The 519,199-nt window shown below is 45.2% G+C and overlaps 9 protein-coding genes, 1 long non-coding RNA gene and 2 other non-coding genes across 38 annotated transcripts in view; 5 read left to right on the top strand and 7 right to left on the bottom strand.

The window, feature by feature from the left end:
* The window catches only part of CAPN15 (calpain 15), a 92,064-nt gene extending 33,240 nt beyond the window's left edge, over window positions 1-58,824 (bottom strand). Inside the window, exons 1-2 of one of the 4 annotated variants that reach the window (XM_035130611.2) lie at window positions 58,608-58,824; window positions 25,697-26,011 (exon numbers count right to left, since the gene is read on the bottom strand). In XM_035130611.2, coding sequence (XP_034986502.2) covers window positions 25,697-25,872 — 176 coding nt within the window. In that variant the 5' untranslated portion in view covers window positions 25,873-26,011; window positions 58,608-58,824. Of the gene's footprint in view, window positions 1-25,696; window positions 35,744-56,257; window positions 58,395-58,607 lie in introns of those variants that run through there. The other 3 variants (XM_035130612.2, XM_035130613.2, XM_060283016.1) reach the window with 3 other exon arrangements.
* Window positions 58,825-84,203: 25,379 nt separating this feature from the next.
* Window positions 84,204-185,220, bottom strand: RAB11FIP3 (RAB11 family interacting protein 3). 12 transcript variants are annotated; one of them, XM_035131071.2, is made up of 16 exons: window positions 185,083-185,216; window positions 183,335-184,311; window positions 152,125-152,218; window positions 132,704-132,798; window positions 116,592-116,779; window positions 108,429-108,605; window positions 102,535-102,669; window positions 98,440-98,475; window positions 95,227-95,320; window positions 94,421-94,524; window positions 93,478-93,618; window positions 92,936-93,017; window positions 90,427-90,564; window positions 89,979-90,134; window positions 88,607-88,747; window positions 84,204-87,288 (listed from the first exon to the last, which is right to left on the bottom strand). In XM_035131071.2, exons 2-16 carry the CDS (start codon window positions 184,100-184,102, stop codon window positions 87,175-87,177), a joined length of 2,463 nt encoding a protein of 820 aa, XP_034986962.2. In that variant the 5' UTR covers window positions 184,103-184,311; window positions 185,083-185,216; the 3' UTR covers window positions 84,204-87,174. The 12 variants fall into 12 exon arrangements, with proteins under 12 accessions (XP_034986962.2, XP_034986961.2, XP_034986963.1 ...); XM_035131070.2 differs by having other exon boundaries at window positions 185,006-185,093; XM_035131072.2 differs by lacking the exon at window positions 183,335-184,311 and having other exon boundaries at window positions 185,083-185,220.
* A 13,780-nt stretch (window positions 185,221-199,000) lies between these two features.
* On the bottom strand, window positions 199,001-217,143 carry DECR2 (2,4-dienoyl-CoA reductase 2). Of its 7 annotated transcripts, XM_060283002.1 has the most exons (11): window positions 216,959-216,989; window positions 215,563-215,637; window positions 213,250-213,363; window positions 211,828-211,896; window positions 211,085-211,136; window positions 209,721-209,856; window positions 208,764-208,888; window positions 208,410-208,503; window positions 206,799-206,903; window positions 205,417-205,605; window positions 199,001-204,757 (listed from the first exon to the last, which is right to left on the bottom strand). In XM_060283002.1, exons 3-11 carry the CDS (start codon window positions 213,345-213,347, stop codon window positions 204,723-204,725), a joined length of 903 nt encoding a protein of 300 aa, XP_060138985.1. In that variant the 5' UTR covers window positions 213,348-213,363; window positions 215,563-215,637; window positions 216,959-216,989; the 3' UTR covers window positions 199,001-204,722. The 7 variants fall into 7 exon arrangements, with proteins under 7 accessions (XP_060138985.1, XP_060138984.1, XP_060138983.1 ...); XM_060283001.1 differs by lacking the exons at window positions 215,563-215,637; window positions 216,959-216,989 and adding an exon at window positions 217,097-217,143 and having other exon boundaries at window positions 205,339-205,605; XM_060283000.1 differs by lacking the exons at window positions 215,563-215,637; window positions 216,959-216,989 and adding an exon at window positions 217,097-217,143 and having other exon boundaries at window positions 205,388-205,605.
* Window positions 217,144-228,061: 10,918 nt separating this feature from the next.
* Window positions 228,062-262,354, top strand: NLRC3 (NLR family CARD domain containing 3). 2 transcript variants are annotated; one of them, XM_035131354.2, is made up of 20 exons: window positions 228,062-228,758; window positions 229,696-229,818; window positions 230,433-230,496; window positions 232,666-232,802; window positions 233,558-235,298; window positions 236,558-236,644; window positions 239,583-239,666; window positions 241,157-241,240; window positions 242,016-242,099; window positions 243,527-243,610; window positions 251,404-251,487; window positions 252,494-252,577; window positions 253,762-253,845; window positions 255,059-255,142; window positions 255,516-255,599; window positions 256,810-256,893; window positions 258,170-258,253; window positions 259,307-259,390; window positions 260,650-260,733; window positions 261,957-262,354. In XM_035131354.2, exons 4-20 carry the CDS (start codon window positions 232,796-232,798, stop codon window positions 262,045-262,047), a joined length of 3,018 nt encoding a protein of 1,005 aa, XP_034987245.1. In that variant the 5' UTR covers window positions 228,062-228,758; window positions 229,696-229,818; window positions 230,433-230,496; window positions 232,666-232,795; the 3' UTR covers window positions 262,048-262,354. The 2 variants fall into 2 exon arrangements, with proteins under 2 accessions (XP_034987245.1, XP_034987247.1); XM_035131356.2 differs by lacking the exons at window positions 229,696-229,818; window positions 230,433-230,496.
* Window positions 262,355-262,382: 28 nt separating this feature from the next.
* Window positions 262,383-338,895, bottom strand: CLUAP1 (clusterin associated protein 1). 2 transcript variants are annotated; one of them, XM_035131360.2, is made up of 13 exons: window positions 338,671-338,895; window positions 334,978-335,089; window positions 333,777-333,861; window positions 324,495-324,674; window positions 318,832-318,927; window positions 297,902-297,985; window positions 293,770-293,903; window positions 291,723-291,864; window positions 277,412-277,484; window positions 271,806-271,913; window positions 270,091-270,146; window positions 264,409-264,465; window positions 262,383-263,509 (listed from the first exon to the last, which is right to left on the bottom strand). In XM_035131360.2, exons 1-13 carry the CDS (start codon window positions 338,690-338,692, stop codon window positions 263,357-263,359), a joined length of 1,302 nt encoding a protein of 433 aa, XP_034987251.1. In that variant the 5' UTR covers window positions 338,693-338,895; the 3' UTR covers window positions 262,383-263,356. The 2 variants fall into 2 exon arrangements, with proteins under 2 accessions (XP_034987251.1, XP_034987253.1); XM_035131362.2 differs by lacking the exon at window positions 264,409-264,465 and having other exon boundaries at window positions 338,671-338,893.
* Window positions 338,896-376,403: 37,508 nt separating this feature from the next.
* Window positions 376,404-391,756, top strand: LOC118093041 (glucagon receptor-like). Its single transcript, XM_035131763.2, has 13 exons — window positions 376,404-376,478; window positions 379,172-379,268; window positions 383,224-383,331; window positions 384,482-384,603; window positions 384,889-384,995; window positions 385,844-386,000; window positions 388,147-388,306; window positions 388,934-388,994; window positions 389,253-389,322; window positions 390,068-390,156; window positions 390,278-390,416; window positions 390,663-390,704; window positions 391,224-391,756. The coding sequence occupies exons 1-13, from the start codon at window positions 376,404-376,406 to the stop codon at window positions 391,293-391,295; spliced, it is 1,299 nt and encodes a 432-aa protein (XP_034987654.2). The 3' UTR covers window positions 391,296-391,756.
* TRNAA-UGC (transfer RNA alanine (anticodon UGC)) lies at window positions 389,859-389,927 on the bottom strand. Its single transcript has one exon. It is a non-coding gene; the product is annotated as a tRNA-Ala (tRNA).
* Window positions 391,757-394,279: 2,523 nt separating the features above from the next.
* Window positions 394,280-415,569, bottom strand: ANKS3 (ankyrin repeat and sterile alpha motif domain containing 3). 5 transcript variants are annotated; one of them, XM_060282382.1, is made up of 17 exons: window positions 415,490-415,569; window positions 413,620-413,803; window positions 411,127-411,325; window positions 410,308-410,429; window positions 407,332-407,413; window positions 405,523-405,658; window positions 405,031-405,189; window positions 404,341-404,469; window positions 403,788-403,898; window positions 402,798-402,967; window positions 402,397-402,521; window positions 400,665-400,806; window positions 399,576-399,748; window positions 398,312-398,397; window positions 397,654-397,737; window positions 397,395-397,489; window positions 394,280-396,607 (listed from the first exon to the last, which is right to left on the bottom strand). In XM_060282382.1, the coding sequence occupies exons 2-16, from the start codon at window positions 413,787-413,789 to the stop codon at window positions 397,413-397,415; spliced, it is 1,965 nt and encodes a 654-aa protein (XP_060138365.1). In that variant the 5' UTR covers window positions 413,790-413,803; window positions 415,490-415,569; the 3' UTR covers window positions 394,280-396,607; window positions 397,395-397,412. The 5 variants fall into 5 exon arrangements, 3 of the variants coding, with proteins under 3 accessions (XP_060138365.1, XP_060138366.1, XP_060138367.1); XM_060282383.1 differs by having other exon boundaries at window positions 415,485-415,559; XM_060282384.1 differs by lacking the exons at window positions 413,620-413,803; window positions 415,490-415,569 and having other exon boundaries at window positions 410,308-410,425; window positions 411,127-411,248.
* Window positions 415,570-415,978: 409 nt separating this feature from the next.
* On the top strand, window positions 415,979-468,144 carry DNAAF8 (dynein axonemal assembly factor 8). The gene is made up of 17 exons (XM_060282780.1): window positions 415,979-416,028; window positions 417,433-417,609; window positions 418,128-418,244; window positions 419,086-419,589; window positions 424,406-424,508; window positions 426,568-426,709; window positions 427,152-427,298; window positions 431,047-431,163; window positions 433,422-433,757; window positions 435,233-435,377; window positions 445,852-446,049; window positions 454,998-455,144; window positions 460,603-460,797; window positions 462,871-462,987; window positions 464,938-465,082; window positions 465,777-466,086; window positions 467,946-468,144. Exons 2-17 carry the CDS (start codon window positions 417,481-417,483, stop codon window positions 468,142-468,144), a joined length of 3,051 nt encoding a protein of 1,016 aa, XP_060138763.1. The 5' UTR covers window positions 415,979-416,028; window positions 417,433-417,480.
* Window positions 468,145-468,652: 508 nt separating this feature from the next.
* Window positions 468,653-492,364, top strand: LOC132593193 (dynein axonemal assembly factor 8-like). The gene is made up of 11 exons (XM_060282779.1): window positions 468,653-468,970; window positions 472,588-472,738; window positions 473,941-474,072; window positions 475,015-475,212; window positions 476,129-476,461; window positions 476,984-477,046; window positions 477,236-477,421; window positions 480,594-480,766; window positions 486,524-486,719; window positions 489,596-489,690; window positions 492,209-492,364. Exons 1-11 carry the CDS (start codon window positions 468,947-468,949, stop codon window positions 492,362-492,364), a joined length of 1,707 nt encoding a protein of 568 aa, XP_060138762.1. The 5' UTR covers window positions 468,653-468,946.
* Window positions 492,365-493,806: 1,442 nt separating this feature from the next.
* Window positions 493,807-503,743, top strand: LOC132593158 (uncharacterized). The gene is made up of 3 exons (XR_009558522.1): window positions 493,807-494,023; window positions 496,373-496,458; window positions 503,678-503,743. It is a non-coding gene; the product is annotated as an uncharacterized LOC132593158 (long non-coding RNA).
* A 7,414-nt stretch (window positions 503,744-511,157) lies between these two features.
* On the bottom strand, window positions 511,158-511,229 carry TRNAC-GCA (transfer RNA cysteine (anticodon GCA)). Its single transcript has one exon. It is a non-coding gene; the product is annotated as a tRNA-Cys (tRNA).
* Window positions 511,230-519,199: the final 7,970 nt, after the last annotated feature.

Raw genomic sequence — 519,199 nt, 5'->3', positions numbered from 1 at the left:
TGGCAGGGTCCAAAGTGGTCTTCGGCACATGCGCATTACACGGCTGTGATCTTTGCTGGGAGACTGCCCAGCATCATGCTGTCAGCAGCTTGCTGGGCCATCCTAACCAGAACATCTGCTGTTGTTTATACCATCAAAATTAGTGGACTGCCTACTGGTACCTGTTCATCTTTAGATCAAGTTTAGGAGGGAACAAATCCCAGTCCAAAAGTGCAGGAAGTAAACAGTTTACAAACAGGGACCTGAAATGCAAGGATTTGTCTCCCACCGCATTCACGTAACATGACAAGGTTTCTGGATCACAGCACCCCAGGGCTTTAGTGATGACAGAAAATCGGTGTGCTATGTTGAACAGAGTGGGCAAGTGGTAGCCTATGCCATTAACAAACGCTGTCATTTTAGAGATCACAGCATGAAAGGTGAGTTCTGAAGAGGAGCTCGATTACTGTTGCCCCAGTGCAAAATAAAAACTGGCAAAAGACCAAACAATTGAGCAGATTTACAAAATAGTTCACAAAATGCCTACTTTTAAGCAAAGACAAAGCGATTCAGAGCCAAGAATGACAGCTTTGCAGAGTTGCCATTGAAGTCCTTGCAGCATTTCAGCAAGTGCCCACCTTGGCTGATTTGCTGCCAAATTGCTGCACAAAGTGAGTCACCCTGGCTGCAGCCCGGGGTGGGGGTGGGCAGAGAATGAGATGGGGAGAAGCACTGCTGGAAATGCGATTCCAAGTCACAGGTGCATCCTGCATCAGTGGGGAAAGCTATTGCTCAGAAGTAAAGCTCCTGCTTTGCATTCAGAAGGTCCCTGGTTCAATCCCCGACATATCCAATGAAAAGGATCTTGTGTATCTGAGCTGGGAAAGGCCTAAGACCTGGCGGAGAGCTGCCACCCAGAAGAGTCTCATAAGTTTCATAGTAACAAGGTTCCAAGTTCAACTCAGCTCTCATTTTAGGAGGAAATTTTGCTTCTGTTCTCAGTTCCCTCACTACAGCTATATGGAGAGCTTCTGCCTCTGCTGGCCCTAAAGTTGACAAATCTACACATTCCTGGCAGCTTCTGACACCAGCAGAAGCAGAATACAGTCATACCTTGGTTTACAACCGCCTCGGTTTACAACCACCTTGGTTTACAAACACCGCGGACCCATCTGGAACGGATTAATTCACTTTCCTTTACTTTCAATGGGAAAGTTCGCTTCAGGTTAAGTACGCTTCAGTTTAAGTACACACTTACAGAACCAATTACACTCATACTTCGGGTTAAGTACACTTCAGGTTGAGTACTCCACGGACCGCCTGGAACGGATTAATCCACTTTCCATTACTTTCAATGGAAAAGTTCACTTCAGGTTAAGTATGCTTCAGGTTAAGTACAGACTTCCGGAACCAATTGTGGTTGTAAACCGAGGTACCATTGTAAAATAGCATTAATGCCGAATTATGCCAAATAAGAAATTGTGCTTATTTGGTAAATTAGCGTAACATATCAAAGTAAAAGAATTTAAATTTTCTGGGTGCATAAGGTGAGCAAGGCATAGAAAAAGATAGGATGGGGAAGAATTCACACATAATACACACATAGAACATGAAGAAAGCAAACCTAGGGGATTCCCTAGCATTAGCCTCATTCCTTGCTTCAATGAAAATCAAAATACTGTCCATAACTTAAGAGCATTTTTATTAATCTGCTCAATTCTGGAGACAGAAATTCACAGCCCCTGTCTGCCTTTGAGGCACATTAAAAAAGAAAGGCACATACAGTAACTGAGGGAATAGAACAGCATCAGATGATCTTCAATAACAGAATCCTGCTGGGTGCAGCTACCCTACAGGCCATCACAAAGCTTTATCACACCCAAGGCAGAGGAAATGCTAATTAACTTCTCACTTTTTACAAGATTCCGTATGGGCTTAACTTTAAAAGGAGGGCCACCCACCTGCTTCCATTTGCCGATTTTCTATCTCTGTCTGGCACGCCAACTCTAGACAAGCATAAGCTCTCACAAGCTCACGGGTTCAGAACAAGCAAGGTTTTTAAACAGTGGTTTAAGAACCTGGTTTTTTCCAGCCCTGGTAACCAGTTTTTGTTAATGCCATGGGAAACTGTGGTCAATTAATCCAGGAAGTGTTGAATTGCATTGCTCTGAAAAGGAGGGGGAAGGGGCGGTGTGAGGACACAGCATGTGGACACAAGGCTCATGCCTATTTTGTCTAAGCTGAGAAATGTATTTCCAAACAAGTTTGGAGAAGTCCTCCACTTCTGGGCAGAGGAGAAGAATAGGCTATAGCAGCATCGGAAACACCCATGCTGCTACAATATTTAATCTCTGCAACAAAAACAAAAAACTCTACACTTGCACTATATAAAACCCTACTCAACAAGAAGAAATACGATGTAGAATATGATAGACAAAAATGGAGTAAAGAGTTAGGGGTACAGATAACAAATGATATATGGGAGTCAAGTATAAAATCAACAGAAATAGCCTCTATGGATCTAAGGCTAAGACTTATTCAACAGAAAATAATATTCAGAGACCACGGGACTCCAGCAAAACTATAGTGGATAGTAAGCAAAAACAAGTTAAAACCTCAAGCATTGCCTAACCTAGCTAATGCAATACCACCATCATTCAGTTTAAAGATTATTAAAAACTACCTTTTCAGATAGCCCACAATATATTTTACTTTCTCCCCCATGCTTTTTGTTTCAAGCATAACATCCAGCCTGATTAATTCTGTGGAACTTGAAAGTTTTCTCACTTTTGCTCAGTGCAGATATTAATCTAGAGTCACTTTTGGATATATTTTTTTTTTTAATGGGACAGTAGGACTACTTGCAAAATCTTATTTTATAGTTCAGTTTTCATTATGGCTACCTGCAAGGGTTATTTTATCGGTAGTAGAGTCCAAAAAAATACAAATAATTGCAAACCTTTAAAAATGCCATCAACTGAATGTACAGTATCTCAAAACTTTTTATCTGATGAAGTGTGTATCTGATGAAGTATGCATGTATCTGATGAAGTGTGCATGCACACGAAAGCTCATACCAAAATAAAAACTTAGTTGGTCTTTAAGGTGCTACTGAAGGAATTTTTTTATTTTGTTTCGACTCAGACCAACACGGCTACCTACCTGTAATCAAAACTTTTTGAGTGCATTATTCGCACTGCCTAGGGAGGCTCTGGCATTGCATTTCTCAAACAGCTGTCCTTTGATGCAGCACAGCAAATCTCTTCTTGAAACAGAAGAGAGATTCAAGAGTGATTTTTGTGATATGGCGCCCAAGTCTGCTGTTCAAAGAAAGTGAAAGTTCATATTCCACCAGAGCCGCTTAGATCCTGGCCTTAGATAGCATCCTGGCTTCTTCTCTTTGCTATAGTAAACAAAAATGCCCAATCTAATGCCACTGTACACAATAAGATTTGGTCCCTTGTTATATCCTACACCATTTGTCAGAGGACACCACCAAAACCAGAGCACCATCAGTCTTCCAAGGACAAGCATGAATTGTGTGTCAGGGGAGAGAATAACTGAAACAGCTGTCTGGTTTTCTAGACTCTGGAAAAGCTCAGAGGGGAGTTGACTATTTGGAGTGTTCTCCATTAACCTCACAGTCTCCCCTTCCCCACCTCCTCCCTTTCCTCCTCCTGCTCCTGAAAGTATCTTAGGGCAAATGCAAGCACATGCAAAATTAGCTGCCTCAACAACAGGAGTGCAGAGTGCAGCCTGTTGCCATGCTTAAAACCATCTGACAGCCTCTGCCTTGCCTGTGGGAGGGAGGTGGGGTGAAGGGACATGCAGCTGTTACAGACACTGCAGAAATGAAAGATCATTCCTCCACCCACCAGGCAGTGGGAAAGTTATTCTCTACGGCAAATGGCTAAATCTGACGACAATTGCATCCCTCTCTAGGGGGGAAAATGGCTAAGGCTAGTTTAGCGCTAGCTGTAACAGGCAACTTGCAAAGGAGTGGGCCACTATTTCTCACCTGGGAGGGCATGTTTCAAGGAAGGAAACCAAACCTATTTTAATGATTCTCTCCTTTCAGTTACAGTACTTCATAGAGCTATTTAGTAAATGTCTGAGCTCCAAAGGGACAATTTGGAAGAACAAGCCACAGTTGGCACTGGGATCTGTCACGAATGGGGCTGTTCCTAGGAAGCATTTACTGCCCAAGGATCAACACGTAGGAAACCAGATTTTGCCATTCAAAGGTTTCAGGCCCACAGTGTATAACTGTGTATATGGATATTTTAAAACTGAATACCCCATTTTTCTAGCACACTAGGTCCTCTGATGTTAACCACCTAACTTCATAAGGCAGACAGGCAGATTTGAGCGGACGGCAAGTCCTTATGGGAGATCCACATAGCATGTGTAGCCTTCAAAGAGGTGAAAGGGAACAACGTGCAATGCCCTGCAAAATGCAGTACAGTATCCTCTTCTCCAGTTACTGCATTGTATACTTACACTGACCATGAGATAGGATGTGAATAATTCTGAATATAAAGGCAGGGAAGAGGGCTCATGTATTCCTTACCTAACTGAACTTGGATACTTTTTTAATTAAAAAAACAGTACACTGCATGTTTGTCAATCCAGTCCTGAAAAGGTTAAATTATATGATCACTTTGGTCCTAAGATTGTCAAAAGCTCATATTTAAGATTTCAGACTAACATGCATTAAAGACATTAGGCCAAGATAAGAAATATGTGGCCCTTCAAATAACAACTCCCAATATCTGTGACCACTGGCCATGCTGGCTGGGGCTGGTGGCAGCTGTAGTCTGCAATATCTGGGAGACTACAGGCTCCCCATTCCTGCCCTGGATTCATATTTCAGATGCCGTCAGATTCATATTACAGACCTCAGACTCAGGTTATATTCCTGAGCCTTAGAACTAAAAAGCTGTGAATGCTAAACAAGAACAAAGTATGGCTTGATATGGCTTGACCTTGCACACTGAGAAGCTTCAGTGCAACAGCAAAGGTTGTTTGGGTTAAGGACTCTGGCACCTGCTGATAAGACAACTGAAGTACAGGACTTGGATACTAATGAGAAGGATGGCCTTGACAAAGAGTCCCATGAATGGCACCTGCATTAATAATAGGGGAGGGAAGGTCCTAATTTGACAGTGCCACATCTGAAGAACCAACAACAATGCTACGAGCCTGATGCAACTCACTTCATGTTCTAAGAATGACAAGAAGGTGGCACAGGTGACCAGAAGTCCAAAAAGATGAACCCATAAAGAACCTACCAACTAAATAATGGATCCAGATGCTAGACATGTCAGAGCAGCCTCAAAGGAACAATGTTAAACATCCCCAAAACAGAACATGAAAGTAAACCAGGCATATGGAAATCTCACCACTGTTTAGTGAATGGTTGGTCTCACCCACCAGAGTATTATGTTTAGAGAACTCCAATTCAATTAACCCTTTAAGTGTTGTAAGGGTTTAAGTGTTAAGTTCAGGCTTTTAGTTTGTGATGCCAAGGACTTTTTCTTAAAGGACATATTACTACGCTTGTTTACCTCATATACATATTTAATAATTTAACTGCCAGATTTAACTTCCAAGAGAAGCTTCACGATGCTCTAACCCAGGTTTAAAAAACAACAACAACAAGCAATGTGCAGAGAAGAGTCAAGTGGATTTAGCATGTTGAGTCTTCGGCATTTAGAATCAAGAGGCATACAGAAAGGTGCTGAGGGGAAGCCGGGTCATTTAACCACCAGCTATGTCAGAAGCACTTTGCTCACTGCTTCTGTAGTGCAAGCTTTCTTAACTGCTTGTCTTTTGTTTTAGCTCAAGCTTCTTTTACATTTCATCTCACTGCTACCAAATCATCCAAAGAAGTAATGCAAAGCAATTAATACCATACTAGTTGCAGATCTGTACCATTTGTCATTAAAAGTATGAGTTCCTGTAGCCACCATGCAAACTATTGCCTTTTCTATGCCTTTTAAAATGTGATTTGTTAGACTGAGTCTGGTGTGCTGTTTTTGTCCCTCTTTGGACCTGGCTTTGCTATCCTCTGGGGAATTTCAGACCCAAATGAAGTCCAGATTCTGTAAATTATAATTGGGGTTATCACAATTTCCACACCTTGAATCAAGACAAGACAATTTATATGCTGCTGGCTAATATGAATGTGAACCAGGCTTCTAATACTGCCCACTGTAAATACACACACATACTTGCCTCTAAATATTTTTGGAAAATTCTGAAAAAAGGCTGAAGGCCAATCATAAGACCATTTTAATTTCTCGTGCTAATTTTAGATGCTCATCCCAACAGAAAGTATTCAACCGAACAGTTTCTATTTCTCCAAAGTGTTTTCTTTTTTTATTAAGCTATGCAATACATATTGGTAAAGAACACCTCTTCCCTATCCCCTTGCCAAGCTTCTGTGGTTCTTTTCTCTCTGCCTTTTTACGGTATGAGACAATGCTCAGGGGCAGCAGCAATGGGAAAGGGTAATATCTCATGGGTCCAGCAGCATCTCATTGACTCTCCTTGATGAGATAAGAGGACAATGTTGCCCAAAACAGATTTCAGTGCTGATGCCAAAATTTCATTGGCTGTCCAATGAAATTTGCACATTTTCAGTGAATGACTGAGCTTCTCCAGGGCCAACTCTTCTAATACGGGGGGGGGGGGAGTCTCTTGGGAAAGAGTCATAGCTCAGTGGTACAGCATCTGCCATATTTGCAGAAGGTCGCAAATTCAATCTCCCGCATCTCCAGGCAGGGCTGAGAGAAACCCCTGGGTCAGAAACTCTGGAGAGCTGCTGCCATTTTGTGTAGACAACACAGAGCTAGATGGACCAGTGCTCTGACTCATATGGTAGCTTCCTAGGTTCATATCCTGTGCACCTAGCATGAACACAGAGGCACCAGAGACCTTCACACACTTCAGAGCAGCTCCAGGTGGAAGAGCAGAAGTCTGAAATCCTTAATTCACAAGGAATGCTTTAAATTTGTTCCCCCACTTCCCCCCAAACTCCTCTGATAGCTCATTTTTCCACAGGCAGTGAAGTTTCCTAGCCTCCTAAGCAGCCTCTCTAACCCTTATTTATTTATTTTTTTAAGCAACCCTGACATATGGTTTATTAGTGCAATTAAGGAAGAGAGTTCTCAAAGAGCAGAACATTGAACTGCTTCAGTGCCTCCATGTGTTCAATGGGCTAGAATCAACCTCCAAGCATATTTTAGCACTGCAGACAGTGGCTTTGAGCCAAGGGGCTTTGATTCGCAAATGTCCCACTGGAAACTTTGGATATATTCCAACCCTCTCTACGAAAACTCAAGCCACAATAAGCTATCCCGCTTCTTGCAGCACCCAAAGTTTGAAAGCAATAGTAGCACAATATTTTTATTCCAACCAAATAAAGCAGAGAGCAAGCTGTAACTTCTCCCAAGCCCTTCCCCTGCACAGAATCAGATCATTGATCCATTTAGCTCAGTACTGTCCACACTGACTGACAAGCTGTTTGGGACCAGGGTCTTTCCTACACATAGAAACAGTTAAGAGTGGCAGCTTGAAAGCTATTGGAGCTTCTATACAGGCACAAAGTGGAGCCATTCCAAATCTCAGCATCTGCGTAGTGAAAATCCAACCTGTTTTGCAGCAAAAGCTAGTGTGGAAAACCAGTTCAATTTAAGACAGGAAGTACAAATAAGGACTTGAGCAATGTGTCACTCTAGGTTTTCCAGTTTCAGACCAAATGCAATTACACTTCAGGAACTCCTATTAATATGGCAAAAAGTAGCTAATTATCTTTGCTCTGCCCCACTTCAACACCTAGGAGCAATTAGTCACCAAGGAAGAGATAGGATAGCCTGAGATAAACAGCAGATGGAGAAAAGCAATCAATGCCTCTATGCTCCCCTTTGCTTGCATCTGGGATAACACAGAATCCTCAGCTTTCAGAGCCTGGCTTACACGTGGCTACTTTCCACATGTGGCTACTTTCCAACATATATACCAGGCTCAAATGTGCATATGAAGAAGGCATCTGGGAAGAGTCTAGAATTCGGGGTGAAATTGAGCTAGTTCAGGCAAGATCTTCCCCAAGTTGAAGCACCCACAAAACAGGCAGACAGTACAGATGTCTGGTTCCCTGAAGAATCTAGTTATCTATTTGCCAAACCTAGAGGGGTAAACCCTGGCTTGTAAAGGATGAAGGGGGTTTTTTTGCCAGCGACTGGCTGCCTAGATTGTTATTCAGCTGGGGTCTACACTGCAATCTGTAGCACTAGTAAATAAAGTCAAGAGGAAGAGCAGAGGGGGAAATGGGTCAGCAGAGCCATACATCTCAAGAGTACAGCCAACCACTGCACTTCAGCCTCCAAAGCTCAGCACGCCCTTGTCTCTCACTTTGGAAGCTGCCTTGCCTCTGCCATGGCAAAGAGGCTGGGCATATACATGTTTGGGTAGTATCATGACCAGGGCACACAGAGGAGGAGGAATCAGCAGGCCAGCAGCAGAAGCCACGGTGGTGTGAAACCCAGTGTCTGTCAGCCAGGAGCTACTTGAACCAGAGGCCCCTGAACTAAGATCACTCTCCCCCACCTCCCAGCCCATTCCAAGCCAGCACTAGGATCATCAATTTATGACCTACAGGCATCAATATCATGACAGAGTGAAAGCTATGTGTGGCAGATAGGCCCACCCACACAAGATTACACAATTTTGCCAGTGGCTTTTAAAATGCAGAGTAACTACAACCATCACAACCCTCTGATTTTCCCACCTATAATGAGAAATGTCCATTCAAATCCACATTACAAATGGTTGTGTAATGAAGGGGGACGAGTTAAAGGAATATATCATTTTATTATTTATTACATTTATATCCTGCCTTTCTTCTAAAGAGCTTAAGGTAGTCTCCCATTCCCCCACCCGACCCCCGGTTGCCCCCTAAGTTCCATAACTGACTGGGGATTTGAACCAAGGTCTCCCCACTCTAGTCTGAAACTCTAACCACTACATTGCATTGGCTGTCATTTACCTCTTGTTGACCATCCTGACTGAGGAAGAGGTGTGCATATTGGATTGAGGGAGTAATCTGTTTAAAATATTCTCAAATACACAACACGTGAAGAGAAAGTTGTAACACCATTTCTACCCACCATGCTACTTCTGTTCAGAAATGTGAACACCCATCATGAACTGTTGTGCTAACACTTTGATTGACTCTGGAGCAAATCAACAGCCAGGATGTGCTAGGAAAGTCTTGCAAGAGGGGCCTTTTTAGACAAGTGGGCACATTTTGAATTTTGAGAGTGCGCTGGGGGCACCAGTCACAAGATGGCTGCCATGGAAGGGGCATAGCATAAGACAAAATGATTGTCCTGGGAAGTGTAGGAGAACACAAAAATAATCTTACCATGGGAAGTCACCTAGGTCCTGTTGGTACTGGTGGTGGGGATAAGACACCATATCCCTCTCCTATGCACACACAAACACAGAGAGGCTGTGGCCGTCTAATAACAGAGCATTCCTCAGTACTAGGAAAACCCCACTGATTTCAAAGAAATTGCTTAGGAGGCATCTGCACATTTTGTCCCATAGCATTCTTTTGAAGAGGGCTAAATAATTACTTTTAAAAATAAAGAAAAGAAAAGAAAAGAAAAGAAAAGAAAAGAAAAGAAAGAAAATGCTCAGTCTAGGGCACCTGGATGGCGACCCGTGCTCTATGAGGTTAGGTCAATTTTATCCAAAGTGGCACTCTTTATTGCTCTCTTCATGGGGTTTTCTTCTCTCCAGTTTGAACACTATGTAAGACAAAATTATTTTGTTTACCTTCCTCCTGCCTACCTTCATTTCTTAGAGAGGCTTATGTACATCTCTGAGTAGCAGCTTATGCCCTCCCCAGTGCCAGCAAAATGTCCCTTCACAGCAGCTCCAGGAATAGCACCGTTATCAGATACTTTAAGAGCCAGCACAAGAATGTAAAAAAACACTGCCTAGGTTAAGGGATGCTCAAACTGCGAGCTAAGCAAGAAGAAATGGAAATTCAGCTCAGAGTTGCAAATGTTGCTCTGACCAAGCTGTGTGGGCAGCTTGAGGTGCCCAAATGATGGGCAGGTGAGTCAATTCTCCCCACTGCTCACAAATCTCCAAAAGGTTCTCCCCGAAAAATAATACAGCGTTATAGACACCAACCACCCACCTGCTGCCCATTATCCAGACAGCTGGCATTCTACACTGAGAAGTATGATGATTCTGGCAATAGGTGAACCCCTTGATAACAGCCAAGTAGACTCCCTTTCTTATCAACTCCCTTCACAGTTTATATGCCCTTCCTCAGACAGCTGCATTTCCAGCCATCAGCTGGGAGAACTGTTCTGCAGCTGTTTATGAATTCTCCAACAAATGTACTTTGGAGAATGCCTAGACCACTACAACTTTCTCTAATTCTTTCCCCACACCAGCCATTAAGCACATAATTAACCTTTCCCCATGTGCAGAACACAGACAAGGTCAGCAATACAGTAGTGGCAAGGATTAAATGCAGGCCACAACTCTGGTTGCAGGCACAGCCTCTTGCAAACAAATCTTTTGTAATCTTGGCACAAGCCAGTACATGTGCTTGGAACCGGGGGGGGGGGGGGGAACCAAGTGATGAGATGCTGTAGGCCTACAGGTCACAGATGGAGAGCCAACAAAAGACTTAAAGCTTTGCTAGACAGATGGGTGCTGTCATCCACTGTGACCTTGCTATCCTACCACGGAAAGTGTCTGCAAACGATGGGCACTGGTGCCAGCCTATGGGTGAACACAGAATATAAGGAAGCAGGAAGGACAAGCATAACAATATATAGGAACTTAAAAGCCCCCCCCCCCAAGATACCTTCGTCTATGCTGCTACTTTAAAATAGGCTATCTTATATCTAAGCCATTCTTGACTTATTTGCCCAGCCACACTTTCAAAACTTCAGCATACACAAAATCCATAAATCCTTAAGAACAGCCTTCTCCTACATGAACCTGTCTATCAATTAAAACCTTAATTTGAAGGTCTTCTCCACGTACCTCCCTTAAGAGGTGGAACGAGTTGCAGGAGCAGCAGAGAGAGCCTTTTCTGCTATGTCACCCAAGTTGTGGAATTCCCTCCCTAGGAAATTTTCTCCTAGCACTGACATTGCCATCATTCAGACACCAAGACAGGTCCATCCAGTTTGCCCACGTTTTTAATAGCATTTGCAATTCCTGGTTGCTGGTGCTTCTCATTTGCATTTTTATTGCCTGTTTTAATTAATTCTATTTTATTTGTTTTTATTGCTCTTATAAGCCACCTTGAGGGCTTGTTAAAGCTGAAGAGTGGGAAAGAAATCCCTTCAATAACAGAATGAATAAACAGGCGGTTCTTTTTATATTTGGAAAGGCTTCCCTAACGTTTAACTTAAAATCTACATGTCTACAGTTTAAATCCAGTGTTGCTATTCTAGTAGATATGGGTAAATAATGGCTCTCTCATGTCTTACCTTTCAAAAACAAAATGTGAAAATCAACATGTTTCCCTTCTGTATTTGTGTGTGTGCTAAAAGTAGTGTACTTTGCTTGGTATGTGCGATTTCTAGACTGTGCTACTATCTTTGTACCTCTCCTTTGCTTCAAAGCTTCCAATATCCTCTTCAATGCTGGTGTCCGCAAATGTGAAGGTGGTGGGAGCTTTACTCCAAATGAGATCTTACCAGCACCTGAGGAACAGTACTATTGCCACTGCAGTCCCAGAAACATTATTAATGCAATTTTTTAAAATACAGGTGTTACCTCTGGGCAAAGAAAGTACTGTATGTCATTGATTTACAGTCTTTCAAACCTGCTCTTCTCTCCACTACAGCCCTAAAGTCCATCTGAACAGAACTAAGAATGTCAGCAATACAAAATTTTACATTTGCACTCATATTTATTTAGTTACTATCCAATAAATCAATAGCAGCGGAGCAGGTTTCTGCAGCTTTTGATAATCTGTTTAAGTACTGTAATGTGTACTACACTACATCTAGCTGCCAGAGCTAAACAGAGGGGGTCCTTAGTATATGTGTCTTGAGAAAGAAAATGCTTTGCTTGTGCAGGGACTCCCAAATGCATTCCCAGAAACTCAAGTTTCAGGGTCAAGGGAATCATTTTGTTTCCCCCATGCAAAGGAGTCCTTGCCTCTTGACAGTCCCAAGGCAAACAGATTTCAAGGCAAGGCAGACATTTGGCTACACAAGAAATTCACCCACTCCCATGAGAAATAAACCATGACTTCAGTATCAAAATTATGGCTACACAATGAAAATTAAGGCTAAACTATGCAAATTCTGTGCTAGTTCTTTTGCCCACATTTTTATAAAGCCGAAGAGAGTATATAAATTATGGAGAGCTTATTATTAAAGTAAAATTGGGCCCTTGGGTATGAAGAGCAGTAAAATGAAGATTATAAAAGACAGATTTGATTCACTGTTCCAAGAAGCTCTATATACAGGCCTGTATGTTTCACATGTACTTCACCAGCATACAGATGTGTTTATTCTAAACTCATGATTGGTGTTGATTTTTTTTTATCGTTACAAGGTATGGTGAAGTGGCAGGAACAGCAGCATAGGAAGCTGCCTCATAAGCAAGTCAGATCACTGGTCCCCCTAGCTTACTACAGTCTCTATACCAACTGACAGTGGCTCTTTAGTGTCTCAGACAAGAGTCTTTCCCAGCTCTACATGAAGATGCCAGGGACTGAACCTGGGATCTTCTGCATTTGCTCTACCAATGATTTATAGCCCTTCCTCCGGGAGAGGAAAATAGCAAAAGGAGCCATGTGGGAGGGTGGAACAACTTCCATCCACACAAAACTTCCTCTCTTCCCACACCCAGCCCCCCAATATGTTCCAGAAGTTTGCATAACCCTCAGAGGTTATGGGTTTTTTGGGGGGCACAAATAAAGGAGGGGGGAGTTATGTTGAGCAAGTGGAAGTGGTTCAGCTCAGGAAATGAATTGTGGGTTGCAACCGAAAAGTTCCTCACTATGAACATGGGGCCTTTGACAAGTAAATCCTGTATGTTTCACACATATCACCATAACCACTAAGCATGTGTTCATATATTTGCTTTTAATATTGGTTATTTTTATTAGAAAAGGCTGAGTGTGTCTGGGTTCTTTGTCAGCAGTCAGATTATGCCTAGTTTTGCATACAGGGAGACCAGTAATGGCTAAACCACCATCCCTTTCACTCAATTTGGAACCAGCTCAGAATTATTTATGAGCTTTTTCAGATGACTCTTTTGAAAAAGGCCACTTTTCTCTGAGAGTTCTCTCGCAGCTCATAACGTTTGCTGCACATTATTGTATTGTCTTATCATTTTCAACCACCCGTCAAAATGTCATCAATTCTTTTTGTCAACGTCTTGGGCACTAATCGCAGCTCAGACAGACCTGTGCAAACAACCCACTTTCAATTTCTGCACAATTTGCTTAGCTGTTGAATGAAAGATTCTCTCACACTGAGCACATTTTTGCACATGCACCTCCTACACAGCAGCCTGGTCAGACCAAAAGCTGACTGGGCATTTGAAACATCACATTTTGACATTCAGAGCTAGAGTAAAGCTTCTTGGGGGAAAGACTTTGATCTGTAGTGCCTCTAAACATTACAAGTTTACATGACCATTCTGGACCAGATATTCATGGACTTTGCCAACATTATTGCCAAGTGAAACATGAAAAACTATCTTCTTCGACCATAGTTCCACTGAGTGCCAAGGCAGCTCCCTTAAGCCTTATAACAATCAAGTGTTATATGTCCCAGGGCTGCCTTATACCCCTTCATATCAAAAACATTATTTGCTTCAAATCAATGTACTTACAGTCTTGACTATCTCTACAGACGAATGCAAAAACCAGTGATTAGTGCAGTTTTGCATCTTGCAGAGAGCTATTAACTGGGGGTGGGGGGAGCCCCACAAGTCCAACAGAAATTCCCAATCAATGCACAGTGACAAGTTGCACTGCCTATTTTGTTAGCCACAGGTTATGACTGTTTAGCCAGCAGATGGTATGTTTGTTTGTATGGGATTATTGCACCTTGCACAACCTGGTGGCAACTAATAAGGAGGTTTAGCTAGTGGGGAGCTACAGAGGTATCAGCATGGCCAGACAGCCACAGTGCTGCAGCTGAGAAGCTGTAACATACATCAATATAGAAGAGCAGCTGCGTCTCTGCTTGAGATCAGGCAGGTGTTTGGGATCCAGGTAAACTGTCAGCTTGTTCTCTGCTCTACAAAGAGCAAAGACTTCAATAGGGCCCTAAGCGTGGATGCAGAGGCTATCTGGATGTGTGCTACGTTCACTTGGAACACTAAAGGCCTGTGATGCAAATGAAAGAGGCTTATATTTCCAGAGTAGTTAATAAGGACTTCTCTTTAGTTGCTTGATCCAGTGCCAGCTGAATGAGAAACATTTATTTTGCTGGCAGAGGGACTGCAGCATACAAGTCAGGCACTGAAGCTGGCCTAGTTCTACCAGCTACATAAATTGCATATGGTTGTGTACAGAAAACACAGATGGGATATTGCCAATATTTTAAAAAGGGAGGTTAACTCCTCTGGGGCACTTCTCCATAAGGCGATTTTATACCTGAAAGCCAGGGAGCTGGAATTGTAGGGTCTACGCAATTGTAGGGTCTACGCAAGACCTTGCCAACAAAGGTCCGTATAGTTAAAGCTATGGTTTTCCCAGTATGGAAGTGAGAGCTGGACCATAAAGATGGCTGATCGCCAAAGAATTGATGCTTTTGAATTATGGTGCTGGAGGAGACTCTTGAGAGTCCCATGGACTGCAAGAAGATCAAACCTATCCATTCTGAAGGAAATCAGCCCTGAGCGCTCACTGGAAGGACAGATCGTGAAGCTGAGGCTCCAATACTTTGGCCACCTCATGAGAAGAGAAGACTCCCTGGAAAAGACCCTGATGTTGGGAAAGATGGAGGGCACAAGGAGAAGGGGACAACAGAGGACGAGATGGTTGGACAGTGTTCTCGAAGCTACGAACATGAGTTTGACCAAACTGCGGGAGGCAGTGGAAGACAGGAGTGCCTGGCGTGCTATGGTCCATGGGGTCACGAAGAGTCGGACACAACTAAACGACTAAACAACAACAACAACGCAAAGATGGGGAAATCCCAGACACCCATGGCCAAGAAACTTGATGCTCCCCCCCCCACTCACCCAGCCAAATGGGCTGTTGGAGCCTACGAATGCAAAATACATTTTCTAGCCCACAGGAAACTGATGGAAATTGAATATAAAAATCTAAAGAGGCTAACAGTAAGCAGCATTATAGTGTCATCATTGCCTGCATTTTTCACTTCCTTCTCTTATTCCCTTCAGAGAGCATGAGGATTCAGAAAGCTTTTGCGAATGAGGAGCTCTCTAATTTGTCTCCACTAACCCCCAGGCCACATTGTATGGAAAGCATGCCCTCAGGCAAGACTGAAGAAGATCTCCATGGAGCCCATCAACCTCTCACTAAAAGAAGGCAGGAAGAGCATCGCTGCCTGTGGGTTTGGCTTGACAACAACTTGCTTTCTCTGTTCATCAGGAGTATATGAATTAGCACCAGGGAAGGGGGCATGAGGCTATTTGCCCATTAAAATCTAACTGAAGTTAATCAGAATTCAGATGGTGCCAAGCATCCAATATAAGAAGGGACGGCTACTATACCTTATTCCAAAGAAGAGTTTGCTTACACAAGGAGAGACGTGTCCTCAAAGCAGATAGCAGACACACACTAAGAAAGTACTTGGGGATGGACACCAGGGGTTCAAAACATTTCTGTAATCTGGCCAGTCAAATAATCACGAAACATTTCTAAAGCGTCACATGGAAGATCCCCTTCCCTCATCATTTTGCAGCAACAATCCCCCATCAGCCACTTTCTTCCTTACCTTCTCACTCTATAGTCTCAGCAGAGATGCTAAGCACCTGAGCCTGTCACTACCTCCCTGCTTCCCAGAGCCTTTGATTGCTAGGCCATGCCCAGCGTACTAGCCACTGCTGCCTACCACCCCGCTCTGATTAGTCCAAGCAGGAAGGGATGGGAGGATGCTGACAGAGTGCAGCTCAGATGCTGAGAGCACTTCTTGGCGCATATGGGTAGGGTGGGAACGGATCCTACAAGTGTCCATGTGTGCATGCACATGTAGTGATCAATCATGCTTACTAGAAGGGAAGGAACTTTTGCCATAACAACTGGTATTCAGAAGCATACTGTGTCAAACAGTGGAGGCAGAACAAAGCTATTAGATTTAGTAGCCATTGTTACCCTTATCCTACATGAATTTATGTAATCCTCTTTTAAAGCCCTCCCAAGTTGGGGGCCATCGCTGCCTCTTTTGGTAGCAAAGGGTATGCATTCTGTGAAAAACTACTTCCATTTGACTATGCACACAAGTCCAGCTCCCCCATTCCTCCATGTGTGTTAAGTCTATGAACCAGCCCCCAGATGCTACATACAGGACCAGTTATTCTGGAGTAACTGCTTCCTGAAGTTGGAGTTGGGGAGAAACAGACATCTTTAGCAAGAATAAAAACCTGGAGCCCTCCTCATCCTACCTGGACAAGGCAGGTGCAAGGAACCTTTGGCTGAAACACAACTCTCATCATCCCTGGCCATGCTTGCTGGGGCCGACGGGAGTTGCAGTTTAGCAACATCTGGGGTGGGTGGGAGTTCCCTACTCTTGGGATAAGGGGTCATGAAAACAGCAGCAGGATCATCTCTACTGGATGGGATTCAAAACTCCACAGAGAAATTACAGCTACCTGCAGACAATTTGAGATAAGTCAGCAAGCATAGCAAGCACAGCAAGCTGAAGCATTCTGGAACCTGTGAAAACACTCTCTGAATCTCATTTGTATATATGAGCCTGCAACCTAACCAACAGGGTTGTTGCAAGAATAAAATTATACAAGTGAAGCTTTTGGATTAGGGTACAGAAATAATTATGTAAACCAACTGGGACATTGCTTCTGCTTTAGCACAAGAGGTGCAAAAGAGATAAAAGATGGAATCTTTCACTGGGCCAAATTAGGGTGCTTGCAATCCAATTAACTACCTTGGTCAGAGACCTCCTTGAGTCTCAGAGCAATCAGGCCACCCAAGCCTGTATGACTTAAGAATAGAAAATTAATTTTACTGTACTTTAATCCTGTGGTAAATGGTCATGCCCAAAGAACTTTGTGTGGTCTGAATGCTTGCAGAAACAGTTTGAACAGGCAGAACCGGTTCTGTAACAGATGCCCCTTTTACTTAGGCTTTCATTACTGACTAAGTCAGTTATGTATCTTGCATACCATGCAGAATTTAGTAGATGCAATGCACTATATAGCTGAGGCTGCTGGTGCTGTTTAAAAAAAAAACGACAAAAAGAGCCTGTAGAAAAAGCTATAATGAGAATTTGGCACAGAATCCTTGACCTTCATGTATATCTTAGTCCCTTTTGGCCTTCAGCATTAAAGATGCACAAGCTCTTAGGCCTGTAAAAAGACACACAGAGCAACAATGAAACACATATCACTACTCGCAAAGAGAAAGAAAAGGCAAAGAAAGCTAAGGTGCTTCTTCAAATACAGGACAACCTGCACTGTCTCCAAGGATGCTCAAAACAACTGCTGCCTCCTTCTAACACTACCTAAATCATATTCTAATAAAAGTACTGCTGCTGAGATTGTGAAGTCTACTGCGGCTAAAGCACTTAAATTGGAAGCCATATAGTATGCAGATATGGCAGCTTCTCATAATCCTGGCACAGTGCTGTGGAATACATAACAAGGAACATAGAAAATGTCCTAGAAAGAGGTCTTTTTTGTTGTATACTTACCAAGAAAGTAGGCTATGGCTGCATTATGGGCTATATGGGGTAGTATAGTCCCAGAATAAAGGTAAAGGGACCCCTGACCATTAGGTCCAGTCGTGACCAACTCTGGGGTTGCAGCGCTCATCTCGCGTTTTTGGCCGAGGGAGCCGGCGTACAGCTTCCAGGTCATGTGGCGAACCAGAGCAGCACACAGAAACGCCGTTTACCTTCCTGCTTGCAGCGGTACCTATTTATCTACTTGCACTTTGACGTGCTTTCGAACTGCTAGGTTGGCAGGAGCTGGGGCTGTCGCAGGAATTTGAACCGCCAACCATCTGATCAGCAAGCCCTAGGCTTAACCCACAGCACCACCCGCGTCCCTGAGTAGTTCACCCCATTTCATCTGAAGAGCTGTCGGTGTCCTTAAAGCAGAGATGGGGAATCTGAGCCCTCCAGACATTGCTAGACTACAACTTGCATCATCCTTGGCCATGCTAACTGGGTTTGATGGGAGCTGGAGCCCAAAATATCAGGGGCCACAGGTTCCCCATCCCTGCCTTTAAGTGCTGTTGCCTTGCTCTGCACCTGTTGGGGATGAAGAGAACTACCCCAGAGTGAATCTTCTGTATTTGAGGAGCCAGAAATAGCCATGACTTCTGATATGGGAGAACCAGGTAGGGAAATGGAGTCTCCTGGTCCAGGTCATCCTCTGTGCTTCAAAGGGGATGGACCAAGAAAAAGAAGAAGCTTGGGGAGATCAATTTCAGGGTTCAAAGCTTATAATGAATCTGAAGACTGATAGAAGTCAGGTAGGGAGTCAGCCTACAAGCCACCCACCTACTCAGCAGTGACAAAATGAAGGAACTATAGGGAAGCCAGTCGGATTAGTCACTTATCAAAGTTCAAGGTCAGTCTGGATCACTGGCCTGAGCAAAAAGGGTGTCTTGCTCTGTCTCAGTTCAGACTAGTCTTATTTCCCTCAAGACAACTTGATCTGAGATAGCTCTGACAACTAAAAGCTCACCCCAACCCCTAGGCAAGCACTATGATTTTGCTTCAACCCAGGAACATTGCATGCAGATGCTCTAGCTCTTCCCTCTAATAACCAGAGTGCAAAGTACTATCCTTTTCTCTTACTCAGCAGTTTGTAAACATATGTACATCAGAGAAGCAATCAAGGAAACACACAGAAAGGCCTGAATTATATTAGATATGCAAAGCAGGTGGAAAATTCAAATGCACTGGAGCAGTACCTCTAAATAAAAGCTGTGTAAACATGCTCAGTGCCAATTCAGAAGGTAACAATTCCTACAATATTCTCCTATCAGTGGACAGAACTGCAACTTTCTGCTTTCCAAGACTATCAAGCCAACATCAGTCACTAGCACATGTTACCTCTAACTATCCCTGTGAGCAATATCATTAGCACTTTCTCTTCAGGAAACTTCCCCAGCTTTGTGTGAAAAATAGCCACATTCTCCAGAACTGGGAAACTTTTAAAGCCAATGATTAAAATTAAGCAGAAGCACATCACTCATTGGCTTCAGACACCCACATCTTGCATACTGGATGGCCAAACTGCTATCTCTCAAATGCTGGGTTTCCACATGTGCCTGGTTCACTTTCCAGCTCTCTGAGCAACAGAGTACCCATGGCAACAAGAAAAATGTTGTCAAATGTCCATTTAAGCTGAAAATTAGCCGCAGTTACCAAAGTTGACAGCAAGGAACAATGTGATATGCTCAAATGTCAAACATAGTTATGCAATACACTTACAAGAGATTCCAGTCCTACCAGACCTTTCTGGAGGGTCCTGCTTAGTTCTGGTATCTCTCTCTGGCCCTGACTCCCAGCTTGTTTTATGGTGCTACTTCCTGGATTGCTCTTTCTGGTCCTGATTCCTCATGGACTTGTACTGAGCTGCCTCATGGCCCCAGGTTCCTAGGCCACCTCAGACTGCTGCCCCAACGAAGCCTCAGGAAAGATGAAGATAATTGTATTTTTGACCTTCTCCTAAGGAGCTCAAGACAGCGTAAATAGTTCTCATCATCCCATCTCCTCTACATTATCAACATAGTAACCCTGTGAGGTAGCCGAGACTAGATTTCTCCAACCCGGTACCCTCCAGATGCTGATAGAATACAACACCCTGCCCATTTGCTATTCTGGGTGAGGTTGATGGGAGCTGTAGTCTAAAATCACCAGGAGAGCACCAAGGTGTAGAAGACTGGCTTGAGACCAAGAGGTATTTACTGACCTTCATAGCTCAGCCAGGATTTGTAGCTGGAACTTTCTTGGTCATAGTGTGTGGCATTCCAGACTTTACACTACACCACACTGGTTCCCACTCTTAATCTCATTTTCCACACTTTTAGATACCTATTTCTGAATATTACTGAGAGATAAGAACAGTTTACTGTGTAGGAACTCTGTGCAGCTTCAAAGTCTCAGGTTTATTCAAGTATTGAGGGCCACCCCAAAGAAACTTGGCAGCTTTAAAGAGTAAAGGTTTGCTGATCAAGAGGCCAACCAACCATGTAATTGACACTGCTTTGATTCATAGATGAAAGCAATGGTTTGTTTATTATTATTATTATTATTATTATTACAGTCATACTTTGGTTTTCGAACAGCTTAGTTCTCGAACGTTTTGGCTCCTGAACGCCGCAAAGCTGGAAGCGAGTGTTCTGGCTTGCGAACTATTTTTGGAAGCTGAACGTCACATGGGGCTTCTGCGGCTTCCTGCGGCCAATCAGAAGCTGTTTGTTGAATGGACTTCTGGAATGGATTCCGTTCGGCTTCCAAGGTACGACTGTATTATTCTACATTGCAGTGCATGCTGGAATTTCTTAGAAGCTTTCCAAGACTCCTTATTGAGGAGGACAATAACAGCAGAAACACTTTCCTAACAAATAGTTTGCCTATCTTCTCCTACAATATACAGATAAATGTTACACTGTTAGGGCGTGACAGGTTACACTACATGCTCATGGTGGGCTAAAGTGAGACCTTCTAGACCTGTCCTGTGCTCCGTGTGATCTTAGTGCTAGATCATAAGACTTGTTTTGTTTTTTTTCATTTGGAGCATCAAAAATTGCAGGATTACTCAGCACAGCCTGGGAACATACTATGCCAAACTTGATTCAAATCACTATCTGTCCCCCGGGTTCATCCAGTTCTTTGCAGGGAGATGCAGAAGCCATTTGCCAATTACAGCATATCCCAAGGGATTTGCAAAATCCCCTGCGCATGCTTATATCTTGGCTGGCATTGCCCATATGCAGACAGATTCACTTGAGTACTCCAAAGTTTTTAGGGGAAGGGAGGGAAACACATATTCCTGATGGGTTCCACAAGGGCCCTACCTGACTTGGAGCACGTACCTGGCTTCATGCTATTTAAAATAAACAGATTAAAAGTCAGACGAAGGTGCAAAACAATTTGCTCAGAGAGAATAAAGAATAAAGCACCTTTATAGAAGCCGGATATTTAGCCATGCATGAAGAGTACCAGAGCCAAGGTGGCTGAAATGAAAAACATGGAAATAGTGCCTCTCACCAACAGGAGAGCTTTTTAAAATAGAGCAGAGCAGAATGAGAACGACAATTTTTTAAAAACAGTTTATGGCTCTTATGGTTCCAGAGGTTTTAAGACTAAGGCTACTAAAGGTTAAAAACTGGGAGAACACAATAGGTGACCAAGTTCATTGCACTGTTTGACTCTGGTGATGATTTATTTTACATCTATTTAATGAGATTTTTCAGTAGGCAATTCAAGTATTTCATGTGTATTTCATGTGTGAACATATCAGTTTCAGAATGGGAGTACAAGAAAGGGACTACTTCTGACTCAACATTCTACTTAATTTTATACCTGGAGCACAGGTGCTTGGTTCTTTCTGAATTAAAACTGGAGGATGTTCACATGCCCATGAGCTGCAGCACAGGCTGCATCAGGGAAACCAGTGCTGCACAGAGGCTCCTCACCTTGAGGGGCCCAGTGGTGGCTGCATCCAACATGATGTCTTATTTTGTTCCATGTACTCTTTAGTCTTCCCATGGCATACCAATGAACTTTGGCATACCAATGTAGGAATCACTGCCCCAAACCAAGAGATGTCAGAACGCTAAAGAGACTCCACTTCTCCAATGTTTACATTTAACATTCATAATGGTATCAAAGCAAACAGCCAAGAAAATATTTGAAGAGTCTTGCACTTCTCTTTGACATGAAGACTCCACTAGCCAACAGAGACAGCCAAAAGCAACCTGGTGTCATAGAAGGAGTATTACAGCTCACAGGAACCAGTGGAAAATCATCACTTAAGACCACCACAACCCCTCAGTATGGGCATCCCCTCATTTTCATAGAATCATAGAATTGTAGAGTTGGAAAGGATTCCCCGAGGGTCATCTAGTCCAATGCCCTGCAATGCAGGAATCTCAACTAAAGCATCCATGACAGATGGCCGGCCAACCTCTGCTTTAAAACCTCCAATGAAGGAGAGTCCACAGCCTACTGAGAGTGTCTGTTCTTGAGATAGGGGATTAAATATATACCCACATATTCCAAAACATTATTTTCTGAAAGAGACCTCTTTTTGCCTGCATGCAGAATTTCAAACAAAACCATTTAAAGGTGGAGCTTGGGCATTTCCACCAAAGTCTAAAAGGGGAGAGATATAACACCACATATGCTGCTCAGAGTGCCTCAGACTAGTGACAGGAAAACACCGCAATGAATAAGAGGCATCTTCTACTGTAGACTAAGTTAAATAGACAGTGTTCTGTCTACAGGAAAACATCTTTTAGCAAGCACTTCTAGTCTCAGTCCATGTTTTGGATGAGCCGTATCAGCTGAGCAACACAGTGCCCCAACAGAGGGGCCAAGGATAATGCCACATCCATGCAAATGATGTAGCAATAAGTATGCAAATTAGCTATTGCCCCCTGGCTCATGATTGGCTTCCAGTGCAGTCTCTGTGCTCAAGCAAGATGCCTCCCAACTGTTTAAAGGCCGTCTGCATTATCCTAGTCTAACACAAAATGGAGAATATCTTCTCCCTTATCAAGCTCTGCCTGGAAATCACTGCACAACACTGTTCTAATGAATCCTTGGAAAAACAATGATTAGAAATGTACTTTCTAGACTTGCAGAATAACTCCTGGGGGTGGCCTGAATCATAAGAGATTCACAGGAATAGCCAAGTATATCTCTGGCCTCAGACTGACTGCACAAAATTCAAAAGCCAGGTTAAAAAAAGTTGAAAGGAAAACTGCTTCTGCTTGGTTTTTTAATGCTTGAGTGATTGCTTATAGATCTCGATCAAGTCATAAAGAAGTACTCCATACCACCATCTCAGCTGCCTTGCAATGCAAACTGAACTCACCCAATTATTTGTGATTTTAATTTAAAACATAAATATATACACCATCAATTGAAAAATGATATTCTACCACCTGAATATGGAACTTAACTTTGGAAAATGAGTACTTAACTTCCAACTACAAGCTAATATTGCCCAAACTGACTTCTAATGACTCCGCACCTATTGCCCCCTAAAACTGATCTCCAGCCTCACAAGGAATTTGTGTATTCCAACTAGTACTGAAGAGAAGGAACAAATAGATGCCATATTTTCAAACAATGAGGAGAGAAACCATTTCCCCCCTGACTTATTTATTTTCTCAGCTACACTATGAAGACATGGACTGTTCCAAATTCACCCAGTGAGCTTTATGGCAGAGTTGGGAACTAAACCTGGGTCTCCATGCTCCTAGCTTGACACTCAAGCCACACCATCACACTGGCTCTCTATGAAAACAATACGGCACACTGTGTCCACCATGATCCTGAACTCCAAAGAAGGGCAAGATCAAATCATAATAAATGAACAAGCAAGCCATCATGAAGGCTAAGAATCAATTAAACCTCCCTGTGATAGTTGGCCGTAACTTGTGCATGTAGGATGCATGCAAAATTCATGTTACATCAATAGTTCTGCTTTGATACACTAGTTAGACAAAGCAGCTTTTTCTCTCCCCAGCAGTTGTGCAAAACACCTCACCCACAAGTAAACTAGTCTTGCATTTATAGGCAGCAATCACACTGTTGCCACTGTCAAAGCCAAGCAGGTAGCAGTATTAAATAAAAATTGCAGTGTCCCACAATGCCCTACGTCAGCATACAAGTTTTTAAGCACACAAAACTCGATATTTGAAATTGCTAGCAGAAGCTACCCATAGAATCCGAAGTGGTTGTACAAACAGAGGACAAAACTCCTGGATTCTTGCTAAAACTTATTGCTATTTGCTATCCTGTTGGCTATACTCTATGCTTTTCCCATCTCAGTTCTCAGTATTCAAAAGTGTATTTCTGTAGGACTTGTCACTTCATCTGTGTCCTTCTTCTTCCTCTTCATCACAGGAAGTTTTAAAAGCTCAGTCAAAAAGGAAAGCAATACAAAAGGCACGTATTAGGGAACTATCAGCAGTTATACAAAACTTCCTCTTAATATTACCAACATGCTGGTTACATGATACAAAACATGCCAGAGTTGCAACCACTGAAACACTGGCAGGAAATTCAAGACCAAGCTGTAAAGTGCAAAACTGTGGGATTAATTTGCCACATACACTCCTCCAAGCCTGTTCTAGAGAAGATGCAAGCAGCAAAATCCTTGGAGTTGGTATCAACAGGCAAGAGGCCACAAGCAACAGGCATGAGGCATACACACACAGCATAAAACAAATGTTTTTCAACCCAAGCAACTCAGGGACAGAAGCAAGCTGCTGTTTTTAAACAGATGGCAGTCTCCATACAAGCTAAGGAAGGCACACAGTCATTCAACAAGCAGGAAGAAAAGCTATAAAAAGCAAGCATTAATCAGAGGCTCCAATATTCTTAGCATACACAACACGGCAGCTTTTAACAGCCAAGGCTCCCCGGGCAGCACACTGTTAGATGCTTTCGACATACCTTTCAACCTAAAAAAAGTCCCTAACCATGAAGGCAAACCTTCATTGGAGGGAGTGATGAGGTGAACAAGCATTTTTTAATTATTATTCGTCAGCGGTTTGATTAGTAGGTTTCACAAAGGGTTAAATCTTAAGAGTTACCAGTAACTCTCCACAATTCTGCCTTGTCAGGGACATTTGTCATGAAAACAACACCTCTAGATATTAGTAGTTTATGGGGACCTTTTAAGTATATCCTTTCCAATTTGAAGATAAAATCTGTTAGCCTTGGCTATGACAGGTGGCATTATCCAAATCTAGACCTGGAGAAGGTGTTCTCTAACACAGGGTCCTTCAGGTCAGTGGCTGGAGTCTGGGTTGTATGCTAGAGAAAATGGGGATCTGAAACCTAAGAGGCAAGAATTAGTTCCCTGCCCATGAACTGAAAAATTGACTTAATTGATGTGGATAAATTCCCCTTCAGGGTAGGCTTTACTAAGATTTCAGCTAATGACTACTTCAGTACAGGAGGGTAGGTGTCAAAACGCTCCACACAACTTGCAGTTTTTGTGTCTGTGAAAGCAGCAAGTTGAGGATGTGACGTTATTAATTCAGTTGCCCCACCGTCTCAATGTTAAAAGGAATTATTTATTTTTTGCTTTGGGGGGAAATGACGTCATGGATATGGGTCAATGAACAAAAGATAGGTTTTGCTTCTTGGTGATACAATTATTCAAAGCTAGCTAAGATGAAGTTAGTGGAAATTTTGGTGTGGCTTCAACTGGACCATGGCTAGAGCTTACAAGACTCCAAGGTATACAATCCTAGGTTTCAAACCGAGCTGAGAGGTATGAGATCAAGCTCTTTCCCTTGCTTTCTTACCTTCGTGCCCGGTGATTCACGTGCTGATGCTGCCGTGTTATAAGGGCACTTTCCCATACAGGGCCACTGTGGCTACTCCTATACCAACTTGCAGCCAGATGCCCTGGGTAGGTTGAGCCAGTGAAACCATGGTCCGACTCCGTCTCGGCGGCCAGCGATGAAGCTGAGCTGCCCATAGCTCCCCTCAACCCTGGCTGGGCCAAGATTTATAGGTTAGGTCCAAGCCAGAGGCATGAGCAGTCGGCCCGCAAGGGTGAGGAGTTGCAGCATGGACTGGCGTAAAAGTTCCCAACACTGGAGAAAGGAAAGCTGGTGCTGATTGAAAAAAGAAAAAGAACACAAAACAAGAGGAAAGGGAGAGGAGAGAGAGAGAAAGAAAGAAATAAGGTATGATTTAAACCAATGAAGTGACATTTCTAAAAGCCTGTTAATAACAGACGTGGTGCCCTAGCTAGCCTACTAACATGGCACACTTCATTCAAAGGAAGCCAGTCTATACAAACTTAAATGTGTGATGGGTCGGAGGAAGAGAATGGACGGTGCTACTTTGGCTACATAATATAAAGGGCCTATTCCCAAGTTCTGTTGGCCAGTTTAACCATTCTTCCTTCCGTATGCATGTGGGAACAGGGTAGCCCAGTGGTTTTCAAACTGTGTTCTGGGGAAACCTGAGATTTCTTAGATGTATACAGGGGAAACTCAGTGGGAAGGTCAGTAATAGCAGACAAACCTCCCTGAAAAAGAGCACAGTAGCAAGCAAATGGTGGGCAAACTCACATGGCGCTTAGCAAGCCTACTCAGTGTGAATGGAAGAGACAAACACACCCCCAAAAGAAACCCCACCCCCACTCCCAGAATCCTCTGAAACACTCAGGGGTAGATGTACTGTGGTTCCTCAGCAGACCAAGACAATTTGGAAAATGTTTCCTGAAAGAATAAAGTTTGAAAACCACTGGGGTAGCCAATACAAATATAAGGAGGTCTGGTACTCTAGTATAAATATAAGGAGGTCTGGCAAACCCATCTGGAACGGATTAATCCACTTTCCATTACTTTCAATGGGAAAGTTCGCTTCAGGTTAAGTACACTTCAGTTTAAGTACAGACAAACCGAGGTACCACTGTAAAATGCACATGCATATAGCAAGACTCAATCTCAATAATTCATGCCTGCTACACCACTCATCCTATGCAGCACATATTCCCCATAGGCAGGATGAGCTTGTTGCTCATGAGCCGACCCAAATGGAAGATGAAGCTTGACCATGCTGAAAAAAATAATGGTTTGACCTGTCCTTTCACCACCATGGATGGATGGAAGGAAGCACAACAGCATCATGGAAGAGAGTGCACTCCATCTGCTGCTTCCTTCCTTCCCTTCCGAGAGTTGTATGGACCAGCTTGGCTGGCTCATGGCTAACAGGCAGAACATCTGGATTCACTTTAACAATCTCAGATTTGCACATGTATTTAAGAGTCAGGCAGGAAGCTGAAAGGAGTTGGAAAAGTGCAGAAAACCTTCAGCAGATTCAGTGGCTTCTCAAACCTCTAGCAGCCACCACTGAAGTTCAGTGTTACTACTTCTCCATGGCCGCTTGGAAATTTGGTGGCATCAACATACACACGACTTGCTTTGCAGCAGCAGCCCAAATTCCTGTATCCAGGTTTGCCACCAACCAGTGTTAGAAACTCAAGATATATAAGCTAATCGCCAAATGGCACCTTAAACTGAGGTTATGGTTGCTGCAACAGAATGTGCGGGCACTTTTCTCCAGTGAAATTTGTTGTTGTTGTTGTTGTTAATTTCTATACTGCTTTATATTTTAAAGGGAAAATATCAAAGCGGTTTACAACACATTAAATTACCAAATAAAATAATCCAGTAGAAAACAAATTCAAGCTTCAAGGAAAATACTTCTGACCCTTCTCTAAGTGACATTTTGCTTTTCTCATATTTATTTACCTACTTAATTTATAGAGCTGCCCCATAGCAGAAGTACTCTATGAAGCCAGCGTGGTGTAGTGGTTAGTGTGTCAGACTAGGGCCTGGGAGATCAGGGTTCAAACACCTACTGAGTGATGAAGGAATGGGGTGAACCATGTACTCCTTGGAGGAAAAAGGTCGGAGATTAATGCAATAAATAAGCCCTCCTGATTATCTGCTTAAGAAAGCTGGAGAGGCCTGCCAGATGGTGATGTCAGTCGCCAACCAGGCATCCAGAGATCTCCACATGTTCACAATTGGACCTGCACCAGTAGCAAAACATGCCTGGTGCCTGGCTAATGTCTAACACTGCCACCAACCATCTAGCTTAGCCACATAAGTAAGCATTTCAAGCAGGCCCACATTGCTTCCATTTTCCTGACTCACACCTTAGTGAGTCAAACTTTCTGAAAATAAGGACAGCATCAGGGATTAAATAGGTATGTGAGAATAGGCAGGTGCCTTTTCTTATGTGGGGGCGGGGGAGAAAACCTTTAGTGTCAAGATTTGTGTTGGAAGGGAAAAGAGCAAGCCAACAATTAGTACAGTATAAATAAAGAAATGAGGAAGAGAAGAAAAAATGCCACTGTTGAGCTTATTCAGTTTCCCACCAGGATTTAGAGAGAGAGGCACAAATGAGCTGTGGTAAGAAATGAGCTATAAATAAGAGAAATGTTCAAGCAATAGCGTCTCTTTGCAATGAAAGGGGTTGATAAAAATTATTTTTTGTGTGAATGAGCACCTAGAATCTACAGCAGTCCCTTAGACTCCTGTTACCACATGGAGGAAAAGAGTTCTCCCACAAAGGCGCTACTGATAATGAATTGATGTTTCAAAATTATTTCTTTTTGTCCCATTGCACTAAAAGATGAAGACAGTGCCAACCCAAGACATTTGCTTCCTGAAGGGATGTCCAAATGGCACCTCTCTAGACAAGGACTGCTGAATGCAGAGGAGAGGTGGGAGGCATCATCTGATGATGATGAGTGGTCAGAGGGAGAAGTGGTTTAGTGAGCAGGAAGAGGCTGTGGCAGAGAGCAGTTCAGACTCTGAGGCTGAAGAGGAAGCTGGAGAGAAGGGGGGGGGGGAAGAGGCAGTTGAGATGGGCTGCTGAAGAGTCCAGGTAGTCTCTCCTTCCTGCTGCAACCAACTCCCCCCCCCCCCGGTCTCCTAGAACAAGCAAGAAAATTGAAAAGAGCAGGGACTGGTTGTGTGCAGATGCAGTTTGCAACTGCTTGAGGAGCTTAGAGTGTCAACACTTTAAGAAGTCCTGATGCACCAGTTAGCCTTCACATATTCTACCCCACCGCCACCATGGAACCCCATTAAGAAATTTTATGTACCCTACTGGATAGCAGGGCAACCATGGACAAAGATATACCAGGGACCAAAATGAGTTTTTCCTCCTGACGCTCAAAATAATAAAAAGGATATAGTGTGTGGAAACCCAACTTGCACCAACAACAAGCAAGAGGTAGTGGCTCAAACAATGGTTAAAGCCTTTCTAGAATAGTGCTATACCATTCAAAAATAGTTCAAAACCAACACTTTCACAAATCTCTCAGCACTCTTGCCTGAGCTAGAAAGACCAAGAAATGCACCCATCTTGCTGTACATAAAAGATAAGCTCTGCAGATTTGGCTAACTGAGACATACACTGCCTGACAGACCAGCAAGTATGCAAGCAACAAAATGCATTGCTGCTTATTTCTCTCCCTTAAAAAGAAAGTAAGAATCCATTGCTGAGCATGCGAGTGTACTGCAGGACAGAAGGGGAACAACCTGCTTTAACATTGCTGAGAAAAGCTCTGCAAAGAGATGAGAGCTGGGTGCAGGAAGAGCAATCTATAAATAGTAGGTACAGTACAGGATAACCCAGCTAAGCTGCAAGTCTCAAATACCGTTCAGTAATACAGGACTACTTTTCAGGCCATGTGCTCCAGGAAATCTGCTTCATCTAGTCAAAAGCATAATGCACTCCAGGTTTGAGAGTTACACTGTCTAGAGGTTTCCCAAACTTTGTTATAACAGGCCACAAAGTCTGAAAAAGTGTTGGAGATGATTAAATAAAAAATACAGTCTCACTGGAGGAATCTCAACTCTTGCCTCCAAGGGCAAGAAACAGAGGTCAAAAGAACTGAGTTGCGAGAAATTGTAAGGTCTACATTGACTCACAACATGGTTTTACAGGCCCCAGAGAGAGACTAGAAAAGAAAAAGTGGTGGTGGTGGGAGAAACCACTTGCCTGCAGCACTGATACTGAAACACTATGCTTTTCTGGATCATTGATTTCTTCCCACATTTATATCCTGACCTTTCCCCAAGGAGCTCAGGGCAGCAAAACCACGGATTGGCCCCATTGATCCTTACAACCACACTGCAAGGTTGGCTAGGATGAGAGACAGGGCTAAGATTACACAGCAAGTTTAAAACTGAACAAGTTCAAAACCAGTTCAAAACCAACAATTAACCCACTGTTTGATCAATCAAAACATATACCCAAGGTCATTTCACACATTACGCTGGAGAAAACCAAGATTTGCCATGGAACGTGAAGTCACAGCTAACCTCATTTCCCTAAGAAGTGTAGTATAGGACATGTTTGCCATATTCACACTTTACACTTTTAGGGATGTGTGTAGACACACAAAGACTCATATAATTTACCAGGGAAGTAAACTTCCCATCGTTTCTGAAGTATAAAGAATCTGTACCTGCTTGAGAACAAAAGCCTAGGGCTGTGTGTGCATCCTGGTGATGTTTTAATCGCAATCTATCCTCTGCCAAAATAAAACCAACAGGTAAAGTAATATAGGTTCTAAGTAATTATATGCCTGTCTCACTGCAGTTTGTGTGTTGATTTATTGTTTGCACAGGGCTGTGAAGATGAAAAACACCTAGAACAGTGCTGAGCATTATTCAAAGTATTGGGTTCAGTGGCCTGCAAAATTCATGGGGACCAGAGGGGAGGCCACACAAAGACATGAAGTGGCAAAAATAAGATTTGCTAAATATTTAACAAGCAATAATGGGAACTGCAGAAAACACACATCTAAAGAATATCTCTGCATTAGGGTGTGGGGAACCAATATAACTAAATAAATCACTGCTTGAGTTAATCTAATTTGGGAGACCCAATGCTGCAGCAACAATGGAAAAAGACAAATAGGGGATTTAACTAATAGAAACAAATAGTTAAGCACCTATTTTGCTTCCTTTTGTGGTTTTAATGCATAATTACTACGTTTCAAGTGTTAAAGTTAATTATGCCTGCAAGAGCGTTTCTAGAACAAATAAACTGATCTATTATGAAGCAATTTACTCCTTCCTATTCTCTGAACCATTTCCTCCCTCCCTTCCTTCCCCCACACAAGCACTTACAACAGATTAGGAGAAAGGAGACAGACAGGGAAGCTCTCCAGTCCCATCCATGCAAGGGGCTCTTCTTATTTCCTAGACCCAAAAGAGCATCCACAAGAGGAACACACTTGATTGCTGCCACTGAAGTCCCCTCTTCAGACCAAGGCGGAAGCAGCAGCCAGCCCTTTGGTCTCCGTTACCACACACTCATCACTGATTACAAATCAAAGCGGTAACAAGCAGGCAGTACGGCAGGTCTTATTCTGCTCTTCTCTACACCGGTACTGATTAAGAGCACCTGTGAGGTAAATACGTAGATCACAGAGTTTGCTTATCCTGTAGCCTCCAAGACGAGATGTTCCCAAGTAAAGAGAGACGAGTGTGCCTTTCACAATGCGTGCCAAGGGGGTGGGGCATCCCACTGGTCTAAAGCAGCTGCGTACAACCCTGGGGCAGTTGTTAGCCAAAGCTGGGAGTCTGTATTTGCAGAGGCAAAACCAGTAGGATGAGCCAAGTAAATACTTTGCCCAATCCCTAACTGTCCAAGGGTACCCATCTTTTCTACCTTAGGGACCAGGCACCACAAGGACTTGCCCTGAGTGCACACGTTCGGTACCAAAGCCAATCAAGAACATAAGAGAATAAGAAAAACTTTACTGGATCAGACCAGTGGCCACCACAAAGCCTATGGGAAGCCTGCCAGTTGGATCTGAGTAAAACAGCACTCTCCCCTCCTGCAATTTCCAGCATCTGGTACCCGGAAGTTCCTCAACATTGGAGAGTTACTGGCCATGAATGCATCTTGTGGGAGCAAATTTAACCATTTAATTAAGAAGTACTTTCTTTTGTCCATCCTGAATCTTCCAACATTATTTTTCATTGGATGTCCACAAATACTACAGTCATGAGAGAGGGAGGAAAAATTCCCTCTATCCAAGTCCTCCATGTCATACACAATTCTATACAGCTTTATAATGTCATATTTTACCCACCTTATCTCTAAAATAAAAAGCCCCAAATGCTGTAACCTTTCCTCACAGGGGGAGATGCTCAACCCTCGTGATCATTTTGGCTCCCCTTTTCTGAATTTTTCCAACTCTACAATATCCTTTACAACAGTGCTCCCCAACCTTTTTATCGCCGCGGACCAGTCAACGTTTGATCATTTTACTGCGGCCCGCTGAGGGGGGGACGTTGATTGTTTGGTGGCCCGCTGAGGGGGGGAACGTTGATTGTTTATATTTTATTTAGATTGTTTTGATTTAATAATTTTAATTTAATTGTATTTAATGTTCCTTGGGTGGCCCGGTACCAATTGATCCACGGACCAGTACCGGTCTGTGGCCCGGGGATTGAGGACCACTGCTTTACAATATATACTCCACAGTGTTCCAAGGAACGAACGTTAACTTTCTGTTTGCATGTACAGAATGCCTTTCCTTCACTACTGATTGTGCAACAGCAGTCTGTCTCCACATATTTCAGAGAATACAGAGAAGGACCAAATCTCAGTGGTAGAGCACCTGCTTTACACGCAGAAGGTCCCAAGTTCAATCTCCCAGGCATCCCTAGTTGGAAAAATCAGGTAGCAGATGCTTTCAGTGGAGAGTCATGTCCAGTCAAATGCAGAATTAAACTGACAGTTCCCAATATTCCCAAGGAACATGATTCCCAGAGCAAATGGCCTAGTTCCTTGGGTTTAATTTCCAGAACACACCAACAAACATTTTCACTAAGGCAGCCCAGAAAAAGGCCCACTGCAATACTCAGCTTTCAAGAAGAGGTGATGGTTGCTCTGTTCAAGCACGCAAGAAAAGTTTGCAACATTTACCAAGGGACAGAAGTACCCTGAACTCAAATGGGCACAAGTCATTCATGCTCTGATAACATCCAGATTAGGTTACTGCAATGTCCTTTATGAGGACATAATTCATAAATGCTGGTTCCAGTTTAAAAATCCCAAAACTGAAGGCCTACCTGCTCCTGGATAAGTCTGTTGTTGAAACCTTTGTGGAATGCCCCACCTTCTGAGATTAGGTGGGTGCTTACCAGGGATAGGGCCTTTTTGGTGGTGTCACCTCATCAAAGGAACTCCCGCCTGACATCCATTCAACTACTGCTGACTTAGTATCTTTTATGAGCTAGGTGAAAACATTTGTGTTTGCCCAGACACCTAATGGCTTCTAACCTGTTTTACTGACTATTTTAGCAGCACTGCTGCTTTTAAGTCTGTTTGTATTTACTGTTAATAATGTTCAGTTTTTACATGATAGTTTTATTTGTAATATATTGCCAATTCCAACATTATTAAAGCAATATAATAATGTTGTAATCCACACAGTGATCCGTGGTGAATGGTAGGGAGCATATTTTTTAGAAGATAAATTTAACCACAATTGCAATAAGAATTTTTAGGTGATAACCTGAAAGACCAGAGGAAGCTGAACTGGAGAACTTCAAAGCACACACACCCTTAGATGCCCTGCCAATTGCTAGTAGCATTTAAGGATTCTTTGAGGAACTAGATACTATATTCTCAAGGGGGGGCGGGATTGTCAATACAGTACTGCGTTAACAACACTTACATTTCACAAACATTCTGGAGGAGTGGCAATCATCTTCAACACAGACAGAATCACAAAAGTGAAGTGTTTTGTATTCAAAAGCTGATCAGCACCAAGGTCAGTTGAGTTAGAACTTTTGTTTCAAACATAAAAAACAGCAAGCTCTCAAGCACAGAGGAGGTAAATAAAAGGCTCCTGAAACTTCTGCAAGCACCAACTCACCACCCACAAGTTAACTAGAACTGTTAAAAGTGACTAGAAAGAGACACTGCAAAAATAATTCCAGGGCAGTGTCCAAATCAGATTGGATCATGGGCGTACAGCACGTATGAAAATAAAAAACACTCTTAGTTTTCTTGCTTGGAATGAGAACCACATGAATGACTTGATCCTGCCTTCTCTTTAGAAAGTAGAGCAGGAGGTCTTAGCTATCGCCTTGTCATTCAACCTAGAGGTCTGTTGAAGCCTTATGAATACTGTATCCTGTACTTTGAGCTAATGCTGAGACCTTGTTCTGATTTCTTGAATAAAGCTTTCAGATTTCCTCAAGCTAAGAGCCTGAGGATTGCATCTGATACTAAGCAGGACTGTTCCTGCTTATGTTGGGTTTCTGAGGAAGGACCATAGCTCAATAGCAGAAAATTTGCCTTGAGTGCAGGAAATCCCAGATTCAGTCTGTGATGACTAAGGAGAGGGTTGGGAGAAACTCCCGCCAAAAAACCCTGCTGCCAGTCAGAGTAGGTAATACTGAGCTTGGCGAACCAATGGTCTGTCTCGGTATACAGCGGCTTCTTATATTTCTATTCCTATCTAAACCAACATGCAATAAAACAAAAAAGGAAATTCTTATTAACACCTATAGAAAAACACTTTTGCTACCAATTTAGAAGCTGGAAGTTCATTCTGAGAGCTAAGCAAGCTGCCAGTGATTAAACAGAACCCAATACATAATTTTAACAACAACAAAATAAATAAATACTGTAGAAGCCTGTGCTCTACTAAGCCAATTAACATTATTCCAATGAGGGGCATCAGGGCACCTCATATTTTCTAGTTTATTAGCCAACTGTGCAGGGATTTTCTTATTTTAGTGTGCTGTTAACAAAAAGTGTGTGTGGGCTGGCATGGTTTGGCTCATTAGCTACCCAGCAACAATTTAAGCAGCTCCCACACATGCACACACAAAGAAGAGGAAATAAAACCATCCATGGCCATGCTATTTAGCAGGGGTTCCCCACCTGCAGCTCAAGGGTTACATTCAGCCCTTGGCCTAATTTCATGCAGGTGGAGGAAGCCTAGAGGAGAGGAGCAAGGGAGGAAAATAGAGGGAAGAGTCAAAACAGTTGGGCTGATGGTGGGGAAGAAGCTCTCAGCAAGTGTTCAGTTCAGAACTTTGACAAGAGTGAACTGTGCCTTAAAAGGAGAGAGAGAGAAAAGAAGGTGTTGGAAAGAAAAAGTGACAGCTTGCACACTTTTAGCTCTGGTGTGACTACCTGCCAGAATGCAGCCTGCATTAGAAAATTGGTTCCCCACTCTACACAGCCTCTACAAGCATTTCATAATCTAAAAATCTCAACTTCTAGAGTTTTTTGCTCCTGTCCCTTATGACACACCTTCACTGTTTCACCTGATCTGCAGAAGAAATAGCCATAAAATCAGCTCCATAGCCATAAATGTTTCTTAAGTTGTTGAAACCAGATGCATTATATGATTGAAAGCTTTAATCTATGCAGTAGGGGTATGCTATTAAATGCTACCAAGGCTTGACAGGAGAAGTCTTGTTAGGAGAAATCTTCGCACAAAAGAAAGCAACTTGGCCCTGCGTACTATGCTATTACAAACTTTAAGATCCATCTCAGGCTGCAAGCCTATACATACCTGCAAAGAAGTTGGTCCCACTGAAATGAGCAGACATATACAAAATGGCACCATGTGAGTCCTACTTTGACCATATAACTCATATAGGTTCATGAGTTCATCAAAACCATGAATTAAATTACATGACACCTAATGCCCAGGTGGCTTCCACTTCCACTGAACCACGATCGAACCTTGCATTCAAATGCAGCAATGATCTGTGAATAAGGCAGCAACTCTGAACCACAAACCATATTTGAAATAGGCTAGCAAGCCCCTTCATGGATCAATGCCTTGTCGTGGCGAAGGGGCTTGAATAACTCAGAGAAGCTATGAGCTATGCCATGCAGGGCCACCCAAGATGGACAGGTCATAGTGGAGAGTTTTGACTAAACGTGATCCACCTGGAGAAGGAACTGGCAAGCCACTCCAGTATCCCTGCCAAGAAAACTCCATGGACAAAGACAACAGGCATATAAAAGTTATGACGCTGGAAGATGAGCCCCTCAGGTCGGAAGGCGTCCAACATGCTACTGAGGAAGAGCGGAGGACAAGTACAAGTAGATTCAGAGCTGATGAAGCGGCTGGGCCAAAGCCGAAAGGACGCTCAGTTGCGGATATGCCTGGAAGCGAAAGGAAAGTCCGATGCTGTAAAGAAAAATATTGCATAGGAACCTGGAATGTAAGAACCATGAGTGGAGGTAAGCTGGATGTGGTCAAAAATGAGATGACAAGAATAAATATCGACATCCTGGGCATCAGTGAACTAAAATGGAAGGGAATGGGCGAATTCAGTTCGGATGACTATCATATCTACTACTGTGGGCAAGAATCCTGTAGCAGAAATGGAGTGGCCCTCATAGTCAACAAAAGAGTGGCAAAAGCTGTAATGGGATGCAATCTCAAAAATGACAGAATGATCTCGATACGAATCCAAGGCAGACCTTTTAACATCACAGTAATCCAAGTTTATGCACCAACTACCGGTGCTGAAGAAAGTGAAATTGACCAATTCTATGAAGACCTACAACACCTTCTAGAAATGACACCAAAGAAGGATGTTCTTCTCATTACAGGGGATTGGAATGCTAAAGTAGGGAATCAAGAGATAAAAGGAACAACTGGCAAGTTTGGCCTTGGAGTTCAAAATGAAGCAGGGCAAAGGCTAATAGAGTTCTGTCAAGAGAACAAGCTGGTCATCACAAACACTCTCTTCCAACAACACAAGAGACGACTCTACACATGGATATCACCAAATGGGCAGCATCGAAATCAGATTGATTATATTCTCTGCAGCCAAAGATGGAGAAGCTCTATACAATCAGCAAAAACAAGACCTGGAGCTGACTGTAACTCAGATCATCAGCTTCTTATAGCAAAATTCCAGCTTAAACTGAAGAAAGTAGGAAAAACCACTGGGCCAGTAAGATACAATCTGAATCAAATCCCTTATGAATACACAGTGGAAGTGAGGAACAGGTTTAAGGATTTAGATTTGGTGGACAGAGTGCCTGAAGAACTATGGATGGAGGCTCGTAACATTATACAGGAGGCAGCAACGAAAACCATCCCAAGGAAAAGGAAATGCAAGAAAGCAAAATGGCTGTCCAACGAGGCCTTACAAATAGCGGAGGAGAGGAGGCAAGCAAAATGCAAGGGAGATAGGGAAAGATACAGGAAACTGAATGCAGATTTCCAAAAAACAGCAAGGAGAGACAAGAGGGTCTTCTTAAATGAGCAATGCAAAGAAATAGAGGAAAACAATAGAATGGGGAAAACCAGAGATCTGTTCAAGAAAATTGGAGATATGAAAGGAACATTTCGTACAAAGATTACCATAATCAAGGACAAAAGTGGTAAGGACCTAACAGAAGCAGAAGACATCAAGAAGAGGTGGCAAGAATACACAGAGGAATTATACCAGAAAGATATGGATGTCTCGTACACCCCAGGTAGTGTGGTTGCTGACCTTGAGCCAGACATCTTGGAGAGTGAAGTCAAATGGGCCTTAGAAAGCACTGCTAATAACAAGGCCAGTGGAAGTGATGATATTCCAGCTGAACTATTTAAAATTTTAAAAGATGATGCTGTTAAGGTGCTACACCCAATATGCCAGCAAGTATGGAAAACTCAGCAATGGCCAGAGGATTGGAGAAGATCAGTCTACATCCCAATTCCAAAGAAGGGCAGTGCCAAAGAATGCTCCAACTACCGCACAATTGCGCTCATTTCACACGCTAGCAAGGTTATGCTTAAAATTCTACAAGGCAGGCTTAGGCAGTATGTGGACCGAGAACTCCCAGAAGTGCAAGCTGGATTTCGAAAGGGCAGAGGAACCAGAGACCAAATAGCAAACATGCGCTGGATTATGGAGAAAGCTAGAGAGTTCCAGAAAAACATCTACTTCTGCTTCATTGACTATGCAAAAGCCTTTGACTGTGTCGACCACAGCAAACTATGGCAAGTTCTTAAAGAAATGGGAGTGCCTGATCACCTCATCTGTCTCCTGAGAAATCTCTATGTGGGACAAGAAGCTACAGTTAGAACTGGATATGGAACAACTGATTGGTTCAAAATTGGGAAAGGAGTACGACAAGGCTGTATATTGTCTCCCTGCTTATTTAACTTATATGCAGAATTCATCATGCGAAAGGCTGGACTAGATGAATCCCAAGCCGGAATTAAGATTGCCGGAAGAAATATCAACAACCTCAGATATGCAGATGACACAACCTTGATGGCAGAAAGCGAGGAGGAATTAAAGAACCTTTTAATGAGGGTGAAAGAGGAGAGCGCAAAATATGGTCTGAAGCTCAACATCAAAAAAACCAAGATCATGGCCACTGGTCCCATCACCTCCTGGCAAATAGAAGGGGAAGAAATGGAGGCAGTGAGAGATTTTACCTTCTTGGGCTCCTTGATCACTGCAGATGGTGACAGCAGTCACGAAATTAAAAGACGCCTGCTTCTTGGGAGAAAAGCAATGACAAACCTAGACAGCATCTTAAAAAGCAGAGACATCACCTTGCCGACAAAGGTCCGTATAGTTAAAGCTATGGTTTTCCCAGTAGTGATGTATGGAAGTGAGAGCTGGACCATAAAGAAGGCTGATCGCCGAAGAATTGATGCTTTTGAATTATGGTGCTGGAGGAGACTCTTGAGAGTCCCATGGACTGCAAGAAGATCAAACCTATCCATTCTTAAGGAAATCAGCCCTGAGTGCTCCCTGGAAGGACAGATCGTGAAGCTGAGGCTCCAATACTTTGGCCACCTCATGAGAAGAGAAGAATCCTTGGAAAAGACCCTGATGTTGGGAAAGATGGAGGGCACTAGGAGAAGGGGACGTCAGAGGACAAGATGGTTGGACAGTGTTCTCGAAGCTACGAACATGAGTTTGACCAAACTGCGGGAGGCAGTGCAAGACAGGAGTGCCTGGCGTGCTATGGTCCATGGGGTCACGAAGAGTCGGACACGACTAAACGACTAAACAACAACAACAACAGCAAGCCAGTATTTAGATGAGGTATGGTTGAATGTATAGTTTTATATAATATCTGGACTGAGAAAACAAAGTTATGGCAGCTACTCCACTTTGTTCATTTCTTCATATTGTTGTCAAACAATGACAACATTGTTGTCAATAACCCTGAAGACAGGCAAGCTTAGTCGGTTCCTTGATGCAGTTCAGTCTTGGTGCACTTCTCCTGCAATAACAGCACAGCTCTCATCTGCTACAACTGGGTGCTGATTGGGTAAGCTACAGACCTCCCCATCTGAGGCTGTGCCAGTCTGTTCAGAGCAGCATTGTTGCTATTGCACATTTGCAGCCAAGAGATAAACATGACTAAGAGCCAGGCACAGTCTCCCTACAATATCTGCTGCACTGGGTTGCCCATGATCCAGCATTCAGGAACTCTGTACAGTACACTGCCAAGAGCAGCCAGGGCAAAAACACAACTAACAAGCCAACAAACAATGAAGCCAAGTATCAGTGAATCTGACTCCAGATTTGGCCTTGCAATGTTAAGGGATATCTATGACTACTACACCCTTTCTTTCTTTCTTTCTTTCTTTCTTTTACACAAGATACTGCAGTAGGAAACCAGTTTTCCTCATATATTTTATATTCTTCCTCATATATTTTATATTCTTCCTCATATATTTCCTCATATATTTTATATTTAAAAGAAGTATATATTTTACTTCTTTTGTGTATTTTATTACTTTTTTAGCACATTATTTTATTCTGGACTGTAGTATATTTTTAAAAAAATAAAATAAAATAAAAAGGCAGTACGAATGAAAGGCAAACCTTCACTTGCAGCAAATACAGCTTCTCTCTAAAGGAGGCAAGTTAGAGTTTCCACTTTTCACTGAGGTAGTAACACTGTCTCTGGGCTACACCGTTTCAGACTGCACATCCTCTGTACATAGAAAACTAATATGCTATGGAGAAAGATTTGGCAGAATCCTTCCCCGTGGCATGTTGGCTTTCTATTTGCAGGAGTATTTATGAATGCTGGAGCAATCAGTCATGCAACAACACACACCCCGTCCAGTCTAAAGTGATCCAGCCCAGACACAAGGTTACTATCTCAGTAAGAACTATGCCTCAAATACAGACTAGAATAGAGAGACAGACCAGGGTCTAAATTCCAACTAGACCATGAAACTAAGTAGCCTTGGGCTGGCATCTGTTCCTCAAGATAGCCTATCTCAAGCAGGTAGGTAGCCGTGTTGGTCTGGATCGAAGTAAAATAAAAAAATTCCTTCAGTAGCACCTTAAAGACCAACTAAGTTTTTATTTTGGTATGAGCTTTCGTGTGCATGCACACTTCTTCAGATACAGTGAAATGGAAGTTTCCAGGCACTTATGTAGAGAAGGGGTGGGGAGGGGTGGGGATGGGGATGGGGGATCACCCTTCTGAGTGATCCCCCATCCCCATCCCCACCCCTCCCCACCCCTTCTCTACATAAGTGCCTGGAAACTTCCATTTCACTGTATCTGAAGAAGTGTGCATGCACACGAAAGCTCATACCAAAATAAAAACTTAGTTGGTCTTTAAGGTGCTACTGAAGGAATTTTTTTATTTTACTATCTCAAGCAGTTGTTTGTGATGTTAAAATGAAACTTCTGCTGCTTGAAGAAAGAGTGGACCAAAATGTGATCAATCATAAAAGTGACACTTTGGACTATGACCCCAAGCCAGGGACAGAAAGGTGTTATTTCCTAGGACAAAGTCTTGTACAAAACTGAGGGAAATATTTCATAGCTGAGAAGCTACAGATGAAAACAGACTTGCAGAAATTCAAATATGTTGTTTTTCCCCTTTCTCACTTAAATTCACCAACAAGAGTAAAGGTAAATTAAATCTAACTTGCTAAAATCATTAACGCTATACCTTTTCCAAATCTCCAGAATCCAGTATGATCTATAATCAGAAATGCAAATAGAATAAAATAAAATTCTAAGTCAATATATGTGTGTTCCTGGTTCATCTCAGGTGCACTCGTCATCAGCATTCATAGTGCTAAAGTTTAGAGGGCAACATGATGAACATACATCAATAAGGAAGATAAGGAAAGCCAACACAGCAGTAAAAGGTGTGTCTTGTTCTAAAGCAGCACAGTGTTGCCAATAAGTCTGTTTATGAAGTTATGTATGAGAAAATAGCTTGGGGCACCAGCTATACAAACAGGCAGCCTGAGAAGAAATAAACAGGCTTCTCATTCGCAACGCAAGCCAGTTTTTGGAAGAGTAATACACCAAATTCTCTTGTGGGGGGATGATGACGACGACAAGGAACAGATACTAGTCTAGATGAAAAGCAGCAGTGGCTGCATCAACACATGCAGCAGAATGAGGTGAGACTGAGGCAGCAGAATGGGCAGCACCAATTCTGACTGAAAGTTTCTTTAATGCTGGCCTGTGTTCGTTTTGTTAAAAATCTTTGCAAGTAAGAAGCTAACGCATCAGGGAGAAAGATTCTAACCACCCCTTTGCACACTTTACTTGTTTTCTAGGCACAGGGTATTTGCAATGTAGGAAAACATTCGGACATGTCATTCCCGTAATTGCAGTCTTAAGTGGCACAGCCCATCCTTCCACTTTATCCTGCTGCATGTCTACATGGGAATTTGTCATCATCTCTTTACATTTTCAACAATCTCTCTCTCTCTTTCTTTCTTTCTTTCTTTCTCTCTCTCTCTCTCTCTCTCTCTCTCTCTCTCTCTCACACACACACACACACACACACACCGACTGCCATTTAAATATCACATGTGGATATTTATTACACATATGTGCTGCTCTCCTTTGAGGACAGACGTGGCACATAAAAAGGTATTTCGTATCCCACAATCATGGAACACTCTTTAGAAATTCATTGAGCCCAATTAGCTTTCAAAACCTGCTCAAGATATATTTTGGGGGAAATGTAAATAAATGAAATACATGGGAGGCAAATATAGTTTTTTCCCCAAAGGAATCCTTCACATTCCTAGTGTTAGGCTACACATACACACATAAGATCACCCAGCCTCGCAGAGCCAAAATCCCCAGTCTCCATTAACACCCTCACACAGCAGGTGATCTCATAAGATCAGGCATTATTCTTCCTCAGAATTTGTTATCAAATGGTCTTTGGAAAACTCAAAACTACAAATATGACAGTAGTTTGTCTTGTCTATTTGCAAGGAAGATGCCAAGATTCATATAAGTCATGCTGCCCATCGTAATTATTGTAAAACTGCTCTACATCCTTAAAAAGGCACAAATGCTTTACTTTTGCCTCAACATATGTATGAAGTAGGTAATGAATATCCCAAATTTACATAAATAGTAGTGAGACTGAGAATAACTGATCAGGAATTGAACCTACTTCTTTCTGGACTACTTACTGGACCACACTGGTTCACAGTTCTGTTTATGTCCATATATTGTGTACAAAGCTATACTCTGTACGAGACAGACGGATGCCGCCAACAACAACTTGTTTTAAAATATACTTTATGAGGTAGTTAATATAAAGAAACCTCGTTTCTGATCCCAGTGTTTCAATATTGCTGTCATCTCCCAACTCAAATCGTTCACTATGTTATAATTTCCTACTTGCTGTCCTAGATTTCAGACAGTTGATATCTCTGAGAGGGCCGGTCTCAAGCTGGCACAGAGGTAAGGTTAACTTTAGACAGAGGAAGGTGACAATTTAATTAAGAACTACCATATGCATACAAAATGGAACAGAAGGCTCCACCTACCACAAGGACACCATCTCTCACAAAAGCAAGAGAAGGATTTTCATATTGGTAATTTCTCTCACACAGAGAGAGAGAAATCCTAAGTACTATGGGCTGAATACAACATAGAGGAGTGTTACTTCATTAAGACTCAAACAGTGTATTACAAAAATAAAGAAAATAGGGCAAAAAATCCCAAATACATCTCCAAAAACAACCAAGTGCAATTGGCTGAAATTCCGCTGGTATTCCTTTTATTACATGTTTATGCCATTCTTGCATGGAGCTCAGAGCAGCATGCATGTCCCCCCCCCCCCAACTTTATTCTCACAACAACACAGTGACATAGATTAGGTCGAGAGAGCAAAAGTGACTTTCTTATGGTGAGCGTCATCATTGACTGGGAATTAGAACCCAGCTCTCTCCAATCCTTGTGATAACAACAACAACAATCAGTGATAACAACAACAGAAACTGGTTAGTGAGCAAACTGTTACCACCACCAGGGTGGATAAAAATCAATGATTTTTTTAAAAAAATCAAAAAAATCGGATTTTTTTTATTTAAATCGGATTTTTTTGATTTAAATCGATTTTTTTTATTTAAATTGGATTTTTTTAAATAAAATGCTTTTTGAGGAAAATATATTACCACCCAAAGGTTATTCCATCATGAAATAAAGATTAAGTTTTTTTAATTATTAGAATAAGGTTGTATATGTTTAATTTTTGGGGTAAATAAATTCCATTAATCCATCCACAATGTCATGCTCTTTCAGAGGTTTTTGTAAGATTATTGGGCAGTTTCTCTGCCTACAAGATATTATCACAGGTGCTTGGTTTACTTTTGCAGTTCTCAAAACTGAATTTGACTCAACAGAGATCACATGCCTCTTCTTCCCAGCAAAAATGTTATAACATGAACAGAGTTGAGAAAAAGACCTTAATCCTATTGTTCTACAAACCTATGAATACAGAAACAACCCCTTCAGTGCTAAGTTTCAAGAAGTTCAGTGAATAGAATAGAAACAATATGTTTCTGATTGTTTGGAGTGGACAGTATTTAAGTTTTTCATGTGTAGGCTGGGCTGACAGTCTAAGTTTCTTAAAATATATATATATTGTTTTTGTTTAGCCAAATTAGTTAACAAACATGGATGTTTGTTTAAGCAAATAACATATGCTGTAATGTTATTGTTTCAGTTGAATAAATCTATTTAAATTGTTATTATTAAGGTAATGATTATTTTTCTCCTTCCTAAGTACAACAGTAAAGTTGTCCAAATATGAATGATTAACCTATTAAACTGGGGATAAAAAACTAATATGAAAAGTTGTTATTCTAAAAATCTTCATCTACTTGCATATTAAAGTTATACCAGCAAGAATTAGTCTTTATGTAGAAAACTATGATTTAAATCAAGCCTTACTGACTAGTGATTTAAATCGTGATTTAAATCGTGATTTAAATCAGTTTGATTTAAATCAAATCCACCCTGACCACCACCAACGAGTAGCAGTGCTAGGTGTGAGCAGAACAATGACCACAAATCCTCCTGTGAGAGGGAAGATCACCACCAGGAGGGGAACCAGTCAGTTCCATGAGAATTCATTTAGCAGTAACCAGAGCTGGCTCTAGGGGTAGGCTGGGTGGCGCGGGGCCGGCAGGGGGTCGCCGTGTGGAAGCCGTGCTGCGCCCACCCACCGGGGCAGGGGCGCCAGAACGATCTCCACACCACGGCGCCAGGGCGCCCGACATGCTTGAGACGGCCCTGGCAGTAACATAAAATGTAAGCAGGCTTTGCAACCATGGGCCCAGCAACCAACTTCTCCCTTTCTATACTATATTTTCACACATCTCCATCCAAGACTGGATGCCAAGTTCCTACAGAAAACCACTTCCCCACAGGGATCAAACAAATAAAACCAGTTAGTGCCCATCATACTTGATTAGTTCCTGGTTCACTTGTGAATCGGATTCAGAAAGCTCTGGAAGACTCTGCTTGCTTCTGTGACAGCCAAGATGAGCAGATTAGAGTTGGGTGGTTGCAGGATGAAGGACAAAGAGCCCTAGCTTCCAACTAATGACTGGTGGCATGAAAACTCACTGCAGGCATCCCCAAACTCGGCCCTCCAGATGCTTTGGGACTACAATTTGGGACTACATCATCCCCGACCACTGGTCCTGTTAGCTAGGGATGATGGGAGTTGTAGTACCAAAACATCTGGAGGGCCGAGTATGGGGATGCCTGACTCACTGCAATGGAAGAAAAAGTTCATCCTAGCAAAACAACACTTGCTACTCTGGGAGAAGCAAAGGAAGCAGAAAATCCAAATATCCAGAACAGTACAAGATCAAAGTGAATGAGGTCAACTTCATCTCTATAACTCAAGCCACTGGGTTTTGTTGGGGGGTGGGGTAGGGCAAAGGGGTCAACCCATTATGCTGTGGAAGAACCAAATTTGACTCTGAGTGGCATAAACCACATCAGTCTATATCCAATTAGTCCCTTTGCTACTCTTCTTTGTATCAGACCACCCCTAAGTATTCCTCCCACAAGCTGGCAGGTAAAGCAAGCAAATGGAACCTCAGATTCCTCCCTTTTATGGCCAGCCACTTAAAACTTATCCAACTCAATGATGCTTTCCTGAACTGGTTGACCCAAGGCTCTTATATGCTCCCATAGCAACACTCTGGTTCAGACAGCAGCACAGACAGCACAGCTAAGGTCACCTAACAGCAAATTGTGGTGAAAGGCAAGCAGAACACAGCACAGGAGGTAGATATTGGATATTGGAGAAAGTGAGAAATAATTCCACAAAACCACCCATTCTTTGGACTGTTCTATGAACGTCTAAGTTAATATGCATGGGCTTTGAATTCTGGCTGACTTTGATCTTCTTTGGGGCAAATTTTAGCCTTAACTCCACTGTATGAATGTATGCTGTGGGCTATGAAGTCTGGTCTTAACAAGAAAGTAGTAAAGGACATCCCAGTTATATTTTATAATAATAATAATATATTATTTATACCCCGCCCATCTGGCTGGATTTCCCCAGCCACTCTGAAAAGTTTTGGCTAATGCTGCTTACATCAGGCTTGTCTTTAGTCATCAGCCTTATCCAAACTTCTGTATCTACTATGCGGTTCCTCCCACTACATCATCTACATATTTTCAATTAACCCAAGCTTGTTTTATTATGCCATCATTTTAAAATGGTTCAATAAAAAGCATCCTCTTATCTTTTTTGGGACCCGGGTGGCGCTGTGGTCTAAACCACAGAGCATAAGGCTTGCCGATCAGAAGGTCGGCGGTTCGAATCCACGCGACCGACAGGGATGAGTTTGTGAAAGCATGTCAAAGTGCAAATAGATAAATAGTACCACTCCAGCGGGAAGGTAAACAGTGTTTCTGTGCACTGCTCTGGTTTGCCAGAAAGTGGCTTAGTCATGCTGGCCACATGACCCAGAAGCTGTACAGTGGCTCCCTTGGCCAGTAAAGCAAGATGAGCGCCACAACTCCAGAATCGTTCACGACTGGACCTAATGGTCAGGGGTCCCTTTACCTTTACCTTATCTTTTTTTGCATGTCTCACTCTAGGTACACTAACAACCACAACCAAATTAGATATCTGCTGCTTGAAATACTCTAAATATGAACTTTTTGTCTTCTTGGATCTCTTTTTCAAAAGTCATCATCTATATAAAATATGGGTGCAGAGTTGTGTAACCAATGCAATTAATGGCAAACATCAGATTATATGCCAGAGACTCAGGAAGGTTCATGCAAAACACACAGTTATGTCTAAACCTTGATCTAGATATTATTCATGGAGTCCAAAGAGAAAACAAGTAGTAGAAATTCAAGGTGATATAAAACAGGCCTTCCTCTCATCCCAAATTCAGATTCATTTTTTAAAAAATTGTAACCAACCCTTACCTAGAAGTTCTTAGTAGGTACAGCCATTTTACAAGGATCATGGTCTCAAAGTAGCCCCAAAATAACACAACACAAAACAACACAATCATCCACATAGCCAAACATATGTTTCCCTACAAGCAACTGCTGATGTTTAGTAACAATGAACGGATGTCAACTGCAAAATGGAAAGTTTGACCATTTCAAAATGTTGAGTTTTGTTTACTAAATAAAACATTTGCAAGCAATTTGGCCTAACATATACATGTTTATATAATATTTTCATGAATGTGTGCACTCTTACATACCCTCTCACCTAACGTATGCAGTATCTAGTTGAGATACCTGTATTGCAGGGGGTTGAACTAGATGACCCTCAGGGTTCCCTTCCAACTCTACAATTCTATGACTCTGTGCTAAAACTAGACCACTCTGCAGGGTGTCACAAAAATGTTCAATGTAATTTTTTTAAATGCAAATCACCCAAATTTGCGTAGGATTTCCCCCCCCAGAAAACCCACATCCCTGGCAGCTTCCTACAGAATGACAACGATGTGTGGGTGCATTTGTGAGAGAAAGTGCCAAGGCCAGCAGGAAGAACAGCTGGCTCCTTTATCAATGAACCACAGGGCTGCTAGTTCCTAGAAAAGCCACTATTGCAGAATGCCTCATTTCATCTGGGGCATGCCTTCTGTCCCTTCCCAAGAGTTCATGAGGACAATATATAGCAGGTGTAGGTTTTCCTTGTCACCTCCACATTGTTCATTTTTCAGAAATGTCTTCTCAAAGATTGCAAAAGAACAGAACTACTGTACAGTCCTAGAATCCAGCAACTCTCAGTAGTTGAAGGCTTGATATCGTGAGTGAGTGGTGAATTTGTGGCTTTTTGAAGAATAACAGAACTGTAGAGTCAGAAGGGTTATTTAGTCAAATTCCTTGCAATGCAGAAATCTTCTGCCCAACATGGGGCTCGAACCCATGACCCTGAAATTAAGCAATCGTGTCACATTTATTCCTCAGTTTCTGATGCACTGAGTTATAAATCAATAAATAAGAAGGGGAGCGACAATTTAGACTAGATACAAGAGTTTAATTTTAATTTCCCAAACATTCTGTCTACAAGGTACCCAATGCTACCTTGTTCTTCTGGTGCGTACTGCTGTTAGGATACAGAACTTCATTTTGTACTTCTAATCTGTTTTAAAGTACTTCCCAGAGGAAAGAAGTAAGCATTTTAAAGTCCAGTCACATGCAGCTGTAACGAAGCTACACCCCTCCAAAATAGTAGAATTAGCTTGCCTCTGCTTGCCAGAAACAAGTGTTTCCTAAACAAGCATTTCCTTTATGGAAAGACTGCTACCCCATCTCCACTGCAAACAGCAAACTTCCCTCTCTTGACTCAGCAAGCTGCATCTAGCTACAGGTCTGTACTTGCTATCTGCTAGTAGTAAAGTTTTTTTTCCAACCTGTATTTACAAGTTACAAAACACACAAATGCACAAGAACTCAAAAGCCAGATTCCTATCAATGTTTGTTTTCAACTATTGTTTTAAAGATGCAAGTGCAGAGAAATAGAAGAGTGCAAGGGAACATGTTACTCTCCCTTCCCCATGCCCTCTCTTGTCTTCTTTCTTAGCACACTTACGTAGGTACTGATATCTTAAAAGTGCTGTACTTACAGATCAGCTAGTTAATGTGTCACTTGGCAGAGTATTTATAAAGATTTACCTTCCTTGTAAACCTTATTTAATGGGGGCGGACAGATTTTTCAGCAGCAAGAGAATAGGGTGGAGAAGCCTGTTATCTTTTGGAGAGATAAGGCCTAGGCTACCCTGGTAATTAGATGGGAGACTACAATAAGTCTGAGGCTTTAGCTGGAATGCTGCTCTCTGGACAAGGTGAGCCTTCAGGAAATGTGTTGTCTGAAAACTAGTATGGTGTACTGTATAAGTGTTTGAATTATTGGATTATAAATTCACATTTCAAATATCAGATCAGCCCCAGGCAGTAGTCCCAGGTAAGTAAGCCACAATCTTTTAAGCTTCAGTTCTCCTTCTGCAATACTCTACAAAGATAATGTCACAGGGTTGTTGTAAAACTTATTAGACTAAGAATAATTTGAAATATCCTGCAAACACACAAATGAAAATGCAGAAAGAAGAACACAAATCCCTGAAAATGCCTGGCTGCCCATTGGAAGGAACCCATGAAACAGTCTGAAGGCAAATGATACAGCTACTTGGTGAAACTAAGCAAGCCTGAGTCTGGTTTGTGACTGGAAAGTTCATGTTTTTTAACTTAAATGTTTTATGTTTTTCTTGCTGTAAATTGTGTGTGTGTGTGTGTGTGTGTGTGAGAGAGAGAGAGAGAGAGAGAGAGAGAGAGAGATCAACATACAGATATTCAAACAAACAAACAAACAAACAAATATTCAATAAAATGGATATTCAAACAAAATATATAAATGAACTGAATAAAACATTAATAAGGTTAGGTATCCTGGGTAATTTATTACATTTGCACCCCTTTCCCAAATAATATCAGACTAACAAACACATTTATTTATTTATTTATTTATATTAGATTTATATACTGTCCTTCATCAAAAGATCTCAGGGCAGTTCACAACAAAAAAGACACAAGAGAAAAGCACTAATAAATAGTCAAAACAGAAGCAACAAAACAGCAAAAAAAAAAAAACCAACACATTTAAAAGGCTGTAGAATATTAATCCACCAAGGGCATAGCTGAAGAGCAATGTTTTTGCCTGGTACCTAAAAATATATAATGAAAGTACCAGATGAACCTCCCTGGGGAGAGCATTCCATAAACGGGGAGTGACTGCAGAAAAGGCCCATTCTGGTGTTGTCACCCTGCGGACCTCACATGGAGGCGGCACATGAAGAAGGGCCTCAAATGATGTTCACAATGTCCAGGTTGGTTCCAATCAGGAGAGGTGGTCCTTGAGGTATTGTGGTCCTGAGCCATTTAAGGCTTTATAGGTCAAAACCAGCATTTTGAATTGGGCCCTGAAACTAATTGGCAGTCAGTGCAGTCCGGCCAGGATTGATGTAATATGCTCAAACTGACTTGTCCCAGGGAGCAACCTGGCCACCGAATTCTGCACCAGCTGAAGATTCCAAACAATCTTCAGAAGTAGTCCTATGTACATGTATACGTAATGTGGTACAGCAATGTAACCAAGAGGTTACCAGGACATAGATAACGAAAGTTAGGCTAACCCTGTCCAGAAAGGGGCACAGCTGTGCCACCAGCTGAAGTTGATGAATGGGACACCATGGTGCTGAGGCTACCTGAGCCTCAAGGAGTATGCCCAAGCTACGTATCTGCTCCTTCAGAGGTAGTGTAACCCAATCAAGAGCAGGCAACGTCCCATCTAGGGAACCACCCACTAACAGTGTCTCAGTCTTATCTGGATTGAGCTTCAGTTTTTTGGCTCTCATCCAGTCCATTACCTAGATAATACAACCACCTGGCACATTCATTCAGGTCCTGGCAGATGTTGTTTCAAAGATGGGTAACATCAGGTGTCTTCAGAATATTCCTGGGACCACAATAGTGCTTTGTTTAAATACAAATTTACTTTGAACCAAATATGAATGAAAGAAACATGGCTTTTATTGTCAGCAGTTATTTCTGAATAACACTAAGCTATGGCCTAAGATGCAGAATTGAATGCAGAAGGCTACAGGCTCAATTTCTCACATCTCCAGTTAAAGAAAAGAGCTTTGCTGCTTTGTAAGTAGAGCTGGACCAGATGGATCACTGGTCCATTTTTGTACAAAGCAGTCCATGTAGGCAAACATCTAGAACTGGGCTAAACAGCTGCAAAAAGAATAAACAAAACTATTTCCTTGAAATGGCTTCATAGCCTCTTGGATACAAAAAAGGGCAATCTGAGGGTAGAATTTTTCAGGTTTCTGTTTTCAAAAAACCATCAACTATGAACATCTTCCACACACATATGGTACCCTTCAGCAGCTTCCCAGATATGGAAAAGCCTCCTAGGCTTAAAGCCAAATACTAGCACTAAGAACCAGTTAACTGGGAAAGCCACAATCTCCCTTCTGCCAAATCAGAACAGCTTCCCAATCTCCAAAGTTATGTTAGCTAGATTTAAAGCAGAAAGCATACACTGCCCCTGAGCCAGACATCAACTTGCCTGCCCTTCTAATTACATCAATATAAATGCATTATCTTTGCTGTCAAAGTTTGGCTTTCACTAAAATAGCAGCAGACTTGTGCAATGTAAAACTCAAAGGCGGGAACTGAAATCTAGAAATCCTTTCTTTAGGCCAATTGCAATCTGGATCCTACTCTGTTCCCCACAAGCCTCTTCAGTCTCACACTGATTTAAGGAAGAAAAGCCTCTGTGTGTCTAACAGAACAATAGCAATAAGAGCAGCAATAATAATGCACAGCTACTCCTTTCCATTCTTTTCCTGTGTCAGGAAAGAGCACTTCAGCATTTGGTATTTCCCTTCATTGAACCTTCAATGAATGGGAAACTGGAGAAAGCAAGTCTACATCTCCTTTTGTCTCCTAAACGGTAGCCTAACCATCAAGCAAATGATATTGAATGCAGGTAAAAACAAATATTCCTCTTAGAAGGGATTAGCTACCCAGGAACCAGCCCCACTGTGAAGCTAGCATACCAAGATATATTAGATATCCTTTTAAGCTAACCTGAAAACAGCAAGTCAGAGGTCAGGGCAACACAGGAAAAGCTTATTGGGATCTCAATTAAAAGGACTGTTTTAGGGCAACCAGGAACCCCAGCCTTGCTAACTAACTACAAGCAGGTCAGGCCAATTCACAGAGAGGTTTTACTATTCATTTGTATTCCACACTTCAATGAGGCGAGGTGATCTCTCCCTTTGACGAAGGCAACCCTTAGCACTGGCATTGCACGCGCCTTTCTCCGTAACTCCTGAACCATAATGTAACAAATTTGGCCACAACGTTCCATGCCCATCAGGGAGGGATCCGGCATAATTTTCCCCCCAAAAAACCCACACCTTTTCATACCCAAAATAATGATTAAACACAAAAAGTGGTGCCCAAATTAGACGTCACCACCAGAAGCTCTGAAGACTCCATCAGCATCCAATAGAAAGGCAGATCGCCCGCTGCTGCTGCCTCCAAAGCCGCGCCACCAGATGACATCACAAAATTCCACAGCAACCAACTGAAAACAGGCCTTTTTCAGCAACAAGGCCCAATCAACTGAAAACTGGCCTTTTGCAGCAACAAGGCCCAACATTGCCAAGTGGAGGTAGGGGCCTGCCTGGGGGTGATGGGGGGCAAATAGGGGACAGGGATAGGTAATGGGTCAGAACAGGGTGGGGGGAGACACAGGGATGAAACCTGCCCTCTCCACAGTATCTCGCCTCAGCTTTGCAGACTAGGCTGAGTGGATTTGCCTGGGAGGGGGATGGGGGGTGAATAGCCCGCAATATAGAATCAACTGAATATGGGTCTTTTACAGGGCCGTGCCTTTGGGTAATACATGTGGGGAGGGGAGAGAGGGCAAATATTTTACAGAACACACACATTGGGGGAATTATTGTGTGCAAAATGTACGGGTCACAGGGATAACCCGGGGGGGGGGTTTGGACAGAGGAGAGGAGGGAAATACAGGGATAAGCCGGGGTGGGGGGAAGAGGGGGCATAATAGGTCATGGATCAGGACACAGTTGGGGGATTCACAGGGATAAGGGGGGAATCACAGGGATAAGCCGGGGGGAGGGGAGGAGTGGGGGAATCACAGGGATATGTCATGGATCGGCACAGGTTAGGGGAAATCACACAAATAACCCACAGCAACACGTGGCAGGGCCAGCTAGTAGCTTATAACTTTTAACTGCTGCCTCCTGCACTGTTTTTGCTGCATTAGCATCACCTATCCACGACTAAACGACTAAACAACAACAACAACATCCAGGGTGCAAGCCTGGGCAGTGTGTATGGAGGTCTTGGGCTGCACACAGGACAAGACCCCCCCCCTCCTTGGCCTCACTGATGTGGTCCAAAAGAAATAAAAGCTATACATTTGGCACCAGCTTGGCCAGAAGGAAGCATATCCCAGCCAATAACGTCATGGTGCATCTGCAGCAGCACACCCTTCATCTGCCCCAGAGCTGCAACAAATTCTTCTTTTCAGTGCCTCAACAAGAGTTCAAGCACATTATGGCATTTCCATACATAGAATTGTAGAATTGGAAGGGACCACAAGGGTCATCTAGTACAACCCCCTGCAATGGAGGAATCTTTTTGCCCAACATGTGAGTCTTTCTTGCATTATGTAAGAATCTGATAAATTGGGAGAGAACTCAAAAAGAAACAAAATGTTCAGTGCATCCAAAGTACAAATCACATTTATATAAGGACCTAATTTAACCTTACATGTGAAAATGCCCTTTGAAGTCCATTGCCCAAGTTCTGAATCTACCCAAATGGCACAGTTGCTTGTTGTTCAATGTAAGCAATCTAAAAAGGAAGCTGAATGAAGAAGCTGGAGCTCTTTCCATCTCTAAAAGGTCCCTGGCCACTACAAGCCCAGCTTGCTTCCCTTTTTGTAACAAGTCAGTATTTTAATTTACTTCCAAATAAGCAAGCTTAGGATCAAAGCTCCACCGTGTTAATGGGGCTTATTCTGAAATTAGGCTGCATAGTTAACTAAGCTTAGTACAAATGACACTTAAAGCTTAAACCCAGCTTAAGCGCTAGATACCGTATATTTCATGGGTCTATAAAATGTTTTTTTGCCAGTTCAGGATAAGGTTCAGGGTTACACCTTCTGTACTCCATATTTAAAAGAAAACACCAGGGAGAGGGAGAATAATAATAAAGAATGAATGAATCGCATTGAGAACATTCTTCCTATATAATTCAACAAGAAATCAGGCTATGCTGGTGATTAAACCACTAGCCCAGAATTGGAGAGAAACAGGGTGGACTTTGTCCAAAGAAGAAGAGGAGTTTGGATTTAATATCCCGCTTTATCACTACCCGAAGGAGTCTCAAAGCGGCTAACAATCTCCTTTCCCCTCCTCCCCACAACAGACACCCTGTGAGGTGGGTGGGGCTGAGAGACTTCAGAGAAGTGTGACTAGCCCAAGGTCACCCAGCAGCTGCATGTGGAGGAGCGGAGACACGAACCCGGCTCCCCAGATTACGAGTCTACCACTCTTAACCACTACACCACACTTTGACTCTTTTTGTCAAAGAGTTGAAGACCCTCATGCTCCCTTCCAACTCTACAATTCTATAGAAAAATAACCAGATGTAGAAGTCTGAGAAAAGGAACTAAGACAGAATCAACAGATTTCAAGTCATTTTTTAAAAAAACAAAACAAAATTCTCACAAAGCAAAACCCATTATACAGTACTGTATATGCTACAACCAGAGGCACAATCAATAAACACTAAAGGGCGAGGTTTTAAATTTCCAAAGCAAGAGAAATGGAGGACAAAGAGGAAGCACAGTATACCACTATGTTTCTCAACCAGTGTGCCTCCAGATGTTTTGGGACTACAACTCCCATCATCCCTAGCTAGCAAGACCAGTGGTCAGGAATGATGGGAGTTGTAGTCCCAAAACATCTGGAGGCACACTGGTTGAGAAACACTGCTATTATGCCCAAGATGCAGCATTCACTGCACCCATAACTATGCTGACACTATGTGTGCACCACCACAAATCAGGATGGCGCCACAACACATGGGCACCGCCTCAATGCTGCAGGGCTCTTGTAATGTTTGTTTTTATTTAGAAGAGAACAGACACATCAGACTAAATGCTAGGTTTCATGGTATAGGTACATCCATTCATCACATTTGTATCCTGCACTTCCTTGTAAGAGCTCAGGGCAATTCACATATTTTTATCCCTTTTTGCCCTAACAACAATTCTGTGAAGAAAGCAAAGCTCAGAAACAGTGATTATGCTTAGGAGACACAGTTGAGCATCGTCAAAGAGCAGTGATATGAACTCAAGAGTTCCCGGTCAGCAGTTGAATGCTGTCCACTATGTAACTTTGGCTCAAGTTCACCAGAACTCATCTTGAACTATGTAATCACTGGTGCTTTTGGATTTCCACCCCACTACCCACCATGCGCCATTTATGGCTACCTGCATACTGTATTTTCTTCATGACACAGACATTCACTGTTCCTTTTCATTACTGGAAAGCCAAAAAAAATGCATTTTGAGAAAACACGCGACTGCACAAACACAGTGCCTTAGTTTACACAGCACACTAAAGCAGCTTTGTATGTAGGGGTGCATAAATATTCAGTGAAATATATTGAAGGTTTACACTGATCACAACCTTGATCCTCCCTGCTAAAAGCCTACCCAACAAACTTCTCATAATGCACCATTACCACATATCTGAACAATATTCTGCAATACCAGCTGTAGGAACAACCAAGGTAAACCAGAATTTGTTTAAATACAGATTGTTGTCAGTGTTAGAAAACAGCCAGGCGTGTTTGCGACTGGCGCGGGTCCGACTGCAACAATGTGGAGATCTCTGGATACCAGGTTGGCTACTAGGGAAAGCAAAATGTCACTTAAAAAACGATCTGAAAGATTATCCTTGATGCTTGATTTTGTTTTATTCTGGATTGCTTTGTTAGATATTTTAACCACTTTGAGATTCGTTGCTTAAACGACAAAGTGGTATAGAAATGAAAATAACAAACAAACAAACAAGAAAAACCCACTAGGGAACAAATGGCGCCTAGGCACGCCAATGTGGCAACCGTAACCTAGGTTCAAGGTGCAATTTGGTGATTAGATTATATATCTAAGACTGATTGTTGTACTGAGGTAGCATGTGAGAATACTAAAACTGACATTAGACATCAGCATATCACCCACCCACTAAAATTCAGGCATAAAAGACAACCAGGGCAGGGATAACCAGAAATACCAAGGCATTTCCACTGACTGCAGATTCCAAACAGGAAACCTAAACTTCATTCATTCAACCAGAAACATTGTCCCCTGTCCAGCACAAGGATAGGGGACCAATAATCTTATATTGCACTTCTGGCTCTGCCACTGAGTCACTATTCGACCTTAGACCAAAACACTACTTCAATCCAATGCATCTGTTTCCCTGTCTAATTGGCGCCAGCAACACTTCCTTGCCTCAAAGCAGGAGTTCTTCTGTTTGAGAAATACACAGTTCTTCAGAAGAAACTATGATTAACACTGTTGTGGTACAATTAATAAAATTCATTAAAGAGTAGAGCAAGGATTCAGTGCAACCCTCAAAAGTGCCTGCCTTCTAATTTATAAGATGTTTTGAAAACAAATATATACAGTCATCAACTCCAAGAGTCTTTAAAAGGACAGGCATAAAAAAACCAGATCACTGAGAAGACTTTACACAAAGACATTCACAGACATCCTAGACAACCAAGTGCATATTTAGATATGTTTGCATCTTACTGCTTCCAAGTCCTTTTTATTCCAAGGCTTATTTGGGTGATTAAAGCATGTTGATTTCCCAATGTTCCAGGGCAACTTCTTTTTTAAAAAATTAAAGATTGACATTCATTCATTTTTTTTTCCTAGAAAACCACACTCTGCTCGGCATTACTCACATATATAATGCATAAGAAATTCTACAGGAACCACTTCCCCCTCTGACTTTTTGTCCACCGATCTCATGTTTTGTGAACCTATAACAGTATAGGAACTCCAACATGGATAAGCTCGATGGGGGGGTAGGGGAAAGAATAAAACTCATTTTCATTATTGTGACGCCACACAGCATTTTTTAAAAAACCCACCTACTATGTTTCAAACTGTTATCCAGGGGTTAGTGTTTGAGTCAAAGAGGGCAGCAAAGGGGGGAGGATCTCTCCAAGTTATGACTAGTTCAAATAGGCTTTTTTATTTATCTAAAAAAATACACTGCTTAATATAAAAGTCTCTAAATGGTTTACTTGAAGATTAATAACAATGAAAGAACATTCAATAACATTTCCTAAAACTAGATACAAAGTGCAACTGTATATCACTAATAACAATGAGTAGCTGAGGTCAGTCATGTGCATGTTAGGGGTCCCCTCACCATGCACCTCATCAGCCTCACTTCCCATTGCTGTCTAGAAAGGTGGGCAGGAGGGCGAGAATGTCTCCCACCATCTCAAAACTTCCCAGGCACTCCACAAGCAACATACTGTACAGAAGACCTGGGAAAGCACAACCCTCACTTGATGAGGAATACCCAGAAAGGTTGGAAACAGTGGGAGATATGATGCACACTGCATTGTAGCAGAGAAGAACTGGGAACTAGGTGAACATCAGAATGGGACTAGAAAGGGGAACAGACCCTTGGGAAGTTATGCTTGCCCTCCAAGACTCTGGGAGAGTCTCTCAGATCAAACCCAAAAATGCTTCCTCAGGCACCCTCAACCAGTTAAGGGAGTCTGTTGAGAGGCCCTTGACTCCTGGACACAAGCGTCATCTCCAAAGTGGTCCCTAAGTATGGAACAACCTCCCAAGAGAAATTCTTCTGACCCAACCCTCTTACTAAGTTTTAATTTGATCAGGCGGTTTTTAAGACGTAACTCTCAATGTTGTTTTTCATCTGTAGATTCTGAAATAGTTTTTACAATAATATTTGTCTGCACTTGTTCTTGTGGTTTTCATGATGACATTTTAATTGCTATTTGTTCGCTTTTTATTGTTAGCATTGCATTTTAAAAGAAAAAGAAAAAAACCTTGTGATACCTAATCTCCACCAAATTTGATTATTATTATTATTATTATTATTATTAGGAGGCAGGATATAAATATTAAAACAAGCCAAGCAAACAGAGAAGCAGCAGCAGCCTCTGGGCCAAAAGGGGTGTGTGCTCACATTCAGTCTCAACCTCAGTGGTGGTGGTGTGCCCTCTGCTGTGAGCTATTTATTTATTTTCTTCCATTTATATCCTGTCTTTCTTCTCTCATGAAACCCAAGGCGGCATACATGTGGCTTCCCAGGCAGTCTCCAATCCAGGAACTAAACAGACCCAGAACATTACAGTAGTTGCATTATTTTTGTTTTGTATTTGAAATTCATATGGTGTTCTGCAACATTAGGGCTCGTTTAAGCACCTTCGGCTTCTAAACTGGTGTTTTAACTTTGGGGGTGTGACAGGCTTTATCTTTGCTGTTACCCATGTTGCTTTTCATTTCACGGTGCATGCTTGACATTCGTTTTTTTTTATAATTGCTGCATGCAAATTATGACAAAACATGTTACAAGATGGGATGGTCCACAAATACTGTTCAGCCAGTGCGGCGAAGCAGTTAATAGCATTATATAGACTATGACATGGGAGAACAGGGTTCAAATGCCGCCACCGCCCCCCCCCCCAACTATGTCATGAAGCTCGCTGCATGACCTTGAGCCAGTCACCACCTCTCTGCCTTAGCCTACCTCACAGGGTTGTTGTGAAGATAAAATTGAGGAGGTGGGTGGGTTAGAACCATGCAGGCCACCTTCAGCTCCTTGAAAAAAAGGTGGGGATATCAATGGAATAATAAAAATGAACAAAACCAACAGATACAGCTTACAACAAAAGAAATAAATGAACCAAGAACTGAAGTGGGGCTGAGGGGGGAAAGCGGATATCCCTCTTAGGGAGATTATTATGGAGAAGGAATGAGGAAGCTTTTATTTTTATTTGTGTGTGTGTGTACCTCTCGCCTCATTATAATAATAAATTAATAATAATAATAATAATAATAATAATAATAATAATAATAATAAGGAAGGGGCGCCTCACCTAGCCCACCACCACACGCCCCCCCTCCAGTGCGCGCACGCGCAACTCCCCCTCACCGGGGGGCGCGCCTTCCCTTCCCCCACATTCTCTGCCCCCCCCACTCACTCTCTCTCTCGCGCGCTCTTTGGCGTTCTCTCCCCTCCCCCCGCGAGGGTCGCGCGCTAAGACTGACCGTTGCTGAGGGACGCCCTGGCGGCGGCGGCTTCAACGACTGTTGGCTGGCTGGGCGGCAGACTGACCGGTTTCCTTTCTCTCCCGTTCTCCTCAGCCCCGTCTCCGCACTACTCACCGCCACTACTACCACCCACCCCGCCTTGGGCGGCCGAGTAACTTTGACCCCCACCCTCCCGCCTCCCACCCCGCCCGGCTCACTCCCGCCTCCTCAGGAAACCGTTTCCTTTTTCTCTTTCCTTTTTTTAAACCCCCCTCATCCCCAAAGCGGAGGCAGCCAGCTATAACAACCCCCCCACGCTCCTCCTCCCAGAGTCCAGAAGCCGGCCCCTTACGCCGCTTCCGTAGCGTAGCGACTCACCGAGAAGCGAAGAGTCCGCCCTGCGGAAACAGCGCCGAAAGCCGTCGTGAATACGAAGGTGAGGGACTACAAGCCCCAGAGGGGCTGGCGGGAGGCGGGAAAACGGATATGGTAGCCCTCGGTGGTGAGGGAGGCTCGCTTCGGGAGTTGTGGTCTTGCAAAGGAGAGAGGTTTTTATTTTTACCACAGTCAGGAAGGGGTTGAGAAAGAGCGCGTAGATGCTGATTAAAGGCGAAAGGTAGGCGAGCTGTTTTTGCGGTCGCGATGTTATAACTGGAGTGTTACCCAGGCCTGGAAAGGAAACAGGGTTTTGACTACAACTCCCTGGATCCTTTGCGCCTCCCACCCAGCCTGGCAGCTGTGCGGCAGCGGCGGCTCACCTGGGGCTCAGCTGGTGGGTGGGGCTAAGCGTGATGCAAAGCTATGCGCTGCCCCAGGCAGCTCTCCCGTACCTCTTACGTGCGCCTTATGCGGTCTTCGGTAGCTGCAGCCGCCCACCGCCATCGGGAAATAAAAAACACCCAAAAAGCTCATTGGGAAAAGCAATCCCGGAACGACGACGCGTCAGTTGAAGGCGCTACTCGCACAGGCACGGGCAACTTGTAAAAGCAAAACAATGGCAATAGGAATTGAGAACTAGGAACTGATTTTTCCCCACCCCAGCAATACCTTTTTACATCCAAAGCTACGCACATCTAAGCAATAAAGAATCAAGAGCCCACCCACGGTCAGAGGTGCAGTTTTTTTAATGTATTTATTTAAAAGTACTTCTAAAGCACTTAACATTATTTTTTTATATAAAAAAGGCTTCAACAGAGTCACCCTTGTTTCAATGATACTTTAACATACTGAAGCCAAGAACTTGAGGATTCAGCCCTGAGCACAAGTACTCCAGACTACAAGATTTTGATGCAGGACCCAGATTGAAAAGTACAGTTTGAAAATACATTGACCTTGAAATCAAAGGAGTGCTCTCAGCTTCAATCACCTGCAGTTTTCAATATCAAATGGAAAACACATAGTAGCTTCCTTTTCAGAAGTTAGCTAGCTGCAAACTTTAAATGCAAAAAATCCCAAATATATATTCTCAATTTGTGTGTTAGTGGTAGGGTTGCCAGACTCAATAGAGGACAGGACTTCTGTGCCTTTAATTGCCCTGCTCTCTTTTGAGTCTGGAAACCTTAAAGAGAAACCAGCAGACCCTTTGCTTCTGCTGGTTTCTCTTTAAGGTTTCCAGACTCAAAAGAGAGCAGGGCAATTAAAGGCACAGAAGTCCTGTCCTCTATTGAGTCTGGCAACCCTAGTTAGTGGACAGTATGCTGTAAGGAAGCTAGCTGTTATCTACTGGCCATTTTAAGTTTACCCATTAGCAATTTGGTTCTTGAAAGCTTTTCTCTGCCTTTGGCAGTTCCAAGCAAGAACATGGTCCTGCACAGCTGAGGAAGTCAGCATAGATGTGTGAGGTATCTTCATTAGAGATGGGCTTACCCTCATTACCTATGGATGTGTAAGGACTCTAGATATGTGCAAATGGCTTACCCTTTTGTACACAATCACAACAAAAGAGTATAAAGAGAATAAAGCACTGGGCCCAGAAAGCAATAGTCAACGTTAAGATCTCAAATTCAGGATCTGCACATGAAACTTATGACACTGCAGTTCTAGAGTCTCTGTTCACCTCTGCTTACAGAACCATTCTCTATATTTCCATTTAGTCCCAAATGCCTTTTGGCAGGAAATAAAGAGTATACTGGTTGCTCTTCTATGCCTTCATCGCCTACAAAACAGATCATTTAGGAGTTCTCCCTTCCTCCAGAACCTTAACATGCACTCCTTGAGTTTTCCTCCTTTCCCTTTCTCTCCTGCCCTTTATCTTTGTCTCCTCTCCATGTTCTTTATTTTCTCTGGTTTAAGGGAACATAAGCCTTATGTTCCCCCTTCAAGACACTTACCTTTTTCACAATTTAGGAGGGTTGAAACAGACTGCTTGTTTGGGGAACCATAGTGTGTGTGGCTCAAGGGAATCTAAAAAGACTTACCTACCCTACCCAGCCTTTGATTGGGAACAAAAATGACCCACAACTTGTTTTCATACAGGCAGGTCAGGCTACCCAACCATAATTAACGCATAAGGGCCCTGAGAACCTTGGTAACCAATGTGATCTCTGAGCTCCCAGATCACCATGAGCACTCGAGAAAGACTTTCTATATTTTTCTCACACTGTTTTCCCCTGTGGTATCCTGTCCTTTTAAGGATACCTGGTTTCTCTTGTCTTTCATCGTGCCTACCGGTAGACAGAGAGGTCACATCTCCCCTCCCTTAGATTGTAATAGACAAGCTGCTGAAAACTTGTGGTTTCACAAAGAAACTGAACTGCTATGACAGTAATAAAGACTTTGATAGCCACCATCTCCTTGCCATGGACACTTTCATTGCTTAATCCTTCATATGCCCAATAGCTGGGCTATATGCAACTCCTGGGATTGGCTGCTTGGAGCCCCTTGTCAGTCGGAGGCCACCTGGGTAAAGAGCACTTAAAAATGGAACACCAACATCCCTTTGTCCCTCCTCAACCATCCAAGAAGATGCTAAGTTGCTCATGAGCAGACTATAAGCCTGCATGAGTAAAGCAACTGGGTAGGTGCATTTTAAATGTTTCTTTTTTCAGCATGTTATTCTGCCTTTGTACTTTTACTCTCGTAAGCCTAATTTTAAATAAACTCTCTTAAAATTGGCTGCTGGGGGCTTGGTGTATGTTTGAGCTCACCTCACTGTTCCCAAATCTCTTTGGTATTTGTGTCTAGGGAGAATATGAGGAAAGCAAGCTGTTCTGATGCTGATGCTACAATTCCTCCATATGCATAAGTTCTCGCACCCAACACTTAAGCAAATAATAGATTACGCATGTTTACCGGTATGTGTCAGAACAATGCATTGGAGACATTACCCCCCCCCCCCGATTTCTGTAAATTCTAGGGATTATACTAGCATAAAACATATGTGTGAGGGACAGGGGATATCGCGAAGTCCCTCCCCTCCTGAGTTCAAGCCCGTCCCCGAGCAAAGGGGAAAGCAGGGAGAGTTCCGATTCCAGTGGGGAAGCAGGAAGTCGTGTCCGAGGCTCAGGCAAGGTAGAGGAGCCAGGGTCCCAGGTGGGACAGGAAGGGGCAAGCAAGGGGGGAAGACCCATCCCTCCAACTCCAGAATTACGCAGGAAGAGGAGGGGCAAGAGGATGGGTCTGCCAAAGCTTTTGTGTTGGAGAAAGACGCGCCAAAAGCCATTAGGAGGTTCTGAAACCGACTGACAACATCGCTCCGTGTAAATAGCAATGACTTGAGCACTGTAAATACGCAGCACCAATAAAAGAATAAAATGCAGAGCTGCGTAGCGTCGTTACTCTGAAGTAGTCCACTCCGGCCACTGTGACAGCAACCTCCTAATCATTTTTGGGCTACTTCGGAGTTGCCGGGATGAGCGTGTCCGAGGCGGAGAAGTGGCGGCAGATCGCTGAGCAAGCCCAGCTAGAACTGCAACAGCTGTCGCTGCAGGCGCAGGGAGAATTGAAGGCAGCTAAAGAGGAGACTAAGAAGGTCCAGGACGACCGGCTACAACTTGCGGAACAGGTGAGAGAGCTCCAGGAAAAAGAGCAGCATTTAAGGGCGGTGGCGGTAGACCTCCAAAACAAGCTGGATGCAGAGAAAAACAAGGCGGGAGGGGCTCCCCAAGTCCAAGTGCTGCCAGGAAGGAGAGCAGGGACCCTTGTAAGCAAGTTCAATGGAGACCCGAAGGAGTTTCAGGGCTTTGAGACTGAGATCGTGTATGCTCTTGAGCTGCACCAGAATGAGTTCCCCGATGATGAGCACAGAGTAGCGTTTATTGTGGAACATCTCACCGGAGCAGCCAGGGAGTGGCTAAGACCATTAATCGCAACCAAGAATCCTTGCATGAAAAATGTCCAACAATTTCTAGAAGGTTTGAGGACGATGTATTCGTCCGATAGTCATTTGGACCAGACTAAGGAGGAACTGCATAATTTACGCCAAGGAAATATGACAGTTCGCGCATATTGGGCGAAATTCACCATGCTGGTGCACAGACTGGGGTGGGTTTTGGATTCGCCTCCCATGCAAGCTGCGTTTTACTTGGGTTTGAGCGAGGAGGTGAAGGATGAACTCTCGAGAGGTCCAAAGCCCAGTACTATGGATCAGCTGAGCAAAGCAGCTCTGGCGGTGGGGGTGAGGCAGGAATCCCGGTGGAACGACAAGCAAGCGACGCGCGCAAAGCGGGCTTGGTTCCCACGGTCGCAGGAGAAGCCACTCCCTCAACAACCCTTTCAGGCCACGCCTGGAGCCAGCCAGGACCAGGAGCCCATGCAGATTGATAGCGCGCGCGCGCGGGCTTTTCAAACCCCAGCGGCGCCAAGACGCAAGGAGGGCCCACAGGCTGAGGATTGGGCAGAGGAACTGGAGACGGTGCACCAGCAGCTCAGAGAACACTTGGAGAGGGCCAAGGAAGCGTACAAAAAGGGGGCAGATCGCCACAGGCGACAAGGGGAGGTCATCAGGGTGGGGGACAAGGTGTGGTTGTCCTCGGAGGGCCTTCCCACCAGAGGGAGGTGCAAAAAGCTGGCACCCAAAAGGCTGGGCCCCTTCACGGTCACGCAACAGGTAAACCCGGTGGCATACAGGCTGGCACTGCCAGAGGACATGAGGGTGCATCCAGTGTTTCATAGATCGCTGCTGTCGCCGTACAGGGAAAGCAGCAGGCTCCGAGACAGCGAACAAACCCCCGAGGGAGGGGGGGAGAGGGAAGGCAGGGAGCAACTCAATGAGGCCACGGCCATCCTGGATTCAAGGTGGGGGGTGGGGGGACTGGAGTACCTCATGGCATGGGAGGATGCTCCACCGTCCCAGAATGAATGGGTCCCAGCCACTCAGATACAGGAGGAATTCTTGGTGGAAGAATTTCACGCCCTCTTTCCCCACAGACCCAAGCCCTGGCACATGGAAAGGGAGGGGGAGGAGGAGGAGGCACGGGAGAGCAGCTCACCATGGCGCTGGGAAGCGGAGTTTGAGGAACCAGAGGATGAGGTATGGGTGTCACCGAGATCCACCCAGTCAGAGGAAGGAGCAGATTGGCAGAACGTTTTTACCCCCACCAGCTCTGACGCCACGGACTTTTTGGGATTCCCGTCCGCCCAGGCGGAAGGGGGGGGCTCGCAGGACTGGGGGGAGGTATTCACACCAACGGGCTCGGAGAGCACTGAGTTCTTAGGCTTCCAGTCGTCACCGACACATGGGGGGGGCCTGGGGAGGGGTGAAGGAGAGCTTGGGAGGGGGGTGGATGTGAGGGACAGGGGATATCGCGAAGTCCCTCCCCTCCTGAGTTCAAGCCCGTCCCCGAGCAAAGGGGAAAGCAGGGAGAGTTCCGATTCCAGTGGGGAAGCAGGAAGTCGTGTCCGAGGCTCAGGCAAGGTAGAGGAGCCAGGGTCCCAGGTGGGACAGGAAGGGGCAAGCAAGGGGGGAAGACCCATCCCTCCAACTCCAGAATTACGCAGGAAGAGGAGGGGCAAGAGGATGGGTCTGCCAAAGCTTTTGTGTTGGAGAAAGACGCGCCAAAAGCCATTAGGAGGTTCTGAAACCGACTGACAACATCGCTCCGTGTAAATAGCAATGACTTGAGCACTGTAAATACGCAGCACCAATAAAAGAATAAAATGCAGAGCTGCGTAGCGTCGTTACTCTGAAGTAGTCCACTCCGGCCACTGTGACAATATGAATTCAAAGTCTCAAGAAATACAGTCCTTTTAAAACCCTACTTTTTTAAGGTATATTGCATGAAAGCATAGTATACAATTATATAATCACATAACCTGATGGTTTCCTAAAGAGACAGTCAGAGCAAAATACACAGAGAATAAAAAAGAGCTTAGAAGAACTATCAGGATATGCTTGGATGCTTACCAATTATGTTCTCTATCAGCCAGGGAGTTCTGTGAAAAAACCTGCTTGCTACTTAAATTTCTCCTATATTTATATCAGTTTGTGGTACGTTTGTATGTAATATCTTGCACAAAGCTTCTAGCTGCTCAGAGTTGTATCAGAAAGCCTCAATCTTGATCTGGAAAGTAAGATTGTCAAGGTGGGCAAAAGTTCAATCTTGTTTACAGTGACAGACCAACAATCAAGTAAAAGACCGTAAAAGGTTAAAAGAGGACAAAGGCATCTACTGGAATGATGTCCTTGAAGCTGCATTCCAGAAAAGAACAGGCCCAGGTTGAGTCCTCCAACAGCACCCTAATCATTCATAGCCTTGAGCATCTGCTCCTGTCTCAAGGTCAGAGGAGGAGCTGGTGGCACTGGTACCTAATAGTTGGAGACATAAGCTAGTCCAGTTTCCAGTTAGGGAGGTAGTGGAAAAGGCAATATCTGTAATCTTCCTCTCTCCCTCCCTCTCACTCTGCATTCTGCCTGACTTTCTGCCCTACCCCTTGTGACCCAAACTTGGTCACTGGCATTTTAGGTTTGTTCCACTGTGTCTAGGCCTGCCAGATCCCTAGCACCCTCCCCTCTTCTTATTTAGCAACAGCAGTTTCTCCTGCCTCTGGTGTTTCTTCTGCCTCTTTACAACTAATCAGTGCACATGGCACCTTGTCTGTATACGTATCAGCTGCTTATTTGTACTACTGCAAATATAAACTTACTCTTTTCTTTTCACTCCAACTGTGGTCTACAGTTGATTTCCTGTGTCTAAAGCAACATTCCCTGTAATGCACAGTAACTTCGATTGCAAGATCTTTGGAATCACACTTCCAGTGGTGGCACATGTATACATCTGAATGTGTGATTAGGGCTACACGTTAACATGCAGCATTGATGCAACCTGTGAAGTGGTGGGAGTCTTCAAGCATTCTAAATTGGCAAAAAGCAGGATTTGCCTCATCAATATCATTGCTGACCCCCTTCCTAGAATATTCAGCTAATGTTTACAAGAAAAATGTTTTAATTGTTTTACTTCAGGAGGTGTGTGCTGGGGGTGGGGGAGAGATTGCTGGCAGCAGTGCTCTTGTTTCCATTTTCCAAATCAATAAATGGAAAGGGCATGTGGATGATTGGCAGGCACTTGGCATATTTTTAAATGATGTTAAAATGTTATTGAATGTCATTACAATGAATTCAACATCTATTTTTTAACATATTAGATGCCTTGTATTAATATTTTTTACTGGCTTGCTTTAATTTACAAGTCTTCCCACCCTGCTGATGAATCCTTAGCCCTCCAATTCCCAACATTATTATCTCTGCTGGTTAGCAACCTCAAACAATGAACTGGAAAGACACTCAGCTAAGGCTTTAGATTGTTAATCACATTGATCAACCAGCTAAGCTAGCTCCAGCAGTTACCAAAGAGGCTGAGTTCACAGGTCTGTCGGAACAGGAAGAAGAAAAAGAAAAGCTGTTAGCTTCTTTCCTCTTCATCTATTACAGAAAAGAAATATTGCAGGTACTGTCAGCTTTTGACTTGTAGCCCCACCCTTCCTCCTGGCCACACTCATTTGGCACTATTTCCTGGTTGTGCCTCTCATTTAAATAAACAAGATACATTGTCATCATAAATAGCAAGGCAGGCCTGTGGCCCTCCAGAGGTTGTTCATTTCCCGTCAGCTCTAACCACCATAGCCAATGATCTGGGATGGTGGATGTTGTAGCCGTTCAACACCTGGAGGGCCAGAGGTCCCCCATACCTATGATAAAGTACATACCTCAGAGGATGTACACTAGCCTTCACCAACCTGGGAGCATCTCTGTCCAAGAGCAGCCACAGCTGGGGTACCAGCTGTAACTAGCAAAACACACTCCTAATAAGTAAATCCATCTGAGCCTCAAGTGGAAAAGATAGATGGAATTGGGTTAGGAAAGGATGCAGTGTAAAGTTAGAAGTGGGGTCTAAGTTCAGAAAGTCAGACATTTGAGAAATGTTTCCATCTAGGGCAGATAGCACGTCTCTCCTGCAAACCTAATTCTCTCTCTCTCTCTCTCTCTCTCTCTCTCTCTCTCTCTCTCTCTCTCTGTGTGTGTGTGTGTGTGTTTTAAATTAAGCAGTAATTCAGACTCTCCTCACAACATGCTGAGAAAAGCAGCCAAGGCCTTTTTGAAATATTCATTTCATAGCTTATGATGCTGGTACTTTCCCTACCTGACTGTTGCACAACTTTGTGCTTGCACTCTGTACCTTGCCGCCTTCACTCACCGTCACTAGTCTTCCCACCCAGTGGTGGTTTCACAATGCAGCAATGGTTTCTTCACCTAGCCCAGGGCAATCTTTCAGTGCTCTTTGACCCAGAGGTAATTAGATAAATACGACAATTAAACTTTTGCTCTGTGAATATGGTTCAGGTGACAAGTGCCGTTAGAGGATGGAAAAAATTAGTGACCTTTAACCCAAGGTGTGCAGCACTTCTTCCCAATCCTTTTTTCCAAGCTGGAGGGTGCTAGCATCAAGCCTCAGCATCAAAAGCCCACCTAAGGAAATGGCCACCTCAGCTTCAGAGTAACTGGAGTCCTGAGCCAATTTTAATCAGTAAGTGTTTTTTTTAATGCTAACCTTTCTATTTAATAAGAGAGTTTTCCCTGTGAATTTCATATACAGTAATATGATTTAGGGGCTGCAGCCATTGCTAGTCTTACCCAGAGTAGATCCATTAAAAATAATGGTGATGGCTAACTTAGGTTATTAATTTCAACAGGTGCACTCTGAGTTGAACCTCCTTGGATACAATACTCATTATTTATATAGTGCAATCCATGTGCATAGTGCAAGAAAATAGGTCTCTGCCTGGAGGAGTGTGCAATCTAAAATTTCTCACTCAAACATATTTTGCTGCTCATTGGGGGAAAAACAGCAGTAGTTATGGTCAGAAAGCCACAGACACTTTTGAAGCAGCCAGTGTGAAAAATTTGGTCACACAAATTTCCAAATCCTGCAATGCCCAAAATATCTGCTTCAGGAGGAGGCACATTGGTTAGGCAGCTTTACAACAAATACTGTTGCATAAATATTATTTTATTTTGACCACAGCACTGGAATTTCTTGACACACACAGTACAAGTCAGCCTGATCCCTTTCCTCGAACTCTGTCATCAAGTCACAGAAACTCATTCATCATTGCCCTTCCTTAGTCATCTAAATCCTCCTTCATTTGTACCTTCCTGCTCTCAACCTAGAGAAGAACAGGAATGTGCAGCGATAAGGCATGACAGTGCCAGCATCCTCTCTCCCCACAATTCCTGGCTCAGTCATGCATTGATTCTATTTATTGTTTCATGCTTCCCACCTGGCCATTTCCCCAAAGAAACAAAACGTCAGGGGCAGTTCTTACTGGGTCAGCTTCCTTCTTCAGAGGAAGTACCAAAACCTTGTAATATTTTTAAAGAACATCCTACTGTTTCTGTTCATTTAACTAAGTTGAGCACTATGAAAAATAGCCAAGCAAAGCTAGTCTTTAAAGTGGGGAGCAGGGAAGAAGAGGTGATGTAAGGATAGTGGAGAAGGCATTATTGGTGAAGCTAACAGGTTTTGATTAGGAGGGATACAGGAGGATGAGGAGATGGCTTTGCGATCAAATTGTGATTTCAAGGCCATCAGACTTTTTTGTCTCATGCTGGGTTTGCAGAGCTGCTTTTGGCATGAATGGTACCAGTGTTCAAGCTGGGAATGTATCCGAACATCCATGACTCAGCAGCTTACCTCGGGATGGGAGAGAAATTCAATTCACTTTACATTTAAAGCAGAATCTGTCAAATTCACACTTTCCAAAGCACAGCCATCCCTTGAAATTCATACATCTCTGAATCTTGTGATGCAATTCTTCAACCAAATGAGGTTTACAAAAATCCATACCTCAGGGGAAAGTGTGCAGGCTCTGCTTATGTTCATATTATCTTTCTGATAATATGGAAGAAAATGTACAACTTGCAATTATTAAAGAGAAGCTACCACTGATTGTTAGAAATGACATTCATCTTTTATGTTTTCTTTTTCAATTATCTGTTACAGTTAAACATAACAGAATCAAAATAGTCTATACAAGATGAAGAGGTGTGCCCTCAATTCTGAGCATTTTATTACCAATAAAAACAAATTAAAATGTGGAGTTCAACCCCTTCCCCCATCCCATTTAGAAAAGAGTACTGCCTCTGGTAGGATGCATTCAGGAAAAACAGGATACGGTGTTCAAACTCTTTGGAATAGCATTAGTTGGATTTCTACCGTCTTTGAATCCAAAATGATCCCCAAGGGCCCCTTACATAGAATAAGAACAGCTCTTCTGGATCAGGCAAAAGGCCTATCAAGTCCAACACCTTGTTTCTCATAGGAGCAAACCAAATGCTATTCAGTTATTGGAAACTCACAAGCAGGACATCCTCCACAAATTCTTCTAATCTTTTAAAGCTGTACAAGTTCATGGCTACCACTGTTTCATAGCTGCATCTACCACTCCTCCATTTCATTGGGGGGGGGGACGGGACTTTTCTCTATCTACTTTCTCCACACCATGCATAATTTAATATCATGTCTCTCCTTACTTTTCCCTCCCCAAGCTTAAAAAAGCCTCAACAAACATACAGGTGAAACTCAGAAAATTAGAATATCATAGAAAACCTGATGGACTGACATCAAAATATTATAAAGTATTAAAGGACTAGTTGATTCAACCATTGAAAGATGTCTGCAATAAAAATTTGGAGGGAAGGAAAGCACCAGACTTGGAAAGAAGCCTTCATTACCTTGATTCCTAAATCAGATACAGATAAAACACAGGTGAAAAATTACCGACCAATTTCATTATTAAATGTGGATTACAAAATTTTTGCAAATATCCTGGCAAGTTTAAAGAAGGTATTGAATGAGGTAATACATAAAGATCGGGCAGGTTTCATGCCCGGTAGACATATGAAAGAAAATGTTAGGAATGTGGTGGATTAGAAATGTTAGAGGTGAAAAATAACTGTAAAGCTATTTTAATGTTCATAGATGCAGAGAAAGCCTTCAATAATGTTTCTTGGAGTTTTATGAAAAGAAATTTGCAGAATATGGAGGTCGGCCAAAATGTTATGAATGTTATAAATGCAATTTATTTGGAACAAAAGGCTAAAATTATTGTTAACAATGTGATCTCTGAAGAACTTAGAATTTAAAAAGGTGCAAGACAAGGGTGCCCCCTATCCCCCCTATTATTTATATCTGTCCTGGAGGTCTTGCTGAATTTGATAAGGAAAAATAATGAAGTAACAGGTATTACAGTAGGCAAAGTAAAAGCCTTTGCCGATGATTTAGTTTTGACATTACAAGAACCAGATACCAGTGCAGGTAAAGCACTGGATCTTATCCAAGAGTTTGGACATTTTGCCGGTTTTCAATTAAGCAAGAGTAAAACCAAATTATTAGGTAAAAATTTCACAAATGAAGAGATAATTAGATTGGAAGAAGTTACTGGTCTGGGGTTTGTGAAAAAAGTAAAATATCTGGGTGTGAATTTAACAGCAAAAACTTGAATTTGTATAAAGATACAGTAATTATGAAAAATTGTGGAAGGAAGTTAAAAGAGAGTTGTCTCTGATGGGCCGAATTTCTGTGGTTAAGATGAATGTATTGCCAAGAATGTTGTTTCTATTCCAGATGATCCCGGTGATAGATAATGTAAAATGTTTCAATGAATGGAGGAAAGCTTTATCAAAAATTATATGGCAGGGGAAGAAACCAAGAATTAAGTATAAATTGCTGACTGATATAAAGGAAAGAGGTGGATTCTCCCTGCCAGATTAAAAAAATTATTATGATGCTGTGACATTTTGTTGGCTTAAAGAATGGCTCATGTTGGAAAATACTTATCTATTGGATTTAGAAGGTTTTGATAATGTATTTGGATGGCATGCATACTTATGGTACGACACGATAAAGGCCCACAGAGGTTTTAAAAATCATAAAATTAGAAAATCTCTGTTCAATGTGTGGAATAAATATAAAGACTTATTAGAAACAAAAACACCCTGGTGGCTATTACCAATGGAGGCCAAGGCTCAGAAAAAGTTAAATATGGAATCAAAATGGTTAAAATATAGTGATCTATTTATTGAAGAAGGTAATAAATATAAGTTAAAATCATATGAACAACTTAAAGACTGTTTAAAGGATTGGTTACAGTACCATCAGATAAATGAAGTGTTTAAGGTAGATAGTAAAAATGCTGGTTTTACAATGGAGAAATCGAGATTGGAAACAGAATTGTTGAATACAAAGACAAAAAACCTATCAAAGATGTATAATTTACTGTTGGAATGGCATACTAAAGATGAACAAGTGAAATCGGTGATGATTGATTGGGCAAGAGATGTGGGACATAATATTATGCTTGATGACTGGGAAAGATTGTGGGGAAAGGGTATGAAATTTACTGTATGTAATGTATTGAAAGAAAATATGATGAAAATGATGTATAGGTGGTATTTAACACCTGTAAAATTTGCAAAAATGCATTACATGTCAGATAATAAATGCTGGAAATGTAAGGAGAAAGAAGGTACTTTCATCACATGTGGTGGACTTGTCCCAAGCTAAAGGACTTCTGGGAAAAGATTTATAATGAATTGAAAAAGGTGTTGAAATACACATTCCATAAAAAAAACAGAGGACTTTTTGCTTGGAATTGTCAGAGAAGAAATTAATGTTAAAGATAGAACATTCTTTTTATATGCCAAAACGGCATCTAGGTTATTGATAGCTAAATTATGGAAGACACAAGAGATACCTACGATCAACGGCTGGGAGATGAAGACGATGGAATACATGGAACTCGCTGAGATGACTGGGAGAATCCGCAACCAAGATGAGGAGAAGATGGGAGACGATTGGCAGAAATGTAAAATTTATTTGAAAAAATTGAATATTATATAAATTACCTTAGGGAAGTAGGTATAAGATTTCTTTTCTTTTTTCAAATAATATTTATTTATTTTATAAGAATGAAAAAATACAAATACAAAAAATGAAAAAGAAAAATGAAAAAGAAAAAACTAAAAAGAAAAAAGAATAACAATAACAACAATACAGTAGTACCTCGGGTTACGAACACGATCTGTTCCGGATCGCAGTTCGTAACCCGAAAAGGTTGCAAACCGAGCACCATTTCTGCGCATGCACAAAGCGTGCATGACAAAAACACTTCCGGGGTTGCGGAGTTCGTAACCCAAACTGTTCGCAACCCGAGGGGTTCGTAAACCGAGGTACGACTGTACTTCTTAACATTGTTATATGGACTTCCTCAATTCCCCCCTCGCTGGGTCCATTTTTAATCCCTCTTTTCCAAAAAATACCCATAAATTCAAACAATACTTCTATCCTAATAACATTTAAGCACTTACATCTAATTCTACCCCCCCCCCCCCTGGACTCAGAATCTCCCAGACAGTTCAGCAACTTCCATAGAGCAATCCAGTTTCGGTCCATCTTTACCAATCAGAAAATAATATCAATTTTTCCTTCTCACCCCACTCCCACTCTATCACAACTTAACAGCCACACTTCCTTCTCCCCCCCCCCGCTTCTCCCCTAAATCTCTCAATGCTGCACCATGCCAATTACAATTTTTCAAACCTTTAACCATTTTTATTCTCCTTAGATTCTGCCCCAAGTATGGATCCTGTTCTCCCTCTCTCACTGGGAGAGCAATGATCCATACTGGTTTTCAATACTGTTTTACATCAACTTGATCTTTTCCCAATTCTTTTTTAAAAACCTTTTGACCCAAGCATGGGTCTTGTTCCCCCCACACACACACACACCACTCACTGAGAGAACAATGTTCCATGCTGAATCTTGATGATTTTTTTTCAACAGCTTGTTCTTTCCCTTCCATTTCTTCTTTAAGATCATTTGCATTGTCCAACACAGCTAAATGTTCAACTTTCTTTTCTTTCTCTGGACTCTCTGATATTTCCATTCTTTTTTCAATTTCCACACACTTCTGGTTCATCCTTTCAATCTGTATTGTATTCTGTTGTACCTTACTTCTAATTTCCCATAACAATTTTAAGAGTTCCTCTTGGAAATCAGGAAGGTCAGATGTTATTTTTGTCTACTGGCATTTTGCACATCTCAAATTTCACTGGCACAGTCAGGGTTGCAAAACAGGAAATGGCGCAGTTTAAATCTCCAAACTCCAAAAACAAAGGTTATATCCAGACTGGTTGCAAATTAACATTCTTTATTCTTCTTCATACCTTAGTACTGTTATAGCCATTTGTGGAGAAAGCATTTAGCAGTATTATTGTTCACTGTCATATAATTTGTGTTCTCTTCACTACTGACAATTCACAGTCTCAAAAGAGTAAACAAATTCCTTTCCTTTGTGATGTCATAATGGTGGCTTGCTGATACTGACTCCAGCGTACAGGGGGACTTTTCCCCAGTCCAAAATAAATCTTTGCAGGGATTTTACTTAAATTCAGCCCTTCTGCCCTTTACCCTGCCTCAGGGGAAGAATTTAAGTCCAATCTTTGGAAATTTAAAACGCCCTAAAATTCTTTCCAGCTTCGGGAAAGATAACTGCTTCTTTCTTCTCTCAGTGCGGGAGATCGACTTCCCATATTTAAATCTCCACCCGTAGCCAAATACTTCAATTTTTAAGCCAATATAAATTACTCATGGTGTAGTCCTTGAATTTAAAGATTGCTTTGGAAGAATTGACCGCTAATTCCGCTCAGTCTTGCAGCTTCGCGCTGTCAGGGGAAGCGTCTTTGTCCGATGCACTGGGGCTCCAACTCCCTCGCTCTCAGGGGCTCAAAACAGAACCTTACGAGAGAGGGAGGAGCCCACTTTTTGCGCCCACTGGATGATCATGCCCCCCAAAAGCTCAATTTGGGGTTCTTGAGGGGGTCCGTTGTGCTGGAGTGGTTCCCCCGTCCCTGACGTGCCAAGGTCCGTTCTGCCGAACAGACCTTCGACTGATGGCAGCTCCGCGATCAACTGGAAGTTTTCAGTATGTATTAGAACAGGGGTCCCCAGACTACGGCCCGGGGCCCGGATGCGGCCCAATTAGCCTGCCAATCCGGCCCGCGACGACCCACGCCGCACGCCGCACGCTCTTACGGTGCGCAGCGCGGCAGCGCTCTTCCGGGTTGGGGAAAAAGCGCCGAAAATCCTTTCTGCGCATGCGTATGGGCCTCTCCCGACCCGGAAGAAGTCATTTCTGGTGCACTTCCGGGTCGGGGGAGGCCCACGCGCATGCGCACAACGGATTTTCGGTGCTTTTTCCACCCGGGAAGCGCGCTGCCGCGCCAGTAAGCGCCCATGCGCATGCGCACGGGCGCGCACTCCCCCGCCCGCCAGCCCGCACAGGCGTGCGCTCCCCCGCCCGCCGGCCCGCCGCGCGATCGGCACGGTGGGAACCGGCCCAAATGCCGGTAAGTCTGGGGACCCCTGTATTAGAATAAGTATTTTAAGATAGAGAGTAAATTTAAGATTAGGATAGAGATCAGCATTTATGAGTAGAACTAAAGAGGTGAAAGGAAAGGAAGCTCAAAGGTGGGACCGAGGGAACTCCCTTCACGATGGAAAATTAAAAGATTAGTAAGAGTGAATTTTTTTGTATTTTTTGTTTCTAATTGTTTGTGTATATTTGTTTTTTGATTTTATTGTATTTTTGTATTTGTTGTGTATATCTTTTTGGAAAATGGAATAAAAAGTATTATGGAAAAAAGAAACCAATTGTAAATATTGGTTCATAACTAAAAAAATAAAAAAAGAATATCGTCGAAAAGTGCATTTATTTCAGTAATGCAACTTATTATTTTTAATTTTTCTTTTAATTTTTACAAATGCTTTCTTTTGGAAATTCCACAGTAATAAAACAAATAGTTACAATAATACAAAAATAAACATCGCTATTACATTTCATTGATTACATTCCATTTATAATTGACCCACCTAACAACAAATAATTACAGTTACAACAAATAAAGGCTTGACATAGCTTGCTTTGCATGTCATGTACCGGTATGTATCTCATATATTGGTCTCACCTTTTAAGTTGCATTACTGAAATAAAATGCACTTTTCGATATTCTAATTTTCCGAGTTTCACCTGTACAGTAGTAGCTTTTTCTTGTGGGGGAGTGGCTCCAGCTCACTAATTATTTGGGTGGTTCTTTTTTGCATCTTTTCCAGCACTGCAATATCCTTTTTTGAGGCGAGGCAGCCAAGTATTCCACAGTGTGGTCAAATCCCAGATATGTATGAAGGTATTATGCTATTAGCAGCTTTATCTGAGATTCCTTTTCTATCTATCCTCTACAAGGAACACGCTGTTTTCACAAGAGCTGCATATTTGGTCAAAATTTCCATAAATCTTCCTTATTTTGAGTGTTTTGTTTAGTTGCCACAACAAAAACCTAAAAAAAAAAGAAAATCCCCATAAATCTATAGCAGTCTCAATATCTCATTCCTGTTTAGTCACTGCCAGCTCAGACCCTGTGTGTGTGTGTTTGTATTCAGTGTGTCCCCAGTATGCATCACCTTAGTGAGATAAAATGAAATTTGGGGCTTCTTCCATCTACCGTACTCAGGCACATAGGCACTGCTTTGTGATCAGTTTTCTCCTTTCCCCCCAAACCAGTCAATTCTCTTTAGGTTCTTGTGGCCATCCTTACCCCATTCATCCCATTTCACTCTGGCAACTGAGTTATCTGTCTCTGTTTGCATGCGCCTTAACTCCCACCCAGGCCTGTACCCCTAAGTACAGTATACATCCTGTTATACATAACTATTATACATACATGACTGCTTATTAAATGCATGCATTTACAATATACATTCAATCATTTCATGCTGTTTACAGGCTCAGAAGAACTCCCATTGAGGTAGAGGTTAGCCTGAGCTTCTGTTCTGTGCCAAAATAAATATTTAACATGGGTGTGTGCCACTGCCCCAGCATTGCTGCTGCTGTCAGTTAAGCTTCTCTGCACTTAATAACACATTCTATAACAGAACACTCTTTAGTTTGCTTAAGCAAAAAATAGCAGGTGGTGTTGAAAATAGATCTCCTTTCACACCACATTGCTGGACCTTATAATTGTCCAGAATGTTTATCCATTTAATTTGAAACTTGCTACAGTATCGTAACAACATCAACAGGTTGTGGAAGTACCCTTATGAAGAAGCTGCAGTAAAGAGTGAAAAATCAGATTAGAAATTCAGCTTTATATAGTCTCGAATGCTGCTCACATTCTTTAGACATCTCCAAATCCAAACATCAATAAACCTATACATTCAAACTTGTGAATTTTGTAAGTTTAGATTTGTACGTAAAACACAAGACTTGCTATATTTTTGAGTCATAAATGACTCCAGAAGGATATACAATATGTAAAGCTTTCCCCCGAACTGCTATCACTTCATATATTCTGCAATAAACTATGTCAATTGTTTTTTAGCGTTTCAACACATTTCAACTTTTCAAAAAAAAAAGGGTTTCAAGAGTACAAAATGGAGTAGCTTTACCTGCAGTATAGGAATCTGTAGTCCAAATATCACAGAATACGACTTTATGGTAAAAGGCACATTTCCTGTAAATGTACAGAGTATTTTATTTCTAACCATTGGGACAAACCATTTATTTGCTGGACAGGTGCTGCTTATGGTTTTGTGTTCTTCGGATACAAATACCCAGAAAACAATTTCATGGAGCACTGGGGGCACGAGCACTTAAATGAGCTTAAGCCTTTCCAATCCCTCTTATTTTATATGAATAATTTACTGAGGGGAGAAGAGGGAGACATGATTACTTCCAAAGACCAGAATTAAAAAGGCAGCCTCGCAGCTCACCACCCTCCTGTCAACCCTCATTCTCAAGGCAGCTTCTTACATCTCATTTTCTCATAAACACCAGGTTTGCAAGTCACAGGGGAAATGCAAGCCCTAATGAAGAGATGTGGACAGCACCAGAGCAACCTGGAAAACAGACAGGACTTGGAAGCCAAAAAATCCAGGCCAGGAAAGAAAAGTAAGCCAGGCGATCCTTGCAGAATCAGCCGTCTGACTAATATCATGGAAGTTTGCCAAAGGCCGCAGGGGAGACGGGAGGCCCTACCACTGCCTCCAGTGAGCAAGCAGCAAAGACTCCTGGTGTTCCACAAAGGAGGGTTGCCAGATGGGTTAGTGTTTTCATGCTGCTGACATAAGAGCTAAAGCTTCTAAACTGATCCCCAAACTTTTGAAAATCAAGAAAAGAATGGCATTCTGGCATCCATCTGTCTCAGGAGGCAATAGAAGAGTGTGCCTTCAGGGATAAAGCCAAACCACTGGAGAGTTACAATGCCTGCTGTGGCCACAGTGACCGCTATGGGAGAGACCTGTTTTGTGGCAGCTGGGGCAGATGAAGGCCTCTTCTTGTTCTGATGCACATGTGCCATGGCATTTCTTCTTTCTGCGCTCCTCCCAGCTGTCGTCCCTCCCCTGGTCATGGTCTTGCTATGTATGTTAGACACAGGTGAACAGACAGTGCCGAGCATGGTAAACAAGTATGGTTAACACAAAAGTTGAGGCAGAGTAAGACCCCACTCCAAAAGGGACGTGGGTGGCGCTGTGGGGCTTGCTGATCAGAAGGTCGGCGGTTCAAATCCCCGTGGCGGGGTGAGCTCCCGTTGTTCGGTCCCTGCCCCTGCCAACCTAGTAGTTCGAAAGCACGTCAAAGGGCAAGTAGGTAAATTGGTACTGCTCCGGCGGTAAGGTAAACAGCGTTTTTGTGCGCTGTTCTGGTTCGCCGCAACCCCAGAGTCGTCCGCAACTGGACCTAATGGTCAGGGGTCCCTTTACCTTTAAGACCCCACTCCGGTGTCCTGTTCCATGGGAGCTTGAAGCTCACTGGACAAATGATCAGGGTAGACAAGAGCAGCCCCTTCATGGATCAATGCCTTGTCGTGGCGAAGGGGCTTGAATAACTCAGAGAAGCTATGAGCTATGCCATGCAGGGCCACCCAAGATGGACAGGTCATAGTGGAGAGTTTTGACTAAACGTGATCCACCTGGAGAAGGAACTGGCAAGCCACTCCAGTATCCCTGCCAAGAAAACTCCATGGACAAAGACAACAGGCATATAAAAGTTATGACGCTGGAAGATGAGCCCCTCAGGTCGGAAGGCGTCCAACATGCTACTGAGGAAGAGCGGAGGACAAGTACAAGTAGATTCAGAGCTGATGAAGCGGCTGGGCCAAAGCCGAAAGGACGCTCAGTTGCGGATATGCCTGGAAGCGAAAGGAAAGTCCGATGCTGTAAAGAAAAATATTGCATAGGAACCTGGAATGTAAGAACCATGAGTGGAGGTAAGCTGGATGTGGTCAAAAATGAGATGACAAGAATAAATATCGACATCCTGGGCATCAGTGAACTAAAATGGAAGGGAATGGGCGAATTCCGTTCGGGTGACTATCATATCTACTACTGTGGGCAAAAATCCTGTAGTAGAAATGGAGTGGCCCTCATAGTCAACAAAAGAGTGGCAAAAGCTGTAATGGGATGCAATCTCAAAAATGACAGAATGATCTCGATACGAATCCAAGGCAGACCTTTTAACATCACAGTAATCCAAGTTTATGCACCAACTACTGGAGCTGAAGAAAGTGAAATTGACCAATTCTATGAAGACCTACAACACCTTCTAGAAATGACACCAAAGAAGGATGTTCTTCTCATTACAGGGGATTGGAATGCTAAAGTAGGGAATCAAGAGATAAAAGGAACAACTGGCAAGTTTGGCCTTGGAGTTCAAAATGAAGCAGGGCAAAGGCTAATAGAGTTCTGTCAAGAGAACAAGCTGGTCATCACAAACACTCTCTTCCAACAACACAAGAGACGACTCTACACATGGATATCACCAAATGGGCAGCATCGAAATCAGATTGATTATATTCTCTGCAGCCAAAGATGGAGAAGCTCTATACAATCAGCAAAAACAAGACCTGGAGCTGACTGTAACTCAGATCATCAGCTTCTTATAGCAAAATTCCAGCTTAAACTGAAGAAAGTAGGAAAAACCACTGGGCCAGTAAGATACAATCTGAATCAAATCCCTTATGAATACACAGTGGAAGTGAGGAACAGGTTTAAGGATTTAGATTTGGTGGACAGAGTGCCTGAAGAACTATGGATGGAGGCTCGTAACATTATACAGGAGGCAGCAACGAAAACCATCCCAAGGAAAAGGAAATGCAAGAAAGCAAAATGGCTGTCCAACGAGGCCTTACAAATAGCGGAGGAGAGGAGGCAAGCAAAATGCAAGGGAGATAGGGAAAGATACAGGAAACTGAATGCAGATTTCCAAAAAACAGCAAGGAGAGACAAGAGGGTCTTCTTAAATGAGCAATGCAAAGAAATAGAGGAAAACAATAGAATGGGGAAAACCAGAGATCTGTTCAAGAAAATTGGAGATATGAAAGGAACATTTCGTACAAAGATTACCATAATCAAGGACAAAACTGGTAAGGACCTAACAGAAGCAGAAGACATCAAGAAGAGGTGGCAAGAATACACAGAGGAATTATACCAGAAAGACATGGAGGTTTCGTACACCCCAGGTAGTGTGGTTGCTGACCTTGAGCCAGACATCTTGGAGCGTGAAGTCAAATGGGCCTTAGAAAGCACTGCTAATAACAAGGCCAGTGGAAGTGATGATATTCCAGCTGAACTATTTAAAATTTTAAAAGATGATGCTGTTAAGGTGCTACACCCAATATGCCAGCAAGTTTGGAAAACTCAGCAATGGCCAGAGGATTGGAGAAGATCAGTCTACATCCCAATTCCAAAGAAGGGCAGTGCCAAAGAATGCTCCAACTACCGCACTATTGCGCTCATTTCACACGCTAGCAAGGTTATGCTTAAAATTCTACAAGGCAGGCTTAGGCAGTATGTGGACCGAGAACTCCCAGAAGTGCAAGCTGGATTTCGAAAGGGCAGAGGAACCAGAGACCAAATAGCAAACATGCGCTGGATTATGGAGAAAGCTAGAGAGTTCCAGAAAAACATCTACTTCTGCTTCATTGACTATGCAAAAGCCTTTGACTGTGTCGACCACAGCAAACTATGGCAAGTTCTTAAAGAAATGGGAGTGCCTGATCACCTCATCTGTCTCCTGAGAAATCTCTATGTGGGACAAGAAGCTACAGTTAGAACTGGATATGGAACAACTGATTGGTTCAAAATTGGGAAAGGAGTACGACAAGGTTGTATATTGTCTCCCTGCTTATTTAACTTATATGCAGAATTCATCATGCGAAAGGCTGGACTAGATGAATCCCAAGCCGGAATTAAGATTGCCGGAAGAAATATCAACAACCTCAGATATGCAGATGACACAACCTTGATGGCAGAAAGCGAGGAGGAATTAAAGAACCTTTTAATGAGGGTGAAAGAGGAGAGCGCAAAATATGGTCTGAAGCTCAACATCAAAAAAACCAAGATCATGGCCACTGGTCCCATCACCTCCTGGCAAATAGAAGGGGAAGAAATGGAGGCAGTGAGAGATTTTACTTTCTTGGGCTCCTTGATTACTGCAGATGGTGACAGCAGTCACGAAATTAAAAGACGCCTGCTTCTTGGGAGAAAAGCAATGACAAACCTAGACAGCATCTTAAAAAGCAGAGACATCACCTTGCCGACAAAGGTCCGTATAGTTAAAGCTATGGTTTTCCCAGTAGTGATGTATGGAAGTGAGAGCTGGACCATAAAGAAGGCTGATCGCCGAAGAATTGATGCTTTTGAATTATGGTGCTGGAGGAGACTCTTGAGAGTCCCATGGACTGCAAGAAGATCAAACCTATCCATTCTTAAGGAAATCAGCCCTGAGTGCTCCCTGGAAGGACAGATCGTGAAGCTGAGGCTCCAATACTTTGGCCACCTCATGAGAAGAGAAGAATCCTTGGAAAAGACCCTGATGTTGGGAAAGATGGAGGGCACTAGGAGAAGGGGACGTCAGAGGACAAGATGGTTGGACAGTGTTCTCGAAGCTACGAACATGAGTTTGACCAAACTGCGGGAGGCAGTGCAAGACAGGAGTGCCTGGCGTGCTATGGTCCATGGGGTCACGAAGAGTCGGACACGACTAAACGACTAAACAACAACAACAACAACAAGACAAGAGCAGGACCTTGGACAGCTCCAAGGGGTCCTGCTAAGGCAGCTCTAGGCAATGTTGCCTCATTTGTTTATTTTTTAAAAAAACAAACACATTTGTTTATTTTCACCACATGGGTCTCAAATCAGTTCACAACAATATACAATATGCAGAATTTAAAACAAACCTGCAAAATTTAAAAAGTCTCTCTCTTTTTTAAAGTAAAACATCTGAGGAGGACTCAAGAGGGCAAAGGACTCCTGAAATGTAAGTTTTGACCAGACATCTGAAACTCAGTAGGGCCGGTGCCTGTCTTGTAGGAGGGAATTCCATAGGCCCACAACACTGAATGTGTGACTTTACTTGGGTATGAGTCATGCTTCTGGCCCATAGGCAACCACTAATGGTGCTCAGGGATCGACCTGGGGTGTACAGAGTAAGACAGTCCTTAAATGACCCTAGGCCTAAGTTGTGCAGGGCTTTGCACACTAGTACCTTGAAACTGGCCCACTTGCAGACAGGAAGTCAGTTCAGTTATTTTAACATCAGCCTTATGCAGGCTGTCCAGACCTGAAGTGTGGTGGGCTCCCTGGAGAAGCTTGTCTGTGTGTCTGAGTCAGAGGAAGGTAATAGGCTTGGTCTCAGCTAGAAGGGGCCCAAATAAGGTACCCCCAAGGAAATAGCCTGAACCTCATCTTATTCCTCTGCTCTACACATTGCAAGGAGCCAGGGTCATTGGTCATCTATCTCTTGTCCCATTCTGAAAGCGATGTTTAAGTGAATTCTTTCCCCTTCACTGTGAGAGCTTAAGAACATAAGCAGAGCCCTGCTGGATCAGGCCAGTGGTCCATCTAGTCCAGCATCCTGGCTAAGCAGATGCCCATGGCAGGCCCACAACCAGGACCTAAGTACCACACCACTCTCCGCTCCTGTGGTTTCTGGTATTAAGATTAAAATGTATTTATCTGCATCGGCCTTTGCAAGCTAGCATGAGGGAACTGCTGTTTCGTTGCTGCTTCGAACTAAGCATTTTGTTTATATCTTTGTGAGATTTTACTGTAGATCATTTCGGGTGATAGTAAGTTGCCTCGAGGGTCTGTCTTGGCAGACAGGCAGAGTAGAAAGGCTTTAAAAAATAAGTACTAAAACAGGGATAGGACAATGTTTCAAGGGCAACCATGACAAGAGAGGTTTCTTTATTTAAAAGTGAAGTAGTTTGCTCCACAGGGTCCAAAGACACAGAAGTATAAGCCATTTGGGGAATTTGTAAAACCAACATGGTGTAGTGCTTCGTGTGTCGGACTAGGACCTGGCAGACGTTAACAGTTGTCCACAGGTTTACCACACCTATCAGCCAATCACCCATTCCCACCACCCTTCTGAGTAATACCCCTCCCCACCCTCTCACTATATATAAGGGCCTGGTGACTTCTGTTTCAGTGTATCTGAAGAAGTGTGCATGCACATGAAAGCTCACACCAAGAACAAACTTAGTTGGTCTCTAAGGTGCTACTGGACAATTGTTTTATTTATATATCTATTTCTACTGTGTCAGGCCAACATGGCTACCTACCTAAATCTAGGACCTGGGAAATCAGAGTTCAAATCTCCACACAGACATAAAGCTCACTGTGTTACCTTGAGCCAGTCACTGCCTCTCAGCCTAACCCTACCTTACAGGATTGCTGTGGGGATTAAATGAGAAGGGGGAGAACCACGTTGACCAATTTGAGTTCCTTGGATAAAGTGGGATATAAACAAACAAACAAATAATATGAGATTCACAGTCAATCTATATAAAATGCCCAGTTCTTATAACTGTCACAACCAAATAAGGCCCAGGGAGAGGCTATGCAAATAGGAGTAGCCTCAGTGTGAGCATGTGTTCTACTTTACAGAGGCTGTCCAGTTAAAGATGAAGAACCAAAAAGGGGGAGAACCAGGGAGGAGGAGGATTGAAGTTGCCCATCAGCCATGAGCACCTGGACAGCAGGTAAGAAGGCACACAGGTCACTTGCTGTTCGTCTTCTCCAGTATGGTAAGTAGTAGTCTCTTCTGGATAATTAAATATAGTGATTATTTCTAAATGTGCATCTGTAACATAAAATAGGACATGTCATGTTTGGCAATGCACAAGTGGCCACTCTCCATCAAGGGAAGGGGGCAGATGAAGCCCAGTAGTGCCACTAAATGCACCACTTTGCTTTCTCCCATACAAGAGAATGGATGTCACACACATAGGGAAACTGAAAGGCTGTACTTGGAGACACTGGTAAGGTGCATGCAAAATTTACCTCCACCACCAACTCTAGCTGGCCCAGTACTCACTGTCAGCTACTCAACTGAGGAGTTCCCCCCATACCTTCTCCCAGACATTCTGCAGTGAGCTAGCACCCAAATTCCAGCAGCTCTTTGATGCCATCTAGTGCCAGAACAAGAGAAGTGTCATCAGCCTTGCATGATCAGGAGAGCATTGACTATGAGGTTAAGTATCTTTTTTAACAAAATAAAAAAAAATCCTTCAGTAGCACCTTAAAGACCAACTAAGTTTTTATTTTGGTATGAGCTTTTGTGTGCATGCACACTTCGTCAGATACCTACCTAACTATCTTTTTAACATGAGTTTTCAAATCACTTCTCGGAACTTATGTTAGGCCTCTGTTAATACCTTAGGGAAGTGTGTCTGTTGTGTGAATATGCTCAGTACCGGAGAAACCATCAAATATCCCCACCAAATGTACAAAATTCTCTACATGAAGAACTTGCTCATGTGTGTGTATATATATCTCAACATCCTGGCTTGAATGCAGATGAATGTATCAGAATGAATCACCCTGTGTGGTGATGTGTGTTTTATTATAATCACATACAAATGCACATGTGGCACTTCCAGGGGCATGTTTGACTAACAACCTCTGGTTAATATCCTGCAGCCAAATCCTGCAACGCCCACATGAAGACACACCCACATAGCCTGATGCTCCCAACAGGAGTCCCACCCCCCACCTCTTATTATTTCCATATTTCCCTGGTGCATTGCAACACAAAAGAGAACAAAAACTGAGACAGAGAGAGACTGGTCTCCAGCAAAGAGACGGTAACAGCTTTTAATCAGACAAGAGTCAGTACACCCGTTAAGACAAATACTGTTCGCCTCTTTCTGGAAGTTCCTTCACATACCAGCAGGGAAGAACAGGTTTCCGCAGGAAATTAAAGCAGTGTGCAAGCCAGTGCTTCACTTTTGTTGGTTTATTATTATAATTTTCCCCCTCCTGTGACTATTTACATTACAGTACCTCTTTGTGATCAACCGGGAGGGCTGGGAGAGGAGTGTGTGTGTGTTATCGTGGGCGTAGATGCCCAAGTCAAGAAAGGCAGATCTGCTTATTTATAGATTTGTACATTATACATATATATATGTGTGCGTGCGTGAGTGTGTGTGTGTGTGTGTGTATGTATACACAGATACGTTGCTCTCTTTTTTTTAAGTATTAAAAAATTGATCAGCCATCAATCTATAAAAATACCTAACTCTACAAGGTAGAAAAAGAAAAAGAAAAGCCTTCCTTTTCCAAGTATACACTGATTTACACCCAAGAGTCCATTGGAAATGTACAATACGTGGATTCTTTCTCCAGATTTCAGGGGTGGTTGAGTGGGCACAACAAGGGGATAAATGTGAAGGTGGGTGTTTGAGCTCAAAGAATCACTGTCCAGGTGGAAAAGCAAACACTTCCACATTTTTTGTCCCTGTGTTCCTCACCCCCACACTTGATCTAGCTAGAAATTATAGAGCATGAACCCACTGATTATAATAATACAAAAAAATAGTTCCACATAATCTGGCCATGGTGCTGCAATTCATCCTGGGAACCTGGTAAATGCAATTGAGCTCAATAGGAGCAAAACCCAGTGACCTTGGATTGGGACGCTCACTTTGGTGCATTTTTTAATTAAAAAAAAAACAGAATAGGATTGTTGCTTTCCCTGTACATCAGGGGTTGAGAACTCAAGCACTTTATGTTTTCCAGGAGGAAGGAGATATGTCAACTGTCACTGCCCACTTCTGCTCTCCATGAGAGCCAGATGCTTAGATGGCTCAGGCAAGTATGTGGGGTACCGCTACATACCTTGTGCCTAAATGTGTGTGCTTTAAGAGAGGGCGGAGAGATCTAAGAGGGAGAGGGAGAGGGAGAGGGAGAGGGAGAGGGAGAGGGAGAGAGAGACACCCAGAAAAAACTCAGAACTCTCAGCTCCATCCCAGAACCAAACCTTCGCTGGGTGTCCTAGGCAATGGCCAATCAGTGCCCCTTCTTAGGAGGTCCTGAATGTTTTCTATGTGCAAAGCAGCAGGATCCATCAACAATAGATTTACACTCCACCTTCCCTGTTCCCTAGTTGTGCCATTAAAAAGAGAAACCCCCAAGCAAAACATGATTTAAAACCAACCCACAGGGCCAGATTTTAAAATATATATATATATAGAACAACTTAACCTTCTAGTTCTGTGGAGACAGCATACCTTTTAGGTATGGGAAAAACCAACCTTTTCCTATAAAATTTGGGATGGGGAGGTAGGGAACATATGCTTTTTCTTCCAATTGGGCTTAGAGAGGAGGAGAAGAGAAGAAGGAAGGGAGGATTAAGTTGCAACACATCCATCTCTCTCATCCTGTCCCAAAAGTTATGCAAAATGAAGCAAACAAATCCTGCCAGCTTTAACCATTTTAGAATTGACTCTTGGTATGGATATGATGGCATAAGTTTCATTCTTGGTTAATGGAATATTCTGTGCAGCAAAGACATGGCTATGTCAGCAGCTGAACAGCTTGCTTCTCTGTCTGAAGTACCTGAAATCTCCTCTCCCCCTGCCCGCAAAAAAAGTTTCCATTCCTGTCTTAAAGTAACCAAACTGCTGTGAAAATAAAGGTGTGCAGTGAAAGTGAATGGATGTGGCTGCTGCTGCACCTGAGGGGAAGAACAGCTCTGCCTCCACTACTGAAGTATCATCAGCTGAGCATCCCCACCCCTGGTGCCTCCAGCAGACCAACCACATCACCTGGTGGGCAGCTGGCCTGCAGAATAGCCATCAGCTGTGACTAGGTCTTCAAGCAGAGGGTGTCAAGTAGGCAATTATTTTTAAAAACTATAATGCCAGAAAGCCCCTCTCCTGTTTTTCCACCTGCCAGAACCTGTTCACCTCCCTGCAACCTCTGATGGGAAACAAGCCAGCCATGTTTTTTTAAGGCAGCTTGCCAAAGGAAAGGGGTTGAAAGGATCACACAAACTACACGCAAACCCCCTCCCTCAAATATTTTGCTGGGTGCAACAGGGGGATGCTTCAGCAAACTAGAGAGACTAAAACTTTCAGACCAGGTAAGGGCCCTTTTCTCCCCTTCCACTGGTTCAGTGATAAAAGTCATCCACGTGTCTTGTGGCCTTGACCCCTCTTGGAGGGCGCCCACAGCTTCAAGAAGGGAGATGCTGCAGAGTGCAACTGATGTGTCTCCCAGTGAGTTTTCAGGAAGGATGGGGTGGGCAAGGCAAGGCAAGGGAGGGAGGGAGGGAGGGCAGTGGAGAACTTCTCCTCTTCTTCATCTCCCCTGTGATGGCTGCTGCGGGGCAAGAGAGATTTGGACCTTTTTTCTCTCCCCTTTGCGTGTGCAAGGCAGGGTTTTAAGCTTACAGGAAGAGGGTTTCAAGTTGCAGCCCAGCACGGCAGGCTACTGGTGTGCGTTCCCATTCCCCCACCCCCTTTTCTCGCTGTGTTCAGCGCCTTTCCCCCCCTCCAGCTTTCCTTTTGCCCACCCCCATCCAACCCTCGCGAATCACAAGGGCTCAAAAACCCACTGGAGTCAGCGCGGCCAGGCTCAATAGCCACCTCTCTCTCCCACAAGTCCACCAGGTTCCACCACCTAACCAATTTCATGACGTGAGGCTTCCCGCGCCTTCTTTGCAGAAGAGCCAAGACTTGCCAGCATCTCCTCAAGAGCAGCAAATGCACTGCACCCAAGTGTCACTCAGGACCGCAGTTCTCAGCTTCCTACTTGACCTCCAGGATGGATGGGTTGGTTTCCATGATGGCCACAATGATCCGGTCAATGTAGTCCTGGAGCCGGAAATTGATCTCTTCTTGCTTCTGAATCGCCTCCATTAGCTGCAGGGGGGAAGAAGAAAAGGGAAACTTGTTACATGAAGGCTGTTATTCTGAGTTGGCCAACTCTGGGCTGGAACAGCTTGTCCAAAGGCAAAGTACAGTGATGAACTGCTGCACAGAGGGCCATAGCGCAGTGGTAGGGCATCTGCTTTGCATGCAGAAGGTCCCAATCCCCAGCATCTCCAGACAGGGCTGGGAGAGAATCCCACTTGAAACCCTGGAGAGCTGCTGCCAGTCAACGTAGACACTACTTGGCTAGATGGACCGAGTATAAAGGAGCTTCCTATGTTTCTGTGCAGAAAAAAGCTCCCAAATACAAGAGCAGCAAACCATTACCAATAGTCCTTCCTAATGGAATCTCAGTGGAATCAATCCAGAGCTTGTTCTTGCACCTTCGATGGAACATACCAAGCACAAAGTAGCAGCTGCTCGTTCCATCTCCCTTCATGCTTCTCACTGTTTCCTTCAGTGGATTTTAAAGCTGGGTGACATCTTCAGTTGTGTGTTGTCTTAAACTGACATCCCTTACAACTAAATATACAGAGTGAGGCCCACCTGCACCCCAATTTTACATGGTTATTAGGGAAAGATTTTGAAATGAATTCCAGGGTAACTGCTTTATGTACCACTCTAATATTGCCTCTTCCAGAGAGAACTTACATGACTATTTACTGAACTGTTTTTTACTGATCAGCTTTCACTCACAAAATACAGCTTTTATATTTTCTGATTTAAGACCCCTCGGGGCACCTTACAACTCTTAAAATGCATCAATAAAACCATATTCAGAGTGAGAAATAATAATAAAAGCACAAAAATGGCACAATCCCCACCCCCATATACCTATTTTGTCATTACAGTGGGTTGTAAGTGACAAGGAGAGTACTGCAGAAGGGTGGTCCACAAATTAAAATTTAAAGATTCTGGTCTAACTTCCATTTTCTCACTGGAATAAATACTTTTCAACTTCCTAAAGGCCAGAAACTTTTGTTTGTTTTTGAGGGGGGAAGAAATACAGTTTCTGTCTCATCAGGATTCATACCTGCCAAGTTCCATGTAGGCACAGCACTTCAGTGCAGCATCAACAGCGAAAACTCAGCATTATGAAGAACACTGTTGCATTTGATTATTTGTTCCGAAAAGATTTAAGTCCTTAGTCTTCCTTAAAAAACCCAAAGTTTTGAAAGGTTTGAGTTCTGACTGCAAAATTTTACCACCATACTTTTGATTTCCATTTCATATGAATTTAATTTCACCTTTACAGTACTGCTGACAGGAAAGTGGTACCCAGAGTCTCCCGCAGACCCTCCTACAGTACCTCATCTCTGGAGACGGAGCTGATTTCTGCAGCCAGAGATTCAGAGAAGGAAGCAGAGAAGAGGTTCTTGGCGCCTTGAATACTGAGGTTTATGATCTGCCCATTCAGCTCATCATTCTGTTCCTTCAAGTTTCGGTTATCCTGTTGGCAAAAAGAAACCCAAAATGTTGCAACTGTTATCACTACCAGCTCCTTCCACTATGAACAAATGTGTGAAGCTGTCTTACTGCAGATGCCCACCACCCAGTTCAGAATTCTGACTGGCGGTCTTTGTGATACACTTTCATGTAGCCTTTGCAAACCTCACATCCATTCATGCCACAAACTGACAGCACACATAAATATCATTCAAAACTAAAACATATGTGCCATGAGTTCTATCTAATGCTCCCCGTGCATTGATTTGCCTGTGCGATGGGGCTCTTTCTCTCCTCCCCTCGTGCGTCCCCCAACCCCCCAGAGCAGATTTTGATGACACATGGGGTGCTGTAGAAGAGAGGACAGGAAGAGAAAACTGCACTGAGCGCATGCAAGTCTGCTGCACGAGTGCATTGGATATGACTTCATAAACCTCAGCTGAATTAAAAATGATTATAAAATTAATTCAGATGCATGGTCATAATTTCCTGGCAGCTGTCACAATGCCCACCATATAAGTAATATAAAATTGGTTCTCCAATAACAACTGTGCCCACAACATCCTGACATGCTTCATCCAGGTAATATAAAATAAAGCTTGACAAAAAATATTCCCCCGAGTCTGCAGAATAAATAGCAAGCTATATCTTTAATGTAGTAAATGCATTTTTGATCCTGCAGTGGGATGCCTTATAAAGAAGCTGACCATCTAGATATGCTCTGCAAATATGTGGATGGCATTACTTGGCACCTACAATCTGTAAAAGATCTGTAAATGGCAGAAGATCTAAGTTTAAGTATAATGTGCCCTGGAATGATTATTTTAGCATACCACTAGGAGAAGTGTATATGATTAATGAGTGCACAATCGTTCTGCTTAGCCAACATACCAAATCCTAAGGGCACAATAATGGTTTAAGAACCAAAGATACAACAGTTTAGTTATAAACTTGCCCATTTAGTTTGACTTCTCTCCGCCCAACACCTGACCTTTAGTTGTTCCAGCCAGCACATTTTTTAAAGCATCCTCTTGCATTTAGTTTGAACCAGTCTCTCAAATGCAGGGCCAGTAGAGCTACACTGAGACCCACAATGCTCTCTCCTCCCAGTGCCCAATCCAGCTATGGCCAAAAGCAGGCCATGGCTTTGCTACCAGTTGGAAGACCCCACCACCACCACCACTGGGCCAGTGAACACACAATCACAAGGAAGTTTGTAAGGGAAGCTCAAGTACCTGCTTGAGCCGCCTGATCTCTTGCTCCAGTTCTGTCTCCCGCGTCCGGCTGTTGTATTCCTGGAGGCCTATGCTGCTGCTCCTGCCCCTTCGCTGTTCTGCTTCCAGCTTGAAGAGCTGCAGGTGCTCCAGCTGTTTCCTGAGGTCCTCGATCAACTGCAAGGCAAGGGAGGCCTCCAAGCTTTACTTGGAGGACTATCGCCCAAGAGCACTAGCCCATACAGAGCGACTCTTTAGTGCAAGGGGGTAAATGGTCTGGTGCACTAGGTGTGCAAGGCAAAAGGCACAAATGCCTCGGTACTGATAACAATGTACTGTATACAAATTTAATAAATACAAATAATCTAGTCAGAAGAAGAGTGAGATATCTGGGGGTGGGGATGAGGCTGGATGGAAGGGAGTGCCCCATGGTGCAGTCCCCCTCTGGAAGCCAGCAGACTCTGCTCACCTCCTGGGTAGATTCCTTGTCCTTTTGGAACTGGTGCCTCTCGTGGGTCAGCTTGTCTCCCAACTTCTTCTTGTTCTCCTGCTCCTCATTGAGCTGCATTGTGAGGTCTTCTATCTCGTCTAGCAACTTCTGCTTCTCCTGAAAGAAAGCCAGGGAAATGAAACTGTGACCCTCCCAACACTCTCGCCTCTTCCAAGCACATCTGAAGTCTAGCAAGACCCAATGCCTTCATTCACTTGGAAAAGGGACACTGCAGGACTGATTGCTACCAAGCTCAGTTAATATCCCTGTATCCCAAAATACACAACATTGGTATCCAATTCAGGGCTGTTTGAGCTGACACACTGTCCACAAGCAGTTCATGATGCTGAGAGCAGACTTGAGGAGGAGCCCACAGCCAGCCATGTCAGAATTTGTGTTGGCAACTAAAAACATTGGCCTGCCACTAGAGGGCAGGATGGCAACAAGCAAGGAACATAAGAAACCTGCTTTAAGCGAGGCAAAGGGGTTAGAAATGCACAAGGTAACACATGTGATGGGTTGGGTTTTATTATTATGGATGCTGCTTGAAACTCTCCTCATAGGGTCAGCAAAAGTGGGAGACCCCTTGGCCAAACATGGATGTAATAGAGGGCCTTAGGCATCTCTTCCTCTCAGCTTTGTCACCCCACCCACATCTGTAATATGAAGGTAACACTGGACTGCTTTACGAGATTGTTGTATGCTCTTGGTCTTCATAACCCTCATTAAAGATTTATAGAAACTGATGTCTTATTAAGTACCGTGTTTCTCATATTATAAGACACGTCTTATATTTATTTTTTCCTTAAAAAAACACACTATGGCTTATTTTCAAGGGATGTCTTATTTTTTTCCTCCTCCTCCTGCCGCGGCCGGCATTGCTGCTGCGCCTATCACTATGCCTTATTTTCGGGGTATGGCTTATATTCCTTGAATGCTTAAAAATCCTGCTATGGCTTATTTTATGGGTATGTCTTAAAATATGAGAAACAGGGTAGAATAAAGTGACAACTTCTTCTTCTATTAAGTTTCTAGCTAGCGGCAAAGAACTTGCTGAGATGAGTTCTTACCACAACTATCAGCTTGTCTTTTTCAGCATTCTCTAAAATGTTGACCAGATATGCTTGATGGAATAGCTACCAGTTTTCAATATCTAACCAAAACAATTATTTGCTCCCAGTAACAATTAGCAACTAGAAGCCTAACTGCAACTCAATACCCTAAGAGTATTCAACAATGCAGCAAAATTAAGCTTCCAAAAAGCAGGACAAAAATAGCCTCTTTGATTGAAAATCACAGAACAAATAAAAGTGTAGATTTCTAAACATGGAACCTTTCTTTTAAAAAAATATATCATCCAGAAACCATTGTTCTCAAGTTAAAAGGACAAAAACTGAAGGTATATACTATTAGCTAACATTTGAAACAAGGTGTCAGAACGTCTGGTTTTGATACCAAGGGAAATCCATCTGTGCAAAATCTCACATATTGCCCATTTTGTATAAAATTATAGAATTCATATACAATGTTAATTGCCCAGTTACAGTATATACAGGGTGAGTCCTTTAAAGAGGCTCCATGGATACAGAGTACACATGTTCCACTGGGCCTCTTTTAAAAGACTCACCCTGTACTTGGATACAAACTCTACTTGAAAATCACCAATTACCAGCTACAAAATTCCCTTCTCTCCTTTCCTCTCCTTCCCTTCCCTTCCCTTCCATCTGAAGGAGCTGAACACTTGTAGCCTGCATCCCAAAATAAAAGTCTCACTCACTTGGACTATGTTTTGTATCTTGGATTACAGGTGACCCACCCCTTGCCCCTGCAAAAATTAAGCCAAAATCTAATCACAATCCCTCCAATTTACCCTTCCTCCTGATCATATGAGAGAAAGAGAAATCTTAGGACAGGCATTCCCAAACTTCGGCCCTCCAGATGTTTTGGACTACAATCCCCATCTTCCCCGACCACTGGTCCTGTTAGCTAGGGATCATGGGAGTTGTAGGCCAAAACATCTGGAGGGCCGCAGTTTGGGGATGCCTGTCTTAGGATAACCGCTATAGCAAACCACATGAGATACATCATACATTTCTATGCATATTTACTCCAAAGAAATCCCTGCTATATTCAGTGGGGTTTACTACAAGGTAAGTAAACATAAGGATTGGAGTCTGAAAGTGACAGGTTTGAAGTTACAAGGCAGCCTAGGCTCGCATTCATAGAAAGGCTAGTATTTGACATCAGGGGAGGCAAATAATCAGAGATTTGCATAAGTGCATGACCTAAAGCTGGTGCAAAGCACCTCTGGCAAGAGCAAACTGAGCACAGCTTGCTGTGAAGGCAAGGATGCTGAGTCACGGTGGGATAATTAATGCTGTGTCACTGAAACATAGAGCCATATGCATTTTTCTTTACCGCTGAGAAGTTCTGGTCCAGGTACACAGAGGCATATTACAGAAATCTCTGCCCGGCAGAGGCACCTCACCTCCTCTAGCCTCTCAATATTGGCTCTCAGGCAAGGGACGCAGGACCGAAGTTCGCCATTCTCATCATCCAGCTGTTGTATCCTGCAGTTCACAGAAACAAGCATAAGCTTGGAAATGTATTGCCATCCCTGCAAGCAGGAGGCCTCTCTGCCTGGCCCTTGTGACTCTCCCCAGGCCACACCCCTCACTGGCCTTGGCTGGCCTCATGTGCCCTTGAACCCTGATCTTGCTTCTCGCTTGCCTGGATGGAGAATAGAGACGTGTGTGAGAGTGTAAATAACTGTACAAAGCCTAAAATTTACATCTGTTGCTCTGCCCACCTTTAGCTCTTGTCCCAACCACCCCTGGGCATGTGAACCCCTGGAAGGCTTTCCAAAGAGGAATGCAGCCCCCCACCACCAACAACAACACATGTTAACTATATGTTGTACGACTAAGGGCTTCCTTTTTTATGTGCTGAATTTTCCGCCAGTGAATGTAACTGGATGACCCCGAGTAAGGATGTGCCTAAGCAGAGTCTCCATGCATTTCCCAACCATACCGGGCTTGGAGGTTCTCGATCTCAATGCTCTTCTCCCGCTCCATCTTGCTCAGCAGCTCCCGCTGTTTCCGAATTTCATCCATGAGGACCTCATCCGATTTCAGCTCCTGCTCTTTCAGCTGCTCCTCCAGGGCATTCGCTCTGTGGAGACACAGAAAGGTTGTGGAGTTCAGTGGCTGACACTCCACAGGGCAACTCCCCCTGGAGCACAACTGTTTAGGCGAAAACGCATTATACACACAAATGAAGGAAAAAAACATTTGGTATAGGGGTCATTTCAGACAAAATACTACATTAAGTTTGTTTTTACTATCAATATTATTTGCTTACTATTTCAGGTAGTTCTTTGTAAATGCTTAGAAACACAGAAATTGTGCTTAAATAAATAGGAAGTATTCTATTTGAAATGGCACACATGCACACCACACCCAAATTACTGGGGCATGGAGGGGAAGCATGAGGCCCATAATGAAATCCACAAACTGCACACCCTATCCTCACAATATTGGCTGAATCATATCCCCCACCCAAAGATCTGAGCATTGGCCTAATTTCTTTGTTTAAACCAGGGGTCCCCTGCTTTATAAGTTGATCAACTTCTATAGCTGTCATGGACCCTAACAGGCCTTACCAAAATAGTGAACCACAATAACTAAATAAAAGAGAAAAATTATACTGAGTATAGAGGAAAATAGAACAGTGAGTTGACCTTGATGCTTTTATACACCCCAAACCAGAACCAGTTCTCCTCTTTTTCATTGTCTCCGCCAGCTAAATAACAGAGCATGATAAAGTAAATTCTACTAACAATTGATAGGACGGTGTCTCAAGCCCTGTCATTCCACACAACTGTGTCACATGCCATTTCTGAACACAGAGACAGGCTCGTCTCAAAGCTGACACCTGTCATGCAAGCCCAACCTCCCTCCCACCCGCTTTTTACCTGTGCACCAGCTGTAGGTTTTCCTGCTTTAAGCGGCTGTGCTGCTCCCCATTTGCCACCGTGTCCTTTTCCAGCTCTGTCACTCTTTTCTCTAGGAAGATCACCTGCAGAAGGAGCAGTGAGAGTAAAGCATTAAAAGGCCTGTCCTTCCTGCTTCACCCATAGGGCATGAAAGCCAGTCTGAAGCCAGAGGTTTTGGTCCAATTCAAGAGCAAGCAGCTCTAACCAGTTGTACACTTTGTTTCATCCGCACTTCATGGTCCTTTGCTTAACATCATATTATCATCCTCGGGCTCCTTAGTCTGTAATACCCAAAGCCTCACCTTTTGGGAGAGATTTAAAAATAGAATGCTCCTTCTTTGAGTCAATGCTCAGGGCTGCTGTTTCAAAACCCTTAAGGTGCTGGACACTTGCATATCCTAAGCCAGTGGTCTACAGCAGCAGCAGCAGCAGCTGGGAAAGTGGGGGGTGGCCTTCTTGTAATCATGGATAGGGAACCTGTGGCCTTTAATAGAGGATGGGTTAGAAAATTTTCTAAACACATAAAAAGTAAAGCATCCCAGTGGCCATGCAGGCTGGGGCTGGTGGGAGTTGGGAGCCCGAAATTGTCTGGAGCAGTACTGCAGCAGCATTACACCCTTATGGGAGGAGGGTGTCTGCTGCCTCTCTGTATGAGTCACTGGTCTGTGTTAGTCTCCTCCTGATCAGGAGACACATAGCCAGATCTTTAACAGAGAGACAGACAGAGAGAGAAGAAAGCATTTGCTTCCACACAGTAATGCTTTCCAGCTGTAAAACACACCCACCTTATCAGTGATGTCCTCTTCCAGGCATTCGGTGTTGTTCCGGAAGGGTTCCTCCATGACATCCAGAGGGAGGGTTCCTGTCTGGTGAAGGTGCCTGTAACGAAGACAGACCAGGCCAATCCAAAGCAAGAAGACAATTAGAAGGACCATCATCACAGAGGAGAACACCAAACTAGCACAGTTGTGCATGGGTTAACATTTCCACCTTGCTCCTTGCCCTTCCTGCAGGGGATTCCATCATCAAGTGCAGTTCAGAAGCCCTGTCTGACTACCAGAGTTGAACTTCTCAATTAAAAAAAAACCAAACACTTCTGTTTCACAGGCTACTGCCTGCCCACCCACAGGATCCCTCGATAGTCCTCTAAGCTGAGCAAGGGTGTCTGGCACCTTTGTGGGGTGGCAAAGAGAACAATAGCGTATTACCAGGTACCCACACTTACACACCTTTTCTCCTTTGCTCTTTGGAATATGAGATGATTAAGATCTGACTTTCTCCCACTTAATTTCTTTCAGATCTTCATGGCAGCGAGATAAAACACATGCTCAAGAGCAATAAAGAACATGAAAGAGGAAGGACCGTGGCTCAACACTGCAGCATATATACTTAGCAGGCTGGGTGTCCCAGGATAAATTGCTGGAGTGGCCTGTGTGCATCTGGGAATCCTACATTCAAATCCTCACCCACTCTAAAGCCTATTAGACAGCCTTGGGCAAGAGGCTGTATTTCAGTCTAATCTACTTCATGCGAAGGGCTGTAGCTCAGGGGCCAGCACCTGCCTTGCATGCAGAAGTTTCCAGGCTGAATCCCCACATCTTCAGGTACGGGGCAGGAAACCTCTCTGCCTAAAACCCTGGGGAGCCCCTGCCAGTCGGTGTAGAACCATACTGAACCAAGTGGACCAATGGGTTCGACTCAGCATAAGGCAGCTTTCTATGTTCCCCAAGAGGCAGGCTGGGAGGCAGAGAGCAAATTGGTAAAACAGGCCCTCCCATCATGTTGATACTGCTGCATTGCAGGGGATTGGACTAGATGACCCTCATGGTCTCTTCCAACTCTACAATGCTACGATTCTATGCCCCCACACCCATGGAGGCTGCTTACATTTCAACACTTCTCCCCGTGGTCCAAAGGCCATCATTTTATGACACGACACCCAGGCCAGACATTTATCAGCTGTTAACTAGTAATACACTTTATCACTGAAAGGGTGTTCAATATTCCACCCAAAGGACAAGGAGGAGGCAGGCTTCAGGTGACCTCTTCCTTCCCCACTCGCCATGCAAAGCCTTAATACAGAAATTCATGCACTGAGAGACTGTGAATGCATTGTGGTGTTTGAAGGGTGGTTAATAACAGGTGGTTAATGATAGATTACAGGTGGTTAATAAAAGTTACACTGCTGATGAACCAAAGGAAAGCATGAAAAATATACAGCCAGCTTGGAAGCTATGGACCTCATTCCATATCTCCCTCCACAGCCAAAACCTGTCTCTTGCAAACAAGGCATAGCCAGGAATACCGCCAAGTTTGGTAAAGAAATGCCATCCGAAAAGCCCTGCAAGATGGCAAGCACAGCCTCCTTCCTGTTGGCCCATTAAATCTGAGCCAGGCCATATGGCAGGGATAGCCAACCTAACCCAGAGGTTGCTGGACTATAGCTCCCATCATCCCTAACCACTAGTCCAGGTTAGGTGGAGCTGGTGGAAGTTGGGGCCCAGCAGCATTTATTTGGAGGATGCCATGTTAGCTACCTCTGGCTGTGGTGGCAGGAGGAGGACACAGCGGTGACTGGGCAATCAATATTGTCCCAACCAGTGTGCATGACGGAAAGAAACTGGTCCCACTGGCCAGCTAGCGCAAGAGGGTTGGTGAGCTGCATCCTGCCCTCCAATAAATGAGGAAAGTGAAGTAAAAGCTCCAATCTCATTGGCACCTCTCATGGGTGTCACTTGGGGTAGGGGTGTGTGAGTAGTCCCTCCCATGTAGTTTTTAAATGGTCCCCCTCTCTCTCTTCACTTAAGAGGCTCAGGTTGGGTATAAATGTAATAAATAGAATTTAAAAACAGATGGAGGGGTGTGTGTGTGTGTGTGTGTGTGTGTCACCTACTTTGGGGGAGGGAGTTGCTGGTGTTTCAGCTGCTTAGATGTATCCCCCTAAGTTTTAGTCAGATTAGACCTATTGAAAATAAAGGAACCAAGTTCATCATGTCCATTAATTTCAGTGGGTTACTCTGATTAAAGCTAACCCCTTTTCCCAGACCCAAAATGGCAACAAAAGCAACACCTAATCCAGTGAAGAACACCCACCCCCCTTGTGCAACTTTCATAGTTTAATCATGAGTCCCGAAGGGCGGACCAGCAGATGGGTATCCACATGCTCTGGTTGAATTTTGGCAAATCAGCAGCAGGATGCTAGTCCATAATGGCGGGCTGGGGGAAGAGAGCGAGCGAAAGCAGGACGAAGCCCTAAAAATGCCCTTTTTCACACTTTGTTCTTTTTGCAACCGATGTGTAGAGGATAGTCATTAAGACAAAGTGCGTCCTGGTGGATGACTGAGATGCTTTAACAGGAGATCCCCACGTGGAGAAAGCAGTCTCCCAAGGTACACTGGGCAGAAGCCTTACAGCTTTTACCCCTGAGAGAAGGTAGCCTTCCAAATTTAAGTGCTAGTCTGGTAACAAGGAGCAGCGTGTCAGTTGGTGAGTAGGGTGGATGGAGGGCAGGCCAAGCAATCCGGCCCTCCTGTGCACCCAGCATAGAAACCAAACAGGCTGCAGGGAGGAGAGAAGCCCCCTCCTCTGTACCCAGTGTGCAAATGCAGGTTCACTGTGTCCCCCTTCTCCCCCAGCCCCCAGCAGACTAATAAAAAAAATGACAACCTCCAAACTGCAAGACTCCTCAAATCCAAGCAAAATATAACTAGAGCCTCCAGGAGTACTTCATCCATGCCCTCTGGGACAAGGAGAAAACATACAAAGACCACAAACATGCACTTCTAGCATGCAACACCGAAAGATGTAACTACTCAGGAGATGTTCTTTTTGAAAAAAACAAGAAACTGCCCTCATGCAGTCACTGAAAAGAGAAGGTGGAAGGAGAAAGAGTGATCCCCACCACACGTGGGGGGGGGGGGAACGGACTCATGCAAGGAAGCCGCCGAGTGGGCTTTGAGAGCAAGCGCAGGGAGAGTAAAAGGAACATCAGAGCGTACCTGGCTACCTTCTTGCTTGAGAGCCTCTTATTTGGACTGTGGAATGAACAACAGGAAAACTAAGTCAGGAAAACTGACACCCAAGAGCAACAAGCGAAACAGGAAGCAAGCGAAGACAGAGCGGCAGGGGCATATCCTTTACAATTCACGGCACAAATGCACAACACAGCACACCCAGGCCATGCACGGCATGTCCCACCCCATCCCGCCCCAAATGTAAACCCAGCCAGAGGCAACATCTTTTCTGCACACGTTTTTAGCAGCACTGCAACATCGGAACGGAACAAAACGGGCTCTCTGTGGTGCCTGCGGGAGCGTCCACCGCTCTTCCCCCCCCCCCGTGTCCGTTCGCTGGCCAGTCCTGAAAACAGATCCTGAGGCTAAGAATAGAACTTGAGCGTGGTGGGACTTTTGGCTTCTGCTGGATTTAAACCCACCTGTCAGCCAAGCGGGCATCTGAACCCCTGATAGCAAGATGCAGGGAGTGCCAAGCAACGTACCTCAAGCAGGCACACCCCAGAAAAGGTCTGTGGCACACACCTGAAAAAGCCCCACTACGAACCAAGCCTGGACGTGCCTTGGCCATCTTTCTAAGCAGAAGCTTATGTCAGAGAAAGAGGTGAAGGGGCCGGAAGGATGACTGGAAACAGGACAAGAAGGGGGGGAGAAGAACCCAAACCCAATAAGTAGGGGGGCTGAGAGAACTCTTAAAGGTCACCCCTAGGAAAAAGGTTTCTAGCCCAAATCGTGGCATCACCTTTTCTGACCGCTAGAGGCGTGTATATCTGTTTCAGGGGTTACGTTTTAACTGTTAAGATATATAACACTTAGGAGCAACAGCTTGCCCAAAATATTTTTACTCACTGAGGCAAAGGACAAGAGGGCACCTGTCCCCCATCTCCCACAATTCCAAGATCAGGATCTGACCGGAGTCACATCTGCACCATACATTTAAAGCACTATGGTGCCACATTAACAGCCAGGGCTTCTCTCAGAGTTCACTGGGAAAGGTGAATTGATTGTTAAAGCACTTGGGGACCTGCAGCTCTGTGAGAGGAAGAGGGTGTCTCCTAACAACTCTCAGAACCCATAACAAATGACAATTCCCAGAATGCTTTGGGATAAGCCATGACTGTTAACGTGGCAGCATAGTGCTTTCAATATTTGGCGCAGATGTGGCCTGGACTGGGACCTTAATCTTGCTTCAACACTGGGGAAGGGATTGTGTCCTCCACCACACATGAAGGAGTAGGGCTGGTCTTTAGGAGCAGAACATAATATATGCAAACACACAGAGAGCAATGGATTGACCTTTGTGATCAGTTTTTAAGCAGAAGCTGGGTAGCCGCCTATCAGAGAAGCTGTAGGAGTGGGCTTCTTGTATCAACAGAGAATTACTAAAAGGTTCTTTTCAATGCTGAGATTCTATATATAGCACCCTTAATGTGTGCAGTGCTGTACAGAGAAACATGCAAACAAAGGTCAGCCTCTTCTTGGCATTTACAATCTAAGTTCCAGTGGAGAGAAAGGAGAGGCAACTGCATGTAAAAATGGCAACATGGATTTGAACACACCACTTTAGCAGTAGGCATGTCATACAGGTACATGCAGCCAGCAGTGGCCGCAGGTCCCTGTTGACAGAGGCACATGGCACCAAGACGTCCTCGCCATGTTCAGAGGTGGGTGGTACCCACTTGAACTGGTAAGGCAGAAGACAGGGGGAGGGGCCAACAGTAGGTGGAGCCAGAGCCAATGACAGGCACAGCCAGAACTAGAGTCAAAGCAACTTTTGTCGCCCTCCTCCCTGCTGAGTGCTACAAGGGGCAACCCAGGGCCTAAGGAGAAGGTAGCTGGTTGGCTGTGCCATTCCTTGGACTGGCAATGTGTCAGAGAGTAGGCAGGTGGGGGCTGGCTGAGGGTAGGCTGAGGTTAGAGGGGCAGTGCTCCACTTGCCCTGATATACCAGCCTCCACTGTCACACCGTCTCTTCCCCACCTCCATGCCTTCCGATTGTGTGAATTCCCCTTGTGAACATCTACCAGAAGGAGTTAGGGGTGGTGGACATTCAGCATAATCTAATTGCTGGAAATCTATGGAGAAGCAAGAAAGGGGGGCTCTCAGAATACATGATATCTCCATGCACAATGTTTGCAATGCTGTCACAAGCCTTTGATCTCACCACACCAATCTAATGCAATCATTTCCTTCAGGCTGGAAGGGGCTGTATCTGAGTGGCAGGACACCTGCTTTGCATGCAGAAGGTCACAGGTTCAACCCCCAGCACCTCCAAATAAGGACTGGGGAAGAGCCCTGCCTGAAAAACTACTGCCAGTCATTGTGTGGACAATACTGAGCTAAATAGCACGTTAACTCAAATGTAATGTGCAGCTTTTTTGGCTAAATTATGTCATGAAAATTAGGGTGTGCATTAGATTCAATAGCACATTAGATTCGTGTAAATGCAGTAGATCAATTGACAAGACTACAAACCTGCACACATACTCAATTAAGCTTACTTATTGAGTAGACCTGCATAGGATTGCACTGCTGCAAGGCCTCTCCTGTTCTTCTCTATTTGCCTCATCTCCTCCTCCCATCTGCCATACCCAACTCCATGCCTTCTGCCATGGCTTATCCCAACATTTGCCAACATCTGTGCTGACTGAGGCTGATGGGAGTTGCTATCCAAAGCAGGTGGAGGGGGCTAGATTGGTGACAGCTGCTTCATGACTTGCAGTGATCACTATGGTCTCCATTTACCAAGCCAGCCCAACATATTCATCTACAATTCTCAGCCTGCTTTCTAAAACCACCATCGCCTCGTCTTGCTTGAAGCCCCCTACCTCTTTCGCTAGCTGCTGCCATTCCCCACACCCCGTTCTCCTTAGGCCAGCGTAGATCACAAAGGCACCAAAGGAGGAATCCAGAAATGCCACATTTGCTTCAGACACACAGATTAGTTCATGCAAATGAGATTAATTGCAGAGCAGAGAAAATGCCAAAAGGAGGATTCCCAACGGCAGTGCTCTTCCTGGTTTTGAAGGGCTAGAGATAGGGTGTTTTCACAGCGCTAACAAACACCTCCATCTCCCAACATTTTTTTAAGGGCAGTCAACTGAGGGAAAGTTGCACAGACACTGATGTGCATTATCAGCAGCCAGTGATCAAGACTGCTATTGAGGAACAGCCTTCCTCCCTGAACATATACACACAGGCAGTGAAGAGGGTGATGGGGAAGGGCTGTGGCTCAGTGACAGAGAACCTGCTTTGCATGCAGAAGGTCCCGGGTTCAATCTCTGGCATCTCCTGATAGGGCTGGGAGGGGCCCCTGCCTGAAATCCTGGACAGACCCAGACCATAACGGAGATAAAGGGGTCAAGAGCCTGACTCAGTATAAGGCAACTTCCTATGGCTTGTCTCCAATGCCAAGTTATTCGATCCACTGAAATCAATGGACAAAACTAACTTGGATCTATTGCAATGGGTCCACTCTTGAGTATGACTTAGGGGGTCACAACCCTATGTTCCTATCTTATGCAAGAAAATGGTCGACTTGATATTACTAAGAGGATGGGGGTGAGGGTGGGGAAAACCACAACTGAATAATACACTTTGGCAGGCAAGCTGCGCCATCATCACACTTAGCCGTTTTAAATTTGTTATATTTGTAAATAAGCTCTGGGGTTTTATTTTATTACAATCGAGTAATGTATAAATAAACCTTGTGAAATCAACCAGCCAACCAATTTGGCAAACCTCTAATGAAATAAGCCCACCCTGCAGCGTAAGCGCCCCAAATATCAAATGGTTTCAATAACGGGGTGAATATCACTTAAAGCTGCCTGGTAGGCAGACGGGCAGAGGCTAGATTCGAACTGGGGACTTCCTGATTCACGGTTCAGCCTTCACCAATAGACAACAGCAGTTCAGGGCCCTTCCTCTGTACGTACTGCAGACATGATTTGTTAAAAAAGAAAGAAGGGGGAAAGCAAGCACCCATGCTTAGCAAACCATGCGAGTCCTACTTTCCCAAGAACATATAAATCATGCAACTTTAAAGAGAAAGAAGAGTGTCTCGTGCCCCAAACGAGTTACCTATTCATTTCAAGATCATTTAGGCGAGCAGACAGGTCCTCGAGGCGGTTGATTTGTTTGTGGCACTGGGTACAGTAAAACTCAAACGCCTCGTCAGTGATAATGCTGTGCAGTTTCGCCGCAAGTGGGTTGGTGCTAGAAAAATCACAAGTGTGTCATTCTTGTAAAAAAAGGAGAACATTCAGGAAGAGCCCCTCAATTCCACCTGTGGCTTCCAGAAATTGAAAGGAAAGATGACGCATGCTCTCAAGCAGCCAATTTTGGAGACAGGTGGTGTTTTGTAAAAGAAAGGCATGGGCTAGTTAATGCCATTTCAAGAAGATCGTGATTTGCTGCCTCTTTCCAACAAACTGCCACTTCACCCCACGAATCACTTGAAGATTTGCTGAGAGTCTTAGAAGACTACTTCATGATTTTTCTGCCTGTTGCAGAAACTGTAATGCGCCATGCATGATTTTTAATTGTATTATTACTGCTTCTTTTATTTCTTCTAATTTGAAATTCATTGTATTATAATTTGAATTCCATGAACTGGTGGCCACTCACCCAGCACACAAACAAAGACCCTACAGGACAAAATGCAGCATTCCCTAATATACGGTTGGATCCACATTTTCCTTCATATGGATTTTAACAACTTTCAGTCTCTCCCCACTTCAGTGCTTGTGCATGAACTTTACATCTGAACTGTGCCTTTGGGTTTAGGGAAAGGGTGTGCGTGTGCTCGGTTGGTATTTTTTTCCAATTAAAAAAAAGCATCAAGAAAAATACCATTATAAATCAATATGAATATTTCATGTGGTGTATGTGCCTTCTCTCATCTTCAACCACAAATCCATAGACAACATGCTGTGAGCCACCTAAATGCAGTTTGCAGGCCACTGGTGGTCTGTGAACCACAGTTTGGGAATACTTGCAATAGAGTGTCCCAACTGGTGCTCCTCTGCCTTGCTAGAAGCCTTTGCAAAGGTCATTATCAGGAGAGCCAGATCCCATCCGCACTATAGGATACTGGATGGGAACGTCAAACCCAGGAGCCAAATACAGCCCTCCAGGCTTTTCTGTGTGACCCTTGGAACTCTCCCCAAGCCAACATAGTTGCACGTGATCTGTGCCAACATTTACACATGTAGTGATCTGTAGCAGCCATTTTTGGTACTGTGACAGCTATTTAAAAAAAATTGCAGTAAGGATTTAAAATATGTTTGAGAGAGGCTGGTGGTTATACCTCCCCTGCACTGAAATAAACTTCTGGAAGCCACAAGGTTTAAATAGGAGAGAAGGTTAATAGTGAAAACCACAAAGGAGAGGTTTAATTTAAACACACACACACAAGCAAACACAAACATAGACATAGACACACAGAGGTGTGAGTTGGTAGAAACAAGGTTAAATTTACAAACACCTGGAAAGACAGTAAATGACTTGGCTCAGTTCCTACTGTTTTGCTGAGCAACTTACATCTCAAGAGGAGGCTGCAAGCATCTGTTTGGGTGCAAAGAAACAACAAGCCAAGCAGCATCAGTCCCAGGGTTTGGAGGGCCCTGGGGAAAGACCCTCTCTTTGTGCCCCCTCAGTGAATGTGCATCCAGGGGGCTCTTGTCAGAGGTACCCCTGCAGGAATATGTGGGTCTGTGGCAGATGCCCAAACATGCTGACCTAGAACTGAAGCCATTGCAAACTACAGGAGCTTCACACTTTTTGGTGTGTAGTCAAAAAGCTTTGGCACTGTATGCATAACAGCATTTTTATACCAAGCTACTGATTTCAGATGAAGTTGTTCTAAAATGTGCAACCAACTCCCACAAGTCATCCTCTTCTTACCCCCAAAGAAGTCATTCACTTTAAAAAATAATAATTGAACACTGCGGCCTAGCAGGAGCTGAAGCTTGCAAGGAGGAGGAAAAAAGCACAATGAAGAATCAAACCTAGAGAAGAACAAGCTCTGGTGCTGACTAATACAACACTTTTCATTTCGCTCCACACAATTTGGAGCGCAATGCTCCTTCCTTGGGAGAAGGAAACACTTGCAACTTGTTAAATGCAGAAACACCCTGCTCTGAAAATCTGGACTTGAGAACCACCTCTGCACAAGTTGCAAAGCAAAATGTTCCTCTCTCTGTAAATGCAACAGCTGTTGCTTTTGCTTAAGTAAGGGCATCACTGTGGGGAAGACTGGGAGAAGAAAGCAAAACCAAACTGCAGATAGAAGAAGTTCATCATAGAGAGCATAGAGAGATGTTCAAGTCATTCTCAAGCTACACCACCAATCTCAGGAGGGCACCGGGAGGGCAGAGAGTAGAGGACATATTTGTATGCTTGCTGGGACAAGATGGCAGCTTCTGAGCTAGGAGAGGAGTAAGATGCATCTTCCTGTTCATATCTCCATAGGAAATCCCTGCTCCTGCTGGACCACTGACAACAGGAAGCCCTTCAACCCGTTTGTGCAACTCTTCCTATTTTCTCCTGCTCACTCAGGACTAGCCAGCGCCAAGCATCCTGTCAACAACCACATAAGTCGGTAGCAGCCGGTAGCCAGAGCCCAGCTCAGCATCTTTCAGGGGCATCCCCTTTGGCAAACAGCCTTAGGACCAGACAGCCCCAGGTTCAATCCCAGGCATCTGCAAGCTAGAGACTAGGAGAGACGCTTGCTTGAAATCCAGGAGAGCTGCTGCCAACCGGTGGTCTGATAAGGCAGCTTTCTCTGTTCCTATGGCAAACTGGCTCCTCCGGCTTGCCTCATTTCCCAGCCGGTTCATTTGGCACCAATGTATGGTCCATCTGCACATGGCCTTACTTAGATCCCATCAAAGTCCTCGTTTCCTTGCATGGAGTAAAGATGTGTTTGCACTAAGCTATTGGGGTGATTTGCTAGCACACCTGGCAACCTGGACCCATTGCATGCCAAGGGCACAGGCGATGATGACCTGTGTGCCGCAGGCACATGTAATCCAGGTAGAGAAACATCTGCACAGATATGGGAGAAATGCCCTAAAATGAAGGCCTCTCTATGGACTGCATGGGAAAGGCAGGAGAAAGGTGCTTTATTCTGCTCAGAAGGCACCAGAGAAGGTATGTGACACCCATCATCTTCCATAGCTATTTCGTACAGCCAAAGAAAGTATCGCTCTCTCACACAAATCATTTTCTCCCTGCTACTTAGAACACATTTATATGGATCTGTAGAGGTGAGAGAAGCAGGATTTGTGGTGCACAGGGCTTTTTGTCATAGCTCAGTGGTAGAGCATCTGCTTTCCATGCATAAGGTCAGGCTGGGAAGGACCCTTCTCTGAACTCTGGAAATCCAGAGAGAGTCAGTGTAGACAATACCAAGCAAGATGGATCAATGGTCTGACTCAGTGCAAGGCACCTTTCTATGTTTCCAAAGGCAGAGCACCTCTGCTTTTCATGTGGATGCCGTCAGGTTAAATCTCCAGGTAGAACGGGGAAAGAGCTCTCTCCGAAATCCTGCAGAGCCAGTAAGTATAGGCAAGATTGAGCCAGATGGACCAATGGTCTAACTTGGGATGGTGCAGCTTGCTATGTAGCACAGACATTTTCTTCATGCTGCCTGTGTGTTGTTGGCTCACAGCTATTCCCCTGCACATTCAGCACACAGAGGGGAGAAAACTGTGGCAAGGTGTGCCCTGGCAGCTTCAGAGTATCAGGCTGGTAAACAAGCCAACTCGATACCAGCAAAAACCTGTTTGGTGGAAGTACCCAATACCCAAGCTAACCCCAACTGGGTGCGGAGTGTTGAGAATATGGAGACAGTGCGACCAGGCAGTGCTGGGAACGTGCTGGAACAACCAGGCCTTCCCATCCACCACTTGACCCATGTTTGATATGCTAGTGTGCCGCTGCTGAAAGTACGCCCAAGTGCTTGTAGAGCTGTGGTCAGGATGTGTGTGCTGGAGCAATTTTTTTTATTAGTCTTCAATTACAGTCCAATAATAGCCCCATTATAACAATACCAATTTATAATACAATTATTAATACCAATTGTTCAAATACCAAATTATATAATTTAGATGAAGTAGCCCCCTGCATGCTAGATTTGATGGATGTATTATTTGCATTCTTTCTGCGTTCCAAAATCTTATTAATTTGGAACCCTGAACTCAAAGGGCCAGGGAACCTGGGAATTAGAAGGCAGAAGAGGTTGCAACACAGTGCCCTCTAGCGGTGGCTACACTGGTACTGCAGCTACTAGGCCGAATGGAGGCTCGCCTTTACAGACTAGGCCGAATGGAGGCTCGCCTTTACACACTAGGCCGAATGGAGGTGGGGACTTGCCTGGGTGTGGGTTGGGGGCAGGAGGGGACGGGATAGGTAATGGATCAGGACAGGGTGGGGGGAATCACAGGGATGAGCCACAGCAACGTGTGGCCGGCCAGCTAGTCCCTTATACAACAACTGCAGTATTAATAACTTCTATTCGTGTTGACACATTAAATGATTTATAAAACTACAAGTGAGGAACTCAAGCTATATCCTTGTTCTTCCTGTGTGTGGAAATTATTCTGTCCATGGTGTTTCTTCCTGTCCTCGTAGGATGTTATGTCTTTCTTTCCCCCGGTTGTTGTTGTTATCCATCATGCCTTGGACAGAGCTGATATCCCATTGTTGTTCCAGTGTTTTGCAACTTTAACAACAGCCGCAAAACTCACTCTGTCCCAATAAATAACCTGTTGTCACCATTTTTCCTCTCAGCCTGGGAAGAAGAGTGATCTGGCAAGCTGTAGATGACTCAATAAAAACCTTATCACTTCCTTGGCAGTTCAGACTCCTTTCATCCTTCCTTCCAACCGAAGATATATGAGCAATTATACTTCCAATTAAATTAAATTCCAAGTCCTCTTAGCATTATTCAGTTCACTTCGTAAACAATAAAGAATGGGGAAGAATCAGCTCTAAATTTCCATCATAAACCTTTTGCAAAATAGAACTTCCCTCCCTTTTTGCTTTTTTTACACACACAGTTTCGTTTGATATTATATTCCATATTTATAATCCAATTTCTTCCATCCTTGCTTGTACAAATATAATTTGAACTAACGTTCAAAGGAGGGTTGATGAATCATAAATGTAGAGAAGAAAACTTTATATAAAGAAAACGTAGGCTCCCTTCCTCCCTGTCTTTTGCACCGAAGTCTTATCTCAAGTTCAAACCTTAAAGTCCTTGCAGTTGGGTTTGCTCCGGAATTTGTGATCTCATCTCTTCTAACACACGCCTGTACTTTAGTCCAATTAAACTCTAACAGCAGAACCTCTGCTTCTTAATGGCGGCATTGGACGGTTTTCAACAGGTCAAGTGCTTTCCATGCCGGAGCGAGAGCCAGGTACCGAGACGAACTGTGAGTGAAGCCCATTCCCCCCGTCCCTGGGGGGAATTTGGAAGGATAATCACCCTAAATCATCCTTGTTTTTCCTTCACCAACAATCTCCTACTGTCGTGGGGCCTGCCTCCATTAAAGCAGAACAGAACTGGAAGCCGTGTGCTGGAGCAATCTCAAGACTGTTCACCAATACTGCTAACCGCATGGCTCTAATAGATTTCCTTCCGGCCAATGTTTACTGCAGCCTTTGCCAACCCTTGCCCTCCAGATGTTGCTGGATTACAACTCCCATCAGCTTCAACTAGCATAGCATGTTGGCTAGGGCTGATGGGAGTTGTAGTTCAACTTTATTGAGGACACCATATTGGGAAAGGTTGGTTTAGTGGCAGGCTCAAATACATATAGCTAGAGTTATATGCAACAGTTTCTTTTGACACAGCAACCAGTGGTGGTGGTGCTGAAGACAGGCTACGGAAGAAGCTTAGAGACAGGCACCAGCCAGTTGAGAAACGTTCAAAATGCAGCAACATGAGACACAGGGTCTGGCCAATTTACCTGGGAGAGAGGAAGGATGAACTGCTGAAGCCACTTTCTCCGTTGCACAAGCTGTCTGAGAAGAGATCCACCTCATTCCCTTCCCCGTAGTCCTCAAAGTGCTCCTCCCCGCTGAGTACGGTGACGATGGAGTGATTGTTAATGTCCGAGGTCAAAGGCAGGTCATGAGGGTGAGATCTGTGGGTGAAAAGCGAAGTCAGTATCTCAAGAGAAAGAGCCAAGGCGTCCACCACACCCACAGCTTCCAACAAATGCTGGCCACACCCCTGCAGAGAGCGGCAGTGATGGAGTCATGCTCAAGACTGCTGCCTGCATTTTCTGCTGCCACAGGTCCACAATATCATTATTTATTACATTTATCAGTCTTTATGCAATTATTTATGTATTATTACATTTACCATGTGGCTTCACCACAATGGCATTCAGGAGCCAAATTTACAGTTATCTACTATATATTTTAGGGATGCCGGTGGCGCTGTGGTCTAAACCACTGAGCCTAGGGCTTGCCGATCAGAAGGTCGGTGGTTCGAATCCCTGCAATGGGGTGAGCTCCCGCTGCTCGGTTCCAGCTCCTGCCAACCTAGCAATTCAAAAGCACGTCAAAGTGCAAGTAAATAGGTGCCTCTCCAGCGGGAAGGTAAACACCGTTTCCGTGCACTGCTCTGGTTTTGCCAGAAGCGACTTAGTCATGCTGGCCACATGACCCAGAAAAACTGTCTGCGGACAAACGTTGGCTCCCTTGGCCAGTAAAGCGAGATGAGTGCCGCAACCCCAGAGTCATTCGCGACTGGACTTAACAGTCAGGGGTCTTTTACCTTTACCTTTACGATATATTTTGGAAAGTTGTTACTTTGTTTGTTCACTACCCATTTCGGCACCTCTTAAGATATTGTAATCAAATTTTGCATGATGATCCCCGAGATCAAAGAACAGGTGATACGGTTGCACATCACTTTGAATCAAGATGGCAGACTGAACTGATCAAAGCAACTGCATTGATTTTATGCTTTCTTAGCAATGCCTGAGCAATGCCATGTATGGGGCTGCTAGTAGATAAATATTTTGGGCTGACTTGCTTAACAGGAGCAGCGGTGATTGCGGGAAGGGAGCTTTTATCAACTAGGTGCCTTCCAGCTGCATTGGACTCATAGTCCCATCAGCCTCAGCCAGCAGGGTGTGAAATGGGAGAGCCAGGGGCCTGCATGGCACTCTTCTGCAGATGGCAGAATGTCACCTGGCTGGCTATTGAGGGAACAGGATGATGGATTCAATGGGCCTTTGGCCTGATGCAGCAGGGCTCTGACATTGGATGCAATCCTCCCCTCTTCCTTGTTTCAGTCTGGTGACCAAACCAATCACTGCTCTGTCCTGGAGAACACCACTCAAGCTGTGCATTCACACAAGGCCAAGGCATGTGAAACATGGCAGAGCTTGCATGCACACACCCAAGGCTGCAAATCTGCGCAGACCCAGCGTCGCAGAAGGTGCTGTGAATGCCCAAGCACAACACAAATATAGTTGGGCCAAGCAAAACTTATGACCTTTGCAGAAAGTGCATACAATAAGGCAGTGGCTGTATGGCAGGAAACCAATCTAAGAGGCGGTTGAATCAACAGTAAAATATTTTCAGCTGCACAGCCAACCCACATATTAAAGTATTGCGGCATTTAGGACTGCATAATCCTATTAAGGGCCCAGGAACGCACTTTTAAGCAGTGTAACTTGTCAAAGGCACAGATGCCAGGCTTATTTCACAGATACCAGCATTCCGTAACAAAAAGCACGCCATTTGTACATGGGTGCACAGCCTAGCGTACAGAGTCACAGATGCGAGTCCTCGTTTGCCATTTTAACCTAGCTGAGTTGTCACTGGACAGGTCTTGGGACGTGGTCCTGCAGCCTCACTTCCCTGACTGGAAAATGGGCCTAAGGGCCACCCACTTTGCAAGGTAAATGAGGTTGAATCTTTAGGTGAGCTACAGGTCTTTCAGTACTGAGGAACTTTAAAAGCTTGGAAAGGCTCTTCAAATATAATTTATAAGTCAGAGTAAGAAGTGGCTTAAAACAAAAGCACCAACCCCCTGCACCTCTATGTGGATGAGAATTCGTGACACTGATCCTTCCTTAATTCAAAAACAGGAAACCCAGAGTTATCAGGAATTCTAGGGATGCAAAAGTGTGTGTGCGTTTTGTGTTAACAGACGGAACAGTCGTGCTATCATCCAGGAAACAGGAGGAGGAGTGAGGCTGTGTTCCTCATTGCTGATGAAAAACTTCCAACAAGCAAAGGCAACACAGAGATTCAGGTTGTAGTACTCCAAAACACAGTACAGATGATGAAAAAGCTACAAGCATTGCCCAAGTATAATATACAATTATGTTACTTTTGGGATTTGCTCCATTGTGTTTTAAGGTTTGTGTGTATCTGTGGGGTCTGTGTGTGTAAGTGCATGCTAGTGTTATGAAAAGATTACAGAATTCTGGGAAGCAATCTTCAAAAGAAATAAGAAAAATCAGTGAAATCGGTCGTCTAAACTGGGCTCACAACTTGGGTTTAATTTTGATATTTGAGGAAGAGAGTAAAAATAAATACACTACTCAAGGAACTAGTGACCTCTCCTCTGGCAGCAGTAGTACCACTCAGTTGCTGGTGTCACTTCCAGTTGTTGCTCAGCTGGTGTTCACCTGTGACAGGGCCCTTTCAGTGGTGGTTCGCCATCTGTGGAGTGCCCTCCCTCATTACTGACTTTCAGAAGAAATTTTTAAAACATTCCTGTTTAGCCAGGCATTTTTGATGGCTCAAAAATACCGGCCATGGGAAGTAAGCTTCTGGAAAGGGAGAGGAATGTGTCCCCATTTTGGTAAAGATCGCTGACGCACTAAAAACAAGGGAAGTGCATGAGCAGAAGGCAGCAAGATGGGAGTCAAATCTCTGGACATCAACAAGGAGAAGATCTTCTGACCACCAGCAAAACAGAAATAAGGAAGAGATCAAATTCCCAGTGCAGGAAGGAAATATTGGAGGAAAGTAGATATGAAAATCTAGTAAAACCCAGGGAGGGAGGGAGGGAGGGAGGGAGGGAGGGAGGGAGGGAGGGAGGGAGGGAGGGAGGGAGGGGAAGAGCGAGCAAGAAGTGGTCAAGCCAATCTTATGGGAGGCAAATCCCTGTCAAGGTCAAGGCAAGGCCAGTTATGCAAAAGGCCCAATTTCTGCTTCTGTTCATATGTCCTATCAGTCAAACAGCTCAAATATTCAGGGAACACATTCTAGGAGAGTTCAAATTTGGACCCATATATATTTACTATATCCAATGCCATATTTCAGATCCTTGTCAACAAAATAAGGAAATGCCCATCTGGATGAGCAATCGTTTGTAACATAGAAAGGGGAGCATTTTTATCAACAGGTATAGCCATACGCTAGGAATGACCACTAGCATATTAGAAATAGATGGCACAGAGTGTCCATCAAGTTTTGGGTTGTTGTTGTTTTTTGGGGGGAAATAATTTAGTTTGTCCACACTAAAAGGGGGGTGGGGGTGGGACGACATTCCAAGGCAGCTCTAAATAATTATACACACCATTATAAAAATTGTCTATTATTATTGTATGCTGCACTGACAACTGCCCTGGGCTCTTGTGAGAAGCCATCATGATAATCATTCCTGCCATTCTCATTGAGAGCAACATTCCCATAGATTAGTTAGGATCATGTGGATAGCAGCAAAAATAAGTGTGGGCTGGAAAATGGAAATGTCAACCAATTTCAGCTGAATGGTTATTAAAATGTCCAGAGCTGGCAGAAATGGATAAACTGTGCCGCTCCATCCAAGGGAGAGAAGGCAAACTGTGGAATAGCCATCTAATCGGGAGATGGACTTGCTTTGTTAAGCACTGGAATGCAAAATTATGGAACTGAGAAAGGCTTGAAAGGAATCTTTTTCTGTAATGAATGATGATGGCAACAATAATAATAATAATAAATGAAAAATCACCACCCATTCTTTTTCCTTCTAGTCCTCATACCACTGGCTTCTTGCAGTAAATGGAGGGGGTCCAGGCTCATTCTCTGTGTGTATGTGTGTCAGGGATAAAAAAAAAAACCAAACCCTCCTCCTAGGACATACCATTCCTGGCTGGGCAATACAATGCCTACCAACGAGCATATCTCTCTCTCTCTCTCTCTCTCTCTCTCTCTCTCTCTCTCTCTCTCTCTCTCTCTCTCTCCCCACTCAAGTTTTAACTTCAACTTCTTTTCCACCCTAGCACATCTATTAATCCCACACATAACCCTTTATAAGACTTGCAGGAATGAAATTTTCCACCTTGCTTTCCAAAATGCAATGGTGATATTAATTTGCTGGCTGCCTGACCTTGCGTCTCCAGTGCTTGTAAAGAAGCCACTTGAAAGCTACACACACTGAACTGCCACTATCCTGGTCAAACACACCACTTTTAAAAGGACAAATATCCCACCCACCCGCCTCCAAAGAAAGGCATTTGTACCTACAGGCAGGAGAGTCCAATGCACTGAGCCATACTCCCAGGAGGCCGGGCAGGGCGAACGCAAGCTGGCATGCTTGCTAATTCTCTCCAGGAAAAAAAAGGGCCTTGGTGGCCTCGCAGCTCAGAAGCTGATTATGGACTGAGGGTTAGCAACCACTGAGCCCAGCTCATTTCAGCAAAGAAAGCGGCAGGAGGCTAATCCCAGTCCCCCCTCTTAATCTGCAGGGCCTCCAGCAGCAAAAACACTCTTTCAGCCCCGGATCACAATCAGAACCTTCTCCAGCTCCTTGTGGGCATATGAGAAGTCCTCTTTCAGATTCTCCAAGTAGAAAGTGAACAGGGTTTTTGGGGGGGGTGGGAGAAGCTTTGCCTAACCCTAAACTAGTGCGAAGGCACAGCTTAAGTCCCAAGTCAACTTAAAAAGCAACAACACCCTGATACCCAAAATGGAAAACCTGAGGAGTCCTCCCTTCTCATGGATACATATGGTGGCTTATGCCCAACAGGGAACTAGTCGGACAGGGCTATAGTTAAGCCAGCCTCAGTCAGCTCCTGCCAGAGAACCTGGAGAATTTGTTGTTGTTTAGTTGTTTAGTCGTGTCCGACTCTTCGTGACCCCATGGACCATAGCATTACTGCCAGCCAAAGCCCCACCCAGGACTTGTAGCTTGGTGGTAGAGCGGAGACTTTGTAGGAAATCATCGGTACAATTCCTGACAGTGTAGACATTCCTGGCCCAAGTAGGCCAGTGGTCTGACTTCACCAAGAAGGTCCCCCCCTCCAAGCCTTATCAGGACGAATGATTGCTATGATCAGGTTGGCTCACACTCTGGACACTTTTTAGAGAAGGTGGCAGGTGGATGTATGAATACACTTTTTTCTTTCATTGAACAGGTCAAGTTAAAAAAGGGGGGGTACCAGCATGACTGTATGATTGCCTTTTCAAAAACACACAAAATACCTCCAACCTCGGGGGTGGAAATTAGCATGCACTTCCCCAAAACTTTGACTTTGTTCTGCACAAGACAAACCTTGCAGGTCAACACAGCAGGGGTGCCAAGTGGAATAAAATACTGGGGGGAGGTAAGCCCCGCCCCTCATAATCAATCAATGTCCAGAAGAGGGCAACCAAAATGGTCAAAGGCCTGGAAACGATGCCTTATGAGGAACGGCTTAGGGAGCTGGGTATGTTTAGCCTGGAGAAGAGAAGGTTAAGGGGTGATATGATAGCCACGTTCAAATATATAAAAGGATATCATATAGAGGAGGGAGAAAGGTTGTTTTCTGCTGCTCCAGAGAAGCGGACACGGAGCAATGGATTCAAACTTCAAGAAAGAAGATTCCACCTAAACATTAGGAAGAACTTCCTGCAGTAAGAGCTGTTCGGCAGTGGAATTTGCTACCAAGGAGTGTGGTGGAGTCTCCTTCTTTGGAGGTCTTTAAGCAGAGGCTTGACAGGCATATGTCAAGAATGCTTTGGTGGTGTTTCCTGCTTGGCAGGGGGTTGGACTGGATGGCCCTTGTGGTCTCTTCCAACTCTATGATTCTATGAATCACAGGACATGGTGCACACACACCATCAACTTTGGGGGGCCCTGCTTCCTTAAATATTTTATTGGGGAGGGGCCGAAGACCCCTCAGCCCCCTGCAGCTGGCTCCTATGCAATACAGCTAGTTGCCATTTTGATCCTCCATTCACCTTTCTAGTACTTTAGTCCTAATACCACTGTCTTCATTCCCCAGAAAAGAAGGGCAATTCCTTCCAGAAACCCACAGGCTGTCATTTCCAGGCCTCGTTTTTGCCTGGGCTTTAAGACCAGGGCCTGAGGCCATGCACAGTTGGCCTGCCCTTAAAATTTACTTACTTGCTTACTTATTGCATTTATATACCACCTTTATCTGCCAAGTATCTTGGGACAGTGTACATATTTCTCCTCCTCCCCTTTTCATCGTCACAGCAACTCTGTGGTCAGTTAGTCTCAAAGATGGTGACTGGCCCAAGGTCACCAAATGAGCTCCATGGCTGAGTGGAGATTTGAACCCTGCTCTCCTAGGTCCTAGTTAGATTGGTGGGGACATGAGGCAAGGCCTGTTCAAGGACAGCCTCTATCAGACAGAACTCCCTCAGTTGCCATATTTAAGAGTGTTTTAATTGTTCATGCTATTTCTCTGTTGTGACTCTCAAAACTGTTTTTATACTGCCTGAACTGTATCTCAACATAGTGCCTTTTTATTTTTACTTTAAAGTGGGCAAATGAAGATGCTGGACTTTATGGAACTCGCTGAAATGACTGGGAGGAGGAAGAGATGGTGGAAGAAGATTGGAAAAAATGTAAAACATATTTGAAAAAATATTGTAATATTTAGAAAATTATTTCCCTTAGCGAAGATAAAAAAATAGGCTATAAGCATTAAATTTAAGATTTGGAGGTAGAATTAAATAAATGTAGAATTTAAGTAATTGGTTATAGTTAATGGAATAATTAAATTAATAATTGATTATGAGAAAATGGTGAATAGATTGCTAAAGATGTATTACAATGAAATTCAGAAGGAAGGGACTGAGGGAAGTCACCTGAAGATGTTAATGAAAATTAGGTATATATAAGAAATGTATGTGTATGTTTTATATGTTTGTTTGTTTTGTTTTGTTTGTATTGTTGTATTCTTCTTTTTGTTTCTTATAAAATGAATAAATATTATTTTTAAAAAGTGCTTTTATTAGATTACTGTATTTTTATGGTTCATTTTCCATTTGCCACCTTGGGCAGAGTTGACCTAGGAAAGACACCTGATACAAATGTTTAAATGAAATAAATGCAAATTCCATAAACCAGGGACGAGAAGCCTATCAGCCTGCAGCCACCTGTGGGTCCCTGACCAATGGCAAAAACAGGCAGAATAACAGAAGTACTTCTTCACGCAGCATATATAAACACATGGGAACTGGTTGCCACGAAGGTGTGATGATGGCAAGTGGCTTAGATAGCTTTAGAAAGGGGATTAGATGCATCTGGGGAGGATAAGGCTATTAATGGCTACCAACAGGTTACAATGGCTGTGCTGCCTCCAGAATCGGTGTGCCCTGAATATCAGATGCTAATAAGCAACGCGGGAGACAATGGCCGGCTTCTGGTTAGCCACTGCTGGAAACAGATTGCTAAGCTTGATAGGCTGCTGATCAGATCCAGCAAAGGCTCCCCTTGGCCCAGTTCACATGCCATGGTAAAACATTGTCCTGGCTCTCCATGCCAGATGTGGAACTCATCACCGTGGCTGGAAGTTTTAAAAGGTTTTCACGATCATTTAGCCAAGAACAAACATAGGTTTGGCACTGCGGCTGGTTTGGAGGAAACCCAACCACAATCAGGGCAACGGACGCAACCGCGAAGCCAGGGATAGCGGATTGTTTCTTCGTAGCATTGGTAGAGAGAGAAGAGAAACAGGTGTGATTGGCTCTCACACAGTAAACCGTGGTTTTATGGCTTACTGTGATGCACGAATGCAGCCCTTACATTTTGGGGAGGGAAGAAATGGCCACTTACCCCTTCGTTTTGTGCTTCCTAAGGCTGGTCTGCCAAGAAACTAAGCTTCCAAATCTCTGCTTTAAGTTCAAGTCCCTGCTGTCCTACCCCATCGCCAACATAAAGCACCTACCCGTTCTCAGGCTCCTCGATGGGGTCCGTGAACTCCGAGTGCACAGCGGAATCGATCGCGCTATCCGTTTCTACTTCATCGTGCATCTCGTGATGCACCAGCGTGCTGGTGTCTTCGTCCGTGAAAGTCTCACACTCGCTATAGGTGCTCTCTGAGCCCATGTACGCACTGTCTGTCACTTCATTTGCCTGTTGCAGAGAAGAGGAGAAAAAGCAATGTAAGAACACACACACACACACACACAGAGAGAGAGAGAGAGAGAGAGAGAGAGAGAGAGAGAGAGAGAGAGAGAGAGATCGTGACAACTTCAAATCACAACTATGTTGTCTTTCAGCAGAAAGCCTTTTCAGGAAGAAGGGCTCTCTCTCAGTGGTAGAACAACTGCTTTGTATGCAGAAGGCTCCAGGTTCAATCCCTAACATCTCCATGTGGTGTCTGGGAGAGGCTCCTGCTGAAGCTCTGGAGAACCGCTGCCAGTCAGTGTTGTCAATATTGAGCTAGACAGACCAATGATCTGGCTCAGTATTGGGCAGCTTCCTATGTTCCTGGAGCTAGAATGAAAAGAGAGGGATGGAGTACTGAATGGAGTAGGCCATTTTGAGAAGGAGGGTCTTAACATACCTCCTTCACTGAAGGTACACATGCACACTTACTGATGTATACTTCTTCATAAACTCTATTACAACGGCCTCATCTGCACAGGGAGAAAAATTTGGCCACTGTGCTCTTCCCCAACTACCGGGAGCGAAGTCATGGTTTGGCGTAACATAATTGATGGATGGCACTTGTTGGGACTGGTAGGGTGGAAGGCAGGGAGCCCAACAGTAGGGGGAGCCAGACTAGTTCTAGTTTTGTTCTCATCCTCTTCCTCCTCGCTGAGTTCTACAAGGGCAACCCTAGGACTGAGGAGGAAGGTGACAAGCAGGGCCACCCCTTGGGCTGGCTGTATATAAGATTAAGGCAGGTGGGGGCCAGCTGAGAATCAGCCCTTCCTTTCCCTCCAACTCCTCAACTGTCTTTCTCCCAACTGACAGTTAAATCCCAACTGTCAAGAACCTCCAGCCAATCAGAGCATGCCACCATCCAGACCAATCAGAATGCACTGACCTGATCCAGGTCCCACCTAACATTCTCAAAGCAATCATCTCTCTCTCTCTCTCCTCTCAGAACTTGGTCACTAAACACCACTGCCAACCAGGCTTGTAACATCATTAACAGTATAAGGCCTTGGGTTTTCAGAGTCACAGAATACCCCCCCCCCATTTAAAACACAAACATAAACAGACATATCTATAGCCAGCCCAGCCAGCCAGCCCTACCATTTGTCTACATTCTACTATGAACAAACCATGAGGTGTGACCAAGGTTTGTTCTTGGCTTACCACACATGGTTTGTTTGGATCAAAACAAACCACGAGGCTGGATTCAGACGTTAGAGCGTTAAATCAGATAAATGAAGCAGGTAACTGAAATATTTGCAATCTGTGTCCTGCTATTAGGAATGGTCCCAGGGTAGGGTCCAGAGAACATGTGATGCAGCTAATCTACTCAGGCTAAGTAGATCTGATCTGGTCAGTGCCTGGGAGACACAGCCTGGGAACCCCCAATGTCACAGTGCCTTGAGTTCCACAGTAGAAGGACAGGTGGATAGACATGTACTAAATCTACTATATATTTTGGAAAGTTGTTTGTTCACTGCGTAGCTGGATACTTCCAAATTTTTGCACAATGGGTCCTGAGATCAAGGAGCAGGTTTTCATCTATGTTTGGATACAACTAGATAGATGCCCATTTTAATCAAGATCACCAATGGAACATTTCAAAACTGCACTGCTTTTATTGTTTCTTAGAATTCCTGAGCAACGTTGGGTACAACGCTCTAGTAAATAAAAACAAAAGCCTTCAGAGTGTATTGCTTTTCGAGCCATTAAGGACAGACCTTTTCAACAAGCAACCAACAAATCCAGGTTACACATATCCATTTGTGTTTTAACACCTTCCCCCCACTTTTTTAAAGGCACTTATTTCTGCTGAACACACGTCAGAATAATCTCTGGGAGAATACCGCTTATTCCCTTCTACTCCAAAGAGAATGCAAAAGCAGGCAAATTACTCCAAGGTCATCTTGACTCTTGACTATTAAATTTGCACACCAGGGGAAAACAAATAAATGCACGCCCATATCAAGTTCAGAGGAGCTTTTTCAAAAACACTGCAAAGTTCTGTATCAAGAAAGGTTATTAAAGGAGACACCATGTGCTTAGCAGCAAGATTTTGCAAGCTTTCATGCCACTCGCTTAAATGTCAAAGGCATACAGGAGACAGGTAAACAGAGGATCACTCCAAAACTGTATTTCTCTCTAGATTTTCAGCATGATCCTGAAGCCTTGAGCTGAAGTGTGAAAACTGATCAAAGTCCCCTTAACAGAGTAACATTTAACTATTTTTTTAAGAACTGAAACCCTCTGCCAGCTTGCTTAACCATATCCCCTGTCCCCCCAAAAAACCAGTTCAAAACTGATAGCTCTTGTCAATGTTCCTTTTTTAAAAGATTTATTACTCTTATATCATACCTTTATTTCACAGAACGTATGGTAAAGGTTCTCCCCGTTTTTCCCTCATGACCACCCTGAGGGATAGGACAGGTTAGGCCAGGCTTCCTCAACCTCAGCCCTCCAGATGTTTTTGGCCTACAACTCCCATGATCCCTAGCTAGCAAGACCAGTGGTCAGGGATGATGGGAATTGTAGTCTCGAAACATCTGGAGGGCCAAGGTTGAGGAAGCCTGGGTTAGGCCCAAAGTCAGAAGGCTGAGGTAAGTTTCTCCAGTTCCAGTTCAATACTCTAATCCAGGCACCCCCAACCTGCGGCCCTCCAGATGTTTTTGGCCTACAACTCCCACGATCCCTAGCTAGCAGGACCAGTGGTCGGGGATGATGGAAATTGAAGTCCAAAACATCTGGAGGGACGGAGGTTGGGGGTGCCTGCTCTAATCAATACATTCATCCGTTTGCAACCCCACATTCAAGGGCAGCCCCACGAGGGAGGAACGCAGTAGCTCAGCTTTCATTTGACGAAGGCATGGGTGACTGTTTCTTGGTCCCCTCCACTGGGCAGAAAAGGGGGGGGGTCTAAGTGGGAGTTGTAGTCCAAATATCTGGAGGGCACCAGGTTGGCAAAAGCTGGTTTTAAAGTCGCAGCTCTACACCAGTGTTTGTGTGCATTGGCACACAGGAGAAGCGGCTTCTGCTCCTCAATAGGCAAAGTAGAGAGAGCACATCTCCGAAGGAGTTCTAAGTTTCAGCCGCTTGACAAACAGCACTGCTTTGGAGCAACAGCAGGTAAAGCCTTGCCTGGTCATTTCTCTTTTGTTCCCTCCAATTAAATATTAAACCCTCAGCCAAGATGCCTGGGAGACAGGCTCACATTCCTAACTTAGATATCCATTTACCAAAAAGCAAAGCCTCCAAAAAAAACTGCTGCTGCAGCAAGAGCAAAAAAAAAAAGTTAAACTGTCACCTGGGGGGGGGGGGAATCCATCTCCCCGCCTGCACCTCGCCCCCATTTTACAGCCTCAGGAAGGGCAGCTGGTTTCCAGGGCAGCTGTTGAAAGACCTTTGCAGATTCCTCCGCTAAGGAAGTTTGTTTTTCGTGTTACCAGCAGGCCTGACCTCAGCACATTCTACAGATAAATCTTTTCTATGAATTGCCCAGGCAACGTTGAACAAATACTCAATTTAAAAGGGGGGGAGGGGGGAGAAAGAAGTGGCAAACGGAGTCTTGAAAACAACAACACATATAAACAGTAAAAAATAAAATAAAGGCTCAGTGTCCAAGTCTTTTACATTTTGCGTTCAAGGTAATATCAAATACAGTAGTAACACTTGCATTCTCTGCAAAAAACAACCTGCTAACATTATAGCAGAGGTTGAGGGTTTTTTTGCCCCTTCTGTCAGCCAGTCTTTAATGTTTTCACCATAGGTTGAAATAAATAAATAAGAAAATTGTCCAGTAGCACCTTAGAGACCAACTAAGTTTGTTCTGGATATAAGCTTTCGTGTGCATGCAAACTTCTTCAGATACTTGCAAGTTTCTTTGTGAGGTTGATAAGAAAAGGTATCTGAAGAAGTGTGCATGCACACGGAAGCTTATACCCAGAACAAACTTCGTTGGTCTCTAAGGTGCTACTGGACAATTTTCTTATTTTTTTATTTATTTCAACTGCGTCAGAGCAATACGGCTACCTACCTGAATCTTCACCATAGGTTGCGAGGGAACAAGCAACAACACACTGCAGTTACAAAAAGTTATATTCACAATCACTTAACTTAATTGCATTATGGACAAGCTTAAGAACAGCTGTCAAGGATGCCTGCCCCAGTTATACCACAGGTTCCATTCAATGCAATAGCTCAGGTCCAGTACCCTGGCCTGTTATGTTTACTCACACATCCTTAAAAAAAGAAGTAGTTCTGTAGAGCCCTATCTTAGTCTAAGACCACCTGCTCTTCATGCAGAAGGTCCCAGGTTCAATCTCTGGCATCTCTAAGTGGGGCTTAGAGAGATCCATGCCTGAAACTTTGAATAGCTGCAGGTCTGTGTGTAGACCAGGGATGGCTATCCTGCAAGCCACATATGGATGCTTAAACATGTGTTTGTAGCTCAGTGCTAGAGCAGAAGCCCCCAGGTTCGATCCCCACCATCTCCAGGTAGGGCTGGGAATGTCCCCCGCCTGAAACCTCATGGAGCCACTGCCAGCCAGTGTTGACAATACTGAGCTAGATGAACCAGGGGTTTGGCTCAGTACAGGTGAAACTCGGAAAATTACAATATCGTCAAAAAGTGCATTTATTTCAGTAACGCAACTTAAAAGGTGAAACCAATATATGAGATAGATGCATGACATGCAAGGCATGATATGTCAAGCCTTTATTTGTTACAATTGTAATTCTTTGTCATTAGACAGGTCAATTATAAATGGAATGTAATTAATGAAATGTAATAGTGATGTTTATTTTTGTAACTATTTGTTTTATTACTGTGGAATTTCCAAAAGAAAGCATTTGTAAAAATTTAAAGAAAAAGAAAAAATAATAAGTTGCATTACTGAAATAAATGCACTTTTCGAAGATATTCTAATTTTCCGAGTTTCACCTGTATAAGGCAGCTTCCTATTTTCTCTATAAGCCTATTCTTTCCATACACACCCCAACCTTAACAGCACGTGGAATTGCCTTCAGGGAACATCATTACCACTAGCTCTGATAAGATCTCCATCCTCCCCTAATGGAAAAGGACTCCAGAGTCTCTGGGAAGAACAGCCGAAGGATTGGTGGTGGCAAGGGAAAGAGTGGGGGACGCATATATAAAAAAGCAACTTTCTTATGGATACTGGAAATGTCTGCACTTAATGCTTGCAGAGTAATCAAACGAAGGAGGAGATTTCATATGCACACCTTCACCATGAGTTCCTGGGGTGGGGTACACCAATTAAAAAATTACAGTATTAAAAGCAGTGGAAACAAAACTACAGACAAGAGAATACGGTGGGTAAAGAGAGAGATCAGATGTTGTAGGTAAGAGGTACACAACGAAAACAACATATAGAAGGTGCCAGATGCGAGGAGGGGATCCCTCAGCTTAGGGGAGGCCACAGAAAATGCCCACTCCCTGGCCGCTGCCACCTCAAACTTCTGAGGACTGTAGCGCTGTAAGGTGCAAACTACTGCTGAACAAAACTTCAATAAAGAATGGGGAAAATTTATGATTTACTTCAGAGACCACTGTAAGCAGATGAAAACATTAGCAGGATTGCAATAACACTTGTAATGTAGAAGATTCTATGGATAAACTGGAGAGACATAAAATTTGGATGATGAAATAATACACAGTTGAAAATGTTTATAATAGGACTCATGGAGGGGAGATTCTAGAGCAATCTCTAAATATGGATATGTATTTTGCATTGTTACAACTCTACATCTGTAAAATCAAATAACAATTACTTCCAAAAAAACCTGTTGATTGCTGAACAGAATATTTTATGCAAGCACCTTCCTCTATTTCCCAAACTCCGCAGGATCCACAGTGTGTTAATTCTGCAACCATTCGAAGAAATGATTTACATCAATTGCTTGTGCTGACCTCGCTGCTCCCCAGCCTCCCCACAAAACCGGTTTCTCTGTTGCTCAACAGATCCAAACCCTTTTCCTTCCTGGATGAGCTCAACGATACTGGGAGAGCACAAACCCCCGCAGAAGTACACCCTTCTTTTAAAACATGCACCCACACATACAAACTCACAGGTGGAGAACACCACGTCTTAGCAGGCTCAGGGAAAACGCTGACTAGGTATGGCCGAAGTGTTATGGGCGGACAGATGGACAGGCGAGTACCCCTCCCAACACAGGCCGAACTGCCTCGAAACCCACCTGAGGGGCTGCGCTAGAGCATTCCAGAGAGGACCGGAATTCGGACCATGTTAGCACCTCGGATTGGCACCGTTTTCCTTTTAAAGCCGGGGGATAATCTTTTACCTGGAGGCAGGCAAAGTTCCTACTCTGAAAAGCGAAAGTCCAACTCTGGATACGCTTACTTAGAAACACACGCACCTCCTGGCTTTCTGCTGGGGGTGGGGAGGAGGCAAGAAGCGATCAGGAAGTACAAACTGGGCTGGTTTGAACAAACTGGCCTCAGCTCTCTCAACAGAGTTCCTTTTGTTCTTGAACTCCCCAGATAACAGCCTACAGGCTAATCTCCCCCCACCCAGCCCACCCCCATTTCCCTGCCGGTGTTTCACTGGCAGGCTGGGAAGGCTCAATTCTTGCAACGCAGACCTCAGCCACCTTTGAACAAAAACAGCTAAGCTAATGTTTTAAACTTGTGTCAAAGGAACACCCCCCCCCCTTTCTAGCTCATGAACATTTCTCTCTCCCTATACAAAAAGGGAGGGGGGGCTGTCATGCAGAGAAACTGATTGCCAAGGGATTAGGGATAGGAAAATGGAAGGATTTCGATGCCATCGGGTCTAACTGTGGGATTCACTGCTGCAGGAAGTGATGGTGATGGCCATGTACAGACTTTGGTGGCTTTAAATAATGGGAAGCCAATTTGTAGATGATACAGGTCAAGAACAGGGAACCTCAGGCTTGGGGGCTTCTCCATATGCCCCCCCCCCCAGGTCTCTCTCCATTCTTGCTTCACACCCTCCTTGAGTATTTTTGCCTTGCTAGACTTTATCATTGAACTCTGATAATGCTTCTTGCTTGCCTGGATCATCTATATATATATAAAAATGTAAAAATCTTGAAAGTGTCGGCCGCACTTTTCTCCATAACCGCTTGACCGATCGTCCTGAAATTTTGACACAACGATCCAGGCCACTTCCCGATGGTTGTTGGGGACAAGAACCCCTCAAATTTCGCATCTGGGCAGGCAGAAACCTGGTTTTCCACCAAGTCAAACAGCGCCCTCAAGTGGCGTTATACCCTCCTCCACCCCCTCCCTTCCTGTGAAATCTAAGCCACACCCACAAACCAAATGACATCATCAACCAAGCAACTGAAACCACCAAGGCGGCCATTATCAGACCCCTAGGCCTTTGTTTTATGTAGGCCCCCACTAGGCCCGTGGGGGGGTAACCCACAGCAAAGCACTTGGGGGCACGGCAAGGGGTTTTTACTTTACAATTTAGCACCACTACCCCCAAAAAATCCCCCATCAAATAACCACAAGACAAAAATAAATACCATCCTTCAAAACGTCATGAGATACGCCGGTCACGGAGGGGGGGGGGGAACAAACAGAATAGATCATGGATCGGGACACATGGGGCAGTCACAGGGATTAGCCACAACAATGCGCCACACCCACAAACCCTGCCTCCGCTATGAGATCCTGTAAAACAGGGGGACTCTGAGGCTCAGGGGGATATGAAGGGGGCCTATTACCAGACAACCCACAGAGTCAGGCCAGGGCCAAGGAATGGAGATGCAGGGCGGAGGCCTTGGGTCACATTTAAATACTAGCCCAAGCCAAGGCCTTGCCTCTACTTTACAGCCTAAAGACTAGGCCCCGGCTCCATTTTACAGACTAGGCCTCAGCTCTAGAGCCCTTTAAATACTATCCCGAATGGAGCCCTGGGTGGGAGGTGGGGGGAGGAGGAGCCCAAATAGGTTATGGGCTGACGTAGGGTGGGGGGAGCAACTGTCCAACCACCACCAAAACAGCCATTCCACCCCCCAAAGCCTCTCCCGGCGGCTGCATTAATAAATGCCTGGCAGCTTTATTTCTCCTAACACACACTTGGGGGCACAGCGAGGGGTTTTCGCTTTATAATTTAGTGGGTGTTGTGTCACATGCGAGGCTCCAGCGGCCATTTTAAGTAAGGGCAGTCGTGCCCCTTTTAACCTAGGCTTTACCGTGTTTCTCCGAAAATAAGACACCGTCTTATATTTATTTTTCCTAAAAACAACCCACAGTGGCTTATTTTCAGGGGATGTCTTTTTTTTATTACGTGTCCAGCCTTGCCTCTTCCTTGGGGCCCTCCAGAACTGCGCCTATCACTATGTCTTATTTTCGGGGTATGGCTTATATTGCACAAATGCTTAGAAATCCTGCTATGGCTTATTTTATGGGTATGTCTTATTTTAGGAGAAACAACAAATACTACAACTGATTGCAAGCCTCTGTCTTTTTTAAAAACAAAAACAAAAAAACAACCATGCACTTTCTCTCCCCAGTTTAAGTCCTCAGATATTTGTAATGGCCACCCCCTACCCCATTTACAATCCCCTACATTCCCCTTGCCACTTCCTAGGTTTTTTATGGAACTGAACAACTCGGGTGCTTCAGAACACGCCTTCTGTTGCCAGGCCCTTGCAGGGCCAGACAGAGGCTCGGGCCAGGTACATAATGTGTCCCTGTTTTTAACCCTTTTGTTACTGTTTTCATTTTACTGATTGTGAATATGCTGACCGAGGCCCCCTTTAGATTCGGAGGCCCACGTCAAGTGGCCCATATGACCCCCCCCTCCTTCTGTCTGGGCCTGTCTGTTGCTACGGGGCTGTGGGGCTTCGCTATTTGACACACACACCCGTCAGTATTTTTTAAGTAGTTCTCTGTGTCCCAGGGCGCATCGTCACCCCAATCCTTAATCTAAATATATAGAAATGTTCACGATGCGTGCGCAGGGGCCAATGTATGGAGATACAGGGGGGAGGGGACAACAGAGGGCTCAGGCAAAAGTAAATACTGGGAAATGGAACCCAGAAACTGACATTTCCTTCTCCAAGGGTGGGGGCCAATGTAGGAAGGTACCGGGGGTTGGGGCCAACACTCCCCAGGGACAACAGAGGGAAGGGTATCCTACCGAAACACAGGGATGAGCCGGGGTGGAGGGAGGAGGGGCAGGATACAGGATAAGTCATGGATCGGGACAGGGTGGGGTGGGGAATCACAGGAAAGAACCACAGCAACGCGTGGCCGGGTCAGCTAGTAGAATCATAGAATTGTAGAGTTGGTCGAGACCCCAGGAGTCATCTAGTCCAACCTCCTGCAATGCAGGAATCTCAACTCAAGCACACATGACAGATGGTCATCCAACCTCTGCTTAAAAACCTCCAAGGAAGGAGAGTCCCCCACCTCTTGTGGGAGTCAGTTCCACTGTCCAATAGCTCTTACTGTCAGAAAGTTCTTCCTGATGTTTAGTCGGAATCTCCTTTCTTGTATCTTGAAGCCACTGGTTTGATTCCTACCCTCCAGAGCAGGAGAAAACAAGATTGCTCCTTCCATGTAACAGTCCTTAAGATATCTGAATATGGCAATCCTATCTCTTCTCAATCTCCTCTTCTCCAGCCTAAACATACCCAGCTTCCTCAACCATTCCTCATAAGGCTTGGTTTCTAGACCCTCTTGATCATCTTGCTTGCCCTCGTCTGCACACCTTCCAGCTTGTCAATATCCTCCTTAAATTGTGGTGCCCAGAATGGAGGATAGAGGGATCCGTGTGGGTGTGTGCAGAAACATGCCTACTGTTGTTGTTTAGTCGTTTAGTCATATCTGACTCTTCATGACCCCATGGACCATAGCACGCCAGGCACTCCTGTCTTCCACTGCCTCCGGCAGTATGGTCAAACTCATGTTCGTGGCTTCAAGAACACTGTCCAACCATCTCGTCCTCTGTCGTCCCCTTCTCCTTGTGCCCTCAACCTTTCCCAATATCAGGGTCTTTTCCAGGGAATCTTCTCTTCTCATGAGGTGGCCAAAGTATTGGAGCCTCAGCTTCAGGATCTGTCCTTCCAGTGAGCACTCAGGGCTGATTTCCTTAAGGATTGATAGGTTTGATCTTCTTGCAGTCCATGGGACTCTCGAGAGTCTCCTCAAGCACCATAATTCAATTCTTCGGCGATCAGCCTACTGTACAAAGGTAAAATTAGCATCCATGCCCCCACCCACTTTTGCCTCTGGCCCCACCCACCATGTCCCCCCCCCGAATATTACTTTGAGGGAAATGCAGCCCTCTGGCTGAAAAAAGCTTTGCCACTCCTCTTATAGGTCTATCTCCCAAAGCTAGACATGGTTGCTAAGCTGAGCCACCATATCTAGAGGCACTCTACCTCAGAGTAACAGATGCTGGGGACACAGAAGAGCTCCCAGAAGTATCTGGTTGGCCATTACTGCCATATGTGATGGGGTTAATTGAGGACAGCCCCACCCAGATATCTAGGGCGTGGCCTTGCTTACCTAGAAGTAATTGGTGATGCTACAGTAGGTCCAAGATTTATGGGGCTGTGTGCAACTGCAGATTTCACACGTGATTCAAAAAAAAGCACCTGACTAATGTAATTGCATGGTTGAGCTAGCGCTCTCTCTCCCTCCCCCCCCCACAAAAAACACTGTTTTCACAGAAAGTACGCTGTGCCCCAGAGGAAGCAATGTCCAAGCTTAAGGAGATAAAGGGATTCAGTCAACTTCAGCCACCTGACATTCCTCACATCACTGAGCACACAGGAACATAGTCCTTAAGTAATCATTTGCAAAAAGCAACAAAAGACAAGTTGCGATTAGAAGGCGGCTCTCCTCCAGCCCCAGAATGAGCAGAGCTTCTCTAAATCAAGACGACAGGCAGACGAGCCAAGACTCCATATATCCAGTGCAATGGCTGGACTAGTTCATGAGACACAAAAGCACTATGGTTGATGGAAAGTGTCGACAATGGTAGTGTCTACTATGGTGGCGGAAAGGGTCTGGTTCTGCCCAGGCATTTGAAGAAACTAAAAATAATAATGTGATTTTTAAACTGATAATGTGATTTATGAGTTTTGGGGCTAGACACACAGACACAGACACACAATGATGCAGGACTCAGAGCATCTGATGGGAACCATACATTGGCAAAAGTCTCTTCCTGCACTTCAGGAAACCTTGTTTGTAACTGCCATGAAAAACTGGGTGAAACCGAGCCAAAGTCCTGCCAAATGGGGAGACAGTATCTTCACATCAGCAGAGTTAGGACCTACCGTGTCGAAAATCAGGCAAAGTCACGTTTCGGCCTGCCATCTTGATTCAATATGGTGCCCAGCATCCCAACATCGGCAAAGACTGCCACCTCGGGAACCCGTGTAGGTGCTAATATCTCAAGAGGTGTTCAAACCCACAGTGGACAGACAGACAGACAGACAGACAGACAGACAGACAGACCACTTTCCAAAAGTATAGCAGATTCCTGAAGTATATCCACTACAGCTGGCCATGGTTCCGCTTTTATGGCGAAGAGCTCTGCATCAGATGCTCCACTGCTTTACACACCGTTCGATTCGTAGGCTGTCTGAATGTGTGGGAAATTCCTCTCTGAAAGCCTGCGTTTGCACTAGTGGATAGCTGGACTTTGCTGTTTTCTTCTAGAAACTTTAATCCTGTTCCACATACTTTTAACTGCTTCTTTTTTAATGGCTGACTTTCTAAGCATTTCCCTGCCCTGTAGTAGCTGGGGGTTGAACCTGGAACCCTGTGCTATGGATCTTCATTTTAATTCAGAAGCAAGATTGTCTTACTAGACCACAGGTCTAGTAACCAGCACCATCACTATCATTAGTATTAATTTATATACTGCTTAACAGCCAGCGAGGCTTCTAAGTACTTTACAAGTATAAAGGATACTTGTGCACAAGCATAAACGACAGGTTGCATGAAGGGTGTTCATAGTTAAAAGTTAAAAGAACATAGTTAAAAGAACAAAAGCAAGCTTTACAGGACTCTGGTGCTTTCCACTCATTATACACACATCCTTCACTTTCAATTGATCTAATACAAGCTCTCAAAAATACAATACAACCTCTTTCAGTCTCTTCCCAAGTCAGTCCAGCCCGATTACAGCACTTCTCCTAATTCCACCAACACTCATTTTGTCCAATCTTGGTTCAAGTTGTGTTTTTGACCACACCTCGAATGCCTGTCTTACAACTGTGTTCTACAAATAAAGGGATTTTGTTGTTGCTGCTGCTATTCCGTTTTTGAATGCATTTTAAGATCACCCAAGTGTATTATATTGATCAGTCAGCAGAGGGCAGCGTTGCCAACAGAGAGAGAGAGAGAGAGAGAGAGAGAGAGAGAGAGAGAGAGAGAGAGAGAGAGAGAGACTAGGAAGAGGTTTGTTTGTTTATTTTCATTTATTCTTTAATATGAGAAATGCATGCTCTCCTTTGGTTTTGGCAACTTGCTTTGGTGGTGGTGGTGGAAATAACAAACGATCTATGCCTGCCTAAAGGAACAAAATACAAAGACTCTTTTGTGGCACATTGGCACTGTTTTATTGGAGATTAAATACAAAAGCATCTCCTGTAAGCATTCTGGCTGCTATGAATATTGTGGACCTGAATTTGGATACTTTCGGAAAGACTGCACCATCAGATTGATGGTTTTGATTTTTTAAAAATTATTATTTCACTTTACACTCTCCTTGTCCCGTCATCAAAACGAAAAGGGGATTGTTCTGTACTATTAAACAGTTATTAATAAAAATGTATTTTTAAAAAATTAAAGGGCGGGGAAGAGAATAAAAAGAAAGGGCCTCATCTCCTGTGGCAACCGCTGACTCCCAAGGAGCAATAGCCACACTTAAGTTGCATCACTGCGGCTAGGCCCCACTTCTGCGTTGTCTTTGGGCAAAAGCAGCTTCCAACCAAGCTCTCATCTTGTAACTGGAGAGTCTGAGGGACAGGAGAGAACCTCTGTTTGAACCTTCTCAAGTGTCATTAGGAGAAAACAAAGCCAGATGGATTTAGCTGCCACTCACTCTGCCTGACCTGGGATGTATTTGCAGAGGCGGCAAGATCTGAGTGGGGATGAAAGGGGGGGGAGGAGTGGAGCCATATGACCTGCATGCAGTTTTTAAATGCCCAAGGGCACGACCTCAGGGAAATAAATTGGGCTTGAAAAAATGTAGTTGTCACGCTGTGCCCCCCCCCAAATTTGCTGGTTACACTGTTCTTTTGAATGGAGTGGAAAGCTCACAAGCAACTATACCTTTGCAGCAACCCAGTGGCCACAGGCTTCAACATTCAAAAAATCATAGAATCATAGAGTTGGAAGAAACCACAAGGGCCATCTAGTCTAACCCCCTGCCAAGCAGGAAACACCATCAAAGCATTCCTGACAGATGGCTGTCAAGCCTCCGCTTAAAGACCTCCAAAGGAGGAGACTCCACCACACTCCTTGGCAGCAAATTCCACCGTCAAATAGCTCTTACTGTCAGGAAGTTCTTCCTAATGTTTAGGTGGAATCTTCAATCCATTGCCCCATGTCCGCTTCTCTGGAGCAGCAGAAAACAACCTTTCACCCTCTTCTATATGACATCCTTTTATATATTTGAACATGGCTATCATATCACTCCTAAACCTTCTCTTCTCCAGGCTAAACATACCCAGTTCCCTAAGCCGTTCCTCGTAAGGCATCGTTTTGGTTGCCCTCCTCTGGACACATTCCAGCTTGTCTGTATCCTTCTTGAACTGTGGTGCCCAGAACTGGACACAGTACTCCAGGTGAGGTCTGACCAGAGCGGAATAAAATGGTACTATTACTTCCCTTGATCTAGATGCTATACTCCTATTGATGCAGCCCAGAATCGTATTAGCTTTTTTAGCTGCTGCATCCTGCTCTGCCCCAGGCAAATGACTAGCATGAAACGGAGCACTCATGTCATCAAGACAGGCCGACAGCCATATATTTCAATCGTCCTGCAAAGCTTCCTTAATGCATAACCAAAGAAAGAGGTGGGGGAAATCCACATTGGAGACAAGGCCTGACACTGGATAAGGTGAGGCAAGCCTGCATAAAGATTTGTACTTCCCCCGTCTTTCATGCTTGCAATACTCACCCCTGAACCTGCAGACTAGAGGACGGAGAATTAAACAACTGCTACACCAAGAAATCAAAGCCACCAAGTCCTTCCTGCCCATTTATCAAGGAAAGCAAAAGGGGCCATGCTAACTAATTTCAAGCAGTGGGTATATAATTCTGGTCTCCATCCAGTCCTGCACACAGATGGATGCTTCTTTGCAAAAGCAAGCGTTCTTAAGAAAATAAATGTGGCAGGAGTGGGGGGGGCGGTGGGTGTGAGAGATCCCGTAAACGGTGGCGCATGGCACTGCCACCTTGCGAGGCTGCCAAGAAAGCCCTCGCAGATTAAGAATACCACATTTCCTCATCAGTTGGTGAATTCTTTTTTAAAGTCCTCAAAACAATCCATCAGCATTTTAGGGCAATTGTCTCCTAACAGAGATTTTTTCCAAAGAAATTTTCTGTAATATAATGCATTTAAAAATAAATAAATGAATGTTATTTTCCAGAAACATATGCACACTTTAGTATATGCACTGTTGCACAGATAACTTGGCTGCAGACTTCCATTGCAAAATCTGGAAAAAGAGCCAATTTTGAAGGATAGAAGTATGAATTAGGCAAGTTTGCCTTTAAACTGAATGGCATTCAGAATTTGGGATTAAGAAAGGGGATGGGGATTGTTAGAATTTGAAACTAGGAAAAGATTTTCTTTTTAGGGGGAAATAAAAGGCTAAGGGAAATTAAAAGAAATAGTTAAAATTAAGACATTTTGAGAATTATATAATTACAGTGGAACCTCGGTTTATGAATACCTCGGTTTATGAATTTTCAGTTTATGAACGGCGCGGAACCATCTGGAACGGATTAATTCATTTTCCATTACTTTCAATGGGAAAGTTCGCTTCAGTTTATGAACGCTTCAGTTTATGAACAGACTTCTGGAACCAATTACACCCATGCTTCAGTTTATGAACGCTTCAGTTTAAGTACTCCGCGGACCCGTCTGGAACGGATTAATCCACTTTCCATTACTTTCAATGGAAAAGTTTGCTTCAGTTTATGAACACTTCAGTTTAAGTACTCCGTGAACAGATTAATCCACTTTCCATTACTTTCAATGGGAAAGTTCGCTTCAGTTTATGAACGCTTCAGTTTATGAACAGACTTCCGGAACCAATTGTGTTCATAAACCGAGGTACCACTGTATTAGGTTTAATATAGCGAAAGCTGTGAAACAAGATTTGTAATTGACCCGGGAAGGGAAGGACGGGGAAGTCGGGGATAAGATTGTAATAAGATATTGTTTAGTTTTGTTACCGTTTATATATATATATATATATATATATATATATATATATATATATATATATATATATACATACACACACACACACACATTTTTTGTTATTTTTTGCTATTGTTTTTCTTTTTCCGCTTGCTCTCTTTTTCTTTATTTTTTGCAAAAATCTCAATAAATATATTATAAAAAAATAAAATAAACTGAATGGCATTTCTCCCCCGGCCCCATCCCTAGCTGAGACCCATGAGTGACCAAGCGGTGTGGGCCTGGTTTAAGGTGGGTCGCCACAGCAGCACTCCCACCAGGTAACAAACCGACGAATTAAGCAACGGGGGGTCCCCAAATACGTGTTTGGTTTTAGGGCCAGTCTTCTGGGCCTGAAAAGGCTGGAGGCGGCTGCTGTAAAGACTCCAACCCTGTACAGGCCTTAGTCACAAGGGGCAAGCAAAAGGCTTTGCGTCCAGACACTCACCTCAAATGTGACAAAGTCATCAAACTCATCGGGACAGGCGGATGGCGGTTCGTCATGGGCATATCCCATAGTGCAGAGCTGGCTGTCAGGAACTGCTGAAAGGGGGTGAGAACACACACACACACCAAAATATTATTACAAGAGGGAAAGGCAGTTTTTTATTTTAAAAAAACAACATCCAGGGGTTGGAACACTCCTCCAGTGAAGACTCAAGCAGCAGGAGAAGCGCCAGGGGATGAATGCAAAGGACATTCTGTAAGCCCAAGGCTTCCACCCAAAGAGGAGGGTGCCCGCCAGGGGTGCCAGCTTGAATTAAATATTGGGGGGTCCAGGTAAGCCCTACCTTACATAATTGATCAAATGACGTGGCACACACAAACCATTTGAATGGGAATTCCCTTCAACTGAGGTGTGAGGGAGCTGGTCGAACTTTCCACAAGTAACGACTCCCGACTCCACGTCTGTGTATTTACAACGTTTTATTATACAGATATGTACAAGACAGAGCTAAAGTTCACAGGTCCATTCAGCCACTTTCAGATCCCGGAAGTGGCATTCTGCGGGAACGCCTCCAACACAGTAGTCTGGAAACCGCTAGTCTCCTCCTTTCTTCCCTACGTTTAAGTCCCCTGCGTTGTTGAGGCGACGGGGCCACTACCTCCCCCTCTGTTCCCGAGCTGCTCAGATGTTGCCCAGGCTCTCCCTCCATCACAGGGCTCTGTACCTGCCTGTCACTCCTGCATGACGTTCCCGGACTCCCCTGGCGTTGCTCGGAAGTCCCAGCATCAGAGACCTCGCTGGGCTCTCTGCTGACCCCTGGTGATCCCCTGACATCAGGGGGGTGGCCCCCTCAATTATTTTAGGAGGAAACGAAGGGACCTTGGCCCCATGGCTCCTCTGGTGCCCACTGTGCCTCTCTCCTTGCCTTTATCAGCTGCACTGGCTCCCGGTGGAGTACAGGATCAGATTTAAGGTGCTGGTTTTGACCTTTAAAACCCTATGCGGCTTAGGACCCTCGTACCTATGGGACCGCCTCTCCTGGTATGCCCCACGGAGGACCTTAAGGTCCACAAATAACATTCTGGAGATCCCAAGCCATAAGGTGGTTAGATTGGCCTCAACTAAGGCCAGGGCCTTTTCAGTACTGGCCCCAACTTGGTGGAACGCTCTCTCACAGGAGACCAGGGCCCTGCGGGATTTGACATCTTTCCGCAGAGCCTGCAAGACGGAGCTGTTCCGCCTGGCCTTTGGCCTGGACTCAGTCTGACCCCGGTGTTACCCTCCCTTATGGTTTTTGACTTGGGCCTTTTTAAAAATGAGGCTGCATTTAAAATTTTAAATGTAAATTTTATTTTAACCCGTAATTTAACTAATTGTTTTTCTTTCTTTATGTCTTGTTGTAATTTTATTGGTGTCAGCCGCTCTGAGCCCGGTTTCTACTGTGGAGGGCGGGGCATAAATAAAAAATTATTATTATTATTTTTCTCATCATCATCACCATCATCATCATCACCATCATCATCTCCGCTTCTGCATCTCTATGTGAGGTGAGGTGCAATGTTCAATCCTTGCTGATACAGAGATGGAGCAGAATGGCCTCCCTCCGAGAGGCAGCATGCCCGCTATTATGAGATAATTGCTTGAAAATATCGTTTGGAGTAAAATAAATTTTATTTAATTGAAAATACGTAATGGGTTGTATTAAACACTGGGCATACTCAGGAGTAGAAATTTGTTGGAGCTAATGCAAAAATAATATTCCAGCAAGAGATATAAACTGACTCAAATATTAAAAGAAAAAGACACATATAGAATCTTGGCACAAGATTTAGATGAATCTAAAAGGGGGCTTTGATTCTTGAACAAATGTTGCTTTAACACAGCATTCCTCACACAAATACAGAATTTACAATGCATGTTCCAAGCAGAGGTCAAAAAGGCCATTTAAGATTTTGGTCAGATTCCAAAAGCTGAGCTCAGGAAAATCTCTATAATTTCTTTTTTTAAAAAAATTATTTGCAGATAAGTTCAAAGAAACAAACTTTAAGTCTTAAAATCTTGTGGCTATATGTTAAAAGCAACAAGTCACCGGTCAAATCTAAGATGCCCATACCCAGAAATCTAACACAGTTGGAAGTGTGGTGTGGTGATGTCTCGGGGATGCAAATTCAAATTGCAACTATAGAAAACCATATAATTTTATGTCAAAAATAAGAAAATTGCACAGTGTGGTCAAAGGAAACTGAAAATGCATTTGTTAAATATAATTAACTTTGAAAAGGTAAGAAAATAGTTATAACGGTGGATAGAAAATATTAATAATCTACCATTAGAGTGGGCATAGAGAATGTATCAGTTTGCTGCTACCACACTTTCACTGGCAGATAAAAACATAGGTAAATGGCGTTTCCATGCGCTCTGCCACTCATCACAGTGTTCTGTTGCTCCAGAAGCGGTTTAGTCATGCTGGCTACATGACCCTGTTATAAGAATTTTGAGGTCATATCTATATATATATAATAATTGTTCATAAAACATGTACATGAATGTACAGGCACATGTCTGAAGCAGCACAGGAAGACAGGCCTTTCTGACACCATTTTGACTCTCTCTCTGACCAGGTGTTCCTCTGCAAGGAAGAAGTGGGGTGGGGGGAACCTTCTCATTGTCTCAGGAATTAAAGTGATAATCCCTGGCATCCTGATACCTGACTGCCAGACAAAAGGGTGTGATTAACTTGGCTGGGAAACAGGGAAATGTAAATATCTCTCAATTTTGTTGATTAGGTTTTGGGGGGCAGGGGGCAGGGTCCAGACTGCTCAGATTACTGCCACCAGACCTCCCCTTTCATGATGTACCTATGATGAATCTAGGGAGGGGGGTCTTGGGCTACACCCCTTCTGTGACATATGGATGATGCTTCTGGGGGGTGGGCTGAAACCAATTTCAAATTTCTTTTTAAGGGCAAGACATCTTTGTTTGGGGTTCCTTCCTTGTTCTCCTGTGTGAGAGGAAGGACCCTGTTGCAACAGCAAAAATAAAAGTGCCTTGCTTCGTACGTCCTGGTTTGGTCTCTGTTATTTGGTGGGCAGGAGACGCTTAAATTCGTCTGCTTGCCTGGATCCTTGAGCTCTCCCTGGGTCAAGATCCATTTCTCTGGGTTCATAGGAACCAGCTTAAATTTTACAACAATTTGGCGACCACTTCGGGGACCCAGTTTTGCCTTGAGCTCCGGGTTCACTGAGGAAGGGGAGCCCAGCGCGCCCTTGCCTCTTTTGCAGGGGGGTAAACCAACCTCAGGACCCGAGGCACTTGGTAGTAATTGAGAGTCCAAGCGGGACCCCCAGGACGAAGCAACGTTTAAAGGGACAAGGCTGTTTTTTTTTCAGGAACCAGTTGGAAGCTGGAGACAACGGGATTCGACTGAAAGGATCGGTCGTGAGTATTAAAAGGGGACACCTTGGGTGAGCTAAGAACCACAGCAACTAAAAATCTATTTCTCCACTTGGACTATCCTTTTCTACTCTCCTCTTTGGACCTTAGTTGCAGCAAGGCTGCCAGGCACAGTTACAAGGTAGAACTGAGGTCCAGGGCAACAGTCTTTACGTTAAACGCAGAGCTCAGAAAGACTGTCCCAGCTCCCTTCTGCCAAACTGAGCAGAAGTCTGAGCAAACTGTCGCTTTTCTACCAATCTGGGAATCTGGCTATCCCAGCTCTGTTTCCTATTCCTCTGCTCTTAATCTTCGGGTGAAGACGCCCCCCTGCCATGGCGACCTTTGTTAGGTATGACCCATGACCAGAGATTGCAAGTGCGCCCGTTCCTTTCCTACTACTCTGTATCTCTGTATTCCTCAGTTCCGACCTGACATTGCGTAGGCAAGCGTTCAGTAGGATATGAGTCTAGTGTGTAAGAGGCAGGGAAGTTGCTGTGGAACCCTCAGGCAATTGATGACCAGTGGGAGGGTTCCAATAGGGTTTTAGCTGCACCAGGCCGCCTAGTAGTTAGTGCACGCGAACGGCAGGCAGGAACACCACTAGGACGTGGGGGTGAGTCATAGACTCGGGAAGTTAAGAGTGTCCAGGAACAGGGTCGGGGACCCGAACTGCAGTATAAAAAGGCTTAAGTAAAATGGGTGCAACCCACTCTAAGGAATTCCTTTCCCAGACTCCCAACCGAGGCAAAGCACAACTGAGGCTTGGCTCCGGTAAGGACTTTGAGGATGAAAGTCCACTCCAATTCGTTCTCTTAAATTGGCACGAAATCCCCGGGGCGGACAAGCTTGAAGGGAACCAATTGCAAAAACTTTGTAAGAAAAAAACACTGGGTCCGCTTTACTATGGACCACCCAGATGAGGGGAAATGGCTACCAGGAGGTTCCTTTAACATACAGTGAATCTCCGCTTTAAAATTAACCCTGGTGAACTCTGAATGAGAAAAGTTTTGTGAGGAATCCTACAAAGTATGTTATGGTATAAAATTATATATGTTTGCATGTTACATGTTGTCTGTGTTGTCTGTGAAGTGTATGTGCGTCTGATCCTTGTGTCTGCTATAGTTCATTGTTCCCCTTAAAGTAAATGAGAGATATAATCCAGGTTTAGGAAATTAGGGGTTTGTGTAAAATTTGGCCATGACACCCACAGACTGCCTTTTTTAAAGCATGCATAGTTTAAAATAATATAATAATAAGGCAAGCTTGCTTAAATAATCTTATGTAAGGGCTTGATCAACCCAAAAACAATGGCAAATATTTAAAAGAGTGGAGGTAGTGTGTAAAGGTTTGTTTTAAAGAGGCTGTAGAAGGCCATTTTTTCCTCTCCAAAAGTAAAAATAGGGGGCAGGGTCCAGACAACCCGGAAAGCTGTCAGCAGTATTTTGCTTGAGAATCTCTCCCCACCCCCAACCCCAACCCCATGAAAACATTTTTCTACCTATACTTGGCACTTCCCTACCCTGGGATTACAAATTTGTTCATGCAATAGTTTTCCTCCGCAAAAGCAACACAAGTGAAAAGGTTCCTAGAGGAAAAACCATTTTTACATTACAAGGTTACTCTTCGGCATGTTAGAAACATAGGAAGCTGTCTTGCACCTTGTCAGACCCAATCTCAGTTTTGCCTACACCAGGCTTCCTCAACCTCGGCCCTCCAGATGTTTTGAGACTACAATTTCCATCATTCCTGACCACTGTCCTGCTAGCTAGGGATCATGGGAGTTGTAGGCCAAAAACATCTGGAGGGCCGTGGTTGAGGAAGCCTGGCCTACACTGATTGGCAGCTGTTCTCCAGGGTTTCAGGCAGGGGGACGTTCCCTACCCTGAAGATGTCAAGGAGTGAAACTGAGTTCCCCCATCCCTGAGCTAGTGTCCTTCCGCTCTTCCTCTACTGCAACACTGTCCCCTATAATATGAAAGCGGAAAAGGCTATTCTATCAGGATCAATCTACAGCTGAGGTCCAGCACATGGCAGCCTGATATATTAGATCTCTTAAACCAGGGTCTGTGGCTGCCAAGGGCAATACCGTAATTCATGCTGAGAAACGAGCTTGGGTCCCCTCTTCAGCCAGTAGCGCAGCCTGAGCAGCAAGGAGTATAGCTGGCTCATCGTTTCAACACACAAGCCGTGCTTCTCAAACGGCGGTTTTACGGCTGCTGATTCTGCACATTGCAGCCGGTCTGGATTGCAACAATTCCCCTTTCGAGGCTTTGTAAATTTCTGCTCTTCCGAAACCACATCCAGGAGGACGCCATTACATCCAGGAAAACCGATCTTAAATACTTTTTATTAAAGATTTTCATCAACTACAAAAGAACATTCAATGTCTCTCCCTTTTTTTGTTCAGATTATAAAGTCTTTTGGTTATATTCAACGTATACGTCAATATGGCATCCAGAGGTAAGGGGAGAGAGTAAAGGGGAGAGGGCAAGAGATAAATTTGCACATTATTTTTTTCATTTTCCAAAATTGGTATATGGGTGAGGTTTTTATGTCATTTGGGTAGGTTCTCTTTCTATACATTTGTTGGTTTATGTGGGCAGTGAGAGAAGGATGAGCGAGCCCCGGGGCGTGATCGTTTCCGAGCACAATTCAAAATGTTGGTGCTGACCTTTAAAGCCCTAAACGGCTTCAGTCCAGTATACCTGAAGGAGCTTCTCCACCCCATCGTTCTGCCCGGACACTGAGGTCCAGTGCCGAGGGACTTCTGGCGGTTCCCTCGCTGCGAGAAGCCAAGTTACAGGGAACCAGGCAGAGGGCCTTCTCGGTAGTGGCACCCACCCTGGGGAACACCCTCCCACCAGATGTCTAAGAGAAAAACATCTACCAGACCTTTAGAAGACATCTGAAGGCAGCCCTGTTTAGGGAAGCTTTTAATGTTTAACAGACCATTGTATTTTAATATTTTGTTGGAAGCCACCCAGAGTGGCTGGGGAAACCCAGCAAGATGGACGGGTTAAAATATTATATTATTGTTTGCCTTTGATTGACCACCATAAGATTCATTTGCATGTGTGGAAGGGAAGAATGGATTCTTGGGTCAAGTTAGCCGTATTGATCTGTATGCTGCTTGTAGATCCTTGCTATCTTTATTGTCATTTTGAGCTGTGTGTGTAATAAAGGGGAGACATACCAGGGTGAAGGCATCCCCGTTCTCAGGTTCTCAGCTTCCCTGCTTTTTTCCTCCCCGTGTCAGTTTCAATCTATCGGTTAGCTTTTCTAGTAAAGCTGTTTCCCTATACAATTTGGTACCCAAGGTCCATGCTTACTCCTGAAATGTCTCTCCAGTGTCCAGCTATGATGTTTCTGGCTGCTGAGAGTAGGTAGGTTATAAGCTCTTTCTACTGTGAGTGAGCATTACTGTCTGGGAAAATATTCAATAGGTGCAGTTCTGGGGTGGGTTCCAGTATCTGCTTAGTTATTTTACATATTTCTTGTAGGACCGCAGTCCAAAAGGGTCGGATTCAGGGACAATCCCACCACATGTGGAGGTACGTGCCTGTAGAGGTGCAGCCTCTCCAGAATTTTGGTAAGGTTCCTGGATGTGTTAGCAACAATTTCCTCAGTGTAAGATACCATCTATAGATAAGTTTCAAAGTGAGTGCCCTTCTTTTGGCTGAGATGGATTTAAAGGAAGGTTTGGACCACATTCTATAATCTGGTCCATTGGACTGGTTCATCTCATAACCTATGTCATGCTCCCATTGTTTTTTAATTGTGTGAAGGAGGTCTGCAGAGTTGTGGAGCAGCATTTTGTATATTGCAGATGGAAAAGTGATTTTAAATAGAGCGAGTTGCAGTTCCTCAACCCCCTTTTGAAATGGGTTGGACATTTTTAAAATCAAATAATAATTTTGTTCTTCTGGTCTGGTTTGTTAGGAACAGCATATTCCCAGAGTGTGCTACAGTTTGGAATATTACTCTAGTGTGAGACCCTAATTAGTAACTCTCCTCTGGCATAGCTAAGAGATACACATCAGGATGTCTGCTCATTTAAAGGCAGAAAAAGACTTTGAGATCAGAAGGTTCTTTGACACAATCAGGTCTCTTGTTACCACAACTCTTTCTCTCACTTGACCACATAATAAAGTTTACAACTATACATGCTCAGGAACTGAATGAACCAAATCTACCAACCACAACATAGCTTGCAAACTATTATTTTTGTCCTGGGGTAAATTAACTGCCAAGTTCTCATTTATTGCAGCAAATCCAATAAAATAATGATGCCATGCAGTGTTGAGTTTGCTGCAGTAAAAAAACTCCCTAGACTTACTGCAGCAGATTTATATTGCATCAGATGGTACACCGAGTTAAGAGAGGCAGTGTGGCGTAGTGGTTGGAGTTTGTGCAAAGCACCTGATCTCCCCTCATTCCAAAAAGGTAGGTACAGAATTGGAGAACAACAATAACTTCTTAAAGGATGTTGTGAACACTCTCACAAAAGGTTTTAAAACAAACAAAAAACACATGTTATGATCATCTCAAATTGATGTTGCACCTATTACAAAAAGGCACCTAGTTCAGTTCAGTGCTTTGCATGGAGAAGAAGTCAGGTATCTCCTGTTCAAAGATTCAGGTAGCACAGGTGTGGGCTACCTATGGCTCTGGGAGCTTGCAGTTTGTTAAAGGTCCTGAAAGTTTGTAGGTGACCCCCATGTTCCCCTCACAGAGCCATAGTTCCCAGACATCCTCGGGAAGAGGGACTGATTGTTAAACCACTCTGAGAATTAATCCTTTGCCACACCAAAGGGCAAACATTTCCACCCTGAGGGCCGTATTCCCTTCTGGGTGACCTCCTGAGGGCCACATGCCAATGACAGGCGGGGCCAGAGGCAAAAGTGGGTGGAGCAATTCATGCAAATTACACCTTTGTCCAATGGGCTGCCGTCTTCACACAGTCCTCCATCCAGGAGAGCAAGAGACACCGTCAGTATTTATGGACACATTCCACCCAGGCAAAAACACCCAGAAATAAAAAGAAGGGCCAGTGCAGGGTGTGGCCTGGAGAGAGGGGAGTGTGGCCTGGGGGGAGTCCCAAGAAACAGACAGAGAGGCCGCTGGAGCCTGAAGTTCCTCAACCCTACATTTATACTATAGATCAGAGGTTTTCAACCTTTTTGACTCCAAGGCTTCCTTGCCTTCAGAGTTGGCCACCTCTCACCCTTTTTCAAACACCCTCCCTAGTGGAGTGTTCCCTCAGCTTCCTCTCCTCTCCTTGGGAGTCCTCTGAGCAGAAACAGGTGCCACCCCTGGTATCTGAGCTGCCCCACCCCAAAGAGAACTGCCCCCTCACACTGCCCCACAGGTGCAGAGGAAGCACTCCCTGGCCAACCCCAGAGGCACCATTCGCCTGGGGAGCACATAGCCAGGGCTACTGGTGCAGCAAACAGCCGTGCAAGCCTTTGGGAGGCAGAGACGGGAGAGGGCATCAGATGAAGGAGGGAAGGAAAGAAGAAGAAGAAGCCAGTATTGCCCGTGGCACCCCTGGCCATCATTGAAGGCACCCCAGGGTGCCACGGCACACTGGTTGAAAACCACTGCTATATAGATCTAAACTGTTTTCAACGTATTATCTTCTCCCTATTTAACTTAGGGTGATGTTGGGGATTTGGGAGTGGGGGGGGGGGGAGAGAAGCAGATTGTAGCTAGGGGTGTGCTCTCAGCAAACACCACAATTCCACTTAGATTTCTAGGCATTGAGTTACAGGAGGATCTGTCCTGGAGTGTTAATACAAGGGGGCTTGTGAAGAAGGCGCAGCAGAGACTGTATTTTTTGAGAATTTTAAGGAAAAACCATCTTCCACAAAAGCTGCTGCTTGCCTTCTATCACTGTGTCATACAGAGCGTGCTCACATACGGTTTATGTGTGTGGTACGGAAGCTGTACTTCCCAGGACAGAGCAGGGCTGTGCAGAATTATTAATACAGCAGAGAGCATTATTGGCTGCTCACTCACCACCTTAGAACAAATTTACACCACCAGGTGCCATAGAAAAGCACTAGACATATCAAGAGATCCAACGCACCCTGGTCACCATTTCTTTCAGCTCCTGCCATTGGGACGGAGATATAGAACTATGCAGGCAAGAACGAGCCGTCTCAGGAACAGTTTCTTCTCTAGAGCGATTTTGGCCTTAAATGAAAAGCCTGGACTTTGAAGTCATCTTATTTTACTTGTTATTTTGTATTATATTTACTGTTTTTAATTAGGTTTTTGTAATTTTGGATTATGCGGAATGCTTTATCTGAGTGGATGTAGCAACTGAGTAATTTCGTTGTTCCCGCAAGGGGACAATGACAATAAAGATATCTTATCTTCCCAAAATCCTCTGGGGCAAGCCTGGGCAGTACAAATGCTTTACTTTAAATGCACGCTACCCAGCTTTCCCCACATTAGCGTCTTTTTGAAATCCAACATCCCTCCTTTGTATATTCATTAGCACCTCTAGGGTTAGGGTCTCAGAAAGGGTGCCAGGCCACCCCTCAAGCCCGCCCACCCACCCACCCACCCAATCAAAGTGTTGTTCTGCAGTTGCAACAGAGAGACAGCAGGGAGCCTGGCTGCCCGCCAACCTCTTCACAGGTCCAGGATCAACGGCACAGAAAGGACAAGCTCGACATGGCTTGGAGTCGTCTACTCAACTCATTATTGCATCTCTCTTGGTGCAGGTCTTCCTCCTTCTCCCCCCCCCCCCCAGCATATGGCACATTGTATACAGTTGGTGTTGCTATGGTGACCTCACCCAACGGTCCCCGCCAACACAATAGGCTACATGAAAGCTCTTGAATCTTTGTTCAAATGAGCGTTAAAAAACCCACAAACCCTCGCTGCTCATTAGCAACACAAACCCACAAAGGACTCCCCCCATCTGCACATTACAAGCGCGTGTGCTGTCGAGCATGGTCAATGGGGACTTTGTAGCGCTGGTGCGCCCAGAAATACAATAGCTAAAGAGAGAGAGAGCATTGGTACAGCAACGGAACACTTGGGATTTGCCATCCTGACTGCCGTGTCCCAAGAAGGTCCCCCAAAAGCTTGCCTTCTTGCTGACAACCAGTCCTGAGTCTCAGCTGAGCGCAGCCCTAATGGCCAGTTTCCTCCTCTTTGGCCTCGGTTTTGCCCTTTCAGAACTGAGCAGGAGTGTGGGGACAAAACTAGAACTAGTTGGCTCTGCTTGTTGTGGCCTCCGGCTCCCCCTACTGTTGGGCTCCCTGCCTTCCACCCTACCAGTCCCAATGGGCGCCACAGCCACCACTGACACACAGTCATCAGATCGCTCAGCTTTTAACCAGACACAAGTCTCTCATCCGGCTTTGCTCATTGCAATACAATGGAGTCAATAAGAGCTGCTGGAGTGAGACAGGTGCTTGCGCATGGGATATGACGACGTTTGTGAAATGAGCAAGGGCAGCAAAAAAGCAATGTGCCGATCAGGACCGGAGCCATGTTTGCTTTTCCCCTGCTTCGCATAGGCCCAACCTACAACAATAGAAGCTTTCAGGAGCATTAAGTCAGCTGGGAGAGCATTATGGCCTCGTGGCGCCTGGGAGACACGCCGCCGAGACCAGGGTGGCTGGAGCAGAATAGTTTCGAGAGCCGAGGCAGGAAGATAGACTATTGTGCCAACAGATTGTGGTGACAGGACCAGACTGGGGGAAGCAAAGCCCTGGGGATGTCACAGCATTGCACCAACTCTGCATCAATTGCTGCCATTCCATAAGATCCAGCAACCAGAGTTGGGAAAGGGGGAGAGATTCCATATGACAGGCCAGCTCCATCAGGCTTCCTCCTCTCCCCTCAACGGTCACCCGGGGCCAGCCATTCCACCAGACTGCCTCTGTGGGAGAGACAGGAAGCAGGGCTCATTTCATCAGCTTTGCTGGCACCTCCACCCCCTCAGCTGTGCCAGCTGGGCATTATAACAACTGTTTTGATTTTCCTCTTCCCCTCCTTGTCCCTTGTGTACTTGTCTCGTTTTGATTGTATGTAAACCGCTCTAGGAGTTTCTTTCACCGAGGAGTGGGGTACAAGTACTCTAAATAAATAAATATAAATAAAATGTTACCCGGCTGCTTCTAGTTTTTTGGAGGAAAATTAAATAAAAAGCACCCAAAGCAACATGCTCCATACTGCCATTATTTACTGCCCCCACCTCTCTATCTGGCCCTCAGAACTCTCCCCAGGGGACACAGCCCCCACTGGCCCTGCTTGGTCACCTGAGTTTTTGTGCCCGACTAACCTAGCAGTTCGAAAGTAATTCCTGCCAACCTAGCAGTTCGAAAGCATGTCAAAGTGTAAGTAGATAAATAGGTACTGCTCCAGCGGGAAGGTAAACGCCATTTCCGTGCGCTGCTCTGGTTCACCAGAAGCAGCTTGGTCATGCTGGCCACATGACCTAGAAGCTGTATGCCAGCTCCCTCGGCCAATAACGCGAGATGAGCACCACAACCCCAGAGTCGGTCACGACTGGACCTAATGGTCAGGGGCCCTTTTACCTTTTAAAGTGTGTCCTTGAACTGATAATGCCTTTTGCTAGTGTGGACGAAGGATAGAATGGGCTGAGGGTGTGGAAGCAGAATCTAGCCTATGGTACGAGGGGGGAGGGGATACATCAGCTATTGTGCTGACCAGTATGTGGCCAGTGTTAGACATTAGCCAGGTGCCAGGGACGTTTTGCTACTGGTGTGGCCTAGATTTAAGATGCCATTAGGTAATTACATTATATATTTGAGTTTCTAACACTGCATGTTAGATATTCTGATCAATCGTTATCAAGTTATGTCACAGTGGATAACTGAGTCTAGTATTCTTCCTGTGCTGATGGCTTGTTGCTAGAACTGCCCAGTGAACACAGCAGAAGAGCAGAGTGAAAAAGAAGACAGACAGAGGCTTCGAGAAGGCCAGAGATTTCCCTGCAAATCCTTCATTCGGTTGGAGCCTTAAGGCTGTGATGTCAACGCAACGACCTCAATGCTGCACATGTGGGTAGCTTTCTGCCATCCCCATTTTGGGTTTGCGGCAGCAAAGGCAAACCGACGTCACTGTTACAAACTTCCTTGCCGCTTCTCCTCTCGGAAAAAGTAGGTCAATGCATTGGATCATCTGCTCAAATGCTGCTAAGCTAGTAGAGAAAGTGGAGGCTATGAAGACCGCCAGATCCTGGTGAAAATGAGGGAGGAGTCCATCTGGGTATATGCACAGGAGAGTCTACTTTCATAGCCAATTTAAGGAGAATTCACACATACGCACACACGTTTGTCGCTTGAAAATTGCAATGTCCAAATAGGGCAGTCACCCCAGTCTCAGCCTGCCCGCTTTCTTACTTACAATCAGCCCAAGGGGTGGCACAGCCTGCAAGCTTCCTCCTCCTTAGTCTTAGGGTTGTCCTTATGGACTTCACCAGAGACTCCTGAGTAAGTTTAGCGGTCAAGAAATAACAAGAGAGGTCCTCTTGTGGATCAGGAATTGGTTGGGTTGCAGGACTCAAAGAGTGGAAATAAATGGACAGTTCTCAGAATGGAGAGAAGCAGAAAATGGGAGTCATCCCCCCCCCCAAAGAAAGAAATGGTATTGGAATCTGCGCTTTTAGAAGTAGGAATGAGCAGTGAGGTAGTCAAGTTTGCTGGTTAAACTAAATCAGTGGTTTTCAACCAGTGTGCCATGGCACCCTGGGGTGCCTTGAATGGTGGTCAGGGGTGCCAGGGGCAACATGGCCTCTGTCTCTCTTTCTTTCCCTTCGCCTCCAATGGTCTCTTGAGTCTTTGCCTCCCAAAGGCTTGCACGACTGTTTGTTGCAGCAGCCCTGGCTACAAGCTCCCCGGGGTGAATGGTGCCTCTGGGGCTGGCCAGGGGTGCTTCCAAGGCCTCTGTGGGGCACTGTGAGGAGGCACCTCTCCTTGGGGTGGGGTGGGGGGTTCAGCTCAGAGACCAGGGGCAGCAGCAGTGGCTGCCCGGAGAGGCTGTCCTAAGGAGAGGGAAGAGGATAGGAGGCTGAGGGAACACTCCACAAGCGAGGGTGTTTGAAAAGGGGTGAGGGGCTGCCAGCTCTGCAGGCAAAGGGTGCCACAACTGGGCTCCTGAGCCCTACAGGGGTGCTGCAGAAAAAATGTAGTTGATCAAGGTAACTGTGGACCCAAAAAGGTTGAACACCTGTAATAAGTTGTTCAGGGTCATTAAAACAAAAACAAAAAAAATTACAAAGTGCTCCAAAAGCACCTCTCCAAGCTAAGTGAATGGGCAGTGAAATGGCAAATTCCATTCAATGTAAACTACTGTAGTGTAAAGTGATGCATGCCAGGGCGAAAAGTGTTAATTTCACATGTACACTCCTGGGGTTCCAACTGAAGGTGATGGACCAGGAGCGAGACCTTGGGGTTAAAGCAGATAGCTCAATGAAGATCTTGACCCAGTGTGTGGCAGCTGCGAGAAAGGCACAGTGCATGCTAGGATTCATTAGGGAAATTAAATAGCCAGCATGATAACAGGGCTTGGAATACTGTGTACAACTTCAGTTATCACATCTCAACGTGATACTGTAGAGCTGGGAAAGATGCAGAAACGGACAGTGGGAACAATCTAGTGAAACTGGTTGGAAGATGCAGGACAGATAAAAGGAAGCACTTAATCCCACGGTGCAGTGTTAAACTACGGAAATCACTATCAGAAGATGCAAATATGGCTGCCAATTTAGAAGACAAATTCATGATCTACAATGGCTCATCAATGGCTCCAAGTCATAACAACTTAATTTTTTTCTAGCATGCAGCAAGTTTCTGAATAACAGGGCCAACCTGTATTACAGTCATCCTGTAACATAGCCAAGCACTTTCCCCAAACTCTAATGAAGGACCTTTCCTGAGAAATTGTTCTCACACTTTCTTCCCTCCTATAAAGACCTCCCTGCATGTAACACATCAGAGGAGAGAGCTGTAACCATCTCTTGCCGGAGGACACAGGTGGCACTGTGGTCTAAAACCACTGAGCCCCTTGGGCTTGCTGATCTGAAGGTCGGTGGTTCGAATCCCCGCAACGGAGTGAGCTCCCGTTGTTCTGTCCCAGCTTCTGCCAACCTAGCAGTTTGAAAGCACACCAGTGTGAGTCGATAAATAGGTGCTGCTGTGGCAGGAAGGTAAATGGTGTTTCCGTGCCCTCTGGTTTCTGTCACGGTGATCCATTGCACCAGAAGCGGTTTAGTCCTGTTGGCCACATGACCCAGAAAGCTGTCTGTGGACAAACGCCGGCTCCCTTGGCCTGAAAGCGAGATGAGCGCCGCACCCCATAGTCGCCTTTGACTGGACTTAACATCCAGGGGTCCTTTATCTTTTGCTCATAATTTAGAGCCTTAAACAATCTGGATCTGATACTATTGTAAAAAAAAGCAAACTAATTCCAGGTAGGAAGTTTCCCACCCCCACCCTACCCATCCATGTGACTGAACAACTTCCAATTTCCCTTCAGCTGAGAAAAAGTGAACTGCAATGCAGATATATCACAAGGGGGGGAAGAAAGTTAGCATTTGTGTCAGCAGACAAGGCAAGAAAGGCTAGGTATAAAAAAAGATATTTTGTTTGTTGCCAACTGCATCGTGTACTTTCGGGTGTGACATTAGTCAGCAAAACCTGCTTGCTTCATCAGTGGAAGCTTTAAGAATTGCTGTCGGGAGGAAGCCAACAACAGCTTTGTGTGGGGTAGGCATAGGAAACACATCATGCCTCAAGGGTGCCCAATTGCCTGGAACTGTGCTTCTCTCCCCAGTTTCAGTTTCATGGCTATGCTCAGCTGCCGCAGTGGAAGGCAAATGCTTCTGAATACCCATTGCTGAAAACCACAGAAGGGGGTGGTGCTCTTGCGCTTGAATCCTCAGTCCTAGAGCATGTATCTGTCTTGCATGCAGAAGGACCCACGTTCAATCACTGGCATCTGCAGGTAGGGCTGGGAGAAGACCCTGTCTGGTACCCTGGAGAGCCACTGCCACACAGTGTGGACAATTTTGAGCTAGATTGACCAGTACTCTGAGAATCAGTATAAGGCATATTCCTATGTCCAGTGCATTACTCCAGATGAGATGCCATCTTCACCTGCTGTCCCAGTACCAACACCTTGGGAGAAACTACCACTATTCTCAAACCAAGAGGCTCTGGAATCTCTTAATGTCTCTAGATGTCGACAGGAAGGAAGGAAGGAAGGAAGAACAGGGTTTGATGGATACTTCAAATTCAGTCACTATAAGAAAGCCCAAAATTATTCAACTCCATAGACTTATAGTTAAGAGAGCCCTGAATTAAAGGCTTTGTTAGTTGTTAAAGGTAAAGGGACCCCTGACCATTAGGTCCAGTTGCGGACGACTCTGGGGTTGCAGCGCTCATCTCGCTTTACTGGCCGAGGGAGCCGGCATACAGCTTCCAGGTCATGTGGCCAGCATGACTAAGCTGCTTCTGGTGAACCAGAGCAGCGCACGGAAATACCGTTTACCTTCCTGCCGGAGCGGTCCCTATTTATCTACTTGCACTTTGACGTGCTTCCGAACTGCTAGGTTGGCAGGAGCAGGGACCAAGCAACGGGAGCTCACCACGTCGCAGGATTTGAACCGCCGACCTGATCGGCAAGCCCAAGAACCTCAGTGGTTTAGACCACAGCTTCTATCTAATTAGCACAACACCATGATACTGCAAGCAATGAATTATGGAAAGAAACCTGAAGCCATGTCTCTAAGAAAGCTGTTCTAGAGAGCATAGCACAAACACTCTTAAGACTTCCATCGCCCCCTCCCAAGCTGTATCTTTTAAACATACATTTGTAGTGACAGCTTTAACCTGGGACAATTGCCCCTAAAGTGTTTGCAACTGAGCAGATGTTGTTCCGATGACAATTTTGGAAGATTCCAAAGTTAGTGTTTCGTCTGACGTGCCCAGCTGCCCATGGTTCTGTAGCACAGAACAGAAATTTCAGTCCTCCTGGCCACAGATACAAAAAGGACAGAGTGACACTTTCCAAAGCGGCAACCTTCGGATGCTCTATGCAGTGCAAGGGAGTATTTATCTTTTATTACTTTATAGAAACAAAATAATAAATTCCTTCCAGTAGCACCTTAGAGACAGTTGGTTTGTCACTGGTATGAGCTTTCATGTGCATGCACACTTCTTCAGATGATACTTTATAAAATACTTTATAGGTAAAGGTAAAGGGGCCCCTGACCATTAGGTCCAGCCGTGACCAACTGTGGGGTTGCGGCGCTCAATCTCACGTTATTGGCTGAGGGAGCCGGCGTACAGCTTTCAGGTCATGTGGCCAGCATGACAAAGCCGCTTCTGGCAAACCAGAGCAGCACACGGAAACACCGTTTACCTTCCCGTCGGAGCGGTACCTATTTATCTACTTGCACTTTGACGTGCTTTCGAACTGCTAGGTTGGCAGGAGCTGGGACCGAGCAATGGGAGCTCACCCCGTCGTGGAGATTCGAACCGCCAACCTTCTGATCGGCAAGCCCTAGGCTCAGTGGTTTAACCCACAGCGCCACTGCCAACTCAAATATCAAGGCCATGTAAGACACGTAAGTTTGACAGAACATAAAATGCCGCTGAGAACAATACAAAATAGTCATTAAAGTGGATTAATCAAAGAAGTTTAAGCATCTGCACAGGCCTCACAGCATGAAAAGGTCTTCAAGCAGGACCCTGGATCTTTGCAAACCCTACTGAAAATCAACAGGAGAACACTTAGCCATAACTGGGATGAACTATGCAGAACTGGCAAAAATGACAGACAGACCTCGAGAAAAAGACAACAGCGACTTTGAAAAAGAGTCGGAACCATTTATAATATACTTGCAGAAGCAAAGGAAGACTATTGACTTGATGGCAGGATTTAAATAAACACACACATCTTTCTTAACAAAGAACATTTAAAACGACAAATAAATGATATAGGGGATTTTTAAGAAACAGCGGTATGTAATAAAAGGGAAACAAAGCAGAAGTGGAAGTTGGGGGAAGCCCAGGAGGGGAGGGATGAGGTGATGTAATATAAATGTTATTGATATGAGATGTGTGTAATAATAGAAAAAGAAAACTGAATAAAAATTTAATTAAAAAGAAAGGAAGAAAAGGTCTTCAAGTAATGTCTGAAAGTCAACAGCAAAGATGCTTGCTGAGAAGAGTATTCACCTCAAAAAGGATATTGTAGAGTTGGAAAAGGTCCAGAACAGGCCTACCAAAATGATCAAGGGGTTGGAGAGATTCTCTTGTGAGGGAAGGTTGCAACATTTGGGACTTTCTAGCTTGGAGGAGAAAAAGTAAGTATGGTAAGAGGCGACATGCTAGCAGCTTATGAAATTATACATGGCATGAATGAAGGGAGTGGATAGAGAAAAGATTTTATCCCTCTCTCATAACAGTAGAACTCGTGGAAATTCAGCGAAGCTGAACGTTGGATAATTCAGGACAGATAAAAGTACTTCTTCATATAAGTTCATAGTTAAAACTTGGGCACTTGTTCCCACGGGAGGCAGTGAGAGCCACCAACTCGGATGGCTTTAAAAGAGGATTGGACAGATTCGTGCAGGATAAGGCTATGAATGGCTACTAGTCATAATGGAGGCTGTGCCCTGCGCCTTCCCAGTCAGAGGCAGTATACCTCTGAATCCCAGTTGCTGGAAACCGCTGGAAGGGAGAGCGCCCTTGTTCTCAGGCACTGCTTGCGGGTTTCCTGCACAGGCATCCGGTTGGCCACTGCTGGTCTAGATCAGTGTTTCCCAACCTCTGGTCTCCAGCTGTTTTTGGACTACAATTCCCATCATCCCTGACCACTGGTCTTGCTAGCTAGGGATGATGGGAGCTGTAGTCCAAAACCAGCAGGAGACCAAAGGTTGGGAAACACTGGTCTAGATGGCTCACTGGCCTGATCCAGCAGGCTCCTTTTACACGAAATGTCCAACTTCTCGTTGAGGCCAGTCAGGCTTCTGAGAACCAGGGGAGCTGCTAACAGTGCTTGAGGGCTTTGTATATTAATGCAAGAGCCATGAACCTGGAATTACCTCGCGACAAAAAGGAGTCAAGTCAACACTCAGAAACAGGCGTGGTAAATTGATTGAATATATAGAACTCGCTATGTTGACTGGTAGAATAAGGCAACAAAAAGATCAAAAGACTCACAAGGATTGGAGTAAATTTCTGGATTATCTCAAAAGGCACTGTAAAATGGCAAAAACACTTACAGGAATGTTGTAACACCTACTACTGTAAAAATAATGTATGCATAGAGGAAACGATTATATATGGAGAGATTGTATGGAAGGGAAAAAGCGCATTAATCAGATTTTAACAAACAAAACCAAAACGAATGTAAAGGGGAAGTCTAGTTCGGCAGAACATCAACTTATTGGATTGCTTATTTTGTATTTGTAACTTGGGGATTTGTGAATATGGTTTATGTTTCATTTGTTTATGTTGATGTAAAAGAAAATAATAATAAAAAATATTTGGGGGGGGGAGTCAACACTCAGAAACAGACTGGAAGTTGGTGCATGTGACACAGCACTGGCCAGAGTCAGTTCATCTAGTCCTTTACTGTCTGCTCTGACTGGCAGCAGCCCTTCAGTGACAGATATAGTCCTTTCTCAGTACTGCTGTTCAAACCCTTCTTTTAACCAGAGATGATTAGCCATCCAAATGGGTACCCACCACCGCTTCTTGTGGGAGCGGATTCCATAATTTAGTGATGCACAGTGCCTTCCCTCCCTACTCCCTGTGTTACTCCCTAGTAAGCAATCAGAATGAAAACTACCTACACGATCCCCCCCCTTATCTCTCATTTCTTTCAATGGAGGACACTGACACAATGCCAGGAAATGCCTCAGTGCAGGGAAGGTTCAGGAAGCGCTTGGGGTGCCTTCCTCCCAATCCCGGGGCGTGAGAATAAAAACCAACCTCCGTTCCTAATAGCTGAGATTCCTCGATAGAAGTCTTCAAAGCTGATCACTCCAAGCCCGGCGGGGTCCAAGAACTGGGTCAGGTCTTTCACCTGCAGGCGGAAGCGGGGGAAAGCCAAAAGCAAATCAATGATCCAGGTTTACACAGCTAGACTAGACCCTAAGCTTGGGCTTTAGACAGGGGCGTCGCAATAGGGGGGCGGGGCGCCCTGGGCTCCACTCTGCCGGGGGGGGCAGCGCACCGCCCCCTCGCCACCTCCACCGACGGCCACCGCATGCGCCCGATCCTCACCTCGCTGGAGCAGACAGGGTGGCTTGCTCAGCTCACGCTTTGATTCTTTCTGCTCGGGTGAGGCGAGGGGCGGGCCAGAGAGGGCGTCAGCAGCCCGCCCCTCGCCTCGCCAAAGCAGAAAGAATCAAAGCACAAGCCGAGCAAGCTGCGGCGCGGAGCAAGTTTTACAGGGTGGCCTGTAGTGACGCATCACGTCAGTACGGAGGGGCGCTGTGCGCCAAGGGGTGGGGTGCCGCCCCCGGTACCAGGGGGGCTTGCGACGCCGCTGGCTTTAGACACGGCATAGGCAAACTCCGGCCCTCCAGATGTTTGGGACTACAATTCCCATCATCCCTAGCTAACAGCACCAGTGGTCAGGGATGATGGGAAATGTAGTCCCAAACATCTGGAGGGCCGGAGTTTGCCTGTGCCTGCTTTAGACAATACTTTCCTGGAGGGCTGTCAAGAGAGAGCAGAACAGAATCTAACAGGGTTAAGGTGCATTTCGGTCGAACACTGAGGCCGCATCTGCACTATGCATTTAAAGCAGCATCGTACCACTTTAAGCTGTAAGCATCCCCGAAATAATTCATGCGAGGTGTTTTGAACATTCACCTGCTAGAAATTTTGAAACGAGGGGACTTATTTTTAGTAAGCTGTTACAATAATCATGTCCCTTTAAAAGGCCTTTTATATTTGGTACCAGCTGTGTTTTTGGGGGGACAATGCACAGCCTGACATGGTGTCCCAATTAAGAGGATTCTACATTTAGAAGCTCGACAAAACAATGCCTGTAATAGAAAAATTTTATAACCACGTAGCAATTAGTGGGAAGTGGCGGAAATCAGGTTAGCAGACGCCGGGGTTCTGGCAACTTAACTAGGAGGCAGAAAGGGGGTATTCAGAATCAAGCAATATCAGAGGGAGAGATGAGGCAGCTGGGATTCTCCACTGAGAGACCAGCAACTTTGAGCTACTCCTGCCTTTCAATAGTTTGCATTCTGGGAATTCTGCAACCAGGAACAAGCACCAGCATTTGCCTTTGCTCCCCCCCACCCTTTCCCCCTCCCAATCACTTTTCCTTGTGCATTGTGGTCCTTGGGTTGTGTCCAACATTAGCCATACCTAGGGTAGACTCAATGAAATTAATGGGTGTGACTAACCTAGGTCTTTTCGTTTCAATGGGTTTACTCCAAGTAGAACTTATCTGGATGCAACCCTTTGACTGTATATCTAAGGTCAAGAGCTATCTTTATTTCTGATACATCTGCAAGCTGCTCTGAGGATCTTTTCCCCCCCAGCCAGTATAAAAAAATACTTTGAATAAATGAGTTTAGAAATAATCTAATCTAGTGCAGAAGTCAGGTTAAGCATCCTACTCACAGAGCGACTGAAATTAAGAGGCTTATATTAGTCAGGTTCATTAACTTCAGTTGGTCTGCTCTGACTAGGGCTTGTGTTGGATTATGTGTCTTTTACTAAAAAAAATCTTGGAGGTGGCCTTTGTCAAGGATGGGGACTCTATTCCAAACAGAGGGCCACATAATATTTTCTGGGCATCACCCCAGGGGTACATGCCAGTGCTGGAGCAGAAGCTAACTTGGGCAGAGCATCTTCCATCCAAGCAACTAGGGTTTGTCCATTTGCCCCATTTCCAGCCAGGTAAAAACACTCAAGGAGGATGTGAAGCAGGACCAGTAAGGGCTGTGGCCTGGGAAGAGTCCTGAGAAGCAGACAGAGATCTGGAGGGCCACATTTGAAGTTCCCCACCTCTAGTCTAGATTAATAGCATCAGCTCCCACCCCCCTGCTGCTGCCGCCTCCGCCCCCAAATGTTATTTAGTTGTTTAGGGGTGAAAGTCTCCCACCAGTGACTCATTTCAACCCTCACAAAAGCCATCAGTCACCACTTCCTTTTTGTACCGTTCAGGGCATGTGGAAATTACAGCATCTACAGGTAACGTCAACCCTTGAGCCCATCAGCAGCATGGAAAAGTAAAAAGATGCATGCAGACTTCTGCTGTTGTTGCATTCCTCCGCGGAAAGTTTTGCTTTCAGCGCACAACAAACAGGAAGCCGATCAGACGTTTTGAGAAAAGGGCACTACAGAACAACACAATGCCACGTTAATTTGCAATTGATAATGTTCTTTTAGGAAAGGGAGAAGTTGCTTACAGTGCTGTTTACCTCTGACACCATCTCAGCATTTCTCTTGGTGAACTTTCATCTCATGAAGTTCTGAAGTTGCCTTATGAACTGGGCCCTCAAACTTAGTCAGGTGTCCGGTTTACTCTCCCCAAATATCAGAAGCCAAGGACAAGAGACAGGAAACACACAATCCTTTGTCTGCTCCATCAAATGCATGTTCTACCTAATGAAAACCACATGCAGAGAAGCAAGGAAAATTTCCGATTCAAGCCATTCTGTGCCAGATTTTAAACGAGATTTTATTGGTATAATGCACTTAGGCGCTCAAAGAGCAGGCCAACTAAAAAGCTTAATATCTTGCAGGTACACTAAATGGCACCCATATGGCACAGCGCAACCCATAATCGGATATCGTGAAGCTTATACGGGCTTCATACTAAACAGCCGTTTTCCCTTAGGAGGATAATTCTCTTCCCTGGCATCAATGGCCTAAGACAGCAAGCGCCACAGGGAGGCAAAAAGGCACACTATAAGCAACAGGCAGGCAAGAGCACCTCCATAAGCCTCTTATTAGGCAGGTGGGGCACAGCTCTACCATTAGGTAGATATGATGCTGAAGCCCCCTCTTCCTTAATTTCCCAAGCTGCCAGCTGTCCCAAGTCAGGAAGCAAGGCAGCCAGGCTCCCCAAGCCAGTACTGTATCGCCTCTCTCATAAACCTATAAAGAGCTCTGCCGGATCAGGCCAAAGGAGGCCCATCTAGTCCTGCAACTCATTCTCACCATGGACAACCAGGTGGCCTTGGGAAGCCTGAATGCCGGACTTGAGTGCAACAGCAACAGGCGTACTCCAATATTGGTATTCAGAGGCGTACATCCAAAGAGGACCACACTGGCTCTCTCTGAACTGGAGCAACGGCATGGGGGGGGGGGGCAAAGCAACACGATTTTGTTCCTCCCGTGATGCAGAGGGATCCCCCCCCCCCGTGACTTTCGGGGTGTGGGAAGGTACATGCCACAGAAGTATTGCACGCAGGGAACCCCGAGCCCTGTCCAGACTGCTGTTTTATTGCAGGTGTATACAGCAACATGCTGCCGAGACTCGACACATCAGCCCATTTTATCGGTTGCTCTGCAGTAGCCCCATTCAACATTTTCCATGACATCAAGGTGGATTCTCACTATTTTGCACGCAGAGCAGATGGTCTAAGCACTAAGCTATGGCCCTTCCCCAAAACTAATCTCTACAATGCTAATAATTGCTGTCACGGTGGCCGGAGTGGACTACTTCAGAGTAACGACGCCACGCAGCTCTGCATTTTATTCTTTTATTGGTGCTGCGTATTTACAGTGCTCAAGTCATTGCTATTTACACGGAGTGATGTGGTCAGTCGGTTTCAGAACCTCCTAATGGCTTTTGGCGCGTCTTTCTCCAACACAAAAGCTTTGGCAGACCCATCCTCTTGCCCCTCCTCTTCCTGCGTAATTCTGGAGTTGGGGGGATGGGTCTTCCCCCCTTGCTTGCCCCTTCCTGTCCCACCTGGGACCCTGGCTCCACTACCTTGCCTGAGCCTCGGACACGACTTCCTGCTTCCCCACTGGAATCGGAACTCTCCCTGCTTTCCCCTTTGCTCGGGGACGGGCTTGAACTCAGGAGGGGAGGGACTTCGCGATATCCCCTGTCCCTCACATCCACCCCCCTCCCAAGCTCTCCTTCACCCCTCCCCAGGCCCCCCCCATGTGTCGGTGACGACTGGAAGCCTAAGAACTCAGTGCTCTCCGAGCCCGTTGGTGTGAATACCTCCCCCCAGTCCTGCGAGCCCCCCCCTTCCGCCTGGGAGGACGGGAATCCCAACAAGTCCGTGGCGTCAGAGCTGGTGGGGGTAAAAACGTTCTGCCAATCTGCTCCTTCCTCTGACTGGGTGGATCTCGGTGACACCCATACCTCATCCTCTGGTTCCTCAAACTCCGCTTCCCAGCGCCATGGTGAGCTGCTCTCCCGTGCCTCCTCCTCCTCCCCCTCCCTTTCCATGTGCCAGGGCTTGGGTCTGTGGGGAAAGAGGGCGTGAAATTCTTCCACCAAGAATTCCTCCTGTATCTGCGTGGCTGGGACCCATTCATTCTGGGACGGTGGAGCATCCTCCCATGCCATGAGGTACTCCAGTCCCCCCACCCCCCACCTTGAATCCAGGATGGCCGTGGCCTCATTGAGTTGCTCCCTGCCTTCCCTCTCCCCCCCTCCCTCGGGGGTTTGTTCGCTGTCTCGGAGCCTGCTGCTTTCCCTGTACGGCGACAGCAGCGATCTATGAAACACTGGATGCACCCTCATGTCCTCTGGCAGTGCCAGCCTGTATGCCACCGGGTTGACCTGTTGCGTGACCGTGAAGGGGCCCAGCCTTTTGGGTGCCAGCTTTTTGCACCTCCCTCTGGTGGGAAGGCCCTCCGAGGACAACCACACCTTGTCCCCCACCCTGATGACCTCCCCTAGTCGCCTGTGGCGATCTGCCCCCTTTTTGTACGCTTCCTTGGCCCTCTCCAAGTGTTCTCTGAGCTGCTGGTGCACCGTCTCCAGTTCCTCTGCCCAATCCTCAGCCTGTGGGCCCTCCTCCTCCTCCTCCCCCTCCCTCTCTGGGAAAGATCTGAGGTCGCGCCCGTAATTGGCCTTAAAGGGCGACACCCCTGTGGAGACGTGCACTGCATTGTTGTAGGCAAATTCTGCTAGTGGCAGGCGATCCACCCAGTCCGTTTGCCTCTGGCTGACGTAGCATCTCAGGTACTGCTGCAGAATGGCGTTGACCCTCTCCGCTTGTCCGTTGGTCTGCGGGTGTCTAGCCGTCGACAAGCTGACCTCCACCTGCAGGAGGTTCATGAGCCGCCGCCAGAACCTGGAAACAAATTGGCGGCCACGATCCGAAATAACCCTTAAAGGTAATCCATGCAGTCTGAAAACGTGATCAACAAACAGTTTGGCTGTCTCTTCTGCAGAGACTGCCCTGGCACACGGTATAAAGTGGCACATTTTGGACATGAGGTCCACCACCACCAACACTGCGGTCTTACCCCGGGAAGAAGGCAGATCTGTGATGAAGTCCATGGACACCACTTCCCACGGCCTGTGTGGCGTGGCTAAGGGCTCCAGCAACCCTGGTGGCGCTGCTCTGACCACCTTTGCCCGCTGGCAGGTGTCACAGCCCCGTACATAGTCTCGAACATCTTCCCTCACCCCTGGCCACCAGAAGTGTCTCATGACTAGGTGAGTGGTCTTGTCCCTTCCACAATGCCCCGCCGTTGGGTTGTCGTGCATCTGTTTGAGGACCGTACGTCTGAGCTGGGTGGTGGGCAGGTACAGTGCACCCTTGTAGAAAAGCAGCCCTCTGCGTTCTGCAAAGTCTTTTGCCTGCTCCCTCCCCCCTCTCAGTTCTCTGAAGATGCGGTTGGCAAATTCATCCGCTGCCGTCAGTGCTGTGAGTTCTGCCTCGCTCACCACTGCTGCTCCGCAGGACCATGCCGACGGGGGGGAAATGTGCCTTGGGGCTGGTGGCTCCTCCTCCTCCATGTACTCTGGCTTGCGGGAGAGGGCATCCGCCCTGACGTTCTGCTCTCCCGGGATGTAGTGTATGGAGAAGTTGAAGTTCGAGAAGAACTCTGCCCACCGTATCTGCCGCTGGTTGAGCACCCTGGCAGTTCTCCAGAACTCCAGGTTCTTGTGGTCTGTGCACACCTGGATGGGGTGCTTGGCGCCCACCAGGAAGTGTCTCCAGTGCTGGAACGCCGCGTGGATCGCCAGAAGTTCCCGATCAAAAACTGTGTAGTTCCGCTCTGGCTGGGTCAGCTTCCTGGAGAAGAAGGCACAGGGTCTCCACTCTCTGTTGGCGTCCAGTTGCAACAAAATGGCGCCCACAGCTTTATCAGAGGCATCTGTCTCAATGCGTAGGGGCGCGTCCTGAACCACGTGGAACAGGTTCTGGTCTGAGGCGAACACCCTCTTGAGGCTTTCGAACGCTGCTTGCGCCTCTGGTGTCCACCGGAACTTCTGCTTGCCTCTCAGGCAGTCAGTGATGGGAGCCGTAACTCGAGAGAAGTTCTTGATGAACTTCCTGTAGAAGTTGGCGAAGCCTAGTAGGCGTTGGGCATCTTTGCGCGTCCTGGGGCTGTGCCAGTCCAGGATGGCCTGCACCTTGTCCTTGTCCATCGCTAGCCCCTTGTCTGACAGCTTGTAGCCCAGGAAGTCCACCTCCTTGGTGTGAAACTTGCACTTCTCCAGCTTCACATACAGGTGGTTCTCCTTCAGGCGCTGTAACACCTCCCTGACGTCCTTCACGTGCTGCACTGGGTCGTTGGAATAAATAAGGATGTCATCCAGAAAGACCAAGCATTTCCTGAAGAGGAGGGACCCCAGGACGTGGTGCATGAAGGCCTGGAAGCATGCTGAGCCCCCTTGCAAACCGAAGGGCATCACCAGATATTCAAAAGAGCCCAGAGGCGTGAACATCGTGGTTTTCCATTCATCGCCTTCCCGGATCCTGATTAAGTTGTACGCCCCCCTCAGGTCTAGCTTGGTGAAAATCTTACCCCTGCGTGCCGCTGTCAGGAGATCATCCACTCTGGGCATGGGGAAAGCCACTGGCTCTGTCACCGAATTCAGCCGTCTAAAATCCACCACAAGACGGCGCTGTTGCGTGTCTTTCTTGTCCACCCAGAAGACTGGGCTGCCCCCTGCTGCCTTGCTTTCTCTGATGAACCCCCGCTTGAGGTTCTTGTCGATGAAAGCGCGCAGATCCTCCAGTTCCTGGTCTGACATGGCGTACAGCTTGGCTGGGGGTATAGTTGCCCCTGGCACCAGGTTGATCTGGCAGTCAAAAGGCCTGTGCGGGGGTAGGTGGTCGGACTCCGCTTCGCTGAAGACCTCCTGCAGGTCCCAGTACGGCTTGGGTATCGCCTCACCCCCTTTGACGTGCATGGTGGCCACCGTGGCTATCGGAGGCCCCTCCCCTGGTTGGTGCTGCATGCAATGTTCCAGGCAAAAGTCCGATCCAAAAGTGATGCATCTCTGGTGCCAACTGATGGAGGGGTCGTGGCGCGCCAGCCAGCTCATGCCCAAGACGATGGGGGGGTCTGAGATGGTGGTGACGTTGAATGCCAGTGTCTCTGAGTGCCTCCCCACCGTCATTCTCATGGGGGGGGTTTGATGAGTGATGGCCCCTCCCAGCAGCTCTCTGCCGTCAATGGTTGCCACGTGCAGAGGAAAATCCAGCTGCAGAAGCTGGATCTGGTGCTCTTCTGCAAAGTTTCTCGAGAAGAAGTTCGCTGACGCCCCACTGTCAATTAGGGCGAGGACTGTCAGGGGATAGCCATTTGGAAGCGTGAGCGTCACTTCTAGAACCACTCCTGCTCTGGGAGGGGTGGGCTGGCTCTGCTCCTCTCTGTGCGGGTGGGTGGGCTGGGGCTGTTGTCTGCTGACTGTGCCTGGCTGCCGCCCCTTGTCTCCTGCAGCCAGGCTTTCCCGTTTCCCTGCTGTGGTGCTGCTTCAGTGGGGGAGGGCACAACCGTTCCCGCCTTTCCTTGCCACTCCCTGCGATGTGGGCAGTCTCTGACGAGATGCTGGGGGGAGTTGCAGAGAAAGCAATTCCCACCCCTTCCCTCCTTGCGTCTTGGCGCCGCTGGGGTTTGAAAAGCCCGCGCGCGCGCGCGCTATCAATCTGCATGGGTTCCTGGTCCTGACTGGCCCCAGGCGTGGCTTGAAAGGGCTGTTGGGGGAGTGGCTTCTCCTGCGACCGTGGGAACCAAGCCCGCTTTGCGCGCGTTGCTTGCTTGTCGCTCCACCGGGATTCCTGTCTCACCCCCACCGCCAGAGCCGCTTTGCTCAGCTGATCCATATTACTGGGCTTTGGACCTCTCGAGAGCTCATCCTTCACCTCCTCATGCAACCCCAAGTAGAACGCCGCTTGCATTGGGGGGGACCCCAGTTCCCACCCCAATCTGTGCACCAGCATGGTGAATTTCGCCCAATACGCGCGAACTGTCATATTTCCTTGGCGTAAATTATGAAGTTCCTCCTTAGTCTGGTCCATATGACTATCGGACGAATACATCGTTTTCAAACCTTCTAGAAATAGTTTGACATTCTTCATGCAAGGATTCCTTGTTGCAATTAACGGTCTTAGCCACTCCCTGGCTGCCCCGGTAAGGTGCTCCACAATAAACGCTACTCTGTGCTCATCATCAGGGAACTCATCGTGGTGCAGCTCAAGAGCATACACAATCTCAGTCTCAAAGCCCTGAAATTCCTTCGGGTCTCCATTGAACTTGCTAACTAGGGTCCCAGCTCTCCTTCCTGGCAGCACTTGGACTTGGGGTGCCCCTCCCGCCTTGTTTTTCTCTGCATCCAGCTTGTTTTGGAGGTCTACCGCCACCGCCCTTAATTGCTGCTCTTTTTCCTGAAGCTCTCTCACCTGTTCCGCAAGTTGTAGCCGGTCGTCCTGGACCTTCTTAGTCTCCTCTTTAGCTGCCTTCAATTCTCCCTGCGCCTGCAGCGACAGCTGCTGCAGTTCTAGCTGGGCTTGCTCAGCGATCTGCCGCCACTTCTCCGCCTCTGACACGCTCATCCCGGCAACTCCAAAGTAGCCCAAAAATGATTAGGAGGTTGCTGTCACGGTGGCCGGAGTGGACTACTTCAGAGTAACGACGCCACGCAGCTCTGCATTTTATTCTTTTATTGGTGCTGCGTATTTACAGTGCTCAAGTCATTGCTATTTACACGGAGTGATGTGGTCAGTCGGTTTCAGAACCTCCTAATGGCTTTTGGCGCGTCTTTCTCCAACACAAAAGCTTTGGCAGACCCATCCTCTTGCCCCTCCTCTTCCTGCGTAATTCTGGAGTTGGGGGGATGGGTCTTCCCCCCTTGCTTGCCCCTTCCTGTCCCACCTGGGACCCTGGCTCCACTACCTTGCCTGAGCCTCGGACACGACTTCCTGCTTCCCCACTGGAATCGGAACTCTCCCTGCTTTCCCCTTTGCTCGGGGACGGGCTTGAACTCAGGAGGGGAGGGACTTCGCGATATCCCCTGTCCCTCACAATTGCGAAACACTACAGTTCCCGGAGGTGTTCCCTGGAAGGAGCCACAGCCCACTGGTAAGGTGCCAAATCACCAACAGCTCAAGTTGTCAGGTTTGCTAACCCAGCTCAGAAGCCCGATTTGCTTTATCGCTGTTAACCAGGCTAACTGGGGGATTAAACGTCTGTCAATATGCAACCCTGCATTTCGCCAGGAGCACGTTTCCGTTCTATTGCAATTATAGCCAATCAATCAATCATTTAAAAATCCCCTCCAGAGACCCTACCCAATCACAGCAATGGCGAATTATAAAGGGAGCAAAGGCAGGTTCTCTATCCAAGTTAAAACAAAACTTAGCCAATTATCTGTTGGGTCAGACTGAGTATACTGATAATGATTCTTTTTTAAAATAAAAAAAGATCTTTTAGATAGCAATCAATCTGTTTGTTACATTGAAGCTTTGTCTTGATGTTTCATCCAGTGTGGTGTAGTGGTTTGAGTGCTAGACTAGGGCCTGGGAAGCCAGGATTCAATCCCCCACTCAGTCAGGAAGCTAACTGGGTGACGTTAGGTTAGTCCAGGCTGTCTCTCAGGCCAACCTCCTTCCCAAGGCTATTTAAGAGGATAAAATGTGGAAGGGGAGAAGCATGGATTCCACTCTGCAAGTCCTTGGAGGAAAGGTGGGATAACACCAAAAAAGGAAGTTTCTTCCAGGGAAGTGGCTGTGCAGGTAAAGTTTATAGCAGGCACCCCCAAACTCGGCCCTTCAGATATTTTGGGACTACAATTCCCATCATCCCTGACCACTGGTCCTGTTAGATAGGGATCGTGGGAGTTGTAGTCCGAAAACATCTGGAGGGCCGATTTTGGGGATGCCTGGTTTATAGTGTCATTCAAAAGGGTTATTTTAACTTCTATCAAACTTGGGAGTGAGCTATAACATTAACGCTACAATCCCATGTATGCTTATGATGGAGTTAAGTCTCCTAAACCCAGCCACACATACCTCCGAGCCATCCCACTTTGGAGGGGGCAACAAGGTATCCCTTCTGGAATAAAATCATCAGCTGACATCGCCTTAAGCTCTTCATAGTGTAAGCATGGCTTCCTAAGGGCTAGGATGGGAACCAGTTTGCAAAGCCATGGGTCAGCTCCGGGAGATGCAAGCCACACAAGAGTGCGCCTAAGCACACAGAGCTATAAGCTTAGCATGGAGTTGGAGAACCTGTGGCCCTCCAGATGTGGTTGGACTATGACCTCCATCATCCCTGACCATTGGTCATGACTGCTGAAAATGGAGTCCAGCAGTATCTGGAGCGAGTTCATGAGCTTAGCATTTATAGACTGTGCAATACAGAGACGGGACGCGGGTGGCGCTGTGGGTTAAACCACAGAGCCTAGGGCTTGCCGATCAGAAGGTCGGCGGTTCGAATCCCTGCGACGGGGTGAGCTCCTGTTGCTCGATCCCAGCTCCTGCCAACCTAGCAGTTCGAAAGCACGTCAAAGTGCAAGTAGATAAATAGGTACCGCTCTGGCGGGAAGGTAAACGGCGTTTCCATGCGCTGCTCTGGTTTTGCCAGAAGTGGCTTAGTCATGCTGGCCACATGACCCAGAAGCTGTACGCCGGCTCCCTTGGCCAATAATGTGAGATGAGCGCCGCAACCCCAGAGTCGTTCATGACTGGACCTAATGGTCAGGGGTCGCTTTACCTTTAATACAGAGACACTCTCTCTTTGTTAGGCAGCCTGGGACACACATACACAAGCATTCCTTAGGCAGAAGGTTATGCATACGGTGCCAGGAAGCACATTCCTTGCCTCTAGGTGAAATGTTTCCATTATTGATATTGTTCTGTACTGAAGCAACGAAGAAGGGATTCCAGATCCCCGCACAGGCGCCAGTTAAAATGAACTGAGAAAAGTGTGCATCGCAGAGAGGAAGTTGGCAGAAGAAACCCAAACCAGAAAGAAAAACAAGAGGAGCAATTGAGAACAGGAGCCCTGTATGTAATAGCACGTATTGCCACTCCTAAATCAAGGGTTTCACCATATGGATTTGGCTGGGCACAAGGTGGGGGGGGGGGGAGAGCAAGGATACTGTTTCTGTCAAGAGCCCAAGCTTTTCAAACAGGAAGGAATGGGTGGAATCTGAGCCAAAACACACACACAAGGCTGTATAGAACGGTGCCGACACCGTCCAGCAAGACAGTAGACCTACTGTATACAAGCCTTCGCCAACCTGACGCCCTCCATATCCCATCAGCCCAAGCCTGCACATTGGGCCAAGGCTGGTGTCTCCCGTCTTTTAGCCATCATGCTGGACCACAGCCCCTCCATCCTCAAAGAGCTTCAAGCAAGGTGGGGTGAAAGGCCAGGCCAGCAAAAAGCATACAGAGCTATCTCCCCATTCTTGTCAGGGTCCTCAACAATGAAAGGTGAAAGACTTAGCGAGACCCCCAAAGCAGCATGGATTTGGTTCCTTTTCCTGTATTCCAGATACCGTAGGTCTTTTGAGATCACTTGCTGGGATGAACACACCTCCTGTCACAGTTGAGAAAAGTTCTCTAAAGCTTGTGCTTGCAATCATAAGGAGTAGAAGCTTGGCTTTCAATTACAATATTCTGAAAGATCATCAGGATCCTGTTGGCAACACCAAACCCATTGGCTTTTTCTATGTTTCTTTTTTTCAGAACCAGAGAAGACACAAAGTGCTATATGTGCCAAGCGGGCCACTGTTTTGATTCAGTACTGGTTGAAGCTACAGCACATAAGGAGAGACAAGACAAAGCCATTTGAAGCAAATTTCTACTTCTTTATCTAACATATGTGATGCCTTTATAATTAAATGTGAACTAATTTACGATGCTCTTAATGCTACTACTCTTGTATCTGCAAAATGCTACATTCAAAAGTGAAAAACCTATACCTTTAAATTATTTTTGTTACCATCCTGTCTTAACCATGGTATGTTCAGCGCTCACGTAATGCTTACCCATGTTTAAACAGACTTGTTCACAAAGTGTGATTTCACATGCTGGTTGGCCATCCTAACCATGGTTTAAGCATTCAAAAAATGGGAGACTTGCTCTTGCTCAATGGGAGACGGGATGGACAACCATGGTTAAAATGTTTCATCTTCAAAGGTGCATCATACCAAAATAAGCAACCTTTGATGTACAAGTTATTGTTCAAATGTTTACTCTATTTATAATTGCTTGCAGAAGAACTCAGGACAAGGGAGATCTCCTCTGAATAATTTGTAACAGGACCGCGGAAGAGGAAACCAGTTCTTTCTTCTTGACAAGGATTGGCTTTCAGGCACACCAAGTGTTTGCCCTCCACGGGAATATTTACTCCTGGCAAAACCAACGGAGCTGAAGTCTGATACAATCTACAGAGAACAATTCCTGCACTGTGGCTCCTGTTACAGGGGCAGTCCAGAAAGGATCTTATTCTCACTGAGAATTCCTTTATCAAGCTTCCTTTACAGAAACCACCAAAATATTTCACCCTGGCCAGGCAGATGGAGAGGAAGGGCGGGGGAAGCCCATCAAAAGATTTATTGAAGTTCGGGTCTTAAAAATTACACCAAGAGAGGAAATAGTAAGCCTACGAAGTAAAAAAAGAAAAGAAAATATTCCCGACTCCTTAACCGCAAAGCTGCAACGCCAAAACAAGGAGCTCCGAATGAATGGGTGTGTCCAAACAGTAAATGCATTAATCTTCCTGTGTTCAGAAAGTTGAACATGGTTCAACCTTGAATCACAGCACTCTCTTTCTTTTTATGTATATACTATGTATATACTAAGTTTATATAAAGGAGATAAATTAGACAAACAAACAAACCACCTACAATGGGACGTTCTCAACAGCACTTTCAGGCAGGAAGATATGTACCCCTTAGCTCTTTAGGCACTTGAATACTCACTAGAGATGGGTGTCTGTCAATTCAGTTTCTTCAAGTTGCAGATTTTTTCTGAACTTAATATCAGTTTGCCACATTTCCATATCAGTCTACAGGTGAAACTCGGAAAATTAGAATATTGTCGAAAAGTGCATTTATTTCAATAATGCAACTTATTTTTTATTTTTCTTTTAATTTTTACAAATGCTTTCTTTTGGAAATTCCACAATAATAAAACAAATAGTTACAATAATACAAAAATAAACATCTCTATTACATTTCATTAATTACATTCCATTTATAATTGACCCGCCTGAGGTAAAGGTAAAGGGGCCCCTGACCATCAGGTCCAGTAGCGTCCGACTCTGGGGTTGCGGCGCTCATCTCGCTCTATAGGCCGAGGGAGCCGGCGTTTGTCCGCAGACAGCTTCCGGGTCATGTGGCCAGCATGACAAAGTTGCTTCTGGCGAACCAGAGCAGAGCACGGAAATGCCGTTTACCTTCCCGCAGGAGCGGCCCCTATTTATCTACTTGCACTTTGACATGCTTTCGAAATGCTAGGTGGGCAGGAGCTGGGACCAAGCAACGGCAGCTCACCCCGTTGCAGGGATTCGAACCGCCGATCTTCTGATCAGCAGGCCCTAGTCTGTAGTTTAACCCATAGTGCCACCTGGGTCTCCTAATTGACCCGCCTAACAACAAATAATTACAATTACAACAAATAAAGGCTTGACATATCTTGTTTTGCAGGTCATGCATCTATCTCATATATTGGTTTCACCTTTTAAGTTGCATTACTGAAATAAATGCACTTTTCAATGATATTCTAATTTTCCGAGTTTCACCTGTACGATTCTCTCCCCCCCCCCACCGCAAGCCTCACGAAAATAAATAAGAATTTTAGTGCTAATTTCTCCAACATACACTTTTTTGGTCTGCAATTTCCCCCAGTATAATTGTTGTGCATTTTAATGCACACTTTTCTGCAGTTTGTGAAGTTTTGTACAGAATACATGGCTGGAGAGCCACATTGCAAAATTCAGGGAAATGCGAATCTCAAAGGACGGCTGAGGTTCCGTTCACATATTGTTTTGGAAAGTGAGGATAAGGTAGATCCACCTTTCAGTGCGAACTGAATCCAATTTGTCTTCCACCCGCTATTACTCATGCATGAATATATGAACTGGCGCCTTTAAAAGGAACTGTGTTTGAGGAGATGGAAGACAAGCTCTGCCTGTGCTTTATCTGAGGGCTCGCCTGCCCAAGAAATCGCCATGTGATGCCACAGGAGTGTTTGCCAGATGTTGCAGACTTCAACTCGTAACAGCCCCAAGCTAGAGTGGTCCATAGTCAGGGAGAATGGGAGCTGAAGTCCAGCAACATCTGGAAAGTGCCATGTTGGCTACCCCTATGTGTGGTCTGTGGAGCAATGGGAGAGATCTCTTGCCTACCTCACAGGGTTGTTGAGAGGATAAAATGGCAAGGGGGATAGAACCATGTACGGCACCGCAAGCCCCTTGAAATGAAAAAGTGAGATATATAGTATCATCTATGGTTCCTGACCTGCCAATTGAAGATCAACAGGGGAGTGAGTTGCCCTTGATGGGCAGCCCTTCATGAATCTTTTGTTACAGTCTGACTCATTGGGAGAAAGTGCGTGAAGAGGCAGAAGTCACAAGTTCACCATACATTTCACTGTCATGGATGCACCCAAAGAATCATGGGAAGTGTTGTTTGAAGGGTACTGAGATTTCTTCTCAGACCCCTCCTCCTCTCCCAGACCTACAGTTTGAGTGTTTTAACCAGGCATCCCCAAACTTCGGCCCTCCAGACTACAATTCCCATCATCCCTGACCACTGGTCCTGTTAGCTAGGGATCATGGGAGTTGTAGGCCAAAACATCTGGAGGGCCGCAGTTTGGGGATGCCTGGTTTTAACTATCAATCCCTCTTCCCAGAGAACTCTGGGAACAGTAGCTCTCTGAGGGGAATCAGGGGTCTCCTAATAGCCCTCAGCGTCCCTTAGCAAACTACAGTTCCCATGATTCTTTGGGGGAAGTCATGGCTGTTTGAAGTGCTATGTTACTGCTTTAAATGTCTGGTGTGGGCAGCAAATAGGAAGGGACAGGTGGTCTATTCTCTTCAGCCATTTGCTCCTTTTGTGGTAAAAAGTAAACCTTACCAGCACTCACTCTCTCTCTCTCTCTCTCTCTCTCTCTCTCTCTCTCTCTCTCTCTCTCTCACACACACACACACACACACACAGACTTCAGTGTTTCTTACATTCTGTCCCACCTTGTCCTCCAAGGGTAGAGCCTGACAGCCACCCTATGAGGTAGTTTAAGCCAGGGGATACCAACATGGTGCCCTCCAAATGCCATAGACTATAACTCCCATCAGTCCCACCCAACCAGCATAGCCCAATGGTCAGGCATGGTGGGAGCTGAAATTCACAACACCTGAAGGACAACACATCGGCTACTTCCTGGTTTAGGACAGGCAGCGGTCTAGCAAACATGTCTGCTCCATCATATGGAGTCTGGCCCCAACAGAAAATCCAAGTTGCTCATACCATCAACACAGACAGATTCACATAGGGTAAAATTTCCCACTGCTGCTCCCTCAACACAGTTCCAGTTAACATCCATGGGGCTTGTGCAGACAAATCTCCTGTGGGTCATAAGATCTCCCCATGGCACAGCCTTTCCCTTAATGCTGTCGGACTACAACTCCCTTAATCCTCAGCCAGGATGGTCAATGGCCACCGATGATGGGATCCAGCCTCATTCAAAGACTCAAGAGACTCCAAAGCCATTCCCCAAGGAAGACATTTCACGGGGGACCCAGCTATTCAGAAAACAAACTGGAAAGGCTTGAGGCTTTCTTTCAAGCAAACTGTTTCAAGGCCACCAACACCATTAAGAAAATTTATTTATTTTGTTCTGCGTAGCACTGATCTGCAAATAAAGAACAGCAGGCACACACACACACTTTGGCATAGTTGACGGTAGTATATATTTATATTTTAAAATACGCCATTCTCCAGGACTGTATTTTGAAGCTGTGCAAACAAGTCTTTCTAGTGTAACATATACAGTACACTAGCAAGCTACCAAATTGTTCCAGGCCCACAAAGGGCTGCCGGGGGGGGGGGGAGAGGATGGTATGCACCCCTTTTACATCCTGTATTATGACTATGCGGTATTACAACACACTTGGCAAGAGATCTCCAATTAGTCAGAAGCTGGTCACAGCACATTTGCCCTCCTCTCATGATCAATCTTTGCCTTGTTACTACAGCATTACAGAAGTTGACCAAACTTAAATTATCATCAAGAAAAGGGCATTTAAAAAAAAAAAAAGCTCCAAAGCAATGGAAACCAGGTCAACAAGTTCTCTTCTTCACCCCAGGCAATATCCCCCCCCCCTGCCCTCCCCAAACCGCAGCTACCCAAACTGCTGCACCTGTCACAAAAACTGTGAAGAGAAAGGAATTACAGGGGCAGAAAATACACAAGAGAACTGGCCAAACCAGCTCCTATTTCAGATCCTGGCAGCAATGCCTGCTTGTGCCCCAAAGATTCCCAACTGAGATCTTTGTCCAAACTCACCCTCACAGTGGGAAATGCTCAGCATGCATGGCCCTAATGGGAGTCAGGGTGGGAATGTTCCATTCACCAACAAGGCTGGACATGCCCTCACCTGCTGTCTGAAACTTTTGCCAGATTATTCTTTTTATTATTTTATGAGTCACCAACTTGAGCATGTAAGCTGTCGCCAGGTTAAGAAGCAACTCATACCAGGAGCAGCAAGGCAGCACCTTCTCTATGTAGTCAGCATATTCACACCATGCATTTAATTAAAGCACCATGATACCATTTTTAGAGGTCATGGTAAAAGGTAAAGGTAAAGGGACCCCTGACCATTAGGTCCAGTCGTGACCGACTCTGGGGTTGCGCGCTCATCTCGCATTATTGGCCGAGGGAGCCGGCGTATAGCTTCCAGGTCATGTGGCCAGCATGACAAAGCCGCTTCTGGCAAACCAGAGCAGCACATGGAAACGCCGTTTACCTTCCCGCTATAGCGGTTCCTATTTATCTACTTGCATTTTGACGTGCTTTCGTACTGCTAGGTTGGCAGGAGCTGGGACCGAGCAACGGGAGCTCACCCCGTCACAGGGATTCGATCCGCCAACCTTCTGATCAGCAAGCCCTAGGCTCAGTGGTTTAGCCCACAGCGCCACCTGGGTCCCCAGAGGTCATTGTACTCCCCCCAAAAGAATTCTGGGAGCTGTAGTTTGTTAAGGGTGCCAAGAATTCCCCTTTAAGAGCTACCTTTTATGGGGTTCCCTGTGGACTGATAACATTGCTCTGGGAATGGTAGCTCTGGGAGGGATCAGGGCTGTCCTAATGCTTCTCAGCACCCTCAAACTACAGCTCTGTTATGAGAAATGTACCCCAAAATGCGTTGCCTTTTAAGAAGGACAGACGCAGGTCGGAAGCTCCAAAATTTGCGCTAAGTTCAGCTCCGCCGGGAAAATGACAGAGACCACACGATGCTGTCAGGAAAAACAAACTGATCCCTTTATTGCAGAATGCAAAGCTACAGCTGTAGGGTCCCTGCCTCTGGAAAGAAGGAAGGAACCCCGGGAAATGGTGAAGTCCCCCTATATACCCTCCTGTTCATGCATGGAAATCTCTGGACTAGGAGGGAGGGGGAGACAAGGGCGACGGGTGGGAGATCGGATTAGCTGGGTGCGGAGATGACTTTTCCTTTCAGATGGAGAGATGTCAATCTCTCTTCTCCTGTCGTTGATGGTGCTCCCTGTTGTTTGGCAGGAAGGGCAATCAGTCGAGATGGGTGCAGAGGTGGGGCAGTTCCTGGCGATTTCCATGGGGTGGAAGTCCGCCCGGCAGTGTTTTCCTCCAGGCCATGGAAGGGTGGGCTACGTTGAGGATGGCAATTTATTTGAATAAAGTTGTTCCAGCTAATCCCTCTATTGTCCGTGTGTCCTTGAATGGGTATAGGGTGGTAGTAGGGCAAGGTTCAGGTGGGTTGGGATCATACAGGGTTCATACAGAAAATATACCTGGAAAACATACCTAATGCAGGGATTTCTAATTAAAAGGTAGCAGTCCTGACATATACAGTTCTAAGATATAAAACAGCAATTCTAATACAGAGGCAGCGGATAGAGATTTCATGGTAAGAGAACATATAATAGGCTGTATTATTAACTTGAGTAGAAAAGTTTAACTTTGGATTTGGGCGGTTTCCCCCCCCCCCTTCTTCTGGAAACATTGTTTTGTTCTGGGCGGAGGGGAGGTGGAGAGGGGAAATGTGTGAGTTTATGCTAACTGTTGTGCATATGCAGATCCTTAAGCCTTCCTTCAGGCAGGGTCGAGTCCTAGCTGGAGGGGTGGGGAGACAGGGAAGATGGCATTGAACAGGATTCTGGGTATTGCAGCTGTCAAATTCTGTCACCCCTCTCTGTTCATTAATAATGGTGTCCTGCAAACCCCCCCCCCCAATATGATTTTATAACAGCTCCCAGAATTCTTCAGGGGAAAGTGGACTGTTTAAAGGCGACTGAGTGCTTTAAATCTATGGTGTATCCCAATTGGCCCCAGTCAAGACTTGGTCTCTCCTGTGGTGGAAGGACCTCATTAGTTATCTGCATTTCACATGCACTGCCAAAACAAATGGAATTTGCAGCACCCTCTTGCAGCACCTGATCTTTGAGGCATCCCTTTGGGAGAGGACGTTGAAGGCAAGACTGCCAAACACTTCCCCTTCCCCTTCTGCCAACACACTTGACTGATCCTGACCCAGGAAATTCCGCTTACAAGACTTTTAAACAATGTTTGAAGATGGTGCTACAAGACGACTGCCCCTGGAACAGATTCTCTATTTTAATTTGTCAGATTTCTTACCCACCCTTCATCGCAAGGTCCCGGGGTATGTGTGGGTGTTCACAGCAACAAGATATAAGATCGTATAATAAACAAAACAGTTGCAAACATAGAAGTGTAATAACAACAACAACAAAAGCAGACCCTTCCTCCATAATAAAAGGGGGGGGGACATTCCATTTATAAAAACAATACAAATGTTTTAACACATTTTTTTTAAAAAAAAAATCATTCCAATACAGATGAGACCGAGATAAAGATCTCCACTTAAAAGACTTGTTGGAAGAGGAACATTTGCAGCAGACGCCCAAAAGACAACAGAGACAGTGCCTGCCTAATATTTAACAGAAGGAAATTCCAGAGGGTAGGTGCCACAAGCTAAAGACCCAAACATACTAGTCTACCTTTGTGCTTCCTTTCTTAGGCTCTGGAAAAGGAGAGGCATTTCTGCCATTGGGGGACAGAAAGAGAAATTCTTCAAAGATAATAATTGAGCACACTGAGCTCAAAAGCAGCCCAATTTTTATATAAAGAAAAGAAGGAACAAAATTCTCCCTCCCACAACCCCAGATACATTTACCCAGCCCCTCCGCTTCCTGCCTTTTGCACATCAATTGCTCTTTTTTCAGGGGGGGGGGGTAGGGAAGAAACATCTCCAAACATAATTGGGCTGAGCTTTAGTAAACACTGGTTGCAGAATTTAAATTTTCAAGGAAGAGGCCAAAAACAGAATGCCGGGGGGGGGGATGTGGGGCTCCACCACCAAATGTGCTAGGAGCACAGCAAAGTCTGCAAGAATCACTGTGCAAAGGCAGCCAATAGGTCTGGTTATGTAAGTCTCAGGGCCTCGCCAGAAAAACCAACCACCTTTGATTGCTGAGCTTCTTATGGGCCAGAGAGCACCTTTTCCCTCCCCTCCGAAACTGCTGAACACACAGACACACAAACACACACAGACACACACCAGCAAAGCCAAACAAGCAGACCTGAACATAAAAATCAGAGATAAGAGCGGAGTCAACATATGCGGAATGTGGTTTGACATTAACAAAACAAAGCAGCCTGGATTTCAGAGGGGCAAACCTGCAATTTTTCAGCACTGCAACCGTTTCAAAAGTCATCCTCGTCACCTCAATACACAGCATTTCTCAACGCTGTTTAAACATAAATAAGCCGTGCACCCCTTGTGAACCTATATATTGTCAGCTGCTGCACTATGCTTACGGCAGGGATGAGGTATTGGTGGCTCTGGAGATGCTCCTGGACTCCAACTCCCATCAGTCCCAACCAGCACAGCTAACAGCCAATGGTCAGGGGTGATGGGAAACCTCTGAGTCCAGCAAGAGCTGGAGGACCATGAGTTCCCCACCCTTGGCTTCTGGGGAAAGCCTGGTCTGTGCCACTGGCAAACCTCAGCGATGGCACAGGCAGGCAATGACCACATTCACAGCATACATTCAAAGCACCAAGATATTATCACTTTGAACAGTCATGGCTTCCCCCAAAGAATTCTGGGAGCTATAGTTTTTAGGAGACTTCCCATTCCCCTCTCAGATCTACAATTTCCAGAGTGGTGTCATTCCTCTTTGAAGGGAACTCTGGGAATTGTAGCTCTGGAAGGGAAATAGAGGTCAGCGCCCTTAACAAACTACAGCTCCCAGAATTCTTTGTTGGAAGTGGTAGCCTAGTGCAGCGTTTCTCAACCACTGTTCCGCGGCACACTAGTGTGCCGCGAGACGCTGGCTGGTGTGCCGCGACGTGCGGTGACGAGAAGGGCGATTTGCATTGTCACGTGCCTGGCGGCCGCCAATGAACAACACTAACCCGCCAGAAAGGAAGCCGGCCGGGTCACGACGCGGGGCGAGCGCAGCTCTCAACAGCCACCACCACGGGAGGGTGGTTTTAGACAAACTTAAAGAAGCTGGCTGGATGAGCTCAACCTGAAACTTGCTGAGCAAAGGATTGTGCTGGCAGAGAAATCAGCGGCTTGTGAAGCCTTATTACAGGAGATTGCAACCAACACAGCAATTGGCAAGTGTTTCTTACAGTCATAATTATATAGTCAATATAGGGCGGCACAGAGTTAATTTTTTTAACTTTTTTAATGGTGGTGTGCCTCGTGATTTTTTTCATGGAACAAGTGTGCCTTGGCCCAAAAAAGGTTGAGAAACACTGGCCTAGTGCTTCAAATGTATGGTGCAAACATGACCACAGAGTACCGTAGCAGCATAACATTGTGCACTGATGAGAGAGGGTCACCATGAGCTAGTATATTTTTCTTCTTAAAGAATGGGTTGTAGAGTTTAACTTCCCCTCAACCCAACATCCTTTGCAAAGTTGCCCCACCATGTGTGTTCTGCAAGGCACCTCATTGGTGATTGGTGTTCCTCCAAAAACAACAACAAACACCGTGGCTGCCCTGTTGAAGCTGGCCATGGAGACAGGTCATCTTTGTTAAAGAATAGAGCACAAAACTGAACTGGCAAGTTTTTAGTTATTTGCTGCCCTTTCAAGCAAAGGCTTTCATTGCCTGGAACCAATTGCTGGGATAATACAATGCTGCTGTTGACTTTACCAGAGGGGGACGGGCAGGACACAATGGGGGAAGAGCAGGAAATCATTTCGTGCTTCTATACACATGCTGTGGACCAAAAGTCTGGACAGACTACTGTTCTGGCTGAAACGACAACCACAAATATGAACAGCCTCAAATCAATTTTCCCTCTTCCTTGAACTATGCAGCGAGCTCTGTTTTCAACGAGATCTTTCCTCCACCACCTACTTTGTTCCAAAATGAGACACTCCTCCGAGTTCTCACTTGTACCTTGAGATAGGCGTGTATCACAAGTGAAACGTCTTTCCTCGGATGGTTAAGGGTCAGGAAGAGATTGATGGGCATTGCAAAGGTCTGATTCCTTTTCCGTTTGCTGCCAAATAAGCAGGAAGCTGTGAGCTCTACTCCTTTTCCCCTCTCCCCCCAAAATAACCTAATAGTCAAAAGCTAAGAAAACTCAGGTTTCTGCAAAATGGGTATACATTTTCAGAGGGCTGCTTTGATTTATCCTGCTACCCCTTGGCAAAGGATGAAAGGATGGGGTGCTGTCTATGTGGACTAGGTGATTAGGACCAGGGAGACCTAGGCGCGAAACCTCATTCAGTTCACTGTGTGCCTTGGGCTTCTCACTAAATTACAGGGTTGTTGTGTGGGTAAAAGCAGAAGGTGCAGAACTCTATATAGCCACCAGGAGCTCCTTGGAAGCAGAAGGGATAGGGAAAGAGGTGTTGCAGGATGAGGCAGGGCAATCTTTCTGACTGCCCATGACCACATGTGCCAATTGGTGGTGACCAGCGGCCACATGCCAATGAGCATTGGAGCCAGCAGTGGGAATTGCCTGGGCTCATTCATTCACCCTCATGGGGAAGAGTGACCCATCTCAAGGCACCAATCTCCCCATCACAGCAAGGCTTTTCATTGTCATTTAAAACGATCAAACCCCAAGGATGAAAGTCATGTGTTCGTTCCAGAGCGCAAGCCATGGCGTGTGCCTTTAACTGCATGGCAGCAGCATGCTGAAAATCTGCCGGAAAAATGACTTCCCGCACTCCAGAGAAGAAAGGCATAAAGGTAACTAACCCACAGCTCCTGCGACAGTAGGAGTGAGATAATTGGCACTCCAAGTGGCTGGACCACACCATGCCAGCCTCAGATCAGAGAGTACAGACTTCTTTAATGGCAGCTTCCGTGGCCAGGTCTGTTGCTGGCTCTCAGCCCCATAAATCCTTTCAGCCAAACTAGAGTCTGGGAGGATCCTGCTCTTCTCTCTTGCACCACAGAAGAAAAACCGCAATATTCAGAAGAAAAGGGAGGGGTGTGTGTGGAATCTACATCCTTGTTATGCCTGCCAACTTCTTTTCCCCTACATTATTATCACTACGGCAGAGTTCTTGGCAGAAGCTACCTGGAGCAGAGAGAGCTCAGAGTTGCTCGGAAGCCAAAAGGGCTTTGGTCAAACAGCTCACTTAGCACAAGACAAGGAACTCCTGGGCCTTCCTTTTTCGCCAGCCGCTGAAGGAGGAGCCCATGTTATGAGCAGAAGGAGCTGCCTTCTACTAAGTCAGATCTACAGTAGCTCAAGATTGGCTTCACTGACCAGAAACGGCTCTCCAGGGAGTCAGGACAATAATTTCTCCAACTCCTACCTGCAGATGACGGGGATTGAACCTGAGTGCAAAGTAGATGCTGTACCACTGAGCTATGGCCCTTGTACAAGAGCAGAAAGCCTTTTTTTCAGATCAAGGGCCACATTCCCTCTGGGAACCTTTTAGAGGCTACATGGCAAAGGTGGCGGGGCCTGCAGAAAAAGTGGGCAGAGCAACATATATTAATACAATAGACTACTTTCTACGCATGCTCCTTCTGTCCTCCAGCCAGGCAAGCAAGAGGCATTATGGGAGTTTAAGGACACACGGCAGTCAGGCAGGAACATTCAAGGAGGGTTCAAAATAGCACCGGTGAGGGGCGTGGCTTGGGGAAGATTTCCAAGGGTCAGATAAGGAGATTGGAGGGGCCTACAGACTCTAGACCAGGGGTGTCCAACAGGTCGATTGCGATCTACCAGTAGATCAAAAACTTTGGCTGATCCCCCCCCCTGAAAGCTCAACAACTCTGGTCAATCCAATGGGTAGATCACTGCCAGTTTATTTATAGTGGGAGTAGATTGCAGTCTCTTGGAAGTTGGACACTCTAGAGCCAGTGTGGTGTAGTGGTTAAGAGTGGTAGACTCGTAATCTGGTGAACCGGGTTCGCGTCTCCGCTCCTCCACATGCAGCTGCTGGGTGACCTTGGGCTAGTCCAGGCATCCCCAAACTTTGGCCCTCCAGATGTTTTGGACTACAATTCCCATATTGCCACAGTGATCCATGCGATGGTCACCTCTAGGCTCGATTATTGTAACTCGCTCTATGCGGGGCTGCCCTTGAAACTGACCCAGAAACTCCAGCGGGTGCAGAATGCAGCGGCGAGACTCCTTACGGGGTCCTCGCCGCGAGATCACATTCATCCAGTGCTTTACCAGCTGCACTGGCTCCCGGTGGAGTACAGGGTCAGGTTTAAGGTGCTGGTTTTGAACTTTAAAGCCTTATGTGGCTTAGGACCCTCGTACCTATGGGACCGCCTCTCCCAGTATGCCCAACAGAGGACGTTAAGGTCCAGAAATAATAACATACTGGAGATCCAGAGTCACAAGGTGGTTAGACTGGCCTTGACCAGGACCAGGGCCTTCTCAGTACTAGCCCCGACCTGGTGGAACGCTCTGTCTCAGGGAGACGAGGGCCCAGCGGGAGTTGTCATCTTTTCGTAGAGCCTGCAAGACGGAGCTGGTCCGCTTGGCCTTTGGATTGACTTTGGTCTGACCCTGGTGCTACCCTCCCCTAAGGCTTTATTCTACAGATATTTAAATGAGGTTTCACTTGCAGATTCCTAATTTTTAAATTGAATTTTAACATTGTATTTAATCTGCATTTTAATTGAATTGCTTCTTTTACGCTTGTTTTGATATTCTTGTTGTTAGCCGCCCTGAGCCCGGTCTTGACTGGGAAGGGCGGGGTATAAATAAAAATTATTATTATTAATTATTATTATTCCCTGACCACTGGTCCTGTTAGCCAGGGATCATGGGAGTTGTAGGCCAAAACATCTGGAGGGCTGCAGTTTGGGGATGCCTGGGCTAGTCACACTTCTCTGAAGTCTCTCAGCCTCACTCACCTCACAGAGTGTTTGTTGTGGGAGAGGAAGGGAAAGGAGAATGTTAGCCACTTTGAGACTCCTTTGGGTAGTGATAAAGTGGGGTATCAAATCCAAACTCTTCTTCTTCTTCTTCTTCTTCTTCTTCTTCTTCTTCTTCTTCTTCTTCTTCTTCTTCTTCTCTACACTAACTGGCAGAAACTCTCCAGGTTTTTAGCCCTACCAGGAGATGCCAAGGATTGAACTTGCAGCCTTCTGCATGCGTAGTATATGCTCTGCCACTAAGCTATGTCCCATCCCAAACCAGACCAACAGCAGAAGCAACCTTCTAAAGATGATGGAGGAGACCTTTCCATTGACTGGAGTTTTACAATACTACTGGTCAACCCAGTAGTTCATGCCCAATATCATTTTGAAGACTCAACTAGGGGGTCTAACATTTCCAAAGCAAAACAAAAAAAGTAACCGCTTCAGGTGTTAACACTACCTAGACAATGCCTTTCTTGTCAGGATTCCTCCAAGTCTGCCGATGGCTCCCTCCAGTGTGTAGGTGCGGCTGTTTTGGCTACAGAAAGCAATGGCAGTCACAGCCCAAGCATCAGAATTACACAATTGTTGCAATGACATCCAAGATCATGCTGGCACACCTCTTTGAAGAGCCTCAAATGCACACCATGGGAGCCCCAAGGGTGATTAATTGCAATTAAGGTAACTCTGAAGAACAGGTTTTTTTAAAAAAAAATGCAAACCTGTGAGTTATGCACAACAACCTGTAATGAGAATTAAATCCACGTGAAGGAATGCCATCTCAGCCAACTGTTTAGGCTGAATAGCTCCCATATGGTGTGTGTAATAGAGCTATATATACACCCACACAAGCCTTGATGTAGAACGCCTTTGACATCTTGCCTTCAAGACACTCCTGGATTAGTCTCATTTTTAGTATGCCACATTACTCCACTCAGACATCCTCTCTTAGAACTCCCATTTCCAACATCTTCTAAACAAACGGATAGGTAAGATGTCTAATTTGGATTTTATTTTTTTATTTTTTTAAAAAAGAGACCAATTACTGTGCAGCATCTTCACCAAGAATAAAGTAGGCTACACTCAGAGCTACACCCAGGCACACACCCTACAGCAGCGTTTCTCAACCGCTGTTCCGCGGCACACTAGTGTGCCGCGAGACGCTGGCTGGTGTGCCACGACGTGCGGTGACGAGGAGGGCGATTTGCATTGTCACGTGCCTGGCGGCCGCCAATATACAACACTAACCCGCCGGAAAGCAATATTTCTCCTCCTCTTTCCCAAAGCTCAGTGCAAACGAGCCTGGCGGCCACCAATACACAACGCTGACCCGCCGGAAAGCAATATTTGGCAAGTGTTTCTTACAGTCATAATTATAATATAGGGCGGCACAGAGTTAACTTTTTTAATGGTGGTGTGCCTCGTGATTTTTTTCACGGAACAAGTGTGCCGTGGCCCAAAAAAGGTTGAGAAACACTGCCCTACAGGACAATGATTTGTAGCACAGTTTTAGGCCAGCATTATGCAAACATGTGCAAGAACTCCTCCTGCTCTTTTGGAATCACTGTTTACCCTTCACTAGTCAACCCCCCCCCCCAAAACCCAAATTTTGATTGCATCACATAGAAAATAGCAGCAGGTTTCACCTGCAGCGAAGTGATATTCTGAAAGCTAAAGTCAAGACAGTATCAATGCAAAAAGATAGCAAATTTCCCAAACCTAGTAACATTTGTTTTAATGGGCATCTAGTGGGGAGATGGGGAGCCGGGGGGTGGGGTGGGAGAGACCAGGCATGCAATTCATGCGCCCCAGCTGTCCTCCAGGTGTGCACAATTTGGCGTCGCAAAGTTGATGCTCTGCTTAACATTTTTGCTCCCATCTGCAGTGGAGGCTGGTTCACTAGGGCGATTGGGGTATTGCCCCCCTACCAATTTCAGGCAGCCCCACCTGCCTGCCTTCTTACTTACAGCCAGTCAGGGGGTTGTTCCTGCCTGTCATTGGCTCTGGCGCCACCTGCTGTTGGTCTCCCTGCCTCCTGCCCTACCAGCCCCAGGGGGCAGCAGTTGCCATTGCCCAATTTATGCAGGCACGGTTTGTCCCTGAGGAACGAACCAAAAAGTCAGGCATACAGTTAGAAATGTTATCACGGCATGACTTTTTACTCCCACCTTTCCTACAAAGAGGTCAAGGTGGCATAGGCAGTTCCGGACTCACCCTACAAAAATGTATTTTATCTTCAAAATAACCCTGTGAGGTAGGACAGGCAAAGAGGCTAGCCTGAGGACACTCAAGCGAGATTCTTTGGTAAGGAGGCATCTGAAACTAGATCTCTCCTCAGCTTGACCCTCACCACTGCACAACACTGCCCCACTATGGCTATGAGGTGGAATCCTTGGTCAGTGGAGCAGCAGAAACTGAACTAGAAGCAGCCACAAATTCATGTAGACGCAAGCAGCTTATTTCTTTTCTCATTCCTCCCCCCCTCATTTTTTAAAAACCACAGATTTGAGAAATTGCTTGCACATTTATTCCTTACATTTCCTCAAGGGTGAGAAACCTCCAGAAGACAGCTGAAAATTCAAAGGAAAGGCTTTGGGACACACAAACCAGTCCTATTTCCGATGCAGGCATTTTAAAATGAAAGGTAGAGAGAGGCCCTAGACCAGGAGTGGGGGGAAATTTCCAGATATTGCTGGACTACAACTCCTATCATCAGCTCCAGCCAGCATGGCCAAAGATTCAGCAGCGATGGGAATTGTAGTCCAACAACATCTGGACTACATCCCCCAATGTTGCTTTTCCAGCAGCTGGGCTCCCTTCCAGTTTGTTAGAGAAGGCCAGGATGGTATCTTCCATGTTTTGGACTTCAACTCCCTGACAAGGGTCAGGGATGATGGCAGTTGTAGTCCATCAGTTGGAGGGTACCATGTAGGCTAGCCCTGTGTTATGAGTATGGGAGGAAAACTGAGGGAGGGGGTTGCAAGGGACAGCTGGGTAGGTTGGGAAAACAGGAAGCACACCTTCCAACCTGTGAAGTCTCCTTACAAGTGTCTCCCTCTTAATGGCGGGATTCGTTCTACCTCCACTGTTAGAGGCATTTTGCCTCTGGATACCAGTTGCCAGGAATCTCAGGAGGGCAGAGTGATCTCGCACTCACGTCCAGCTTGCAGGCTTCATGAAGGCATCCTGTTGGCCGCTATGAGAACAAGATGCTGGATTAGATGGGCCATTGGCCTGATCCCCTTATGTCCATACTGTTGAGGTAAAAAATTAGGTGAGATGCCCAGTGTTGCTTTTATCACATCAGGCTTGGGTTAGAAACCAGGTGCACTGCAGGTGTGCACAGGCCTGGTTCTCATGACATACTAAGCCAACCTTTGGTGACAGCTCAGCTTGTTGCAACAGGCAGAATGGACTGGGAGCAAGCCCAAAGCCTGCAAGCCATGATTTAGGGCAGGCTTCCTCAAACTCGGCCCTCCGGATGTTTTGAGACTACAATTCCCATCATCCTTGACCACTGGTCCTGCTAGCTAGGGATCATGGGAGTTGTAGGCCAAAAACATCTGGAGGGCTGGAGTTTGAGGAAGCCTGATTTAGGGTGTCATGCAAGCCAGGCCACAGGAGAACAGATTGCAGAGCAAATATATAGACTAGGTGCTCATGTGAAAGAGCCGGGCCACACTTCAATGGCATGTAGCAGGGTACAGTAATCAAGCATGTTCAGTAGCCAACAGAACTTGGAAAGAAACTCGAGGCACTCCCAGACAATCACTATTTTCCAAGCAGCAACAAGGCACTTCCAGACCATCACAGTTTTTGGGGGGCACTCAATAGCATACTGACAAATTCAGGTAGCCAATTTACAGTTGATCTTTGTGGAAGCAGGTTTTGCACAACAAACCTGCTTCCACAAAGGACTGGACTTTTTCGCAATAAGCAAAGCAACAACAACAACAACAAAATGCACTGGGAAGTGTCAGATAACACTCGCTTTCATGCAACGCTACCTAACCTCCTGGAAAACAGTCCGGAATGAATGCTCATTGAATAGCCCAGTGTTTCCCAACCTTGTGCCTCCAGATGTTTTGTGACTACAATTCCCATCATTCCTGACCACTGGTCTTGCTAGCTAGGGATGATGGGAGTTGTAGTCACAAAACATCTGGAGGCACAAGGTTGGGAAACACTGGAATAGCCAATGTTGGCTAATCTCCCTGCAAACCAATAAGGAGGAATGCTCAAAAACCTGGTCTTCTGCAGGTGTCCTCAGAAGCATTCGAAAATGATGGGCAGTTGGGAGCAACAAAAAGACATTTGGTACAACACCATCCTATCTCCTACGAACAATCATCCCAAAACCGCAATGGAAGTGCAAATCAATTTCACTGCAAGATCGTAAGAAGGTAATCCCTCCCCTTAACACATACAGGATGGGGGAAGAGTGGAGAAGTCTTTAACACAGCAACAAAACATGTCCAAGCATTGCCAGCAAAGTTGCTTATTGCAGCCAGCGAGTCGTCCAGATTTATCATCTCTACCAGGCAGCACCAGGCTCAAACATGCACAAAAGCCACGGAGAATTCACATTTGCCACAACTGCACTTTGAAAGGGCAAAATTAAAGTCCCAGTTTGAAAAGACGTGTGTGCGCTTTCAAGAAGTCTTCAATAAGCATCATCTAGTAGCATGTCCCTTAAGAATAGGTGGCACTCAGACAACCAACATTTCACCCCAGGTTAAGCCTAGTAGGTAAAAACAGCAGACCCTCCCAGCCAATTAAAGAAAGTTAAGTTGGCACACCTGTGGCAGATCTGAACTAGGTGAGAAACAGGCTAGCTAGATGCCACATAATTTGCCCCTCACATCACCTCTAGTCTTTTTACTGTTTCATCAGATCTCTACAGCCAATTGGAAGACTGACAGCACAAACCAAACCACAGCTACTCTGAAGTAACTCCTACTGAATTCAATGGGGCTTACTCCCACATAAACAGGGTTAGGATTGCAGACTTATGTAAAGAAGGCTACAAAGGCAAAAATTTCCCAATCCCCTCCTTTCGTGGTTCTCTCTATTGTTCAAGATGAGAGCGCCTCTGGAAGCAGACACACACCAAGCACAAAAGTAGGTATCAAATTCGATCAGATTCCATCATACTACTTAAAAGTAGGTGGGATCACACACACAGGTGATGGTCACAGCAGATTAAAAAAAATTAAAAGTTTCCAGAGCCTTTGGCCCCATTTCTATATACAAAAAATAAAAATCAAGCCACAGTTGGGGTTTTTTATGGCCTATGTCATTTCTTCCTACAGGTCAAAACAGCCATGTGTGAATGCTTTCCCCATCCAAACACACAGTGGAAAATGCATTGTATATATGGTAGAGCAGGCATAGGCAAACTTGGCCCTCCAGATGTTTGGGGACTACAACTCCCATTATCCCTGGCTAACAGGACCAGTGGTCAGGGATGATGGGAATTGTAGTCCCAAAACATCTGGAGGGCTGAGTTTGCCTATGCCTGCGGTAGAGAGCTGGCTAGGCCTCACCTTCTCAGTGGCCTAAAACAGACAAGCTCAGAATAAAGCCTTGTTACTGGTATAAACTGGGCCTAAGGCTGCACTCTTAGTACGGGCATCATAAGACAGCCTCCCCAGGCAACCAATTTAGTACATCATGAAAAGCTAAGCCATTAGTTATTTGTTTTCGTTATAAGTCAATTATCACTGTATATTTACTCCCAGGGAGAGGCACTTGTGAGACTTTCTGTCTCAGGTGTCAATGTAACTTGGCTACACTTGAGTACTAAGTTCCACTTGACGTAAGGTGGCTGTGCAGTAGAATATCTTACCAGACTTGACTTGAATGTAAGCCTCACTGGCCTCTCTGGGGCTTACTTCTGAGTAAACATGAATAGGCCTGGGCTGTGAAATGAGAGTGCCATTAAGAGCATAAGCATTGGCTGGAACTGCTGAATGGAACTGCTTTTCCTCAGTTCAACACTGGCCGCATCCACGAATACCTCCCTCACAGAACCAAAGTTATGTGTTGGCTTGGCTACAGAATAGAATAAGATTTATATCAGATACACATATTAAAAAGCACAGGGTAATTCAACCCTCAGCAAAATTAGCCTTAAAAAACGAAACCCTATTACCTGCTCTGCTCCATAAACCGTAGCAAACTGGACAAACTCCTCTATCCGGACAAATCCATCACCATCACGGTCCAGGGCATCGAAGACAGCTCGGAGCCGGGGAGCATCATCTGGAGAACTTGGAGACTCATCCTCTATGTGTTCGGTGTGCCCAAATTCAAGGTGCGGGCTGAGATCATTGGGAGAATGGAAAGCAGGAAAGAGGTCCACTCCCGTGCCAATTTGGGGAGCAAGAGCCAAATCCAAAGGCCGCAGTAAAGGGCTCTGCGGACACTTTTGAGAGTCACAGCTATCCATATCTTTAGTCCAAGGGGAGCTTGGAAGACCTCTGTCTAAGGGACCTTCCTCCTCCTCTTCCTCTTGAGAAGGCTCACCAGCCAAGATCAAGAGTTCCTCACCTTCCACAGGCTCCTGGGGTTGTGGAAAGGGTTCTCCTTCACTCCACTCCTCTACAACCGGTTGTAAATCCTGAGGAACTGGAGACTCAGCCTGGCTGAAGGAGCAGGAAACCAACTGCTCCTCTTCCCTCAACGCTGTGCTTTCCTCCAAGGCCAACCCATCCCGGACAGGGGCAAGCCTCAAATCCAAACCCTCCCCAGGGCTATCCGGATTACTGTTATCGCCCACACCTGAACCGGTTTCCCCGTCGCTGATTGGCCCCTGGGCCTCCCGGTCCACCTCCTCCGGCTCCTTCTCCACGCGGTACAAAAATTCAAGGGGGCCGTCGGGGAACAAGGCTTGGCGGCGCTCCATCTCACCGAGCTTCATCCCGTTCAGGACCCGCTCCAGGGCCAAAGGCTTTTTTATGTCCCCTGTTCCGGGCAAGATCAAGGCGGTGTTTCCCGCGGTTGTTTCCCGGGAAAGCAGCACGAGTTCGGGGCTGGGCAAAGCCGGTCCTCTCTTTTGCTCCAGGAGGAGGTATTTCCCATTCTGGAGGGGCCCCAGCGTCAGCAGCGGCTCTCGATCCGGTTTGGTCCCTGGATCGGAAAGAGTCATTAGCAAATCCGGATCCATTTTCATCAGAGAGAAACTGAAGGGGGGGAGGGGAGAGGAGAGCGGGTTGTTTTTTCTCGTTTCCTTTTAAATAAGAAAAAGGGAATGCGAGGAGGAGGGGTGGGGAGAGAAATGCAATAAAGGCCGCTCCGCTTCTCCTTAGCAACCGCCGCCCCCCTACTGGAAAAAAAAACCCGATCTCCGGTTATGGTGTCGTTTTGGACGCCTCGGAGGAATCGCTACTGCCGCCGCCGCCGCCTCCTCTCCTGCAAACCGGAGCCGCGCTCCTATGCCACCGCCTCGCGTCCATCACCTCCACACCCTTCGCATCTCTCCCCTTCCAGAAGGAAAAAAGCGGCCCGCAAGCACACGCACACACCACCTCTGCTCCGGAGGAAAAAAGAAGAGTTGATCTATTAGATCACGTGAAAAAAAATCGATTTCAAGGAAGAGTAAGATGAGGTGGTTGCAATCCAGGCAACGGCAGCGCGCGCACTCGCAGAACCCCCCCCCCCAAAAAAAAGATTCAATGGAAGGAGCAAGCAAAGGGAGAGGGAGGAAAACCAGCAGCGCCCCCACAAGAAGGAGGGGAGAGAAAAACAAGCCAGGCAGCGTTTTGCAAAAGGAGGCCCCGGTTCAAGCCGGCATCCAGAAGGACGCAGAGAAAGCGCGACTCACTCCGGGGGTACAGGAGGAGAAATCAGGTGTCCCCCTCTTTACCCCCTTTCTCTGTCGCCTCCTCCTCAGTCGCCTACCCGACGGGTCTGTATCCTGGCAGCGCAGCTCTCCCCTTGCGGCAAGAGGTGCATGGCAGGCGGCGACCGTCTCGCTCCTCCTCTCTGCAAGCAAAGCCGGCTGGTGGCGAAGGAGGGCGGGAGGGCGGCTTGTCTTTTCGTCTGCCCCGGCGCCTCTGAATCAGGCTCCTCCCGGCCGGGGGGGGGGGGGAGGCCGGCTTTGTGTGCGTCTCTCTCCGGATCAGGCTCCACCCGTTGCTTGCCTGGCCGGAGGGGAGATGGGAAGAGGGAACGGAGACTTGTGTGTGGAGAGCAAGGAGACAAGGTGTTTTTTGTTTGTTTGTTTTTTAATGGCCCGATCTGGGGGTTACTCAAGAGAGTGGGGGGCACTAGCCTTCCAGTTGTGCGTGCGGGAGATCCCACTGAATGAAACTATTGTGTTTATTGACTGCATTTACAATACCCTCCCTAACAGCCTTCGGCGTTCGCATTCGCCACTTAAAACAGCTTTTAACCTTCTGCTTGAATTGTTTGTTTAATTCTGTTTTGTAAGCCTCCTTAGAACAAGTGTAGGAAACCTCTAAAGCGAAACGGGCTAAAGATGGCACGGTATACACAGGAGCCCACCTTCCTAACTTTCTGCCAACTTCTTAAGACCCCTCCCCCTTTTTCCCCCAGGCAGAAGGTTGTCAGGACTCATAATAATAATAATTTATTTATACCCCGCCCATCTGGCTGGGTTTCCCCAGCCACTCTGGGCGGCTTACAACAGAAAAACGAAATAAAACAATTAAACATTAAAAGCCTCCCTAAACAGGGCTGCCTTCAGATGTCTTCTAAAAATCTGGTAGCTGTTTTTCTCTTTGACATCTGATGGGAGGGCATTCCACAGGACAGGCGCCACCACCGAGAAGGCCCTCTGCCTCTGCCTAGGGGAATCTTAGGGGAATCTTAGCCACGTCTGCTCATAAGTAAGCCTCATTGAAGTCAGTTAGGTTTACTCCCAGCAGGTAAGTGTCAAAAGGAGGGCTGGTCTGCTAGTCCCAGGGGATGGTGCACCTCACTACCAACAAGTGGGCCAGAGTGTGTTGGCATGTGATTACCGGGGAGGAGACAAAACTGGCACCATCACTTGGTAGTCTGGGGCAACTGCCTTGGCCCCAGTCAAGGGCATAGCCAAGAGGGGTTGGGGAGGAGCAGCTGCCCCCAATCAATAAAAATCCATAGCAAGCTGAAGTTCTGCCACCACCACCCCCCAGCAAAAATCCTGGGCTATGCCCATGGCCCCAGTGCCCTATTGATCAATCTATCTAAAATGGCTCCATCTGGGGGTTACTCAAGTGTGTGGACAGCACTGCCCTCCAGCCATGTGGGGTTGGGGTGTTAACCCACCACATTTCTAAAAACAAACAAACCCCCATTTTAATTTCCCACACTGCTCTCACCGTAGAGGTGCTCCAGGGCACTGTGGGAAATTTAAAATGGTGGCAACAAGCCTTGCTTGAAGCACACATTTTGACTGCTACTCCCACCTTGCAGTTAGGTTAGCTCATGGCAGAAGTCCAAAAAAAAGTTATTTCCCAGGGACCGCCTCCCCAAAAAAGTCATACCCAGATAAGTCCTTTGTCTTCACCATCCAAGTGTTGCCTGATTCAGACTGTCACCTGTCACCTTGGCCAGCTGCAGAGGTCAGAGGTGACACCAATATGGACCACAGAAATTGAATGAATAGTTACAGGTAGGTAGCCGTGTTGGTCTGAGTCGAAGCAAAATAAAAAAATTCCTTCAGTAGCACCTTAAAGACCAACTAAGTTTATATTTTGGTATGAGCTTTCGTGTGCATGCACACTTCTTCATGAATGAATGAATGAATGTTTATTATGGCCAAACAGCGAGCATACATGGATTACAGAAATAGCATAACCAGAATGTTTGGGGCACTGGTTTCCAAACTCTTCTCACCACTGGGGGAAATGGCTGAGGGTCTTGGCAGATCACTTAATGATTTTTCTACCTGTTGTAGCCATTGTACTGCACTGTGTCAGATGCTGTATGGTTTTTCATTGTAAGGTTGCATTTTATTGTATTACGATTTGAGTTCCATAAAATACAATAGAAATCACAATAGAAAATAAAAAAGAAATAAAAAGTAGTAATAAAATCCAGTTACAAATATATTTGATGTGCTGTGCCTGCCATTAACAACCACTGCTCCTGCTGTTCTTCAGACACATCACAGACACCATAACAGGTGGAAGCTGAATTCAACACATATAGACCAAAAAATATTTTTGTGGAGCACCAATTTTTATTATATTTTTTGCACTTGTATCCCACCCTTTTCTCTAAGGAGCTCTAAGTGGTGTACATGGTTTCCCCCCTCCCCATTTTATCCTCATTACAACCCTAAGCTTCCTAGCTGAGTGAGCACTTAAACCCTGTTATCACACATCCTAGTCCATCACTCTAACCCAGGCATAAGCAACCTTGGCTCTCCAGATGTTTTGGAACTACAACTCCCATGATCCCTAGCTAACAGAGCCAGTGGTCAGGGATCATGGGAGTTGTAGTTCCAAAACATCTGGAGAGCCAAGGTTGCCTTTTCCATGCCTTAACCCCTAAGCCACACTGGCTCTAATCACTTTTTTTCTGATGTATCATAGCTGGATAGTTATACAAACTTGAATAGCCCCCAAGAGCCCCCAAATGAAAACCCAAACCCCCTGCGAGATATTTTATTTGTGACCTGCACCTTCTGTACTTATTTTTAATTGTTTTAGTATGTAATTTTATTTTCATTCATACATTCAGCCTTGGGGGAAGATAAGCATTTTAGATCTGAATCTGTGTATGTGAATCTGCAGTTGTTGTTGTTTGTTACTTAATAGATGCTTGTTTGAATCTGTTTTGTTGTATCTGCCAGTTTTAATTAGTGTGTTTTGTTACTCAGAAGAAATGCTTTGTGTTTCCCATTATCTGCAACCTGTCATTTATTTGCTTTGATTATGCAATATTATTTAATGTAGTTATCTTTTATTGCACAAAGTAAGCCACAAATGGCCCATGTGTGGGGTCTCCTCCAGGTGCAAAGCATTGTGTCCATTCGTAGGTCCTGGTGGGTTTACCTAATGGTGGAAGCAACAGCACTCAAGGCAGCAGCAGACAGCTGAATCTAGCCATCCTTTTAATTTCCCACAATGCCTGTGACATAGTGATGCTCTAGGGCATTATGGGAAATTTTACTTAGGCAGCTTTCAGACAACCTGTTCATTGAATGTTCATTTGGACTTGTTTGTGGGGAAGTTAGATGATGTTGCTGCAAGCAAGTGTTTATCCCACATTTTCCAGTGCCTTTCCTCACCACTTAACTTTATCAGAAAAAGTCCCAAAAAGGTTTGGGAAACCTTTGTTGCAGAAAACCTCTCAATCAGCTAAATGTGCAACCTGAATTTGCTGGCATGTGATTGAATCCCACTCAAAAATAGTGTTGTGAATAGGGTTGTAATGAGGATAAAATGGGGAGGGGAAAACCAATGTACACCGCCTAGAGCTCCTTGGAGAAAAGGGTGGACCAGAATTTTTAAGGGTGGTTCAAAGGCAGGTGTCAGCAATGGACTTCAGCAGCCAGTTGGGGATCTGGCAACTGCCCAAGGATGCCAGGCACTGATGCTTCTCTCCTCTTCTCTGCATTGACACTCTTTAATATGCAACACTGTTCAGGAGGTGGCCTCTAATGCAGCAGCCAGAGTGGCTTAACACATGTTGAAGGAAGTGGTGTCAATACACATTGTTCTTCCCTGTCCAGAGCTGGGATAGGGAACCTTCGACTCACAGGCCAGATTTGGCCCATGAGTCCTCCCCATTTGGCCTGCAAGACCTTTTTACCAAAAACAACAACAACAACAACAACAACAACAACAACAACAACCCACACCTATTTGCCCCACATCTGATGTCATAAGTGTAATCAGGCATTGGGCAGGTAAAATTGTGCAGCTGATTCCTACAGAAAGCAGGTTTGATCCTCCTTGGTCACTCTCCCCAACCCCATGGGCCAACTTTTGACAGCGGGCAGTTGTCAATCACCTGGTGTAATTATTGTCAAAGTTGGCCCACAGGGTAGGGTGATATAAAGACATGGCCCACTGGGTCCCCCACAAATGTAGAGTCTAAAATGACTCCTAATTGCACCACAGTCTGAAGCACACTCCTCAAGCGATCCTTAAATGAGAGTCCTTCCCATTTCTCCAAAGAGCTCAGAAAAGCCTGTATGGGGAATGTTCCCATTTTATGTTCACAACAGCCCTGGGAGGTAGGTTAGAACAGGGATAGCCAGTTTGGTGCCCTTGAGATGCATTGAGCTCCGACTCCTGTTATCCCTGAGCACTGGCTATGCTAGCTTGGACCGAGGGGAATTGTAGTACAAGGTACCATTGAGGGTTACCAATGAGTTGGATTGAGGGTGGTGGCTGGCCCACATGCTTTACAAAAATAGCAGCCTTTTCCTGAAATATATCAGATGGTTAGTGTAGCTAAGGCTGCTTCCAGACAGGTGTTTATCATCGAATGGGGCCTGTTCACACCCATGCAGGCTTTTTTGCAGAGTCCGCAAAACACCAGCATCAATACCAGCCCCTATTTCTGCCCCATTTACCAGGAAAATCTGATTTAAAAACAACAGCTCTTGTTGCCAATAGCCCATTTGCAATATTAAGCCCCAACTGCCACTGCTACCTATGTAACTCTTTGTGGTTAGCCAGTGTTGAGGGGCAGCACTCTGTACATGCTTAGATATGCTCTTCTGTCTTTATTTCACAACCTGGGGAAGCTGGTTCCATCAGGTCCTGAAGTAGACCTGAGAGAATATTTTGTACCATTTGTTTAGGCTAAGATTTTAAATTGTAGATGTTGGCTGACCTCTGCTGTCAACGGCAAGCTCAGATTAGGCACCGGGTTTCTCTATATTCACATCACATGCCATTCCATTCATTCGGCAGACAGGCACAAATGAAAAACTCCTAAAGCGAGGTGTCTAAAACAAGTGCCCGCCGCGCCGCTATTTGTCTGGAAATGCTATCTATGAACCACAACATTTATTGCCTTTCTGGCTCCGGCCGCCGCTGCTGCAGCACTTTCGACGATGATGTCACACCCGCAAGCGGGGAGGCGGCTTAAGTCACTTTCCCAACCCACGCCAATGCCGCTTCTCGCGCATGCGCACGGAGAAGGTTGATTTAAAGGGCCAGCAGCTCATTTTAAACCCATGAAGTTTGCATCCCGGTGTCACCATCGTGGAAAACTGGTTTTGCACGCAGCTCAGGGTAAAAGTTAACTCCTGCAATCCTAGACAGCAATTGCTCAGCCTTTTCGACCCGAGTTTGAAGACGATGCGAAGGGCGACCTTTTTTTTCTGTGGAAATTGCAGGTGCTGAACTGGCTGCAAGATGAACCCGCATCTTCACCCTAAGATTACTTCAAATGCTTTATGGCAGGCGTGGAGAACCTCAGGCCTTGGGGGCAAAGGCGTCTGCATAGGAGATTTGCCCAGTGAACTGTGCTGCCTCGTGCATTAATAGCGGAGGCTGCGCTCCATTGGAAGTTCTGCTCCGCAGCCTGTAAATGTCACTGCTTTGTTTATTTTCCCACCGTCACAACTATTCATTGCACAGCTCAACACGTCCGTCCGTCCCCCCCCCCCCACTTCACCAGCTTCAAAGGAAAGAAATCAAAGAACACACAGCAAAGAAAGCAAGAATCTTACCATTTTGCCCATTCTCTTTTCAGCCTGCACTGCAAGGGCGTACCCACCATGGGGCAAGTTAGGGCAGCTGCCCTACTCTAGAAGCCAGCTGGCAGCTGCCCCTCTCTAGAAGCAAAAGGACGCAGCGAGGGAGAGGAGGGGAGAGAGCGCAACACTCTCCTGCTGGAGCTCGCCCGGGCTGCCTCCCCACAGCCTTCGCTCGTTCAGCTCATTCTGCTGCTGCTCTTACTAGAGCAAACAAGGAGGGGGGAATGGAGAACCAGAATTGGAAGAGCTGGGGTGTGGATTAAAACACTGTACGTAAAACACCACACTCACTCTGATGTTCCTCCCAGGGATCGCGGTGGGAGGGAGGGGGGAAGAGAGAGAGAGAGAGAGAGAGAGAGAGAGAGAGAGAACTTGAAGCTGGCTGCTGAAGGATTGAAGTCTCTCTCTCGCGCGCGCAAAGAGAGGAGGCTGGACAGGGCGAGCCTTCCAAAGCTCCTGTGCCAGTATTTAAGATACAATTTGTTTCCTTGTTTCAGGTAGCAAATGGTCGGCACCACAGCTTTTACTCTTGTCCTTGGGGAGGGGGGATCTTTATCAGTTTAATGAAACCTCCAGCGATAATGAGGTGTGAAAGGAGTTCCGTTTTAACTGGGTGGTTTTGCATAAGGAGGCTTGGAAGGCATGGGAATGCAATGGTGTTATATCTTTCCCAATTGTCCTCCCTCCTTTGTGTCTTTTATCATCCAAGCTGTTTGGGCAGCCACTGTGTGATGTGATCTTAAAAGATGTGTGTTAGAAAGGGTGGGCATGGATGTCTCAGTTTTCTCTTTCAGCCTTAAAGGGCCAGCACCCCTTTATTGCTATAAAGCAGGCATGTCCAACAGGTAGATCATGATCTACTAATAGATCACTGGACGTCTGTGGTAGATCACTGGCTCCCCCCAAAGAAGCTCAGCAACTTTGGCTCCCCTAAAAAAAGCTCTACATCTTTGCCCTGAAGACCCCAAAACAGGGCTTTCCTTCCTAAATAAAGCTAAACTTTGACCTGAACCCGCTAAAACATGGATGGCTTTCCTTCCTAAAAAAAAGCTCAACAACCTCAACCTGAACCCCCAAAAGGGGGTAGATCAATCACTGCCAGTTTTTAACTCTTGGAAGTTGGCCACCCCTGCTATAAAGAGTCTGCATGTAGCTTCATTGGAAGCGATGGTATGTTGGCATTGACAACAGATATTTTTTATGTTGTTATGTATTACGGTTTTTAGTTTCTTTGCTGTCTCACCAATAGAAAAACCTGGGTGGTCACTGTTAGGGAATTTTATGGGGGGGGCACCCAAACGAGGCTTCATTTGGGAATCAAGATTGGCACAAATGCCCTCAAGGGGACCCCATTTGATCCTACAACACCACTCTAGTATCGCACCAACACGAACCCCCTCAAGATCAAGCCCTGTGTAATAAAGGCTCCCTTTCCTACCCTTTCTCTGTTGCCTGAGACTCTATGTAACCATATTTCTTTATGAATGAATACAGTGTATCTTTATTTCTAAATGAAACCCCCTTTTGCTACTCTGGCCAAGGGCTCTCAGGGATGCAGGGAACAGCCATAATCCTTTAAGCAAGAGGTCAGGTAGCCAGGGTGGTGCTCCTCTGCATATCCATAATCCATTCAGGTACCATCTCCTGCCATTCCCAACCCTCCAAAGCCAGAGGCAATACTCACACCTGGACCCATTGTCCCCCCCCCCCCCCCCGGCCAGGTACTCAAGGATCCCCTCCCAGATACTTACTGGTACTTGCTTAACAATGTTCTGGGACATCGTGCATTGTTACCTTATGTTAATCCTGTTTACCTCCTGTTTACCTGTATGCTAATGCCCCTTGCCCCTTCCCCTTTTCTGACGTTTTACCCTGTCACAAGTGATGTATGTATGATGCTTTCGATGTACATTATGGGATGGTGGTGGGAACTTTTAAAAGTTCTTGCAGCCCTGTTCATGGTGTTCAGTCTGGCATTGAACCTGCTGCGCAGTAATAAACCTTGCTGTTTGCTCCGGATCGTGGCTGGACTCCTTCCTTTTATACTCTGCAACGACCACAGGCCCTTGCCTGATGAGCTGGGTGGCTGAGCATTCTCGCACCCAGAATTTTGCCCTAACAGTCGCTTTTTATCTTTGGGCGATGCTCAGAACAAAACAGGAAGAAAGCAGGTGGTGGACTTTTGGGGGAATTGGAGTCCTTTTACTTCTTCTTCTCTCCTTTAGGAGGGATATAACTTTATATAATCCGGACGTATGAAAGGGGTCGGTCTTGCTGTGGGCAGGATTCCTGCATTACCGGGGGGGGGGGTTGGACTAGATGACCCTGGGGGTCCCTTTCAGGCCAGCTCTACAGGATTTCTGTGAGGGGTTCAAGTGAAAGGAGCGGCTGTAGATAGTTTCTGTGCTTCAGGCTGCTATCCTATACAGGCTTACCTAGGCATAGATTGATTTCTTAAGATGGTTGTGTGAAAATTATTATGGACAAAGTATAATTATGTAGCGCCTGTATTGTAGGCTCAGCTTATAAATATGTGTAAATAAGCAATACATCATAAAGACACCACTATCTCCACTGTGGAAATATGAACCCTGGGTAAGTGCCTGGGCCCCTGGAATCTCACTGTTGTGGATATTGGGGTGGCATGGAACAATATTAAAACTTGCCCCCCCTCCTCCATTCCCTCAATACTTTTCATATAATCATAGAATCACAGTACTCCAGGTGAGGTCTGACCAGGGCAGAATACAGTGGTACTATTACTTCCCTTGATCTAGATGCTATACTCCTATTGATGCAGCCCAGAATGGGATAAGGCAAAAGATGGGATAAGGCAAAAGCAGGCAAACTTTAATTTATTTATTTGCTAAGCTGATTCCCCTCCGTGTGCTTTGGACTACAACTCCCATCTGCCTCTGGCAGCGCAGTTGTGGTCCAAAGCACGTGGAAGGTGCCAGGCTGTCAAAGGATGCTGTTCATTCATAATACGGTATGAGTGCCCATGTGTGTAGTATGGGATATGCCTTGTCCTTGCTCTTGCGTAACCACAGCTGGTCCTCAGCAGGCTCATTGAGAATGTCCCTTTTTATAGCTGCTTGTCCTGACCTTTCTCTGATCCTCCTTATTATTTCCCTGGATTTCCCCCCTTTTGGTGTTATTAGACTGGAGTCAGTTTCACCTGGGCTCTGTAGCCCCACCCACGTCCCCACTTTGTGGCACCTCCCCTCCTGTGCCTTGGCCCCGCCCCTTGCCCCTCCCCTCCCATGCCTTGGGCCCACCCCTTGCCCCCCCCAGTTTTGATCCTGGGTACGCCCCTGCTGCACTGCCTTCCTCCGCTTTGTGCAGCCATGCCAGCTCCCTAGTCCTTAATGTTGAGTGCAGGGTCTCACTCTTATTCAGAACAGAGCCTAAGAGTCCTGTGGGCTCAGCCCAAAACTTCAGAACAAACAGAGCTCAGTGGCTGACATGACGGGCATGCAGAAGGTTCCAGGTTCAATCCCTGGCATTTCTAGGTAGGGCTGAGGGAAGACCCTGTCTAGACGCATGGAGAGTGTGGGCCATGCTGAACTAGAATCATAGTATCATAGAATTGTAAAGTTGGAATCGACCGCAAGGATCATCTAGTCCAACCCCCTGTAACGCAGGAATATGCCCATATGGGTCTCAAACCCGCAACCCTGGTGGTGTCAGCACCATGCTCTAACCAACTGAGCTGAGTCATTAAATACCTTCTTTTTGGTCAGAACCATCTCTTCTTCGTGTTCAGGCAGGTAACGCTTCATCGCAGCCTTGTAAATACTCTTAAAGTACTCCTGTTTTTGCAACTGTTTGTTACTGAACCGAGGCAGATTCCTTTAAATAAACCCACTGTATCATGGATGAGAACGGTTGGCTCCTATGCAGAAACCATGACTGATGCAGGGTGTTTGCAAGCAGCAGAGGACACTTGGCATGTATTCAACTTTTCTTCTTTTTTAGTGTGGGGTATCTGACAGATAGTTAGTACTGCTGGAAAATGTGCATTAATAAAACCCTGGGCTCTTAAATTACCTATCTGCACCACTATTTCAGAGAAAAATGCTTTTGTGTTTTCCAAAAGAAGACAGGCTCCCCAATTGCTGAGGGCATACTACTGTTTTCTCCTGAGAAGTCAGCTATTCCCCCCCCCCCGTTTATTTTAGAAATTCAGCATTGTTAAAATGAGCTCGCCATGCCAAATGAAGAAAGCTGTTCCTGTCACTGAATCACACAGCATTTCTGGGCTGTAATACACCACCACAGAAGGTGTCATTATTACACAATGGGGCTATTTATCATACCTTTATTTAGCCTGCAGCAGAAACTCAGATCCAAATATGGGAAGCGAAATCTGTCACTTGAAGTAAATAGAAAGGGATGAATTTAATTACATAACACTGAGGATCGGGAGGAGAGCATATGCAAGCTTGTGTCAGTTGCTGATGAGATCTTACAGCTAGCGAGAAGAGGGTCAAACTATGCATTATAGGCAGGCATGGTTTTCTCCAAAGGTTCTTTAAAAAAACAAAACAAAACAAACACAGCAGTTTCTGATGCTTTGATCTGATTTTGGGTGGAGGAATGCTGGTGGAAAGGGCTCCTCTACACTTTTGTTACCATATTCCCTTTAAAATAATCCCCAGACGCTTTGCCAACCCATGGAGAGGAAATGATCCAGGTCTCTGGATTTGCCCCCATGAGGCAAAAAGCAGCTGGGTAGGCTGTTTTGAATAGAAACAGAGCTGGAAGAGAAAGGGTTGAGCCACCTCTCCCCAGCTGCTGCTGCTTTGTGAAATTTGCCATCTCAGAGCAGGCCTGGTGTCAGCTCTCCAGTAGAGCACAATGCAGTTTCAAATCTCCCATAACACCCCTGAGTGCCCAACATAGGACAGGTGAGCCTGAGGTCTGGGAGCCAAACACAGGCCTCCAGAGCTCACTGGCTGCTGGTTGGAATTCTTCCCAGGTTCCGCTCACCCTCCAGGGCTGCACCCCTTACAAGCTCCAATTCCCACCCCCACCCCACCCCGAGTGTTTTTGCCTGGTCTGAATACCCCCTTGAACTTTGATAATGTCTTGCTGGCCTGGATGGAGGGCAGAGAGGGGTGCATGAGAGTGTGCAGAAACAATGTTGGGAGGGCTGGGTGCCATAGCTGTCAACCTTCCCATTTTTTTGCTGGAAATTCCCTTATTCCAGCACCGTTTCCCGCTGCTATCCTGGATTGTTAGATATACCGTAGACTGTCCCAGGGATAGGTGAGGCTGCTGATCCCTTATTTTCTAATCCGAAAGTTGACAGCAATGCTGGGTGCACACCTAGCAAATGCTGCTGATTCTTCCCTTGAAGTTTGACACTGGACCTTGTATGATGTATGGTGATTGACAGGTGGACAGCCCTGTCCACCTGTCAAAAGTGACCCGTGAAGTGTGGGCCAGATCCAGTTCCCCATCTCTGGTCTATATCCTGTCTTTCTGCCCGCCAACAGACCTGGGAACAAAACGTTGCATTGTGGAGTATTCTGGTTCAGGGTTGCAAATGGTCAGACACACCCTGCTTCAGAATATACAATTCCGTTCCCATCTCCCCTCCTCTCCCATTTTTAAGGACTGGGAGTTTGTGACAGGAGGGAGTTAATGGACCCAATATTATTTCTGGTGACTTCCTCAATGACCCTGGAAAATGATCAAGTGCCTATTTTGTTAGGGAAACTATAGGCATTGCGTTTCCATGGGCACTAATTGTTACAACAATTATGCTATGTTTTCTACATTAGTTGGAAGCCACCCTGTGACTACTAATGCAATGGACAATTTATCAAGTTGGTTAGTAAATAAGTTGGTTGGTTGCTGAAACGAAGTATCTGCATAGCTAGGGAGTACCTGAAAGAGGGTGTGCCCCTCTCTCTTTCTCTCTCCACTCCCATGACTGAGGATGTTATAACCTAGGTAACTGAGATTGCAAAGAACCATAGACTACACAGCAAGCTCAATTTTGGGAAGCTAACGGCACTGGAGATGCAGGGATGCCCTCTCTGAAAATCTGATGTACAGCAGTGGATTTGGCTATCTGTTGTTGGGTTTTAGCTGTGCTCCCAACCTGTGTTTAAGCAGCACACCTGAAAAGAAAAGAAAACATTGAAAAATAATACAAACTCCCGGTGACACCACCAAGGGAAGTGAAACCCAGATAAGTTTTTCACCTCTTGAGCTCCTCACTGAACAGAGAAATGGGATGAGCATAGCAATATAGCTGTTCTTCAGGAATGCATCCTGCTTAAAGTTCAACTAGGGTCCCTCTTTAACCAGCAAAGTGGCACAGCAAACAGCGATGAACAAGTTCATTGTCATTTATAAGAAGAACTTCTAAGTCAAATACATGGGTCATTCCTCTCTCCTCCCCTGAAGAAGCACTCAAACTGCAGAGGAATGGCAGCACACTTGGCTTTGCCTTGAAAGCCCACCTTCCCCTTGGGGATGGGATACAGTATGTGGGGGTGGGGGTGGAGCGGATGAGTTGTTCTGTTGAGGGACAGCTGCTGCGCTGAGTCAGCTCCATCAGATGACACCTCAAGAGAGTTCTCCAGGCAAAGTTTGCCTTCGATTTGCACAAGTGGGACCCGTAGCAAGTTGTTGCAGTATTATTATTATTATTATTATTATTATTATTATTATTATTATTAGAATATACTGTCCTATAACCAGAGGTCTCAGGGCGGTTCACATGGAATGTGCCTCTTTAAGGTCCCAGGCAGTCTGCCAGCCAGCCTCTTTTCCTGAACTCTCCATTCCACTCCCCCCCCCAACAGACACTCAGTATTCTGTGAGTAGGGATGAAGGACAAATTTGGTTCAGTTCGCATTTAAAGGAGAACCTGCTAGCTGAAACAATATGCAAACAGAAACAAAGCTCCCCTTCAAAGTTCACACACCTTTGGATTTTGCAATGCTGTTCTCCAAGTATGCAAAATTAAAAAATGCATTTTCACTATATAAAAATGCACATATTAGTGAAAATGACATAAAATGTGCTATGGGAGGAAATTGTCTGGCCGAAATGTGTTTATTAGGAGAAAGTCACACTAAAATGCTGGTGCATCTCCATGAGGATTGCAAATTGCTGCAGAACTGAATTTGTGACTGGAAAAATGATAAAATGAGATAATCAAAATTGACAGATCTATCTGTCATGCTAAGTCCTCATTAGCTTGTTTTTAAACACTCTCTCCTGGGAGCATCTTTCCAGCAGAGATTTCCTGCCATGCTATCACTGGAGATGCTGAAGGCCAAATCTGTGTGCAAAACATTTGCCCTACTACATGTGTCGTGGCTGTTTAAATTATTACTTTTAATGAAACCCATTGACAAGCAAAGGTTTCCAGGATGGTGCAGAAACCACCTGAACTCATATTGCATGTTCTGAGGATTGATTGTGGCCATGCGGGCTCCTGCACCTGCCTTGCCAGAGACTTTAGGTGCCACCCAAAGACATGCTTTGAAAATCTGCCACCCAAGCCTAGTCAGCCTGAAAGCACTGATGGGGATGATGCTATCATATCACCTGCTGGTTGCTATAGCTACAATGGCCTCTGTACAGTAGTAGGAAGTGCTGCAGGGTGCCAGCTTGAGCAATCCCATTGGCCACAGAGGGGAGGATGGATTAGTTGCCTAGCAACGGTTCACTTGACAACCTTTCATGTGAAGGAAGGAAGAATGACAGGCAGAAACCTGCCCACTCACTACGCAGTCCTAAGCAGCAACTACATTGCTTGCCTACAACAAGCATGGCTTAAGTCAGGGGTGGGGAGGGAGGAAGCATTTTTCAGTCTGAGGGCCTTATTCCCTGCTGGGGGGCCGCAGGCCAGTGGTGGGCGGGCCTAGAGGCAAAAGTGGGCAGAGCAACCAATGTGAATTTTACCTTTGTACAGTAGGCCGTTTTCTGCACCCACTTGCCCACTCATCCATCTGGGCAAGTGAGAGGGATTATCTCAGTTCAAGGGCACTTTCTGGCCAGGTAAAAACACTCAAAGGGGGGGCAAAGCAGAGCAGGTGAGGGGAAGGGGGCTGCAGAAGGGGTGTTCCAAGGTCCACCTGTCAGGAGCTGGAGTCAGGCATAGGTCAGCAAAAAAAGCACCTGGTGTCAGTGAAATTAACTCTTTATTCAAAGAAAACAAAACAGCTCAGGCTTCGTGATCCCAGCAACTCTTTCCAGCATGTCTTGCCCCAATGAGGCAGTTGTGAGGACTGAGGTCTCTCCACTTTCCCACTGCTCCCTAAGGCTCTACCCCTGGTTCCTTCCCCGATAGTCTAAGCTATGTCACCTTGTCGTTCGTTGCTCCGCCCTCTTCATTTCTTTGCATATTCTGGAGACCAGGGGGACGGGAGCTGGTTGAAGCAGGAGGGGGTGGGGACTCCCTGGGTTCTTCAGCAGCTTAGCTTATCTCTGCCTCCTGGCCCCACTCCTCTCCTGCCTCTGGACTGCCCTCTGCCCCAGCCTCTTCCTGCTCACTAAACCCTGTTGCCTTCTGACACCTACTGCCCCCAGTTCTGCTCCTCTTCTCCCTCTGGCCACTTGTCAGTGTCCCACCTCCCTGGTCCCCTGGCTCTGAGCCTTCTTCCCTTGGAGGTTCCCCAGCTGGTTCCTCCCACCATTCCTCTGCATCCAGCCAGTCCATGACACCAGAGAGAGAGAGAGACCTGGAGGGACACATTTGGCATAACTGATGGGCTCATATCTCCCCATCCTTCCAGCAGTGTCAGGGGAGAAGAAAGCTCCCTGAGCAAAACCCAGAAAGCCATGCCAGCAGCATGAGACACGCAAGAGCAGCTCTCTTGCACCGCAGTGTTATCATTTGTTCATCGCTTTCTAAAAAATGTCTCAAGGTGATGAACAAAATATTAAAAGACAAGGGTTTACCATTTAAAATCCACAACACAGAATAAAACGCCTCCATCGTCATCAAGTTTCCATCCATCAGCAAGAACAAAAAGGGAAATTTCCTAAAAAAGATGAGCCCCAAGTCAGGCCAGAATCATTCTGCATTATGGTTAAATGAAGACCCAAAAAATGCCTGGATGAACAGGAATGATTAAAGGCCAATGACATTGGCACCAGGCAAGTCCTGTTTGTTGACGTCATTTAGTCCTAGGAATAAATGTGAACATTAAAAGTAAATAGACGGCAGCACAGAGAACAAGGAAGAGAGCAGGTCCCTTTACCGAGGGCAAGATTAAACATTCGCTGATGGATGTGTGAAAGCCGCAAGAAAAGAGGAGGCAGGAATTCAACAAAGATATAACATACAGGAGGTTACAGGACAAAAACTATTTTTAAGCCTCATTCTCCTTCTCTCAGGAGTTACATGAGGATGACGAAGAGAGCTTGGGGCGGAGGGGCAGGCTCAAGTATGGCTCTTCATGTAAATGAGCTCTCGCCTCATTAACACAACTATCTGCATGGCCTAATTCTTCAGGAGCAGCGCTGGAGAGAGAATTCAGATTAAAAAATAATAATTCAACTATAATTTAAGAAGGAAGGAACACATTAAGTTCCTGGTCCTCAAGGAGGTAAAAGTATGTGTGAAAGGGTGTGGGCAACAAGTGCTGAAGGTTAACCAACATTCCCACTGGTTGTGGGCAGGACTGCAGGACCACACATAGCTTCTGGTCATTATGCCAACAAGCAAAACATTCGTTAGTGTCAGATTTGTTTCTGTTTGTGTACATACCAGAGGGGATGGGGGTGTCTTTACCCTATGTACCTTGGCTAGGTATGGATTAGGGATGGCTTAAGGACTCCAGTTGCTGTGGAACAGATTTAGAATAATAGAATCAGAGAATTGTAGGGTTGGAAGGGACCCTGAGGGCCATCTAGTCCAACCCCCTGCAATGTGGGAATCTTTTGCCCAATGTGGGGTTCGAAACATGACCCTGAGATTAAGAGTCTCATGCTCTACTGACTGAGCTATCCAGGTGTGAGAAACAATGCAGTGAACACCAGTATTTTAAAAATGAAGTAGAGGATAAATGTGCATTTGGGATAAATGTAATGTAAACAGAGATTAAAAACCCAGCCCTGGAAATGAAGCGAGTGCCTAGCAAACAGGTGTATTAACAAAGCTATAAAAGGGCTGCTTATCTGTGGGGTTTAACTTGTTTTTTTCCCTGTTAGAGATGCATTTACTTTGCTTAGATTCCAAACTATGTCCATACAATACCTGAGGAGTAAATTATTTAATAGGCCTTTGTGTACACAGACCAGGCCAGATCAAATACATTGTGCACTATATCTTGTTTGGCCTTTTACACAACTTACCCAGGGATAGAATTTCTTGACTCATTTCATAATTTTCCCGGTCAATCTGATGATTTCAAAATTAGATGGTTGCTGAACCATCGTAGACAAGTTTATGACCTATACCAGTGGTTTTCAACCGGAGCGCTATGGCACCCTGGGGTCCCTTGAATGATGGTCAGGGGCGCCATGGGCAACACTGGCCTCTACTGTATCCTTCTTTCATTCTCTCTCTCTTCTGATGCCCTCTTGTGTCTCTGCCTTCCAATGGCTTGCACAGCTGTTTGTTGCAGCAGCCCTGGCTACAGGCCCCTCTCTTTGGGGAGGGGGGGAGGCAGCTCAGACCAGGAGACAACGGGCAACAGCAGTGGCTGCCCAGAGGACTCCAAGGAGGGGAGAGGAGGCTGAGCGAACACTCCACAAGGGAGGATGCTCAAAAAAGGGTGAGAGTCTGCCGGCAAGGGGTGACATAACTGGGCTCCTGAGCCCTACAGGGGTGCCGTAGAAAGAGTGTAGTTGGCCAAGGGAGCCGTGGGCTCAAGAAGGTTGAAAACCTCTGACCTATACAACAGGTTTGAACACAGTAGCAGTGGCAAAAGCTATTGCTGCCGTTTTGATTCAAATCAAGTCAAGCGTCAAGGAAATCTCTTTTTAAGCTAAACGATTCGGGTTCATTTTGTATTGTTTTTAATCCTTTTATTAGTTGCTCTTTTGGTACTGTTTTTAGAACTATTTTCATGGTATGCCTGTGACTCATAGCATTGTAGAGCAGGAACGCTTTGCCCAACATGGGGCTTGAACCCATGACCCTGAGATTAATGGTCTGCCAGCTGAGCCATCGCAGTTCCATTGCCCCATGGCAATAATTAAGCTACAATATTTTGCAGTTCCAAAAATTGATATGTTTTAACTTACTTTTCAATTGGGTTTTTATTCTTATTAATATTAATAGAATCCTAGAGCTGTAGAATTTGAAAGGGACACCCAAGGGTCATGCAGCCCACCTCCAGCAATGCAGGAATCACAGCTGAAGAACCCTTTACAGATAGCCATCCAACCTCTGCATAAAAACCTCCAGTGAAGGAGTTCACTACTTTCCCACGTAGTCCGTTCCACTGTCAAAACATCTCTTACCATCAGAAAGTTCTTTCAAATGTCTAGTTGGCATCTTTCTTGTAATTTGAACCCATTGGTTTGGGTCCTACCTTCTGGAGCAGCAGAAAACCAACTTAGGAACAAAGGAAGAGCCTGCTGGATCAGGCCAGTGGCTCATCTAGTCCAGCATCCTGTTCTCAAACCAGCAAGCCAGAGCCTTCCCCCTTCCTGGGGTTTCTAGCACCTGCATTCAGAAGCGCTGCTGCCTCCGACCGTGGAGGCAGGGCATAGCCATCATGGTTAGTAGCCATCAATTGCCCTCTCCATGGATTTGCCCAATCCTCTTTTGAAGCCATCCAAGTCGGTGGCCGTTACTGCTTTCTGTGTTTTCCCTAGTTCAACTATGTGCTTGCTCCATCTTCCACATGACAGCCCATATTGTAATGACTATTGGGCTACAAGCAATAACAATATGACTGCCTGACAAGGTAGCTGGTGCCTTTTAAGCTATTAAGTAGTGCTTTCTTGGTGTGTGTGGTGTAGTGTTAGTAGGAATCAGTTTTTAACTAGCAGGTCCCCCGGTCCCCGCCGGGGCTCATTGAAGAAACTGCTAAGCTCCTTGTCCCTCTCTCTACCACTTTGCTCAGCAATCTCCGAAATCAATAGCAATTGCATAATTTCCTCACTTGCCTGCGGGTGGTGGCCAGGAGCAGAAATGCTGGTGAGAATCAGCATCACAGCAAAGAAACAAACAGTGCAAGCATCCTGTCCCTCTCCATTGTAGGAGGGCATGCAGGAGAAAAAGGATCGGGGGTTTTTGAGTTCATTCAGTGGCAAGCAAGGGAGACCCCCCGTGTGATAAGCAACTTTCTGCTCCCAGCCACCATTCACATGTGACAGCTCCTTGGAAGGCTGCGCATGAGATAATGTGGCCCCTGAGCTCAGATAACTTTTACTCCAGGGATGGGGGATTTCGGGCTGACTCCAAAGGAAGCAAAGCTGCCGTCATGGAATTTTTAGAGGCAATATATGGGCTATACCAGGAACAGAGCCTGCTCTGCTTATTTTTTTTTATGATCTGCAGTTCCTTTGTGTGTGTGTGTGTGTGTGTGTGTGTGTGTGTGTGTGTGTATTGTTTTTATAAGAAATGTGCTAAGTTTAAAACACAAATACCTGTAGTATTACTTTCTAAGTATGTAAAATGGACTTAATTCGCTGTTCATATGTCTTGAGACATGTGTGGAAGGTGATTAATAAATGCTAATAAGTTCCTGTAGCACATTTATCCAACACAGGCCACATTCCAAAGCTCCATTTATCCAACACAGGCCACATTCCAAAGCTCAAATCTCAGCTTGATACGATGAGATACAAATGAACTTCATGCCACCCATATACAGCCCCTTTGATCCCATTTTATTCCTTTTTATGAGTGAACAAGACAATAAGCTGAAGGTAACCACAACTTCCTGTTATTACACCCAAACTAGGAGACTGTGCTTGATGGCTTCCCAAAAAGCCAGGATCTAGAAGGCAACTATATACCATGGTTTTGTATTCCAGCTGGTTTGAGAGTCACTAACCTGGTTTGGATGTAACAGGAAACCATGGTTAGCTGAAGCCTTCTCCCCTCTCATGAGAAGGGCACAGTGGAGTGGGAGCATGTGGGTTCATGAAGCTTGTGCATGTCTCAGCTTATTAAGCCAAGATGTGATCACCTAAATGCAGCTCATGTTTGAGTGCTGACTGCAACTCATATGAGTGCCATTTTAGGGAGCGCAGCATAATGCAGTGCAGTATCATCAAGGGGAATAATGAATTCTTCCTTCAAGGAGCAGAGACTCTCATAGGAAAAGCATGCTGCTTTAGGAACTGGACCAATAGTGAAACTACAAGCTTAGCAAGAAGCAAAGATTCCATATGGAATTTATTAGATAAAAAAGAAGAGTGTTGGGTTTTTTTTTGGCGGGGAGTGACGTATTTCCCCTAACAGACAAATAAAGAGCATTGGCAAAAAAGTGCAGAATCACCCTGTTTGGTCCAGAATCATGAAGATTAGAGGGGGAGAGGATTCAGGCTGGAGGGGCAGATACACAACACAGACAGACGGGCACACTCACCCCTTTCCTTGACAAAAAGGCTCAGACGGCAAACAGCACAGGCAAAGCAAAGGATGTCAAGGTTTAAATGTGAATCAAGCCAAATCTCTGTTCTTCCAGGCTGCCACTCCAGACAACGGTTTAGTGCCACACAAGGCAATCATGGGCATTCAAGAGAAAGCTTTTAGGTGAGAATATAATAGGCTGCAACCTCCTAGCCTCTGCGCCCAGCATCCATCTCAAACAGCACCATTACCACTGTTGTCTAAAAGTTATCTTGCTGCTAGAGGAGGTGAGTGGCTGACTCCTTTGGCTCTGCGGAGAGTAGCGTCAAAGTTGCAGTGTCCCATCCGTCAGGTTCCCAGGGTCATGTTTCATTTCTCTTTCTTTAATTCTGTAGCCCAGACGCCTGTAAGAGAGGAGGTTGGGGGAAAACTGAGATGGAATCCAAAGCAAGCAGCTGAAATTGTTGCAAATGTTAAATAACATGAGAATCAGAATACCTTGCGGATCAACTGTCATTCCTCCAATTTATCTTCTGCTTCCCCCTGCACTGGAGGGGCACGACAAAAAGTCTCACCCGAGGACTGTGGCTTTCTTGACACAAGGACCTTTACAGCAGGTGTGGGGGACCTCTGGCTCTCCAGATGTTGCTGAACTACAACTCCCATCGGCCAAAGGTTCCCCAAATCTACTTTATAACTATCTAATCAGGGACGTTGCTAGGGGGTAGCCAGGCCCCAGGTTTTCTGTGCTGGGCTCTCTGGATAACCCTGCTCCTCCCTCCCCTTTTATTAATGGACTATTTCTTTTCTTTTCTCTCCAATTCTTAATGGGCTGTTGAGCACGCTGCAAAGTGTGTTTGCCTCCATGCATACACATGAGCATATACTAATTCAGTGCAAATGTGTGTACTGCAGCACATGCACACCCCCACCCCACCCCGGCCCTGCAGCCTTTTTATTATTATTATTTGTTTTATTTGAGTACCTAGCAACGCCCCTGCTTCCAGTCCCGCAGAGGGGGAAAGAAACGTCACCTATAGCTTAGCAGAGTGTGAGGCAATACCCAACAGTGAGGGGAAGTTGTTCTCGGAGGTCATCCAGGCCCCGCCGTCCACCACCAGGGTTGTGCCGCTCACATACGAGGCAAGGGGGCTGGCCAGATACAGGACGCTGTGAGCAATCTCCGTCTTGTTCCCCACCCGCTGGAGGGGGATATTCCGAAAAAGGTTTTGTGCTTCTGGATGAGGCTGAACTAAAAACAAGAAGGAGGAAAGCAATGTCTTTGCTTCAAAATGGCACGCGCGCACACACACACACAATTTTTATGTATTGCATTTGTAGTGCACCTCTCCTCCAAGGAGCTCAAAGTGGCCTATGAAGTTCTCCTCCCCCCTCCCCGTTTTATCCTGTGAGGCAGGTTAGGCTGAGAGTGAGCAAATGGCCCAAGATCACCCAGGGAGCTTCATGGCAGAGTGGGGATTTGATCCCCGGACTGCCAAGTCCTAGTTGAACACTCCAACCACTGCGCCACACTGGCTCTAAGTGGTGTACATCATAAACAGTATCGCTAAAACAGAAAAATGCAACACGAAAACCAGCAGAGAAGAATACAAATTGAAACCTGGTCCCAAGTTGTTGAGAGCTTTAAACGTTAACCACAAGGCCTTGTTGTTGCAGGTCCCTCAGCACAGATGTGCCATCAAAACCAGGATTCTGTTTTCACAGTGGCAAAGCAGATTACTCTGGGAAGCCCACAAAAAAAAGAACAAAGCCCAACATCTCCTGAAGAACTCCTTCACGTTTCCTAAGCGCTAAGACCTTATTCCAATGGTGGTGCCTCAGAGGGAGGAGAGGCACCCCCCCTTTAAAAAAATTGCCTTTCTTTTCTCTCCCTCCCTTTTGTACCCCATTGCTTAGCTGCAAAGGGGGAGAACCCCCATTCTCCTCAGCTGATTGGCTTACAAGCATAGAGGGGGCAGTCCGAATGTATGCATGTGGTCTGCACCCCTGTTAGCCGCCCCTGTTGTAAAAGCAACTCCGAATGCTTCGTGATGTTTGAGTATAAATAACATATTGTCTGATTCCCTGCTTGGCACAGAAGATTGTTGGAAGTGTTTCACTGCAAGTTCATTGAGTCTCAATCTAACAAGTCTTGATTCAAGTCATCTACTGAATTTTATTAATTCTTATGAACCATCCACCCTGGAAAGTCTAATGGATAGTATAGGCATGCCTATTTACTTTAATTTATGTATGCTGTGCTCTCCCCCCCAAAGAGGTAAAGAAGGCATGCATTCTTCCCCACTTTACTCCTACAACAACCTTGTGAGAGAGGTGACTGGTCCAAGGTTGCCCAGTGACCTTCATGGCCGGGTGGTCTCCCCAGTTGTTTCTTTTCCAGGTAAATCACACAGACAGCACTTCAAATTATATTTAATGGTTTACCTAAGCGGCGGTGACCCTCTGTACCCGAAATAGGACCTGGCGCCAGGCTATTCACTCTGATTCCATTAGGACCCCATTCCACAGCCAGATGTTTTGTCATTGAATCTGTAAGGGAGAAGACAAACAGAGAGGTTCAAGAACAAATCTTGAAAAGCAAAGAATTACAGCAAATCTAAATCTGGTTCTTGCCCATTCACAAGGCACCCGCATCAACTCTGCCCCTGCAAAAGCACTGTCTCTTGGTGATTGAAAGGGGCCCTATCCATAACAAGCTGGAATGGAATTCTCCTTTTGCACATGGAAGAATTACATTGCATGTATGTGTGTTAAATGTATATATATATCATTAGGACAATAAACAGAAGCAAAACAAACAGAATTTCTCAAGCCATTCAGCACTTCACAAAAAGAAAAGAAATAGTGAAACCCACCACACAGAAAGCAATAGGATGAATGAAAGCCAGCTGAATTTGCAAAACTCTTGACAAGACATTGGGCTGATTCAGATGTTAATGGTTTAGTGCTAGGACAGGTGATCCTAACCAGGGGCTGAATTCCCAGCACCACTACAAAAGGCAGCTGTAGCAACAACAACAGGAAACATGTCTCCTCTCTCTGAGAGAAGTCTGAAGAAAACAAAAATAAACGGAAACAGAATACAGCAAACATCCGTTCCGTGATTCCAACAATCTTTGCCGGAATGCATAACACAGGCATGTGACCTGGACAGTGAGAGGAATAGAAACCTAACAGGTCCAACTGGTCTTCCTCCCCGCAAAAAGCTCAACAACTTTGGTCAATCCAATGGGTAGATCACTGCCAGTTTTTTTTTTTTAGTGGGAGTAGATCGCAGTCTCTTGGGAGTTGGATATGCCTGTGCTAGGAGAATGAGCCAAGCACTCATACACTTCCCCCTTCCTCCTCCAGCACAGCTACAAGTTTTACTTTGGAAGCATTTGCGTCTGTTTTTGATTAACCATTTTGCTTGAACCTGGACAAACTGTTGAAATGAGCTAATGTCAAACCATAATTGATGAACTGGCTTGTTTTCACTAACTGACGTTAAGTGAACCACTGTTTGGAGTTCAGACAACATGCTGAAGTACAATTAATCTAGAGCAGAAGCTTCCCATAACTTCATTGTTGCCATGCCAGGGAGGGGAATCACTGCTGTAGGCTCACCGTAACAACAACAACACTTTCATTCAACAACAACAACACTTTCATTATTTATACCCCGCCCATCTGACTGGATTGCCCCAGCCACTCCCAAGTGGCTTCCAACATAGTAAAAACACAGCAAACCATGGCTTAGCATTACATCCAAACACAGTCAATATAATACCATACTATATGCATTTGCAGATAGCAACTCTTCTTTTAAAAATTCAGACAGGGAGGGCACCCAGGTCCTAGAAGTGGTCTTCCCAGGACAGTATCATTGTGGGCCAGAAGGCTTCTCTGTTGCTCAATATGGAAGCTGCAACATCTCTTCTAGACTGTAGGTGGCACCAGAGCACCATAACTTGCACTTGGGTGGGAGGGACGGGGAGAGGAATAAAACTTGATTAAGGGTGTAGATGAGAAGGGGAGCCAAATTGCTTACGGTACCTATGGCTGCCTTAGCTGTCCCTGCATGCATCTGGAGAGCCTGACCTTTGTAGCTTAGGGTTGCCGAGATATTGACAATGACTCCGCCATGGTCCTAGATCAACAAAATAAAGTCAGCTCTGGGAACAATGGCAGAAAGGATTAACAGCAAGGGCAGGAGACACAACCCAAAATGAACATTGCTGGCATAAATAGAAACCTCCCCCCCTTTCTTTTCTTGAAGGGAACATGTCCCTCAGGTGTTTAAAAAAAGCTTCCCTACCCCTGCCCAGGGCAATTGACCCCAGAGTGCAGGAGCTGAGGAACATCTCTGTCCGCAGGGAGAGAAGCCTCTTATGGAGGAGAGAAACTTACACGGAGACACTTCTCATACAGAACTTTGGAGACGTTGAATGTTCCTAAGGTGTCGATCTCAATCACGGTTTTGTAGGCATTAAAGGACAGAGCGCTGGCTGGGCACAGGAAGTTTCCAGCAGCATCTGGGGACAAGGGAGTGAGAGAGAGAAGTTGGAGACTGAATCAGCATGGCAAGGCAGGCTGGCAAGGCAGGCGGGGCTGGTACAAGGGCATGCTGTGGCATCAGAAACCACTCCATTTCACTGCTTACTACAGGGGTGGGGAACATCCAGCCTAGGCTCCCTCCAGGCCTCTTTATCTGGCTCCAAGCCACACCCCTCCATGGCCCTGCTTTTGCCTGGCTGGGATGTTTCCTTGAACTTTGAGGATGCCTCTTGCTTGCCTGGACAAGCAAGAGAGGGGTATGTGCATCGGTGTAGCCAGTTTTTTGGGGGGGGCAGTGAAGGGGAAGGACAATGACCTGTCCTGTCTGTGACGCGATTGGCCAGTTTGCGGAAGCCACGCCTATTGCTCACTCTGGTTTCCAGTTGCATTCCTAGAATGCACCACAAGTGACCTCAGCGAGCCTTTCAATTTCTAACGTTCTGGTTTTCTTCTACTTTTAGTTAAGTATTTTTTATTTATTTACTTGATTTACAGGGGGTGGGGGCAGCTGGGGAGAGAGTATGTTTGCAGAGCAACTAGTTTACATTCATTGCTCTGCCCACTTTTGTCCCTGCCCCCCTGCCAAACACCCCTGGAATATGGCCCTCAGAAGGTTTCTCAGAAGAGCATGTGGCCCTTGGCCTCAAAAATGTTCCCTATCCCTGGCCTATTACTAAAACAGCCCTGCCAGCACCCTCAAAGATCACCCTCCCAGAGCATGCAACAGTGAGCATTTCCCCCCAGCTTGCAGACAGGTGGCCGGCCAGCAGTACGCCCCATGAATGTCCTCTGCCAAAGCAAATAACTTACTGTTGACAAGGATATCAATCCTCTCAAATTCCTTGAGGGCCTCATCCACGGCTGCCATGATCATCTGTGGCTGCCTGACATCCAGCGTGAGGGGCAGGCATCGCTGGCCAGTGGCCACTGATAGTTTCTTGGCAGCCTATTTAAAAAAAGGAAAAGAATATTCGGTAATAAATGACCCCCTTCTTCTGTCTTCCTGTTGCAGCATGGGAAAAGGGGATTTGTGTCAAGAGACTGGGAAAAGGGATTTGTGTCAAGAATCAGGGCAACATTTCCATGTTAAGCACCTGCTGTGCTGTTGGATGGGGAAACCCTTCCTGGTTTCAGCAACATATTGCATAGTTTAGTAAGGTTTTCAAAAGGCTTCTGTGAAACATTTCAGATACCTCTTACTTGGAAACAGAGGCTCACCTCTGAGAATCTATGATGTGGTATGTTAAGGGCTGTGCACCAGGAGAATTGAAGATGAAAACCAATATTCATGGGAGGGACCACATCTCAGTTGTAGGTAGACAAGAAGGGATCTTTCAGTTTTGGTTCCCTACATTTCTCATTTCCCCCAATCTCAGTTCTCTGCTTTTCTGCAACCATTTGGGTGGAAGATGGGGAGACCAACAGTAGGTGGAGTCACAGTCAGTGACAGAGCCAACTAGTTTTAGTTTTGTCCTTCTTCCCCTTGCTCAGTTCTACCAGGCAAACCCTGAGACTAAGGAGAAGGAAGCTGATTGGCTGTTCCATCCCTAGACTGAATGTAAGAAGGCAGGTAAGTAGGGGCTGGCTGGTGGCTGGCTGAGGTTAGTGGGGCAGTTTGTCCTAAGAGAGAAACACAGCTTAGAATGCTCTTCCCTTCATCCCCAGCTTCCAAGTTTTCTTCAGGCCTCACTCACGAGTTGTCCTATCCACCACCTTTTTCTTAACTTAAAGAAGAAGGAAGCCATTGTGTTGTGAAACTTTTCTTCCTTTGAACAGATCTTGCACAAGAGTGCCCACAGATCAGATCCATCTGTCTTCTGCGAATGCCAGTGGTTGTCAAGGGTGAGGCCACACTGGAGTGGCAGGAGAGGGTGGCAAGTGTGGCAGGAAGATTCAAGGGCAATCAAAGAAACATTTAAACATTTCATGAGGTGTGTTTAAACATGCCAGTGTTGTTTTCCAATGTATTTCTCATCAATAAGAAATTTGGCGTGGAGCGAGCAAATTTTTATTCTGAAAGTGTGGCCCAGAGGAAAAAAGTATTAGAACCACTGGTCTATACCACCCTTAACACCTCCCCAATCTGTTGCTTGAGACAGGTGACTCCAGCAGAGCTGCCTCTGCCGAGGCCTTGCTTTGCATCTGAAAGGCATGACAATCTCCCGTCCACTCACCTCTGTTAGCCTCTGGAGGTTCCTGCTGGCAATGATAGTATGACAGCCATGCCTGCAAGCAAAACCTTAGATGGTGAGGGTGACACAGAACACCTTGTGCTCATCACTCGCTTGTCTACTCAGACACACCTCTGCTACCAGCCATGGGGGTTCAGTATGCCTGTGTGCTGACTAAGCTAATCGAGTGATCTCCATGTATGTCCGCAATCTGCCATCAGATTGGAGAACCCAGAAACCATAAAGCTCAGGTATTAACACTGGCCAATACTGTGCAGTTTGGATAGGTTTTAGATATAGTCATTTGTATATTTAATTTGGTTGTGCTTAGGGGGGGCTTGTGTTCTTCTCCCAGGTTGTGGAGCTGTGGCATTCAGATTTTTTACAAGTGTGTGTGCTATTTTTGGGGGGAGGGGGCAACTCTCCTTGATAACATCCTGCCACCTTTCCTTCCAACCAGGCTGCTACATGGCAGTGATCATGTAAAGTGCAGAAAGACATCCCGATATATGGAGAATCCCAAATGGCTGCAGTTCCATAGCACATCTCACCCCATGTTGTAGGACACACATCTGCAAAAAAGCTGCAGAAAACACAAATGGCATGAAGCACGATACAGCTGCAAAGGGAAGGAAGGATTTGCTTCCTAGGAACAGGCTGGCTGCAGCTGCAGGAGAATACAGCAGAGACCAAAAGCATCGCAAGCTAAGTAAGGCCAAGCTGCTCCTGCACCAGAGTGTCCATACCTCATCAGAATCTCAGCTGTGCGGAATCCAATGCCGGAGCCGCCACCAGTGATGAATGCAACTTTTCCCCTAGAAAGAAAAAGGACGTCTGAAACCATGGCAAGTGGGATTCACATACTTTTCACAATGCACTTTCAGAAAGAGCAGCATCAGTAAAGACACATACAAAAAGGAGGGATGAGGGAAATTCAGTCAGGTCAGATCACATCAATCCCAGGCAGACCAGAGGTTTCCTGAATACTCCACTTAGCAGATGCCACTTGTACTATGAAATGCATGTCTGATAGGAAGACAGTTTACTAATATGCTAGAAGTCAATCTTTATTTGTCACCCTTGCACTGAAAGTAATTTAGGCCTTCACAGGAGTCTCGTGAAGCAGATTAGGCAAAAAGATAACCACTTTCCCAATTCAACTGCACGAGCCCTCAAAAGGCAAAACCACATCTACCTCTTTTCCCCTTTTCTTCCCAATGTCTCAACAAATGAAACTGATTTGTAAAAATGTTACGAGAGACATTGCACATATTTCTCTAAATCAAGAAAATCTTTAATAAAAAAAGGGCAAAGCCATCCAACATTATCAGCTGCTACAGAATACCGGTAACTGTTTTGATACAAGTAGTGGCATAAACACATACCTAATAAGAAATTCTGTTTGAGTGGAAAAATACGAACTCTCAGAAGTAAATAAAAAGGACACTGGATCTGTTGCTGGTAAAGAGGCTGTGACTAGAAATTGCACCTTTAGAAATCTTTAAGAGATGAGAGCAATGTACTTCCAAGCAGGCCTAAAACATGGACATATTTCTACAAAGCAAACAGTCATTCCAAGCTTGAAGGAGGCTTATACTAGCAGGGAATTAAGAGGATAGTATAAAAAGATAAATTGAAACTGCACGAAATCCATCTTATGATGCATCAGTTTTGCCTTTGGGAGAGAGATTCGAGCCCTTCATCTCTTATGCCACATGTACCTAATTCTCTTATAGTTTAAATGTGTCTCTCACAGTATTTTTAAAATGTTACATTTCCCTATCTTCGACAACATGTAAACTGTTGGTACAAAATCTGAAAGGAGGGATCAGTAAAGATGATTCCCTGAGCTCTGAAGATGCATATCACATCTTCCTATTTCCTTTATTCTAATATTTCCCCCCCACAAAAAACACTGTTTTGTGGCTACTCCCAACACATTTTTTTAAAAGAACACAAGTTAAAATAAGCAACACATCATTATTAATATACCCTCACCAAGTATAAATTGACTAACACCAAAGTATAAATTGACTAACACCAAAGATCAAGAGGAGCAGGTGAGGAGGTACGGTAGACATAGCAGAGGAGAGGACTGAAAACCACACAGGGAAAATTAATCTAGAAAAAGGTTTCAAATCAGTGTTTTAGTACTTGGTAGTACTCACTTGAGAATGTCTGGACTGAAGAGGTAGGAGTATTCCTGAAGACAGTCATCAGTGTCAACATCAGGAGGAGGCTGGCAAGCAAAGCCTAGCTGGGACATGACTTCCAAGACAGTTCTGCAGAAAACAAGACACAGCCATCACAAGTCCTGAGAGGGAGAAAGAACCAGCAATATTTCCATACAGCCCCCAATTACGCAATGATCACTATGCCCAGCACATGCTGCCAGCTGACCTGATCCACGAAGAAACAGCTGGGAGGCAAAGAGGCTTACTTCATATCCAAGATTAGCCATGGCCAAGCAGCTTCATTCTTGACTGATAGAATTGAAGGCAACTTCAAATTATCATTTCTAGTCTAACACGTACACATACCCTCCAAATAATTAGGGGAAAATGTGAGTTCATTAATAAAAAGATTGGAACTTAATGTTATGCACTTAGTTTCTTATAGGAAAAGTGCTGTGAATAAACTGTAATAAAAACCATGTGCATGGATAAAACACTCAATACTATATACCAGTGTTTCTCAATCTTTTTCCAACTGTGCCCCCCTTCCGACCTTGTTTCCGTCCTGGCACACACACCCCATCCTACTGGTAGAAAGAGCATGTTTTATTTATGATTTTTTTATAATTTATACAAATATAATCACATAAAAATTTATAATTTAAGATTTTCTATATCAATGTGACCCTTGTGCTTGATGACCAAAAAAGAGAGCTTTTTTATATCCAGTTCTATTGTCGGGTAAAGGTAAAGGTAAAGGGACCCCTGACCATTAGGTCCAGTCGTGACCGACTCTGGGGTTGCGCACTCATCTCGCATTATTGGCCGAGGGAGCCAGCGTATAGCTTCCAGGTCATGTGGCCAGCATGACAAAGCTGCTTCTGGAGAACCAGAGCAGCATATGGAAACGCCGTTTACCTTCCCGCTGTAGCAGTTCCTATTTATCTACTTGCATTTTGACATGCTTTCAAACTGCTAGGTTGGCAGGAGCTGGGACCAAGCAACGGGAGCTCACCCCGTCACAGGGATTCGAACCGCCAACCTTCTGATCAGCAAGCCCTAGGCTCAGTGGTTTAACCACAGCGCCACCTGGGTCCCTATTGTCGGGAGGGATAACCAAATATCACCTTGGTCCGTTATGTTAAGGCAATTCTGCATTAGGCTGAGTAAATAATTCACACAACTGAACCCTTATTCTACCAAATACAAAGTAGGAAATGCCATGAAAAACAATTTTGCTTTATCCCAAAGCAGTGGAAACTTTTTAGTTATTGTACTCTTTATCCAATAATGATGTTTTTCTTGACTGAAAGTTACTTTGGCTGCTATGTCGCTCTATGAGCACTTCTTGCAAAGAAATATCAATGTCTTTTTTCTTTTCTGCTTTCTTTTCTCGGTTACTTCTCTGTTCTCTTAACTTTTCATTTCCCTCTGTGGCCCCCTAGTCTCATGCCATGGTTTACACAATTTACACAATTTACACTTGTGGCAACTGCTGCTATACACATTCTCTCCCCACCCCACCCCCAATTAACTCTTGCACCAACCCCACACATACGTTTTTAAAATTTAGGAGTGCTTTTTGTGTCATGCCTTCTAGACTGCAGGTCTGAAAGGGAGTGACTGTCTTGGTTTCCTTCACCAAGCATAAGCTGCTCTGGGAACTATTTTGGCTGAAGAGTTTAAATTAATAAACAGAGGATGAATTTGCTTTATCAGATATGTGACAGCCATTCAAATATTTGAAGGCAGCTAATGTATCCACTCTTAATTATCTCTTCCCCTGGCTAAACAATTTCAGCTCCCTCAACTTTAACAAGCTTTCCCAATCCCTGCCAAGCTTATCAGAGAAAATGGTTGAAAATTTGCAAAAAAATAAACAATTGCATAGGCCCCTTGGTGTAAAAAAAATTCTTCCAAGATTTTTGGAAGTAAAAACTACACCTACCAGCCCATGAAAAAATCCTGCTCTACAAATTACATAAGACTAACTTCCAGTGCATTTCTGGAATTCTCCACCAAGCAATAATCACATCTAGAAGTTGAAGGCATAACAGAGGTGGAAACTTCTCCAATACAGCGATTTTTAATCTGGGACTAAAGCAGAGCATTGGAACTCATTTATCCTAATTATTATCTGAGCATGTGAGCCTGAACCCTGTACTACTCGCCAAACAACGGAACATTAGAAAGGAAAATGCTATAACCAGGAGGAAGCTGGGGGGAGAATATGAGACTGTACTGTTTTACCTCAATAATGTGAAAATATCTAATAAACTATAGATTAAAAAAGAAAAGTGAGGATACCCGCCAAATATTTACTGGAAGAATGTACTACAGCATGGGACCAGCAGCCGAACTTCTAGCAGAGGCCAGTTAGCTCTGTAACACAAGGGTAAACCCATAGTTTTACTCCAGGTAATCCAAGCCACTGGTCTTCTACTGGGTCATGGCCTGATCCAAGGTGGGTCACAGCAGGAGCACTACCATCATGCAAATATATGGTAAGATATTAAGAAAGGAGTTCCCAAATGCATGTTTGGGTTAAAAGTGGATCTTGGGTCTGAAAGGGTTGATTTAAGCAATCCAGCTGGGTTAGAAGGACTCAGACAATCCTCATGGGTCCAACCCTTAAGGATGGTGTTGCTTAACTAATAGTTGCTAGTTAATGAATTATCTTGCTTAACCTTTATATCACATCTGAAGCACTTCGCAGGCTTCACCTAGTTGTGCAATCCTTACACAACAATCCAGTAAGGGCAAGTCAGTATTCTTCCCCCACATACTGCAAATGGGCTGCCTTGTAGCCAATTCATAGCACAGAAAAAATTCAAACTCATAGATTCATTGCTCAGCCTCTCAGCTTCTATGCTACTCCAGCAGATTTAACCAGGTTTTAAGAATGGGTCACTCCCCTATCAGTCTTTTCCCTTCTATGTCAGTCTATATGCTCTTTGAGGTCAGGGCTCTAAGTATTCCCGCCCGCTTTATAAATTTCGTAAGGCACCCATGTGCAGCAACGCTGCCTACGCAAACACATCACACCCTTTCTTCTTTTAAGAGTGCTTTAAAAACATTTCCTTTCAGTAAGGCTATTTATGATTACTTTAATTTTCAAATTGTTAAAAATATGCACGCTTGCTGGCTTCTGTAATAAACCCTTTTATACCGTGCACATTTTATTGTTATTTTATCTAGATCCCTGGGTAAATAATTTGTGAATCACTTTCTGAGAAGGCTTTCTAAAAGGCTGGGGTATCTAGGTCCATAAAATAAAAATATTAATAGACTTTGGCTTTTATAAGAAATCTTTTTTTGTTTTCTTTACTGTGCTGCTTTTAGTATGCTGCTGTTGTTCTGTACATATTAAACAATGCTAATTTTGAGAAGCCTTTCTAAGGGGGGGGAAGAAGTCTATAAAACAAACAGTGACAATGCCTTGTAAGTGTTACTGCTTTAGGATTAATGCTCCAGGATTACAGAGCATTGAAGCTGGAGCCCCACATGTTGTGGGGGGAGGGAGCTGAATGGCTTTCTCAAATTTGGGAATGCGCCCCCCGCAATCTTCGAAACGAAACGCTTCAGGGGCGGCCTCTTCGCCCTCCTTTACTTATCTTCTTCTTTCTCTCTCTATTTTCGGGGGCTCAGGCTTTCCTAACGCCGCCGCTGCCGAATCCCCTCAGGCGGCTCGGCTCTCACTTACCTGTCTAGCCGCGGACTTCGCACGAACAACAGTATACCTGCGCGCACGGCTCACCCGCAAAGCATGCTGGGAATTGTAGTTCCCGGCCAGGAAGCGCTCGGCCACCCAGGGGCATTGTGGGATGCGTAGTTCCCTTACCCTGCAGCAGCAAAGCCGCTCGTCGTCCCCATTCTGGTAAAACTTTCCTGCCTTGGCGTGGTCCTTCCACGGGGCTGTGGCAGGACTTCTAGGCCTTGGACGTTTTCCCCCTTTGTTTTTTTTTAAAAAACCCAACCCATAAAGCCCGCTGTAAATGGATAATCACATTCCCCGCCTTCCCCTAAAAGAATTCTGGCCAATGTAGTTTATCCTTCTCAGAGGTACAGTTCTGAGCAACTCTTAAGAAACTGCAGTGCTCAGGATTCTTTGAGGGGGCAAATGGTGCTTTAAAGGTATACTGTAGTGTGACCCATAGCAGGGGCGTACCCAGGATCAAAACTGGGGGGGGCAAGGGGTGGGCCCAAGGCATGGGAGGGGAGGGGCAAGGGGCGGGGCCAAGGCACAGGAGGGGAGGTGCCACAAAGTGGGGACGTGGGTGGGGCTACAGAGCCCAGGTGAAACTGACTCCAGTCTAATAACACCAAAAGGGGGGAAATCCAGGGAAATAATAAGGAGGATCAGAGAAAGGTCAGGACAAGCAGCTATAAAAAGGGACATTCTCAATGAGCCTGCTGAGGACCAGCTGTGGTTACGCAAGAGCAAGGACAAGGCATATCCCATACTACACACATGGGCACTCATATTATGAATGAACAGCATCCTTTGACAGCCTGGCACCTTCCACGTGCTTTGGACCACAACTGCGCTGCCAGAGGCAGATGGGAGTTGTAGTCCAAAGCACACGGAGGGGAATCAGCTTAGCAAATAAATAAATTAAAGTTTGCCTGCTTTTGCCTTATCCCATCTTTTGCCTTATCCCATTCTGGGCTGCATCAATAGGAGTATAGCATCTAGATCAAGGGAAGTAATAGTACCACTGTATTCTGCCCTGGTCAGACCTCACCTGGAGTACTGTGATTCTATGATTATATGAAAAGTATTGAGGGAATGGAGGAGGGGGGGCAAGTTTTAATATTGTTCCATGCCACCCCAATATCCACAACAGTGAGATTCCAGGGGCCCAGGCACTTACCCAGGGTTCATATTTCCACAGTGGAGATAGTGGTGTCTTTATGATGTATTGCTTATTTACACATATTTATAAGCTGAGCCTACAATACAGGCGCTACATAATTATACTTTGTCCATAATAATTTTCACACAACCATCTTAAGAAATCAATCTATGCCTAGGTAAGCCTGTATAGGATAGCAGCCTGAAGCACAGAAACTATCTACAGCCGCTCCTTTCACTTGAACCCCTCACAGAAATCCTGTAGAGCTGGCCTGAAAGGGACCCCCAGGGTCATCTAGTCCAACCCCCCCCCCGGTAATGCAGGAATCCTGCCCACAGCAAGACCGACCCCTTTCATACGTCCGGATTATATAAAGTTATATCCCTCCTAAAGGAGAGAAGAAGAAGTAAAAGGACTCCAATTCCCCCAAAAGTCCACCACCTGCTTTCTTCCTGTTTTGTTCTGAGCATCGCCCAAAGATAAAAAGCGACTGTTAGGGCAAAATTCTGGGTGCGAGAATGCTCAGCCACCCAGCTCATCAGGCAAGGGCCTGTGGTCGTTGCAGAGTATAAAAGGAAGGAGTCCAGCCACGATCCGGAGCAAACAGCAAGGTTTATTACTGCGCAGCAGGTTCAATGCCAGACTGAACACCATGAACAGGGCTGCAAGAACTTTTAAAAGTTCCCACCACCATCCCATAATGTACATCGAAAGCATCATACATACATCACTTGTGACAGGGTAAAACGTCAGAAAAGGGGAAGGGGCAAGGGGCATTAGCATACAGGTAAACAGGAGGTAAACAGGATTAACATAAGGTAACAATGCACGATGTCCCAGAACATTGTTAAGCAAGTACCAGTAAGTATCTGGGAGGGGATCCTTGAGTACCTGGCCGGGGGGGGGGGGGGACAATGGGTCCAGGTGTGAGTATTGCCTCTGGCTTTGGAGGGTTGGGAATGGCAGGAGATGGTACCTGAATGGATTATGGATATGCAGAGGAGCACCACCCTGGCTACCTGACCTCTTGCTTAAAGGATTATGGCTGTTCCCTGCATCCCTGAGAGCCCTTGGCCAGAGTAGCAAAAGGGGGTTTCATTTAGAAATAAAGATACACTGTATTCATTCATAAAGAAATATGGTTACATAGAGTCTCAGGCAACAGAGAAAGGGTAGGAAAGGGAGCCTTTATTACACAGGGCTTGATCTTGAGGGGGTTCGTGTTGGTGCGATACTAGAGTGGTGTTGTAGGATCAAATGGGGTCCCCTTGAGGGCATTTGTGCCAATCTTGATTCCCAAATGAAGCCTCGTTTGGGTGCCCCCCCCATAAAATTCCCTAACAGTGACCACCCAGGTTTTTCTATTGGTGAGACAGCAAAGAAACTAAAAACCGTAATACATAACAACATAAAAAATATCTGTTGTCAATGCCAACATACCATCGCTTCCAATGAAGCTACATGCAGACTCTTTATAGCAGGGGTGGCCAACTTCCAAGAGTTAAAAACTGGCAGTGATTGATCTACCCCCTTTTGGGGGTTCAGGTTGAGGTTGTTGAGCTTTTTTTTAGGAAGGAAAGCCATCCATGTTTTAGCGGGTTCAGGTCAAAGTTTAGCTTTATTTAGGAAGGAAAGCCCTGTTTTGGGGTCTTCAGGGCAAAGATGTAGAGCTTTTTTTAGGGGAGCCAAAGTTGCTGAGCTTCTTTGGGGGGAGCCAGTGATCTACCACAGACGTCCAGTGATCTATTAGTAGATCATGATCTACCTGTTGGACATGCCTGCTTTATAGCAATAAAGGGGTGCTGGCCCTTTAAGGCTGAAAGAGAAAACTGAGACATCCATGCCCACCCTTTCTAACACACATCTTTTAAGATCACATCACACAGTGGCTGCCCAAACAGCTTGGATGATAAAAGACACAAAGGAGGGAGGACAATTGGGAAAGATATAACACCATTGCATTCCCATGCCTTCCAAGCCTCCTTATGCAAAACCACCCAGTTAAAACGGAACTCCTTTCACACCTCATTATCGCTGGAGGTTTCATTAAACTGATAAAGATCCCCCCTCCCCAAGGACAAGAGTAAAAGCTGTGGTGCCGACCATTTGCTACCTGAAACAAGGAAACAAATTGTATCTTAAATACTGGCACAGGAGCTTTGGAAGGCTCGCCCTGTCCAGCCTCCTCTCTTTGCGCGCGCGAGAGAGAGACTTCAATCCTTCAGCAGCCAGCTTCAAGTTCTCTCTCTCTCTCTCTCTCTCTCTCTCTCTCTCTCTCTCTCTCTCTCTCTCTCTCTCTCTCTCTCTCTCTCTCTCTCTCTCTCTCTCTCTCTCTCTTCCCCCCTCCCTCCCACCGCGATCCCTGGGAGGAACATCAGAGTGAGTGTGGTGTTTTACGTACAGTGTTTTAATCCACACCCCAGCTCTTCCAATTCTGGTTCTCCATTCCCCCCTCCTTGTTTGCTCTAGTAAGAGCAGCAGCAGAATGAGCTGAACGAGCGAAGGCTGTGGGGAGGCAGCCCGGGCGAGCTCCAGCAGGAGAGTGTTGCGCTCTCTCCCCTCCTCTCCCTCGCTGTGTCCTTTTGCTTCTAGAGAGGGGCAGCTGCCAGCTGGCTTCTAGAGTAGGGCAGCTGCCCTAACTTGCCCCATGGTGGGTACGCCCTTGACCCATAGGCCCAACTAGTTTAATGTTGTCTACATTGGCAACGGCTCAGCCATGTGCAGAAACGTATTGGGTGCTCTGGAATTAAGGAGTCCTTTTAGAAGGAAACAGTGGGGTGCTTGTGGCTGATAGAGGGTGGCCCCTTTACTTTTATAAATTCTAGCAATTCTAGAAGTATGTTTTCCGCCTTGGTCAGACCCCGACTGGAGTCCTGCATCCAGTTCTGGGCACTACAATTTAAGCAGGATGTTGACAAACTGGAACGTGTGCAGAGGAGGGCGGCCAAGATAATAAAGGAATTGATAAAGGGTGTTATTATGTACTGAGCAGAATCCTAGAATATTAGGATCCGGAATGCAGCAGTCTGATTAATAATAATAATAATAATAATAATAATAATAATAATAATAATAATAATAATAATAATTTATTATTTATACCCCGCCCATCTGGCTGGGCTTCCCCTGCCACTCTGTGCGGCTTCCAACAAACATTAAAATACATCAAATATCACAGATTAAAAACTTCCCTAAACAGGGCTGCCTTTAGGTATTTTCTAAATGTCAGGTAGTTTATCTCTCTGACCTCTGATGGGAGGGTGTTCCACAGGGTGGGTGCCACTACTGAGAAGGCCCTCTGCCTGGTTTCCTGTAGCTTTGCTTCTCGCAGTGAGGGAACCGCCAGAAGGCCCTCAGTGCTGGACCTCAGTGTCCTGGCAGAACGATGGGGGTAGAGACGCTCCTTCAGGTATACTGGACCGAGGCCGTTTAGGGCTTTAAAGGTCAGCACCAACACTTTGAATTGTGCTCGGAAACATGCTGGGAGCCAATGTAGGTCTTTCAAGACCGGTGTTATGTGGTCTCGGCGGCTGCTCCCAGTTACCAGTCTAGCTGCTGCATTCTGGATTAGTTGTAGTTTCCGAGTCACCTTCAAGGGTAGCCCCACGTAGAGAGCATTGCAGTAGTCCAAGCGGGAGATAACTAGAGAATGCACCACTCTTGCTAGACAGTCTGCAGGCAGGTAGGGTCTCAGCCTGCGAACCAGATGGAACTGATAGACAGCTGCCCTGGACACAGAATTGACCTGCACCTCCATGGACAGCTGTGAGTCCAAAATTACTTCCAGGCTGCGCACCTGGTCTTTCATGGGCACAATTACCCCGTTTAGATTGGTCCGCAGGAGGCACCCAATCCAGCTCCAGGTGGAAGTGAATCAGCAACCTGATTGGCCTGCAGGAGCAGCCAATCAGGCTCCTGGATGAAGTGAGTCAGCAACCTGATTGGCCTGCAGGAGCAGCCAATCAGGCTTCTGGCAGAAGTGAATCTGCAACCTACAGGAGCAGCCCTGAAGTAGCCAATCACACTAGGCCCATTGTGTAAATAATGTATATATAGCAGACATTTTGGGGAAAGAGCTATTCTTCTCTTGCTACCACAAGCTGAATAAAGAGCATGAAATTCATTTTCAACTCCAAGTGTATTTCAAAGGGATTCCTTATGAGGAATGATTGAAGGAGCTGAGTATGTTTAGCCAGGATAAGAAGAGATGGAGAGGAGATATGATAGCCATCTTCAAATATATGAAGGGAGGGAGCAAGCTTGTTTTCTCCTGCTCTGGAGGGTAGGACCCGAACCAATGGCTTCAAGTTACAAGAAAGGAGATTCTGACTCAACATCAGTGAGAACTTTCGGACAGTAAGAGCTGTTGGACAGTGGAACGGTCTCTCTCGGGACTCAGGTTGTGGACTTTCTTTCCTTGGAGGTTCTTAAGCAGATGTTGAATGACAATCTATCATGGATGTTTGAGGTGAGATTCCTGCATTGCAGGGGGTTGGACAAGATGACTCTTGGGATCCCTTCGAACTCTACAATTCTATGATTCTATGAATTCTAGGCTAGAGTATATGAGTATATGAAGAGTGCCTCTGAGTATATGAAGAGTGCCTCTCTCATGCATACTTTTTAAAAGATAATCAAAATGACAAGTCTGCCTAAGGATGCACAGATGTATACAGTACACAAAACATATTTGAAATTCAAAATCACTCATGCCTGGCTACATACAGAGTAGGTTGGCTGTAAATAAGGCTGCAAACACACAATGCATTTAAAGAATCATGTGAACTGTAGTTTGTTAAAGGTGCTAGGAATTGTAGCTTTGTGAAGGGTAAACTAGAGTTCCTAGGATTCTTTGTGGGGTGAGCTTTATACAGTATATATTCTGCGTACACAGCCTGAGAAATTAGAGGTTTTGTTCTGTGAAAGGCATCACTGTTTAAAGTGGTATCATACTACTGTAAATGCAGAATGCAGATGGGGTCTGTGACTCAACAAAAAACGCAATGGTGGTAGGCAACATTTGGTAATTGTGAGGAACAAATACGAAAGGAAAAACACCAGCTTGACAGTGTAGAAAGAGTTTTGATGCTTATATGTGTTGCAATTTTTTAAAGTAGAGAGTAACATAAGCATGGGATGCGGGTGGCGCTGTGTTCTAAACCACTGAGTCTAGGGCTTGCCATTCGGAAGGTTGGCGGTTCTAATCCCTGCGACGGGGTGACCTCCCGTTGCTCGGTCCCAGCTCCTGTCCACCTAGCAGTTCAAAAGCACGTCAAAGTGCAAGTAGATAAATAGGTACCGCTCGAGCAGGAAGATAAACGATGTTTCCGTGTGCTGCTCTGGTTCGCTAGAAGCGGCTTAGTCATGCTCGCCACATGACCCAGAAGCTGTACGCCGGCTCCCTCGGCCAGTAAAGCAAGATTAACGCTGCAACCCCAGTGTCGTCCGCAAGTGGACCTAATGGTCAGGGGTCCCTTTACCTTTACCTAACGTAAGCATACAGACATGAAAACACAGTGACGCACGCAGAAAGACCACTGGCCAATGAATTTAAAACCTAAATGTTGACAGTGAATTGGAGAAAGGAGGATGAGGACAACAAGAAAGAAAGTAATCTGTCTGTAATCACCTAGTATCAAAATGTATTAAATTGGACTTCTCCAAGCTGCTACAGAAGCCTCAATTTTTGCCCATTAAGTAACTTTCAAGTGGTACTTGATATTTTGTCATCTGTACATCAATCCTCAATTCTACCTGTGACTTTATTATGGCTGAAAATGGTTCCCAATTATTTCACTTAAGTAAAAGACATTCAAGTTAGGTGCAAAGCCTCTTCAGGTAAGAGGCTTTTAAGCAGTACAGTCATACTAGGACATAATGAATCTCCTTCCCTTTTAATTATGGTCTGCAATGATGAGCTTATATGTGTGTCAAGGTCTGTAAACCAGAGAAGCAAAAATAGCTGCATTTATGTAAGCTGATTTTGTTCCATTAACAAGCGCAGAATCTTCTTAATTTCAAGGAGTTACTGACTCGGCAATTTGCAGATCAAGAATGACAGATTATTGTTTTCTCAAATCCTCACTCAGCCATGGTGCTCACTGGATAGCCTTGGGTCAGTCACTACTTCTCCACCTAGCCTACCTCACAGGGCTGCTGTGGGGATTAAATAAAGATGGGGCGGACCATGTACACCCTTGAGCTCCTTTGAGAAAGAGGTGGGGTGTCAATAAATACATTGTTTTCCCAGTTATTTATAATTATACTACAATCTTAAACAGGCATATTCTATTTAACGGCATTTCATTTCTGATACATGTTAGATTGGAAACAGTCAAGAAATGGCCACACTGCTTTCATTTCAAACATTAAGGCAAATTATTTCACATTCAAAGTGCGAAGTCAGTTTTTAAATTTAGCATTCAAAATTTGCAGGTACAAGCTCGGCAGAGTGAATGGGATTAAGAAGGATGAATACTTGTTTGAATGTAATTTGTTTTGTTTATTTGGAAAAATTAATAAAAAATTATTGTAAAAAAACAAAATTTGCAGGTACAAGTTTGGAATGCTGCCAGGTTTTGAAATATTTGCAAACGTTTCAGCTCTATCGGGGTCAGTTGGGGCTCCCCTCCCCGGTACTTCATATTGATTGATGCTCGATCTATAACCCATTCACCTTCAGAGGAGGAAACAGCTGCTTCTGGAGCGTCTCATGAAAAACACATGTTAATTTGTTTTCTGTCAATTGATCCTTTTATAGCAAGTGGTAAACAGAGAGTCCTCCCACCCAACCTCCCGGCAAATATGTGGTTCTTGACATCCTGCCTGGAGGTTGGTTTGGTGTAACATTCTGTCATGCCATAGCCTGTGCAGTGCGACAATGCCTTAGAAAAAGTAATGACCTGGAATTCTTGATCCAGACAATGTGATGGAGAGGCCAGGCTGTGTGCGCTCCACAATTTTATGTTTGTATGAATTTTGCAAATGCAAAATCCGGCATTGTTTGCAAAATTCAATTCCACTCAGCTTAAAACAGTAGGTTGTTTTTAAAGTTCAGTCATTAGTAGAAATGGGCAGGTCTTTCTCTTTTTTTCCAGTCTTATGTTTAGTAGTCCACATCTCAAAAATCTGTTTGTGATAGTATATTTTTTAAAGTCATTTTGCAACTTCACCTACATTTTAGTGTGCATTTGTCCTATTACACACATTTTTGTGTACAATCTTGCCTAATATACACATTTTTGCAAAACATTCCCTCCTAATAGAATGTATTTCCCCAATATAATGAAACCGATGATTAAAGGCAGCCCTTTAAAGGGCTGAAGGCAGCCCTGTTTAGGGAAGCTTTTAATGTTTAATAGATTATTGCATTTTAATGTTCTGTTCTGTTGGAAGCCACCCAGAGTGGCTGGGGAGACTCAGCCAGATCATAGAATCATAGAATCATAGAGTTGGAAGAGACCACAAGGGCCAGCCAGTCCAACCCCCTGCCAAGCAGGAAACACCATCAAAGCATTCCTGACAGATGGCTGTCAAGCCTCTGCTTAAAGACCTCCAAAGAAGGAGACTCCACCACACTCCTTGGCAGCAAATTCCACTGCCGAACAGCTCTTACTGTCAGGAAGTTCTTCCTAATGTTTAGGTGGAATTTTCTTTCTTGTAGTTTGAATCCGTTGCTCCGTGTCCGCTTCTCTGGAGCAGCAGAAAACAATCTTTCTCCCTCCTCTATATGACATCCTTTTATATATTTGAACATGGCTATCATATCACCCCTTAACCTTCTCTTCTCCAGGCTAAACATACCCAGCTCCCTAAGCCGTTCCTCATAAGGCATCGTTTCCAGGCCTTTGACCATTTTGGTTGCCCTCTTCTGGACACGTTCCAGCTTGTCAATATCCTTCTTGAACTGTGGTGCCCAGAACTGGACACAGTACTCCAGGTGAGGTCTGACCAGAGCAGAATACAGTGGTACTATTACTTCCCTTGATCTAGATGCTATACTCCTATTGATGCAGCCCAGAATTGCATTGGCTTTTTTAGCTGCTGCATCACACTGCTGACTCATGTCAAGTTTGTGGTCAACCAAGACTCCTAGATCCTTTTCACATGTACTGCTCTCAAGCCAGGTGTCTCCCATCCTATATTTGTGCCTTTCATTTTTTTCTGCCCAAGTGTAGTACTTTACATTTCTCCTTGTTAAAATTCATCTTGTTTGCTTTGGCCCAGTTGTCTAATCTGTTAAGGTCATTCTGAAGTGTGATCCTGTCCTCTGGGGTGTTAGCCACCCCTCCCAATTTGGTGTCATCTGCAAACTTGCTCAGGATTCCCTCAAGCCCATCATCCAAGTCATTGATAAAGATGTTGAACAAGACTGGGCCCAAGACAGAACCCTGTGGCACCCCACTAGTCACTACTCTCCAGGATGAGGAGGAGCCATTGATGAGCACCCTTTGGGTTCGGTCAGTAAGCCAGTTACAAATCCACTGAATGGTAGCATTGTCTAGCCCACATTTTACCAGCTTCTTTACAAGAATATCATGGGGCACCTTGTCAAAGGCCTTGCTGAAATCAAGATAGGCTACATCCACAGCGTTCCCTTCATCTACCAGGCTTGTAATTCTGTCAAAAAATGAGATCAGATTAGTCTGACATGACTTATTTTTCAGGAACCCATGCTGACTTTTAGTGATCACAGAGTTTCTTTCTAGGTGCTCACAGACTGTTTGCTTAATGATCTGCTCTAGAATCTTTCCTGGTATTGATGTCAGGCTGACTGGGCGGTAATTGTTTGGGTCCTCTCTTTTCCCCTTTTTGAAAATAGGGACAACATTTGCCCTCCTCCAGTCTGCTGGAACTTCGCCTGTTCTCCAGGAATGGGTGGGGTATAAATAATAAATTATTATTATTATTATTATTATTAAAGATGTGGATGAGGATTGTGCAGGAGATCTCCCTAATGTACTGTGTCTCCAGTCCCTACCATTAGGCAGAGTGGGGCAGCAGATCTTAGGTGCCAGGAAAAGACAGCAAATTGTTAGTTGCAGTATGTAGCATCTGCTTTGCATGTCGGAGGTCCCAGGTTCCACCCCCAGAATCCCCAGGTAAAGCTGGGAAAGACTCACTGTCTGAAACCTGGAGAGCTGCTGCCAGTCAATGTTGATGCCCTTCAAACGATGTTGGACAACAATGTTGATGCCCTTCAAACGATGTTAGACATCAGCCTCTGCTAGCCAGGCCTCTGGTTGAAGGTGACGGGAATTGTAGTCCCAACAACATCGAGAGGGCACCATGTTGGCTACCCCTGATGCATATAATTCTACACCCCTGTATTTTTGTAACAGGTACAGAGAGAGTTGTTTGTGATATTTATGTATTTATTTTGGTCTGTTGATATAGAGTCATACCTCGGTTTAAGTATTTTCAGTTTAAGTACTCCATGGACCTGTCTGGAACGGATTAATCCACTTTCCATTACTTTCAACGGGAAAGTTTGCTTCAGGTTAAGTACGCTTCAGGTTAAGTACAGACTTCCGGAACCAATTACACTCATACCTTGGGTTAAGTACACTTCAGGTTGAGTACTCCGCGGACCCGTTTGGAACAGATTAATCCACTTTCCATTACTTTCAATGGGAAAGTTCGCTTCAGGTTAAGTACAGACTTCCGGAACCAATTGTGTTTGTAAACCGAGGTACCACTGTATTGCATCTTGAGTTAGAGATAGGGTGGACCCCAGGCAGCAAAATGTCTTGGACCAGCCCTGCGCCATGTGAATTAATCATAGGGTGGGGGCGGACTGGATTTTCCCCTTTGGGTACCAAAATGCCCTTTTGAGCAAGCATGGGAGATTGTATTCTCTGTACCTGGTAGCACAACGCCAGACACTCTTAACTTTGCTAGTTCCTGGCAAGTGTGGGCTATGTTTTTTGTTTTTTTCCCCCTGTAGTGGTCACCCTTCTGCACTGGGTTGTCTTGCAGCTTTTGAAATGAACAGGAAGGAAGATCAAATGAGACCCACAGCACAGGAAGAGGTGAGTAGCATTTTTTAATTTATTTAAAAAAGAATGAGACGGAAAGAAAGCAGCTCAACTGAAACAGCAGCAGCGACAGCAATACAGAGACAAGGAAATCCGTAGTTATCTGTGTGGCTCAGTCTTCTTTATAATTCTACTTTCCTTGAACCGAGGGGCGTTCAAAAGAGGCTAAAATTCGTCTTTGCCTTATGCAAACTGCAAAATGTTCGGAAGGAATCCTAATAGATAGAAGGTCTTATTGGAAACGGCACGTACTCTTTCGATTCAGGCCATCAAGACAAGTGCATTCAAGTTACCCAGGAAGTATCCTGGTTCTGACAAGGTAACTTTGAAGCAGGTTGCAGCGGCCTTTGTTGGCAGGCTCAAAATGTGGCATCTGCCTTAACAGAAAACCCCAGGGAGTCTGCAAGAAATGGAGGCATTAAAAAAACATATTTATGAATTTATAAGAGTACAAAATACAGAACTGAAGAATAAAAAAGAAAAAATTGAAAGAAAAGGAAGGGGGAAAAGGAAAAAAATTACATCAATCCATAATTCTATTCCACCGACTTCCCTTCCATCCTTCCATGGCTTCCTAAAGTTTCCCATTCCTGCTGCATTTGTGGAGAAGGTAAGGGTGTGATTAATTTTCATAGGATTGGGATGGGTTCTTGCCAATTTATTAAGGGGAAAAGAAGGAAAAATCCTTCTCGGGTCCTTGGTTGAGGTTCATTCTTACGTTTCCCTGAAAGTTGCACTTAAGAGATGCAACCTCCAGCTTCTCATGCAGGGATTATAAATGTTGAAACTTGTTCTATAAGCAGCAGACCTAAGAATGTACTTGTGTATTGTTGCATTTTTTCATTTAAACGTTGCTTGCTTTGGGTTTGTTTTTACACTGACCTTTTCTTCCATCCCTCCTACACCTCTTCCCCCATAGCTGTCTATTTATACCCAGGTTTTCCCAAAGTGGTTGATGCAACGCCAAATTTAGGGCAGTGCTGTCACTTCCCTCGCACAGAGCGCTGAGCTGGGGGGGTGCAAAATTGAGGAGATCCATAATTGAGAAGATCCATTTGGGGTCACCAAATTTTGGCCTTGCACAGGGTGCCATATTATGAAAGATTACCAAAGGCTGCCCCTGGGTTAATGGATCTGTGCAGGGGGTGAATAAAGACAATGGGGTCAAAAGGGCAATTGGAAAGAGCCTGGGGTGGAAAATAAATTTATAAGGTATGGTGGGATTTTTTTTATGCGTTTCAGATTGTTTTAAATGTTATTTAAATGTTGTAGCCCTCCTTGGGGCCTTATGGTGAAGGGCAGGTAATAAACAAACAGAAAGACAGAAAGACAGAAAGACAGAAAGACAGAAAGACAGAAAGACAGAAAGACAGACAGACAGACAGACAGACAGACAGACAGACAGACAGACAGACAATATTTATGCACTTCCCTTGCCAGTGAGGAACCTCTGAATTCCATCTCATTAGAAAAGATAAAATGCATGGTATCATTATTGAGGGAATATTTGTTTTACTTCCTTCTTTTTTACATTTTATGATTCACAGTAATCACAGTGATGGATGAGTTTGAGTTTGGATTTGATATCCTGCTTTATCATTACCCGAAAGAGTCTCAAAGCGGCTAACATTCTCCTTTCCCTTCCTCCCCCACAACAAACACTCTGTGAGGTGAGTGGGGCTGAGAGACTTCAAAGAAGTGTGAGTAGCCCAAGGTCACCTAGCAGCTGCATGTGGAGGAGCGGAGATGCGAACCCGGTTCCCCAGATTACGAGTCTACCGCTCTTAACCACTACACCACACTGGATGATTAACAAATGTTGATTATATATTGATATTTTTTTCACTTTATTTCATTTACACGCCTAAGAATTTGGGTTGGGGGACTACTCAAGATTTATTAGCTTAATAAGCTGATCAAGGAGTCGGTAAATTCCAGGGGTCATTACTCCAACCCTGTGTAATGCAGGAATCTGTGTTGTTTTAATTTGTGTAAGCCACATTGACTCCCAGTCTGCGGAGTATATAAATAAATATAATAATAACAGCAGCCACTACTTACCACTGGCAAACCACCACTGAAAAGGCCCTGTCACAGTTGGTATTGGGGAAGGCACTCTTATTTTTATTTTATTTATGATTTTCAGATTTATACATTTCAATAATTTTACAGCCATTTTAGCATTTCAAAACTTGACTTCCTTCCCCCTCTTTTTGCGGTTCCTTGAATTTATTTTTAATATCTTCTGCATATCCAAATTAACTTAATTTGTTCACTCTTCTAGGTACTTAGATTGCAAGCCATTCACGAAGAGTCGGACATGGCTAAACGACTAAACAACAACAAATGTTAGTACTAACACCTTGAATTTGTCCTAGTAGTTCACTGGCATCCACAATTCTAGTTCTCACCCTTTGTGAGAAGCGATTCCCCACACAGCTCCTGCTCTGTTGAACCCCTCTGCATAAACTGTGTAAAGAAATCAGGGGACATGTCAGGGTAGTTGCCAAAGGAGCCACTTTCCAAATGCAGCCTGCCACATTGGAGACGCCTGTTCTTAGCCACCTTTTGCAGAGCCATCCACACAGCCAGTTGCAATTATGAATTGAGTCTGAGATATGTAAAAACAAAGTTAAACTGTAGTTTCCCTGAATGAGTAATAGGAACAAATTATATATAGAACCTATAGAAAGACACACACATTTCTGTGTTTTAAGAATAAGTCTGGATGAGTAAGTCAAAATTTTGCTCTCTTGCTGCTGCTGCTGCTGCTGCTATTTGTTTAGTCACTTGATATGCCTTTCCAGGGTTCTAAAACTAGGGTCTTCTCCTACTCTTCCCGAAGATGCCACGGATTGAACCAGGAGCCTTCTTCATTCAAAGCAGATGCTGTTCTGTAGGGGGCAGGGGCTCCCTTGAACTAGATAGTCGGGAGCACATAATGAGGCATAATGGGGTTCAAAGCCTGGACAGCTCAGTCGGTTAGAGTGTGGTGCTGATAACGCCAAGGTTGCAAGTTCGATCCCCGTATGGGGCAGCTGCAGATTCCTTCATTGCAGGGGATTGGACTAGATGATCCTCAAGGTCCCTTCCAGCTCTACAATTTTTTTTATTCCCAACCCCCTCTGATTTTTTTATTTTTATTTTTTTGAGGGGGCTGGCATTTAAAGGGAAAAATCTGTTGGTGAGAGAGATTGCCCAACAACCACTTTCCCCCTCAACCCATTTTCTCATCACTGGGCTGGATGCAGGGTGGGGCTGATAATGTGAACTGCTGGACTTAGATGGGACCTTCTCCAAAGGGGGCAGCCTTAATCCAAATAGGGCACAGGGGATGTAATCAGGCAGGTTAATCACATGCCAACAAATCCAGCAACATCAAACTACTTTGCAGGAAAGTTCAGTTGCATTTCCAAGCCAGTGGCATTTATAAGAAAGTGTTGAGGGTGTCTGATTATTTAGTTAGGTGATGCCTTGAACGGCATAATCTATTCTCATTTCACAGGCCAATCACACGAACATTTGAAGGAATTATTTATAAGTGGATAAATTATAAGGAATTATATGGGCAGCGTCCGTAGCAGGTAATTCAGCCGAGTCAAGTGTGATAGGTTCCTGAGTCATAAACTAGGAAGGATGCCAGCCTTGTGCATCCATAGCAGACTCCCTGCAGGTTAGGAAAGCGTATATATTATTCAAGCTATGTGTCTCTGAATGACTCAGCTATGCAACTTGTAAAATGCCATTATGAGCCGAAGCTGGATTACTCTGTATTTACTGTATTTTCTTTTTAACCCTGCCTTTCCCTCCATCTGAAACTGAAGACAGTTTAAAAAAAGGAAAAAAAAGATAATATCAGATTTAAAATAAATTAAAATAAAAAACAAACAAACTAGGAACACTAAGCAAACAAAAACCAACAGCAGTTATCATTGTATCTTCCCTGTTCCTTGAAAAGTCTTTGGTTTGTACCCAATGCTAATACTACTCAGAGCAGACTCCATCCACCTAACTACTATTGCCAAATCCCCCCATTTAATACAGATTTAGTTAAATAAATGTAGAATTTAAATAATTGGTTATAGGTGATGGAATAATTAAATTAATAACTGGATATTAGAATATGCTGAATAAATTGCTAAAGATGTATTATAATGAAATTCAGAAGGAAGGGACCGAAGGAAGTCACATGATGTTAAGGAAAATTAGGTTTATATAAGAAATGTTTGTATATGTTTTTGTGTGTGTTGTATTCTTTTTGTTTCTGTTTCTTATAAAATGAATAAATATTATTATTATTAAAAACAAATTCCCCCCATTTAATACAGATTTAGCCTTTCTGAGGGAAATCTGATAAGTGGGGGAAACCCAGTTGCAATGATCCGCTTGTGATACTTCCGTGATCCAATTGCAATATCAAACCATTGTCTGAAGGTACCCAGTCCACTTCTGCTTTCTTTCTTTCTGTCTCTCTATCAATCACTTGCAAACTATGGCCTCCCTCTCTTCTCCATCAGAACCATGGAGAAAGGCTAGCCCAGGGAATCTCCCCAAGCAGCATGGACAGAGCAGGGTGAAGTAGAATCTCTCACCTGCATCCCCCACGCGGCGCAGGTGCTCGTTCAGGTGCTCCAGAGCAAACCCCCGATGGATGGTAAGTGGGCAGTCAGTCCTGCTAGGCTAAGTACGGTAAGCAGAAACCCCTTTCCCCCAAATTTGGAGGAATTTATTTCCCCTCCTCCTGCTCATTATTTTTGAGGAGGGTTTTGCTCACCAACCCGATGATAGAAAAAGACTTGATTTCTGTACCTCCAACATCCTGGGGGGTCCATGCCTGTGTGAACGATGACATGGATTCAGGTTGGTCCCCCTAAACTGCAACAAAAATCTGCGTATTCCAACAAGAGCCAGTACTGACACCACTGATTTGCGCTTTGGGGATTCTGAAGAGTTTCTGCACAATTGTAGTGCTAGTGGTGGGTACTAGCCTGCCCAGCAGGGCCGTCTTAAGCATATCGGGCGCCGTGGTGCCAAGATCACTCCGGCGCCCCCCACCCCACTCAGTTTCCCAACGTGGCTGTCTGGCGGGTGCAGCGCACAGCGTGGCTACAGCGGGCGCAGCCGCACGGTGCCCACCTGGCGGCCCAGCGCCACCCAGCCTTGCCTTAGAGCCAGCCCTGCTGCCCAGTGTGGTACTGTATAGTGGTTAGCGAGTTGGACCTGGGAGACCAGGGCTCAGATCCCCACTCAGCCTCACCTACTCACAGGGTTGTTGCGGGGATTAAATGAGGAGGAGGACCATGAGCTACTTGGGCAGGGAAAAGGTAGGATGTAAACACAATAAATATATAAATAATTTAAGGTGTTTGCTTCCTGTTCTAATTCCTCTTCCAACTTCTTACTCTGCAGAGCTGATGGTGCAAAAACATATGGAGACTCTGCAGAGCTGGTGTGGCACAAGCACAGGAGGGGCCTCCTTGGAGAGGCTGACTGATCTCCTCCTGGTGGAAGGGCTGACCGATCTCCAGCAGAAGCAACATGATTTTGTACAGATTGAAACAATCAAAGGCATGAGGAACGTCTCCAAGAAGATTCCCTTGGAGAAACTCTTCCTGCCTTTGTCCAAATTTACCATCCCCCCGCGAATTTTGGTGACCATTGGAGTTGCCGGCATTGGCAAGAGCACTTTGGTCAAGCTGTTTGTCCACACCTGGGCAAAGGGAGAGATTGGCAAGGATTTTACGTTTGTCTTGCCTCTCACCTTCCGGGAACTGAATGCTTACGACAAGCTCTCTGCAGAGAAGCTGATCCGGCTGGCAACCCCCCAGTTAGCTGAGCCGAGCTTTCTCTCCATCGACACGGCCAAGACTCTCCTCATCCTGGATGGTCTGGATCAGTTTAAAACTCTGCTGGATTTCTCCAATGCCGTCGTTTGCACAGACCTCCGAAAGGAGGTCCAGGTGGATAACTTGATCACCAACATCATCCGAGGCAATCTGTTGCAAGAGGTTTCTGTCTGGATCACCTCGCGGCCAACGGCAACCACGCAGATCCCGGGCGGTCTTGTGGACCGGATGACTGAAGTGCAGGGTTTTGGAGATGCAGAGATCAAAGACCATTTAGATCACATGTTTGCTGAGAACCAGGGCTTATCCGATGGTGTGTTGCGGCATCTCAAGGCAAGCAGGTCTTTGTACATCCTGTGCACAGTGCCAGCTTTCTGCCAGACGTGTGGGTCCTCCATGGGGTACTTTCTAAGGAGCGCCGATCAATCTCCAGAAGCATTGACTGCTCCTAAAACTTTGTCGGAAATCTATTCCTGTTACTTTAAAATGGCGCTGTGTAGCGACTGGCCAGGGAAACAGAAGGAAGCCCTCAAAATAGACCAGCTGCTGAACAATGGCAAGAAAATGATGAACTGCCTAGGCCGCTTGGCATTTTACAGCCTAATCAAGAGGAAATACATGTTCCATGAGCAGGACATGAAAGCCTATGGCGTAGACCTCTCTTCTCTCCAAGTTAGCTTGTGCAATAGGCTCTTGCTTAAGGAAGAGACTCCATTTTCCACCATTTACTACTTCCCCCACTTAACATTTCAAGAATTCCTGGCAGCCACCTATTATTACACTGCTGCAAAGCGGGCTCTTTTTGACCTCTTTGTGGAGAGTGGCATGTCCTGGCCAAAGTTTGGCTTCCTCAACCACTTTAAAAACGCCCTCCAAAGATCTCTGCAGTCTGAGGACGGGCACCTGGACGTCTTTGTGCGCTTCCTCTCAGGCCTCCTCGCCCCACAGGTGAACAAAGTCCTGTCCGATTGGTTCTTGGCGAGGGACGAGCACCACGGTTACCGGAGTCACGTGGTTGGCCTCCTGCAGAACCTCCTGGGAGCAGACCAAGCCGTCTCCTGTGGGTCCATCAACCTCATGCGGTGTTTACATGAGATTCAGCATGTGGACGTTGTCGCGAGCCTCGAAGAGGCAATGAAGAGCGAGGCCCTGGCTGGGATGTTGACGCCGGTCAACTGCTCTGCCTTGGCTTATCTCCTGCAGACCTCGGAGGTTTGTGTGGAAGAGGCAAACCTCTCCAACTGCCTCACCTACCATGCTTTCCAGAGCCTTCTCTCTCAGCTCCTCTACTGCAATAATCTCAGGTAGGTCGAAGTGCTTGATGGGAGACAGGACTCGCCAGGACAGGGAGGAGAGGGTGGAGGTGGGGAGTACCTCTAGTCCTCTACGTAGGTGTTGCTGGACTGCAGCTGAAAGCCATGCTGGTTGAAGGATGAAGTTCAGCCTCTCTGAATACGGAGGGGGAGGCCCATAGAAAACAAATAAGGATGGCGGCTCAAAAAACAGGTTGACTAGGAATGTGATTGAATTCAGATGGAAATGGAAAGATAACAGAAATCACTGGGTTAAAGGTGGCAAAAAGTCCAGAGGTAGCGCTATTACGATGAGGTGGAAGGTTCATCAGCTATGAAGGACTTGCTCACAAATTTATTGACAGCTGCACAAAGTATCATAGCTAGGAAGTGGAAGGGGCAAGCAGAATATAAAATGGAAGAATGGTATAAAGAAGTGTGGGATATAGCTATTAATGATAAATTAACACGTGCCATTATGGTAAGACGGGGAATATGCAAGAGAAATTATTCTGAGGAGATATGGAAGGTGTTTGTAGAATTTGTACTATTAAAATGGAAAGGGGTCAAACCATTGCAAGAGGTGTTGAAATTTTGGGAAGTTGGATAGTTATAATGGAATGGTCTCGGTGGTGGGGTGCACATTTTTATTCTTATTTATTTATTTTTATTACTTTGTCAAAAAATGTATACAATTTAAATAAATGTATAAAATATAAATAAAAGAATGAATTTAAAAGGGCAAAAAAACAAAACGGAAATGGAAGCAGGAGTAGAAGTTGCAGGTGTTTGCTTATTTGTCCAGAATGGGAAGTGGATCCAGGGAATGTGATTGGTGTTCACAGTTGCTGCTGCTTTCAGGCTGCAAAGATTACTTGATGGATTATGGGGTTCCTCCCTTTCTCATTCACATTCTGTTTTCTTTGCGATGAAACGAACTGGGTGGAATAGCGTAATGACAACGTAATTTACACAGTTAATTAGTTAGCTAATTGCGTAAATTCGCCATAGCAGACAGTGCGGTGACAAATAACATTGGCTTTGGGAGGAAGACAAATTGCAGTGGAACGGAAACAGTGCTGCATGTGAGGAATACAGGGCGGAATGGAAAACTGTTTCCTCTTACATCTCTAGAAATGGCCTGTTTCTCAGCCACACTCACATGACTCATCCACCTTTTGTCTCTCCTCTGGTTGTATGTACTAAGAATATGCTTTGTTCTCTCTCCTCCTGCCCCTCCCCACCCCATCCACGGCCATAATTTGGCCCAGGCTAGACTACAACCAGTTTAAAGACAGTGCTATGGACCTGCTGGGCAGTGTGCTGAGCGGAAAGGACTGCCAGATTCAGAAAATAAGGTGATGCAGAATAGCTAAGTGTGCAATACTTATTTTCTGCACAATGTGTACAGACTTATGGCTTGTTGTGGGACAACTGTGGTTGCCTCTGCCTAGGTTGGCAGTTACATTCGTGCTTAATTTGCTTGGGAACAACCACAAAAAAGGCTGAAGGGCACACAACTGTAGCAAGCATATGGGCATAGCCAAGAGGTTATAATCAATAAAAATCAATACGAATCTGAGGTTCTGCCCCCTCCAACAAAAATCCTGGCTACGCCCATGAGCAAGCATATATTAATAAGAAGTTACAATAGAAAGACAAAATATTATTACAATTGCAAAGTGTGCATTTCAGCAAAGCTTACGAAAACAGTAGCAAAAGTAATTGTTATTGTATGGGAGAAAGCTCTAAGGTAAAGTTACCAGATCTTTTTCAATGAATCCGGGGACACTGTTCAACTTCAATGGATTTTGTATGGGGACTGATTTGTAAATCCGGGGACTGTCCCCGGGAAGCGGGGACGTCTGGTAACCTTACTCTAAGGAGCTGACAGCAGGCTTTTGGCTAAAGCCCTGCTTCAGAAAATCTTCTTCAGTTGATCATTGCAAAAACATTCCCCATAAGGGTTTACCAAACATTCATAAGCTACCATTATAATTACCAATCCACTCATCACCTCAAAATACATGGTGGTGGACTCTCCTTCATGGAAGGTTAATAATTATAATTTATTTATACCCCGCCCATCTGGCTGGGCTTCCCCAGACACTCTGGGCGGCTTCCAACAAAATACTAAAATACAGTAATCCATCAAACATTAAAAGCTTCCCTAAACAGGGCTGCCTTCAGGTGTCTTCTAAAAGTCTGGTAGCTGTTGTTCACTTTGACATCTGGCGGGAGGGCGTTCCACAGAGCGGGTGCCACTACCGAGAAGGCCTTCTCCCTGGTTCCCTGTAACTTGGCTTTTCGCTGCGAGGGAACCGCCAGAAGGCCCTCCGCGCTGGACCTCAGTGTGCAGGTAGAACGATGGGGGTGGAGACGTTCCTTCAGATATACTGGACTGAGGCCATTTAGGGCTTTAAAGGTCAGCACCAACACTTTGAATTGTGCTTGGAAGCGTACTGGGAGACAATGTAGGTTTTTCAAGACCACTGTTATGTGGTCTCGGCGGCCGCTCCCAGTCACCAGTCTAGCTGCCATATTCTGGATTAGTTGTAGTTTCTGGGTGACCTTCAAAGGTAGCCCCACATAGAGCGCATTGCAGTAGTCCAAGCGGCAGCACATCTCACAGGACCTCAGGCCTGAGGAACAAATGAGGCCCTCCAAGTCTCTCTGCATGGTTCTTAAACAGAAGTTGAATGGTTATCTGTCACTGATTTTTTTAAAGTTGTGATTCCTGCATTGCAGAGGATATATGGTCTTTACAGTCATGTGCCCTTCTGCACTTTTGTGGTTGCTATATACCAGGGTCCCCAAACGCCCAATCGCCTTCTCAATCCGGCCCACGGACGGTCCGGGAATCAGCATGTTTTTACATGAGTAGAAAGTGTCCTTTTATTTAAAATGCATCTCTGGGTTGTTTGTGGGGCCTGCCTGGTGTTTTTACATGAGTAGAATGTGTACTTTTATTTAAAATGCATCTCTGGGTTATTTGTGGGGCATAGGAATTTGTTCATATATTTTTTTTCAAAATATAGTCCGGCCCCCCACAAGATCTGAGAGACAGTGGACTGGCCCCCTGCTGAAAAAGTTTGGTGACCTCTGTTATATACAGTGGTACCTCTGGTTGCGAATGGGATCCATTCCGGAGGCCCGTTTGCAACCCGAGAAGGCCGCATCCTGAAGCGCTGCATCTGCACAGGCACGTGACGTAATTTGGTGCTTCTGCGCAGGCTTCGAACCTGGAAGTAACCCGTTCTGGGACTTCCGGGTTGGGCGCGTCTGTATCCCTGAAGCAGACGTAACATGAGGTATGACTGTACTAGTATTGTGCCCTTCTATGTGATTTTCACTTGCTTGGGAACCAGATCTAGCAGGGTACCTCCAAGCCATCAGTTTCTTGTGGGCGGGATCCAAGCGCTTACTGGGAAACCGAGGTTTGCAAAAGTAAAGTGTATTAAATCGCTCTGCTCCACAAATCGACTTAAAAAAACCCCAAACAAGACAAAACTGACTTTCTGTGCTTGAGAAAGAGAAGGGGAAACATACTTAAAAGTGTGTGATGGATGAATGATTAATTAATGGGCAGGTGTGAAAACACCTGCAAACAAATCAGGATGAATACTCAATAAAGACTTGACAAAGTCTGACCTCTGTGTGAGCTTTGTGCTAGCAAATCAGGGTAAATAAACAGCTCATCTGGAGGAGCTCGCAGTCTGATTAGGAATGAAAGGAGCCACGGTTGCAAAGGAAATGCTGTGCACCCTCCCCTTTGCAAGGCAGTGAGAGGTCCCCAAGGGTAGGGCTTGCAAGGGTTTTGCTTCCTGTGGTAGGAGAGATCACCAGAATCTTGTGGCATTTTGCTGCATTTGAATTAATTGCAAATATAAAAGTAGAGCACAGTGGAGGAAAGCAGCTTAAGCATTTCTACAGGGAGAAAACCTTCTGCTCTCATCAGGTCCCCAGACAGAGAGATGTATAGGTGCCCTTGAAAGTGAGGAAGGCCATAGATCAGGGGCAGAATATTTGCTTTGCATGCAGAGGGACTCAGGTGCATTATAACCAAAAGGTTTTGCCCATTTGATCATGCATTCTTTAACCTTTTCTTCTTCAGATTCAAATTTCAGCAAATTTCAGTTTTTGCAATAACTATCAGGCCACACCAGACGTAGAGGAGAGCACTATTAAATTACTGCTAATGCAACTTCCAGAAGAGTTATAGGCCCAGTAAGTAAGGAGTGGGTTATAATACTTAGAAAATGCATTTAACCATTTTATATATATATCCCTGGACAGCTTGGTGGAAAACAAGATTGGTGACAAAGGTGCTAAAGCTCTTGCCCGGTCCTTGATGGTCAACAGGAGCCTGATGGCGCTGGAGTAAGTATCTCAGAAGTTCTACTTTAAAGGGTCAGGCGTTTGCCATTCACTGTGATAGGGATCAGCAATCAGCAGCCAGTGGGATGAACCTGCCCCTGATGGAACTGTGGAACTCACTGCCACTGGAAAGGCTGGTGGCCCTGGATGGCTTGAAAAGGGGATTAGACAAATTCATGGAGGGGAAGACTCTCAACAGCTACTAGCCACAGTGGCTATGCTCCTGTTTCCACAGTCAGAGTCAGCAATGCTTCTGAATACCAGTTGCTGGAAGCCACAGAAGGGGAGAGTGCTCTTGTTCCGGGTGTCCTGTTTGCAGGCTTCCCACAGATGCAGGCAGCCACTGTGAGAACAGGATGCTGGACTAGGTGGGCCATTGGCCTGATCTCACAAGGCTTTTCATGTTCTTATCCAGGCACCCCCAAACTGCGGCCCTCCAGATGTTTTGGCCTACAACTCCCATGATCCCTAGCTAACAGGACCAGTGGTCGGGGAAGATGGGAATTGTAGTCCAAAACATCTGGAGGGCCGAAGTTTGGGGATGCCTGTTCTTATCCCATGCACAGCAGATGACAGCCCAGGGACAAGAGATGTGCACAGAGAGAGAGACCTGCTGCCTGTGCCCAAGGGGGGGGGGATCATGTATGACTGCCCTGATACTGTCATCGTGAATAACATGATGAAAGGGACACTGTATTAAGGAGGTCTTGATGAGCAATCTATAGGTAACCCCAGCAGCATAGCTAGCTGCTCAGGTGCCTGGTGCGGGGGCGTGTCCTGCAGCTGGGGGCATGGGCGTACCCAGGATCATAACTAGGGGGGGGCAAGGGGAGGGGCTAAGGCACGGAAGGGGAGGGGCCACAAAGTGGGCGGGAACGGCGAACTCGCGCTCCGCCGGGCTGTGCCCCTCCCTAGAAGCAGGGCTGGTGGGCGGAGGCGGAGCCCAGCCCAGCAGAGCGCGAGTTCAGCGTTCCCGCCCGCCGCGCCGCGCTCTCTGGTTCCCCGCCGCGCTTGCCCTTGCCAGAGGGCGCGACGGGGAGCTGGAGGGAGGGTGCGGCGCGGCGCGGCGCGGCGCAGCGGGAATGGCGAACTCGCGCTCCGCCGGGCTGTGCTCCGCCTCTGCCCACCAGCCCTGCTTCTAGAGTAGGGCAGCTGCCCTAACTTGCCCCGTGGTGGGTACGCCCTTGGCTGGGGGCGGGGCAATTTGTGCCTAGGGTAGCGGGGCGAGCCTCTGCGATGCTTGGAGCCTCTCCACCGGCTCCCCCTCAAGCAGTAGGCATGCGCAAGTCCCACACTGCCCTTTCAGGCAGCGCGGAACCTGCAGGTGCCTAAGCCACCACATCACTCCTAAAAACTTTTGTGAGCCCTTTTTTAAAAAAACAACAAAAACAACAACTCATTTGGAGGGCAGATCACCCCCCCCCCCCGCACCCTGCCCTCCACCACTAGGTAACCCTGGTCTTCCCTCCTTTCTTTACTTTTTTCGGATCCAGTCTTCGTAGTAATTCCATAGGACCCAAAGGAGCGAAGGCCCTTGCTGACTCGCTGAAAATCAACCAGTACTTGCTTTCTCTCAAGTAAGTGCTTGCTTTTCTTGGTCTCTAACCAATAGGGGAAGGCAAATGTGCATGGCATTAGATATAGCATCATGCCACTGCCTGGTAGTTTGCTGCTTCTTAGCCTATACAAAGGCTCCCTCTAATACCAAACCTGAGTGGGCTGTGCCAATCATGAAGCATGCCAGATGGGCCTCATCCACACGCACAAAAAGAAAGGTCCCTGAATGATTAGGGAAACCCCCAGATTTTCAGCACTCGACAACATGGCACACTGCCAGCTCAAAGCAGAAGTGAAAGCTTTCAGACTCCTTACAAAGATGATGCTTAGCTCCTGCAGACTAAGCTTGGTCCCCTCCAGATGTTTTCGAGACCCATCAGCCCCCACCAGCATGGCCAATGAACAAAGAGGAGGAGCAGGATGGGAGTTGTAGTCCTGCAGCATCTGGAGAGTCACACTAAACCAGGCACCCCTAAACTGTGGCCCTCCAGATGTTTTGGCCTACAACTCCCATGATCCCTAGCTAACAGGACCAGTGGTCGGGGGAGATGGGAATTGTAGTCCAAAACATCTGGAGGGCCGAAGTTTGGGGATGCCTGCCTGCACTAAACTATAGCAAAATTTTAAAAAAAATCCTTCCAGTTAGCACCAACTAACTGTTGGCAAGAGACATGAAAATTGTGGAATGGCGTAAATTTACCAAAACCCCTGTCAGTGGCAAGGTTGGAACATTTGTCACTTCCTGCCCCTCAACCGCTGCCTGGAAAAGTAATGGAGTTGATTTTCCTCTTTCAGCCTCCAGAACAACGCCATCAAGGAAGAAGGTGCCAAATGCCTGGCCGAGGCTCTCACCAGCAACCACAGCCTGAGGACTCTGCAGTGCGTCTCTCTGGTCTTTGCTAAGCAGCATCATGGTTTACACACCTGTTCCTTTCCTGGGCACCTGTTCTTCCAGTCTGTGCAGTTGGCTGCTAATGCTGTGTTTGGGTTGACATCTCCGCTAGAGCTAGATAAGGGCCTGTGTATGCAATTAGCAGTTAATCAAGCAAGAAAAACTCTTCTCTGGTTGTTACACTGCAGGCTGAAGGTATTGGGGTGGGTGGTTTGGCATGGTTGAAGGCTTCCCTGCTGTTGGGAAGCAACAAACCCTGCATGTAGAAAAGGGAAGTGTAAAAGACATGGCTGGGTTAAAAGCATTCTCTCTGATGTGCTAGGTTTCTGTCTGTAGAGGTTTCCCCTCCCCTAACATTCACCCCATCAGACCTGCAGTACAATCCAAGAATAACTATGCCATTTGATTTTTCTCTGATGTACAGTACATACTGCCTTCGAAAGCCTGTTTGATTGTGTTTCTGGGAAGAACAGGTATAACACCAAATGTGCAATTAGCAATGGTGTGATTGGCTTATTTAGTTATTTATAAAAGTATTTATATACTGCTATTTAAATAGATATAAATATAGGTACCAGTATACTGTAGATCTAGATATCTCAAAGAAGTTTAGAACAAACATAATATATGGAATAAAAGCCATGCAAAAGTTAGAACCAGAGATCAACTAACAGATAGATATCTTCTATATTGCCTGCACAAACCTGGCGGGATAGAAATGTTTTCAGCAGGCATTCAAAGGTTAAAACAGAAGGCACCTGCTTAATCTCTGTTGGCAGAGCATTCCTTAGGACTGGGCTCATGACACTAAAGACTTTGTTTCTTGTTGCTGTCAGATGAGCTTTGCCAACTCTGGTGATGCTTAACTGTGTTCCTGAATATTATATCAGTGATCGAGCTGGGATATAATAATCAAAGACCAGATTTCAAAGAAAGAGCTTTGTACAAATATGTAAAATAATACCAATCAAAACAAAACAAAACAGAGCCATAACAATAAAAGTAATAGTAACTGTATCATAGAGAACATAGAGAACAAAATTATAATTTTGCTAAAATTAGTCCTTGGCAAGTTTTACATGCAGAAGCTTTTCTTCTTCCTCCTCCTTGGAAGAGATACCGGTAGGTCCATTCGGGTCTGAAAGGAATAAAAAACAACATAAAATGCATCTTTTTTTCCTGGGAATCTCCATGAAAGCAGTCAATTAAAATCCTACATCTATAATGATAAAGGAGCAGTTCATAAGAACACGAGTTATCGATTCCACATCTCCAGATTCACAGGGATATTTGCGGTGGCAATAAGGGATTATATTTGTTTGCTTAAAGCGGCAGCGCTTCCGCTGCTGATCAAAGGGCTGGGGGCTGACCTCCCTCTGCTCACTGCTCATTAAGGATGTCATCTCCTTTGCAGCCTCCAGAAGAACTCTGTTGGACCCCAAGGTTCAAAGAAAATAGCAGAAGCACTGAAGACTAACTGGGGCCTCAAGGAGCTGATGTAAGAGCCGGGAGAATTGACTCACAGATTTGCATGGATCGTGGGGAGGTGGCCTTGTCCTCGCAGTGGGGTCTGTAGCTCTTTAGAGAGTGCCCAGTAGCATGGAGGCAAAGGTTGCTGATCAGACGTCTGCCCATGTTAAAGCAGAGGGTTGACCCCCTGTCCTGCCACTGCAGTAGGAAGTGGGGGAGACTTCAGATTCAGTTTGCATTTAAAGGCAAACCTACCTCATCCACACTTTCTGGCACAGTACAGTTCCATCAAAATCCACACGTCTCCCAAACTTGCAGTGCAGTTCTCCAGCCGAGTAATGAGTCAAAAAAATGAATATGCTAGGGTAAAGCATGCCTTAAAAACCACATGCAAAAATGCATTCTATTGGGGGGAATTGCTTGGTCAAAATGTGACCATTAGCCAACACACCACTCACACCTAGTATTGAAGTTTTTAAAGCCCTGGGCATGGTTGTGTTGTAAAATTTAAGCTGGTTCCTATGAACCCAGAGAAATGGATCTTGACCCAGGGAGAGCTCAAGGATCCAGGCAAGCAGACGAATTTAAGCGTCTCCTGCCCACCAAATAACAGAGACCAAACCAGGACGTACGAAGCAAGGCACTTTTATTTTTGCTGTTGCAACAGGGTCCTTCCTCTCACACAGGAGAACAAGGAAGGAACCCCAAACAAAGATGTCTTGCCCTTAAAAAGAAATTTGAAATTGGTTTCAGCCCACCCCCCAGAAGCATCATCCATATGTCACAGAAGGGGTGTAGCCCAAGACCCCCCTCCCTAGATTCATCATAGGTACATCATGAAAGGGGAGGTCTGGTGGCAGTAATCTGAGCAGTCTGGACCCTGCCCCCTGCCCCCCAAAACCTAATCAACAAAATTGAGAGATATTTACATTTCCCTGTTTCCCAGCCAAGTTAATCACACCCTTTTGTCTGGCAGTCAGGTATCAGGATGCCAGGGATTATCACTTTAATTCCTGAGACAATGAGAAGGTTCCCCCCACCCCACTTCTTCCTTGCAGAGGAACACCTGGTCAGAGAGAGAGTCAAAATGGTGTCAGAAAGGCCTGTCTTCCTGTGCTGCTTCAGACATGTGCCTGTACATTCATGTACATGTTTTATGAACAATTATTATATATATATAGATATGACCTCAAAATTCTTATAACAATTCCCCATTTGGGGCTATAATTTTTCTTAAAAATTGTTGCCCCACAAAAGAATAACCAGATGTGTTGTTTTAGTACTTTGGGAGAAGCATTTCTCAAAAATGGTCTATGTATTACACTTAACAGGATGGTCCACCAATATTGACTGGAAAGTGCAGTTTGCTTGTTTACCCTTTTGTGTGTTCTCAGGTGTCAAAAGCTAGCTCTCCTCTGGTTGCACACCTCCAACGTGGCACAACAGCAACAATCCCTGGTGAATCCCCTTAGGGCTTTCATATTGACCATGTCGCCTGGCACTCACCATAGCTGCCACAGGTTTGGACATGTCATGAGAGAGATGCCTTTGCCTTGGGCTTTCTATGGGCCTTTATTATAGGCTCTGGCCTTGCACTGTAGGGAGTTGCCCAGTTGCTCTTAAAGGAAGAAAGCTACTTGCACCTTGGATACACTTGCCCAATTAGAACTGAAGCCAAATTAAAATTTATACAGCCCCATAAAACATGTCCAAATTAGTCAAATTTAACTCTAAAAGGGATCATTCCTGTTAAATCAAGACATAAATACCTTCATTTATCTGGTGTTTCATGGATCTTGGAGCTTATTCTTGGTAAAATGAGTAAAAACAAATTTAAAAAATGTGTAGAGAAGGTTGGCACACTGCAGAGTGCCAGGTGGGACAAGAAAATGTGGTCATAAGTTGATCTAATCTAAATACTGAACTATGCAATATCCTGATCCTTTAAAAGGCATACAATGCATGGCAATAATACAAAAAAAAAACATTGGGACACTATACATTTTTTTTTTAAAAAAAAAACCCAACAATTAAACACAAAATTGGTTCACCTCCCCCTCCTTGTGGAAATAACATACTGTCAGACATAGTTCAATGTTTCTGTCGAATATCACGCAACATAAGACCTAATAATTATATATCAGTTGTATGTCTTGAGGCCATCATGATCTTGAGACAATTCCGGCTGCTTTTAAATCCTAGGGCACAGAGTCTTGAGGTCAAGGAGAGAGAATGTCCTTGCAATTCACTTTCCCCCTTTGTCCCAAAGTCATTTGACACATTTCAGTGTTCCTATATAACACATAATGCACAAAACCTTCAAATTATTAATTATACGCCACTTGTATATCTTGAGGCAATCAGGTGAACTTGAGATAATTCTTGCTGCTTTTGCATGTATCTCCAACAAGGGGGTTTTCTTGTCTGCCTTCGAGTCACTGGGAGGAAGTTAACAGTACTTCTATAACAGCACTTCTAAACCTTGCTGAAACGTTATAGCTTTCTAGGTCCTCCTTCTTAGGTTGTGATCAAAGAGAAAAAATGTCAATTTGGTTTCCTGTAAAACATCCTTTTGAAAATAGGCCTGCAGGGGGTTGGGGTCTGAAGATATAATTAGTTAAAAAATAATAATAATAAATAGTATAATAATGATAAAGTCAAGAAAGGGGAGAATATTCTAGAAATTTCTTCTTGGGAAGCTGCAAAGAATATAAGATCATAGTTAAGCATTTTATTCATCTAAATATTATTATTATCATTCATATTTAATTACTGCTGTTATTGTCTGCTCAGTCAGTTTAATTTACTTCACCTAGTTTGGCTGTGGAGGAAACAAAGGACAAAAATTTTGTTAATTAGGACACAATCGATAAGTTATTAACATTTTCCTTATGTGGTTCTGAATTCTCTTTGAGGTTCACGTATCTTGTTTGAAAGGGATTATTATTATTATTATTTACAGGAAAGAATGACTTAGATGCTACATTTGTATGTACAGAAAGAAAAAGTAGAAATACCAAAAAAGATACAAAAATAAAACAAAATAAAATTTAGATTACCACTCACACAACAATTTTTACCTGGTTATTGTTAGAATAATTTCATAGACATAATGGAAAAACTGATATAATAAATGGAAGCAGATTATTTATAAGCTAAAGAGAAGCGCCAAAGAGAAATGAAATTACTGTTTGTATCTCCTCACTCCTCACTTTTTTTTTTTTTTTGCTGTGGAAGAAAAGAATTGGCAAAACACTCAATCATTGCTACATTAGAAAAGGGAGGGTTATATTAACATAGGGTAATGCTTCGGGGTGAAATGCAAATGGGAGATAAGTATCCATCCTGAGTACCTGCTAGGAAAGAAATGGAGCCTTTTGTTTGCATAGTCTGTCAACTGGTAGACAGCAATTTTCTATGAATTTCCAAGTGTGGAGGGGCTTGTTTAGGTGGCGTCCCCCCCCCCCATTGGGAGATAATTTTGCATTAAGGTTCTGAAAGAATTTCTCCACACCCTGAATCTCAGTATTCTGCTGGAAAGGGAAAATTATTTCATGTGAAAATCAGTCAGGAAATGTTCCTAAAATGTACAGAGTTTTGCATGTTGAACTGGAATTGGCAGCTTCTAAACAGTTGATGGTTCTCAATGGTTCTTTATCTATTTATTTTTACATAAGGAAATTTAAATTTAAGTTTCATGTGCAAAGCATAACCTTGAACCTCTTAATTAATTTATAAACTACTCAAGAGACAGACTTATAGTAGTACTCTGCTATTTATACCTGTGGAAAGAATCTGGCATGTTAAGATTTTTGGAACTTGGCAACCACTTAACCTTGATGGACCAGTAACACACATGAGGTTGTTTTCCCTCAGTGGTTCAAAGCTTTACATTAAGAAATTTGAATAATATTTCATGAGCAGATTATAACCTTTTCGCCCCTTAGTTAAAACCTCATTTTTCTCCTCTATTTTCCTCTTCAAGCTGACATAGCCTCTGTGCATGTACAGAGTTCATGATTCGGCAGTCTATTGTACCATTTTTTTAAGTGCTGCACCTCTTGACAAAATTACCATCTGAATAAAGGAAGGGAAGGGGAAAGAGTAGATTTTAAAATAGGGTTAGATTTTACACAGAAACTCACTTTTCAGTGCTTACAAACACATTTTCTCTCCCTCCTTTTTGCAAGTTTGGAAAGGGTTGGAAGGGATCTTGAGTAATCTAGTCCACCCCTTCTGAAATATGGGGATCTCAACACTATCACTGCCCTTAGGATACACATACATTTGAGTACAGACGCCTGACTGGGAAGGAAACACAGGCTATGCCCTATCACGGAAGCACATGTGTGTACTAAGGGAAAAATAAGGAAGGGGAAGATTAAAAGTACCAACGTTATATAGAAGCCTTTAGCAAACCTTAAGATTGGATAAACAGTTTAAGAGGGAATTTACTTCCTTACTAAAACCATTCTGTCCATTTGAATCAAGGTTAAAGTGACTCAGATAGACATTTGCTGGCTATGGATCCTCTACTTTTAATAACATTTCCCTAGAAGGAACACCATATTCCATAGTCACATGGTGAAACATTACATACAGAGCACATGGCTCCCTTGTGACACAGACCTTAAATATTGTGAGTTCACAAACAAACATTTTCAAGGTTACAATCTCCCTTTTCCCTTCCCGCTCCCCCTTTCTGTACAGAAAGGGGTAGGTATGCACATACACCCCACTTTTACTCTCTAGAGAAAGATTGGGAAATGTTCAAGACTTTCATATGTGCTTAAACTTTAACCCTTAATAGAGAAAGTGATAAAAACTTATATAATCACTCCACAAAAACAACAATTACACTCTTGTTCCAACTCTGAAAACCAATAATCTTTCCTTGCCAGAAAGCAGAGCTGGGCTGAATTTCAACCCATCACCACATCAGACACATTGCCTTTCACATAGCTCTAAAATGGGGGTTAGAAGGGACCCTGAGGTCATTTAGTCTAACCCTCTAAGATACAGGATTCACAAGATTTGAATGAAAATACCAACTTTATATAGAACCCTTTAGCAGATGAGTTTTTTTCCTTAAGAGGTGATATCAGGAGCCCAACACAATTGAAGTTAAAACTAGACTCAGATAGACAATTCCTGGCTAAGGAAGCTCTACTTTTGACAAACAATTCACCTTTATAGGAATAGCTGTTCAATTTTCCTTTAGTCAATATTCCTCTAGTCACTTGGAGGAAGACTCCCTTTTAGAGCCTCTCTCAATAACAAACATTTGCACACCTCATGAAGTGAACATTTTCAAGTTTCAAAATATTTTCAAAGCATTGAGCAAGCATTTTCAAACTTACTACTCTTATTTTCCTTCATCCTGCCCCCTCTTTTTACTTTTGGAGAGGAAAAAATGGCCTTCTACAGCCTCTTTAAAACAAACCTTTACACACTACCTCCACTCTTTTAAATATTTGCCATTGTTTTTGGGTTGATCAAGCCCTTACATAAGATTATTTAAGCAAGCTTGCCTTATTATTATATTATTTTAAACTATGCATGCTTTAAAAAAGGCAGTCTGTGGGTGTCATGGCCAAATTTTACACAAACCCCTAATTTCCTAAACCTGGATTATATCTCTCATTTACTTTAAGGGGAACAATGAACTATAGCAGACACAAGGATCAGACGCACATACACTTCACAGACAACACAGACAACATGTAACATGCAAACATATATAATTTTATACCATAACATACTTTGTAGGATTCCTCACAAAACTTTTCTCATTCAGAGTTCACCAGGGTTAATTTTAAAGCGGAGATTCACTGTATGTTAAAGGAACCTCCTGGTAGCCATTTCCCCTCATCTGGGTGGTCCATAGTAAAGCGGACCCAGTGTTTTTTTCTTACAAAGTTTTTGCAATTGGTTCCCTTCAAGCTTGTCCGCCCCGGGGATTTCGTGCCAATTTAAGAGAACGAATTGGAGTGGACTTTCATCCTCAAAGTCCTTACCGGAGCCAAGCCTCAGTTGTGCTTTGCCTCGGTTGGGAGTCTGGGAAAGGAATTCCTTAGAGTGGGTTGCACCCATTTTACTTAAGCCTTTTTATACTGCAGTTCGGGTCCCCGACCCTGTTCCTGGACACTCTTAACTTCCCGAGTCTATGACTCACCCCCACGTCCTAGTGGTGTTCCTGCCTGCCGTTCGCGTGCACTAACTACTAGGCGGCCTGGTGCAGCTAAAACCCTATTGGAACCCTCCCACTGGTCATCAATTGCCTGAGGGTTCCACAGCAACTTCCTGCCTCTTACAATCTAATAGAAAGACTACCTGCCCTGGACGCTTGCCCACGCAATGCCGGGTGGTTAGCCTTGGAAGGAAGGTTTTTTGAAAAGAACGGGTGACCTTGCGATCTAGAACAACCCCGTCACTTCCCGGTGGGGATCGGGGGTGTCTAGGGGCGGCTTCACCCGAAGATTAAGAGCAGAGGAATAGGAAACAGAGCTGGGATAGCCAGATTCCCAGATTGGTAGAAAAGCGACAGTTTGCTCAGACTTCTGCTCAGTTTGGCAGAAGGGAGCTGGGACAGTCTTTCTGAGCTCTGCGTTTAACGTAAAGACTGTTGCCCTGGACCTCAGTTCTACCTTGTAACTGTGCCTGGCAGCCTTGCTGCAACTAAGGTCCAAAGAGGAGAGTAGAAAAGGATAGTCCAAGTGGAGAAATAGATTTTTAGTTGCTGTGGTTCTTAGCTCACCCAAGGTGTCCCCTTTTAATACTCACGACCGATCCTTTCAGTCGAATCCCGTTGTCTCCAGCTTCCAACTGGTTCCTGAAAAAAAACAGCCTTGTCCCTTTAAACGTTGCTTCGTCCTGGGGGTCCCGCTTGGACTCTCAATTACTACCAAGTGCCTCGGGTCCTGAGGTTGGTTTACCCCCCTGCAAAAGAGGCAAGGGCGCGCTGGGCTCCCCTTCCTCATTGAACCCGGAGCTCAAGGCAAAACTGGGTCCCTTCGTGGTCGCCAAATTGTTGTAAAATTTAAGCTGGTTCCTATGAACCCAGAGAAATGGATCTTGACCCAGGGAGAGCTCAAGGATCCAGGCAAGCAGACGAATTTAAGCGTCTCCTGCCCACCAAATAACAGAGACCAAACCAGGACGTACGAAGCAAGGCACTTTTATTTTTGCTGTTGCAACAGGGTCCTTCCTCTCACACAGGAGAACAAGGAAGGAACCCCAAACAAAGATGTCTTGCCCTTAAAAAGAAATTTGAAATTGGTTTCAGCCCACCCCCCAGAAGCATCATCCATATGTCACAGAAGGGGTGTAGCCCAAGACCCCCCTCCCTAGATTCATCATAGGTACATCATGAAAGGGGAGGTCTGGTGGCAGTAATCTGAGCAGTCTGGACCCTGCCCCCTGCCCCCCAAAACCTAATCAACAAAATTGAGAGATATTTACATTTCCCTGTTTCCCAGCCAAGTTAATCACACCCTTTTGTCTGGCAGTCAGGTATCAGGATGCCAGGGATTATCACTTTAATTCCTGAGACAATGAGAAGGTTCCCCCCACCCCACTTCTTCCTTGCAGAGGAACACCTGGTCAGAGAGAGAGTCAAAATGGTGTCAGAAAGGCCTGTCTTCCTGTGCTGCTTCAGACATGTGCCTGTACATTCATGTACATGTTTTATGAACAATTATTATATATATATAGATATGACCTCAAAATTCTTATAACAGTTGCTAATCCTGCCGTTAAAGTAATGTCTAGTGAGTGGGCAGCTGCTGGTATGCATTACGTTTCCCTTTGTTCCTATCCTAGATTGTCCAGTAACTGTGCTGGAGACACTGGTGCTGCAGCCCTGGCAGAAGGACTGAAGGTGAACCACACCCTTTTAACCCTGGAGTAAGTGACTTCTGCCTCCATTTCCCACATGTGTTTATTTTGTTTGAAAATTACTATTGAGAGAGTTCTCTAAAGCAAAGTGATTCTGGAGAGCAGAGTTCCCCCCTTCCCTTCCTCAATCTCTGTTGCCCTGATAGCCTGTGCTGGCGCACAAAGTCTGGGGGACCCTGGGAGGATGCCGCAGCCCTCGAGGGAACTGCAACTTCCCCTAGTCCCACAGCCTTTGTCCTCCTGGGGCTTACAAAGCTCTCCTTCGAGGCGGGTTTTTTTTTAAATGAGCCCCTGAAGCTGGTTTCGAAGACTGTGCTTGGAGGACTGTGCCAGCATCCTTTCTTTCAACAGGTACAGCCCACACAGTTTTAGGTTTTCCTCTCCCTCAACACAAGGTAGGGATGTAAGATCGTTGTCCGTTCTGCCCTGTATTTGCTGCATGCGGCGCTGTTTCTGTGCTGCTGCAGTTCATCTTCTGCCCAAGCCGACATCATTTGTTTCACTGTTTGCTGGGAGAAAAATACATAAGTTATGCAAGTTACGTACATCATCGTTAACTTTATGCTGCCCCATTCCTTTTGATAATAATGAAGCACAGTCAAAGACTGTAAGATAACCGATGACAATTCTATAACTGATGTACTAAGGTATGTAAAATGCGCAAGTAAAGTTAAAATAAAAAAAATAGGAAGGAGAGGAAAGAAGGAAGACAATGCAAATGGTAAGTCACATGTTGTTTGCTGAAACAACAGCAATATCAATACCAATCATATTCGCAAGATTGATTTCTGTTCCAGACAATGGAACAAATCAATGAATGTCAGCAAATTCTGCTCCCACTTAAGTTTTATTTGGAGTTCTCTGGCATCCCTCCTCGAAGGGGAAGATACCGGAGGGTGTTTGTTTGGGTTAACTGAAAGCCAGGCCCAGATTGCATGTAAAAGTAGAATTAAGAAGAAATCAAGCGTGCATCCCTCTCTCACCCATTTTCACTTTTCTGTGTTTGCCTCTTCAGTCTCCAGAGCAATTCAATCAGCGACACAGGGGTGACTGCGCTCACTCGAGCCCTTTGCTCTAACCAAGGCCTCACCAGCCTCAAGTAAGTCCTAGTCTATGCTTTGCCACCTCCAAATCCCATCGCCTGCCAGAGTTCTTTGAGTAGACTCAGGGAAAGAGAGCAAGGTGGCGGCACTGCTATAAAGAGCACAAGAAGAACCCCAGGGCACTCCTACACTGAATATTTTGGAGTGGGGTGGATTGAATCACATACCAGCAAACAGAGGCGGAGCTAGCTGCTCCAGCACCCAGAGCTGTGCACTTGGGGGCAGGGCGAGCTGCCCACAGGGGCGGGGTGAGCGTCCTAGGGGGGCAGGGAAGTGATGTCACACACACCCCCGGGATGACACCAGGGGCAGACTGCAGCCACCACACCCCCTTCCTCCATCAGTGCCAGCAAATTCAGACTGTGCAATTAAACCTGATTCAGAGATCTTGTGAAACTTCCCCAAAAGATCTGACTGATTGATTGATTTTTGCGGTGAGGCAGGTGCACTAGTTTGTGTGGGCTAACACTTTCTTGACACAAGGTTGCCGCTGTCAGGGGATGGTTGCGGCTACTCCCGAGTAAAGACACTCCAGTCGACTCTGTCTTTAAGAGCTTTATTGTGTATACTATTTACAGTGCAGAGGCAACAGAAAACATGACTGCCTAGTCTGATTCAGAACCTGGCAATGGCACTTGTCTGTTTTTGCGCCAGCATAATAGTATGGGGACCCCAAAATGCCGTCCCCTTGCCCTATGTCTGGGTGCATGACCCAACGTGGGCGCCGGAAGGGGCTGCGTTCCTTCTCCCGTCCTTTGGCTGGAGCGTTGCAGAGGCTCCGACACCTCGCTGCGCTGTCCTTCCTCCTCTGGCCAGCTGGGTCTTGGAGCCCCCTCTCCATTCCACTCCATTCCTCAGTCCCTCCTCCTGACCCGCTGCTTGCGCTGTCACTGGGCGAAGTGCTGGTCAGGATGACTGGGGGTGGGTCCCTGTAGGGAGTCCCCCTGATATCTGAGACTCTGGGTTTTCATTAAAACAGGTTTTGCTTGTTTTGGGTGCCTGCTGGTATTTCCCTCTTTCACATATGTGATTAGACTAAAGTCCTCTGGCAAGGAAACAGGCCTATGAAAGTCTGCCCCCCTCCCCACTATTTTCCTACCACTTGGGGAAGAGCAGTGTGTGAAAAACAATGAAGGCATTGATAAGAATCCAATAATGACTTTTCTCCATATGCCTGTAGCCTGCGGGAGAACTCTATAAGCAAAGACGGAGCTCAAGAGATTGCCAGTGCCCTTCGAGCTAACAGCACCCTGAGGAACTTGGAGTGAGTCATTTGGCCTTTGGAAAACAGGGTCTCTGAGAAATATTTTGCACACCCTAAAAAGCTTTATGGCCTGGCAGCATGTCCTTAATTTGGTGCTTTGGGGCTCAGGGTAGTATAGAATCTAGGAATTCTGGAGTGGAGAACTTTAGCAAATACTCCTCCTCCTCCTCCTCCTCCTCCTCCTCCTCCTCCTCCTCCTCCTCCTCCTCCTCCTCCTCCTCCTCCTCCTTCTTCGTCTTGTTTCTTCTTCAATTCATCTTATGACTACTGTCAGCAGAAGCCCTATGCAAAGACCTCCACCTGCACAACAGGGCTTTCCCTCCTCTCCTCTCTCTACATGCCTCCCATGTCTCCTGGAATTGACTTGTGGGGAAAAGAAAAGTGTGCAAGGGGAGGAGGGGACACGTTGTCCCACCTAGCCAGCTTCAAATGTTTATGCTGATGGAACATTCGGCAGAGCAATATCAAATTCCTCCCAGAAGGTTGGCTATTGTTTTCCAGGCTCACACCCTGTAACATTCTCAGGGAGGTGTGTGAGTGCAGGAGGAATGAGGGAAGAAAAGGAGAAAACTCCTGAAGGGTCTAGGCAGGAGCAGAGAACATTTCCCAGACTTAGAGCTGCGTTCCTAGCCTTCCTGGGGCCACATTCCAGATTATTTATTAGGTTTATATACTGCCCTCCATCAAAAGATCTCAGGGCACTCATAAACATGAGACGAAAGCAACTAGCACACACAAAGAGTTAAAACACAAATAACAAAACAATAATTCCTCCTCCCACAAACACATTTAAAAAGCTGTAGAATATTAATCAGTAAATGTGACTTTTTGTACTGTAAGCCAACTTCCCCCAATCTCTCTCCAACCTTCAGGCAACCTAGAAACATGGTGAGAGTCTAAGGACACATTCCAGCCTGGCAAAAACACCAAAGGAGGGGGCATGGCAGGACCAGTTGTGGGCGTGGCCTGGTCAGAGTCCCAAGGGCCAGATAGAGAGGTCTGGGGGCCACCTCAAAGCTTAGGTTCCCTACCCCTGCCCTAGAAGCAAGACAGGGTATATGTTGTGGTCAGGCAGAAGGTCTTTGGGGACTGATGGGGTCGAGGCCACAGCGAAAAGGCCCGGATTCCATGTATTAATGGGAACCAACCAACCAGCTCTTGCACTGAGTGCTGCATTGCTTTAACTCTCATTTCCCCTGGGCTTTTTTTCTAGCTTGGCTGCCAACCTGCTGCATGACGAAGGCGTCCAGGCCATTGCGCTGGCATTGAAGGAGAACCAAGCGCTCACTTCCCTGCAGTGAGTTTCAGCGGATTAGTCTGCATTGCTTGAGCATAAATGCATTCAAACAGTTGGAACAGGATTGTTCAAGCTTTTGCAAAGTGGTGTCTCAAAGATTTGGAACTGGCTGTTGTAATCGGAGACTGCTGCCTAGATGTTGGCATTATTTTTCAGAATGAGTATTATGTGGCTGGCACCTGTAACAGCACCAGTTCCACCAATCAGATCAGTCAGATGGGTGTATATTAGGCAAGGTGATCTTGTAGGTAAACTGGTTCCAAGTTGGCCCCTCCCTGTTTATATGCTGAAGTGGTACAGTCTAGGAAGGGCTGTACCATGTGGGAATGTGTGGTTGGGTCCTCATTCCTTTTCTCCTTCTCTCTCCTTCTAGCTTGCAGTGGAATTTCATCCAGTTCAAAGCAGCCAAGGCCTTGAGCCAAGCCTTGCAGGTCAATGAGAGTCTCTCTATCTTGGAGTAAGTCCCTGACTTTTGCCTTCCACTCAGCCTCAATAGCGTGAGCAGTTTTTGCATTGAAGGAAACAAATCACTTTTGGCTCATTTAAGCAGCAGGATGAGAGGTGGTGGGACAGTCAGTACCGCTTTAGACCATGTAGGGTGACCAGAATTGCATGTTCACCCATATAAACATTTATTTTATTTAGTCTGAGGATCACAGGTAATTTTATCATGCAATGGAAAAGGGAGGCTCCTGCTGTTTCTGAGTGTGGGGGTGGGGTGGGGTGTACCTTTTTGCACATAAGTGTAACATTCCTCTGGCTCAGGCATATGCAACCTTTGGCTCCCAGATGTTTTGGAACTACAACTCCCATGATCCCTGACCACTGGCCCTGTTAGCTAGGGATCATGGGAGTCGTAGTTCCAAAACATCTGGGAGCCAAAGGTTGCCTATGCCTGCTCTGGCTTGTAAAAAGAAATATATTCTTCTTCTTTTTTTAAGTGTTTATTTCAAGCTACTGGAGACAAAACTACTGAAGAGAGTAACATTGTTAGGGATAATCTAATGTTCTGATCAATCGTAAGAAGTGTCACATTTGTTACATTCATTCTGCAAATCTCAACTCGTTTCAGACCTGTTTAGCTGCTATAGCTTTTAACCTGGATCTCTGGGAATTACAGATCTGAAACAGTTCCCTGGGACAAAATAAATAAATTCCTTCAGTAGCACCTTAAAGACCAACTAAGTTTTAAGTCTTTAAGGTGCTACTGAAGGAATTTATTTATTTTGTTTCGACTCAGACCAACACGGTTACCTACCTGTAACTAGTTCCCTGGGAATTTGCCATAAATAATAGTCAGTTCCTGTCATAACTATAGTTCCCAAGATTTGGGGCGGGGAAGTTATAGAAAGGGTTCATTGGAGTTGAGCTCTGTAAGCATTTTCAGGGGGGTGTCCACAAAAAATTAGCTCTCTCGGGGCTTCTTAGAGCTGCACCTTATATGAAATGAGGACCACGCCACTTCAGAATGCAGGTAGGGTGTGTTTGTCATATTTTTAAATCTCCCGCCTACACACCCCTGAGCAAATAATCATAAACTCCCAACATGGAGCTCTTGCTAAACTCTTACTTCTTCTCTAAGTGTAGGGGAGGTTTTTTAATGTTAAAAATATGGAAGAGTATTTAAAAAAACAACAACCAAAAGGCTAGCTTCTGCTATGTTTCAGTTTACAGGAAAATGCAATTGGGGACGAAGGAACAGCTGCCCTGGCTTCTGCTCTGAGGGTGAACTCAACACTCACTGCGCTCTAGTAAGTTTCCATGTTATGCACAAGGATGCAATACCTGTTAGGGGATTCATCAAGATGCAAGACTCGTGCGGGGGGTCAGCAACTGCTGGCCTCTTAAGCTATATCTGGCCCAGTGTTGTGTGCATGTCTGTTTGGGCCACATGCCTTCAGTGAATGTTGGGATTGACTAGGAGGGCTGCACAAGGGACTTCCTGAACAGCACATTCAGTGGCTGATGCCACCATGGAATCCAGAATGACCGTGCAGAGAGGAAGGAATGTGGCGGAAAGGCTCAATAACCAAGCTATTGGTTAAAAAACCCAGAAAGTAAACAGTGAATGTAAGAGATGGGGAAGCTGTAGCCCTCTGTATATTGTTGGACTACAACTTTCATAATCTGTGACCATTGGCCATGCTGGCTGGGGCTGATGGGAGCTGCAGTTCAGCAACATCCTGAGGGTCTCATCCCTGCCGTCCTCCTTGCCTTTTGCTTGGGTGGTTGAATGGTGCAGGACACCTTCAAAAATGTGAATATACCAGTTACAGGGGAGGAAAGTCCTCCTGGCTCAGTTCCTGCTTTTGGACTTCCCATAGGCATCTAGTTGGCACTGTGAGAACAGGATGCTGGACTAAATGGGCCATTGGCCTGATCCAGAAGGCTCTTCTGATGATCTTAAGATGGGAGCTGAGTCCAAGGCCTGTTCCCCGCCAGAACTTCCTAAAATTAAAAACCAACCCAAGCCCACCTTCATTTCTCCTGCCTCTCAGAAGCACTTACCAGCCATTTCAGGCGAAAGGAACACAAGGCAAGGTGCTGGTGGGGAGCCTTTCAGCACCCATGGCTGCCCCAAGCTATTTTGCTGCCTGAGGCAGAGAAGCAAAAAGCAGCAGCAACAGCAGCACTTGGTCAAGGTACATCAGGGAGAGCCAACATGATGTCCTCCAGTTATTGTTGGAATACAACTCCAGTCATTCTTGGCTGGGACTGATGGGAGCCAACAAAAGCTGGAAAACACAACACTGGCTATGCCCCTGAAGAACACAACACCCACAGCCAGAGTTACTTTGACATCTAAGGCAGACAATCCCATTAGCATCTGCTCCCTTTCTTGGCTGTAAAAATGCAACAATAATAAATTGAATAACTATTTGCTGTCCATTCAGAACAGATGCCTGAAGTGGTTGCTTCCCTTTGCCTAATGGTAGGGCTGGCCCTTCCAGCACTGCTTGAGTGTCCTTGGCACAACATGGTGGTGCTACCTTGAGTTTGTTCAAAATATGCCCTGTTTTGTTGCAGCCTCCAGGTGGCGCTGATAGGCGAGAGTGGAGCCAAAGCTCTAGGAGATGCCCTGGTTCTTAACAAGAGCCTTGCGACACTAGAGTAAGTACTCCTCAATCCCTATGTTCATCCAGGAGGGGGTGGGGGAATTTAATAATAATAATAATAATAATAATAATAATAATAATAATAATAATAATAATATTTATTTATACGCCGCCCATCTGGCTGGGTTTCCCCAGCCACTCTGGGCGGCTTACAACAGAAAAATGAAATAAAATAATTAACCATTAAAAGCCTCCCTAAACAGGGCTGCCTTCAGATGTCTTCTAAAAATCTGGTGCCTGTTTTTCTCTTTGACATCTGATGGGAGGGCGTTCCACAGGGCAGGCGCCACCACCGAGAAGGCCCTCTGCCTGGTTCCCTGCAACTTGGCTTCTCGCAATGAGGGAACCGCCAGAAGGCCCTTGGTGGTGGACCTCAGTGTCCGGGCAGAACGATGGGGGTGGAGACGCTCTTTCAGGTATACTGGACCGAGGCCATTTAGGGCTTTAAAGGTCAGCACCAACACTTTGAACTGTGCTCTGAAACGTACTGGGAGCCAATGTAGATCTTTCAAGACCGGTGCTATATGGTCTCGGTGGCCACTCCCAGTCACCAGTCTAGCTGCCAGATTCTGGATTAGTTGTAGTTTCTGGGTCACCTTCAAAGGTAGCCCCACGTAGAGCTCATTGCAGTAGTCCAAGCGGGAGACAGTCTGCAGGCAGGTAGGGTCTCAGCGTGCATACCAGATGGAGCTGATAGACAGCTGCCCTGGACACAGAATTGACCTGTGCCTCCATGGACAGCTGTGAGTCCAGAATGACTCCCAGGCTGCGCACCTGGTCCTTCAAGGGCACAGTTACCCCATTCAGGACCAGGGAGTCCTCCAACACCTGCCCGCCTCCTGTCCCCCACAAACAGTACTTCTGTCTTGTCAGGATTCAACCTCAATCTTATAAGTTTAATGGTGACATCACAGAACTTGGCCAGTTGGTGCAGCCAATGGCCCACCTAGAATTCAGCAAGACTCTTCTGGCTTCGTGGAATTGTGGCTTCATTTCAGCATCAAAGTGAATACCTGGCCTTAATTTATCTTCCTTGTTTTTTTGACAGCTTGAGAGGAAATGCCATCGGTTTGGCAGGGGCAAAGGCAATGGCCAATGCCTTGAAAGTTAACGGCACCCTCCGCAGGCTGAAGTAAGTAAAACGATGGACAGGATACAGATGGGGTCATTCAAGAGTGTCAAGAGATGGCCTTTGGGTTCGCATAATGGCTGAAAGTGCTTGTTTAATGGCCTTGTGTGGTTGGTGGCTAATTCTGTACCAATGAAATATATGCCACATGTATCCTGCTTGGGTTAGGGCTAAAAGAAATAAGAATTTTGCAGTGGAATTCCAGGCAGAGCAAATCACCCCCCTCCCCCAAAGCCTGGGTTTTGGACTCAGATGGCAAAAATCACCTTGGAAAGCTGCAAAGTTCTGTTGTTGCTATTGGAGTGACTGATGCAAGGCTAGAACCACCTGACTAGGTGCCAGGCTGCTCGTGTAGTACATTTATAAATAGATACAGCATTGTGAAACCATCACAGATCTCCAGGCATTTCTCCCCATAAGAGAGCTGACCCTGTGAAAAGCTCTCCTGAACCTTTCTAATGCTTGGGGAAGCTAGCAATACAAAATAGTATTTTGGGGGACAACTAGTCTTTTAAGCGCTGCTTTTGAGTGGGGAACCTTTTTCGACTTGAGGGCTACAATCTCTTGTGGCTGACCTTCTGGGGGGTCAGTGTAAAACTGGGTGGGCACGGCACCCCCACCCCCAATCTACCCATATGCATTCATGCACACTTAACACATTCATTCATTCTTTCCCACGCAGAAGCACTTAGGCTTGGCTGGGGCAAGGAGCAGTGGCACTTTTGTCCAGTTTAATTGTGAGGGCTGAGGAATGTGTTGGTGGAGGTGGGAGGGCGAGCCCTTCCATCAGCAGCCGTGATCTCCTTAAATAGCCCAAACGATTAGGCTAGAAAATGGTCTCCGTTTGAATCCAATAGGAGATATTTTTCCAAGGCTGACTGCTACATTTTGACAGGGGGAATCAGAGCTCACGATGTTTGACCCAGCTATAAACCCCACCAAAAATACCATGTGGCAATTAGCGTTTTATTTTTTAAAAAACTAATTGGCACCAATGGAAGTTATTGTCTATTTTTTTAAAGAAAAAAATAAGCCTAAAGGCTGCATGTTGAGAGGGGGTGGGATGCAGAGGAAATGGCTTTGTGGGCTTCATTTGGGCTGTGGGCTGGAACTTACCCTACCTGCATTGTAGCTATTCAATGGCCAGGCAGGTGTTACTTTACACTTTTCTGGGGGAAGTGAAACAAGGCTGGAGCAGACACTGTGTACTGTATGTGCCTGTGCATAATGGATTCCATATGCCCATGTTCTCTTGCCCACAGCCTCCAAGAGAACTCCCTAGGCATGGATGGAGCGATCTGCATTGCCACAGCTCTGACTGGAAGCCACAGCCTCACCTACATCAAGTAACTTACTTTTCAATGCTCTTGGTCTAGAAAGTGTGTGTCCAAGCCATTTCAGATCCAGACCCCACAGGATTTGGTAGGGATGGGTGGAGCAGAACTTGCTACTTAACCACAAACATTGCACTACATACATTAATGGATCTACCATGGAAGCAGAACTCTTCTTCCTGAGATCCTAAACTTTTTTTATAAAAAGCTTCCAGCCCATTTGATTATGGCAGAGGAGCTTGAAAACATATGGATCAGTGTCTGGTTTAATCTCAGAAGCCAGAGTGGAGATGTGTAGGAAGCACAGTGAGGAGAGGGTGCCCTGCCCTAGTTCCTTTTCTTTTATAGCTACAACTCCTTGGCCCTTCTCCCACGGGAGCCAACCTGCCCCTGCCCTCTTTTCCTACTGAAAGAAAAACCTAAAGGACTTACCTGACATTTAGAAAACACCTGGACATCCCTGTTTAGGGAAGTTTTTAATGTGTGACATTTTAATGTATTTTAATCTTTGTTGGAAGCCGCCCAGAGTGGCTGGGGAAACCCAGCCAGATGAGCGGGGTACAATTATTATTATTATTATTATTATTATTATTATTATTATTATTATTATTATTATGGATGTTGGAGCCAGGGCAGATTCCAGAAGGAGGGACAGGCATCCTAGGCTGACAGCTGTATGATGGACTCAAGCAGTTAATTTTACTTCTTTGTTGTAACAGTTCCTGAATGTTCAGCAAAGGACTTAAGAGTTAGCTGCTGTTTCGTGGGCCTGGAGGACAATCCCAACCTAGAGACTTGGGGTTGAGGCTGGCTAAATATTGACCATGGCTTAGCAACCAAAATGCGTTAGCTGTCTTCCCTAGCCCCACTGCTTCCCTGTATCCAGCTTTTAGATATTAATTGGTTGGAAAGCACTCCAGTCCATATCTGTCACAAATCAGGAGTGCCCACCCTCCACAGCTTCCACTGTCCAGACCTTTAGGGCACAAGCACAGCAGCCACCACTCGATTAAGTTGCCCATTGAGGAAAAGCTCCAACTGGTTCAAGGAACCTAACAGAGTCACGTGCAACAGGGAAAGCCATTCAACCTCTCTCTCTCTCCCCCCCCCCACCTGCTCTGAGCTTTTGTGTGTGATTCTGACATGGCAGGAAATTGCAATTACCAGTCAGATTGTGAGCAGTGCCCAGACAGTGATGCCGCATTAAGAGTCAACCCTTTGCCTTCCCTCCACAGCTTACAGGGAAACAAAATAGGTGAATCGGGAGCCAAGGTGATTGCTGATGCCATCCGTACAAATGCCCCCAGCTGCATTGTGGAGATGTGAAAGAGAAACTTCCCTGGAGGAGGTGCTCTGGGATCCCAGACATCCTGCGCCCTGGAGACATGCCCCTTCCTCACAAATGGCTCACTGACAAGGATGCTGCGCAAAGGGAGATCACCAGGGAGTGAAAGGATGCTGCAATGGATGGTACTAAGTGGGGATGTGGCCTGAGCCGAAGGCAGTTGTGGAAGAGGACGACAAACCTTGTGATTTCCATTCTGGACATTTGTTCCTGCTGGTGAAGGTGGTTCGGTGCTTCAGACATTTTGTGGGTGGATCTGCAGCAGTGGTTTGTGCCTTCCTGATAAACTGAAAGCAGTTGACACCACAAAAAGAAACAAGATTGTAAAGTCGTTTATTTTGTGAAACGAGGGAATGTATGTAAAAGTCAAAGAGGTTCAGAGCGAGTCTGGAAAATACATACAACTTGCAAGGCATAAGGAACTGAGGAATCCTCAACATAGAACTAGTTCAACAGATGATACCTGCCACTGTTAGGGAATTGGATCTATAAAATATTTTTCATATAGCCTCTGAAAATAAAATTATACACAGAGGCATTCAGAGACTGGTAGCACTGTGTGGCTTGTGACAAGAGGAAAGTATTCAGTCAAGCCTGTTCAGTGCCTAGAGACTTATTGGCCCAGAATAAGGGGAGAAAAACAAAATAAAACTTGTATTTCTACTAAATGAGGTTTTTTTAAATGAAAAGTTGCTTAGGAAAACCAAACCGATACCTGGTTTTACATTAGCATGGACATGTGTGGCAAGGACTTGGTATTAAATAATGGGGTTGGAGATATTATCATTCCTAGAACTTCTTTTATCACAATATGATATGTGCTCATATAGCAAAGAGGTAAATTAGAGTCAAAGCAGAGCCCCAGACTAATTGTGGGCTCCTTGCCTGCCTTGTCAGTTTCTGAAGCTGTTAATTTATCCTGAATTGTCTTTTGAAACAATTCCAGATTCATGTTTGTATCAAAAAGATACCAGGAATTCTGTAGGAGTCTAAACTGCTTTGTGTTGCTGGATTGTCTGTGTGTGTGTTGTTGGGTCTGTTAAAACTTTGGCACCATGGAGCGTGACATGACTGCTCTCTGAATGTTAGTGTTCTTTCCTTGCTCATGAACTGACGACAGCAAAAGAGCTAAGCTACTTTGAGTTCCACGATATATTACTACTTTGGTACTCTTTTCACTGGTATCAAGGTTGCCTTACTCTATAGAGTACATCCTGTCAGAGTCATGTGGGTCAACGTTTTAGATTCTCTGTGCTCCTCAAGGTTTGTCTCTGGAGATGACCTGGCTGCTCAAAAGTCATTATCACTCTCCTCCAGGGGCTCGGGCTTCCTCACCCTCCGACTCGCCTTGTTGGGAGAGAGATCCATGCTGTCGTCTTCCAGGTCGTCGTCGTCATCATCGTCATCGTCATCCAGATCAATTTCACTATCTTCAGTATCTTCCTGTAAAAATATTTCATTTATTATTTGGGAATATATATATATAATATGCCCTGTCTTGAAGGCTCAATGTAAAGAACTATTAGACTCAAACCACTAAGAGAGCTTATCATTACAAGGCTGTCACTCAATTTAAAACATTTGTTAATTAATCAGCTAAAATTGATATGGTTAAGATCACAAGAAGGGCCCTGCTGGGTCAGGCCAAAGGCTCATCTAGTCCATCCTCCTGCAGGACAACAGCAACCAGTATTCAGAGACATGCTGCCTGCAACACGGCAGGTGGAACATCCAGCTACCAGGGCTAATAGCCAAGGATGGCCTTCACAACATCTTATTGGAGCAAATGCCATGAGGTGCTGTGTGAGGAAGGACTAATCAGTTATTGCGTTCCACCGCACAAGCCTCTTCCATGTTCCATGGAGGGAGCTGTGGTGGGAAAAGGGGGTTGGAGAAAATCACGTGGCAGCAGCTTGCATGAGCTGCCTTTCCATTTTAACCATGACCCTCTCCTTTAAAGTAACAGGTAGGAATATTGTACAATAAAGTATACATCTGAGCACATGCAGAGTGTTTTGCTTTCCCCCAAACACTTAAATAGCTCTGCTTAATTCTGGCATGGGTTCCAACCAAGATCTGTCTTTTTAAATACTGCCCTTGCCTCTTGCTTGATAACAATCTGAGAACAAAGGCCAAAACATTTTTGAGGCTTCTCCTGACGGTTGGTGTAAACTACATATGCCACTATGCATCTCACCATTATTCATTCTTTTCACTGAGTGCTACCGTTGGCTGAAATTTGCTAAAGAAGCTGCAGGGAAGGAGGGCTGTGCTCCACCAGAGCTGTGGGGGGGGGCCTGGCATGTGGAGGGGAAAGCATAGCAGACTGGAGTCACACCCACCTTAGCCTTGGCTCTGGAGACTCTGCGCTTACTGGCTCGGGCTTGGGCTGCCCCGACCTTGGAAGAGGGAGCAGCAGTGCGCAGAGGCAACGCGAGATGGAAGCAGAAAGGGGAAAAATTAGGAGAGAGAGAGAAATGAAACCAGCGAATACTGCAAAAATGAATGGGAGTGAAAGAGGCACTGTGGAGATGGGGCAGAGTCTCCAAAGGAGGGAGGAGGAGGAGACAGGTGAGCGGCTCAAGTGGGGTGCAGGGGGGCAGCTGCCTGCCTGTGGAGAATTCAAGCAGGGCAGGTTGACAGGGCACAGCCCCCTCTCAGTGGCACCAAAGAGACCATACTCACACCATACATTTAAAGCACTTATACCACTTTGACAGTCATGGCATTCTTCAAAGAATCCCGGGAATGTAGTCTATGCTGAGAAACCAAAACAGCTCAGGTCTAGTGATCACAGCATCTCTTTCCAGTAGGTCTTGCCCCAATGAGGCAGTTGCAAGGACTGAAAGTCCCCCCACTCTCTAAGTCTCTCCCCCTTGGCTCCCCCCTTGCCACCGAGGCTCCATCTCTCCGTCTCTCTTTGCTCTGCCGTCTTCATTCATCTTCGTGATCTGGGAAACCAGGCCTCCACTCTGCCTCTTGACCTCCCACACCCCTGCTCTCCAGCTTCCGCTTCTGCCTCTGATTCTGGACTGCTCTCTGCCCCAGCTTCTTCCTGCTCACTATACCCTGTTGCCTCTAGCATGGGTGTAGGCAGGGGGGCAGGAGGGGGCAGCTGCCCCCCCTAGAAGCAAAAAATTATTGTATTTTACAGACCATAACCAATACTTTGCCCCTCCAAAAACTGAAGTGGAAAGGGCTTTGCTTTAGCAAGAGCAGCTCTCCACTTGCTGGGGGCGGGAACACAGCTGTAACAAAAACACATCAAATAAATAAAGCAAAGTGGCTACCAGTACTTAAGCAGTTAAGACAATGGAGCAGAATATCCCTTCAGGCAAGGTCCACCCTATTCACCCTATTGTTATTCAGTGGGAGTTGTTAATGGGCATTCAGGGATCGCATTAACAGTTCTATTGGTGATTTAATGAGGGTGCAGAGGATTCAATTTGACTAAGGTGGCCCTGCAAGGCTAAAAGGAAGTGAATAAGAAGGGGGGGGGCTGTAGCTTTGATAGACACAGTGATGTTTATAAAAAGCATTGGTGTTCCAGTCTGCCCCTCCTCCTGCATCTGTATACTGTAAATCAGGGGTGGCCACCTCCCAAGAGACTCTGATCTACTCACAGAGTTAAAAACTGGGAGTGATCTACCCCCTTTTGGGGGGTTCAGGTCAAAGCTGTTGAGTTTTTTAAGGAAGGGAAGCCCTGTTTTGGGGGGGTTTAGGTCAAACTTGTTGAGCTTCTTTTAGGAGGGAGGGAGGCCCATTTTTGTTTAGGGCTTCAGGTCATAGTTCAGCTTTTTTTAGGGAGGAGGAAAAATTTGGGTGAGCTTTTTTTAGGGGTGCCAGTGATCTAGCAGTGATCTACCACAGACATCCAGTGATCTACTGGTAGATCACAATCTACCTGTTGGACGTGCCTGCTGTAAATCAAGCAGAGAGAAAGCTGCTTACAAGGCTCCTGTACAGGTGTACCGGTATCTTCCTCTTGCTGCAGAGTTCTAGCATCACAGCGTCACCCAGAGGCACCCACAAATGTGAGTTATCCCTCTCTCTATTTCTTCCTTCCTTTCCTCCCTCTTCCATCCTCAATAAAATACTGGGGGGGGGCAGATAAGCCCCACATAGAAAGCCCATCAACATGGGGGGGGAGGAATCTTTAAAATACAGTATTTACCAGTAATTTCTTTTTTGGGGGGGGAGGCACCTAGGCCTCTAGGAGTTGGCTGCTATGCCTAGGACAATTCAAGAAAGCAGAATCATGCATATGCTATGGTAATATATCAATAGAATCATGGAATTGTAGTCGGAAGGGACCACAAGGGTCATCTAGTCCAACCCCCTGCAATGCAGGAATTTTTCCCCAATGTGGGGCTTGAACCCACAACATGGTTGAAATATGCTGATATGCAGCAACGCCTCGGAGCCATCGAGACTGCGGCCCTGTCTTGCCTCGCCCTCGCCTGCCCTGCCACCCCCTCTCCCCTGCCCGACCCTCCCATCCTCTTGCTGCAGAGTTCCAGCTTCACAGCATCACCCAGAGGCACCCACAAATATGAGGTATCCCTCTCTCTATTATTCCTTCCTTCCCTCCCTCTTCCATCCTTAATAAAATACTGGGGGGGGGGGGCAGATAAGCCCATCAAAATGGGGGGGTGACTCTTTCAAATACGGTATTTACCAGTAATTGGGGGGGGGGGGAGAGGCACCTAGGCCTCTAGGATTTGGCTGCTATGCCTAGGAGTAGGACAATTCAAGAAAGCAGAATGATGCATATGCTATGGTAATATATCAATGGAATCATAGAATTGTAATCGGAAGGGACCACAAGGGTCATCTAGTCCAACCCCCTGCAATGCAGGATTTTTCCCCCAAGGTGGGGCTTGAACCCACAACATGGCTGAAATATTATGCTGATATGCAGCAACGCCTCGGAGCTGTCGTGACTGCGGCCGTGCCTTCCCTCGCCCTCACCCGCCCTGCCACCCCCTCTCGCCTGCCCGACCCTCCCGTCCTCTTGCTGCAGAGTTCCAGCATCACAGCGTCACCCAGAGGCACCCACAAATATGAGTTATCCCTCTCTCTATTTCTTCCTTCCTTCCCTCCCTCTTCCATTCTTAATAAAATATGGGGGGGCAGATAAGCCCCACATAGAAAGCCCATCAACATGGGGGGGATGACTCTTTCACATACGGTATTTACTAGTATTTGGGGGGGGAGGCACCTAGGCCTCTAGGAGTTGGCTGCTATGCCTAGGAGTAGGACAATTCAAGAAAGCAGAATGATGCATATGCTATGGCAATATATCAATAGAATCATAGAATTGTAGTCGGAAGGGACCACAAGCGTCATCTAGTCCAACCCCCTGCAATGCAGGAATTTTTTCCTAAGGTGGGGCTTGAACCCACAACATGGTTGAAATATTATGCTGATATGCAGCAACGCCTCGGAGCCGTCGTGACTGCGGCCGTGCCTTGCCTTGCCCTCGCCCACCCTGTCACCCCCTCTTGCCTGCCCGACCCTCCCGTCCTCTCCAGCCAAGCAGGGTAGCCGCCGCCGTTGCCAGCCCCAGAAGCACAAGGTGGCCGCTGCCGCCACCACAATATCGTCAGGCCAGCTGGCCCTGTAGCCCCGCCCACGTTCCCACTTTGTGGCCCCGCCCCTGAATGATCCTGGCTTGCCCCCCCCTAGTTTTGATCCTGGCTACGCCCTTGGCCTCTAGTTTCCGACACCACCTCCCAGTCTGTGCCCTCTTCTCCCTCTGACTGACACTCCACCAACACTCCCCTGGCTCTGAGCATTCGTCCCCTGGGGTACCCTTAGGGGATAGCCAGCTGGTGCCTCCCACCACTCCTCTTCATCCAGCCAGTCCATCACATTAGGAAAATCTTCACAGTTCCAAATATTTTTTGGGAGAAAATTGTGTTTAAGTGGCATGAGAGTGCTTTAAATGTGTGGTGTGGATGTGACCCAAGTTTCCTTAGAAGTGCCAGGAATCTGCTTGACCACAATACAGGCTGGGAGAAGAGGCTGATTGCTAGTTTAGAATCATTGTAGGATTGGAAGGGACTCCAAGGGTCGTCTAGTCGAGCCACCAGCAATGCAGGAATCACAGCTAAAAATATCTCTGGCAGATGACCATCCCATCTCTGCTTAAAAACCTCCAAGGAAGGAGAGTTCACCACTTTTTGAGGAAATCTGCTCCAAATTATACCCCAAGCTCTGTGTGGCTGTTATCCTGCCATAAACTGTTTAAGGGCAGGTGCTAACTCTGAGGCTAGGGCAGAAATGTTCAAACAGGGTTGGGGGCGCATTAGTGTGCCACAAGAGAACAGCTGGAGGTCTGAGAAAAATCACTCCCCTATGTAGGGTATGCCACTGTCCACTGCTGGCCTTGGTGCACGCAAGACCAATTTCATATCTGCCTTCTCTGCCACCGTGATGCAGTCATAATTAAAAAAAACCAACACCAACAAAAGAACAAACCAAGTTGCAACAACATTTTAAACCTATCACCACAATTTAAAACAGCTATCCAAACAAATACAGCCTCTTTGTCTACTTCAAGTGAGCAGCCGCAACCCTGAGCCATTCAAAGGAGGCCTTCGTGTGGCAGCTCCAATTCAGTAAACCTGGTTTTCACACAGGAAGTACAAATGCTTTAGTATTTCCTGCATCCGTGCAATGACTTCAGGCTGACCTGAACAATGCATATTTAAAACGCAAGCAGCATTTTCTAGCCAGGGAGGTAGTCCATCCCAAGGGAAAGAGCCAAGGAGCTTGGCTCCTACATGAAGAAAAATGACAGACTTAAAGAGAAACCCAAGCTTTAGTGGCAAACTGCTTTAGAGCCAAAAGGTTTTCTTAGTCAGAAAGTACTTAAAAATATTATGCTGGGAAGAAACACCCTGATTTTAAATACACGGTGAAATCTTGCAGAGCTTAGTGTGGCCAAATCCCACTGAAAGCATAGATATTTATTTATATCAATGGGACTCAGGCCTAAGCTACAAATTATTTAATTTTTAGCCCCCACCCCAAGCCAAAGACTCTCATAAGGCAGTTCATAACTAAAATAAAAACTATTTTCTGGCCCAAAACAATTAATTTTAGTTTATAAAAGGAGCAGCAGTTTACATGATATTCGGTAGACAAACAACCAAATTCTTTTAAAAGCAGTTCAAAGCACACTTGAAAATAGAGGGAGATTCTGTGCAAAGAGGGCGAGCAATTCAGCAGGGATAGGGCTACCACTGAAAAGGCCCTGTTTCTTGTGCCTGCCATCCTGATGGGGCTTAATGGTGGGCCCTGATATCACCACAATAATGCTTAGGTATGAATGACCTGGAACCTATCAGCAAGACAGCTAGGACTTCCTTGTCCTCTGCAAGTTGCACCAAGTTGCACCCCCTGGCATGTGAGGGGGGTGCGGAGAAGCAGAAAAGCATTGAGCATAGTGCGGCATTGAGCTGCCGGCGGCCACATGCTCCTTGTCACTTTCATCTGTCCCACTGGGGTAGTAGCAGCACAGTTTCCGCAAAGACCAATTAGCATCCCCGTCAATCGAGATCTGTCTTTATCTATTGTAAAGTGCCTTAATACTTTTAGCAACAGTAAAATTACCAGGCACTGTATGATAAATTTTGAAGGCAAAAGAAATGATAGGGATGACAGGATCACAAAAGGAGTCTCTGTTCTGGGGGGAAGGGGGAGGGAGAGACAGAGACAGACAGACCTCTGAGAAGCATCGCTTGCCAGTCTTTTGCTCTGTTTCCCTAACGTAATCGCAAGAGCAGCAGGATAAGGCAAAGAAGTGGCTGCACTAGGAAGGAGAGAAAGAGACCTACAGTGAAGAGATGAGATGAGATGGGGAAGATGCAGGAGCTTTTGAGGAAAGTGGGGGAGACAGAAACAGAAAGGGAAATAAGGCAGGGAAAACTGGAGAGACAGGCTACCTGTTGCGGAATGAGAAGGTATGCCATGGAAAAAGCACCTTTTTGCCATTAGCGTCTTTAGCGACTACTTACATCGTCCTCTGTGTCTCCACCTTGCATCGTTCCTACAATCCGTTTGCTTGGTCTCCCTGGAGCAGAGAAGGAGACAGAATCAATGAGAATGTGGCTGAACACACAACAATGCTGGGTATCTTTCTTTCTAGGGAGCCAAAGGTGGTATAAGAGGCACTTGATGCTCAGACTCATCGTGCCAGTATCCCTGTTCTCAGATTTGGGGTGGGTGGTTGTTTGTTTGTTTGTTTGTTGTAGTCTCTTTGACCAGAAATGACGAGAGGGAGAAGAGAAAGTGAACATGGACCCAGCAAGCAACAATGCCTCAGGTTACACCTTTCCAATTGTGTTGGATGGTGCTTTGAAAGGCAATGTTGGATTTTAGAGAAATAATAATAATAAATCAAATGAAGTGCAAGAGAGTCCTAAATATGTGATCTGTTTTCTGCCTGAGAGGCCAAGAGAGGCAAACATTCGCTGCCTGTCAGAATGGGCCCCTTCTTGATGGAGTTCCTGTCCTTCCAAAAGCTGTAGGACAATCCACATGCCATCTAAGGGGAACACCGTTTCACTTACCCCTGCCTTTGATTGGATGACACAAACTTAAATCAAAGCACATTAGCTTAAGCTAATATGTCAATTTTGCTCTAACGACTGCTTTCTGTGTTCCAGTAAAAGGTCACAGTTCTTTTGCAAGGAGGAGCCGAGAGCGCTTGACCAAAGCAGGTGACAGCTGACATTCGGAGACAGATGCAAAGAGCTCCCGAAGTCATTTTGTGCATTAACGCTTCCAGCTTAAAATGTTGGTGAGGCTCCAGAGAGGCTCCACAAAGCGCCGCCATCCTTGTGGTATTATAATATGAGAAGCTGGGGAAGAAGTGGGAGAGCAACTGCATCTCTTGCTTTTGGCTGAACTAGAGAAGCCGTTCTGGGGATGGAGCTGTGCAGTCCCACATGTACAGGGTTCAGTTATAGCAGAGGTGGGGAATCCTTGGCCCTCCAGACATTCCAGAATCATCTATGGCTATTGGCCATGCTTGCTGGAACTGATGGGAGTTGTAGTTCAGCAGCTGGCTACGTAGTTCAGAAGGGACAAAGGTTCCCCACCTGTGAGCAAAACCATTTTTTATATGAGCCCAGAGCTCCACTTACTGTAAGGGCCATGCTAGAAGTGACAGGACAATTCTGTGTATTTAAACATAAAAAGGCCCCAATTATGTAGAAAATGTGGCGGGGGGAGGACGATTCGATTCGAAAAACAAACAGGATGTATGGATCTCTCCTGCCCACCTGCAGCTTACCTCCCTGCAATGGGGAGATGCTTTTCCAATTCTGAAAGTGAACCAACATGGAGAGAGGTTCTTCAGGAGAGGAACTGCGAGATAGTAAGTATGCAGCTCACCTGCTGGCCATTAAAAATGACCTCATACCTCCTAACATCTAAATGCCTGAGGCAGTATCATATTCAGTAAACACATAATTGTTCCTATAACTGAGCAGCTCGGCCAGAAATGCAACTCTAGAAAGAGCCTTGAGAAAGAATATATTTCAGACTCTCAACCTCATTTTGTTGGTCAGCCCTTCCCAGAGCTGAGCAAGTATTTCAAAATTGTAGGCGGTACCATCAAGTTTCTAGCCACTTGCTGTTTCCTTTCGCCCTGCAGGACAAACCAGTCAGCCCCTTGGGACCCTTTCATCTGCAATGGAGTGTCCACCAGGTGTATAAGTACAGATACCTTGCATCAGCATCTCCATGGCCGTATGCTGCTTCATTAGCTGCCTGTCTTCCATGTCACTGTCAGATCCCTCATCCTCATGGATCTCGATGTCTGAGTCATCATTGTCTAAACAAAAACAAGAATGCCCACCAATAACGGTTATTAGGACATCAGCTCCATCTCTTTCTGTTCTTTGTTTCAGCTTGAAGGAATGATTGTGGGCTGACAGGCAGACCACAGCTCAGCAACAGAGTAATTGCTCTGTGTCCAAAAGAGATCTCCGGTTAAAAGGACCTCAAGTAAAAGTCTCGGGAAAGAACTTTGCTTCAGGCATGGCACAGGGGAATCCACAGTCAAGAGTACACAACTTTAAATAATAATAATAAAAAAACAGTCGAGGGGAGGAATGGCATTTTTATTGAGATGGCAGAGAAGAGGTGCTTCATGCTTCCCCTCAGTGCTGCTTCTTCTGTCAAAATTATTCCCTTCTGGGACTACTATTAGCATCGTTTGATGGGAGTGGAGAGGATAGGGGGGGATAGGCTCTTGGTTGCCATCTCCCCCACACTGTAGGTGTTTAAATCCTACTGCAATTTAAGCAGTCTGAACTATGTGCAGGATTGCAGTGCAAGAAGACAGCAGGCTCCATGACACAATTCACATTGTTCAGAAAAGTCACATATTGATATGAATGGAACAGAAGAAGACTGCCCACTGAAAGAGACCCTTCCTTTATTGATTTCAGATCTTTTACTCTCAGAGATCTAATTCTACAGTGTGTGAAGGTCAGGAGTAGCTACGTGGTCACAGCCACTAGATTTTTCGCGTGGTCTCTGCAATGATCACACTTAAGAGAATCAGCTAGGAAATTTGATAACACTGCTCACTCCTTCTTATCATGCTGGCCAGTTATTCCCAACAGAACACAAGATGAGCTGTGATAAATACAGGGTGCATTTGCCGCTCACAGATAACTATTTACCCCTGTTCATAACACTGGAACCTGCAACTCAGTTCAATTTAGCTAGCTGGACTTTGAAATATGCCAGAAACAGCTCCCCAAGCTGCCTTCCATCTCCTCTCCCACATATAAATGACGCAACTGATTTCCATGCCCTTCTCAAACACAGTTAAAGGATCCAGAGAAATCAGACGCCTATCAGAACACACAGACACACAAATACCCATAGGCCTGCATGGGGAAGATCAGAGTGTTTCAGAACTTACAAATGTAGGAGTGGAGAACACTATGAAATTTGATTGTAGTGGATACTGCCTACACATTCATCACAAACAAGGTTTTGGAAGTTTCTCTCTCTTTTCTTTTTACTGTGATCTTTTCTAAAGAGAACCAGCGTCATCCAAAACCACCAGGGAGCAGGGAGGTGCCTCACTTAGGGGAAAGAAAGATCAGTATGTTCTCAGTTCAAGAAGATTTGTAGAAAATTAAGGATCTCTCACCCAAGTGAAATTAACAAACTGACGTAGTAATAATTATTGTAACAACAACAACAACAACAACAACAACAACAACAACGGGGACAAAATGGGCTGTGGTTTAATTACAAAATGTTCTTCTCTACATTCCAAACTTCTATTAGTTTTTGCTCCTGGTTCAACGGTTATGGCTTCTCCCAGAGAATTTTGGGGATGGTAGTTCAGGAACTTCTAACAGAAGATTCTCATCACCCTCACCCTAGTCCCCTGCAGAGAGGACAGACTATTTCATCAGTTTAGAACTGAAGGTTAATGAGGTGGAGGAAATTGTGCTGCACCATCAGCCACAGCATCTCATCTGTCCTTGCTACAATAATGCAAAGTGGGAACAGAAAGGATGCAGTTCTAAGGGGGAAGGCTTCCTCTCAGAGGCGCTGGAGTGATGGTTGTCTGCCTGATATACTGCTGCTGCCGCCACCTTCTTTCCTCTAGGCAGGGAGCGGGGGACATCCAACCCACAGCCCAATCCTGGCCCACCAGGGGATCCAATTGGCCACTGGGCCATTACCCCCCAAACCACACCCACCCTCTCATCAGCTGAGGTCACAGGTGATGTCAGCTGATGGCTGGGAGGGTAGAACTTAATCCTGCATGGGCGTAACCAATGGAGGGGGGCAGGAAGGGGCAGCTGCCTCCTCAAATCAATAAAAATCAATAAAAATCAATAGCTAACTGAGGTTCTGCCCCCCCCCAAATCCTGGCTATGCCCATGATTGGCTGCACCATCCCATTCCCAGCAGGAAACAGGATCATGCAGCCTAGGCAGCAGGATTTAATCTCAACTCACCAGGTGCTTTCTCCTATAAGGGGGCAGGGATGGCAGCTGGGAGATGGAGGACTCCCTCACGCCACTGCTGCCACCCATCCACTTTAAAAAGAAGCAAAGTACCATTTGAAATTGCCTCTCCCCACCACTTTAAAGGGACCCATGCTGTGGTTCCACAAAGCAGCTATTAACTAAAAATACAAATGACTTCCCTAAAAGATCCTAATATGTAGATGAATCAGATGAGAAGGTAGTACAAGTGTGTCTTTGTATGCCACTAATTTCAGATAAAACCAAAATTGAAGAAGGAAAGAAAGACCACACTAAACCCCAAATGTGTTTAATAAATCTCTCACGGATCATACTTTGTTTCCACCTTAGCTGCAGGCAGAACCCACCAATAGATATGTCACTTTCTCAATAAAGCTTTGTTCAAGCCAAGAACAATATGTGCTTCCTGTTCACTTTGGGAACTCAGATTTCCCCACGGATCCAAGCTGCTCTTGTTTGCCCCAGTTGCTTCAAATCTTTGTAAACAAAAGCAAATATGTGATATACTCCATTTGAGGGGCTGAGCCCCAGGAGCTCATCCACTGCTTCCCCAAACAGAATTTTGCCGATAACAACAAACAACTGAGTTTGTAAAACAGAGGCAGTTTTATGATTGAGAAGAAATCATGCTCCAGAAGAAAGCTCTATAACTGAAAGTCCAGTCCTGTGTACTTCAGCAGACAAGACTCTGGGATGAGGATCCTGGTTCAAATCTCATCTTACCTATACACTCACTGAGATGGCCTTAGGCAAATCTCAAAGCCTCAAAACAAAATAAAGAAATCCTTCCAGTAGCACCTTAGAGACCAACTAAGTTTGTCATAGGTATGAGTTTTCGTGTGCATGCGCAGAAGTGTGCATGCACACGAAAGCTTATAACTATGACAAACTTAGTTGGTCTCTAAGGTGCTACTGGAAGGATTTCTTTATTTTGTTTTGACTGCATCAGACCAACACAGCTACCTACCTGTAACTCAAAGCCTCGGTCCTCCATCTGCATCTGCATATGGTGATCACTGAAAGAATGTCCATGAACTGCTCTGAATGTTCTAAGAATTACGTATCTGAGCAAGTGTATTTATTCTCCTTCAGACTCCTCTAAATTGATTTTTTAAAGTCATTCGGCTTCATGTTCAAGTCTGATTATGCTCAACTTTGCTCATAGCCATCCTTTCAGAGAACCATCTAATTGTAGAGTTGGAAGGGGCCTTGGAGATAATCTGGTTCAACCTCCTGCTCAATGCAGAATCAAGTTCCAGGGTAAAAATCAGCTGGGGGAAGGCCCTTTCAAGTCTCCTTCTAGAAGACAGCTGCAAGATGGAAAAAAATTTCAGGATCTACAACAGGCATGGGGAAACTTTGGGTCACCAGATGCTAACTACAACTCCCACCAGCCCCAACAAGCATGGCCAATGAGCAGGGATGATGGGAGTTGCAGTTCAGCAACTTCTGGAGCACCAAAGTTTCCTCATGCCTGATCTACAAAGACCCAGCAAGCCAGAACACTAGTCCTCAGCAGAACCAACAGTGCTCTGCTACTTAAAGCCTGCTGCCACATACAAAAGGACAAAGACAAGGAAGGTTGAGATAAAACTATTAACAAGCTGGAACTATCAAATGCGACTTGAAAAGCCTCAGCCAGTCTCAGCCAAAAGCAAAAATTCATTTAACTGATCCACAAGAGAAAACCTTCTGGGTTTCTCCCTCACATGCCCCCTGCCTCCCAATAAATGTTCAAGGCATACAAAGCAATATTAAAATCACTGGGATGATTCACCTAAGAGTCTCTGCTGACGTCTTAGTTAAGAATAAGCCAAAACTGAAATAATATCAGGATAAAATTGCTCCTTCCAACCTGTCACTGATCCAATTTTTCTGTCAAAAGTTAGCATGCGGGCAACCTTACTAATTATAGTTCCCTTGGTATTAAAAGCAAGCCTAAATACTCCCTCCCACTGGAGAGATTTGACCTAGAGCAAAAAGAGCAAAAAGAAACATTAGATTGGAATTGCTTATCAGATGAAGAGCAGCATTTTTGGCTAATTAAATAGAGTTACTTATTTTCATATGGCTTAAACAGGACCCAAAACTGTAACACCTGGTTTTAGTTCAATGTAATCCGCAAATTGGTTAATTAATCCAGTTTTGCATATTCATCTGCAAAAGTTACAAGCTCATGGCAAGTTTTCTGCTTGCCTCTTGCATGTCTGTGACTTATATTAGCCATTTATACCCTAAAGGAGGAATATGTTGTTGCTCCTTGCCTGGTTGTAGGTTTTCTTAGCCAGCACAAGTGCCCAGCTGAGTTGCAATTTACAGCTTTGAATAGTCGGGTGGATAATAATAATAAAAAACCCTGTTTTTTGTTGGATAGGCCATCCACCAATTTCTTTCACCCCATTGGTGTCTATTCATTCCCCATAGTTGCATGAGCTGGAGAGGTGAGGCGGTGAGGCCCCTTCTACCAGACCAGTTACCATTTGGCTCTTCCACTCCACTAACAGGCAATGCACCGGCCACATCAAAGAAAATAATGTGAGAGTGTAAGGCCCCCTTCTATGGAACAAACTACTGTTTGGTTCCTCCAAGATGATTTGCGCCAAGCACATTCCACCCAAATCATTATGCAACCTTATTACAGATGAACTGGTATCTGAATTTTCTCTTTTCCCTCTTCTCTTATCACCCTTTCCTTTTTGTAGCCAACGGATTGGTGGTCATTATTTTACACAGTAAAGTGTCTTGAGCAAAAGGGCAGGGGGGAAAGCGGCATATAAATGTGATCAATAAATAATACAACAAATCCCCTGTTATTAGCACACAGCAAGGCAAAACTGCTTTATAGAGTTGTAGAGTTGTAAGGGACTGTGAGGGTCCTCTAATCCAATCCCCCTGCAGCTAATGGGTTTGATACTACATTGTTAAAGTGAAAGTGGTTCACCTCTAATTCCTAACAATAATAGGGCTTACCCACCATGTACCCATAACGCAGCTGATTTGGGGCTCTGAGATAGATATTTAAACAGTAAGCAGCCATGACCCACCCAATGCTCCCATCATTGAAGTGGGGTGGGTGGGGGGCAGCAGACAACATACAGCCTTGACTTCCCACTCTGCCTTGAATATAGTAAATCGAGTGACAGGACAATCAAGCAGAAAGAGAAAACTGCTGCAGCCCCATATGCCTCTGTGCCTGCCTGGTGTTTAGTTTCCACCTCAAATGACCACGGTAACATGCAAATGGAAAGGGCCAAACTGCATGGGACCCTGGGTCTGCAGACACCCGAAAAAGTTAACAAACAGAGCTCACTTCCACTCTTCAGCAAGCGCTTCTCTTCCTCCTTCAGCTTGTTCTGCATCAAACGCAAAGTGTTCTCTGCTTCCTGCAGGGAAGGGAAAACATCAAAATCAGAAAGGCAGCTGCACCATGCTTCCGCTCAGGAGGGTAACAAGACATAAGCTGCTGCTAAGGTTAATATCAAAGGCTTTGCAGCCAGCTTGGTTCCCTAGAATGGGACTAAAAAAATATGAATATAAGTTCTCTCTAAATTAGATCAACTCTAGCTTTTCAAAAGTGCTGCAAACCTTTGAAACTGGGCACACTCCTGTTTGATTTGGGCCAGAAGACTATTCCATGAGGTTCAGTAGACTAAAACGCTTTTTATGTAACTTGTTGGTTCAATAAAAGAACATCTACAAATGTTAATCAACTGTCTATGCGAATCCATACAATTTTTGTGTGTGCCAGCCATGAGGGAAGTAAAGCCACTTTCCCTGCAACCAGTATGAAAGATAACTGGGCTGAATTAGAGCACTTTGGTTCTCAGAAGAAGCACCTCCTGAGCTCATTCCAGTCGCGTCTGCCAACTTCATTTGCAGATGGAGCCAGCACAGAGGTGCTGCCTTGTGATGCAGCAAAGCACAATGGTAAATGTTAAAGGGAAGGGTAAGGACCCCTTTTTAGTGCTGTCACCCACTAAAGGGAGTGGGGGAGAAGAGCAGAATGACATGGGCAGAGGAGAAAGTGCTTCTAGCCTTCATTTCTTTTTACTACTCTGCTTTTTTTAAGCCAGCAGATATGCACTGCCAGTTGCGTTGGTTTGACACTTCTTTGTTCAGTTGCTGCGTCAGAACAAACCAAAGAGCTATATCCTAAAGCCATGGACAACACTTGAAAATGTATTCCAAGTGCTTCTGTGACTACTGGTACACTCAAAGCACCTGCAAATGGGTTTGTGCAATTAATCTAGGGAGGGAAAGATCCTTCAAAGGTCAAAAGTTTAAAGCGATTTCAACACTATTATGCTGACAACAATATGGCAAAGCAGCCAGTTCTATGAACTGTCCTGCTTTCTCTGCCTAAGGTAGAATACATGCTCCAGGGTGATGCACATAGGCTCATGTTTCTTACCATAACACATTTTCTTACATTGCTTACTCCTTGATTCCAACTATGGTCAAGAGAAGCAAACTTATGTGAGCTCTAGCCCACAAACACTGTTCAAGACCTTGAGTGTAGTTCATCGACATACAGGGGGAGTGTAGTGGTGGGGGAGATGTGTAATTAACGAATGAGAACAGGAGTGAAAGATCTGCCACCCTCCTGTTTCCTCTGTGCCCACCACCTCTCTCTCACTGGGTGACAAACAGGACAGAGGCTGAAACCCAACAGGATGAGACCCTTCTCCTGCCAGCTTGTGAAGGATCCTACCAGAGCTTAATTTACTTGTTAGTTGATTTACAGACCTTATAAACCGCCACTCATTGAAACAGATTGGATGAATTTCATAATTTATTGTGTTTGTTTTCATAAAGTTTTTTTAGAAACTTTTTTCTAAAAGTTTCCTTTTTTTAAAAAAAAATAACCTTTATTGAATTATACGAATAAAAACAGTAACAAATAGCAAACGTATTACCATAACGCGAGACAATAAAAATTGCAGAAAGGAAAAAAAAAGGGAAGGAAAGAAGAGGGGGAAAAGGAAAAAAGAAAAGAAGAAAAGAAGGAGAGAAAAGAAAAGGAAAAGAAAACAGATGTCCAATAAGGTAAGTTACAACTTCCACCGCTTCTTCATACAGTTACGCCCGTGGTGTATAGCCTGTCTTTTCTTTATATATATAACATAATTATTTCACATTAACACTTCGCAAACCATCTAGATCCAATTCTCATATCCGGCAAGATCATTCAAGGCACAACCAAATTTTGGTCCCCTTGCCAAGTTTCCCCAGGTACTCGTTTAAGCATGCCCATTGCTTTCTAACTTTATTTTTAGGTTTTTGATGAATTATATCCGTTAATTTAGCCAGCTCTAAGTACTCACACACTTTGTCGACCCATTGTCCTTTAGATGGCATATTGGTACTCTTCCAATTGCTGGCTATTAACAATCTTGCAGCCGTTGAAGCATACAAAAAAATACTTTTTTTTTCACTCGGTATAATGTTATCCAAAATACCTAATAAATACATTTCCGCTTTTTTTGTAAATGAAATTTTTAGTAATTTTATAATCTCCTCATGGATTACTTCCCAAAAATTTTTTACCATCGGGCATGTCCACCAGATGTGGAAAAGGCTACCCGGAGCTGCATTGCATCTCCAACATTTGTTACTTAAAGATTTATTTATCCTGGCCAGTTTTTCCGGAACCATGTACCACCTATAGTGCATCTTTATGTAGTTCTCTCGTAACGTGTAACAAGCAGTAAAGTTTATATCTTTTGACCAAAATTTTTTCCAATTTTCGTATGGGATTTCGTAACCTAGATCTTGTTCCCATTTTACTAACCATTTCCCTTTTTCTTCTTCTTCCTGTTCTTTTTCACCTAGCAGCTTGTATACTTTGGCTATGATCTTATCGTTGTTTAGCAATATTTCCTTTTCAAATTTGGTTATTTGGGTATTAATTCCTCGTGTTCTAATATCTTTGTCATATGTAGCTTTCAGTTGGAAGAATTCTAGCCAGCTTATCCCTAAGGATTTTAACACCTCATATTTTTTTAGGTTATTGGTCCCTTCTATGTTTTCAATCAATTCTCTGTAAGTCGGCCACAGTTTTTTCTTGTTACACCTCAGCGTGGCATTTGCCTCTACTGGGGATACCCATCCTGGTAGTTTGTTCATAATTTTATCTTTAGTTCTATCCCATACCTCGAGCAGGGCTTTCCTCAAGATATGGTTTTTAAATCCTTTGTGTATCTGTGCCTTCCCATACCATAGGTAGCCATGCCACCCAAAAACCTTATCCCATCCCCCAATGTTCAAGGTTTCTGTGTTTTGTAGAAGCATCCATTCTTTAAGCCAGCTCCAGCAAGCTGCTTCATAGTATCTTTTTAAGTCTGGAAGCGCAAATCCTCCATTATCCTTTGATTTTATTAAATTTTCCATTTTTATTCTGGCCTTCTTCCCCTGCCAGATGAAATCAGCAAGGTCCTTCTGCCAGTCTTTAAAATGTCTAACTCCCAAGATTATTGGGATATTTTGAAAGAGGAACATTATTTTTGGTAGGACCACCATTTTTATCATTGACACTCGTCCCCAGATTGACAATCTTAGTTTACTCCATTTAGCCATACTATCCTTAACTTCTTTCCATTTTTTAAGATAATTGTCTTTGAGTAAGTTGGTGTTTTTGTTCGAGATCCAAATTCCCAGGTAGTTAACTTTTTTCTCAATTTTAATTCCCGTATTCTTTGCTAATTCTTCATTGTCTTTCTCCCTCATATTTTTAGTTAACATTTTAGATTTTTCTTTATTTAATTTGAACCCCGAAACCCTACTGAATTCTTTCATCTTGGTAAGCGCTTTCGTGATGCTTTCTTGGGGCGTTTCTGTGACTATTATTAAATCGTCTGCGAAAGCTTTCGTCTTGTAGCAAGTTGAGCCCAAGCAGATGCCTTTTATCTCTTTATCTTTTCTTAACGCTGTTAAGAGTGTCTCAATTACCATAATAAACAATAGGGGAGACAGGGGACACCCTTGTCTCGTCCCTCTTTCTATGTTAAAACCTTCCGTAATTTCGTTGTTAATAATTATTTTTGCCTTTTGTTCTTTGTATATTGCTCTTATACCATTTAATATTTTGTTTCCCATTTTCAGGTTTTCGCAGACATTAATCATGAAGGGCCAGGATACACTGTCGAATGCCTTTTCCGCATCGACAAGTAGCATCGCTGTTTCAAGGCCTGGTTTCATATCGACATATTCCAAGATATCTATAATTATTCCTTTTAGAATTGCACAATACAATTAAAGCAACAAACAAAAAATAAAAAGGAAAGTCAACAAAGGGAAGGAGGACACAAAGGCTTCCTATGGGCATCCAGTTGGTCACTGTGGGAACAGAATGCTATACAGTGGTGCCTCAATGTACGAATTTAATCCGTTCCGAAGGCACCTTCATAGGTCGAAAAATTCATAAGTCGAAAAGTGCCATTGGGAACGCGATTTCCCATAGGAATGCATTGGAAACGGAAAAATCCGTAAGTCGAAGCAACCCCATCTAAAAATTCATAAGTCGGCCATTTGCCCCATTCGTAAGTCGAAAAATTCGGTTGTTGAGTCATTCGTAAGTTGAGGTACCACTGTATACCAAATGGGTCTTTGTCCTGATCCTGCAGGCCTCTTCTTATGCCAACCTTTCCTGTCCATTGGGCCAGCTTGGACAGAAAGGGCTATCAAAAGGTACCTTTTGGGACCAGGACCTTGCCTGAGCCACACAATCTTCCTGGCTCCAGGAAATTACTCGTTATCCCTTGGCTCATCTCAGCTTGGACAGCTACCAATGGCTGAACCCTGCCACAGAGGGAGAGAGGAAAGGGAAGAGGAATGTTCTGCATTATCAGGGGGTGGGACTAGATGACCCTCGAAGTCCCTTCCAACTCTGCAATTCTATAATCTGCATCTAATGGGTATTGCCTGCAAGCAATCCTGGAATAACAACATAAGAAGGGCTTGCTGGATCAAGCCAGCAGCACATCGATTCCAGCCTCCTGTTCTCACAGTGGCCAACCACAGGAACAGAGTTCAACAACACTCTCCCCACTTGTGAGTCCCAGCAACTGGTATCCAGATGCATAATGCCTCTGACAGTGGAGGCAGAGCACAGCCATCATGGTTAGTAGCCTCTGTGAATTTGTCTAATCCTCATTTAAAGCTACCAAAAGAAATCCATCTAGCTACACTAGCCTACTAGCTACAGTTGCTCTCCCTTGCCGAGAAAAGGGGGGGGGCTCCCTATACCCAATTGAACTGACTGCAAATCTTAAAATGATTTCCTTGTACAGTGGTACCTCTACTTACAAATAACTCTACTTACAAATTTTTCTACTTACAAATGGAGCTCCGTCCGCCATCTTGGATGCAGTTTAGATAGGATTTTTTCTACTTACAAATTTTTAGATAGGGTTGCTTCGACTTACGAATTTTTTCTCCCAATGCATTCCTATGGGCTTCGACTTACAATTTTTTTCGACTTACAAATGTGTGTTCGGAACGCATTAAATTCGTAAGTAGAGGTACCACTGTATCTCACTCCTGCTCCAATAGGCACAACAGATTGCCCAGTATCATGACAGAGAGAGTCTTCAGAGAGAAAGTGTCAGACATAGCATTTGGGAGCCCTGTCTACCACAACAGTAAATGTATCCATTTATTTCCCTTTGTCACAGATACTAATTAACAGTTTTCCAAATGTCACCCCTGGGGGCAGGATGGGGGGACCCAGAGGCAATCAATCATTTTGCAAAAAGCTATAAAAGGGGAGTATTGATCTTAGAAGCAGAACGGAACTGAGCTTCGGCAAAGCTATTTCCAGAGAGTCTAATAGCAGCTGCTATGGAAGGTTACTGTGAAAAACATGCCATCAGTTAGCAGGAGGCTGATGATCTATTGCTAAACAAGCTCTAAAAGGCACAGCATTGTTTAACCCATGGTATTCCCAGTGAAGCCTCTGCAGCCTTGGACATCCACAACCTGCTCAGGTCCACATTGAAAACATTTTGCTTACCACAATGTAATCTGACTTCTATAGCCGGAATGAAAATACAATTAAAATGTAAACTATTTACTGCCTTTATTCCAAATTCTATCTTGTTGGCAGGACTTTGGATGCCAATTTTCTACCCTTCTCTGAGTCTTCTCTATCCTTGGATGTAAAAACTGCTGTAGAATCTATATGGCAAGTTTCTTTTGACTGATTCAGCAAAACAAAAAACAAAAATAACTATTTTGGGTATAATGGACTCCGCAGCTCCATATGAAGGGGTTGTCTAAGTCAGATGCATTTTGGAGGTGTAATGCTAGAAATGTCTCACTGAGGCATATGACGTGAGCCTCCCCATGAAATGCCCTTTTTGGTCTGAAGTTGCTGTCTGTTTAAATTTTATACTGGCAAAATATCTGCAGATGTTTGTGTACTTTAAGTTATATTCCTGCAAAATAAGGACTAACAACTGGGCAACAAAAATGGGATTTATGAGCCCTTGCAGTTGCTAAGAGACATATACCTTGAGCGTGGAAGGATAAATATTCACCATCTACGATGCAACAGTTTGAAGTCCTTAATGCCCTTGCTATAGCTGAATGCACTTTCTTGAAACACCAACTTCCTTTGGATATCTGCGTGGACATTTGGAGGGCATTTATGAATTTGTATGTGTATTGATGTGTATGTGTATTGATGTTTATTTTATTGTGAATGTCAGATGACAATTGCCCTTTTGCTTTCTTTAATAAATCTGCAGTAAAAAAGAAATGTAAATCTTATCTTTTCCCAGTAGGCTATTTTCTACACATCCTTTCCTAGCCTCCATCCAGGCTTGTGTTTGTGGAAAGGTTTTTTGTTTTGTTTTTACTATGCATTTGGTATGCTTTATTTTGTATTTTTCTGTTGTGAACCACTCTGGAATCTTTGAATAAAGGACAGTATACAAATGTAATACATAAATAATAAATAAATAGTGATACTTAAAACTCAATATTCACAAGTCAGAAAAAGCTACCCTTTCAGAAGGCATCAAAGAAGCTATGTGGACCCCCCCCCCCCGGCAAAATACCTGGCTATATGTACTGACAATTTGCTTTAGTAAAAGGTAGCTTCTGAGAAGCTGGGTTTTCTCAAATCATACATGACACATGACTTTAAGTTGCCAAGAAAACCTCCCTGGACCTATTTTGCTGGCTATAATAATAAAATGATAATAACTTTATTATTTATCACCTACCCATCTGACTGGGTTTCCCCAGCCACTCTGGGCGACTTACAACACATAAAAATTGCAAAATGTTAGACATTAAAATTTCCCCGATACAGGGAAATGTATGACTGATGGGGAGTTGCAGTCCAAAATATCTGGAGGGCACCAGGTTGGGCAACGCTGTTTTAGCTGGAGAAGCCAGAAACTGACCCTGGGTCTTCCTCCTCTGTGCAAAGCAGTTGTTCCGTCACCAATCTACAATCCCCACCCAGCAAAGGGGCTCTTAGAAAGACAACTGGCTCAACACTTGCACAGCATCATGTCCTCTGACTGATCACGACTTACGACCTAGCCTGTAATTGAACTTTCTCCCCCCCCCCCCCGTGTTCTTGGAGGAATTAATGAGCTTCATGGCTGATTGCTTCATCTGGTAGTCGACAACCCTGCCATCTTTTTAAAATATATAACTAAATGCATTCTGACAAGCAGCTGGCAGAAAAAAAGTGAAGCTTCTGTCACATATTGGAGAAATTCCCAACACAGGTGCGCAACCATTTTCAAGTTCTCTTGACCATTAGCCATGGTAAGGCAACCCACCTCAGGCAGCAGATTTGAGAGCACATTAAAAAAAACAACAGCGAATTCTCATTTAATTCTTATATTCTCCAACGTCTGGGACCTATTTGCATCATCTGCCTCAGGCATCAGGCCATACCCACCAGAGAGAAAAACCTTGCGGCAATTATTCGTGCTCTGGTTGTTGGTTATTGCAATATGTCATTACAGGCATCCCATCAGGCCATAGCAGAGGGAAAGAGATGGGATTGCAGGGCATTTTCTTGCCCTCTGCTGAAACGCCAGCAACATTTGCCTCCTCATCTCCTTGAAATCTTTTCATTTCAGTGATCATTACAATATTAAGAGTTTGTGTCTATGTTTCTTTTTCTCCTTTTCCCTTCCTAATGTATCCTCCTATTGCATCATATTTTTCTTAGATTGTATGTCTGAAGGACTCAATTAGTTCTCTGGGAGCCTTTCTCAGCTGAGGAGCAAAATAAAAATATTTTAAATAAATATGAAGACTGTTACCTTAAAAATTGGTTCTGAACCTGACAGCGACATTTTAAAAGCCTTTCTCCACCCCCAGCCTCCAGTATTTTATTTTTAAGCAAAGAAGAACTTGAGGCAAATCTGATACATCCATCCAGGCTTAGTGGCCAGTTCCTTAGCATTTGCTTTTTCAAATTTAGCAATGTGAGCCACTGACTTCGGTCCCAGAACATTGCCACCCCAGTGACGACAAATCTCACCGTATAAAATAATAATAATAATAATAATTTATTATTTATACCCCACCCATCTGGCTGGGTTTCCCCAGCCACTCTGGGCAGCTTCCAACAGAAAAATAAAATAAAATCTACTAAACATTAAAAGCCTACCCTAAACAGGGCTGCCTTCAGATGTCTTCTAAAAACCTGGTAGCTGTTTTTCTCTTTGACATCTGATGGGAGGGCGTTCCACAGGGCGGGCGCCACTACCAAGAAGGCCCTCTGCCTGGTTCCCTGCAACTTGGCTTCTTGCAACGAGGGAACCGGCAGAAGGCCCTCGGCGCTGGACCTCAGTGTCCAGGCAGAGGTGGAGACGCTCTTTCAGGTATACTGGATCGAGGCCATGGTAGTTTCTGTGAGGTGGTAGATAAGAGGAAAAGATGGGAAGCAAATCCCACTTCTCCAGCTTTGCACTGAATTTTCAGTTTCATTATGAAAATGCTGACCCAGTGAGCATGTGATACCAATTGCCCTGTTTTCAAGCTTCCCATAGGCATCTGGCTGGCCACTTTCTGAATAGGATGCTGACCTAGGTAGTCCTTTTGGTCTGATCCAGCATGGGTTATTCTTATGCTCTTAAATAAAGCATTACGTTTTTCGTCTAAACTGTGTCTATATTCCTCATTCTTAATAATCTTTGTCAATGGTGTGCACTGGATCCCCCACCCTTTCACGTTATGTAAGCCACAATGTCTGCCCAATCTAAGGACACTCCACTTAAAATATTGTGATGAAAACTGTTATCAATGCTGAGATCCTGAACTAGGCAGAGCACAGTGACCAAAAAGAAGGGATGGGCAAAGGCTTCTTGAATCTTCACAAGGCTTCACAAGGCTCTTACCTACGGGACCGCCTCTCCTGGTATGCCCCACGGAGGACCTTAAGGTCCACAAATAACAATATTTTGGAGATCCCAAGCCATAAAGTGGCTAGATTGGTCTCAACTAGGGCCAGAGCCTTTTCAGTATTGGCCCCAACTTGGTGGAACGTTCTCCCACAGGAGACCAGGGCCCTGCGGGATGTGACACCTTTCCGCAGGGCCTGCAAGACAAAGCTGTTCCGCCTGGCCTTTGGGCTGAACTTTGTCTGACCACTATGTTTTTTCCTCCCTTATGGTTTTGATTTGGGCCATTTTAAAACGAGGCTGCATTAAAAAAATTTTTTAAATCTAAATTGTATTTTAATCCACATTTTAATCAATTCTTTTTCCTTCTTTTACGTTTTATTGTAATTTTATTGATGTTAGCCGCCCTGAGCCCAGTTCTCACTGGGGAGGGCGGGGTATAAATAAAAATTTATTGTTATTTATTATTATTATTTATATTCAGAAAGACAAGTGAGCCAGAAGCTCTGTGGCCCTCCAAGTATTGTTGGACTCCAATGCCTGCGAACCCCAGCCAGCATGTTATCCCAGCAGGGATGCTGGGAGTTTTATTACAGCAACTTCTGGAGGACCACAGGTTCCCCATCTCAGCTCTAAACCCATGTGTTTCTTGCAGCCTTTCATTCCCTAAGGTCCTGGGCACAATGGCGGAGAAGAGCCCTTGACCATGCTGCATGCTATCAAATAGAACGTCAAGTTTCAACAGTCTCTTCTCTACGTCAGCAGTTCCAGAGCAGGAGACATTAATCCTGCCTGGTATCTTGTCTTAACAGCTTCCAGATAAGCACAGTGTCCAGGGGAAAATGCCAATTTCCTACTAACAGGAGCTCAAAATCTTCACACTTGAGCACAATGCACATTCAATAGCAAAGAGACTGAAATTCAAAATTATGGCTGGGAGGGAGATAAAGGAAGGAAGAAACAAAGTGACAACATTGGGCAAAAGAAAAGAAAGGTCCGTCAAGAGACCATAGCGTATTAACAGAGTACTCTTCAAACAATGAGTACCCCCCCCTTTTCAATGGCCAAAAAACAAAGCCGCCAATCTGAGACATCTGCAATTAACTCAACCGTGCCTACGTTGTAATAGAAATTGCCTCAACTGCTCTCATATTTATTTGCTTACTTCTCTCTCTGGACCTTGGGAAAGTACAAATTGTAATAATTCAATAAAAGCTCATTTGCTACTCTCCTGGCATATTACAGTTCTATTGTATTAGTTTATTTGGTGTGTTGGTTTCCATGCATGGTCTTTATGTAAATATGTGGATGAGTCCGTGGTGTAAATGCAACAATCAGTGTACATATTTTATCAAATTATGTCAGATGAAGAAATTACTACAGCAGCTGGGGCCTTCCGAACATTTTACCATATTTTACTCTTGTATATTCCACTATTGTCTAAGGCGCACCTGTACAATCATAGAGAGTTGGAAGAGACCACAAGGGCCATCCAGTCCAACCCCCTGCCAAGCAGGAAACACCATCAAAGCATTCTTGACATATGCCTGTCAAGCCTCTGCTTAAAGACCTCCAAAGAAGGAGACTCCACCACACTCCTTGGTAGCAAATTCCACTGCCAAACAGCTCTTACTGTCAGGAAGTTCTCGAAAGCCTTGTCCTGGTTTCTGAACTTTTTGAAAGTCAAACGGATTTTGTTTGACTTCCGAGGTACGTTTGTAGTTTATTCTGAAAGCAGAGGTTTGGAGGGGATCCCAGATTTCAGGGTTCATAGTTAATGATGCTCTTCACATGGTGTTAAGGGGGCAGCTAGTGGCTGCTCACACCTACTGCATCAGTTAGCCTTAACAAGGACTGAAAGAGGCCACCTTTATAAAAGCACTCAAAAATCAAGCACAATAAAAATGATTGCGAGTGTAGCATGGCTTAACAAGTTTTTGTTTCCCCTCCTCTGTCTTGGCTAACTTGGCCCTAGGCCAGCTGGTGCTTCATTATCAGAATGCTTCACTAGCAGACCATAATGACGAGCTGGGATTTAAACTCTTCTCAGCAGTTAAGATACGTCACGATTGCATAATGAATGGTAACTCAGATACCAATAGGCAGCACACGCAAGCTGTTGCAGGAACAGTTTGTACACAAGAATTTAATTGTAATGAATTCTTCTCAATAGAAGCATCACAAAGGAGAGTTAATCATTTCAGGATTGATTGCACTACATGGAAATTTAAATTACAGCGCCTGCTGCCTCCTTGAAGGAGAATGGCAGCGCTCGGCGTGCATTGCAGATGGTCAGGCGCCTTCAGGGAAATGTGGGAGATGATTGGCATTTCTGGGCCTCTGTTGTCCCCAGGAGCATAAGAAGAGTCCAGCTGGACCAGAGCACAAGGTCTTCTGGCCCAGCAGCCTGTTTCCAAAAGTGGCCAGCCAGATGCTTATGGGAAACCCACAGAAAGGCACAGAGACTCCCCCTTGCAAACCCTGTGTCCTGCCCCCACCTCACGACCAGATATGGAGATTTAGAGAACCAAGTAGGATCGGGGTGGGGGGGATGTCGCAGTGTATTCCCCCTCCTAGCAAGAGTGCTCCTAATCAGGTTTCCAGCCACTTCCTCCCTCCAAAGCAGGGCATTCCTTATTATTCCAATTTTCTTTTACAGTTGGATGTTCAACATCCTGAAGCTACTGGGCATCCTCAGTCTCAGTGTGCTAAAGAGCTCCCTTTTTTGAGGTTTCATGAGATATTTTCTTTTTGTACCTCTACCTACTTCTTGCTGCACCCAAGCATGCAGATACTACCCTCTTGTTTTCATTGCCTCTGTTTTGGCTCCATGGCCCAAGTTAGCTATTAGAGAGCGGCCTATCACTACTGAGCAAGCTAGGTTGCCACTTCCTCTCAAGGGATACGGTAGCACAGCACTACCCTGTGTTCTTCAGCTGATGCCCTTCTCTGTGTGTCCTCTCCAAGAGAGGTGAGGAGGGTAGCGAAGAGAGAATGGGACAGAGTAGTGGCTCCCCAGTTGTGAAATGTTCTTCCCAGGGAGGCACGCCGGGCTCCTTCACTATCTGCTTTTATTCAGCCAGACCTTTAGAGTTTAATTCTCTGCATATTTTCAGTGGAGTGGCACTGAGTTGGATTTGCACTTTTATGCATATTGTTGCATTTTAAAGGTAAAAAGGTAAAGGACCCCTGACAGTTAAGTCCTGTCGCAGATGACTCTGGGGTTGCGGTGGTCATCTTGCTTTACAGGCCGAGGGAGCCAGTGTTTGTCCGCAGACAGTTTTCCAAGTCATGTGGACAGCATGACTAAACCGCTTCTGGCGCAATGGAACACCGAAACCAGAGCAGCGCACAGAAACACCATTTATCTTCCTGCCGGAGCAGTACCTATTTATCTACTTGCACTTTTTGGCGTGCTTTCGAACTGCTAGGTTGGCAGGAGCTGGGACTGAGCAACGGGAGCTCACCCTGTACCGGGGATTCGAACCGCCAATTTTCTGATCAGCAAGCCCAAGAGGCTCAGTGGTTTAGACCACAGCGCCACCCGCATCCTTTGTTGTATTTTAGGTCGTTTTTATTCTTGTTTTTCTTAACAACAACAACAACGTGGTTAGACATGCATATTTCCCTCCAAGGACTATGCTAGTGCTTGTATAAGAGCAGGAGTCTTGAGGACAAAGATCTGCTATATTACATAGACTTGTAGGCCTTCCGTCTTTTGGGGATGTGGGGAAGAAGGGGGGAGTTTTAAGAGACTGCTGCATGGAATCCACAGGGCTGCATTAATTAAAATGTGAAAACCTTTCTTCAGTCTTTAAATCACTTTTCCAATTATGAAACGCAAGCTACCCGATGTCATTAGTTGTGAAACAACAGCAGTGAAACAACAAGCCACTGCATCTGCCAAGTGTTCCAGAGATTACAGGCCCATTACTCAATGATGCTCTTCAGGCTGGAACACAGTTTCACTTGATAAATATTCATTTGTCCACCAGCTCATTCCTCGATACCCAAAGAACACAGGGAAGCAGATTAACCTAACCCCACAGCCATTGCCATTGTCTTAGCATGCTGTTGAATGAAATTCTAAAAAAGGGGGCACAAAGCATACAATTTCCTCTGCACAATAATTGCAAAAGACTTATTAATTGGAACAAAGGAAAGTCAGTATACAAAAATCAACCAAAGAGTCATCTGATTGTTTAGGTGACTGGGTGTTGCAAAGATTGGAATTCAATTATTTATAATTTCAAGTCATGTTTTTCTTTGACTCCCAGCAAGCAGCACATATTCCAAAGGGGCAGGACTAATCTGACACCAAATTGTCCTTTTGAATATGCAGTAAACCAACCAGTTTTAGTTTGCCGGCAAACGTGATGAAAGGACAGTCAGGAAGAAGAGGATAGGAAGAGAGAAACACCCCTTTTAGAACTGTGCCTTGATCTCCCATTGGATACAGCACTAAATCATAAATCTGCAGTGGTTCAGAAAGCAGGGTGAGACAGGGCGAGGATTTGTGAAGTCCATTGTTCTTCTTCTGTTAGGACACAACTTCTTAAAAACTACAACACCTGTCAATGGGCAGGTTTTCAATGTTGCAGACCTTAAATGTGGAAGATCTACCTGTGAAACAGTGCATACAAAGCCATTAACCCATTATAACCACACACACACTTGTGTACCCAGAGCATTTCTGAAATTTTAAAACCAATGTTTGAAGTTATTATTAAAATAAAATAAATAAATGACAGACAAGTCAATCCAAATACATGTGGCAGACCATACTGGGCAGACTCAAGCAAGGAAGCAAGATGACTCAACTAGTATTCAAGGCACTGCCATGTATACCTTTCATGCAAACTACAAAGGCAGGAGGAAACTCTGCTCAGCGCATGACTGAACAATCCACTTCACTTTTTAAAATTACATCCATCTTCACCCAGTTTTAAATTTGTTTATTTATAATCATGTTTTATTTTTCTTGGTCTTTATATACCTCCTTTCAAAAAGAGCAACCCTGGGCAGATGGGTAACGGCAGTTGGATTCTACCGTAAGTGAATGGGTCAAGCCCCCAAAATAGTGGCAGAAAACAAGAAAGCAAGCCTCAAAGTTTAGAAAAATTCTGTATTGGAACCTGGGTTGGTGCACACTTGAGGATAAATACAGACAAAACTGCAGAAATGCATACAAAAGCATGTGGGGTAGAAATAAAGACTAAACGAGTTCATGTAATATTTGAGAACCCTCACCTCAAATCTCTCCTGCTCCATTCGATGCTGGTCATCCAGTTGCTGTTCCAGATATGTAAGGTTACGGAATTTTTCCAGGTAACAGCTATATTGTTTCTGCAGTTCCTCCTCAATCTTCTCATATTCATCCATAAAAGCTGGGCTGATGGGGACACAAGAAAAAAGGAACATGGGGGAATCTGTGAGTTTTGGTTTTTTAGCTGTGTGATAAACTGAGGGATTTCAAGCACTTCCTTACCTCCCACCCAGCTCCCAAATATTTTCTGGGAACATTTAAAACATTATATCAGGTTAAATCAATTCTAGACTATACTCAACTACTATTTTTCTAATATCTTCTAAGTTAGAAATACAGTTAACCTATTGTTATAGATTCATGGTTCATTAGAGAGCCAACAAAATTTGAGGTCGTAATTACATCTGAAAACTATGTCAAGGGAGTCCTAAGTAAGATATAAAAAATCTTAATTGATTTTGAACCACCTGGCCATAAATATCTAGTTAACTGGCAACAAAGCATGTTAATAATAATTCTAGAAGATAAATGAGTATGAATTTGGGGGGGGGGAATTCTTGCTTCACTTTAAAGAATTTTTAATATATATTATAAATTCATTGATATATGACTCCAGTGAGATTGAACAAAATATACCCAGAGACTACAGATGATTGTTGGATATGTAAAATGCTTGAGGAAAATATATTCCACATTATGCGATGATATAAAAAAGGAATTTTTTTTAATCTAGTATTATCAGAAATAAAAAATTCTAGGTTATGATGTCCCAAGAGATCCAAAGGTAATATTATTTCCTTATCTAAAGGGCAGCATACCAGAAGAAGATTTAGAAATGATAGCTTATTAGTTAACTGCAGCCAGAATGATAATCTGGCAGAATTGGAACAGTATCACCTTTCCTTCTATAGATTCTTGGCTAACATCTGGGATGTGGCATGTATGGTAAAGCTAATAAATCTGGTCAAAGCAGGAGAGGGCAGACAGTGAGAGAATCTGAGTACAACCACTAAATAGGCCTGCTGTCTTGTCTCACCCAACTGTGACTCCATTGTAAGTGGGCCAAGGAGAAGGTTCTCTCCTTCTCTTTTTTGGAAGGAGGCAGGATGGTATGAGAGGAGGCAATCGTCAAGGTATTCTAACATGCATAAAACTTTTAAAGGAGAAACTGGCTCACTTGTTCTATAATGATCCATAGTTCAAAGAAGTCTGATAGGAAGGGTTTATTGGCCTGCATAAAGTTCCACAGATCCTTGATTATGACACATTACCGTAGAAACCAGCTTTCATTTTGTGATTTAAATATCTAGCCATTGTGCCTGCAGCTGCATTTGATGAGGTCACAGTCAAAAAAACAAAAACACCCACATACTCAAAGTCCCAGAAAAAAGGCAGCAAGCAAACCCCCCCCCCAATTCTTTATTATTTTTCACTCTTATATGGGATATACTGGGATTATCTGGGATATGCCATGCAGGATCACAATTTTTTAAAAACTAAAATCTGCTATATGGTCACTACAGACTGACCTCTCCAACATAAACCCACTTCTTTTAAAAACAAGGAGTCAAATGTCACAGATTCAATCTCTTTTTAACAACTTTGTTTTTTGTGCATTTTTAAAACAAATCATTTTTAAAACTCAATTATCAAGTAATGCTCAGAGTAGGAAAATGTTAAGCCATTTTCAAAAGGTCAAATGACTGGGAAAATGGATAATTACATAATTGCAATTACAGAGTGTGCATTAGCAGGTAGCAAGTATTCTACTGTCGAGAGTGCTGTAGGGAATGACCTTGGATTGGCAGGCTCTAATGCAGGAGCAAGAGGAGGAAACAGAGGAGAGGACTGAATGGGGAAAAACTGGGCCAGAGTGTGTTTGGGGCCTCAATACTTACAGCACTTTTTGGACAAGAGAGTTTATTAGGCTCATTGCAGGCTCTCCACTCCCCACTGCACTAGGCATTAAGCATGCACATTAACACTCTGCATATTCATTTCTCATGGGACAAACAGTACGCCAGTAGTTACCGAACGCTCTGAAGGGTCTGTAGCCGCTTGCGGTTTCTTTCCAGCTCCAATTTCCTCTTTTCAATCTTGGCCTCCAAACTGGTTTCATCTGATGCCACGTTGCTCAGCATGTCGTTGGTTTTCTGGACCTGCTCCTAAAAGAGATACTGCAAAGATGAGTGACAGTTGCTGGCAGAATCACCAGATGACATTTTTAGTTCCTAGCTCTTTTCTGGCCACATTTTATGATGGTTACATTTATGGCTGTGTGTGCTAAAAAGCCACTGGACTAGGACCAGGGAGATCCGTGTTCAAATCTCCACTCAGCAACTAAGCTCACTGGGTAAGTCAAAACTAGTCTCCCTCTCTTCACCTACATCATAGAATTGTAGTGAACATGAAATACAGCAGTGAGGTAGGGGTGGGGGTGGAAAAACATGCATATCACCTAGGAAGCTACCTTCTACTGAGTCAGACCACTGGTCATTCTGGCCCAATAATGTCTACACTGATTGGCAGTGGCCCTCCGGGTTTTCAGGCAGGGGACATTCCCAGTCCTACTTGGAATCTTCTGCATGCAAAGCAGATGCTTGAAGAATAAAGGTAAAGGTAAAGGGGCCCCTGACAATCAGGTCCAGTCGTGTCCGACTCTGGGGATGCGGCGCTCATCTCGCTCTATAGGCCGAGGGAGCCAGCGTTTGTCCGCAGACAGCTTCCGGGTCATGGGCCAGCATGACAAAGCTGCTTCTGGCGAACCAGAGCAGCACACGGAAACGCCATTTACCTTCCCACCGGAGCGGTCCCTATTTATCTACTTGCACTTTGATGTGCTTTCGAACTGCTAGGTGGGCAGGAGCTGGGACCAAGCAACGGGAGCTCACCCCATTGCAGGGATTTCAACCGCCGACCTTCCGATCAGCAAGCCCTAGGCTCTGTGGTTTAACCCACAGTGCCACCTGGGTCCCTGCTTGAAGGATAGGTGGGATTAAAATGTAAAACAATTATAAATAAAAATTATACACCAAAGCATCACACGTTCTGCACCAATATAAGGGCATATAAACAATGAGAACAGGAAGAGTTTGCATAGTTTATTCTGCATTTGTTCTCATTTTTCTTGTCATGAGGAGGGGGAGCTTTGCAGGATGCAGATGCTCTATTCCAAGCTACTGGAAATGTTATGCATCTGCTCTTCTGACTTTTTCCAAGTAATGTGGGAGGGTTTTTGTTTTTGGGTTGTGTGTGTGTGTGTGTGTGTGTGTGTGTGTGAGAGAGAGAGAGAGAGAGAGAGAGAGAGAGAGAGAGAGAGAGAGAGAGAGATTCCTACAACCCAGAAACAGGACAAGAACTTACTAGGATAAGGATGAGTAATTCTGAGAAAAGGTTGGGCTAGCGCACAAATGCCTTAAGAATCTAGAAGTGAAGGCCAGGATGATTCAAAGGACCATGCCAGACTTGGATGTGGGATATTGCAGAGCAGGACCAGTCCCATTTAGGAGGAAGGCAGAGTCCACTTCTGCTTGCTTTGAACTGCACACAAATAAACATTCCACAGCTCTTTGGTTCTAAGCATGATAGCAAAACAGAACCTTCATATGTTCAGAGGCAGTATACCTCTGAATACCAAATGCTGGAGGCAATTAATAGGGAGGGCTGTAACCTTCATCCATTCCTTGTGAGCTTCCCAGAATCACCTGGCTATCCAATCTTGCACCTGTTTCGTACCGGGTCCTTGTCTGCTTGCGACTCTCTTGATGCCTGTTTCCATGTGCAGGCTGACACCTGGTTTGGAGTCTTTGCACCAGGGATGGGGGAGTTGTGGCCCTCCTGATGTTTTTGGACAACAACCCCATCATTCCTGCACACTTGCTATGCTGGTTGGGATTAGTGGGAGTTGGAGGCCAGCAGCATCTGGGAGGTTCCGAACCCCTGCTCCATCCCTAGAAGCTGGCCAACTAGTAACACCAAGATTCAGAAACCTGCTGTGCAGCCAGGACTTCTATAATCAAAGAGAATACCCAGACCCAAGTTCTTTCTGTTATCTGTACTAATTCATGCTTTATGTACTGTAAACAAGCTTGACGGTTCTGTCTCAAACTTCTGATTCTCTGCGTGCATTTTTAATCTGAGGTGGAGGCTGCTGGGATCAATTAGACCCCCATTAAAGTGAGCAAGGCAAATTGTTGATGATACACATCCAAGGAACTTGGGTCCTAAATGATCCCAACATGGGAAAACCTCCCCTTTTAACAATGCACTTTCTACTTTATACGAATGCAGCAGCAAAAATACAGCGGTACTAACCATTCAGCTTTATTTTTGTTTAACCAAGGACCTGTAGGGAACCTGATCACACCTCTACATAGTTATACCCCAGTACTATCAACAAAAATGCTTAAGACAATTTTATAATTACTTTTACATTAAATTGGCATCATTGTCCAAGTGATCTCTTTGTGTGAGAGTTTGTGCAACCATGTTATCAGATTAATAAACTGCTCTCTACCAAACATACAAAGAGCTCCCTGGTGGATACCTGAGAAGGAAAATATGAAAGATCAACTCTGGGGAGTGCTGTGTGCAAATGCAAAAGCAGAGGAACAATTGCTTGCAGGTTTTAAGCCTCTGCCAACGTTTACAGCTGCTTAGGATAAATCTTCCTTCAAAAGTGCTGCTTGAAAGAGAACATGCAGATCACTTGGCCTTTTTTAAAAAGCCATTTCTCTCTCACACAAACCTAAATGTAATCAAAAGGATGAAAGGAAATCAAGAAAACGGGGAGTGAAAGGGAGAAAGGATATACAAAAATGTGCTGCACAGAATCAAAGTACCAATGACCTTGAAAACCTTGCTCTTTCAGAATTATTAATTGCCAAAGAAGGAATATTTTGACATTTAAACACCAATTGGGATTGCTCTAGCACAGGCACGTCCAACAGGTAGATTGCGATTTACCGGTAGATCACTGGACATCTGTGGTAGATCACTGGTAGATCACTGGCTCCCGCCAAAGAAGCTAAATAACTTTGGCTCCACTAAAAAAAAAGCCCTGCACCCCCCAAAAACAGGGCTTTCCTTCCTAAGAAAAGCTCAACAACTTTGACCTGAACCCCCAAAAAGGGGGTAGATCACTGCCAGTTTTTAACTCTGTGAGTAGATCTCAGTCTCTTGGGAGTTTTGGCCAGTCTAGCAGATGGCTACAATTGATTGGACTCACTAGTTCAGGTAGCTATGAAAGTAGGGCCCCATCTGCACTACACATCTGAAGCAGTATCATACCACTTTAAGCAGTTACGGCTTCCTCTAAAGAATCCTGAGGACTGTAGTTGTTAAGAGCGCTGAGAGTTGTTTGGAGACCCCATTATCCACACAGAGCTAATTAAACCAGAGTGGTTTAACAGCCAATTCCTCTTCCCAGGAAACTCTGAAAAATGGGGCCAGAGTGGTTTCTTGAAACTGTGCTTTATGGCAGGGTGGGTGTGGGGCGGGAGAGCAGAGAAACAGAGAACAGAGAAAGAGAGAGAGAGAGAGAGAGAACAGTGCTGTTCTGCTCAGGGCCACTTTGCAGGTTTCCCACAGGCACCTAGTGGACCTCTGTGAGAAAGGGATGCTGGACTAGATGAGTCACTGGCCTGATCCAGCAGGGCTCTTCTGATGTACATATCAAATTTTAATTACAATATATTTCAAGTTATAGTAATGAAACAGGGCCTTTCTTCCTAGTTATACATGCATACGGTATTGTCATTCAGCCAAAGGTCAACACCTGTAAAATATAGGCATAAGAATATGCTAGCCTATTTCACAGGGATGTTGCAAAGATTTCTGGGGGCTAACCACATGTCACATACAAACTCATGTAAGAGACTCTAGCAGATTTAAAAACATTTTAAAGGGGAATCTGTGGGAAGGGAGGATGAACTGGAAGAAGCAGGTATGGAAAAGCTGAAGCACTCCTTCCCTGCTCCAAAACACCCTCCAAGCCACACATTTGCCATAGGTTCTGATCTGTGGCACACAGAATCTAAAGAAATTTCAGGAATAATAAAAAAAAGAACTTGAAAACAGAGTAAGATAGTATTGAATAAGATAATTGATTCATAATAAAGCCACAGAATAAAACATTTTTTTAAAAAAAGACCACTATCCTTACCAAAATGTCTTTGATGGCAACTCTCATCACCTTTTCAGTCTCATTTATCTCCAGAGGTCTGGCAATTGCTTCTGTTCTTATTTCCTGGAAGACAAAAACCAACAAGAAATAGTCCCAAGTTTGAGCCTCTCATTAATATTCATTGAATGGCAGGCAGCTGAGCCGCTTTGGCAAAGTGATTTGCATAACAAATGGAGTGTAGTCTAATATTTATGCACCAACAGCTTAAAGGCCTTCACAGATTTGGAGCCCATTAAGAAGGTTAACAAAGGTCCAGTGTTAAAATGTTTTCTGACTTGGCAGCCATTAAAGCTGCCAACTAAGCAGCAAGTTTCATTAAAATTAAGGGGATTTATGACAAAATGTTGGCTGGATGCTGAGAGCTCCTCTTAGCTCCCTTCCCGCCCCAGACAACAGCCCTTAGGTCAGTGCTCTTCTTATCATTAAAAGGTAAAGGTAAAGGGACCCCTGACCATTAGGTCCAGTCGTGACCGACTCTGGGGTTGCGCGCTCATCTCGCATTAATGGCCAAGGGAGCCGGCGTATAGCTTCCAGGTCATGTGGCCAGCATGACTAAGCCGCTTCTGGCAAACCAGAGCAGCACATGGAAACGCCGTTTACCTTCCCACTGTAGCGGTTCCTATTTATCTACTTGCATTTTGACGTGCTTTCGAACTGCTAGGTTGGCAGGAGCTGGGACCAAGCAACGGAAGCTCACCCCGTCACAGGGATTCGAACCGCCGACCTTCTGATCAGCAAGCCCTAGGCTTAGTGGTTTAGCCCACTTATCATCAGCTCCTTTTTAATACGTAGTTAATAATAGTATTAGCAATGTCTTATCTAAACAATCAATTTGTATGGCTGTTTATAAAAAGACAGGATCTTGTTCTCAGGGAAGTTACAACCTAAATTCTGGCAAAAGGGTAGTGGTGGAGGAATGTAAGAAGCAAGGCAAAGATGGAGATGGAGGATTCTTAGGCTAGGTCCAAACTGGGAAATGATAGTTATCAGCTTTGGAACAAGCCACAATCTTAAATCGCAGTCTGAAGTTGGGTTTCAGGTCCTGGCCTGTTCTGTAGCTGGCAATCATTTCACAGCTTGGATGAAATAAGAAACTATGGTTAGTGCCATAACTACTACTACTATTATTATTATTAAATTTGTATACTGCCCTACACCTGTAGATCTCAGGGCAGTTCACAACATAAAATCACAATATAAAAAACACAAAATACGTAATAAAAACAAAAATAACTCAATAACTCCCCCCCTTACACTTTTAAAAGGGCATTAGATGTCAATCAGTCAAAGGCCTGGTTAGAGAGACATATTTTCATCTGGCGCCTAAAGGTGCATAATGAAGGCGCCAGCTGAACCTCCCTGGGGACAGCATTCCACAAATGAGGAGCCACCGCAGAAAAGGCCTGTTCTCCTGTTGCCACCCTCTCTCGTGGAGGAGGCACACAAAGAAGGGCCTCAGAGGATGATCTCAGGAGTTCAGCAGTGACCAGGACACCCAGCTGAATACTGTGCCTCTGGCTAAGGAGCCAGACTGAGTTCCAGGCTCTGAGCCTGATGTCGGCAATCAGACTACTGATCAGCTAGAAGTCCACTGAATGAGACCCCACAACTCCAGGATCCATATAGAACTGGAGCCAGGCAGGGGCGTAGCCAGGATCAAAACTAGGGGGGGGGGGCAAGCCATGGTCGTTCAGGGGCGGGGCCAAGGCACAGAAGGGGAGGGGCCACAAAGTGGGCGGGGCTAAAGGGCCAACGGGCCTGATGACATCGTGGCGGTGGCAGCAGCGGCCACCTTGTGCTTCTAGGGCTGGTAGCGTTGGCGGCTACCCTGCTTGGCTGGAGAGGACGGGAGGGTCGGGCAGGCGAGAGGGGGTGGCAGGGCGGGCGAGGGCGAGGCAAGACACGGCCGCAGCCACGACGGCTCCGAGGCGTTGCTGCATATCAGCATAATATTTCAACCATGGTTCAAGCCCCACCTTAGGAAAAAAATCCTGCATTGCAGGGGGTTGGACTAGATGACCCTTGTGGTCCCTTCCGACTACAATTCTATGATTCTATTGATATATTACCATAGCATATGCATCATTCTGCTTTCTTGAATTGTCCTACTCCTAGGCATAGCATCCAACTCCTAGAGGCCTAGGTGCCCCCCCCCAATTACTGGTAAATACCGTATTTGAAAGAGTCATCCCCCCATGTTGATGGGCTTTCTATGTGGGGCTTATCTGCCCCCCCGTATTTTATTAAGGATGGAAGAGGGAGGGAAGGAAGAAATAGAGAGATAACTCATATTTGTGGGTGTCTCTGGATGACGCTGTGATGCTGGAACTCTGCAGCAAGAGGACAGGAGGGTCGGGCAGGCGAGAGGGGGTGGAAGGGTGGGCGAGGGCGGGGCAAGGCATGGCCACAGCTACGACAGCTCTGAGGCGTTGCTGCATATCAGCATAATATTTCAACCATGGTTCAAGCCCCACCTTAGGAAAAAAATCCTGCATTGCAGCGGGTTGGACTAGATGACCCTTGTGGTCCCTTCCGACTACAATTCTACGATTCTATTGATATATTACCATACCATATGCATCGTTCTGCTTTCTTGAATTGTCCTACTCCTAGGCATAGCAGCCAACTCCTAGAGGCCTAGGTGCCTCCCCCCCCAATTACTGGTAAATACCGTATTTGAAAGAGTCATCCCCCCATGTTGATGGGCTTTCTATGTGGGGCTTATCTGCCCCCCCCGTATTTTATTAAGGATGGAAGAGGGAGGGAAGGAAGGAAGAAATAGAGAGAGGGATAACTCATATTTGTGGGTGCCTCTGGGTGACGCTGTGATGCTGGAACTCTGCATGTACAGGAGCCTTGTAAGCAGCTTTCTCTCTGCTTGATTTACAGCAGGCACGTCCAACAGGTAGATTGTGATCTACCAGTAGATCACTGGATGTCTGTGGTAGATCACTGGTAGGTCACTGGCACCCCTAAAAAAAGCTCACCCAAAATTTTCCTCCTCCCTCAAAAAAATTGAACTACGACCTGAAGCCCTAAACAAAAATGGGCCTCCCTCCCTCCTAAAAGAAGCTCAACAAGTTTGACCTAAACCCCCAAAAACAGGGCTTCCCTTCCTTTAAAAAAAAACTCAACAGCTTTGACCTGAACCCCCCAAAAGGGGGTAGATCACCCCCAGTTTTAAACTCTGAGTAGATAAGAGTCTCTTGGGAGGTGGCCACCCCTGATTTACAGTATACAGATGCAGGAGGAGGGGCAGACTGGAACACCAATGCTTTTTATAAACATCACTGTGTCTGTCAAAGCTACAGCCCCCCCTTTCTTATTCACTTCCTTTTAGCCTTGCAGAGCCACCTTAGTCAAATTGAATCCTCTGAGTCTGCACCCTCATTAAATCGCCAATAGAACTCTTAATGCCCCTGAATGCTCATTAACAAGTCCTACTTAAGAACAATAGGGTGAAATGGTCAGCTATCAAATCTTCTTGCCTGGGGATATATGCTCCATTGTCTTAACTGCTTAACTACTGGTAGCCACTTTGCTTTATTTATTTGATGTGTTTTTGTTACTGCTGTGTCCCCCCCCCCCCCCAGCAAGCGGAGACTTAGCTGCTCTTTTCCACTTCAGTTTTTGGAGGGGAAAAGTGCTGGTTATGGTCTGTAAAATACATTAATTTTTTTGCTTCTAGGGGGGGCAGCTGCCCCCTCCTGCCCCCCCTGCCTACGCCCATGGAGCCAGGACTCCCCAGATACCTCCCCAAGCGCCTGAAGGATTGAGTGCCTCCCTGCAGCACCTCACCAGCCCAGCAGCATGGGGAGCACACCAGATGGGATGCCAAAGAACACAGGAGAAGCACCTGGCTTTAGGCCAAAGGGTTTGCCCTTTAAGAGCCTACTTCTCCAAAATGGGGGAGGAGTCTAGGAGACATGAACTGGAGGCAGAGGCTCAGTTCAGCTCCAACTCAGTAGGACAATGCTGTGACCACCTTTCCGCCTTGTCCCATGGGCTCCTTCTTGTGGCCAGAACAGGACAAGGACTTCCTGTTATCACTGCACTGCAAAGGGGCTGCAAGTGTTGAGGCGTCATCATCTGAATGCTGCCTTATACAAGCTTGCTTGGAAAATGATTAGACAAATCATGGAGGAGAGAGGTCTGTTTTGGCCAGGATAGCTAAAACAGAACTTCACAATCCAGGGGCAATTCACCTTTGAATACCAACAGATAAGAGGCAACGGCAGGGAAGGAATGTTGCCTTCATTTCCTGCTTGAGAGTTCCTAGAGGCTTTTGATTAGTCACTGTGGAAAAGGGGATGCTAGACTAGATGGACCTTTATTCTGGTCCAGCAGGGCTTTCCTTATATATTCTTTAATACGGCTACAATCTGATAAAATATTTGATTCGATGAATCATATGAGTTCTAGCTGACTAATCCTTCAACTAAATTTGGATAGGTGTAAAAGCAAGACTACTGAAGTCTAATGTGTACTTTTTTTTCAGAGGATGCCACACTGGCCTGAGCAAGCAGCATGTTAGAAGAGAGCCAGTGGTGGTACAGTGGTTGGAGTGTCAGATGAGGATATAGAAGACCAACTATGAAGCTCACTAGGTGACCTCAGGCCAGTAACAGTCGCTCATCCCCTTCTGTGTATGAGAAGGGAGAACGACTGCATTTTGCAACTTTTATAAGTATTTGTATTTTAAAAAATTATATATATTAAAAAATGCTTCCAATTAAATCAGGCGCATCTTTAAGATACAGTATTAAAGTTGCAACCTCTAGCTGCTAGATCTTGAATGTACTCAAGACTAGACCTTGTGTCCTGAGGAGCAGCTCTCCTCCAACTCCGGCAAGTCTAAACTTCAAGCCAACTTTTCTTTGCTATTTGTCAAAGCAATGACCACAGCCCATTACTCATCGAAAGCGGTCAAACCTGGTCGCACATATGGCATCGAAAAGCCTCAGTGCCTCATTCAATTTCAGCAAGTGATTTGGCCAAGAAAGAAATGTAGAGTGCAATGACAGGAAATGCAGGACTCCCCCCCCCCCCCCCCGCTCGGAGTCTGCTCTAATGTACTCAATCATTTCACGTAAAATACCCGAGGATTCTTAGAAAGCACTACCAGCACACAAGAAGAAAATGTGCTGAATGCAGGGAGGGAAATCTATTTTGTGGCCAGCAGGGAGAAGGAAGAAGCAGATACTGGCTCTGCATTTACAAACAACAGGACTTTCCCTACATCAGGTTGTATTGCAAAACTCCTTGAAACACCACAAAAGTATTTGTAAGTGCAGTTCATATTACACTGTGAAGAGGTGGCGAGTTTCAGACAAACTGGCATTTCAAGCAGCCACAGAAACTATTATTAAATAATGCATATTGCACTTTTAATACACAACATGGAGTGCAATTTTAAAACTTTTTTCCACTGTGGTAGGGTGGCTTAAGCTCAGGGATAGGATCACATGCCTTGCATACAAAAGGTCCCATGTTCAATCCCTATCATTTCCAGATAGGGCATGGGAGGAATCAATTGTAGAGTTGGAAGGGACCACGAGGGTCATCCAGTCCAACCTCCTGCAATGCAGGAATCTTTTGCCAAATGTGGGATTCAAACCCACAACTCCGAGAATAAGAGTCTCATGCTCTACCAACTGGGGTATTCTATCTGCTGTCTGAAACTCTGGAGATGCACTGACAGTCTGTTTGGGTAGTACTGAGCTAGATGTGCCAATGTGTCTGACAATATAATTTCCTATGTTCCTTGAATGACTCTCAAGGAACCATAGTGTTTTTTTGGATATGTCCACAGCTCAGTGGCAAAACACAGGCTTTCCATGCAATAAGTCCCAGGTTCCATTATCTGGTACCTCTGCATAAGGCTGGGAAAGACTCCTGCCTGAAAACTTGGAGAACCATGGCCAGTCAATGTGGACAATACCGCACAAAGTGAAACAGTGATTTGGTTTGGGATAAGGCAGCTTCCTGCGTATGTGTTGTGTTCATCAGAATTTTTGTGTGAATTTCTCTCAATAGACACCTTTTTGTATGCATTTCCCCTAATATACATGGTTTCCTAAAGCAATTTCCCCTAATGTAGTGCACTTTTGTATGTTAATTTCATAAATATATACATAGACACATGCACACTTTACTCCGAATATATGTATTTTTGTATGCATTACTTTGCTGGAGAACTGCATTGCAATATTTGGAGAAGTGCAAAGACTATGTTTCGGTTCATGTATTGTTTTGGGAAGTGAACATTTAAATACGTTCACCTTTAGATGCAAACTGAATTGAATTTAACCTCATTCCCAGTTGCAAGCCACCTTGGAGGTGACTGGGAAGTGACAGCGTAAACAAAACTGTTTTCCCTTGGCAAGTGTTCATAGTTTCACAGAGAAAAGTAAAATGGCATGTGAATGGACACATTTAGTCCAAGACAGCAAGAGATGGAATGCTTTATTGCTACAGCCAGGACATGCTATTCCTGAGATTACAGTCTCTGCATTTTGATTGGGCTAAGCAGCCCACAAGTGGACAGGATGCCCTTTTAAAATATGGAATGCTCTATATGCCTTGAGCATTACCAAGGGAGCACAGGACAATGAGAACATATTTCTCAGCATGAAATGCACACAGGCAGTCAAATAGTAGTGATTAAGTCTTGACGGAACCCTCTGTGGAGATTACAGAAATGACAGTACAATGAAGCTACCCTAGAAATACGATCATAAATCAAAACTTGATGAGTTTAAGACATAAGTGAATAACATTTAAGAAAATATGTTTAAAACTCAGCCTCCTTTCATGCGGCAGTTGTGGATACTAGTAGTACCATTACTAATTATTGGAAGGAACAACTGAAGTAAAGACATCATGGAGACATCAGTCTGCTAGAGAAAAGGCCAGGCTAAAGGCAAGCTACTAATCACATTTGGTTTTCTCTGCTAAACAGTTTGAGGTTATGTAATCCTAAAGCTGCAGTCTCAAAACACACTTACTAGGAAGTGAACTCTAATGAACAAAGTGAGAATTAAGCTACGTTGGATGGCCATCTGCCAGGGGTGCTTGAGTGGAGATTCCTTCCTTTCGGGGGGGGGGGGGATTTGGACTACAGCGCCCTTGGGACCCCTTCCAACTCTACAATTCTAGAGAATTGTGCTGTCAGAATCTAAGGCTGCAATGCTATATACCGGTATACAAATTTAAAAGTAAGTGGCATCAAACTGGATAGGATTCACTTTTGAGTAAGCCTGCAAAATGAATGGACTGTAAAGCTGTAAATGCACAAACCTACCCGGGAATAACCTCTGCTAAATGCAAGTTTACTTCTGCAAAAATGTGCATTGGATTTGTCTTACAGTACACCATAGCCTTCTTTTTGTAGTTTAACATCATAAAGAAGAAAGTTGGTGTGGGAAGTATAAGAACATATGGTCTGACTTGCAAGATCAGACACAGGGGAGAATGACAACTGGAGAACAGCTATGAGATGGGAACAATTATGAATATTATAATTAAAAGATATATCTTATGAATATAAATATTGATTAACAGAAAGGAAGCACATGCAAAAATTGTTGCTTACTGTTTACTAGGACCATGATATTGTGAAACAACTGCTAATTAGAAATCAGGGGAGCAGAGTGTAAAATTAACATTGACGAGCGAAGGAGGCAAATCATTTAAAAACAATTAACGTGTACACAATCCCACAGAGATGTAATTAGCAGGTGTTATTAATACTGGCACTGCTGAATCACACTACAAGCAAAGGAAGGATACAACAGCGAAGAAGTCCCCCAAAAGTTGAAGGGGAAAGATTCAAAAATTAAGCAGATTTATCTATTTTAACATCTTGGCCGAGGAGAACAGTGAATGGAACATAGCTTTAGGTCCTGTGATTAGAAACTGCAGTCTCAAGCAAGCTTCCTCCTTGCTTTTCACCCTGTGTCAGTGGTGGTGTCTGCATAGGAGAAAGCAGCTATTATCTACTACAGTATATAAATAATGATTCATTTATGAAACTCTCTCAGTGCGAAGAAGAAGAAGAAGAAGAAGAAGAAGAAGAAGAAGAAGAAGAAGAAGAAGAAGAAGGAGCACTTTAAGAGTATAGTAAGCCTGCAACATAAAGCACATAAGTTGCAGGGTTGCTGTATTTACAAGGGTGTGATGAAGCATTACCTGCCTAGAGATTAGGAAGATGAGGTCCTGGTCTTAAAAGGAGTGTTATGTTTTAGTATGGTTGTGGCAGTTTTTGTGTGCAAACTGAAATCATTCTACCCTTGTATAATTTGTGTACATCAGGGATTGGCAAACTACGACCCAGGGCCGGATCAGGCGCATCTGGGTCCTAAATATGGCCCACGCCACGAAGCCGAGACTCCCGGCGATGGTGACGGAAGGAAGAGGCCGAGCGGTGGTGGCTCTGCCACTCAAACGCCGCACCTGGTTTACCTCAGCGGTGTTTGATTGGCAGAGACGTCCTCGCACCGTGCTGAGGTAAACCAGGTGCGGCGGTTGACTGGTAGAGCCACCGCCGCTCGGCCTCTTCCTCCCATTGCCGTCGCTGCCCTGGTGCTCCTGTGGGTTAGAGAGTGGAGCAGACAAGCTCGATCTGCCTACCCATGAGAAGCAGCAGCAGTGGTGGTGCTGTGGCAGCCCCTGGGAAGGTAAGCGCAGCGGCTGGGGCTGGGGAAGAGGACTACTTGCCCCCCTCGTCTCTTCTTCCAGCTCCCCTCACCCTCGGTGCCACTTCCCCGGCCCGCCACAAGGTCTGAGGGACAGTGGACCGGCCTGCTGCTTAAAAAATTTGCCGACCCCTGGTGTACATGCTATCCCTGACATTGCCTGTCATTTACATGCTTAATAAACACAAACACTTAACGTGTCTAATTTCACCCCACTGTTCAGAATGCATGTTATTAGCTTTCCAACTGAAAACCATGTTTTACCACTCCACATTTTTTGTCCACTGCATACTAAAAAAACTAAACACCCCTAACCCTTTTCCATCATTTTCCCCTCCTTGGAGGGACTATAACCCCTCCCCCCCTTTTCATTTTTGCTGCCCATAAAACTAATGTGAAAACCACCCCTTTCAAAAGTAAAAACATTATGATTTAAAAAAAGACCTGAGAGAAACCTGACAGAAACATGCCATGAACCCCAACACCCTGCAGAAGCAAAGGCCACATCTTGCATAAAGCACTAACACCAAAGTAGTTCATTGTTGTCCTCCTTAACTAATTTGGTGCTTTCCGATTTGGAAAACAGGCCCAAGAGCTTCTTGCGGATTTAGTTTTGGACAAAGATAAAGAAACAGTAGCAACGAGCTGCTCAGTTTGGGAGCATCTGTGCTTTTGCAGAAAGAATGGACATACAGCAAGAGAATGAATAACTACAGACGTCCTTTGTAAGTGAAGCACAGGGGTCATTTCACATCTTTTCTTTTCTATAACCAAAAAAAGGTGGAGAGAAAGCTCAAATCGAGCTCAAAAACATCAAATAGGATGTTGCATAAGACATCCAGTTTCTCTGCTCCTTGATAAAATTGCTAGAGATGCAGATATATTTGCTTTCAACAGCAGTCCTCTTCCATTTTATGTTCACTCAGTGATGAGTGGGAATGAGGAAGAAATTCATTTCAGTTTGCATTTAAAGGCAAAATCTAATTTGCACTTTCCAAAACAATATGAGAACCAAAACACAGTTTTCCTTCAAAAATTTCACTTCTCTATATATTGCAATGCAGCTTTCCAGCCAAGTAAAATGCATATACTGGGGGTGTCTGTGTATGTGCTATAAAATGCATATGTGTGAGGGACAGGGGATATCGCGAAGTCCCTCCCCTCCTGAGTTCAAGCCCATCCCCGAGCAAAGGGGAAAGCAGGGAGAGTTCCGATTCCAGTGGGGAAGCAGGAAGTCGTGTCCGAGGCTCAGGCAAGGTAGAGGAGCCAGGGTCCCAGGTGGGACAGGAAGGGGCAAGTAAGGGGGGAAGACCCATCCCCCCAACTCCAGAATTACGCAGGAAGAGGAGGGGCAAGAGGATGGGTCTGCCAAAGCTTTTGTGTTGGAGAAAGACGCGCCAAAAGTCATTCGGAGGTTCTGAAACCGACTGACCACATCACTCCGTGTAAATAGCAATGACTTCGGCACTGTAAATACGCAGCACCAATAAAAGAATAAAAATGCAGAGCTGCGTAGCGTCGTTACTCTGAAGTAGTCCACTCCGGCCACTGTGACAGCAACCTCCGAATCTTTTTTTGGGCTACTTTGGAGTTGCCGGGATGAGCGTGTCAGAGGCGGAGAGATGGCGGCAGATCGCGGAGCAAGCCCAGCAAGAACTGCAGCAGCTGTCGCTGCAGGCGCAGGGGGAATTGAAGGCAGCTAAAGAAGAGACTAAGAAGGTCCAGGACGACCGGCTACAACTGGCGGAACAGGTGAGAGCGCTACAGGAAAGAGAGCAGGAATTAAGGGCGGTGGCGGTAGACCTCCAAAACAAGCTGGATGCAGAGAAAAACAAGGCGGGAGGGGCACCCCAAGTCCAAGTGCTGCCAGGAAGGAGAGCCGGGACCCTAGTGAGCAAGTTCAATGGAGACCCGAGGGAATATCAGGGCTTTGAGACTGAGATTGTGTATGCTCTTGAGCTACACCACGCTGAGTTCCCTGATGATGAGCACAGAGTAGCGTTTATTGTGGAGCACCTTACCGGGGCAGCCAGGGAGTGGCTAAGACCGTTAATCGCAACAAAGAATCCTTGCATGAAGAATGTCAAACTATTTCTAGAAGGTTTGAAAACGATGTATTCGTCCGATAGTCATATGGACCAGACTAAGGAGGAACTTCATAATTTACGCCAAGGAAATATGACAGTTCGCGCGTACTGGGCGAAATTCACCATGCTGGTGCACAGATTGGGGTGGGAATTAGAGTCACCCCCAATGCAAGCGGCGTTCTACTTGGGGTTGCATGAGGACGTGAAGGATGAGCTCTCGAGAGGTCCAAAGCCCAGTAATATGGATCAGCTGAGCAAAGCGGCTCTGGCGGTGGGGGTGAGACAGGAATCCCGGTGGAGCGACAAACAAGCAACGCGCGCAAAGCGGGCTTGGTTCCCGCGGTCGCAGGAGAAGCCACTCCCCCAACAGCCCTTCCAAGCCACGCCTGGGGCCAGCCAAGACCAGGAACCCATGCAGATTGACAGCGCGCGCGCGCGGGCTTTTCAAACCCCAGCGGCGCCAAGACGCAAGGAGGGAAGGGGTGGGAATTGCTTTCTCTGCAACTCCCCCCAGCATCTCGTCAGAGACTGCCCACATCGCAGGGAGTGGCAAGGAAAGGCGGGAACGGTTGTGCCCTCCCCCACTGACGCAGCACCACAGCAGGGAAACGGGAAAGCCTGGCTGCAGGAGACAAGGGGCAGCAGCCAGGCACAGTCAGCAGACAACAGCCCCAGCCCGCCCACCCGCACAGAGAGGAGCAGAGCCAGCCCACCCCTCCCAGAGCAGGAGTGGTTCTAGAAGTGACGCTCACGCTTCCAAATGGCTATCCCCTGACGGTCCTCGCCCTAATTGACAGTGGGGCGTCCGCGAACTTCTTCTCGAGGAACTTTGCAGAAGAGCACCAGATCCAGCTGCTGCAGCTGGATTTTCCTCTGCATGTGGCAACCATTGACGGCAGAGAGCTGCTGGGAGGGGCCATCACTCATCAAACCCCCCCCATGAGAATGACGGTGGGAAGGCACTCAGAGACACTGGCATTCAACGTCACCACCATCTCAGACCCCCCCATCGTCTTGGGCATGAGCTGGCTGGCGCGCCACGACCCCTCCATCAGTTGGCACCAGAGATGCATCACGTTTGGATCGGACTTTTGCCTGGAACATTGCATGCAGCACCAACCAGGGGAGGGGCCTCCGATAGCCACGGTGGCCACCATGCACGTCAAAGGGGGTGAGGCGATACCCAAGCCGTACTGGGACCTGCAGGAGGTCTTCAGCGAAGCGGAGTCCGACCACCTACCCCCACACAGGCCTTTTGACTGCCAGATCAACCTGGTGCCAGGGGCAACTATACCCCCAGCCAAGCTGTACGCCATGTCAGACCAGGAACTGGAGGATCTGCGCGCTTTCATCGACAAGAACCTCAAGCGAGGGTTCATCAGAGAAAGCAAGGCAGCAGGGGGCAGCCCGGTCTTCTGGGTGGACAAGAAAGACACGCAACAGCGCCGTCTGGTGGTGGATTTCAGACGGCTGAATTCAGTGACGGAGCCAGTGGCTTTCCCCATGCCCAGAGTGGATGACCTCCTGACAGCGGCACGCAGGGGCAAGATTTTCACCAAGCTAGACCTGAGGGGGGCGTACAACTTGATCAGGATCTGGGAAGGCGATGAATGGAAAACCACGATGTTCACGCCTCTGGGCTCTTTTGAATATCTGGTGATGCCATTCGGGTTGCAAGGGGGCTCAGCATGCTTCCAGGCCTTCATGCACCACGTCCTGGGGTCCCTCCTCTTCAGGAAATGCTTGGTCTTCCTGGATGACATCCTTATCTATTCCGATGACCCAGTGCAGCATGTGAAAGATGTCAGGGATGTGTTGCAGCGCCTGAAGGAGAACCACCTGTATGTGAAGCTGGAGAAGTGCAAGTTTCACACCAAGGAGGTGGACTTCCTGGGCTACAAGCTGTCAGACAAGGGGCTAGCGATGGACAAGGACAAGGTGCAGGCCATCCTGGACTGGCACAGCCCCAGGACGCGCAAAGATGCCCAACGCCTACTAGGCTTCGCCAACTTCTACAGGAAGTTCATCAAGAACTTCTCTCGAGTTACGGCTCCCATCACTGACTGCCTGAGAGGCAAGCAGAAGTTCAGGTGGACACCAGAGGCGCAAGCAGCGTTCGAAAGCCTCAAGAGGGTGTTCACCTCAGACCAGAACCTGTTCCACGTGGTTCAGGACGCGCCCCTACGCATTGAGACAGATGCTTCTGATAAAGCTGTGGGCGCCATTTTGTTGCAACTGGACGCCAACAGAGAGTGGAGACCCTGTGCCTTCTTCTCCAGGAAGTTGACCCAGCCAGAGCGAAACTACACGGTTTTTGATCGGGAACTTCTTGCGATCCACGCGGCGTTCCAGCACTGGAGACACTTCCTGGTGGGCGCCAAGCACCCCATCCAGGTGTGCACAGACCACAAGAACCTGGAGTTCTGGAGAACTGCCAGGGTGCTCAACCAGCGGCAGATACGGTGGGCAGAGTTCTTCTCGAACTTCAACTTCTCCATACACTACATCCCGAGAGAGCAGAATGTCAGGGCGGATGCCCTCTCCCGCAAGCCAGAGTACATGGAGGAGGAGGCGCCACCAGTCCCAAGGCACATTTTCCCCCCGTCAGCATGGTCCTGCGGAGCAGCAGTGGTGAGCGAGGCAGAACTCACAGCACTGACGGCAGCGGATGAATTTGCCAACCGCATCTTCAGAGAACTGAGAGGGGGGAGGGAGCAGGCAAAAGACTTTGCAGAACGCAGAGGGCTGCTTTTCTACAAGGGTGCACTGTACCTGCCCACCACCCAGCTTAGACGTACGGTCCTCAAGCAGATGCACGACAACCCAACGGCGGGGCATTTTGGAAGGGACAAGACCACTCACCTAGTCATGAGACACTTCTGGTGGCCAGGGGTGAGGGAAGATGTTCGAGACTATGTACGGGGCTGTGACACCTGCCAGCGGGCAAAGGTGGTCAGAGCAGCGCCACCAGGGTTGCTGGAGCCCTTAGCCACGCCACACAGGCCGTGGGAAGTGGTGTCCATGGACTTCATCACAGATCTGCCTTCTTCCAGGGGTAAGACCGCAGTGTTGGTGGTGGTGGACCTCATGTCCAAAATGTGCCACTTTATACCGTGTGCCAGGGCAGTCTCTGCAGAAGAGACAGCCAAACTGTTTGTTGATCACGTTTTCAGACTGCATGGATTACCTTTAAGGGTTATTTCGGATCGTGGCCGCCAATTTGTTTCCAGGTTCTGGCGGCGGCTCATGAACCTCCTGCAGGTGGAGGTCAGCTTGTCGACGGCTAGACACCCGCAGACCAACGGACAAGCGGAGAGGGTCAACGCCATTCTGCAGCAGTACCTGAGATGCTACGTCAGCCAGCGGCAAACGGACTGGGTGGATCGCCTGCCACTAGCAGAATTTGCCTACAACAATGCGGTGCACGTCTCCACAGGGGTGTCGCCCTTTAAGGCCAATTACGGGCGCGACCTCAGATCTTTCCCAGAGAGGGAGGGGGAGGAGGAGGAGGAGGGCCCACAGGCTGAGGATTGGGCAGAGGAGCTGGAGACGGTGCACCAGCAGCTCAGAGAACACTTGGAGAGGGCCAAGGAAGCGTACAAAAAGGGGGCAGATCGCCACAGGCGACAAGGGGAGGTCATCAGGGTGGGGGACAAGGTGTGGTTGTCCTCGGAGGGCCTTCCCACCAGAGGGAGGTGCAAAAAGCTGGCACCCAAAAGGCTGGGCCCCTTCACGGTCACGCAACAGGTCAACCCGGTGGCATACAGACTGGCACTGCCAGAGGACATGAGGGTGCATCCAGTGTTTCATAGATCGCTGCTGTCGCCGTACAGGGAAAGCAGCAGACTCCGAGACAGCGAACAAACCCCCGAGGGAGGGGGGGAGAGGGGAGGCAGGGAGCAACTCAATGAGGCCACGGCCATCCTTGATTCACGGAGAGGGGTGGGGGGCCTGGAGTACCTCATGGCATGGGAGGATGCTCCACCGTCCCAGAATGAATGGGTCCCGGCCACTCAGATACAGGAGGAATTCTTGGTGGAAGAATTTCACGCCCTCTTTCCCCACAGACCCAAGCCCTGGCACATGGAAAGGGAGGGGGAGGAGGAGGAGGCACGGGAGAGCAGCTCACCATGGCGCTGGGAAGCGGAGTTTGAGGAACCAGAGGATGAGGTATGGGTGTCACCGAGATCCACCCAGTCAGAGGAAGGAGCAGATTGGCAGAACATTTTTACCCCCACCAGCTCTGACGCCACGGACTTTTTGGGATTCCCGTCCTCCCAGGCGGAAGGGGGGGGCTCGCAGGACTGGGGGGAGGTGTTCACACCAACGGGCTCGGAGAGCACTGAGTTCTTAGGCTTCCAGTCGTCACCGACACATGGGGGGGGCCTGGGGAGGGGTGAAGGAGAGCTTGGGAGGGGGGTGGATGTGAGGGACAGGGGATATCGCGAAGTCCCTCCCCTCCTGAGTTCAAGCCCATCCCCGAGCAAAGGGGAAAGCAGGGAGAGTTCCGATTCCAGTGGGGAAGCAGGAAGTCGTGTCCGAGGCTCAGGCAAGGTAGAGGAGCCAGGGTCCCAGGTGGGACAGGAAGGGGCAAGTAAGGGGGGAAGACCCATCCCCCCAACTCCAGAATTACGCAGGAAGAGGAGGGGCAAGAGGATGGGTCTGCCAAAGCTTTTGTGTTGGAGAAAGACGCGCCAAAAGTCATTCGGAGGTTCTGAAACCGACTGACCACATCACTCCGTGTAAATAGCAATGACTTCGGCACTGTAAATACGCAGCACCAATAAAAGAATAAAAATGCAGAGCTGCGTAGCGTCGTTACTCTGAAGTAGTCCACTCCGGCCACTGTGACAATATGTTAGAGGAAATAACATACCAAAATGTGTGTGCTTATCCCATATAACAGAAATGCAACTTGGAGCCTCTTCATGGAAGTGAGGTATTCTCAGACATGGGGATAAGCCAAATTTAAGCCAAATTTTCCTGGCTTGGTGTCAGGCCATCTTGGCGCAACTCTCCTGGCTCCCCTCTTGGCAGCTGTATATAGCTCCATCCTAACACTGTACAACATCCAAGATGGGACCAGATCCCCACTTGACATGTATGCGGGTGGAGCTGTGGGTTAAACCACAGAGCCTAGGGCTTGCCAATCAGAAGGTCGGCGGTTTGAATCCCCACAACGGGGTAAGCTCCCGTTGCTTGGTCCCTGCTCCTGCCCACCTAGCAGTTCGAAAGCACATAAAAGTGCAAGTAGATAAATAGGCGGGAAGGTAAACGGGGTTTCCATGTGCTGCTCTGGTTCGCCAGAAGCAGCTTAGTCATGCTGGACACATGACCTGGAAGCTGTACGCCGGCTCCCTCAGCCAATAGAGCGAGATGAGCGCTGCAACCCCAGAGTCAGTCACGACTGGACCTAATGGTCAGGGGTCCCTTTACCTTTACCTAAGATCTTGTAAGGATACTCAAATGAATGCAATATGTGAAGTGGTCCATGCACTAGTGAGGTTGTTTCAGGAACAAAAGGAGCTTTCCCAATACCTTTTATGATATATTGTAAAATTCAGTCTCATTAATTAAGATGTTCAAAAAAGATGTAGTCAAGCATGTTTTTCATGTTTTTTTAAAAGGTCATTCCACTATAGAAGATTTTCTTTAGTGGGAAGTTTCTTTTTATGCCTGCTGAGCGTAAGATCTTAGCATGTCTAAGCAAGGCCATTTCTTGACAGGCTCCTGCTTACCCATCTATTACTTGACAGATGGGAGAGCGCCAAGAAGAGCTGTGGAAGACAACCAGCTGAGCTGGAGACATTTAAACACACACTTCCAAAGCAGGGAGGGGGAGCTATTGGGCACTTGCTCCCAAAGGACCTGACTCTTTGCTCAACGCTTCAATCAATTAGTTCAGAACAAATCCTACAGGTATACAGGTCTGACCACCTCACTTCAAAAAGGATATCACAGAGATGGAAGCAGTTCAAAACAGGGCAACAAAAATGATCAAGGGGTTGGCACAACTTCCCTATGAGGAAATGTTACAACATTTGGAGCTCTTCAGTTTAGATTAGAACAAAAGATGAGTAAGGGACATGATAGAGGTGTATAAGATTATGCATACTGTAGAAAAAGTGGGTGGGAAGTTTTTCTACTTCTTTTATAATACTAGATGGAAGCCATCCAGTGAAGCTGAATGTTGGAAAATTCAGGACTGGTAAATGTGCACTGTTAAAACTATGGAATTTGCTCCCCCAAAATTTAGAGATAGCTAGCAAGTTGGATGGCTTTAAAAAGGATTAGATAATGATAAGACTACCAATGGCTATGTACTTCGTTCTCTGCTGGAGGCAGCATACCTTTGAATGCCAGTTTCTGGGAACCACAAGTGGGAAAAGCACTGTTGCACTTTGGTCCTGCCTGCTGGCTTCCCATAGGTATTTGGTTGCCCATTGTAAGAACAGGATGCTGGACTAGATGGAACTTTGGCCTGAGCAAGCAAGTCTCTTCTTAGTGAAGTAGGAAAGTACTGTACTGGGTTTTTTTTAAAATTTTGTGCAAATCAACAGTGTTCATGAAATCTCAGCACTTTTAACATGGGAAAAATGTAGCAATGTACTTAATCTAAATGACCTGGATCCTTTCCCTCGATCCATCCTCTGACAGATCCAATGCATACCGTAGGAACTGCAATGCACTGACAGCATCCACAAATGAAGGTAAGCACTGGAGCTTGTCTCCCGCCTGCTAGGTTGGGTATTATAAGATGCTCTTCCAGTGGTCTCTAATTGGCATCTTTCCACCACTTCAAAATTGCTCAAACGGTAAGAAGTGTTTTTTCTATATAACAGCTATTTCACCCCCTAACTGAAAGGGCTCATTTACACCCGCCTTGCGATGATGGGAAAATAAATTTCGTTTCAGCTCTCAACTAACATGGCAAGCCTAAAGTATGCAATCTGTAATCCTTAAGAAGAAAAAGAACACCTTCAACCTGTACAATGGAAAATTAATGGAAAAAAGACTGACAGTTTTCAAATTCAAAGAAGTATCTCATAATGACAAACCCAAGCGCCTTTTGGTATAGTCAGGTCAGAGAGCTACCAGGTTGAGTTTTTAAGAGAGAGCAATACTTACATATGTAATATGAGAACTTTCAATATATGTTCCCCACCCTTGCCTGCCAAAATTCCTATCAGTAATAAGGAGTTAATGGTACAGACTTACCTTACAGGGTTGGTTGTATGAATTACTGAGGCAACATATGAAACACACTTTGACAGCTCAAAAAAGGGTAATCTATGTGATGTTGTTGGCAAAAGGTTTGTAACTGAATGGGTAAATCTGGATTCAAATCCCTATTCTACCATGAATTTTTTTGGGTGACCTCAGGCCTGACACACACTCATCTGCTTCACAGAGCTACCATGCTGATAAAATTGGAAAATGCCACATAAACAGTCCTTTGAGGAAGGGAAGGAAGCAACTGTGATAAAGTATTTACTATCAGCAATTTCTAATTATTGGTTACAGGGTTTCCTGGCATCAGTTTTAAAAACAGCACATATATACAAAACCATCCATAGATAAAACACAAAATTCCCCACCTCAATCTTTATTGTTGTATACTGATCTGGAATCTGTTTTGATGAAATATTTCAAATATATAAATGTAATTTATTGCCCATAAAACCTAGCTATTAAGATTTAGCAGCATATAAAAGTTGACCCCCAACATTTCCTTACACTATGGTGTGAGTGGCATATAAAAAAAGCATGGTCAAACTACATGTCACCTTGAGTTCCCTAGAGGAGGAAGGGCAGGATTAAAATCAGATATAGGAAATAAAGGAAAGACAAAAGATTCTGGGGAGGGAGGGTGCACTGCAGAAGCCCTTGATATTTATATTAAGGGAGGATTTGTAAATATTAAGTTCACCCATAATTAATGGCTTGAATTTTGCCAGTATAATTACCATAAAGTTCAGCTTCCCATCAGCAAAAATGGGTATCAATACACTGTTGCAATAACAGACTAATGCTAATGTATTTCAGAACATGCCATGGGCCCAGATCCCAGAGAGAGTAGAGAGTGTTCAGCTTTACTATCCAGCCTTGGGCTGGAATTGCATTTCAGTTTTAATTAATTGCTCAGAACAAAAAAAAAACACCAGACACATATCATTAGGAACGATGCAGGAAAGCGCTGCTTGTTACTTTCTTGAAGGTTTTTCGCACAACTGGTCTTTTGCAAAGGCTTTGTACCTTACACTAACAATGTCATGCCAACTCTAATGAGGCAGAGTCATTTCTCCTGAGACAGGATATGGCAAGTTCAATCTGATAACTATTTTTGGCTTAACATTATGTATGCATTATGTATGCATTTGAGCACTGCCTTTGAGGGACTGCTCAATACAGCACTGACCAAGCCTGCTAAATCTCTAAAAAACAGGGATAGGGAGCCCCCAGCCTGCAGGCCAAATTTGGACCAACAGGCCTCCCCATGTGGCACACAAGGATGTTTTCACCAAACTATGCCCACCTGCCTCATACCTCATACATGACTTCAGGTGCAGGGCAAGTAAAGATACTTTCCACGGATGGAAAGTAGGATTGAACCATGCAACAGCTGTTCAATCCTGCTTAGTTTGGGGTGTATGAGCAGTGACCTCGCTGGTGTACCTGAACCCCTGCAGCAAACAAGACGGAACTGCTTGCGCATCATTATAATGTCAGATGATTGGCAGGTGGGTGGAGATAAAAGATCTGCCCTGCTTGGCTGAAAACTTTCCTCCCTCTTGCCTGAAAGATCAAAATTATTTGATCAGAATACTGCAAAACGGAAGCCTTTACAAGGATGGATAGGGAAACAAGCAGTACGTTTCCGAGCACAATTCAAAGTGTCGGTGCTGATTTTTAAAGCCCTAAATGGCCTTGGTCCAGTATACCTGAAGGAGCATCTCCACCCCCATCGTTCAGACTGGACACTGAAGTCCAGCTCCGAGGACCTTCTAGCGGTTTCCTCACTGCAAGAAGTGAAGCTACAGGGAACCAGGCAGAGGGCCTTCTCGGTAGTGGCGCCCACCCTGTGGAACGCCCTCCCATCAAATGTCAAGGAAATAAACAACTATTTGACTTTTAGAAGACATCTGAAGGCAGCCTTGTTTAAGGAAGTTTTTAATGTTTGATGTTTTGTCACTTTTTATATATTCTCCTGGCAGCTGCCCAGAGTGGTTGGGGAAACCCAGCCAGATGGGTGGGGTATAAATAATAAATTATTATTACTATTATTATTTTATTATAGCTGGCACCCATCACAAAGCCACCAGCCTACTGCCTTCTAAACTATCTCAAGTGTTAAAGATAACTAAATCGCCACAATCCCAAAGCTCTACACATAGAGCCTTGCACATCCCAGGGCTGCCTTGTGCCTTGCCATATGTCAAAGAATATTCTGTGTGCACAACGAGGAAACTGCTACTCACAGAGAACACTCTGATACAGAAAACAGGAGAGTATTCCCTATGTGTGCAGTTGCTGGCTAAGCTGTCCTAAGGTTCCAGTGGGTCTAGTCAGGCAGACAAGCCTCTAGATGCCAAAGACTAAGTTGCTCCGTCTGCTCCATCTTCTCTAAGAGTTGCATCAAATTAACTTTTACTCAGAGTAGACCCACTGAAATTAACAGCTGTAAGTTAAGTTGGTCTCTAAGGTGCTACTGGAAGGATTTTTTAATTTTGTTTTGACTACACAGAATCTTAAGCTTATGTGTGGATCAGACAGGACTAAGGAAAGAAGAGACAATTGGCCAAAGCAAAAGAGCAAAGGGAGATGAGAAGGACTGGAAGAAGCAATTCCTGAGATGAAGTGGAAAGCAGGGAGGAGAACAGGAAGAAATCTGAGAGGGGATAGAAAACTGAGTGAGAAAATAAGCAGAGGAGAACTGTTATCATGACTATGAACTGACCACTAAAGGAGAGCTGGCATTCACAAGTGGCTGATTTGAAATAACCCAATTTTGGGTTTCAGGTTTCTAGAAATGTTACAGCACAAAGATGGATGACTTCAAGTACAATAATTGAAGAATTCAATTGTTTTTTTTCCCAGAGCCTGCAAGTTCTTTTTACCAACTCACCCTCAGCTCTACTTCTTTGCCCAGTAAATCAAAGAGAGATGCTCCTTTCGAAGTGATTTCTGAAGCAAGCTGCCTGGCCGTCTTCAAATCGCCGATCTAGATAAAACATCAGAAAAAGAAGAGCTTTACCTTCATGAAAATTCCAGAGGGGGGGGTAGATAAGGATATTTCTAGTGAAACCACCATATCTGGTCAGTTCTGCAACTGGAAAGGCATGTCACAAAACACATAAAAAGAAGAGATCATATCTACACCAATTATGGTGGAAACAAATCATGCTTTAAAGGGATAAGCTGCATATCATGTTATTTAGACCTGAGGGTATAGGGTGGTATACAATTATTATTATTGTTGTTGTTGTTGTTGTTGTTGTTTAGTCGTGTCCGACTCTTCGTGACCCCATGGACCATAGCACGCCAGGCACACCTGTCTTGAACTGCCTCCCGCAGTTTGGTCAAACTCATGTTCGTAGCTTCAAGAACACTGTCCAACCATCTTGTCCTCTGTTGTCCCCTTCTCCTAGTGCCCTCAATCTTTCCCAACATCAGGGTCTTTTCCAAGGATTCTTCTCTTCTCATGAGGTGGCCAAAGTATTGGAGCCTCAGCTTCACTATCTGTCCTTCCAGGGAGCACTCAGGGCTGATTTCCTTAAGAACTGATAGGTTTGATCTTCTTGCAGTCCATGGGACTCTCAAGAGTCTCCTCCAGCACCATGATTCAAAAGCATCAATTCTTCGGCAATCAGCCTTCTTTATGGTCCAGCTCTCGCTTCCATACATCACTACTGGGAAAACCATAGCTTTAACTATACGGACCTTTGTAGGCAAGGTGATGTCTCTGCTTTTTAAGATGCTGTCTAGATTTGTCATTGCTTTTCTCCCAAGAAGCAGGCGTCTTTTAATTTCGTGACTGCTGTCACCATCTGCAGTGATCAAGGAGCCCAAGAAAGTAAAATCTCTCACTGCCTCCATTTCTTCCCCTTCTATTTGCCAGGAGGTGATGGGACCAGTGGCCATGATCTTGGTTTTTTTGATGTTGAGCTTCAGACCATATTTTGCGCTCTCCTCTTTCACCCTCATTAAAAGGTTCTTTAATTCCTCCTCACTTTCTGCCATCAAGGTTGTGTCATCTGCATATCTGAGGTTGTTGATATTTCTTCCAGCAATCTTAATTCCGTCTTGGGATTCATCTAGTCCAGTCTTTCGCATGATGAATTCTGCATATAAGTTAAATAAGCAGGGAGACAATATACAGCCTTGTCGTACTCCTTTCCCAATTTTGAACCAATCAGTTGTTCCATATCCAGTTCTAACTGTAGCTTCTTGTCCCACATAGAGATTTCTCAGGAGACAGATGAGGTGATCAGGCACTCCCATTTCTTTAAGAACTTGCCATAGTTTGCTGTGGTCGACACAGTCAAAGGCTTTTGCATATTCAATGAAGCAGAAGTAGACGTTTTTCTGGAACTCTCTAGCTTTCTCCATTATCCAGCGCATGTTTGCTATTTGGTCTCTGGTTCCTCTGCCCTTTCGAAATCCAGCTTGCACTTCTGGGAGTTCTCGGTCCACATACTGCCTAAGCCTGCCTTGTAGAATTTTAAGCATAACCTTGCTAGCGTGTGAAATGAGCGCAATTGTGCGGTAGTTGGAGCATTCTTTGGCACTGCCCTTCTTTGGAATTGGGATGTAGACTGATCTTCTCCAATCCTCTGGCCATTGCTGAGTTTTCCAAACTTGCTGGCATATTGGGTGTAGCACCTTAACAGCATCATCTTTTAACATTTTAAACAGTTCAGCTGGAATATCATCACTTCCACTGGCCTAGTTATTAGCAGTGCTTTCTAAGGCCCATTTGACTTCACTCTCCAAGATGTCTGGCTCAAGGTCAGCAACCACACTACCTGGGGTGTACGAGACCTCCATATCTTTCTGGTATAATTCCTCTGTGTATTCTTGCCACCTCTTCTTGATGTCGTCTGCTTCTGTTAGGTCCTTACCACTTTTGTCCTTGATTAGGGTAATCTTTGTACGAAATGTTCCTTTCATATCTCCAATTTTCTTGAACAGATCTCTGGTTTCCCCCATTCTATTGTTTTCCTCTATTTCTTTGCATTGCTCATTTAAGAAGACCCTCTTGTCTCTCCTTGCTGTTTTTTGGAAATCTGCATTCAGTTTCCTGTATCTTTCCCTATCTCCCTTGCATTTTGCTTGCCTCCTCTCCTCCGCTATTTGTAAGGCCTCGTTGGACAGCCATTTTGCTTTCTTGCATTTCCTTTTCCTTGGGATGGTTTTCGTTGCTGCCTCCTGTATAATGTTACGAGCCTCCATCCATAGTTCTTCAGGCACTCTGTCCACCAAATCTAAATCCTTAAACCTGTTCCTCACTTCCACTGTGTATTCATCACCTGTTCCTCACTTCCACTGTGTATTCATAAGGGATTTGATTCAGATTGTATCTTACTGGCCCAGTGGTTTTTCCTACTTTCTTCAGTTTAAGCTGGAATTTTGCTATAAGATCAAAATTTGCTATTGATCCCCCTTCACCTATCAGTTCATGGATCAATGCTCCCCTTCATGGATCAATGCCTTGTCGTGGCGAAGGGGCTTGAATAACTCAGAGAAGCTATGAGCTATGCCATGCAGGGCCACCCAAGATGGACAGGTCATAGTGGAGAGTTTTGACTAAACGTGATCCACCTGGAGAAGGAACTGGCAAGCCACTCCAGTATCCCTGCCAAGAAAACTCCATGGACAAAGACAACAGGCATTATTATTATTATTATTATTATTATTATTATTATTAAGTTGTCTACTTTTATTCTGAAAAAAGAGCAGCCATGTGAGATCCCAATCCAGATTGGAGATCTGACTGTTCCCCATCAACAATCCTCCAATTTTCTCTCTGCTGTTTGCCGTGAACAACATCTCTGTGAACAAGTAGCAACCAGGGCGCGCCGGGGGGGGGGGGAAGGATGTTCAGCTACAAACTGATGTGGAACTGAAATCTGCATCAGAAGCACATTTTGGATTAGGACCTCCCATGGATACCTTTCCTTTTAAAAAGAAGCAGTTAGTTTAAGCACACTTTTAAATAAGTGTAAACAATAGGAAATGTGTATTCCAGCCTAAAGATACTTTTAAACAAGTAAATGAAATCATACCCGTAAATGAATTTTTTGCATTGCCCCAAAAAAGAACATTTCCTGAGTAGGAGGAGGTCATCTTAAATTAATGAGCTGCAGCTTCCGTTCAAAAGAGTCATTTTCTCAAGGCGCTTATAGTTAGTATATTTTCACATAAAAGTTGGGAAAGGATGAGAGAGAGAAATTAAATGAGTTTAAGCGGATTGGACAACCTTAAAATCTGCAGTTCTTCTGGTCTCCAATGTCAACTACCAATTATCGTACAAAGACTAGATATGCCACGTTGGGGTATACACACAACCTACTCTGGTCTCTTTGTTGCCTTGGGGCTCTTGGCCCTTTATAGGAGGAGAGAGCCAGCCTGAGATGGTGGAGATCCACAAGGTTTTCACATCAGAGGAAATTAGCTTTCCCGCTGTGGGGGAACAAAACACACAGGTGTCTGTCACCTTGGATGAAGATCAGCACAGCCAAAGCATCAGGATGATGGCCCATCTTATCCAGCATCCTGTTCACACAGTGGTCGACTAGATGCCTCTTCTGGGAAGGATGCAAGTAGGCCCTGAGCACAACAGCACTCTCCCCTCCTGCAGTTTCCAGCAACTGGTATTTAAAAGCATACTCCCTCTTTCAGTGGAGGTAGAGCATAGTCATAGCTACTGACAGACTTATCCTACGTGAATCTGTCTAGTCCTCTCTTAAAACAATCCGAACTGGTGGCTATCACTACTACTTGTGGGAGCAAATTCCATAGTTTAGCTATGTGCTTTGTGAAGAAATTACTTCTTTTTATCTGTCCTGAATCTTCTGGCATCCAGCTTCATTGGATTTTTATTCATCTGAGAGAAATGACAGCTGTGGAAGAAGGCAAAGCAAGAGAAGAGACAGTGGGGGTGGGCAACCTCCCTGCTCCATCAATGTTGGCGTGACCCATTTACAGATTCATAATTACTAATACTCTTACGAAACTTTTTTTTAATGTAATGTGCAGACTCATTGACAGGCCAGGAAGAAAGGCCAGACACACTAAGTAATGGGAGGGCAGAAAAGCATAAAAACAGCTGGAAGCCAGAATGTGAATGTATTCTTTGTAATAGTGATACTTTTTCTGAAAACCTGGGAGATGAAAGACTAATGGGTTGGGAACTGGGGCAATCTCACAGTAAATTTGGGCCGTAATCCTCTGGTCACATCTTCCAGACAAGCCTAGATGCTAAGAATGTAGGGAACAAAGCAGTCAGCTTATTATTTATATGTATACTTTGCATTTTTGCCAAATCTTTTCTGAAGAAAATGGCAGTGACGAAAGAAGCCATAGTTAACACATACAATAGTAACAAAATTAATAAAAATGAATGTGTGTGTGTGTGTGTGTGTGTGTGTGTATATATATATATATATATATATATATATATATATATATATATACATACATACAGTACAGTAACCTCAACAAAAAAAACCTAGCAAAAGAGAATTTGCAACCACACTGTGAAATGTGAGATACACTTGAGATACACAAGTGAGATACACTTGAAAACCTTAGTGGGTCTCACTGCAGAGAAAGTTCCGTAACACCAGAATCACTGCTGAATTGGTCTTGGAGCCAACACTCAAAGGATATTCATCTGTGATTCTCCTATGAATAATGGCTCCCAGTCTCAAATATAGGAACAAACAAATTAGGGAATAGTGTGAGAAATACTGCTACAGTGGTACCTCGACTTACAAAGACTATCTGTTCCGCGGCCGTCTTTGTAAGTCGAAGTCTTCGGTTGTCGAAGCACCTGTTCTGCACATGTGCGAAGCGCGATTTCACGCTTCTGCGCATGTGCCGACTGCGCGCACCGCTTCTGCGCAGGCACGGGACGCACACGGCAAAAAGACTTCCAGGGTTGTCGACTTCAGAAGCCGAAACCTTCGGAAGTCGAGTCGTTCGGATGTCGAGGTATGAGTGTATTGTCTTCACTAACACATCCCAGGCCTAAAGCTTTATCTGGACTGTACCACTTCAGATTGTAAGGGGAGCTTCAAAGGAATGACTGCTCCTCTGTACCATTATTAAAAAATAAATAAATAAATAATTGCATATGGAAAAACAGCATGTCAGGAAGAAGGCTAGTTTATTATATACATGAATGTATTATATGCTGTACAGAGGAACATCCCATTATATGATCCCCCATCAGTGGTACAGGCTAGAGACAAGCAGACGACTGCTGATCTGATCAAACTTTGCATCAAATCGGGGATCAATCCCCAGAATTCCTCATGCCAACTGTTTTAATCAACTAGGGTTGTATGTGTAGCTCAACACATCTCTAGATTATATACATTACTTCACAACAACACAGGGCTTCTACAACTAGTGTGAATTGGCTAGGTGGTCCTTTGTTTCAAATTAATCTGGTTCATAGAGAAGTTGTGAGGCAAAAGAATACTCTAGAGTTCCTGATAAGAAGAACAGGATGCAAATGTAACAAATCTTGAAAAGAAATTGAAGGAGGAAGAAGCTCCTTACTTTTGAGCCAAGGTCAAATTTGAATTTGCTCGTGTCCTCTTCACCCACTGCAGTGGCTTCCATTCCTTTGGTCTTCATAGCATTGTAAAGAACAGAGGTGATCTTCAAAAGCTCCTTCACTGCATAGCCATCTGCTTGGTAGAGCTTCTTGGTGTTGAGCTTGATGTGAGCTTTTGTCGCCTATTAGAAAGCCAAAAATAAATTTGTTTTACTGTATGTTCTATCCCACCTTTCTTCCATGATTGAACTCAAAGCAATATACATAGCGTTCCCAAGCAGTCTCCCATCCAGCCACTAACCAGATCTGGATCTGCTTTGGCTTTCATAAAGCTGCTTCATCGTGTATTTAGGTTAGGCCTTGTTCTGGGATCGCCAGACTCTGAAGAGGCAGATCTCAAACACCTTCTCCAAGAACACAACTTATACATCTTAGCAAGTCTTTCCATTTTTAAAAGATGCTTTTGCCCATGCAATAGTTGTAACACAGTAATTCAGATTGCAAAAAGACAGCTCAAGCCGTTCCCTGATGCTGTCAGGATAAATAATGTGTCAGGATGCTGTCAGGATAAATAAGATAAAAATGACCCTTATACATGCTTCTAGCTACCATTCCAAACATACCAAACAATCCATTGTATATAGCCAGGCCCTATGTTACAGCCGCATCTGTTCCAACTCCACAGACAGAGACTCTCACCTAAGAGATCTACAGCAAACCTTTTTAGAACTAAAATATCCACCTGATGAAGTTAAACAACAGATCAACAGAGCCAGACTGATACCTAGAGAGAATCTGCTGCAAGACAGACCCAAAAAAGAAAATAACAGAACACCACTAGTCATCACATACAGCTCCTAAGTTAAAACAGTACAACGCATCATCAGAGATCTACAGCCTCTCCTGGACAATGACAGCTCCCTTTCTCAAGCTCTGGGAGGAAGACCTTTCATTGCCTACAGACAGCCACCCAATCTTAAACAACTCCTCACCCACAATAATACAACCACCAGACTTAACATGGACACTGGTACCAGAGCCTGCAATAAACCCAGATGCAAACTTTGCTGCCACATACACCCGGACAACATCATTACTGGCCCCAACAACATCAAACATACCATCTCAGGACTATTTAATTGCTCATCTTCTAACACTGTGTATGCCATCAAATGCCAACAGTGCCCTTCAGCTCTCTATATTGGACAAACAGGCCAAACCCTACGCCAAAGTATAAGCCAGTGTGGTGTAGTGGTTAAGAGCGGTAGACTCGTAATCTGGGGAACCGGGTTCGCGTCTCCGCTTGTCCACATGCAACTGCTGGGTGACCTTGGGCTAGTCACACTTCTTTGAAGTCTCTCAGCCCCACCCACCTCACAGGGTGTCTGTTGTGGGGGAGGAAGGGAAAGGAGATTGTTAGCCGCTTTGAGACTCCTTCGGGTAGTGATAAAGCGGGATATCAAATCCAAACTCTTCTTCTTCTAAACAGACATAAATCTGACATCAGGAATCACAAGAACAGAGAAACCAGTAGGAGAACACATTAATCTCCTAGGACATTCTATAGAAGATCTCAAAGTAGCTGTCTTATTACAAAAGAATTTCAGAAATAGACTGGAAAGAGAAGTTTCTGAATTGCAACTTATTAACAAACTTAAAACCATGGAGAGACCTGGTCTGAATAGAGACACTGGATTCTTATCTCATTACAGGGAGGTAGCCGTGTTGGTCTGACGTAGTCGAAACAAAATAAAAAAAATCCTTCCAGCAGCACCTTAGAGACTAGCTAAGTTTGCCACTGGTATGAGCTTTTGTGTGCATGCACACGTATCTGAAGAAGTGTGCATGCACACGAAAGCTCATACCGATGACAAACTTAGTTGGTCTCTAAAGTGCTGCTGGAAGGAATTTTTTTATCTTATATCATTATACATGATAAAGCTATTTTTAGTCATCTCACCCATTGCTTTTTCCTGTAAGACCAATTGCAGTCGTTAACAGTCGTCCACAGGTTTACCACACCTATCAGCCAATCACTCATCCCCACCACCCTTCTGAGTAATACCCTACCCACCCTCTCACTATATATAATGGTCTGGTGACTTCTGTTTCAGTGTATCTGAAGAAGTGTGCATGCACACGAAAGCTCATACCAATGACAAACTTAGTTGGTCTCTAAGGTGCTACTGGAAGGAATTTTTGTTTGTTTGTTTCTACTACGGAAGACCAACACAGCTACCTACCTGTAACCTTATACAGCAAACACCTTGGCATCAAGTAGTTCCCTAATTAGCCTGAAGAGACTTTGCCAGGGGTGGAACTGCAGCTGATCAGACCTTTGCTTAATTGGCACTTAAGTGCTGCCCGTCCGTGCCCACCTTCCACACAGAGGTCAGTGGCTTCCCAACCCCACTGTGAATTGCCATAATGAGATCACTTATCTTAATGAATTCTTCCCTTTCAATGATTCTTACGGCCAGGCAATTCAACATTTTTCTATTAAATTATGGTACTCTGTTTTGATTTCTCTCCCTAGTATGTGCCATGAAATCAATCCAACACTTCTCCATGAATACACATAAACATTTACCATCTGGAAACTAAAAGGAAGGGTGTTGAGGAGAGGAGGGAGTTCCACAGTGGGGATCAGCAGGAGAATGGAAGGTGCTGGCAGGGAACTGTAAGTAGTAGAAAAAAAGCCAGAGGGTGGGTGGGGTTCCTCCATATATAATTTCAAAATGGAAAATATTTATAAGTAACAAAAGAATGAAGGCATAGAAAAACAAGTAATAATAAAGTAGCAGGTTTGCATTTCAATATATTTAACCCTTGCCAAAGAACTGAAAACTCTTCACTTTTGGATCACACTTCTAACCAAGAGGGTTGTTACTCAAATGCAGAATCACAGTTTACAGGAATAGCATATTAATGAAAGGAAGAAAATATGGGGGAGGGATATTGGGGCTGCCATCCATGGGTAATTCTCCATTTTGTTTCTGAACAAGTATGAAGTGAGATACAATCCTGAGATCTTGTCTATCTTCATCTATTTTATTTCCACAACTTTGTTGCTGTTTATACAGTGGTCACAGCTTGGGTAACTTGCATTTTGTATTGTGTACACATATATTTGCATTTGCTGACATGTTTTGTTTCAACAATCACTTCTGTTTTGTTACTTGGGTTCCTGTGACTTTGTCTTTTAGCTACTCATAGTTCATTCCATGGCATGAGTGGATACTCAAGGAGCTAAAATCATAGATGGGGATGGTGTGGGCCAGGCTGATGGAAGAAAGGTCTGCCTTGAGAGGCTCTTGGCAGAAAGGTGACATATTCCCCTGCTAAGAAAATGGAAATATTATCACACCACAAACACCGGTGCCTGCAGACAACACAATTTGCTTTGGACAAACCACTAGGGAGAAAAAGCAGGGAAAGTGCACAGCAGGAGGGGAGACCTACAAAGAGGAGGTTTCAACAGCCCAGGTGAAGTTTAGCCTAGACACTAAAAAAAGCTTCAGCAACAAGGAATGGCTACCTTAGAAATGCTGAAACTGAAGAAGAGGGAAGATCAAGTGATTGCTTGATGTGAGGATTACAGAAATTTATGTTTTCCTCCACATGTGAAACAACTTCAGCAAGAATAGAGAAAATGTAATTGCTAGACCAAAAAAATGGCAATTCTTTATAGGCACTGAAAAGCCCTAAGCAATTTTTGATCACCCCAGAAAAGGAAGAAGTGGTTGGCACGCATTGGCAAGAAAAAGTATAATAGGGAATTGTTTAAAAACAACAACAAGCAAAGTGTTTTTCCTTCTATTTCTTTCAGCCAGAAGAGTGTGAAGAGTTGTTTCATGACAGCATTGAGTGCAAAGTTTTGAAAGAAATTGTAATTTCTATATTGGTAGCACCTACAATGTCAGTTTCACTGGGAGGCTGGTGGGAATCATTCTGAAGGTATTGTTAAAAACTGAAGTGCTACAGATCCATTTTAAAAAATGAAGAGGGAAAATCAATGATTGTTATGGAAACAGGGACCAAAGTTAGTAATGTGAAAAATAAATGTACTTTCCGTACTTCTCAAAATAGTAACAAAAGTGCCAGTCCTATAAGTTTAGAAATCAAACACTTGGACTTCCTGTTTCCAGCAGTGGGAAATGGCTGACTCCCACACGATCAGACCCCAGCCGTGCCAGTAATTCAGGGCTGATATGGGGGTAATTAGCCCTGGCAGACTCCCCAGGATGGGGGAGGACTGTCTCAAAGACCCGCAGATTGTCCGAGATTAACAGCTTGTATCAAGGTGCAGGCGACAGGACACTGGGTCACAGAGCATGGTACGGCCAGCACTCTCCAAAGCCACTCTCACAGCTGGGAATATTTGTATGATAAAATAATTAGATTTGAATAATAAACAGACATAGTCTGGATCAAAGAAGACTGAGGAAAAACCTGCAGATGTGTACAGTCCCTGGCTTGGACTTCAAAGCTTGGATTTCAAAGAGATTCTCGTCATGATGTTTGGAATATTTGGTACGTTCTTTTTTCTTCACAATACTTACAATTGGCTTTTCTATGCCAAGTCTCATTAATAAACCTAATTTATTTTGAGGAGTACAGATGGACTTTTATTTACAATTGGATATTCAACTGCGCAGTTTTAATTGGCTTGAGAGACTTGATAAAGAAAAGAAGAAACAAGATGGCGCTGGTTAATGACACAGCAATGAAAAATGTCTCAAAGGAAGTGGAGATGTTTGCTGCCTGACTTTGTAGTGAATTGAGATAATAACTTGGGATAACATGCAGTGCAGCTGTTTGCAAGGTTTCTTCATTAAGTGCAAGAGAGAAGGCTAAATGGATGTCTAGCACCCCCCTCCTAGGGCCCAGGAGGGGGGAATGTGTGGTCTCCGAAAGCCGATCAATTGTCAAATGATTTATATTTGTGGAATACAGTTTATTTACATTGCAAGATGCAACAGCATGCCTTACATCAAGTGACTGATTTGGACAGCAGCCCAGATGGGAGTAATTTACAACTTAATAACACGGGAGTTGCTGCGTCATTAAATTTTAAATGAGGACTTGGACAATAGCCTGGATCAGAAGGTGGGAATGAAGTCAGGAAAAGCTGTGCTGGTAAACAGACAGTTGGAAAAATACATATTTAAAAATAAAGCTGTACTCGATGGATGCAAGGATATATGACTTTTGACATGATCGAGAATTGCACAGCCAGGTACGGAGAACTTTGAGTGTTAAAATCGGAATGTGGAAAGTAGGAGAACAAGAAGGAGGCAGGAACAAGATATGGAAAGTTCTTCAAGGTCCAGACTATCGGATGTCCGAAAAAAATTAATAATTAATAATTGAGATTACCATTTGGTCTTTTTTGTTTTAATTTGTTGTTTTTAATTGGATTATGATTATATGTTGATTGGCTGTTTTTATTGGAAAATTAATAAAAATGATATTAAAAAAAGAAATCAAACACTTGAGTGATGTTCACATCTGCTACCCGCAAAACATTTGCAAGGTTCAACAGTTCTTCCTAGTCTATCGCTTTAAGATTGATTCAATTACACCAGCAACATTTCAGAACAACCTTTATCTTTATTCTGGTACCCACTCTCATTTGTTTTAATTTCTACTGGATGTGCTCCACAGAACAACAGGAAAATAAAACTATCCAATATGGACAGCAGAAGTAGTGTGTAAAACTCACTTCCAAGGAAATTTATTTTCAATAGTAGTAAATCAGTGCCTTGACCTTGCTTGAGATATTGTATTATAAGTTATTTGTCACTTTTCTTGTCTCATACACTTGAAGACAAAGGTGATTTTAAGTTGGTGTTCAAACTTGAAATGAAAAGTCATGTCACATAGAAAGCTGTCTTACATCAAATAGACCATTAATCCACTTGGCTCAATGCTGTCAGCTCTTTGATGGTAACAGCTCTCTGGGGATTCAGACACAATCCCCCCCCCCCCAGCTCTATCTGGAGATGTTGGGGATCCCACCGGGAAGCTACTACATATAAAGCGTGCCCTACCACTGAGTAGCATCTATATCAGGGATGGAGAACCTGTGGTCCTCCAGAAGTACTTGGACTCCAGCTCTCATCAGCCCTAGTCAACATGGCCTATGGTCAGGCATGATAGGAGTTCTATTCCAACAACATATGGAGGGTTACAAATTCCTCGTTCCTGGCCTACACCAAGTTTCACTGTTACCTGTCAATGCTCAGAGAAGATTTCATATTATTGTGTGCTTCTCATCTTTTCTGGCTGTCAAAGATCATGGAAACACTGCTGCCGGAACTAATCTTCATGAGATATTCCATGTGGTTTGTGACCACCTGCCCCACTATTGGAGATGCTGCCATCACCAGAAGAATTTGGGGTGTGTGTGTGTCTTGTTTAAAGCTTGGGGGGAAAGCTTGGGAGGTGGATTTGGCCCATAAGCAGACAGTCCACCACCTTCCATATACGTCTCCCCCACCATTCTGCTGTAGGAGCGAAAGATATAGGTAATTTAATATCCCTTAAGAAGTTCTCATACATCCAATAATCTTACGTAAAAATTGAGGAAAGTGACAAAAGTGATGGTTGGGATCCAATCCACCCATTGTATATACAAAAGCCAATTGGAGAGTGAGACTAAGAAAGTGAAGCCACTGCAAGTCTAAGCAAAAAAGAGTTAGGCTTGGTTCTCAATGGCTCCTGAACTATACAGGCCAGGCTGAAATCTGGAGCAAAGAGAGGGATGGTAAATGCCAGGTAAATGAGGAGTGCAGCTGAGAGGGGTGGCAAATTTCCAGGTAAATGCCAAGGACAGGATAACATGTAACTGCATTGTTTTATTGTTTTTTTAAATCAGAGTATTCACCATTTCAAAGAAAATCTGAATTTCTATTGGCATTACAAGCCTCCACTAAATACAATTAATCTTTATTTTTTCATATTTCCTCTGTAGTGCAACTGAGCCCTCTTACAATCTCTCTCACTGTCTAAGTTACCTTCCCAAGCCAATAGTCTTAAGAACATGAGAGCCCTGTGGAAAGAAGCCAAAGGGTCACAAAATCCAGGATCCTGCTTCTCACAGTAGCCCGGGAGAAATGCAAACAGGACATCTATAAAACAACAGAGCTCTGCTGGTCCTGCTGCCCACCAACTGCCTCTTAATTGGAATGTTTCATTTAGCTAATGGCCAGTGACAGGCACATCCTTCTCTTAATGTTACCTCAGCCAGAGGCCATCACCCCATCTTGCAGCAGATCACTCCATTAATTTAATTATGCTAGATGTATAGATGTACTTTTTGTGATCTGTCCTGACCCCACAGTAACCAATTTCATTGGATGACCCAGTTCTAGTATTACAAAAGACAGAGAAATTTCTATCTATGCATGATATGGAGAAAGTGGATAATTTGACAACTTTTTATCATGTTGCCCTTAGTCATCTTTTTCTAACATAAAAAGCTCCAAATGCCTCACACCTTTTCTTGGATGAAAAATGCTTCATTAACCTGATCATTTGGCTACCTTTGTCTGTACCTCTGTATCTCTACAGTTTCCTTTTTTTGAGATGAAGTAACTGGAACTGGGTTCAGTACAATACTGGGATTTTTAAATTTTCTGTCCCTTTCCTAATAATCCCCAGTATGGAATATGCCTTTTTCACAGTTGATACTCACAGAGTTGACAATATTATTGAGCCCCAAAATCTCTTTCCCGGTTAGTCATCATCAGTTCAGAGGAGGGCTGAACATGTATATGTGAAGTTATGGTGGTTTGTGCATAACTTTACACTTAATTATACTGAATCTCATTTGCCATTTTGCTGCCTATCCATCCACTTGGAGAAATCCTTTAGGAGCTCTTCACAGTCTACCTGAGCCATCACCATCACCATCACCATCACCATCTACTACTGTATATATTTTAGAATATGGTTCTCTATGCATTCGGATGTCTCTTGAAATATCACCACCAAGCTCAGCATGAGGGTTCCCAAGGTGGCGGTGGCAGTTTTTGTCAACATTGGGATGCCAAACACCATTGTGAATTAAGATGGCAGTCCGAAATGTTACTTGAGTGTGCCTTCACCTGGTTTTTGGCTGATTTCAAACTTGGCACGAGGGTTCGTGTAGTGGGGCAGTAGTTTTATTTTTTTGGGGGGGGGTTGTATTTATTGAAGATTTTCTTAGGTTACTAAAGTACATACATCGTCTCTGTTTTCAGATCATAAAGTCCTTTTCTCAGATCATTTATAGTCAATATGAGACTTTAATATTGTATACAGTATAAGGTTGGGAGGGGGGACAGGAGGGGGGTTGAAAGAAGTGAGTGGCAGCAGTTTTTGTTGACAATGGGCCACTGGCCACTATTCTGAATCAAGATGATGGACCAAAACATGACTATGGTGTGACTGCCTGACTTTTGGGCAGCCATTTTGGATGCTGCTGAAGAAATAGTTGCCCTGCTTTTCAACATTGTACCAAGTAACTTATTTCTTCTTCTTCCAGGACCACAGCTACATTTCCCCAATGCCAATGGCACTGATGTGTACCACAAGTCCAACCTTATCAACCAAACATGCATTGACTGCAACCTTCACACCTGGCTGGTATGTCAAGTCAACACACCCATCTATTAGAGCCAAAGCCATAGTTCTATGTTAAGAGTGAGTCATCACATTACACCAATACAATGGAACCTTGGTTTATGAACACCTCGATTTATGAATTTTCGGTTTATGAACGCCGCGGATCCATCTGGAACGGATTAATTCGTTTTCCATTACTTTCAATGGGAAAGTTTGCTTCAGTTTATGAACGCTTACTCCGCGGACCGCCTGGAACAGATTAATTCACTTTCCATTACTTTCAATGGGAACGTTCGCTTCAGTTTATGAACGCTTCAGTTTATGAACAGACTTCCGGAACCAATTGTGTTCATAAACCGAGGTACCACTGTAGAAGGATATTTATAATGACCGAATCATCCACTGTCAAGAAAGTCTTTAATATTTTCAGTCTCAGGATCTATATTTAGCCTCTACTTGCAACACAAGACCAATTCTCCTTAGTGTATTCCTGGACAGTTATTTTAAACCTTTATGAATCTTATTTTACATTGTTTTCATTTGGAACTAAAGTCACAGTGGAAAGGATGTGTCAATCAATAAAACGCTAGCTAGCAAGACTCAGCAAGGCAAGAGGAAACCTGCTTGTCTCTCCTCCTCACTTCATGGTGAAGCATAAAATAAATAAGACTCACCATAAATTGAGCAACTGCTTTAATGAAAAAGACCCGATCCTGCTCCGTATCAACATCTGAAGGAATATCAGTCTGAGGCTCATACCTGCAAAATGAAACAGCTCTAACAGTTTAAAAGACATGCTGCTAGAACATATTATTTTAGCAAAATGTTTCAAACCGGGTGCTTGTGACAAAGAACTTTTAAAAACACACATACCGAATACATAAAAATCAACACAGGCAGTCAAAAAAAGGCAAGAGTAAAAGCCCCAATTCATCAAGAAGCGAGAAACACATCCCAGGACAGTGCAACCACTCACTGGGAAGTACAAATGCCCTCTGAAACAAAACAGTCCTAGCTTGACCCTAGAAAACCAGCAGCAAAGGGGCAAAATTCATCTCTCCCAGAAGGGATTTGTATAGCCAGGTTTTTGCAGTCTTGGAGGACCACTACAATAAGGTCCCACATGAAGACTGACTTTGTATTTGAGGTTAACCTCAGGTGGAAGACATTATGAAACCTTCATTCACAAAAGCAAGCATGTACACCCTAGCAGAAATTGTCATGTTTCTTTTGAGTGACAACAATAGTTTTGTAACACAGAAGTGGTCTTCTATGTACTAGCCGCAAGAAGAAAAATCAGGAAAAGAGATTTAGATGAAATCGTTATAAATTGTTGTGGTGATTTGGAGGTTTAATTTGAAATCAAGCTGGATATGAGTTTGTTAGTGTCTTTGGTAACCTCTCTCTTACATCATAGATTTTGGCTCATATTATGGATGTATTATTATTTAAATTTGTATACCACCCTATACCTGTAGCTCACCTGTAGTGTATCACTAGGGTGGATGTATGATCTGTACTGTTTTATTGGTACTATTGCTGCAGGTTTGTCATGGATTTTGGCTAGAATAATAAACTTACATTGTGTTTGATTTGAGAAAACTGTGAGGCGATTTTAATCTCAATAACATGTATGACTTTGAACTGAAGAAGAGCCAAGGGTTTAGTTGCTCAAATATCAGTATGAAAGAAAGCTTCAAGTATGTTCTAGAAAGCAGAACCGATGCTATTTTTTGTTTGGCTGGAGATCTTGTAGAAAAAAACAGCACCTAAAGTTCATCTGTAAGCCTGTTCTTTTCCAAAGATCCAAGTATTGCTCTGGTGATTATCACATTTTATCTGATATTTGCTTTCAAATGAGGATAAAGTACTAACCTTTTCACGAGCCAAATGAGTATCTCTGAAACCAGCATGAAGTTTGGAGTGCGAAAGTTCTCCATAGAGATGAGCCGGGGATAGCCTAGAGCCCTCATCATCTCAGTAAAATCTTGAGAAACAAATATGCATTTTTTAAAAATGTATACAGCATCATGATCTCCTGTCCTTACATTTCAATCTCAAGGGCAAAACAGTTTTTTTCCCAATTATACATGGGAAAGGTACATTGTAGATCATACATATATTCTCTAACTCACTACTCATCAACTAATGGATTGTGACCTAATACTAGGCATATGGTGTGTGGCAGCAACAACAAAACTTACTTTCTGATAAGAGAAAAACAGCAGACTTTGATAAAGAAAATGGCTTCTGTGCTGCATTTAAAGGTTGATCCAGTGTCTGTGAAGTCTGCTCTAAAGCTCTTCTAATGCAAACTATTCTTCTCAAATAGTTGTACCCTGCAATGGTCAACCCTTCCTTGACCTTCTCTCACAGCTGTGCTACAAGAACTACCAGTGTGGGCAAAGCCAGGGCAGCAATTTCAGAAACAAGTTTAATTCCAGTTGAGTTTATGGGCATTGGACATGCATAATGGCAAAGGACAGGAGTTTTCGAGGGTCCTGCTGAATCTGTGCACCACATTTCAGAGCAGGAAGTGCCAGCAAATGAAAATGAATTGGCTGTCATCCTGTTGCTTTCCATAGTTCATTAACTAGAAGGATAGTGTTTATTGTCTGGCAACTGGGGAAATTTGAGAGGAGATTGGTCACTAACTGGTATTAACAAGTCAGTCACAAACTGAATTCTGTTGTGCATAGATATCATTTTTAAAAAATTAAAAAAAACACCAAAGAGAACTACAGCACAATTTCTGGTGTGCTTTTAAAGACATGAGCCATAAATTGTTATGTGTACCTATGATGATGATGCCCGGAACTGCCTCTCTTCAGAGCTCAAACTACCAAAGGGACCAGCCCCTGTAATTTTTGTGTGTCAGCTTGTTCAGCAAATGCAGGGATAGCCAATGTTGAGCATTTCAGATGTGCTGGACTACAGCTCCCTAAATCCTTCACCAATGACAATGCTGGTCAATGAGTTGTAGTCCAAAACATCTGCAAAACACCACACTGGTCATTAGTGACCTACTGTGTTTAGAAGACTAAGGGGAAAGGACATGACATTGGAGGTAATCCAGAGTTGAGGTTTGTGGGTTTTATAGGCCCCACTTTTCCTCATATAACCCAAACAATACCTTCCTGCCCACCTGCCATCTTCAAAATATCACCTCCCTCTCTTCCTTGAATTCTCTCCTTAGAACCTACCTTTTACCTGCAGTCTTTCCTTGCAGCCTCAAATCAGAAGTGGGAGACCTATGGGTCCTCCAGATTTTGCCAAACTAAAACCTGCCACCATCACTGATCATCAGCCATGTCAGATGGGAGTGATGAGAGCTGGGGTCCAAGAACAACTGAATAGCCACAGGTTCTCAATCCCTGCCTTTGATCTCTGCACTGGCAACCAAGACTAAAATACTGCAGATTTAAAAACTATTATTTTAACTATTGTTTTTGATTATGGTCTAATTGGATTTCATATTGCAAGCAGCCAACCTTCAGGGAGGATATGCTCTCCTGTTTACTTCCCTGCTCCAGTCAATCTTCCTTCCCTCCATACTGTATTTTGCAACTGTTGTGCTTAAATTTGTAAGCTCCTTGGGGCAAAGACACCATCCTCTTCTTATTACATGGCATTTTGCGGAGGTTATTGTGCCAATGTGAGATCCGCACACAAGGCTTTTGCAATTTAAACTTTGACAACCAGAAACGTTAAATGTAAGTTGTGGCCAGGTTTTGAAAGGAAGGGTAGAAAATGCAATTACAGTACATGTTTTAAGGCTTGCATAGATTTGAGGATGAGTATTGGTGGATTAAGCCAGAGGTTTTCAATCTTTTTGAATCCACGGCTCCCTTGACCAACTACATTCTTTCTGCAGCACCCCTGTGGGGCTCAGGAGCCCAGTTATGTCACCCCCTGCTTGCAGAGCTGGCAGCCTCTCACTTTTTTTCAAACACCCTCCCTTGTGGAGTGTTTCTTCAGCCTCCTCTCCTCTCCCCTCACCTTGGGAGTCCTCCAGACAGCCGCTACCACGCCCCTGGTTTCTGAGTTGTTCCCCCCCCCCCCGCCGCCGCCCCAAAGAGAGGTGCCTCCTCACACTGCTCCACGGGAGCCTGGGAAGAGGATGCCTCCAACCGAGACTGGTCCAACGGAGTCTGGTGAATGTGAGGCCAGCACTTACTTTGGGAGGCAGCAGTGGCAGCAGTGGGCACCGCCAGGCCTGCATGGCGGAAAGGCTCCCTTTTGGTGCCGGGCACTCAGCTCCCAGGCAGGCATTGCACATAGCAAGCACAAGAAAAGCCTGCACAGTGCCTGCCTGGCCTCCCAATGTCCATTCCCAATAGCAAGGGCTGGCAGACTGGCTGGCTGGGCTCCCTCACCCACTTGCTTGCTGACTCCGAGGCTGCCTCAGCCCCTGGCCATCCCCAGAGGCACCATTCACCTGCAGAGCTTCAAGCCAGGGCTGCTGCAACAAACAGCTGTGCAAGTCTTTGGGGGGCAGTAACGTGAGGAGGCATTAGAGGCGGGAGGGAAGGAAAAAGGGACAGAGGCCAGTGTTGCCCGCGGCACCCCTGACCATCCTTCAAGGCACCCCAGGGTGCCACGGCACACTGGTTGAAAATCACTGGGTTAAGCAATAGGCTTCATTAAAAAGGTAAATGTAAAGGGACCCCTGACCATTAGGTCCAGTCGTGACTGACGGTGACCGACTCTGGGGTTGCGGCGCTCATCTCACATTATTGGCCAAGGGAGCCGGCGTACAGCTTCCAGGTGATGTGGCCAGCATGACAAAGCCAATTCTGGCGAACCAGAGCAGCGCACAGAAACGTCGTTTACCTTCCCACATGGAGCGGTACTTATTCATCTACTTGTACTTTGACGTGCTTTCGAACTGCTAGGTTGGCAGGATCTGGGACCGAGCAACGGGAGCTCACCCCATCGCAGGGATTTGAACCGCCATCCTTCATGGCAAAGGCGAATTTTGAAGGGCCTAGTAAAAGTAGGATTTAACTTTTCACTTTAACTCTTGAACTACCACAAAACCTGGGGTATGTTGGCATCCCATGTAACGTAAGACGCCATAAGAGCCACATTTCTGCGAAGATGTGATTTTTAGCATGCAGTCTATAGACACAAACATAAGCTTTGAATTCGGAGTGGGGTGGATCACGTGTAAAAATTATGCAGATTTAAAAGGATTACAGACATGGTCAACAACAGGTTCGGTGCCTGAGGCCTGCTCAATTTTGGGAGCCAACGTGAGCAAGCGCGTGCTGGACTACGGTCAGGAAACCCAGATTCTAATCCCCCTTTAGCTATGAAGCTCACTGGGTGACCCTGGCTAGTCAAAGAGTCTCTCAGCCTAGCTAGCCTGCCTCACAGGGTTGTTGTAATTTTAAAACGAGAGCGCGGGATAGGGGCATGTACGCTGCCCTGAGCTCCTTGGGGAAAGTGGAATCATAACAGTGATTAATAATTAACCCCCACATTGGTGGTACAATCAGCGAGGATCAGATAAGAGGACGGGGAGACGGGTGGGACCCTAAACGAAATAAAGGCAACTCGACTCACTCCGGAGGTCGCGAAAGGACATGGTGGCTCCAGGAAACTCTGCGAAATATCCTCTGTTGTTTTGACTCACTCGGCTAACACAACACTCGCCGAGGCTTCCCCGCGCAGTTTTTCGAGACCAGGCCGCGGCGCTTTGGTCGCTATGACAACAAGGCTACGGGCCGCCGCCGGGCTCAAACCGCGCAGGAAGACGAAGAAACGCCTTTGAAAGAAACGGGCGATAAATCGAATGCGAGGCTCAGACGCGGGAATGGGCGGGGCTAGCCTGGAATCACAGCTGCTTCTGAGGCCCTGTGACAACAGAGAGGCGTGGCTTAGCTGGTCGTCGGAGACATCCATACACGCAGTTTTTTATTTGCATACGTCATGGGTGTAGGGGGGCGGAGAGGGAGGGGCAGCTGACTAACCCTAATAAATATACAGTACATAGCAATCTGAGGCTCTGCCTTCACTAACAAAATGCCTACCACCCTAACAAAAATCCTGGCTACGCCCATGGCGCATAGCTGTCAAGTTCTCCCTTTTTTAAAGGCAAATTCCCTTATGCTGAATAGGATTCCTCGCGAGAAAAGGGAAAACTTGACAGCTATGCCATGGCGTACGTTATATTTTATCTGCATTTATTTATTTATTTTTAATCTCTACCAGGTGTGCAATATTTCTAGGCTGCCTATATATATATATATATATATATATATATATATATATATATATATATATATACTTTACCAGTCAATTCCTCTTCCTACAGAACTCTGGGAATTGTAGCCATGTGAGGGGACCCGTAACAAACTACAATTCCCAGCATTGTTTGACAGCAGCTATGGAGCTATAAAGTGGTATGATACTACTTTAAATGCATGGGGGCCTTATTCTGAGCCCCAGCTGCTGACACATTCACTATAAAGGTACACAGACACCTACGGTACATGCAACATAGAGTGAACCACATTCATTTTGTGCCAGAGTAGCCTTATTGGTAATCTTTGCAAAGGAACAAGTGTGTGTTTGCACTACGTACTGTATAGTTTCAGCATCAGAAGCATTTATGTACTTGAGCACCGGAAATAATGTTCCTAGTCCCCTGCTTCTCTGCACACCATTCCTCCTTATCTTCAGTCATCTAATGAAAGTGACAGTTCACATCATCACAGTTTCATAACAGATGCCTTTGATTAACTTCTGAGATTCTTTTGTTGGAGTGATGGGGAGAAGCTGCTATTCTGAAAGATGACAGGATACTTTCCGAATATTATTTCTTCAATCATTTATTTCCTAGTTTTTCTAACTATATCTTCTACCTTCTTTCTTTAGACTTTGGTAGCATAGTCTAACTTGTTGAACTCAAAGTGGGTCTGTGGAAAAACATGCTACTTGTTCTAGCTCAGGTGTGGGGAACCTTTGGCCTTCCAGATGTTGCTAACCTACAACTTCCATCAGCCCCAGCAAGCATGGCCAATGGTCAGGGATGATGGAAGCTGCAGTTCAGCAAGCAGGAGCAGGCAGGGGACCTGCAATGGAACCACCTCTTGGGACTCTGCCGCCCAAGGCGGCTACCTCAGTCTGCCTCATGGGCGGGTTGGCACTGCCCTAGGGATCTGATGTGAGAGCAGTGGACTTTGGCTGTCTACACCCGAGTTTTCCAAACTGTGTGCCATGACACATTAGTGTGTCGGCTGCAGTGTGTAGGTGTGTCACGTGAATGGTCCCTGCATTCCTCCTGGGGCTGGAATTTGGTTAGTTTAACCTCTGGTTGACTAGTAAAACTGAATTACCGTGTCAAGAAATGATGCATGTCTAAAAAGTGTGTCGCCCACCAAGATCAAGGAAAGAGGAAGTACTGTATATGGAAAAAGAGGGAAATTTATCTGTTAGATATGTTTAAGAGAAACATATGTTTAAGAGAAATATTAAGTGTATGTTTTTTATTTGGATTTCATAGAGGAAAAGACTAGACAGGAAGGTTTAGTCGAATTATGTATTAGATATCAATTACTTTTCAGATGTAAATTTGGAAGTATGATATCTGTATGAATTTCTGTATTTTGAGTTGATTTGTTTTGTTATGATTTGATATGTTTTAATTAAAATCTCAATAAAGTATATATTTAAAATAAATAAATTAAATAAATAAATAAAAAGTGTGTTAAGAAAGGATGTTAAAAAGCCAACAAGCTTTGTATGACTTTTCTTAAGGTTATATATTGTGTTAAACATCAACAGGAGCAGAAAACACCCAGCAAGCAATTTCACAAATGCGGAAAATGCAATTTCAGAATAAAATATTGTAGGAACCCCCCCCCCCAAGACTTATGAGATGATATGTATGGGATGGGATCACAGTAGGTATGAGTATAAAAGCTTCCGTAATCCCTCAGATTTATCTTATTTTATTTTTTTGCTATTAGGCCCACCTCTTAGCCTGGGTGCTTAGTACTGAATATTGGCCTGTGAGGAGACACAGTTTGACATAATCTGTGAGGGCGCTGTGAAATATTATAAAACACCAATAGACCTCCGGTGACCATTCTTCCCATGGAAGTCAAACCTGGGTAAATGTGGCACTTCAGGGACAAATCACCACTCAGAAAAACCGGGAGGGCTATTATTATAATTAATATAATTATACTAATTTATTTAATTATACTAACATTATGCAATTGTCCAATTCCTGTTTTCCCCCAAACCCTCTTCCCAGAAGAAAGAAGTGAAGTGATCCTTTTTCATCCTGGCCTCAAACTCATGCACCCACCCCGCCAGGACCAAAATATGATCAACATCTGCCGAGTATTTACGTCTTGACACTAAAGGAGAGAAGAGCTCGTTGTGAGGCGCCGCCACTGCCTCTGCTCATAAATGAAACATTTCCCTCCTCATGTCAGCAGTAGCTCTAACTAGATATAATGAAGGCACTGGTTTGCCAAGTCTTCCTCCGCAGAACTTTGACTGTCAACCTTAAACCTGTCTGCAATTCCATCATGGAAGCCTTGCAAAATTCTGGCATTAGAGGGGCAATCAGTGGCTGGTTTTTCAGTTATGAGTCAAACTGAGGGGCCATTTTGGTCATCAGAGGTGGGCATCATCAGGCACCTGGCTGGCGCACAGTTCCTCCTGTCTGACTCTGTCCACTTGCTTTGCGGTCTTCACTTGTCTCTTCTCCTCCTCTCTGGGCAATGGTGTGGATGGAGCCCAGAGGGGAACCCTCCCCCCCGGGCTCTCTACCGATTTGTCCCAAGTCCTGTCTATATAAAGTGAAGAGCCTGGAGTGCACAAATGAACAACTGGGAAATGGGGGCAATATGCACCCCTTAGCCATTTCTTAACCTTATTCAGAATGCCCGTTTGGACCCCAAAGGTTGGAGAAACAGCATAGGCAATTTACGTAAGTGGTTCCTTGGAGGGAGATGGGGAGGAATTCTGGGAGCTGCCTGGAGGGGGTCTTGTGCCACTGGAAAACAACAAATAAATCTCCTTCCTTGGAATCTCTTTCCCTGAATTCTTTTGCTTTGAGGAGAGATTTGTTAGGCGGGGTGATCTGATGCAAAGATAGTGTACTCTTAAAATTATAAATTATGTAGGTGAAAGAATTTCAGTAGACGCAGATTTTCATACAAGGTGCGAAGAAAACCAGCTAAAATTCTACACAACAGTTAGAGACACAGGAGTGGTGCCTTCCTTTATATTTGGCCACAAATGGGTAGTCTCGTGGCCCTCCAGGGCTCCCTGTTTGGCCCTTCCCCAGGTCACACAACCTCCCAAGCCACACCCCTCACCAACCCTGCTTTGCAGCCTAATTGAGGGGTTTTGCAAGGCTGGGGTGTATCTTTAAACTCTGGTGATGTCTCTTGCTTGTCTGGATGGAGAACATAAGTGTGTGGTGTGTGTGTGTGTAGAAGCTAGCCTACTGTACAAATAGGGATGAGGGTGGCGCTGTGGTCTAAACCACTGAGCCTCTTGGGTTTGCTGATCGAAAGATTGGTGGTTCGAATCCATGCGACGGGGTGAGCTCCCGCTGCTCTGTCCCAGCTTCTGCCAACCTAACTGTTTGAAAGCACACCAGTGCAAATAGATAAATAGGTACCGCTGCGGCGGGAAGGTAAACTGCATATCCGTGCGCTCTGGCATCTGTCACGGTCCTTTATGCGCCAAAAGTTGTTTAGTCATGCTGGCCACGTGACCTGGAAAGCTGTCTGTGGACAAACGCCGGCTCCCTCGACCTGAAAGCGAGATGAGCGCCGCAACCCCATAGTCGCCTTTGAATGGACTTAACCATCCAGGGGTCCTTTACCTTCTACCTTTACAGTGGTACCTCGGTTTGCGAATGCAATCCGTTCCGCGGAGGTGTTCACTTGCCAAAGGCACGCTTCTATGCGCACGTGAAATGTCGATAGAGCGCTTCTGCGCATGCGTGAGCTGCACAGATTGTGTCTGCGCATCCGACGCTGTGGAACCTGGATGTAAACACTTCTGGGTCCACGGCATTCATAAATGGAGGTTTTTTTAAATGGAGGTAGGCGTAAACCGAGGTTCCACTGTACTGTACAAATATAAAATACACAACTGTTGCCCCACCCACTTTTGCCCCTAGCTCCACCCACCATTGGCATGTGGTCCCCAGAAGGCTGCCATAAATGGAACGCGGCCCTCGGACTGTCAAATGGTTCCCACTCCTGCATTTGGTCATCATCATCATTCCTGCATTGCAGGGGTTGGATTGGATGGCCTTTGGGATCCCTTCCAACTCTACTAATTCTGTGATTCTAAGGCATGGCAAGGAGTGTGGGGAGACTAACCTTGACTTACAGCCCTTGCCCAAAGAAAGAGCAGTAGCAGGGATCTTTCTTCCCCTTTCCCTCCATAAAACAACATTACAATAACTTTATAGCAGGAGCAAGTGCTCGAGTTTGCTTTTCTTCCTTCCAGCCCCCTCCCAGCCGCTTTTGTGCTGTGCCTTTTAGATTGGAAGCCTGAGGGCAAGGAGTTTATTATTGATAGTTATGACCCTCTCTGGGAGACTTTTGTGGCTGAAGTTCCCTCTCAAAGTGCTTTTAAGAAATAAATGTTCCAGTTACGGGCAGATCAATGGACTAGGGCTGCGTACACATTTAAAGCCCCCCATCCTCCCCGAATCCAGGGAACTGTAGTTTACCCATCTCAGAGCTACAGTTCCCAACACCCTTAACAAACTGCAGTTCCCAGGATTCTGGAAAGGTGGTTGTGGATTAAACTTTAAATGTGCTTTAAATGTCTGGCTTGTATTCAGCCCTGGTCCATTGATGTGCCATGAACACCCAATTTCTACAAGCATTTTGAGTGTGCTTTGAATGTGTTCTAAATACCTGTATATGATGTATATACAGTGGTGCAATGAATATGTTGCATAGGCCGAGTGTTCCCTTTTACTATATGTTTAATTCTACCATAAGGTGCTTCCAGACGACCCACTGTCCCGGTGTATTTTGGGGGATGTTAGATGATGTTGGCCGCATTCATCCTGATTTGTTTGCAGGGAAAGTAGATGATGTGGCACCAAAGCGAGTGCTATGTCATACTTTCCAGTGCATTTTCCCTGTCCACTTTCCTTATCACAAAATGGTCAGATATTTTGGGGAAGCGGGTTTGTGGTGCAAGAGGAAAGACCAACAGGGTGGAGAGCTCCTGTTTTAGATTCTATCCAGCCAGCCATGACCTTCTCCAGGTTACTCCATTCTATTCTATCATTGCAGTGTTTCCAGAGTACCCTCTCCCCTTCATTCACCCGCAACAACGATCTTTTGCACTTTATAAACCTCGTGGTTCCTCTCAGCCTTGCTGATACCTCCCTCTTATCCATGCGTGCATTGCTAAATAAGGTACCACGCTCATAGAACGAGTTTGCTATTAGCATATAGAATAGCCAGGAATTTGCCAGAGCTTTACGTGGAAGCAGCTAAGCCTAGAGAACACAGAATCTCCCTGCCCACAGACAGTGCATCTCTGAATATCAAATACTAGGCAGACAACAGTGGAAGGCTTGTGGGTTTCCCAGAAGCATCTGGCTGGCCATGATTGGAAACAGGATACTGGTCCAAGGGTGAAAAACACATGTTTCAACAGCAAACACAAGTTCCGAAGCTTGTGGTTGCCAAATAATATCAACATGGGAAGATGGTATTTTTCAGCCGGAAAAACTTCAGTTCAATATGGCAGTCTATCACGTTGCTCTGACTCCCAAGAGCAGCAAAGGTTAGCTTCTTGTGCCCCCCCCCCCCCGGTTCCTAAGCCTATAGCTCATTGCTAAGACTTCTTGCTGTTAGAATAGAATAAGATTTTCAAGAGCATTCGAATCTCCACAGTGTCATTTTTTTTTGAAGAGTTTATGCTCAGTTGAAAATTGCCACTTGAGCTGGGAAAAAGGTGTAGGGAGGGCTGATTTTTCTGCGGATGTGAAGCGCAAGCTTGTTGAATGAGGGCCTCCTCTGTTTAGGATAACTTACTGAACACAAAACATTTGATGAAGAGCTTTGCATATAATGGAAGCCCTAACCCTTTGTCTTCTTTTAGGGAAATTACAATCCAAACAACCTGGCCTTAGAATTATCTGCATACAGGGAAGCTCGTGTACAATTACTTGTCCCCATGTTAGCCGCATTCTGAAGATTATGGTACTGTATTTAGGTTGCTGAATAAGAGCCTATTGTTATGCTCACTCAAATTGGCCATGAATTGAAAACTACAGGAGCACAGGATGCATCAGTTCAGTTACAGAGGCTTCATACCTACAACATTTTTTTCTAGAATTAATGGAGACTTGTCCCCCCCCCCCAATAGTCCACCCTCCTATAATTTCCAGCACCTGGTGTTCAGAAGCATTACTGACTCTGACCAAAATGTCTGGGTTCAGATGTAAGGGGTATTATAGTTAAAGATCAGTAAGCCAACAATAAGCCATGGCTGTGATTTTCACTAGCAAATCATAGTTAAGGTGCCAGTTTGGGTTCCCCCATAAAGCTATACCATGGTTGATGTTGTTGTTGTTGTTTGTTTGTTTAGTCGTGTCCGACTTCGTGACCCCATGGACCATAGCACGCCAGGCACTCCTGTCTTGCACTGCCTCCCGCAGTTTCGTCAAACTCATGTTGGTAGCTTCGAGAACACTGTCTAACCATCTCGTCCTCTGTCGTCTCCTCCTCCTAGTGCCCTCAATCTTTCCCAACATCAGGGTTTTTTCCAGGGAGTCTTCTCTTCTCATGAGGTGGCCAAAGTATTGGAGCCTCAGCTTCAGGATCTGTCCTTCCAGTGAGCACTCAGGGCTGATTTCCTTCAGAAGGTTTCTTAACTAAGGTTTGCTTAAACCATGATTCAACATGGGTAAACCAAGCTACTGCTTTTTATTATGCCCAATGCATGTTTCCAGGTTGTCCCTAACAAATGAATTCCTTAATTCTAAAACGGCTCAGTTTATTCCCCCCCTTTTTTTCAAAATGCCAATCTACATTTCTCTTCCCTACTCTGTGGACTCCTAGCCTTATTCAGCCTTATTAAGGTGACATGGCAAGTATAATGATATATACACAGAGGGGACGCGGGACCAGATCTCACTTTTTTGCCCCTACTTCCTAATGCAGCATTTTCATCCAAAATTGCCCTGTATCTACTTTTATAAGGTTTCAGTACTGAGACACACACACACAAAATATCTTGGCATTGTGCAGAAGAGCTTAAATGAACCCAATATATAGGATTTCCCCCCCCTTCTGTGTCTGCTGAGCTTCTCAGACATTTCTGGGCTTTTTCCACGTTTCTTTCAGAAGTGCCTGTGTCTACATGTATTGCAGTGTCAACTTTTCTGCACTCAATGGTCTTGTCAGCCTATCCACAGGAACAAGAACAACTGAGTTTCCCAACTGCCTGGCTAACTTTTGAGTTGAACAATGCATCAAGTTGCCAGGCCAGGATCTTGAAATGCGGGTTGCCAAGAGGGATGGAAAAATCTGTCCATTTCAGTTTCTTACTTTTCCAGTCTCGAGTCCATGGCAATGTGCAATTTTTTAAAAAAACCCAAAAAAACCTAGTCCTCATGAAAATCCATCAGCATTTTAGCGTACATTTCTCCTAATATATACAAGTACTTCCCCCAAATTTAATGCATTCTTGTATGTTATTTTCACTAATATGTACATTTTATGCACACATTATCCTAGTACTGTATATGCATTTTTGTACACATTACATTACTGAAGAACTGCATTGCAAGATTCAGAGACATGCAGAATTCAGAGGATAGTTGTGTTTGGGTTCACATATTGTTTCAGAGGGGGGGACCCAGGTGGCGCTGTGGTTAAACCACTGAGCCTAGGGCTTGCTGATCAAAAGGTTGGCGGTTTGAATCCCTGTGATGGGGTGAGCTCCCGTTGCTTGATCCCAGCTCCTGCCAACCTAGCAGTTCGAAAGCACGTCAAAATGCAAGTAGATAAATAGGAACCGCTACAGCAGGAAGGTAAACGGCGTTTCCATGTGCTGCTCTGGTTTGCCAGAAGCGGCTTTGTCATGCTGGCCACATGACGTGGAAGCTATACGCCGGCTCCCTCGGCCAATAATGCGAGATGAGCGCGCAACCCCAGAGTCGGTCACGACTGGACCTAATGGTCAGGGGTCCCTTTACCTTTACCTTTTATTGTTTCAAAAAGTGAAATTTGGTAGGTTCACCTGTAAATGTGAGCTGAACCAAATCCCTCCCCCAATTCCTGGCTGCCATCAAATGTGTAAAAAGCAAGGGATAGGTGACTTCAAGTAGCAATGCTATGGACACAAAGGGGCTGCTGAATCCTTTCTCTGATCACTGGTTTTGCCCCCCACCTCAGTCTCCTCTACAAGGGTTAACTTCAAGCTTTGAGTGATGGAGGAAGATCGTGCTCAGGAAAGCAGCACAGGATGGAAAGAGTTAAGCTCCCCTCCTAAAGTACCAGCGTCCCATTCTAGATAGCACCCCCCAGCTGCTACTTGCCAAAATGTGAAGCAACCCATCCACAGTTCTCCGTTGCCTATTTGCCTAAATAGTTTTATTTGTGCCCCACTATTGCTCCAGAATTCACAGGGTTCTATGTTCATTATTTTGGCAATTCTCCATGTGAGCTTTTTGAACCTTTGAATGTTTCAGCTTTGATTTTCTCCAGATTTGCTTCCACCACCTGATTTCCCTCCACCACCCACCACCAGCATTCATTTGGGCATCTTATGAAAGGTGTTCTGAATAAATGAGAGCTTGGGGGGGGGGGGCTGGGAGCCCAGCTTCAATCAGAACACCTGAAGGAAACTTTGCAAGCAGCAGAAAGAAAATGTTCAAAGCATCCAGAAGAGCTTGGGATGGCATCCTTGGAGACTTCATTTTATGCTCAATGCACTTGAAGGAAGTATCATTATCACACGCATTAGAGCATTAACTTACACATCATGATTAAGGTTGTGATAAACTTTTAAAGCTCTGAGTTCAGTTACACATTTGATTATTCTCGGTGGGGTGGGGTGGGGGGTTACTAATCCTGTACACGAAAATGGTATGAGATAAAGGGGAGAAATTTTGAGCCCTGAAAGGCAATGCAAAGCAGATGGAAATTTGAACAAGGGAAGAAAAACTCTTTGAAGGACCAGCTAACATAGAAGAAGGACACTTTCAAAGGATGTATTCTTCATCAACCCAAGATTCATGAGTGAGGCAGTGAGGTGTAATGGTCAGAGTGCTGGAATATGGCCAGGGAGACCCAGGTTCAAATACTCACTCAGCCACAAAGCTCAATAGGTATCATTGAACTAGTCACATACTCACAACTGAAACAACCTCACAGGGTTATTATGAAGATAAAATGGAGGGGAGAGGGGCAGCTATGTTGGTTGCCCTGAGTTCCCTGGGGACTCCTTGGAAGAAAGGTAGAATATAAATGTTTTATTTATTTATACCCCGCCCATCTGGCAGAGTTTCCCCAGCCACTCTGGGTGGCTTCCAACAGAACATTAAAATGCAATAATCTATTAAACATTAAAAGCTTCCCTAAACAGGGCTTGACAAAGTAATGTTAATAGCCTGGCAATGGGAACTAATTGTTAGACCATTTTTTTCTGAATAGCTAAGAAATAACCAAAAGAGGGCAAAATGCAAGCTCTGACCCCTCCCAGATAAGGATGCTGGTACCTTGGTTCTCAAACTTAATCTGTCCCGGCAGTCTGTTTGACTCCCGAAACCGTTCGAAAACGAAGGTGTGGCTTCCGATTGGCTGCAGGAGCTTCCTGCACTCAAGCGGAAGCCGCAGAGGATGTTTGGCTTCCAAAAATCATTCGCAAACCGGAACACTTACTTCTGGGTTTGCGGCATTTGGGAATCGATTTGTTCAGGATCCAAGCCGTTTGAGTACCAAGGTACCCATTCTATAAGGAGAGGCTGCAATGGAAACAAGAGTGGTAGGCTATCTGTCTCCCTAGTAGCTTGCTGATGGAGCAGTGGACTTTAGCTGTCTGGTGGGGAAATTTCCACTGTTTGCTCTTTATCATCTCTTCTCAGACTGTGTATTTGCAACACAAGTTTTACAAAATGCCTGTAAGCCTCCAGTGACCTCCTTCCAAAGGAAATCAACCCCTGGAACATCTCACTGTTTGGAGAAGTGGGGAGAATTTAACAATGTGAAGGCTCATTTCCCATTACAGTACTTTCTAGTCTGGCTGAAAGCAGCTTTCCAAGGTCTCCAGATCATGTATTCTGCAGACCCTTGTTAGCTGGAGATGCTGAGGAGTGAATCCAGGACCACCTGCTCCAGCTCACCTGCTCCAACGTGACGGGATCGAGCCTTCTGCATGTGCATCACACACTTTGCCAAGTAAGCACAACAATGCAAAACATGGCTAAGTTGGGTCCAGGGGGCCATTTGCGATGTAATGCCCCATGCAGCAACACCATGTGAAACCTCGCAGGAATCAAGCAATGGGTGAAGGAGAACCTGAAGTACAACCACTGGTGGCTGATGCCCATTGGAACTGGCGGAAGACAGGAAGGCCAAGGGTAGGCGGAGCCTAATCCAATGACAGGCACAGCCAGAGCCAATCACAGGGGGAGCCAACTCAGTTGAGTTCTTTCCCCACCCACTACCCCACTGAGTTCTCTTTCTAAAAATCATTTTTATTTGATTTTACCAATTCAAAGTTATAAAAATCCAAATATATATCCATATACAGAGATTTATTCAAATCTCAGGACTCCCCTCCCCTCCACGGAGTCCCATTTTAAGCATTTAAAACTGCATATTCTTCCCAACTCTCAATTTTGTATCAATCCATGTTGTCCATGCTAATTGTTACGCTACAAGTGATATCAAAATCCTGCCCATGTTTCCATCTGCTTACAGTGGTCTCTCAGACAACTTATAACCATAGCTGCCAAGTTATCCCTTTTTTAAGGGATTTTCCCTTATGCTGAATAGGCTTCCTCGCGAGAAAAGGGAAAACTTGGCAGCTATGCTTATAACCCCCTCCCCATTCTTTGGTAAAGCTTTTGTCCAGTCCAGTCCGTTTCGGCATAGTCCATCAGCTTGGTTTGCCATTCCTCTCTGGAAGGGACCATATCTTCTTTCCATCTCTGGGCTAATCGCATCTGGGCAGCTGTTGTTCCGTACATAAGGAGTCTTTTCTGGTCCTTTGGAATGCGGTACCTGTAATTCCTAATAAAAAAGCTTCTGTTTTTTAAAAACAAAAGTTATTTTAAACATATTTTTCATTTTGTTATATATCATATCCCAGAAAGCTTTTATCACCATACAGTTCCACCACATACGATAAAAAGTACCTTCTGAGTTCTACAAGGGCAGCCGAGGCTGAAGAAGATGACAGCCAGGGCCACTCCTGGACTGCTTGTAAGGATGAGGGCAGGCAGGTGGCTGTCTGGTTCTGGGCACTCATCCTAATGGAGCAGCCTCCATTGTGCTTCACCACCCCACTACTCTGGCTCTCAGTTCAGAATTCAGCTCCCACCATCAAGCCATGCAAAAAGGTACGTGCGAGCCGAGCAAGGCAGCTGTCTTGTTTTGTACGCACTGGGATGCAGGACATGAAATTCACAAACTGATACCATTTTCTGGACTTTTCTTTTTCAGTACAGAAAACCCGTACAATCTCTCTCTGGTCCTGTAGACCAAATAACATGATTCTTATCACCCCTCATCACATCCTCGTGCAACCCATGTCTCTTCTTAATAGCATTACGCTTAAAAAAAACAAAAACCCAAAAAACTGTTCTCTGATCACATTATCAGAAAGGTATACCTGGAGCACAGCAATTTTTCTTGCTGTCATTTATAATGTTCAGAGTTCAAGGAGTTTTCTAACGTGCGCTACGTGAGCCACTCGCGTCCAAGCTGGCTGCTCCCAGATTTGATGTTCACATATTCTCGACACCAATACCAGCATCGGGATTTGTGGAGGAAATCAAAGATTTCATTCACAATTTTGTCCAATTGTTCATTAGAACACATGGGATGCATTGCCGGATCGGCCTGTCTAGTGGATCAGCCTGCGGCCTGGATCCATTGGGTGGGTTTAACCCAGCCAGGGCCAGCTCCAAGTCTGGGTGGGTCCTGAGTACAACACCCTCCAGTGTGTGTTTGGGAGTCGGGGCTCCTCCATTGGTTGGTCCTGCCCTGCTCTGTGGTGCACTCCAGCAAGGCAAAGCTCCACTGGGTTGTATGACAAGGCAAGGTTCAGGCTAGACACGAGGCAAGGTGGGGTGAATTTCAAGAAGGATGCGAGACAGGGTTCAGGTTGCTCCAAGAAGGAATATATTAAAACTGAGGTCTTATGTCATGGCTCCTGGATCTAGCAACAATCCAGACATAATCAGAGGCTGCAGAGGCGCCAGCTAAAGTCCACAGCTCTGAGCCAGCTGCCAGAGCAGGAGAACGCTGCAGTTAGACATGTCAGACAGAGCACCCAGGAGAACCTCCTGGACCACCAAGGTCAGAGTCCAGACCTTCACAGGCACCTGCCCCTGACGCTGCCTGCCTCACCTCACACATGATCAGTCTGGCAGCACAGGTAGTGCACTAAGGAGGAGGCTATGCAACAACAACAACAACAACAACAACAACAACAATTTTTTTTGTACCCCGCCCATCTGGCTAAGTCTCCCCAGCCACTCTGGGCGGCTTCCAGTCGAATATCAAAACAATACAGCAATAGCACAATTACAAAAGTCACAAACAATACATAAACCACATCAAAAAATACACAACCGAATAGAAAACAATTTCGACATAAATCAAAATCTAAAACTAAGAATACATCCTTAATACAGTTTAAAATAACATAGGTAAAAAATAGCAGGAATTTAAACAAAAAAACAAAAACAAAATGGAGCCCTCTCTGCCCAGCGGCGGCGGCGGCAACAGTCCTTTATAAAGCCCATTAGGCCCCGCCCTGGGCCAGGTGGTGAGTGGCAGGACTGGGGCCTTCAGGCGCCAAGCAGGGGAGTCCTCCTGGCCGGTAGCAGCAGCAGTTCTTATAGGCCTCAGGCCCTGCCCTAGGCCAGGTGGTGAGTGGCAGAACCGGGGCCTCCAAGTTTGTCCATCTTCTGGCCAAAGGGTTGAGCCATTAAAGATTTTTTCTTTCTTTAAGGGGGTGGAGCCTAGAGAGGTGGTCTGGAGGCAGAAGCTTAAAAAGCCTCAGCCTGCTCCCAACCATTGAGCAAGTGGTTCTTCACCATTGAGTCAGTGTGGTGCAGTGGTAAGAGCGGTGGGCTCATAATCTGGTGAACCGGGTTCGCGTCTCCGCTCCTCCCCATGCAGCTGCTGGGTGACCTTGGGCTAGTCACACTTCTCTGAAGTCTCTAAGCCTCACTCATCTCACAGAGTGTTTGTTGTGGGAGAGGAAGGGAAAGGAGAATGTTAGCCGCTTTGAGACTCCTTCGGATAGTGATAAAGCGGGATATCAAATCCAAACTCTTCTTCTTCTTCTTCTTCTTCTTGGAGCTGTCCGTGGTTCCTGCAACTTCTAGCCAGCACTGCTGCTTTGTGAGATCTGTTTTAAAAAATGGTAAAGGGACCCCTGACCATTAGGTCCAGTTGCGGACGACTCTAGGGTTGCGGTGCTCATCTCGCTTTACTGGCCGAGGGAGCCGGCATACACCTTCCAGGTCATGTGGCCAGCACGACTAAGCCACTTCTGGCGAACCAGAGCAGCGCACAGAAACACTGTTTACCTTCCCGCCGGAGCGGTACCTATTTATCTACTTGCACTTTGAGGTGCTTTTGAACTGCTAGGTGGGCAGGAGCAGGGACAGAGCAACGGGAGCTCACCCCATCATGGGGATCCGAACCGCCAACCTTATGATCGGCAAGCCCTAGGCTCAGTGGTTTAACCCACAGCGCCACCCGCTGTTACTGTTACTGGACCATATAATAACAGCACCAGGTGAAGCCCAATTCTTACTGTGCTGCATAAGGCTGTTCTACTTAAAGGGACCCAGTCTTCTCTAGTAAGCTTCTTCCAAGAGAGTAGGGGAGGCTCCAGGACTGAGGATGGCTGTGCTATATCCTCAGGCCAGGGGTGGGGGCATTGGCCCTGCAGGTTCATCTATCAGCAGCTCTAATGTGCCCCTATGTGCCCTTCAGATTCTTGCCTCCATCGCCCAATAAAGAGGGCTTTGACTCCTCCTTGACAGTTGGTAGCACAAGACACACCATTCAGACCAAAGAACAAGTGCTGAGTTGTGGCTTTTATAAGGCCTGGTAGAGCGGGATTGGTCCTTGGTGGGGCGTGTCAGCTGACTTGAGCTTTGTCAGGTGGCAAGGCTGGTATTGCAGCCTAGATGGCACCACTGAGGAGCGCAATTCAGCCTGTGCATACCTCTGGTGTTTCACAGTGAGAAAGTGCTGCAGCTCAACTGGTGGGAGCCCTAGCTTGAAATTCTGCAAGTCCTTATAGCAGAAATCTAACCCAGTAGTGTAAGGGTTGACTGGTGAGACTCTGAATGGCTTGTCATCCTCTGGCGTTGTGGGAAAGTCCTCATTTGCAAGCCTGCATATAAAATTTGCATGATGCCTCGGTGACAGCTTTAGCTGGAACATTATTCCTCCCCCAGTGTTGCGTAGGATGGCCAACAGTCAGCGGGTGTTTCTCCAAGTGATGCTTAAGATGTTTCTCGTGCTTCCTGCATCTGAAACTGAAATATTGAAAAATAAAAAAGCCTTTGCAGACTTGAAAACAGATGTCTTCTATTTCCACACATATGAGCATCACTCTTCCACTACTCCCCCCCCCCCTTTCGATGCAGACAGGGACACAAAAATGGAAATCTCAGATTACATGTTTGCAAAAACAGAGTGGTGGGGTATAATTACACTCAGTTCAGGGGAGTGATTTATGCCTGATCTTGTCCTTCGTTGCAAATATTTGCACTTCCATCAAGCACTATCTGTCAAGTCACTCAACCAGGAGCATTTTCTTAAAAGTGGTACGAGACATTACCAATCCTGCCTGGAGGGTGCAGGGACTGAATATGGGACCTTCAGCATACCAAGCAGATGCCTTCAAACTGAGCAATGACACCTGCCACAATCATTCTACCCGCTTCTCCTGTAGTTCAATCTTTCCTTTACTGCTATATTTTAGGGATATTATACTGCTCATTGTTATTCGTTGCTGTTAAATATACTAATACTTAGACTATTTTTATGTGAACTACTCTGAACACAGATTTAATTGTGGGAAATGTGGTATATCAATAAATTGACTGTGAGTGGGATGCGGGCGGCACTGTGGTCTAAACCACTGAGCCTCTTGGGCTTGCCGATCAGAAGGTCCCAGCTCCTGACAACCTAGCAGTTTGTTCGGTCCCAGCTCCTGACAACCTAGCAGTTTGAAAGCACGCCCAAAAAGTGCAAGTAGATAAACAGGTACCGCTCCAGAGGGAAGGTAAATGGTGTTTCCGTGCACTGCTCTGGTTTTGCCAGAAGCGGCTTAGTCATGCTGGCCACATGACCTAGGAAAACTGTCTGTGGACAAACGCCGGCTCCCTTGGCCTGTAAAGTGAGATGATCGCCACAACCCCAGAGTCATCTGTGACTGAACCTAACTGTCGGGGGTCCTTTACCTTTACCTTTTTATCAACTCTCAGTCTAACTTCCCTCACAGGGTTGTTGTGAAGATAAAGTGTGTGTGTGTGTGTGTGTGTGTGTGTGTGTGTGTGCCATCTTTATTGCCTTCAGCTCCTTGGAGGAAGGTTGAAATACATAAATGGCATAGTTACCATGATCCTATTGACTACTTTTGTCAAAGTCAGAGACGACAGACAGTCTTATGGCCATTTTCGTGGGAAAGTGGAGTGTCTTTAGAATGTACAGCAAAGTGTAGAAAAATGTAGATCCATATGCTTTATATAGGTATAATGTATCTATGTATTGTCTTCAAACAAATTACATATAGATTTATTTATTTACCTGTTTGATCTTTACCCCACCTTTCCTCCAAGAAGCTTAAGGTGGCAAACGCAATTTGCCCCGTCCCTATTTTATCCTCACCACAACCCTGTGAGGTAGGTTAGACTATGAGGCAGCAATTGGCCCAATGAGTTGAGTGAGAATTTAGTATAGAATGACAAAAGGAAAATATGCAATACAATTATTTATGTGTGGGGTTTTTTTATGATTCCTCTTTCTTTCTTTCACTTTTTATTTTCCTTTCTCTTTAATGTTGCGTACTGCGTATTTGTATATCATATGAAAGAATAATATTGAAGATAGATACCTAAATGAGCAGCAGTGAAAATAGTGATGAGTGGGGGGGGGTTTCAGGGAGGGGCCCCACAGAGTACATTTTGGCTGAAAGCCACCCCCCTCCTTCTTGAGTGGACACATCTCATCTTTTTAACTCCGAGGTGGCCAGCTGCCATTCAGAGCTTGGGGGGGGGGGGAGGGCTTTGCTAGAAAGCAGCCAATTATTCCTAGCTGAAGAAACAGCCGCAGTACAGTGTTAGCAGACGGGGCCAAGACACAGAAGGTTAAACCCTACGCGGACTTTAATTTTCCACTGCTGCCTCTGCCATTAACGAACCCTGTTGGACACATCACCAGAGACCTTGCTTAATCTCCCCTTATCTTGAAAATCATTTCTAAGTAGTAACACGAAACTCACCCAAGGGCTGAGCTTTGCTAAATCGAACTTGTGCATGCTGAGCGAGAGGCAATTGGAAAAGTAAAACGTACCACAAAGGCAGATGACGTGTGTGTGTGTGTGCGTGCGCGACCTCTTCCAAAGTGCAGTCACCCCAGCTAAGGTCATATGCACAGATTAAAGTACAGGGAGGGAGCAAAAATTACCTCCACCCCCCATTGTTAGCATTCTGTCAAGTTAGCTAAATGTGCAGGGAAAGCAGGTGGGAGACTACAAAAATCCTTGTCCAAGGCATCTCACATGCTACAAAAGAATATTCACATAAGGTCAGTTTGCCTCTCCATTTCAGTGTTTATCTTAAGCCATCTAAATTATAATATAAAATAGGATTTTTATAAAATCAGACCCTTAGTCCATCTAGCTCAGTATTCTCTACACTGACTGGCAGAGGCATTCCATGGATTCTGGCATGGCATCTTTCCTGGTGCCAACTGCAGATGCCAGCAACTGAAATGGGAACCTTCTGCCTGCAGAACAGATCCTCTGCCACTGAGCTACGTCCCTTCTCTTAATTCTGATTGGAGGCTTGGGCAAGAGGCCTTGATACAAAGAGCTGGTTACAGCACCTCTAGATTGCCAGGATTTTGTGGCAGGAATTTAAGCACATATTGGGAAATTTAGGTTTGTGCAATTAAAGTGTTCTGGTCACAACTGCACCATAGATGTAATGCTCTATTGCCCCACTTTGAGAGAGCCAGCTTGGTGTAGTGGTTAAGAGCGGTGGACTCACGATCTGGTGAACCGGGTTCGCTTCCCTACTCCTCCACATGCAGCTGCTGGGTGACCTTGGGCTAGTCACACTTCTCTGAAGTCTCTCAGCCTCACTCACCTCACAGAGTGTTTGTTGCGGGAGAGGAAGGCAAAGGAGAATGTTAGCCGCTTTGAGACTCCTTAAGGCGGGATATCAAGTCCAAACTCCTCCTCCTCCTTCTCCTCCTCCTTCAACTGTCAGGACTTGCCCCAAAGCATGCAGGGACCTGTGGTTAGTTTAAAGTGCTGTGAGACCATTTATTCCCTTCACAGAGCTACAATTCTCAAGAGTTCCCTAAGAAATGGGATTGATTGTTAAACCACTCTGGCAATTGCAGCTCTGTGTGGAGAATAGGAGTCACCTAACAACTCTCAGCACCCTTAACAAACTACAGGGCACTGTCGGCTCTGATCAGATGCAGGTTTTTTTAATGTGCCACCCCAAGTGTACATCAAGACAGAGCGATGAGCTCACATGCCACGCAAGACGCTGTCGCTTCAAGCCTTTGAAAAGGCCATAGCTGCCAAGTTATCCCTTTTTTACAGGGATTTTCCCTTATGCTGAATAGGCTTCCTCGCAAGAAAAGCGAAAACTTGGCACCTATGGAAAAGGCTACTCCCTGTTACGATCAATTCCTCGGCATCTGGCCTTTCCCTCTGTCCTCTTGACACAACACAACACACTGATTTATACCCAAAAAAGCCCTAAATGGCTTAGACACAGCACGTACATCCGAGGGTTTGAATAAGTGGCAATTTGGGGGAACTAGAATCAGTTTTGCCCACAGCACTGTGCAGATAAGGCAAATGAAGTTGCTCTCTATAGCTCAGCCAGCCAGTCTTGTCTAATCTGGATGTCAATAGCTCTCCAGGGTTTAGGGGCGGGGGTCTTTCTTAGCCCTGCTACCAAAGGCGGAGTAGTTTGGAGTTGCAGGGGTTTGAAGTGGTTTGAAGACCTTCACTATTTCTGCAGCAGCGTCGCAGCAGGGTCTCTGTCTGACTTAGAGTCCGCTAAGAAGCAGGAAAGCAGAGCTTTCTAAGCACTGAGGTGTCTTCTCACCCTTGGTGCTGACTGGAGGCAACCAGACGAAAGGAGGTGAGTCAGCCACTGAGAAGTGGCTCCTAGAGAGTGACTCTGGAGAAGGTGCTCAGGAAGAACACAGAGGAAGAGTTGCTTTGTGTGCTCCAAAGCTCAGCATTTAGGAACACTGAAAACACAAGGGGCTTCAGTTTTGAGAGAACGCTGTGCAAGTTCTGTTCCATACAATCAGCCTTCAAGGAAAGAAAAACCTTAAGTCTCTCTGAAAGAAGATGTTGGAGCACTCTAAATCATTTGCCCGCGTACATGCACAGAAAATCATAGATGTAGCTGAAAGGCAACACACAGAGATCTGCATGGATCATTGTGATGCATCCCTAATTATTATTATTACTGTACTGTATACTCTTAGAAGAGGGGTGTGGCTTTGAGTGGGCGTGCCTGCGGCTATCACGAAGGGACCCTGCACTTCTGAAATTGCCACTGAGACACTGCTCCCGCCCCTGAGATGCTTTTAAATGGAGATGGCAAGGAATGAAGCTGGAAACTAAAGGCGACAAAGCAGGTGTGCTGATGATGAGCAATGACCTCTGTGCCTGACTCTCTAGCCTTTGTTCTGCTTTCTTAAAAGGAGCTCAGCTGGTTTAAGAAGGATTAAAGGGGAGGTTTGTGCTTCAGGGGGAAATCTATTGCTCCTGCCCACCTCCAGACCTAATTATTAAGCAATCATCCTTGCTTGCACAAAGCTTATGCAGAGGTTGGACTAAAGGGGCATATTCTGCAGCCCGTCCTTGACTCAATAATAGTGTATCAGTGGTGCATTTATTCTCCTTCATTAGTTGTTCTCTGCCATGCTTCCCGAATGCCACCCCCCTCCTCCCTGGACATTTGTGGTATAAAAAGTTACAGCATTCTCTCAGTTCATTCTCTCTCAGCTTAAAACCACCACATGGAACTGCTGTGAAGATTAGCATGGCAAGCTTGGTATGTACCCCCTGTGAAAAGTTGCTGAGGTCTTTGGGTTTGTGTGAGCTACTGAACCTTTTGCTGAACCATAACAGGAAAGTTACTAATACTGTAACTATATCTTACTATAGAACATAGAAAACAAAATTTTAAAATCCTTATGAAAATTCCTCAGCATTTTAGTCTGAATTTCTCCTAATACATAAATACATTTTTGTAGGTGGTTTTGACCAAAGCACACATTCTTGCAAGCATTTTCTCCTAATATAATGCATTTTCCCCATGTTATTTTCTTCATTTTTGTAATTTATTTTTATTAGTTTTCCAATATACCCCCCCATAACAGCCAAATTATAACAATAACAATTATATTTCCCTATAAAATAAAAAAAATCCTTCAGTAGCACCTTAAAACCCAACTAAGTTTTTATTTTGGTATGAGCTTTCGTGTGCATGCACACTTCTTCAGATACCTGAAGAATTCAGATTCTTCAGATATCTGAAGAAGTGTGCATGCACACAAAAGCTCATACCAAAATAAAAACTTAGTTGGTCTTTAAGGTGCTACTGAAGGAATTTTTTTTTTACTTCGACCCAGACCAACACGGCTACCTACCTGTAACCAATATTTCCCTATGTTTTCCCCACTAGTATGGTAATTTTTTAGGCACATTTCCCCCGATAATACATGCATTTTGGAAACCATTGGTTGGAAACCTGCATCTCAAGATTCAGAGAAGTGTGAATTTCAAAGGATAGCTGTGTTTTGGTTTTCATATTATTATTATTTTTTGGAAAGTGTGGATTTGACAGATTCACCTGTAAATGTGAACTGAATCCAATCTAGCCTCTATCCCTAGTTCCAGCTTACTTTTTGCACTGGCTTTCAGTCCTGACTCACCTCAGAATGCTGCCCATGGCCCAGATCTCCTAACCACTCCAAACTCCTTGGAGAAAATGACATTTATTTATTTTATTTTATTTTAAAAAGAGAGGATTAAACAAAACAGCTTGGCAATTTTTACATATGGGCAGCAATGGACCATAAATCTTTCAGTGGAGGAAGGGAGATATGGCCAAAGTGGAAGAACAAGCAGTTCATTTAAATTACTTCCAGACGAATGTAACTGTTAAATGCTTCATTGTACCATTAACCTGTTTTATGGGGCCAAGATGGGGAGGAACGTCCCTGAAACAAGGGGGAGACAGGACCTGGTCCACGGGTGGCTAGGGATACTGTCCAAGCTCATCAATCCAGGAACGTTCAGACGCGAAAGACACACAATATAGGTTTTGCTGATTAAATGTTTCAATTCAATAATTGCCTAATAAGCCAAGAACATTAATTTATCAAAGGGCTTGGGGGTTAGCGGCAGGAATGGTTACTGATTGAATATGGCCTTTGGTGCAGAATATTAAGTGGAGCCAAATGCCATGGCTATGGTGGCAGAAGGAACAGGAGGGTGTATGCATTTCATAGACAAAAGAAATCAGATTGTACCTCCTATTAGAATTAGTCTTCTTCTTTGGTGATCACTCAAAGCCCAGTAAGATTGTCTTCCATAAACACGGTTTTAACAGTGAGTCCGTAAGTGACTGTGGAGGATCCACACGTCCTTCCACAGTGGGGACATAGGTTTCAGGGCAGGAGTTGATCACAGTGAGAGTTTGCCAAACTTGCCTTCCTCTTAGTGTGTTTCTCCCTTTTGTCCTGAGTTCGAGTGTCTTCAAATCCCATGACACGTTTGGTAAAGGCCGTTCTCCAACTGGAGCACTCGCATGCCAGTGTTTCCCAGTTGTCAGTATTCATACTACATTTTTTTTTAGATTTGCCTTGAGAGAGTCTTTAAATCTCTTTTGATGACCACCAGCATTACACTTTCCATTTTTCAGAACTAGAGTACTGTGTTGCATAGTATATTCTGGCTCTGTGGTGGCATGCAAAGAGCTTAGACCCAACACCAGAGACCATACAGCTAGTAGAATGAAAATAAAGACAGCTCCTGCTCATTTGATGCTACCTTCCGGTTAACCCACTGTTTTAGACTGTGCTGTAATGAAAGAGCATGAATGTATCATTGTTTGTTGCAGTTATGTTCATGTTGGGGTTGAACCAAATGACCGTTCAGGTCCCTTCCAATTCTATCATTCGTATGGTCTGCATAATTATTTTCAGTATACACATGGGCACATGAATCAAATAATGAAAAAAGACAAGACAATGAAAGACAAGCCTGGCTCATGAACTTACAGTTTAATGGCTCATTTGGGTTAACATTACATAGGGCTGTCAAATTCCTGACACCTGCAAAGTGGAAGGAAGACCCCAAAATGCTTAAGCTTTTCTTTGGGAACAAACACAAATTGTTGAGCTTTGTTTGGGAAACATGAGCGTTTTGAGCTGTTTCTGCTGCTTTTTTCAGCGTGTTGCCATATATCTGGGTTTTTCCCTCCTGACACCATTTTTACACCCCAAAACCAGGACGTCTCAGGAATTCTCCTGACGTATGGCAAGCCTCCATTACAAGATGTTGTCTTTTACAATGTTAGAATGCCGGAGGCAGTTTGTTTCTGTATGCCAATTGCTGGGAATCAGAAATAGGGAGAGACTGTTGTTGCGCTCAGGTCCCACTTACAGGCTTTTCACAGGCACCTGGCTGATCACTGTGAGAGCAGGATGCTGGACTAGATGGGCCTTTGGCCTGACCCGGCAGGGCTTTTATTACATCTTTATATTGCAGATTCTGCAAAGTGACCTTTATTTTGCGGTATGCTTTAGGCAGAACTGGACAGACCCCCAGTTTTGACTATTCTTCCTGCTGCTTGGTTTAATAGACATTTCACCAAAAAATTGAAGCATTGGCCACCTCTGCTTTTTATGTGACTTTCTGCAAGCCTAAAAGCTGTGATGGATTGAAGCAATTTCACTTTCTGTCGGTTCTGCTAATATATAATATAGATCACACTGCTTCCTTGGTGGGAGCCCTCTGACTCCCTTTTCTTGATAATTACTTTGAGTTTTGTGTTCTCAAGCCTGGTTCCAAGGCAATGTCATCATCATCATCATCATCATCATCATCAGATTATAATTAATGTTGTTGTTGTTGTGGTGGTGTCCTTACACCATATAACAACAACAACAACAACAACACAGAACAAAGGTAGGTGAGGTACACTTCAGGTAGTCCCGTCCCTAGAAAGTATGGGGCCAAGAGGTTTTATGCTTGTCTCATGTTTTCTAGGCACAGGTCTGAGTGGTTTTTCATTTGCCCCACCACTTCCCCCAGGAAAACTTGCTGTTTGCCACCACTCCACAGAAAAACCAGTTGATATTCGTTTTGCATCAGTTGTAAACAGTGGGGTTTCCTGGGGGCAAATGCAGGACAAGTGAGAGCATGGACGAGTTCTTACTCTGGCAAATACCGGTAGGACTTTACTGGTTCTCAGGAGTCATATTCCTTTGCATGAAGGTGGGGACCAGGGATGAAACTATATCAGACATCCCCAAACCTGGGCTCTCCAGATTTTTGGACTACAATCCCCATCTTCCCCGACCAGCTAGGAATCATGGGAGTTGTAGGCCAAAAATCTAGATGGCCGCAGTTTGGGGATGCCTGAACTATATGCTTTATGTCACGGTCCAGTCGGCCGGCAGTTGAAGCCCTGACTGAGGACGTCAGGACCAGAGGCAAGATGGTGGTCTAGAAGCAGGAGCAGGTGCAGGGCTGAGGGTCCAGCAGCAGGCAGTCGCAGGGTCAAGGAGCAAGGCAGAGGCGAAGGTCTTGGGAGTCAAGGAGCAAGGCGTCGGCAAGGCAAAGGTCCAAGGGTCGAGGAGCAAGACATCGGCAAGGCAAGGGTCAAGGATCAAGGCGTTGGCAAGGCAGAGGTCCAAGGAGCAAGAGGCCAGAGGCAACCAGGCAGGGATAGCGTTGCTGTGGCAAAGAGCTGAAGGGAAATGCTGAACTTTTATCCCTCCCAGCTCCTGCCACCAGGTGCAGTGAGGTATCAAGTGGCCTCACCTGAGTGGTCACTCCTTGCTTCTCCAGCACAAGCTGAGGCCTCACCTGAGTGGCCACTCCTTGCTTCTCCAGCACAAGCTGAGGCAGGCCCCAGTCCTGCAAAGCACTACAGGCCCCAGAGCCTGACTCCTGCCCATACTCCTGACACTTTATTTCACCCGGGTCCAAGAGCCAGTAAGCCTCAAAAACAAAAACACAAAATAAATAGCAAAAACAAAAGCACCAAACTTAATTTGTTCCGAAAGTCCGTTTGACTTCCGAAATGTTCGAAAACCAAGGCGCAGCTTCTGATTGGTGCAGGTGCCCTGGAAACAATAGCTGACAGCCGACAGTCGGGCGTTTGGCTTCCAAAAAATGTTCGAAAACTGGAACACTTACTTCCAGGTTTTCAGCTTTGGAGAAAGGTGCTCCTCTTCATAGAGGGACAGGGTTGCAGGCAGGCCTTGCACTTTCCTGCTCTTGGCGGGGGCGTGTCAAGACCCCCCCGTGTCATAGGGGAGTCCTGGCCCACGTCATGACCATAGCCAGCCAATCTGGCTGGCGGGGGGGGGGGGGACGATGACGACGTGGTTTGCAGCATTTAAGCGCTTGCACGGCCAGTAGCTCTTCCTTCTCCTCCCTGCTTCCACAGATCTTTTTTCTCTTTTTTTGCACCCCACTTGGGCTTTGCCATGCTGCCCAACAATGCAGGATAGTTGTGTGTCCATTTCTATTTCCCCCCAGGGAAGGGTCATCTGTATTCATCCATAGTCAGATATTCCCTCTTATTAATTTGGGAGCTGGCCTCAAATAGCAGCTGGAGGGCCACAGATTCCCCAACCCTTATCTAGGGGTCAAAGAATGCTGTGCAACTCCAAAGCTTGTACACAATTATGCGACATCTTAGTTGGTCAAATAAAGGCTTTCCCCCAATGCGAAGTTTTGAGTTTTTTATTGTGGGCTAACATGGCTGCTTTTGCTTCTTAGCCTAAATTGTAAAACTGATATTATCAGCAATTCCCCACACCAATTATTATCTTTAATCACCGTATCATTTTCAAAACCTTTGAAATACCTCCCTATTCCTTGAGGAAATTAATGCATCTGAGCTGCTTCTTTCTAAATTTTATGTAATATGTCATTTTTAATAATTACAGTACATCTCAGACACTCTTGAGTGGTTAAAATTACACTATCTCTCCCACCTCTCTAGTTCTGAGCCATTAACATCCTAGCAGAGATTTAACAAGTCAAATGTTAAAAACTCTTGAGTTTCTCCACCAATTTCCTGCAAGTACCCAACGATATTTCACTGGGGTCCACTGAAGTTGTCAAGGCAGTCATTGTCACAACACTTAACATTTTGTCCCAAATTACATAGGTTGGATACACACAAGTTTAAGTAAAGGCTTTCTTCTTCTTCTTCTTCTTCTTCTTCTTCTTCTTCTTCTTCTTCTTCTTCTTCTTCTTCTTCTTCTTCTTCTTCTTCTTCTTCTTCTTCTTCTTCTTCTTCTTCTTCTTCTTCCAGAGAGTTGAAGGTAGTTTGAAGGAGGGATCACTATTAATGAACCTTTGGCCTTTCAGACATTGCTGGACTCCAATTCCCATCAGCCTGAGCCAGCATAGCAAATGGGCAGGGATGATGGGAGTTGTAGTCCTGCAGCACTCACCATAGTGTTTTGGAAAGTGCATATTAGATAAGCTTGAATTTAAATGTATTTGATGTTTTTGAGTATTTAACTGTTTTGAATACCATGTGTAAATCGCCTTGAGATGGTTTAGAACAGGCATCACCAAACTGCGGCCCCTACAACTCCCATGATCCCTAGCTAAGCGGACCAGTGGTCAGGGATTATGTGAATTGTAGTCCAAAACATCTGGAGGGCCAAAGTTTGGGGTGCCTGGTTTAGAAGGTGATCAATAAACCAATTGTGATGATAATCACCATAATGAAAAACTGCAACTTAATTGCCTTCACTCCTGCCTGGTGCCAACTTTAAATGTCATTTTGGGGTCAAGCAAATAGTTTTTTTAAGAACCTTCCAGACCTTTTAAAATATATGTCACTGTTTGTTTCCTTCTTCATAAAACAAAGCAGAACACCAAAGACGGAAAAAGGTCCAAACAGCAAAGCTGAGCCGACAGACTTCGTGTCCTCTACCCCAAAGACTCTTTCCATAAATGACCATGTGTTCTGGGAGAATGGAACCCATATTCCTTTGTGGCCACGTAAGTAATAAAACTAGACCAAATAGCATAAAAATTGTCAGTACAGAGGTACCTTGGTTCTCAAGCACCTTGGTACTCAAACAACCTGGAACCCAAACACTGCAAAGTAAGTGTTCCGGTTTGTGAACTTTTTTCAGAAGCTGAACATGCTCCGTTTTGAGTGCCATGACTAGGATTTGAGTGTTATGCTGCGGTCTGTCTGTTTTTGCTATTTATTTTGCATTTTTGTGGCTCTTTTTTGTTTTGTTTTTGTGACAGTGTGGAACCCAGTTCAGCTACTGATTGATTGATTGATTGATTGATTGTGTGACTGCAGTACATTGTTTATGGCTTTCATTTTTTGGATCAATGGTCCCATTAGATGGTAAAATAGTAAAATTCATGTTAAATTGCTGTTTTAGGGGTTCCAGAATGGATTAAGTTTGAGAACCAAGGTACCACTGTAGTTTGATTTCTCTGAGGTACACAAAGCTCATAGCTGCCAAGTACCCCGTATTTCCCGGGAAACCCCCGTTTTTCCTTACCATTTCCCAGCGGTCTCCCATTTCAGCTCCTCTCCCATTAATCTCCCTTATTTTGGCTCCTGTCGGCGGCCATTTTTCTGGTGCCGCTTTGCCCATCTATGGGCACCAGAAAATGGCCGGCGCCAGAAGTCGCTTCTACGCATGTCCGGAAGTGCGTAGACGCAACTTCCGGTGTCGCTTTGCCCATTGATGGGCAATGAAAATGGCTGGTGCTGGCACCGGAAGTTGTGTCTACGCACTTCTGGACATGCGTAGACGCAACTTCTGGTGCCGGCCATTTTTGGTGCCCCTCGCGTGGCTGCCGATCCCGGATTTCTCTGCGAGAGACTTGGCAGGTATGACAAAGCTATCTGAATCAGTTTCTTCGTAAGGTCCAAATTCCACCACTTCTGAGTACCAGTTGCTGGAAACTGCAGATGGGCAGAGTGCTCTTGCGCTTGGATTCTGCTTGAGGGTTTTTCCACAGGCACCTGGCTAGCCACTGTGATAAAGAGGATGCAGGACCAGATGAGCCATTGGCTTGATCAAACATACCCTTCTTCTGTTCTTACGTTTCCTAAGCCACTGACGGTGCAATGCTTCTCCCGCACTCATTTCTGTGCAGTCAATAAGTATTGACTAAGGGCACTGATAGGTCTCTGAACAATATAAACCTCCCTTCCCACTCAACAGCAGAGTACTCCCCAAGCTGTACCATCTTCCCATTTCTCCTTTCACCAGCTGCGTACGAAGTTATCATTTTCCACATCCAGGGGGAACCTTTGAGAAAAACTACAGGAGCGCAAACGGAACCTTTGAGATGAGAAATTAGCTATCGTTGATATGTGGGAATGAAGAATCTTCACTCAGCAGGAGAGGCCGTTGTTTACAGCACACTTCCCTACGCAGGTTGGAAGCAGACAACGACAATCAGCTTTTGCCATGTTTTCAATAATCCAGCGAAATGGATTCTATTTCTCTATAAGTAATACATTTGCACCTCTACATATAAAGCAGTATGCACAATTTTTATGCAAATCTCTGTCTTTTCCCCCCTTTGGGGGGTGGTCATACATGAGAGGCATAGGAGGCACAGAAGGTGCTGGGGACCCTGAAATCCACATCAGAACAGGTCCCACAGTCCAGGCTCCCGTCTAGCCCATGATGACAGAGGCTCTTACTTGAGAGTAAGGAAGAAAACTTTCCTTAGGCAGAGAAGTGATACAACAGGTAGTATCAAGATCAAGGCAAGGGGTTCGGAACTGCATGGAAGCAACAGAGCTGTCCCAATGGGTTGGCATACCCACCTGCCAAGATTCTACAGAGACTGTTCTGCCTCATGAGAATCTTCAGCAGGCCAATCTGCATCAAGATGCATCTGTTCTGAGCCCCAGTTACCCAGGAACTTTCCTTCTAGTCCAGCTCTAGGAAAAAGAGGCAGCAAGATTTCTGGCGCAATACTAACCCACATAACCAAGGGCATCAAAGCTTCCCATAAAAGAAGGCTGGTCTGATAGGGCAAATGGCATGCTGCCCCACCAACATCAGCCTTGATTCCTCCAAGCACAATAGCTTTCTTCCTACAGCCATGTCAAGAGAGTGGCTCTGGTTGTCTACTTCCTCTACCTTAGCCTGTTGCCCTTGCGGAAGTCAGCAGGGAAGAGGATGGGGATGTGACTGGAATTAGTTGACTCTGCTCGCTGTTGGCTCTCACTCCACCTGCAAATTGTCTCCTTGCTTTCTCTCCAACCAGAAAGGGGTTATTGGGTTGTTGTTGTTGTTTTTATTTTGATTATGTACTTTGTGGTTTTATATTCTGATTTTATCCTGCGAACTGTCCTGAGACCTGCGGGTATAGGGCGGTATATAAATTCAATAAATAATAATAATAACCAGCCTCCCTGGGGACCAGCTGTCCCTGGGAACAACTGCTTAGAAAGCAACAAGGGGAGCTCAACCCCTCTTTAAGTTGCTCATGTGTACAGAGAGACATACCTAAGCTACCTTGCACCCTTGGCAAGGAGATGTCTTGGCACCTACAAAGCTGGGAAAGGCCATGGACCAGAAAACACAAAAACTGGCTTTTCTTTACCTTTCGTGCTCTGCCAGTGATTTACTCTGCAGCAGTGGGGGGTCTGCCCTGCTTCTCCTCTCCTCCTCCTCCTCCTCCTTGATCAGTCCATCTGCCTGCCTCTCTCCACTCCCAGCCTTCCATTCTGCCTCCTTCCTCTCTTCCTTCTTTTTTCCTCCTGCAACTCTCCCCTGCTCTCTCCATCTTTCTTCCCTCCAAGCCCCTGCTCCGCTCACACCTCAAATAGCTCTGCCAGCCAAATGGTCCATGCCAGGAACCAGATTTTTCCTTGCCCGGCTGCTCAGAGCATGCACTGAGTGTTAGGATTCATTCCCCGTCTGCAGTCATAGGGTTATTGTGTATCATATGACTGTATGTGTTTTAATTCCCGGCCCCCGGGACGGCCGAATTACTAACACTGAGCCACTGCTACCTTCTTGGCTGGATGCAAGCAAGGAGCACACACACACACACACACACACGTAGCTAGAATTTTTTTGGGGGGGGGCAGGCCTTTTGTTAGAGGGAGCAGAACCTCAGTTTCCTATGGATTTTTACTGAATTTAATTCATTGGGGGGCAGCTGCCCCCCCCCAGCTACGCCCATGGGCAGGCAGGTAGGGGCTGGCTGAGGGCAGCCTGTGGTTGGTGGGGGCAGTGCTCCATTCACCCCAATAGACAGATCTCCACTGGTCTGGTACAAAGGGATAGCCATAGGGCTGTCCTGCCCACTCCTTGGTGCGTCGTCTCCACCATTCTGGCAGCATGAAAGAGGGCGTGGGTGGGAGTTGGGGACTTTACAGAAATACTCCTCCCTCTCCATTCCATTGACACTTTTCTCTCCACTTCGCCCGGGGAGCCACGAGCGGCGGAGAAGGAGGGGTCTGGCTGGGAGAGACGAAGCAAGGTTCCTCCGTCGAGGGGACGGGACGCAGAAGCGCGCCGGAAAGGAGCAGGCGGCGTCCAGAGCAGCAGCAGCAGCAGCAGCTAACCCTCCGTCGAGGCGAGGAAGCCAAGTCCCAGTCCAGTCTCCATCGGGCTGCGGGAGCCTGGAGGGAGCGCCCGCCTGCTTGGATCCAGCGGCGGCGGCGGCGAAGGAGGAAGAGGCTCCGAGCAAACGCCCCCTCCAGCCACGGAGAAGTCGCCGGGCAAGGTGAGGCTCGCATCCGACGGAGGGGTGTGCCTGCTTCGCAAGCCGGGAGAGAGAAAGAGGCGGCGGAGAAGGGGATTATGAAGGGTCTCTCTGTATTCCTCGAGGGATGAGCTCTCTCTCCCTGCTTGCGCCCCAGGAGCTCAAGGGGGCGCGCAAGCTTTGACCCTCGTCCCCGTTCTCCCCCACAACAACCCTGAGAGGTAGGCTCGGCGTTATAAAGCACAGAGAGGGCACGGCGCGTTTTGTTTAAAGAGGAGAGTTTTGTTCCATAGATGAGATTTCAAAGAGAAAAAGATAAGACATTGAGGAGATGTGGGGGCGGGGTAAGAGAGTTGTGGGGGTTGGGGAGAAGGCATGCAGGTTCCCCTTATTTATCTGCGCCCCCCCCCCCGCGCCGTGCCCCCAGTAGATCCTAAAAGATAAGAGGAAGACCAGTCTTCGAGTGCTCAGGAACGTGATCGTCTTGATCTTGGCTGGAAGGAAGGGCAGTGAGGGCAGCGGAGGCTGTGTGTGTGTGTGTTGAACGTTCATCTCCTTGCAGCAGGGGTCAATGTCACCCCACTCCCCACTGATTATCAATTTCGAGGGGGGAGGGTGCTCCATCGCGCAAGCCTACATGCTTTCTCAGAAGCAAGCCCTGTTCTGCTCGTGAGCAGAGTGCTGCAGCAGCCTCCTCGCTAAATTGCGAGTGGCACCTCGACCATCGTGGATCAGAGTTTGCTGCGGATGAACTCTAGGAAGCTGCCTTAGACTGAGCCGCATCCTTGGTCCATTTAGCTTAGCGGTGCCTGCACTGATTGGCAGCAGCAGTTCTCCAGAGTGTCAGGACTCCCCAGCCCTAACCGGGAGAGGCGGGGGGGGGGGCAGGGGGTCGAACCCAGGACCACCTCCTTTAGCCTGGAGAAGAGAAGGTTAAGGGGTGATATGATAGCCATGTTCAAATATATAAAAGGATGTCATATAGAGGAGGGAGAAAGGTTGTTTTCTGCTGCTCCAGAGAAGCGGACACGGAGCAATGGATTCAAGCTACAAGAAAGAAGATTCCACCTAAATGTTAGGAAGAACTTTCTGACAGTAAGAGCTGTTCGGCAGTGGAATTTGCTGCCAAGGAGTGTGGTGGAGTCTCCTTCTTTGGAGGTCTTTAAGCAGAGGCTTGATAGGCATATGTCAAGAATGCTTTGATGGTGTTTCCTGCTTGGCGGGGGGTTGGACTGGATGGCCCTTGTGGTCTCTTCCAACTCGATGATTATATGATTCTATGATCCTGCATGCAAAGCAGATGCTCAACCATGGAGTTACAGTCAGCCTTTAAGGTGTCCCGAGACAGTAAAGGCAGCTGCTCCCTCACACTTGGGATTTGACAAAAGATTTTGGAATCACACCATCCATTCCAGGTGGGATTATGTTAGTTTTGTGGGAGACCATACCTTTGTCCAGACTCCCCCCTTTTTTCATTAAAGGAGAGGGTCTGTATGTGCACGTTTGTTGTGGTTGTGCTACCCAATGGCATGCAGATGTTGCATACTTAATAATATTGATCGCAGCAGCATTAATTTAATTCATATTGAGCACATTCCCTGACTTGGGCAGCAGTCCTAGGCACGCCCTGGTAAATTATTTCTGTGCAAACGTGCCTAGATATGCACCGCAAATCCTGCTGAAAGCAATGGTAGAGAGGATGTAGGCTGTGATCCTGTAGACCAGGGATGAGGAACTCTCCAGATGTTGTTGGTCAGGACCTGTGGGAGTTTGAGTCCAGCAGCATCTCCAAGGCCACAGGTGCTACACCCCTGCTGTAAACAGCTAAATCTCATTAAACTCTGTGATATTTCCTTCTGAATAAGCTTGCATAGGATCAAGCTGTTTGTCATGGGTTTTACAGCATGATCCTCTTCACTGACGGATAGCTCAGTGTGCAGAGCACGAGACTCTTAATCTCAGGGTTGTGTGTTTGAGCCTCATGTTGGGTGAAAGATTCCTGCATTGCAGGGGGTTGGACTAGATGACCCATGTGGTCCCTTCCACCTCTACCATTCTATGATTCTGTGTTTATTCAGAAGCAAGACCCACCAGGTTCACTCAGACTTAACTCCCAAGTAAATGAGAATGGGATGGCAGTTTAGCCATGATATCTTTTGCTGTATTATGTGCCCATCTCTTTCGGAAGCAAGCAGCCTTTATTATGTTGTTGTTGTTGTTGTTGTTGTTGTTGTTGTTGTTGTTGTTGTTGTTGCACTTGGGACCCTCGTACCTACGGGACCGCCTCTCCTGGTATGCCCCGCGGAGGACCTTAAGGTCCACAAACAACAATATTCTGGAGATCCTGAGCCATAAAATGGCTAGATTGGCCTCTACTAGGGCCAGGGCCTTTTCAGTATTGGCCCCAACTTGGTGGAACGCTCTTTCACAGGAGACCACGGCCCTGTGGGATTTGTCATCTTTCCGCAGGGCCTGCAAGACAGAGCTGTTCCACCTGGCCTTTGGGTTGGACTTAGTCTGACCCCTGTGTTTTCCTCCCTCATGGCTTGGATTTATGGACTATTTAAAATGAGGCTGCATTTTAAATTTTAATACTGTATTTTAATTAATTGCTTTTTATGCTTTATTGTAATTTTATTGGTGTGAGCCACCCTGAGCCCGGTTTTGACTGGGGAGGGCGGGGTATAAATAAAAATTTATTATTATTATTTATTATTATTATATCTCATCTTTCCTTCAAGGAGCTCAAGATGGCATACATTCTTCTTTTTTATCTTCACAACAACCCTGCGTAGTAGCTTAGGCTGAAAGATAGCGGCTGGCCCAAGATCATCCAGTGAACTTCACGGCTGAGTGGAGATTTGAACCCTGGTCTCCTAGATCGCAGTCCAACCCTCTAACCACTACACCGTACTGTGTTTGGCAGGCACACTTAACACATATGGCTATTTCACCATTTTGTGTGTCAGGGATGGGGAAGCTGGTACCTTCCAGAGGTTGCAGGGATCAGGGATGATGGGAGTTGTACTTCCAACATCTGTAGGACCACAGGTTCCACTAGCTCAGGTCTACATCAACAGATGCCCTGTTCCTAAGAACTGTTGAGTTGTCAGATCCTGAGAAAGAATGGATGGGGAGCACTGCCCATGCCCCTCCCAAAGTACTATGCCTCTGGTGCACGGCAACCACACACCCCTTTCTCTCTTTCTCTCTACCCATAGTTGTGGGGAAGAACCTCCACTTCTTAAGGAAGAGAGAAGAAATTGGTGTGTCCACCCCCCCTTTATTGTTGATGCTTCGTTTAACTCTAACAGAGGTACATTTCTATTACGCTTGCAGCCTCATTAAACGTTTCTGACATGCAGATCAGCCCCTGGCCATTTCTTTGCAGAATGCCACTGCAGTGGAGTTCCATTTCCAGGAACCTGGAACAAGTGCGGCTTTGTGCTGATGCTCTTTCAGTTTGTTCTTAGATCAGCCGTGGCTGCAAGTCTGGGGCCGACTTTGCTGGCAGGGCAGATGCCAGGTGCATGAAGAGCCCCACATTTGCCATGCAAAAAGTTCAAATGCCAGCATCTTGACAATGGGGGATGCTTTGACTTCAAGGCTTGTGCACGCATTACCGGTTATGCTGGCCCCAACATGCTCCCAGTTGGGAGCCAAGGATGCATGATGTTAGCCACAATCCATTGGTATCTCTCAGCTTCTTGAGAAATGCTCCTGTTCTCATGCTGAGCTTCCCAGGTAGACGTAGACTATGGGGTGTGTAGGGGCAATAGGCGTGATTACCTATTTCCTCCCAAGGAAGGAGAAGTGACATAGCTAACCCTGGCAGGACAGCTTACTCTATGATATTAACCCCTTCATGCATTAATTTGACTTAAGCATGTTGGTTATATGAGACTGGTTATCCCACAGGAACCTTCTTATTAGTGATAACTGAAGCTGTCGCTCTGGGAGCTTTTCTTTAGCCAAAGAACAGGATAAAAAAAATGCTTTAAAAAGAAATAAGAAACTGAACAGGAAGGAAGAAGAATATTAAACTGGCAGCCCTCCAGCCCCCCAAATGGCCTGGCCTCGACTGCTGGGAACTGTAGTTAACTCCCACATAGCTACAATTCCCAGTACCCTTAACAAACAAAAGTTCTCATTGTTATTTTTATTATTTAAGAATTAGCCATGTGCTTTTTAAATGTGTCGTGCAGATGTGCCCATAGTCTAGTAATACTGCAGGCCTGCAGGTTCCCATCTCCTGCTCTGCAGTATTTTCTCCCTGTTATTTTCCTTACGTTCTGGAGGGGGAACCAGCCATGAATGAACTGGGGACCACTGCTTGTTTCTGGAGAACTGGCTTCCATTCACATGGTTCATTCACTGTTTAGAACTTGAGATTTCTTTGTTTCTGCAAGGAGCAGTTGTGGCAGCAGGACAAGTGTGGTTCCAATAAGAGGGGAAACTTGGCTGGGAGAACATGCAGAGGCACTGTGCTTAGAGCACCTGCTCTGCCTCCAGAAGGTCCCAGGTTCAATCCCTACTGGAGCCGAAAGAGACCCCAGTCTGAAACCCTGGAGCAATGCTGCCAGTCAGTGTAACTGATACTAATCTAGATGGAGCAATAGTCTGAGTTGGCAGAAGGCAGACGGCAGGTGTCTTTCGTACCTGTGTAGCCTTCTTGGTACATGCCGGCATGTCCTGCAGCTGTGGCCAGTGCAGTTCCTGCTATTTCTGTCATATGAGTAGACAGATGGAGGCCGGTCCTGACTGGGATCATCTGAGCACATGCTTGAAATGCCATTCAGAGCATCCTCCAGCTCAGGCTGCTCTCGCTGCGTGTGAACTACTGGCATTCTCCTATCAGGTCAGTATCTTTTGAGCTGCGGATGCAAATCAGCCTATGTGGCACTGTTACGCGATTACGCCTCTCCCGAGGGATTAGTTTTTATATAATGCTTCATGAGATTCCAGCAGGCGATAACTCCGGTTTGTGCTGCAAAAGTGATACTGGATAATATACGATAAGATACCCATCAAGGCAAGATCTCTGCTTCTGTGTTGGGGCCGCAATTGCTTTTTCGCTCCTTTCCTTTCTTCCAGCAATTTCTGATTTCAGGAGGTTTGTTTGGATGTTACCTTTTAGGCATTTCTGCGCCGGTTTGCATTGTAAGTAGCTGTTTTGCACCACGTTTAATTTTCATATTCAAATCCTATTTTTAATGTGTTTGTAAACCACCTAGAGACGACTTTGGGCTGTGTGCACATGAACGGCTTAAAATGCTGTGAGGTCATGACTTCCCTTCAGTTCGGATTAAAGATGGTTTCAGGGGAAACACATCAAGATGTGTTTTCCCTCCCTAAGAAATAACAGGATAGATATGGATTATAGCTAACTTTTGTGTGTGCGCCGCTTTCCGATGTGGTGGTGAGATCCTGGCACAGGATACTGAGCAAACCAGAGCGTGGGCACAGCCTTAGTCGACAGGTCGTAAGAGCAAGTTATTATTTATTGCATCTTGTTGTTGTTTGTTGTTTAGTCGTTTAGTCATGTCCGACTCTTCGTGACCCCATGGGCTATTATAGCATGCCAGGCACTCCTGTCTTCCACTGCCTCCCGCAGTTTGGTCAAACTCATGTTCGTAGCTTCGAGAACACTGTCCAACCATCTCATCTTCTGTCGTCCCCTTCTCCTTGTGCCCTCAATCTTTCCCAACATCAGGGTCTTTTCCAGGGAGTCTTCTCTTCTCATGAGGTGGCCAAAGTATTGGAGCCTCAGCTTCACGATCTCTCCTTCCAGTGAGCACTCGGGGCTAATTTCTTATTGCATCTATTTGTGGCTTACTGCATAAAATGTCTCAAAGTGTCTTACGATTATAAAGGTAAACACAATCTGCAATTTAAAGTACATCAAAAAGTTATAAGAGTGTTCTTGGCTGAAAGTGCTCATCCTGCAATACCATAAAAAGGACAGATCCTACCCTATAGCTAGAAAGAAGGACACCAGTACAGGGTAGGGTAACTTCATAGCATATGGGCCCAAATAAAAGCCACATACCTGGGTGAACAAAAGCATCTTTACCTGGCACCCCAAAGTGTTGGATACAGGAGTCATGCATGGCATGTGGATTGTTTGATCCCTGGCCACTGAACAGAGAAGAAATCAAGATAGGGTGGGATTGTCAGACAGGTTTGGGAAATGATATACAACAAATTTAAGAAAATGTTAAAATGCTATCCCCCCCAAAAAAAACCCAAACCCCTGAAGCCTTCCTGCTAGGAATTATGGGTAATGAAATTCCAAAAAAGTTCAGGAGAATCTTTATGTATGCTACAGTTGCTGCCAGAATTTTAACTGCAAAAAGTCGGAAGGGAGAAACGATCCCATCCAAATCAGACTGGCGAATCAAATTAAGAAAGTATGCACAATTAGCGAGAATATCAGCAAGGCTATGAGATGTTACAGATGAAAAATTTACCAGAGAGTGGGATATATATAGAGTCTATGTAAAAGAACATTGTCAAAATGTCAATCGGTTGGCAGGTATCGATTGAGTTTCTGCCTGTGAATAGGACAATTTTGGAAAAATCAAAAACAAGTTAAATAATAGGATGAAAATAAAGCCAAGTGCATATCCAAGGAATCTAACTTGGGAACATAATGGGAAGATTGGAGGTCATGTTAAATCGAAGTACAGAATGAGGTACAAAACAAGCAGTAACCAAGGAACGAATGAATTTTTATCTTTATTTTGTCGTTAACATATATTGATTATTTCTGTTATGCAGTTTTGAAACCAATAAAGCATGAGAGGGAGGGTAGGGTTGTGTATATAATGCAGAGTGGGGAACCTTTTCTGGTCCAAGGTCCACATTCCCTGTCAGGCAAACTTCCCCAGGGCCATATGCCAGTGGTGGGCGGGGCTGGAGGCAAAAAGTGGGTGGAGCAACAGGCGTGACTTATTTTTGTACCATTGGTTGCATTCCAGCCATGCAAAAAACCAGAGGTTTGCACACGCCCCTTTATCCTCTATCCATCCAGGCAAGCAAGAGGCGCCATCATAGTTTCAGAACACATTCCAGCCAGGCAAATCCACTTAAAGTGGGTGTACAGCAGGGCCTAGGAAGAATCCCATGGGCCAGGGAGGGAAGCTCAGAGATTCTCAGCCCGCAAATGGGACAGAAAAATACAGAACATGAAGCTTTCCACTCCATAGCAGTCTGCTGCTGGCTCATTCCGTCTGCTCTTTTTCCACACTTGGGCAGAACCTTAGCGCGTGCGTGCGTGCGCACACACACACAGCTGCATGAGTGCGAGTCAGACCCATCTCTCCCTGCAGAGGAAGTGGGGCTTTCCACCTGTAGCTATCCTTGAGCAGATGTTAGATCCAAGGCTCTTTGAGCTGAAAATCAGATACAAAAATGTGAGACCTCCAGGTATAGTGTGTAATAATAATAATAATAATAATAATAATAATAATAATAATAATAATTGTAATGATTTAATTAGGTACTTAGGTTTGGTGCCTGCTGTTTGCTGTGGTCAAAACTTCTTGTTTTTCTGTCTGGATCTATTTCCCCCTTCATGTTTAGTTATATCAATAATGTTGTGGTTACATAAAATGAAAGCCGTTTCAATCAGCAGGGAAATAGTAATGGGAAGAGGCAAGTGTTTCTGTAGCATTTTTTTGAGACAGGATAGTCCATCCATCTTTACTGACTGTCTGGAAGATCCCAGGGACTAGACAAAAGTTCTCCAAAAGTGTCTCTAAACCTGTTGTCTTGCCATGTTCTTCTCTCTTTCTCTCAGGGACTTCGAAGGGACCGTATTTTGGCTGTGATCCCCGTGCCAAGGAGGAAAGCCAACTATGAGGGATGCATCTTCCCCTTGGTCTGTGACTAAATTGATTTGCCTCCCTTGGATGAGCCTGATCTTTCTGGAGGTAAGAGCTTCAAGCCAGCCAGCGCACCATCTTTACTCATGCAGGCTTTGATGTTGGAGGGTGGGGGGGTACCTTTTGTCTCATGGACAGTGTCTCCTTGCTCAAAGCCAGGTGCTGTGGGCTAGGTTTGGCAGGTCTCCCAACATCATAGAATCACAGAATTGTAGAGTTGGAAGTGACCCTAAGGATCATCTAGTCCAGGGGTCAGCAAACTTTTTCAGCAGGGGGCCGGTCCACTGTCCCTCAGACCTTGTGGGGGGCCGGACTATATTTTGGGGGGGAAAATATGAACGAATTCCTATGCCCCACAAATAACCCAGAGATGCATTTTAAATAAAAGGGCACATTCTACTCATGTAAAAACACCAGGCAGGCCCCACAAATAACCCAGAGATGCATTTTAAATAAAAGCACACATTCTACTCATGTAAAAATATGCTGATTCCCAGACCTTCCGCGGGCCAGATTTAGAAGGCGATTGGGTCGCATCCGGCCCCTGGGCCTTAGTTTGGGAACCCCTGATCTAGTCCAACTCCACTGCAATGCAGGAATATGCAGCTGTCCCATACTAAGATCGAACCTGCAACCTTGGCATTATCAGCACCACGCTCTAACCAACTGAGCTGTCTAGTCTGATAAGCGTGGAGACTGGGTGTTAAAGGGCGTTGCCTGGTAGATCAGGAGATGGAGGTCACATCCACACAATACTTTTAAAGCACATTTAATGTTCAGTGCTTTCCTGCAAAGAACCTGGGAACTGTGGAAAGAGAGAGAGAGAGAGAGAGAGAGAGAGAGAGAGAGAGAGAGAGAGAGAGAGAGAGAGAGACTTTTATCCGGCTGCTCCCAGATGGTGGAATTCCCTCCCAAGAGAGGTTAGACAAGCTCCCACCCTATTACGTTTCCACCAGCATGCTAATTCCTTCCTATATAAACAGGGCTTTGAAATATAGGTGTAGACGAGCTGATCTGATCTCAGGGCAATCAGTACTATAATGCTGGTTCTCAATGTGTTTTATTGCATTCTAACTATTGTTCTTCATTAGTTCGTTTTCATTACTTTGTCTTTTAATCTCATGTTTTTAAAAATGTTGTAAGTTGCCTTGAATCCCAACTTGGGAGGAGTCTAATACATTAACTAATAAGAAAAATACATATAGTGATATAAATACATTAACCAATAAAAATATTAAATGTTTTACCTCCTGTAGAGCTGCAGTTCCCAGCACCCTTAACAAATTACCGTTCTTAGGATTCTTTTGGGGGGGACGGGACGGGGATACTTTACATGTATGCTGCGGATATGACCCATGTTTCATAGTGGCAGAGGATGGCCACCTAGTAGGTACAGGTAGATCTTGGCTCTGCTTGTGGTCCTTGGAGGTTGTAGTAAAAGAGCCAAGTTTTTCGTCTTCATTATTGCTCAAATATGAATGAAGACTGTGGACAGTTTGTTGAGCTTCAGCATCGGGAAGAACATTGGCAGTCATCTCATCCAACCTCCTGCTCAGTGCAGGAATCAGCAAACACAGCAGCAGGAACAGATTGCCAGCCAGCTTCTCAATACTCCAGCCAAGGAGAGCTCACGGCCTTCCCTAGGAACTCTGCTCCACTGCTGAGCAGCTCTTGCTGTTAGCAAGCTTCTTTTCATACTTAGCCAAAATCTCATTTCGTGCCATTTCCACCCGCTGTATATAGTCCTGCTCTTTATCGAGCAACAGAGAATAAACTGGTCACATTTGCACCATACATATAAAGCACTTTCATACTGCTGTAATGGTTATAGGGTCCCCCTCCCTCCCAATGAATCTTGGAAGCTGAAGTTTTTTGAGGAGTCTCCGAACAACTCTCAGCATCCTTAACAAACTACAGCTTCCCAGAGTCATTCGGGGGGAAGGCATGTGCTTCAAAAATGCTTTATCCACCAAGAGAAAAAGAATGGATTTTTCATGGCAAGCAACTGCATTCAAAATTATGGGATGGACAAAAGACAGACAGGAAAATGGGTAATAAGCAGGTAAGTCGGGATGAATGCTCAGCGGCATGTAATCTCCCCACAAACAAATCAGAAAGAATGCTCAACGAAGCCATTTAACCTCTGTGTTAGAAAATTAGGACGGATGCTCAGCAAACAGGTGGTCTCAAGGGTCCCTTAGATTGTCCCCTTAATTCTGTTCCCTTTCCCTGAGATTTTACCTCTTTCCCTAGAGACCCGAAGAGGCAAAGGTCTTGCAATTCCAGACTAAGTACTGGCAACCGTGCTGAGTACTTACCAGAAAACACAGTAGTGTCTCTCTCTTGGGAGATGCTTTCAATTGCAGCGTGGGAACATGCCTCTCTTTCCCTGTTTAGAAGAGGGAAATGGTGCATTGTGCAGGACCACCAAAAAAACAACAGTGCAAGAGGTCCAGTGAATGGATTTTGGCCTCCTGACCCTCCCTTGCACTGCTGTGAGTCCACCCACGCCTGTAAAGAGCACAGTGTGGTACTGAGTGCACAGTGCAGCTTTCCGAGACTTTTATCTAATGCAAAACTGCAAGTTTCTAGTCCTCACTGTGTTCAATCAGCAGATGCAGATGGACCATGGTGGCCCCATGGAGAAGGCGCTGTGCTGTCCTGGGCCATTCTCATACTATCCGTCTAGGAGTAAAGGTGACCTTTGCCCTGAGTCTCAGCAGAGTGTTTTATTTTTGCAGGGCTGCAGCCCAAAAGTTCTGGAGAAGACATTTGAACAATGGACGAGGTATAAAGATGAGTGCTTGAAGAAGATAGCAAGTGATCCTTACCCTTCAGGTAAGGAGTTGTTTTCTTTGTGGCTGATTTTAAAGTGGCAATTGTGCAAGGAAAATCTGCATCTCTTTATTTATTTTAGATATTTATGTATTGCTTCTCAGGCAAACCTCACAAAGCAGTTTGCATAAAAATATTAGAGCAATACTTGTTCTTAGATACTCCACCTTCCTCCTACAGAAGCCCAGGGCCTGTGGATGGCTCAGTTGGTAGAGCATGAGACTCTTAACCTCACGGTCATGGGTTTGAGCCCTATGTTGGGCAAAAGATTCCTACATTGCTAAGGATTGGGCTAGAAGAATGGTGCAGAAGAGGAAATCCTGAAAAGCTGTCACTTTTTTAGGATTTCCTCTTCTGCATCATCTTTCTAGCCCAATTCTAGCTTCTAATGTTCCTGCACATGGTCTGAAGACAGGTGACCCAGCCACCTTACTGAGGTCAGTGAGGCTGCCTTAAACTCCCTTTGAGCCTTCAAAGGGGCCTCTCAGGATCACAGGGCATCACCATGTACGGAGTCAGACACACTAGTCTATCTAGTTCAGTATTTGTCTACAGCTCTCCAGGTCTTCAGATAAGAGGACATCCCCTGCTGTATCTGGAGTTGTTGGGATTGAACCTGGGACCTTCTGCATGCAAGTCAAATGCTCTCCTTCAAGTTCCATGATGGAAGAAATGCACTAGAAAATGCAGCAAATTATGTTGAATAAATCAGGGTCCCTGAGTGGGCTTTACCTGACCACCGCTGGGTGAAAAATGATATTCAAGTTCACAGTTTCTTTGGGGGACACCTATTATTTATACCTTATGCACCAGTTTATTAGCTGGTTCTCAGTACAAATATTTTCATATCGTTTTTGGGTTTTTTGTGTGTGCTAAATATGACATTGGTTCATATCAGGTATACCTTGAGATGCATTTTCCCTGCACTGATTGGTTGGGACCACCTACTTTCTCCCCCTCTCTTTGTTTCCTCCAATCACAGGCAGGCCTGCCAAAGAGGCTAACTATACAGCCCTATACATGCCTACTCGGAAGTAAGCCCCTTGGAGTTCAATGGGACTTAATCCCAGGTAAGTGTATAGGATTGCAGCTAAACGTCTGCATTACCATGGGTGACAATGAACATACCAAGTCTTACTTCCGAGTGAACATGCATGGAATGGCATAGCATAGCAATTCTATACACACCCTTGCCTAGCAGTGAGGTCCATTGAAATGGGTGGGACTGACTTCTGAGCAGATGTGCATTAGATTGCACCGCAAATTATTTTAATTGGGCACCTGCTATAAAGGTGGCACATCAGCTGTTTCCTGCCCTAGCAAGGCTTATATTTCTCTCCCACCTTCCTGCTTTCTTTCTATCTCTCTCTCTCCATCCATACCTCCCTCCATCAGTCAGTTATAACTGCAACGTAATATTTCAGTCTGCAATGGACTAAAGAGTCTCCAAACATCCCATAGGAATTCCTGGGGTGTCAATCCCAGAGGGGGTGCCCATTTTCACTCAAAGCAGTGTTTGATGATGGGCAGGGTATTTTTATTCTAGCAAAAGGAAGGGACGTGCCTAAGTGCAGTGATCAGGGTGGATTCTTGTTCTCTCAATATAAGGAAGCCAGTGAAACTCCACACCCCAGTTCCCAGCAGGCACCCTCCTTGCAATGCTAAATGCAAAGTCAGAAGCCCACTGAATAGATGCATCCTTTAAGCACCCTGATTTTGATTACAACAAGGGTAAGGGTGTGTGTGTATGTAGGGAAGAGGTCCGGTGATTCTATTTATCTGCTTTTATGGATGTTGCTCCTGCTGGGAAGCTGATTTTTGCAGAGCGAACCAATTTCTATTAAGGCTCTCATTCAAAAGGAGTGGAAGGTGCTTTCTGAGTTGCCTTCCTGTGAAGAGGGGGGTGACTTTACAGGATGGAACCATTCAGATCACCAGCTAAGTATTGTTTAAGAATGGGGAGAGGGGAAGTAAATGTATCAAATACTTTCCTTCCACCCCCCCCCATTTTTTAAAGGGGCAGCAATATCATAGCTGTCAAGTTCTCCCTTTTTTAAAGGGAAATTCCCTTATGCTGAATAGGCTTCCTCGCAAGAAAAGGGAAAACTTGACAGCTATGAGCAATATATAGAATTAAAATGTGCTGATTTCATGTAACGTTAAGAAAGCTACCTCGAGAGAGTGGCACTTGCCTCTCTCCTCCCCTTTACATTTTGCAGGGCTATGCACTTATGATCTGGTTTTTGAAAAATGGGTGTGCAAATGCTTTTGCTGAGTTGCGTTAACACTTAATTTGTGGAACTTGCTGCTGTGACAGGGGTGACTGCCACGCTGAAATGGCTTTGAAAGAGGGTTAGACAAATCTGCAAACTGGAACAGGTCCATCAGTTGCTGTTAGTTTGGAGACAGTGGGCTGTATACGAACTTCAAACTCGTTCTCTGAATGAGGATTCTTACATATAGGGTTGCCAGACTCGATAGAGGACAGGACTTCTGTGCCTTTAATTGCCCTGCTCTCTTTTGAGTCTGGAAACCTTAAAGAGAAACCAGCAGACCCTTTGTTTTATTTCCAAGCAAAGGGTCTGCTGGTTTCTCTTTAAGGTTTCCAGACTCAAAAGAGAGCAGGGCAATTAAAGGCACAGAAGTCCTGTCCTCTATCGAGTCTGGCAACCCTACTTACATAGCCAGAATGGCCCTATCCACACAAGAAAATGAGGTACCAGGAGGCTCAGGCAGTAAGACAAAAAAAAATTATGGGGGAAAGAATCCTGAATGCTGATGGCCCAGTGAATATTGTTGATGTTGGAGACAGAGGTGTAGCGGCCATGGGCTGTGGGCAGGGAAGGGGGGTGTCAAAGACCTGTTACGATCTCTGCAGCAGGGTCACTGTCTCTAGAGTCCCAGAGCCACACAATCAGCATGAAAGGGGAGCTTTTAGCCAATGAGAAGGTGTCTTCTGATCCTTTGTGCTGATTGCAGCCAATCCGATTTAGAGGAGGTATGTCAGTGTCTGAGGATTGGCTCTCAGGGTCACTGTGGAGAAGGCACCAAGGAGCTGTTCTGCATGCTCCAAATTTAGGCATTTAGGAACACTGAAAAAGCACAAGGGGTCCTTTAGCTTCAGGAGAATGATGTATAAGTTGTGTTATGTACAATGAAACTCCATGTTGTCAATGGGGACTGTGGCTGAGAACTGGTCTAGAAAAGTCTAAGGAGGGTCTGACTTGGACAAGGGTCAAACTGGGGATGTCCCAGGACCAGCTCCCTTTGCTGAGATAACTCTCACCCTCAGAAGTGACAGCCACATATATACATGCTGAGGTATACCTATACACTTGCCAGAAGCACGGCCTTGCCCACGCCTGTTTTGGAAGGATCATACAAAAAAATCCCATACGCCCAAAGACTCTGCCCCTGCCCTTTGAGGAAATAGGAAGCCCAGAGCACCTTTTCTTCAGATGCCCCTTCCAAGAAGAGGCACGGAGGGAGATCCTGGACCCTATACTGGCGAGGTCAGCAGGCCTCCCGGAAAAGCAATTATATGACCTGCTCCTGCTAGGCAAAGACCAGAAGATAACCAGGACAGTCGCCAGATTCTGCATCCAGATATGCAGACACAGACTTTCTACTGAGAATAACGTCCCAAAATACGGTTTCCTGAGCAACCTAGGCCCAGTTCTCTGTGGCAGCTGCTTAAGTTTTAAGTATTCCTATGCGCACTGCATTTACAAATATCAATTTTATTGTTGTACAAAGTGTCACATACTGTATATGCTATGCTCCTTGGAACTGTTCTCCCAAAGGGAGCTGGTCTTTGACCGTAATAAAGTATTCTATTCTATACCTACTGAGGATGCGGAAGGCATTTGACATTGTGTTCTGGGGTGCTGTGCTGAATATATTGGACCCCCTTCTATGTTTTGCCCTTCCCAACCAGGCTTGCTTTTGTCTCTTTCAGGGCTGTTTTGCAATCGGACTTTTGACATGTATGCATGCTGGCCAGATGGGAGCCCTGGGACCATTGTCAATGTCTCATGCCCTTTTTATTTGCCCTGGTATGAGAAAGGTAAGGGTGTTTCTCGGTGGGTTCTATTGGAGAGTATCCGCAAGGCATTCCAGGGAGCTTGAGGCTTAGATTCACTAAAATTCTTTTACACTCCATCTACCACTCTCTCTGCCATCTCCCCCAAAATGTGTGCAGGTCTCTGTGCTGGGATTTCTCAGCTTGTCCTGCAAATCCCTATTTTCTCTTTCTTCTATCCAATGTCTCAAATCCTGCTCTTTGCCTTGTTGACTAGGCCATATTCTTGACTCCTGATGACTAGGTTTGCACTGTCTTTTACCTCCACAGGACACCAACCAATAAATCAGGGGCCCTCAATATGTTCTGGTCTATAGCTTTAATCAGTCCAATGTCCACAGTCAGAGATTAAAGGAGTTGTGTTCCAGAATGTTTGGATGGCGCAAGGTTGCCTCTTTGTTCCATAAATCAAAGCAGGCATCATTTTGCATCAACTGTAAACCAAGTGGGAAATTAGGAAGAGTCGCTGTCCTTGGTGCTGATGTTTCAGATAAACCCATTTTGTAGCATCCGGCTGCTGTTGAAAACATACATTGCTAGGGTTCTCATTTTCACCTTTGTAATGGCTAGTTCAACTTGACCTCACTGTAATTGAAGGCAGCCCTGTTTAGGGTAGCTTTTAATATTAGATGAATTATTGTATTTTATTATTTTGCTGGAAGCTGCCCAGAGTGCTTGAGGAAACCCAACCAGATGGGCAGGGTATAAATAATAAATTGTTGTTGTTATTGTTATATTTTTTTCTCCGCCCACACTAACAACTGCTAGTGATAATGGAACAGAGAAACAGCCACACTGTCAGGACCAGATAAATTGAACTAGATGTTGCAAAATGCGCAAGTGGAGCTCTGACACTGAGCTGTCCTTTTTGACAGCAGCCCTGTGACCTCTGAATATATAAATGATAGTGCCTGGCTCACTGTGCTGGGGTGGTTGGAGCCCTGCTATCCCTCTGGGTCCTACTGCCTGACCCTATTGTTATGATCCCTCAGAGGATTGGACTCTCCCTTCCTCCCTGCAGCTTAGCTCATGCCAGCTTGCTTTCAGTGGACGTATGTTCTGCACAGTGATGGTAAGCGTTGACATTTCCAAGCATGTCAGCCTGTCAATGTCTGGTGTTTTTTTTTGCTCACAGTTAAACATGGCATAGTGAGCCGCAAGTGTGGGCCTGATGGCCACTGGGCGATGCTGAACGGGACAGAGCGCTGGAGGGATCATTCCCAGTGCAAGGAAGAGGTGGAAGGCAACACTGGAGAGGTGAGAAGGGGAGCCTGCTGGGATTTGCTGGAGCCTCTGTGAAGCTCCTAATGACATGTCATTTGCTTCTAAACATGGCAAGCCTGACCGGCTGTGTTTGAAGGCCTCCCTGCTCGTTCTGCTGAATGAGGCCCATACCTCTGCCCCCAAGTCCTACCCTGATGGCGCCACTATCCCTGGCCTCCGGTGCTCCCAGTTGCATCTTCCCTATTGGCTGGATGCGTCCAGAGAAGAGGGGAAATGGGCTGCCATGGCTTGTCTTATGGGGCCTCCTCTCCTGTGCAGGAATCGTCCTACCGCCTGATGGTCAGCTTCAAGGTCCTCTACACCGTGGGCTACTCCCTCTCTCTGCTGGCCCTGGTCTTGGCTCTGCTCATCCTGACGGTCTTCAGGTACTGCATCCTGGCTTGGAGCGAAAGACCCTGTGGGATGGCGATGGGCGCTTTTGCCTCTCACTTTCTCTCTCAAGTGTACAGCCTGTTCTGTACAGGTGCAGGAGGTGTGCAAGGAAGAGAGAGATAAGAGAAATCCACAGCATTTGGCCGCTGTAATTTTGGATGGCGATTCCTTCGACATACACAGGACTGAGTGTGTCCAGCAATGTCCGTGACCACAGGAAGCTGCTTTTCTGCTGGGTCCATCTAGCCCAGGCACCCCCAAATTTCGGCCCTCCAGATGTTTTGGACTACAATTCCCATCATCCCTGACCACTGGTCCTGTTAGCTAGGGATCATGGGAGTTGCAGGCCAAAACATCTGGAGGGCCGCAGTTTGGGGATGCCTGATCTAGCCTATGACTAAGATACGTAGGAAGCTTTTTGCATTGAGACAGACCACTGGTCCATGCAGCTTGATATTGTCAACACCAAGGCATGGGGGAACCTCTGGCCCACAAGCCATATTAGGTTCAACAGGGAGCTGCTGCGATTGGATGCACCAGGGAGTTTCTGATCAGGAGCTTACAAGTCCTGCTTTGGGCAGGGGTCTTCCTTGGCAGCCTGGCTTGAGTTGAACCCCCACATGAAGATCTCCAATGAGGGAGGGCCCACCACCCCTCTAGGCAATTGGTTCCACTCCTGAGCTGCTCTTACCATCAATAGGTTTTACACTAGCTTCGTTGGAAGGCTTGTGTTTTTAAAGCATTTATAGAGTGGTGCAGAGCTATTGGGTCAGCGGTGAGCGGACAGCATCCCACCTTGCCCACATTGGGTGCCCAGTGCAATGTCCTTTTCACTCCCCAGGAAGCTTCGCTGCACCCGGAACTACATCCACGCAAACCTCTTCGCCTCCTTCGGGCTACGGGCCATCTCTGTGATCGTGAAGGATGCGTTGCTGGAGCAGATGTGGAGAAGGGAGACCTTCCAGATGTCCGACTGGGAGGCCTTGCTGAGCCACGAGGCAAGTATGATTCTTGCGGACTGTCACATGAACCTAAGGAAACCAACACTATTGCACTCAATTCCAATGGCAGATTTTGCCTCTCCTGAGCAATTTGCTCATTTGGGCTTAATGTGTGATTTGATTATTTGATTTCTTTTTCCTTTTTCCTATATTTCCTATATTTTTTATTAACATTTCTCTTTTACATTTTAGAATATTCCTTTAAACAACCTTAAATTCCATGGTTCATTTTACATAGCATAAATCCCTGCATATTATATATAAACTAAACCATTCAGTATTCTATTACTACACCCATCAAAACTTATTTACACTGTTGAATTTATCTTAATGCTGCCCACGTTTTCAAATATGCACAATTTCCCTCCATATATTCAATAAAAAATTTCCAGTCTTCTTTAAACATATGTTCTTCTTGTTCTCTTATTCCATATGTTAGGTCCGCAAGCTGTGCATATTCCATCAGTTTAAGTTGCCACTCTTCTTTAGTTGGGACTTCGCTCGTTTTCCATTTTTGGGCTAACAAAACACGAGCTGCAGTAGTGGCATACATAAATAACCTTTCTTGACACCTGGGAATTTCCATCTGAATTATCCCCAACGAAAAGGACTCTGGTTCCCCCCTCCCCTAATTCATTTATTAAAAATATATCTGAGCGGTGTACAAAAAAACTGTAGCAACAACAGACAACTTAAACAAAATATTACAAAAAATGCAGAGTTACATTTAAAAATGTTACATTAATCCGAAGTTGCTAATATATAAAAATAAAAATCAATTCATTTTCCTTCTGACACACCCTCCTGCTCAGCTTCCGGGTTCCCACGCAGGGTCCAAACAAACTCTCAGCTCACCCACAAAAGTCTCCCAACGAGAAGACTTCCTGGAAACAGCAGGCAAAACTCTAGTCTCTCACTCTAGACTTGCATTTTATGGGCTTGGCCCAAGGTAGATGGTGCTTCTGCAGGCTACCCAAAGTTGTGTCCCATTCAGCTGTACTCTCCACACCCAGTTCCAGGTACAGCAGGTTTGTTGGGTTTTCCAGGAGGTCCAAAGGATGGGAAGAATGTCCCCACCTCCACTCACAGCTCTTTCTTCACCCTCTGTCCCCCCCCCCTCCTCCAGTCAGGGAAGACAGCATAGAGCTCAGCATCTTGGGAACCTTCGCTGAAAACCTCTTCATGTAAAGTGCTTGATTGGGGTGCTGGAAAAAAACAATGAAGCCCCATCTTTTTTAACCCTGTCTCACTTAAGATCAGGCATCTCCAAACTTCAGCCCTCCAGATGTTTTGGACTACAATTCCCATCTTCCCTGACCACTGGTCCTGTTAGCTAGTGATCATGGGAGTTGTAGGCAAAAACATCTGGAGGGCCGCAGTTTGGGGATGCCTGCTTAAGATAGTAGCTGGACAGTGAGGCTGAAACTCCCACCAGCCCCTGACTGCAGGGCCAGTGGTTAAGGATGATGGATATTCTAGTCCAACAATATGGGAAGCCACGTGATACTGAGTCAGACTATTGGTCCATCTAGCTCAGTATTGTCTACACTGACAGGCAGCACTTCTCCAGCACTTTCAGCCAGGGGACCCTCCTACCCCTTCCTGGAGATGCCTGAGATTGAACCTGGGACCTTCTGCATGCAAGGCAAATGTTCTTTTGCTGCTGAGTTAAGGCCCCTTCCTTGTTGGCTTTTTAGTAATGTTTTTAAGTAGGTGCTTTAAATGGTTCTAATTTTTATTGAGGTGTCTTTTGAAAACTTAGATTTTAATATTATTTTAAAAAACCAAGCTGTAAACGGGTATAATAATCATTGAAACAAGAACAGGAATACATAATTGAAACGACAAAAATAACTGGAATAACAATTATTAAAATGACAACAATATGTGTATTTTAGAAGACATCTGAAGGCAGCCCTGTTTAGGGAAGCTTTTAATGTTTAACACACCATTGTATTTTAATATTTTTTGGGAAGCTGCCCAGAGTGACTGGGGACACCCAGCCAGATGGGCGGGGTATAAATAAATTATTATTATTATTATTATTATTATTATTATTATTATTATTATTATATTGTTTCCATGTTTTTCTTAAGTGCTGGAAAGTGTTCTTATAAGACACTGATTGGTTCTCTTCTTCTAGGCTGCTATTGGTTGTCGAGTGGCTCAAGTCGTGATGCAGTACTGTATTCTGGCCAATCACTATTGGTTTCTTGCGGAGGCGGTCTACCTGTACAAGCTTCTGATTGGAGCTGTGTTTTCAGAGAAGAATTACTACACCCTGTACCTGTACTTGGGCTGGGGTAAGAAAGAATTGGGCTACGAAGCACTTGCTAATACTGGGGCCAGTGCACACAATACGTTGTTAAGCACATTTTGTTTTGTTTTAAGGAAATGCCGCCCAGGACCTATAATCTTGCTCAAAGCTAGCATTAGTTGGCTCTCCCTAGCAGGCTCCCCCTACTGTTGGGCTCCCTGCCTTTTGCCCTACCATTCCCACAGGGAACAGTCTGCAGTTCTTATCCCCAGCTTCAATCTACAATCTTCTTTTCATCCATGGTGATTTTTTGGGGGGAGGGGACAATTCTGACTCTTGAGAATAGAACTTATGCAAAAGACACTATTTTATACGGAGTGCTAATTTTGGAGCTCCAGCTGGAACAATTGCATTACCTGGGCAATCTGCCCATTTGGGCTCAACAGCTGAGTCAAGGTAGGGAATAGGAAGCTCAGCATTTTGGCTATTGATGAACCTTTGCTGGGCTGAAGACCCCTTGATGTACGGTGCTTGATTTGGGGCGCTGAAGAAGGGGAAAAAAAATCAAACCCAAGCCTTTCTAACCCAGTAATGCAGTGGGTGGACTTAGCTTGCTTCTCGACTTCCAGTGAGTGTTTGGTTTTTTTCAGAGGTTTTACTGTGTGACTTGCAGGAACCCCCGTGGCTTTTGTGGTGCCGTGGATGGCTGCCAAGTACCTGAAGGAGAATGCAGAGTGAGTGTGGTGGGGTGGGGTGGGGAATTTGGGGTGATTTGCACAGGGAGGAATTTTATGTTATACAGTCAGACAGAAAAGAAAGATGCAGGTCAATGACTGAACAAAGTGACATCTCTCCCAGTGTCTGCTGTGGCCTCTCAGTGGAGCTGAGTGACGGAGTGGCCCTGCTTGCCATCTTTCCCACAGAGCTGTTTTCCTGCCTGTTCCATTAACCCCTCTGGAATGATGCCAATCTTCTCCCCGTTTGTGCTACAGGTGCTGGGCATTGAACGAGAACATGAGTTACTGGTGGATTATTCGCATCCCTATTTTGCTAGCCTCTGTGGTAGGTGCCTCCCCCTTGTTCCTCTTGCCTAGCCTGGGATGGGGCGAGAGGGGGAGGGTGGTACCTTTCTGGTGGTGGTGGTGGTGCTAGGGAGTCTGGCTGGCTTTTGGTACTCAGGAAGAGCAACACCTTTGCCAGCCATGTCAAAGCAGTATAGCTTGGCAATATGTTGTGTCTCTCACCCCCCCATTCAAATGCTACACAGGAAGCTGCCTTATACCAAGTCAGACCAGCTCAGTATTGTCTACTTTGACTGGCAGCAATTCTCCCAAAGTTTCAGGCAGGCATCTCTCCTAGTAGTCATAGAATCATAGAGTTGGAAGAGACCACAAGGGCCATCCAGTCCAACCCCTCTGCCAAGCAGGAAACACCATCAAAGCATTCCTGACAGATGGCTGTCAAGCCTCCGCTTAAAGACCTCCAAAGAAGGAGACTCCACCACACTCCTTGGCAGCAAATTCCACTGTCGAACAGCTCTTACTGCCAGGAAGTTCTTCCTAATGTTTAGGTGGAATCTTCTTTCTTGTAAATCTACTTGGAGATGCCAGGGATTGAACCTGGGACCTTCTGCATGCAAAGCAGATGCTCTACCCCTGAGCTATGGCTCTTCCCCAAAATCTACAGGGGGAAGAAAGAACATGATACAGTCTTCCCAGCTGCAATGCCTTATCTTGTTAGCATCTTTTTGTGAGCAAGGGGTTTGTTGCTTCCAAGCTTTGATTAGCTCACCACTGTGTCTTCCCAGATCAACCTGCTGATCTTCATGCAGATCCTCAAAGTGATCCTGGCCAAGCTGCGAGCCAATCAGAAGGGCTATGCAGACTACAAACTGCGGTGAGTTTGTCCGCCAGGTAACCCCCAAAGAAAACTTGCTGGCTCAGGCTTCCCAAAGAAAAGCCCGAGTCCTGAACTCAGGAACTTAGTTTCATCTCCTGTTTGGTGTTGTCCCTTCCAGGTTGGCCAAAGCCACCCTCACCCTCGTCCCTCTCTTTGGGATCCATGAAGTGGTCTTCATTTTTGTCACAGACGAGCAAACTACAGGAGTGCTGCGCTACATTAAAGTCTTCTTCACTCTCTTCCTCAACTCCTTTCAGGTGAGGTTGGGAACACCTGGCTTAGATCACCTGCTTTCTGACATGGTTGCTTGCTTGTTTCCTAACCCCACCCCCCCAATTTCCTACTTCCACCCCAAAGGGGAATGTTTGTTGGAGAATGTATGTGGCAGCAATGGGCAGAAATAAATTGTCTGGCAAAAGCCATCAGGTTTTGGCCCTGTTTTCCAACAGGTTCCTGTCTGCTACTGCAAGCTCATGCTTCCTTCTCTCTCTCATCTACTGTAGGGATTCCTGGTTGCTGTCTTGTATTGCTTTGCAAATAAGGAGGTAAGCAATGCCCCCACCGCCCACCCTGGCTGATATGATCCAGTCATTCTCTTGGGCATGCAGTCTTATACAGCTCATACTAATCCCTGATCGTCTCCTGGAGCCTCTGATTGGCAGATGAGGACTTGTTGGGGCTGACATCACCAAGGGATATCTGGTTGGTGCTGACTGGGCCTTTTTGGTGGTGATTCCCCAGTTGTGAAATGCCCTCCCTGGTGGAGGTGCGCTTGTCTCCCATCATTATTAGCTTTCCAGGAGGAATTTGAAAACATTCCTGTTTACCCAAGCATACTTGGTGGCTGAAGAACACTGATTCTGGCAACCGCAAGATCACTGGGTGGAAGGATGTTTTGAATCACACTTGCTTTTCGAATGCTTTTAACTGAAACAGCTTTTAGATTTTCCCATTGTTACTGTTTTGGGAATATTTTATTCCATTTTAGAAGGCTTTTGCTTAGTTTCTCAGTTGTATATCTGGCCTGATTCAGGAGGCTGTTCTTATGCTTCCTTTTCATCCAGGTGAAATCCGAAATGAAGAAGAAGTGGCAGCTTTGGAAACTGGGGCACCCTGCCCTCTGCTGCACCCAGTAAGAGGAAATCGGGGAGGCCAAGATGGCACAGGCAAAAGCTGCCTAAGACAGCGATTGATGCTCTGTCCCATGATGCTGCACCTGGCATTCTCAGATGGCCACAGAGTTGCTTGGGGCAATGGTGGTGGTCACAGCTTTGTTGGAGGACCACAGGCAATGTTCTGAACAAGGGGGCAGAGGTTATTTCTACGAGTTGGGCAAAACATGGAAATCGACATTGCTGTCTTACAGCACCCGGATGATGATATACCAGCCAAGAAAGGGCATTAGGAAGTGCCAAAGAGCCTGATGGACGGTTTGCATAAAGCTGCAGAAGGAATCCTGAAGCTCTGTGAATTACGAGAGGGATGTGTGCATGTCTAGCTCTGTGGTACAGCATCTGCTTTGGATGGGGAAGGTCCAGGTTCAATCTCTGGATAGGGCAGGATGAGAGCCCATTGGAAATCTTGGAGAGCCACTGCCGAGCCAGAGTAGGCAATACCAGATGAAGCAATGGTTCGACTTGGGATAAGAGAGAGCTTCCTGTGTTCCACGCCTCAAAACCAACTCAGGATTCAGCTTTGGTAGGATGGCAGTCCATCCTAGGAGATCACCAATGGCCTTAATACTGTCCCTCTACCACCTGTTCCCATTGTTCAGCAGTGTTACCTACCTTCAAGCTTTTCATAAGAGGTATATTCTGTACCAGAGAAACGAAGACCTCCTCTCTCAACTATGAAGGCTACGGGTTTCTAGGCCAAGATCAAGATAGCCCTGCAGACACAGGCGCTGAGATCCCTTTTCAGTTTTGTTTCTGAAGATGCCAGAGCAAGAAACCCATTGAAGACCCTTCAGGTGACGTCATGGCTCTGTAGTCCAGGCATTGGCCAGCCTGATTCAGTGCGGGAACTCTGCAACGCTCCCCTCATCTATGGCCGAGTCCAGTGGTTTGGCTCCAAAGAGGACATTTCTGGGGAGTTGAGGATTGTGCTTCTCTCAGCTTATGCATGAGGTCCCTGTGCTCATTAAAAAGCACAAGCTTCTGATGCATCACTTTACAAGGCGCACCATTAACATTGGGAGAACTCTGAGTACTTTCCCTGCACACCCTGACCTTCTCGGGCTTCACACAACCAGCGGTGGATGCACTTTGCATCTCAAACAACTCTTGCTGCCTCTTTTCCCCTTTGGGCAGCTCTGAAGGTTTTCTTTGGCTGCCCAGTGCGCGTGGGACGATGACCATTCTTCATATACCACCATCTATCCATATATGTCACTTTGCAAAGAACAGGTCCATGGCTCCAGGAGGCTGACGTACTGGCAGTGGGAGGAGGAGGAAATGATAACTCTCCTAAGGGAGGTTGCCTGGAAATGCCTCTCACCCACCAAAGGGAAAAGGCGGAGTCATTTTGGGTAGAGAGGAAAGGTCGAGGTCAAAGGTCACAGGAAAGAATGTGCCAAGAAATAAAGCACATAGAGGGAAGTGTAAGGCCATGGAGGGTTTTGAAAGAAAACACTTTGAGGGCATAGGGACATGCTATGAGAGGAGGGGCTGAATTGTGCCTTATTGAATTGAAGCTACTGTCCCCTCCCTCTGCAGCACTGGCCTTTCTCTCTGGCTGCAAAGAACTTTGAGGGGTGCAGGCGCTAGGTAACCCCCTCCTCCTCCAGGGAAGAATAAGGATTGCTGCACACAGCCACTTGCATAAGTCATTGCTATGGAAAAAACAGCCTGGAAGAAAGCAGGAAGGGGATGTCGGGAGGCTGTATGATCTGAGCTACCTTGGAGGTGGAAAAAAAAAACCTGTTCTGGAATGGGCAGTGCCACGAAACATTTAAGTCAAGTGTCCCTTCCCTTTAGTTTTATTGCAGGGGGTGGGGGGATGCAGGAGGTGACCCAGCTCTTGGCATTTTGGAGAATGCTTGCTCTGCAGCAGGAGTAGCAAACCTTTGAGCCTCCAGGTGCTACTAAACTACAACTCCCACCAGCTCCATTAAGCAGGGCTCCAGTGGGCAGGTGTGATGGGTGTTGTAGTTCAGCAACTTCTGGAGGACCAAATGAATCCCATCTGTTCTGCGCCTGCTCAGACTAAGCAGGCCACTTCTTTTAAACGTAACACTCAAGGGGAAGGATAGTTCCACACAGGCAACTGTTCTGCACATGTTTTTTAAAAAGTGCCAATTATTTCCAGCAAAAGGGATGCCCCTTGGGGGCAGGCAGGGGGGAGGAGAAGGAAGCACAGTGGAGAGCTGGGTGACTTGGATGTCAAGGTTGCGTCAAAGAAGACACAGGCAGGTTCATCTTGCTGTGACCTAATCCCTGCACAGCTGCAGTGGAAGATTCGAAGGATTACAGGTCTGGAGGCTCAAAGGGATTCTAAAGCACAGCTATTCCCCACCACAAGTTTAGCATCTTCTAGAACTTGCTGTAGAACTTCCATTTTCTCCGCAGGTTCTTCCTATCTTAGAAGTAAAGGGTACACGATGCACACCAACTGTAAGTAAAATGGAATAGAGGACTCCCATCCAACACCAGTCCCTTCATTGCAGACTTCTGTAAACACTCCAAGAGTTTTTCAAGCTAATAAAACTTTGAACGCCTTCTTCATTACTGAGGGACATCCATGTTGGTTGCCATTCTGTATGACCACCTCAAAAAGCAGTTGTGTCATAGGATTTTTTTGGGGGGTGGGAATTCTCTAATTCTTGCACAACACCAGAGCAAGCCATTTCACCAGGAAACAGTCAATATAGGGTGGAATCTGCATCTGTTACAAGCAGCAGTGTAGCTTTTCCTGCTCTGCTCAGGTAATGTTTGGATGGGATCATGAGGGATGGATCTGCTTCCTGTGAATTTTACCATGAGGGTCGGGTAGGGCTATAATCCTATTGCTGCTGCCATTATATGGTGCAGGAAGCATAATGGAAGGAGGAAGAGAACACACCTGTAAAGATCTGAATCATATAATCACATACTACCGGTATGCAAAACAACCAAGCAGGAACTCGAACAGTAAGAGTAAAATTTATTCACAGATCAGTCAGTGCCCGTTAAATGCTGGTAATAAAATAGAACTTTTTTCTGAGATCTCCCTCTCCGTCCCATTGTTACGACCACAGATGTACCCAGTTGCTTAAACTACCGGTAAGCCCAGATTCATAAAACACCCCAGAATAGAGAATTGCAACCTCAACAGCCATCAAATCACAACAACCATCTTTCTAAACCAGGTCCAATCCTAATCTAGTTAGACATAGACCACCTTGGGTTTTTAAAAGCTCCAGATTTTCTCTTTAAAAAAATGATTTTGCTCCACTGTCACTCAAAACCAGCAGATCAAAAGGAAATTGCCACCACCTCTAATTCTCACAAGCAGTAAACACAGCAGTGAAGGTATGGTCTGAGCTGTGCCACTTCAGGCTGCCTAGGAAGGAATACCCCACCATACAATACAGTTTCCTGCACCTTATAAAACATGACAGGAAAATTGATTGGGTTAGAAGAACCATCATCTCCCAACATCTGGTGAACGGAGAGATATATGAAGAAGGAATCCTTTCAGCCCCTCAGTGTAGTCTGAAGTTGCCCAGCCCAGCCATAGGCTTATTTTACTTTTATCTAACACCCCCAATACATAATTTCAAGGCAACTTCACAATTTCAGCAATGTAACATTAAAAGCAACAAAACATGCAACATTTAAAATCTTTTACTATCTGTGAGGACTAGGCTTAAGATGTGCATCGGAAAAGGCTGTGAAGCAAAGAGGGGTTTCACCAAAGCAGCCTCCCTTCACTGAGCCTTTCAGCAGTAGCTTAAAGACACACACATCACCCTCTGTGCATTAATGGAAATGCTCCATTTTGCATGACAGATGCAGAACAACATCCACCAGCCTGCTAAAATGTGCACTTTTGGGGGTAACTCTTTTGCATGTTTCAGGAGTGGAAAAAATGGGACGGCTTTGCTACTGGGTGCAGCCATGCCTGGCTTTGGGATAACTTTTTATCCTGTAGGTTAAACACATGGCCGTGTGATTCATCTGCTAGCTGCTTCAGATTTATGCTCCTGCTGTCCACACACAAACCTTGCTTCACTTTATACCTGCATCATGTGAAGACTAATAATGTTAACACAAGGATTTTCTGAGACAATTATGTACTTTGTGCTTAGGTCTCCACACAATACAGGTGTGCAGCAAACCAAGGCTTATGCATGAACTCTATGTGATGACGTGCATATAAATCAGAAGCAAGTCAGATAAATGAAAAGGCTTCACCTCTCTCTCTCTCTCCCATCTCCACCCCTGTTATCCAAAAATCAGACAAGGCCCAGCAAGACACAGCAGGTGTTGTTCAGTAACTCCAGGACTGCCTACATATGTTGCTAGCTGGGCTTGGGGAACCCTCTTGCTCTGAGCCACTTCACACCATCAGTTGACATTCCCAAGGTCACAACAAACGCTGGATTTCCATTCTCCAAAGTGGGCATGAGTTCTTGCGCATCCCAGGATAAGCAATCCCTGTAAGTTGTGGTCTTTGGTTGCTGGAACTCACAGATTTTTCCCGGCCAAGCCATGAGCAGCCCAAGTCAAGACAGCAAGAAGTTTTATAACTTCATGCCTGCGCTGAGAGGTGCTATCTCACTGTAAGTTGTTCTGAATAAAGTGACAAGTTCCCTGCTGGAAGAATAAAGGGCTAGGAGAGGCCCAATGGTTGCTACTACGGGTGGCACTTTAATGGAAAAAGAGCATGTTAATGTGTGTGTGTGTGTGTGTGTTTGGGTTGCTTTCTTTCTTAAACAATGGGCTTTGATAATGGAACCCCCTCCCCACCATTGCAGTGCCAGCTCAGGTATACATCAGGCCTCCATGCAGCTGGGCAGGACACAGAAGTCCTTGCATTCCCCAAACAGGTAACCTCCCAAGGACAAAACCCTCTAAGCGCAGGGTCTCCTGGCCACCTCCCGCCTCATCTTTCCTCCCATGTGGGCACAGGGAAGGGGACCAATGGAGAGGAACCTGGTTGCCAAAACAGACAGAATATCCAGCAAGAGATGCAAACACAAAATGGCCGCCTTGGAACTTCCAAGCTTGGAGAGAACCCTTTGCTTCCAGCTCTTCCAGCAGGATTTAGGTGCCATATTCCTCCTTCAGCACAGCAGACCTGGCCTCCCTTCTCTGCAACGGCGCATCTGCTCTCCTAGGACAGCCGCTGGTGGCTCTCGCCGCAGATGACCTGTGCCGTCGAGCCATCTGTCTCTCGCACTCACTCACGCTTCCTCCTCAGGTAAAACACAGCTTCTGGGTGGAACGTTCACCCGACGTCAGAACTCCTGCAAAAACAATTGCACCCAGGAAACAAAAAAGAGGCAGCAGCATGAGCACTTGTACTGCCTGGACTTCGGCCAGTTGTTCAAAGTGGTGGCGGTAGCAGCAGGGGCGATGTAATTCAAAAGTTGCTCTAGCTGCAAATGTTTGCAGAAAACTCAAGAGCCCTGCTGGATTGGAGCAAAGTTCCATCAGGTTCGGCATCCCCTTTCTCCACAATACAAATTATAAACTGGTTCTGTCATGATTTTCCACCTTGTTAGGGCTACTGCACTGCCCTACCATCCTCAGTCTGCACTCAGCCAGCCCCCACTTGCTTAACTCTACTGAAAACCAGCCCAGAGGGTGGTATTGCCTGGATGGGGACACAGCTAGGGATATCTCACTCTGTTCCTCATTGTTGGCTCTCTGCCTTCCACCCAACCAGCCCCAACGGGTGCCAGCCACCACTGCCCAAGTAACCATCATTTTACAAGGGTGATGACACACAATTTTAAAGCAGGATCAAAAACTTGGTTTTTTCATACTGCGATGGCTCTTAATCAGGCATGAGTTGTGTAGAAAGTCTGTCAGTGGGGAGCAACAACTATGAATCCTGAAGATTTGGGGAGGGGAGGAGAGGGAAGGGGACATTAAGCCAGTATAATGTTTGCCGTGCAGATACGCCTTTATGTAACCCTGAACTTGGAGGAGAGCGGACAGAGAGCTTGAAAACAGAATGCCACTTTGCTACCAAGTGCTCTCTCTTCTCAGGCAGACATGCATCTCGTTCAACAGCGCTCCACTACGTACCTTCCTCCACTCCTAGGGCTATTTCTGGGGCTGCTTGCCCTTCTCTAGACTCTGCAGGCTCTCGAGATTAAGGTTGAAAGAACTAAGAGCCTTTCCTGGGAACACAGAAAAGCTATAATAAGCACAGGTGCCAAGGGGATGAAGATGTTCTTCAATGCAGGGCAGGGGAGAATGGAAACGGCAAGCCCATTATTTGACTTGGGACTTCACACCCGCCAAACAAGGGGAACATGAGCATCTGATGATCTTCAAACCTTACCCATTTCCCCCCAGCACTCCTCCAGAAGGGCCGAGAGCTCGGGCAGACTGAGGACCTTCAAGGAGGACGGCCATCCTTCTGTGCCTAGGGTAAAGAGGCAAATGGGCACAAAGCATCAGCGTATTGTGGGTCAGTACCCATTGGCCTGGATTGGGCCAAACATGGAGTGGGGGGGGGGGAGAGGGGTTAGGACAATGGACTGAACCAGGGACTGCCAACTTGAAGTGGTGGATTTGGCACTGAATAGGCTTCCAAATTTTTATGTCATGGTGTGGTTGTACACACACACACAGAGAGAGAGAGAGAGAGAGAGAGAGACAGAGAGAGAGAGAGAGACAGAGAGAGACTTTTTGCTTGTAAGGAAAAGCAGCAGTCAGTATCCATGCATCTTTCATATGAAATAGCTGAGACCTGGGGAAGGTGAAAGGGTGATGAAGAAGATAGGGCTCAAAAATAAGCCTGTCCTCTGAAGCCACTTCCCTTTCCCTCTCACACACACAGTCAGACACAGGACTGGGGAACCTGCAGCCCTACAGATGTTGCTGGGTTGCAACACTCATCATCCTTGACCATTGGCCGTGCTGGATAGGACTGATGGAGTCCACTGACACATGGAGGGCCACCTGTTTCACATCCTGCACTAGAACTGCCCACTTACCGGGTCCCAGCTGCGCTTTCACTTCCAACAACCGGCCAGCCGGCTGCTCTCGGTTCATTCGGGAAGACAGTTCTGCCTGACAGGCCCTACCAGAGAAACCAAAATACTGTCAGCAGGATTCTGTGAAAAGAAATAAAAACCGCACAAAGTAGAGCACAAGAAAGCAGGATAGTGCCGTAGTCTCAAGTGCCACACAAATATCCTAGAGCAGCGGAGTAAACCTTGGTATGCCACCGCCACAAAAATGAGGCGACAGCACTGAGCACCTAAGACAGAACTAAAGAGGAGAGGAGAGTTAGGACAAAGGGAATTTATCCCCTGACCACCTTCCTAACTCCAGGTTCGCGTGCACGCCACAAAGTCTACTACCTGAAAAGGTGAATTCTGCCGCTTATACAGGTTGTGTAAAAAAGGCATACATTTTGGGGAATTCTGCCATTTATTGTTCCACCCAATTCATTTGGGTCTTGTTAGCTGCCAATGAGACGGCAGGAGCAGGAAGGGGGTGAAGCCCCTCAGCAAGCGGGTGTCCTATTTAGTCATCTCTACTGTGGCAAATGTCCCACTCACTTTCTCTTTAGGCCTTCTTTACTCTTTAGATCAAGATGTGTATACTCTGAGTTGCTGCCTGCTTGTAGTGTAATTTTGCTGCTTGAAGCAGCATCTTTATACTGTCCTTTTCATTTCATGTAATGTACCAACCATGCTTTATTCATATTGTGAGCACTTTTTGGGGCATAATACTACATTCATAATAAACACATGTTATAACTCTATCAAAAGCTCCTAAGCCTCTTGGTGTTGTGTATAGGAATACATGTGAGTGCTGGTTACACATGTGGGTTTTGGCACACAGCTTGCAACAATGCGACTCCTACGATTGCACCCACACACTTTGATGTAATCACAAACCCTAGGGGCTGGAAACTTGTGTTTATTTTGTAATGCTTTTAAAAAATGAAAAAGAATATTCTTCACAAGCTGCACTGAAATCATATCCAGTGCTTTTCCCTGGCACCTTTCCAGAATCATGGATGCAGCTCCCATATTAGGCAGCTAAGATTGAGAACAAGAGGGAAGGATGAATTTCCAGACATGAAGCCACAAGCCTTTGACAATCATTGTCACTGAGTGCCTGGACTTTCCCCCAATTCAGAATCCTGCAGGTGGCACACGGGCTTCGCCTTGCAGGGATGCAGGAGCTTACAGAGAAGGGAGTGTAAAGAAACGGTGAGAAGGTTTGACCTTTGCTGGAGGCACTCACTGCATCTGTTCTAGGAGGATTCCAGCATTCCTGGCGATGGCCTGCACCTCTCGGAGTTTGGCCTGAGCATTGCTCCAGACCACATCCCGCTCCATCAAGCAGCTCTCCACCACGGCACGCAGCTCCTGCTCCTGGGACACCTGGCCCTTCAGCCCTTCCACCTCCTCACACCTCTGCAAGGGAACACGGGGAAAGTTGCTAAGAGACAAAGGTCTACATTTGTGAATTCCAAAGGGTTGAAAAAACTCCCACAAAACTCTGGCCAACAACTGTTCCTCTACTTCACTTTACTATCAAACTGAGTTTGGGTTTGGATTTTGGGGGTGGTACTAGCTTGCCAAAGGCTTTCCAATGCCACCAGGTTTCAGATCTCTCTCAATATATAATTTTTTATCGAGTTTTCGTTTTTCTACATTTCAAGTTAAACATTTTACAAACTTTAAAATATCCAATGACTTACTTCCATGGTTCACGTTGCATATCATGCTTTCCTGCATATTTTACTATAACCATTCAAATCAATTTTACACCTTTACATCAGTCAACTATTGTTTACTCTGTTGACTTTATATTAATGCTGCCAGCGTTTTCAGCTGTGTACAATTATTTCCCATATATTTAATACATATTTCCCACTCTTCTTTAAATATATACGTTCTTGCTCTCTTATTCTGTGTGTTAAATCTGCAAGTTCTGCATATTCTAACATCTTAAGCTGCCTTGCTCACTTTCCATTTTTGGGCTAACAGAACACGGGCTGCTGTTATTGCATACATGGCACATGGGAATTTCTGTCTGGGGTATTCCCAACGAAAGGGACTCTGTTTTGGGGGGGGGAAGGTAAATTTAAACATTTCCCAATATTCCTTCACCTTTCTACTTGTCCACCGTTTACAAAAAAAAGTTCCTCCCATCAAGTTTCAGATCTCTTAGCTGTGTGTCTAATGCTGTATCTTTCTCAAGCAACTTCAGATGAACAAGGACACCCTCCATGACTAGGAGGGGACAAGTGCATTCCCCATGCAGAAGCAGGTGTGCTTGACCAGAGGCAGAAGCTTCTCAATGGGCTTAAGAAGCCGGCTTCCTTACCTTATGGAGCTGAATGGCCAGTTCCTGCATTTCTGCTTCCAGGCGATCAGCATAGGCCAGCTCCAGGGCATCACTGGGAGGCCGGGCACTGCTATGCCATCGAGCAATGGCAGAGGTCATCTTCCTCTTTGGTCCAAAGAGACTACAGGGGAGAAAAAGCAGCAAAAGTTTAGCACCAAAGGTACAGTCTTCCTTTTGCTACTCCCTTCCTTCACTGGGGAAGTCTTCAGGCAAAACAGAACCACCCCGATTTTCCAAGACCCATGTTGAGACCCAAAGAGAGATCAATGTGAACAATACATATTCACACATAATGGGAGCTTCAATTAGACCAGTGTTTACTATGCATTCAAGAAATGCAAAGAATATTTAAAGAAACAGGTGGAAAAAGCAAATCTTATAGCAGAAATATGAAGGGTACAAAATTAAAATAATAATAGGAAATTAAAGGAAAATAAGGCATGCAATTAGTTAAGTAGATATAAAGCAGAGTGTAGGAGAGGCTGGAAGTCACAGATGGTGGAGGGGGGTGGGGAAAGGGATCTATTTTGGAAAAGTATGTTTGAAATCATTTTGAGAAGGTAGAATTTGGTTTATTGTCAGTCTGTGTTTATATTTTATTGTTAATTTAGTTTATTACTAATTTGTGTTTATATTTTATTGTTAATTTAGTTTATCATTAATTTGTGTTTATACTTTATATTTTCGTTATTTTTTGCTTTTTTGTTCTATTTCTATTATTGTATAGGTTTTTAATGAATAAATAAACTCTATTTTTTTTTAAAAAAATGCAAAGAAAAACATTCTGAAAACAAACATATATTATGTCCTATTTATTCTGCTTGACTCAAGGCTGGAGATGTGCAATGCTATATTGGGTACTGCAACCTTTCCCCCAGAAACAATGGGAACAATGCTTAGCCCTGAAATTTTGCAAAGCATTGGGCTATACCTTTGAAGCAATAAGGACTAGAAACATAAAAATTAGAAATTAAGAAAACGGCAATTCTCAGGAAGCTACCTTCTGTGCTTGTGCAGTATTGCCACACAACTGTGTACGTTCTGCAAAAATATTGCAGATTATACACAATTGACAAGGGCAGCTGTCCAGGTTATGCAGTCTGCACAACATAGAGCAGGAAAAAAACATTTCTAAGAGCGAGCATTAAAAATTATTTGGGAGCTATTCCTATATTGAACTGAGAATAAATAATTGCACAGTAGCCTTGCCAGCTGGGACCCGGGATTCTGCTAACAATGACAGCAGAGTGCTCAGTACAGTGGTACCTCGGGTTACAGATGCTTCAGGTTACAGGTGCTTCAGGTTACAGACCCCACTAACCCAGAAATAGTACCTTGGGTTAAGAACTTTGCTTCAGGATGAGAACAGAAATTGTGAGGTGGCAGTGGGAGGCCCCATTAGCTAAAGTGGTACCTCAGGTTAAGAACAGTTTCAGGTTAAGAACAGACCTCCAGAATGAATTAAGTTCTTAACCCGAGGTGCCACTGTATCTCTGGCTGGAAGGTACACGTCGTTCCTGGGATCATTTTCCTGATTATATGACAGCACTTCAAATGGAGAGCACATAAAGGGTCCTATTTAGATGCAAACTCGCTGGTTATAGCTGTGGAGTATTCAGGGCAGAAACTGCCTGGAGTGGAAGGACTTGGGGAAAGGGTACTAAGGGCAGCTAAGCCTCCAGCCAGCCAGCAAAGAAAGAAAGGGACTCACGTAATGCCAATCTCTTTCAAGTCACTCTCTGTCAAGGTCAGGAAGATGCGAAGGTCGACGTCTTGCTCCTCAAACACTTGCAGGTACTTCAGGCAGCCAATCTGCTCAAGGAAGGTGGCCAGATCCTGCAGCACAGGCAGTGCACGGAGGACAAAAAAGAGGGAGAAGTTTAGGACTCTTGGACGCTGAGAGACTCTAGCTGCATCACAGCATGTTGTAAGCCAGGCTTCCAGCTTCATCAGGATCTCTGCCCCACTAGGCCTTTAGCACCACCTTGCCCCCTGCAATTTGACACGGCACCTAATACACAAGGACTGTCTCTGACACTGGCTCCTCTGTCCATCCCTGTCCCTCGCCCTGTCCAGCCCCAGAAAGTTTTCTGACCACCACGCCATGATTACCTGGGGCCCCGTGTAAGATGCTGCCTCTGCGTGAGAGGGGCTGCAGTGATGGCTGGACATCCGGGATCGGCAAGACCAGTGGCTGTCGCTGTTGCTGCAGCGACTCTTTGCCTTCATGTAGCTCTTGGGGTGCTTTCGTATGGAGAGCTTCGTTGCATGGTCTGAATCCTGGAAAAATATAAAGCAGTGGCATGTTTTGAGAAGAAGGAACACGACGCAGCTCCAATCCTCAAAGGGATGCAAGGACATCATTATCCTTTTGTTCATTGTGTGAAGCATCTGTACTCTTACATTCTTATGAAGCAGGAAGAATGGAAGTGAGAGAGGCTCCTCTTACCAAAGCAGAGAAAGAAGAGGCAATGGGAGGAGAACTGAAGGACGAATGAATCCTCTTATTCTAGCTTCCCAAGATGCTTGAACAAAAGCCCCTCACCAGCCACCCACAGGCAAGGCAGGGGTAGGGAATCTTTCTGAACCCAAGAGCCACATTTCCAAATGGGCAACCTCTTGGGGGCCACATGCCAGTGGTAGGCAGTGCAAGAACAAGAGGCAAGAAACAAGTGTGAATTTAACCTTTGTACAGTGGGCTACAAGCTCTTGTACAAACAAAGGAAGAGGCATTATCCTAGTTCAATGACACATTCCAGCCAGGCAAAAACAGGGCTGACCCTACGGCCAGGCTGGGTGGTGCAGGGTGCCAGGGCACCTGCCCGCCTGCCGCGGAGCTGCGCCCGCCCGCCGCGCTGGGAAACGGAGGGATCCGTCGCACCACAGCGCCAGGGCACCAAATATGCTTAAGACGGCCCTGGGCAAAAACAGAACAAAACTTGAAGATGTGAAGCAGGCATGGTGAGGGGTGTGGTCTGGGGGAGACTCCAGAAAGAGAGGCTCCCTAATTTGAGGAGTCAAGGTTTCTTTCTATACACCAGGAGTGGGGAAACTTTGGTCCTCCAGGCTCTTCTAACTTTAATGATAGCAAAAGACTTTCCTCGTTGCTTTCCAGAGAGCCTTCGCTGCTGATCCCCACTGCTTTGGCAAGACTTTCGCTGCTGCTGCTGGTCCTGATGGTGGCTAAGTTATTGGTGAAGAGGGAATTCTCTTCTGAAATAGGCAGAAGTTATGAAACAGTAAGTTTCCATTCAGGCCTCATAGATGCTTACTGATGACAACTTTCTGGATTAACTATTCTAATACAAAACATACACCACCACAATAAAAAGTGATTATGTCAGGAAGTCCCCAAGGTTGGCCAGGCTCATCCAACAGCAACAAGAAACTGAGCCTCTGGTGTCATCGGCCCAGTCCTGTGAAATACTCTGCCAATATTCAGCAGGTGCCTTCTTTTTGAACCTTTAAAGGCATGCTGAAAACTTGTTTTATTCCCTCAAGTTTATGCTGGCGATTAAGAATACATCTTTCCATAATAGCTGATTTCTTATTCATTTATTTACACGGTTTTATTGTATGGTTTTATTTAAATGATTTTTTTTTTTTAAAAAAAGAACAGCAGTATATATAAAAAAATCATGTTTAAGAAAGGTACCCCGGCTGCTGCTGCTTTCCACATCATGCTCATTGATGGGAGATGTGACATCTCTGTAGCGGAGATCTCCTCCTTCAAAGGCACTCCCATCGTCATTAAAGGTAACATAGCCTTCTGGAGGGACCTGCTCTGTGTGCAAAAGGGGGGCAGAGGGATAGAGAGGTGAACAAATGAAAAAAAGGAAAGAGATTTTATTTGTTGCTGGGTTAAATGAAGAGGCTTATCTTTCCCCCCACCAACCAAGAGGTTCAGTACTGCCTCCTGCTTTTTCTTCTGCTGGAGCTCATCAAGCGACTGCTCTACGGAGGTTTAGAGGCTTGCTTGGAAGTTTTAGTTAAAATTAAGCACTATACTATAGACTCCAGAGAGCAAGCAGCTGTGTTCCAAGTTCATAAGTATAGGAACATAGGAAGGTGCCTAATACTGAGTCACATCATTGGTCCATCTTGCTCAGTGTGGTCTACACTGATTGGCAGTAACCCTCCAGGGTTTCAGAGGACATTCCCAGCCCTACCTGGAGACACCAGGGACTGAACCTGGAACCTTCCACATGCAAGGCCGATGCTCTACCAACCAAGCTACAGCACTTCCCTGAACATGGTGTTCAAGGAAGGAGGGTGATGAAGCAATCAGCCGAGGGACAAGAGGAAGCTACCCGTTGAGAGAGAGAAGAAGCGAGCCTGAACTCACCATAACGAGATGGGCTTTTTGCCCCAATTCTGACCGCCGTGATCTTGGCCAAAGCGTGGGGTCCTTCGTGAATACTGGGGCCTTTGGACTTGCGAGCAGGCCTCTGCCTCTGAGGGGCAGAGTAGGATTCGTCCGATGAGCTGAGATCTTCATACTTTCCTAAGTGCCAAAATGCATCAAGTCAGCGGATGCAGAGTGCATACAGATATTAAATTCCAAGGGCAGCATCCAACTAATTCTGCAGTGCCAAGGAATGTCCACTCCTTCTCTTTCTCCTTTTCCCCTGCCCCTCGCTCACTAAATCTGTCATGGGATTTGCCACAACCCTCAGTCCTGGTCAATTGGTCCATGGGGGTGGGAGGGATTGGGAAGCATTGGTCTAATGAAAAGATGGGAGTCAGTGACTAGAAATGCAGGCAGCAAGCAAGGTTTCTGCCTAAGCAAGCCGAAAGGTCCTTTCCATGCGAAACTATAAGGAGACGTGAGAGTCACCTGGGCCCCTGCAGAAGACCTTGGGCACAGGGGCTGTGTGCAGGTCTAACAGCCCCACAATCTTCATGTGCCCATACTTCATGGCCAACATCCGTGCCGTTGCCCCGGTGCTATCACGTACATCCACTCTCACACCCTGTTGGGAGGAAGCAGACATAATTAAATTTTGCCGACAGGAAAGGGGAGGGAGGCTTAAACAGATCCAAGGGGCTGTGTGGTCGAACCCAAGAGTGCATTTTCACATGCCGTGTCCCTGAAGAATTGACTGAAGGATTTGCACCACCAGCAAGGCTCTGCATACCCACCATAACCATCGCATTTGTGCACTAGCCAACCTGGACTCCTTGGGGAGAAAGGGCAGGGCATAAATTCAATAAATAATTTAGCTTTGAGCATTAAACAGTTTTCAGGGCACGAAGTTAGAAATCTTTGCTTGCGTTTGTGCTATTAAAAATGGCACCACTATGTGGTCAATGTATGAATTTCAGGCTTCAAGAGCTCTAGCTACTCTTTTGACAAGATACGGCTATGAGAAGCACCAGACTCCATGCCAGCAAGTTGGGCTCCTGATCCCTTTTGAAGCACGAGAGCAGAGGCAAGTGGGATCTGTGACAAAATATTGCAGTGCATTCTCATCCAGGCTGTCTGGTGCGTTTTGAAAGATGGATACATAAGCTCATCCTAATGATGGAAAGTCAATGAACTATCTTCAGTCCTGCTTGAAGTTTACTTGCAGGCAGTTACAGAAAGTGGAGTGTCCACTTTTGGACGGAAGTAACAGGCTATAGCATCCTTCCCTCTTCCCTGGATGTCTCTAGTACAGCATTCCATCAACTATTAAAGGAGAAGGTCTGGGGCAAATAAGGAAGGTGGGGGGGGGGGGAGGGTATGGCTTCCTAACCCAACAATGAACAAATGAAACCAGCTTATTAAAAACTGGTTTGATAGGCTTAGAAATCAAACACTTGAAAAAGCCTTCATGACAATTAAAAATATTATTATTATTTTAAAAAATGGGTAGACAAGCGTGTAGGCATGAAAACCACATAAAAATCCAAAGGTCTACACATGCTCCATATAAAGAAGCCTTTGCTGAAAAGACTTTTGTGTGCTGCAGCTGTTGGGGAGATATGTACAAAAAAGGCTTTATTCTGTACGTTTCACAGCTTTCAAATCCCTTTGGGGGAAGGAAAGAAATGTGTTAGATACAACCCTTCCCTTTCAACCATCTTCACCCCACTTTTATCAACAGAAGAAAGGCCTACATGAACACCCTTGTTTGATTGACCCAACATATTCCCTCCCTCTAATAAGATAATAAGACATGTACAGGATGACTATGAAGAAGGTCTAGATGTGATGCTGAAGGAAAGAGCTGGCATTTCAAGAGGCTGCTACAGAAAGCGATATTCATGCTGAATGTGAATTAACTGCACAGAGTGATTCAGAGACTGGTTTCAAAAGCATGGTATCTCTCAAGAGGAGGAAAGAAGGGGACAATGTTTCTAATTAAGGCTTCCTGAAAGAAATGTTATGCATGAAGGCAGATCAACGGGAGCATCCAGTACGGATCTAGGCGTGGGAACATGCTGAAGAAGTTGTATGGATGTGAAGCTTCTCTCATTTCCCCTCCTTTGGCAATAATCAAGAGCAATCATTGAAAGAAATAGCCTTGAATCAAGATGTAGTTTTCTTAATATAGTGGCTTTTCAAATTGGCAGTATTTCTGCATACTGGGAAGCAAAATTGGTTGTGGAGAAGGGAAACCAAAGGTGCCTTGGAACACCTGAGAAATGAACACTCACTTACATGATTGAGAAGATTCTGGACAATGATCTCATGGCCAGATGCAGCTGCTTCCATCAGAGGAGTATATCCACAAAGGGGCTCCCTGGACAACAGAAATATATAGCCCATGAAAGGCTCAAGTCAGAAAATGGGGCAGTCATCAATGCAACGGGGGCATGCTAGTCATCCACAGCTAGAGGAAGCAGGGAAAAAAGTACCAAGAGCAGGCAACCCTAGAGGCATAGATCTTGGGACTTCTTGGTTTTCACACCACATTCCTGGTTGAATAAATAAAGCGACCTTACACAGAATCAGACCACCAGTCCAACGAGCCTAGGAATGCTGACCCTGAGAAGCAGTGCTCTTCAAGGGGTTGGGGTTGGCCTTTGCCAATGGCTCTGCTGGCCTCCAGCTAAGGGGCTGAACCTGGGATCTTCCACCTGCAGAGCAGGTTCCATGCTACCGAGTCAGGGCTCCACCTGTTGGCTGTGTCAGGCTTGCCCTTGAATTGTGCTCTACATATTTTAAGCTCTATCTCAGGGATGGTGAGCCTGTGGCACTCCAGGTGATGTTGGACTGCAAATCCCATCATCCCTGAATGCTAACCTTGCTGGCTGGCACTGATGGGAGTTTGAAGGGCCACAGGTTCCCCATCTCTGCTGAAAGCTATGAGCTACCAACTGAAGCCCCTGAGGCCCAATCCAATACCGTGAGAAGTCTTAAGCATGTCGGGCGCCCGGGCGCCATGGTGCGGAGATCGCTCCGGCGCCCCCCGCTCCGCCCCGTTTCTTGCTGCGGCTGGTGGGCGGGCACAGCGGGTCTGCCGCATGCCGGCCCTGCACCACCCAGCCTACCCCTAGAGCCGGCCCTGGTGAGAAGCCTTGCCACCCCTCATTCTCTTCTCAAATTGATAGGAAACTTAGGCTGACTTAATGGTGAGCAGCAAATCTGCCCCTAAGTTGTACCACCTCAAGTTGCAGGTGGGGTCTCACATGCTTGAATACATTTCCATTCAAGAAAATGTCTTCCACATAAAATACTAGTGTGTTGGGGAGATGAGCTCTGGCTTGGTTTTCTCTCCGGTATGCTAGGCCAGGAGAGCCATAGCTAACATTAAAAACAAAAAACAATCCTTTTGTATATGGAATGCCCACTACAGTGCTCTCTTAAAACATCAGCTGAAGAGAAAAACTGGGAACAATGCCAATAAAGTCTGATGGTTTGTCTTCAAAACTAAAATACCAGTTACTGTGTCAGAAGTATGAACTTTTCCTGCTAGAGTTTCCACCCAATATGCTCCATGGAAGTAAATGGTTCTTTCTGGCAAAACAAACAAGCTGATAGCACTTTGGATTCTGAGACTGTTCCAGGAATATGGATCAAACCCACCTCAGAAAACACATTTTTGGTTATTGAGAGGGAAGGAATACTGTAAAGAAAGCAACATGAGATTCATGTCCTAAGAGGAGAAGAAAGAGTCCACTGAGAGCTTATTTTTAGTAGTCAGGGGGTGGCATTAAAGCCAGAAGAGAAGGTTTGAAAATGAGCCATCAAGGCAAAAGTCAAGATAAAGAAGAGAAGAATCTCAGAAGAATGAATTGAGAGGTAAGATTTGATAAGGAAAGAGTAAGGAGAACCCAGTACTATTTTTTTTTGTAGAAGTGAAATGGAAAGAATGGAACCCCAGCAACAGCATAGCATGCACACATTCTTGCCAACAGGTCATCTCACTAGTTCCCGTGCAAGTTTGTGAAAATCTTCCCCTTGCAATATATTCCCCACTTCTGCCCATCCCCACAGCTAAAAGTTGTTTGTACTTTTACCCTCTTCCAGAAGAAATAGCTATCACAAGCAAAACTTGTGGGATGTAAGATTTTAGATAAATATGTTTACTCGTTACTAATTATTTTTAAGGGAGCAGTCAGAAAGTCTATCCTCAATGCTCCATTTCTCTTACATCAAAAAGAATGGAAAATTAATCATCTGCCTAGAAAGTCTAAAGGCAAGCAGATCTGACTTGTCAGTTAGCCAGCCTGTGCCAAAATCTGAGCGAGATTTTATCTGAAGCTTTTTTAACCAATGTATTGCTTTACGCATAACTCCTCCTACCAATAGATTTACCCCCTTCAATTCATGCACTGTGCTGTTGTTGTTTTTCTGCCCTACATTCAAAGCAGGAAAAGTTTAGTTCAATTTATCCAAGTCAGGAGTTGTCAACCTTTTTGACAAATGCTTTGCTGATCAACCCCAAAGTACTGTTTTAGTGCCCACCTACAATGCAGCTTCTGTACCAGGGATGACTGGATTGGGTGTTACCTCTAATCTACTGAGCCAGGGAGGTGACAGGAATGTGGAAGAGGAAGGCAGGCCAAACCTAATCTGTGTGCCATATCCAGACCCAGAGGCCTACCAGGTCATGCCCAAGAGTGTCACAAACATTGGTGTCACAAACATCTGTATTATTTTATCGTGTTTTTAATATTCTGTTAGGAGCCTCCAAGAGTGGCTGGGGAAACTCAGCCAGATGGGTGGGGTATGTATGTATGTATGTATGTATGTATGTATGTATGTATGTATGTATAAATAAAATAATAATGTCATATGCACATAAGAATAGGCTGCTGGATCAGGCCAGTGGCCCATCTCATCCAGCATCATGTTCTCACAGTGGCCAACCAGATGCGTATGGGAAGCTCATGAGCAGGAGTTGAGCACAACAAGTTTCCCCTCTTGAGGTTTCCAGCGACTGGTACTCAGAAGCATACTGGAGATGTCCGTCACATACGGCACTCATGGCTTAACTTAACTACTCACAATCTAGATGCAAGAGTACAGCAGTGTGACTTCCTATGTTTTCCCCTCTTTTGCATGTGTCATGAAAGCATTTTTTCTATGAAAGCTAAGCTACTTCTTCCCCTTAAAATACCGCCAGATATTTGACACAAACAAACAAACAAACAAACAAGCAGGCCTTTCACAGGCCCATTTCTCTCTTACCTGCAGTTTGCATTTGCTCCATTATCCAATAAGAACTTGACCATTTGCTGATGGCCAGCACTGGTGCAGTGGAAGAGGGCAGTCCAGCCATGGATGTCCTTCATCTCCAACTCGGCACCTTGCTTCAAAGAAATACAGAGAGGCCGTTAAGGCAGGGCACCTACTGCGTGTGACACTGAAGCCAGGGTGCATTTCTGTATAAACAAGAGCTTGCAATAATGAACAGAGGGAGAGATCGCTTATTTCAGGCAGAAATTTACAACCATGTTACTTTTAGTTTCTTATTTCTATACCACTTTTCTATTATGCTAATAGCATAACCAGGGGAAAAGAACAGCAACCCAGAGAAGGCTCTTCTCACAGCAATTTAATAGCAAACCACTTACAGCCGCAGAGTGTCCCCATTTTATTCTGGGTTATTGCATCAGTTTTATTCATTGTCTGATTGAATGCATTCAGAAAAGTCATTTAAACAGGATCCTGCCCCTGTGTGGTGTGAGTGGAGGAGTTACTGGAAAGAGCTCTAACACTCATACTCCAACAGCCTGTAACTTTGAGTAGACTTGAGACTTTGAAGGATGCTCTCATGCTGCTGCACCCTACAGGAGTTATGAAAGAGGACAGCAGGCTTTATCTCACAGCCACTCATGGTGTCTGAGATTGCCACCCTTCTCCTTAGTCCCATAGAACTTAATAGGAGCCACTGACAACCACCCCTGAACAACCCTGTTTGCACCTTTGGTTTCACTTCTTAGTCATGCGCGATATCTTTAGACTGCACAGTTGGTGCCTTTCACAGCTATTGCCAAGTACACCCACCTGAAGGAGGAAGGCAGCAACGCTCTCATTTCCACAGCTAGAAGCCAGCATCAGCGGAGTCTGCCCTTCTGGTGTTGGTACATTCACATTCACGCCAGCCTCTAGCAGTATGCGTACAATGGTGTCATGACCGATGTAAGAGGCATACATTAGCGGGGTCCAGCCACCGCAATTCCGCTGATTCAGGTCTACCTCCCCACTGAAAGGCATGAATCAGATTAGTGCTCCATGGGCAGCTTATCACAGGCAAGTTACATAGTTTTTGAAGGTTTCACTCAAGGAAACAAACAACTTTATAAGTTTTGCTGATATTCCTGGTAGCAATGTGTGCCCCCACTTTGCCAGTAGCAAGTGGAAAGGTTCACAGCAGCATTCTTCTAAGCATTTTGGTCGCACCATTTGCAGGTGGCACATTTGCACCACTTTTAACAGCCATGGCTTCCCCCAAAGAATCCTGGGAACTTTGCTCTAAGGGTGATGGGAATCATAGCTTTGTGAGGGGGGCTGAACTACAGTTCCCAGGATCTTGGGGGAAGCTGTGGCCGTTAAAATGGAATAAATATGCTTTAACTGTAGGGTGTACATGTGATCAACTACTACCTTGCTTCAATGCTTTCTGGTAGCCTTTAGCCACCTTCATGTTTCACAAAATTATTTTGAATTGCACGTAGTGACAAAAGCCTGGGGTGTATGTGCAACAGAATGAGGTGGTAGACTCTTTTTTAGGCTGAAGGTGGGGTGGGATTTTGGAATAATCCCCCATGGATAAAAATCACATGGTGAATGAAAAAGTAGCTCATTGCGGGGGAAAGGTTATAATTCAGACTGCTCCCTGCTGTGCTCATTTTCTGCAGAGAAGGGCTGTAGCAGAAAGCCTCAGGTCCCATCTCTGGCATCTCCAGGCAGGGCTGGAGAAATAGAGCTGAGTGTCATCAGCATACTGCTGACAACATACCCTGAACCTCTGGATAACCCCAGCCAGTGGTTTCATGCAGATGTTAAACAATGTGGGAGATAGGATTGAGCCCTGCGTAACCCCACATTAAAGGTTCCATGGGGCTGAAAAGCATTCCCCAAGCAACACCCTCTGGGGATGACCATCTAAGTAGGACTGGAACTACTGCAAAGTGGTGCCACCCACCGCTAGTTTGGACAGTCATTCCAGAAGGATACCATGGTCAATGGTATCGAAAGCCTCTGAGAGGTCGAAAAGAATTAACAGGGTCATGTTTCCCTTGTCTCTCTCTTGACAGATGTCATCATACAGGACAACCAAAGCAGTTTCTGTACCAAAACCGGGCCTAAAACCTGATTGAAATGGATCCAGAAAATCAGTTTCTTCCAAAAGCGTCTGGATCTGGTCTGCAACCACTTGCTCCAGAACCTTGCTCAGGAAAGGAAGATTAGCAACTGGCTGAAAGTTAGTTAGGTTTTCCAAATCCAGGGGCGGTTTCTTAAGGAGTGGCTTTACCACTGTCTCCTTCAAACAGGCAGGGACCACCCCCTCTCATAAAGAGGCATTGATCACCTCCCTGGCCCAGCCAGCTGTTCCTTCCCTGCTGGTTTTTATTAGCCAAGAGGGGCAAGGGTCTAGAGCGCAAGTGGTCGCCCTGACTGATCCGAGCACCTTGTCCACATCATCAAGCCTTACCAACTGAAACTCATCCAACACAACAGGACAAGACTGTGCTCTGAACACCTCATGAGATTCATCTGCTATAACAGCAGAGTCAAAGTCTTGGTGAATGCAAGCAATCTTATCCTCAAAATGTTTTGCAAACAAGTCACAATGAGCTACCATTGGTTCTATCACCTCCTTTGGGCCAGCCTGTAAAAGGCTCTGTACAACCCGGAAAAGCTCTACTGGATGACATAATGAGGCTGCAATGGAGGCAGCAAAGTATGCCTTCTTTGCTGCCTTCACTGCCACTAGGTAGGCTCAATAATGAGCCCTTCAGTTGCATTCATTCGGATCTTTCCTCCACTTGCATTCAAGCAGCATTTGGAATCCCACTGGATCCCTCAGCCTCCAAGGGCAGACCTTCTTAATAGGTCCCCCACCTCTGCAGAGGGGAAGAAGCTGCTGACAGTTTAAATCTCAACAGGAAGTGATCTGACCACGACAAGGGACTGATGTCAATGTCCCCTACCTTCAAATCACTCTCTTCCTGCCCAGTTGAGAAAACAAGGTCCAGAGTGTTGCCTGCCATGTGCTTTGAGCTGGTGACATGTTGGGACAGCCCCATGGTTGTCATTGCGACCATGAAGTCCTGAGCTGCCCCAGAGCCAGCTGCCTTGGCATGGATGATGAAGTCCCCCAGAACCAGCAGTCTGGGGGTCCTCAACACTGTCTCCGAGACCAGCTCTGTCAGCTCAGGCAGGGAGACTGCTGGGCAGCGAGGCAAACGGTAAAGTAGCAGAATCCCTAATCTGTCCTGATTGCCCAACACCAGGAACACAGTATTATTCCCTCCCCAAACGTCTCCTCCTTACCGTTGAATACTCTCCTTTACCACCTCATACTGGCCAATTGAGGCTGCTGTGTGAAGGTCCAGTGGAACATCTAACTCTTGGCGAGAGACCATTTGACCTGCGCCATGCCACATGGATAGGCTGAGATTCAGCAGATCCGACTCGCTGGCTTCATCACTCAGCTCTGACATTGTGTCTTGGTGGGCTGAAAGACAAGCACCGTCAGTTCTTCACCTTCACTACCTAGCTAAAAGGGTTTCCAATCGTCTTGGGGTATGATCTGAAAGCTCCTGAAGTTGGGACCCTGGTGTACCCTACCTTAAGTTCAATGGGTAAAAAGGCAGTATACAAATAAACAAAATAAGGAGATCTGAGAAGAAAAGAGAATGATCTTCTCCTGTCTTTGTGCATTCTTCACAAGACTAGAGAACTATCTTCACTTACTAATGTCTAAAGACCAACATGCTGTTAAAGGCACAAAAGCAGAACAGATCCAATCACAAGACTAAAGGAAAACACAAACCACCATGCACTGCAATTACTGGGAAACCTAGTCTTTTTGAAATGTCCATGATAAGTTGACTGTTTCGCAGGTGAGACCTATTCACAGTGAAGGGAACCCGGAAGGTGACAAATGACCGTTCTGATACTTGGTTCAATTTACTTTTTTGTTCTTGAACAACAAGGAACTATACAGGCCATGAAACCTCATGTCTTAAACACTGGAAATCCCACACAGACACACGTAACGGTCCTTGATAACATACCAGCTATCACCCACACTTTCAACTTCATCCTCAAATCTGTAAGTTTCTCATTTTAATTTCACAATTTTCACAAACACATCAATTTTATACCCATTATGTGGTACATTTTATGTTATTAAAACAATAAAATAAGTTGCCTTGATGTGGCTTAGTTGTTGTATTAAGCACTTTTTAATCCACTCCAGGCACAACATAGTAAAGAACTGTAAATGCATATAAATAAATATTTCAGCCCCCCACCCCTCAAAGAGCTCTATTTTATTTTTTGGGGAAATGTTACATCTCTGAGCTGGAAACCCTCTAACAAGCTGGTTTTCTATGTGCAAGGAGTTCTTGTGTACAGAGCAGCATACAGCAAGAACAAGAGAATCAGGAACAAAACAATTCTCTGCACCCAAAAGATGAACAAGAAGACCAGGCTATAACTGTTCTCTCTAGCAGAGTAATTCCTATGAGCCAGAATTGCTATGGCCATTGTTCTGTACGGAGGGCCAAACAGGGAAAACTAGAGCCAAAACCTACCCAACCCCCTGCAAGCAGAAAACAAACATGTGAGTGCAAGAAAGATAGGGTCCAAATCTTCCTTCCGGGACACTAGCTCTATTTGTGCAGTAATCTTTGCTTTGCTCTGGTTGCTGTTCTTTTGTGTGGAGGAGCCCTCTGTCATGAGGCACCTCTGCCCTTGCAGTCTGAAGTGATGCAGCCCAGGCATAAGGCGCTAAGGGCATTCTGCGCTGAGGGTGATGCTTCCAGGGCACAGCTGTGTGTGTGTGTGTGGCCCCCCAACCGCTGGACTCCAACTCCCATCAGCCCCAGCCAGCAGGGCCAAAGGCCAAGGTTGATGGGAGTTGGAGTCCTGAAGTACCTGGGACGCTCATAGGGTCCCCCCACCCTCCAGCCCTCCGCAGGAGGCAACAGCCCACAGCTCAGAGGCGCCCCTCACGCCTATGCCTCCAGGGTGCCCAGAGAACCAAGGCCCGGACAGTGTACTGGGCTCCACCTAGTGAGGCAACGAGCACGCCAAAGGCCTTCTGCATCCACAACCTCCTACGAGGCTCCGCTTCCAGCCCGGCTAACACAACTTCCGCCTCCTCTGCTGCCGTACAAGCCTCGCCTCACCTCACCTGCTTCACCTCAGGTCGCCTCAGCCGCTCTCCCGGAAATGCCCGACAATGACGTCGCGGGCAGAGCGTCAGGACTTCCGGAAGGCCCCCCCCTCTCTCTGTGCACCACGTGATCATCACCCGCCTCCTCCTGGAAGCTGCGATATTGCTCAGCCAGCCAATGAAAAGCTAAGACTGTAGCGCTCCCCACCCGCGATACTCCTTCGGCGCGCCTTCCGAGCGGGTAAACCAATACAGCAATAGGTCCTAGCAGGCCAAAGAAAACGGAAAAAGCAGCGAGCGAAACGGGAAGGAATGATACGAATGAACCGCTGTTTGTGTTTTTTCCCATATTTCCTAATGCATATGTTTTTGTTGCGATAAGTTTCTAAGAAAGGCAATATTGGCTAAGCCCCAAAAATGTTAGTTTATATTAGGCTGGCAGGACTCCAGAAATGGGCGGGGAATCAGGGGCGGGGCGAACAACCGGGAAGCGCACGTCGTTTGAATAGAGACGTGTAGTGACGGCGGGCAGAAGGGAGGTTGATGACAGCTATCGGGTAGGTCGCTTTCGAGGGACTGAGATACAATGAAAGGCGGTGGGGAAACGTCTTGGTGGTTTGTCCGCAGCCGGGATGCTGGGCAGGGAAGTCGCCCGGTAGGTCGCGAGCGAAGATCGGCGTCCGGTTGCTATGGAAACGGAAAAAGCGGTACCCGCCGCCCTGCGGGGCGTGGCCAAGCGATGCAACGTCGCCATGGTTACCAGCCTCCATCTTGCCTCTCCACCAATCCCATGCTTAGTTTTCCTGCTGTCAGTTTCATCGCGCGCTCGTCAAACTTTTCATTTTTAAATTGAAAATATAAAATTATACAAATATAATGGAAAGAAATCCGCAGTCCTGTTAAGAAGAAATCCTCCTCGGTATCAGTGGGACTTACTCCCAGGTAAGGCTGCAGTCCTAAACCCACTTCCTTGGGAGTAAACCCCACAGAATTCACCGTGACTTACTTCTGTGTAGACATGGTTAGGACGGCAAATATGTGCAAATATTTTTTTAGGAGGTAAAAAGTAGAGAAGGGAAATATATGTCACTCTGACAGTAGTAACACAAAAATTAAAAAATATTATGTACAGCATCATCCATGTTTACAAAAAATATATATTCCTGGCCAAAATATTTAGCAATGCTACATGCTATATTCCCCCCCAGCTTAATTCTGTTCTGTAAACATAAAAAAGGCAACAAATGTGCCACAAATGTTTAGTGGGCATTCCTTTTGCCTTCCAATAAATGTCAATTTATAATGTGTGTATCTGTTTAATATACATAATATCTTGCCTTTTTTCAGGCAACATATCTCCAGGGCATCTTACGATAATAATAAACAACTATTGTGTGTTTTATTTTAAGTATAAATATATAAGTAGGTGGAGCTGCAACAACTGCTTTTTCAAGGTTCCATAAAGACCATATAGGGCAGCCATGCTGGCTGATGCAAGTTGTAGTCCAAAACATTTGGAATGCAGCACCATGTCAGTAAAGGTTAACACAAGCAGATAGCCTCATGATTTCGTTCCTGGGACTGGATCACCTCCGGTTCTGTAATTAATGGATGTTTAGGTGGTACTGTACAGTCCAAACAACAGACTACATCACTATGCTGTGGTGCTAGCCCAGAATAACAGTATTTCATCATTCCTAACAATTGTTCATGCTTGCTGGGGCTGATGGGAGTTGTAGTTTAGCAACACCTGGAGGGCCAAAGGTTCCCCACACCTGTTGTAGACTAAGGTGGGAAACCTCTGGCCCTCTAGATGTTGTCCCCCATCCACTTCAGCCAGTGTGAATGATTGTTAGGGATGATGGAAGTTGTAGTACAATAACATCTGGAGGGCCACACGTTCTCCATCCTTGATGTAGACATTCCTACCCTGTGTTTATTCTACTCTGTTCTTTCTTTAGCACCAGTATCTGAAATTCAGCTGAGTAGGTCACATAGGATCACTTCAAATGGCATCAGAGGATCAAAACAAGGAAAAAGAGGGGGGTCCTAACCTTCCGACAGCTCCTTTCCAATGGGGAGCCATCCTGTCTGCAGTGAAAGATCAGATTCCTTCAATGGATTCTGACACATTAGTGGTAAGTGCCATTCTCCATTTTCTGTTCTTTCAATCTCAAACCATCTGTATTAGCCATCCAAGACACAAATACTAGCAAAATTTGCAGGAAGACAGTCTTCAGCTCAAAATGTCTTGCCTACGTAGAGTCAAAATTTAAGGAGTTGATTTTATAAACCCTGAAAAAACAGCTTTTTTGCCCATGACATATTGTGGTAATTTAAATTGTATCTTGATAATTGTGCGGTTTTTTTTTTTTTTACATACACAGAATTAATCTCATTGTTAATCCTATGGAGCAGCACTGCAGTATTTACCATGGACTCTGTTCAGTTCCATTGTATTGTTTCATATTTTCAGCCGCATAAATTTTGACATTATTTACTTCCAAGAAAGTGTGCTTGAAGTTCACAACTTTATGTACGTCAGCTAGTGTGAGATGCCCAGCAATGAGTGTGGTTTAGTATCCACACCTACTTCCTCTCCCAGCTTTTCTGCCTTGGAATGAATGTCACCCAGTTTCTTTCCTCCCTTTGATAGTCTGATTGCAATGAAGATGATGGGGAGCTTTTCATCTTCCAGCGTGATCAACCCAACCTGGTTCCTGACTTCTCAGAGGAACTTGAAGACCTTCCTCCAGAAGAAGCACAATTGCAGGTGATTGTTCCTACCTAACATCACTGGGTTCAGCCCCAGTAGGGTAATGCCTGTATTAAGACCAAAAATATTTATTTGTTTATTTCATTTATGAAATACTCCCCATAAGACACCCTAAAGCGATTTACAGTATAAGAACATATATAAAACAGTTGCGTATATAGTTACAGATGAAACAATTGCATAAATATTTTATTTTTACAAAAAACATATAAATATGAAAACAATAGCAGCACATACATAAAATCCATTCAGATCCAAAAGAGACACCTTCTGGGATAAAGAAGGCACTAAGGCACCAGTTACAAAGCTCTTATATAATGACCAGCATGAAAGGAAACTGAGAGGTGGAGCTGGTCTCTCAGCAAAGCTGATGAGGTGGAACCTGCTTTGCATCTCTTCCTCTGCTGTAGGCATCTGAAATGGCATCTGAAAATGACAGTGTGTGCGCGCATGTGTGTTTGTGTGCATGCACAGGAAGCTGGTCTCTCAATAGTCCCCACCACAGTGACAAACAGGACCATAGAAGGCTACCTTATAAAGAGACAGATCGTTGGTTTATCTAGAGTATTATCAATAGGGAAGAGTTGCCCAATATTTCTCTCCTAGCCTTACTTGGAGATGCTGGGGATTGAGGATGGACCTTCTGCATGCAAGGCAGATGCTCTGCCACTGAGCTACATTTTTCTGGTTTTTAATGGTTATCATTGGTGGGACCCAACAAGCAATTCTCACAAGCCACCATGTTTGAATTCACAAGTTGCTCATTCGGTCATACCTGTTCTTCACATACTTAGTATTGTTTACCAAGATGTAACTGGTATCTTTCTTGCACTTTTAGAAAACATTTGAGTTTATGAGACATCCAAGAGAGACCTGGAATGAAGATGGAGAAGGTTTTGCTTTTCAGAAAGACAAGAGTCCTAGAGGACATATGTTACTAGACAGGGACGGATTTGGTCTTGTGACTGAAGAAAAGTCAAACCAACAGGCCATTGTTCCTTCATTGTCCTCTACAAATGAGCATAAACCTGGAGAGGGAATGTCAGGGGTCCCCAGAGACCAAGAACGAGATGTCAGGGAAACTAAGGGGAGACTGAGCTGTTCACCTGATACATTACCATCTGCGGAAGTGTCACCTTTTTTGATGCTAAACACCAGTGAAAAAGAACGAAGGAAACTAATAGAAACTAAAATTCTCTCCAAGGCGACATTGGGACCCCCTTCTGGAGAACTAGGTCATCCCCAAGCGAAAAACAATAACAACAATTTAGAAATTGCAGAGCAGGAGCCAGGAGCTATTTCAGCTGAACACCCCCGAGAGCTGATGCTGTTTGCCTTCAAGGTACACATAATAATATGGGTCTCTATTCTTCTTCAGAACAGCCTCTGTATTCTCTTTTCTTTGTTGTCTGTGGAAGTTGAAGGTCTAAGCATGCAGAATATTATCTGATCTTGTTAGGCTGAATGTTAATTTTACTGGTAGATAAAGGGTAGAAAGAGAGAGCTCAAGGTGGTATGAGAAACTCATTCTTGTGAGCACACTCATTACATTTTTGTTTTTCTATTAAAGTGGTCCTTCAAGTTTTTCTAGTGTGTCTATTGGGACAGAAAAAAATGCTCAGTACAGGTGAAAATGACTGCCATGTTGACTGTTTTGCTAAGGATGTCAGAGAATCCCAATGGAACCAGACATGGGAGTGGAAATTGTCATTGTTTGCTTATTTGTCCCATGTACAGAAATCAATATTATCTGCTTTTGCTGTTTTCCTGTCTGCAAATGATACTTAATTGATAACTCCCCACAACCATCACCATTTGCATTGTGTCTGCTTTGTATTGAAATGAATGGTGTGGAATAATGTAATTAATTGTGTCAAATTGCACTACAATGGAGAGCAAGTCAAACGACATAGTTTTCATTGGAAGCAGAAATGCAGCAGAACAGTAACAGCGTTGCATGCAATGAACACGAGTCAGAATGGAAATCAATGCCTTCTCACAATCCTAGCTGTTGCTTAACCCCTTCCAAAGTCCATCAGCTCTGGCCAACTGGCAGGGCCAGTACCAAGAGTAGGGATCCACAGCTCAGTCTATTGGTCAATTTCAGATGTGCTCATTCTTAAGTCCATTCCATCCTGTTTCTGTATTAATCTGTGATCATTAATTTTTAAATCCACGCATATCTTTTTAAATTTAAGTACATATTTCACTACATGTTTTATGGCAAAATTGTATTTAAATATGTATTGCATATTAATGTTTGCATTTATAAATGCATTTTATCCTGAGATGAACGTTTAAACACATTTTGGTGGTTTTGAGGAAAGGAAAATCTGGAGTTCTGTGAAATCCGAACGGTAATTAGGTTCTGATACGCTCATTACTTTGAGAGTTGCAAGGGAGGTCTGCAAATGGAATTAAATTCCTCAAGCATTCCTAACCAAGAGCAGACACTAAAGTAAGGAAGCTTGATTACCATGCTGCTGTTACCAACTGCAAATCTGATGTGACAGTGTCCAGAGGATATATTGGAGGAGATAATTTATTTTAGTCCCCTAAAAAGAAAGCAACTGATAAAACCATATCACAGAGACAGTCCCCTAGCCCTGCTATGCGAGTCTGACAACAAGCTACTTCTCTTGTGTAAAAAGGGTTATTCTTGAATAGAGTGCAAAGTTTGCAATGATCAAAGCATAGCCTGCTCCTTGAACCACCTTCAGCTATCTGCAGGGGTGTGTGTGGGGGGGAGGGGGAATGACTTATTCCTGGCCAAGAGTGTTGGCCACTTGTAGGCTACTTACTATGAGGTTTTTTTGGTGTTCTTTTTCTTGTAAAACCCAGCCTAGGAAAGTCATAGTTTTGGAACTGCTGCATTATACATGCCTTACGCAGGGGCTCTGTGTTTAACGTTTTTATCATCCCCCCGACAGGCTAATTTCTTTCGTAAGACTTCCTCTTGAGATTTTATATGCTGAAGAAACAAATCTTAAGTAATTTGTTCTGATTATTTTTTTTTAAGAAAACCATTGTGCTTATTTTATGCCAGCCGTGAAAGCGGCAAGATTTCTGCCACCGCTGGAAGTCTGATTTAGCCACCTTCTTGGATTGCTTCATTCATTTCATGGGACAAAGAGTGCCATTATCAAATGCTTCCCTGCCTATAAAGCCCCAGCCCTGTGCCAGTAAAAGAAAACCTAACCACATTAGGGAGAAAGGATCTAGCCCTACCTGCTCCTTGTTATACTAGTTTTCCAAATAGTGGTGCGTTCAAAAATGGCATCTGTCACCTGCAGTGCTACAGTCAATCCTGTTACCTCAGGAGTCCCCCACTTCGTGCCACTGTATTCATAGCTATTGCCTTGGAAAGGGGAACCATTGGTCCTCCAGAGGTTGATGGACTCAGGCACTCATCATTCCCAGCCAGCATAGCCCATGGGAGCTGGAATCCAACAGCATCTGAAAGGCCACTCTGCTCTAGCCCTAGCAAATCCATGGCTGAAGTGAGATTTCAATTGGGGAGAGTCTGCCTCAGAGCTCATAAACTTAGCCACTGTAGCGATGTATTTCAGCATTTGACAGAGTTCCCCAACCTTGTTTCCTCCATATGTTTTGGACCACATCTCCCACCATCCCTGCCCATTGGGCATGCTGACAGGAGCAGTTGGAAGAACACCAGATTGGGGAAGGCTGCCATATGCAATAACTGTGTGATTAGATTTCACAGTTGGGGAACCTTAGGCCAAGGGGCCAAATGCAGCCCCTCAGGCCACACCCCTCTGCAGCCATGCCCCTTACCAATCCTGCTTCATACTGGACTTTGATAATGACACTGGCTTGTCTGGGTGGAGGATCAAGAGGGTTGTGCGACTGTGTTTAGAAACCAGTCTACTGTACAAAGGTAAAGCTTACATCCATTGTTCTCCACACTTTTGCCTCTGACCCTTCACCATTGGCATGTGGCCCCTTTATGGTTGCCTAGGAGGGAATGTGGCCCTTGGGCTGAAAAGGTTTTGCTCACCCTTGCTTCTGAGTAAACATACATGATTGCACTAGCTGTATTTGTTCATCTCCTCTGACAAAGTTCTGGGATCCAATGCAGTTTCTGTTGTCCTACTTTCTCCATCTCCTCCTCTCTCCCAGGAGAGACACTGCTTGTTTCAGCCAGTAAATCTCTCTCGTCTTTGCCAAACCACCGTTAGTTAGCTCCAGTCTTACATTACAAATTAAATCGAAGGATCTGGCGACTGCCAAAAGCAAAATTTGCCCTGTTAGAGAAGTGCTAATCAGAGCTCCTTCACTCCTTTGAGGTTTATCATCCAGGAAACAGTGAAGAGCCTCTTTTGAGATGGCGTGACAGACAAAGGGGATTATTACAATGGAAACTGCATTAGCTTTCAGCACTGAGACTGTTTGGATCAGAATGAAAGGATTGAATTTACATGTTTGTTGTAATTGTGATGCTAGTGAGTTGTAATTGGCAGTCTTGTGTCGTCTTCAGAATGATATAGCAAATGCTATTATGGTCTGCCCTGAAACTGTCAGTTTATAACAGAGATCCACAGCTCTAGTGTGGGGAAAATAACAGCAACAACATCACACTAATAAGAGTTCATATTATGAAAAACACGGTGTTCCTATTACCTTTTTCCACATGTGAGTTGAGAACAAATATACAGAAACATAACTGACGCCCCTTTGAGCAGCCTGGCAGCCTAGTTCAGATGAATAGGGCATTATCTTTTCCACAGGAAAACCAGAAAGTGCCTTTTTCTTCTGTTTCGAAAGTTAACAATACAAAAACGCAATTGAATCAGCCATAACACTGCTCATTGCTTTAGAGAAGATCTGAAACCATGTTTAGATTCCAGCTTCAGATTGTCTATTACCAAAGAGCCATGATTTGCTCCCAGCTGCCATAAATGGCACTTTTACTTTAACAGTTATCTGCAGTTAAGCCTGGCAGGGGAATCAGCCATCTAAAGGGAGCAGGTAGGCAGGTTTCAGATCCTGGTTTGTGTGGGGACCTGGGTCACTTAGTCCTAAATATGATTAACACCACTACCAATGTAACAATTAAATGCAGTTGAATCCTCTAGGGACAATTTGTCCTCCAAAGTAGGGGATGGGAGAAAGAGTGTGTAGTCCATCAGTCCATTCCCTCTTTGCTTAACTATGATTCAACAATAGGCAGTGCTGTTGTTGGTAGGGATGGGGGAGAAATTGAATTCAATTCGTGTTCAGGGGTGAACTTGTGAAATTCATGTTGGTTCAAGGAAGAAATTACACATAGATTCCTGGATGCCAAGATTCAAGTTTGGGGCAAGTACTCTTTGGTGAAGGAATCCCAGCAGAGATTTAAAACCTGCAACAAGTTCAGGCTTGGAAATATAGGCTATTAGACTTTATAATATGCCCTTCCAAGTGATTTGCAAAATAGTCTCCTCTTTTCCCAGCATAGGGAAAGACCACACCTTTAGTAAGTTAAAAATTATTTACTTAGAAGGACAGATTCATGTGCTTTTCCATAGAGCATTCAGAAAAAGTTGTACAGGCAGTAAAACATAGCTTAGTTACAGAGTGGTGAAAGTTTCTAAATTATTGGTATAGGAACTCAATAGTGGTTTGTGAGAGCCATGCGGTCTGAGCTGGAGCAACCTGGAGCATCTATACATCAAGTAGGCTGGGGGAGAGCAACAGGTCTGAATACCTAGTTCCTCCCAAAGTGAGGGCAAGTGTATGTAGCTAAGCCTGGCAGAACAGCATGCTCTATGGCTTTAAGCCCTTCATGCGTTAATTAGACCTAAGCATGTTAGTTATAGGTGGCTGATTATCTCACAATTCACACCTTCCCAAATAATACACAAATGAAACCACAGCCAACCTTTGAAATAATAACTTTTCCAAATTTTGAAGTGCAATTCTCCAGCCAATCAAAGCGTATAAAAATGAATATACTGGTATAAAGTGTGCATTGAACTGCATCAGTGAAATAACAACAAAAATGTATTATATTAAGGGAAATTGCTTGCAAAGATGTGTGTATTCATCAGAATTGCACACAAGAATATATTATTAGAAGAAATTATGATAAAGCTAACAGCCTTTCAAACTTAAACTTTATGGTGGCCCCATTCAACAGCAAACTGTTCTCCTTTCAGGACATTGAGAAGTGGAATCTAGACAAGGTACTACAGGACCTGGAGAAGCAAAGTGGCGATAGAAATTGTACAGTGGAGGCTGCTTTTTCTTCAGTGAACCATGGTGAATGTGCATCCATGAGAGCTGAAGTCAGATTGCAAAATTGAGTTCAAAAGTCATGCCAGATTTGAGTCCCATCCTCTCCAGTTTCCTGGCTGGTGGGCCATATCCTTATTTCTCCACTCTGCCAGACCAAATCTGTAGATGGGCAGTGGGAATGTGCCTTGTTCTAGCAAAGGAACAATCAGGAGGTCATTTTAAGCTCCTGATTGTTCCTTTGAAGCCTTGCCCTTAGCTGACTCACAGTTGGGCATGGTTACCCCCAAGATGGCACGCCGGGCCAAGTTTGGTCAGCAGGCTAGAGGCTTTTTACCCCGTTGTGCAGGTTTACTCAGAAACAAGTCCCATTGTTTTAATGAAATCACTTCCAGGGAACTATACCAGGGATTGCAGCCTATCGACAGCAGGGCTAGAGAACCTCTGTTCTGTCCATGGCCACGTTCCCTGGTGGTGTAATTTTCACCAGTGGTGGGTGGAGTCACCATTTTGCATGTGCTCTCTCTCTCTCTTTGACACGCCCTTTCTTTCTTCCATCTCTTCCTCCTCGTCCAATGGGCTGCTGAGGAAGGGTCAGATTTTGCTGACCGGATCAATTTTATAGGGCTTTTGAAGTCAGGCCATTGAGCATGACAAATTTCCATTATTTTGAATGGATATGCTCTGAGTAGAACTTCATTGGGTACAGCCCATTATATATTAGGAAGTTGTTCACTGCGCCTGCATTTGGACACCTCTTAAGAAACTATAGTCAAATTTGGCATGGTGATTCCCAAGATCAAGGAGCAGTTTCCCCCCCCTGTGTTTGGATACAGTTGGAAGCCAATTGGAATCAAGATGGCAGACGGAACCTTTCGAAACTGCTCTGATGTTTTGGTTTCTTAGAATTCTCCATCAACGCTAGGAAAGTTATGGGAGTACAAAGGGCAGGAGCAGGGGGACAAAAACCTAAAAGACAGATTGTAGTGAAGTGAGAAGCAGGCAAGGATGCAAAAGAACTGGGCCTGAGGAAGAATAGCCCGACAGAGAGCAGTGGAGTGGTGTTGGCTACCTGGCCTACCTGGCCTGACAGCATCATATTGAAGACTGGGGTTTGACCTGTATAATAATAATAATAATAATAATAATAATAATAATAATAATAATAATAATTTCTACCCCGCCCATCTGGTTGGGTTGCCCCAACCACTCTGGGTGGATTCCAACAAAAGATTAAAAATACATTAAAACATCAGTCATTAAAAACTTCCCTAAACAGGGCTGCCTTCAGATATCTTCTGAATGTCATACAGTTGTTTATTTCTTTGACATCTGATGGGAGGGCGTTCCACAGGGTGGGCACCACTGCCAAGAAGGCCCTCTGACTGGTTCCCTGTAACTTCGTGTCTCGCAGTGAGGGAACCGCTAGAAGGCCCTCGCCGCTGGACCTCAGCGTCCTCAGGGTTGAACGATGGGGATGGAGACGCTCCTTCAGGTATACTTGTATACATTCAGGGCCTTGTATAGCTCCTAGAAAATCTGGGAAGCAGGCACATGCCCCAGAGGGCTTGGAGTGCCCTGAAAAATTTCAGAGAAAAGTGGCCCACCAACTGACAAAGGCCTCTCCCTCTGCCTCCAAAATGCCCCAGGCCATAGGAGCTACCATCTGTCAAGATTGCAGCTTTCCCTTCATCCCCCACAAACCCCTCCAACTTGAGTAATGGATTAATACTGTTTCTGCACTCTTGTACCTCTCCCATCTACTTCTTGCATTGCTCTTCCCAGCCTTTTGCATTCAGCCAGACTTGAGGTTCTGCCAGAGAACCAACTGATTGCAATTGATTCCAACCTCCCTGTGCATTGTCCCCCACCCCTCGCCCCCTGGCCAGGCTTCCTGCACCTCTCTTGGTGGTCTGGCGCTTCACTTTTGGGAAGCCTGATTTAATTTCTAGTTTCCTTGAACAACGACATCGCTCACTTTACCATCCCTCCCATTCGTGTCCTTTGGGGAAATCATAACGATGCTAACATTGAAATTCTTTCCGGCAGCTGGACTGAGTGTCTCTCTTCTTTATTTCACCTTCAGAAGCTCTCAGGGCTCAGTCACAAACAAGGCTCATGGGAAAGCTGGAAGAGCTATGCCTCAAGCAGTCAAGGGCATTTTTCTCACACCGCAGGAGGTGCCTTGCCAAGTTTCCCAACTTCAATGAGTGCCAGGGAGATGGGAGGTAGGTCCTCAAGGCTTTAATAACATTTCATTTTTATACACACCTGACATCAATGCTTATGATAAAGACTTCCAACAAAAGAAAGGGTAGTTTCCAGGACTGGGCCAAGGATGTAAGGCTGGTTTAATTGTCATAGCATCTCCTGCCCCCAATAAGACCTCTTAAAATGAAGCATTTTCTTCTTCCTAGCCTCTGCAAAGTACTGCAGTTTCTGGCACTCCTTGTGCAGGAGCAGTGTCAACTAAACCCTTTTGAAATTGGTTTAAATTTGTAGCGTAGACATGCCTGCCGTGGACAAAATGCAATAGGAGATGCTTTTTTTCCCTAGAACATTATACAGCAGACTTCTTGTTATGTTGAGCAATTCTTTTAACAAAATTTATTTTGTGCCTTACTTTGTGATGGCGGATAATCCACTGACACAGTGATTTGTATTCCCAAGAGACGTACCCATCCTGGCGTCATGGACGAACGGCCAAAGCCTTCCTCCAATTGAACTGCAACGTTTTCCAGAGCCGCCAACAGTATATATTGATCTAAGGGACACAACATCTCAGAAGTCTGAGCCATTGGCTGATGAACAGCAAAGGTAATTTCCAGCATGTGACATCTGTGGGATCAGAGGCAGCGAAGAAGCAAACACCACCCTTGTACCCTTTAAGATGTGAGAACTAACACCATCGTATGGGATGTTTTAATCCATCCTAGGGCTTAGCAACAACTGAAAGTGGAAGAGCTGCAGTAGCCACCTCATGAGACCAGTACTGTATTCCGGGAGCACGTAGCTCAATGGCAGGACACATGCTTAGGTGGTTGAACTGGTGTGGAGAACCTTTGGCTCTCAGATTTTGCTAAACTGCAGCTCCATCATCCTGGCCCTTGAACATGCTTGCTGGCACTGAATGGAGCAGTAGTTCAGCAATATATGGAGGGGCAGAGGTTCCCCCATGCCTGCTGAAGGAGGTCTCAAGTGCAATGGAATTGCTATTGAAAAGGATGAGGTAGAGAAGATGGGAAAGACACATTCCTAAGTCCTCTGTGGCATCTAGAGTAGATAGGGATGGGCAAATGGTTTGTGATTGATTGATTTCTTTAAAAGTCCTCATGAAAACTCACCAGCATTTTAGTGCAAATTTTGTCCTAGTAGACACGTGTTTGTATGCAATTTTGCCTAAACACATATTTGTGGAGCAATTTTCTCTAATATAAGGCATTTTTATATGTCGCCCCCCCCCCCCATTAATATGTGCATCTTTGTGCTTTATGCCTTTTATGCCTTTTTGTGCGCACTGCTTGGCTGGAGTTTTTGAAACTTGGCTGTGAAATTTTGAAAAGTTTGAATTTTGAAGGAGGGTTGTTTTTTGGTTTGCATGATGTTTCACAAAGTGCAAATTAGGTATCAAATCTCTCCTCGTGTTCCTCCATTGGTCTGACTTGGCACAAGGCAGCTTCTTAGGTCATTTTCCAGATTGGCAGGGCCTCTTTTCCTTCTCATTAGACACATGTCCGATGGAGCCAGACCTTTGATTTCCAGTGGAAGAATTGTGTGGGAAATACCAGGACTGTCAGCAGTAATCAGTATAAATAGTAGGTTAATGAATTAGAGCTATTGTTGGTCAGCTAGCAGGGGCTCATTTTGATCAGCGGGGCTGCAAGTCAAGGGGATATTGAGTTGGTTCTGGCATTTTGCTGGAATGAGAGAGAGAGTGAGAGTGTAAATATGGCATTTTCTTTTGGATATGAAGAGTAGCTTGTGCATGTTATTGTACACTTTCTTCAGTTTTGCCGAAAGCTACCTATATTCTGAGAGTCTGACACCATGAAAATGCATTTAAACTGAACTGACTTTATCAAGTCAGTTCATCGCATCTGAAGAAGTGTGCATGCACACGAAAGCTCATACCAAAATAAAAACTTAGTTGGTCTTTAAGGTGCTACTGAAGGAATTTTTTTATTTGACTTTATCAAGCATCATTATTTTAACTGGTTGGCAGTCCCAGAAAACACCCTTCACAAATCTGGGCTGGGTGCTGGGCTTCTCTCAGCTCTTTGAGGGGAATGGGGATCTCTTAACAACTCTCAGCACCCTGAACAAACTACAGTTCCCACAATTCTTTGGGGGGGGGAGCCAAAACTGTTTATAGTAGTATAGTGCATTAAATGTATGTGTAGATAAGGCCAAAAAAGTTGGTTGTGCTGAGACCATGCACACTTAATTGGGGATTTCCGTAGTTTGAGGACTTTCATATAAAAAAGCCCTGTGTCTTGTGCCTGCCAAGTGAATCATCCTTACAAGCAGGCATACAAGTCCAGGTTCTGAAGTAAGTCCTGAGCACTCGTAGCACATCTGCTTTGCATGCAGAAGGTCTCAGGTTCCACACCCCGTCTCTACAGCAGGTGTGGGGAACACCCCCCCCCACACAATGTTGCTGAACTAACTGCAACTCCCATCAGCCCCAGAAAGCATGGCCAATGCCCAGGGATGGTGGGAGTTGTAGTTCCACAACATCTGATCTTCAGGTAGGGTTGGGGAAAGACTCCTGCCTGAAACTCTAGGAAGCTGCTGCCAGTCAGTGTAGACAGTACTGACCTAGATGGACCAGTCACCTGTGACTTGGTATATGGCAGCTTGCTGTAAATATATTCTCCCTTTCTGTGAGAGGCCCATGTCATACAAAGGCTATGTTCTGCTCATAAAGTTGTATCCACCATCACTCAACCTTAACTGAGAAATGGTGGGTATTTCCCCCCCTTTAGACAGCCAGTTTTGTTGAATCATCTTGTGCCAGGGCTGGGGAATCTATGACCCTCTAGATGTTGTTGGACTCCAACTCTCAGCATTCCCTGATAATTGGCCATGCTTAGTGGGTTTGATGGGAGTTCATAGCCATCAACACCTGGAAGTCCACAGCTTCCCCATCCCTGCCTTATGTCCACATCTTGCAGTTCTGTTGATCTTTGTATTTAATACTGTATGGCAATATGAATTCAATTCAGATTCACCTGTCACACTCCATCTCATGACCAAGGCTGATTTTAAGAAAACGCAAACTGGGAAACACATTTTTATTGTCTCTGAAATAGCAGGATTGGTTCTTAAATGCACTGGTTCTGGATGATGCCTCTCTGCGAATTCTGGGAACACAGTACAAACCATTCTGACAAAGGATCTCAGGGGAGCTGCTGATTTGTTTTCTCCTTGAGATTGAAGGATTCCCAGCACCAGAAGAGTCGAGGGAGTTAAAATAGGCCCAAGTGCAATATTAATCAAGAGTTACTGTAGACTATGGGCAAAGTGGCTTAATTATATTGCCTGTTATCATAGGCCATAAATATAAAGTAGTCATTCATGCAATTGTCTGTAATACTCTGTGGGTAAAAATAAAATAAAATCGCAAGGCAGCTCTTCTAACTATAAAAAAACTGAGTTCTGAGCATGAAAGGGTACACAATATTCCTTTGTAGTTCCGACTACATCAGATTGTGCGGAAGAACCCTTTTAGTGGTATGCGGAAACAATGCTGCTCAATTCATTATGTGTGCAGTTTTCAGAAGTGAGTTTCAGGTACATCATGTCCCAAAGTGGCCCTCCAGGCTTCTCTGTCCAGCCCTCAGGACACATTCCAGGCCACAACCCCTTGCCCCCAGGCCACTTCTGAAACTGGACATACTCTACCCTTTATCAAGTGCTTCTGCCTTCCTGGAAGGTGTCCTTGAGCTGCAATACTGCTTCTTGCATATCTAGATGGATGATCAAGAGTGGTGGGGGTGGGGGTAAAAGAAACCCATGACATTTGTGTGGCTGGAATGCAACTTTCCACATAAAGGCAAGGGTTACAAGTATTGTTGTTCTCCTCACTTTTGCCTCTGGCTTCATCCATCATTGACATGTGGCCCCCACAAGGGAATGCGGCCCTCAGACTAAAGAAAGCTTCTCCACCAGTGACCAGTGGCTTATGCTAAATAGCAGCAGCTCTTCAGAATCTCGGGCAGTGAGCAACACCCCTCCCCCAAATGTCTCCTGGATATTTCCATATTTAATTTTATATTTGAATCCTTGTTATGTTCACACTGCCCTTGTATTTTTGTTGTGTTTTATGATTTGTGTATGTTGTGCGTTTTGATGCTGGTCTGTGGCCGTATAAATAAATTCATTCATTCATTCATTCTCCTGGATATCTGCTGCAGAAACGCCTTTCAGCTCCCAGTTTGCATTGAACTTGATTCCAACAATAACTGGTGGCAATGAACACTCTGATCCAGTCTTTGGGTATTGTGATAGAGAACGGGAGCAATCAGTAATGAAGCATTAATGGGATTTCTCGTTCACTTTGTAGCTGGAGCAGCAGCTCCACAGATGAGGAGGAGGAGGAGGAGGAGGAGAAGGAGGAAATGGAAGTGACAGACCGAGAGAAAGTGGAAGAGGGGATGAAAGAGTTTCCCCAGCCATCACGGTACAGAATAAAGACATCCCACATTTCCATGAACTGCTAACGTGACAAGAATTAGATGCCTTTCCAGAGCCAGGCCTCTTCTGCAGTCACAAGGAAGACCAACTGACACAGAGCTTTACAAGCGCTGCTAAATTGGCTTTTAAAAACTGAACACTAAGGGCCTTTTCACAGATTATCTGGCACCAAACTCAGGTTTGCCAACGAGCACTGCAGCTGCACAAAACAGGTTTCCTATCTTGCCCTTCCTCCTGAAGGAGCCCAGGGTGGCAAACACATCAATAATGGAAAATATTTTTTAAAGCATTCTAAAAATGGTGAAAAACATTCTCTCAAGCAGTGATTTCAGGGTTGCCAGGAATAGTGTGTTTTGGAGGAGTGCCTCGAGTGAACTGTGTCTTTCAACCATCAGAGCTCTGGGTAAATAGGAGTGTTTTTAAATTCCTCCTTGAAGTCACTAATGAGGGAGAACAGATGCACTTCACTAGGGAAGGCATTCCACAAATGAGGAACTGCCACAGGTCAACAGCAACTGGGCAGAGTGTCTTAAGGTATGCTCCTACCGTAAAAGTGTTGCTGGCCCTGAGAAGCTCATGAATCTGAATTCTGCGCTCTTTCTCTCTCTCTCACGAGATCATAGCAGACGCACAGCCCTTCAGCTGTATTACAGTGGGATTGCTTCCTTTCATAATGAACTTGTGTGATCACGGCTGAGAGAAATAGAGCCAAAACATACAAAACTGCCTTACAATGATTGAGCATGCTCAGTAGCTACAGAATGTGGGCATCTCTTGGAAAAGAAGGCTGGGGGTGGATGGGAGCAGAATATCTTCTTTCAGCCCCTTACAGCTGATAATATCCTAGGGGAGGACATGGTTATTAGCTGGAAACTTGAACAGCAGCATTCCTGTTAGATGGTGAGGATAGACTGCAACATTTTGTTTCAGCTCCCAGGTCTTTGTTACCTTGCTTGACATCTTGCACTGATTTTCATAATAATAATAATAATAATAATAATAATAATAATAATAATAATAATAATAATGTATAATAATAATACTGTACTGTACATACCCAAATGGCTTCTAAGTGGTTTGCAAGTATTATTATTATTATTATTATTATTATTATTATTATTATTATTATTATTAGGGGGTTGGACTGGATGGCCCTTGTGGTCTCTTCCAACTCTATGATTCTATGATTCTATGATTATTTCAATGGATATACCACCCTTTATCAAAAGAACCCAGGGAGGTGTACAGCATTAAGAACACATTTTATTCTTGCATTGCAGGGGGTTGAACTAGGTGATGGTCCCTTCCAACTCTACAATTCTATGATTCTACAGTGCATAATGATCAAAACATAATACAAAGCATAATGATAGACAGCATAATGATAAAATGATCATAATAACAGTCCCATCACTTTTAACTGACCATAGATTATTTAATGGCCAAAGGTCTGGGTAAAGAGAACTGTTTTTGCCTGGCACCTAAAGGCATGCAATAATGGTGCCTTTCTGGGAAGAGCATTCCACAGAAAGGGAGCTACCACAGAAAAGGCTCATTCTTGTGTTGCCACCCTCCTAACTCTCAGGGAGGGGGGACATAAAGAAGGACCTCAGATGACAAGTGCAGGGTCCAGTTTGTGTGGGGAGAGGTAGTCCTTAAGGTATTGAGGTCCTGAGCCATGTAAGGCTTTATAGGTCAACACCAGCACTTGGAATTGAGCCTGGAAACTAATTGCCAGCCAGTACAGTCAGGCCAGTATTGGTGTTACATGCTCAAAACATCTTGTTTTGGTGAGCAAGAAATCAATTTTAAAACCCAGACATAATTTAAATACAAAATAAAGCAATTCTATGAGAACAGTAAAAAACATCCAGAATTATTATTATTATTTTACAAAAGCCTGTTTAAAATCATGACAATTAAAGCAATTCAAAGAACAATTGGGTCAGGAAGTTCAGGTTCAGAAAGTTGCCTGAACAAGTGCATCTTCAAAAGCTGGTGGGATGCCAATACGGTGAGTATTTCAACAGAGAGGGCATTCTATAATGCTCCTGCTACCAGTGATAGAGCCCTACTCTGTGTTTCCACAAGCTAATAGTGACCAGACTGTGTAATTGGGTTCAATTGGCTGATCTTAATGCCCTTACCAGGCAGTGAGGCAGAAAACGGTTCAAACCAACTCCCACGGAGTTAGGATCTTTTAGGTGAGGCTTGACTGAGCAGCTCTTTTGCTTTAATTCACAGCAAGGGTTGCACTGCGAAAAGCTTTCTGCTGCAGCAGCTCCGTTACTTTCGCAAGACATCTCAGTCTTCATCTGTTGCTCAGGACAAGGAAAAGTGCCAGAATCTCAAGAGCTCAGAAGAAAATGACCAGCTGGGAGTCAGGAGAAGACAGAGCCTAAAACTGAGGAGACTGACCTCCACGGGGCCAGGGAATTCAGAATCTAGTGCAAGAAGCTTCCGCGCTCTGGATCTTAACAGTGTGGCGAGGAGCTCAAGAGAACTTAAGGAAGAAACCAAAGAAGAGTCAAACAGAGAGACACCTCGAGACTTTGCAGACAAAGACACAGGACACCCAAGGTAGCCTGGAATATTCTTTAGATATTAACTGTATTTATATCTTGCCCCCCCTTCAAGGAAATTAGGTTGGCCTACATGATTCCTTAATCCTCACAATGACCCTGTGAGGTAGATTAGCCTGAAAGAGAGTGACTGCCTAAGGTCACCCAGAAAGCTTCATGACTGAGTGGAGGTTTGAACCTGGGCCTTTTCACCTTGGACCTGCTCCTTTTATTATACAAATAAAAATTGTATAAACACAAAAACCATGTTGACATCATAACACAACTGACAAAAAACCCCAAAGTTAACCACTGTTTTATCATACACTAAAAATATTCAACAAAATAGCCTCGCTTTTAATCAATAAAAAAGAATACAAAATTATATATTGTTTTAATCCTTTAAAGGTTATTTGCAATTATAAATTCAATCTGGCTTCAAAGCACTCCCAACAACTGCCCTGTGATCTTAGGATGGGTAGTATATAAATTTAATAAATAAACAACAACAACAACGAGTCTGGGTTCATATTTCCCTGTATCTTATTCCCCTAGTAAAGCTGATCAATTTTTCAGCAAAACGGTCATAATCCTGCCTGCCTTCTCTCAGTTCTGATGATATTGGTTTGTTTGACCATGCAAGCTGTGTCCCATGCTTTATTTAGCCAGTTGTCCAGTATTGGGATTCTGGGAATTCTTCCAATTATAAGCAATTTTCATACAAGCAGCACTCAGCAGATAAAGGACCATCTCTCTGTACTTCGGGCCTGATGCTTTAACAATCAAATAACACCAGCTCAGAACAGTAGATGAGGGTCATTTAGTCTAATGTTTAGTAAGAAGTGTACCCTAGTCAGTGGCATATGGGACACAGGGATTGGGGGCAGTTAAGGAAAGCCTAGCCTGGGAAATAAGAAAAAGGAGATGGGTTGAATGAAAGTGAAATTAGGATTGTTTCTGTGTTCAGGAAATCAAGGGCAAAATCCAAAACATGATCCAGAGACTAGGAGGGCCCTTCAAGGAGCTTTTCAGCCTTGGTTCCAAGAGATACTGCCTGTTCCTCGAGGCCCTCAAGTGGCATAGTATCTGGCTTGCCCTTTGAGGACACAGTGTATGGCACCAGGTCAGGGCTAGGTATGGCACTGGAAGAACGTAGGATGAGCCATCTGGAATAGACCAAAGGCCCATGTAGTCCAACATCCTGGCTTTCACAGCAGTCGGCCAGATGCCCATGGGAATCTCAAAAGCCCAGGACCTGAGTTCAGCAGCTCTCTCTTCACTTGTGAGTCCCAGCAACTGGCATTCAGTGGCATACGGCCTCTAACAGTGGAGGTAAAACATAGTCATCATGGATAGTAGCCATTGATAGCTTTGTTTTCTATGAATTTATTTCATCTTCTTTTGAAGCCAACCAAGTGTTTGTGGGAGGTGGCAAGGTCACCATGTAACTGGAATAAAAATGCTACATGATGTCCCTCTCCTTGCATATTGTAGGACAGAAGAAAGCCAAAAAGAAAAGCAGGCAGAAGAGAAGCGCAGGAAACAGAGCCTCAAGGAGCAGCTGGAAAACTTAAAACCTCAGCACTCCACCACTGGAAAGCAGCCCATGGCAGAACAGACCCCTGTCTTATTCCATACGGTCAGTAGCACAGAATAGCCAGAGAACAGCCTTCTTCTCAAAGGGATCTTGTGCTTCCTTCCAACCCTGGTTGTCTTCTGGCTGGGTTTATTTAAAGCCAAAGCTTTGGGCATGCTACTGCCAGTCTGAGGAGAGTTTTCCCAATGTGGGTCATGTCAGACTCTGTCAGCGCAGTGGCAAGAAATGTTGCGCTAGAGTTTACTTAGGGAAGAGATTTATCAAACCACCTTTTGACCACATAAATTTGTCTCCTTGAGGGTATATGAAACAGTATTTAAAGAAAGCAACCTGTGGCCCTTTGGATGTGCTTGGCCAAGAGCAAGTTGATCAGAGAGCAAGATACAAGAAGTATCCAATAGACAAGACTGCAGTCTAGTTCTCATTGAGGCAGTAAACTATAGTTTGGTCTATACCACTTCAGACAGAAGATGGGGGAATCTCATAACTGAATGCTCCTCTGTACAAGCAATTCCATGCTCATAAGAAAATCAGTACGACAGGGAACAGGGTTTTAAGCCTAAACTTCTTCACAGCATGGTCATTTTCCAGGTTTGTTCGTTTTCTGGAGGAGCATTTAGTTATGTGACACATATGTGCACTATTGTCAGAAGTTGTCCCCCAGTTTACCACTAGGCCAAAATCATGATCTTCAGGACTACGGACAGCTCCCAAATGGTAACCAATTGCTTCAATAAAGTACAAAGCTAAAATTGTGAGATCTCAATTGGCTGCTAAAAGATTCTGCCCTGGGGCTCTCTATATCTTGGGTTGCATCCAATGTTAGTCCTACTGAGAGTAGACCCACTGAAATTAATGAGCAAGACTAACTTGGGTTCATTCATTTCAGTGGGCCTGTGCTCAGCAATAGCCTTACAATATCCCTTCCAGCTCTGAAGAGCGGGTTTCTGGAGTGGAATGAGACATCTTGGGCAGTTAGAAGGACAACTCATCAAATGGTTTAGGCTAGTAGTCTTCCATATTTTCAAACTTAGGACCAACCTTTAACATAAACATGCATTTAGGGATCCCTTTCTTATTTTTTTAAAACCAAATATTTGCATGGTGGTAATGCTGCAATCATGACCCACCTTGGACCAGGCTGTGACTTACGTAGTACAGGGTCCCTAGCCACTGGTTGAAGGCTACCCACTCACTGACTTCTAGATCTGACATTCACTCCTCTTTGCCAGCTTGGGCTTCATCTGAATCTTGGAACATGCCATTGCTTTGGGTCAGCTTTCACCTCTAGGCCTCCAAGTTATTCTTTAGACCAGGGTCATGTCAGCTGTAACCAAGTAGGAGCATTGCATGTTCAGGCTGAAAAGTGCCTGTTCTCTTGTTGACCCAAAGAGAAGAGAAGAATGAGCTGTTGAGTCTACATTCTCACACTCTCTAATATTTCACATCTGTCTTCATTCAGTTTCCCTTTCTCTGCAGTTCTGTCATTTATCAAGATCATTTCAAATTCAACCGTATCCTACTGAGTCTTATTTTTTATTTTAGCAGCCCCTCCACAGGTTTGTGTCATCTGGCAATCTGATCAGTAGACTCTATTCTTCTGTCTAAATCAATAATAAAGAGAGAACTCTTTCACTTACAGCTCACTTCACAATACACCGTTAGCACAGTGGCAGGTTCTGAAGAGCTCCACACAGCTTGCAATCCACGCATGCCTCTTCTGTCTGACAGCTCCTTATTCTTCATAAACATCTGCTAATAAAACATTTAGAAAGGGAAGAGGCAGTGGCATCACTGGTCCACATGCAGCTGTGCTTTTCAAGACAGGTCTGGCAGCCGTGCTTTCTGCGTCTCAGATTGGAATATTCTTCCCTTCCTCTTTTTGATTCATGCACAGATTGAAGAATTAAATTGTTTTGACATGTGAAACCAAAGCAGTTATAATTTGGCAGCTGTGTCCTTAGAGATTTGGAAATGAGCATGACTAAGAGAAATATAAATAAAATGTGAGGCACCACATTTCCACAGTGCCCCTTTTTTCAAGTTGATTATCGGATGTGCCGTTTTGGGCAGGCCTAACCAAATGTTCACCTCGCCTCATCTGTGACTGGGTCTTCTGTTTCTTGCCCTCCCAATCCATCCTTATCTGCCTGATCTGATTTCTGAAATACAGTCCATTCTCAGCCCCATTTTTTACCTTTGGCCTGCTGGCTACTTGTCTGTCTACTGTACATAAGAAAGCAACCACAGGGCTGTTTGCATTAATCCGAAGACTAATTCTTAAGGGATGGAGCTGTTGCTGAATGGTAGAGCATCTGCTTTGCATACAGAAGATCCTATGGTACAGCTGGGAGATATCCTGCCTAAAATCCTGGAGAGCCACTGCCTGTTGGTGCAGACAGTACTGAGCTAGATAGACTAACGGTCTGACTTAGTATAAGGCAGCTTCCTATGATTCCTGGGCTGAAGTGTTAAGGTGGCCACGTGGCTTTCTTTACAGATGACAGTCCTCTTATTTCAAGGGCTGCCTGGTCCTAGTTTAAAGATAAAGAACCATCAGAAGGGACAACAGGAGGGGCCTTGAAGTGGCCGATTCCCGGGAAGACTGAGCAAGCACACCATGGTAACATATATATTGTGTTCTGTTTGAATTATATTTCTAAATTTGCATCTGCACATACAGATTAGCATATGCACAACTTATGCCAATCCTTGACCTCTTTGGTCCTCTTTTTTGGCGTGGAAATTGGTCACTCTGCAATGTGTTTGGTCCAGAATTTTTCTCTCAATTTGGGAGGTTGGTGGGTACGGATGGGTCAGAAGGACATGCCAAATAGCATCATTATATCATAGTGGATGATGAAAAATATATTTTGGGAAGCGGGGACAGTGGAGGCAGCCATTTATTTACTGTATTTACTTACTTACCAGCAATGCCCCTATGAATTAAGCAAATGCCATTGGTGGTGATACAGTTGCAATCTTTCTTGGAACGATGCAATCAATCCTGATGATTGATCATTTCTTGAAGGTTATCTACCAAAATCACCATGATTTCTTGATGATTATTTATCGGAATCACCATGATTGGTAGGAGCATCATTGTGGGTTTGGTTTTTTTAACCAATGCAATCCTGATGACACAACCATGACACAACTATGCTCTTGGGGCTGATGCAGTGTAACGATGGAGCACCAGTGCCTATTGAGTCATTTTGTAGATTTCTTTGCCACTGGGTTGCTCTTTGTGACTTTGCCACCTCTTGAAAGGGGTAGTGGAGCTTTATAGAGTGTTTTCAAAACAAATCTGGAACTCCCTTGCCACATTTTCTCAAAATGGTAATTACTTCCGCCCATTTTTGAAATTAAATTATTTTTATTGTTATCTCCACCCACTTGGAAAGGGATGAAAAATTTCCCTCACCCTTTTGCAAGCGGAAAATGTTCCTGTAAGAGTAGAAGCGGGGAGGAATGTTTGGCCCAGCTGGCCTTTGGACTGCTCCTTTGAGGAACACAAGAATTTGTCTTATGCAGAGTCAGACCATTGGTCCGTCTAGCTCAGTATTGTCTACATCAGGCATCCCCAAACTGCGGCCCTCCAGATGTTTTGGCCTACAACTCCCATGATCCCTAGCTAACAGGACCAGTGGGCAGGGATGATGGGAATTGTAGTCCAAAACATCTGGAGGGCCGAAGTTTGGGGATGGCTGGTCTACACTGACTGGCAGTGGCTTTCCAAGATTTCAGGAAGAGCACTATCCCAGCCATATCTGGAGATGTTGAGGATTGAACCTATGACCTACTGCATGCAAAGCTGATGCTCTGTTGTGTCAAGGACAGAGCAGTGAATCATGCAGAAAGAGGGCAGCAACTTCTACCCCGAGGAAGAGCTTTGTGCTCCCAAGGGAGGCTTAAATTCTTTCCTTTATTTCTCAAGGTTGCCTCGTGGTTCTTTTATGTCATTCTGGTGTGGCCCAGCATGTAGATTAGGAATGACTCCCCTAGACCTGGAATACTGTAATCTTGCAGGTCATTCATAATACATCTCAGTAATTGAGTTGAATGGTAATTACACTGGAGGAGCTTAGAAGCCCTTCACTGCCTAATGAAGGTGCTTAGAAAGTAACACTCTTCTTCTTGTTCAAAAAAATAAATAAAATAAAAATAAAAGTACATTAGCAATTACATTAATGGTCTCGGCTCATTTAGTGCCAGGAGGGAAATCTAGACATCGTGCGCTCTCTCTATCCTTAGCTCACCCCTCTGCGCTGCCTATAGGGAGGCAGAGCCCTCTCTGTTCTTTTGTGGAATCCCTTCTCTGCTTCTGTTCCTTTTGACGTTGCGGAAATGTTAACTGTGAATTAAATTTGGTCTGGTCGAGCTAAATTGGGAGCCAATCTGTGTGCAGATTCAGTTCCATGGCTGTGTGTATAAAAATGGAATTTGGCAGCGAGGTAATCAGAGCTCCAGCACTCATTCTGGCTAAGGGTACCTCACACAGAGTTGGTTTTTAATAAATAAATTAGCAGATGAATTAAATCAGGTGCGTAAACACACAGTTGCATGGTCACCAGGAACTGATTTTGGGGAGAGTGTTGGGAAAGCCTTTCAAAACATCCATTTTTCTGCTAGGCCACAAAATGACACTGGCACAATTCTTAATGGGGTAGCCACTTCCTTGAGCTAACTTGTAAGCCTGCTTTAAGAGTCAATCATTAGTGTTGTGGTATCTGGGAATATTTGGATTTAAACTCCCTTCCTTTCCCCTTCAGGTTTGTAGTCCTTTCAGCTCTCTTTCTTTCTCAGAAGTAAGTATCTGTGTCTGCGCATGTTGGGTGGGATCCAGGACGGCTTGATTTGGGACCTAAGAATCAACATGGTGCACTTTTTAAAATTTTTTTACGGGCGATGTGAGGTTAGACATACTAGGAAGGAGCTCACCTTAACCTCTTTTGTCACAGACGAGCCTTTGCCAGTTTTCCCAATTATGAGAATGAAATACACAAAGCCCCTGAGGCTCTCCCCAGTTCAACCTCCGTTTGGTTCTGTTTCTCTAATTAGAATTTTTTTTAATGACCTCATAAAGATATGAAGAATTAAGTCTCTTCTAAGCCTCGCTTCATCTCGGAGTTGATTTAAATGACCTTTTAGCTTTCTTATGGAAACTATTCCTGATAGAGTTTGACAGCCCAAACTACTTGTTGCGTTGACTTAAGGGGAAAGCTGCCGTGAGCATTATTTTTAAATATTTTAAAAAACAACTACCCTCTACACTTTTGTCCATATTGATTGGGTGGCCAGCAGAGGTCCCCATGTGCTGATCCAACTGCGTCGCTGGAATATTTCAGAAGAGGCTGACAAAGGAGAGGCACAGAATAAAGCAAGTTCCCCCACAGTGACACCCTTATCACCAAGCAGAGCAGGAACTGTTGCACAGATGAATTCGTCAGTAGGCTGAGTTCAAGATGCTGGTTCTGATATACCTATATAAATACCTATATAAATTCGTCAGTAGGCTGAGTTCAAGATGCTGGTTCTGATATACCTATATATATAAAGCCCCCTACAGCTTGGGGCAGGGTACCAGAAAGATCGTCTCACCTCTTATATACCCCATCGATCACTGTGCTGAGCCCGGGAGGGTCGTCTGTAGATGCCACCTTATCAGAAGGTCTGTTACGCATGATATAGGAATCGAGTCTTTAGTGTTGTGGCACCTGATCCTTTGGAATGCCCTCCCCTTGAATATTATTTATTTCTGTATGTATTTATTACCTGCCCTTCACTTCAAGGTCCCAGGGCAGGTCCCAACATTGAAACACAATATTTAAAACAGTTTAAAACAATGCTGTCTCTGTTGTTTTGCCTTTTTGGCACCTACTTGAAGGTTGGTTTTGTTTTGTTTTTTGTCGCCCAGGTCTCCTGGGTAACAACAACAACAACAACAACAACAACAACAACAACAACAACAGATTAATCTCTCTTTGAGAGTTTACCATATAAATGTGCATGTATTTGTATATTCCTGGGCAGTGTGGTGCAGTAGATAAGCGAATTTGGATGGGAAAGTAGCATTTGGATAGGAATTTGGATGGGAAAGGTGTCAGTCGTAGGCAGCCATGTTTGTAGGGGCCTGGGGAGGAACAGCTCCATGTCTATCTGTGCAAGTTCATATTTTGCATAAATTATTATGTTTTTTAAAAACTATTTGGCATATTGTTTCTGTTTCTGGTGGTCATGGCACATGGAGGAAGCAGATATACAAGGCATTGTAGCCTCCCCTTCCAATTCCTGGAGTTCTTACTCAGCAACTTTTGAGATTTCGCCTGATGTTGCCTATATTCTTAAGTATATTGTTGCAACCATAAGGATTAGAAAGTGGAAGATTGACCAGAACTGGAACCCAACAGCTGATCTGGGTTTCCCCCCTACTCTGTTATGAGACCACAGTATACCCACAGCCACAAAAGTATAAGGAAAGAAGCTACAGAGCTCAGCAAATTAAGCACTCGTTTTGGCATTTTAAATATCTGAAGCCATATTTTGGCTACATTTTTCAATTACTTCCCTTTGAGGTCCATTGCCCATTTGAAAACAAAATGCAGCACAGCTGAGGTCCAGAAATCTCAATGTTGTCCTAACGGAGTCGTATGTTGCAGATCAGTGAGCCCAGCATACTTAATATGGAGGCAACTGCTAGTTTTATGGAATACAAAATTCCACAGTAAAGTACATTAACTGAAAGACCGTTTAGACCATTACTATCAGTATTGCCCACTTCTTTATGGCCAGTTTTTTCCCTAATTACAGTGTATCCTGCCAGTTGAATGCAGGATTATTATTATTATTACTCTTTTTGCCATGACAAAGCAATTGTCACCTAGGTTCTAGAGTTTATATTACAACTTAATGTGGAACTTTGGATCTGTGAACAGATGGCATTGTCATTATTTTAGCCTTCCCCAAAGAATGGAAAGAAACACACAGTTGACATTTCCAAAATGCTTTTAGTCAGTAATAAAAATTAGCTGCATCTCATTGGAGAGACTGGCTTAACTCCTGAGTTCATGGGCATAAGAAACGCAGAGGAAGCGGGGTCATGTTGGTGGTGCTTCCAGTCCAGTTTGGGCAACGGACAGACAGGGCAGCACACCGCTTTGTGTCCCATCCTGAACACCAGCAATTTAGAACAAGGGGCTCCTCCTCACAACCTACTTATTGAGCATTCATCCTGATTTGCTTGCATAAAGTGCAGGGACAGGTTACATTAGAACTGCTCTTTAATACAGCGCTCATTTTTATTTGTTTGTAAGCAATAATCATTCTGTCTATCTTTCTGTTAATCGTTCATTCCCTCCATGTTTTGCATTTCCCCTGTCACTTTCCTAACCGCAAAAAGCCTGTTACTTTTAAAAAAAGATGATCTGTTGCCAACAGAGCGCTTGAATCCCTTCTTCAATTACACACATCTAAATTTCCCAGATGGCACTTGACTCCCACAAAATACTGACTGACTGGAGCCTCCCTGATGGAAGTTCCTTTAACCGCTGTACCACATGACCAAAAGTGGACTGGTTTTAAATTACTGCTGGAAGATCCAGCCACCGACTGACTGCCAGATCAGGCAATATCACATAACACACACACACACTGAAATAACTTGTTATTAATGCTGGTATGCCAGTATTACAGACAAAAACATTGGTGCAAACAAATCTTTCTCTTCCTCAAGTGTCACCTGGCAGCAGCCATTCCACCAGGCTCCCTCAGTGGGAGAGATGAGAAGCAGGGCTCATTGCCAAAAGACTTTGCCAACAGACCGGTTCCTTCAGGCACCTCCTTCCCTAAGCTGTTTCTATGCCAGCTGATAATTATAAGAACTACTACTTAAGAATCGGTGCCCCCTCCCTTGTCCCTTTCCCCTTGTGTGACACTTTTTTAAGATTGTAAGCCTGTAGGCAGGAACCGTCTTGTTTTAATTGATTGTGTGTAAGCTGCTCGGGGACCCTTTTTAGCAGAAGAGTGGGGAACAAATGCTCGAAATAAATCAGTGTTGATGACTGGGTTGTAAGGTTTGTCTCTTCTTCTGGAGCAAGGAAGGCAGACTTCAGGCTTCTGGGATCTGCTTTGTGTTTTACTAGAACCACAAAACCCACCAACACCTCCTGCATAAAAGCCCACTCCTGGTTACCCCAAGCTTTCAGCAGTCTCTAATTTTGCTAAAGGCTGGGTGTCAGAATCCTTGCCAATCTACTGCAGAGATCTCCCTTCAATCTGATTTCAGTAGGCAACTGAGACGCCTCCATCAGACCTCAGCCAACTGCTATTGTGGGATCCGTGGGCCAGAATATCCAGAGAATTACAGGCACATGGCATGGCCAAAGATGGGCCTGTGGTCAAGTTCTGCAGAGGGAAGATATTTTCAGCAACTTCCATCAGTGGTGAGTGCATAGCTGCCAAGTTTTCCCTTTTCTCAAGAGGAAGCCTATTCAGCATAAGGGAATTTCCCTTAAAAAAAAAGGGAGAACTTGGCAGCTATGGGTGAGTGGCTCAAACTGAGGAACCAAGCCTGGAACAGCAGTTATGTAAAAAGGCTAGCTAGGCTTGTTTTGGTTCCTCAGGTCACCTGATCATGATGTGCTGAAGAACATCTTTAACATCTCTGGCCATTACCAAGGCAATGCTGCAGTACTGAGAGCTCTCTCTCAGTAGTAGTCCAGGGTGAGAGTGTGGCCTTGCTGCCAGAGTCTCCAGTTCACTTGGTGGCCTTGTGCCCACTTAGCTGTGAAGTTCCCTAGGCAGCCTTGGGCAAGATGACTTGCCTTTCTACTTCACAGGGTGGTTGTAAGGATAAAATGAAGGAAGCCTCACGTAAACTGCTGTTCTATGATCCTCGGAAGGACACATAAGGAAAGATGTCTCTGTTGTGCAACGTTTCTCAACGTGTGTATATTATATAGCTGCTTAGTATGCATTCATTATGTTCATTATGTATTATGTACTATTAGAAATTCTCTAGCAGGTATGTGTACTGGCCCTGGATCATTAATTGAATTGGGTCAATTTGGGTTGACCCAGGATTCAGCCAAATTGGGTTGAGGCAACCCCAGGTTGGATGAGGTCTATCTGGAGTGATCGGGGGGGGGGGATGGTCCAGTGGAGAGGAGAAAAGGAGTGGAGGTGCTTACAGGCCATCTAATCACATATTGGGTTTTAATTAGGCAAAGCCTCTGAATTTATTTGGGTCTCAGGATCACACTGGATTGAATCAGGGCCACTCTGAAGTGGTGGATTGTACTATTATGTATTATCTATAAAGATGTATTGCTTATTGTTATGGCTTGTATTTATATAATAGCTTTCATTTTTTGGTATGAATATAAAGTTATGTATTGATATATATTGTTTATTATTTTCTATGTTCTATGCTGCCCTGTGGACTTTTGACAAAGTGTGGCATATACATTTTAATAATAACAGTGCTGCTGCTGCTACTATCTACTCAATCAAATAAGTGCTTTGAGACTTGAGACTTGCATTAAGTTTCAGCAGTTTCTGTGATCAGCCCAAAACTCAGTCACCCAATGCATTTTCTGTGCCCTCTTGTTTTCACACATGGCTCTCATGGGGTGTGCAAAGGTGGAGACATCTCACCAGAAAGGCAAAGGGAGCCGCTGACTGCCGGAGGATTTCTCCGGAACTGCTAAACTGCCGAGATAAGTCGGTTCCCATTTAGAAGTGTGCAGCAGATGTATCATTTGGCAGATGTCTGCAGTCAGTAGTTTGCCACTCATCAGTGATTGCCTGCTAAGTTGCCATGACCAAAGCTGGGGTGAAAATAACAGTGAAGGATATGCTTAGACTTGTCGATAAGCAATTTTTTAGAAACCTCTCCAAATCTTAACTGTTCTGTATCCCAAAGCCAAAATGACAGTCCTTTAAGTCCACCTTTTGTCTTCTTTCACCAGAAAGTTTGATTTATTTCCTCACATTTTCTACAGAGAACTTAAGAAGAGCTTGCTGGATCAGGCCAAATGCCCCATCTAGTCCTTGAAGAATTCCCCCCCTCCCCAAAGCAACACTTCCAGGAGTGGTTTAGCGGTCACTCCCTCTTCACAGGAAATTTTGGGAATTGTAGCTTTGGGAAGGAAACTAGGGGTCTCCTATCAACTCTTAGCATTTTTAACAGACTACAGCTCTCATGATTCTTTGTGGGAAGCCGACTGCCTAAAGTAGTTATCAGTGCTTTACAGGTATGGTGCAGGTTACAGGTAGGTAGCCGTGTTGGTCTGGATCGAAGTAAAATAAAAAAATTCCTTCAGTAGCACCTTAAAGACCAACTAAGTTTTTATTTTGGTATGAGCTTTCGTGTGCATGCACACTTCTTCAGATCTGAAGAAGTGTGCATGCACACGAAAGCTCATACCAAAATAAAAACTTAGTTGGTCTTTAAGGTGCTACTGAAGGTATGGTGCAATTGTTGTTTGAGTTTGATACCCCCGCTCTCTTTTAACAGGAGGCCTCCTACCTTGCCCCTGTCAACACGCTGCCCACCCCAAAAGGCGCCAAAAGAGAGATGCTGCTCATGACCATTTCGTTATCTAGCTGCGGACAGGTTGCCCCTTGCTGCCAGCAGACCAGCTTCTTTCCTGGAACCCCCTTGGCAGCAGCAGCTAGCATCTACCCTGCAGTTGTGACCTGGCTCCTGTCTTTGGTGAGTGGAATAAATAGCTTCTAGGAAGTGTTGCAAACTGGAGGCAGGCATCTCTGCAGGACAATCTCTTCTTAGCCAGATGAAAAGGGAGTTATAAAGCTGCAGTGCAGATATGTGAGATTTCTAATGAATCAGAAAGTTGCTACTAGCCATAATGGATCTTGCGGGAACTTTGAAGGGCCTTAGGACAGCAGGATAGCTCAGCTGGTAAGAGCACAAGGATCTTCATCCCATGGGTTCGAGCCCCACAGTAGGCAAAAGATTCCAGCATTGCAGGGGGTTGGGCTAGATGACTCGCGGGGTCCCTTCCAACTCTACAATTCTATGATTCCAGAAGCCTTGTGTGACCTTCCCAGAGTCCGGTAAGCAAGGCTTAAAATGTTCCTTCCATGGCTGGAAAACATGACACGGAAAGGACTTTTTAAATGGGGGGATCCTGTGAAATCTTGGGCAGCCCTTCCATGAGGTTTTCCCTGCTGTCCTGCCCCCTTTTATTTGCTTTCCAAGTTTGGATGATACGTGTAAAGCTGCGATCGTGTTTGTAAAAGCTGCATAAGATGAGTTCAACCTGTGCAGCTTTGGGCAATGACCGTTCCCCATATAAAAGGGGTGCGCATTTTGCACGGTTGCGCGCAGCCCCCTGGGATCCCCAGGACAGCACTTAGCAGTTCCGAGGCTGGCACCACCTTCCTGGGCTGGATACCTGTGGTCTCCGCCCACACAGCCAGCCGTCCAATCCAGCTGGGGGAGGTGTTGCGGGGGGGGGGATTGGCCAGGTAGGAGGAGGTAACCATACAGTGCACACAGCAGAAGGAGAGACATACCTGGGAAGCAGCCCCCGCCCCCATTGCGGCGGCGATACCAGGGTTCCTGTAAAGGGGTCTGGGGGGAAGGCATTGACCATACTCCCAGAGGTCATCATTGCCCTCCCCCTCCAGTGGCGGCGAAAAAGGAGGGGCGGGCTATCTGCTTGAACATATGTTCTCCAGAGGTAGCCCAACCCCCACATATGCTGGATAACCCTTAAATTACCCAGATCCCCGGCTGGGGACTGGGAAGGATAAACGTGCAATGCCTGAGCCAAGGTCTCCCTACATCTGAATCTTAATAAAGTTGTGGCCAATTTTAATCCCATAGAATGTTGTCTGGTGTTGTTATTCCGCTCGGGGGCTGCCTGGGGTGTTGGGGGACTCCGCCTGACCGCGCAAATGCTAAAGACACACCTCATTATCCTGGGCTTTGACACGAGGTAATAAAATCATAGAATTGTATAGAAGAGACTCAGAGGGTCATCTAATCCAACCCCCTGCAATGCAGGAATTTCAACTAAGATAAAAGGTAAAAGTAAAGGACCCCCTGTATGGTTAAGTCCAGTCAAAGGCGGCTATGGTGTGCCCCATTACAGATGGCCATTCGATCAGATGGGGACATTAGGAGGTAAGAACGTATTAGAAAATTGCTATAGAGATCTATACTGTGTTATGTACGTTCGTCTTTAAAATAAAAATATACATCAGGAATTGACAGGAAGTCTGTAAGGTGAATTAAAAACAAGTATAGAGGACATTGAATAGGCTCTCCTTCTCTTGCTATTCTCAATGTAGAAGAAAAGTAAAAAGAAAAAACGACAGAGACATATAGATATAGTCATAATATATTGTTTATTGCATTCAAATTATTGTTTAGCATATTTGCTATTGTTTCAAATCATTTGGTTTAAACAGTATTAAAGGTGAAAAAATGAAAAAGGAAGAGAAGGGGGGTTGGGAGTTGGGGAAGGGGAGGGTTGGGGAAGGGGAGGGAGGGAGGGGGGATATAGGGTAATTATAAGTTTGATGTATTTTGTAAGTTGATTCTGTATTTCGGTTGGAAAGTTTTTGTATTTTTGTATTTTGTATTTTGTATTCAAAATTGGGGGGGGGGATTTCAAACGCAAAAAAAAATAAAAAAATCATAGAATTGTAGAGTTAGAAGAGACTCATCTAATCCAACCTCCTGCAGTGCAGGAATTTCAACTAAGATAAAAGGTAAAAGTAAAGGACCCCTGTATGGTTAAGTCCAGTCAAAGGCGGCTATGGGGTGCCCCATTACAGATGGCCATTCAATCAGATGGGGACAGCATCTGCCTGCCTCCAGTCTTCAGGGACCTCACTTGTTCTCCAAGAATTCTCAATGGTTATAGACAGAGGCTCTGAGTTTACATCCACAAGGTCCTTTAGTACCCTTGGGTGCAGGTCATCAAGCCCCGAAGATTTGAATTCATGTAAAGTAGCCACCTCTTTCCCAATCTTGGGCTGCAGCTCCACCCTTGCATCATTTGTTCTGTTATCACCAGGTTCCTTTGGGATGAAGACAGAGGCAAAGTAGCTGTGGAGCAGTTCTGCCTTCTCTCTGTCACCCAATAGATTTCTCCGTCTTCCCTATGCAAAGGACCTACTACTTGCTTGTTCTTCCTCTTGCTTCAAACATAGCCGAAGATACCTTTTATAATTATATTTAGCCTCTCTTGCAAGCCTGAGCTCATTCTGAACTTTGTCCTGCCTGACTTTCTCCCTGCAACTATTGGCTACTTGTGTATACTCCTCCTTTGTGATTTCCTTTTTCTTCCATTTCTTATACATGCCCTTCTTAAAACTCAGCTTATCCATAAGCTCTTTATGCAGCCACACAGTTTCTTTAGACGTCTCCCACTTTTTTGGTATAGTCGGCTTTTGTGCCTTCAGTATTTCACCTTTAAGAAACTCCCACCCATCTTGGACTCCCTTCTCTTTGAGTATTTCTGATGTGTGTTTTCAAGACCCACCTTGTTCATGTGATTGTAATATATTTTAACTGTTTTTAATTTTAAATGGTTTTAACCTGCCCTCAATCTGCTGGTGAAGGGCAGGTAATGAATTTAATTTAATTTAATTTATTAATAAATAATATTTGAACTCTTCCCTGAAATTTCAGCTTCTTTTTCTTTTTCTAAAGAATGAAAGCCTCTAACCCTTTCACCTGTAAAGGGAATCGTGCAGGCAATATTCTATCCTATTTCTCAATAATAAGCAAAATGCTTACTACTACTTTCAGTTTTCTGGTCAGTGGTCTGAAAGGCACCAGAATAATTGATCAAAGCTTGGCAGTGTTTATTTTTTAAAATTTCATTTGAAAAAAAATCAATGTTTAAAATTATTTAATAATTTAAATGCATTTGACTGCTCAAGCATGATCCAGCCAAAGTTAAGCACTTTTTATGCTCAGTCAATTTCAGTGGGAAACTTAACTTGGAAATCTTATACATGTCTACTCAGAAGACAGTCCCCACTGATTTCAGTGGGGCTTATTTCCAGCAGGTAGGCATGCATAGAAAGTTGCTGCATTAAGCCTGGGTGTTTGAAGGCTGCAATTCTAAATCTATTGGGATAACTGGCTCGATTACCTGTTGAAGCCCTTTCTTACACAAAATCTGCAGTGCTTGGCTTGTGAATCTGGTTAGAGACAAAAAGACTTTACTGTTGCAGTCACACGGACATGATGCTCGTTGGTAAGGAAATTATTATTGTAAGAAATATAGGAAAGGGTTCTAGTCTAACTAGTCTAGAGAAGAACAAGGCAGTTGTGCTTGCTCTTTTGTTCTACTGTGTTTCTCATATTATAAGACACGTCTTATATTTATTTTTTCCTCAAAAAAACACACTATGGCTTATTTTCAAGGGATGTCTTATTTTTTTCCTCCTCCTCCTGCCGCGGCCAGCATTGCTGCTGCGCCTATCACTATGTCTTATTTTCGGGGTATGGCTTATATTCCTCGAATGCTTAAAAATCCTGCAATGGCTTATTTTATGGGTATGTCTTAAAATATGAGAAACAGGGTATCAAAGGATAGTTCAGAGATGACCACTCATTGTGAGGTCTGAAAGAGAAGTGTGAGGAGGAGGTTTTAACGAGGATGCAGCCTAAGATGAATCAGTCTAAACAACAAAGAGAGCTAGAGAAGTCAGCATGGTGATAAAGGTACAGGGATAGTTTGGGAATCTGAATGTTACTCACTTTGTCTGTCGTCACTTCATGCAAACTCCTCTTCATGCAAGTTGAGTTGCTCCCAAACTGCCAACAGAACCCCTTTACTAGGCCTTTAGACCCATTGAATGCAGCGACACTTTCTTCTGAGTAGGCATGGACTCTATTTGTTGATTACACCAACGTATGCACTGCTTAATATACCGTAAACAATATCAAAGTGGTGCATTACATAAGAACAAAACACGCCATAAAAGCTGCATGCACATTTTGTATAGAAATTAATTCATGTTCATCAACGGTGCACACAACTGGGTCCCACTTCAGAAAGCACTGGGGCTGAACAGGAAAGACTTACTCAAGGCGCTGCACATCTCTTCTGTCCATATTGATGTGACAGAAGAGGAGGAGCATTTCTAGCCCTACTTGCAGATGCTGGGGACTGAACCAGGGACCTTCTGCATGCAAGGCAGCTGATCTCCTACTGAGCTATGACCGTTCCCTAAAGTTGCTGGATGGTGTTCCTCCCCATATACTTCACTGCCGCAGGCCCAGCTGTTCAGGTCACCTTTTGAGCAGGCAACGAAAGGTACACTGGCATGCTGGGTTGTCTGATTACCCCTTCTTTCCTGTCCTCCTGATGCAGCCTTCCAGCAGTGCTTGCAGTTGCTCAGGACTTGGATGATGGGCTTGAGGGCATCCTGAGCAAGTTTGCAGACAACACCAAATTGGGAGGGGTGGCTAATACCCCAGAGGACAGGATCACACTTCAAAATGTCCGTAACAGATTAGAGAACTGGGCCAAAGCCAACAAGATGAATTTTAACAAGGAGAAATGTAAAGTACTCCACTTGGGCAAAAAGAAAAAGAAAGGCACAAATACAGGATGGGAGACACCTGGCTTGAGAGCAGTACATGTGAAAAGGATCTAGGAGTCTTGGTAGACCACAAACTTGACATGAGTCAACAGTGTGATGCAGCAGCTAAAAAAGCCAATGCAATTCTGGGCTGCATCAATAGGAGTATAGCATCTAGATCAAGGGAAGTAATAGTACCACTGTATTCTGCTCTGGTCAGACCTCACCTGGAATACTGTGTCCATTTCTGGGCACCACAGTTCAAGAAGGATTCTGACGAGCTAGAACGTGTCCAGAGGAGGGCAACCAAAATGGTCAAAGGCCTGGAAACGATGCCTTATGAGGAACGGCTTAGGGAGCTGGGTATGTTTAGCCTGGAGAAGAGAAGGTTACATGATAGCCATGTTCAAATATATAAAAGGATGTCATATAGAAGAGGGTGAAAGGTTGTTTTCTGCTGCTCCAGAGAAGCGGACACGGAGCAATGGATTCAAGCTACAAGAAAGAAGATTCCAAACCAAAACATTAGGAAGAACTTCCTGACAGTAAGAGCTGTTCGACAGTGGAATTTGCTGCCAAGGGGTGTGTGGAGTCTCCTTCTTCGGAGGTCTTTAAGTGGAGGCTTGACAGCCATATGTCAGGAATGCTTTGATGGTGTTTCCTGCTTGGCAGGGGGTTGGACTGGATGGCCCTTGTGGTCTCTTCCAACTCTATGATTCTAGGATGGAGGCAAGGCTCCTTTCCCCTCGCAGCCTGCATTTCTCAAGGAAATCTTTCATCCTCCAAATCTGCCTTTCTTCCATCTTCCACCCATGACAGCAATGGCTCAGCTTATGCGAAGCAGGGCTTCCAATCCTCTCTGACTGCTTCCAAAGTCAATAGGCTGAATCTGGTTCTTAGTTTCCAAGTCACGTAGAAGAAAGGGGAAGGGAGGGAGGAGAGGAAATCAAGGGGAAGAAACAAGCCAAAGATAATTAAATGTGATGGGTTAGAATGGAGTGGAGTTTTTCTCTTCTGTTCTTTTTTGCCTAGTGTCAAGATTTGGTTTCTATTAAAATATGTAGTCAGAGAGAAGAAGGTCATTCAATCTGTGCTTTTAATTAGGCTTTGCATGAAATTACTTGTAAAGGGTTAATCAGTGAAATATCAGTGCTATAGCTGTCAGATCCAGAGTTTCCTGGGGAGAGGAATTGATTGCAAAACCACTTGTAGCCTTGAGAGAGGAATTTGGGGTGTGTGTCTCCCAACAAACTCTCCGCTCATCACCCTTTAAAAACCACAGTTACCAAGATTCTTTGGGGGAAGCTGCTGTTCCAGGAAAGAAAGGCTAGCTTCCTTGTCCTGTCTGTTGAAGTGGCATCATAGGGCTTTAAATGTGCGTGGATGTGGTGTAAGTGGAACATCCTCCTTCTATTGCCCAAGACAGCATCCCCTGAAAAACTATTTTCTCATTCAAAGTGGAAAGTGACTGACAAGCCTACAACTATTAATGCACATTACTGGGGGAATAGGAAGGCTCCCTGGGAAAAGAAAAAGCCACGCACCAGCTCTTCATAATAGCGTAATCACTTAGCATTGATTTTCAACGGGGATTATTGACCCTATTATCATCAATAAGGGCAATGTACTGTTTTGCTGCAGGAGAGAACATGGCAGTCGATAAGGACTCTCTGTTCTCATCTCTTCCTAGGAAACTTAAGAGTGAGTTACAGGCTTGCTCTCTGTTGCAGAACTACCCAAAATGCAAACGTTGGAAGCAATGATAAAGCACATAGCTGTGACAGAACCCTGTAATTTTTAGCTGTCAAATGTGCTTCTCATATAGTTATTTAATTTGTTTATCTATTTGGTAAGATGTCTATCTCAACCCCTCTGCAGTGCACTTGCAGCGCTCAGGGCAGCTTACAATTTAAAAGGGTAAAACAAGTCTGGCAGATTTAACGCTAATTAAAAAGGAGTGGGTTGTGTTCAGCTAACCTAAGTTAGTCACAGCCATTCATTTAAATGGGTCTACTCTGAGTAAAAGTTAGCTGAATTCCAATCCAGCACTGTTTTCAGCTGACTTTTGCTCAGAGTACACCCTTTGAAACTAATGGTGCTGAGAGTTCATCATGTCCGTTAATTTCAATGGTTCTGCTTTAAGTTATTTATTTAACAACAAAAGGAATAAAAAGGGTGGCCAGTACAGCAGGTAAAAGAGGTTAAGAAGAGGTTGTCATTAAAACTGCTGAGGCCAAGTGCCCGCTGTAATATTATATTATTCATTAAACATGTATAAATGGCCCCCAAACTTTAATGCAGCTTACAGGGGAAAAACAACAATAAAATCATCACTAAAAACAGTAAAAAACAAATTTCAAACATTCAAAAAAAGGAAAACTGAATCAGAGCCTCTAAATGGTAAAGGTAAAGGGACCCCTGACCATTAGGTCCAGTCGTGACCGACTCTGGGGTTGCGCGCTCATCTCGCATTATTGGCCGAGGGAGCCGGCGTATAGCTTCCAGGTCATGTGGCCAGCATGACAAAGCCGCTTCTGGCAAACCAAGGCAGCACATGGAAACGCCGTTTACCTTCCCGCTGTAGCGGTTCCTATTTATCTACTTGCATTTTGACGTGCTTTCGAACTGCTAGGTTGGCAGGAGCTGGGACCAAGCAACGGGAGCTCACCCCGTCACAGGGATTCGAACCGCCGACCTTCTGATCAGCAAGCCCTAGGCTCAGTGGTTTAACCACAGCGCGGCCTAGATTAATGGTGTCTGGGACAGAGTTCTCTTGGATCATGTTACACGGAGAGGTTTATTAGGGGTCTCCCAAGCCACTGTGGGGTGCGGCCAAAAGTGAGCTCGCTGAAAGTGGGATAATGCATGAGGTTCAGGATCCTTGCAATAAGATGAATGTGCACAGGTATGAGAGTGGCGTGATTAGATATTACCTTCCCCTGCCTCTGTTCTGTGTTTTGCTTTGTACAGTGTAGAGCAGCGGTGTTGTGGTCCAGGGTCATAGTGGGGGCGTTGAAGACCTATTACTATTTCTGCCGCAGAGTCACTGTCTCCAGCATTCTAGAGCTGCCCAAACTGCATGAAAGGGGAGCTTTTCAACCACTGAGGAGAAGTCTTCTCACCTTTTGTGCTGATGGAAGCCAATCAGAGTGAAAGATAGATGAGTCAGCCACCGAGGACTGGCTCCCAGGGTCACCCTGGAGAGGGTGTGTGGGAAGAGCAATGTGGGGGGTTGTTCCACATGCTCCAAAGCTAAGCGTTTAGTAACACTGGGAACACAAGGAGGTTCAGTTTGAAGAGACTGATGTGCAATTTCTGTTACCCACAATAGAAAGGAAAACACAACTTAAGTCTCTCCGAAAGAAGATATAGGATGAGTGGCTGGGGAAACCCAGCCAGATGGGCGGGGTATAAATAATAAATTATTATATTATTATTTCTGCATGCACGTACACAGAAAACAATAGACCTAGCTGGAAGGCAACACACAGAGATCTGCACTGATCATTGCAATGCATCCCTGATTATTCTTATTGTGTAAGATTATTGCATAATCTTAGAAGGGGACCCGGTTGTGGGTGAGTTTGGTTGTGAGAAGGGTCATGACTGTGGCTGTCGTGAATGGATCCTGTGCTTCTGAGTTTGCCACTATAGTACAGCTGCAGAGTATAATAATTATACAGTGGTACCTCAGTTTATGAACACAATTGGTTCCGGAAGTCTGTTCATAAACTGAAGCATTCATAAACTAAAGCGAACTTTCCCATTGAAAGTAATGGAAAGTGAATTAATCCGTTCCAGATGGGTCCGCGGCGTCCGTAAACCGAGAAAATTCATAAGCCGAGGTGTTCATAAACTGAGGTTCCACTGTAATAATAATTTTATTATTTACACCCTGCCCATCCGGCTGGGTTGCCCTAGCCATGTATGGCAGAACATGGCTTTTACAGGGAGGAATATGACTGGCCAGACCCCAGCCAGAGCAAAAGACTCCCAGGCCATTCTGCAGAGTTCCTGCTCTACTTTGACCCAACTCAAGTTAGGCTCCTGATCAGTTAATCCAAGTCATCTTTTCAAATGCAATGACAGGTACCCTGCCTGGGAGCCAGAGGAGAGAGCAAAGCACCATTCCAAGTCTTGGGGTTGCAGCAGACCTGGTATAAGGATGCCCTGGCACTCCACGCTTGTTTAACGCCAGTCAGCGAGTCGGAAGTCCACAGCGGTCGGAAGCATGAAGTAAGCAGCAGCTCTGCAACTGTCTTTCAGTCTTTCTGTTCCACTGTTGAGTAAGAGCCGCTGTTCTTTGTTCAATGCCATAAATGTGCCTCCCTCAATTTAGAGAGGAGGCCCTCTAAAGCGCCAGTGGGGTCTTGAACCAGGGAGTCTGGCCACCAGGCCCATGACTGCTGGCATCGAGAGGGAGCTGCTGGCCCCGTGGTGTCTCTGGTCTGGTACCTCCAAGAATGTTGTTCATGTCCACAGGCTGCAGAAACTGAAAATATCTATAGCAGGCACGTCCAACAGGTAGATCGTGATCTACTGGTAGCTCACTGGATGTCTGTGGTAGATCACTGGCTCCCCCCACAGAAACTCAAGGACTTTGGCTCTTCTTAAAAAAGCTCAACAGCTACTTTTAGCTGAAAGCTGAACCCCTAAAAATGGGGCTTTCTACCTTTCCTCCTCCCTAAAAAAGCTCAACAACTTTGAGCTGAAACCCCCCCCCCCCACCAGATTTTACTGCCAGATTTTAATTCAGAAAGTAGATTGCAGCCTCTTGGGAGTTGGCCACCCCTGATCTATAGGAACAGGACAAACAGAAACTGATAATAGCATGAGCAACAGGGCACCTCCATAGATTCTTCAGCCGAGGGCCTTAAGTCAGAATGATTACAAACGACTTTGTAAAAAGCCTTTTTGTAGACCGGTCACAGCAGAACACCAAGGCATCTCACCATCAGCACATGGGCTACAAATATTATTGGGGTTTCACCAAACTGGCAAAAGTAGCAGGAATGGGATATTTAACCCTTCCCTATCTGCATGTTTCTTCATGCCCTGCAGCTGCTTTTCCCCACAAGGCAAACATGCATTCAGAATGTCAGCTTTAGGTGGCTGGTGAGGCTGAGATGGGGGTTTAAAGTAGGGCTGTCAGGGAAGAAAGGGGTGATAACACCACCACCACCCCAGATTGTAATGATCTTTGGGAGGGGCACTTGCATGAATTTATTTTCACTTTCCCTTTGTATTTGAGATGGACGAGGGTTTTTAGTTTTCGTTTTTTAATGTCCAAGAAACGTGCAATGTCTGGGAGCAGCCTATTTGTTTAGTTCTTACTGTTCTGGTTTTGTTTGGAATTCCCTCCCTTGTTTTTATAATTGTATGATGTTATGGTTGTAACCTGCCCCGGGGCCTTGTGGTGAAGGGCAGATAAGAAATCTTATCAATAAATCATCTGAAGTGATGGCAAGGATTTTTGTTCTTGTTGTTTGAAAAGAAAGAAAAGGAAAAACAACAACAAACCCTGAGCACTTCCTATTTAGAGGTAATAGGAAAATTATTTAAATTCACTTGCCCACCAAAGACTAATATGGTTTGTGGGAGGGGTGTTTTCACTCTGCCCCTTCCCAAGAATATATGAAATTTGGCTGAACTGAATACTTCAGCCTATCACTATTTGAAACCCTTTCATCTTAGCCTCTTTTCCCCCAGCTGAGCTTCTGGATTCTTGGGGAAGTGACCGGTGGGGGGAGGGCTAAGCTTCTCTTCTACAAATCACACCCTATTTCTGAAGAAGTGTGCATGCACACGAAAGCTCATACGTATGACAAACTTAGTTGGTCTCCAAGGTGCTACTGGAAGGATTTTTTTTATTTTTTTTTGACTGCGTCAGACCAACACGGCTACCTACCTGTAACTACCCTATTTCTTAGCAGTTTCCAGCTGTTTGCCAGCCCAGGTACCGAGACACAGGTCTGATGTCACTATCGGTCTAGTTTAGTTGGGAATATTTTACAATACTTTTGGTGTTCTAGGATGCTTGCAGAGATGCAATGTCTAACTTTTGATGCTTTCTCAGTTACAATCACATGGATGCTGAAAGCTGTACTCACCCACAAATTAAGAGTGTGCAGGACTTGCCAACTGGGAGTATATAACAATAAAGTAAAAAAAAAAAAAAGCCAGACGCAAGGATTATGTAAAAGAGCATTGCCTCAAAGCTGCAGGTCACCGTGGCTATTCACAAATTCAAAATCCTGCACTCCCTTTCTCCCTTTACCTTCTAATTGCTGGGGATTTTAAAAAAAAGAAGTGCAGGAGACAGAGTGCAAAGAGGGTAATGATTAAGGCTTCAGTGTGTATTGATCATCCGAGGAGAATCACCAGAAGCTACTAATATTTTGACACTTCTGACTTAAGCAGTTTAGTCCAATCTGGTGCTTAATATTTCAGTGGTGTTTAAAACCCTTCACCCCCTCCCCACCCTGGCTTGTGGCAAGCATTTATCATCTGCAGCTGAGGACCTGGCTGCCAGAGAGCAGTAAAGGCCACATTTCCTGCAGTGTGTCATAAAACCCGTAATGTGACAGCTGTGGCTGCTGTGCTCTCCGCTCCCCCTCCTCTTTTGCCTGGAGGAAAGTGATTGATGTTGATTAAAAACTGCAATAAACAAATAAAGGCAACTTTCAGGGAGAAGGGAAGTTGGGGGGGTGGGGTCCTCAGAGCAGCTGGTCCCAGAAGCACCCACCAAACAGCAGCAGTTTTCAGATGATAAGGGTGCAGATCCACACCATATGCTTAAGGCATATCCAATGTGCATGGCTTTGCCCCAATGAATTCTGAGAACTGTGGTTTGTCAATGGTGCTGAGAATTGTAGCTCTGTATGGGGAAACTGTGGTTCCCAGGATTCTAGGCAGGGAAAAGCAAGGGGCTGCTCAGGCAAAGAAAGCAGGGAACTGGGAGGGGGGGGGGAGTTAGTAAGTGGGAACATGAAAGAGGTGTATAAAATTATTCTGTGGTGTGGAGAATGCAGCTAGAGAGAGGTTTTTCTCCTGCTTCCATAGTCCTAGAATAGGAGCCATCAAATAAAGTTGAATGTTGGAAGATCCAGAGCAAGCAAAAATAAGGACATCTTTGCACAATGCATAGGTAAATTGTAGAATTTTCTCTCACAAGAGGCAGGGACTGTCATCCACTTTAATGGCTTGGATTAGACAACTTCATGGAGGAAGAGGCTTATCAGTGGCAGCTAGCCATGATGGCTGTGTTTTGCTTCTAGCTTCAGAGGCAAGATGTATCAGAATATCAGTTGTTGGGATTCACAAATGGAGTGGGTGCTACTGCACTCAGGTTCTGCTTATGAACGTCCTTCAGGCATCTGATTAGTGACCTTGGGAACAGGAAGCTGGACTAGATGGGTCTTTGTCCTGATCCGGCCAGGCTGTTCTTGTCAACAGTTATAGCAGTATAACTGAGGACTCTGCTGGTTCCTTGGGCCACCTGGGTCCAGCTGTGCTGCAAAACAGCAGTCCCACCACCTTGGAATGAGGAGCAAAAGCGCCGGAAGCATCAGACATGGTAAAAGGCAGGCTGGTGCTCTGATGGAATGGCAGTCTTCATGCCTAATGAGCGGGACACATTGCTGGAGGAACAGGACTGTAGCGGCAGCCCAACCCCTGCTAGTTCCTCAGGTCACTTACTCAAGACCACAGTGCGTTCTCTGGTTATTCTGGGGGTGGGAATCAGTGGTGCCCATTGTGCCTGGTAGGGTGGACGTCAGGGAGCCCAACAGTAGGGGGAGCCAGAGCCAAGGACAAACAGAGCCAACTCATTCTAGTTTTGTCCCCATCCTCCCTCTCCCTGCTGAGTTCTCTAAGGGTCAACACTGAAACTGAGGAGGAGAAGCTGACAGCCAGGGGCACCCCTTAAACTGCTTGTGAGCAATTAAGGCAGGTGATGGTTGGCGGAGGGCAGACTGAGCTTGGTCAAACTGTGCCCCATTTGCCCTAACCAGCCAACCTCCACCGGTGGCACTGCAGCATAGGAAATACCATGCCCAGTAGCTCCATCAGCGTGCAAACTGCCTCAGTGCCACAAAAAAAACAAGCCCCCTGAGCCCCCTGTTGCTGCCTGAGTCCCCTGTTGCTTTACAATGAGCATTGTATCTGGTGTTTTCCTTCTGTTACAAAGGTGCCTTCAAAATTCCGTCTGCCAGCAATGGATGCTGCTGTTCCTGTTCTTATTTGAGGCATTTGTACAGCTGACATTCATACCAGTCGAGAGAGAAAGCCTGATGGGAAACACATAAACCAAATCTTTCTGAAATGTCAGTTGCGGCAGAGAGAGAAAGCAAATAAACACCCGGGCGCTGCTTTCTCCTTTGGCAGCCTCCCTGGGGGGTCCTTTTGTTGCTTGGATTTAACCCTCCAGCCTTCCTTGGCAGTGGCGACATGCAGCATCTCTGTGACCTCCTTTGAAAACACTTTAATAGACACCTTGTGGGGAAAAAACCTGACATGTTTATCTCGGCAAGTTATCTCCTTGGGGACCATTGCCTCATGGATCTCTTCATGTGGCAGAGAGCTTTTTTTGTTTAAGAGTTGGAGGAAAGAGTTGTTTAACAATGCTTCATCTGATGATGAGTTCAAGGTCCTTGCAGGACAGCCTTGAAGAGTATTCGAATAATATATACCTGCTTTTAGCTAGATTTAGCTCTTTCAGATAAGGAGAAGGATGTGAGGGAGAAAGTCTTACTCATTTCATCTCTGTGTGGACGTGCAGTTGGGGGTCCTGTGCCCTTGCAGAACAACACCTCAGAACCTTCTAGAACTAACAAGCATGAGCAAGCCCCTGTCTTGAGGAACATTTGAAGCTGCCTTATCCTGAATTAAATCACTGGTCCATCTAGTGCAGGCTTGTTTTCACTGACTAGAAGCAGCTCTTCAGAGTTTCAGATGGGGGAGGGGCATTCCCAGACCAACACAAAGATGCCAAGAATCTCTGTGTAAAGCAGATGTTCAGCCACCAAGCTATTGGCCTTCCCCTAAAAACAGATTCTAGTCCTCATGGTTCCAAATAAATGGCTGATAAAACTAGAAATGGCTGATGTAAATAAGGAGGTGCATTATACTGAGTCAAGCCATTGGTCCATGTAGCTCTGTATTGTCTTCACCAGGCATGGGGAAACCTGTGGCCCTCCAAAAATTGTTGGACTACAACTCCCATCATCCCTTTCCATTGGCCATACTGGCTGAGGCTGATGGCAGATGGGTCACAACTTCCGCATCCTTGATATACACTGGCACTAGCTTTTCAGATTTCCTTGAGATTTGTTTTCTGTCCATGCCCATGATAATCCACTTGAGTGCCCTTCCCTGTTTGGGGCGGGGGGAGACCAAAAATTCTGCTGCTAACATCTAAGGAATGATGTGTTTCACAGTCTGTTTATGAACTATGCATTATCTTTTTGATTTAGGCAATTATAAATGTTTGTGATTCCTATACTACCCACTGCAAACAAGTTTGCTATGTACTAATGCACAAAATATGGGAAGCAGTGCTGAGCTGTATTAAGATACTAATAAAATCCCCATCACCTTTATGTCCCAGAATACCATTTCCACTTTGCTTCTCATTCTAGGTATTTCGTTTGTTACCAGAGGACCAGGCCATTAATCTTGTGTTCCTTTTTTGCAGCCCAAGAACTCCCTCCAGGGAATGTCTCTGTTCCATCAGCAGATCTCCATGTTTCTCTCTCAAACGTCTCTCTTGGATGTTATCTGGTGGAAAGCACAACTGGACAGTCACATGCAGAATCAGTCATACCCCTTCCTTCCTGAGATTCCTCCCATCCACTTCAGCCACTTTGCTACCCTTAACTCAGACCCCATGGTAACGTATCCACGCTTTGCCTTTGCCCCTGTTTACTGATGCTGACATGGGATGGGCAAATCTGTCCATTTCCGTTTCTCATTTTTCCAATTTTAAGTTAGTCTTCTACATTTGCACATCAATTTGCAATTTTAAAAAAAGTCCTCATGAAAATTCATCTGGATTTTTGTGCAATTTCTCCCCTAATATGTTTTAATGCAATTTTGTCCAATACACACATTTTTGCAAAGCAATTTCCCCTGCTGAGATGCGTTGGATTTTTAGGCGTGCCATCTCCTAGTATATGCATTTTTGTACATATTACTTGGCTGGAGAACTGCATTGCAAAATCTGGAATAGTGGTGAATTTCAAAGGCTGGCTGTGTTTCACTTCTCGCACTGTTTCAGAAATTAAGAATTTGGAAGATATGGCATCAGATGTGAACTGAATCAAACTTCTTCCCCATCCTACCGATGGCAGCACTGCCAATATTTTTAATCATGGTTAAACAAAGAGGGAGTGGACTGACGGAGTGCACAAGCTTTCTCCCACCCGCTGCAGCTCAGAAGCCCAGTCCACCTAGGGGCTGGCATAACCATCTCCAAGAGCTTTTCATTCTACAGAGCTGGCATGCTAATGTAAGCAGTGTGTCCAGCATGAAAGCATGGAAGGATGGTGGAGTGCTAGGCTAGGCTCCAGGCCAAAGGGCTGTTCCTTTAAGCCTCCGTGCTCCTCAGTGAGAGGGCCCAAGAAGTGTAGTCAGGGAAGAAACATAAAAGGGCTGAGTTGAGAAAGAGAAGCTATTCGAACAGGTTGTCTGCTCCCTGAGCTCTGTCCAGGGTGCTGAAAGACCTGCTTTTCTTAAGCTCCTTATTCTACAGCAGGGGTCAGCAAACTTTTTCAGCAGGGGGCAGGTCCACTGTCCCTCAGACCTTGTGCAGGGCTGGACTATATTTTTGGGGGGAGGAAATAAACAAATTCCTATCCCCCACAAATCACCCAGAGATGCATTTTAAATAAAAGGACACATTCTACTCATGTAAAAACATGCTGATTCCCGGACCCTCCATGGGCCGAATTTAGAAGGCAATTGGGTCGGATCCGGCCCCCAGGCCTTAGTTTGCCTACCCATGTTCTACACAGGAATCCTATCCCCGATGAAAACTTTTATCTGTTTCTGGCTTCTCTTCTTTTACACTTGAGGTTGCTTACAGGATTAGTACCCGTCTGACTATACCATGAGTTATGCCTCACACAACAACAATAAAAAGGAGGGGGAACTGTCTACTGGGGCACAATCCCTTGAGAACAGCCATAGCTCAGTGGTAGAGTATTTGCTTTGCATGCAGAAGGTCCCTGATCCAGTCCCTAGAAACCCCAGAGAACTGCTGCCAGTTAGTGGACACAGAACTCAGCTAGATGGTTTGGCCTGCTATAAGGCAGCTTCCTGTGTCCCTAAATTCTCATGTGTGAATGCCACTGGAATTAATAGAGTGCATAAGAATATAGTTTCCATTTCCATGGAATTTATTTATTTATATTCCACCTTTGCATATCAAGGTGGTGCACACACGTCTCCCCTTCTCTGAGTAGACCCACTGAAATCAATGAAGACTGAAATCCATCTATTTCTGTAGGAATACTCTGAATATGACTTAGATACAGCCCAATCTTATTTACCAAGGTGGGTGAGTTTACAAAGCAGTCTGGATGAGCCATTGTGGCCATTAGTTTAACAGCAATTGGCCTTTTAATCCCCAATGCATAGTGCTAGTTTATCTCCCTTGAGTTTAGTCACAAATCTGTAGAGATTCTGGGTGCAACATGCTGGAATTTCTTCCTGCTGTTGTTTATTTGCCCCAAAGTGTCAATTAGGGCAAATGGTGCCACTGGATTTAGCTTGGTCTCCCTAGCATCGGACTGGCTGGCACAGAAACAGCAGAGGAAATGTTGTGTCAGTGACTAATGCCTCTGCTGCGCCATCTCTTCTGATTTCAATCCTTGGCATTCACTGTACTGTCTTTATTTTCAGTCCCTGCCTTTGAAGAATCAAGATAATTCACAAACAACAGCTCTCCCTTTGTGCATTTCAGGCGCTGGAGAAGGCCTTTGCGGTGCCAGCTGGGTTTTACTGGCAGACCGTAGAGACGGATGAAAAATACTTCCCCAGCAGCAGTGATATCAGGGAGGGCAGCGACACGGATAGTGAGGTACAAAAGAACCAACTCCCACCCCCAAAATATCTGCCTCCTTGCTTCTTCAGGAAGCCCAGTTAATTCATACTGCGCAGGCCTACTTCCTGCCAGTGTTAGGGCATTCAAAGGTCATGACAATTCTGTATGGAAATGAGAACTTTCTAAAGCAGGTGGCCCTCAGAAGACTGCCTGTGAGAAAGGTTGCCCGCCCCTGCCATAAAGAAATAACCAGGAATATATTATTTCACATTATTCCTTCACCACGATCATTTCTTCAGAGGCCCAAGTGAAGTGAAGTGAAGTGAAGTGAAATGAAGTGAAGTGAAGCATCTGACGACCAGGGAGTTGAGGGCCTTCTGTGTGGTGGCACCACTGTTGTGGAATGCCCTCCCCAGAGAGACTCCCCTGAAAGTTTCTTTCTGGTCATTTCAGTGCCAGGTGTAAACTTCTTTTATTCTACCAGGCCAGGTCTTTGTCCAGGGTCCTGACCTGACCTTAGTTTCCAGTCTATTCAGGAGCCCTGGGTCCATCGGTCTCCATCTTGCTTGGGCTATCACTTGATCTCAGTGGTGGATGTCACAGTGGTTCAGGACAGGTGGATCAGATAGATCCATACCTTCTTAAACCCCAAGTGTCCAGGTGATTTCTACAGTTTGAACTGGTTACAATTGTGAGATGATCTCTAGATAATGTAAACCAGGGACAGGGAACCTATGGCCCTCTAAATGTTAATGGACTCCAACATCCATCATCACTGTCCATAGGCTATGTTGGCTGAGGGGGATGGGAGTTGGAGTCCAGAAACTTCTGGAGGGCCACAGATTCTCCATTACTGATACAGGTGGACCTAGGGCTGAAGAGAGTTTCAGAGGCTTGGGATAAGGCCTTACGTAAACAAGTTTTGATAGAATAACCTGTGGGTTGCAGAAGCAGGTGCTAAGGTCAAGTATGTCCTTGCAAATGATTTGCAGATTCCAGCTTTATTTTTTATTATTAAAAAATAGGATCAGCATCCTTTGTGCGATGGGGAATTAACTGCAGGGTGGTTTCTTATCAGTCAGTTGACGGCAAAGATCAATATATGGGGAGCTGTAATTAGTTTGATAGAGCAGAGTGGGTTTTATTCTTCTAGCTGGAGAAGGCTTTTTATTACTTTAGTAGATTTATAACTGTGTTTATTATAATGGAGTAAACCTCAAGATGCCTTTACGCAGAAGGAGCATTTGGTAACACTCCATTTCAAGTGCCCGATAATGATGAATTCATTGGGTGTTTATTGGCATAAGAACAAAGCTAGTTCCTGGAGGTAATTCAAAATAAAGTGTTATAGGAAGAATGCAGATCTTCTAGTCAACCCAACCACTAGAAAACAGCTATTCTTTCAGGAGCTAGACCCGCATACTTCTATAGAATATGTTTTGCCTTTTTCCAAATTGGTAAGTCTGAAATCAGATCAAACACAATTCCAAGTGAATCACATTCCTAACGGTGTCTTTAGCCAATGAAACCTGCAATTCATTTCAGCAGGTGGTGGAATAGTGAATACTTTGGGACCAGCAATGAAAGTGCAAGGGATTTAGGATAATCCTAATCTCTTCCAAGGCTGGACTTAGAAAAACAACTAAAGCCAAAAAGTGTGTGCCATTACTGCATAGGCCCAGTGGGAGTTGGTAGCCCAAAACATCTGGAGAGAGAAAGTTGGGGGAGAGGTAGATCTGTACTGACTGCCATGGCTCCCCAAGGTTTCAGAGAGGGACCTTGTTTTTTGGCTTCATCCCTTTCAAAAAGGTTGCGTTAAATCTGTGAGGATTCTCTCTCTCTCTCTCTCTCTCTCTCTCTCTCTCTCTCTCTGAAATCTGAAAAATAACCCTTAATTGTAAATTTTAAAATGCCCCCTCCTCCTCCTAAACATGTGAATGTCTGGAGCCCTATCTGTTTTCTTCCTGCTTTCTGTTCCCTGCTCAGGTTGCCATGGCGCTGCTGTTTGAGACCCTGCTCAGAAGCCCCCTGGCTGTCCATCACACACTCCAGCTGATTCTTGCCTCTGGTTTGGATATCTGTGGATTCCGCCTGCTCTACCCACAGCCGAACATGTTCCTCTCTAGCACAGGTGAGAGGCATGGAGTGTCTGGGCAACTTGGACTGCAGCACAACAATGGTAGGCAGTTATTGAACCACCATCAGTAAACTTCAGGTACATTCTCACTGTCATAAAATAGTAAATGGCAGGCAGTTATTGAAGGAGCGTCTCCACCCCCATCGTTCTGCCCGGACACCGAGCTCCAGCGCCGAGGGCCTTCTGGTGGTTCCCTTGCTATGAGACGCTAAGTTACAGGGAACCAGGCAGAGGGCCTTTTCGGTAGTGGCACCCACCCTGTGGAATGCCCTCCCACCAGAGGTCAAAGAGAACAACAATTACCAGACCTTTAGAAGGCATCTCAAGTTTAGGGAAGCTTTTAATGTTTGATGGATTTCTGTATTTTAATATTTTGTTGGAACCCAGCCAGATGGGCGGGGTATTATTATTATTATTATTATTATTATTATTATTATTATTAAAATATGGCAAACATATTGGGCTGCAGCAACGAGGGAGGGAAGAGAGGTAAAGCATCTGTTTTTCATATAGATGATGCCCGGTTCAATCCCCAGCATCTCCAAGTGGGAAAGATTCCTTCCTGAAACCTTGGAGAACCACTGCCAGCCATTGTAGTCAGTACTGAGCTAGTTGGATGGAGAATCTAACTCACAGGTTCTTATGTTCCATTTTGTGTCTTCACCTCTCTCTTATTTCTCTTCCCCAGTAACACCACCTTCTTGTTATACCCAAGAGAAAGAGCCCTCTGTGCTAGCACTGAGCCTGAGAGGGCCGAGAGCCTATGGCATCCTGCAAGATATCATGGGCCCCTCTGATGCGCAGCTGGCCAGAGTTACGGACTGCCGCTCGATCAGCGCAATCTATGGTTCAAGCCGAGCCGAGCCCTTTGCCTACCTCCCTCACATGGAAAGCCGAGTACATAGGGAGCTGTGCTTCTGGTTTGGAGGGAGGGTGAGCTGCGATGGGACGCTTCATGGTGGAGTTCCAAATCCTGTTGGCAAACGCAGCAAACTAAGGTGACAATCCCAGATGGGTGTGAGGTGCTGGAATTCTGCGAGAGTAGCTTGCGGGTACCACTGAGCTGAAAGATCTCCATGGAAGGAAGTTTTTAGTGAATAATCAGTGGAAGGGAATCTTAGAGAAAAGTCCTGATAATACTTCACTGAGGATACTGAGCAAAAAAAGTGTCCAGTTTAAGGAGAAAGGAACAGAGAGGTTTTGTCTTTTTTTGTTCAGTCCTTGAACATAGCAGGGAGGCATTCAACCAAACATACAGAGGAAAACTCCCTCAGAATTACACAGCCATTCAGAGCTTGTGTGACCTCAGTGAAGATCATGCCACTCTGCCTGGTTGCTAAGCACAGCCTCCAACTGTCCACTTCTTGATTAGTTGACTGTTGAAGGATAGCTATGTTTCATTTCATGCATTGGTTTAGGAGGTGTGGAATTAAGTAGGTTCTCATTGAAATGCAAACCAAATCTGATTTCTCCCCCATCTATAACTGCATCATCATGTAATGTCTTTCCAAGGGGGTTACTGAGCAGGAAAATTGTGATGACACAGATATCGATAGGATCACAGCTGCTTCTTGCTTTGGGAGCAGCAAAACTGATTTGGATTTGTGTATTTTTTAAAGCAATCTATTGCTGACCCCCCCCTTTCCCCAGGAAGCCAGTCTCAGCCCCTGAACATTTGTAGAAATGCCCCACCCCCCACTTTTAAAAAAAGTTGTGGGAATTTATTCTAGGGAAAGTATGCTCCAAATCACACCATTAACTTGAACTGACTGTAAAGATTTCAGCCCTGACCATTGGATTTTGCTTGTACTTTTGAACACCCATGCCCAGAGAATTTTCTTTGAGAATTTTGAGCTGCTGTTTGGACAAGAGAGAGAGAGAGAGGGAGGGATTTTCCTATTCCATATGTTTTGAGATGGAAGACCAAGACACAAACAGTGTGTTTGGGTTTCTAAATGGGTTTCTATTACCAGCTCTGATGTTCTGTACATTTCACCTTGCTGCTTCCCTCCTCAGCTGGCCAAAAAAAATGTGTGAATCTGAAAGATGGCTGTGAAGGCTTTTTATCAAAGGTATAGAGGCTGAGGAGTGGTGAGAATAGATATCGCTTGCCAAAGAAATTGCTGCTTGCTCTGGTCTTTTGATGTGATGTTGGCAGGTGTAAAAAGGACTGGGCTGTGTTGGAAACTTTGCAGTTCTATCCTTGTTGCTCTGCCACAAGATTTTAACTGTATCCTATGATAAACTTCATCCGACAAGCCGCTTCATCCTAAGTAGGGATGGATGACTCTGTCAATTTTGGTTGCTCACAGTTTCTCATTTTTCCAAGCTTAATTCGGTTCTCCCCATTTCTGCAGCAATTTACAAAAAGTTGTGAGGTTTTTTTTTTTAAATACTCATGAAAATTATCAGTATTTTAGTGTGAGTATTTCATAACATACACATTTTCATATGCACTTTTGACCAATATATACATTTTTGCAAGCAAATTTCCCTAAAATAATGCATATTTGTATGTTTTTTTAATGAATATCTGCATTTTTATGCTCACTGTCTCCTGCATTTTCGTATGCATTGTTTGGCTGGAAAAATGAATTGCAAAAATTCACAGACGGATGAGTTTTGAAAAATAATGGTCTCTTGAATTAGGTATTATTGCTCTCTACCAACTTCAGCCCAAGTAGTTATTTAAAGGGAATATTTGTATAAGTGTTGGTGGATTGGTGCTCAATCCAAAATGCAATTCCCAGACGTTGCTGTGGCACAACTGTGTAAGGTGTAAGGTGATTCCACTCGAATTCTAGACTGCAACTGTTCAACATGTCTGTCTTTCTCATTTATACCACTTCCGCTCCAGACTTCCTAGGCCTTCACTCCACAAGGCAGATGCTGACCAAGAACCAAGCAACTTGCAGGACGCTACAGCCTTATGGCCTCCAGTGGCTCTTGTCTCCACCACCAAAGGTTGTTCTTGCAAAGCAAATATTGCACAAGAAATTGAATCTCCTTTCCTTGCAGAACTCTTCTTTCATGCAGCCACCACTTCTTTGCAGTAGGTCGCATCAACTATGTCACATTAAGCTCAGTCCTTAGCAAGCTAATTTGGTAATGTAACCCTGCGATCATCATCAGATGCCCTGCTTTGTGTGCCTTTGTGTCCAAAGGGTGGCAACATGGAGTGGAATGCTTTGTGGAATGCTCTCCCTAGGGAGGCTCGCCCGGTGCCTTCATTATTCATGTTTAGTTGCCAGGCAAAAACGTTGCTCTTCAACCAGGTCTTTGGCTAATTATCATTCTATGTCCTTTTAAATGTGGGTTTTTGGGGGTGGGTAATTGGTTTGTTTCGTTCTTGTTTTTATTATGTATTTTGTGTTTTTATGTTGTATTTGTATGCTGTGAACTGCCCTGAGATCTTCAGGTGAAGGGTGGTATAATATTTAATAAGTGGAACAACAACAACAACAACAACTCCTCTCTGGCCTCCCTAACTGATGTTGCCTGCAGAGAAGCTACTTGGCCCTCATGCCTCCTCCTTTGCTTCCAATTTGTCTCTGATTCCATAATTAGGCAACAGTGATCAGAACAAAGGACGAGGATGATATTCTAGCACCAGCCTTCTTCTTGGGATTAGTCACTTGTAAAAAGGTCCCTGCAGTGGTACAAAGAGCCCCTCCGAGCCAGCCTGATCACCTCCTTCTGCTTCCCCGCCCCACATTGCATTTCCCAGGAGACATTATTTTGGTGGCATCTCCTGCTGTGCCTCCTCACATCTACGGCCTTGTGATTTCAACCTGCACCCAGAGAGGATTTGCACTCCAGGGGACCAAACAGCTGCAGCTGTCGCCCAAGCAAGCTCACATGCTTGGTGTGCCAGCGAGCCAGGTAAGACTGATTGTGGGGCTCGTATCCTTGAGCCTGACTGAGGCCTGCACCCCTGTGCGAGGGGGCGGGGAGAGCTCTCAATACCTGGGGTCTTCTCGCCCTGCCCGATGCTGCAGCCTATTCTCCTGCCCTCTCCAAGTGACTGAAGATTGAGAAGAACAAGGAGGAGGAGGAGGAGGAGGAGGAGTTCCACTACCCACCCTCTTCTTGGCTTCGTTCTGGTGGGACAATGCCAGTTGGGACCAGAGGGAAAGGCAAGACATATTTGAACTGTGGAACTTACTCTCACAGGAAGTCGTAGTGATGGCCACTAACTTGGATAGCTTTGAAAGAGGATTGGACAAAGGCTATCAAGGGCTGCGATCCACAATGGCTTTGTTCCTCCTCCATGGTTAGAGGCAGTAATGGAAATCAATTGCGTGGTGGGTGAGAGTGTTATTGTGCTTGGGTCCCACTTGCAGTTTTCCCACTGGGGCGTCAGTTGTCCACTGCGAGAACAGGATGCTCGACTAAATGGGCCATTGGCCAGATCCAGCAGGCTCTCCTTATGTTCTTATGGGCAATGGCAAGAGTTCTACTGCCTTTCAAAATAAATGACGCTGACAGCTGTGGTCAGTATGGTGTAAGAGCCAGTATGGCGTAAGAGCCAGTGTAGTGTGGTGTAGTGGTTAGAGTGTTGGTTAATACCTGGGAGACCTGGTTCAAATCCTCACTTCAGCCATGAAGCTCCCCTTGGACTGGTGTCTGTCTCTCAGCCTCACCAACCTCACAGGATTATTGTGGGAAGAAAGGTGGGGTGGGAAGGAATCATGTACGTCATCTTGAACTCCTTGGAAGAAAGGTGAAATATAAAGAATATGATGATAATTCAGCCATTCTACCATGCTCCTCCTCCATGCATCTTTTTTTCCTGTGGTAATAGCACACAGGTTCCCGCTTTCCAATTACAATACGTTCCCAGGAAATTGTTCCATAGTCAAACATTTGCATAATGAGCAGACGATTTCCATTATTTCCTATGGGAACATTTCTAATCCGTGATTTGTTCAATCTCCCACCTCCCTCCATGGTATCTTCCTGAAATAGCTGCAGCCAAGCACCAAGAGAGAGAGAAAGGGGGGGGAATGATTTGTCTGATCTCTCACCTTCCCTCCTTCCATGGTTTCTGCCTGAAAATGGCTGCTGCTACCAGCAGAGCACAAACAAGCAAGGAAGTAGCTGCTTACACATCTGAATCAGCCATTCATGTAGCGATAGCGGGACCCTGTGTATTGAGCATCTGCGTGTGTACATCCAATTTCCACTTTCCTAACGTAGTTGCAAAAAGTGGGTTATTCCATCTAAGGCAAGAATGGGGAACCTGTGGCAGCCCAGCTCTTGGGGACTCCAAATCCCATCAGCCCCAGTCAGCATGGTCAGTGGTCAGGGATTATGGGAACTGGAGTCCCAACAACATCCAGAGGGCTACGGGTTCCCCATCCCTGCCTTTTAAGGCATGGGAAATAGTTTTCTTCCAGTTCTTTATTCTGTCCTGCAGGGTGTGGAAACACTGGCCTTGTAGCACACATGCGCTTCATGCATTGATGACTGAAAAGATAGGAACATGCTGCCTCATACAAAGCCCATTTTGCCCAGTACTGTCTACATTAACTGGTAGCAGCTTTCCAGGGTTTCAGGCCAGGATCTCTCTCTCAGCCCTACCAGGAGATGCTGGGGATCAAAGCTGAAACCAGCTAAAACCATTGTCTTAACTAAGGAACTGGTTTGGAAGGTTCTGCAGCCTCTTCTACTAGATTCCAACCCTCAATGGATACAGGATCATAGGGCCACAACTTTTAAGGCAGAGTTGGGGGACTTGTGGCTCTCCTGCCATTGCCAAACTTCAGCTCCCATCAGCACCACCGAGCATGCGCTGCAGTCAAGTATGATGGGAATTCTAGTTCCAACAGCTGCAGGGCTGGAGACTCTGCTTGGGGATAGCAAGACGTCTTCTCAAACTGAAATCGGCCCCTGCAATTGGCACAAAAAGGATGTTGCTTTTCCAAGGAGATCCCATATTGTTGATGACAAGCTTGCAGACATTTAAAGTTTCCCGTGGGATGAAAAGGCAACAAGACGAACACTTGGGCACATAATACAACCTTGCATCATCAAGCGGCAGCTTCCTGACACACCGACGTAAATGCGACGATGAATCATTGCGCTGAATCACTGCCTGAACCACAAGAAATGTTTGAGGAGCTGTCTGGATGAAAATTCAAGGCTAATAAATGTCCTCAAGCCCATCGGCCTGGGAGACACAGGCCAACGGCGGAGCATCCTGCAAGTATTGAAAAGCCATAGGTGGTGGCGGCGGTGGGGAACTTGGTTGTCAGGGACCCAGTGATTTCATGGATTTCCTATTTGGGGAAAAGGGCAGGGTTTATAAGGGCATGAGAAGATCCCTGCTAGATCCAGCCAATGTTCCATCTAGTCCAGCATCCTGTTCTCACAATGGCCAACCAGATGCTTGTGGGTGTTGAGGCAGGCTTTTGGTGGCGCTGTGGGTTAAACCACAGAGCCTAGGGCTTGCTGATTAGAAGGTTGGCGGTTCGAATCCCCGCGATGGGGTGCTCAGTCCCTGCTCCTGCCAACCTAGCAGTTCAAAAGCACGTCAAAGTGCAAGTAAATAAATAAGTACCACTATAGCGGGAAGGTAAATGGCGTTTCCGTGTGCTGCTCTGGTTTGCCAGAAGCAGCTTTGTCATGCTGGCTACATGACCCATGTAGCTGTACGCCGGCTCCCTCGGTCAATAACGCGAGATGAGCGCCGCAACCTCGGTGTTGGTCACGACTGGACCTAATGGTCAGGGGTCCCTTTACCTTTAATTATCTAATGCTTTTTTTAAAACCTCCTGTGCCCATCTCTGTTTTTATTACACTGTAGAGGCTCGGGTTTTTTTTTATAATGTTATTTTTAGAACATTACTGTATTTTATAATGGATTTCAAATCTTGTTAGCTGTTCTGAGTGATGTGTAAGAACTAGAAGAGTATATATGATCATATATAGAAAGAAATACATCTTCTGGCGAAGTGCAATAGCTCAGTGATAGAGCATCTGCACACAGAAAACTTAACGTATCGGGGGAAAGTTTCTAGTTCTGGTGTGCAAGGGGGCCCCCTCTTTTTTCTATGTGAGGAGATCTTGAGGGAATGTGGGGTGGGTTGTGGAAAACCAGCCATGCAGTCATCTGCTTGCAGCCTGAAGTGGTACAACCCAAGAACAGCTTTTACCCGTTTTTGCAGACTAGACCTAATATAGTTGTGAAACCAGCACAGAGTCATGAGCATATTGTGGTATCACAATGGCAGAGTCACCTCAACCTCTGCCATGATTGACTCATGTAGCAAGCCCTAAAATTAGCCCATTAATGATCAGTCTTCAATTTAAGTCTTCCGAAGATTATACATTTTGAGTCCATTTCCAGGAGGCTGCAGATCTGCTGAAATTTTTGTGTGTGGGAGGATTTTGCTCAGATGGCAAGTGCCCAGTGGAACATTCTGACAATCAGCACTTTTTCATAAATTGGTTGCCTTGCCAATTAGACCAAAAATTGCTGGCTTGTGTCATTTCAGGTAACTGTATTTTGTCCTAGTGAGGCTTCATATATACCAGAGAGGAGTTGTTTCTTGGAGGATAAACTCCCCAGCCAAACACGTCTGCACTGCCTGGCTTTGTTGTTGAGAAAGGAGAATGCCAGCCATCATGTCCCTGCGTTGCTCAAAGGTAAAGAAAGGCATGAGCGCGAGGGGTGGGAAAGTGTGGCCCCTCCAGTTGTCCTGCAGGCTTAGTGCACACACTAGGGATGCCTGATAATTGCAAGGAAAACAGAGACAGGAGTGGAAATTGCCAATGCTCGCTTATTCGTCCCATGTCCAGAATGGAAATCAATCCAGTTAATACGATCAGTATCTGCTGCTGTTGTTGCTTTCAGTCCACAAATGATACATAATTGATTACACCACGCGCACACTCAGTTTGTGTTGCCTTTCCTTTGGATTGAAATGAATGGGGTGGAGTAACATGCAGTCGTACCTTGGTTTTCGAACAGTTTAGTTCTCAAACGTTTTGGTTTCTGAACGCCACAAACCTGGAAGTGACTGTTCCAGTTTGCGAACTATTTTTGGAAGCCGAACGTCCGACGGGGCTTCCAATCGGCTGCAGGAGCTCCCTGCAGCCAGTCAGAAGCTGTGCTTTGGTTTCCAAACATTTTGGAAGCTGAACGGGCTTCTGGAACGGATTCCATTTGACTTCCAGGGTACGACTGTAGTGACAAGTGGGTTAACAGTCACTCCTTCTTCATAGGGAACTCTGGGCAAGGGGTGTCTCCTTGTTGTCTCCTTGTTGGGACCCTTTACAAACTACAATTCCTAGATACTTGGGTGAAGCAATGACTCTTTAAAGTGGTATGATACTGCTTTAAATGCACAGTGTAGATGAGACCTAGATTAGATCTGATCCAGCAGGTTTCTTCTTTGCCTTGCAGAAAGCAGTATTTATCCATTAGTGTATGTATGCACACATATGTATAATTTCATTTTTTAAAGAATCATGTATACAAACTCAGTAGTAACTCATAGGGCTCATCCTTGGCCAAAAAAGACATCAAATTCAAACCAGCACTCTGATTGGCAGGTTGCTGAAACCCTGCCTCATAAAAGCAATGGCCAAGCCATCTTTTCCATCAGCCTCTGTGTTGTGCCACCAGCAGAATATTGCTGTGGCTTCCAAATGTTTGTATGGCACAGTTAATACAACATCGACTGCAGATACCACTCACCTACTGTACTACTAGGTTTCTGGAATGGGCAATTGGAAATATGAGCCAGGAATATGACATAATGACATTGCTATTAGATTGTACCATAAGCAGACTCAACCATCTCTTTTTTTATAATTTGTTTCTGTTTCATTTTTTTTTAACCTAGGGCTTATGAGTGCACTGGCAGAGAAAGGTTTCTTGGAGGACATTCAAAGCAGTTTGCACTCCCATGCTGAACCAGAACCCAGTCTGTGTTTTCATGCGGTTCCTTATACCGACAGTTTGCTGCAGGAACTGGGTGCGTCCCAGCACATACATAATCTGTTAAGTATTAGGAATCTGAAGATGGAGCTAGTGGGGAAGAATCCATGGCTTCACATTATGTTTGAACCCAACCAAAGACCATGTTCACACATAACAGCCAGCCATAAACCAGGTTTTGTTGTTGGTTTAGCCATCTTAGGTGGTTTGGGCAAAATAAGCCTCACTCCAAGCTTTAGACATAACACTAAGTGGTTTCCTTAGTGGTTAGTCCACCTGATCACAAAAAGAAAGAAGGCTGTGTGCACATTCACTTATAATCTCTGTTTCCTTTCAGGCTATGAATGTCAAGAGAAATTGCATTGTAATAAAAGCTAGCACTACTGTTAGCCATGATGAAAACCCAACAAGGCTTTAGTAAATAGAAGTGGGTTTCCTCTGCCCCCTAAAATAATTTAGAGTAGATGTTCAGTATATATAAGGAAGGGTATTCCATAGTTGGGATCAGGGGCATAGGAAGGAGGGTGCGGGGGGTGCGGTCTGCCCCAGGTGTCATCCCTGAGGGGGTGACAAAATGGCACACTGTGGTGGGCGGCACTTACTGCGAGGCCTGGCCTGCAGTGTGCCCGAGCCACACGTCTCTCCATGGGGACGACAGCATGGGGCTTGCGTCTGCCAGGCGGACTCTATGGGCAGCTCACCGTGGCGTCCCCATGCGTGGATCGCCCCTGGCTGGGATAGCCTAACCTTCAAAGATGGGAGCGCCTGGAGCAGACTCCCAGATGGAAACTGAAGCATATTTCTACAGCGACTTCTTTCTACAGCAGGTGTAGAAAGCATGGCCGGGATGATGGGAGTTGTAGTGCAGCAACATCTGGAGGGCCAAAGGTTCCCCCACACCTGCCCTGCAGCAATGGATCTGTAGGTTTCCTCTGCAGTAAAAAAAAAGTTTCCTCCTCCCCCCACTTTTCTTTTGCAGGTGGCAATTTTAGTGTTGTGCCAGATCCCTCGAACATTACCCTGGAGGTTTTGCACAGTCGGATGTATGCCTCTGAGCCTGAAATGGAACAAGTGGTCCTGTTGACCTTCACTGGAAAGGAAGCCATGAAGAGTGCAGGCAGCATCCTTCACCAAATCCTTGCACTAGGCTACAGGAAGCAGCATGCCCAGACTCCAGGTCATTCCCAGCTTAGAGCCTGTGTGATAGAGAACATAGCCTTGATGCAGAAACCCTATATGCACTGTGATTAGGAACAGGGCAGAAATTCAATTCAGTTCATTTTAAAGGTGAACCTGTCTAATTTGCGCTTTCCAAAAACAAGACATGAACCAAAATGCAGCCCTCCTTTAGAAGTCACACTTCCTTTTATTTTGCAATGTTGTTCTCCAGCCAAGTAATGTGCACAAAAATGCACTGTATTCAGGGGAAATTGCTTTTCAAAGGTGTATGTTTGGCCAAATTGCATGGGGAAAAGGTGTGCATTAGGAGAAATTCACAACACAGTGCTGGTGAATTTTCATGAGGAATTAAATAATAATCAGCAATGTGGAGTCACTGAAATTGATATATTTCCCTACCCTAATATTGATGTATGCATTGTGATATGCACATAATTAGGGTAAACATCAAAATAGCCCTGCTGGACCAAACCAAAGACCTTTCTAGCACAGCATCCTGTTTCAGCCAATGGCAAGCCAGGTGTCTATACAAATACAGGGCATGAGCACAATAGCCCTCCTTTACTGTTCTCCAGTTGGCTTGGCTCTCATTGGATGAAGGACTCAAACTCAGATTGCAGATACTGTATATATTATGCATAAAAGTTGGTGAAAGTGACATTAAAATGCATTCTATTTAGGGAAATTGCTTTGCAAAAATATGTATATTTGGCAAAACACATGCGAATTTTACACAGAAATCCTGATGAAGTTTCACGAACACATTTTTTTTTTAAAAAAAATGCAAACTGATGTGCAAAGGTTGAGAACTGAAGTTAAGATTGGAAAGTCATACTGTGATTGGATACCAGGGGAGGGACTATTCCGCAAGGGGGGGAAACAGTAATTCATGCTGGCCATGTCTCTCTCGGCAGTGTTGGAAGGCTTGGACCTGCCATTTGAGCTTCTCACTCTTAAGTGGTTGCCCTGCCTCACTCGGATACAGGCTAAGGAAACCACACCCTTCGAAGTGGGAGACAAACGCTGGCAAACAAGTATTGATGCGCTTATGAGCAGCCCTGCCCTCGTCTGTGTGCTGCGAAGGATTGGTGCCTTTGTGGCCCTTGCCGAAATCCTGAAAACACTAACTCCACACAACAGCAAAGTGAGCTCTGGCTCCGGCTCTCTTCCAACAGTGATGTCATCAACCCCAGAGACAGCCTTCAGGCAGGCAGCGCTCTTCTTCACCGAGAAGGATTTTGTAGGCGGTGGGTAGAGTATTTCCATTCTTTCCTTTCACCAATGGACGCTGATCTGGACCATGGCTTGGCTGAAGCTTCTTTTGGTGTCAGAGAACCCAATGGTACCCTTTCTGCTAATTAATGCAAGACACTCTGCTCTTACATCGCTCCGTTTTTAACCTGCCATTTGAGATGGCGACCTTGCATTGCCTAAATTTTTCTAAGCATTTGATAAACCAAGAGTCCTTTCCCACAGGCTTTATGGCAGGGAGAAGGATAGGGGCAAAAGTAAAATGAGTTGGCTCCACCTGTTGGTGGCCTCCTGCTTTACGTCCTCCTTGTTCCAATTGGCACTTGTTACCACTGTACCAAATTCTTTTTTGTCGTCCTGCAGGAGGCCTTTCTTTAGAAGAACAGGCATCTCTCAGAGCTCTTTGCATTTGTTGTTTGGATAGGCCTTTGGCTACTGTTCTCTTTGCCAAAAAGTCACTGTGAATGTTTTGTCTTTTTCTTCTTCCTCACAAAATGCCCATCTCCATCCTTTTCCAGATCCCAAACGTCGACCTGCCCTGAAGTACTTGCCACCTCCTCCACAGCACCCCCAGTCTGAAGGTAAGACCTTGCCACCACTTCTTCAACACATCACATAAATTAATTTTGGGAAGTAGCTACCAGGAAGCCATGAGTTCCAGGATCGCTGACCTCCCTGCACCCCCCTTGCCCCCACCTGGAAACAAGGTGGTCAGGCAGGAGGCAGTTTTATGAAACCCTTTGCTCATCCCTCGAATCCCCACTTTCAAGCAAAAAAAAAAAGTTCTGAACAGAGATTCGCCTCAGCTCTGTCAGCAATGTCTGCCACTGTACAACGCCATGACGAGAACCCTTCCTGTTGTTGCTCTTGTGCACTAAAGTCCTTTCACTTTTCTTATGCAGCAGGAGAGACTCACGCAAGCCATGCAGAATTGCTCTTCCACTCCATGGAAGTTGGTAAGGATGCCAAGGCTAAGCAGGCCCTGCTGCTTTCTTTGGGAAAGGTGGATCTGTCATATTCTGCACAAAGAGGGCTTCATCATTAAAAAAACCCTGAACCTAAGTGGACTTAAATAAGGCCAGAGGAGAGGCACCATGCTTGCTGTCTTGGAATTTCTTCCTTTGCCTGAATTTACTTCCTTGGAGAAGAGAAAATACACCACGCTTGCCATCCTGGAATTTACTTCTTTGGCTGCTCTGCTTATTTTTAGCCAAGCACATGTCTCCAGTGGAGGCTGGTCCATTGGGGTAAACAGGGCACTTTCTCACCAACCTCAGTCTGCCCTGAGCCAGCCACCACCTGCCTGTCTTCTTGCTTGCAACCAGCCCAGGGCCTGGCCCTGGCATTAATGCCCTCCTCAGTTGTCATAAAACTCAGCGGAGGAGGAGGAGTTGATTCTCAGACCCTCCAAGTGTCCCTATTTTCCAGGGACGTCCCTGATTTAGAGAAGCTGTCCTGGTTACTGATTTGCTCCCAGAATGTACCGCTTTTCCTTTGGATGTCCCTATTTTCATTGGAGAAATGTTGGAGTCTATGGAATTATTTGACTCCCAAGCTGTCTGAAGCAATCCTGTATAGGGAAGTTTTAGTAATGTTTAATGTTTTATAATGTTTTTATCAGGGTTGGCTCTAGGTGTAGGCTGGGTGGCGTGGGGCTCCAGGGCGCCGGCCCGGCAGGGGGGTGCCGTGCGGCACCCTGAGCCCGCCCACTAGCCGTGCCAAGAAACGGGGCGGAGTGGGGGCGCCGGAGCGATCTCCGCACCACGGCGCCAGGGTGCCCGACACGCTTGAGACGGCCCTGGTTTTTATATATGTTGGAAGCTGCCCAGAGTAAGATGTGTGGGGTATAAATAGTAAGATTAACATTATGGAATGGGACGCCCCTATTTTCATTGGATAAATGTTGGAGGGGATGGATTCTGCCTGTCATTGACTCTGGCTCCCCTCATGGTTGTGCTCCTGGCCTACTGTCCCACCAGCCCAAACGGGCACCAGCCACCACTGCATGTCTCAGAATTAAAAATGGGTTTCTTATATGGAACAGCTACAAACAGCCTATTGATCAATAAAGATAAAGTGTTGATCATTGTGAGGTTTTGTTTTGTTTTTAAGCCCTAAAATGCTAGTCAATATAATAATGGAGAAAAAGACAGAACTCGAGATTTGTCTCCAGTCAGAATTACCGTAGTCACGATGCAGCAAATTCAGGATTTCCAACCCTGAGTTTGCAACCTAAGATTAGTATATTATGCTATGTTATATTGTTTCATTTATGACTCTATTCCTGCAAAGCAGCTGGAAGCAATTTCACAGTATCATTAAAACGTGATTTAAAACAATTGCATCTAGGAGAAGAGTTAAAACAATTACATCTATAAAAACAGTTTCAAATACAATGCAGATACTGACCAGGGGTGATTTTCAGAGGAGAAGCAGCAGGAGGCTGCTCCCTGCCCAGTTTCCTCCAGCTGGGCTCTGGGACTGGTAGGAAGCCTGGCTGAAGGAAAAACAGTCTGGGTAAGGGGTTGCAGGAAAGAAATGGCTGGCGGGGGGGGGGGCAGTTATACTCCCATTTCTTTTGCAAATGCCCATCTGCTTTCATGCATTCGTATTAGGGAGCAGAGTTTCAGTTCCTATAGAATAATATAGCATAACATTGAGCAAAGAAACTTAGAGAGAAGCTTTTAAAAATAGTCTACTAGGAATGAGCAATCCCTCAGCCCTGTAATAAATAAATAAATCACTGTCCTTTTTGCAAGCTGTGAACAGGAACCCCATATCGGTGATTTGCTGGAGAATTGTAAACAAGAGCAAAGTGTTTGACCACTTAACCGTAGCAGTGATCACACTTCTGCTGTTGCCTTTTTAAAAACCTGAGTTTTTTACCCATGAGATGCCACAGTGAGAGGAAAAAGCATTGCCCTCTTTGTGAATTTACTTTTGACATCCTCATCACACTGGCTGTGTTGAGTAATCATGAAGCCAATGCAGAGTGGGGTCATGCTTTCCTCACTCTGCATTGATCAGAAGCCATGCACAGCTTGGTGAGAACCAGCGTGGTGTAGTGGTTAAGAGCGGTAGACTCATAATCTGGGTTCGCATCTCCGCTCCCCCACATGCAGCTGCTGGGTGACCTTGGGCTAGTCACACTTCTTTGAAGTCTCTCAGCCCCACCCACCTCACAGAGTGTTTGTTGTGGGGGAGGAAGGGAAAGGAGAATGTTAGCTGCTTTGAGACTCCTTCGGGGAGTGATAAAGCGGGATATCAAATCCAAACTCCTCTCCCCCCCCCTTCTTCTTCTTTTTCTTCTTCATGATCTCTCTTGCCAAACTAGGGACAGGTGACAAAACGTGATGAAAATGAGGATGGGAGTTTTTGTGAAAACTCCTTCGGAAAAGCCCCCTTGTGAGCTGGCAAAGTGTGCTGGCAAACTGCTACTTTAGCTCTAAATAAATCTTGTAAAGAATTGGGAAGATTGCTAAAAGCAATCCAAGACACTCAAGGGAAGGAAGTTACAAACCTCGAGGAGCAAGTTTAGAAGAGACACTGACAAATGACATCATTTTCCAGCATGGAGTATTCTCACTAGTCTGAATGAATGTTATGACTAGATCATATGCTGCCTACAAGAAATCTAAAAAAATATATAAGTTTTTGAAGGGAATCGTGAAATATTAAATTCCACATCTATCGAGGCATATGACTCACATTTGCTAGAAAGACTGTAAAGGCTTCCCCCCAAAACATAGCAGGTTTTATTTTTTAAAAAAAATCAAGGTTGTGAATCAGTGTGAAGAGCCAGATTTGGAAAGAACTAAACCAGGGACTAGGACCCCACCCCACCCCACCCCACCCCCCCATGGCTGTTGGAGGCTGCATTCCCTAGGGGTAATCTTTGGAGAGGCACATGGTGTGGTGGTGGGGGGTATAAAGTTTTCTATGGTGGGATTTTCCATTTTGTGACCTGCCTCTACCCGTAGTACGCACACAACTTGTCAGAATCAACACACTGGTTTACTGCCTCTCCCCGCCCTCCACCCCTGGGAGAGCTAGGCCATTGTTTCTGCTGGTACAATGCTCCATAGTGCCAATACCTTTACATCCTCCTTTTGTTGATCTTTTGTACAGGAGCCCAAATCCTCTGCACTGTGCTGCTGCTCAAACCAGGCGCATGGACCCATAACCTGGCAAGAATCCTCCGGAAACTGGATCTGGAGAAATTCAGCCTGGTTGGAATGAAACACATAGACCTCACCCCAAAAGATGTCAAGGCACTCCTCTCAAGTGGGGAAGCTAAGCAGGTTGGTTGGAATAAAAGACCAAAGGGCGTCAACAAAAGAGCAATACACCTGGCTGGGCGCTGTGAGAAAAGGGTGCTGGGCTAGATGAGCCATTGGCATAACAAAAGAAGAGCCTGGTGGGTCAGGCCAGTGGCCCGTCTAGTCCAACCAGGTGCCTATGGGAAACTATAAGCAGGACCTGACTGCAATAATGTTCTCCCCTCCTGCAGTTTCTAGCAACTGGCATTCAGAGGCATCAACCATCAGGTTAGTAGCCATGGCTAGCCTCCTCCTCCATGAACTTGTCAAGAGTAGAGAGACTACAGAACACAAGAGGTGGATGAACTGGGCATAATTGAGAGTTCTTTATGTCATTTACAATGCTAGTCTTTTCAAGGTCTCAGACCTAGCTTTTAATATCAACCTACAGCATGGAACCTACTTTTCATTTTCATTTCCCTATTATTGCATTTTCCCTTCTCTCTCTCTCCCTTTCCCCCCACCTTCCTTTTGTGTTTGATTTTCTGCTTCCTTCTTCTTCCAATTTTCTTTTGGGCGCTTCCAGACCGCTGCTGTTTTGGGGATGCGTTTTGAGCTCAAAGGCAGCGAATTCAGGTCGTGCAATTAAAGCGAGCTCAGTGTCCTCGAGGAACAAATTCGTTTCCCAAAAAGTCCGGACTTTTTGCAGTAAGAAAAGTGAGGAGGAAATGTATGGAAACTGAGGAATGACAATTATTTGATGTGGTGCTATGTAACCTCCATACAAGTAAATAAGAACGAACACTCAGCAAACAGCTGATTTCCTACGGCCTTCTATGCATGCAAATTGGGATGATGACTCGGTTAACAGGTCATCAGTGTGTTCTGCTCACTTGCTCTCCCCTTGAAAGAAACACGGCTTTTCTTCCTGAGAGTATGACTGCACTAAGATTGCCAGAGTTCCCAGAGTTGGCCCGAGGTTCTTGGGGTCTTTCAAGCAAGATGTTATCCGTTGACCCCCTTTAAACGGTGAACCATCTCCTTTAAACTGTTTTTTTTTCTAATAGCCACTGGATAGCACTCCCACTGAGATCTTGAAGAATGATCCCAGTGGGGTGACAAAATCTCCCAGTTCCCAGTAGGAGGGGCAGCCAGCTGTCCTACCGCAGCTGCACTTGCCTGAGATTTTCATGATCCAAGGGAATGCTTAGATGTTTGTGCGGAGAAGAAACAGGATCTCTCTGGTACCTCATGTTAGGGCACACACACACACACACACACACACACACACACACACACACACACACACCAGCCCATGGGCCTCAGAAGGAGCCCAGTCAACACCACACACTGATGCTGAGTTTCATTTGCAGTCATGTGTCTTGTGATCTGCAGCAATCTGAGCCGATCATTATTCTTTTTCTATCTTCATCATCAATATAGACATTCTGAGTCACTCCTCCTGGCCTTTGGACACCCGGTGCATAATCTAATGCATTGCTGTGGCTTTCTAATCATATTAACCATTGAAATACTTCTCCTTGCAGATCAATAGCAATGCTTAATTTTGAAAAGTCACCCTAAAGCTCTTATAAATCTGAGTCACAGCTTTATAAAATGTAGATTTGCTTTGCAAAGGCCTACATCATAAGTGTATGGAGCTGCCTTACCCTGCTTCAGATCATAGCTGCCAAGTTATCCCTTTTTTTAAGGGAAATTCCCTTATGCTGAATAGGCTTCCTCGTGAGAAAAGGGAAAACTTGGCAGCTATGCTTCAGATCCTATTTTATTTCTTCATACATAGCAGCTCTTTTTCCCTTCTGCCACTTAATATGTTGTGATTTCCTGAATTAACTCTGGGAAAGAAATAACATGGATAAAATATCAGTGAGGCACCTTACTCCAAAAATACAACAGGTTATCTCCAACTAAATCCTACTCAGAGCAGATCCACTGAAATTAATGGACAAAGTCCCTTAACTTCAATGGGTCTACTCTGAGTAAGAATAGCTTGCGATACTAGCCATTGCTGATATCTAGTAACTTTTTAAAAAGTTTATGATAGAACTGGATGCTAAAAATATATATGATGATACTGGTGCCTAGGATTCTTAAATGTAATTTTAAAATTATACCATAAGGTGAGTAAGAGGGAACATAATAGAGGTGTATTAATTATGCAAGGCATGGAGAAAATGGGAAGAGAAAAGCTTTTCTCCTCTCTTAATGCTAGAATTCAGGGACATCCAAGGAAACTGAATGTTGGAAGATTTCGGAGAGACAAAAGTACGTACTTCTTCACATAATGCATATTTAAACTATGGAACTTTCTCCCACAAGAGGCAGTGGAGGACATCAACTTGATGGCTTTAAAAGAGGATATTTAACAAATTCAAGGAGGATAAATCTAACCAATGACCACCAGCCACTATGGCTAAATGTGCTACCTCCACTCTTGAAGGCAGCATGCCCCAGTAGAGAGCTGCTGCAGCTAGGTCCTGCTTTTGGGCTTCCCACAGACAACTGGTTGGAGACCTCATGTCCTAATACAAAGATTATTTTCAGGTTTGCTGTTAGGCCACTTTGAGTACTTATATGGTGAAAAAGTGACTCATGCAAGCTATCACTAAGTAGAATTTTTTTTAATGGTTCAGTTTTCTTTATCATCAGCAATCAGCTATGAATCATGAGGAAGCAGGTTATCACAGTCATCCGACAGAGATCTTTTATATTCTTCACATAGCTCAGTGGTAGAGTATCTGCTTCGATCCCTAGCATCTCCAGCTAGGGCTGGGAATGTCCCCTGCCTGAAACCCTAGAGACCTATTGCCCATCAGTGCAAACAATAATGATCCAAACGGGTCAATGGTCTGACTCAGTACAGTGAAGGGCTGTATCCCAGTGGTAAAGCACCTGCCTTGCAAGCCGAAAAACCCAGGCTGGATCACCAAGTCTCTTCAGGTAGAACTGGGAGAGTCTGCTAGGCATTGTAGACCCTGTTGAGCTAGAGAGACCAACAGCCTGATTCAGTATAAGGCAGCTTCATAGGTTCCTTAGCTAGGTTGAGAACAAAACTTTCCAGTGGGGAAAGGCTGTGGTTGTAGATTATTCAGAAGGTCCCAGGTTCAATCCCTCCCATCTCAAGGTAGGGCTTAGATCGTCCCCTTTCTGAAATCCTGGAGAGCCACTGCCAGTCAGTGCAGACAGTACTGAGCTAGGTGTGTCAATAGTCTGATTCGATAGAAGGCAGGTTCCTATGTTTTGGGGAAAGGGCCACGGCTCAGCAGTAGAGCATCTGACTCAATATAAGGCACCTTTGTATGTTCCCAGGCTATGAGAGAAGGTTGGGGTATACACATTTTAATATAATGTAATGAAATGAAATGAAATGAAATGAAATGAAATGAAATGAAATGTAACAAGCTGTGGCCCTCAAATTAGTTCAGGCTCCCAAGAATTGCAGCATCTCTTCCTCAGTTTCTTTTTCAATACTGTCACACCACCTAAAACATTTATGTATGTAAAGCCTTCATGACATTGTTCACATTGGAGTATCTCCCCACTCAAGCCAAGGAAGGCTCTTGCATCTTCTTAGGGAGTCTTTAATCTGTATGTATCTTTAATCTTTATGTACGACTCTCTGTAAGTCCCAAATCACTAAATTAGAGATCTAGTATTACAAGAATGTTTGGTGCTGATGATGAATCATTTACGAAGCATTTGAGTTTTGCAAACCGATTGAAATCTTAAGATTCATATTCTATAGAGGAAAAGCACCAGTTGCCAGTGGGGATGACTTGCTAAGATTTAGGGGCACCAGTGGGTCAGAAATGAGAGTTGAGCATTGCTTTCATCACAGGGGGGAAAATGCCTATGGGCAGAGTCAAGGGATAGAGTCACATAGCTGTCAACCCTCCCTTTTTTGCGGGAAACTCCCTTATTCCAGCGCCTTTTCCCACTGCTATCCTGGATTGTTAGAAATACCATAGACTGTCCCCGGGACAGGTGAGGCTGGTGATCCGTTATTTTCAAATCCGAAAGTGGACAGCTATGTAGAGTCAAGGAACAGAGAAAGGTGAGCAGAGCCAGGGTGTGTGGTTTGTTTAGATCTCAGAATTTAGGGACATCAACTTTTATTGACATGATAGCACTGTTCAAATCCTGGTCAAGCCAAGAGTCAGAACAAGCCAGAGTTGTGGAAGGCTTATTGTTGCCTAACCAGAGGTTATACCATACAGTGGTACCTCGACTTACGAATGACTCGACATCCGAAAGAAAACCGTGGCAGTTTTAGATAGGGATTTTTCGACTTACGAATTTTTAGATAGGGTTGCTTCGACTTACGAATTTTTCTGTTTCCAATGCATTCCTATGGGAAATCGTGTTTCCAATGGCGTTTTTCGACTTACGAATTTTTTGACCTACAAAGGTGCCTTCGGAATGGATTAAATTCATAAGTTGAGGCACCACTGTACATTTAAAGTACTCTTACACCACTTCAACAGTCACAGCTTACCCCAAATAAATAGTTGGCTAAGTGTGTTGGGAACTGTAACTCTGCGAGGTGTCTCCTAACAAGTCTCAGCACCCTTAACTACAGTTCCCAGGGTTCTTTGGCGGGAAGCCATGACTGTTTAAGTGGTATAAGAGGGGATGTGGCCAGAATCCCCCCTCCTTTACCTTCACAGCTCTCCCCTGCATCCCTGATGGTTCATTACAGATTCACCTGCTACCTGGGCCTTTTCCCACTGAAGGTGCCAGAGACAGAACCTGGGACCTTCTTCATGCAATGCATGTGCTCTTCCATTGAGCTATGGTCCTTCCCATGAAACATCTCCCAGGCTGCTAGACCCAAGTGGTAAGGAGCACCCTTAAACACAACAAGCCACACATTATGCAGGAACAGGCAGAGAGCTGGGCCTTCACATCCTGATCCTAGCCCTGGCAGCCCCTTGTTCTGGAGCCCCAGCCTTCTTTGTTACAAGAATTGGCAGTGCAGAGGGCAACATGAGAACATAAGAGCCTGTAGCCGTCACTGCCTTTTGCGGAAGTGAATTCCATCATCTAACTATGCACCGTGCGAAGGACAACTCTGCCCTGTGCTCATTGCAGCTGAACAGGTAGACTGACCAGGTGGGAACTGACTCTAGGATGTAGAGGCAGCTCCCTTGTTAGCTCTTGACAAAGCAGGAAATTGCCAAAGCACATTGGTTCAAGCTTCTTGGCAGGCAGAGTATGTCACTGGCTTGTGGGACGTGCCATTGGCTGGCTGCGCATGGAAGATGTGGCACCAGAAAGAAAGGGCACACCTTATTAAATCTGCCTGCTTTGCATGTTATGGCCAGGCTGCTATGTGGGGCAGCAGCCCTGAGACAATGCAAGCTGAGGAGAACGTGCCAGTATGGAAACAGAGTTTGCATCCTGCTATTATCAGGTATTACGAGAAATTTGCACATGAGTAGCCTTGTTTTTTCAAATAAATAAATGCAAACAGATGTGGAAATTGCAGAGAACCGAAGCGGAGATTGGAAAAAGGAAGACGTGAGAGAAACTGAAATTGACAGATTTTCCTATCCCATGACTTGATTGACTCAACAGCCCCCCTCCTTATGTCTAACTGGGTATAAAATATTCTCCTTTTTCTAAACCTCCTTTCTTTCCTGTCACTTGCTGCCATGGAATTGTGTGCTAGGCTTTAGCTACCATAGCTATTGCACATTTGCTTAGCTTAGTGGTCTCTATTTCTGTCCAGGATGCAAAGCTTCTACCGTATAAGCCTCTCTTTTCTTTTCTGCCCAGGACCCTGCTGCCTTGGAGGCTCACTCCAGCTACCTAACTTCAGGTTCCTCCTTGGTCCTCTGCCTTCAGCGAGAAAATGCAGTGAAGAAGCTCCTGGACTTGCTAGGCCCTGAAGACCCCAAGGAGGCTCAAGCAACTAATCCGTTCTTTTGGAGAGCTCAGTATGGCCACAGCTTAATCCATAATGGGTTTTATGGTGAGCCTATCTGTTTAGGATCGCTCAGAAGGTTCCCACTTGAAAAAAAGTAGTTTTTGATGGAAAGATTCTAGATATTTAGATGTAAGAAGGAATTGGTTTCTGTTCCGACCTGTGTTTATCACATGCAGCGCTGTTTCCCTTCTGCTGCAGTTCAGCTTCTGACAAAAACCACATAATTTGTCTCACTGTCTGCTATGCAGAATTTTATACAATTAATTGTGTTATCATTATGTTATTTCACACACTTATATTTTAAGTGCAAAGGAAATGGGAACAAGTAATCAACTGTGCCCCATTTGTGGACTAAAACAAACAGCAAATACCCATCGTATTTGCTGGATTCATTTCTGCTCCAGATGTGGGATACTTAAACAAACTTTGGCAATTTCTGCTCCCATTTTGGTGGGAATTCTCTGACATCCCTACTCCGAAGTAAGTCTCATTGAATTCATTGGGGCTTATTCCAGAGTAAGTATGAATAGGGTTTGGAAGCAAGTGCTGTCCAAAATGGCTCCTTGACATTGTGGGTGTCAGAGTGACGTGGTCTCATATTACAGGAACAGCTTAGAATCGTCTCCCTTTGGTAAACAGCATCCCCACCTCCCAAAAAGTAAAGTGGAAGCCTATTTCCGTGGAACAGTTCTCCGGGCAGAGATGGCAAGGCTCCTCCTCACCCAGATCTGTTGCTAAGGGACACACGGCCTCTGCGGAGTCCTGCTACTAAGGGTGACAGCTCCCATTTTCAGCTCCACAGAGCTTTCATTCAGGCACACCATTTCTGCCTAGAGCTGTGCTCTACGGAGACAGAAGCTTGTGCATTGTCAGCCGTGGAAGTGGGTCAGATTAAAGGGTGGCTTTTCCTGCTCAGTCTCCATGTTCACAGAGAAGAAGTTGGAGAGAGGCAGTGTGGTATAGTAGTGAGGGTGCCCGGTAAGGACCTTGGGGACCAGGGTTCAAATTCCTCTCTAGCCACGGAGCACACGGGTTGACCTCGAGTCAGTCACTGTCTCTCGACCTAACTAGCCTCACAGGGTTGTTTCGGTAGATAAATTGGAGGAAGCAAAGAGTGTTGCTGTAGTTAGTTGTTATATTTATAGCTCACCTTACCTCCAAGGAGCTGAAGATGGCCTCTATGGTTCTTCCCATCTTATCCTCACAAAAACCAGAAGGCACAGGGTCCAAGGGGGCGTCTTCCTGCCTGCTTCCCAAATCCTAGTAAGTGCTGGGCTTTGGGAAGGAAGTGTGATGTCTTTGACAGGGTGCTAGAGTCCACCTTTCTCCTTCCCAAAGCCCTAGTTAGTGCTTGCCCAGCTTTGGGAAGGAGGTGGGAGGGCTCTCGGCCCATGCCAGAACCTGGGGCCTCCTCCCCAAAACCCAGCATCTCGCTTAGCCAGCTTTGGGAAGGCAGCTTTGGGTGGGGAGGACATAAAATTTTGGCCTTGTACATGGCACCATATTAATAATAAATAATAATAATAATAAATTTTTATTTATACCCCGCCCTCCCCAGTCAAAACCAGGCTCAGGGCAGCTAACACCAATAAAATTACAATAAGACATAAATGAAAAGAAGACAATAAATTAAAATACAATATTAAAATTTAAAATGCAGCCTCATTTAAAGTAGTCCATAAATCCAAACCATGAGGGAGGAAAACACAGGGGTCAGACTGAATCCAACCCAAAGGCCAGGCGGAACAGCTCTATCTTGCAGGCCCTGCGGGAAGATGACAAATCCCACAGGGCCCTGGTCTCCTGTGAAAGAGCGTTCCACCAAGTTGGGGCCAATACTGAAAAGGCCCTGGCCCTATTGCCAAGGTCTGCCCCTGGAACAACCCTGTGAGGTAGGTTAGGCTGTGGGAATAGCATGTTTATGATGACGATAGGAACAAAGGAAACACACCAAGTCAGACCATTGGTCCATCTAGCTTAACACTGACTACACTGGCTGGCAGCAACTTTCTAGGCTTTCAGATGAGAGGCACTCCTGGCCCTACCTAGAGATACCAGGGATTGGACCAGGGACCTTTTGCATGCAGAGGAAATGCTCTCCCTGTAAGCCATGGCCCTTTCCCATGATGATGATGATGATGATGGTGATTATACTATCCCTGCACATGGAAAGCTAGTACCTCAGGGAGAAAATTAGGCTACTTTCTCCCTGGCATGCTAGCTTTCTGCAGGTAGGGGAATTCCCATGTGGAACAGTCCTCAAGTAAGCCACCTTCCCACCTGCATTTCAAAGTGCTGTTGTGCCAGCAGGTGTCTACTACCACATATACTTTCCCTGAATGTGTAGGGAAGCCTTCAGACCCTGGGGACATACAAAAGGGCTGTTGTTTGCCTTATCCCTACTGAGTTTCATTCCACTGTTACTGGCATGGAAAAAATATATATCCAGGCCTTCCTATTTACACATGGAGAAAAGAACTAAAGATAGTGTTATTATGTTGGACCGAGGCGCCAAAATGATTTCATTTCCTGATAACTCCGCCGCATTCAGCAGGCACCCCCCACCGCCACACCCCCCCAGCCAGGTATCTGCAGCAGCTTCACTCGATGTCCTGCTCTGAGTCTGATTTTCCCAACACTTTATTTCTTGGCTGCAAAGAGGAAGAAAATGGTGACATTGTGTTGGTGTGGAGAACAAGCCGAGTCACAATAGAGTGAAGTCAAAATAGCAAGGAGACAATGAAACTGTTCTCGGCGTAATAGGTTTAAATGTTTGCTGTTACAGTGTATAACAGCTGCCCTTTAAAGCAATTTCTCCAGGAATCTGTGTGCCATCAATCATCCCGAGAGAGGAGCAGGAACAGAGACGATGTTTAATTCATGGGCTGATAGAACCATCTCTTTGTATTTATCTCTCTTAGGCTCCACATCGTATTGGGCTGCTGTGCGGGATGTGGAGCTGTTCTTTCCAGAAGGGCTGTGTGGGGCTGGGCACCCGTCTCTGGAGGGAAAGGAGGTAGGACCCTCCTCGTTCCTGATGTTCGTCCTTCATAGCTGGAGCTCTCGCCTATCTGATTTCTCTCTTTTGCCTCCTTTTTGCATCTGTTATCTTTTCCATTCCCACGGCCTCATGCAAACACGCCTTCCAAACACAGCTACCCAAAGGTTAGCATCCACTCCAACCTTTGCCAACCTGGTGCTCTCCAGATGTTATAATAATAATAATAATTTTTTATTTATACCCTGCCCTCCCCAGTCAAAACCGGTCTCAGGGCAGCTCCCACCAATAAAATTACAATAAAACATAAAAAGCAATTGATTAAAATACAGATTAAAATACAGTATTAAAAATTAAAATGCAGCCTGATTTTAAGTAGTCCATAAATCCAAGCCATGAGGGAGGAAAACACAGGGGTCAGACTAAGTCCAACCCAAAGGCCAGGCGGAACAGCTGTCTTGCAGGCCCTGCGGAAAGATGACAAATCCCACAGGGCCCTGGTCTCCTGTGAAAGAGCGTTCCACCAAGTTGGGGCCAATACTGAAAAGGCCCTGGCCCTAGTAGAGGCCAATCTATGGCTCGGGATCTCCAGAATATTGTTGTTTGTGGACCTTAAGGTCCTCCGCGGGGCATACCAGGAGAGGTGGTCCCGTAGGTACGAGTGTCCCAAGTCGCACAGACTTATGGTCCACAACATCTGGATTGCACTAGGTTGGCAGAGCCTGAGTTATTCCCACGGATTCTGCAGGCAGGGAGTTTTCAGACAAACCCTCTCGGGCACTGAAAGTGTGTGGATGTTTGTGTTGTAGGGCCGTGCCAACCTGCTCTGCCCCCGACGTTGAGGTGCATTCTGGGTGGCATTGCAGCAACCGCGTGAAGTGACCCTCTGTGTTTATAGATGTGCACACAAAAGTGAGGGCCATAGCTCAGTGGCAGAGTGTCTGCATTTCATGCAGGTTTGGGATTGATCCCAGGTTCAATCTCTGGTATCTCTAGGTAGGGGTGGGAATGAATCCCGTCTGGAATCCTGGAGACCCACTGCCATTCAGTGCAGATGACACTGGACCAGTGGTCTTCCTTAGCATGAGGCAGCTCTGTACCCTTCTAGTCGTGATGGCAGGACCCTGACTGGCCCAGGATTCCCCAGGATGTGGAGAAGCTCTTATGTGTTTACAGCTCTAGACACATGGCAGCCAAAATACCCAGTAATGCAGGCATAGTGAGGGCATGGCCAGGCAGCGCGAACCCACAATCCACTTGTGTCTGCTCCACAACTTTCAACACAAGAGGGTGTTTGTGTGAACCTCCCTTAGAGGCTTTCAGCAATGTGCCAAAGACCCAGGAACCTACACTGTTAATGAAATTCACCGGCCAAGTTTGTGCCGTGTAGATTCTTAGGTTCTTTGTTGAAAGCCAACAGATTTCATAGCATGCGCACGCACAGATAATGGAGTATGAAATTTAGGTTGTGTACCAAGACAACGCGGGTGGCACTGTGGGTTAAACCACAGAGCCTAGGGCTTGCCAATCAGAAGGTCGGCGGTTCGAATCCCTGCAACGGAGTGAGCTCCCATTGCTTGGTCCTGCCAACCTAGCAGTTTGAAAGCACGTCAAAGTGCAAGTAGATAAATAGGTACCGCTACAGCGGGAAGGTAAACGGCGTTTCCGTGCACTGCTCTGGTTCTCCAGAAGCAGCTTTGTCATGCTGGCCACGTGACCTGGAAGCTCCTTCGGCCAATAATGCGAGATGAGCGCCGCAACCCCAGAGTCAGTCACAACTGGACCTAGTGGTCAGGGGTCCCTTTACCCTTTACCTTTACCAAGACAACTGCTCAGGCACCAGGAGGTATGGTGTAAAATTATCATTGCCCGTGGTTTACACATTCATTATTCTCTCCCTCCACAGTCCCTGATCAAACAGTTTTTCAGGCTTCTCTAGTGCTTTGATCTGTATCTTTACTTGGGGGAAAAAACACAAAGTCCCAGAAGCATGGCTATTGGCCAGGGTTGATGTCGGGTGCCTTTTGGGTTGACTGTCATGAGTGCCTATTATCCCGCGTTTGTATTGGGTCACATAGTTCTTCCTTTCAATGCCTGGGTTGGTTTTGCTGTCCCCCAACCCCCCCCCCCCCGTTGTCTCTTTAAAATGTGAAAAACAGATGCATGTTATTCAATGTGTGCTTGTGAAGCCTTAAAAAGGCAAACAGTGCAAGGTTGGCATTAAGAGCGAAATCAACTTTTTATTATGTACTGCAGTAACAAAGAATATGGGATCCCAATATATATTGACAGGCAAACGTTATGGAGTGAGCTGGGCAGGTGCTTTGCCAGGCAGTGCAGGATCAAACCCCGAGGAAATCGGGGACAAAGAACCCTCTCATCACTCCTGTGGCTTTTGCAGGCGGGCAGATGATGCATGAATTTCTAGCAGAGTTGTGGGCAAGCCCTTTTGACTCCTACCCGGGTTTATCTGTCTCCCGGCAATGGTGGCTCATGTGATGTGTGTTGCTATCTCTCTCCCCCATCTCCCCTGCAGATTTGCACTGTTGCATCTGACCCCACAGCCTGCCTTGAGATAGACAAACAACACAGGCTTGTGAAAAGGGAAGCGAGAAGGCAGCTCAATTTACGGGGCCCTGCACAGCCACAGACTCTAGGTAAGGAAATGTACAATTCCCTCCTCATTATATGAGCCTAAAATGGCTATTGATTAATTGAATAGCAAGACAAAAAAAACCAGAGGCAGCCTAGAGTTGGTATTGACATCTAGAGAATGAGAATTGCTGCTTAGAATGGGGGGTGGGGTGTAGTTTAGGCCTTTAACTCATTGAATGCTGAGCCCATCAAGTACCAGGAGTTGGGAGTCCATTAAAAAATGTGGGGTCCCCCACCCCTCTTTACTCAAAAATACAGATTGTTAAAAAAATGTCTAAACTCCCCAAAGCAGCTCCTTGCATTTTGGCCTTACAATTGGTCACTTTTGGGTGATCTTGCTATGGACCCATTTCCCCCAACTCTGTGTTTTGTAGCTCACAGGTTAGATCTGTCTATCTCACTCTGCCCACCCGCCCTACCAATTATTTCCAGTTCAGAAATGTAGTATGGAGGTCACCCACTTTTTAAAGTCCATGGATCTGAGTGAGTCCTCACCCCCCATGAGCCCCCACAGAGAGTCTGAAGTGAAGAGACAGACATACAGAGACAGAGAGAATGCACACCACTTGGTGTAAAAGTCATACCCAGCAGAATAAACATGAACCTTAAAAAGCACATAGAGCTATAGTGAGGAAGTTGGAGAGAGGTTCACTCTTCCAACTTCCTCCTTCGCCTTTATGTACTTTTTTGAGGGGAGGAAGTTAATAACCACCCTCACTACCTCATGATCAAGGTGGCAGGGAGTGGGTGTGCGGAGTGCATGGCAGGGAAGACCTCAATGGCACCATGGCGCCCATGGGTGCTACTTTGAGAACCCCTGATGTAACAGAAGCGAGTGGCAGAACTGTTCCTGAATTCACATTGGGCAGCAGGCAGAGGGGGCTGCACACCTGAATGCTTATCCATGGGAAATGGATGTCCCCCATCACCCGCCTCATTTAGTTCTGCTGAACATGTAAGGAAATCTTTGCTCTCCCATTTGAGGGCCTCACATAAAAGATCCCTACTTTGCCCCAGTACTGCCTCTTTTCCGGCTTTTGAGAATGCACGATAAATGGGATGGCAGCGGTGTAGCAGATCCTTTCCAGAACAGAGTTGTTCAGGGGAAACTGGTGCTGTTTGCTGGTAAACAGGGTGTGTTTTTCTGCTCTGAATCAGGCTTGGCCACTAGAGGGAGAGATTGCACACCCAAGAGCTTGATGTCCTTTGGATTTGGTTCAATCACCTCTCCTGCAGATATATGAGCAGATGTAGCATTTAATGGAAATGTGGAACATTCCAAATTGAAAACTGAGTTAACTGAGTATTTGATTTTGGGAACACACACACATATATCTGGATAGATATCGGTCTTTCTCGGATACAATGGTAAATTGGACAAGAAAAATAGTTCATTTAGTATGTGACAGGGTTTGAACGGCTGGAGCTCACCAAGAGATCAGTTAGATATTTGATAGTTCCCCTCCTTTCGCTTCCAGAGTGCTCTCAGCTTTCTGTTCTCTGCCAAGCCACCTGCCTGATCCTTCCAGAGACCTCCCTGTGGAAGGCGAGCCCCCCGCCCTACCTGGTCCTGCTGGAGCGACTGATTGGGCAAGGCTTCCTGGTGACGGGGGCACGGCTCACCACCATGGACGAACCGCAGGCCTGCTTCATCTCTGCAGTCCTGAGTGCGACCGACAGGGAGGCGCCCGTCATGGTAGGCCAACTCATAGGAAGGGCCCTGATACTGAGTCCGATCATCGCTCCAGTCTTCACTATTATCCACACAGACTGACAGCAAAACCCTGCCATTAGTGTTGGACCACAGCTCCCATTATCTGTGACCATTGGCCTTGCTGGCTGGGGCTAGTGGGAACTGGAGATCAGCAAAATCCATGGGGAAGCAGATCCCTTATAGCCGATGCCCATCAGGGTAAATGGGGCTCTGCCCCACCAGATGCAGCCTCTTACAACTGGTCCAGGAGGGTGACTTTGCCTGTCAGCTTCCTCCTCCTTGTCCTCTGTGTTGTCCTTGCAGATCTCAGCAGGGAGGATGGGGGCAAACATACAATGAGTGGACTCTGCCCCAGACCAACACGGCTACCTACCTGTAACCATTCTCTAGAGGGTCAGGCAGGAGTCTTTTCCAGATCTACCTGGAACTTGGGACCTTTCGGGTGTAATCTATGTGCTCTAACACCGAGCTGCAACTCCTCCTGCAAAGCTCCCCTCTTCCATCTAAGCAGCACTGCTTAGTTATTTACAGCTTATTATACTGATGGGCCCATTTGGTTTCTTCAGGCAATAGTTAACTGGAGCCTCAATGGTCAGACAAAATATACTACTGAATATTAGTTACTGCCAAGGAGCAGAAATGGAAGAGGGCTCCTGCCCTATTTGTGTGCCTCACAAATGAGTTCTCCGCTTTCCCACAGCAATTTGCAATCTTTTAAAACGATCCTTATGAAAATGTGCCAGCATTTTGTGTGTGAATTTCTCCCCCAAAACACGGTTTTTATGTGGTTTTGACTGATATACACATTTTTGCATGTGTTTCCCTTTGTGCACTCTTTCGTTAATATAAACTCTTTTTTTTTTTTTTTGGTACATACTGGTTGGAGAATTGCATTGCCAAATGCACAGATTTTGAAGGACAGCTGTGGTTTTTTTTAATATTTGTTGTTGTTGTTTTTATTTTGGAACGTATGCTATTAATTCCCCAGGAATCCCTGTACCTTGAGTTATTATAGGTATTTAAGAAGTGCTAATAACAAAGTGTCCTAAAATGCATTGCTAACTGAAGGCTGCTGAACATTAAGAGACCACAATATATTTTTGCAGGGTGTGTGTGTGTGTGTGTGTGTGTGTGTGTGTGTGTGTGTGTGTCATTCCTCCAGTTAATACAGCCTCAAATGTTCCCTTCAACCTCAGCATGGAAGTTATTTTTAAGAGCGGAATGTTTAATCAGCAGCAGCTGTTTTAAGGTACATCTGTGCAGGAGAGCAATTACATCGTTCACTGAGCAATTAGACTTGGTTTTGTAAGCTGGGGACACCAGTAGGGCCTCCACCAGAAAGGTGGAAACCCAAAGGTGTGGGGAGGCAGGGGGAAGTCTTGCATTAACAGGGCAGCTCTAGTGGGAGACGACAGACCTCTTTCCCTTCTAAGGTGGAGTCTTGTCCACCAAAGGGAAGGAGCTGTCATGCTTCCAGCCAGAGCGATTGTATCCGAGCCAAAGGGAAGCTTTCCGGGATCTCCGCTCCTCTCCCCTCCTCTTGCCAAACAGACCCTTGTAGGGGTTCACCAGTGGCACAAGTTTCCCTGGTAGGGTTGTCAGACACAACAGAGGGCAGGACTTCTGTGCCTTTAATTGCCCTGCTCTCTTTTGAGTCTGGAAACCTTAAAGAGAAACCAGCAGACCCTTTCTTTAATTTCCAAGCAAAGGGTCTGCTGGTTTCTCTTTAAGGTTTCCTGACTCAAAAGAGAGCAGGGCAATTAAAGGCACAGAAGTCCTGTCCTCTATTGAGTCTGGCAACCCTATTCCCTGGCATTGTGCAGTGTGGCAACTGCAGATTCACCATGCAGCAGGCTGGTCTTCTGGCACAGCTTCCCCCTTGGTTTTTATGGAGGTTGGCGAGTGTCAATCCATCAAAAGGCAACACCGCCCCTCCTGGTTAGAGATGGGGGAAGGCATTCTACTCAGTTTGCACTTAAAGGCCAAGCTACCTAATTCACACTTTCTGGAACAATGTGCAGGGAAAAATGGCAAATTGCTGCAGAAAACAGAGAAGAGAATTGAAGATTGGAAAAATAAGAAATGCCGAGAACCCGCATGAACCAATCCTTCCATCTGTACCCCTGGTGCACCACTGGGTGTTTGGGTGAGAAGAACAGGAAGCCCACTGGAAAACCGTGTGTAAATAATGGGTGCCTTTTGGATGGAGTAAGCTGCATTACTGCCACCCAGCACAACATGTGATATCAGATGCCCATTGGACTCCTGGCAAAGTGGTTTCACTGGATGCCTACCTATAGAAGGTGGCTCACATTCTCTTTTCTCTTTCAGTGCTCTCGGTTACTGAAGGGCACCTGCCTGATCATTGCAGCCCAGCGAGACAATGCAGTGGTTTGCTTTGATGCCCTGCTGAGCAGGTAAGCAAGAACATCGCTGCCCTGTTAACTCACTCACCTCATCACTTGTCTTTGGGCCTACCAGGCCAGAGGAAAGATCCAGCTAGTCAACCTAGTATGCTGACTCCAACAGGGAGCAGACAAACGCCCCCAGAACTTCACAGGCAAACAGCGTTGCCAGTTTTTTTTTCCAACCAGACTCTGTAGCTGCACCTTATAAGAGTGCCTTGTGTGATCTCCCTGCTTGACATGGCTAGTGCCCAAACACCATTCTGGGCTGCAGGTGGTGAAAGCAGCTAGTCTCCACAAGGGAGGGAGAGAAATTCAATTCGCTTTGCATTTTAATGTGAATCTCCTTCTGTTGCACTTTCCGAAACATTTGCGCACCAATAACACAACTAACCTTTAGAATTCACACTTCTTTGAGTTTTGTGATGCATTTTCCAACCCCCAAATGTGCAAATGAGGGGAGAGCGTGCATAAAGATGCATAATTAGGGGAAATAACTTACAAAAATGCATTGTAGCCAGGAAAATTACATGCAAACATTGGGGGGGGGGGGAATGCTGGCTAATTTTTGTGAGGTTTTTTGTCTTGGTAAACAAATTGCAGATTGCTGCAGAAATATAGCAAGCTGGACCTAATAATGGGAAAGTAAGTAATGGAGAAACACCATTCCGTCCATCACTACTCCCAACTAGTATCCTTGCTTCATTTTCTTTGGCTGAGCGTCCCCCTCCAGGAGCCCATTCTGCCCATTGCCCTGACCCTGTGGCAAATTCAGAAATGCAGGGTCACTTCATGACAGTTTCAGCCACACTCCCTGACAGCCACGTCCCCTTCTAAGATTACCGGTATGCAATAATCTTATAATTGTACAGTTATACAATAATAGTAATTAGGGATGCATTGTAATGATTAATGCAGATCTCCATGTGTTTCCTTTTGGCTAGACCTATTTTTTTTTCTGTGCGTATATGCGGGCAAATCATTTGGACTGCTTGAGTTGTGTTTTCCCTGAGGTCCCATTGTACGCAACAGAACATACACACCATTCTCCTTGTGTTTTCAGTGTCCCTAAAGGCTTAGGCTTTGGAGCATACAGTGGCTAAAAGCTGTACCAACTGAGTGACTCTTAGGATGCTAGAGACAGGGACTCTGCAGGGACCCTGCTGCAGAAATAGTCTTCAACCCCTTCATGCAACCCTGGGCTGCCCAGTGTCATCCTCGCCAGGCTCTCAGGAGCCCCCAAGGGAGAAGAAGCCCTAAATCCATTCCTCTCTCCCTCCCTGCCCCTCCCACTTCCCCCTTGCCACTAAAGCAGAGGTGGGGAACTCTTTTCAGCCTGAGGACCACATTGCCTCATGGGCAGCAACCTTCACACGCCACCCCAATCTCCAAATGGTGTGAGATTCCAAGCGTGCTTACCAGGGTCTGTGTTTCCTTTTGGACAGAGAGGCCCAGCAGAGACTGTGGTGTCTTTATGGTATATGGTTTATTTATACATAGATACAACCTGAGCCTACATGGAGAGAGTGCAGAGCCTTCACATCCCAAGAGGGGCCTGTTCCTCCCACTGCAGCATCCTCAAATTCCAAGGGTCCCGAAACATCTTGTTTGACCCATTCTGCAGCACACACAAAACAGCCCACCTCGAGCTCTGCACTCACCTCATCTCAAGCTTGCAAAACTGACACTTTCCCCTTGTTCGCTTACTGCAGTCCTAAACTGAAACGACTGGTCTTTCGTCTTACTAACGGTCCCCCATTTGCGGCTGGTGCAGCCTTTGCTTTGCTGATGGCCAGTCTTGATGGGTCATGACTCTGTCTTCAATTCTTAATGGCTTATCTCCAGGCGATTCTCTGGTGGGAGACAGACGGACACCAAGTTTAGCCTGTATTTTTACACTGCTAAATTCAATGTCTGGCGCATTCTCTTAATACTCCAAGTATTGGCTAAATCCTAACATTTGCTAAATCTAGGAAGTACAGGTGCCTTGGTACCCAAAACCTAAAACAATTGGCTGCATCCCAGCCATGCAAAACCCAGAGGTTTCTGCACACACCGCTTGCCATCCAGGCAAGCGAGCAGCATGGTCACAATTCAAGGGCACATTCCAGTCACTCAGGGAGGGTGTGGAACAGGGCTGGTGAAGGGAGAAGCCTGGGAAGAAGGGGTGGGTTGCAGAGAGGGACTGTGATGCTCCCCCAGCCCTTCTTTGCATCCTCTTGGCATGTGGCCCCCCAGAAGGTTGACCAGATGGGAATGTGGCCCCCCAGCTGAAAAACATTCTCAACCCACCACTCCTGGCCTAACAGACTCTCAGGTGAAGCACAGGAAACCTCAAGGCTTTGTTTTCTGATGGGAACTTGGAGGGTCCATCCCACCACCCCCTTTGACACAGTGGAAGAGCCAGTACTCCCTAAGCACAGAGAACATGAGTTTCCCTTTCCATGCCGCTTCTCTTATTCATAGAATCATAGAATTGCAGAGTTGGAAGGGACCCTGAGGATCATCTAGTCCATCCCCCTGCAATGCAGGACTGTGCAGATTTATCTTAAGCTGTTCTCTCTCCTCTCCTCTCCTCCCTCCCTCTCCCCCTCTCCCCCCCAATCTTTTCAACTGCAATGTCAAGGAAGGTACCTCCCCCCCCCCCGTTATTTAAACATATTGGGCCACTTGGTGAGTCCACGCTATCAAAAGGCTCTTGGTTTTGGAGGCTGTACATTGAGAGAGGAGGCAGAGCCCAGTGGCTAAGGGAAAACTCTTCTCAAGGTCAGAGAAGAGAGAGAGAGAGAGAGAGAGAGAGAGAGAGAGAGAGAGAGAGAGAGAGAGAGAGAGAGAAGCTCATCAGGAGGCTTCCCGTGCTGGTCGCATAGCTACAGGGAGCTCAGCGAAAGGGAAGTCTCTCTTTGAGACTCAGCCGGCTGAATCAATAAGCTTCCCTGGAGAAAATCACCACATTCAGCGTTTGCGCGGGGGGGGGGGGGAGAAGCCAAGTCTACATCAAAAGGCAGGCTGTCGTGTGCAAGAAGAGATGTGCTGCAGGAGATCTGTGATCGATCAGATCTCCTGGATTTCTTTTTGTCTACTCAAAATCAAATCGGTGTGTGTGCATGTGTGTCTGAATTTGATCAAAGCAAAGGTGCTGGCAGCAGGAGAGAAGGTGTTCAGTTCTCTCACTACATTTTTCCTGACCTACATCTCCTCCCCTCCCCTCCCCTTGAAGCTGGTATTCTCCCCATTGGGAACAAATATAGTCACAATATTAGCAGGGGCTAATAGTAGCAGCTGGCGTGCTTTGGTCCATGGGGTCACGAAGAGTCTGGCATGACTAAACAACAACAACAATAGTAGCTGAGGAGGAGATCTGCATTAACTACATTTATATCCTGTCTTTCCTCCAAATGAGCTCAAGACTCTCCCTCTCCCCTCCATTTTATCCCCTGTGAGGTGATATTGGCTGATCGACAGTGACTAACCCAAGGAGCTCTGTGGTCCAGAGATTTGAACCTGGGTCTCCCTTGCCTTAGTCCTACAGTCTAGCTATGTTATGAAAGAGAGTTGGGCCCCTTCGTGCTGATCCACAGAAATTTAGCGTCTCTCTACATGTTCTTTTTTTTTATTGTGCATTCATTTTTGATTTGTGCTCATGATGGTATTGGGGCAGTTAGTCTTTCTATCCTGCCAGGATATAGCATGTTAAAAGAGACTCTGTTGCTTTTGCTAAAAAGGGAGAGAGAGAGAATAAATATAGCTAACTCTCTGGAACTGGCTAATATTCACTAACACAACATTGTATGGGGAGACAGGCAGGTTACTACTGCGTTGTTGTCCCTCCAAACCCATGGGGCTAATAACCTTTTCTGGACTTTATTTGTGAGATTGGTTTGGCAGGGATGTGCAGATTAGACACCTCTTGGTCCTGGACCAGTCAGAGTCATTTAACACACGCAGACTTTTGACAGGAACCAGGATCCTTCCTCAAGCGCTGCTGGTGGACACAAACACACACTGTTTATAATTAATTTGCGAGCCTCCCAAATTGACTCTGCTTTTCATGTTGTGGTTGTTTATGTATTCATTAACAATATTTACATGCTGCCCGACAGCAAAGATCTCTGGAGAGCTTACAAAAGCAATAAAAGACCTCTCCAAACACTCATCCCTCTTCGTGTGTGTGTGTGTGTGTGTGTGTGTGTGTGTGTGTGTATTGTCATCTGCAAATCCCCTTCACCCAACTCAGGGAGAGCCGGTGTGAGTGCTTTTTTCAGCGTTTTGGGACTCCAGCACCTCTGATCCTTGGCAGTTTTGGCTGGGGCGGTTGGGAAGAGTTCACAAGTTTGGCTGATCTAAGTCACTGATGGCGAAGAGTACTGGGCCCAGTGACACCCCCTTAATGCCTCCTTCTGGTTTGATGAGGAGACATTGAGGAGCAAAAACAGTTGGATGCACCTTTGTTTCATGGGATGTAAGTAGTTTCAGACAGACAGATGGACAGACAGACAGACATGGAGATGTAGGAGAAATCTGACTCAGTTCACATTTAAAGGCAAACTTGTCCAGATCCGCCATATATGCCCACTCAACCACTCCAATCAGCGGAACTGGCATTGCTACAGGTGCATTTGTAAGAAATTGACATTTTAGCATGGCAGAACCTGCACTTTGGAACTCCCTGCCTATTGACATCAGGCAGGTGCCTTCACCATATTCTTTCTGGCACCAGCTGAAAACATTTTTCTTTAGGCAAGCCTATCCAGGCAGGTAGAACATCGACGTGTGTTTTAATCTAGTTTTCAGCTTATTGTTGATTTAAATTTTAAAAAATGTTTTTAAATGCCATATTTTTCCGTGTAGGTTTTTTTTTTTAACCAAAAAATTAGGTTTAAAACTGGGGCTCGTCTTATACACGGGTAGTGCTGAGGGGTGTTTTCCTAATTTGGAGTCCCCCCAAAATAGGGGGTGTCTTATACATGGGGGCATCATATACAAGGAAAAATACGGTAGTTCCTTTCAATTGGTTTTTATTAATTTTATGGTTTTGTTCATTTTGTAAACAGCCTTGAGGTTCCATTGCAATCAAGCTGCATATAAATCTTACGAACCATTTGCAAGACAGTACTCTAGGCAAGCACTGTGTACAAAAATGCATTGCCTGGGTAAAGTGTGCATGTAATGTCCACACAAACTGCTATGTACTCCTACATGTTGGTAACTATGTGGGGGTGTTCATCTGTGGGTATGGTGCAATACTGGCCTTTTGTTATTTTAAAAAAGGCTCTGGTAAGGGGGGGAGAATAGTAGGACCATCACTGGGGGGAGGGACAGTGGAGGCCATTTGTCCCAACTTAAGTTACATGGAATGACACACAGTGCAGGCCATGGAACATAATGCAGACTGGACAAGCCACATCAGTTTGTAAATGCTCATCCATAGGCCTATTCCCATCCTGTATTAACCTGTAAACCAACAATTATGCTGTAGCCAACTGAGTTTTACTCAGAGTAGACCCACTGAAATTGCTGACCCTAAGAGAGCCATGTCCCTTAATTTCAATGGATCTACTCTATGTAGGAGATTAACATTGGCTGAAGCTCTAAATTCACACAATTTTTTCAAATTTAAATCCACATTCTTCAATATAGATATTTCTAAACATCAGTTTCCCTAAAATACTCATTTTTAAACATATGTTGGTACATCTGTTGAGCTGAGAACTGTATCACAGAATTCAAAGAAGTGTGGTATTAGGTGGATTGGCACCCAATTCAGGTTGGCACATTAGCCCAGGAGGTGCAAATCAGGTTGGTTCCCACTGGAATTCTCACAGGAATCTAATTCCTCAAATATCCCTAGACACATCTGGGGAATGCAATTTTAAAAAAATGTAGATACAGTACATTTATACCCCATCCAAGGAGCTCAAAGTGCTGAACATAGTTCTTCCCCCCCATTCTTTCCTCACAACAACCTTGTGAGGTTGGTTCATTTTAAAGTCAGTGACTGGTGAAGCCTAGTGAGCTTCATGGCTGAGTGGGGATTTGAACCCTGGTCTCCCAGGTCCCAGTCCAGGACTCTAACCTCTCCACCACACTGTCTCTCAGAAGTTGCTGAACTCCAGATCCCATCAGCCACAACCACCGTGGCCAATAGTCAGGCATGCTGGGAGTTGTAGTTCAACAGCTATACACTGTCGTCAGGGTGTTGGTTTGCTCCTTAACAGCAGTCTGTCACCCACCCTTTGCAGGTTGCATAGATTAACTCTTACCAGGTGTATTTTCTTTGGGATTAGGGGTTAATGGGCAAATCAATCTCAAATAACAGAAATGCTGCATAGGCTAGAACAGGCTTCCTCAACCTCGGCCCTCCAGATGTTTTGAGACTACAATTTCGATCACCTCTGACCATGGGTCCTGCTAGCTAGGGATCATGGGAGTTGTAGGCCAAAACATCTGGAGGGCCAACGTTGAGGAAGCCTGGGCCAGAACAATTGCTTCCCTACCTATAAGCATCATTTAGATTATGGTCAGGAGACGGATACTGAAAACCAGAGAGGTCTCTCAGCTGCGAGGATCTTTAGAAGTCTGCCTGTCCAAAGAAAATAAAACCTATGATGCTTAAAATGGCTGCGATCAAGTTATTATTTCACTTCTATCCTGCCTGTGGGTTTTATTAAATTAAGTTTTACTCAGAGTTGATCCACTCAAATGAATGAACCTAAGTTAGCCACGTCCATCAATTTCAATGGGTCTACTCTGAGTAGGACTAGCTAGCTGTGACTACACCTGTTTTGCCTTTTACCCCATGGAGTTTCAGATGCCATAAATGGGATACGCCAAAGGTCTCCCATCCAGACAATGACCAGACTTAGACCTGCTTAGCTTCATCCTGGTGGCTGCAACCTCTGCTTCCAGGCTGGGGTTTCCAGAGCTATTAAATGCCCATAAGCACCCCCCCTCTACATTTCTAGAGAGCGTCTTACATAACAGGTCATTACTGTGTATATTGAAGGATTATATTTTTAAATTCTCAAATCCATTTAGGCAAAGCTTTGTTGAACCCTGGATTTAAAGGGCTTACACAGTTCAGCAGCAGACACAGGCAGGCCAACCCATAAAGCCCCCTCCCCAGGACTAGGCAGTTTCCAGGCATTGACAGATTCTGCTGCAATGTGTTAACAGTTGCTTTCCCCCCTTGGTCTTCCTTCTCTCCTCAATGCCCCCCCCTGCCTCCCAGTGATCACTGTCAGAAACAAGCTGTATCAGATTGCATGAAACAACTTCTGTATCCAAAGACTGAAAAACAGGCAAGTGCAACTCTCCTCTTGCTTATCTATGCCCCTGATTTGACACCCCACTCCTTTTCCTCCTCTTCCTGTAACCATTAAGTGCACCCCAATCTCTGATCAGCGAGAGACTCCAGCAATGCCTGTGCTGGAATGAAGTTTCCTTGGAATGAAGGTCAGTGGAGACTGTGGTGTCCCTGCTAGGAAATAGGGTTTTATTTAGACATACAGTATAGGCAACAAGGATCTTGCCTCGACAAGAGATTCCCAGGGAGATCCTGTAGCTGCATCTTTGAGTCCAGTGCAGAGCAAAACAAGCCTCTGTGTCTGCAACCTCCAACATCAGCCAACACTCTCTCTCTCTCTCACACACACACACACACACACACACACACACACACACACACACTTCTTGTTTTCCCTTCTCCTGCGTGAGAGGAAGGACCCTGTTGCGACAGCAAAAATAAAGGCTTTGCTTCTCAAAATTCTCTGGTTGGCCTCTGTTATATTCTCCGACCGATGGAGAACCCAATAAGGGCTCTTGTATACCCCATAAGGGAATAAGGGCAGATTTTTGCTTACCGGTATAACACTAGGGAAAAGGACTACCCTTTTGTCTCTACGGCAACTGGGAAACCTCTTTGGATATGTAAATGGAAAAACTCAACTGGCCAGCTCAGGCCAGTTTTCTTAAAAAAGAAACTGGTCTAACTGGTTCAGCAGATAGGTTTGGAAGGGACTCATAGGTATCATCCAGTTACAGGTAGGTAGCCGTGTTGGTCTGACGTAGTTGAAACAAAACAAAACAAAAATTCCTTCCAGTAGCACCTTAGAGACCAACTAAGTTTAGAAGGTATCATCCAGACCAGGCACCCCCAAACTGCGGCCCTCCAGATGTTTTGGCCTACAACTCCCATGATTCCTAGCTAACAGGACCAGTGGTCAGGGATGATTGCAATTGTAGTCCAAAACATCTGGAGGGCCGAAGTTTGGGGATGCTTGATCCAGACAGACACACACATACCCTGGTTCCATAACAGCTACTGCTGCTGCTGCTACTACTACTACGGTACTACTTCGAATGGGGTAGCCAACTTCTTTTTACTTTTCTGGTTCCTGTGTCTTCGACTGCAGCTTAGCACACAGAAATTATGCACCCTGAGGCTTTTCCCTTTGCTAATCTCCCTGCAAAGAAAAGCCTCACTTACTAAATCTCCATGTGCCAGGCTGCTTTTAAGGGCAGAGGAGTAGGGTGTTTTTTTTATTAAGAAAAAGGTTGGCAACCTACAATCACTACCATTGTTAGAATTGCTACTAGATATTTACCCCATACCAGCATTCTGAGAAGTCTTAAATATAGAACTTCTCAGACAGTCACCGAAGCCACACCCACATTACATATTTAAAGCAGAAAGCTTCCTCCCAAGAATCTTGGGAACCGTAGTTTGCTAAGGGTGCTGGGAATTGTAGCTCTGATGGGGATGAGCTACAGTTCCAAGCTGCCTTTGGGGGAATCAGTGCGCTTTAAATGTATGGCGTAGCTGTGACCACGCACAATGCACAGCCTGAAGTGCTCCTATGCTCACTGCTTTGGCAGCAGTGTGATGCGCAGATATTAGCAGAGGATAATGTGAGGATGGCTCCAGCCATGTCCTTTAGCGTACCCCATCACTCCCGCATTATATCTACACAAGTAGGAACTCATACATACACATTGTTTGGCCATTAAAAGGACCAAAGTGTGTCCCTCTTCCCATCCTGCCTGCTTCCCGGTGGGTGGCCGCACCTCCTTAAATCACAGCACACTTCCCCTGGGAACGAGCTGGCAGAAGGATCTGCCTCCGGAAATTGTCCCTAGAAAGAAAGCCCATTGGATCATCTTCTGGCCGCATCAGAACGAATTTGTGAAATGCCAGCCAAGACCCTTGAGTCGGGGCTTAGTGCAATATATTAGGCATATCAACAGGGTTAAATAGCAGGATTTGAGATCTTAAATCCTTGTAGATAGAAATGGCTCCTGGGGGCACAGCTGCAGTGTTCTGCAGAGGATGGAGATCAATCCCAGGAAGCTTTTCATATTTTTTAAGAGTGCTGCACATTTTGGTTTCGGTGGACCATAGCCTGACTCGCCGGTTGCTTCCAGTGGTCAGCTAGTTGTAAATCAGGTTGCACCTCCCAGCCGAGAGGCAGCTTCGGACTGCATAGCATACACACCATGTATCTAAGGCGCAGGATTTCCCCGCCCCCGCCCCCGGAATTGCAGTTTACCCCTCACCAAAGTCCTTTTCCCATAACAAACTGCAGTTCTCAGGTTCTTTGGGCGGGGTGCTTCAAATGTATGGCCTGTAAAGGGAGCCATTGTGTCGTTAAGCTGCCGCCCCAATACTCTTGAGACTGAGAGGAACAAAGAAACAGATGAGGGCAAAGAGAATAAACAGAAATGTGACAGGAGGCCAGGAAGAGCGCATGGCATTTGGCTCCCTTGTTCAGAACAGCAGGTTGATGGTTCCACCTGGAAGGATCCCAGCCAGTTAGGAGTCCTGCAGTGACCCCCCCCCCCTTACATAAGCTTTCCCTTGGATACAATCTCACGCTGTCCCCATCAATTCTGGATATCCAGCCCATGCAGTTTCTTGGTAACTGTACATGTGCATCTTTATACGCAGCTTCGGCTGGCCAATCAGCATGAAGCATTTTCCAGAATCTCAGAACAAGTTTTTTTTTTAAATTTTATTTTGGGGGTTGGGCAGATGCCTAACTCACAATTGCAGCCAGACCTGAATATTCCAATTGCTAATCTCTTCTTTTCTAAACCCTCAATTTATTAGACAGTCAAGTGTGATGGGAAACAAACCCTTGTTTACAAAGGTGTGTACATCTAGCGAGAGCCTCAGCTGCTCCAGTCTTGAGCTGCTGTTTTCTGTTTGTGCCACACATAAAGTGAATTATTATTATTATTCACTTTCCCCCAGCAACAACAGAAGGAACTCAGAGTGACTTATAAAAACAAGCGTATGTTCAACTGTTGTGAACCACTCTGATTTTTTTTTAATGGATAGTGGTACATAAATATTTTTCTAAATAATTTAATTTAAAAACGGGTAAAAGCAACCTAATGCTCACAACAATAGGCATAAAAGAGCAACTCAACCCCACTCCACTACAAAATAAGCAGAAAATTAAGGTCCAAAGGTTTGGGTGGATAAAAATGTTTATCCTGGCACCTAAAAACAGATAGGGGGTGTGTGCCAGGTTTGTCTCCTTGGGGAGAGCATTCCACAAATGGGGAGTCACCACGGAGAAGTGCCATTCCCTGTTGCTGCCCTTTGCACCGACCTCAAGGAGACCATACAGAGAAGGGCCCTAGACTGAATAAGTGAGCATTGCATCTTGGGCTGCCTTTTCGAACAGCAGGCATGGATGTATGGGGACTTCATGGCTGAATGTTGGTTTCGAACCTTGGCTGTATCATAGCCAGCCAGAGTCCAACAGTCTAATGGCTATTTGCTTTCCTTCCCAGGCTGAGGAGCTTCTGTGTGCCCTCTTTGACTCTCTGACTTCTGATAGCAGCTACCAGATTGAAATCCGGGATCCCTAGCCAAGGGCCACCTGGACATCTGCTTGAATCCTGCTCATTCGTTATTTTTTATCTTGGGGAAACAAGGCAAAGGCAAACCCCCCAAAGAAGAAAGTACGAGTACAAGGCGCACCCACAGTTTCAATAATAAAGTATATCCTTTGTCACATGTCTCAGGTCTGGGGGGGATTGATATAGGTGCGTGCACCCCACTTTCCAAGCAGTGAGAGGCTTCAGGGATGCCAGTGCTTACGCTTGGTCTGGTTATCTTGGAATTGAGGTCACTGGAGACCATGGTGTCTTTGAGATGCATGGCTTTATTTACACAGATATACGAGCTGAGTGTAAGATGGAAGAGCTCAATGTGTTAAACCCCCAAACACACACACAACCAGGTTCTTGCTGCCCTGTTAGATTTCCAGGGAGCAGCACACACAAATGTGATTACCCTGCACCTAGTGTTCTCCTGGGACATGGGTGGCACTGTGGGTTAAACCACAGAACCTAGGGCTTGCCGATCAGAAGGTTGGTGGTTCGAATCCCCGCAACAGGGTGAGCTCCCATTGCTCGGTCCCCACTCCTGCCAACCCAGCAGTTTGAAAGTGCAAGTAGATAAATAGGTACCGCTACAGCGGGAAGGTAAATGACATTTCTGTGTGCTGCTCTGGTTCGCCAGAAGCGGCTTAGTCATGCTGGCCACATGACCTGGAAGCTGTATGCCGGCTCCCTCGGCCAATAACGCGAGATGAGCGCCGCAACCCCAGAGTCGGTCACGACTGGACCTAATGGTCAGGGGTCCCTTTACCTTTACCTTAGTGTTCTCCTAACCCCTAGGACAGTGTTTCCCAACCTTGTGCCTCCAGATGTTTTGGGACTACAACTCCCATCATCCCTAGCTAGCAAGACCAGTGGTCAGGAATGATGGGAATTGTAGTCCGAAAACAGCTGGAGGCACAAGGTTGGGAAGCACTGCCCTAGGATAAAGTGGTGTCCAGAGAGGTGAGAAAGAGAAGCCTACAACTTCCTTCTAGAGGCATCACTATCTAGTTGTTCTTATGGCAACACATGTACACTGATCCAACTTTTTAGACATGTAAAAAGAGTCCTTAACTAGCTTGGCTAGAGCCATTAATTTTGCAAAGGGACTAGTTTGACCACTTCAGCAGTAGTACCGGGTACTAGGGACTCTAATCTTACAAATACACAAGCTTGGAGGGGACCTGAATACATCATCCAAACCAGCCCCCCAATTTGGCCTACAACTCCCATGATCCCTAGCTAACAGGACCAGTGGTCAGGGTTAATGGGAATTGTAGTCCAAAACATCTGGAGAGCTGAAGGTTGGGGATGCCTGTGTAACACTATATTTGTTTGCTTGTTTAATATTTTTCTAGCCTGCCTTTTAGAGCCCTCACAAGGCAGCTGGTGTGGAAAGTGGTAAAAACAAAGAAATTTACAAATCACAAATGGCTTCAGATAAAATACGAGTGGGGGGGAGGGGAGAGAACAAGAAAGTCATTGTATGTCCGCAATTTACATGCTGATTCGTTCACATTATAATTGCATATGCCACTTGTTAGCTTGATACTGAGAGACTGCTATCATCAGCCGTCACTGCCTTCCATTCAGCTCAAGCAAATACTCAGATGGAATTTGGGATGGGATACCTGCTGATAAGAAAAGCAGGCCCAGCCTGCTGCTATGCCTTTAGTAGCCACTAAACCTGCAGAAATCAGCAGGTGGAGCTCATCTCAGCATGGAGGGAAGGCATTATTACCAGCGAATGTCTACAGAACGAACTGCGGTTAAAGGCACAGGAGCAGAAGCCTGTTATAAATCCGGCAACCTTTAGTCTACTGGGGCCGGTAAGAATGCAGAGATGAAGCAGAGAATGCCAGGGAATGACACAGATACTGGTGCCATCATGGTTAATTGGAAGGAGTCAAGCGCTTGTCCGCTTTATACTGTTGGTGAGCTTATCATTGGAGGGGGAGGGAAAGAATAGCCTAACTCAGTGGTTCCCAACTGGGGGTCCACGAGCTATGCCAGAGGGGTCCGCAAGATGCTATTAGAATAAAAAATATATTAAATATATTTCGTATGATAACAGATTTTTTGTTTTGCCGCTTCCTGCATGAGCAGAGTCTAGCGCAAAACTAGAATTAGATGAGGCAGTAGTTCTGCTGTATGCCGTTAGGTGGCGCTTTACAAACACTACTGTTTTGCAAAGAGGCAGCGCGCGCATTCTACTAACGCTCACCTCCCCAAGATGCTTTGCGTGCGTCGGCTTCATTTGTGCGCTACTGCGCAGGTACCCTGTCTTCTCCATTCCCCTCCCTCCTCCCTGGACTCTTATAAAAAGACTCTTAATTTGGCTCTCACTTTTTAATTTTAGCATTAGGAATTAATGGGGGTCCTTGTCACAATAGCGGCTCGATGAGGGGTCCTCGAGAAAATTTTGTTGGGAACCCCTGGCCAAACTTGCTCCTTTTCCTGCAACGAAGGTGTGGCCTCCACGTATAACTTTGCCATGGAAAACAAAACATTCCCGCCAGCAAAGCAAGATCTTGTCACAGGGCAGGGCAGACCTTGGTGATATGGCACCCAGAATTTGACGCCCTCACTCCACTTTCTTCAAGGTAAAGAAAGCTTGCTGGGCTTTGAAAAGGTGTCCTCCTTGGTTCCGCAACGAGTGCATGCAGGTGAACCGGTGGCAAGGCCCTAAAACAGCCTCTGTTTGCTAAAGGGGCAAAGCAACAGAGGTCAGTTCAAAAGTTGGCAGTTCTACCCTGTTGGACCAGGTGTGGGGAACCTTTGGCCCTCCACATTTTATTTGTTTATTTAACAAAATTTAAATATCGCTTGATTGTAATAAAACCTCTACCCTGTGCACAGGAAGTAGTTCAGCAACATTTTTTTTAAAAAAAATTACGACTCCCATCACCTGTGGCCGTTAGCAAAGCAACTGCCCACCCACATGGTAGAGTTGCCAACACCTTCTAGCTACATTCTACCACATCAGACCATTGGTGTACCTGTGGCAGTATTGTCTGCACTGTCTGGCAGCAGCTCTCCAGGGTTTTAGACACAGGTCTTTCTAAACCAGGGTTTCCCAACCTTTGGCCTCCAGCTATTTTTGGACTACAAATCCCATCATCCCTGACCACTGGCCCTGCTAGCTAGGGATTATGGGAGTTGTAGTCCCAAAACAACTGGCGACCCAAGGTTGGAAACACTGTATCTAAACCCTCTGGAGATGCTGGCAATTGAACCTGAGCCCTGCCACTGAGCTACAGCCCTTCCTTGGCCCCTCTTGAATTCCCTTTCACAGCAGCTACAGGTAGAGAGACATTATTAGCAGGTGATCATGTTTATCTCCCTGCAATCAAAACCATCCTGTGGCTTATTCTCTTGAAAAACAGCATGTTGTTGAAGGCACAGCTACAATAATTGCTTGGAAAGTTGGCAGCCCCGCTGCGGTGGTATGGACCTGCAGTGATATAGCAGGCATTGGTTTGCACTGGTGTTAAAAGCCCAGAACCGTTCCTGGGGAAACAAATCCTTGGGAGTGGTGGAAAATAGTTTAAGTGTGCTTTTGTCCTGAAGATGCATTTCTAAATGTTACATTTATTTTTCCTCAAAAAACACACACACTATGTCTTATTTTTGGGGTATGGCTTATATTCCTTGAATGCTTAAAAATCCTGCTATGGCTTATTTTATGGCTACGTCTTATTTTCGGAGAAACAGGGGTATATGCCTTTGGAGCAGAGGGAGGAATGTAAATGTTCAGCCTTAGCTTAGAGAGTTTTTTTACAAATCTTTGTTTTTATTTAAAAGCAAAAAAAGAAAAGAGGGGGCACCTGGATTTGAACCAGGGACCTCTTGATCTGCAGTCAAATGCTCTACCACTGAGCTATACCCCCAGTGGCTGGAAAAGCATCCTCTATAATAACACTTACAGATCGTGCTTCTGCTGTTTGCTTCTATCCCTCTGACAGGTTTACTCGGTGCTGCACTCCTTGCTCAGAATACCTATAATTATATTTCATTATCCTTAATTGTTTAATGGATGTGTTTTCAGGACCAGTTCCATCTCTGTGCCGTTACCCCCCTTGCCCAAAGCCTGCTAGCAGCTGCCTCCCAGGACGGGCTTAGCACATACAGTTCCCGCAGCAGCCTGTTGTCACTCGGAGAGGCCAGTGTCTGAGGACACATTAAGAGGGCAGAGCTCAACTCACGTGGCCCAGCTATCATTGCAAAGCCAAAGTGCAGCCCTGACAGCAATCCACAGTGACGCTGAAGGTTGGCCCACAAATGAAACCAGACAATGTGCACTGCCCTAACATGCCTGGCAGAGGTGGCTGGTGGCTACAGGAGCCTGTAGGATGGAAGGCGGGCAGGGAACCCAACATTAGGGCGAGCCAGAGCCAATGACGGCTGCAGCCACCTAATGCTAGGTTTGTCCCCATTCTGCCGCCTCCTCCTGCTGAGCTCTACAAGAGGGCCGCCACCTCCTGGACTGGTTGTAAGTCAGGAGGCAGGCAGGTGGGGGCTGCCTGAGGATAGACTGAGTCTGGTGGCGCAGTGTCCCATGAGCCTTAATGGACTAGCCTCCACTGATTCCAGGGCAATTCCAGGAACTGTTCTGCCCTGGGCACATGGGACCTGGGAAGTAGGGCAGATGCCTCCAGGTAGAACCAGCCCCCAGGTTCAGTCCCCAGCATCTCCAGGCAGGGCTGCCCAAGAGCTGCTGCCAACCAGTGTGTAGACAATGCTGAGCTACATGGGCCAATGGTCCTTCCTCCCATGGGGGGGAGGGGCAGCCAAAATTGTCGAGCTTTTTCTAGCAGATACACCAAAGTTCTTGAGCTTTTTTTTTTTAAGGAGATCACCCCCTAAAGTTGAGCTTTTCTGGAATGCAGGGCTGGCTCCAGATGGTGCCAAGGCTGAGCATTTGCTAGGTTACCTAAAAAGCTGAGAGCCCACGGCCTAACATGGTGCCATTTGCACAATGCACAAGCCCTGATGTTTGCATGTCCCACCTCATCCTGGAAGGGGTCCTGGCTGGCTCCCCCAAGTCCTGGAACTGATTGGATTCCTATGTGCTTTTCAGCAACCCTCTCTCCTCCTCCTCCTCTGTCTTTGTAATAAAGTAAAAATAGCCCGGATTGACCAGGCCAATGGCCTACCTAGTCTAGCATCCTGCCAGGGGAACCCACAAGCAGGACCCAAACACAAAAGCACTCTCCTCTCCTGCAACTCCCAGTGGAGGCAGAGCATTGCCATCGTGGCTACCGGTAGTAGCCATCAATATCCTCTGTGAATGTGTCCAATCCTCTTTTAAAGCCATCCAAGTTAGTGGCCATCACTGCCTCTTTTGGAGGGACTTTCTTTTATTTTTCCTGGCTCTTCCCACATCCAACTTTGTTTGATGTCCACAAGTTCTAGTGTTTAGAAAAAACTTCTCTATCCACTTTCTCCATGCTGTATATAATTTCATAAACGTCCGCCATGTCACTTCTTGCTCACATTCTCTCTAAACGAAAGAAGTCTCAAATGCTGCCCACCATTCCTCATAGGCAAGTCGCTCCCTTCTCTTGGTCAGCTTGGCTGCCAGTGTGTGTAGTGGTTAGAATGTTGGACTAGGACCTGGGAGATCAGAGTTCAAATCTGCATGTGACCACAAAGCTCACTGGGTGACTGGGGGTCCGTCTCTCTCAGCCTAATCTACCTCGCAGGGTGGTCCTTCATTGGGTCCACTAAGGCACCTGTCATGTTCTTGAGTCTAAAGAGCCCTTCAGGGCCACATGAGCAGTGTTCATAATTCACCAGGCATGTGAAGTTGCTACTGACTCAGGTCCAATTGCGACTGTGGAGATTATGGGGCACCAGGCTGGTGACCACAGTTTAAAAACCTCTGCCTTAGTCCATAGTTAATTCCATTTCCATTTCCACTCTGTGTAATTCTCCTTCTTGCATATTGGGACAGGTGAATTGTTGCAAGAACAAGCTACAGTCAAGCAATATAGTTGAGACCAGGGGTCCCCAAACTAAGGCCCGGGGGCCGGATGTGGCCCAATCACCTTCTAAATTTGGCCCGTGGACAGTCCGGGAATCAGAATGTTTTTACATGAGTAGAATGTGTTCTTTTATTTAAAATGCATCTCTGGGTTATTTGTGGGGCATAGGAATTTGTTCATATTTTTTTTCAAAATATAGTCCGGCCCCTCACAAGGTCTGAGGGACAGTGGACCGGCCCCCCACTGAAAAAGTTTGCTGACCCCTGGTTGAGACCATAGAATTGTAGCCATTGGAAGGGACCCCAGGACAGGGGCATAGCTAGCTGCTCTGGCACCTGTAGCAGTGGGGGCGGGGCGATCTGTGCATGGGGGCACAGCGGCAATCCGCCCAGGGGGGCGATCGGCGCCCATTGGGGGCTATCGGTGCAGCGATTGGCACCCAGAGTGGCGGTGCAGCGATCCGCCCAGAGGTGATTTTGTCACACACCCCATGAATGACACCTGGGGCGAGCCGCCACCACCACTACCCCTTCCTACACACCTGTCCCAGGATACATCTAGTCCAACCCCCTGGTGAATAGACATTCCCTTGTGGTGACCATAACTTTTAAGGTGCCATTGGATGCCCAGCTTATATATTTGAGTTTCTAACATCATGAGAGATGATGCCTCTGAGCTGCCTTAACTAAAGATGGGGGCTTCTACTGGAAGGCTGGTGGTGAGTTCTTCGATCGGTCAGACTGAGCTCCCAGTGGCTTATCCCAACTTGTATCCCAAATGTCGGTCACTTCTCCTACCTGGGCAGTTATCTTTCCACATGGACCAACATTGATGCCAAAATTCAGCATCGCCTGAGCTTTTGCGAGTGCAGCTTTCTCCCGACTGAAGTGTAGAGTGAGGACCGGGACATTCGCAGGGAAACCAAATTGCTTGTTTACAAAGCGATTGTACTACCAACCTTACTGTATGCTTGTGAAACATGGACCACTTATAAACTCCAGCTCCAGCTCCTTGAAAGATTCCATCAACAGTATCTCCGAAAAGTTTGACACATCACTTGGGAAGACAGGCTTAGTAATGCCAGTGTACTGGATGAAGCAAAGATCGCCAGTGTCAAAGAAATGATTCTTCAACGTCAACTTTGTTGGACCGGTCATGTTGTGCGGATGCCTGATTATCACCTTCCAAAATGATACTTAACTTAAAAATGAAAAGCGTAATGCTGGTGGCCCATGAAAGACGTTTAAAGACTCTCTCAGGGCAAATCTTAAAAAACGTAGTATAAACACCAACAACTGGGAAACACTGGCCTGCGAGCGCTCCAGTTGGAGAACAGCCTTTACCTAAGGTGTCATAGACTTTCAAGACACTCAAACTCAGGACGAAAGGGAGAAACGTGCTAAGAGGAAGGCATGCTTGGCAAACCCTCACCATGATCAGCTACTACCCGGAAACCTATGTCCCCGCTGTGGAAGGATGTGTGGATCCAGAATTGGCCACCACAGTCACTTACAGACTCACTGTTAAGACCATGTTCATGGAAGACAATCTTACTCGGCTACAAGTGATCACCAAAGAAAAGAAGATCCCAGCTTGTATAGCAATTACAGCCCTGCTTGGTCAGGGCAAGTTGCAGGTTGACAACCCTTTTTAAGTGCTGTTGAATGTCCAGACATCCCTGGAGAACAAATTACAGCCCCCTTGGTGCCATCTGTTAAGGCAATTTTGTCTGTTTCCCCCACAAAGGGATGTTATTGATGCATTCCTATCCAGGCAGCAACATGTTCTCTGCGGTCATAGTTCTCCCCCGTAGTCAGTGCCCCAAAGGCTGTCTCCAAAAATGTGTTGCCAGGGGGCAAAGAGCATATCCTAGTGTTTGCACACTTGTGACCTGCTCTCACCTTTCCTCAGCAAGATGCAGAGCCAGGCGCCTGGAGGTCTCCAGCAGGGGAAGGTGGGCCTCACTCACCTGGCGAAGGCTACCCTGTTTCTCCGAAAATAAGACATAGCCATAAAATAAGCTGTAGCAGGATTTGTAAGCATTCAAGGAATATAAGCCACACCCCGAAAATAAGACATAGTGATAGGTTCCGCAGCAATGCTGGTCACGGCAGGAGGAGGAGAAAAATATAAGCCACACCCTGAAAATAAGACATACCCATACGGCAGGAGGAGGAGAAAAAAAATAAGACATACCCTGAAAATAAGCCATAGTGTGGTTTTTTGAGGAAAAATAAATATAACACGGTGTCTTATTTGCAGAGAAACACGGTATCTTCTAGGATAGCCTGTATAGCCAGCCTCCCACCAATAAGTTTAGCCACTAATAAGTTCATATAATCTATAGCTCTTATCAGAGCAGCTGTGATGTGGAAAACTGAGGTGGCTAAAGGGTACATTGATGGATGGCTTGTAGTGGGTTGGCAAGGATTTCTGATTCCCGATGTTTTATACTAGCAACAACAAATGGGCTCCCCCTGCTTTTGCTCTTTTTCCTTTCCTAAATTAGAATGTTAGAATATCCAGCCTGTAGTAACTCAGATTTCAGTTTGCTTGTTTTCCTCTACCCTGCCCATCCTTTTTACCTTTTGTGTCATCTCTTTTTCGACTGTGAGCCAGACAATTCCAGTTTCTCCTTTTTTGAATCTTATTGGAATATGCACAGCTTGCAGATTTAACATATAGAATAAGAGAACAAGAAGAAGGCACATTTAAAGAAGACTGGAAAATGTTTACTATGGGTGAAAATTGTGTTCATCTTAATGCTGGTAGCATTAATTCAACAGTGTGAATAAGATTTGATGGATGTAACATTGGATTACTGAATGGTTTAGTTCAAGTAAAATATGCAGGGATGTATGGTATGCAAAATGAACCATAGAAGGAGAAGAAGGGAAGTCATTGATTTAAATGAATATTTTGAAATGTAATTTAGAAAATTTAAAAGTATATACCAGTATATATGAATCTTAGGCCCAATTTTTCCACATTTTGCATCAGTTCAGATTTTTTTATACACAAAAATTCATCAGCATTTTATTGAATTTGTCCTAATACACACCATTTTGCATGCCATTTTCCCCAATAAACACATTTTTTGCAAAGCAATTTCCCTAATATAACACATCTTTGCAAGCTATTTTCACTAATACATGCATTTCTACACACATTTTACCTGGGTATATGCCTTTCTGTATGCGTTAGGTGGCTGGAGAAATGCACTGTGAAATTTGGAGATGCGTGAAATTTAAAGTCTGGCTGTGAATTTGGTGGGTTTGCCTTTAAATGTGGACCGAATCTTATTTCTTTCCTCCAAGGACTTGAGAGCCGCTTGCATGTGGAGGAAAACAAAATGAAGAAGCTGCAGCAGATAGCCTCAAGGTCACATTCCTTAGAAGACAAAGGAGAGGCGATTATTAGTGACAAGGAGCTGTGGGTGATTTCCTGCTACCGGTACTTGTTCAGGAACATAGGAAGCTGCCTTGGACTGAGCCAGACCCTTCAGCCATCTGGCTCAGTATTGCCTCCACTGACTGGCAGCAGCTCCCCAGCAGTTCAGACCAAGAGTCTCTCCCAACCCTACCTGGAGATGCTGAGGATTGGTTTGAAACCTGCATGCAAAGGGGATGCTCTACTCCTGAACTACCAGCCTTCCCTAAAACTAAGTCAGAACATAGGAAACTGCCTTAAACGGAGTCAGAACATTGGTCCATCTAGTTCAGCATGGTCTACACTGACTGTCAGCAACACCCCAGGGATTTAATCAGCGTAAATTTGCAGCCCTGCCTGGGGATGTCATGATTTGAACCTGGGGCACGCAGAGCATATGCCCACCCAGTCATTGAGCTATAGATGCACCCAGTGTGCATAGGAAGCTGCATGATACTGAGACTGGTTGGCAGAGGTTCTCCAGAGGTTCAGGAGGGGACTCATTCTTAGTGCTACCTGGGAATTGAACCATAGAATCCTAGAGTTGGAAGGGACCCTGAGATTCATCTAGTGGTCTAACTGACTGCAATGCAGGACTATGCAGCTGTCGCATACGGGGATCAAACCTGCAACCTTGACGTTATCAGCACCATGCTCTAAACAACTGAGCTATCCAGGCTCAAACCTCCTGTATGCGGAATATGTGCTCTAGTGAGCTGCACTATGTTTTGCCTGCAAAAAATTGAGTAAGCTCCCAGTCCGCATGGTTCTGAAGAAAGGGCTGAATTAAATAGAGGCACGGCACTCTGCCTTATACTGAGTCAGGCCATTGGTCATAGAATCATAGAGTTGGAAGAGACCACAACGGCCATCCAGTCCAACCCCCTGCCAAGCAGGAAACACCATCAAGGCATTCTTGACATATGCCTGTCAAGCCTCTGCTTAAAGACCTCCAAAGAAGGAGACTCCACCACACTCCTTGGCAGCAAATTCCACTGCCGAACAGCTCTTACTGTCAGGAAGTTCTTCCTAATGTTTAGGTGGAATCTTCTTTCTTGTAGTTTGAATCCATTGCTCCATGTCCGCTTCTCTGGAGCAGCAGAAAACAACCTTTCTCCCTCCTCTATATGACATCCTGGTCCATCTGACTCAGCTTTGCCTACATTGCCTGGCCACAGCTTTCCAGGAGTCTTTCCCTCCAGTCCAACCTGGAGATGCCAGGAATTGAACCTGGCATTTGCCACACGCAAAGCAGTTGCTCTAACGCTAAGCTACAGCCTTTCCTCCGTGACACCAGTCAGACAACCCACTCGGAGGAAGTGCTTTACATCTTCCTGAACTCCCCATGATCAAGGGTCTGGAAACCAAGCCTTATGAGGAATGGTTGAGAGAATTGGGTACATTTTCAAATATCTAAAGGGCTGTCAAGAGGGAACCAATCTTGTTTCCTCCTGCTCGGGAGGGTAGGTCCCAAATCAATGGATTCAAGCTACAAGAAAGGGGATTCTGACTAGACATCAATAGGAACTTTTTGGCACTAAGAGCTGTTTGCGTACACACACGCTAAATCCTGTCTGTGGTGCTTACCCCCTTCCCCAATAAAGAGTCAAGAGTCAAGAGTATGGATTAAAATTGGCCACAACTTTATTGAACTTCAGAAGTGGGAAACTTGGCCCAGGCCTTGGCAGGTAACCCTCTCAGCCCCTCTGGCCAGTGAGAGGGGACTGTAACGCGCAAACTTACACAGCATGCCCTTCCACTAACCCCATCCGGGAGTTTGACTTACGAGCTGCCACTCCAGGGCCAGGGACTCCCGATTTTAGCCCTTTTAAATGGGCCCCTGCAAATACCGCCGCATGGGAAGGGAGCCTGATTGCATCCCTCCCAACTTGAAGATAGGCAAAAGGAAACCTTGCCAAGGCCTAAAACCGCCAAAGTTGTGGCAAAATGCTGCGGGGAAGGCGAAATCTGCCAACGCAGGGAAAATTCCTTCCCGGTTCTGAATACAGCAACCATCTTATGACCGCAGCAGTCGTCTGCTTACCTGCAACGCAGAATATTATGCTGTAAAGAAAACACTGTTAACCTGATGATCGCTGACCTAGGAAGGAATTTTTAGGAAAGAAAAATGTTAATTGAGGGAGGGTGGGTGGGTGACTCTAGCAGGAAGAAAGAACAAAGAGGGTGACATCAATAGGAACTTTTTGGCAGTAAGAGCTGTTTGACAGTGGAATGGACTTCACTGGAAGGTGGTGGACTCTCCTTCCTTGGAGGTTTATGAGCAGAGGTTGGATGGCCATCGGTCATGGATGATCTAGTTGAGGTTCCTGCATTTCAGGCGGTTGCGCTACATGGCCCTTGGGGTCCCTTCCAGCTCTGTGACTCTATGGTTCTTGCCTTCCTCTCCTTGCATTCCAAGCATGAGGGATTAGCCAGCCTGAGCT

The sequence above is a fragment of the Zootoca vivipara genome, chromosome 14 (genome assembly GCF_963506605.1).
Source record: "Zootoca vivipara chromosome 14, rZooViv1.1, whole genome shotgun sequence".
In the NCBI taxonomy this organism is placed as follows: Eukaryota; Metazoa; Chordata; class Lepidosauria; order Squamata; family Lacertidae; genus Zootoca; species Zootoca vivipara.
Note: the sequence above shows the minus strand (reverse complement) of the source record. Positions and strands in the feature narration are given on the sequence as shown.

Coding starts and splice junctions, on each gene's coding strand:
- RAB11FIP3 (XM_035131065.2), bottom strand. CDS start 184,354: ATGAAAATGGATCCGGATTTGCTAATGACTCTTTCCGATCCAGGGACC. Junction 102,670..108,428: donor TCATCCTTCCTCTCTCCCAG/GTAAATTGGCCA, acceptor TGATTTTTCTAG/CACCAACCCACTTGCGGCGA. Junction 98,476..102,534: donor AATGATCTTGAAATGAATAG/GTAACTCGTTTG, acceptor TTCATTCCACAG/TCCAAATAAGAGGCTCTCAA.
- DECR2 (XM_035131654.2), bottom strand. CDS start 217,128: ATGGGGACGACGAGCGGCTTTGCTGCTGCAGG. Junction 209,857..211,084: donor ACCTCCAGAGGCTAACAGAG/GTGAGTGGACGG, acceptor TTTTTTAAATAG/GCTGCCAAGAAACTATCAGT. Junction 205,606..206,798: donor AGAGGGTCACCGCCGCTTAG/GTAAACCATTAA, acceptor TCTTGTTTTTAG/TTCAGCCTCATCCAGAAGCA.
- NLRC3 (XM_035131356.2), top strand. Junction 241,241..242,015: donor CAGTACTTGCTTTCTCTCAA/GTAAGTGCTTGC, acceptor TTCCTCTTTCAG/CCTCCAGAACAACGCCATCA. Junction 251,488..252,493: donor CACACCCTTTTAACCCTGGA/GTAAGTGACTTC, acceptor TTGCCTCTTCAG/TCTCCAGAGCAATTCAATCA.
- CLUAP1 (XM_035131360.2), bottom strand. CDS start 338,692: ATGTCCTTTCGCGACCTCCGGA. Junction 324,675..333,776: donor AAGCAGTTGCTCAATTTATG/GTGAGTCTTATT, acceptor GCTTTCTAATAG/GCGACAAAAGCTCACATCAA. Junction 291,865..293,769: donor CAGACCCTTCAGAGCGTTCG/GTAACTACTGGC, acceptor TGTCCCCATCAG/CCCAGCTTTTATGGATGAAT.
- LOC118093041 (XM_035131763.2), top strand. CDS start 376,404: ATGAGGGATGCATCTTCCCCTTGGTCTGTGACTAAATTGATTTGCCTC. Junction 384,604..384,888: donor TGGAAGGCAACACTGGAGAG/GTGAGAAGGGGA, acceptor TCTCCTGTGCAG/GAATCGTCCTACCGCCTGAT. Junction 384,996..385,843: donor CTCATCCTGACGGTCTTCAG/GTACTGCATCCT, acceptor TTCACTCCCCAG/GAAGCTTCGCTGCACCCGGA.
- ANKS3 (XM_060282382.1), bottom strand. CDS start 413,789: ATGTCAGAGCTGAGTGATGAAGCCAGCGAGTCGGATCTGCTGAATCTC. Junction 398,398..399,575: donor ATCCTCCTAGAACAGATGCA/GTGAGTGCCTCC, acceptor TTTCTCTGGTAG/GGCCTGTCAGGCAGAACTGT. Junction 397,738..398,311: donor GAAAGCGCAGCTGGGACCCG/GTAAGTGGGCAG, acceptor TCTTTACCCTAG/GCACAGAAGGATGGCCGTCC.
- DNAAF8 (XM_060282780.1), top strand. CDS start 417,481: ATGGCATCAGAGGATCAAAACAAGGAAAAAGAGGGGGGTCCTAACCTT. Junction 426,710..427,151: donor GAGTGCCAGGGAGATGGGAG/GTAGGTCCTCAA, acceptor TGTATTCCCAAG/AGACGTACCCATCCTGGCGT. Junction 455,145..460,602: donor ACAGCGGTCGGAAGCATGAA/GTAAGCAGCAGC, acceptor CCTTTTTTGCAG/CCCAAGAACTCCCTCCAGGG.
- LOC132593193 (XM_060282779.1), top strand. CDS start 468,947: ATGCTTGGTGTGCCAGCGAGCCAG. Junction 474,073..475,014: donor CAGTTTGCTGCAGGAACTGG/GTGCGTCCCAGC, acceptor TTTCTTTTGCAG/GTGGCAATTTTAGTGTTGTG. Junction 486,720..489,595: donor AATCCATAATGGGTTTTATG/GTGAGCCTATCT, acceptor TATCTCTCTTAG/GCTCCACATCGTATTGGGCT.